Raw genomic sequence first — 576,716 nt, forward strand, 5'->3', positions numbered from 1 at the left:
CCCCTGACCTACATCCACATTAATTAACTTACAAACTAATCTCCTCTTTTACAAAACCGCGCAAGAGGTTTTTAGCATTGTTTATTGGCAATACTTGAACTTTGGACGCGCATCTCCCCGTGCCCCATTCTATAACCCCAAGTGCCTAAATCCCCTAGCGTGCAGCTCAAAAGGAGTGCGGCCAGGGCAGTTATAGACTAGCCCCATTTCCACGCCAAAGTGCCTGGAGTTGGGCAGCAGCATTTCTAGCAGGTTTCAGTTTGGCGTGAATACTGTCATCCAACTTTTGGTGGAGAAAAAATGAGAATCTTTCTAGGTTGTGATACATTTTGCAAAAAAAAGCATCAGCAGGGAAAGAATTGCAAAGGGGAAGGAAAAGATTTAGGGCTCCTTTTATGAAGCCACGGTAGCGGTTTTTACGCGCGTAATAGTGCGTGCTAAACTTCCGGCCGCGCTAGCCACTACCGCCTCCTCTTGAGCAGGCGGTAGTTTTTCAGCTAGCGCGGGGGTTAGCGCATGATTAAAAGTCAGGCAAGGTAAAGCCGCTAACGCGGCTTCGTAAAAGGAGCCCTCGTTGTCTGCTGAATGATTTGTAATGCATTTGCCGTGTTCTGATAACGTTGCCCTCTCCTCAGTGTTAGATATCCTGGACTGACACGGCGTGCTCTTTCTGGCAGTCTGAGTCTCTCTGCCCAGGAGCTATGAGTGGAATGTGGAGAAGATACAGGGCGGCCATTGTAGAGAAAGGTCACCTCGATACATGCTCTTGTATTTCCTGATTTTTCTGTCAAATGAAGCTCCTTCTCCTCCCTAAATAGCTAACTCTCTGGATTGCATTCAAGAAGGAAGAAAATGCACTTTGATTTGGTTTCTGGCCTATGCATTTTCTGTTGGTCTCGTTCAAATGTTTAACCTGAAGATACCCAGACTGTCTGCCTTTCTACAATGAAAGAGGTGTTGTGGATGCAGCAGAGCTAAACGTCTTGCAAACGACTTAGCACCTCATAGTTAGGGAGTGATCGAGTCCGCGCACTGCCTTCTCTTCAGCAGAACAAAGAACCAGATGTTCGGTCGGCACTGATCAACATTTTTCTGACCAAACTGGTGTTAAACCTGGCATTGAATTTCCAGGTTTTCGGAAGCACCTAACACAGCTGGTTTAGTATGATATTCTGCCTTAGCCTATAGGGAAAGGAGTTTATTCATTTATTTTTCTATACCCTTCTCCTGGGGGAGCTCAGAACAGTTTACATGAATTTATTCAGGCACTCAAGCATTTTTTCCTGTCTGTCCTGGTGGCCTCACAATCTGTCTAATGTATTTGGGGCAATGGGGGGGATTAAGTGACTTGCCCTGGGTCTCGAGGCGCAGTTTGGGTTTGAACCCACAACCTCAGGGTGCTGAGGCTGTAGCTTTAACCACTGCACCACTCTAGAAATCAAAATGTATTAGATGTGAGCCAACTATAGGACAATCCAGCCATTGTGACATCACTGATGAGGTTGGCTCTTAGGCATTGGTGGAATGAGGCATTATGACGTCACAGTATCAGCTCTGGTTACCAGAGGCTGAAGTTTTTCACTTAATTTTTCACTTTATTTTCTATACCCAGGGTGCTAAGGCTGTAGCTCTAACCACTGCACCACTCTAGAAATCAAAATGTATTAGATGTGAGCCAAGTATAGGCCAATCAAGCCATTGTGACATCACTGATGAGGTTGGCTCTTAGGCATTGGTGGAATGAGGCATTATGACGTCACAGTATCAGCTCTGGTTACCAGAGGCTGAAGTTTTTCACTTAATTTTTCACTTTATTTTCTATACCCAGGGTGCTAAGGCTGTAGCTCTAACCACTGCACCACTAAGTGGATGCTTAACGGACTAGGGATTACTGCAAAAAGATAGGACTGACTTTTATGCAATCCTATTTATTCAGCTAACTTGGCCAAGTGTCAGTTTTGTCCTGGAACACCCCCAAAATTATCAGTTTTCAGTTTGGCAAGAACTGGTTATATGTCGCTGAAAATGAGCAGTTAGCTTCAAATGGGCGATTTCAGTGGTGTAGGGAAGGAAAGAGGCACCTGGGCCTTCTCCCCCCTTCCCCCCGCTGTGCACAAGCCCCTTCTTTCTTTAACTTTCCCAGCGTGAGCAGCATCACCAACTTGCTGCCCGCATTGGCTCTCCCTACCTAGGCAGGGGACCCGGAAGTGACATCAGAGGGAGAGTGGACTCCAGCTCGAGTTGCGGGTTGGAGTTGCTGATTGCGCTGGCGAAGAACTAGAGGTATGGTGGGGGTGAGGTGGGAGGAAAGGCGTGCCTTGGAGACCCATTAGGAATGCCACCATTTTGAAGTCTCTGATGTCCTCCAAGCAATATTCATCATACTTCAAGGCACCTAGTAAGGTCTTGATGCTGTTGTAATCCTCTCTGTGGTGCAATGAATGAACCAGTGGAAGAGACGGGTATTTGTTCCCATTATGGAGCAGCACGCCTTTGAGGCTCCTGGATGAGCTGTTAATCAAGAGACGCCACTGTTTCAGGTTACAGGCGATTCCAGTTGCCTCAAACAGACCGGTCACATTATGGCAGAAGCAGAGCCCATCTTGATGGGTGAAGATGGTGGAAAAAGCTTGGTGACGCTTCCTCTCATCTGTGACTTGCACAGCGGTTCCAGGGCTTTGTAACTAGCTGCCCATATCAAGTAAGCTCAAACAATAAACTTTTCTCTGTCTGGACCACACACTGCAGAGTACCTCAAGGCTCCCTACTATCACTTCTATTTAACATATACCTATGCTCATTGGGAAACCGATGGGCATCCATGGGAGTATAAAGTTATAGCTATGCAGATGACATCACAGTCCTTCTCCCAAACCCCCACATATCTTCATAGGAGACCAGATGAACCGACGAGATCATCAATGTAATGGAAGGCTGGATGATGGTCATAAACTGAAACTGAAACTAAACTCTGGCGATACTCCTCGACCTCGAACAAAAACAACATCACCATTAAGGCCAAGCTCTTGGCTTGACATCCAAGATCCTAGGATGACGCGAAGACATGATGGTGACTTGACCATATGTGTGGGAAGGAGCTCCTCAGTCTCGGCAATTTGTTAATATCAACAACATGGCCAAATGAAAAGGGAAACCTCGATCTTACTGGCTGAATCGACTTGTTCCCCTGCACCAAATCAGTGGAGGGCTTTCTTCTCCCACAAGCGAGGAGTAATGATCGGGAGTCAGAGCATGCAATAGGGGATTTGGCTCTGAACGTTATTGACATCGCACTGCGCATGAACTTCACAATACTCCCTCTCAACACATGGGGGCAGTGAGAAATTGGATGTCGTACGAGCTGCCACATCTCACACTGCAGGCGGGATGCCATTGGATAGTCCACATGAAGAAATGGGGCAGCTACTACAGGATAAAAGCAGTGAATTTGTGTCGGGAGCAGTCGGTGGAGGCACCGATATTGGAAGCATTACTGATAGTATCAGGAATCCTATTGTGAATGATAAGATCTCCCCCCCAAGTTGAAGAAAAAAATGGAGAAGGTTATACTAGAGGAGGTATGGGAAGCATTGAGTGTTCTAGAGACTTCTTTGACTGAACCTCTGGATAATATGTTACAAATTCCTGAATTGGTACAATCACGTATGAAGACAATATGGAGGCTCTGTTAATGCACTAGAAAAACAAGTGCAGTGTTGTGAAGGCTGTGGAGAAAATTCAATCTGTCCAATCAGTTTTGGTAAGAGCTAATACGAATATTCATCAGAAATTAGAAGCTCTGAAGGATTATGAACGTAGATTAAATTTGAGATTTCTAAATTTCCCTCAGTCTCCCGTCCTCTCACCTCCTTTATAAATGTTTCAAGGTACAAATATTCTGGACAGATATTTGATCCAGAATACTTTCTATAACACATCTCTTAGAAATCCATCATTCTATGTTCCTCAAATCCTGATATCTTGATCACACAAACGCATACCAAAATATTTGACACAACGATTGCATTAGCTATCCACCACATCACCATTCTAAACTCAACTTTCCTGAATGATGGAATCATTTGAGTATAATTAGAAAATATGAGAAAATAATAGCCATCAAACAGAATGATATTACTAATTTTACTAAGAAATGGGCCCCCCTGGATGTTTTTTGTAAAAATTTGATGGAGAATCTTCCCTAACTCTCTCCCATCTGAATTGGATATATGCAGCTTTTGAGTATTTTATTTTATTCTATGTTTAATTTTTCTTTTAATTTAGGTTGTTATAATAGACATAGTCCTCATTAAGTTGTAATAATGTGTATGTTATTGTTATTATTGTATTGTACGTATTGGAAGTGTATATTTGAAAATAATAAAAATATTTATTTTTAAAAAAGTATTTAAAAGAAAATCTACAGATTTTGGATGAAACAATACCACCAAGCACGAAATCTTTCTATGTTAATTCAGGAAGTACAGGTGTACAGTTAACTAAGGGAAGGAGTGAAGGAGCCAGGTTTGATTTTATTGGCTTCCTTATGGTTTCATTTGCCCTGGAATATGATAGGAATTGGATTCTTCGCATGTATTTTCGTTTCAAAGATGTTAAATTTCTGGGACATTCTGTTTTAATTTTTCCTAATCTATACAGGACCACGCAATTGAGAAGAAGACTTTTTTAGCTTTTAAATCTCAAGTCCTGGCCGTTAAAGGGACTTATTTCCTTCATTTTCCACGTAAATGTATTACTAAGATTGCTGTAATTATGAACTTATGGAGTTGAACTTGACTGGATTTTGATGGTGTGTTGAACTCTTGCACTGGGTATTAGGAGGGTTTAAGCTGCTGGCAAGCCCTGACCTGCCAGCCTTGGAATTTTCCATTGAGTCTTTGCTTACAAGATAAGATAAGTGGACTATTGCATTATATTTTTCTGAGGACTAATGAGGAGGCAGGTAGGGTGTGCTATGATGAGATTTATCATATAACGGTGCAATATCATACTATCTCTTCACATACCATGTATAGTGGCATGTTATTGCTTAGCTAAAAATTAAATTATTAGTTCGCGAGATTTTCAGAGGTGCTTCATGCAATTTTGAGCACTACAATCTTCGTGTGATCAAGCGCAAACCCCTAAAGCCTTAAATCTACACTAAAATTTGGCAGCTAAAATTTAATGCTAAGAAATGTAAGGTCATGCGTTTGGGTTGCAAAACCCTGACAGAACGGTACAATTTAGGGGGCGAAGAACTTAAGTGCACAACGGAAGAGCGGGACTTGGGTGTGATTGTATGTGATAATCTTAAGGTGGCCAAACAGGTTGAAAAGGTGACGGCGAAAGCTAGAAGGATGCTAGGGTGCATAGGGAGAGGTTATGGCCAGTAGGAAAAAGGAGGTATTGATGCCTCTGTATAAGACTCTGGTGAGACCTCATTTCGAATATTGTGTACAATTCTGGAGGACAAATCTTCAAAATGATAAAAAAAAGGATGGAGTCGGTCCAGAGGAAGACTAATAAAATGGTGTGTGGTCTTCATCATAAGGCGTATGGAGACAGACTTAAAGAGCTCAATCTGTATACTTTGGAGGAAAGGCGGGAGAGGGGAGATATGATAAAGACATTTAAATACCTACGTGGCGTAAATGCACGAGTCGAGTCTCTTTCATTTGAAAGGAAACTCTGCAATGAGAGGGCATAGGATGAAGTTAAGAGGTGATAGGCTCCGGAGTAATCTGAGGAAATACTTTTTTACGGAAAGGGTGGTAGTTGCAAGGAACAGTCTCCCAGAGAGGTGGTGGAGACAGAGACTGTGTCTGAATTCAAGAGGGCCTGGGATAGTGGTTACTGCAGATGGGCAGCTCTATGACCTCACAATGCAGGTGCACAGAGCCTTAGCCTATAGGAAGAGGAGATGCAAATGTTAAGAGCCTCAGCCAATAGGTTGAGGGGAGATATGATAAGAGACGTTTAAACACCTACGTCATGTAAATGCACACGAGTCGAGTCTCTTTCATTTGAAAGGAAACTTTGGAATGAGAGGGCAACAGACGAAGTTAAGAGGTGATAGGCTCCGGTGTAATATGAGGAAATACTTTTTTATGGAAAGGTTGGTAGATGCATGGAACAGTCTCCCAGAGAGGTGGTGGAAACAGAGACTGTGTCTGAATTCAAGAGGGCCTGGGATAGGCACGTGGGATCTCTCGGAGAGAGAAAGAGATAGTGGTTACTGCAGATGGGCAGCTCTATGACCTCACAATGCAGGTGCACAGAGCCTTAGCCTATAGGAAGAGGAGATGCAAATGTTAAGAGCCTCAGCCAATAGGTTGAGGGGAGATATGATAAGAGACGTTTAAACACCTACGTCATGTAAATGCACACGAGTCGAGTCTCTTTCATTTGAAAGGAAACTTTGGAATGAGAGGGCAACAGACGAAGTTAAGAGGTGATAGGCTCCGGAGTAATCTAAGGAAATACTTTTTTATGGAAAGGGTGGTAGATGCATGGAACAGTCTCCCAGAGAGGTGGTGGAAACAGAGACTGTGTCTGAATTCAAGAGGGCCTGGGATGGGCATGTGGGATCTCTTGGAGAGAGGAAGAGATAATGGTTACTGGGTATGGGCAGACTAGATGGGCCATTTGGCCTTGTTTTGCCATCATGTTTCTAACTATAGAAAGGCACTTAGCTTTTAGAAGTCTTGAAAATTGCTGTCGTCTAGGGACATGTTGCTCCAACATGTTTCGCCTCACAACTTTAGCAAGCCTTTGGGCCCTCCAAACAAAAAATTGTCCCACTGACTATACCTTGTAGGCACTGCACAATTTAGCAGATGCTTCTATGGAGTACTTTTTCCCTCCTATTGATAAATTGCATACTTAGCAAAATGCATATGCCGGATGTTTGCAGCCTCTGGATGCCATCTAAACAATGGAGATATGTTACCACTTAGGCAGCTGGGAACTCAACTGAGCTGGTGGGCTTAAGATCTCTGTAGTTATATTGTATTACTACTTATAATGATGAAAAGTTCTAGAAAGTTCTTGAAGTTACTCTAAGGAGCTCTTTTACTAAGGCATATGTAAAAAATTAGCACAGCGGGTGCTTACTGTCTGCAAAATGATAAATTTCAAAATATCACTATGCCGGTAACAAAATTAAGGTTTGAGGGTAATTTCCACATTTATATCCTGCTTAACCACAGAGCTCCAAGTGGATTACAGTAATAAAAACATATACATCTGGATATTCCATCAACAATTAGTATATGCTTTACAATATATTATTCTAATTTCAAATATTTCTTCAGGCTCTACCAAGTCTCCATCCTTTTGCTGGATTCTTGTGCTTTCTGAACTTTGCTGGAATCTTGTTAAAACCCATGGAATGTACTGGAATCTCCAGCACAATCAGCAGGTCTTCTTTATTGGAAGTCTGGAAGATCTCTGAAAATTATTGGAATACTTGGAGATCTCCCATGTCAGCATATTCTTCCTTTTGACTTACAAAAGTCTTGCCTGAATCTCTGAAAAATAACCTTATTGTTCAGTTTCATGTCTCGGTGATGACACCACAGCTTACAAAGCACATAATATCAACAGACTTATTGTCCGACACCCTGCCAGGAGAACAATGGCCTTGGCCACACTGTTCGGAAGAGAGTGAGAACATTACGCCCCAGTTGACTACGAAAGGGCTGTCATCATCAGATTCCTCATTTGAGCTATCACTTCCAAAACTGATTAGTAAATTAAAAACACACTTGACCATGATTTAATTAGTCATTTCTTTGGCCCTTGAACATATTCTGATGATACTCAAAGATAGATGCCAGAGGAACGTTTTGCTAGATCGTACAGAAGTTCAATATTTCACAGGCATTCATAAGGGTCTCATAATAAAAAACTAAGATGTGAAAAAAAAAAGCCTGAGTTGGCAATTGAATGTCCTAATCACTAGGACGTCCAAGTGCCTATAATCAAAACCATTTTCCTGTACGTCTAGGGCAGTGGTTCCCAAACCCTGTCCTGGGGGACCCCCAGCCAGTCAGGTTTTCAAGATATCTCTAATGAATATGCATGAGAGAGATTTGAATACCTGTCGCTTCCATTATATGCAAATCTCTCTCATGCATATTCATTAGGGATATCTTGAAAACCCGACTGGCTGGGGGTCCCCCAGGACAGGGTTTGGGAACCATTGGTGTAGGGGATGTTTCTCTCACTGTGCGTCCAGAGTTCCAGGGGGCATGTTGGGAGGCATATTATGGGTGTGTTGTGGGTGGGCTGTGGGCATGCTTAATTTGGACATCCAGTGCATATACTGTTATTGAACCTTTCCCAAAATGTCCTGGATGGAACTTAGATGTTAGGAACTAGGCCTATTTTAGAAGCATCTAAGTGCCATAAAGGTACCTAAACTGACCACTGGATACATTAAGGTGTGACCCCTCCATACCACCCCACTGTTTACTAACCCCCTCCCACCTTCCCAAAATCTGAATGAAACAGTACATACATGTCTCCAGAACAGCAGTACTTGGTATGGAAAAACCTAGTAGACCATCACACAGGTGTCTTAAGTAACCTGGTGGATGGGCTAGTGAACCATAGAGAGGAAGACCCAGGTCCATAAGCAACTCTAACCACTACTTTTATGGTGAAAAGTGCAAGCCCACCAAAACCCTATTCTACTGCCATATAAGTGTCACCTACAACCATGAGGGCTATTGGGGTGGTAGACAGGTGTGTCTAGTATGGTTTGGGGGAGTTTTGGAGGCCTCACCATAAATTATAAGGGGTATATGGCGCGATGTACTTCTGGCACTCTTTATGTGACGTTCACAGCAGTGACCCACTATTTTTTTGGCATGTATATGTGGCCAGTCCAGCACAATAATGGCTACTCCCATGTCCAAATGGTCTGGATTTGGATGTTTTCAACTTGGACGTTACTGTGGTCAAAAATGGGGTACAAAGTTAGGCATCTGAAGGGTTGTATGTCCTGCTGGCGGGTTCAGGATACACCGAGGTTGGTGGCAGTTCCTGTCCTGGAGGCTTTAGTGGTAACATTAGTGGGCCTGGATTCACCTCGATTGGAGGAAGGACCATCTAGGGTCTCTGTGAGTTTGCCATTGCTGAGAAGGAGCAGGATCCCAATGGAGTCAATTGGGATGAGAACCAGATTGGTGGGCAGTCTATAACTGTGCAATTGCAAAATTATTCCTTGATGAAACCTCCTGAAGTAACTCTTGACTCTTTATGGGATTTAGTGGCTAATTTGGGGACATTAGTGTGCCCTCAAATTCAGTGTCTGGAAGGAAGAACTAAAAAGCAAGAATAAGAAGTGAAAGTTGAAATGGGTTCTTCAAAACTTCGGCTTGATAAATATGATAAGGACTTAAGTGAGATATGTCAAACTCAGGATGTTATAATTAAAGATAATATGAACTTAAGACGGAAAATAGAAATATTGGAAAATAGTTCTCAGAAAAATAATTTACATTTCCTGAACTTCCCTCAGGTGTTCACAGTGATGCCAAGGGAGATGTTGAAAAGATATGATTTTTTGGAAGTACTGTTAGTTCCAGAGGAATCAATTCCTCCTTTTTCTCAGGTTTATTATTTACCTAATAGGAGATCGCAAGACCAGCAAATTCCTAATCAAAATAAAAATGAAGAACAATTAGACATTTCAACTATTTTGGAGACCTCTGATAAAGAGGTAGCTAAATTCTCAACATTAGTGGCTTTGGAGGCACTTTTGCCAGATAAAATGTGGATTTTGAAAATGTTCTTTTGGGAATTAAGATCCAGATATTACCAGATGTCTCTCGGGATACACAAAAGCGAAGGCATCAGTTTTTTGCTTTTGAAACCAGGAGTTACTCTCATAGAAGGACACCTCCTCTCCCCTAAGGCCCCCAATTCCACTGAAACGCTAATAAAGGAAGAGCATAGCCTCCCCCTCTCACTGTGTTGCCCAACTTCGTCCTTCTCGCCTAGTACGATTGTAGTTCAGCCCTCTTTCCCGTTTACATAGAAACATAGAAATAGACGGCAGATAAGGGCCACGGCCCATCTAGTCTGCCCACCCTAATGTCCCTCCCCTACCTTTGCCCTGTGAATAGATCCCATGTGTCGATCCCATTTGGCCTTAAAATCAGGCATACTGCTGGCCTCAATCACCTGTGGTGGAAGACTATTCCAGCGATCAACCACCCTTTCAGTGAAAAAGAATTTCCTGGTGTCACCTCGTAGTTTCCCGCCCCTGATTTTCCACAGATGCCCTCTTGTTGTCGTGGGACCCTTAAAAAAGAAGATATCTTCCTCCGCCTCGATGCGGCCCGTAAGATACTTGAACGTCTCGATCATGTCCCCCCTCTCTCTGCGCTCCTCGAGCGAGTATAGCTGTAATTTGTCAAGCCATTCTTCGTATGGAAGATCATTGAGTCCCGAGACCATCCGGGTGGCCATTCTCTGCACCGACTCCAGTCTCAGCACATCCTTGCGATAATGCGGCCTCCAGAATTGCACACAGTATTCCAGGTGGGGCCTCACCATGGATCTATACAATGGCATAATGACTTCCGCCTTATGGCTGACGAAACCCCTTCGTATGCAACCCATGATTTATCTTGCCTTGGACGAAGCCTGCTCCACTTGATTGGCAGACTTCATGTCCTCACTGACGATTACCCCCAGTTCCAGTACGTCATGCTATGATTTTTGTCTCAGTTATATCCCCCCAAACCCCAAAGCTTTTATAATTTTATTCTCCAAGTATCGAACACAGCTTAGATAATTTTTTAAGCTATATGACAAATTGTAAGAAACTTGAGACTTGAGATATCCAAGCAAATGTATAGTGAGATATCAATCTTTGAAATATGTATTTTTCAAACCTCATTTAACTGCTTTTCTCTCCATGAAACACCTTGAGGAAGGATGAAGTTTAGAGCTCTTAAATGATTGATAGTCTCTGGGAACCAGGTGTCAGATGATGCAATTTCCTCTTGTTTTTTTCTAGTTTTTTCTAGTATTATCGTTATATGTGTGCTAAATAGTGGACTTGAGAATGATTAGTCTATAATGTTTCTTTATATGTTTTTGTTTTCCTGCATAAATCTTTTCTGCACAAGATTTATGTTTGATAAGATAATTGAAATTTGATCCTAAAAAAAAAAAATACCCCTCCCAGTTCCCTACAACATGGAATTATACTGGTTAAGGGTGGGACTTTGGCAGGAGCCATAATTATGTACAAGCAAAACTAAGTTCATTTATTTCTTTGTTTTGAGTTCTGTATTAAAGAAGATTGATTAAGAAATTAAGAGTCCAATTTGGTAGAAACAAACATAGAGTATGACGGCAGAAAATGGCCGTCGGCCTAATACGTCTGCCCCCTTAAAAGAACACTCCCCCCTAAGCAATTCCCCAAAGTGAACCCACATGTTTTTCTGATTGTTTCTTGAAGTCGAGCACGTTGCTGGCTTTAACTACCTGACGTTGAAGGCCATTCCAAAGATCAACCACCCTTTCGGTGAAGAAGTATGTCCTGTCACCATGAAATCTCCCACCCTTGAGTTTGAGCGGATGCCCTCTTGTTGCTGTGGGACCCGTAAGAAAAAAAGATATGTTCCTCCACCTTGGTACGGCCTGTAAGATATTTGAACATCTCTATCATGTCTCCCCTCTCTCTGCGTAATGTTCTGAGACTAATATGCTGATTAGGCATATAAAAATCTAGGATACTGGCTGCTAAGCACAACTGCGCAATCCTGTAACTATGACATATCTCACATAGTGCGTGTTTGACAGGTAAATGAACACACAGGTAGAGTCTGGGGGTGTTATTCACGTGTGTTATCTCCAGCTTTTAGGTGTAAGCACATATGCCAGCCTAATGAAAGATGCTACAAATGAATTTTGGAGCTTGGTACCGTAATTGGCTCCTCTTGGATGTGCTGTTGTGTATGTACTGAAAGTTAGGTGTGCAGGAAGCAAAATCTGCCACTTACACATATAAATATTCAATGCTGCTCGCGTGAATGTGTTTTTTTTAAATGGTTGTTCCCACTGTACCTGCTGCCAAATCCACATGTTTTTCCCATGGCTCTAATTCCATATTGGACATCCTTTTCTGACCCAGATGCTCTGTAGAACATTGGGTTTTTAATATACTAGAAAATTTGCTAAGAGAGGAGAAATGTTGTCCTTTGTAATTTTCCCTAGAGCGGATTTCATAGTTTACAGGCACTCAGTTCTTTTTCTTGGACCTTTCTGTTCCTTTTCCACATCCTCAAGTTGAAACTTGGAGCCTTCCTGTGTAACCACGTTATTGGAATGCATTTATTTTTTTTGTTTTGCCAGCACTAATAAAAATCCAAGCAAATATTTTAGTATGGCACATAATACTCTCGAGACCGACCCTCAACTACGTACCATCTAATCCAAGGCAACTTAATGTTCCACAGCCCTCGTGGACTTGTTTCCAGGATTCTCTTGGCACAGGCATGCCCAGATCACATGCAATACTACTGGTAGCCCAACTGTCAACAAACATAGCCCTTTGGCACCTGTAATCAGGTTGTTGATATGGCGTACAGATCTATTTGGGGACCCTACTAGCTCAGGGTGCTACTGGCACTAGGACCATACCATCTTAGTGCAGTGAGGTGATGCATCCCCTGTTGGGATGGTATCAATGGTTCTGTCTAATCCTATGTAAAGCCAGAGATCTGTAGAATGTGGTGCAGTGAATTTGGGTAGACTATCTGTGAGAAGCAGTGTTTTTTTTCTTTAGGACTCTAGGTAATGTTGGCCTGATTCTAAAAACGACACCCAAAGTTAGGCAGCAATTGGTGCCCTACTGCCACCTAATTGGGTTTAATTAGCACACTAATTGTCTGCACTGATTAAAAAACCAATCAAAACTCAATTTAAAAAAAAATGGAGGTGCCTAAGAGCAATTTCCTAAAGGCCACCATTATCTCGCCTATGGAGGCGCCTTATGATGCCTGACATCACGGTAGGCGTGATTCTCATGAAAAGTAGGTGCTGGAAATGTAGGCCTTGAAAACTCTGGCCTTCATTTCTGGCGCCTACCTTTCAAGTAGCTGGATTCTGTAAATGGTGCCATTGCGCGATTGACACACGATCGGCGGCCATTTTTAAGGCAGCTGCCAATAATGGCGCCATTTGCAGAACCTGGGCTTGAAAGTCTTCTGAGAAGCCTCCCTTGAGCTTTCAGTTAATGTTCTTTGTGAAGACCATAGGAGAAAACAGATGTTTTGCACACCTCTCTGACTGACTGCGAAGATCAAGGACTCTCAAGGAAACTCAGGTCTATAAGAAAATACTTTGAACTAGCATCCTAGACTACTGCAACATTGTATACCATGCGGGACTACGCAGTCACTTCCACAGTTACCTAAAAAAATCTGACCACATTTCATCTTTCTACCAAAAACTACACTGGCTAACGGTAGAGGGACAAGTACTCTTCAAATTTGGCTGCCCCTTTTACAAAGGACTACATGGTCTACTATTCAATTAGCTAACTAATTAATTCATATTCGCCGGACTCGGCTGTTCAGTGTATCAACATTCATTCTTCTTCTTCCCACCAATCAAAGGTTCATCAACAAACTCCTATCATATCAAGCCAACTGACCAGAGCATCAACCACCTACATGCACTACAGAAAGTTCCTAAAAACACACCTTTTCACTAAATTCAGCAATCCTTCTTAAGATACACTCGAGCACTGCTCGAGTAACTAGCAGATACTGTTCAGTTCTACCCTTCACAATCCAGCTACCTTCCTTATAGTGGAGTCCCTCAGGGTTCGGTGCTGGGGCCAATCCTGTTCAATATGTTTGTGAGTGACATTGCTGAAGGGTTAGAAGGAAAAGTGTGCCTTTTTGCAGATGATACCAAGATTTGTAACAGAGTAGACACCGAAGAGGGAGTGGAAAATATGAAAAAGGATCTGCAAAAGTTAGAGGAATGGTCTAATGCCTGGCAACTAAAATTCAATGCAAAGAAATGCAGAGTAATGCATTTGGGGATTAATCCGTTTGGTGGAGGATGGGCTGGGGAGGGCTTCAATGGCTGGGAGGGTGTAGATGGGCTGGAGTAAGTCTTAACAGAGATTTCAGCAGTTGGAACCCAAGCACAAGTACCGGGTACAGCTTTGGATTCTTGCCCAGAAATAGCTAAGAAGAAAAAAAAAAAAAAATTAAATTAAATAAATAAATTTAAATTGAATCAGGTTGGGAAGACTGGATGGACCATTCGGGTCTTTATCTGCCGTCATCTACTATGTTACTATAATTCTCATTGTTATCTGCTCAGCCATACCACGTGTAACTCGTTGACAATATACTATCCCCCTTGAAATTCCCTTTGTCACCCCTCCTACCAAGATATGTTGTAGCTTACCGACAATGGTCAGTTTTTATAAACCACATAGAACCGAAAGGCTTTTGCGTTATATAAATACAAATTTATGTTATGTTAAGGCAGAAGCTTGGGCGATGAGCATACAAAGAAGAGAAAACAACACACCTATGACTGCAGGAGAAAAGATATAAAAAGAATTTTTTTTTTTTTTTAATCTTTATTAAATTTCCAAATTACCATAGTGCAAACAAACAATTTCAATATACATTAGTTTACACAAAATGCACATTAATTTACAAGAAATTTATTTGGGGTAAATATTCATCAGCCAGTGGTCAGACCAGTGGTCCATCGTGCCCAGCAGTCCGCTCACGCGGCGACCCTTAGATTAACGACCAATGCCCTAACTGAGACTAACCTTACCTGCATACGTTCTGGTTCAGCAGGAACTTGTCTAACTTTGTCTTGAATCCCTGAAGGGTGTTTTCCCCTATAACAGCCTCCGGAAGAGTGTTCCAGTTTTCTACCACTCTCTGGGTGAAGAAGAACCTCCTTACGTTTGTGTGGAATCTATCCCCTTTCAACTTTAGAGAGTGCTCTCTCGTTCTCCCTACCTTAGAGAGGGTGAACAATCTGTCTTTATCTACTTTGTCTTGAATCCCTGGAGGGTGTTTTCCCCTATAACAGCCTCCGGAAGAGCGTTCCAGTTTTCCACCACTCTCTGGGTGAAGAAGAACCTCCTTACGTTTGTACGGAATCTATCCCCTTTCAACTTTAGAGAGTGCCCTCTCGTTCTCCCTACCTTGGAGAGGGTGAACAATCTGTCCTTATCTACTAAGTCTATTCCCTTCATTATCTTGAACGTTTCGATCATTTTCCCTCTCAGTCTCCTCTTTTCAAGGGAGAAGAGGCCCAGTTTCTTCAATCTGTGCTGGGTTTTGAAAAGCTGTCCGGAAGCCTGACATGCCTCTAAAAAGAGGGCTACTACTACTGTTAATTTTTTCTATAGCACTACCAGACGCACGCAACGCTGCACAGAGTCACAAGAGTGAGAAAACAGTCCCCGCTCGAAAGAGCTTACAATCTAAAGAGACAAACAGGATGTCATGGATACAGTTAAGGGGAACGGTTAATCTGCTGGCTGGGTTGGAGGATTGAATGCTATATCAAAAAAGGTGGGTTTTCAGTCTGCTTTTAAACAAGAGAAGGGGCTTGATGGACAAACTCGGGTAATTTAGTCCAGGCATAGGGGGCAGCTAGATGAAAAGAACGAAGTCTGGAATTGGCAGTGGAGGAGAAGGGTAACGCTATGAGCGACTTATCTGAGGAACGGAGTTCTCTGGGAGGTGTATAAGGAGCGAGAAGTGAGGAGAGATATTGAGGGGCAGCAGAATGAATCCAGACATCTGGTAACCCTACCGATGGGCCACAAAAGAGCTCAGGGTTACAGGTTAACCATACATAAGTTACATAGAAACATAGAAGATGACGGCAGATAAGGGCCATAGCCCATCAGGTCTGCCCACTCTACTGACCCACCCCCAAGTCTACTATCCTAGGGATCCCACTCCTGGTGACAGGTTCCCTTGGCTTAACCCTCTAAGGGATCCCACATGGGCATCCCATTTGCTCTTAAATTCTTGCACGCTGTTTGCCTCGATCACCTGCACCGGGAGCTCGTTCCAAGGATCAACCACTCTCGGTGAAGAAATATTTCCTGGTGTTGCCATGAAATTTCCCGCCCCTGAGTTTGAGCGGATGCCCTCTTGTGGCTGAGGGTCCTTTGAGAAAGAGAATCTCTTCTTCCATCTCGATACGGCCGGTAATATACTTAAACGTCTCGATCATGTCTCCTCTCTCCCTACGTTCCTCGAGTGAGTACAGCCGCAAATTTTTCAGCCTTTCCTCGTACGATAGATCCTTGAGCCCCGAGACCATCCTGGTGACCATCCGTTGCACCGACTCTACTCTCAGCACAAGTTTACGACACGAGTTTTTATCCTAACCTGACACATACCAGGGATCTAATATTAATACTGTATACATAATATTCAGTTTGCCATAGTTCTCCCTACAGAGCAAGATTTTACAATACAAGTTGTAACCACTGTTTTGTAAGTCCACGCTTGATTCTTTGACAGCGCTTACTTTGCAGGTGGGCGCTCACATGGACAGGAGTGCGCAGTTACACGAGTAACTTATTGAATTCTATAGGTTGCATGCATGTCTTCCAAATCTAAAGAAAAATACAGTGGTACCTCAGAATCCAAACGCCCTGCACATTGTATGTGTGTGTTTCTGCCCCAGAATCTGAATGCTGCTTTGGAATATTTGTTAATATTTTACCTTAAAATCCAATGTATTTCCTGTTAAAATTTGAGTTTGTGGGACCCAGGAACGGATTGATCCAGTTTCTGTTATTTTTAATGGGAAAAATTGTCTTGGAACTCGAACGGGGTTCTGGAACGGATTAAGTTCGGATTCCAAGGTATCACTGACCTACACAGATACAGGCATATATATCTGGTTACACTAGTATTCTGTACAGAAACATATTTTCATTTATAGAATAGACACCCAGTGGACACCCCTATAAGCTGCTAAATATAGGTGCCCCTGAATAGAACTGACCCATTGGCAGGACTAAGTGATATCCAGAAGCCATCATCTTTGCAATGTTGGGGAGAATACCCTTCTTTGGTATGCCTAAATCCGAGAGGACAGCTCAAGGAAGAGTTGGTTTCTCTGCAACTCTAATTGCAACCTCCTGGACTTGGCAGTACAGTTGTAGCTATCAAATATCAAACCATGTCTCTTTTTTTTTTTTTGGGGGGGGGGGAAACATCATGAAAAAGTTGCCTGAAACTTGCCATGAAAGACATCTTCAAGTATCAGGCGGTAATATTCCCTGCCTCATATGGAAGGGATGCACTCCACACACTCTGTTAAGCAAGCTTAAAACCATCATAACAAAGAAGAGATTAGACTTTATAGTTGAGTAGAAGGGCCCAGCCTGGCAGATGCTTTGAGACCCCTCCAAAGTATCTGGTTTGATCAGCTTTTCTGTGTTTCGTTGTAAGTTCACAGAAAAGGCCGTCTTTTATGTTGGTTTGAAGTGGAATCTGAGCACTCCAAATGTTTGGATGTTGGAACATTTTCCCAGCATCCCCGTGGGCTCCATGGCAACTTCTGTTCACAGTGCCACATCTGTTTACAATCTTGGCATGTTGCGCTCAAGGATTCATGGTTCCTAGTGCTATGGAAACCAGCCCATGCTCTTTTCTCCAACCCCCCCCCCCCTCCTGCCAACTACTTAGTGTTTACCAAAATTTTAACATGAAAACTAGTCCAGCTTCAGAGCTCTTAAAGCATAACATTTGCCATCTCGCCTTAAGCTGAGCCTAATTCTTAGAAAGGCAAACCAAAGATCGACATCCTTAGGCTGGCGCCTCTTGCGCGTTGCACATCCTTGAAATGCAGAATTTTTTTCGAACACATTTTAAAACCCTGAAAGTCTGATACGTGTATGTATAACTCCATTGTCCGTTCTTTGCCTTTTTTGTTCCGTTGCACTGTAACGAGACAATGCCATAAGATGGCACCAAAATTTAGGCGCCAAGGCCCTGATTCTATAAAGCCAGCCTAAAGTTAGGCACCGATATCAGCACTGATTCTATAAAACTTAGGTGCCCATTACAGAATTACGCTTAGTGTCGCCTAAGCACGCCTAGGCGGAACTCAGCATCCTAACATTTAGGCACACCCGGGAAAATTCTATGAAGCGGTGAAAAGTTAGGCACCGACATAGCCACCGTTCAATAAGTAGGCCAGCTCTAGGCACAACTAAGAGTTAGGTGGCCATGCGAGAGCTTAAGCACGCTTAAGAGTAGTGATTCTGTAACAAGGCGCCTACCACAAAGCAACGCCCACGCCTATTTTTTTTTTTAAGGCCTTGTTACAGAATCACTCTTTCTTGATAGGCACCTAACTTTCAATTATTGCTGTTTAAAAAGCTTAATTGAGCAGGTTACTCAATTTAGATAGGCGCTTATCTAGCTGGGCGCCTCCAAAATAGGTGCTTAACATTAGGCACCAGTTACAGATTTTGGGCCACCATGTTTTATGCCAGGGTTTTTTTCGCCTACGGTTAAGGCACTGGTATTGAAACCTAATGGTACCTAATTCACAAAGAGGTGCCTAATAGAGAATGACACGGTGACAAAATTCATCACCGTTCCCGTCCCGGGAAGAATCAGAGTATGAATGGCCACAACCACTGACCCGCAAGCTTTGCTTTGAAGAATGCTGGTGTAGAAGGACTGAGGGTGAAACAGACACTACAGAATGACAGTCTCTGGTATCCAGAGCAGATATTGTGATGTCATAATGCCTCATTCCACCAGTGCCTAAGAGCCAATCACATCAGTGATGTCACAATGGCTTCATTATCCTTGGCTCACATAAGAATCAGAGTATGAATGGCCACAACCACTGACCCACAAGCTTTGCTTTGAAGAATGCTGGTGTAAAAGGACCGAGGTTGAAATAGACACTAGAAAATGACATGGGATTATTTCCCGCGGTTATCCGCGGGGACGGGAACGGTGATGAATTCTGTCACCGTGTCATTCTCTAGTGCCTAACTCGAAAACACGCCTATGATCTGCCCCCTGATCATGCCCACTTTTAATTAAGATGCTTTGGGCTAGGCCAAGGGTGGGCAAGCTTTTTGACTGGTGGGCTACAATTTTATTTATTTATTCAATTTTGTCTATACTGTTCTCCCAGGGGAGCTCAGAACAGTTTACATGAATTTATTCAGGTACTCAAGCATGTTTCCCTGTCTGTCCCGGTGGGCTCACAATCTATCTAACGTACCTGGGGCAATGGGGGGATTAAGTGATAAGCACATAAGTTTTCTACCACTCTCTGGGTGAAGAAGAACTTCCTTACGTTTGTACGGAATCTGTCCCCTTTTGACTTTAGAGCGTGCCCTCTCATTCTCTCTACCTTGGAGAGGGTGAACAACCTGTCTTTATCAACTGTCTATTCCCTTCATTATCTTGAATGTTGCTATCATGTCCCCTCTAAGTCTCCTCTTTTCAAGGGAGAAGAGGCCCAGTTTCTCTAGCCTCTCACTGTATAGCAACTCCTCCAGCCCCTTAACCATCTTAGTTGCTCTTCTCTGGACCCTTTCGAGTACTATTGTGTCCTTCTTCATGAACAGCGACCAGTGCTGGACACAGTATTCCAGATGGAGGCGTATCATGGCCCAGTACAGCGGCATGATAGCTTTCTCTGATCTGTTTGTGACCCCCTTCTTAATCATTCCTAGCATTCTGTTTGCCCTTTTCGCCGTCGCCAGGCATTGCATAGACGGCTTCATCAACTTGTCTACCAGTACTCCCAAGCCTCTTTCCTGGGGGGTCTCTCCGAGTACTGCACCAGACATCCTGTATTCATGTCATAATGCCTCATTACACCAATGCCTAAGAGCCAACCTCATCAGTGATGTCACAATGGCTTGATTGTCCTAGGCTTGGCTCACATAAGAACATAAGAGCTGCTATACTGGGACAGACTGAAGGCCCATCAAGCCCAGTATCCTGTTTCCAACAGTGGCTAATCTAGGTCCCAAGCACCTAGCTAGATCCCAAGTTGCAAAACATCCTAGTTATTTGACACTATCTTCTGGGCACAATGTCAAAATCATTGTCTGTACTTTCTGGCAGAAGGAGCAGTAATCTGAGGAGTCTATTGTTTGGCTATGCAAAGTCTATTTACCATGACACAATATTTGTCTTCTTCTGAGATATTATTATTATTTCAATTTTTACAGCACTACCAGGTGTATTCAAAACTTCACAACTACACCTAGTATACAGTCCCTGCTTCTTGGCACTTGTAATCTAACAGGGACAAACAAAGCAGTGGAGCCAGGCGTGAGGGCTCTTGAGCAGTAGGTGAAGCCCATATGGGCGGAATCCAACTGAACGTGGGCCCATCACGATAGATTGTAAGGCCTATAATGGTTGCCCAAGGTTGTAGATGTCTGTGGCAAAGCTATGATTAGAATGGAGGCACACGAAGATAAAGTGACATCCTGTAAGTCAAACAGAAGGTCTCTGATAGAGCGGAGATTGATACGCACACACTTTGATAAGCAGGTCTGCCTCGATCTTTCCCTGGAGATCCTCTTAAACATTGTAGAAAAATATCTTAGTAAGGGAGACTGTGCTTTATCAGATGGAAAAAAAAATGATCTTCCTTGGTTATAAAAGGCTCATTTGGATCGTAACAAGGATGATGTCATTATTAATGACTGTGGAATGAGAAGACAAGGAAGTTGATGACCTTAAAAAGAGGGCATCACTAACAAAACAGGTGTGAACCGGGAAAGACACTATTAGCTTGGTCTTACAAAGTTTAGGTAGTAGGAGAATAGGGAATTGGAGTATACACCGTCTGTTAGTTCATCCACGCACTTTGCTGCCATGAGGTCAGAAACATGGACGCTCCATTGCAAGATTGCACCATCAAAGAACAACGTGCTGTAGCACGCTTTCTGTGGACAGAGGGAATGAAACCTGTGGAAATTCACCATCAGATATTGACTCGTTATGGACATGGCACCATGAATCAATGAAAGGTTTATGAATGGGTAAAAAGGTTTAAAGCGGGAAGAACAGGTATAACTGATGGAGGTCGTTCTGGTCACCCATCAACACCATGCACACAAGAGCACTTTGATAGGGTGGACGCCTTGATTAGAGAAGGCTGCCAGATATCGGCATCTCAATTGACTACATAAGGAGGAGTGTGTGGTGCAGTGGTTGGAGCTACAGCCTCAGCACCCTGGGGTTGGGGGTTCAAACCCCGTGCTGCTCCCTGTGACCCTGGGCAAGTCACTTAATCCTCCATAGCCCCAGGTACGTTAGATAGATTGTGAGCCCACCGGGACAGAGAGGGAAAATGCTGGAGTACCTGATTGTAAAAACCGCTTAGATAACCTTGATAGGCGGTATATAAAAACCTAATAAACTTGAAAACTTACATTTGGATATCAGCTGAGGGAGCTGCATGATGACTTGGGATACAAGAAAGTCTGGCATGATGGGTTCCCAAACAACTTACTGATCCGGCAACATGGTTTGGAGGTTGTGACCCACTTTCTGAGACCAGGGCAGGATTAATTTGTCGAGGGCCCCTAGGCACACAAGTACACTGGGCCCCAAGCCCCGTCCCACCCCACCATGCATCCAGGCGGAAACAGGAAGCTGCGTCAGAAGGAAGCTTTGGGCAAGCAGCACCGCTTGCACAATTACAGTTCCCGTTGCCTTTCTTACCCGCGTTGCTTGCTTGTCTTACTTTCTGTCGATGGAGGGGGGCTGCGTTGCCGATCAGGGTGGGGCCCGTGTTGCCGATAGGGGGGGGGGCCGCATTGCCGATCGATGCTGGAGGGGCCCATTGCAGTTTGGAAAGAACAATGTTGATGCCCTCCTTCATCGGGCCCCCCTGACCATTTCGGGCCCTAGGCACGTGCCTACTTGGCCTGTTGGTTAATCCTGCCCTGCCTGAGATGGTATTCTGTAGAGAATTGCCACCGGCGATGAGACATGGGCGCGTCACTGTGTCCTGGAGAGCAAATGACGAATCACGATGAAATAAACTTTCGTAAAGGATGCGCTGCTCACCAGGCTTCGGGAGCAGCCAATAAACGTCTTCTCTGCAGGAATGCAGATGCTAGTTGAACGATTCAACACATGCGTCGTCTTGCATGGGGACTAAGTGGAAAAGTGATATGTTCAGTTACTCACTGTTACTTTTTTTTAAATCTTTATTAAGTTTTCAAGACTAATACAAAGTGCAGGAAATTATACAAACATTAATAATAATTTTTAAAAAGCCATTAAATGCGTTTTGCCTTTACCTTTTTTTAAAAAAAATCATGTTTATTGAGGTCAACCAGAGTAACAAAGGGCATACAAGGAATACAGATGCAAAATAATACAATCATCACCAGCAGAGAACAAAGTCATGATATAAATAAAGACCACAATATGCTCAGTCAAAAAACAAAAAGAAAGAGGAGCCCACAACCCCCCACCCCAGTTTCTTACCAGGCCTTGGTCACTTCCCGGGGGACCTCCCTTCTTTTTCACCTGATTAACCGGGACACGGGGGTCCTTTCCGCCTTTACCCAACTCCAGGACCGGCGGGCCATCCCTCGTCAACAAATTTTTGTCTACTTGCAAGCTCAACAGTATTTTCAGAGCCTCCATTTAAGGTACGGCACGGAAGGGATGTGCGGCCCCCTTGACGAGTATCTCCTTAGTGTGCCGGCATCCCAAAGTTCCCTCTCGGTGTGGTATTGAGTGGTCTGTTCCTCTGTCTCTCAGGGGCCTTTAACCTCTCTTCGGGACCTGTGGAACCGGGACCTCACCGCGTCCTATACCCCTGATACATTCCTGGAGATCTTCCACACCTTACATGCTTTTTTGAAATCCACGGCTTGGCAGGAGACCCAATTCAAGATCCTTCATAGGGCTTATATTGCTAAGGAGCGGGGTGCTCGTATGAGTTTGTGGGCTGCGGCTCTGTGCTCTAATTGCCTTTACATTTTGATTTACCCCTTGTACATTTCATAAGCACAAAAGTCCATTCGTCCTGACAGCTGGCACTTTTCCATTGCTTTTGGGGACTGGATGCTGCTGGGGGTTTTGTATTCATTTTCAGCTCCCAGTCTATTTTTGCTTTTACTTCTATAAATAGACCTAAAGATACAGTAAATAACTAAGTGGAAAGATGGTCCTCAGGTCCCGTCACGTCCTCATGTCAAGCAGCGCATTCAGGAATTATTTACTCTTATCTTGGTACAAGAACCAAGTTCTGTTTACACAGATATATGGTCACGAGTCAAACGGCATGAGAATAACTTCCTTCTTCTGTTGCTGACTGGCGTGCGAGCTTTGAGTCATCAGCTTTGTGGATGACAGATGAGAACCACGGCACGACCGCAGATCACCACCACCACCGTGCCCACTGCCCCTTCCTGCTGCAATAGCGCTGGCCCTGTGGGCTCAGCGGCTTTATCCTGGCTTCCTCTGAACTTGGCCCTTCTCTCCTCGAAGCCTGTTTATTTCCTTTTCATCAAAACAACTGAATTTGATTAGAGCAGCAACTTAATAGCGAAAGAAAAAAAAAGCTCTTTTTACCAGCTAAGTTAAAACAGCAGCTCAGACGGGCCCAGCTATGCATTGGGGATGGCATTTAGCACTTTTTGGGAGGAATTAATTGAATGTAGTGTAAACTGAACCTTTCTGTGAAAGAGCGATTGTGCTGGATGCTATATTGCTGTGATGGAAGATCAGGTTGCAGAGTCTTCTATTTACAAATTCTTTTGGTGGATGCATAGAGACAAACATTTGGAGGAGGATTTCAGAAAAAAAAAAACCCCAAAAGGTTCCTATAGGGTTAAACACCAAGGGTTAACATCTTCTTGGAAACCAAACTGTGGAGTGCCTCAGGGGTCCCCTTTGTCCCCTACCCTTCTCAATGTGTTTTTTTAGTTCATTGGGTTGCTTACTTACTACTACTGCTATTATTTCTAGAGTGCTATGACACATACGCAGCACTGTACAGAGTCACAAAGAAGACAGTCCCTGCTCCAAAGAGCTTACAATCTAAACAGACAAACAGGATGTCATGGATACAGTTAAGGGGAAGGGTTAATCAGCTGCCTGGGTTGGAGGGCAGAGGGGAGTCCAGGACAATCAAGCCATTGTGACATCATTGATGAGGTTGGCTCTTATTGGTGGAATGAGGCATTATGACATCACAAGCTCAGCTCTGCTTCGCAAAGACTGAAACTTCATACTACTACTATGAATTATTTCTATAGCGCTACCCGATGAACGCAGTGCTGTACAGAGTCACAAAGAAGACAGTCCCTGCTCCAAAGAGCTTACAATCTAAACAGCCAAGACAGACAGACAGGATGTCATGGATACAGTTAAGGGGAACGGTTAATCTGCTGGCTGGGTTGGAGGGCAAAGGGGAGTACAGGACAATTGAGCCATTGTGGCATCACTGATGAGGTTGGCTCTTATTGGTGGAATGAGGCTTTATGACATCACAAGCTCAGCTCTGCTCCCCAAATACTAAAACTCTTCACCCTACTACTATGAATTATTTCTATAGCACTATCAGACGCACGCAGCGCTGTACAGAGTCACAAAGAAGACAATCCCTGCTCCAAAGAGCTTACAATCTAAACAGGCAAGACAGACTAACAGGATGCCAGGGTGAGGGTTACAGTGAGCGGAGAATCAGTGGCATATGGAAGGTGAGAGGCGCCTGATGGGGTGGTGCCCCTCCCTGCCCTCATCTCTGTCCCCCGCTCCAACCCTGCTGCACCTGCACCCCCCCTTCCCCTGTACCTCTAGTTGTTCACCGCCGCAAGCAACAAGAGCTTCAACGTGCTCCTCGCAACCCCGTCGTCTCTCCCGCTGACGCCCCTTCCTATGTGTGGCACCCGGAAGTGGAATCAGCGAGAGAATGATGCGATCGTGAGGAGCACATTCAAGATGTTGCTTGTACTGTGGTAAAGGGCGGAATGGTAAGAGATGGGGCGGAGAGGAGGAGGGATGCCAGTGCCCCCCCCCACATGGCGGCTGGGGAAGACCGTCCCCGCCCCCCTTACTATGCCATGGTTGGCTAGGGTGGCGAACAGAGAGTTTTGAGTTGAAGTAGCGTTATCCTTCTCCTCCACTGCCGAATTTCCTTTTATCTAGCAGCCCCCTAAGCCTGGAATAAATGACCTGAATTTGTCTGCCAAGCCCCGCCCCTTCCCTTGTTTGAAAGCAGATTGAAAACTCAACATTAATAATATGTAAGCCCAGCAAGGCAGTACTGTATATCAAATCCCATTCCATGTCCCTTAAGGACTGATAATCTCCCTCCTTTCCATCCCCAGATCCAGCATCTCTCCCTTTCTTTTCCTTCCCTTCTTGTCATCTTTCCCCAGGTTTATTGTCCAACACCATAAAAACAGCCATACTGGATCAGACCAATGGTCCATCTAGCCCAGTATCCTGTTTCCCCAGCAGCCAATCCAGGTCACAAGTACCCGGCACAAACTCAAAGAGTAGCAACATTCCATACAAAATCTCAAAGAAAAGCAAGATTCTGGAATCCCAGAGAGTAACAAGATTCTAGAATCCCAAAGAGTAGCAACATTCCATACAGAATCTCAAAGAAGAGCAAGATTCCGGAATCCCAGAGAGTAACAAGATTCTAGAATCCCAAAGAGGAGCAACATTCCATACAGAATCTCAAAGAAGAGCAAGATTCCGGAATCCCAGAGAGTAACAAGATTCTAGAATCCCAAAGAGTAGCAACATTCCATACAGAATCTCAAAGAAGAGCAAGATTCCGGAATCCCAGAGAGTAACAAGATTCTAGAATCCCAAAGAGTAGCAACATTCCATACAGAATCTCAAAGAAGAGCAAGATTCCGGAATCCCAGAGAGTAACAAGATTCTAGAATCCCAAAGAGTAGCAACATTCCATACAGAATCTCAAAGAAGAGCAAGATTCCGGAATCCCAGAGAGTAACAAGATTCTAGAATCCCAAAGAGTAGCAACATTCCATACAGAATCTCAAAGAAGAGCAAGATTCCGGAATCCCAGAGAGTAACAAGATTCTAGAATCCCAAAGAGTAGCAACATTCCATACAGAATCTGAAAGAAGAGCAAGATTCCGGAATCCCAGAGAGTAACAAGATTCTAGAATCCCAAAGAGTAGCAACATTCCATACAGAATCTCAAAGAATAGCAAGATTCCGGAATCCCAGGGAGTAACAAGATTCTAGAATCCCAAAGAGGAGCAACATTCCATGCAACCAATCCAGGGCAAGCAGTGGCTTCCCCCATGTCTTTCTCAATAACAGACTATGGACTTTTCCTCCAGGAATTTGTCCAAACCTTTTTAAAACCCATTTATGTTAACCGCTGTTACCACATCCTCGGGCAACGTGTAGAATGTAGAACCATGAGACTATGTTAAAAGGTCAAACCTGTAATACTGGATGTGGTGCAGCTGTGGGCAGGAGCAAATAGGCATCGCTTCTGCTCCTGCTGATCCCATTAGACTACTATGCATATTCAGGTAGGCGGGGGGGTCTACTGGGATTAGGGCAGGGGCCGCAGGAGTGCAGGGAGGAGGGGACTTGAGCCAGATATTGAGTGCATCAGAGCTATCATTGGCAGCATTTTTCATATAGTGCCACTGAAAATCCATGGGTCAGGGACTTATATATGTAGTAGCAGGTTAGATTATTGCAACACTACCTCGGTATTTCAAAACGAGAGAATGAGCGTTGCAGTTAGGGCAGAATGCTGCAGCTCGGTTGGTTATGGGTGTTGAAAGAACAATTCAAATTAATTACCAGCTTCTTTAATTCTTTTATTCAAGAAAACTATAATTTTTACTTATTTATATTCTCTAGTCTTGATGTTAAAAATATTATTTCTTCTTAATATAAATAAGTGCTCAGTCTCTCTATATAAGCACAGGCTGGATGATTTATGGCTTGAGATCAGATATAACACGTAATAAGTGCGATGATGGTCCCGGAATGATCTCGCTGTGGCTCTTATGCAGGAGATAAGAGACTGAGCACTTATTTATAGTAAGAAGAAATAATATTTTTAACATCAAGATTAGAGAATATAAATAAGTAAAAATTATACTTTTCTTGAATGAAAGAATTAAAGAAGCTGGTAATGAATTTGAATCAGTTATAAAGGAATACCGGCAATACAGACTTTACACTCCTAATTATATAATGTTGAAAGAACAGCCCATATTACGCCAGTACTGAAGAAATTACATTGGTTGCCAGTTATATTTTGAGTCCAATATAAAGTGATTTCTGTTGTTCATCAAACTCTACCATCAGACACCGTGGAATTTAAAAAAAAAACCTTGTGGTGCCTTATCGACCAACTAGAGCAGTGTCTCTCAAACTTTTTTAAATCTCCGACACACTATAAATGGAGTAAATGTTTTTCACGGCACATTATAATTGAAATTATAAAATTGAAAAAAACAATATAAAATTAAATTTGAAAGTTATTTATTTAAAGTTCTTTAAGCTATGTAGGGGTAATTGTAACAACGGTGAAACTAAAACAGACAGAATAGAATTGCTAATCCATGCAATGAGTGAGTTTGTTTTTGAGTGCAAATTAACTCAAAACGCGGCTCGATAGTGGACAAGCAAATACGCGTTTCATCATCCACCATCTGTAGTTTTCCTTGTTTTAAAATTCAATTTCTGTCAGAGCTGAAAATCCAGGTTTGAAAAGATAAGAAGATCCAAACGGTAACAAAGCCTTGATTGCTTTTTGGCTCAAGTTAGGATAAATAAAACTAAAATTATTTGCCGATAGTTTTCAAGGACCAATCACATAACATAACTTTATTCTTCTATTCCGCCACAATCAGACCATTTCTAGGCGGTTTACACTGAAGAGAGCTGGACAGCCAGCGAAATACAAAATACAAATAGCAAAAGTTTCTCAAGAATAGTCAGAATAAAATTATTGAATTTAGTATGACTTCTGTTTAGGAAATAAATCTATCAAACAATGCAGTCTTAATTTCTTTCCGAAATGTGCCATACGTCAACCTGGCTCCATTGATGAAATTACCTAACCAAGACTTGTTTACTTGCTTGAAACATGAAGGTCCTATCCAAAAAGGACCTGTATTTACAACCGGTGATCCTTGGATAGGCAAATAAATGACAATTTCTGGTTATCCTTATAGGGCTATATAGCATGAAATGAGGTAAAAGATAGGTAGGAGCTAATCCCCAAACCAGCTTAAAACAAAAGCAAGAAAACTTAAACATTATTCATGCCTCACGTCAAAGAATGAGGCTTATCTGAGCAGTTGTATCCTTACGCACATGGATGCTCATAACATTAGAAACATGATGGCAGATAAAGGCCAAATGGCCCATCCAGTCTGTCCATCTACAGCATCCACTATCTCCTCCTTTCCCTATTGGTTAAGGCTCTTAATATTTGCATCTCCTCTCCCTATTGGCTAAGGCTCTTTACACCTGCATTGTGATGTCATGCAACTTTATGGCTCTAGAAACATGATGGCAGATAAAGGCCAAATGGCCTATCCAGTCTTCCCATCTGCAGCATCCACTATCTCCTCCTCTCCCTATTGGTTAAGGCTCTTAATATTTGCATCTCCTCTCCCTATTGGCTAAGGCTTTTTACACCTGCATTGTGATGTCATAGAACTTTATGGTTAAAGAAACATAGAAATATGATGGCAGATAAAGGCCAAATGGCCCATCCAGTCTGTCCATCTACAGCATCCACTATCTCCTCCTTTCCCTATTGGTTAAGGCTCTTAATATTTGCATCTCCTCTCCCTATTGGCTTAGGCTCTTTACACCTGCATTGTGATGTCATGCAACTTTATGACTCTAGAAACATGATGGCAGATAAAGGCCAAATGGCCCATCCAGTCTGTCCATCTACAGCATCCACTATCTCCTCCTTTCCCTATTGGTTAAGGCTCTTAATATTTGCATCTCCTCTCCCTATTGGCTAAGGCTCTTTGCACCTGCATTGTGATGTCATGCAACTTTATGGCTCTAGAAACATGATGGCAGATAAAGGCCAAATGGCCCATCCAGTCTTCCCATCTGCAGCATCAACTATCTCCTCCTCTCCCTATTGGCTAAGGCTCTTAATATTTGCATCTCCTTTCACTATTGGCTAAGGCTTTTTATACCTGCATTGTGATGTCATAGAACTTTATGGTTAAAGAAACATAGAAATATGATGGCAGATAAAGGCCAAATGGCCCATCCAGTCTGCCCATCCACAGTAACCATTATCTCTTCTTCTCTCTAAGAGATCCCATGTGCCTAGAATTCAGACACAGTCTCTGTCTCCACCACCTCTTCCGAGAGACTGTTCCACCCTTTCTGTACATGTCAACTATTCTAGTGTATACTTATGAAGGGAATTTTAAAAAATAAAGTAAAATCCTGGAGTCTCTTTGGGACACAGTTTGAGAGACACTGAACTAGATCTTTGAGATCAGAAAATCAGAAGTTATTGGATTTGATAATAAAGGGGAGAAATGCTGATACTAGGGCAACCACCTTTTGCACCGTTAGGTCAGTAGCGGCTATGTGTAGGTAGGTTAAAATATTAAAAATTTATTAAAAACACAATTGTTTCAGCATTTTTGTGAAGCAACTGCTAGATTACGCCCCCCGTCACAAAAGCATTTTTTAGCACAGGCCGGAACGCTGAATGCTCTGTGTTACTCCCATCGCTCATAGGAACTCTATGAGTGTCGGGAGCAGCGCAGAGCATTCAGCGTGCCAGCCTGCGCTAAAAACCACTTTCACAATTTTGAAAAAGGAGGGGGGGGGGTGTTAGTGAGGTAGTAGGTAGAGAATGACACAGAGACAAGATTGTCGCCGTCCCCGCAGGAACCCAACTTCCCTGTCCCGTCCCTATGAGTTTTGTAGCTGTCGCTGTCCCATTCCTATAAGCTCTGCCTTAACTGCACAAGCCTTGAACATTTATGATTTTAAAGAGTTTGAGGCTTGCGCAGATGAGGACGGAGCTTAGGCATTGGTGGAATGAGGCATTATGACATCACAGTCTGAGCTCTAGAATGTTGCTACTTAGGATTTTAAAGCGTTTGAGGCTTGTGCAGATGAGGACGGAGCTTGTAGGAATGGGGCAAAGACAGGAAAAGAACTTGCCGGGACGAGACAGGAAAATGAGTTCCCGCGGGGCCGTAGAAAATTTTGTCCCCAAGTCATTCTCAATTTTAAGAGAGAATAAGGGCATGATGCTGTCATTTGACGTTTGTATTTGAGTTATATGTGTATATAAACCATCTAGCTAATAGATTGTTTATTTATTTTAAAATTTATATACCATGAATATAAGTCCTTTTGGAAAATTGGACCTTGGGTTTTCCAGCTGATACAGAATACTTCTGCAGTATTGTTTCTGAGATCAGGCAGATTGGATCCAAGATAGCCTCCTTGATGGTTGAGGTCTTCAGGGCCAGGTGCCTTCAGCACTTAAATTCCTGCACTTTGAGATCTGGGCTCCGTTGGCATTCCCTCACTCAAAGTGTTTCATCTGGCCTCAGTACCTAAGAGCATTTTCTGGTGTCGTGCCCGTCCTCTGAAATTTGGCTGCCTTCTTACTGCCATCTAGAGAGGCTACTGTAAATTTACAAAGCCGTTAAAAAGATGTCTTAAGAAGGCTCTTAAATGATTAATGGGATAAGCTGAAGAAATATTATCCCTTGGTCTTTGGCCTTTATTTATTCAGCTTTGGTAAGTATTTTGTTTCTTGGGTTATTAGCTAAGACCATAAAGCCCCATGATGCGTGAAACGGAGGCTGTGTTTATGGGAAGGGGTAAAACGCGGACCTTACGGACCTCGCGGATCTAAAACCACACGTCCTTAAAAATCCGAGGTCCGCGCCACTTTTGAGGTCCCTGCCACTTTTAGTCTGGCTCTGATAGAGCTCTATGACAATTTAACTCTGACGGATCCTAGCCTAGGGAGGGAAAAGCATTAGGATCCATCAGAGTTAAATTGTCAGAGCCAGACTAAAAGTGGCGTGGACCTCGGATTTTTAAGGACGTGCGGTTTTAGATCCACGAGGTCCGTAAGGTCCACGTTTTACCCCTTCCCTGGGTTTATCTCGTGGGGGTTTTTTCCCCTCGCCTATGTTCCGCAGGCTCCATATTTATTTGCCTGATTTTCAGCTAGGCCAATGGAATTTGAGTATCTGTTTTACATTTCTGATTATTTTATTTTATTTTTATTTATTTATTTATTCCATTTTCTATAATCTATACCATTCTCCCAGAGGAGCTCAGAACGGTTTACATTAATTTATTCAGGAACTTGAGCATTGTTCCCTGTCTGTCCTGGCAAGCTCTCAGTCTATCTCAGGGGTGTCAAAATCCCTCCTCGAGGGCCGCAATCCAGTCAGGATTTCCCCAATGAATATGCATGAGATCTATTTGCATTCACTGCTTTCATTGTATGCTAAGAGATCTCATTCATATTCATTGGGGAAATCCTGAAAACCTGACTGGATTGCGGCCCTTGAGAAGGGACTTTGACACCCTTGATCTATCTAATGTACCTGGGGTAATGGGGGGATTAAGTGACTTGCCCAGGGTCACAAGGAACAGCATGGGATTTGAACCCACAACCTCAGGGTGCTGAGGCTGTAGTTTTAACCACTGCACCACTGTAGAAATGAAAATGTAGTAAAAGTAAGTCAAGTATAGGACAATCAAACCACTGTGACATCACTGATGAGGTTGGCTCTTATTGGTGGAATGAGGCATTATGATGTCACAATACCAGCTCTGGTTATCAGAGGCTGAAGCTACTCACACTATTTATTTATTAAATTTTCTATACTGTTTTCCCAGGGGAGCTCAGAATGGTTTACATCAGGGGTCTCAAAGTCCCTCCTCGAGGGCCGCAATCCAGTCAGGATTTCCCCAATGAATATGCATGAGATCTATGTGCATGCACTGCTTTTAATGCATATTCATTGGGGAAATCCTGAAAACCCAACTAGATTGCGACCCGTAAGGAGGGACTTGGAGATCCCTGGTTTACATGAATTTATTCAGGTACTCAAGCATTTTTCCCTGTCTGTCCTGGTGGAATTAAGTGACTTGCCCAGGGTCACAAGGAGCAGCATGGGATTTGAACCCACAAACTCAGGGTGCTGAGGCTGTAGCTTTAATCACTGCACCACACTCTCCAATATTATGCTGTGCTTTGCACAATAACAGAAAGGTAGAATATAAAAATGTTAAATAATGTACTAAATACTTCACAGCAACACAAGCTGGTTGTTACTAACCCTCCCTTTTATAAAACTGTAGTGTGTTTTTTAGCGCCGGCCATGGCAGCAACAGTTCCGATGCTCATAGAATTCCTATGAGTGTCAGAGCTGTTACCGCCAGCCAGCACTAAAAACTGCTCTTTGGTTTTATAAAAAGTGTGTGTGTGTGTGTAAATTTGTTGTATTAAGCACAAACAATGATTAGAAGAGTTTTTAAAGGATTTTAAACATTTTGGGGAAGTTCTAGAATGTTGGTGCCTTAATGTTGGTGCCTGGCAGAAACCCAAAGAGTAGCAACATTCCAGAGCTGAGATTGTGATGTCATAACGCCTCCTTCCGCCAATGCCTAAGAGCCAACCTCAGCAGTGATGTCACCCAAGTACCTGGCAGAAGCCCAAAGAGGAGCAACATTCCAGAGCTGAGATTGTGATGTCATAACGCCTCCTTCCGCCAATGCCTAAGAGCCAACCTCAGCAGTGATGTCACCCAAGTACCTGGCAGAAGCCCAAAGAGGAGCAACATTCCAGAGCTGAGATTGTGATGTCATAACGCCTCATTCCACCAATGCCTAAGAGCCAACCTCAGCAATGATGTCACCCAAGTACCTGGCAGAAACCAAGAATAGCAACATTCCAAAGCTGAGATTGTGATGTCATAACGCCTCATTCCACCAATGCCTAAGAGCCAACCTCAGCAGTGATGTCACCCAAGTACCTGGCAGAAGCCCAAAGAGGAGCAACATTCCAGAGCTGAGATTGTGATGTCATAACGCCTCATTCCACCAATGCCTAAGAGCCAACCTCAGCAATGATGTCACCCAAGTACCTGGCAGAAACCAAGAATAGCAACATTCCAGAGCTGAGATTGTGATGTCATAACGCCTCATTCCACCAATGCCTAAGAGTCAACTGCAGCAGTGATGTCACAATGGCTTGATTATCCTTTAGTTGGCTCACATAAGAACATACGAGCTGCCATACTGGAACAGACTGAAGGTCCATCAAGCCCAGGATCCTGTTTCCAACAGTGGCCAACCCAGGTCCCAAGTACCTAGCTAGATCCCAAGTAGTAATGTACATTATAGACATCTCTAACATAGGCCAGTGTTTACCATGCCTATAATCTATGAGTGCTTACACTGTAGATGTAATTCTGTTAGAGATGCCTACCAACACCTAACTTTAAAAAAACGCTCCCCAATCTGCCCCTAACCATATCTACATGTCGGTGCCTGGGTGTAGATGCCTTTGCCATCCAATTAACCTTTATTTTTTTGTCATTATGAGCTTGTTAAAGCTCTTTAATGACGACATGAACTCTTTTTTGAAATCAATTTTTATTGATGATGGCGCCACACTCATTCGGAGGCTTTCTCATTCTCACACTCATTAGAGTCTCAGTGCCAGATCCTGATCACAGCTTTCATGGGAGGAAAGCCTAACCCAAGGGTGTCAAGTAAAAAGCGCGCCGGGACAAAGGCGCGCCCAGACAATTGAGCGCAGCGCGCGCCGTCGCGCCGCTCTAAATTACTGTTTTTAGTGCTCCGACGGGGGTGTGTGGGGGGGAACCCTCCCACTTTACTTAATAGACATCGCGCCGCGTTGTGGGGGCGTTGTGGGGGATGTGGGGGGTTGTAACCCCCCCACATTTTACTGAAAACTTCACTTTTTCCCTGTTTTTAGGGAAAAAGTTCAGTTTACAGTAAAATGTGGAGGGTTACAATCCCCTAAACCCCCCATAACGCCGGCGCGATGTCTATTAAGTAAACTGGGGGGGTTCCCCAACAAAACCCCCCCGTCGGAGCCCCTAAAAACTGTAATTTAGGGCGGCGCGGCGGTGCGCACTGCGCTCAATTGTTGGCGCGCGCTTTTGTCTTTCGCGCCATTGTCTATGAACCTAATCCAAGCTTTAGGAAGAAATCCAAGCGCACCTACCCATTCCCTTTCATTCACACATCAAACAAAACTACTGCTACCACTTCTTATCATTTGTATAGTGCTGCCAGATGCATGCAGTGCTGTAATTACCTAAGCATGCTGAGCAGAGGACAGTTTTCATCCTGAAGAATTTGCTGCTACTGCTTATCACATATATAGCACTGAAAGGCGTATGCAGTGCGGTACGTTTTGTCATGTATGGACAGTCCCTGCTCAGAAGAGCTTACAATCTAACTTGGACAGACAGACATGACATATAGGGTTGGGGATGCAGAACCTAAGGTGAGAAAAGTTAGGAGTTGAAAGCACTCTTGAAGAGATGGGCTGACATTTATAGACGGTCCCTGCTCAGAAGAGCTTATAGTCTAACTTGGACAGACAGACATGACATATAGGGTTGAGGATGCAGAACCCAAGGTGAGAGGAGTTAGGAGTTGAAAGCACTCTCGAAGAGGTGGGCTGACATTTATAGACGGTCCCTGCTCCGAAGAGCTTACAATCTAACTTGGACAGACAGACATGACATATAGGGTTGGGGATGCAGAACCCAAGGTGAGAGAAGTTAGGATTTGAAAGCACTCTCGAAGAGGTGGGTTGACATTTATTGATGGTCCCTGCTCTAAAGAGCTTACAATCTAACTTGGACACACAGACATGACATATAGGGTTGGGGAATGCAGATCCTGAGGTGAGAGGAGTTGAAAGCACTTTCAAAGAGGTGGGCTTTTAACTGGGCCTTGAACACAGTCTGAGAAAGTGCCCGCCGTAGGGATTATCTGGACAAATTAATTTTAAGATTGTCTTTTATGGCTTTCATTCTGTCTATATCATTTCACAGGCACCAATGAAAAGCAAAATATTTAATGCTGTTCTGTTTTTTCATTTGTAACACAATACAGCATTTCTGGATTTATATCCTGGGCACAGAGTCTGGAAAATCTAAAAGGATAGTAAAAAAAAAAACCTTCAAAAGAAAGCTCTCTGTCCTATTCAGAGGGAAAACAGAGATTTGGAGCAGGGTGCCCTTAGGAACTGGAGTGGGGGTGGGGGCAAGTCAAGCAGATATAAGGAGCAGAATCTGGTCTGCCCTGTGAAATTACAATGATTAAAACATTGAGCTCTTACCTGGAAAGAAGAGGAACAAGGAAGAAGGTCCCTTGGCAAGAGAAGGGCTATTCTTAAGAGCCCAAGGGAAAAGAATAGAGAGGGTGGCTGTGATCAACAAAGGCACCAGCCGTGGGAGTCAGAAAGAGCAACTGGGCCTATGGAAGGACGGCCATGTTTTCCTCAGCCCTCTAAACAATAACACCTGTTTTAGGAGAGAAATGGTGTGGCAGCTGTGTTAGCAGTGCCATACCTGGCATATGTAAATAGCCGCTGGTAACCCAGATGTGATGAAAAACCAATGTACGATAGAGTAAACACTTTCAACACTGAATGTGAAGATGCCCAAAAATGTAAGACAGGAACAGCCTAGACCTAACTCAATCCAAAAAATGAAGGAAAAAGCCTCGGAAAGGGCCCTCCCACCTCACCAAAACGGCTGAAAGAGGTGGTCGAGCGTTCACCTCACTGGCAAAAAAACCTTCATTATGTGATAAAGTCTTATGCCAACGAAAATTAGGAGAAAGAGGTGGTTTGAAAGAAACCTGATCGGTTGGGATATACCCTGAGGCAGCATGAATTTGTGAAACGCTGGCCACCGTTGGTGTACCGATCAGTGAAGATAAGTGGAATATTTCCTCTATTATTTACCGTATTTGCCGGCGTATAGGACGACTGGGCGTATAAGACGACTCCCCAACTTTTAGTTAAAAAATAGAGTTTTGTGTTATACTCGCCGTATAAGACGACCCCTTCTTCCTTCTCCACCCCTTTGTATTCCCCCATGTGCTTTCAGCGTTCTTCTCCCTCCTCTGTCTTCAAGTGCTTTCAGAGTCCTTCCCCCCCCCCTCCTGTCTTCACCATGGCATTTCAGCGTCCTTCTCCCCCCCCCTCCTTCTCTACCGCCCCGGGTGCAGCACAGCCAGCCAGGTCCCCTTACTTTTGTGGCACTTCCCCGACCGACCGACAACAGCCCGGGTCCGACAAACTTCCCTGCCCTTAACCGCGAATCTAAATTACCTTCTTACAGCTGCTGTAAGAAGGTAATTTAGATTCGCGGCTACAGGGCAGGGAGGATTGTCGGACCCGGGCTGTTATCGGTCGGTCGGGGAAGTGCCACAAAAGTAAGGGGACCTGGCCGGCTGTGCTGCAACCGGGGCGGGGCGGCCGCCCCTCTCTTTTGGTACCGCGAGGCTACTCTCCTTCTCCTTGCCTGCAGCACAGAGCCGAACGGAAGTCTTCCCGACGTCAGCGCTGACGTCGGAGGGAGGGAGGGCTTTGTTTAAGCCCTCCCTCCCCTCCGACGTCAGCGCTGACGTCGGGAAGACTTCCGTTCGGCTCTGTGCTGCAAGCAGAGAAGGTAGGGAGAAGAAGAGCCGCGCGACTGAGTACATCCAGCCCCGCAAGTAAGGGCATGTAAACTGTACCCGGCGTATAAGACGACCCCCGACTTTGGGGAGGATTTTAAGGTACTAAAAAGTCGTCTTATATGCCGGCAAATACGGTAATTTTCGTTGGCACATTACAGCACAGCATAAGACTTTATCACACAATGAAGGTTTTTTGCCAGTGAGGTGAACGCTCGACCACCTCTTTGAGCCGTTTTGGTGAGGTGGGAGGGCCCTTTCCGAGGCTTTTTCCTTCATTTTTTGGATGGAGTTAAGTCTATGCTGTTCCTGTCTTACGTTTTTGGACATCTTCACGGTGACGGGACTAAATCGCGCGAGACAACGGCGCGCAGACAACTGAGCGCAAGGTTGACGGCGCGCCGAAGAAAAGCACTATTTTAAAGGGCTCCGACGGGGGTGTGTGGGGGGGAAGAACCCCCCCACTTTACTTAACAGACATTGCGCTGCCGTTGTGGGGGGTTTGGGGGGTTGTAACCCCCCACATTATACTTAAAACTGAACTTTTTCCCTAAAAAACAGGCAAAAAGTTTGGTTTCAAGTATAATGAGGGGGGTTACAACCCCCCAAACCCCCCACAACGCCAGCGCGATGTCTGTTAAGTAAAATAGGGGGGGTTCCCCACCAACACCCCCCGTCGGAACCCTTTAAAATAGTGCTTTTCTTTGGCGCGCCGTCAACCTTTCGCTCAGTTGTCTGCGCGCCGTTGTCTCGCGCGATTTTGTCTATGAACCCATCTTCACATTCAGTGTTGAAAGTGTTTACTCTATCATACCTAGCATATGTGACACCCGGGGCCCATCATTTTTAAACAACCCCCTCCTCTATATGAACGGCACACAACAAGAGTATAACTAGGAAAAGGCAGCATCTTACATACTGCAGTGAGCAGCAAAACACCACTCCGCCCATTGTAAAGCTAAACAGGCCAGGCTAATACAGATTGATTCTGCACAGTCAATGCCAACAGAGGACCATGTCTTTCATATACACTTCTGCCTTAGTATTCACTGTGAGAGGGGATTAACAGACCCGCGAATAACTTTTTCATATGTTATTCGCTGTTCTCTATTAAAAACCATCGTGAATATGGTGAAACTGCGAATAACATTGTGGGGAGACCTGGGGAGAGGCAAAACACGGTGAAGAAAGTGCCAGGAATCGGCGATTTTCTCTGTAAACGCTTGGACACAGCGATTTCTCTATGCAAGCTGACGTCATTTGGGAGGGAGGAGCCAGCAAGCTGAAAACCGCGAATAATCGAAACCGCGAATACGGAGGGAGAAGTGTACACAGAACACAAAGAAACACCTTTGCCCAGTATGGAATATGTAATCACAAACTAAAAATAGAAATATCTAGACAAAAGTTAAACTGAACCACTAAGAAGCCAGACTCTGCATACATTGCAACACCACAGAAACAGTGATGCATGTTCCCTAATGTATAAAATATGAAGATAGCAAGGCTATAGTTATAGAATGAGGGGGCCAACGGTGGAACAGAGCGGTTTACAACCCAATAACAATTTAAATCAGAAGTCTTCTCTTCTCAGAAGTTAAGAAAGGAAGGAGACAGTCCCTGCTCAAAAGAGCTTACAATCTAAACAGTCAAGACAGACAAACAGGATACCAACATGGGGGATACAGTTAGGTAGATGGTTAATCTGTATACAGCTGTAAAAGGAGAAGTACCCGTATTTGCCGGCGTATAAGACGACTTTTCAGTACCTTAAAATCCTCCCCAAAGTCGGGGGTCGTCTTATACGCCGGGTACTGTTTAGAGAGCTGCACGGGGACGCCCCTAGGGTCGCGGGGATCCCATGGGGACGCCTCCGAGGGTCGCGGGGCTCCTGCGGGGCTGGATGCTCAGTCTTCTGGATGTACGCGGTAGAGAATGACACGGTGAAAAAATTGGTCCCCGTCACCGCCCCGTCCCCGTCTCACCATCCTCTGCACAGCCCCGTCACCGCCATTCCCTTCACCGCCCCGTCACCGCCACTGCCACCCCATTCACCGCCCCGTCACCGCCACTGCAACCCCATTCACCGCCCCGTCACCGTCACCGCTGCATATATAAAAGCCTCAAACAGGTACGATTTTAAATACTTTTCTTTATTTACGTATAAAGGAAACATTCTTTAAAACTTTAAAACTTAGTTAAATATTAGTTAATAACTATACAAAAACAAACACGACATGTACTTTTAATGCTTACAATGTTAGCCTACATGGTAAGTAGACGCGGCCGCTGTACCTAATCGCGGCAAATCGTGTACCTAATCGTGTACCAAATCGTGTACCTAATCGCGGTCACTATGCTAATCGTGATTAGCATAGTGACCGCGGCTACGGCTGCAAGTCTCCCCTCCCCCCAGCGATCACGGCAGGAGGGCACCCAACCCCTCCTGTAGACCCCCCCCAACGGCCCTCCCGACAATCGCAGTAGAAGGGTACCCAACCCCTCCTGCCGGTCCTCCCAATGGCCTCCCCTAAGATCGCCGGCAGGAGGGTACCCAACCCCTCCTGCTGGACCCCCCCCCAACGAACCCTCCCACCCCGGAACCCCCTTAGTCTTACTTTCCAAGTTGGACCGGACGGCTCCTCACACGTATGGCCAGCAGGCTTGCCTCCGTCCAAATGAGGCGGGCCCGCCCCTACCCTGCCCAACCCACAGGATCCTAGGGCCTGATTGGTCTAGGCACCTAAAGCCACTCCCGCTATAGGAGGGGCCTTAGGTGCTTGGGCCAATCAGGCCCTAGGATCCTGTGGGTTAGGCAGGGGAGGGGAGGGGCGGGCCCGCCTCATTTCGACGGAGGCAGGCCTGCTGGCCAGACGAGCGAGGAGCTGTCCGGTCCAACTTGGAAAGTAAGACTAAGGGTGGTGTTTCGGGATGGCGGGGTTTGTTGGGGGAGGGTCCGGCAGGAGGGGTTGGGCACCCTCCTATTGGCGATATAGGGGGCCGTTGGGAGGGCCGGCAGGAGGGGTTGGGCACCCTCCTACCAGTGATCATAGGGGGGCTGTTGGGGAGCTGGCAGGAGGGGTTGGATATCCTCCTGCTGCGATCGTCGGGAGGGCCGTTGGGGGGGGGGTGGGGTAGGCAGGAGGGGATGGGTACCCTCCTGCCACGATCGTTGGGGAGGGCTGGTTCTGTCGGCATGAAGGGCTGAGCACCTTCCTGCCGGCGATCGTCGGGGGGGGGGGGCGGGTTCTATTGGCAGGAAGGGTTGATCTGACAAATGAGGAGCCAGTATATTGGGGGGCGGAGTCAATGCGGCAACGTGCAGGTGAAACACAGGTAAATAGCGGTTCCTAGAAGGGGGGACATTGGCCTGCGGGGACAAATCTATTCACCATTTTTGCGAGCGGTGAAAGGATTTGTACCCGCGTCTGCTGCGATTTGCTAATGAGGTCACCATAACCCGCAGCCAAACCGCAGTCACGCAGCGGTTCGCTGCGGGGATCGCTCCCCGTGTCATTCTCTAGTACGCGGCTCTTCTTCTCCCTACCTTCTCTGCTTGCAGCACAGAGCCGAACGGAAGTCTTCCCGATGTCAGCGCTGACGTCGGAGGGGAGGGAGGGCTTAAACAAAGCTTAAACAAAGCCCTCCCTCCGACGTCAGCGCTGACGTCGGGAAGACTTTCGTTCGGCTCTGTGCTGCAGGCAGGGCAGATAAGGAGAAGGAGAATAGCCTCGCGGTTCGAGTGGCTACCAAGGGAGAGGGGTGGCCGCCCCGCCCCGGTTGCAGCACAGCCGGCCAGGTTCCCTTACTTTTGTGGCACTTCCCCGACCGACCGATAACAGCCCGGGTCCGACAATCCTCCCTGCCCTGTAGCCGCGAATCTAAATTACCTTCTTACAGCAGCTGTAAGAAGGTAATTTAGATTCGCGGTTAAGGGCAGGGAGGTTTGTCGGACCGGGGCTGTTGTCGGTCGGTCGGGGAAGTGCCACAAAAGTAAGGGGACCTGGCCGGCTGTGCTGCACCCGGGGCGGTAGAGAAGGTGTGCGGAAGAAGGGGTAGTCTTATACGGCGAGTATATAACAAAACTCTATATTTTAACTAAAAGTTGGGGGGTCGTCTTATACGCCCAGTCGTCTTATACGCCGGCAAATACGGTATTACGAACAGATGATTTTACTATGCCTCTATGCGGCAGACTCCAAGAAAAGTCCATAGTCTATTTTTAAGAAAGACATAGGGGAAGCTACTGCTTGCCCTGGATCAGTAGCATGGAATGTTGCTACTCTAGGGATTTCGGAATCTTGCTATTCTTTGAGATTCTGTATGGAATGTTGCTACTCTTTGGGGTTCTAGAATCTTGTTACTCTCTGGGATTCCGGAATCTTGCTATTCTTTGAAATTCTGTATGGAATGTTGCTACTCTGGAGTTCTAGAATCTTGTTACTTTCTGGGATTCTGGAATCTTGCTATTCTTTGAGATTCTGCATGGAATGTTGCTACTCTTTGGGGTTCTAGAATCTTGTTACTCTCTGGGATTCCGGAATCTTGCTATTCTTTGAGATTCTGTATGGAATGTTGCTACTCTTTGGGGTTCTAGAATCTTGTTACTCTCTGGGATTCTGGAATCTTGCTATTCTTTGAGATTCTGTATGGAATGTTGCTACTCTTGGGTTTTGGCCAGGTACTAGGGACCTGGATTGGCCACCGTGAGATGGACCATTGGTCTGACCCAGTAAGGCTGTTCTTATGTTTTTATAATTTGAAAGTGGCAGGCAAATAGGGAATAAAACGCCCCGTTGATAGTTCGAAAGCTATCTGGTTCTGCTTACTGGCTGTTTCTCATGCAATATTTGAAAACCTTTGAGTCAAATGCATAGGCAGGCATGTGTTGTGTGCTTGGACTCTCTTAGTTGTGCCTGGGGTCTACACAATGTGCCTACAAAACCCACTACCTGCTTATTTCAGTATACCCTCCACACATGTGGCAGGAACTGGACAACTTCCCAATGTCTGCTTTTTCTAAGAGTGGCTATTTATAGGCCAAACATCTGGCTTTGGTTGTGTTGATTAATCTGCCTTGGCAGTATTTATAAAGAAATCTGGCTGTGTGTCTCTAATCTGGCTATGGAAATCATGGCAATTAATAGTAATAATAATGAAGGCAATGATTAGGTACTGGGTCCTTCCAGGCACAGAAACTGTCCAGTGAGAGATCTGGGCTGAAGCCTGGTATGGGCATACTTCAGTAGTAGAGATTCAAGGAAACGTCTCTAGCTACAGTTTAGGTCAATCTAGAACCAGGGCCAACTTAACCATTGGATCAGGTGAGCACTAGCTCAGGGTACTAGTGAAAAAGGGCATCAAAACCTACTTAGGAACATGAGAATTGCCATACTGGGACCATCTAAAGTACTTGTACATTACTGAAGTGTTGGAACGGTGATTCGTTACTGGTTCCTCATGCTTATTTTCCCACACTGAGCATATGTTTCACCTTATTCATTATTATTTTTTGGATTTTAAGGAGACAATTTAGTATTTTGTGTGGTTACTCTGGACTGGTCTATTGGCATGGCTGCCTTTTAAGTATCTTTTGCAGCATTGAGATTTTTTATTTTGACTACTTAAATCTCAGACATTTAGTTTGGTGTGCTCATGATGGCTGTGGTGAGAGTGAACACCATGGTGAGACCAAAAGAGCTGTCTGAGGCCTTTAGAAAGAAGATGGGAGCAGCTTATAAGTCTGGTAAGAGATTTGAAAAGATCTTGAAAGAATTTGACATTCCATGGTCCGGAAAACAGTGTACAAGTGGAGGACTTTCCTAACAACTACCTACATGTCTAGGTCTGGCCATCCAAGCAAGTTGACCCCCAGGGCAGACCACAAGATGCTAAAAGAAGTCTCCCAAAACCCCAAAACATCATCACGGGACCTACAGTAGGCTCTTGCTACTGTTGATGTGAAAGTGCATGCCTCTACAATCTGAAAGAAACTTCACAAATTTAACTTGCGGTCTGCTCTGGGGGTCAACTTGCTTGGAAGGCCAGACCTGGACATGTTGGCAGTTGTTTGGAAAGTCCTCCACTTGTACACTATTTTCTGGACCATGGAATGGCTAATGTCAAATTCTTTCAAGTTCTTTTTAAATCTCTTACCAGACTTATAAGCTGCTATAATCTTCTTTCTGAAGGCCTCAGACAGCTCTTTTGATCTCACCATGGTGTTCACTCTCACCGCAGCATGAGGTTCTTTTCCTGGAATGCTGTATTTCGTGCACGTCAAACTTGCCCTCTTTTCTGGTGTCCAAATAATTCAATTTTAGACTCATCTGTCCCTAGAACTCTATTCCAGAAGTCCCGGTGTTTGGCTATGTTCTCTCTGGCAAACTTCAGTCTGGACTTGATGTTTCTCTTAGAGAGCAAAAGTTTCCTCCTTGCACACCTAAAAATGTGAAACAACGCAACAAAAATACTGTGTACAACAGACTACGCTGGTTGTGTACACAGTGTATTGTTGTGTTATTTTGCATTTTTAAGCTTGTGGCTCATAGCAGGAGCGGACCGCGGAAGAAGGTCGTTTTCACAGCCGAAACACAGCCCGTGTCGGGTCTATGCCACATTATATACTGTGTTATTGTATATTTTATCTTCTATATTTCTGCACCATTTTCAAATAAATCTTTTAACAAGATCATAAGAACATAAGAATTGCCGCTGCTAGGTCAGACCAGTGGTCCATCGCGCTCAACAGTCCGCTTATGTGGCGGCCCCCAGGTCAAAGACCAGTGCCCTAACCAAGACCAACCTCACCTGTGTACATTCCAGTTCAGCAGAAACTTGTCTAGTCTTTTCTTGAATCCCTGGAGGGTGTTTTCCCCTATAACAGCCTCCGGAAGAGCGTTCCAGTTTTCTACCACTTTCTGGGTGAAGAAGAACTTCCTTACGTTTGTACAGAATCTATCCCCTTTCAATTTTAGAGAGTGCCCTCTCATTCTCCCTACCTTGAAGAGGGTGAACAACCTGTCTTTATCTGCTAAGTCTATTCTCTTCAGTATCTTGAACGTTTCGATCATGTCCCCTCTCAGTCTCCTCTTTTCAAGGGAGAAGAGGCCCAGTTTCTCTAATCTTTCACTGTATGGCAACTCCTCCAGCCCCTTAATCATTTTAGTTGCTCTTCTCTGGACCCTTTCAAGTAGTACTGTGTCTTTCTTCTGACCACTTCTTAGGGGCTACTTGCCTCCCCATTTTCATGTCACACCTTGAATCCCCATCCCATTCCTCCCATTCAATAACCTTCTGCAAGAAAATTTTGAGTAATCTTTTCTGGTCCAAATTTCTCAACCAACTCTCCTCCAATCCTAAGCCTACAGACTCTGAATCCTGCTGGTGCAATTGGATCTCCCTCTCTGAATCCATCTATCACTCCCTCGCTCCAATATCCACAAAAACCATCTCCTACCCCCGAAAGGCCCCTTGGTATCTACCGCTCCATAGAGAGCTGAAACAGAAATGTCGCACTTTGGAGCGCAAATGGAAAAAATCTAAATCCCCCTCAGATAGACAGACCTGGAGGGTCAATATTAAACTTTACAATTCATTACTAAAAAAAGCCAGGAAGAATTTCTTCGGAGATAAAATCTCCATATCTAACAACCAGATCAGTGTGTTGTTTAACATTTGGCGCTCCATAACTACAAAAAAGGACCCATCCTTGCTCCCCTCGTCTCTATCATAGTAACATAGTAACATAGTAGATGACGGCAGATAAAGACCCGAATGATCCATCCAGTCTGCCCAACCTGATTCAATTTAAAATTTTTTTTTTTTTTTTTTTTTTTCTTCTTAGCTATTTCTGGGCGAGAATCCAAAGCTTTACCCGGTACTGTGCTTGGGTTCCAACTGCCGAAATCTCTGTTAAGACTTACTCCAGCCCATCTACACCCTCCCAGCCATTGAAGCCCTCCCCTGCCCATCCTCCTCCAAACGGCCATACACAGACACAGACCGTACAAGTCTGCCCAGTAACTGGCCTAGTTCAATCTTTAATATTATTTTCTGATTCTAAATCTTCTGTGTTCATCCCACGCTTCTTTGAACTCAGTCACAGTTTTACTCTCCACCACCTCTCTCGGGAGCGCATTCCAGGCATCCACCACCCTCTCCGTAAAGTAGAATTTCCTAACATTGCCCCTGAATCTACCACCCCTCAACCTCAAATTATGTCCTCTGGTTTTACCATTTTCCTTTCTCTGGAAAAGATTTTGTTCTACGTTAATACCCTTTAAGTATTTGAACGTCTGAATCATATCTCCCCTGTCTCTCCTTTCCTCTAGGGTATACATATTCAGGGCTTCCAGTCTCTCCTCATATGTCTTCTGGTGCAAGCCTCCTATCATTTTCGTCGCCCTCCTCTGGACCGCCTCAAGTCTTCTTACGTCTTTCGCCAGATACGGTCTCCAAAACTGAACACAATACTCCAAGTGGGGCCTCACCAATGACCTGTACAGGGGCATCAACACCTTCTTTCTTCTACTGACTACGCCTCTCTTTATACAGCCCAGAATCCTTCTGGCAGCAGCCACTGCCTTGTCACACTGTTTTTTCGCCTTTAGATCTTCGGACACTATCACCCCAAGGTCCCTCTCCCCGTCCGTGCATATCAGCTTCTCTCCTCCCAGCATATACGGTTCCTTCCTATTATTAATCCCCAAATGCATTACTCTGCATTTCTTTGCATTGAATTATAGTTGCCAGGCATTAGACCATTCCTCTAACTTTTGCAGATCCTTTTTCATATTTTCCACTCCCTCTTCGGTGTCTACTCTGTTACAAATCTTGGTATCATCTGCAAAAAGGCACACTTTTCCTTCTAACCCTTCAGCAATGTCACTTACATACATATTGAACAGGATTGGCCCCAGCACCGAACCCTGAGGGACTCCACTAGTCACCTTTCCTTCCTTTGAGCGACTTCCATTAACCACCACCCTCTGGCGTCTGTCCGACAGCCAGTTTCTGACCCAGTTCACCACTTTGGGTCCTAACTTCAGCCCTTCAAGTTTGTTCAACAGCCTCCTATGAGGAACTGTATCAAAGGCTTTGCTGAAATCCAAATAAATTACATCTAGCATATGTCCTCGATCCAGCTCTCTGGTCACCCAATCAAAAAATTCAATCAGGTTCGTTTGGCACGATTTACCTTTTGTAAAGCCATGTTGCCTCGGATCCTGTAACCCATTAGATTCAAGGAAATACACTATCCTTTCTTTCAGCAACACTTCCATTATTTTTCCAACAACCGAAGTGAGGCTCACCGGCCTGTAGTTTCCTGCTTCATCCCTGTGACCACTTTTATGAATAGGGACCACATCCGCTCTCCTCCAATCCCCAGGAATCACTCCCGTCTCCAGAGATTTGTTGAACAACAAGGGCAGATGCCCTTGCAAAATTCTTCAATGAAAAGGTTACCACCCTAAGATGCTCCTTCCCACCTACAGTCTCCTACAACTCCCTAATCTCTACTGACCTCAACCCTTCCCTACCTGTCTCCAATCCCATTCCAGCCGACAGATCCTGGACCGTTTTTGAGCTTGTTTCTGAATTGCATGTCTCCAAACTCTGCCTCAAACTAAAAACTTGCAAATGTACCTTGGATCCTTTCCCCTCCTACCTATTTGAGAATATCTCTACACAGGCCATCGCTTCCCTCACCAAACTTATAAACAATGCTCTAACATCGGGCCTTTTCTCCTCCGAAATGGGACATATTGCACTAACCCCTCTACTGAAAAAGACCGACCTTGACCCCTCTATTCCCTCCAATTACCATCCAATAGCAAATATCCATCTCCTAACCAAGATGTTAGAATCCATCATATCCACTCAACTCTCATCCTACCTAGAAAGATTCTCTATTCTCCTACCCCACCAATTCGGCTTCAGACCCAACTTCAGCACTGAATCCCTATTAGCCTCACTAATCTCTAAGGTACAACAACTTCATTCTCACAACAAATTCGCTGTACTTCTACAATTCGACCTCTCCGCAGCTTTCGACGTCGTCCATCATGATATCCTAATCTTCCATCTCTCTGAAATAGGCATAAGTTCCACAGTCCTAGACTGGTTCTCGAAATTCCTACGCTTACGCTCCTACACCGTTAACATAAACGTTACCTCATCCCCTCCCTGGAAGCCAATATGTGGAGTCCTGCAAGGCTCACCCCTCTCTCCTATCCTTTTCAATATTTACATGTCCTCTTTGAAACTCCTTCATCTATCCCCCCTGGAAACTCTCTATACCTATACTGACGATATCCTCATCCTCCTTGAGACCGACTCGAACCTCACTAACCTCACTGAGAACATATCCGCATGTATAATGAACCTTCAATCCTGGGCACATTCTGTACAAATGAAATTGAACGAGTCCAAAACAAAACTACTTTGGCTCGGCCCAATATTAGGTCATTTACCCACCTCCATCCCATTATCTTCCGGCTCCACTCTTCAGTTTGAGTTTTCAAGCAAAGCCCTTGGCATCATCATAGACTCCTCTCTCTGCTTCAATGACCACCTCAACTTCTTGGTAAAAAAATGCTTCTTTAGTCTTCATATGCTGAGGAAAGTGAGATCGTACTTTCATCATTCTCACTTCGTCGTCCTTGTTCAATCCACCATCCTCTCTAGACTGGATTATTGCAACTCCATCTATTTAAGCCTAACTAAAAAAAACCTCCATAGACTTCAGCTAATCCAGAATGCCGCGGCCAAGCTTATTTTCGCTAAAGGCAAGTTCGACCACGTCTCCCCACTCCTGTCCAAACTTCACTGGCTCCCAGTTCACTCCAGAGTCCTCTTTAAATGTGCCTGTTTAGCTTTCAAGATCCTACATGGCATCCTCCCTCCCGTTATCCCACTCTTCTGGAACTCCTCTAATCCTAATTCCACTAGATCCTCCCAAAAACTGAAACTATCATTCCCCTCTGCAAAAGGTATATCCCGCGAAGGAAAACTAGGAACATCCCTCCCCTTTAGAACCACAGAACTCTGGAACAACCTCACATCCCCATTCAGAATTTCAAGCTCCCTCCAATCCTTCCGCAAACACCTGAAAACTTGGCTCTTTTCAAAAATCTAACACCTCCCGCTCTTTGGTACCCTGTCCCTCTTTATCTTCCTAGCTCCTTTCCTATAACCCTTCATTGTAGCTCCTTTTCAATCTAACCCTGTAAACCGTGCCGAGCTCTACGCTTGTGGAGATGGTGCGGTATACAAACCTAAGGTTTGGTTTAGTTTAGTTTAGTTTCTTCATGTATGTCGACTCGTGCTGGACGCAGTATTTTAAGTGGGGGAGTACCATGGCCTGGTACAGCAGCATGATAACCTTCTCCGATCTGTTCATGATCCCCTTCTTTATCATTCCTAGCATTCTGTTCACCCTTTTCGCCGCCATTCCATGTTTTCTTGGGTTTTTTTTTCTTTAAAATATTATCATACACAAGCGATTCATGGACTTCAGAACACTGCTGTAACGCTCTTACGTTACAGAATCAACTAAGAGGTTTTCGACGAATAATCTATGGACATCTATGAACTTTGGATCATGACCTTCGATATGTTAGTACAACTTTAGATTTTACCCGTAATAAATTCCTGAAGGATAAGGGGATTGAGGGGTACAGATAGAATTAAAGGGTACAGATAAATTTAGAGATAGGTTATAGGAAAAGGCAGGAACCACTTAACAGGTCGTGGACCTGATGGGCCACTACGGGTGCGGACCGCTGGGCGCGATGGACCTCTGGTCTGACCCAGCGGAGGAAACTCTTATGTTCTTATATTATTTTAGTTGAGGAGTCGAATTTGGGACTATTGCACTTTATTGGGTAGTGGTGATATTTTTTTGTAAAGATTATATTTATATAGTTATTCAAAATAAACAAGATTGAATTATTTTAATTTATAAAGCTATTGTGCTTCAAGAGGTATGTTTGGAATTAGGAAGGCTATTTTGAAGAGTGGACTTACTGGGCAGAATAAGTGGCTATTTCAGTCATGTAACAGTGATATGTTTCTGTTATTAGGTGCTTTACAAATGTAGAGCTCATTATTCAAAGGGGTTTAACTGGGCAGGAAAGGCACCTGCCCACTTAAATCTCACTGAACTGGCAGGCCGCGGTTAGTGGCAGTGACTGTCGCTCTAACCCAGTGCCTCTCAAACCTTGTTAGCTCCGGCACAGTAAACGGAGCAAATGTTTTTCATGACACATTATAAACTAAAACTAAACTAAAGCTTAACTTTGTCTACCGAGTCGTCATTCTCAGAAGGCTCGACTCAATTTACAGCAATTAAATAAACAGGGAATGATTTACAAATGATAAATAGAAGATAATAGCAAAATTTCAGAAGAATTAATTTTCAAAATGTTTGGCAAATAGAGTCATAAGAACATAAGAACATAAGCAGTGCCTCCGCCGGGTCAGACCACAGGTCCATCCCGCCCAGCAGTCCGCTCCCGCGACGGCCCAAACAGGTCACGACCTGTCTGAATCACCAGAAGGGGCCCCCTTGCCACCTTGGTTTCCCATTGAGTCCTATCTTCCCATCGAAGTCCTAACCCTCCGGTCTTGCACATGCACGACCTGGTTGGGTTTCTATACTTATTACCTGGTTAGCTTTCTATACTTATTACCTGGTTGGCTTTCTATACTTATTACCTGGTTAGCTTTCTATACTTATTACCTGGTTGGCTTTCTATACTTATTACCTGGTTGGCTTTCTATACTTATTACCTGGTTAGCTTTCTATACTTATTACCTGGTTGGCTTTCTATACTTATTACCTGGTTAGCTTTCTATACTTATTACCTGGTTGGCTTTCTATACTTATTACCTGGTTGGCTTTCTATACTTATTACCTGGTTGGCTTTCTATACCTGTGTTACATCCCAGCACCTCTCTCAGTATCCCACGATCCCTTTATCCCTCAGGAATCCGTCCAATCCCTGTTTGTACCGTACTCTGCCTGATCACTTCCTCCGGTAGCGCATTCCAAGTGTCCACGACCCTTTGGGTGAAAAAAAACTTCCTTGCATTTGTTTTGAACCTATCTCCCTTCAGTTTCTCCGAATGCCCCCTCGTACCTGTTGTCCCCTTCAGCCTGAAGAATCTGTCCCTATCCACCCTCTCCATGCCCCTCATGATCTTGAAGGTCTCTATCATATCTCCCCTGAGCCTCCTTTTTTCCAGAGAGAAGAGCCCCAGCCTATCCAACCTCTCGGCGTATGGGCAGTGTTCCAGCCCTCTTACCAGTCGTTTTTAAAGATTTACGGAAAAATTGAAACGAACTGGAACTCCTCAAAAAAAAGGGGGAGATCATTCCAGAGTTGAGAGAGTTTAAAGACCAAAGATTGACTGAAGATCTTGACTCCTTTGATCCCTTTTTTAGAAGGAAGGGAGAGTTTAAATTGCCCCAGGATAACTGAAATTATAAAATTGCAAAACCAGCAAAAAAATTAAATTTGAGAATTATTTATTTAAAGTACTTTAAGCTATGTTAATGTTAATTGTAATAACAGTGAAACTAAAGAAAATAGAATAGAATTGCTAATAAATGCGATGGATATGCTTGGTTTATTTATTTATTTTTTTTGTGCAAATTAACTCAAAACGCGGCTCTGTAGTCCACAAGCAAACACACATTTTATCGTCCACCATCTGCAGTTCTTTTTTTTTTCCGATTTCATTTCTGTCAGAGCTGAAAATCCAAGTTCGCAAAGATAAGAAGATCCAAACGGTAACAAAGCCTCGATTGCTTTGTTGCACAAATTAGGATAACTACTGCGCACACACACACAAAAAATTACTTGCCGTTAGTGTTCAAGGACCAATCACGTCAAAGAATGAGGCTTGTCTGGGCGGTTGTATCCTTAAACACAGATGCTCATAACACTGACAGACTCTTGCGTATGCGACGTACATGTCAACGTCTTTGAAGGGACGTTTTATAAATAAAGTACAATGCCGAAATCTCTCGAGACGCACCCAGAATCTCTTCAGGGCACACAATTTGAGAGACACTGACCTAACCAGTAAACCATATCAAACTGTAGAGGTGATCAGACACTAAAGTCCAACCATCAAGATAAAATCCCACATAAAATAAATTTGTGAGATTATTGCTGTACTAGTTTTTTAGTCCATTACATTAACGGGTGCTAGCAGCCCTTCTTCCTTACTTTTTTCTCTCCCCTGTCCAGCAACACCCCCCCTTTCTGCTCCCACTGTCTAACAGTAGGCCTTTTCCCTTACTTTTAGCTCCCCCCCTTCTTCATTGGTTTTACCTCCCCCCCTGTTCAAAAGCACCCCTTCTCTTTTCCCCCTGTCCAGCAGTAGCCCATCTCCATTGGTTTTACCTCCCCCCTGTCCAGCAGCACCTCTTCCCTGCTCCCCCGGTCAAGCAGTAGCGCTTCTCCCTAACTTTTACCTCCCCCCTGTTCAACAGCACTCCTTCCCTTTTCCCCCTGTCCAGCAGTAGCCCATCTCCATTGGTTTTACCTCCCCCCTGTCCAGCAGCACCTCTTCCCTGCTCCCCCGGTCAAGCAGTAGCGCTTCTCCCTAACTTTTACCTCCCCCCTGTTCAACAGCACTCCTTCCCCGCGTTAAAGCCCTAACGTAGCTTCGTTAAAGGAGCCCATTGCGTTTTAACATTGCAGGGGATAACTCCTTGAAGCAGCTCTTAATGCGAAACACTGAATTCACAGCGGAGCCCCATTCAGAATATCTACATAAGATAAGATAAGTTATTTATTGGCTGTAAGTATATTTAACTATTTAAAAGCACCAAGGGAAATTAATTCAAAGGCCAGTGAGGAGGCTGGCTACTTTTAGGCTTGAGCATTACGTGAAATATGATACTCAAGTGTAGCCGCAGAGGCCGTGTATGAAAATTTGGAAGAAAGAAAAAAAATTTTGGGGTTCTTGAAATGTTTTTGAGCATATGAGAACTAATTGCTAAGTGATATAAGCAATGAGTGACACTAAGACAGAGGAGAGTGTGGTGTTGGTTATTTTTTGAATATCCTTTTTAAAATGAGCTGCCTTGGATAAAGGCGGATAAAAAATGTTTTAAATAAATAAATATTAACTTTCATTTTGGATTCTATCGTTATGGGACTTTACATATATTGAACTGGAATATTTCTTGGAGTAAAGTCAGCCTGTAGGTATAGATAGGATATAAGACTGAACATATAGAACAGGTGCACCCCATCTCCTATCTGCCCCTCCCCCACCTCTTCCCACTCCTCCCCTCCACCACACACGCACCCCCTCCCTTTCCCCACCACAAGCAACAACTTCAGCGTGCTCCTTGCGACCGCATCGTCTCTCCCGCTGACGTCACTTCCAGGCGCCGCACTTAGGGAGAGCTGACGGGGCCGTGAGGAGCACGTTGAAGTTCTTGTTGCTTGTGGCGGTGAACCACTAGAGGTGCGGGGGAAGGGAAGGAGGGCATATGCACTGCGGGGGGATCGGGGAAGGAGCAGGGGAGGGGAGGCAGGACGCCACTGCCCCTCGCTACACCACTGGGCACATTGCCTGTGCAAATATGCTGCCTAAATGTTTGCCCTCTATCCCAGAGCTGCCCCCACAGTCTAAAACCAGAGAGCACTTTAGAAATATTCTGGTGTCAGCTCTATAAATTCCAGGGCGAAAACCTCTCCCCAAATGCTTATTATCTTGTGTCGCCATTAAACAGCCTGAACGCCTTCCATGCACTTTGGCGAGGGCTGGGGAGAAAGTCATTTGTTATATACAGATGTGGCAGCGAAAGCTTGCCTGAGCTCCGTGGCTTCATCTGCCTTCAATAACTGCACACGTGTTTATGTTTAAGGGAACATTACAACAGGCACGGTTTTTTCTACTAATTATTCACACATTTCCAGCATAAGATTTTTCTTGCTTTAATTTTATCGGTGTGCCTTGTACAAATGTTGGAATTGACGTTAAAATCGCTGAACACCAGAATAACCTGAAGATGGTAAAAGCGAAACCCTGGGATACTCTGGTAAGGTTGCAGAATTAGGAAAACTGAAACACGATCGATTGTCACACATGCAGTGATTTCAAACTGCTACTTGTGTGTGCAACGTAGGAACATAATAGATGACAGCCAATAAAGATTGAAATGGCCCATCCAGTCTGCCTGGTAGGGGAGTTTAGGGTTTCACCAACTACCCCTTGCTTTTGTGCAGGGTTGAATCCGTGACTTGATACAGGTCATCCCCTATTGTCTTCTTTGAGGGTTGTGACTGTTACCCTGCAAACATTTATAGCTTGAACATAAGAACATAAGAATTGCCGCTGCTGGGTCAGACCAGTGGTCCATAGGTCAAGACCAGTGCTCCAAATGAGTCCAGTCTCACCAGTTTAGCATGAACTTGTCTAACTTTGTCTTGAATCCCTGGAGGGTGTTTTCCCCTATAACAGCCTCCGGAAGAGCGTTCCAGTTTTCTACCACTCTCTGGATGAAGAACTTCCTTACATTCGTATGGAATCTATCTCCTTTCAACTTTAGAGAGTGCCCTCTCGTTCTCCCTACCTTGGAGAGGGTGAACAACCTGTCTTTATCTACTAAGTCTATTCCCTTCAGTATTTTCAATGTTTTGGTCATGTCCCCTCTCAGTCTCCTCTTTTCAAGGGAGAAGAGGCCCAGCTTCTCCAATCTCTCACTGTACGGTAATTCCTCCATCCCCGTAACCATTTTAGTCGCTCTTCTCTGGACTCTTTCGAGTAGTACCGTGTCCATAACATCTGCGCCTATCCATAAAGATTTGAGGTGGGTTATATCAAGAAAGCATAATGGGTATAATAATCGGCCCATGGTGATAAGTGGCTGCATAAACCCAAGGGAATGGTGCAGCTTAGAGGGTGAAGAATTTTTGTGCAGGAAAGAGGAACGGGACTTGGATATGATGGTATGTGCTAATCTTAAGGTGGCCAAACAGGTTGAAAAGGTGATGGCGAAAGCTAGAAGGATGATTGGGTGCTTAGGGAGAGGAATGGCCAGTAGGAGAAAAGAGGTATTGATGCCCCTGTATAAGATTCTAGTGAGACCTCATTTAGAATATTGTGTACAATTCTGGAGGCCTCACCTTCAAAGAGATATCCATAGGATGGAATCAGTTCCAAGGAAGGTTACTAAAATGGTCAGTAGTCGAAGTCATAAGGTGTATGGGGACAGACTTAAAGATCTCAATCTGTATACTTTGGAGGATACAAAATCAATTTCCTTTTGAAATCGCAGGGATAATACTAGTTAGAAACTAGTGGAAGTCAGAAAATGCTTGGATCCAAAAAAGTAAACTGACCTCACATTCAAGACAGTAGCCTAACTATGGACCATGACCAGCAATTTCCAAGTCACTCAGAAACATGAAACTCTTCAAGGAGGGACCGCATCCCCCTAGAGATGCCCCCTGGCGGAGGCCCCGCCAGGTATACCCTGGCATAGTTTTAGTCTCCATATCACTCTAGCTTACCCTTACTTACGTCACCTTATGCCACTCATAAGGAGATGTACATCTAACTTACCCTTAAATCCTAGAACGGTGGATTCCGCAATAACCTCCTCTGGGAGAGCATTCCAGGTGTCCACCACTCGTTGCGTGAAGCAGAACTTCCTGATATTTGTCCTGGACTTGTTCCCCCTTAGCTTCAGTCCATGTCCTCTTGTCCATGTCACATTGGACAATGTAAATAATTTTTTTTCCTGCTCTATTTTGTCGATTCCTTTCAGTATTTTGAAAGTCTCGATCATATCCCCTCGCAGTCTCCTTTTCTCAAGGGAGAACAATCCCAATCTCTTAAGTCATTCCTCGTATTCCAAGTTCTCCATGCCCTTTATTAGCTTCGTTGCTTGTCTCTGCACCCTCTCCAGCAGTTTTATATCCTTCTTTAGGTATGGAGACCAATGTTGGATGCAGTATTCCAAGTGAGGTCTGACCATCACTTTATAAAGCGGCATTATGACTTTCTCCGATCTACTCATGATTCCCTTCTTTATCATGCCTAGCATTCTATTTGCGTTCTTCGCTGCCGCCGCACATTGCGCCAACGGTTTCAAGGTCCTATCGATTAATATGCCCAGGTCCCTTTCCTGTTTGTTTTTTCCCAGAGTTGCACCTGACATACTATACTTGTGTTCCTTATTTTTCTGCCTAAGTGTATCACTATGCATTTTTCCACATTAAACTTCATCTGCCATTTATCAGCCCAATTTTCCAATCGGCTCAAGTTACTCTAGAGTTCCTCGATGTCCTTCTGCGATTTGATTGCCCGGCATAGTTTTGTGTCATCTGTAAACTTGATGATCTCACTGGATGTTCCATCCTCCAGGTCATTTATGAAGATATTAAATAAGATGGGCCCAAGTACCGAACTCTAGTTAGTCACAGTCTCCCAGTCTGAGAATTTCCCATTTATGCCCACTTTCTGCCTTCTGTTCTCCAGCCATTTGCCTATCCATCTTAGTATGCCTCCTTCTATTCCATGGCCTTGCAGTTTCCTGAGGAGTCTTACATGTGGAACCTTGTCGAACGCTTTCTGAAAATCCAAGTATATAATATCCACCGGTTCTCTATTATCAATTTGTCTGTTCACTGTCTCAAAAAATTGAAGTAGGTTCGTCAAACATGACTTCCCTTTCCTGAATCCATATTGGCTGGCTTTCATCAGGTCGTGTGTGTCTAAGTGTCGGGTTATGCTATCCTTGATCAGGGCCTCAACCATCTTCCCAGGGACTGACGTGAGACTCACAGGTCTATAGTTGCCCGGTACTCCTCTTGATCCTTTATTAAATATCGGCGTGACGTTCGCTATCTTCCAGTCATCCGGTATCTGTCCTGTTTTGATTGACAGGTTGGCAAGTTTTTGCAATAGTTCTCCGATTTCCACTTTTAGCTCTTTCAAGACTCTCAGATGAATTCCGTCCAGTCCAGGAGATTTGTCACTTTTGAGTTTGTCGATCTGGCGGTAAATCTGGTCCAAGTCCACTTTTACTGTTGTAAGGCTGTCCTCTGTTGCTCCTTTGAACACTTTTACCACTTCTGGAATTGTTGCAGTGTTTTCCTTTGTAAAGACAGACGCAAAAAAGGAATTTAGTCTGTCTGCGATTTGCTTGTCTTCCTTGATGTACCCTTTTCTTCCCTAGTCGTCCAGCTTCTTCCTTAGCCGGCCCCGTAATGCTGCTTAGGACCAAGTCCAAGGTGACGTTTTCTCTTGTCGGCTCTCCCATCAATTGTTCCAGGAAGCAGTCCCCTAGCACTTCCAGGAACATTGCCTCCTTGCCACAATTTGAGGTTCCCAGGTCCCAGTCTATCCCTGGAAAGTTGAAATCCCCCAAGATTACTTACATTTGTGTTTAATTTCCTCTATCTTTCCGAGTCTGTTTCCTCCCCCTGTCCTGGCGGTCGGTAGTAAAGGCCAATCTTTGTGTCAGCACTGTTGTGTCTGGGAATTTTTATCCAGAGGGATTCCAGCTTCTCTTTCTCTTCCGTCATAGTCACTCTCACAGATTCTATTTCTTCACGAACATATAGGGCAATACCTCCATCTTTTTGCCCCACTCTATCTCTTCTGTACAGTTTGTATCCCTGTAGTACTGTATCCCATTTGTTTTCGTCATTCCACCAGGTTTCTGTTATGCCAATGATTTCCAGTTCGTCGTTTTTCGCTATTGCTTCTAATTCTCCCATTTTGTTTCTCAAACTTCTTGCATTCGTATACATACATTTGATTTACCTGTGTGTTATCTTCTTGGACTCTTTAAGCTTAGCAGTCTCCCTTGGTTCTATTACGGTATTTCTTTCTGCTCCTGTGTTGTCTCCCTTATATGCTTTGTGCATGTCCCCTCCTATGCTTGAGTAGCTGTCCGCAGTTCCTTCTATGGGACATCCTGTCACCCGGACCATCGAATGGTGGTCGACTGTCGGCTTTCCCCTGTCTTTTAGTTTAAAGCCTTCTCGATGGCCCTCTTCATGTTGCCTGCCAATACTTTTGCTCCTTCCTCGTTGAGGTGCAGTCCATCCTTCCTGTAGTACTTGCTTCTTCCCCAGAACGTTGTCCAATTGCGCACGAAGTCAAAGCCTTCCTCTTCGCACCATCGTCTCATCCAGGCGTTGATCGTTTGCAGTTCCCCTTGTCTCCTTCCATCCGCTCTAGGTACCGGGAGGATCTCGGAGACGGCCACCTTCACCTCCCTGATCTTCAATATTCTTCCGAGTGCGCGGAGCTGGCCCTTCATTTCTTCCCTGTCATACTTCTATCCGCTCACATCGTTGGTTCCCACGTGTATGAGCAGACATGTTTAGTTTGCTGATCTTGGCAATCCTGTGCAACAGTGATAGTCTCCCAATGGAAAAAAAAAGACAAATAGAGAGATGAATTCTAAATATACCACCTATACCATGAGAAAGAATTTTAAAAACCTTCCAAAATAACGGGTTAATGACCATATGCTGAGAATAATGGGAAAACCAAATTTGGTTCAGAACATACTGCAGAGATAGTATGCTCATGCCCAGAGAAGATGAGACTACCATGCTGACCTCCCTCTCCCCCCTCACCAATAGTGAATGCACTGAAAGTACATATTGAAGAAAGCACTCTCCAGCCTTCTGGCTGGAAAGATTATTGAGTAGTCCAGGTTTATTCTCAGGGGAAGGGGGAACAAAGATGGAGGGCACAGAGAGGACAAAATATACTCAGCTATACAACCGAACAGGAATTATGACCATTTTATCAGCTGGGTCAAAACATTATCGAACGGAGATGTTGCCTAGTAGCTAGAGTAAATGACAGCAGATAAAGACCATGGGGCCCACCCACGTCATCCGCCATCTCTTCCTCCCCCTAAGATATCCCACATGCCTGCCCCAGGCTTTCTCGAATTCAAATACAGTCCTTGTGCTACCTCCCTCCACCGGGAGGTTGCTCCACATATCCACCACCCTTAGCTAACTGTAGCTTCAAGTTTGACATATCTACTTTGTTTCATCCTACTTATAAAATATTTGTTTTATCTGGGTTAAGCTTCAAACCATTTAGAAGTATCCAGGTATGGATGTCCTGAAATATCTTAGTCATAAAAATAAATGTTTCCTGTATGGTCCCTTTCAATCCGAATAAGATCGAAAAATCATCTGCGTAAGAGTAGTGTACCACCTCTAAAGAGTTAAGTGCCCTGTGCAAGCCACTAAAATATATATTAAAGTCGGGGAAAGAGGGGAATCTCTGATGGACTCCCTGTAGCAATTTCCGTGGTTTTGATTTATGCTTCTTCCATGTAAGCGGTATGATTCTATGCTGTAGAAAACCTGTGAACCCCTTCAAAACTTCACCTAGAATTCCAAAATGCACTTAATCTATCTACAAGTACTTCATGGCTGACCAAGTCAAAAGCCACTGACATATCCAATTGCATAATCAAGTTCTGCATTCCTATGACTAAGTTGCATCTTAAATTTGTCATCAGTGCTAGCAGAACTATTTCAGTGCTGTAGTTGGAACAAAATCCTGACTGCACAGGGTAAAGAACGTAACGTTGAAAGAAGTATTCCTGTAATTGTATCCCAGCCACTGCCTCGACTAGCTTTGCCCAAAATGGAATGTTGGCCACAGGTATAAAATTTGAGTAATAGATAGGATCTAAATTAATCCCTTTCAGTAGAGGAGTTAGAACAATATGACCCAAATTAATTGGTATATTGCCTTTAGACAATAATCGATTTGTTAAATAAGTCTAGAAATCAGTAGATCTTTCAAAATCCAGGCTGGAAATGGATCTGGTACATAAACGTCTTTGGCAAATTTCTTTATGAGCTTCGCTAAAGTAATCTTCTGTAACTTTTGAAAAGGAAGCCTACGCCCAATCAGCTGGGTCATCTTGAAATGCCCCTAAAAAGGACTCATTTCCCCAAGGAACTAATAATTTTAATGTTACGGCTTCCTAATACATTTCCATACAAACGTAAGGAAGTTCTTCTTCACCCAGAGAGTGGTGGAAAACTGGAACGCTATTCCAGAGGCTGCTATAGGGGAAAACACCCTCCAGGGATTCAAGACAAAGTTGGACAAGTTTCTGCTGATCCAGAGCGTATGCAGGTAAGTCTCGAGAGACTACGGGAACTCATGGCAGCCATTTTGTATGAGTGATCTGCACAGGGCAGGAGCATAGGAAGATCATTCCTGCCCTAAATACCTGCTAGACCACCAGGTAAGGTCTGGGGAGGTCCAGGATGCAGAGTTTCTTTTCTTTTCCCCCCAAAAAATCACGAGTAACCGAATCCGTGGATACTGAAACCGCGGATTTGGAGGGAGAAGTGTATTCACCACATCTTAAACATTTCTAGAAAGATCTACTATATGCATACATATCATGTCCTGTCTTCCTATCGTATAGAGCCTGCAGTGTTAGACTTATCTTTTTTCTTTCTTAGCTGAGTTACAGTAATCAGAAATCCAAATTGGCTCACCACTATACAAGGGGAGTCCAATAATTTAGCTACCTCAGTAGGAAAGAAGAGTTTTCAAAAATTTTTTTAAATTTTTCAATACAGTCCCCTGATAGCTATATACACTTCATCTACTTTTCCTGCAATGACTTTAACTCTTTTGAAAAGAATTCTTCTGTTTGACCAAACCAGGACGTCACAACTTCCTTGACATGTTCATCACTTGAAAATCGCTGTCCACAGAAAGATTTCTTCAAAACTCAAAACAGGAAATAATCCAAGAGAGCCAGGTCAGAACTGTAGGGTGGATGATTCAGCTGCTGAAACCCAAATTCTCGGATGGCAGCCTGTGATTGTCGTGACATGTGCACTGGTGCATTGTCATGAAGAAGCAGCAGCATGCCTGCTGTGAATTTCCCTCGTATTTTCTCCTTGATTGACACAACTCTCCCCAGTTATGATTGTCTTGTGTGGCATGAACTCCAGAAGCAAAAGTTTTTAATCATCCCAGAAGACAGTTGCCATGACTTTGCCTGCAGAATTTTCTGTCTTGAATATTTTTGGGGTGGGGGATGACTTGTGCTTCCACTGCATTGATTCCAATTTGGACTCGGGATCTCTGTGATAGACCCAAGTCTCATTTCCAGTGACCAAATGATGAAAAAATTTCACTTGGTCTTCACAGAGCATCTCCAAGTTCGCCTGACAGCACTGGAGCCTCGTGGCCTTCTGACATGACGGTCAACCTTCTTGGAACCCATCTCACACTAACCTTGGACATCCCCAACTTTTCATGAATTATTTTCCAAACTATACCTGCCAAGATGCCCATTTCTTCAGCTATTCAAGCAACCTTAATTTGTCTGTCTGACAAAATTAAATCCTCAACTTTCTTACACATTTCTATGGAAGTTGCTTCTACAGGCCAGCCAGTATGAAGGTCTTCTTCAAAAGACTCTCTACCCCACTTAAACTGCTTGCGCCAAAATTTTATTCTGCATGATGATGGGGCAGACTCACCATAAACTTCAGTCATGCGTTCATGGATCTCCATTGGCTTTTTCCCTTCTTTTCTGAGAAATTTTATCACTGAACGGTGCTCCAAATCTAGCAGTTTCCTACGTGATTTGCATAAGGACTCTCCTGACATCCTGTCTCTTGGAATGTTAGACTCACACTGAGCTGCAACTGTGCATAAGTAACCTTGAGACATGACACAACATGCACAGACTTGTTTCAACACACTTGCTATTTTCTTTACTCAAGTAAATAAATTATTGAATGTCCCTCATAATTACTAAACTCCTTTAACTTCAGGCTTCAAGCCCCAACAAACGCTTAAGAGGGAGCTGGTTAACCAAATGTTTCTTGGCAAAGGTTGCATTGTCTTGCAACTCTAAAACCCCCTTTTAAGCTCATAATTTCCTATTTAAGTTTCTTTTGAGGCATAAGTCAGTGAGGCTATGTTTTTTTCCCCTCCCAAACATATTGCAGAGGTCAAAGTTGCCGGGAAGCAGAGAATTCTCTCCAATCTTGCATTTCCATATTTCTTGACCATAGGGCGCAGGAAGAGAAACATTTTGAGTAAGACCCACTGGCTGCAGGTTTGATCTTGAGCAGGCAGATATCCTTTGAAGGATGCAATTTCTGTGACAGATCTTCTAGCTGAGGTAAATGGCCAAAAGAGCATAGTTCTTTCAAGAGCCCTATTGAATGATCATGAATTGTCAGGGTAAGAGGCTCCAGAATGCCTCTCAGCCTGAATCAGATGTTCAGTTGAGAACTGAACTTTGGTTTCCTATTATTAATCATTTCTATGGTGCCACTGGACACCTTCTATGTCCCTAGTGGGCTCACAATCATAGTTTTTGTGTTTGGGGCAATGAAGGGTTAAGTGACTTGCCCAGGGTCATAAGGAGTTGCATAGGGCATTGAACCCAGTTCCCCACTGTACTGCTATTCCTCTATCCAACCTGGTCCGTTACTCCCATGTACATGACAGGGATCCAGACCCTGAGAAATCCTGTACAGGCAGGCTGTAGCAGTCAGAGAGAACGTCGGTGTTCCTTGCTGATAACGGGTTTGAAGAACAGGTGTTGGCCACTACAAGAATTCAGTTAGCGATACTTGACCTGAATGACCCCTAGCAGGGCAGCTGTTCTCAATAAACCTCCCTGCCAATAAGTTTGCAGTTCATGCCATGTGACAACTTTGAGCACACACATTTGAAACACAGATTCCTTCCAAGGAAGGTGAAGGGGTCAGAGCTGGGAAGCAAGTGCATTTCATTGAAAGTGATGACAAAGGGCGAGCTGATTCAGCGAGCAAAACAATTGCATACGTGCACAGTGCAGTGGCATTAGACGTTGCCAAATTGCAGCTGTTTCTGTTTTATTTAAAACAAATAGCAGCTCTCCAAGGACACGTAGAACTAAAATCCATATAAACGCTTCCCAAATGTGTATGCATGGTGGGGCTGGGGTGGGGGGTGGTGTGGAAGCATGCTGATTACGTTTTTCCAAATTTCGCATGTCTAAGTTAATTTGGCATTCAGTGTGAAGTGCCTGGTGCAGGAATTCTCCTAGTTAAACATGACCTGGAGGGGGGCAGGAAAGTCTTTTTAGGACTCTAGGGGTGTCTGTGTTTAGCCAGAATAAAACTACAGAGGCCCTAGCGCACATTCATCTCTCCAACCCTCTCCAAAATATATCCCACCAAATCCCTTTGCCGGAGATCAATGTGATGTTTATTGCTCTTAGACAAAAGCCTTGGTGAATGCATTATAAAAAGTTATCCCAGTCAAGGAGGGAGATGTCTGACCAGGTACTAGGAACCTGGATTGGCCACCTTGAGAACGGGCTACTGGGCTTGCTGGACTGTTGGTCTGACCTAGTAAGGCTACTCTTATCTTCTTATGTAAGTATAAAAAGGAACGCTGGGTAGGTCAGTACTGAGAACTTTGGAGGCCTTAGGACTAGGCTGTTTTTTGCTTCTGTTTGGAATCCAGTAGCATGTCAGTCTAAGAAAAGATACCATTCAGGACAGAGGGTGAAATCCAAAATACCTAATGTATTTCGTTTTATAAACTGCTTAATACTAATGTACAAGCGGTATATCAAATATAATAAACTAGTCTTTAAGCCCGTTAACATTAACGGGTGCTAGAATAGATGTCTGTCTTTCTTTCTTTCGTTCTCTCTCTCTACCTCCTGCTGTATTTCTCTCTCCCTGACCCCCTTTCTCTGTCTGTCTTTCTGTCCCTCTGTCTGTCTTTCTGTCCCTCTTCCTGCCCCTGTGTCTTTCTTCCTTTCTTTCTGTCTCCCTCCCTCCCGCTGTCTGTCTGTCTTTATTTCTATCTGTCTCTCTCCCTGCTCCATATGTAACATTCCCTCCCCTGTGCAGCAGCATTTCCCTCCCCCAACCTCACTTCCCTGTGCAGCAACAGCAGCAGTATTTCCCTCTCCATCCACTTTTCTGAGCAGCAGCATTTCCCCCAACCCCCCCCCCCCTTTGCTTCCCACGGTCTGGCCTACCATCGCACTCACTGTGGTTAAGGAGATTGAGAGGGCACAGCAGGAAAAACGGCAGTACCGGAAGAAGTTTATTTTTAAGTTTAAAGTTGCCGCCGCGGTTCCTCTCAAGATCGCTGCCTTCTCCGACGCAGGTGCAGCTCGTGAGAGGAGCAGCCGCAGCACCTTTAATCTTAAAAATAAACTTCTACCGGTAGTGCCATTTTCCCTGGATTTAGGTTTGCGTGAGGTGGAGAGCAGGGAGAGAGAGAGAGAGAGCGAGAGAGCTAGCTTTGCGCGCATGTGCACTCCTACCTGCAATGCCCTACATCTCACGGAAAATGGACGCACGCAGATGGGAGTGCGCATGCGCGAGTAGCCTTTTATTATATTAGATACTAATCTAATCTAATCTACAATTTGTGAGTCGCTCTGTACCTAGATAGGTTCAAGGCGAAGGCGACGTACAGTTCAAGTGCTAGGCAAAAAGATTAAAGAATTAAGGAGCAGGAAAGAGAAAGCTGGAGGAAGATAGGGTGAGGGTGAAGAGTCTTCTACGAGGAAGAACTGAGTTGATATTAGAAGTACAGATTATATTGGACGAGAAAGAAATCTTTGAGTTGGAACAAGCTACTGATTGTCAATGGCATTTAATGTCTTGAAAAGATGAGTTTTTAGTTTCTTTTGAAATCTGAGATAACAGGGTTCCCTTTTGATGGTTCCAGGTCTTTGCGCTGATGTATGTGATAATTGTGTTAAATATGCTCTTGTATTTGATTCCTTTAGGGGATGGGAGGATCAGAAGAAGTTTCTTGATGTTTCTGGTTGAATTGGACCAAGAATTGATGAAAAGGTTTATGAGAGGTTCAGATGAGTTTGCATATAAGATGCGATACACTATGCATGATATTTTGAATTTAATGTGCACAGAGATTGGCAGCCATTGAAGTCTGTTGAAATAGGGTGCTATGGAGTCAAATTGTTTCAGTTTGAAGATTAGTCGCATTGCTGTGTTTCAAATCAGTTGTAGTTTGTGGAGGAAGGTGGTGTTTATACCTGCATAAAGAGAGTTGCAGTAGTCCAGTCGGGACAATTTGTGTGATGACTGCTGAAGAAAGGTCTGATCAGTTTGAGTTGTCTCATTCTATAGGAGGTTTTTTTCCCCGTAAGTTGGAGATCTGGGGTTCATAGGAGAGGGTTGAGTTCAATATGATCCTGAGTATTTTGGAGGTTTTGTTGATATCAAGTTTGGTTCCCGAGGGCAGGGTGATGACTGTAGGGACTGTTTGTGGGGAACCGTGAAACCACAGTACTTTAGTTTTTGCTGTGTTCAGTTTGAGCTTTTTGAATGTAGCCCACGTTTGTATCTTGTCTATGCTGTTGGCAATTCTCTGAGAGGTTTAATTGGAGTCACACTCAATTGGGATGAGGCGGAGTATGTTGTCTGCGTATGACAATAGGCTCTCATTGATACTGAAGGCAATATTGCCTAGGGAACTCGTGAATAGATTGTAGAGTATAGGGGAGAGGGGGTATCCTTGGGTAACACCGCAGAACGCCCGTCAGCTTTGTGAGAATTCCTCATCTTTCCGGACAAGGTAATTCCTATTCTGTAGGAAGTCTTTGAATGAGTTGTATACTGTGCCCACTATGCCTATTCCACCGAGTATGGTTAGTAGTTGGTGGTTGAAAGAGTCAAATGCTGCTGAAGTATCGAATTGAAGAAGGATGACTTCATGTCCTTTTCTTAGCGTTTGCTTGACTGGTAGTTAAAGTTAATAGAAGCAGCTCCGTGCTATGTTGTGGGCAAAATCCAAACTGAGTATGACAATACAATACAATACTGGTTCTGGTTTTGGTCAGTTGAAAATAGTGGCATAGCCAAGTGAGGGAGGGGGCTTGGGCCCTCGCCACGAACTGCAGTGCCATGATTAGCTGCTAAGGATGCCCAAGTCCCGCTTGGCTGATAGAGATGTCCAAGCACAGCAACTGAATTTTACATTGCTCTCCTTTTTGACCCCCAGCTGTGGGAGGGGGCTGGTATAGATAAACAGTGGGACCTGATCCAGCTGTTGCCAGTACTTTAGGCCTGTGTTGGTGTGATCACCGTGGGGCCTGCAAGGGGTCTGCTTATGCCTACGGTTACCAGATTTTGAATTAAGGAAAAGGAAGATGCGTGGCCACGCCTTGTCCCGCTCTAGCCCCACCCTGTTTCTCCACTGGCCCCGCCCTGTTCCACCCACATCCCTGCCCCATTCCGCCACCAACCCCAGCTCCACACGAACCTTGTCTCTTAGAGGGCCGCATCTGGACAGCATCCGTGGATTCGACGTGACGACATCACGTGCATATGTAGATGTGTGCGATGTCATCACGTCGCATCCACGCACACACGGATGCCCTCCAGATGTGACCCCTAAGCTCAACGGTTTTCAAAACCTGGACAAACTGCCGGGTTTTGAACACCCGTCCATGCCTGGACAGTGCTCTACAAGGAGGACATGTCATAAGAACATAAGAACATAAGAAGCGCCATCTCCGGATCAGACCTTCGGTCCATCAAGTCCGGCGATCCGCACACGCGGAGGCCCTGCTAGGTATACACCTGGCTTATTTTATAGCCAACCATATCTTTATATGCCTCTCTCAAGGAGATATGCATCTAGTTTGCTTTTGAAGCCTAGGACTGTCGATTCCGCAATAATCTCCCCTGGGAGAGTATTCCAGATGTCAACCACTCTCTGTGTGAAGCAGAACTTCCTGATATTAGTCCTGAACTTGCCCCCCCTTAGCTTCCTTTCATGTCCTCTTGTCCGTGTCAAATTGGACAATGTAAATAATCTTCTCTGCTCTATTTTGTCAATTCCTTTCAGTATTTTGAAGGTCTCGATCATATCCCCACGCAGTCTCCTTTTCTCAAGGGAGAACAATCCCAGTGTTTTAAGTCGATCCTCATATTCCAGTTTCTCCATACCCTTCACTAGTTTAGTTGCTCGTCTCTGCACCCTCTCCAGCAGTTTTATATCCTTCTTTAGGTAGGGAGACCAATGTTGGACGCAGTATTCCAAGTGGGGTCTGACCATTGCCCTATAAAGCGGCATTATAACTTTCTCCGATCTACTCGAGATTCCTTTCTTTATCATGCCCAACATTCTATTTGCCTTATTTGCCGCTGCCGCGCATTGTGCCGACGGCTTCAGGGTCCTATCTATCAGTACACCCAGATCCCTTTCCTGTTCACTTTTTCCCAGAGTTGCACCTGACATTCTGTACTCGTATTCCTTATTTTTACTGCCTTAATGCATTACCTTGCATTTCTCCACGTTAAACTTCATCTGCCATTTCTCCGCCCATTTTTCTAACCGACACAAATCGCTCTGGAGTTCCTCACTGTCCTCCTGCGATCTGATTGCCCGGCAGAGTTTTGTGTCGTCTGCAAACTTGATGATCTCACTGGATGTTCCGTTTTCCAGGTCATTGATATAAATATTAAAAAGGATCGGCCCAAGTACCGAGCCCTGGGGTAAATGTGCTCATTTGGTAACCCTAGTCATGCCTTCTGCACCTGCCTGAAGATGACCCCAAGTAGCATTGTATTTTGAGCAGATAGAAGCTGTAACTAGCATGCTGGCGGGCCGGACTGTGCAGCTATCATCATCTTTATAATGTTCCTTTTTCTGCAGCGGGAGCTCTATGTGGGAAGCAGGGTTTTGAGGGCTCCCTGGGGTGCACAGTGTCCTCTCCAAGACACTTGTCTCAGGATGCACATGACTAAGGTGGTATTTCGGGAAATGGCTCTCTTTTCTCTTTCCGCATCCCTGGCACTTTATTAATCCCAGTTCGTTTGGAATACTAATCAGTGGCAGCTCCGGCAGCTGCTTGTGCAGAAATTGCATCCAACTTTCTGCTTTGAGTATTTGCAGGGCCTCATTTGTGAACTGTGGTATTTTAATTAGATGACTCTTCATTAACTCCTGCCTATAAAAATAGACTCAGGTTTTTTTTTTTCATTTCCTGGTGTAAAGGGACAGCACGGATAGGAGAGAACATAAGAGGAAAATGTAATTAATTGCTGCAGGTTTAAGGAATGCTCTCAGTTTTGAAGGCAATAGCCACCAAATATTACACATGGAGGTTCAAAAATCAATGACAGACCAGGGCTTTACAGCATTTGTAGCAGAGCTCGATCCGCTGGCCCTGACCAACACCCACTGCACTGAATTGCTCACTGGAGATGAGGTTTCTGATGTTCTCTTGCAAACCACGGAGTGCAAATAGCCTCATTTTGAAATTAGGCTCTACTAGTCAGTGGCGTAGCTGAATAGGCATCCAGTGGAAAAATTAAGATAGGCCCCCCTATAATGCCATCTCCTCCAAGGAAGTAGGGATGAGGGAAGAGGGGAAGGGGGAAACCCCTTAATTCATCCAGTAAAGAAACCATGCTAAAAGCAAACACATTCTAGACGAGGGGTGGGCAAACTTTTAACTTGTGGGCCACAATGGGTTCTTAAATTTGACAGAGGGGCCGGACCAAGAGCATCTTTCTATGCCTCCATCCCTCCCTCCCCTCATGCAGCAGAACCCTTGAGCACCTGCCCCCACCCCCGCCAACCCTCCATCCTTATCTCCCATCCGAACCCCGCCGGCCGCAAGCCTTACGTACTTCCCTCTAGAGCAGTGTCGGGCCAGCAGCACTCTAAACAGGCTGCTTTGCGGCCTCTTGTCGGGGCCTTCCATGTACCATGTTATTGATGACATCATCAGTGATGCAGCAGAGGGAATTTCCCAACAAAAGCAGGCCGCGAAGTAGCTTGTTTAGAGTGCTGCCGGCCCGACACTGCTCTGGAGGTAGGTATGTAGGGCTTGTGGTCGGCGGGTTTCGGATGGTCGGCAGGCCGCATTAAAAAATGAAACATGCTGGATATGGCCCGCGGGCCATTTGCCCATGTCTGTTCTAGACTTATATAAAAAATCTGTCACAGTAATATGAGATAGAAACTATGTGCTGCTTACCGCTTGTATAGAACAGTCCACCATAAGGACTTCTCTGAATGGCTAAGCACTATTGAACTCACTCTGAGTTATTGGCAATTGTATGAGGCTCCTATTCAGTTAACCCTTCTGTAATCTTAGTGTTACCAGCAAGACTCTGTATTTGTTGAGCTACTTTCTTTAATAAATATGGAATAAAGAATAAACACTCACAATTGATGACTTCAAGGTAGTTCAACTTTCACAGAATCTTCTCGCTCTACCAGCCCATCCTATTCAAGCTGGGAGTGTGTCCATACCTTGTGGAAATAACACTGTTCTCCAGACTTAGATAGAGAATCCAAGCTGTGTTAGAAATAAAGGGTACAATCTTGGTGGGAGAACAATGCTAGACTCAGGTTCTAACAGCCATTTGGTATGTCAAAATGGTAACTGTTCTCTCTTAGACTGACCATAAAGGGGGGCGGGCATAAACTCTGTGGTTGCAGGCTGGCTCTCTGGGAGAAGCAAAGCCCTCTGGGGATTTAAGTCCACAGAGCACACTTTACTCATACATCTTAGCATAAACACTAATTCACTTGTATATACAAGAACTGAGTAAACGCCCACATAAAGTAGGGGCAGAAAACTCCCCGCCTGGTATTGGTAGATACCACTATTACTATTTAAATTTAATACCATACAGTTCTGTCAAAGTCCATAAGTCACTGAAGCTTGACTTGATGACTTCTGGTTTGTTTGATCATCTCTGATGCATTGATGAACTCTCTCTGGCAGTCTTAGCTGAAACAAGAGACTGACATCACAGACAAACAATAAAAACAAAAATACTGTGGATATAGATGTTCTGAAAAATTATTTATTATACGCTCTTCACAATAAAACCATAAAAATACAAATATAATAGTTCAACCGGACCCTACACGGTCCGTATTTTGGCGAACACGCCTTCCTCAAGGGTCCAGTTGATGTAAAGTAAAGACTTAAAGATATGGACTAAAAACAGTGTACTTGTTTTTGAGCAGATAGCCGGATATAGCTGGAGACAAGCAAAATGGCATGAAAAATCACTATGAAAAAAATCACCGGTTTTAGCACAGTGATTTTTCATAGCGATTTTTCGTGCCACTTTGCTTTTCTCCAGCTATTTCCAGCTATCTGCTCAAAGACAAGTATACTGTTTTTAGTCCATTTCTTTATGTGTGTACCTTACACCAACTGGACCCCTGAGGAAGGCGTGTTCACCGAAACATGGACCGTGTAGGGTCCTGTTAGACTATTATATTTGTATTTTTATGATTTTATTGTGAAGAGCGTATAATAAATAATTTTTTAGAACATCTATATCCTTTTCCTTGGGTATTATATGACAAAACGTGAGAACTATAACAATGCCAAACTGGACAGAGATTTGATGGAATACATGCGGTTACATCCTGATGATTTCAAGAAAAAGGAAAAGAAGACATTTGCAGAATATCTGGAGAAGTTTTATCCTATTCGCTGATTTTGGAGCCACTTAAATTCATCTGCACTCAGGGTTTGAATATGAAGCCTGGACTCTTGGCAGTTTTTAGTTTCACCGTTTAAATATCTCTGTACAAAATAATTCTTGACCTTGAAAGTATGAATATTAAATAGTAAGAAAAAAAAAAAAAAAAAAAGAACATCTATATCCACAGTCCTTTTGATTTTATCGTTTGATTGATTTTACTTTGGATTATTGGGTCTTCTTTTCTCTTTTGTTGTGTATCACAGACAAACAACATATAAGAGAGAGAAAAAAAAAGAGAGTCCTTGAGTCTCTGGGATGGACAAAGGTCCATAATGTCCTTGTCTCAGATTCCTTCACGATGCAGGAAGATTACTTCTGTAACTGGTCGCATGAAGGTCTTCGCTGTTCCTTGGTTCCTGGGAGGTGCTAATTTGCTTTTGGTGAGCAGAAGCTCCATTTCTCTGATGACACTTGGCTGTTGAGTATCTGGTCTTGCATCAGCTGACTGATGAGTTGAAGTTGCAAAGTGGATCAAGCGCACTATGGCCCTTCTAAGTAATGACCAGCTTGAAAAATGAGAAAACTGGCAAGCTCCTAAATTACTTTCAGTTGTCATCCTAGTGGCCAGAACAGTCCTGTCTGGATGAATCTCTCCGTCAGACTCAGGGTCTATGAACTCCAAAGGGTTCTCTTCATTTGGCATTGGTTGGCCAGGTTTCAGAAAAAATTCTGACCTGGTGCCAGGTAGTTTATATTAGCTGGGATGCTGGCATGGCTCTGGTTGTCCAATCTGCTGGATTCTGGTTTGTTGGCATGTAATGCCACTGCTCTGTTCATGTTGACTTCCTTATTTTTTCAACTCTATTGCTGATGTACAAATAAAATTTCCTTGTCTGGTTATGGATGTATCCCAGGACAACTTTACTGTCAGTGTAGAAGTTGACTGTTTTCACTTGACTGTCTTTTAGTACTATATCTGCTATTTCCACAGCTAGTTATGCTCCACATAATTTCATACGTGGAATGGTATGACTTGGCTGTGGCGACAACTTGGGTTTTCCAAAAATGAATCCCACCTGGGGAACTCCATTTACACACAAATGTGTGGTATTTGTAATTGTTCAAGAGTCTTTAAGGAATCTTTCCATTTATCCCACTCTTGTCGCATTTCTGATGGCAATGGAACATCCCACTCATTAGTACTTTGAGATAGCTTTCCTAATAGGGTTCTCCCTTGGATGGTGACTGAAGCCACAAAACCCAGTGGATCATACAGACTATTAACTGTCGATAAGACACCTCTGCATGTATATGGCTTTTTTTTGGGTAGACACTTGAAACGTAAAAATATCTTTCTTTAAGTCCCAATGTAGACCAAGACTTCTCTGAAGTGGAGGGGTATCTACTCTGAGATCTAGATCTTTTAGGTCTTTGGCATGATCCTTTGGAAGAAATGCTGCCATTATTTCTGGACTGTTAGATGCGAATTTGTGAAGTCTAAGATCGGCTTCTGATAACATTGTTTGTGTTATTTTTAGCAAATCAATTGCCTCTCTGGCTGGGGGCAAGGTTTTCAAGACATCATCTACATAAAAGTCCTTTTCAATTAAATGTCTGGCATCCTTGCCTTACTCTCTCTCAGGCAGTCCTTATAAGCCCATATGTTGCTACTACAGGTGATGGACTATTGCCAAAGACATGCACTTTCATTCTTTAATCTACAACCTCCTGATTGAGGTCATGATTGCGATACCACAGGAATCTTAAATAATTTCTGTAGTCTGGATGCACTAAGAAGCAGAAGAGCATTTGCTGGATATATGCTGTTATAGTGATAGGTTCTTTTCTAAAGTGAATCAGAACTCCTATTAAGCTATTGATCCTATCAGGCCCAGAAAAAAGCACATTGTTGAGAAACACTCCTTGGTATTGGGCAATGGAATTAAATACAATTCTGATCCGGCCTGGCTTTTGTGGATGATATATGCCAAAAATAGGTAAGTACCGGTGTTCCTCATTATCTTTTAGTGTGGAGCTGGTCTGCATGGTCATTGTCCTGCATGTTCTGCATGAACGTTATAAAGTGCTATTTTGTCTCTGGTTTCTTCTACAAGGTTCTCTGCAGTGAAGTGAGTCATGATAGAGCTTGCTTTCTATTGTATGGAAGTTGTATTCTGGGTATCTGAAAGAGTAGAGGAGCCACCCAACTTTTAGACTCATCTTTAGACAATTCCTGGTCCATTATCCTGAGGAACTCTCTGTCTTCTACTGAAAGAGTTGGTTTGTCATCATCCTTGGTGACTTGGAACACTGTATCACCCTGATGATCTTCTGGATCTGGTGGTGAAGTGTTCTGGTAGATGATTGAACTAGGTTCTGGTTCTTTCCAACTACAGACTTCTTTTACCTGCAGATGGTTCTGCCAAGGCTTGAATAACATTGTGCACCCATTGACCAGGACACATGTCTTGTACACATCAATACTTGGTCTCCTCAGCCCATTGAGGCAGATGTCACCTACTGTACCCATCCGAGGGCAAGTTGATGAGCATATGGTGCATTAGCACCTTTGACTTGAGAGTTCTGACCAGGGCTGCTGTGTCTCTTCCTAGTAAGAGCAAAATCTTGGCTTTTGGATCCACTGGCTACAGGTGTTCTGCTATTGGTTGCAGATGAGAGTTCTATTGTGCAACTACATGTGTAAGAATTTCTTCCCTGATGTCTGGTATCTGGTTGCACTCAATTAGAGTTGGTAAATGTTGCTTGATGCTACCATCCATTACTCGCTTTTCTCCCCGTCTTCCTGAACAGGTTCTAAGGTGGTAGGGGTAGCGATCTCCCTGGATGTTAAACGTATCAAAGAACTCTGTCCTTGCTAGGACTGGTTGCTTTGTTCACTGCCTTTTCTGGTTGCTCTTCTGTGTTTACTTTTGTCACATATATTTTGAAGCATGACCTTCCACTGAGGCCTTCTCTGCATACCTCTGTGCAGTTTGCAGTGACGCTCTGTGATGTTGGCTTTGTCTCCTCCCTGCTATGGCCTGACTCTGGGGCAGAAGTCTTTGGAGAGGTCGATCTACTCCTGCTAGGATGTAAGGCACTAATGTGTTGGTCAAGATCACGCACTGAACTTAATGACTCTTTACACTGTTTCGCCATGTGTTTGGTTGAGGAGCAACGCTTACAGCAAATTCTGTATTTTCTCAGCAGTTCTTTTCACTCTCTCAAGGTTTTCTCCTTGAACCCTTGACATTTCAGAAAAGAATGTGGTTTCTTATGTATTGTCCTATTTAACTTCTGTCAATGACACAATACCCTTCTTCTGTGATACTAATGAGAAGTAAATTCCTTCAATCCAATTACTTCATGAGCTATCACAGGTCTCTTTTAACCCCCTATGCTCACACCAATATTAATTTATTTTATTTGTATAAATCATTACTTATAAAAAGTAACCCAATATATTAATTGCTTCTTTTTATAATGATAGAAAACTGGAACGCTCTTCCGGAATCTGTGTTAGGGGAAAACACCCTCCAGGGATTCAAAACAAAGATAGACAAGTTCCTGATGAGCCACAACGTAAGCAGGTAGGGCTAGTCTCAGTTAGGGCGCTGGTCTATGACCAGAGGGCCGCCGCGTGAGCGGACTGCTGGGCACGATGGACCACGGGTCTGACCCAGCAGCGGCAATTCTTATGCTCTTATGTAATAATTAATATTGGTGTGAGAATAGGGGGGTTGCAAGAGACCTGTGATAGCTCATGAAGTGGCTGGATTGACAAGACTAGTTCTAAGTTGAACGGGCACTTGAGGTCACTGTTCCCCAACAAGGAAGAAGAGTTATAAGAATCAAGCTCCTATGTAGTATCACAGAAGAAGGGTGTTCTTATGTATTGGACATTGTCTTTCTGGGTCCTCTATCGTTTCTATAGTAGGAGGACGGTCTGTTGGTTGAGCTGCTGTGGGTAGCACTATAGACTTTTTAGCAGAGTTGCCATACTTCTTGACTAGCTTCTCATTCTGTCTTTCCCTGATCAGGCGTATCATTTCTAAAACTGGGATCATTTCTTCTTTTCGCCAGCAGTCTACACCAGCCCAAAGCCAACCCAAATCCCGCCCCAAACTCACTCTAGCATGCCCCTTTATGAGTTAGATATCTTGCAAGACACCTAAAATATTTGTTTCGAAAATCGGCACTTGACCTTTTGATGAGAAAAACCAATTTAGATGGGTTGTGGGGTTTTTTTTTGGGTTTTTAAAAAAAATGTTTTTGTTTTGAAAATGCCTCTAAATATTTCCTGCTCTAGAGGGAAATCAGTGAAAACTGATACATGAAAATTGGAGCCATGCTGCATGGTATTGCTCATAAATTTATTTTCATGTATTTTCTTTGTGTTTATAAAAAAAAAAAAAAAAAAAGGATAAAAGTCGAAATGGGACTGCTGCTTAACAAGTGAGCGCTCCTGTCATGGCCATTTCATAGATCCTAGTCTATGATATTCTTCATCTTGCCCAGCTGCAATCAGCCACATCATTTTTGTTTTAAAAAGAAACACCTTGGGCTCCTATTACAAAGGTACGCTAGTGGTTTTACCGCTCACTAAAATGCCGCAAGCACTAGTCGCTACTGCCTCCTTTTAAGCAGGCGGTAATTTTTCGGCTCGCGCGCGCTATAGCACGCGCTAATCTTGTGCGTGCGCTAAAAACGCTAGCGCACCTTAATATGTGGTGTCCTTTGCGAGGCCTCATTTGGTTGTTTGTTGATTTATCTAGGGCGAGTGACACTTTTACATACAAAATAAGGCAGATCACTTAAATAAACACACTACAAAACAAATCGCACATTTACAAAAGGTCAAATTACACGCGACATACACGTCGCCTCACCGACGAACATCATTATACAGTGCTCCTCCACAAATTTGTGGTCGTCCCGGTCATTCACGGTATTTTCCGACCGCGAATGACCGGGCAGGAGAGGGCAGCCGGAGCGCCGGCGAGTGAAGGAAATCACTCGCTGTATGCTCCGGCCGCCTCGTCCTGTACTAAAGTCGGGCCTTACCAATCAGGAGTTGCGTGTCAAAGCAGCTCCTGATTGGTGAGGCCCGACTTTAGTACAGGAAGAGGCGGTCGGAGCATACAGCGAGTGATTTCCTTCACTCGCCGGCGCTCCGGCTGCCCTCTCCTGTCTCCCCTGCCTAAAAACCGTATTCGTGGTCTTTCAAAATCCGCCAGGGTTCCTGGAAAGTAACCCCCGCGAATTTCGGGGGAGTACTGTAGTCCATAAAACAGACCAGACCATCAAATCCATCCGTGGCCAGCACTCTGCGCTCAACAGTCACCACTCCTCCTCCCTCCCTCAATCTCAGCCCCCATACGTCGTGCTGGAGAACCTGTGTCAAATCTTTCTCCTCCTAGCCGTGCCCTATAGTTTTACATGGAGAAGACAAGGAGACCTGAATTCACTTTGAAAATGATGCAACAGGCCTGCGATTGTGCACTCTTTGTTGGCCCAGGAATGAAGTGACTGAGAGAAGCAACCTAAAGCCCAGGGTGGGCCAGTGAAAGTTGTACCGTTTCCTTGTTGCAAAGAAACGGTCAAAAGGTGCATTGCTCGCCTTTTACATTTGACTGTATCCCCGTCTTCAGCATCTTCTCCACATGACGTGATCAGCAAAAGCACAAGGGGATGGAGGAGAAGAGAGGAAGCGGAGCAGGACGGTGTTCCGTCAAAAGAAAGCCAAAATGAAATCCAGAGGTAGGGCGCCAAGAACTGAATGAAAGAACATTATTCTTGTTATCTTGGCTTCTCCCCATGTGATTCACTGATTTTCCTCTTTGATCTTCTTCTGACCTCTCTGCCTGTGTAATCTGACGCAACTGTTACTAAGTAGGTCTCCATAACTGGTCACATGCATGAACTTTTTCCTTCCGCCCCCCCCCCTTCCCGATACCAACTCTGCCCCTGGTTTCACCTCACGCCTGGACTGCACAGTCAGAGTTGTTTATACCAAGCAGCAATTTTGTTGTAGAGGAAATGAAGGAAAAAAGGTATATCTGGCTCTCAGTCTCAGTGGCAATTTCTTAGAGATTGACTGAGAATCAACAAATGGGCTCATATTAAACCGATATAGCCCCTCCCAGTCTGGGGTTCCTCATTGCTCGGGTTTATGGTAGGGGAAATGGGGACTATATGCTTTAAAGAGGCATCACTAATTTTAAGAACATACTGGGTCAGACCAATGGTCCGTCTAGCCCAGACCCCTGTTTCCAACAGTGGCCAATCCAGGTCACAAGTACCTGGCAGAAACCCCAAGAGTAGCAGCATTCCAGAATCTCAAAGATTCCGGAACCCCAAATAGTAGCGGTATTCCATGCGGAATCCCCAGAGTAGCAACATTCCATGCTACTAATCCAGGGTAAGCACTGGCTTCCCCCATGTCTGTCTCAATTGCAGACTATGGACTTTTCCTCCAGAAATTTTTTCACACCCTTTTAAAAACCCAGTTAGAATAACCACTGTTACCATATCCTCTGCCAACAAATTCTAGAGCATTGAGTGAAAAATATATTTCCTCCTATTGGTTTAAAAGTATTTCTATGAGAGATCACGTGATGCAGTGAGCTAGGAAGGCAGCGTTCTTTCTGGATTGGTTCTGTAAATCCCCATTTGCTTATTTGCAAATATATTCATGAGACATTTTACTTTACTTTTGCGCCGTCAGCATTGATGGCAATTGGCTAAGTCTGCTCCATCTGCCTTTGGAGGACATAGGCCCCTTAGTAGGTGTCTCTGGAGTACTGGTTTTCTGGAATTTGCACATGAGGGACCTATTAGATCAGCTTGACTGGTATGGAATTTCATAGAGATCATTGGTTGTTCCTGATCACATGACACACTTCTTTAGGGGATAGAGGGGAGTGGCTTTCTATAAGATAATAACTGTGGGTGCAGAGGAGATTAGGGTCTGGTCTAACACAACCTGGGTATCTGCTATAATAAAACCCTTAGCGTGCACGTGCACTTCAAACTCCGTGTGTCCGTGATCCGTGCTGCACATGTGCAGTGCCTGCCTCAGCTGATTTCCTGCCCCGATCTCTGATGCCAGCTGACTTTCTGCCTTCTGACTATGCTGCCGCTGCCGGGACACCTCTTCTTCTCACCCCTGGACCAGCAGCGGCAGCAGCCGTGGTTTCATCAAGCAGCCGTGGGGCATTTGCTAGGCCTCATTATGGTTTGCTAGGCTCTCATTATGGTTCCCATTTGTACTTCTTGTGTGGGAAGGGAGGGGGGTATGAGCTAGCACTATCGGTTTATTTTTATCTCTATATACAGCACTATGACAGCGCAGATATATCTGTGACAAGATGATTAGAAGTGTAAAGATTGTCTCGTGAAATTGGAATTAGCTTCCCATTAAAGTGTATGAATATTTCACAACCATTGAGGAGACATAAAGCAGACGTGGCCTGCATCCAAAAATCAAAACTCTCATGTTAGAATTTGCCTTTTCAGAAGAGCAGTACCTGCTCCAATCCAGGGGGCAGATTTGTATTTATTTCTTCTTGACTTTTCTATTCCGTTCTCCTAGAACCAGTGGGGTTGCGAGGGTGAGAGGTGAGCGTGGCGGTGGCACCCCTCCCCCACCCTTATCTCTGTCTCCCCTTGCTCTTTCCCCGATCCCCCCTGCTGCAGGAAGAAATGGAGAAAGCTTTTCTGCAAGATTGATAATGGGATTGTCTAAATATGATCACTTTTTGCCACATATCCAATAATGCATTGATTACCAGTCGCCTTCAGAGTACAATTTAAAGCAGTAATGATCTGCCATCAATTCTTTTATGGAAACATTCCAGAATTGTTTAAAAATAATATGCTTAGTTATACACCAAACAGATCATTACATTCTGAGAATCTAGCTTTACTGAGGACAACTGTGAATCCAAGGCTTGTCGAGATTGGTAAAATGACTTTTTGTTGTGCAAGAGTTAAACTATGTAACTCACAAGGATAGAGGGGAAGAGAAGAGAGATAGAAGAAATGCTTCTTATGGATAGATGGGAATAGGGGAGAAGAAAGAGGGAGATGGTACACATGGATGGAAGGGAAGGGAAGACATAGAAAAGTAGATAGATTTTGAGAAAAAATCAGAAAATGGAAGAAAGTTGAAAGTTAAAAGTTAATGCCAAAGATGGATGTAGCTGACCACAACCCATGTTTAGGTTACCCATTTGAATGTGAGGTCAGTTTATATATATTTTGGAAAGATGGATGTAGGGCAGAAAATGAAGAAGGAGGCAAAGGCATTGGTGAAGAAACAGCACTTTCCAATGTGCCTGGGAGATCTCTCCGTTCAGCAGCCCTGCTTCTCCGTTTCTCAGGCTGTTCTAGCTCTTCCTGTTCCTGCCACTTCTACCTCCAGCTCTCAGCCTTGCTGACTCCACCCCTTTCCTTAACTCTATGTGTACCAGCTTGTAAAGCTGCAGGTTTAAAATGAGTTTTTACTGCTGCACTTTTGAATAAGGAATAATAGGGTTGATTGTAGGAATTCTGAGCACTTGCTGCACTTTGTCGTATTCTCTGACTCTGCCATGTGTGCTACCTGCCTCTCAGACCTTACTGTTTGCTTTCGGGTCCTAGGAATAGGGTTTGTCAGGAATAGGGTTTGCAGCAGAGTCTCTGATATATCAACTACAAATAAACAATACAACGTAAATTACAAATAGTAAAATTAGATAGGCGACTAGCACCCCACTTCCATCCTAGACTCAAAAATCAGACTCTATATTTCATCTGACAGAAAAGACGACGTATGAGTAATTGCTTAAAGTTCTGCAAATTCTGTTGTCGATGTATATATAAAGGGAACCTATTCCATTCTCTTGGGCCCATACAGCAGAAGATACTATCCCTAGACACTTTCAGTCTAAGGCAGGGCTGTCCAATGTCGGTCCTCGAGGGCCGCAATCCAGTCGGGTTTTCAGGATTTCCCCAATGAATATGAATGAGATCTATTAGCATACAATGAAAGCAGTGCATGCAAATAGATCTCATGCATATTCATTGGGGAAATCCTGAAAACCCGACTGGATTGCGGCCCTCGAGGACCGACATTGGACACCCCTGGTCTAAGGTCTTTAACAGATGGTTGCTATCAGAATTGTCCAGAACAGTAAACACAAAGATGGAAGCATCAGATCTCAAGTCTAAGACTCCTCTAGGGTAGGGTTACCTTATGGCTCCAGAAAAGGGAGGACGGATTGAGACATCCATGTTTTACTTCCACTGAAAGCAATGGAAGAAAGGAGGACAGATACATCTGGGTTTTACTTCTACTGAAATCAATGGAAGTAAGGAGGACAGAGTAAGACTTCCATTGCAATGGAAGTAAAACCCGGATGTCTCAATACATCCTCCTTTTTCTGGAGCCATATGGTAACCCTACTCTAGGGTCCTTATGAAGTAGTATATTCCTATAGCGTGAATCAGCATGAATCAGAGGAACGTACTACCTATCTTTGTTACAGTTCTCTAATGGCAGGTTTCTGCAATGGTTTATCCCTACCCAGTGGCATAGTAAGGGGGAACCATGCCAGTAGGGGTGCTGGCAGCTCTCTGCCCCACCGCACCACACCACATTCGCACCAGTCCTCCCCCCCCCACCCACCCCTACCTCTGTATATCTTCGCTAGTATGATCAACGTCTGCCTGTTGCTCAACCATCCTGATTTCCCTCTGAATCACTTCTGGGTCACAGGGCCAGGAAGTGACATCAGGGCCAGGAAGTGACATTGAATTTTGTTTCCCCCCCCGGTTAGAGGATGTAAATTCATCACCAACATCTTCTCTCTTATCAAGCAGCATTATGGAGCAACGATCTGAAACAACGACTTATGCTTGCCAATACATATAGGGAATTTAGGAGATAACTGAAAACATATCTGTTCCTAAAGTACATAGGAAACTGATTTGCACAATCTCTCTCTCAATACCAGATCTCTAGAACTGCTAAACAATAGATATTAACCATGTCAATTCTACTCAGTTTGTAACATTTTTTATAATCATTGTAAACCGCATAGAACTTCACGGTCCTGCGGTATATAAACCGTTATTATTATTGTTTATCAGAGGGAAATACGAGGAGCATGTTATAGAAGCCACTCGTGCTGGTGATGATTTAGAGGTACAGGGGGAGGGAGAGTGTGAGTGTGGTGTGGGGGGTGCAGAAGGAACAGGGGCACCGGGAGGGGGGCATACCTCCTACCCTTACTATGCCACTGTTCCTACCTGTGTAGATGTTTGAGTTGGATTTTTGAGAGATTCGGACCCTTTCTTCCTGATCCTCTGTATCTGAGATGAATTCCTAATGCATTGTAGCATGATCCAAGACTTGGTATTTGAGAAGAAATGAACTTCTACTGGTTACTTCAAGGCTAGAGATAAGTTACTTAAAATCTAGACGAAGACTTCAGTTTGTCTAGGGTGTTGTCTGCTGTAAGAAATGTCTTAGAAGCATATTCTTTCTGGAAATAAGAAACTGTTTTTATGGCTGGGGGTTGCTCTGAGTTTGCTCGAGTCTTTCCAGCATTCCCTCAGCCTGACAGACTCAGCTGCCTTGCTCCTTCCCTCTGCCTAGCATCAATCGGCTAAGAGCCGGCAGAGGGGAGAGCGACTTTGAATCGGGGCTTCCCCTGCAGCTCCTGCTCCACTGGATGCTGTGGATGGACAGACTGGATGGACCATTTGGCCTTTAAATGCTATCGTGTTTCTATAACCATAAAGTTCTATGATCTCACAATGCAAATGTAAAGAGCCTTAGCCTATAGGAAGAGGAGATGCAAATGTTAAGAGCCTTAGCCAATAGGGAGAGGAGGAGATAGTGGATGCTGTGGATGGGCCGTTTGGATTTGGATGGACTGGATGGGCCATCTGCTGTCATGTTTCTATAACTATAAAGTTCTGTGACCTCACAATGCAGGTATAAAGAGCCTTAGCCTATAGAGAGAGGAGGAGGTAATGGATGTTGCGGATGGGCAGATTGGATGGGCCATTTGACCTTTATCTGCCATCAGATTTCTATGTTTCTAAGAAGAAGAGATGGGCACCCAGAAATTTTTCTCATTTCCAACAAATGTCATTATTGCTGTACCCTATTCTTAAAGTTCACACTCTTTAAGAAAAGGCTGCACTATTACCGGTAGACAACATTCATTTCAAATGACAGCCCGTCCCTGTTAAGAAACAATGAAACGGAATAGAGCCCAGGTGAATGAATGCACCGAACCAATGCCAAATAGATTGCAGAAGTACCAACCATTGCAAGAGACAAGCTTCTGGCTAAATGGCTGGACCCTACAGAGTAGGATTCTGCTGGATTTTGAAGCCTGGCAAGTGGAGAGTAAGCATGACAAATAGACTAGCCATGTGAATCTCTCCAGGACCTGATGGAACAATTACAAGAGGCTGCTGGAAACAAGTTCTCATCCCAACCAACCAACTTCCAAAATTTTGAGTCTTATTTTACCACTTTAGCTGAAACGAGGGTTATCTTATTTTGTTAAGCACCAATCTGCAGATATGAAATTCTCTGTTTTGACATTGTTTCAGATCATTGATTGAACCATATCCATGTCATCGTCTTCTTGCATGGGCTGAGAACTTTTCAGCAACCCCCTCATAGTAATCTGGAGAAGAACTGGGGAGGGGGTGGGTGGGTGGAATTTCAGACATTTCATCATGGGGATCAAAGAGGAAACCACCCTAAAACCAGGTGAAAGTTTATCTCAAAGAAAAACTAGGAGCAACTATGGAGGTTTTCAAGGTGATCCATCAGTATAAGCTTCTGAGTGTGCCCCAATCATGTCCTACATGGAGATGAGCCCAACATGAGGAAGCCAGGAGACAAACTGGTGCCTGATTTACAGGGTTAAGAAAATGTCCTCAAGAAGCAGAAATGATGCAGCCACTGGAATTCGAGATCTTTGAGAGTTTACCGAAGAGTTGACTTCCCTACAGTATTCTGAATCTATCGGGCTCTTGTTGTTTGGAATGCGAACCCTCAGCCTCATTCCTGCTGTTTCTTTCCCGTTAAGTCTGCCCTGGTTTACAGCTTCATGCTCCATGTCCACAGAGCATGAACTTGAAGAGTTTCCCATTTTCTTTTCATATCCCACAGAGCAGCTCACGTCTTCCATCCAAACTTGATGAGTCAGCCCTATTGGCGAAAAGCACTTTCCACTCCTTCGCATCCTCCTGGCTTTACCCTGCCATTAACCAATGACCTTCTTCCACAGCTCAGATGCCTTTAGGAAAAACAACTCTTCTCAAAAGTAGTGGAGCTGCCTTTTGTGGTGGTCCAGAACTAAATCGAGTAAATAGGATGTCCTCAGAATGGGTTCATCCAAAAGAACCGCTGCATAGCTAAACGATTTGTTATGTTATATTGAATTTCAAACACTTTTTACTATTTAAATTTGATATATAATAATATAAAAATAAACAATGAAAAAGCTAAAAAGCGTGGAGGACTAAGCGATGATTGGGTGGTGAGGTGGTTGGAGTTTTTCTCCCTTTATTGCTCCTCTGTTTCTCTGAGCTAAATCCTACCATATGTAAAGCTTTCTCTTAAGAGCGTTGATATTCTCAAGGGAGGTGTTTTTTTCCTGATTGTTATAAAATAAAAAACTGCAGATTCTGCATGGGAAGCTTCAATCCACAGATTTTTGTTTGTTTGTCTGGCAGATGTACATTATTATGCCATATTCATTGTGTTATTTATCTACTGCTGGTATTATTTTTGCTGAAATGTGTTTCTGGAAAGCAATCTATAAATGTAATATTACAAAGCATGAAACCTTTGGTGCCTGCAGGTTCTGAGCTATGAGGGCTTTTGGCTGGTTGAAAACCCCCCCCCAAAAAAAACTTTAACTCCCTTTTACAAAGACGAGTAGCCGAATGCCGCGCGGCAGATGCTCCATCACCCATTCATTTCCTAAGGGCATCAGAGCATTTCCCACGCCGGCCCATGCTGCCGCCTTTAGTAACAGAGGGGGTTGGGCATGAAAGATTTTTAAAAATGTAATAATAAATTATTAACTTCCTTTCCCAATTAATTTGAATAAGGTTTACAAATAAAACACTGCCAGCGGATAATATTACATTACGTAAAACATATGCCATTAAGAGAGAAATATAAAATTCAGCACAAAATGAAACATGAGAACATTAAGGAAGAAATAAAATGACCATAAACATAGAATGAAGTCCTCTCATCAAAATCAAATGACAATCAATATCTTTTTGGTTTATTTCTTGATTAAATTGTTGGATGGGACGGGAGGGATATTTTTCTTCTGCATTCTTATTGATGGAATTTAAGTGCTTATGTTGATTATTAATGTCTGTATAATTCCTGGCACTTTGTATTAGTTTTGAAAATTAATAAAGATTTAAAAAAAAAAAAAAAAAAAGACAATCAATAGAAACTAACTAAGAGCTCCTTTTACTAAACCGCAGTAGAGCTTTTTACCGTGGGCCAGTGAGGTAAATGCGCCAGCGCTCATTCAATTTCTATGAGCGTTGGACCACTTACTTCATCGGCCTGTGGTAAGAAACTCTACCGCGGTTTAATAAAAGCCAGAGGAAAACTCAGAACAGCCAAACAACACTTGGTCAGCATTCAATTGTTATTGGAAATTAAAAGCAGAGTTTTCTGAAATTAATAGTTTTAATAATGAGCCGAGAACCAGGGAAGCTAGGGTTTGATTCCCACTTCTGCCACTGATATTCTGGAGGGCAAGGGTGTGTGTGGGGGGAATTTGTCAGTATGTGCTAGGGCTACCAGATTGAACTTTAGTAAAATCCAGACCCCTAGACCCGTCCCCAGGCATACGCGGATTCCCTCCTGCCCAAAGCGATTTCGAGGAAGCGTTTCAAAACTGGGACAAAACCCGGGTTTTGAAAAGCCGTCCGGACCCCCCGACATGTCCTCGAAAATGACATTGTCTGGGAAAATCTGGGTGTCTGGTAACCCTAGTATGTGCTAGTGTTAACACAGGTTATTTTAGCACAAGATCTTACTGAAAAACTGTGATAAAACAGAAACTTCAGGCCTCACAGCAAACCCTGAAGAAAGCCACAACATGATGGATGCAACGTTGGTTTCTACCTGACAAGACGCAGTAAGGCCCAGAAACCTGCCAGCTGTGGAAACCCTGAGAGAACATATAATCCATGAGCAACTTCCTGTCTTTGAAAAAAGAGGAAGTTGCATCATAAGGAGGCACCCAGCAGAGGGAAGGCTGCAACTGTGAGCACTTTCGATCGGCTTGCTCGTCTTCAAGGTATATGCCAGCAGCAGGGAGGGAGGGAAGCCATCTAGACCCGCCAGACCTATGAGGGAGAGGGGGGCTGGACTTGCTGGACCCACGAGGGGGGGGAGCTGGAGTTGCCAGCAAAGCAGATACTGGGGTAGTAGGAAAAGGCATAGGCGAAGGCCTGGAGAAGGAGAAAAGGGCACAGGAGGGGGAGCTGGGCCTGGAGGAGAGGGCACAGGAGGGGGAGGGAGTTAGGAGAGAAGGGTATAGGCGGGGGCATGGAGCTGAAGGGACGGGAGAGAGATGTGCTTGACCTATAGAGGGGAGGACTGAAACTGAAGGGAAGGGAGAGAACTACAGGACCTGTAGGAGGGGGAGCTGAAGAGAAGGGGGGGATATTTGCTGCACCTGTGGAAGGGGTGCTACTGGAGGGAAGGTAGAGAGCTGCTGGACCTGTTGGGGGAAGGTCTGAAGGGAAAAAGAAGAGAAAATTAGATGCCATACTAAGCAAGTGAAGGAAGAGGGAATGAAATACTGAACATATAGCAGAGAGAAGGAGAGACACAGGGAGTTATGAGAAACAGAGGGGAAAATAATGGGCATGGAAAGGACACTAGGGACAAGGACACAAAGGGAGATGCTGCATGGAATTAGTACATGGACAGAGAGGGGCAATGCCAGACATGGGAGGGGGTATATGGACACAGAAATAAAGTGCTAGATTTGGGAAGGAATAGAAACACAAGGGAGATGAGTATTGTAGAGTAGTGATGAAAAATACAGGTAGATGGACACAGCACAGGGGAGATGCTGGACAGGGAAGTATAGGGGACACAGAGAAGGGAAAGATAGGTATACAAAGATGGACGATGGATGGTGAGCAGGAGACCATGGTGAATGAGTTAAGAGAAGAGACAGAGGGAAACTGAAACCAGAGCCTGGGACCAACATAATTTAAAAAATAAAATGACCAGACAACGAAAGGAAGAAAAAAATAATTTAATTTTTCTATTTTGTGATTAGAAATTATGAGGACTGAAATGTTTATCCTGCCAGTGCTGGTGTTAGACATGGGTGGGGCCCAGGACAGAAATTTGGGAGGGAACCCCAAAGCCTACTATTAGCCTGTGCCATCTTCAGCTTCCAGCAGGCTTAGGGCTTTCTCTAGCCAGGGGGCAGTTGCCCTAATTGCACTCCTTCTCCTAACACCATCTCTGGCATGTGTGATCTTTCCATTTTGCACAACATAGGAGGAAATGGATCTTTCTATTTCTTTGGTGTTGTACTACATGGAAGTTGTAGCTTTTTGGAATTTGTGTTCTGTGTGTGTGACCGAGGTATTGTGTTAGGATGAATTTTCTATGCAGCGTTCAGTTTTCCTGATGGTGGAGGGGATATTGTGAGGGGAGATGGAAGGGACATCAGAGGACAGCAGCTTGGGGGTTACTGCTCATGCCAGGAACATTACAGAGGCATGGGGGAAGGGAAGCAGCACGCGCATGGCAGAAGGGGGCGAGGAAAGCTTTGTCCACCTTTAGTGTACTCTGCCCATGAAATTAAAATGTCCAGCATCTCCTAGACCCCCATGTAGAGGAGTTTTTAGCCTTTTGGCTGCTAGTTTTTATTTGAGTAATGTATAGGGTTACCATATTTTTTATAAAAAAAAAAAAGAGGACACCTGCCCCCCCTCGTTCCACCCCCAGCTCTGCCCATTTTTGCTCCAACCCTGTCCCCGCACAACCTCATCTCCTCTTCTTCCCAGAGCTCGGGGCCGCGTCTGGATCCCTCCAAGTATGACGTCACATGTACATGTGCACGCGGGTGACGTTATCACATCCGCACATTCTCAGAGACCCTCCCTGAGCTCCGGGAGAGCCGAGGCCACCCCAAAACGCAAAGTGCCAGGTTTTCTAAATCTAGGGTTACCAGATTTTCCCCAAGAAAATCCGGACCCGTGGCCCTGCCCCCCCAGGAACGCCCAGTTCTGCCCCCCCCCAGCCTCACCCCCAGCCGGCATCCGCGCATGCGACAAAATGACGTCATCCCGTTACATCCGCACATGCGCAGATGCCTCTTCCCGACGCAATTTTGTCGGGAAGGTTTTCAAAACCTGGACAAAGTGTCGGGTTTTGAAAAGCCGTCCAGAACTCCGGATAACCCTATCTAAATCCATCTGGACAGTCCTCTAAAAAGAATAAATCTGGGTAAATCCGGACCTCTGGTGACCCTAGTGATGTGGCCTGGACTACTCTGCACTGCGAGGCCAGGGTTCCATCATTTGGGCAGTTGAACACACGTGGTAAATTCTGAGGTACCTGGGTAATGTGGGGGAGGTTATCGCAGAGCTCAGGGAGCAAACTGTCTGATGTGAAACCAGCTATCTACATTTTAGCAGGGATAAGTCCCTAAAACCTGATTCCAGATCCTGAAAAGCTCAGCTCCAAATAAAAAAAAAAAAAACTGTCTCCCAAAACCTGAAGGTGTCCAGGGCCTATCTCCTGTAGGACATTAACAGCTGCTGCTTGAATATGGACTTTGCATTTCTAGCCACTTATATCACTGTTTTAGTAAAGAGATTTGCTTTCTTTCCACCTCAGCCTCTGTCTTATTGTATTGTGGACAGGTTGAATTTGCTGTTGCCCAAATTCCAGTCACAGGAGAGGGATTGTAGGGGGAAACAATGTAGGCTTTTTCTTTCATTCCCTGTCGCTCCTGAGGCGAGAAGAGGCAAGAGCCACCTTTTCCTAAAAGCCACCTGGAGATTGTGAAAGAAGAAGGGATGCTCTACCTCACGAGGAGTTAAATGTTGAATACGTCTAGGTGGGAAACCTGCATCCAAGTTGCAACAATCTAGTTTGAAATCATAAGGAAAAAGTCACCATCCACCATTCAGGTTCCAGAAATTGACGAATTTGTTTTTCCATTCTGCGAATTAAAGCCTTACTGGTATCCCTCGAGAACCAAGAGTCAGTCCTTAAGATTTCAGTTGTGTCACTGTTTTCTGTTAATTTACTAGTTAAAAGCCATTGTAAAGTCTCGAAATGGATTCCAGTAAATTAACCGAGCATGTCTCATCTATCCCTAATGAAAGCAAGAACTGAATGTAACTATAAATGCAAAATGGAATGCCAAATTTTAATTTGGCGAGGGGAGTCACATAAATGAACTGGCAACAATGAAGAGTCTCGAGGGACCCCATAAATCGTCTTGAAATCTGCAATCATTAAAAAAAAAAAAAAAAAAATTGGTCCACTCGGGATACAACACATCAAATTTCATGCAGATCTATAATAATGTGACAACTCTATGCTTGCGTTGCATAAAAACAAAACAGAAAAAAAATAATAAAATCAGTAAAAATAAATGTATGAAAAATGTGGTCTACCACTTAATTAGAACAGAATGGTCTACAGAATTCATTTCAAATGAGAACTTCCAAGCCACATTCTTTTAAGACCTCTTCCTAATGAAACATAGTTTCTTTTTTGATTTCTGTATAGAACACCCCTTCCCCACATACCTATATCCAGAGAAATTCATGCCCATAGCAGTCCGGTCAACCTGTAAGTTGTCTCCACCTCTGGCATCAGGCAAACCCTACCCATTCAGCAAAAAGTTTCCATCTAAGCCAGTGGTTCTTAACCTTGTTGGAGGTACTGAACCCCACCAGTTTCATATGCGTGTTCACCGAACCCTTCTTTATTGGAAAAATAAAATATGATTTTTACAAATTCAAAACATAGCTATACAGTGAGGGAAAAAATAATATCAATTTTGAAAACAAAAAAGTTCTCCTTTATTTCAAATAATAATAACATAATAATGAAATTTACTGCAAATCAATGTGACTTCTGCTGTTGCCTCTCAGAGACCAGTTCAGAAATGCGCGGCTTTACCTTGGCAAGTGCCACTCTCATGTCATTTTCGCAACAAAGTCTGTCCCTTTTCTTCGTTTTTATGTCCAGCATCCTCGAAAAGGATTGCGCGTTATATGAGTCGGAGGTGTGTTTTGACCTCCGCCGAACCCGCGAGACTGACTCACCGAACCCCTGGGGTTCGGTCGAACCCAGGTTAAGAACCACCGATCTAAGCAAATGAATATAGATTTCTATAGCACCCATTCTCCTCCTAGGCAAATGCTCCAATGATGCTTAAAACCCCTACTGAAAGAGAGGTCTCCTAGCTAGATTTGATAAGGTGGAAGGCCAACGCTTCCTCTATTTCTTCCAACAGAATACTTGTTCGGTCAACTATCCTATCGTCACTGGATTACTGCAATGCTATGCTCTCGGGAATTCTATAGAACACAAGAATAGCCTTACTGGATCAGACCAATGGTTCATCTAGGCCAGTATCCCGTCTTCAGGGAGGTTAATCCAAGTCACAAGTACCTGGCAAAAACTCAAAGAGTAGCAGCACTCCAGGTCAACAGCAGACCATGGACTTTTCCTCAAGGAACTTGGTCAAACCTTTTTTTTTTTTTTTTTTTAATGAAACTAATGTGAAATCTCCAACTATTACAGAACACTGCAGCTAGACTCATATATTTAAATCACGATTTGATCATGTTACACCGTTGCTCATGGAACTACATTGGCTTCCAGTAGAAAAAGAGGCGGCATTTAAGACTTTGCGTGGGAATTTAAAAGCAATCTAAAAAGCCATCTATATAAAGATGCATATGAAGTTTAGATCAGACAATCTTTCTTGATTTTTTCTATTCTCCTTTAAATTAAGTCTTTTTATTAAAAAAAACCACAAAAAAAACCCCAATTACTTTTAGACCAAGTTTCACCAAAAATCTTTTAATACCCCTCCTGATGTTGTTCTTCCCTAAATGTTTTGGGTTTTTTTTTTTTTTGGTTTTTCTTCATTTTAAAGAAATGTAGTTTATCCTTGTATTCCTTATGTACCTTTAAATAATTGTGGATAAGATTGTACGTTTATTGTTTAAAATGGTTTTTATTTGTCCCCCCCCCCAAATTTTTATTGTTATACGCATTGAAATTACTTGATATTGCGTTCAAATCAAAACTTTAATAAACTTGAAACTTGAAATACCCCTGACAGCTTTCCCAGATTCACAGAAATATTAGGAAGATCTAACCATCATAATTCTGACTGTCTGATTCTATCATTCTCAATTCTGAAAGGCATAAAACATACGGTGAGTCAGTTCACTACAAATCATTCGATTACCAAATAGCAAAAATCTGGAACTCTCTACAGTAGACTCTCAGTTAACCTGCACCCATGGGGATTAATAACTATGAAGTCAATTCAGAGCGGATAAATGTCGTTTCTGGTTGCTTGAGAGTTACTATTAAAACTAGGCCTAACTAATACTATACCTCATACTATGGCATACCATAAACTGTTCCAGACAAACTACCGGACATGTGGTAGGCAAAGCCTGGGCGAACTCAGGTGTGGCGTGCCAAGTTTACACTTAAATTGCTGCGTGACCCGGAAGTGATTTTATTTTCATTTTTATTTAAAGTATTACAATATTTCTTAGATTTTTGTACCTACAATACGAGATGTGACATATTAACACTGTTCTCATTTGTCACCTGTGGTATATCACACGTCTGTCCAGTTCTTTAGTTGGGTTCGTTGTAGGATTTTCCTACTTTTGTTACAACCTGTTATAGTGATTGGCGCTATGTACCAATATTTGTACTATATTTGATTGTTCAATGGTCAATTGCTAGATGTTTATTATAAAATTATAAAAGTCAATAAAGATGACTGAACACAAAAAAAGATTTTTGTCTGGTTACTTGAGAGTTCCGGTTAATTCAGTTCCGGTTAACAGAGAGTCTACTGTATATACTTTTGTTATAGTGTAAAGTTCTGTTTGCCTTGTCACGTTTGAAATTTATAATGGTTTTAAAATATTTCCCCCAAATCCTGCTGCTCGCGCTGGCCTGGCTCGCTCTGAAATCACTTCCGGGTCACGGGGCCAGGAAGTGACGTCAGAGGGAAAGCCATCACGAGCAGCAGATTTTAAGAAGTACGGGGGTAAAAAGGGAAGGCACCAAGTGTGGTGTGGAAGAGATGGAGGACGCGTAGCCTCGCCCCGTTCCTTCCCTGTTCCGTCCCCATCCGCATCCCATTCCGCCTCCCAAACCCGGCCCCAGGCAAACCTCGTCTCTTCAGGCCGAGTCTGGAGCGCATCTGCGCGTGCGCCGATGCAACATGATGACATTGCATGCATGCGCACAGGCATGCAATGCCACCACATTGCGTCTGCGCATGCGCGGAATGCACTCCAGGCTTGGCCTCAATCTCAACAGCTTTTCAAAACGCAGACAAAGTGCCAGGTTTTGATAAGCCATCCAGACCCCTGAACACAGGGTTACCAGACGTCCGGATTTGGCCGGACATGGCCTCCTTTTGAGGGCATGTCTGGGGGTACGGACGGCTTTTCAAAACCCGGCACTTTGTCCGGTGACCAGGAAGTGACGTCATAGGGAGCGGAAGCCGATACGCCGGTGAGGATTTTAAGAGATATGTGGCAAGGAAAGAGTACAGGGGGGCTGGTGCGATGGGGACGGGTTTGTGTGTGGGGGTGGGGGTGCCACCGCCCGAGGTGCCTCCTTGCCCTCGCTACGCCACTGCACAGAGAAGGGCAACGAAAATGATTAAAGGTTTGAGACGATTTCCCTATGAGGAAAGGCTAAAGCGGTTAGGGCTTTTTAGCTTGGAGGAGAGATGGCTCAGGGGTGATATGATAGAGGTCTATGAAATACTAAGCACAGTGGAAAGGGTAGTTGTGAATCGCTTGATCACTCTTTCCAAAAATGCTAGAACTAGAGGACATACGATGAAGCTACTAAGTAGTAGATTTAAAACAAGCCGGAGAAAATATTTCTTCACACAACGTGTAATTAAACACTGGAATTTGTTGCCGGAGAATGTGGTGGGATCAGTTAGCTTAGCGGGGTTTAAAAAAGGCTTGGATAATTTCCCAAAAGAGAAGTCCATAGGCCATTATTGAGATGGCTCGAGGAAATCCACTGCTTATTCCTAGGATAAGCAGCATAAAGTCTGTTTTAGTACTTGGGATCTGGGTTGGCCACTGTTGGAAACAGGATACTGGACTTGATGGACTTTCAGTCTTTTCCAGTATAATAATAATAATAATTTATTTCTTATATACCGCTATACCGTGAAGTTCGAAGCGGTTTACAATAAAGATACATTTAGTCAGTACATGGGATGCAAGTGGGTTACAATACAAGTGGCAATTATGTTCTTATGCCTCCCCCCAACATCCTCGTAACCTTGATAGCCACATGCCCTCTTTCAGCTACTATGCTCAATTTGCCAGCTTTAGCCATAGCCTCTTAACTAAAAGCCATCACTTACTCTGTACAACCCCTATCCATGGTAAGCCATGCTTTGGTCTTACCTGCTCTTTGCTTCACTGTTTTCTTATCCCATCTTTCGCATATATTTGTACATTTTTGCACTGATACTCAGAACAGCCTCCCTGCTACATTTTTTCATGCGTCTCTGTAGTGCAGTGGTCTCAAACCTGGCGGCCTGCAAGGTCTTATTTTGAGGCCCTCAGTAGGTTTATCATAATCACAAAAGTAAAATAAAACAGTTTCTTGATCATCTGTCTCTTTAGCTATAAATGACAATATTATTATTAAGACTTAGCCAAAAGGAAAGATTTATAAACTATAAAGAGTTTTACCTCATGCAAAATTGTCATTTTTTAAATAAGACATTAACTATTTTTCCTGAGGCCCTCCAAGGACCTACAAATCCAAAATGTGGCCCTGCAAAGGGTTTGAGTTGGAGACCACAGCTCTAATGCTAACGTTTACTATTGAAGCCTGCCATTAAGGGATTCTTTGTTAGTCTGCATTCAATGACACAGTAGTTGTGAGAGAGTTACACAGTTTGGGCCAGAGACCCTACTGAAATTGTTTGTGCAATGTCCTCGGGGTATCCCCCAGCCCCACTGACGAAAAGGTCAGCTACACTGGTTGTTTCAGGAAAATGATTCCTGGCTTGCAAAGAAATACACTCTAATTCCAGGGCAGCAGCTGAGCACACACCTAGGGATGACTGCTATGAGCGTACAGGTCACAGAGAAGTCAAGCACTGGGCAACCCGAGGACTGTGTTTTTACACGGTGATCTTCACTGCCGGAAAGGCACTTTTAAGTCCTAAACTAACATACATGTGCTCTGTCTTTTTTCTTGTTCTTCCTGCAGCTGGAGCGTCCCTTCCACACAGAGCGATGAAGATACCAAGGTACAGAGAAGCCCTCAAGAGGGGCACCGAGGTCCTGCAGTTGTAAGGAGCCAGAGTCCTGCTAGCCGAAAGCTGCCCTCTCAAAGAGAGGCCATGTCCTTGTGGGGTTTTCTTAGTACTGTCCTGCAGGGAACATCTGCTGAATGCTGATTGTCTTGGAGAGGGCTATGGGAAAACAATGCGAATGGGAGTTATATTTGAACGGAGCCCTGGAATCCCGCTGGACGGCTCGAGGAAAGCTGGCAGCAGAGGCTGAATTTCACTTTCAAGTTTGCAGAAAAGAGTTTCAGAGGTCCAGTGCGGAAACAAAAGGATACACGGCACTCTCCACAGGGCATTGTGCGGAGAAATTCTCTCAGGCGTTTTTCTGCAGCTGTCGAGTGGAAACTGCAGTCTAATTGGTTGATGAGTAGTTCATTCCTGAGGCTGAACTCAGGGACTCAGGATTCAGTGAGCATCTCAAGGCACTGGTGGCACTGCGCAAAGATTGAAAGTCAAGGAGAAAGGAACCTAAGAATAGCCTTACTGGGTCAGACCAACGGTCCATCAAGCCCACTAGCCCGTTCTCACGGTGGCCAATCCAGGTCACTAGTACCTGGCCAAAGAGTAGCAACATTCCGGAATCCCAGAGAATAACAAGATTCTAGAACCCCAAAGAGTAGCAACATTCCATACAGAATCTCAAAGAATAGCAAGATTCCAGAATCCCAGAGAGTAACAAGATTCTAGAACCCCAAAGAGTAGCAACATTCCATACAGAATCTCAAAGAATAGCAAGATTCCAGAATCCCAGAGAGTAACAAGATTCTAGAACCCCACAGAGTAGCAACATTCCAGACAGAATCTCAAAGAATAGGAAGATTCCTGAATCCCAGAGAGTAACAAGATTCTAGAACCCCAAAGAGTAGCAACATTCCATACAGAATCTCAAAGAATAGCAAGATTCCGGAATCCCAGAGAGTAACAAGATTCTAGAACCCCACAGAGTAGCAACATTCCAGACAGAATCTCAAAGAATAGCAAGATTCCAGAATCCCAGAGAGTAACAAGATTCTAGAACCCCACAGAGTAGCAACATTCCAGACAGAATCTCAAAGAATAGGAAGATTCCTGAATCCCAGAGAGTAACAAGATTCTAGAACCCCCAAAGAGTAGCAACATTCCATGCTACCGATCCAGGGCAAGCAGTGGCTTCTCCCATGTCTTTTTCAATAACACACTATGGACTTTTCCTCCAGGAACTTGGCCAAACATTAAAAAAAAAAAAAAAATCAGCTAAGCTATCTGCTCTTACCGCACCTTCTGGCAACGCGTTCCAGAGCTTAACTATTCTCTGAGTGAAAAAAGATTTCCTCCTATTGGTTTTAAAAGTATTTCCCTGTAACTTCATTGAGTGTTTTTTTGATAGCGCTAAGATACCACAGATCAGACGTCACTGGGACATCACATTACCAGAAGAACCCCTTTACCAGACTAATATGGAATTTCAAACTGAGCCAGGAAACAGAAACAGAAAATTATATCAGATAAATAGCCCAACAAGTCTGCCCATCCGTACCATCCTCTGTCCCTTCCATTTCCTTGGAGATCCCATGTGCTTGCCTCATGCTTTCTTGAATTCAGATTCAGTTTTCGTCTCCACCACTTCCACCAGGAGGCCTTTCCATGCAATCCCAGCCTTTCCACGAAGAAATATTTCTGCACATTACTCCTGAGTCTGTCACTGTTCAGCTTTATACCATGCCTCTTCATTCAAGTGCCACCTGTGAATTTATGCCATTGTGGTATTTAAATATCTCTGTACACCACCAAAATAACATTCATAAGATTAACCAGAACCAGGGACTAATTAGATAAGGCGTCCAATCTAATACGGAGAAAAGACCTCAGTTTCTCCCAAGGATACTTATCACTTGGAAAAACTCTATGATTGCTTAGAAAAAACATCCTTGGTCTACAAAAACTCCGTTTCAATAATTCAAATTAATCAGTCCATTTTCAAAACATTTCATAATATAGATATGATTATACTTAAAACATAGGAAACCAGCACTTACTTATCTTTTAGAAATTTCTCTTTCCACTGGTATCAGTTGTAGAATCTCCTCCCAGTGCTTTTATGGCTATAATACACGGCTGTGTTTAAAATATTTCTCCCGTGCATTATAGCCATAAAAGCACTGGGAGGAGATTCTACGGTGACGGGATAATTGCGCACCAGATGCCAGTGCGCTTACTTTTCGGCGAAGACAGAAGCACGCGGGGGAAAAAGTAATTTTTAAAGAGCTCCGACTGGGGGTTTAGGGTGGCAACCCCCCCCACTTTATTAGTTAGTGTTTACGCTGCCATTGCGGGGGGCTGTGGGGGGTGAAAACCCCACATTATAGAGAAAACGGAACTTTTCCCGAAAAAAATCAGAAAAAGTTCCGTTTTTGCTATAATGGAGGTTTCCAACCCCCTGAACCCCCCTCCAACAGCAGGGCGAACACTAACCAATAAAGTGGGGGTTGCCACCCCAAACCCCCCCGTCGGACCTCTTTAAAAATTACTTTTTCCCCCGCGCGCTTCTGTCTTGCGCCGAATTGTCGGCGCTGGATTATCAGCGAGCTGGCGTCTTACGCGCCACTGTCTATGAACCGATTCTACAACTGCTTTGATTTGTACAGATACAGGTGGAAAGAGTAATTTCTAAAAGATAAGTGCTGGTTTCCTATGTTTTAAGTATAATCATATCTATATTATGAAATGTTTTGAAAATGGACTGATTAATTTGAATTATTGAAACGGAGTTTTTGTAGACCAAGGATGTTTTTTCCTAAGCAATCATAGAGTTTTTCCAAGTGATAAGTATCCTTGAGAGAAACTGAGGTCTTTTCTCCCTATTAGATTGGACGTCTTATCTAATTAGTCCTTAGTTCTGGTTAATCTTATGAATACCATTTTGGTGGTGTACTTTAATATTAAGATATTCAGCTTGCATTTATTTATTTTTGTCATTTAAATATCTCTATCATATCTCCCCTCTGGCGTCGTTCTTCCAAAGTATACATAATGAGATATTTACAGAGTGACCAGGGAGTCCAACAGAGGACCAGAGTGACCAAAGGGACCGGAAGTAACCTCTTGGCAACCAGAGGTGGCCAAAGTGACAGGAAGTGACTGTTCGACAGAAATGCAGAGTGGAACTATTTTGGCCAGTGATTAAAAAGTGAAGTCCTAGCTTGTTGTATATTTAAGGACCCGTTCTAGGATTCAAAAGCAAATTAGATGCACATCTCCTTACGAGAGGCATAGAGGGATACAGGTGACTAAAACTACATCAGGTGTGCACCTGACTGGGCCTCCGTGTGTGCGGATCGCCGGACTCGATGGACCTTGGGTCTGATCCGGTGATGGCAGTTCTTATGTTCATATAAAAATATTAGGAGTCACTTTAGACTCCCATCTTACTTTGGTGGTGAGAAAGTGCTTTTTCGCGCTATGGAAATTAAAGACCATCAAAAAATATTTGGACCCTTTATCTTTTAGATTGCTGGCGCAGGCATTGGTACTATCTATATTGGACTACTGTAATACTGTTTACTTGGGCGCACCAAAGAAATTTGTGAGAAAATTGACAATAGTGCAGAATACGGCTGTAGGGCTGAAGAAAAGTGACCATATCAGTCCTTATTATCGATTACTAGCTGATGCCCCGGCGTTGCATGGGTATTTAATTATAGCAATAACACTGTAAATGGATTCAAATAAAGATACTTTATAGTGGTGAATGAAATTATTTTTTTACAGCTTTATAAAAAGTACAATATTCAAATTATAAAGTGAAATATTTGACAAAATGAATACAATACAACTAACACAAAACTTGATTATAAACAACATTTTTAGTTTCACCTCCAGGAGCAAGAACATATAAATTCTTGGGTGAACCCACCCTAGAGCAAGCAACATAGAGTTGTCCATGGGAAAAACAGGGGGATTTTAAATCCACTCCACAGTATGTAATAGTCTGTCCCTGTGATTTGTTGATTGTGATAGAGAATGCAAGTCTCACTGGAATTTGCAATCTCTTAAACTGAAAAGGAAGATCTGTTGGAATACGTGGTATCCGCGGGATAAATACGGTTTCACCTTGTCCCTTTCCGGTTAAGATAGTCGCTTCAATTACATTGGCCAGTAACCTCTTTACACAAAGCCTTGTGCCATTGCAAAGTTTTGGTGGGTCAAGGTTGCGAAGTAAAATAACTGGAGATCCCACAGCTTTTTACATTTTTTCCATTGACTTGAATGGGTGAAATCAGATTTTCTGTTTGTAGCTCCGCCCACGTGTGCAGGTGGGCCGTGAGACCCCCAGAACATATCACCCCAGGTAGTGAGGGATCTGCATACCAAGTTTCGTTCAAATCGGTCAAGCCGTTTTTGCGTGATCGCGGCACATACACACACACATACCTCCGATTTTATATATATAGATTACACTGGTTGCCAGTGGAAGAACGAGTGTAGTTCAAATTCGCCTGTCTTTGTTTCAAGTTGTTTTGGGGATTGGCCCCTACCTACCTGTTATCTCATTTTGTGCTATATAACCCCATGAGGGGAACCAGGAATTGTAACATTTGCATCCCCGAAGATTTTAGGCTGTAAAGTTAGGTCCTTTTTAGACAGGATGTGAGCATTTCAAGCAAGTAAACAACAGTCCTGGATGGGTAACTATATCTGTGGAGCTATGTTATCTTACGGCACCTTCCGAAAAGAAATTAAGATAGTATTATTTGATAAATTTATCTCGTAACTCGATGTCTTTATCCTTAACATAATAATTTTACTGCATTAATTTAAATTCTTATTTTAATATTTTGTACTTCGCTGATTGTCCAGTTTTTCTCTCTTGTGTAAACCGCCTAGAATTCTTTTGATTGTGGCGGGATACAAAAATAAAGTTATGTTATGTAATCTAAGCAGGCAAGTAACCAAACAATCTTCACTCCCACCAGCCACCCTGATTAATTATCAGATCTCCAAATAAAATGGTCATCGTAATAGAGAGTTGCAGAAATCAAACCTATCCCCACTGAGATCCAATCTGCCCTTGCCCATCCCTGCAAGTAATCTCATCCATCCCTACCTGTCCCTATAAATTTCAGAAGTAGTTATTTAATTTAATTATGCTACTGAAGTACATTAGAAGCTCAGGCAGAAACCCATTTACAAAGTATGTATTCTTCCCAATTAACATTATTAATTTGGAAATATTAATAGGAAAGAATACATATAAAGTGTTCCCCCGCTCATTCGCGGTTTGTGAATCGCAGACTCACCCATTCGCGGTCTGCACCGACCGCCTCTTCCTGTAGTAAAGTCGGGCTACCCCAATCAGGAGCTGCATGTCAAAGCAGCTCCCGATTGGTGTAGCCTGGCTTTACTACAGGAAGAGGTGGGTCGGAGCAGACCGCGAGTGATTTTCTTCACCCATCTGCGCTCCAGCTGCCTTCTCCTGCCTCCCTTGCCTTTTGACAGGTGAAAATCCGCATTTGTGGTTTTTTTGAAATTCGCAGGGGTTCCTGGAACGGAACCCCCATGAATTTCGTGGGAGTACTGTACTTTGCAAATGGGTCTCTGACAGAGACTCAATACACTGGTGTATTAGGGGGGGGGGCAAAGTCTTTGTAAAGGGCGCAGCCACACGTTCTCCTCCTTCCTGATCCCTCCCTCGTTGCGCGTGTGTCATCCTTCCCTTCCCTCATACCTCTTTAATTTTTCCTGAGCAAGCAGCATTATGAACTTGCTGCCCGCATCAGTGTCACCTTTCTCTGACATCACTTCTGAGCCCCGCGCCTAAGAATTGACGTCAGAGGGATAGCTGACACGACGCAGGCAGCAAGTTCGCGCTGTTGTTCTCACCCGGAAAATCAAAAAGGTACGGTGGAGGGCAGGGGAGCACGTGCGCATTGGGTGGGCAGGAAAGCGTGGAGGGTGGAGAAGATGGCGGAGGAGGGGCGCCAGTGCCCCAGGTGCCACTTACCCTCGCCATGCCACTGTGACAACTCAGTGACTCTACTCAGGAGAAACTTCTGAGTGAAGGGAATGGCCTACCCCTCCCTTTCTCAAAAGCAGACTGCGCTTTAACTGGTCACTGGCGTCCAATAACCGACTTGATGCAAACAAGACATGCTTAGATTACCTTGAATTACATATGATTGCATTCCGTCAAGCCCCTTCCCTTGTTTAAAAGCAGACTGAAAACCCACCTTTTTGATATAGCCTTCAATCCTTAACCCTACTCCTCTGCCCTCCAACCCAGCCCGCTGATTAACCGTTTTTCCTTAACTGTATCCACAGCATCCTGTTTGTCTGTCTTGGCTGTTTAGATTGTAAGCTCTTTGGAGCAGGGACTGCCTTCTTTGTGACTCTGTACAGAGCTGCATGCATCTGGTAGCGCTACAGAAATAATTCATAGTAGTAGTGTGAAGAGTTTCAGTCTTTGGGAAGCGGAGCTGAGCTTGTGATGTCATAATGGCTCATTCCACCAATAAAAGCCAACCTTATCAGTGATGTCACAATAGCTTGATTGTCCTGTTCTCCCCTCTGCCCTCCAACCCAGCCAGCAGATTAACCGTTCCCCTTAACTGTATCTATGATATCCTGTTTGTCTGTCTTGGCTGTTTAGATTGTAAGCTCTTTGGAGCAGGGACTGTCTTCTTTGTGACTCTGTAGAGCGCTGCATAAGTCTGGTAGCGCTATAGAAATAATTCATAGCAGTAGTGTGAAGAGTTTCAGTCTTTGGGAAGCAGAGCTGAAATTGTGATATCATAATGTCTCATTCCACCAATAAGAGCCAACCTCATCAGTGATGTCACACTGGCTTGATTGTCCTGTTCTCTCCTCTGCCCTCCAACCCAGCCAGCAGATTAACCCTTCCCCTTCACGGTATCCATGACATCCTGCTTGTCTGTCTTGGCTGTTTAGATTGTAAGCTCTTTCAAGCAGGGACTGTTTTCTTATTCTTTGTGACTCTGTGCAGTGCTGCGTGCATCTAGTAGTGCTATAGAAATAATGAATGGTAGTAGTTAATTTTGATGTTTTAAGGGCTTATCTGTTGGTGGAGAAATCAATCGCACGGATGTTAGCCAGCGTTTTGCATTTCCAGCTGCTTCGGGGTGTCTGCTCTCCTCACAAGAATAACTATCACATCTTTCCCATCTATCAAGAGAGAATAATAGACTTCACATAGAGCAATGAATCACCACTGGCAATGGCCTATCAAGATGGATCCTGCTGCTTCACCTTCCAGGGTTGTTCTTTCTCTGACTATAGTGAGCATGCCCAGATCCACTGTGGCCTCTACCATTAGCGGTATCCAAACCAATCAGACTACCTATGCTTTATGCACCTGGAGTATTTGCATTCAGTTCTGGTCTCGTTATCTCAAAAAAGATATAGCGGCACTAGAAAAGGTTCAAAGAAGAGCGACCAAGATGGTAAAGGGGATGGAACTCCTCTCGTATGAGGAAAGACTAAAAAGGTTAGGGCTCTTCAGCTTGGAAAAGAGACGGCTGAGGGGAGATAGGATTGAAGTCTGCAACATCCTGAGTGGAGTAGAACGGGTACAAGTGGATCGATTTTTCACTCCGTCAACAAGTACACAGACTAGGGGGGTTCATAGACAACAACGCGGAAGACAAAGGCGCGCGCCGACAACTGAGTGCAAGATGTAGGCGCGCGCTGAAGAAAATTACTGTTTTTAGGGGCTCCGATGGGGGTTTTTGTTGGGGAGCACCCCCAGTTTACATACTACAAATTGCGCTGGCGTTGTGGGGGGTTTGGGGGGTTGTAACCCCCCGCATTTTACTGTAAACTTAACTTTTTCCCTAAAAACAGGGGAAAAGTGAAGTTTTCAGTAAAATGTGGGGGGTTACAACCCCTCAAACTACCCACAACGCCCCCACAACGCAGCGCGATTTGTATTAAGTAAAGTGGGGGGGTTCCCCCCCACACACCCTCCCCGTTGGAGCCCTAAAAACAGTAATTTTCTCCGGCGCACGCCTCCGCGCTGCGCTCAATTGTCTGCTCGCGCCTTTCTCCCGGCGCGCTTTTGACCTGACACCGACTAGGGGACACTCGACGAAGTTACAGGGAAATAGTCTTAAAACCAATAAGAGGAAATATTTTTTCACTCAGAGAATAGTTAAGCTCTGGAACGCGTTGCCAGAGGATGTGGTAAGAGTGGATAGCGTAATGTCATCACATCTTTATTTTGTTATACATTTAATAATCTGTGATCATTATTCCTTTGTGGATGCACTTCACACTTGTTAATGATATTGTTCTAATGTGCTCCTTGTTGGAGCACTCACATTGTTGGCTTTGTATTTTTTTTCTCTACTTATAAAATCAATAAAACATTTTGAACTAAAAAAAAAAAAAAGTATGGACAAATTCTTGGAGGAAAAGTCCACGGTGTGCTATTGAGACAGACATGGGATGGTAGCATAGAATGTTGCTACTATTAGGATTTGTGACTTGGATTGGCCTCCGCGAAGACGGTCTACTGGGTTGGATGGACCATTGGTCTGACCCAGTAAGCCTAGTCATGTTCTTATATTGCATCGTTTTTGGTTGACGGCATAGAATCTCGTAGATATTGCAGAATTTGAAGTGCTAAACTGTGCAGGTCAGGTTATTTTATCTCATTAATTAACTTGTAGTGCTTAAAGTCATTCCATTTAAAGTAAATCGAAAGACTTTCCTATTTAAGGATGCTTACGATAAGTAATCCTCTGACCTGAGAAAGAAGTCCTTCCTAATGTATTGACCTTTATTGTTCTTCTCTCGAAAGGGTCCAGAGAAGAGCGACTAAAATGGTTAAGGGGCTGGAAGAGTTGCCACACAGTGAGAGATTGGAGAAACTGGGCCTAATCTCCCTTGAAAAGAGGAGACTTAGAGGGGACATGATAGAAACGTTCAAGATACTGAAGGGAATAGACTTAGTAGATAAAGACAGATTGTTCACCCTCTCCAAGGTAGAGAGAATGAGAGGGCACTCTCTAAAGTTGAAAGGAGATAGATTCCACACAAACGTAAGGAGGTTCTTCTTCACCCAGAGAGTGGTAGAAAACTGGAACGCTGTTCCGGAGTCTGTCGTAGGGGAAAACACCCTCCATGGATTCAAGACAAAGTAGATAAAGACAGGTTGTTCACCCTCTCCAAGGTAGAGAGAACGAGAGGGCACTCTCTAAAGTTGAAAGGGGATAGATTCCACACAAACGTAAGGAGGTTCTTCTTCACCCAGAGAGTGGTAGAAAACTGGAACGCTGTTCCGGAGTCTGTCGTAGGGGAAATCTCCCTCCAGGGATTCAAGATAAAGTAGATAAAGACAGGTTGTTCACCCTCTCCAAGGTAGAGAGAACGAGAGGGCACTCTCTAAAGTTGAAAGGGGATAGATTCCACACAAACGTAAGGAGGTTCTTATTCACCCAGAGAGTGGTGGAAAACTGGAACGCTCTTCCGGAGGCTGTTATAGGGGAAACACCCTCCAGGGATTCAAGACAAAGTTAGACAAGTTCCTGCTGAACCAGAACATACGCAGGTGAGGCTGGACTCATTTAGAGCACTGGTCTTTGACCTGGGGGCCACTGCATGAGCAGACGTCTGGGCAGGATGGACCACTGGTCTGACCCTGCAGCGGCAATTCTAATGTTCTAATGTTCTCCTATTGTAAATTGTATTTCTCCCCCTATCCCTCATGTTTCAATATGTCATTTAAGACTGTTGTTGTCTAATTATGTCCCTCCCAAGATTTTATCTGTTTATGACTCTGTACACCGCTTAGGTAACTTTTTAAGCGGGATACCCAATTTTAAGTAAAACTTGTGACAGCTGTGTATTGTGACTTAAAAATACTTCTATCTTGATTTTCTTCCAACCTGAAGATTGTATAAATCGGTATAGCCAAGGAAAACTTGAAGCAATCATGGTAATTGCAACATTGCTGTGGGCAAAGTTAGGAATGGTTCCCATCCAAGAAGCTTGCAAAGACAACCTACAGCCGCTCTGCCAGCTTCCCACAAAGCAGCTTTTAAGCTGTCTGTCCTCTGCTGTGTGTCAGTCATTTACAGGTAACCCATCGAGCTTTAAAACAACTGTCTGTATTCTGTAAAACACAGAGGTGTGAATAGCCACAGGACTGAACGAGCAGTTATTGTGAGCTAGCCAAACACATGTATTTATTATTCTATTTTCTATATCGTTCTCCCAGGGGAGCTTAGAATGGTTTACATGAATTTATTCAGGTACTGAAACATTTTTCCCTGTCTGTCCTGGTGGGCTCACAATCTGTCTAATGTACCTGGGGCAATGAGGGGATTAAGTGACTTGCCCAGGGTCACAAGGAGCAGCGGGGGTTTGAACCCACAACCTCAGGGTGCTGAGGCTGTAGCTTTAACCACTGCACCACTCTAGAAATCAAAATGTAGTAAAAGTGAGCCAAGTGTAGGACAATCAAGCCATTGTGATATCACTGATGAGGTTGGCTCTTATTGGTGGAATGAGGCATTATGACGTCACAATACCAGCTCTGGTTAGCAGAGGCTGAAGCTTTTCACACTATTTATTCATTCAATTTTCTATACTGTTCTCCCAGGAAAGCTCAGTTCGGTTTACATTAATTTATTCAGGTATTCAAGCATTTTTCCCTGTCTGTCCTGGTAGGTTCACAATCTATCCAATGTACCTGGGCAATGGGGGAGTTGGGGGGGGGGGGAATTAAGTGACTTGCCCAGGGTCACAAGGAGCAGTGTGGGTTTGAACCTACAAGCTCAGGGTGCGGAGGCTGTAGCTTTAACCACTGCGCCACACACTCCCCTCTTATAAATGAGGAGCCAAAAGAGCCTTTCAGTGCTCTCACTATGAAACCTCCTCCAGTGACTCCGAACCTAAGTTGCTCATATAATTCCAGCTCCTTACCAAAGACGGCACCCTACGTTCTTTCTCGGACCTCTGCGCCCTGCTCTCACTGCACACCATCGTTTCATGTTTCTGAGTTTATTCTGAGTTAATTTCCAGTAAGAAAATACTCAGGGCCTTGGGAAATGGTGAGAAATTATTTTTTTTTCCTCTCTCTCACTACTGAGTTTCCTTTTCAACTGGTGCTTAGCAAAGCCATTTTTCCCATATCCAACCTGAAAGATACCCAAAAGGGGAGGAGATGAGTTTACACAACTTGTCAGCGGGCTCCGCTACTGTCCTTTTGCACATATACAAAACGATATCTATCAAAAGCAAAGCTCTCGTTTATTCATCTCCCTGCTTGAATCAAGAAGCAAAACTGTGCTGTCTGGCTTTCAGCTACTTTAAAAGTTTCCTGATGCACAGAAACAAAGTAATCTCTGAGAAAATGGCTATCTTCTTATATTAATTTACCGGGATCAAATCTCTAAATGTACTATAATCATATAAAGAAACCGGTATGGAGTATTTTCAAATCGTTTCAATGAATTATGAGTATGCCTCAGCCCCACCACTCCACCGCTGTGCTAGCTCTTAACTGCGGCGAGATTTATGTGGCACTTCATCATTGGCTGCTCATAGTCATTTTAAATCTGCTAGTCTTGTTTTTTAAATTCTTTTTTTGTATCTTTTTTATGTGTACCTATAAAACCATCTTAGCTGTAAGAATCAAATGTACTTAATTGTACTTAGCTTTAAGTAGCATAGCTAAATCCAGCCAACACCGGGGAGTTCACCCCAACATGTTTCGCACCATACAGGCGCTGGGTCAAGGGTCTCCCGAGGTGCAGCGTGTCATCCGACTCATTCAGTGTCTAGAGTAGACTAGTAGACTAGCAGATTTAAAATGACTATGAGCAGCCAATGATGAAGTGCCACATAAATCTCGCCGCAGTTAAGAGCTAGCACAGCGGTGGAGTGGTGGGGCTGAGGCATACTCATAATTCATTGAAACGATTTGAAAATACTCCATACCGGTTTCTTTATATGATTATAGTACATTCAGAAACAAAGTAATGGCAGCAGGTAGGGTTCTCTGCAAAGGCTGCTGTATCTACCGCGAATATTCATCAGATTTTTTGTAGACAGTATATAAGATGAAAAATAAGGCTAATTTGCACAGCTTGGTTCCATTAATTAACCGACAGGGGAGATATGATTCAGATGTTCAAATACTTGAAGAGTATTAACGTAGAACAAAATCTTTTCCAGAGAAAGGAAAATGGTAAAACCAGAGGACATAATTTGAGGTTGAGGGGTGGTAGATTCAGGGGCGATGTTAGGAAATTCTACTTTACGGAGAGGGTAGTGGATGCCTGGAATGAGCTCCCGAGAGAGGTGGTGGAGAGGAAAACGGTGACTGAGTTCAAAGAAGCGTGGGATGAACACAGAAGATTTAGAATCAGAAAATAATATTAAATATTGAACTAAGGCCAGTTACTGGGCAGACTTGCACGGTCTGTGTCTGTGTATGGCCGTTTGGTGGAGGATGGGCAGGGGAGGGCTTCAATGGCTGGGAGGGTGTAGATGGGCTGGAGTAAGTCTTAACAGAGATTTCGGCAGTTGGAACCCAAGCACAGCACCGGGTAAAGCTTTGGATTCTTGCCCAGAAATAGCTAAGAAGAAAAAATTAAAAAATTTAAATTGAATCAGGTTGGGCAGACTGGATGGACCGTTCGGATCTTTATCTGCCGTCATCTACTATGTTACTATGTTACTAACTACCCCCCCAAAAAAAATAACCAACCCAACAGATCTGGTTGGAGCATTTTGTCTATAATGATACCCAGATCTTTTTCTTGAGTGCTGACCCCCAAGGTGGATCCTATCATCTGAGCATAAGAATAATCTAATCTAATCTTCGGTTATATACAGGGTCATCTCCCAGTGGAGCTCGACTCGGTTCACATATAGTTAAGACTAGAGTACATAGCAGAAAACATAGGAGAAGGAAGAGCTCATTAAAAACTAAAGTACATAAGAAAAATAACTATAATATTATCATTTCATTGAGACTGTAGTTAAACCATTTAAAAATTGCGAGAACAACAAAGTTTTCAGGAATTTATGAAATAATTGCAGCTGGCGTAAAAGCCTAATGGAGTCAGGAAGTTCATTCCAGATCTCTACAAAAGATCGACTGAGCTTCCCAGCAGGTTTAATTCCCTTAAAGGAAGGGAAGGCTAACTTATATCTTGGTGTGTTTCTCAAATGGCAAAGTCTAAGGGTATTACAACATAAGGGGATAAAAGGATCAAATATTCCATAGAGAAGATTGAAGATTATGCATGTGCATTTAAAAACTGGATCCTATAGCAAACTGGGATCCAGTGAAACAAAGGGGAAACATGATCATACTTTCGTTTCCCAAAAGAGCTTAGCTGCAGTAGCCCGTTCTCACGGTGGCCAATCCAGGTCACCAGAACCTGGCCAAAACCCAAAGAGTAGCAACATTCCATACAGAATCTCAAAGAATAGCAAGATTCCGGAATCCCAGAGAGTAACAAGATTCTAGAATCCCAAAGAGTAGCAACATTCTATGCTACCGATCCAAGCCAAGAAGTGGCTTCCCCCATGTCTTCCCAATGTGCATCAGACAAATGGTCCATCAAGCCTAGTAGCCCGTTCTCACGGTGGCCAATCCAGGTCACTTGTACCTGGCCAAAACCCAAGGTGTATCAATATTCCATCCTACCGATACAGAGCAAGCAGTGGCTTTCCCCATGTCTTTTTCAATAACAGACTATGGACTTTTCCTCCAGGAACTTGTCCAAACCTTTCTTAAAACCAGCTACGCTATCTGCTCTTACCACAATCTCTGGCAACGCGTTCCAGAGCTTAACTATTCTCTGAGTGAAAAAAAATTTCCTCCAAATGGTTTTAAAAAGCATTTCCGTGTAACTTCATCGAGTGTCCCCTAATCTTTGTAATTTTTGACAGAGTGAAAAATCGATCCACATGTACCCGTTCTACTCCACTCAGGATTTTGTAGACTTCAGTCCTATCTCCCCTCAGCCATCTCATTTTCAAGCTGAAGAGCCCTAACCATTTTAGTCTTTCCTCATACGAGAGGAGTTCCATCCCCTTTACCATCTTGGTCGTTCTTCTTTGAACCTTTTCTAGTGCCGCTATATCTTTCTTGAGATAAGGAGACCAGAACTGAACAGAATACTCCAGATGAGGTCGCACCATGGAGCGATACAGGGACATTGGGCGGAAGATTTCATCGTATTGTCTACGATGACACCCAGATCCTTTTCTTGGGCGCTAATCCCCAAGGTGGACCTTAGCATCCGTTAACTGTGATTCAGGTTATGTTCCCCAATGTGCATCACTTTGCATTTGTCCACATTAAATTTCATCTGTACTTTGGATGCCCAGTCTTCCAATTTCCTAAGGTCTGCCTGCAATTTTTCACAATCTGCATGCATTTTAACAACTTTGAACAGTTTAGTGTCATCTGCAAATGTAATCACCTCACTTGTCATTCCAATTTCTGATAATCATAAGAATATAAGAACATACGAATTGCTATACTGGGACAGACCGAAGGTCCATCAAGCCCAGAATCCTGTTTCCAACAGTGGCCAACCCAGGTCCCAACTACCTGGCAAGAACCCACAGAATAGCAACATTCCAGAGCTGAAATTTTGACAATTAATGAAAAACTCGAGCAAATTCATCATTGGCTGGACAAAAATAGATTGGCCCTCAATATCAAAAAAACAAATATCATGCTTTTTCCTTGGAAGGAAAGTTTTTCTTTAGTTGCTCCTATTTTGATTCAAAATATTCCTCTTCAATTAGTTAAAAATACTAAAATTCTAGGAGTAATTTTTGATAATAAACTTAATTATCATGATCACATTAGTAGTATTGTTAAAACTACCTTCTATAGGTTGCGGAAAATTCGATCTATTTCTAAATTCCTCTGTCCCAAAGCACTTAATATTCTTATTCACTCTCTGGTGATGTCTAAAATCGATTATTGCAATTCATTATTTACAGGAATTGCTTTACAAGAAATTAAACGATTACAAATTATTCAAAATGCTTCTATTAAATTAATAACAAAATCTAAAAAATTTGATCATGTGACACCACTCCTTAAAAAGGCTCATTGGCTTCCAGTCATTCATAGAATTACGCATAAATTATGTACAATTATTTTTAAAACATTAGAAAATAAGACTCCAGCATTTTTATTTAGATTACTTATCCCATATTCAGTTAAAAGAACCTTACGATCTAGTGAACGGAACCTTTTATCAATTCCTTCGTTAAAAATTATTAGTACAAGAAGACAATTTATCTTCTCATGTACAGCTCCCCAGATCTGGAATGCGCTTCCCATGTTTTTACGGGAGGAGAAGGTGTTTGGGAAATTTAAAAGCGAATTAAAAACCTTTCTGTTTAAAGATGCATTTGCAAATTAATTAAATTTTATTATAAAGTGTTATTTTAGTGAATTATTCTGCTTTTTTTTGTTTTTTCAACTTCCTTTTGTATTTTCCCTGTATGTTCTTTCTTTACTATAAAAAATGTATTTCATCCCCTCTTACCTTTTGTTTATATTATAATTAATTAAGTGTATGTAATGTTTTTGTTTCCTTATGGATGTATATTTTATTGTACATCGCTTAGAAATCCGATTAAGCGATTGAACAAGCCAATTAATAAACTTGAAACTTGAGATTGTGATGTCATAATGTCTCAATCCACCAATGCCTAAGAGCCAACCTGAGCAGAAAAGCATTGCGAGCAACCACCATCCTCTCCATGAAAAAGTACTTCCTGATGGTACTCCTAAGTCTACCACCCTCTGTCGCATCATCAGTGATGTCATCAGTGATGTGGCAGAGGGAAGGCCTCAGCATGCAGGCCAGGAGCAGCCTGTTTACCGCCGCTGCTTTAGGTCGGAGTCGGAGGTGGTATCGGCAGCAATTCCCACACGCTGCCTGCCGCTGACTGGAGGGGGGGAGGGAAACAAATCTATTCAATTGAACTGGGCAGCACTACCGCGTATTTCCAACAAGCGGCTCACGTACCCCTAAGGATATACGTACCGCATGTTGAGAAATACTGATCTAAAGGGTGCCTGATTGCATCCTATTCTATAAATGAAAATAGGCACCTAGAGCATAACTAGGAATATACTGTAAGTGTAGTATGTGGTTAGGCCTGAACACTTAAAAGCTTGGACCTAAATCTGAGAAATAAGCACGTATAGCTTTTACTACGCTATAAGCACGTACTTAAGCTGTAGCCCCCCTCCCCCTCCCATGTCAATGCTTAACTGTAAAACGGATTTTTGACATTTACAGATTTACACATTTATATGCCGATATTCTAGTCACAGTAAATCACATATAGAGTCTTTCTTATCTTATAGACCTCAGCGGTCCGCCTGTATGCCAATAAACTTTTTGAACATGCAGTATTCAGGCACCCATAGTTGTCATCGGCCTCAATCTATATATATAAAATCGGAGGTATGTATGTGTGTGTGTATGTGTGTATGTGCCGCGATCACGCAAAAACGGCTTGACCGATTTGAACGAAACTTGGTATGCAGATCCCTCACTACCTGGGGTGATATGTTCTGGGGGTCTCGCGGCCCACCTGCACACGTGGGCGGAGCTACAAACAGAAAATCAGATTTCACCCATTCATGTCAATGGAAAAAATGTAAAAAGCTGCCATTCTCACAGTAATTCAAAAACGGCTTGACCGATTTGAACGAAACTTGGTATGCAGATCCCTCACTACCTGGGGTGATATGTTCTGGGGGTCTCTCGGCCCACAACTCTATGTTGCTTGCTCAAGGGTGGGTTCACCCAACAATTTATATGTTCTTGCTCCTGGAGGTGAAACTAAAAATGTTGTTTATAATCACGTTTTGCGTTAGTTGTATTGTATTCATTTTGTCAAATATTTAACATTATAAACTGAATATTGTACTTTTTATTAAGCTGTAAAACAATAATTTCATTCACCACTATAAAGTATCTTTATTTGAATCCATTTACAGTGTTATTGCTATAATTAAATATCCGTGCAACGCCGGGTCATCAGCTAGTATTTCATACTTTAAATAGTTTATTTAAAATATTTATTTAAATATAGATACTCATCTTCATCTATGCGGGTGGGGGTAGGCACTCCGACATAGACCTATGTTTCGCCCCAGAGGGCTTTAGCAAGGAATTCCCCCTTAAATCAAACGGCTCATGTTCCCCGCGTTTGCAGATTTAACCAGGAAACAAGTCAGGCACTTTCAGATTTACTATGTAAATCTTAACGCTTTCTTCGTAGAATTACCCGCAAATTGTCTAAATGTTATAAGTAATGGACTGAAATAAAAATCTGGTCATGAACTAGAGTTGAGAAGCCCTGTGCGTCCAGCATTCATCTATTCAGCACTCTCTCTCGAGTATTTTCTTCTGCCTTCGCCTTCCCTCACTTTTCCTGTCATCTTTCATGCCACATAAAGCTACAGCAGGGATCTGTTAAATTGTGCAGACACCAGGGCCGCAGCCCGAGACTCCCTGTTCACAATAAAACATTCTGGAATGTCTGGGGCTCCGGCACAGATTCGGAGCCGAGTTTGCTTAGTCAGCACTCACAAAGCTCCTTTTCTCTTTCATTAAGAAAGCCAATGTACTTGGCAGGGTGTCGGCTGTGTTCTCTTTTCAAGATAAATGGACAAGAAGAGGAAAATTTATTTGGCAGCCGAGACGTAATGCTATATATATATATATATAAAGCAGGGTTGTGCATCTGGGCTATGAAAACCCAAGGGAGCAGTACAGTACAGGTTAGGGGGTGAAGTAATTCTGTGCATGAGAGAAGAGCAGCGTTTTGGGGGTGATCATAGCTGATGATCTTAAGGTGGCCAACAGGTAGAGCAGGTGACGGCAAAAACAACAGGATGGTTGGGTGCTTAGGGAGAGGAATGGCCAACAGGAGAAAAGCAGGTGATGGAGCCTCTATAGAAAGGAAATTGGTAAAACCAGAGGGTATAAGTTGAGGTTGAGGAGTGGTAGACTCAAGAGCAATGTAAGGAAATTCTTCTTTACGGAGAGGGTGGGTGGATGCCTGGAATGCGCTCCCGAGAGAGGTAGTGGAGACGAAGATGGTGACAGAGTTAAAAAAAGCGTGGGATGAACACAGAGGATATCGAATCAGAAAATAATGGGTATACATTGAAGGAACTAAGGCCAGTACTGGGTAGGCTTGCACGGCATATGTCCCATATATGGACATTTAGTTTAGGATGGGCTGGGGAGGGCTTTTATAGAAACTCCAGTAGATAGAACTTAAGCAGAGCTCTGGGTTTCTGGCCCAGAAATATCTATGAAAAAGGACCATTTAAATTAAATGATTAATTTATGGAGCATGTATGGTGGGGCAGACAGGATGGACCATTCGGGTCTTTATCTGCTGTCATTTACTATGTTACTATGTACAATTTTAAAGAGTGCACCTTCAAAAGGATAAAGTTAGTCCAGAGCCTGTCCTGCCTCTTGAATAGTGAGCCTAAGTTTTCAGTTGAAAATCCATCTTCACTTAAGATTTTAAAAGTTATTTGGTCAATATTCTGCCAGCATCATTCCCAGTGCTTTTTTAAATGCTGACCACTGGGGGCAGAATTTTTTTTTTTTTTTTAATTAATTTTTCAAATTGTAACATACAATGCACCAGTGGCGTACCTAGGGTATGTGACATCATTTTTTGACACCCCCCCCATGTAAAAAAATATTTTTTGTAATGACCATGAAACGGAATAAATGGTCAGAATAGAAACAGGCAGTGAAAATTTTCTTATATTCCAAACATAACATAACATAAATTATGTCTGAATTGTCATGACATCAGAAGTACATATGGAGTAGTTGCAGGTGATGCTTGGGACAGTTCTGATTGTGTTAGTTCGGTTTTATGTGTTTTTTGAATAGAAGGGTTTTTATTTATTTTTGAAGGTTTTGCAGTCTGTGGTCGATGTCAATTGGTTGTAGAGTTGGGGGTCGAGTGTTGCAGCTCGAATGGCTAGGAGGTTGTCGAACAGTTTTTTTCTTTTGACGTTTTTGGTTGGAGGGTGTGTGAATGGTGCGTGAGTTCTCCTATGTCTGTTTGAAGTGGATTGAATTATTTAGCTGAAGAAATTAGTTACCCCCTCATCCCACACACATTAATTCTCTTCCATTTTTTTTCCCATTATAAAAAACACTGATAAGTTCCCAGAAAAAAAATACATTAAAATAAGAAGTGAAAACAAAGGCCCCTACAGATGAGAACATAACATAAGAATAGCCTAACTGGGTCAGACCAATGGTCCATCATGCCCAGTAGCCCATTCTCATGGTAGCCAATCCAGGACACTAATACCTGGTCAAAACCCAAAGAGTAGCAACATTCCATGCTACCGATCCAGGGCAAGCAGACACTTCCCCCACGTCTTAATAACAGATTATGGACTTTTCCTCCAGGAATTTGTCCAAATCTTTCTTAAAACCAGCTACACTATCTGCTTTTACCATAACTTCTGGCCACTTCATTTTTAAGTTTAGATCTTTCCTTTCAAACAGAGACCTTGCTAGATGTCAAATACAGCACAAGGTAACTTCACATGGACTTAGCTGTGCAGGAAATGTGAATCTCCTCATACACCCACCATATAGTGCAAAAATGTGCAAAGGTCTGTTTTTTTCTTTCGATCACTACATAGCCTAATGCCACACAAGCAGCGCTGTTACAAACATATTCTGTAGGTCAATGCTAAGGATAACAAAGTTTCCTTCCTTGGACCAGAAGGAGATACTGATAAACCACTGGAAGAGATCCCAAAACAACACCCAAAGACCCACTCAGTGTGTGAACCAGTTGAGTGGAGTGGACTAACTGGGGGGTGGAAATGGGCCCGGAGTTTGCTCAGCAGAATTTCCCAGACCACCTCTTCCTCTCAACACATTGACACGCTGCCACCACCACCACTAGGAACACCTCACTGGATAGGCCAGCTATGCTATAAACTTTATAAAACACGTTATTATATTTTCTTATAAAGCACATATTTTAACTGAACTCTCTGACATCCCCAGCCTTTCCATTCACAAAAATAGAAGGACGAAAAGTTCCCATTTCCTGCTGTCTCATGTCCCCGGCCTATACAATATTTTTTTTCTGCAGACCCTTCAAAAGTCTGACCAAATCCTCGTTTCACATGCATTATAAAGTACTGAGGATGCAATCTCTACCCAATCCTAGGTCCTAAAGTCTAAGACAGTAGCGCAAACTAATGCTGCCAGATTCAGGAAAAAAAATTTTGATTTGATTCAGCCTATTGAATTGGTTTTTCAATTCGATTTTCCTGGCCAGTTGGGTGATTTTTTTTTTTTTCAAAACTCCTGGTGGGTTTTATAGCTTTTTCACGCCCTTTGGCTTCTCCTAACCACACTGGCGCTATGGTGTAAATAAAATAAAGAAACAAAAAGGACTTTTCCTCTCTCTGTTACATCCTAGCTCATGTTTGCAGTCCAACACCAGCTCTGGCAGGATACACATTTCAAATCTGACATATTATAATCACAAAACAGAAAATAAAATTAATTTTTCTACCTTTTGTTGTCTGGTTATATTTCAAATCTTGTTGGTCCAAGGCTCTGGTTTCTTCTGATAACTTGCTTGCCAGGGTCTCCTTCTTTCTTCTTTCTGCATGCTAACCATCCATCTGCCAACTCTGTCCTTCCTTTCCATTTCCCTTCCCTCCCCAGGAAGTCTGGTATCTTTCCTTTTTTTCATCTCCCTCCACAGATCCACCTTTTCTTAACTACCCTTTCATCCAGCATCTCTCCTTCCTTCCCCACCACCCCAGAGTCCACCATCTCTCCCTTTCTTTTCCCAATTACCCTCCTATCCAGTATCTCTATCACTCCTCCACACCATCCCTTGTGTCCAATTTCCCTCCCTTTCTGTTCCTTCCCTCCCTAAATCCCATGGTCCATCATCTCTCTCCCTCTCCTCTATTTTCAGACCCATTATTTCTTCCTCCCCCCCCCCAAAGTTTGGCATATGCACGTCTCTTTGAACACCCCCTTCCCTCCATGTACTTCTAAACCAGAGTCCCCCCCCAAAGGCCTGTTCCCCCTTAAAGGCCTGCACCCCCCTTGAAGGCCTGTCCCACCCCCTTGTAGGCCTGTCCCCCCTCTTGAAGGCATGCCTGCCTGTCTCCCCCTTATAGGCCTGTCCCCCCTTGTAGGCCTGCCTGCCTGTCCCCCCCTTGAAGGCCTGCACCCCCTTGAAGGTCTGCACCCCCCCAAAGGCCTGCACCCCCCCGAAGGCTTGCACCCCCCGTGAAGGCCTGCACCCCCCTTGTAGGCCTGTTCCACCTCCTTGTAGGCCTGTCCCCCCCTTGAAGGCCTGTCCCCCCTTGAAGGCCTGCACCCCCTTGAAGGTCTGCACCCCCCCGAAGGCCTGCATCCCCCCTGAAGGCCTGCACCCCCCGAGAGCCTGTCCCCCCCTTGAAGGCCTGTCCCACCCCCTTGAGGCCTGTCCCACCCCCTTGTAGACCTGTCCCCCCTTGAAGGCCTGTCCCTCCCCCTTGAAGGTCTGCACCCCCCCCCGAAGGCCTGTCCCCCCCTTGAAGGCCTGCCTCCCCCCTTGAAGGTCTGCCTGTCCCCCCCCCTTGAAGGCCTGTCGCCCCTTGAAGGCCTGCCTGCCTGCCTGTCACCCCCCTCCCCCTTGAAAGCCTGCCTGCCTGCCCGCCCGCCCCACCTCGAAGGACCGCTCGCCCCCCTGACCTCCCCGCACCACCTATGAAGCAGCACTACCTATGCTCCCGGCCTTGCCGTTCAGTCCCCCACCACCACCCCCGAAGGACCGTTCGCCCCACTGACCTTCCTGCACCACCTATGAAGCAGCCGCAGCAGGATCACGACGCAATCCCTGCGCTGCTTAGGCGCTGCTTCCTGCGCCGCGGTCCCGCCCCTCCTCTGATGTCAGAGGAGGGGCGGGACCGCGGCGCAGGAAGCAGCGCCCAAGCAGTTCAGAGATCGCTGACGCTGCGGGCTCCTTCACAGGTGGTGCAGGAAGGTCAGTGGGGCGAGCGGTCCTTCGGGGGTGGGGGGGACTGAACGGCAAGGCCGGGAGCACCCCCTCAGGGCTGGCACCCGGGGCGGATCGCCCCCCCCCTGCCCCCCCTTGTACGCCACTGCAATGCACAAAGCTTATAAGAAAAATGGTAATCATTTCCAAACTCGGAAAAGGAAAAACAAAACAACTTAAAAATACCAAACAGCCCCCATCAATGGAGAAGTTGCCTGTAAAACTTAAAAGAAACCAGAGTCACTGTGGCAGAATTAATGCCAAGTATTCAATGCCAGGCCATATCCATGAGTTCCATGGGTCCTAGCTGAACCCCCTCCCATTCCCCACTCCCTGTAACAGCAGCAGACAACTCCCATGGATCTCCCAGCCCCTGTTGCTGTTACAAGGGGTTGAGGGGATCAGAAGAGGGCTATCTCTTGCTGCTTTGGGTAGGGATTGGAATCGGGGGAAGGGGGGGGGGAAGTCAGAACCTGCCAGATACCCTTATGTGGATGCCCAGCCCATATTAAGTCAGGACCCGCGTAAGCTCTGGCAGCCATCACATGCCAAATTAGTCATGGATATTCATTACCAATGCCCAGGTCTCTAAACAATGCACCAAAATTTAGGCTGCAATGGCAGTTAAATGCCAAAATAGGAGAGAAATGGCAGGCATGTACATAATTGCACTTGGACACATGGAGGGGCGTAATCAAAACATATGCCTAAGTCCGATTTGGGCGGTTGGTGCTAGACGTCTAAGTTGGCAGTGGAAAAATGCCTGTTTTTGAAAAATACATCTAGAATAATTTTTTTTTTCCGACATCTATCTTTATACCACATTTTCGACCAAAATTTCATCCAAGTCCCAAACGCCCAGAACAAGACAATTTGGATGTGGGAGGGGCCAATCTTGTAATGAACTGGCCACCCAGACATGGCAACAGAGCAGTGGGGCACCTTAGAGGGCACTGCTGTGAACTTCACAAAAAAGGGTGCCAGATAAACATCTGACCAGAACTTCCTTATAGGTTATGGTGAGCCCCCCAAAACCCACTATACCCAACTATTTATTTATTCAATTTTCTATACCATTCTCCTGAGGGAGCTCAGAACGGTTTACGTGAATTTATTCAGGTGCTCAAGCATTTTTCCCTGTCTGTCCCGAAGAGCTGACAATCTATCTAAAGTATCTGGGGCAATGGGGGGATTAAGTGACTTGCCCAGGGTCACAAGGAGCAGCAAGGGTTTGAACCCACCACCTCAGGGTGCTGAGGCTGGAGCTTTAACCACTGCGCCACACTCTTCCCCCAATAGCCTTTATGACAGGTGGCAGTAGAGCAGGGTTTGGGGGGGGGGGGGGCGCACATGTTCCACCACAAATGTAGTGGTTAGAGTGGCTTATGGGCCTGGGTCCTCCTCTCTATGGTCCACTAGCCCACCCCCAGGTTATTCAAAATACCTCTGTACAGTTCTACTAGGCTTTTCCATACCAGGTGCTGATGTTCTGGAGACTTTTTTATTCTGATCTTTGTGGGGGTGTGAGGGGGTCAGTGAACACTGGGGGAGTGTGTGGGGGGTCATTACTTTGTCTCTACAGTGGTTATCTGGTCACTTTGGATACCTTTTAGGCACTTATACCTGTTTTTACATCATCTAACTCACAGCATTTAAGTTTCGTCCAGGATGTCTAGTAAAACATTTGATTATCCTGCCCACATCTTGCCCTAACCACTCCTCCAGATACGCCCCTTTTCGGGGGAAGAGCCGACGCTGCTGCGAGCAGCAGTTTGGGACTGCTGCTTGCACCAGGAACATTAAAAAAGGTATGGGGAAAGGGCACACGCGTGGCTGAAGAGGGTATGGAAGGTGCGGATGGGGGTGGGGGGTGGAGGACGGGGAGGGGCGCCTCTCACCCTCGCTATGCCTTTTTAGAGGGCGAAAGCCAAATTCTAGTTAATCAAGAATAGCTTGTTATATCCCTTTCTTGTATTTCTTCCCCCACTTCCCTTTCGGTCCTGCTTATGTTATGTGATTTGTCTATGTTATTTGTACGGACTCCCCGAATTTGGTGATGTATTATTTTTTTAGATTTGTTCATCGCTTTGTATTAAGATTAAACGATTCATCAAATTTTAAATAAAACTTGAAACTTGAAGACAGAGGCAGTGAAAAGCATGTTCAAGGAGCTTGGCTGTGAAAGCGATGATAATTGTGAGGGCATGTAGAATCCAGTGAAGGTTTTCTGAGGTATGGTATAACCACAGCATATTTGAAGGCATGAGGAACAGTTGTTGTGGAACGTGATAGACAGAGGATATGATAGATAGAAAGGATAACAGTAGGGAAGATAGAGCTAAGAAGGTAGGTGAGATCAGGTCGCTAGACTCACTAAAGACCTTCCTCTTCCGCCAATTGGGCCACTAAGAACTGTCTCCTCAATATTCTTCTCCTAGTACTCTTCGCTATGACCAGTTTGGTCTCTAGAATAAGCTCCGTTATTGTCTACTGTAACCTCTTTGTTGTCACGACTAGTCTGTTTTCAAATGATTGTGAATGCCTACTTGTAACCCGTTCTGAGCTTCTGGGAGAACGGGATAGAAATCGAAATAAATAAATAAATGGGATCAGAGAAACGGCTAGTGAGTTTGGAGGAGGAAAGAATGTGATTTTATTCATTTATTTATATTTATTAGCAATTGCAAAAGAGAACATACAACCAAAAGGGAATTAAGTAGGAACAATACAAACGGTCAAGGAACGTAACTAGCGAAAAGTCTACATGAAGACAAGGCACAATAAATCCTTGGTTAGATCCCCATCACAATTGACATTTTAGATAATGTGAAACCTCCAACCAGACGCAACTAAACCACTGACAACCATCCTCAAGTCACAACAAACACACACCATGTACTCAAGCACTCATACCCCTCATACTACCAGACAACCAGACAACCAAATCCACCTGGGGAAGAAGCGGCACCATCCCCTATAGGAGTCAAGGCAGAGGAGCTGAAACATCAGCCGCATTGCCAGGACACAAGAGCAAGGCTTTCTGCCAAAGGGCTATGCAACACCAGTGCGCAAATTGCCTCAGAGTTAGGAGTGCGCTGTGTCTCGTAGCGGCCAACCTCAGCCAGGCGAGCGAGCCATTGCGGGAAGGAGGCTACCGTGTCAGCCACCCAATGCTGCAACAGAAGCTTTTTCGGCACCAAGACAGCCATGTAGAGAACCTTCTGCTGAGACAACGTGAACCCTTCCGCAATTGATCCACGCTGATACCCCAATAACAGTAAACCATAATCCCAGGGCTGGACAAAGTGCTGGACAAGGCGCTCCAAAAATGGAAGTACTTGCAGCCACAATTCGGAGGCAGGGCATTCCAGAAAATGGTGAGTGACATTTAGTGCAAATCTCCCCCTCCCACAGGCCCATAAGGGCCCCCATAGTCATAGAGATATAAGCTCGGTGCAGTATTTTAAACTGTATCTCCCGAAGGTCCGTGGGGCCCCCCCAAGAGTTGCACATTGGCAAAGAGATGAAGAAATGCCTTCCGATCATAGGTAATATCAAGGTCTGATTGCCGCTGGGAAGCCAATCTATCAATGGAGCCCATGGCCGAAGCGTTTTTCAAAACGCGATACCAGGTGGCTAACTTATTCAATTCGGGAGTCACCTGAAAAAATTGGGTATCCAAGGGACCACAGAGCAAAGTATCCCTCCATTTGTGACCAAGGTACTGGTAGTAATGGCCGGCTTGAAGGTAAGCCCCAAAATGTCATCGGGGCAAGTGCCAATGGGACTGCAGCTGCGCAAACGTAGAAAATTGACCGCCTCCCACCACGAGAAGATACACAATCAGTTTGCTTAGTGAATCTAGCTCTTAAAGAAGAAACAGAGACATACGTCATAAGGGTAATTAGCAGCAACTGAAAGAGTCTTCGGGGAAAAAGCCACGGTTCCCTTATAGCAGAACATGCAGGGTATGGGAGATGAAGAGTTTGTAAATGTGGGTAAGTTTGTTGAAGACAAAGCAGATATTCTACAGGACACCTGAGAAAAAGAGAAAAGAGGGAGGAGGGAAAGAACTAGGAAAACAGTTGGAGAGCTGGTGCTTTGACATGCACAGGCAGGGTGAAAGTTAATTTGGAGGGCTAAGATTGGGACTGATGCCTCCAGCAGAGAGGAAGAAAAGGAGCAAGAGCATATGGAGAAGAACAGAGGAGGCATGGCAGCAGATACAAAGATGAAATGTGCTCAGATAGAATGGCGATGGCTGAATGAAAGGCAGAAAACAGCGAAGCTCAAGAGTAGAGAATGACACGGTGACAAAATTCATCACCGTTCCCGTCCCTGCAGATAACCGCGGGAAACCATCTTCATGTCATTCTTCAAGGAGAGAGGGAAGAATCAGAGTATGAATGGCCACAACCACTGACCCGCAAGCTTTGCTTTGAAGAATGCTGGTGTAGAAGGACTGAGGTTGAAACAGACACTACAGAATGACAGTCTCTGGTATCCAGAGCAGATATTGTGATGTCATAATGCCTCATTCCACCAGTGCCTAAGAGCCAATCACATCAGTGATGTCACAATGGCTTCATTATCCTTGGCTCACATAAGAATCAGAGTATGAATGGCCACAACCACTGACCCGCAAGCTTTGCATCTGCAAATTTAATCACCTCACTCATCGTTCCAGTTTCCAGATCATTTATAAATAAGTTAAATAGCATCAGTCCCAGTACAAACCCCTGCGGCACTCCACTGTTTACTCTCCTTCATTGAGAAAAATGACCATTTAACCCTACCCTCTGTTTTCTATCCAATAACCAATTTGTTATCCACAACTGAACTTTGTCATCTATCCCATGACGACAGATAAAGGCCAAATGGCCCATGTAGTCTGCCCATCCACAGTAACCATTATCTCTTTCTCTCTCTGAGAGATCCCACGTGGCTATCCCAGGCCCTTTTGAATTCAGATACAGTCTCTGTGTCCACCACCTCTTCCGGGAGACTGTTCCATGCATCTACCACCCTTTCTGTAAAAAAGTATTTCCTTAGATTACTCTGGAACCTATCACCTCTGTAGTGGCTGAGAGAAACCATTGGCATGAGTCAGTGCATACCTGTAGTGGGCAATGAATGCACGCTCTCTGATTAAGCCACAGAAGTATCTCCTTAAAACCTTTCTACAGGCTTCTAAGACAAGCCAATCTGTTAGAATGCTATCAATGTCTAGACAGAGCGCCAGAGCCCAAGGTTGTGAAAATATTTCCCATAAATAGAAAATAATCAGATGCTTCACAGTAGTACCGGCAGCGGACATTTACAAATTACAAAGTCTGATGCTCTTCCAAAGTGAAAAAATGCATAAGGCCTTTTTTTTTAATTTTTTATTCAGGACATGTAAAAACTGATTGCCCTGAAAACGGTTTTGCAATACACATTTTTACGGATTTATACAGGCTTCAAAAAGCAGGCAGGGTTTGTGCCACAAATGACAGTAGCTACAATCAGCTTTTTAGTAGAAAACAGGGCTCTTTCATATTACTTATAAATCGAGAGAGAGAGGGGGACTGTCTTTCCTGTATCTTTCCTGTGTCTTTCCTGTATCTCAGATAGCTTGGAGGGTGGTGGATGCCTGGAATGCGTTCCCGAGAGAAGTGGTGGAGAGGAAAACTGTGACTGAGTTCAAAGAAGTGTGGGATGAACACAGAGGATCTAGAATCGGAAAATAATATTAAATATTGAACTAAGGCCAGTACTGGGCAGACTTGCACGGTCTATGTCTGTATATGGCAATTTGGTGGAGGATGGGTTGAGGAGGGCTTCAATGGCTGGGAGGGTTTAGATGGGATGGAGTAGGTTTTAACGGAGATTTCAGCAGTTGGAACCCAAGCACAGTACCGGGTAGAGCTTTGGATTCTTGCCCAGAAATAGCTAAGAAAAATTTTTTAAATTGAATCAGGTTGGGCAGACTGGATGGACCATTCGGGTCTTTATCTGCCGTCATCTACTATGTTACTATGTCCTGGGTTCCAGACTGTATAAATTCAGGATCCAGGATACAGCAAATGTGTCCTTTTCCAACTCTTTCAGTACATTCCAACATTTCAGTACATGCGTAGGAAGATCGCTCCTGCCCCACGTCACCGCTAGACCACCAGGTAAGATCTGGGGAGGTCCAAGATGGATCAGAGACCAAAAATCGCGAATAACTGAATTCGCAAGTACTAAACCCGCGAATTTGGAGGGAGAAGTGTAGCAGAATTAGAAAAAGGACAGAGAAAGACAATGAAAATGATAAATAAGATGAGACGACTTCCCTTTGAGAAGAGACTAAAGTGGCTAGGGCTCTTCAGCCGGAAGAAGAGGCAGCTCAGAGGAGATATGATAGAGTTCTATAAAATATCGCATAGAATGGAAAGGGTAGATGTGAAACGCTTGTTTTATCTTTCCAAAAATACTAGGACTAGGGGACATGAGATGAAGCTACTGAGTAGTAAATTTAAAATAAAAGGGAGACAATATTTCTTCACTCATCATGTAATTAAACTCTGAATTCATTGCCGGAGAATATGGTGAAAAATAGTTAGCTTAGCTGCGTTAAAAATTTTTTTTGGATAACTTCCTAAAAGAGAAATCCATACGCTATTACTAAGATGGACTTCGGGAAATCCACCGCTTATTCCTATCAGGTACTTGTGACCTGAGTTGGTCACTGTTGGAAGCAGGATCCTTCTACCACTTATCATTTCTATCGGGCTTCCTTTCTCGTCCCTCCGTTGGTCTTCTCTTCCACATCTTCTTTCACTCTTTTATGCACCACCAGTCCCTCTCTCTTCTAGCCTTGACCTGTCTCACTTAGCACAGCTCTTCTCTACTGCGGTCTTTGTGATGAATCAATGACCTCTGATTCCTCTTTTGTATAGACATGGGGCCACAGTCAATCACCTCTAAAACCTTTAATGTGTGGGCTCAGTATTAATAATAATAATAATTTATTCTTATATACCGCCAGACCGGAATGGTTCTAGGCGGTTCACAACAAGTGGAGCTGAAACTTACAGCAATGACTACAATACAAATGGAAATATATCAAATTATAAATGTAAAACAGTGAAAGAATTAAAAAACACGATGCTTTAAGATATAAACTTATCGAATAGTTGTTTCTTTAACAATTTTCTAAAATCAAAATTAGAAGAAACCTCTAGCATAATTTTTCCAAACCAATCATTCAATTTAGCAGCCCGAAAAGAGAGAGTTCTCTCACGGAACTTCTTATAACGACAGGATTTAGTAGAAGGATATATAAACAAATAGGCTCTGCGTGTAGTCTTGTTTGGCTCAAAGAAAACTGAGGAACTAGATAGCCTGGAGACATACTAAAGATTGATTTATAACAAATACATGGAAATTTAAACAAAACTCTAGACTCAATCAGTAACCAATGAAGTTTCTGATAAAAAGGAATACAGTGGTACCTTGGAATCTGAACGCCCCAGAACTCGAACGTTTTGGAATCCAAACTTTTTTTTGTAGTAAATTTTGTCTTGGAATCCGAACTCTGCTTTGGAATCCGAACGCCCTGCACATTGTATGTGTGTGTTTATGCCCCAGAATTTGAATGCTGCTTTGGAATATTTGTTAATATTTTACCTTAAAATCCAGTGTATTTCCTGTTAAAATTTGAGTTTGTGGGACTCAGGAACGGATTACCGTAATCCAGTTTCTATTATTTTCAATGGGAAAAATTGTCTTGGAACTTGAATGCTTTGGAACTCGAACGGGATTCTGGAACGGATTAAGTTCGGATTCCAAGGCATCACTGTAATATGCTCAATGCCCAATGTATCCTAACCCCTATGTGCTCCAGAGTAGTAATTAATATAATGGAATATTCCCATCGAATAACCCTGGGGTGGGCAGGCAGAGGAGGAAGGGAGATGGAGCCCCTACCCGACTGTCAACCAGGGTGGACTGTCCTCAGTATGTGTTGTGCTGCCAGGCACCAGGGGTCTGCAGCAATGTCAGAGACCCACCCAACCTGTCTTGAAATACGGACTGAGGAATCTAGCACCAACATGCATGCGCTAGTCAGAGGGCCGTCCGGCGAAACCCTGCAGTGCAATGAAAGTGATGTCTAAGTCTGAATTGAGATGTTTTGCTGAAAACATCTTAATCCAGCATCTAGCACACATCCATAATCGAACCAGAAAAATGTCTAATTTTTTCTTTATGTGTAATTTTTTATACACCAAGTACTTATGGTGGGCCATTATTGAAAAGATGTCTAAGTTCAACTTTGGATGTTTCCTGCAAAACATCCAAAGTTGGAAACATCCAAGCAGCCATATTTGAACAGCTAACTGCTAGATGTCCAAATATATCTATTTTAAAAAATTGTTTGCTTGGATGTCCAAGCCACAGGACATCCAAGCTGTCAAAATGTCCAAAGTATACCCGATCTTCGATCCACAAAATGTTCATGTTGGAAATGTCCAAATGGTCTGCATTTGGATGTAGGAGGGGCCAACCTTGAAATGGACTGGCCACCCAGACATGCCAACAAAACAGGGGGACACTTTAGAGCAAGGGTGTCAAAGTCCTTCCTCGAGGGCCGCAATCCAGTCGGGTTTTCAGGATTTCCCCAATGAAAATGTATTGAAAGTAGTGCATGCAAATAGATCTCATGCATATTCATTGGGGAAATCCTGAAAACCCTACTGGATTATGGCCCTCGATGAGGGACTTTGACATCCTTGCTTTAGAGTGCACTGCTGTGAACTTCACAACAAGAGTACATGTACATCTCACCATAACCCCCTTATAATTTGGGGTGAGCCCCTCAAAACTCCCCTAATACCTACAGTATCCATCTGTCTACTACCCCAATAGCACTTTTTGGCAATATGGTAGGAGTTTGGTGGATTTTGGCGGGCTCACACTTCCCACCATAAATGTACTGGTTAGAGTGGCTTAAGGGTCTGACTCCTCCTCTCTATGGTTCCCTAGCCCACTCAATAAGTTAGATAAATTCCTGCTGGACCAGAACATACTTAGGTAAGGTTAGACTCTAGTAGGGTGCTGTTCTTTGACCTAAGGGCCGCCGCGTGAGCGGACTGCTGGGCACGATGGACCACTGGTCTGACCCAGCAGCGGCGAATCTTATGTTCTTATGGGTGCTACTCTAGTAGGCTTTCCCATACCTGGTGGTGCTGTTCTAGAGACAGGAATGTACTTTTTCATTCAGAGTTTTTTGGGGCGAGAGGGGGTTTATGACTACTGGGGGACTGTGGGGAGGAGTCATTACTTAGTCCCTCTTGTGGGTACCTTTTTGGCACTTAAATGCTTCTAAAACAGATCTAGCCCAAAATGTCCAAGTTCCATCCTGGACATCTTAGGAAATATTTGATTATAGCTGAAAAATATCCCAGTCTAAGCCCACCCAAAGGACACCCATTTACATGTCTCCAACACACCCTCTTGGGCAAAACATCCCATTAGACATCCAGAAAACTGGTTTCAAAAATTGGCACTTGGATGTTTTGGCAAAGAAAACATCCAAGTGCCAACTTGAGCATTTTTTGGATGTTTTTCTCTTTTTATTATGCCCTTAGTAAGCACTTATTAGGAAAACAGTATAGATAGACCACATCAAGGGGAGAAAAGAAGATATAGGTAACAATTTTAGGTCATATGTCCAAGCAAAATAGAGAATCCAGTCACCTCTTTCCTAATTTTTACAACGACAAACTCATAAGATGAAATAATCGTAGCTTCTCTTTCTAATAACAGCCTTTCAAACTTATCTGGATGAAAGAAAACATATTTGGCATCAGTGAACGTAATTAAACATTTGGAAGGGAATTTTATTTTAAAAAAATGTAGCACCTTTAGACAAAGCTCTGGGTTGTAACTGAAGAAATTGATTACATCTAATCTAATCTAATGTATTTCTGTTCGCACATACCTAAGCAGGTTCAAGGCGACTTACAAAGAGAAGTAAGAGGGAGCGGAGAGAGGCAGGGAGAGAAGGGTAGGAGACATGGGGGGAACATTTGGGCAGAGGAAGAACAGAGAAATAAAATGTCAAAGAGGTAGGTTTTCAGTTTTTTCTAGAATGTGCTGTAGTTGGGTTCCGTTCTGATCGTTTCAGTGAGGTCATTCAAGGTTTTCACCCCTAGGAAGGTAAGCATGGAGTGAAAAATTCATTTGTATTGGAGATTCTTTGTTGAAGGAAGGTTTAGTAGGATCCTGTTAAGAGTTCTGTGGGAGGTAGACCATGCTTTTGAGAAGAGTTGGATGAGTAGAGCTGCTGAGTTTCCGTGTATTATTTGGTATATAATGCATGAAGTTTTTAATTTTATTCGTGATGGAATAGATAACATCAGGGAATATCTGCAACTTCCTCCCACAAAACAGGAAATCTTTTTTCCAAAAGTATTGTCTTTTAACACAATAGATGAGAAGAAGAAAAGAACAAGGATACTTTCAACAGTCCTCATTCTTGACTTGTGCTGGTCTAATATTCAGTCCCAAAGCCTCTGCTAAGTACTCGGTGACAGAATGAACCAGCCAAAGTAAAGGTATCGAAAGGTTAACTCAGTCACCTATCAAAAAAAAAATGCTGATAGAAGAACTCAGCTAAAATTCAGTCCGATCTGAAAGGAGAGTAAAAAACCAAACCAAACCCAAGGGGAAGCTATTCTGTCTCAGGAGAATCTGTTAAAAGAAAGCCCATGCCTGTGTCACCTTGGTTATTACTTCCCGAGTGGCCCAGCCACCTCTGGGCTTCATTATTGTTCTTATATAGATGTGCCTTAAAATAATTTTATAAAAACAAAACAAAAAAAACCTGTAAATAGCACAGGAAACGTTTTGATGCCTGTACATCCCTAGCATTAAGTCCGTGTTTCCCCGATGATAAGGCAGGGCCATCAAATAAGACAGCCCCCCCTTTTTAGAAAAAAATGTAAAATAAGGCACCCCCCCGCAAATAAGCCACCCACCGATACCTGCGCTTACCCGAATCGGGTGGTACGGTGGGTGACTCCGTGTGGTCCCTCCGTCTACCGTATTTGCCTCCATGGCTGCGTGCCGCGCCTCGTCATGAAGTGAAGAGGAGGAAGTGACAGGACTGCAGCGCGCGCACGTGACTCCGCGCAAGGAAACACAGGCAGCTTCCCTCATCCCTCCCTAACGGAGACTGCAGGAGTTTGTTCACGGCCAGAACATCCAATACAGGTAATAAAATTCTGTTTTTTTTCAACAATAACTGTGTACTGTAGTCTTCTTCATGGGTAAATAAGGCATCCCCCCGAAAATAAGCCCTAGAGCATATTTTGGCCTTCCAAAAAAAATAAGACAGTGTCTTACCATCGGGGAAACACGGTATCAGGGTGCAGAAATCATCGAGACAGATAGCCAGAAGGGAGGAGAGTTTGGTGGTTCAGGGAAAGAAATGAATAGGCATATTATTAATTTATCAGGCTTGGGAGGGGGGGGGGATTGTGGACATGTTAGGTGATTTATTGGATATTATGAAATAAATGTCTGTAATATTTTCTCAAGTAGTGTTGCCCAGCCAGATGAATCGATGAAGCGAATACATATAGTTGATGGTTTTACACATAAGCCAGGTAATTTCAGAACATAAGAATTGCTGCTGCTGGGTCAGACCAGTGGTCCATCGTGCCCAGACATCTGCTCACGTGGCGGCCCTTAGGTCAAAGACCAGTGCCCTAACTGAGTCTAGCCTTACCTGCGTACGTTCTGGTTCAGCAGGAACTTGTCTAACTTTGTCTTGAATCCCTGGAGGGTGTTTTCCCCTATAACAGCCTACGGAAGAGCGTTCCAGATTTCTACCACTCTCTGGGTGAAGAAGAACTTCCTTAGTTTGTACGGAATCTTTTCCCTTCTAACTTTAGCGCGTGCCCTCTTGTTCTCTCCACCTTGGAGAGGGTGAACAACCTGTCTTTCTCTACTAAGTCTATTCCCTTCAATATCTTGAATGTTTCGATCTCGTGCCCTCTCAGTCTCCTCTAGCTGAATTTGTTGCTTGCGCATGAAAGACATAGGGGTTTATAGGTGAGGGAGTAACCAGTAAACAAAAGTCCTTGTTATAGTGATGGTGGAGTTGGAGGAAGGGAGATATTTTTGTGCTCATTTCAACAAATGTGTGGAGAAGTGCCTAGATCCAGTCATGGGATTATGATGTCATAGGTGCTGATGCCTTGGTGGTGGGGAGGTGGCATGCCAAATAATGCCAGCTAAAGAAGACTCAGGAGTCTGGCCAACATATGTCCTCGGGGCTTACCACAGAGCTACGAGCGTTGAAGAAGGCTGACTGGAGGTGGCATTACAAGAAAATTGAGTTTCTTAGAAACCACAGGTGAAGATTTTGTTAATTAATGCAAGGTTAATTTGATCTGCTTTTACATTTAAGCTGGATGTTCTACGTGTCATTGAAACCTGGCGTGAGGAGAGTGACCTTGCATTTTTTGGTCAGCTTTGCTTGCTCTGTCATGATGTTTTCCAAAAGCCCATATGTTGGTAACAGAGGAGAAGTTTTAGTTCTGGCATAATAAAGAAAGCCATAAAATTGACTTAAGAGATCTCAGACCTCCAAAAGCCTACTGGCAAGCCTACAGAGAGACCTATGGCTAGTGTCTCCTATTTCAGCTCTGAATTAGCTCCAAAATATACTCAAATATTATGAGAATCTTGGAGATATATTTGCCTTAACAGCGGACCTTGAGGTAAGCCAATTAGACACGGCTCAAGCCACGCATACTGTCAATATGAAAATACTTAGTGAGATTCAAAGGATGGCTTCGAACTGACAGCAAGCACTTGCCACAAAATGTGGATTTTCCTTTCTGGTTTATTTTTCCTTTTGCTTTCTTTTTATTTGAGCATGCAATTCCTTGGCCAGCTTCTGTTGAGCCTACAGCACCAGAAAGCTTGATTCTCAGCTGCATATTTTTTTTCTACTCTTCCTCCTCTCTTAGACCCCTTTTGCTTAGTCTAAATGTGGTTAAAATGTGGAGTGAATGCGGCAATTAGAGCCAAGCAAACATCCTTTAAAGAACGGAAAAAGGATCCCAGTGGAAGAAAATAAGAAGAGACATAAGCTCTGGCAAGTTAGATGCAAAACATTGATAAAGAGAGCTAAACAAGATATGAAGAACAGCTTGCCAAAGAGGCAAAAACTCATAGAAATAATTGTTTTTAGGCACATCAAAAGCTGAAAACCTGTGGGGATTTCTGTGGGACCATTGGATGATCAAGGAGAAAAAGGGGCATTCAGGAAGATTAAGGCCATAGTGGAGAGACTGACTGAGGGCCAGATTCTCAAAACTTTAAAGTGGTCACTAAACTGGTTTCTGACGGTTTAGCCTGCACGCATTTTAGTGGCGGATTATCAAAACAGCTTATCTCTGTCTTTAGCATCCCCAGATGCACCGGGAAAGGGAAGGTCCAATTTGAAGAGGCGGGACAGCTGTCCAGAGGGAGTAGGCATCCCTCTGGTCAGCCATCTAAATCAAGGTAAGAGGAAGAGGGTGCCTGGCGTCAAAGGCAGGGTGGAGATTGTGTGGAAGCGGGAGAGACTGGCCATCTCTCCTGCTGCTGTATGTGTGTGTGTGGGGGGGGGGGGGGGCAGGGTCGGGATTTTGCTTGGCAGCGGGAAAGTGTGGGCATCTCTCCTGTTGCAGGGGGGTTCACTTGGCAGTGGGAGAGAGTGGGCATCTCTCTCGCTGCTGAGGGGGGGTTGGTTGGCAGTGGGAGAGATTGAACATCTCTCCTGCTGTTGTGTTTTTTTTTTTTTTAAAAGTGTATTTATTTAAAAATTTATATACGCATATTGGCTATGCAGTTTGCAAATTACATATTAATAAATAAAGCTATTCCGCTTGTGCAATGTAAGAGCACTATCCCCAACGGAAGAAAAAGCCTCAGGTAATATTATGGCAAAGCATGAAAGTGCTCAAACCTCCTCCACCCACATCATCGGCAAAAAACCTCCGAGGGGAATATGCAATGTCCACTACTTTATGCAGGACAAAATGCGTAAGCTGCCTTCAAAAATTGTGAAGTCATGAGTGATCCTGTGTATAGGCCAACGTTTCACGGCATGGTAGCCGTTTCTTCAGGGATTCCGGAATGCGCTTTCAGAAGATGTAATAGGACAGAGTACGGTACCGGGATTTAAGAAAGGATTGGACAATTTCCTGCTGTAAAAGGGGATAGAAGGGTATAGATAGAGGATTACTACACAGGTCCTGGACCTGTTGGGCCACCGCGTGAGCGGGCTGCTGGGCACGATGGACCTCAGGTCTGACCCAGCGGAGGCATTGCTTATGTTCTTATGTATTCACTCCTCCACTCGCATTCATCTGTCAACACAAGCTCTGGAATAGAGAATGACACAGTGACAAAATTCATAACCATTCCCGTCCCCGCGGATAACCGTGGGAAATAAACCCATGTCATTTTCTAGTGTCTATTTCAACCTCGGTCCTTCTACACCAGCATTCTTCAAAGCAAAGCTTGCGGGTCAGTGGTTGTGGCCATTCATACTCTGATTCTTCCCTCTCTCCTTAAAGAATGACATGAAGATGGTTTACCGCGGTTATCCACGTGGACGGGAACGGTGATGAATTTTGTCACCGTGTCATTCTCTACTCTGGAATGCCTTGCCAGAGGTTGTGGTAAGAGCAGTTAATGTAGCTGGTTTTAAAAAAGGTTTGAAGGGAAGGGACTTTGAAGGGGCAGAATCTTTAGCCACCTATTTTTCTACCAAAGTGTCCTCTTATAAGACAGACTTTACATGACAGAAAATGTCTTGATCAGTTCATCTGCTGGGTTCTGGTCAACCAGCCCATACTTTGAAGAAAGGGTCACAATGTGCAGTCCCAATTGATTGTATTTTGGGCTAAGTTCTCAGCAGTAACAGAGGCTGAGGTCTTGGACTTAGTGGTAAGGTATTCTGGACCTATGTCCAGCTTTGCTACTTTACAGACTTGCATAGATGTAGCTAAGTAGACTAGAGGGGGGTGGGGGGGGGGGTGTTCTGGAGCGTTCTGAATGGCGATAGTCTGGGGAGAAGGGGGTTGCTTTGGGGACTTGGGAGGGGATAGTGGATAATAAAGTTAAAAAAAAAAAAGGTTATGTGAATCCTGGCTGTTATTCAGTTCCAGGACCTGAATATTTCTAGCATCCACATAACCATTAGCTCTCCCCCCCCCCAATACTGCCTCCTATAGTTAGGGTTACCAGATTTTGCCTCGAAAAAACTAGGATGCATGGCCTTGCCCCGTTCTGCCCCCAGCCTTGCCCCATTCGGCTCACAGCCCTGCCTCATTCTGCCCCCAACCCCGGCCCCACCCAAACCTCGTCCCCTCAGGGCCACACCTGGAGGGCATCTGTGCATGCGCGAATGCGACTTTGTGATGTCACATCCATGCATGTGCAACATACCCTGGCACGGGGGCTATTCAGTTCTGTCACTATATGGAGGCATTACCCCGAGAGAATCTTCCTACTTTGTTGTCTGTGCTGTAGGAAATAGTGATTCTTATATGAACAGATAAGCTAGTCTTAATAACATGGGGTCTAAATGAAAGATAAAATCTTCATCCCCTTAGCACTGTTCCCTCTAAACCAGTGGTCTCAAACTCACGGCCCGCCAGGTACTATTTTGAGGCCCTCAGTATGTTACCATTGTTCTGGCACGTTGACCCCCTCACTGCTGTAACCTCACGCAAGCGCTTTCCTGCGTCTGTATGCGATTGTGAGGTGGGGTAGAGTGAAAGTTGTCATTTCTTTAATAAGACATTAACTATTTTTTTTCTGTGGCCTCCAAGTACCTACAAATCCAAAATGTGGCCCCGCAAAGGGTTTGAGTTTGAGACTGCTGCTCTAAACTAAGCAGGACTCCTCCAACTGCATTGCTGCCAGTAGGGGGCGGTGCTTCAATATTATGTTTTCAATCACTAGGCACAGGAAGGATCCCTGGCATCCTGCAGAGATTGCCTGCTCCTCTCACTATTGAAAATACGATAATGAAATTGCACCCCCCACTGGCAGGACTGTACGTGGAGGACTCTGCTCAACTTAGAGGTAACAGTGTCCCTCAGTTCAGTTCATACCAGATGCCCGTTACATAGATTTTGTTGGTTTGCAGTCTGTACTGCTGTCTGTTGTTACTGGGGGTCTGTCTCCATTGCTAACTGTATTCTAGAAACTCCAGCAGCTTTGACATTATTCCCAAGAAAAACAGATCATGTGGATAAGTGTTTGACGACTGTAGATTGCATAACACGATCTTATGACCACAGAGGGATCTCATGACAATTACAAACCTCTCCTCCTTGTGATAAACTGTTTTCTTAGTTTCGAATGGAAGCTGCCCTGCGTATCAAAATAGTTCTGCTGTTTCCCCCTCCCTCGCTGTCTCCTTGAATAAGATGAATGATTACGCTGGCCCAACCTCTCTTGTCTCTACTTGTCGTGTTCTCCATCTGTCAAGCGTGTTTCCTGCAAGACTATAACATGTGCTTCTAAGTGTTTAAACATACAGAGCCGTTCTTTGCGTTTTTATTGGCAAATGAATGCAACCCACATTCAGTATGGTGGTGATAACTCAAATCAGGGGCCCAGGTATTTAGTTTGCATGCATAACACATGATTTGGCACAGCCAGGACACATCTGGTCTCATCATGTGCTGCAGTGCTTCTCAGCCCGGACACCACAGCTTCAATCTTCACGGATCCCTGTCTTTAATGTGTTCTATTCACCCATTTCTACCACATTTTGAGCACCATTACGCTGTTCATAACGACAAAGTCCTATCCATTTTCCCTCTCCTCTTAGGGACCACCTTTATCCCAGGAAACCAGCTGTCTTTTCATATCTCATCTCTATTCCTTTCTAAGTTCCATTATTTTATCTCCCAAAACCTCCAGTATAACATCAAGATAGGGGTTGATTGAGGGTAGAAATATGGTTACAGATGCTTGGATTTACCCGGACATGTTCTCTTTTTAGAGGACTGTCGAGGTGTCCAGAAGGATTTAAAAAAATCCAACACTTTGTCCAGGTTTTGGGTGCCCCAGCTCTGCCAGAGCTCGAGGCTGCGTCTGGGGGGGCCTCTGAGCATGTGTGGACGTGACATCATCACATCACATTTGCGCATGCTGGGAGGCCTTCCAGACATGGCCCCGAGCTCCGGGAAGAAGAGGAGATGAGGTTGCGTGGGGGTGGGCCTTAGGTGCATTTGGGGATTAATAATAGGAAGGAACCGTATATGCTGGGAGGAGAGAAGCTGATATGCACGGACGGGGAGAGGGACCTTGGGGGTGATAGTGTCCGAAGATCTAAAGGCGAAAAAACAGTGTGACAAGGCAGTGGCTGCTGCCAGAAGGATTCTGGGCTGTATAAAGAGAGGCGTAGTCAGTAGAAGGAAGAAGGTGTTGATGCCCCTGTACAGGTCATTGGTGAGGCCCCACTTGGAGTATTGTGTTCAGTTTTGGAGACCGTATCTGGCGAAAGACGTAAGAAGACTTGAGGCGGTCCAGAGGAGGGTGACGAAAATGATAGGAGGCTTGCGCCAGAAGACGTATGAGGAGAGACTGGAAGCCCTGAATATGTATACCCTAGAGGAAAGGAGAGACAGGAGAGATATGATTCAGACGTTCAAATACTTAAAGGGTATTAACGTAGAACAAAATCTTTTCCAGAGAAAGGAAAATGGTAAAACCAGAGGACATAATTTGAGGTTGAGGAGTGGTAGATTCAGGGGCAATGTTAGGAAATTCTACTTTACGGAGAGGGTGGTGGATGCCTGGAATGCGCTCCCGAGAGAGGTGGTGGAGAGGAAAACGGTGACTGAGTTCAAAGAAGCATGGGATGAACACAGAAGATTTAGAATCAGAAAATAATATTAAAGATTGAACTAGGCCAGTTACTGGGCAGACTTGCACGGTCTGTGTCTGTGTATGGCCGTTTGGAGGAGGATGGGCAGGGGAGGGTTTCAATGGCTGGGAGGGTGTAGATGGGCTGGAGTAAGTCTTAACAGAGATTTCAGCAGGTGGAACCCAAGCACAGTACCAGGTAAAGCTTTGGATTCTTGCCCAGAAATAGCTAAGAAGAAAAAAAAAAAAAAATTTAAATTGAATCAGGTTGGGCAGACTGGATGGACCATTCGGGTCTTTATCTGCCGTCATCTACTATGTTACTATGTTACTATGAAACATGATGGCAGATAAAGGCCAAATGGCCCATCTGCAGCATCCACTATCTCCTCCTCTCCCTATTGGCTAAGGCTCTTTACATTTGCATCTCCTCTTCCTATAGGCTAAGGGGCTCATAATTGAAAGAGAAAAATGTCCAAAAACCGGCCTAAGTCGGCACTTGGATGATCATCAGTCAAAAATGTCCAAGTGCCGATAATAAAACTGGGTTTTGGACATATTTCTAAACGACCTAGGCCTTCATAATGCAACTGAACAACCATAGCTAAACAGGGCATGTCAGGAGGAGTGTCAAGGGCGGGAGTTGGGCGGGACATGGGCAGGCTTAGACTTAGTCGTACTGCCTGTATAACCGAAAGTTATACAGCACAGGATCGACGGAACTTGACGTTGTGACTTAGACCATTTAAAACATGGTCTAAGTCACAAAAACCCACCTAAAGTCACCAGATAAGCACTGCAAACACATAATACAGACCCCCACACACTACCCCAGTGATCACCGACCCCCCCCCTAAAAATATTAATCACAACTTGAAAATTGTGCCTCCAGAACATCATCACCTGGCAGCCTGGCATAGGAAAGCCTAGTCGTGCTGCACAGAGGTGTCTTAAGCCGTCTTAGGGGACCCATGGAGAGGAGGACCCATCCCCATAAGCCACTTAATAACTCCCCTAGACAACCCCCAAAACCTTTTTGTACTGGCATATAAGTGGCTTTTGCAGCCATAAGGGCTACTGGGATGGTAGATAAGTGGGTCTAGAGGATTCTGGAGGTGGTCTGGGGGGCTCACCATAACCTATAAGGGAGCTGTAATGAGGAGAAGACATGGCACCCTTTATGTGAAGTTCACAGCAGTGCCCTATAAGGTACCCCATTATTTAGGTGCCATGCCTGGGTGTTCAGTCCATCACTTTGTAGACCCCTCCCACGTCCAACAGGGCTTGTTCCAGGCGTTTTTGACTTGGACGAAAAGTTGGATGAAAATGTGGTATAAAGATGGACGATTTAGCGACTTGGACGATCATATCGGCAGGACGTATACTTAAGACGATTTTCGAAACGAAAAAAAAATTTGGATGTATCTTTCGAAAATGTGTCCTAAGCTGTTTTGTACTTTGGATGACTTGCGACTTAGACGTAAATGGACTTAGATGTTCCTTTTGATTATGCTCCTCCACGGCTCTTAACACTTGCATTGTGATGTCATAGAGCGTTATGGTTATAGAAACATGGCCCAATTAGGAACAGCAGGGTACTGAGGTTTCAGCTTTAACCACTGTGTCACACTCTCCTCCTTAGTGGAACAGAGTCAGCATGGATTCATTCAAGGGAGGTCTTGCCTTACCAATTTGCTTGATTTTTTTTGAAGGTGGAATAAACATGTGGATAAAGGTGATCTGATTGATGTAGTATATCTAGGGTTCAAATCTTCCTATTAACTATCATGTCATAGGCTAATATACCCCGAAAATATTTATGACTGTGTGTGGAGACGTTTTCCTATTAAATTGTTTAACTTAGATTCAACTTTTTATTTTTTAAGCCTAGCGGCTACCTGATTTTAGAACATGGCTTGTCGGGTTAGCGGCGCCTCCTGCGAGCTATCATTAGTCTATTTAAAAAAAATCCCATTAAGCATTGCTATCACGCTACCACATAAAGGTAAGTATTATCAGTCTTGTTCACCAGTTGTGAATAACATATAAATTAATTAAGTATTGGGAAAGCTAGAATAAGGTTTTTTTTTTTTGGACAGTAATGATAACTCGCAGGAGGCGCCGCTTAACCCGACAAGCCATGTTCTAAAATCAGGTAGCCGCGAGCCCTTGAAGTCTTTTTTCCCCTAGGCTTAAAAAATAAAAAGTTGAATCTAAGTTAAACAATTTAATAGGAAAACGTCTCCACACACAGTCATAAATATATTTCGGGGTATATTAGTATATCTAGGGTTACCACATGGCTCCAGAAAAAAGGAGGTCAGATGGAGACATCTAGGTTTTACTTCCATTGTTTCCAACGGTTAATAAATCTCAATAAATAAATTCAAATAAATAAATTCATATAAAAGCGATATTGATGAGGTTAGAAGTGAACGAACGTGCGCCCTTTTGTGGATGATACAACAAACTGCGACAGAGTAAACCATCCTGAGGGAGTAGACAAAATAGCTTCTGATCTAAAATAGGGAAAGGGATTTGGACTTGTATACTGTCTTTTTGCAGTTATACAACTACACTCAAAGTGGTTTGCATATAGGTAGTTCAAGTGTTTTCCTTATCTGTCTAATGTACCTGGGTCAGTGGAAGATTATGTGACATAAGGAGCAGCATAGATTTGAACCCACAACCTCAGGGTGCTGAGGCTTTAGCTCTAACCGCTGTGCCACACTCTCCTCTAATACAATAGCAGAAGTGAGCCAAGTATAGAACAATGAAGCTATTGTGACATCACTGATGAGGCTGCCTCTTATTGGTGGAATGAGGCATTATGACATCAGGGAAAGGGATTGGGACTTGTATACCACCATTTTTGTAGTTTTTCAACCATACTCAAAGCAGTTTACATACAGGTACTTCAAGCATTTGTCCTGGTGGGCTCACAATCTATCTAATGTACCTGGGATAGTGGAGGATTAAGTGACTTGCCCAGGATCACAAGGAGCAGCGCGGGGTTTGATCCCCCAACCTCAGGATCCATACAGAGTGATGCCTGCAGCGCACAGAAATCCAAGAGAGGTGCATGTGATGAGGAGAGAGGCTTGTGTACAAGAAAAGGCTTTGAACGGTGCAAAACTGCAATGCAGAAGGAGAGCAGAGCCAGCAGATAAAAAAAACAGGGGGTGGATATTCAGCCAGCAGTGGTCAGTGTTTCTGGGACACTGTAGACAGTATCTCTGGATATTCAAAGCCAGGCTAAGTCCAGGCGTCAGCACTGAATATCCGGTTCTACATATATCCAGTTAAGCCCCACCCACCTTTTACAAAACAGAAGCACGGTTTTTAGGGCCATGGTGGTAATAGCTCTGACGCTCATGGAATTCAGAGCTGTTACCGCCGTGGTCGGCACTAAAATTTTGTACCCAAAAAAAAAGGGGGTGGGGTCAAGTGAGATATTTGGCAATTACACTAGATAGAACTATGCTTTTTGCAGTTGTGCTTATCCTCTTAACTTATCTACTTAAGTGCTAAATATCGTTGTTTATCTGGGTCAATGCCATCCAGGGTCAGACCAATGGTCCATCTAGCTTACTTTCCTGTTTCCAAAAGTGGCCAATCCCAGGTCACAGTACCTGGCACAAGCTCAAATAGTAGCAGCATTCCAAGCTACCAATCCAGGGCAAGCAGTGGCTTCCCTCACGACTGTCTCAATAGTATGCTATGGACTTTTCCTCCAGGAACTTGTCCAAACCTTTTTTAAAACCAGCTACATTAACTGCTGTTACCACATCCTCTGGCAACGAGTTCCAGAGCCTAGCTATTTTTTGAGTCTGAAAATATTTCCTTCTATTTGTTTAAAAACTATTCCTATGTAATTTGATTGAGTGCCTCTGGTTTTTGTACCTTTTGAAAGGGTTAAAAATCGATTCACTCGTACTCCATTCTACTCCACTCAATCATATCCCACCCTACCACCATCTCTTTTCCAAACTGAAGAGCCCCAATCTCTTTAGTCTTTCCTCATACAAGAGGAGTTCCATCCCTTTTATCATTGTGGCCGTTCTGCTTTGAACCTTTTCTAATTCCGCTGTTTCTTTTTTAAGAAGGGGATCACAAACAGATTGGAGAAGGTCCAGCACTGGTCGCCATGCATGAAGAAGGACACAGTACTACTCAAAAGGGTCCAGAGAAGAGCGACTAAAATGGTTAAGGGGCTGGAGGAGTTGACGTACAGTGAGAGATTAGAGAAACTGGGCCTCTTCTCCCTTGAAAAGAGGAGACTGAGAGGGGACGTGATCGAAACATTCAAGATAATGAAGGGAATAGACTTAGTAGATAAAGACAGGTTGTAAACCCTCTCCAGTGTAGAGAGAACGAGGGCACTCTCTAAAGTTAAAAGGGGATCGATTCCGTACAAACGTAAGGAAGTTCTTCTTCACCCAGAGGGTGGTAAAAAGCTGGAACGCTCTTCTGGAGGCTGTCACAGGGGAAAACACCCTCCAGGGATTCAAGACAAAGCAGATAAAGACAGGTTGTTCACCCTCTCTCCAAAGTAGAGAGAACGAGAGGGCACTCTCTAAAGTTGAAAGGGGATAGATTCTGTACAAACGTAAGGAAGTTCTTCTTCACCCAGAGAGTGGTAGAAAACTGGAACGCTCTTCCGGTGGCTGTTATAGGGGAAAACACCCTCCTGGGATTCAAGACAAAGTAGATAAAGACAGGTTGTTCACCCTCTACAAAGTAGAGAGAACGAGAGGGCACTCTGTAAAGTTAAAAGGGGATCGATTCCGTACAAACGTAAGGAAGTTCTTCTTCACCCAGAGAGTGGTAGAAATCTGGAATGCTCTTCTGGAGTATGTTATAGAGGAAATCACCCTCCAGGGATTCAAGACAAAGTTGGACAAGTTCCTGCTAAACTGGAACGTACGCAGGTGAAGCTGGACTCATTTAGAGCACTGATCTTTGACCTGGGGGCCACCGCGTGAGCGGACGGCTGGGCACGATGGACCACTGGTCTGACCCAACAGCGGCAATTCTTATGTTCTTAAGATACGGTGACCAGAACTGTGCACAATACTCAAGGTGAGGTCGCACCATGGAGTGATACAGAGGCATTTATAATGGGGGGATTAAGTGACTTGCCCAGGGTCACGAGGAACAGCATGGGTTTGAAACCACGACTTCAGGGTGCTGAGTCTGTAGCTTTAACCACTGCGCCACTCTAGAAATCAAAATGCAGTAAAAGTGAGTCAAGTATCGGACAATCCAGCCATTGTGACATCACTGATGAAGTTGGCTCTTATTGGTGGAATGAGGCGTTGTGACATCACAGTATCAGCTCTGGTTACCAGAGACAGACACTTTGCACACTATTTATTCATTCAGTTTTCTATTATATTCTGCCAGGGAAGCTCAGAATGGTTTACATGAATTTATTCAGGTACTCAGCATGGTTCCCTGTCTGTCCTGGTGGGTTCACAATCTATCTAATGTACCTGGGGCAATGAGGGGATTAAGTGACTTGCCCAGGGTCACAAGGAGCAGCGTGGGTTTGAACCCACAACCCCAGGGTGCTGAGGCTGTAGCTTTAACCACTACGTCACACTCTCCGCCTAGAGCTTATTTACCATCCTTTTCGTAATAATTCCTAGTATCTTTTCATGACGATGAATGTGTGTTTCCTCTAAAATTCTTTTTGCGTGTACTTTCCTGTGATTTTGCTGTCATTTGGTAGCTTGAAAGCTCTTTTCTGGAGGATCCATTTTGAGCTGCTCTGATCCCTGAAAATCTTGGCTCTTTGTTCTATTGATCCAAAGCTGAAAAGTGCGCAACGTTTATGGGCATTTTTTTAACGTATCCTAAGGACGTAACAATGTTATGGAAAACCGTCTGTGTTATGTAAGGGAGCCCTCCCATATAACAAAGGTTAGGGGAGGCCAGGTTCTCATTGCTGTTTAACAGCTGGCTATTAATAGTGACATGAAATGGAAATCTTACACCCCAGCCAAGGAGTGAGAAGCTCAAACTGATTCCACCTGGCCCTGCTGACATTAAAATACTAAAAAAGTGCTTTTGTAGACTCGTCAGACATGACGAGCTGGTGTTGACACCTGAGCAGGCCGTGTCAGCCTGAGCCAAAGAGACACAGCCAAAAACAAACAGGCTTGAAGGAAGAAATGTAACTCACGTTACAGGACGTGAAGAACACGGTACTCTAACAATAGCGTGAAGGACACTGGCGCACCGACAATCCCGCCCCGACATTTGCGTGGACAAATGCGCGCCACCCTATTTCCTTCCGTTGGGGCCGAAATTATAAGTGGATTGGGGGGGGGGGTGTTTGCAGCAATAGTGCACGTCGGCATCCCCCTCATTGCAGGGGAGTTCCCCCCACACCCCCTTCAGAGCGGAAAATGTAATGTTTGGAGTTTGCGTGAGACCGGGAGTTGTATCTGTAGTGGGGGGAGGGGGGGGCACACCTCCCCTCAACGAATGTGGGAGTGTATTGGGGTCCACCCCAAACCCCTGCTGCTAGGCTGATCTTTGCAAAAAGTAAATCTGATCACGTCTCTCCGCTCCTGCAAAAACTTCATTGGCTTCCAATAATTTCCAGGGTTTATTTTAAACGTGCCTGCCTAACATTTAAGATCTTGCAGGGCATCTCTGAGGTGGGAGGGAGATCATATTGAACGCAAGCTGAACCTCAGAGAGCTTAGATGGATGTTTGAACTTCAAACTACGGTCTCTAATGGACTGAACGAAACATCCAATGGGATGGCGCAGGTAGATTGTTGAATCTCCCCTGCGGGTCAAATTTTGTCCCTTTAAATTATTTATGTAAGCTGGTTGCTAGGTGCTACAGCACCGCCTTGACGTCATGGGAGGGAGGATCTACTTTAACGCTCCCAAAAAACGCCGTGGCCATCTTCGGATCGCCAGCGGCTGATGTAAATGGGAAAGTTTTACTTCACTTTAAGGCAAGTTAGACTTTTAGTTAAGATATTAACTTATTGATCAGTAGAGAGAATCTGTTTGATGATAAGCCATACTTGTGACCAAAAAGTAGCAATATTAGGACAAGAAAAAATCATATGACATATGTCTCTCAAGTCCGAATGATAGTGCCAACAAGTATTAGAGCCTAGAAGGCCAGCTCTCTACTGATATTCTTATTTTTAGAGCTCTCGCCATTGAAGACTCCTTGACCACCTGGCAAAAATCCTTACTTAACATCCAAATGATACTCCATAATTGGAAATCTGCAGTCCTATTGAATGTACACATTCTGGTGGAATACAGTCCTCATAGGATACACCTATATGACGTTAAAGCAGCAGAATTCTCCAACAGACAGAATATAGTCAGTAAGATTTGGGATCCCATAGTGAACTTTTCTTAAATGCCAAAGATATTTCCACCACGATTTTCTTTGAAATTATGCCACACACTTTACCATATTCTGACATGAAGTCTCCCTGCTACTTACGTTACAATGCAAAACACCCCTCTTGAACAGCCCCCCATCTGCACTTATCAACTGAGCAAGGTACTATTCTCTCCTCCCTCTCCAGGATTTTCTTCCGACTCCGTTGGAGTTGCCGTGTGTGATTGCAGAATTCTTATTCCACGTTTACTATTTGAATACCTTATTTGTCCATTTATGTTCTCGAACACCGGCAACTACCATGTTTGTTCTATATGTTTGTTTAAAAATTTCAATACAAAATATTTGAAATCAAAACTTATTTATCAAAAATAATTGATTTAAACAAATTTATTTATAGCATTTATGAATTACTACTTAAATTTTGTGTTTTAACAGTTCCCCCGACCTTGTTAAAGACAAGCGAAACGTGTCGGGAAGGGGAACCCACAGCGATAAAAGCTAAGTTTTGAGAAAAGAATATGCATTGAATTTTAAGATCACTGGTATGCAGCTGGTCACTCTCTAAATGACCTTAAATTCTGTGTAATCAGGCAATTTAAATTCAATAGACAGGGTGATATCTCTCATACTCTTCTTTATCATGAACAACGTTTAATCTATACTTGGAACACAGTGATTCCTAATGGTCTCAACAAAGAAATAGAGTGGACCACTAGATGATAATTGTATATCATTTAATTATGATGTTATATCATTAAACACGTGTTCATTATGTGATCTCTAAATGATCTTTAAATACGTTACCACGTTTTGACGTCAGACGTCACACGCTGATTTAACTTTTCAGTTGGAATCTCCTGTCGGCGTGTTCTCTCCATTGTGTGGTCCGAAGGTATTTCATTTCTTAAGTTTTGTAAACAATTTAAAAATACTTTTTGAGCATTTTTGATTTTTGAGAACTGTTATATTCTTATTCACAGTTATTTCCTCCTGATGACGCAAGATATAGTGAAACACGATCGGTGTTGAGGAAATGTTGGATTGCTTTCACTACAAGGAGTTTTAGCTTTATGCTGAAATGTACTATTTTTAACGGTGGACTGGAGTCTCACTTTTTTCACATTTTCTACTAAACCAACGAGTTACATATAAAAAAGACTTCATTGCACAACCTCCAGCAATAATGAGCAGAACTCAAGGACGTATTTTATAGTGGAGATATATACATGTTTTTTCATCAATTATATCCAGCTAAGTATTTATCTTCACTTCTTTACCATTATTATTCTGCTTGAGCAATTTATAATTAATCAATCAGATAGGGTTGGTAGGTAGGTGAGTGCATTGATGGAATGTTATTACATCTTCATTCTATTAACCTGTTGGTTTTGAATAAGATTTCACACTGAGCATTCTATAAATTATTTTATTAATGATTTAAGATATACTTTAAACATTTTGATTCACATTCATTGTTATATTGAATTTTAAGAAGCCATAATAGAAATTAGCGAAGCTATGATGGGAATAATGAAGAAGCGTTTTGATCTGGGTGGAAATCTGAACTCCCTTTTAGCCCTCAATGGTCGTATTGCATGAAATTAGAAAAAAAAAAGTGTTTTCTTTGAGCGTTATTGTGAATGAATTTGTGAATATCCTTGTGATTGAAGGCATAAAGATAAAACATGAACAAAGGTCTCCTTTTGCTAAGGTGCGCTAGCATTTTTAGCGCCCGCAGGAAATTACCGCAGGCTACGCTTCTAGAACTAACGCCAGCTCAATGATGGCGTTAAGGTCTAGCGGCGCGCGGCAATGTAGCACGCGCCATTCCACGCGTTAAAGCCCCAGCGCACCTTAGTAAAAGGAGCCCAAAATGTTAGCAATGGCAGAAAAGGGCAGAGAACGCAGCTTGTCACGAGAATGGAGAGCAGAGACCCATTCGTTCAATCCGTTTTCCATCCCGTTCTCCCGGGGGAGCTCGGAACGGTTTACATTCATTTATTCAGGAACTTGAGCATTTTTCCCTGTCGGTTCTTTTGGGCTCGCAATCTATCTAATGTACCTGGGGCAATGGAGGGGTTAAGTGACTTGCCCAGGGTCACGAGGAACAGCATGGGTTTGAACCCACGACTTCCCTGCTGGAAAAGGGGATGGAGGGGTATACATAAAAGATTACTGCACAGGTCCTGGACCTGGTGGGCCGCTGCATGAGCGGACTGCTGGGCGCGATGGACCTCAGGTCTGACCCAGCGGAGGCATTTCTTATGTTCTTATGTTCTATTATATTCTCCCAGGGAAGCTCAGAATGGTTTACATGAATTTATTCAGGTACTCAAGCATTCTTCCCTATCTGTCCCAGTGGGCTCACAATCTATCTAATGTACCTGGGGCAATGGGGGGATTAAGTGACTTGCCCAGGGTCACAAGGAGCAGCAAGGGTTTGAACCCACGACTTCAGGGTGCTGAGCCTGTAGCTTTAACCACTGCGCCACTCTAGAAATCAAAATGCAGTAAAAGTGAGTCAAGTATCAGACAATCCAGCCATTGTGACATCACTGATGAAGTTGGCTCTTATTGGTGGAATGAGGCATTGTGACGTCACAGTATCAGCTCTGGTTACCAGAGACAGACACTTTGCACACTCTTTATTTATTCAGTTTTCTATACCGTTCTCCCAGGGGAGCTTAGAACGGTTTACATGCATTTATTCAGGTACTCAAGCAGTTTTCCCTGTCTGTCCTGGTGGGTTCACAATCTATCTAACGTACCTGGGGCAATGGGGGGATTAAGTGACTTGCCCAGGGTCACAAGGAGCAGCGTGGGTTTGAACCCACAACCCCAGGGTGCTGAGGCTGTAGCTTTAACCACTACGTCACACTCTCCGCCTAGAGCTGCAGAGTGAACACACTTGTAGGTGGAATACTGAATCGCTGCCAGGGAAGCAACATTTAAGAACTGTAAAGTTGACCATACTTCTTTTATTTGCACTTAGATAATCAATGAAAGAATAACACTTTGAGCAGGGACGTAATCAGGAGGAAAAAAACCCTATTATACAATGCGATGGAAAGTAATAATAAAACTTTAGAAATGAGCCAAGTTTCATATGTAGTCATGGAAAGCTGACAATTAAGTTAGGAAAAAGGATAAAGGCGTGTATAATATACTGCATTTTCTGGTGCCTAAGTTAAATAGTTGCATCCTTCCCTTCAAACAAAAGTCTTAGCTGTGATGGCACCTAGAAAACAGAATAAGAGTTTTCATTTACAGGGAAACCGTAAAAGTCCCTTCCAAAGAAATAATGGTCTGTCTCGCTGCAAGTTTTTCCCTCCTAAGCTGCGTTCACGTATTGATAATAGCCTCAAGTTTTTAGAGACTGACATGGAGACAAAGTTTGTCCCTGTCCCCGTGAGCTCTGTCTCTGTCCTCCCCCTGAAGGCTCGGTCCCTGTCCCCGCCTCACAGTTAACTGCGGGTACCCATGCCCGTGTCATTCTCTAGGTCAGCTAAATTGCTTTGAATATCACGTTTCGAGACCGGTTATAATTCTCCAGATTTTCAGTCTTCCTCATCAAACTCCTATCTCGAGCAATAGTGCTCTGAGTATTTTTCATTTATTCAGCTGATGCTTCCAAAGCATCTATCCTGAATACTTGAAGGTTCAGTTTTTGGTTTTGTTTTTTTTATAAATCTTTATTAATTTTCAAATGTTAACAGTGCCATACAATGAATTTAAACATACACACTACACAGAACGCACTTTAAATACACAAATAATTCAAAAACCAAACATTTTTCTCCCATCCTCCTCCCCATAATTAATAGAAGAAGAAGTATATATTTAATTTCAATAATATAGATACTTAAGTATAGCAAACAATAATACATTCCCCACCCCGGCTGTGTAAGGAAGTCCCAAATAAAAGGAAAGATAGATGACAGTTATTGTGACTCAATAAATGCAGTCAATGGGCTCCACGCCATTTTGAATGCGTTACTATATCCCAATCAGTCCGCGTTCGTTCTTTCATACTTGTAACTGGAACATAGGTTTGCCCACCAGAAAGTGTAATTCAGTCCGTCATAACTCTTCCAGTTACGTGTAACCATCTGGATGACTATTCCTGTCATTAAGAAAAGCCGGCTTTTATGTCGATCCAAAGAAGGTTTAATATGTAATAGAGGACCACAAATTATGGCTTGAAGGTTCAGTTTTGTTTCAGTCTCTTGCAGTTTAGCACGAGAGGACATAGATACAAAAGATGCACAGATCTTATGCAAAGTTTCCAGTGGTTTAAAGCACTGCTTTCGTTGTCCAAAAAGTCAGGGGTTTGAATCCCACTCCCCACCCCTCTCATCTCCAGTAATTTTCTTTATCTGTCATCATGTTTCTATGTTTTCTATGAGATAATGGTTACCGCAGATGGGCAGACTAGATGGGCCATTTGGCCTTTATCTGCCATCATGTTTCCATGGGTTGGTTTTTTTTTTCTTTGTCGGGTCTCACCAGTGGCTGGAGAGGGACCATGGACAACTGGGGATGATCTAAACCGGTTTCAGTTTAAGAAACAGTTCAAAACTCTGATCCTGCATTTTTGTGATTTATTAGTCGGTATTTGAAGAAAAGAATCTGCTTAACCATGTTTGCTATTGAATTCTTGTGATCTATTAGTTGACACTTGCAGAGAAGAAATTATTTAATTATGTAGATTTTATGATTTGGTCTGTTTTTATCTTATGTATGTTTTAATAGAGGTAAACCGTTTAGTTTTTTTTTTTTTTAAACAGTATAAAAAGGTTTTAAATATATGAATAAAGATGGCGAGTTGCCTCGGGGCAGAAACCAGCCCCACGGCAGCCCCCGGGGAGCTCGGCATGCTCTCCTCTGTGGCAAAGATGTTTATCTTCATCCTTCTACAATCAATACTTTTATGCCAGTTGTCCTCTCCACTTCTACTCTCTAGCAATACGTTAGCAGGGTCTCCCATTCCAGTGCTTTGGGGCAGACGGACACACCAAAACTGTAAAGAATTCCACCGTAGAGTATCTAATAGAGAGGTGGTTTGATTTAGGATACTGATGTGTAATATCAAGACTGAATGGTTACTGGCTTTGATCATTGACCCTTAATTCCACCTCCTCCCTAGTGCTAGATACTTTTGCCCCTAAATGAGGAAGGACGCATTTAAAAAGTGACCTGATACCCCTTGATAAAGCCATTTATAATAATAATCGTGCTCAGAGGAAAAAAAAAAAATCTCTCTGAGCTATTGGAGAGCTTACCCGCAAATTGGGAGCTGTTGGGACAACACCCATATGTGGCTGACTCATCCTGCTTGTCCTAGGAGAAAGCCATTTATAATACAGTGGTGCCTCGCATAACGGACGCCTCGCACAGCGAACGCTGCGCATAACGAACTTTTTGTCTTGCTCCCTATAACGAACTTCGTTTCACACAACGAAGTCGCCCGAGGGGCCCGGGGGGGGGGGGGGGGCGGAACTACTCTCGCCGCTTCCTAATGTGAGCCGGGAACAGCAGCACCCTCCTGTCTGAATGCAGTGTTCCATCATCTCCCTCCACCTTACCTTAGATGCCGAGTTTTCCGGCTTTCTTTTTCGGCCAGCCACACACTTTCAAAGAGCAGCACATGCGCGCATGCTCTGTTGTTCAATCTTCTCCTCTGACGCAACCGGAAACCGGAAGTTGCAGGAGAGGAGAACATTGATCAACTTCAGCAGCTGCGCGTGCACAGCTTTTTGAAAGCGTGCGGCTGGGTGAAAAAGAAAGCTGGCAAACTCTGCATATAAGGTGAGGTGGAGGGAGGGAAATGTAGGGCTGCAGAACGAATTATTTTGTTTTACATGTATTCTTATGGGAAAACAGGGCTGCAGAACGAATTATTTTGTTTTACATGTATTCTTATGGGAAAACGCGTTTCACACAACGAACGTTTCACATAACAAACTTGCTCCTGGAACGGATTAAGTTCGTTGTGTGAGGCACCACTGTAATAATAATAATACAAAACACTGCAGTTCGCTTAATCTTCGGACTGAGAAAACAAGACTACATTAGCCCATACTACAAAAAGCTGCACTGGCTACCAATGGAAGCGCGAATACAGTTCAAATTCGCATGCATCTGTTTCAAACAAATCTGGGGCCTAGCACCTTCCTACCCGCAAACACACTTTACTCTACACAACCCCACACGAACAACCAGAAACAAAAACATCTTCGCCTATCCTAAAATCACTGGCTGCAAATACAAATCCTTCCTTGACAGAACCTTCATGTTCCAAGCTAACAGACAACAATCCTGGCTGGGAAACTACATAAATAAAACCAGACAGACCCACAACGCATTCCGAAAATCTATCAAAACCACTCTGTCTGACAAATTCATCACCTAAACAGACCATTCCGTGTTCACTACACTTTTTTCCCCTCAACTCGAAGCAAGCCTCAGGCAATTCCTTCCCCTCTCAACTTTCTACCCCTATTACACTTCCCTACACTACAACCCTTTCTTCTGTAACTTCCCCTCATGCATTTGTAATTCGCCGAATGTCCAGCCTTCTTTTGATGTTGAACCGCCTAGAAGTCGTCTGACTATGACGGTATAGAAAAATAAAGTTATTATTATTATTATTTATTGGCGAAATGGGTCCCGTTAGGGTTGGCTAGAAACTTTGCATATTAAAAAATAAGTGAAAATCTCTTTCAAATTAAAAGTTGATTATAAATTAACAATAATAAAGCGATTTTAGTTGAGTACTAGGGAGGAGGTGGAATTAAGGGTCAGTGATTAAAGCCGGTCACCATTCAGTCTTGATATTACACATCAGTGTCCTAAATCAAGCAGGTTTCTGAGACCCTTTATCCTCCTAACCTATATTACACACTCTATGGTGGGATTCTTTACAGTTTTGGATTGTTGCCAGTTAATTCCATACACCACCTTCCTTGTTACTTCAGTGTTTTACTGTGATTACTTTCAGATGGACACCCCCCAACAATTTCTTCATTAAACCATCACCATAAACCAGATGTTTTCAGCCCATCTCTCTTATATCGCCAATGCCTAAAACTATTACATAAGGAGCCACCAATCTTACTTTTGGCCTACTTAATGTTTACTCCATTAAAATTAAATACCACCTAATTAAAGATCTAATTACCCATCTTCACATTCTATGTCTTATGGTAAATTTGGCTATTCGAGGGCAAAGAGGCCTACCTCTCACAAGCCTGCCCTCCTGGTGCAAGTGCAAACATGCCAAAATCAGAAAGGGGGGTGGGGGAGATCGTAACCATTTACAAATTCTCTCTGCCCTTCAAATTTGACTCTTCTGACCATTATATCTATGAGTCCCTTCAATTTCAAATAAACTCTTCTCCACAGCTTAACTTTCTTCTCTTTTATCTCCCTCCTCTGATCACTAGTGAGTCTATTTTGTCCATACAATCATTTGTCTTCAAATATTGTGACTAACAACAACCCAATCATATTAGGGGACTTTATTTTGATGACCCTAAGAACTCAAACGCATCAAACTTCCTGATTCTGATCTCAGACCTTTCTCTCCTTCCACTAATATCTGGTCCTACCCACTCTAGACATGCTCTTCACTCCAAACACACTAACCCATCTTTTTCATCTTCAGAATATCACCCCCCTCCCATGGACTGACTACTCTCTGATCACTTTTTCCTTGAGCGCTTCCTTCGATAAATCCAAAAATTCTAGCAAGGACTACTGTTTAGAGATCGTAGCAAAATCAGCTCCTTTACAATTCACGATTCATTGGAACTTCAACTTGAGAAATTTTCATCACTATCGATCGATGAAAAGACAACCACTTGGAATGAATCCATGCTTAATTTAATGAACAAGATTGCTCCTTTAATACACCACACTTCTTCCTCATTTAAAAACAAGCCTGGTACTACTACTCCATCATCAATTACGCTCCCTAGAAAGGAAATGGAGACATCACCATACTCTTTTGTCACTAAAACACTACAAGGAAAAAGCCGCTCTCTACAAAAGCTCTAGAAGCTAAAAAGAAACACTATTCCAAAAGAATATCAACAGCCAATAACACATCAGCACTTTATTCAATATTCAAATCTCTAACATCTCAAGCAAGTCCTTACTTACCCAATGCTACCACCCCCTTAGCTCAAGATTTTGTGAACCATTTTCAAAACAAAATAGCATCAGCACATAATTGAGTAGTTCAGGAAGGCCCCAAGGCAAGAGGCCTTCAGAGAGAAAGCCCTGAGGGAAGAGAACTCCATTCTAAGCTGGGTCATAATATCTGAAGAGAGGATCGTGGAAGTGGTGTGGCCCAAGCTTAAGGCTCCTGAGTGTGTGAGAAGACTGGCAAGGTATGGAATGACCTTGTACTATATGCAGAAGGAACTTGTTTGACATATGTGTAGACTAGAGGAAATCCATGAAGGGGTTGAGAGACTTGAAAGACAGCCCTGGGAAAAGTGATTTATATTATCTCAGAGCAATAAATAATTTCCTTTTGTTTGAAGCCTCTGTGTGTGACTCCTTGATCAGAAAAATCTTTCTCATCCTCTGGAAGCTTCGGTCCATCAGAGCTTACTTCGATGTCTCATCATTTCGAATTCTGGTACAACCCCTTATACTGAGTCAACTCGATTATTGTAACATCGCCTACTTGGCACTCCCCCAGAAGAATATGCGGCGATTGCAACTAGTTCAAAATGCAGCGGTTAGACTACTTTGTGGACTGAAGAAGTTTGATCACGTGACACCTTCCTATCGACTTTTACACTGGCTGCCGATGGAGGCACGTGTGACATTCAAGTTTGGTTGTTTTTGCTTCAAGGTACTTTATGGCTTAGCCCCTAAATACATAACAGACCTTTTCTCTTTCACAACCAACAGACACAAGCAATGCTCACACCCGAACTTTGTTTCTCCACCGGTTAGAGGTTGTAAATTTAAAAGTCATCACCAACATCTTTTCGCACATCAAGCAGCGTTATGGGGTAAAGACCTTGAACAATTGCTCGTGCCTACTACCTACGGGGAATTCAGGAAACGCCTAAAAACACATCTGTTCCTGAAATACTTAGGAAACCAACCTATACAATCTTAGTCCTCAACAAACGATCGCTAGAACTATCAATCACTAAGTCTGTACTTTGTTTATTCCATTCAATCTGTAACATTTCTAATCATTGTAAACCGCTTAGAACTTCACGGTCCTGCGGTATATAAACTGTTATTATTATTAAGGGTGAGGCTGTGTCTTCTGACAGATCCAAGCCACGCCTCAGTCACAGTACCACGTGGTGCAACCCAAGAATTATTCAGAAACGCTATTGTTTGTGAGCTGTAGCAATCACATAGGGTTCTTTAATCTAAGAAGGGATGTGCATGTGTTGGTTAGCTTCTTTGTAGAATTCTTATGTTCATATGTAAAGGGCAAACATTAACCAAAATGCTGGCAGGGTGCCGCCATGAAGAAAATCAGATCAACCAAGGAGAGAGACATGGATGACGGACTTTAAGCTGAGCAGGAGTCCTCCACCCACAGTCTCACCAATAGAGGGTGCTGTTTTACTGTCACATTTTTCAATTGTGAGGGACAGGCAAGTTCTGCAGGACTCCAGGGAACATACCTGTCCTTAGCGACTGAAAATATTCCACCCCCTAGTGGTAGCAATGCAACTGGAGGACACCTGCTCAGCTTAGAGGGAACTTTAAGAGTCTCCTAATCATTTGTCCAAATGCCTTACTGAGTTCTCTAATAAATCTGGACAGACCATGAGGTGGCTCTCCTCCTGCTTCTGTTGTAAGCCCACTGGCCCTGCCTCACTCCTTGTAAAGGGCATTGCCAGAACAGGGTTGATTACAGAGGTGTCAATTTCAGGTGATTACTCAGCGTACAAGGGAATGCTGATAAGTTCTCAGCCCAGCCAAGAAGAGAATGACGTGGACAGGGTTCAATCAACGATCCTGAAACAATTTCAAAACGCAGAATTTCGTTTCTGTAAATTGGCACTTAACGAAATAAGATAATATTCTTTCCAGCAGTGGCAAAATAATGCTCAGAATTTGGGCTGAGAACATTTCAGCACCCTCTTGTATTGTGTAGACTCCAGAAAAGATGTCCAAAATATTTAATTTCCTGTGAAACGCACAGAGTTATCCACATGGAGTGGTAGAAAACTCAAGCAAATAAATGGTCCAGTTATTTGCACTTAAACGTGAGAAGAGCACCTTTTCTTAACATTTGATTTATTTGCCTGCAAATTTTGTTGAAGTCTAGTGCTTCTTCCTCGGCTGACAGTGAATGCATGTTGAGCGTCAGAAGCATAAGAGAAAGTGCTGAGGCAGCAGTATCTTGGCACCCTTTGCACTCTTTCGCAATGTGGCTTCACGGATATTGTGGTTAGGACGACGTCAAGGGGGTCGCGAAAACGGAGCAGCACGCAGGCCCTCCGAGCAAATCCACAGGCAGATGGGTTTTGTGGCTTTCCAGATGAGACGTGAAAGGGATCCGTCATCGGGCCCTGCCTCTCTCCTCGCTCTTTGTTTTCAGTAGAGCTCTTTGATCTAGCCTTTGATGGCAGGGGGCTGACAGGAGCCAGATTTATCGAGGGAGGAGAACATATGTAGAGCAGGGCCCGGGACATGACCCACTGCTGGAGAATCACCGATGGCGTTTGTTGTTATGGGTGTTTCACGCTTCTTATTTCATCTCCGTCACTTTAGTTTGTTTTAGGGGTCTTCTGGGTATATAGGGGAAAAGAAGGGATTTGGAGTTTAGCTTGCACTTTTATTCAGTTATAGCTCAAGGCAAGTTAAACTTAAGTACAGTAGGTATTTTCCTGTTTCCAAGTTCCTGAGGTAATAGGGGATTAAGACCTTCTTTTACTAAGCCGTGGTAGAGGCTTCTGTCATGTCCAGGGACGCTAAATGCTCCAGCGCTGATCCAATACTCATAGGAATTCAATGAGCGTCAGAGAATACAGCGCTCCAGGCCGCGGTAGAAACCTCTACCACGGCTTAATAAATAAGTGTATGTGTGGGGGGGGGGAGGGGGGGTAGGGGACTTGAGTAAACTCTTAATAACATAAGAATAGCCTTACTAGATCTCACCATGAAGCCACCCTCTTGGCTTCTTCTTCTCTTACTTTGCTCATTTACCAACACTATTCTCTGCCTGAATCCTCTCCCTCCCCCCCCAATCTACTCGACTCCACAAATATCAATAATATTTGCCCTGGCCTCAAAATCCCCACGCTAGTGCGCTCCAGAAATCACCCCTTCCAAAAAAACCTCCGAGGAGTCAACTACTCCTCTCTAAACCCGTTCCTCCTGCCAATCTACCCAGCCTCATCTCTGACTCTTTCACCCCCAGTCCCAACACTCTACTGTAACACTAGATCAGCTTGCAACAAGACCCAAATATTAAAGGACCTACTTGCGGACTCAGATCCTGGATTCCTGTGCATCACAGAAACATGGATCGAAAAAGACGGCACTCCTCTACAAATCATTCCTGGACGTTCAGCTCCTCGAAAAGGGCAGCCACACTTCACTAGAATATACGCTTGCTTCAGTCAAGGACGAACTCCACCCCTACCCATTAGGTATCCTGTTACTATACCGGTCACCAACCCCCTGAAATAAATCCTCCGAACTCATCCTCGAGACCATAATAAGCGCCTTCCTAAAATTTCAGAGACTATTGATCATTGGCGATATTAATCTCCACCTAGATGACACCACCAGCAAGGATAAACCAAAGACAACTGCAGACTATGTACAAGATGCAGGCACAGTTTATTTGAAATAAATAGTGCCTGCATTTGTACATAGTCTTTGGTTTTTGCTTTTCGCTTGGTTTTGCTGCAGTTCCTGTTGGATTTTTCTCTTGTTTGTGGTACCACCAGCAAGGATGCAACCAAATTCAACAATTTTCTCACTTCTCTAGGTTTCCCTTCTCCTGCATCCTCCTCAACCCACGAAAAGGGGCACACACTAGACATCATCAGCTTCCTCGACCTGACCAAACACAAAATCTCTTCCGAAGATGTTCGTTGGGAACATGTCCCTTGGTCCGATCACTTTCTAGGTTCTTTCTGCCTCCCCATCTTCATGTCTCACCTTGGATCTCCACCCCGTGCCACAAATCCTATCACCTTCCACAAAAAAATCGCAAGCGAACTCTTCCGGTCTCAATTTCTCAATCATCTTTCCTCTCATTCTAAGCCTACCGACCCAGAATCCAACTGGCGCAACTGGATAAACCTCTCCAAGACTACCTATTGCGTTCTTGCCCCTTTATCTACCAAATCCATCTCCTACTCCCGTAAAGCCCCTTGGTATCTTCCGTACCACAGAGAACTGAAGCAGAAATGTCAAGCACTGGAGCGCAAATGGAAAAAATCCAAATCCCCTTCAGACAGACAATCTTGGAGGGAAAATATCAAGTTTTATAACTCAGTACTAAAAAAAGCTAGGAAGAACTACTATGGTGATAAAATTTCCAGATCCAACAACCAAAGCAGCACACTGTTTAACATCTGGCGCTCCTTAACTTCCAAAAACGACTCCACCATTTCCCCCTCTTCCCCATCAGCAAACGACCTAGCAAAATTCTTCAATGAAAAGATCACTACCATAAGGAGCTCCTTCTCCCCATCAGTCTCCTATAACTCTCTGGCCCCCAACGACTCTAACCCTCTCCCAGCAGACAGATTCCCTTTTCTCTTCAACATCTACATGTCATCCCTGAAAATCTACCATCAATCTTCCCTTGAAACAATCTATACTTATGCTGACGACATCCTTGTCCTTCTCGAGACAGACTCGAACCTTACCAACTTCTCTGAGAACATAACAGCCTGCATAACGAAACTTCAATCCTGGTCCCTCTCTGTTCAAATGAAACTGAACGAGTCCATAACAAAACTTCTCTGGCTCGGTCCAAAATTAGAACAGTTGCTCACCCTCTACGCACTGCCCTCTGGCGCCACGCTGCAGCTTGAGTTCTCAAGCAAAGTTCTAGACATCATCATCGACTCTTCTCTTTCTTTCAATGACCATCTCAACTCCCTGGTAAAATCATGCTTTTTCAGCCTCCACATGCTGAGGAAAGTGAGATCCTGCTTCCGCCAACAACATTTTGCCATCCTTGTTCAATCCATCAGCCTTTCCAAACTAGATTACTGTAATTCCATCTACCTAAGTCTAACCAAAAAGAGTCTTCATAGACTTCAACTAATTCAGAACACTGCGGCCAAGTTGATCTTCGCAAAATGTAAATTTGACCATGTCTCCCCACTTTTGTCCAAACTCCACTGGCTCCCAATAATCGCCAGGGTTCATTTTAAATGTTCCTGTCTAGCTTTTAAAATCCTACACGGCATCCTTCCTTCTCTAATCCCTCTATCTTGGAACTCCCCGAGTTCTGACAACACCAGACTCACCCAAAAACTTAAACTATCCTCCTTCCCCTCACTAAAAGGTATCCTCTATGCGGGACTTTAAGAGCAAATGGGATGCCCATGTGTGATCCCTTAGAGGGTTAAGCCAAGGGAACCTCTCACCAGGAGTGGGATCCCTAGGATAGTAGACTTGGGGGTGGGTCAGTAGAGTGGGCAGACCTGATGGGCTATAGCCCTAATCTGCCGTCATCTTCTATGTTTCTATGAAAACTGGGAAAATCTCTCTTCTTCAGAATCACAGGGCTTTGGAATAACCTTACTACCCCACTGCGGAATCAGGTCTCCTTCCAACTATTCCGTAAGCACCTGAAAACCAATCTTTTCACAAAATCGTAACGCTCTCCTCCCCCTATACTCAATCCACCAAACTCAATGTGATATTTTTTTCCTTTATTAAGCTCTTGTAAACCGTGCTGAGCTATATATTCATGGAGAGGATGCGGTATATAAACTTAAGGTTTAGTTTAGTTTAGTCCATCAAGCCCAGTAGTCCATTCTCACGGTGGCCAATCCAGGTCCTGGCCAAAACCCAAGGAGTAGCAACATTCCATACAGAATCTCAAAGAATAGCAAGATTCCGGAATCCCATAGAGTAACAAGATTCTAGAACCCCAAAGAGTAGCAACATTCCATACAGAATCTCAAAGAATAGCAAGTTTCCGGAATCCCAGAGAGTAACAAGATTCTAGAATCCCAAAGAGTAGCAACATTCCATGCTACCAATCCAGGGCAAGCAGTGGCTTCCCCCATGTCTTTCTCAATAACAGACTATGGACTTTTCCTCCTGGAACTTGTCCAAACCTTTCTTAAAACCAGCTACGCTATCTGCTTTTACCACAATCAGAGCCAGGTTTCAGTTAGTGTAAGTGGGTAGAAAGAATGAGAAATAAAGAGGTCATGGACATAAGCAGTGTTGTTGGACATAGAGCGGGCATTCCAGAAGATGCTTGAGAAAGGTAGAGAAGGAGGGGAGAGGAACAGAAATAAGATTGGAGATGTGGTGTGATCTGCTTGATTAGGATGAGAGTTGACTAGTTAGGCCAGGCTTGGGGTTGATGTCCCCAACAGTGAGCAGAAGGAGGCGTAGGAGAGTCCGAAGCAGAGTATGAGAGGTGCAGCACAGGTGAAGTAGGCGAGATGATGTCATACAATATGGGGAGGGTTGAATAAGGGGGAGAAAATGGAATTTTAGAACTGTGAATAAGATGGGTGAAAGAAGGGATGGTGAAGTGATAAATTTATAAATGGACCATGTGGATTTGAGGAATCCAGTGGTATGGGGCAGAAGGGGAGGTTGAGTCAGGTTAGGAACAAGAGAAGAAGGTGATGTGGAGCCATAGACTAGGAATGCAAAGATACCTGGAGTGAAGTCAGGTGATGTATTGTAAGGAAAAGGGAAGGGAATGGAATGGAGACTTGTATACCGCCTTTTTGTTGCTTTGGCATTTCAAAGCTGACATTCAAAGTGGTGGGCACTGGAGGATTGAATGACTTGCCCAGGGTCACAAGGAGCAGCAAGGAGGGATCTGATCTCACAACTTCTGAGTACAGAGGCAACAGCTGAACCAGTGGTTGTGGTAGAGAGGTTAGAACATAAGAACATAAGACTTGCCTCTGTCGGGTCAGACTGGAGATCTATCGTGCCCGGCAGTCCGCTTACGTGGCGGCCCCTCAGGTCCAGGACCTGATAGTACTCCTACCCTAAAACTCACATACGCTTTTCGCTTTTGTCCTGTAGAGTAACCTTCTATCTATACCCTGCAATTCCCTTCGCTTCCAGGAAGTCATCCAGTCCCTTTTTGAAACCCAGTATTGTACTCTGTCCTATTACCTCCTTTGGAAGCGTGTTCCAGGTGTCCACCACCCTCTGAGTGAAGAAAAACTTCCTTGCATTCGTTTTGAATCCGTCCCCTCTCAGTTTTTCCGAGTGACCTCTTGTTTTTGTTGTCCCTGCTAGTCTGAAGAATCTGTCCCTCTCCACCCTCTCTATGCCTCTCATGATTTTATATGTCTGTATCATGTCTCCTCTCAGTCTCCGCTTTTCCAGGGTAAAGAGCCCTCTCAGTCTCCGCTTTGACTCAGTTACTTTGACTTAGGAGTAATAAGGAGAGGGAATGGAATTTATGTATTATGTTATTGTGGTTCCCTGTTCAAGGTGGGGGGGGGAGGGTAGTGGAGGGTTAAGTGACCTTCTGGGGTTTGCTATCACAATCTTTGGGTATTGAGGCAGAAGCTCTACCACTAGACCAAATTAGCTTCAAGTATAAGGAAATGGTGAATAGTGAAAGTCAGGAGGATTGATTGGTGAGAGGTTTGGTTGGAGGAGTGTTAATTAGAGATGATATTTACTTTTGTGAGTCAGCTGGAGAATAGATGAGGGTGATTAGTGGGTGTATAAATGTAATATGAGCCAGAGATGGGTGGAACGAGGGGCAGGGTGGAAGGACCTAGGCACAGATTTGAGAGCACAATGTGGTTATGAAAACAGTCTCCAAAGTTGAGCTCAAAGAGGCATGGACAGTTCCAGAAGCAGAGGAACGGGAGAAAAGGGGGTGACTGAGACAATACAATAAAAGAACAATAATTGTATACAATCAATAAAAACCTTTTAGAGCTCATTATCAGATCCAAATAGCCAAGCACAATGAAATATCATCTATCACATCCGGCTCTACCAGAAGAGTGTTACAATAGTTCTAGAACCCATGGGGTTAAGATGCAAACAACTCATAAATCAGGGATGTTTTTCTCAAAATGTCCAAAGTCGGGCTTAGACATCCTATTGAAGATGCTCCTCCATACCATCCTTCTAGAGAGCCTTGAGGTCTTCAAATGATATGTCATTGGAAGTTCCTTCTTTTGCTCTGGAATGCATGGAAATTTTTAGAAGGTCTATGTTTAAAATTATGAGTCCTAAATAATAGACCACTTGATCCCCTGAAGTCCGCGCATTGCCCAATTTCAGGACTTTTAAGAAAGAATGAAAACCCGTGCCTATGGTATCACTCAGTGGTTGTTGATGGCACTTTTGACCAGATATAAGAGGTTCTACAGCTGGATGTTCTTAAGATTATATTTTCATCTTAGATTTGATTATTTTATTTATGTTGATAATATGTTTTGTTTATGTTTATACATCGTATTGTTTATGTATATTTGTTGGAACCTGCAGAGAGCTAAAGATTTAGCACATTGGTTGCCTGTTGAACACAGAATCTAATCTAATAAAACCCTTACCCGAGCATGCGCTGTTGAAACGGTGTGATCCCTGCCGCCATGATGTCTGCCTCAGTGGCCGTATTATATTTGCGGCGCGTGTGGCGGCTTGAGGCATGTGCACCAGCTTGTAGCGCATGCAGTGATTTCAATGGCGGTAAGGATGGTGTTGTGTGGTGGAGTTTGTCTCCTGTTAGCTGGCGCCTAGAGGAACGGCAGGAGGGTGTTGTACGTTGGTGGTTTGTCTCCTGTTAGCTGGCGCCTACTGATGGCTGGCCTACTACAGGACAGGGGGAGCAGGGAAGGGGTGCTGCTGGACAGGGGGAGGTAAAAGGGCTGCTGCAGGACAGGGGGAGCAGGCAAGGGGTGGGTTCATAGGGAAGGGGGGAATGCTGCTGCTGCACAGGGAAGGGGAGGAAATGCTGCTGCTGCACAGGGAAGGGGGGAATGCAGCTGCTGCTGCTGCACAGGGAAGGGGGGAATACTGCTGCTGCACAGGGAAGTGGGGGGGGGAGACGGAAAGGGGGCCAGGGAGCAATCTTGGTTTGCTTTGGAGGGGGAGGGAGACAGAAGGGGGCCATGGAGAGACACAGAAACATAGTCAGGCAGTGCATGAGAACGAAAGACAGACACCCAGAAAGACAGCGGGCAGGGAGAGAGACAGAAAGAAAGAAAGACAGACAGCGGGAGAGAGAGAAATAGAAAGAAAGAAAGATAGACAGGGGCAGGGAGAGACACAGAAAGAAAGAAAGACAGACATATATTCTACCACCCTTTAATGTAACGGGCTTAAACACTAGTTAGTTATAAAATTCTATTACTTGCATTTATGACACGCCAAAGTAACCAACCTGAATTTATCAATAGGTCACTAATTCCCTATTGTCCATCTAAAGCACTTCGCTCTATGAAACAAAAACTTCTCGCAGTCCCAACTCTAAAGTTTATTAACATGAGAAGATCAAATAACTTTGCAGTAACCGCACCATCCCTTTGGAATTCTATTCCTAATTACCTTCGTGAAGAATTATCTCTGCTTCATTTTAAAACAAAGCTAAAAACATTTCTGTTCCAAGATACATTCGATACCTAATTGCCCTGGTAAGGGCTAAACACATGCTGACAGCAGTAGGCAATTGTTCTCTTTTCTCAAAATATTGTGGTTCCTCCCCTTTTTCCATCTTTTCCGTCCATCTTTGAGTTTGTCATGTAGATTTTAATTGTCAAATGCAAACCTTATTTTTGTTGAAAGCTGTATTTTTTTTTGTACATCGCTCAGAAGTCCAATTGAGCGGTATAAGAAATTTTAAATAAACTTGATAAGTATGAGAAACAAAGAAACAAATAAATAAATAGATAAAAACCCTTCTCCCAAATCCACTGCAAAACGAGTGCTGTTGAATTCCTTTCAGACAGTAACTGGAGAGTTTCCACCTGTCTGGCCATCCTCCCTCAGACTCCAAACAGAAACTCCACTTCCTTTAGACAACTGGTGAAATTCAATGATGAGTCTAACTCCACTTGTTCTCTAATCACGTCTGAACCTTTGGGAGATCCTGTACACGGCACTGGAGTACTCCTCACATAAGCTCGGCACACTCCTTGGCTAACCTAAACTCAAACTTAGATTTATAGACCGGGTCATCACCAACTGGAGCTCGACTCGGTTTACAACAAGGAAAAATAATACGTAAGAAAAACCAGACTGAAAAAGGGATTGAAAAGCTAGTGTCCATAATGTTTTGCAAACAGAACTGTCTTCAGGGCTTTTCAAAATGAAGAAAGCTTCTGAGTGTAGGACAAATTATTCCATAGTTCTATCAATTTAAATGAGAACGAGCTGCTACATTTTCTAATAGAATTAGCCTTACCCTTGAGAGAAGAAAAAGAGAGTTTCAACTTGTGGAAATTCAAATTCGCGGATGACACAAAACTCTCCAGCAGGGCCGGAACTGTTGAAGAATGCAAAGAACTGCAGAGCGACCTGAACAAAATGAGTGAGTGGGCAAAAAAATGGCAGATGAGCTTCAATGTGGAGAAATGTAAGGTCTTGCACATAGGGAAGGGGAACTACATGTACAGCTATACGATGGGAGGGAGGGTACTCAGGGAAGGAAGTCAAGAAAAAGATCTGGGGGTATTGGTGGATAACACAATGAAGCAGGCGGCACAATGTGCAGCGGCCTCAAAAAAAGCGAACAGAATGCTGGGCATTATCAAAAAAGGTATCACTACCAGAACAAAAGAAGTTATCCTGCCACTGTATCGAGCAATGGTGCGCCCACATCTGGAATACTGCGTCCAATACTGGTCACCATACCTCAAGAAGGACATGGCAATACTCGAGAGGGTCCAGAGGAGGGCAACGAGGATGATAAAGGGTATGGAGAACCTTTCATATGCCGAACGGTTAGACAGGCTGGGGCTCTTTACCCTGGAGAAGCGGAGACTGAGAGGGGACATGATAGAAACTTATAAAATCATGAAAGGCATAGAGAAGGTGGAGAGGGACAGATTCTTTAGACTAGCAGGGACAACTAAAACAAGAGGTCATTCAGAAAAACTGAGAGGAGACAGATTCATAACGAATGCAAGGAAGTTCTTCTTCACTCAGAGGGTGGTGGACACCTGGAACGCGCTTCCCGGAGAGGTGATAGGACAGAGTACAATTCTGGGGTTCAAAAAGGGACTGGATGACTTCCTGGAAGCGAAGGGGATAACAGGGTACAGATAGAGATTTACCTTACAGGACATTGAGTAAACAGGGTATGGGTATTTTAAGTTAGGTAGGGAACACTTTCAGGTCATGGACCTGGGGGGCCGCCGCGGGAGCAGACTGCCGGGCACGATGGACCCCTGGTCTGACCCGGCAGAGGCAATGCTTATGTTCTTATGTTCTTATGAGATCTGTAATCGTTCCAATCTAAGGGAACAAGAGTGGTGAAAATGCCAAATAAAATCTTAAATGTGATGCAAATGCACTTGAATTGAATCCGGAGATGAACTGGGAGCCAACGTCATTCTTTGAGCAATGGAGAAACATGGCCAAATTTGCTCTTGCCAAAGACGAATCTGGCGGCCGTATTTTGGATTAGCTGAAGCCTTTTGCAAGCTGTACTTAGGTAAACTCAAGTACAACTGGTGCAAAATGCGGCGGTCAGGCTGATTTTGGGGTTGAAGAAGTTCGAGCATGTAACTCCTTCCTACCGACTCCTGCGTTGGTTGCCGATGGAGGCGCGTGTAAAGTTTAAGTTTGGATGTTTTGGCTTTAAGATACTATTCGGTTTAGCCCCTAAATACATAACTGACCTTTTCTTTTTCTCAACCAACCAAGAGAAGCTCACACTTGAATTTTGTTTCTCCACCGGTTAGAGGATGTAAATTTAAAAGACATCATCAACATCTCTCCTCATATCAGGCAGCATTATGGGGTCTAGATCTAGAACAATTACTTATGAAAACTAATCAAAACCAACCTTTTCAACCGATTCGTGACCAGGAATGCCTAAAATCTACACCTCTTCCCCTCACTGTATGACCTACCCTTCTTAGTAACTATCCTCGATCTACTTCCCATTGACCAGGATCTCCCAAAACCTTCACTGCTTACCCCTCTGTAGGACCTGATCCCCATTGACTTACTCTTGTTGTAAACCCGTCCCTACAGTGTTACCATACTATATACAAACAGCCATGTACTCAAAGACCTCATTTTCCTTTCGCTGTATGTCCAGCTCTTCTTGATTGTAAACCGCCTCGAACTACCTTGGCTTTGGCGGTATATAAACAAGAAATTATTAAAATTATTATTATGCTCACTAATACTTTCGGGGAATTTAGGAGACACCTAAAAACATATCTGTTCCTGAAGTATTTAGGTAACTGACCTGTACAATCTTATTCCACAATAACTGATCTCTAGAGCTGTTAATCACTAGCTTTTAACTTTGTCAACTCTACTCAATTTGTAACACCTTTTAATCATTGTAAACCGCATAGAACGTCATGGCCCAGCGGTATAGAAACTGTTATTATTATAGTGCGTTGCAATAGTCCAAGCGAGACAGAAAGAATGATTGAACCAAAACAGAGAAATGTTGTCGATGGAAACACGCTCTTCCTCGCCTTAACATACGGAGGCTGAAAAAAACATTTTTTTTTTACAAGAGAATTAATTTGGTCCTTAAATGAAAGTGAGGAGTCCATAATGACGCCTAATACTACTGACAGAAGGAGAAGAAAGAAGACCCAAAGCAGGCTCAAGAGTTATATAGAAATGCCCTAAGGGGCCCGTCGGAGATAGAACACATTCCTACTCTCTGACCGCTTCAGTTTGGTGTCAGTAAGAGCACTGACCCAACTGGTGAGAGTCACTTGTACCTACAACATCAAACCTCAGTTCTTTCAAATTAAAATGCCGTTATTGTGTGAAGATACAGAAACTATCCCCTGTGTCTTTTGGCATTGCATTTTGCGGGACTGAAATCCAAATTTTGCCTAGTGTGAGAGCTACACAAGAGCGCAGGGATGCATTTTGGCTTCTTAAACCTCCAGTTGTTGCTCTTTGTGGAACCTTTTTCCTTAAGTTGCTTTGTAAATATGATATTCTATTTACTGGTGAAGAATATCTTTTCACGGATCCAGCACTTTTCAAACAGCTCTTGGCACACTCGGAGTCTCTTAAGGTTATCAAAGCCTCTTGAACTGAGGACATTTGATTGGAGCACATTTATCGAGGGGTTTGATATTTTCCCCTCATGTTTTCCTGTGATTTATTTTTTCTTCAGTTAATATGATCTGGCTTTTTTCGTAATGTGGGCTTCCATGGTTTGGTGCCAATTTCTTTTGTGTTTGGATTGTAAAATCTTCTCAAAAATAATAATAATGTTAGAATACTGTTTCCCTGACATTTAATCACCATGGTGAGCATTGAAATTTATACGCAGATATTTGGCGGTTTGATGTTTAGACAAACAAGATCAGATGGTATAGGTCATTGGTTCCCAACCCTGTCCTGGAGGACCACCAGGCCAATCGGGTTTTCAGGCTAGCCCTAATGAATATGCATGAGAGAGATTTGCATATAATGGAAGTGATAGGCATGCAAATCTGCTCCATGCATATTCATTAGGGCTAGCCTAAAACCCCGATTGGCCTGGTGGTCCTCCAGGACAGGAATCACTGGTATAGGTTATGGTCACATTCCCCCTCTCCTGAAGTCGCTTCACTGGCTCCCTCTTTGATACCGCATACAGTTCAAACTTCGGTGTCAGGTCAAAAGCGCGCCGGGACAAAGGCGCGCCCAGACAATTGAGCGTAGCGCGGAGGTGCGTGCCGCACAAAATTATAGTTTTTTAGGGCTTCGACGGGGGGGGGCGTGGGGGGAACCCCCCCTTTACTTAATAGACATCGCGCTGCGTTGTGGGGGCGTTGTGGGGTGTGTGGGGGGTTGTAACCCCCCACATTTTACTGAAAACTTCACTTTTTCCATTTTTAGGGAAAAAGTTAAGTTTACAGTAAAATGTGGAGAGTTACAACCCCCCAAACCCCCCATAACACCGGCACGATGTAATTTTCTTCGGCGCGCACCTCCGTCTTGCGCTCAGTTGTCGGCGCGCGCCTTTGTCTTTCGTGCCGTTGTCTATGAACCTAAACTTCTCCTACTGGCCTACAAGTGTATTCCTTCTGCAGATCCTCAGTATCTCTCCTCTCTTGTCTCTCCCTATACTCCACTCTGGCAACTCCATTCATCGGATGAATCTCTCGTGTCGGTACTTCCAACTCCTGATTCTCTTCCTTCAACCCTGCTGTGCTGAATGCCTGGAACAACCTGCTAGACTCACCCCCTCTCCTATTAAACTGCACTAGAAGTGTTTAGCACAGAGAGCCGCGCTGAATGGCCCGCGCTGCTCCCGACGCTCAGAGGAACTTTATGAGCGTCGGGAGCAGCGAGGGCCATTCAATGTGGCTCACCGCGCTAGAGAACTGCTAGAGCAGTTTAATAGGAGAGGCCCTTGGCGCGTCGAGCCCCGTCTCTGGTAGTCTTCAAGGCCAGGCTGAAAGTTCACTTTTTAAAAGCTGCCTTTAAGTCCTATCCTACCAACTTGTACAGCACCCATATCTGTTGTCTCTTATCTCCCTAACCCCTCTACCCAGAGGCATAGTAAGGGGGGAGGGGGCACTGGGGGGCATTCCACCCCAGGCGCCGTCTTGGTGGGGGTGCTGGCACTCATCCTCCTCTCCACCCCCCTGCTCTTTCCCCCTCCCACGCACCCCTTCCCTTCTCCCGCACCTCTTTCACTTCCGGGCACAAGGAGCAACCTCAGCCTGCTGCTCGCGCCAGTGTTGGCTCTTCCTCTGACATCACTTCATGGACCCACGCCTAGGAAGTGACATCAGAGGAAGAGCTGATGCTGGTGCGAGCAGCAGGTTGGGGTTGCTCCTCATGCCTGGAACATTAAAGAGGTACGGGAGAAAGAAAGGAGCGCGCGCACAGGAGGGGGCAGAGAAGGAGCGGGGGAGGGGTGGTGGACAGAGAAGAGAGAGAGTGTGTGTGTGTGTGTGGGGGGGGGGGGTGGGGGGGGTGATGCCACTGCCACAGGCTCTTCTACCCCTGCCTGCACCTAAGTCCCTTGTAATTCCCACCTAAATATCATGTATAAATTCACCTTTGTCCTCTGTCTGTCATAATTACATTGTAAGCTCTTTTGAGCAGGGACCATCTCTTGCATGTTTAATATACAGCGCTGTGTGCTTCTGGTAGCGCTATAGAAATAATAAATATGTAGCAGTGGGATTAGTAGTATATTACATGGTTATATTGGCTTCTGGTGAAAGAACTCTGCTAGTTTAGGTTATTGATAATTTTATACAAATTCATTATTACGGGTAATATGTTCTGTTTTATCTTTAGAGAGTTTTCAAACGGTGCTAAGAACATAAGAATAGCCTTACTGGGTCAGACCAATGGTCCACCAAGCCCAGTAGCCTGTTTTTACAGTGACCAGTCCAGGTCCCTAGTACCTGGCCAAAACCCAAGGAGTAGCAACATTCCATAGAGAATCTCAAAGAACAGCAAGATTCCGGAATCCCAGAGAGTGACAAGATTCTAGAACCCCAAAGAGTAGCAACATTCCATGCTACCAACCCAGGGAAAGCAGTGGCTTCCCCCATGTCTTTCTCAGTAACAGAGTATGGACTTTTCCTCCAGGAACTTGTCGAAACCTTTCTTAAAACCAGATATGCTATCCGTTCTTACCACATCCTCTGGTAACACGTTCCAGAGCTTAACTATTCTGTCAGTGAAAAATTTTTTTCCTCCTATTGGTTTTAAAAGTATTTCCCTGTAACTTTGTCGAGTGTCCCCTAATCTTTGCAATTTTTGACGGAGTGAAAAATCGACCCACTTGCACCCGTTCTAATCCACTCAGGATTTTGTAGACTTCAAGAGCTGTGGTAGTTCCTCATTTGAATTACTATAATTCTTTATATTGTGGTGTTACAATGAATTTAAAAATATTCTGAAATTGCTTGAAAATATGACTGTGCGTATGATTTTTAGAGCAAAAAAAAAAAAAGACCGGATACTCCTCTACTGAAACCATTACACTGGTTGAAGATTGAAATGAGAGTGCATTTTAAATTGGGTATACTTATACATAAATTGTTGCAGGGAATGGGACCAGAAACTTTAATGAAATATATGTTTCCAAATAGAGTAACCTCCCAGCAGTGGCGTACCTAGGGTATGTGGCACCCGGGGCCCATCATTTTTTGACACCCCCCCCCCCCCCCCCTCATGTAAAATTTTTTTTTTTTTTTTTTTTTGCAATAACCATGAAATGGAATAAATGGTCAGAATAGAAACAGGCAGTGAAAATTTTCTTTTTTTTTTTTCCAAAGTATTTTTATTGAGAATGGCAAAAGGTCCAGACAAGCAACCATGGTCTGTACAGAAACTTATACATTATCAAAAAGAACACAGAATGAGAGTAACAGCAACAACAAGCATGAACAAGCCTCTCCCAAGAGAAAATTGCCAATGAGAGGCATAGCAATACACAACAAAAGGCCAAAACTTGGGGCAAGCAAACAAATCCCATCCCAGAACCCACAAGAATAATAAGCCGGACTAGACCCTCAGCCATATTTTATAATGAAAAAACCCCCCACAAGCAACAACACCCAGACCGCTCACCAGACACACCAATCCGCACAACAAGCACCCAAGAAACACCCAGCCACCACCCAGACAAAACTACCAGACACACCTACCCCACCAAGCCCAGACCCAACCCCCCCTCCCCAGAGAGTGCAAGCGCAAAGTGGACCGTGAAAAGGGCAGCTGCAGAAGTGGAAAGCCCCAGATAAGTAGGTTAGCTAAAGAAAGCCCACAGATAGAAGAAATCAGGATAACAGAAGTTCCAACAAATGCTCCCACAGAAAATTTTCTTTTATTGAACCTCATTTATGTAACCATTATTCCAAACATAACATAACATAAATTATGTCTGAATTGTCATGACATCAGAAGTACATATGGAGTAGTTGCAGGTGATGCTTGGGACAGTTCTGATTATGTTAGTTTGGTTTTATGTGTTTTTTTAATAGAAGGGTTTTTATTTCTTTTTTTAAGGTTTTGTAGTTTGTGGTCGAGGTCAATAGGTTGTAGAGTTGGGGGTCAAGTGTTGCAGCTCGAATGGCTAGGAGGTTGTCGAACAGTTTTTTTCTTTTGACGTTTTTGGTTGGAGGGTGTGTGAATGGTGCGTGAGTTCTCCTATGTCTGTTTGAAGTGGATTGAATTATTTAGCTGAAGAAATTAGTTACCCCCCCCCATTCCACACACATTAATTCTCTTCCATTTTTGTTCCCATTATAAAAAAACACTGATAAGTTCCCAGGAAAAAAATACATTAAAATAAGAAGTGAAAACAAAGGCCCCTACAGATGAGAACATAACATAAGAATAGCCTAACTGGGTCACACCAATGGTCCATCATGCCCAGTAGCCCATTCTCATGGTAGCCAATAGTGCTGCCCGATTCAGAGAAAAATATTTCATTCGATCCGATTCACCCTGTTGAATCGATTTTTCGATTAGATTCACTGTTAATGACACCGCTTTTTAAGTTTAAACAAAGTATAACAATAAATTTCACAACAACAATAAATTTCACAAAGTACTTAAAAAAAAAAAAAATCACATTTTTCCATTAAAGCAGTTCTGGAGACATTTGCTTGAACAGTCTTTTTTCCCAGTCCATAAGCAAGCAATATGAAAAAGATTTCCTTAATTATCTACTCAAACATTTTTGCTATTTACTTTCATTGTACCTATACTATTATTCAGTAGAAAAAATGGACTTAACTGTGCAGGAAATGAATCTCCTCATACACCCACCATATAGTGCAAAAATGTGCAAAGGTCTGTTTTTTTCTTTCGATCACTACATAGCCTAATGCCACACAAGCAGCGCTGTTACAAACATATTCTGAAGGTCAATGCTAAGGTTGACAAAGTTTCCTTCCTTGGACCAGAAGGAGATACTGACAAACCACTGGAAGAGATTCTAAAACAACTACCCAGAAATAACACCCAAAGACCCACTCAGTGTGTGAACCAGTTGAGTGGAGTGGACTAACTGGGGGTGGAAATGGGCCCAGAGTTTGCTCAGCAGAATTTCCCAGACTACCTCTTCCTCTCAACACACTGACATGCTACCACCACCACCAACACTAGGAACACCTCACCGAGTATGCCAGCAATGCTTATAAACTTTATAAAACACATTATTATATTTTCTTATAAAGCATATATTTTAACTGAACTCAGCCTTGCCATTCACAAAAATAGAAAAGTTCCCATTTCAAGCTGTCTCATGTACACTTTTCAAATCTAACATATTGTAATCACAAAACAGAAAATAAAATTATTTTTTCTACCTTTTGTTCTCTGATCAATATTCAAATCTTGTTGGTCCCAGGCTCTTGTTGTCTTGCTTGCCAGGGTCTCCTTTCTCCGTGCTAACCATCCGTCTGCCATCTCTGTTCTCCCCTTCCGTTTCCCTTCCCTCTCCCGGAGATCTGGCATCTTTCCTTTTTTTTGTCTCCATCCACAGATTCACCTTTTCTCAACTCCCCACCACCCCAGGATCCACCATCTCTCCCTTTCTGTTCCCAACTATCCTCCTATCCAGTATCTCTATCCCCCCTCCACACCATCCCCTGTTTCCAAGTTCTCTCCCTTTCTGTTCCTTCCCTCCCTAAATCCCATTATGCACCATCTCTCTCCCACTCCTCTGTTTTTAGACCCATTATTTCTAACCCCCAAAGTCTGGCATATGCATGTATCTTTGAACCCCCCTTCCCTCTCTCCCTCTGTGTACTTTTACACCAGGACCCCCCCCCCCCCGAAGGTCTGTCCCCCCTCCGAAGGGCTACACCCCCCCCCTGAAGACCTGCACCCCCCGAAGGACTTTACCTCCCACCCGAAGGTCTGTCCCCCTCTGATGGCCTAAACCCCACCCCTGAAGGACTGCACCCCCCCCCCGAAGGCCTGCACTCCCTTGAAGGTCTGCACCCCCCCCGAAGGCCTGTCCCCCCCTTGAAGGCCTGTCCCACCCCCTTGTAGGCCTGTCCCCCCTTTAAGGCCTGCCTGCCTGCCTTTCCCCCCCTTGAAGGCCTGTCTCCCCCTTGAAGGCCTGCACCCCCCTTGAAGGCCTGCACCCCCCCTTGAAGGCCTGCACCCCCCCTTGAAGGCCTGTCCCCCCCTTGTAGGCCTGTCCCCCCCTTGAAGGCCTGCCTGCCTTTCCCCCCTTGAAGGCCTGCACCCCCCTTGAAGGCCTGCACCCCCCCTTGAAGGCCTGCCTGCCTTTCCCCCCTTGAAGGCCTGCACCCCCTTGAAGGTCTGCACCCCCCCAAAGGCCTACACCCCCCCCCGAAGGTCTGCACCCCCCTGAAGGCCTGCCTGCCCCCCTTGAAGGCCTGCACCCCTTGAATGTCTGCACCCCCCCCCCCGAAGGCCTGTCCCCCCTTGAAGGCCTGCCTGCCTGCCTGTCACCCCCCTCCCCCTTGAAAGCCTGCTTGCCTGCCCGCCCGCCCCACCCTGAAGGCCTGATGCCCCGACCCACCCCGAAGGACCGCTCGCCCCCCTGGCCTCCCCGCACCACCTATGAACAGCCGCAGCAGGATCGCGAAGTCAGCGTCGGGTACCAGCCCTAAGGGGGTGTTCCCGGCCTTGCCGTTCAGTCCCCCGCCACCCCCGAAGGACCGCTCGCCCCCCTGGCCTCCCCGCACCACCTATGAACAGCCGCAGCAGGATCGCGAAGTCAGCGTCAGCGATCCCTGCTGCTTCCTGCGCCACGGTCCCGCCCCTCCTCTGACGTCAGAGGAGGGGCGGGATCGCGTCGTAGGAAGCAGCGCAGGGATGCTGACGCTGACTTCGCGATCCTGCTGCGGCTGTTCATAGGTGGTGCGGGGAGGCCAGGGGGGCGAGCGGTCCTTCGGGGGTGGCGGGGGACTGAACGGCAAGGCCGGGAACACCCCCTTAGGGCTGGTACCCGGGGCGGCTCGCCCCCCCGCCCCCCCCCTAGGTACGCCACTGCCTCCCAGTATAGTCTCTGAAGCTTGGATATTCTAGAACCATGTTACACCTTTCTATAGACAGTTGTACTGGTTACCAGTTGAGGCTCGGGTCAAGTTTAAATTCGGATGTAGCTGCTTTAAGCCCTATGATGGCTTAATACGTGAATCTTTACTATCTCAAAACACTCCAGGAAATCTCATGCGCTCTTTGCGTTCCCATCCGTCAAGGGCTGTAAATCTAAGAGATTTTGTCCTTTCAAGCAGCTTCTTGGGCCAATGATTTGAATCATTTAATTGTGTCCTCCGTCACCTATCACCAACTTATCTTTTTATTACATCTTTCGGAAGTTAGATATATTTTCTTCATTCGAATTTCTAGATCCTGAACCGCCTAGAACTTAACGGTTTTGCGGTATAAAAGTGTGTTTTTATGTTCTGTTCTGTTCTGTTCGTAGAGGTCTTAGGGCTGGCCCTGCCCTGGTCTTCCGTACTCTTGCACTGAATTCTGGAAACCTGCTTTTTCCCTTTTGATTTCTGTATAGTTTGAATCAACACTCTTTTTGATTTCTCTCCCCCCCCACCCCCACCCGTTCCCTCCACATACAGACACTCACTATAGAATATTTTCTGTTCTGTCCCTGGGGATGTCAGGGTGAGAGGGGGCTGCACTTACTGTAAGAGGGTTTCTGTGATTGGCTGCTAAAAGGCCACAGTTTTCCCACGTCTGCCCCAAACTTTTAACTGGTCACCCCATATGTCAGACACCTCAGAAGGCTTCAATGGCAGGCCCCTCGTTAGTACTGGAACATGTCCAGGAAAAGCTATCACGTTTCTGACCGACAAACCCAGAAAGTCTGTATCATTTTCAATTTAGCAGTTTGGAAGATTTTTCTATCGGGGATGCAAAACAGCTGGCCACCAGTAAAGAAACTGCTGAGAATTTATTTATGAAGAGAAAAGACAAACACTGTTAAAACAACAGGAGTAGGAGTGAGAGAAGGGTCAAGACACGTTTACAAAATCTGAGATCATGATTAGAGAATAATATAATCATAATGATATCTTTATTTTTATATACCGCAAACAGTTCAAATTTTTCCCTGTCCCCGCTGGAACTCATTTTCCCGTCCCAGTGAGTTCTTTTCCTGTCCCTGCCCCATTCCTGCAAGCTCCGTCCTCAACTGCACAAGCCTCAAATACTTTAAAATCCTAAGTAGCAACATTCTAGAGCTCAGATTGTGATGTCATAATGCCTCATTCCACCAATGCCTAAACTCCGTCCTCATCTGCACAAGCCTCAAACACTTTAAAATCCTAAGTAGCAACATTCTAGAGCTCAGATTGTGATGTCATAATGCCTCATTCCACCAATGCCTAAACTCCGTCCTCATCTGCACAAGCCTCTAACGCTTTAAAATCCTAAGTAGCAACATTCTAGAGCTCAGATTGTGATGTCATAATGCCTCATTCCACCAATGCCTAAACTCCGTCCTCATCTGCACAAGCCTCAAACACTTTAAAATCCTAAGTAGCAACATTCTAGAGTTCAGATTGTGATGTCATAAGGCCTCATTCCACCAATGCCTAAGCTCCGTCCTCATCAGCACAAGCCTCAAACACTTTAAAATCCTAAGTAGCAACATTCTAGAGTTCAGATTGTGATGTCATAAGGCCTCATTCCACCAATGCCTAAGCTCCGTCCTCATCAGCACAAGCCTCAAACACTTTAAAATCCTAAGTAGCAACATTCTAGAGCTCAGATTGTGATGTCATAATGCCTCATTCCACCAATGCCTAAGCTCCGTCCTCATCAGCACAAGCCTCAAACACTTTCAAATCCTAAGTAGCAACATTCTAGAGCTCAGATTGTGATGTCATAATGCCTCATTCCACCAATGCCTAAGCTCTGTCCTCATCTGCACAAGGCTCAAACATTTTAAAATCCTAAGTAGCAACATTCTAGAGCTCAGATTGTGATGTCATAATGCCTCATTCCACCAATGCCTAAGCTCTGTCCTCATCTGCACAAGGCTCAAACATTTTAAAATCCTAAGTAGCAACATTCTAGAGCTCAGATTGTGATGTCATAATGCCTCATTCCACCAATGCCTAAGCTCTGTCCTCATCTGCACAAGCCTCAAACACTTTCAAATCTTAAGTAGCAACATTCTAGAGCTCAGATTGTGATGTCATAATGCCTCATTCCACCAATGTCTAAGCTCTGTCCTCATCTGCACAAGCCTCAAATGCTTTAAAATCATAAGTGTTTGAGGCTTGTTCTGTTAACAGAGCTTACAGGATTGGAGCAAGGACAGGGAGAGCGACAAAACACGTGGGGACGGGACGAGGAAATTGAGTTCCTGCGGGGACAGGGACAAATTTGTCCCAATGTCATTCTCTAATCATGATTCCAGCAGAACTACTGGTAGAGCTTGCTGTACACATCGGGTCTGTAAAGAGCAAACATACCATTTGCAGGAGGCACAAGCTCATGCCCACTTGCCCTTGGGCATCCGCTGGGGTTCACTGCCCAGGGATGGTGGGGAACTGACTATGGCTGCCAGTGTACTTGTCTGTCATTCAAGAATGCACACGGAGGTATTGTCTCAGAGGAGATGTCTAGTACTGCCAGGCCTGCTGTGTGCGGAGGGGAGGGGAGGCAAGGGGCAGACGAATTGGCAAATATAAATCATTCAAGTAGGCATTCAGAGGAATTCAGCCTCACTCCTGTGAAACCGATTGCTGGTGGGTGAATTCCATGTCCTTTTATGGATCCTCGCAAGAAATGGGGCAGTGGAGCAGGCCTAGGATGACTCTGCTACCAGAAAGGGGAAATTCTCCCCTCTGTAGTCAGCAATCAGATGCTCCACAGAAGACAAGAACAAAATTCAAGAACAATACTCTTATTTTCATAGTAACATAGTAGATGACGGCAGCTAAAGACCCGAATGGTCCATCCAGTCTGCCCAACCTGATTTAATTTAAATTTATTTTTTATTTTTTCTTCTTAGCTATTTCTGGGCAAGAATCCAAAGCTTTACCCGGTACTGTGCTTGGGTTCCAACTGCCGAAATCTCTGTTAAGACTTACTCCAGCCCATCTACACCCTCCCAGCCATTGAAGCCCTCCCCTGCCCATCCTCCACCAAACGGCCATACACAGACACAGACCGTGCAAGTCTGCCCAGTACTGGCCTTAGTTCAATATTTAATATTATTTTCTGATTCTAGATCCTTTGTGTTCATCCCACGCTTCTTTGAACTCAGTCACAGTTTTACTCTCCACCACCTCTCTCGGGAGCGCATTCCAGGCATCCACCACCCTCTCCGTAAAGTAGAATTTCCTAACATTGCTTTTGAATCTACCACCCCTCAACCGCAAATTATGTCCTCTGGTTTTACCATTTTCCTTTCTCTGGAAAAGATTTTGTTCTACGTTAATACCCTTCAAGTATTTGAACGTCTGAATCATATCTCCCCTGTCTCTCCTTTCCTCTAGGGTATACATATTCAGGGCTTCCAGTCTCTCCTCATACGTCTTCTGGCGCAGGCCTCCTATCATTTTCGTCGCCCTCCTCTGGACCGCCTCAAGTCTTCTTACGTCTTTCGCCAGATACGGTCTCCAAAACTGAACACAATACTCCAATTTTCCTAGGACATTTTCTGACGCAACCAAGACCTTTGTCTCACAGTATCATATCAATCCCCCCCCCCTTCACCGAAGGAGGGGTTTGAGTAAACTGAAGGAGAACCGAATACGCTAAATCTCTGGTTAAGTTGATTTCAGGAGGCAGAATAGTTTTCTGGCCCTTGCAAAGGGGTTGGGACTTGATATGCACAATGAAAGCGGTTTACATATTTTAGGCTCCCTTTTACTAAGCCGCGGGAGCGAGCACCATGCGGCAAATGCTCTAATGCCCATTCAGTCCCTATGGGCATTAGAGCATTTAACATGTCGGCTCGGGCTATTGGGTTTAGTAGAAGAGGGGATTAGACAGGCACTTTTTTGTACTTTGGGCAATTAAGTGTTAAGTGACTTCACACTGTCATTTCTGAAAACCTTTGTTATGGTTCAGCCACCAATTATAAACTGTAATTCTTGAAAAGTTTTGTCTTTTGTAAATGGTTAAGTCACTTCCGAACACCCTTGTTGCTGTATACGATAAAGCCCTGCAAATTTGCGGTTCACAAATCACGGACTCAGGAATTCCCGGTATTTTCCGACCGCCACTTCCTGGCACTAAAGTCATCGTTACGCCAATCAGGAGCTGCTTTGACACGCTATCTGGCATGTCAAAGCAGTTCCTGATTGGTGTAGCCTGACTTTAGTACCAGAAAGAAGCGGTCGGAAAACACCGCAAATGATTTTCAGCACCCGCCAGCACCCCAGCTGCCCTCTCCCGCCTTCGATCAGCCCCTTAAACCGCACTCACAGTTTTTTCAAAATTTGCGGGTGTTCCTGGAATGGTGTTCCAGTTCTGCCCGGCCTGAGTCATGTCCCGTTCAACCCTCAGCCCCGCCACCTGTTCGCTTGGGAGGGCATCTGCGCATGCGCTGGCGTGCGATGACATCACATAAGAACATAAGCAATGCCTCTGCTGGGTCAGACCTGAGGTCCATCATGCCCAGCAGTCCGCTCACGCGGCGGCCCAACAGGTCCAGGACCTGTGCAGTAATCCTCTATTTATACCCCTCTATCCTCTTTTCCAGCAGGAAATTGTCCAATCCTTTCTTAAACCCCTGTACTGTACTCTGCCCTATTACTCCCTCTGGAAGCGCATTCCAGGTGTCCAACCCTCGTTGGGTAAAGAAGAACTTCCTAGCATTCGTTTTAAATCTGTCCCCTTTCAACTTTTCCAAGTGTCCTCTTGTTCTTTTATTTTTCGAAAGTTTGAAGAATCTGTCCTTCTCTACTCTCTCTATGCCCTTCATGATCTTATAAGTCTCTATCATATCCCCTCTAAGTCTCCTCTTCTCCAGTGCACGTGCCATCACCGCGTCGCATCTGTGCATGCGCAGATGGCGTCCCGACGTCGCTGTTAGCTGGAAGCTTGTCAAAGTGCCGGGTTTTGAAAAGCCGTCTGGATCCCCGGACATGTCCTCAAAAATAAAGACATGATCAGGGAAGTTCAGACGTCTGGAAACCCTATGCTTAATAACAAGGGAGGGATGTGCCAACATGGCTGTTCCATGCGCTCCCCACTCTTCCTCGTCGCTTGAGCTCTCCCCCACCTCTGTGTGCCTCTTGAAATGTTCGCTGACGCAAGCAGCACCTACCACCTCACGCCCGCACTAGCCTTGGCTCCCTTCTGACATCACATCCTGGTCCGCCCAGCAGTTTGTAAGAGTGTTTTTTTTGCTGCTCTAGAGCCCGGTTGAAACGATTTTTGAATCGTGAAACGTTGGCCATGGTCGGCAGAATACAACAAGGAATAAGTTCCGCTTTAAGTTTTAGCCTGCATAAAGACGGAAAGTGAGCAGATACCGAAATGCAGAGCAATCAGCAGTATGCTGATAAGCTATATTTGCTTTTCAATTCATAATTCACTAATATTGCTGTAAAAGATTTGAACTTTAAAAGATATATTAAATTCTAAAGGGTTTTTTTTTTTTTTAGCCAATGGGAGAGAGTCGATGAAAGCGCTTAACTCTCTCTCATACTTCCGGTGCAAATTCATGTCCCGTGGCTTCTGAGGCAAATTTTCCCCTTTTTCAAATAAGTTCATTTAAAAGATTTACTGGGATTAAGGGTAAAAGTAAGACCTGACATAGTAAACTAAACTAAACTAAACCTTAGGTTTGTATACCGCGCCATCTCCACAATCGTAGAGCTCGGCACGGTTGAAAAGGAGCTACAATGAAGGGTTATAGGAAAGGAGCTAGGAAGATAAAGAACCAAAGAGCGGGAGGTGTTAGATTTTTGAAAAGAGCCAAGTTTTCAGGTGTTTGCGGAAGGATTGGAGGGAGCTCAATATTTAATTGGAGTTTGGTTATAGTTATAGTCACAAAATACATCCAAAATTACCTCAGTCTGATCTGTCTAAAACTTGGAATGTCTGGTAGAGCCTGGCTGCCAGAGCGTAAAGAGATCTTGGAACATGTACCTTCTAAGTCGTTGTGAAACACGGTTCTTTGTCAACGAATGTGCCAGGCAACTGGCAGCCAGTGAAGGTGTTAGGGTTGGTGTAATTTGATGGAAGTGAGAACGTCAATTAAATGGACAGTGGAACTCTGAGCCATTTGTAAAGCACGCAATTCTCTCCTAGGTAAGAACATAACATAAGAACATAAGCCGTGCCTCTGCTGGGTCAGACCAGAGGTCCATCATGCCCAGCAGTCTGCTCACGCGGCGGACCTGTATAGTAACCCTCTATCTATACCCTTCTATCCCCTTTTCCTTCAGGAAAACATCTAATACTTTCTTGAAACCCAAAACCATACTCTATCTTATCACACCCTCTGGAAGCGCATTCCAGGTGTCCACCACCCTCTGGGTGAAGAAGAACTTCCTAGCATTGGTTCTGAATCTGTCCCCTTTTAATTTTTCCGAATGCCCTCTTGTTCTTGTAGTCTTTGAAAGTTTGACGAATCTGTCCCTCTCCACTTTCTCTATGCCCTTCATGATCTTGTAAGTCTCTATCATGTCCCCTCTAAGTCTCCACTTTTCTAGGGAAAAGAGCCCCAGTTTCTCCAATCTTTCAGCGAATGAAAGGTTTTCCATACCTTTTATCAAACGTGTCGCTCTCTTCTGAACCCTCTCGAGTATCGCCATATCCTTCTTTAGGTACGGCGACCAATATTGGACGCAGTACTCCAGATGCGGGCGCACCATCGCCCGATACAACGGCAGGATAACTTCTTTCGTTCTGGTTGTAATACCCTTCTTGATTATACCTATTCGCTTTCTTAGCGGCCACTGCACACTGTGCTGACGGCTTCATTGTCTTGTCCACTATTACCCCCAAGTCCCTTTCTTGGGTACTCTCACTCAATGACAGCCCTCCCATCGTGTAGCTGTATCTCGGATTTCTGTTTCCTATGTGCAAGACTTTACATTTCTCTACATTGAACTTCATCTGCCATCTTGTCACCCACTCCCCTAGTTTGATCAGGTCCCTTTGTAAATCTTCGCAGTCCTCTTTAGTCCTAGCCCCATTAAATAGTTGGTGTCATCTGCAAATTTTATTACTTCGCGCTTCGTCCCTGTTTCTAGATCATTTATAAATACATAGAATACAGTAATCAAAAAGAGGATATACAAAAGCTTGTATTAGAGTCTGAAAATTTGCAGAGTTCAGCAAACTCTGTAAAGGTCGTAATAACTTTAACTTGACAAACACATCCTGAATTACAGTTTTAAGGTGAGGTTTTGTAGATCAAGAAGAGTCAAGTATGATTTCAAGGTATTTCATCTCCTTTGAGATCTCAGTATCTTCAAACCAAAAAAAAAGTGAATGAAAATGATTTGCTCCCTGAAAGTAGCAAAGTTTGAGTTTTCGCTGGATTAAGACATTATCTGTTATCCAGCCTCAACAGCCCCCAATAATTTTTTTTTTTGGATGGCATTCACTATTCAACCAGTGAATATTCCAAGCTTCGGTATTAGGGTTACTTTATGGCTCCTGAAAAAGATGGATGGATTGAGACATCCCGGTTTTACTTCCATTGCTTTCAATGGAAGTAAGACCTGGATATCTCAATTTGTCCTCTTTTTTCTGGAGCCATATGGTAACCCTACTCAGTATGGTGTTCCAGCTGCCTCTCTAGGTATTCCAAGCCTTATTCTGGAGTCACCAGAGATTTTCACTACACTCCCATGGGAATCCTATGGCAACTTCTTCCATCCTCATGGGAATTTCATGGCAAATTCTTCCATACCTGTGGGAATCCCATGGCCATGCCCATGTAGCTCTCTAGGAAGAACAGAGGGAGAGATGGATAGGTGATCAAAAGGTGACAAACCAGTTGTCACTTCCTTGCTTTGTGGCATCTGATCTTATGTCTGATCTGATTCTAGTCTTTAACATCTGGTCTGTATCCCCATCATAGCTCCCTTCTTCACATTTTCTGTACTGAATAATACATATTACATTCGAGGAAGAGCATATCACTTTCTTTTCCGATGAAGGAGATTTTGGCCTAGGGGCATGAATAATAATTGAGGAAGTGGGGGATGCAAGGTTGAAGGCTCACAGAGCCACACCTTCCCAGGTCCTTAACTGCTGGGTTCCAGGTATCACTGCTGATCATGGCTTTCTTGTGCCTCACCTAGAAAAAAATTGGTCATATGTGCGCTTGAGTTATCATCAATAGCTGAAGTTTTCTCATAATAAGAATATGATTAGCAGAATCTGGCCCTTCTGTTGTGTGTAGTGCTACATCTGTATGACGGAACCCATGTGACATGTTCTCTGGAGAGGATCTGGGTGTGGAAGATAATATTTCCATCGTTAAATGTTCTCTCCATGGAGGACACGCAAGCAATCTCATGTAACACTGAAATCTCTAGTCTGAGGAACTGAATGGGATGAATATTGTGGAGGGAATACTTAGTTATTACGCTTGAAATTGCTTCCCTAATAAATGCACATCTGTGATGGTTTTGTGTTTGTCAGGTTTCATATCCAGCCAAACCATCAGTTTCAAGACCAGATGTCACTCTTAAGGGCAACACATTCGACTCCCTATGCTGCCTGCAGTCCCCAAATTACTCCACAGACCTTCAGGTGCTTGTCCTTAATGTGACAGTCAGTGGAATTCTGTGCTAGCACGTGTTAAATTAGAAAGCCATGTCATAACAGCATCTGTTCCCATGAGCCCAGATCTACAAGTCTCGACTGCCTAATGTCTTAAGACTAAATGTATGATGAACCACAAAACAGGTGTAGGGGTCATAAGTATACAACTTTTTTCTTTTTCTAGCAAGTTTTATTATGAAGTATAAATCTCATGACATTCTAGCTAAGAGCTTTAAAAGATTCTCAATTGGCGTAATGGAAATCAAGCATCCGTAATTCCACCCCCACAGCTGTCTCTTCCCCTGGAAATGTCAGAGTCGGCACTTTCTTTTTCAATGGCAAGGAGATGTTCCTTCACAGATCTCCCTTTGGTAGAGGCGATTAGGTTGGGCCCTAGCTTGGGAAGAGAGCTACAGACAGCGACCCACCTTTGCGCATTCACTGGACTCTCAAAGCCATCAAAGCCATTTCTCATTAATTTGGTCAACCCATCCTTGCTCTACATGACTCAAGCCAATGGCCTCATTCTGCTATCTTCTGTATGTTCCTAGTTCAAAGTGTCTTAACTGTAAAGGCAACGGTAAAACATTAGCCTTCGTGTTCCAACGTGGTTTGTAATAACGTCACATTTTATGGTTAGGGTTTGTTGATATTATTTGACTGCTCTAGCCACTAAACTGTGTGTCCAGTCAGTCAACCTGAACTAGTGAAGGAGAACATTGTAAAATACACAGCTACGATTTAAGGTTTGGATAATTTTTCTTGGTAAAGTAGCATTTTAATGTAGCCAAGCTAAATCTTGAAATAGTCCCCTTCTATTTATTTTGAAAAGAAAATATTTATTTATTTTTTATCGGGGAGCTTTCTCTAGGCTAGCTACCCAATGATCCCACAGAGGGGAGAGAAGGTACGGTAGCAAAAATCTCTTGGATATGGCTCAGAAGGGGGCTGAAAACACTGCTAGACAAGAAACTACTTCTCTTGGCAGGCGCTGTGTCTGGTTTCTAATGAGGGTAGACCTTGGACCCAGCTGTACCAGAATACAGGCCCGTTCCAGATAGCAGTATCTGTTTCAAAGCTAGCAGAAGATATCGATAGTCAAGTCTGGCACGATGCAGAGCTTTTGTCTGCAGTTGGCAAAAAGGAATTGTTCAAGTCCAGTAAAGTTTCAAGTTGCTGGGAAAATGTATTTGTTCTAGCAACTTCTTTGCGAGGGCCTGAAGCTAACTTGGTTCCTCAAGGATATTAGATAAACGAGCTCCTATATTTTGCTTCCGCGCTTTTTGATGGTGACGCACAGATCTGTTTTTCTTATTTGTACGAAAAATAAAGAGGACAGAAGAGAGAGCAGACTGGTCCCCTCCTCTTTATTTGAATCTCCTGTACACACTGGATGTAAGAAGATGAAACAGAGCACTGTCCCTACTGTGGAAGCAAAATATAGGAGCCCGTTTATCTAATACCCTTAGGAAGCCGCTTTTACAGCGGCAAAATGGGTTCCCGTTGGATACGGTATACGGGGCTTAAGCGGTGATATACTACAAGCCGCTGTACATCACCTCAACATCAAGTGGAAAGATAAGTGCCTTACTATGGCTCTATTTGATGTTGTTTATTAGAGATTATGCCTTTTTGCAACAGCTATATTTGCACCACTGAATCAGCTAATTTGCTATTTGCACAATTTTGTAACATGCGTTTTTGCACAGGTTCTGATATAAGTTAAAAATTTTAAAAAATAATTTATATAAAAATTTTTAGAAAAATAACCAAAGTAGTTAAGTGACATATAATTTCTAAATACTGACAAATTGAGTCATATTTAGTTCTAACCCCGTGCTAACCGAAAAACTACCGCCTGCTCAAGAGGAGGCGGTAGTGGCTAGCGCGGCCGGCAAATTAGCGTACATTATTACGTGTGTTAAACCGCTAATGTGGCTTCGTAAAAGGAGCCCATGATCTTTCACTTCCACCGTTTCAATTTTTTGGAGTCATATTTATCATCTTTAACAAGAGCATTCTACATCAGTTGAAGCTCATTTGCATTTTTTTGTCTTTTTGTAGTTTTCTATTTCTTTCTTTTATGTGATTTTAACCGTTAATTATATATTTAAATGGGTTCATTTAATTGTTTTTCATAATAGTTTAATTGCTCAGTTGTCATATGTCTTAATGTTTATATGTTTTTCAACACGAAATTGTCCCCTGAGGAAGGCGATGGTTTCGCCGAAACTCGGATCCTAGTCGGGACCTCGTTGTTTGTTTTCGGAACTTTACTTGTTTTGAAACTTTGATACAAACTGTAAATAAAGGCCCAGTGTCCACAGGTTGGACGTGACATCGCCAATGCCTCTCTTTGTTGATTTTGCTTTGCCTCGAGGCCTTCTTTCCCCTTCCCAAATAATGACTTTGATTGAACCTGAAGTCAGCAGCAGTTGTCATGCGTCATCGATGACATTTCTCAGCTCTATAAAGCTCTTACCAATGCTAGACCGCATATGAAGAAACCGGTCTTAGAAATAGAAGATACATTACATTACATTAGTGATTTCTATTCCGCCTGTGCCTTGCGGTTCTAGGCGGATTACAAATTAGAAGAGATTACGTAACAAAGATTACCTAGAGAATTACATAACAGTGATTCATGTACTTTACATGGTGTGGTAGAGGATTCAATTATAAGATATCTGGATTTTTCCGAAAGAATTACATAGCAGAGGATCAAGTGATAACAGGATACAGTGGCGAATATCAGTATATACGGGTTACAGAAGAGAAATTACTTAACAATGACGTAAGAAGTTTGTTGGATAGTGAGGTAGATGCTTATTTAGGAATCAGAATATTTTTGGAAGGTAAGGTTCTAGGAGTTGACTAAAGTGTTATTCACGAGAGGGAGAGCTTGTGCGTAAGGGGAGGAGATTAGTTAGTAGTGACGTGTTTTTTGAATAGAAATGTTTTGATTTCTTTTCGAAACACTTTGATGTCTGTTGTGTTGATCATTAGTTTGGTGATGGTGGGGTCAATTTTCGCTGCCTGTGTCGCTAGAAGGCTGTCGTATAGTTTCTTACGTCGGGTACCATTATGAGGGGAGAAGGTGAATAGGTTTTGAGTTCTCCTTGATCTGGATGAGTGGTAGCGGTATAGGCGGTTGTTTAGGTAACAGGGGGCAGTACCATGGGTTACTTTAAATAGTAGACAATAGAACTTGAATTGAGTTATTGCTTTTATCGGAAGCCAGTGAGAGTCTACATAGGCGGGGGTGATGTGGTCAAATTTGCTGAGACAGTAGATGAGTCTGATGGCTGTGTTCTGAATGGTCTGTAGTTGTTTTATCATGTTGTTTGGGCATGGTAGGTAGAGGCTGTTGCAGTAATCTAAGGCACTAAGTGTGAGGGATTGTACAATGATCTTGTAGTGTTCTTTGGTAAAGAATTTTCTTATTTTTCCTAGGTTTCGCATGGTGAAGAATGCTTTTTGTATGATTTTGTGTATTTGTGTCTGCATTGTGCAGCGTCTGTCTAATTGTATTCCCAGAATTTTGAGAGTGCTCTGTATTGGATATTTGATCGCGTTTACTTCCAGTTCTGTTAGGGATGATTTTTGTTCCTTCTCTAGTAGTAGGAATTTGGTTTTCTCCGCATTCAGTTTCAGCTTATGGTTCATCATCCATTTTTCCAGTTTCCAGTGTTGTTTTCAGGCGTCCTTTGGATATGGGGTCTTGGATGTCAAAGGGGAGGATGATGGTTATGTCATCTGCGTAGCTGAAAGATGTTATATTTAGGGCGTCTAGGGCAGTGCCTAATGAAGCTATGAAGAGGTTGAATAGTATGGGTGATAGAGGGGATCCTTGTGGTACTCCACAGGGGTTTGTCCAAGGGTCGGATAAAAGATCTTTTGACTTAACTCTGTATGATCTTGTTTGAAGGAATCCTTGGAACCAGTTGTGAACTTTACCAGATATTCCTATGGCATCTAGTATCTGGAGAAGTATGGGATGGTCTACTAAGTCAAATGCTGCTGAAAGGTCGAGTTGGATGATTAGTAACTTGTGAACGACAGGTGAGAATCGAGTATGACGCCCAAGTAGCGGAACTCTGGAATGGGTGTAATAGTAGTCCCTAGCAAGGAAGGAGGTTCCGAAGGTGGGCACAGGCTACCAGCTTGTCACAGTTCAGGGCGTGATCTGCTAGTCAGTGGCGTAGCGAGGGTAAGTGGCACCCTTCCCCTGCCCTCTTCTTAACACCCTGTTCCTTCCTGATTCCCCTGTCACGCACCCGTGCCCCTTCCCCCGTACTTTTTTAATTTTCCGGGTGAGAGGAACAGCACAAATTTGATTGGCCTATACTTGGCTCACTAATACTACCTTTTGATTTCTAGAGTGATGCAGTGGTTATAGCTACAGCCTCGGCCCCCTGAGGTTGTGGGTTCAAATCCACACTGCTCCTTGTGACCCTGGGCAAGTCACTTAATCCCCCAATTGCCCCAGGTACATTAGACAGATTGTGAGCCCACCAGGACAGACAAGGAAAAATGCTGACTACCTGAATAAACTCATGTATAACGTTCTGAGCTCCCCTCAGACAATTTATATGTCTGGACTATAGGGAGCATGAGATAACACCTCCCAGCCATATTTGTGTAGTTTTTCAATGACATTCCCTTTGTGCGGGCGAGCGTTGTCGTGAAGAATGAGTGGCTTAGCCAAGGGCAACTGAGGTCGGATTTTGTGCATTTTTCTGCACTTTTTTTTGCAAAAAATCATGATAAAACACTGTTGTGACATTTCTTCCACATGGAACTTTGTCTGTGACGATGATGCCTTCTTAATCTTAAGCAAAAATCATCATTTGTTTGACTATTGATTGAAATTTTTTTTGGTCTTCACTCATCATTGAAAAACTACGCAAATAGGGCTGGGAGGTGTTACCTCATGCTCTCTACAGTCCAGACATGAGCCCACCAGACTTTGACCTTTTTCCAAAGTTGAAACAACCTATGCGTGGACATCGTTTTGCATCTCTGGAAGAGCTTTCTTCCGCTGGTACCCGAGCTATTCGGCAACTGAACTAAAACACGGTGTCTTGGATGGAATAATGAATCTTCCCGGACGTTGGGACTTGGTCATTGCAAAGCAGGGAGACTATATGGAAGGACTGTAAAGAAATACTTGAAAAAAAAATAAAACATGTAAATTAAAAAAAAAAAAAACAAACGTGCATTATTTATGAAATGACCCTCGTACAATATAACGGAATTGAGAATATAAAGGCAAATCCCTCTATGTTATGTGAATAGTCTGTGTCCACATTTGGAAAATATAGTCCATATGGGATTAATCAACCAGTTTCAAATTCTGCATCACAGTAGTGATGACGGTAAGATGAATGCTCGCTCCTTGGAGGATTCACACTAATATAGCAGTCAAACCTACTGGCGTATCTCTCAACCTGCAGAATCGCCAGGGAATGAGCTTCTTGCTCTTCCACCTTCTGGTCCGGATGCAGCAGTTCTTAGCAGTAGCGGTCTCTGGAAATATTTGTTTGAGGGAATTAAAAAGTCAGTGGTTAGGAGGCAATGCCTTATCACGGATCGGGAACTGAATGCGGCTACATGACAATTTTCTCAGCCGAGAAAGGTGACTAATGGAGGACCCCCAGGGACTTGTATGAAGACCAATGCTGGTGAATTTCCACAGGTTTCACTCCCTCTGCTCAAAGAAAGCGCGCTACTGAACGTCGTTTTTTGATGGTGCAATCTTGCAATGGAATGCCCATATTTCTGACCTTGTGGCTGCCACACGGCTAAAGGCCGAGCACTGCATTATGTGTGGACGAACTATCCAATAGGCAATGTACGAGTACATATGTTGCATTTTGCTAGCTCTGTTCCGATTATCACGCAATTTAACAATTGCCTTTAATCTGTGGTTCACTCTTGTACTAACTGCCTTTATGAAGAGATTCCCTCAAGGCAGTGTACAATTTTAACAGTCATAGAAAGACTGAACATGAGCGGAGAAGTATTGGAGGATTTATCGCCTCAGGCCATGGTAAAAATCTTTACCATGGCTTAGTAGAAGAGGGCCTAAATTCTGCATCCAACTCAAATTGAATTAGCAAGCTTAATTAGTATGGTAATTGACCATACTACTGAGCTTTAATTTTAAAAATCAATTCAAAGTTTTGCGCAGAATTCCACTCGGCGCCTAGCGAAGCCTAAGTCAAGGTGCCCTCTGATGCCTGACGACGCCTACCTGAAAAGTAGGCTGGGTTACGGGTGGAGAATAGGCATGGTTGACAGGCCTAATATACTGGCGGCTTCCTCTAGGATGCCTAAGCATGCAGGGCAGGATTAATTCGTTGAGGGCCCCTAGGCACCCAAGTACACTGGACCCCCTGCCCCGCTCCACCCCACCATGCGCCCAGGCAGAAACAGGAAGCTGCGTCAGAGGGAAGCTTTGGGCAAGCAGCACCGCTTACACAATTACAGTTCCCGTTGCCTTTCTTACCCGCGTTGCTTGCTTATCTTACTTTCTGTCAATGGGGGGGGGCTGCATTGCCAATTGGGGTGGGGCCCATGTTGCCGATCCGGGGGGCCCGCGTTGCCGATTGATGCTGGAGGGGCCCATCGCCGTTTGGAAAAAACAATGTTGATCGGGCCCCCCTGACCATTTCGGGCCCTAGGCACGTGCCTACTTGACCTATTGGTTAATCCTGCCCTGTAAGCATGCCTAGACTCTGCTACACATGATCCTATAAAAGATGCTTAGCAGTTGATTGACAACCGTGTGGAGTGCGCTTAGGTGCCGTTTGAGGTGTATTTTCAAAGCACTTAGATACACAAAATTATAGAGATTACAAAGGTACTTTGTGTGTCCAGGTGTTTGGAAAAAGAACCCCTATTCTATAAAAAGTGCGCAAATGAATTGCTGTCTCAACTGTTTATTAGTTTTCTAACGTCAAACAGAAAATCCATAAAAACACTTCAATTCTACATATGAAACATTAAGGGCTCCTTTTACAAAGCCGCGCTAGGACCTTACCACAGAATAGCGTGTGCTAAATTGTCATGCGTGCTAGCCGCTATCGCCTCCTTTTGAGCAGGCAGTAGATTTTCGGCTAGCGCGCGCTAAAACCGCTAACGCACCTTCGTAAAAGGAGCCCTTAGTCCCTTTCCTCCCACCCACCCTCTCATTTTTACTCTGGATTCACTTTCGGAATGTGAAAGTTGACAGGATCATGTAAACCTTATGAGCGGATCTTTTGGTCTTTGGCGTTTGGTCTTGGAGGATGAGGTGTACAGTGTCAGCATCTATGAAACAAACTTGGTTCTTTTTGTTACTTCGTTCTTTTTGGACCCCGGTTAGATTGAATAAGTTAGATCTAATAGGTGCTGGCACTGTCACCTAGACATAGGAACATTAGATCATTTACTGTTTTATTGCCCAAAGATAATGATTTTTTTGGATCTCGTCAGAGGGAACATGCTACCATATGGAGAGCGGCCTGCGAGGTTCGATACAGCCGGCTACGAACCTAAGCAGGCCGCTTTGAACAGGAATGGCAGCGGCGGCAGGAACCATGGATGGATGGAGGGAGGGGAAGAATGGGAGGGGAAGCCAAAAAAGAAGGGCTATGGAGCAGGCAGAAATGGGGGCTGTTTTGGTGGGAGGGTTGTGCTGAGTGCAGACAGCAATCATGGGGGGTGGGGGAAACAGAGGGGGGGCCACAGAGCAGGCAGGCATGGCACAACAGGGGGCCAGAGGGAGAGGGAAAGGGGGGCTGCTTTGGGGGGAGGGTTGTGCTGAGTACACACAGCAATCATGGGGGGTGGGGGAAACAGAAGGGGGCCACGGAGCAGGCAGGCATGGCACAACAGGGGGCCAGAGGGAGAGGGAAAGGGGGGCTGCTTTGGGGGGAGGGGTGTGCTGGGGGCAGACAGCAATAATAGAGGGGGAGGAACAGAAGGGGGGCCACGAAGCAGGCAGGCATTGCACAACAGGGGGAGAGGGAAAGGGGGCTGCTTTGGCAAGCAGGGGGGCCAGGGAGACAGACAGAAAGAAAGACGCACAGGCAGGGGACTCCAGGGAGAGAGAGAGACAAATAAAAAAAACAACAACAAAAAACAGACATACAGACATTTACTCTAGCACCCGTTATTGTAACGGGCTTAAACACTAGTTAATAATATTTTAGAATCTGAGATTCCTTTAATTTATGAAATAGTAATTTGTGGTACCATTTTGCATATCAAAGATCCCCTAGATAAACATAAAAGATGTCTCTTTTTAATTATGACAAGTATAGCTATACAATTGATTACACGAAACTGGAAAAACTGGGATCGTCTCAACTTTACATTTTGGTGGGCTAGTTTATGTCTAATCTATAAATACGAGAAAATGAACGCTGTTCTTTTAGGGAATAATAAAAATTTTAATTTAATTTGGGGCCCATTGACGTCCTTTGTAGAATCATTATAGTTATATTTTTGGTTGTTAGTTAAAATGCACAACTAGGGAGGGGGGAATACAAGGTTTTTAATTAACTATTTTTACGGATGGTAATAGGAGGAAGGATGGTATTTTTGTGGTTTGATAAATAAGTTTGAATGGTTATATAGGTGTATTTTCTGTTTTAAAATATGTATAATATTTTTGAAATTATGTAAATTTTATAGTAATTTTAATGATAAAATTTAGATTGGGTGGGGGAGGGTATCAATATGTATGAATCTTGTAAAATTTAAGTGATGTCTACAGTGTAAAATGTTTAATTCATTCTGTTTTCACTTATTGAATGTGTTTTAAAATGAATAAAGAATTAAAAAAAACACAAAAACCCCCAGATCTTTTATGTAAAGTTCCAATGGTCCCCAAATCTCCTGGAATCGCCTATTTCCTCTGCTAATAAGCCAGATCCCGGTTTGTGGAATACATTGCCAGGATATTTGAGATTGTGTAAAACAATTGAAAACTTATCTATCCGTTAAAGCCTTTTATTAGCTTTTTAGTGCTACATTTTTTTAACATGCAAGCTTTTTTACTAGTTTTATGCTATTTTATTTTTTTTAGCAGACTTCTGTGGGGTTGGTGGGGACGAATTTGAAGAGATATCCTATATGGTATCCTCCCTCCCTTTATCCCTCTTTCTTGGAATTCCTCAAACCCTAATACCACCAGATCCTCCCACAAATTAAAACTATCCTTCCCCTCGCTAAAAGGCATTTCCCACACAGGAAAGCTAGGGACCTCCCTCCACTTCAAAATCACTGAGCTCTGGAACAACCTTACCTCCCCTCTTCGGAACTTGAGCTCCCTCCAAGTTTTCCGCAAACTTCTGAAAACCTGGCTTTTCTCAAAAAATGTAAGTCTCCCTCCAACTTAGGAATCAAGGAAACTCTTATATATTGGCATCCCAAGTCCTCTAAATTTTCTTCACACTTCTACCTCTAACCCTCTGTTGTAGTTCCTTCCTATTTCTCCTACTGTAAACGGCGTCGAGCTCTACGAACGTGGAGATGATGCGGTATACAAACCTAAGGATTAGATTAGATTAGATAGCGGATGCTGCGGATGGGCAGACTGGATAGGCCATTTGTCCTTTATCTGCCATCATGTTTCTCTTTTTCTATAACCATAAAGCTCTATGACATCACAATGCAGGTGGAAAGAGCCTTAGCCTATGGGAAGAGGAGATGCAAATGTTAAGAGCCTTAGCCAATAGGGAGAGGAGGAGACAGCACTTCTACCTCTAACCCTCTGTTGTAGTTCCTTCCTATTTCTCCTACTGTAAACCGCGTCGAGCTCTACGAACGTGGAGATGATGCGGTATACAAACCTAAGGATTAGATTAGATATGTCTGTAGGTATTTGACTATGGGCTCCTTTTACCAAGCCGCGCTAGCGGGGTTAACGCGCGTGACGTTTCATCACGCGTTAACCCCCGCGCTGGCCTAAAAACTAACGCCTGCTCAAGGGAGGCGTTAGCGGCTAGCGCGGCCGGCGATTTAGTGCGCGGTATTACGCGCGTTAAACCGCTAGAGCGGCTTGATAAAAGGAGCCCCATGTGTGTTTTACTGTAATCTGCTTAGGCATTAAGTGGAGAAGAAAAATTTAAAATCAATAACATTTGGCGGGCAAAAGCGCCTATGTAGGCGTGATTCCAGTGCTGAGGTTCTAGGTGCTGGTACGTGCCTCTAATCCCAGTTAAAAATGCCATGTGGATGGCGTTTTTAACAGAGGTATGGCGCCTACCCAGGCCTAGAAAATTGGCTCCAGTTTGAGAATCTGGGCCTAAGTGTTCAACTCTTTTTCCAGTTAAAAAAAAAAAAATTAGCAAACTACATCTGCTTTGGGGTGCATTTTAAATGGGGGTGATGTCCAGAACTACACATTTCTTTATAATCCTGGCCACAGCATTAATGATACTTTCTGCAGATGTTCTGCACAGGCCTGATCATCATTTCAATTATGCTAAGACCCTTCTTCTGAATTGGCCTCTCTGTGAGAAGAGGGAAAGACCTTTTTTAGCTTTGTTTCCAAATGCCACCTGTCATGGTGTCGGCCAAGCCAAGGATCGCTTATCTTGAGTGCACCTGCTTTTCGATGGGATACATTTGTTTAAGACATGGAGCAGGCTACAGGGCTGCTAAAAGCAATGAGGAAAGACCAACAGCGCTGTCTCGGAAATGGGAATGAGACCAACTTTTCTGGCTGTCGAGCTATTTTATAAATAAGAATCAAGAGATTGTGTGTATACTGTAGTTACGTCTATTTAAACAATTGCAGTATCAATATTTCACAAAAGAGAGAATCATATGCCTTGCTCGATAAAGAGAGATTTTCCTACTTGACCTCTTGTGTTTATAATCTGCATCTACATGTTGAAAAGATTTTTAGACGTTTCCATTTCAGTGTTCCGATGATGGACATTTTAAAGACCAAAGTGGCACTCTATTGCAGTGCTCAGAAGTGGAAGACTCCTCGGGAGAAAATGAGCTGGAAAGAAAAAGCCTTTTGTCATTCTAGATTTGATTGGCTAAATTTCGGATACGATTTCTGTGGCACAAAACATTTAACTGGCTAGTGCTGAAAATCAGTCCAAACTGGCTAAAGTAGAAAGCACACTGCCGAATGACTCCTTTTTATACCCAGCTAAAATTTTACATTATTGGGATAATTCTATTAAATAAATGCTAATATTCACACATCAGTTTAGGGGGTGAAGAGCTTATGTGCACGACAGAAGAGCGGGACTTGGGTGTCATTGTATGTAGTGATCTTAAGGTGGCCAAATAGGTTGAAAAGGTGACGGTGAAAACTAGAAGGATGCTAGGGTGCATAGGGAGAGGTTTGACCAGTAGGAAAAAGGAGGTATTGATGCCCCTGTATAAGACTCTGGCGATACCTCATTTAGAATATTGTGTACAATTCTGGAGGCTACTAAAATGGTGCGTGGTCTTCGTCATAAGGCGAATGGGGACAGACTTAAATATCTCAATCTGTATACTTTGGAGGAAAGGCGGGAGAGGGGAGATATGATAGAGACATTTAAATTAATTACTCCAAAAAATGTTATTAGCTAAGTGGTGGAACTACCCATTGAAAAACCATTTAAGTAAAGTGGAGAAAAAGCCTCAACTCAATTTCATATGCAGACGCAACCCAATGAGTTTTTCAGCCGTTCTAAATCTGTATCATGGGCAAAAAAACTCCACTACTTCTCAAAATGTAGTCTTTCAAAATGGGGACATATTTCACCACTGTGCACAAGGAAACAGAAACCGGTGTCGAAATCCAACAAGGCTCTTGTTCACCAACAAGTGGCTGCTTCAGGGAGATCCGTCAATAGTGTTTCCGGTGAAAGTGACGACATGAGATCGGGAGCTACAACTCAGGTACCATTGTGGAGCCAAATTGTGAACGGAATAGGAGGGAACTCCCTGAAGCAGCCACTTGTTGGTGAAACAAGAGCCTTGTTGGATTTGGACACCGGTTTCTTGTCTTCTCTTCAGTGCCGAAAATGTGATTGTGATTGTGGGAAGATCGTTGTGTTTTTGGATCGCAGTCCTGGTCTTTAACAACAGCTGTGAAGATAAATGAAACCTTCCTTAAGGTTCTTTTTCCTGTTCCCTGTGCACAGTGGTGAAATATGTCCCCATTTTGAAAGACTACATTTTGAGAAGTAGTGGAGTTTTTTGCCCTTGATACAGATTAAGAAAGGCCGAAAAACTCTTTGGGTTGCCGTCTGCATATGAAATTGAGTTGAGGCTTTTTCTCCACTTTACTTAAATAGTTTTCAATGGGTAGTTCCACCACTTGGCTAATAAGATTTTTTGGAGTAATTAATTTATAGACTGTTATTATTAGTATTGTTCTAGAGATATTTAAATATCTACGTGGCGTAAATGCACATGAGTCAAGTCTCTTTCATTAGAAAGGAAGCTCTAGAATGAGAGGGCATAGGATGAAGTTAAGAGGTGATAAGCTCCGGAGTAATCTAAGGAAATAGTTTTTTTACGGAAAGGGTGGTAGATGTGTGGAACAGTCTCCCAGAAGAGGTGGTGGAGACAGAGTCTATGGCTGAATTCAAGAGGGCCTGGGATAGGCACGTGGGATCTCTCAGAGAGAGAAAGAGATAATGGTTACTGCAGATGGGCAGATTGGATGGGCCATTTGGCCTTTATCTGTCATCATGTTTCTATCAGTTATGCGCCTCGAAAGTCGATGAAAACTTACCTGTTTGATAAATTTGCACGATAATTTCTTTCACTATATTTGTGTTTTCACTGGAATGTTTCAGTTCTCTTCTTGTGAACCGCCCAGAACTATTGGTTGGGCGGTATACAAAAAAATAAATTAGTATTATTCCAGGCCAGAGGTGGGCAAACTTTTTGACTCCTGGGCCACAATGGGTTCTCAAATTTGACAGAAGGACTGGACCAAGAGCAGATTTCTATCCCTCCCATCCCCCTGGGCAGCAGAACCTTTGAGCACGCCCCCGCAGTGCAGCCGAACCCCCACTGACCATCCTTCCCTTCCATCCGAACCCTGCCGACCGCGAGCCCTACATACCTCCCTCCAGAGCAGCGTTGGGTCGGCAGCACTCTAAACAGGCTGCTTCGTGGCCTTCTCTCGTCGAGGAATTCCCTCTGCCGCATCACTGATGGTGTCATCAGTAACACGGCACACGGAAGGCCCCGACGAGAGAAGGCCATAAAGCAGCCTGTTTAGAGTGTTGCCAGCCTGTCGCTGCTCTGGAGGGAGGTATGTAGGGCTCGCGGTCAGCAGGGTTCCAGGCTATATCTTAAAGGGACCAGCACATCAAAAAAACAAGTGTTCTCCCTTCCCCTGAACATGTCCTCCTTCCCAGTGACCCCTATCACCCCTCCCTCTCCCCTCCTATAAGTCCCTCTGGTCATAACTCTTCAAATCCCTGCTGTTTGGGGGGGTCTGGGAAAGAAGTGATCCCCAGTTGCTCCTACACTCGCAGACAATGGATTCAAAATGGCACTTGTGCCTCTTAGCAGTTGTCTTGTGATACTACCTGTAAGAGTCAAGAAACTGTCTTCTTCCAGGAATAATACAGCTTGCTGCCTTAATTGATTTATATAATAATAATAATAATAATAATAATATATTTTGCATGCTTTGCATCTCATTATTGTGTATCCCTCCTGCCTCCATGTGAGGAACTAGGGAGGAAAAAAAGCCCAGGGCTGTGGAAATACAGAGAGGCTTGGAGGAAAGAGAAGAAGCCTGCAGGAACGATCACAGGATTGGAAAGATCTAAGGAAAGGTTTTAGCTGGTATCCTTCAACATTCACACATCGGATGTATTTTGCTAATTTATTTATTTATTTTTTTTAAAGTGGAAAATTTCTCAAACTGGCGCCAGTTTTCTAAGCATGGGTAGGCGCCATACCTCTGTTAAAAACGCCATCCACACAGCATTTTTAACTGGGATTTGAGGCACATACCAGCGCCTAGAACCTCAGCACCGGAATCACGCCTACATAGGCGCTTTAGCCTGCCAAATGTTATTGATTTTAAAATTTTCTTCTCCACTTAATGCCTAAGCAGATTACAGTAAAACATACATAGTCAAATACATACAGACATATCACAACAAAAGCATTATCTCTTCAAATTCGTCCCCACCAATCCACAGCACGTCTGCTAAAAAAAGCTTTGCCAGAGAGAATTGCTAAGGACATATGAAGAGGATAAGAGATAGCAGTGGGTCTTGGGGACCTGGACCCTTCCCAATTTTGTCTTGCTCCCCCCCCCCCAAACTGCAGTACCCTGAATGGCTGGCAGGGATGCCCAAGCCCTGCCAGTCAAAGAACTTTGCAGCGCCAAACCCCAGTATGAGGAAGATGGTGGTGTGCTTTCCAGCCGCAGATCCTGGCACTCCTAACGCATTCTCATTTCAGATGCATGAACTGAGCATGAGTGAGAAGGGCCAGCGCTGGCAGCTGGAAAAGCACACTGATGCCTTCTTTGAACCGGGGGAAGGGTCAGGTCGTGGAGCTTTTCAGCTGGGCATCTCTGCCAGAAAGGAGGGAAAAGAAAGCAGAGAGTAGGTGGACCCGCAATTCACCCCAGTCCCCCAAAATATGGGTTGCTGGCTACGCCCCTGCCTGCAAGATAGGGCAAGATAAAGTTTGTTCCTTGCCAAAGCTAAAGGATGTACTCCTTTGTTGGGATGGCAGGAAATCGTACTCTGTTTAGATGGTTAAACATGATTTTGAGAAGCAAGACAGGTGTCTTAATAGTTTGACCTTTAACTACAATATTTTTGGTTGCCAATGTGTGTTTAAAGGCCAAGGCCTCCAAAGCTTCCTCACATATAGTGTGTTATTGCTGTCTAATGCACCTTAAGGGGCAACTAACATGTTATTGCAATACATGGCAGGATTAATTCGTCGAGGGCCCCTAGGCACCCAAGTACACTGAGCCCCCCTACCCCATCCCACCCCACCATGCACCCAGGCGGAAACAGGAAGCTGCGTCAGAGGGAAGCTTTGGGCAAGCAGCACCGTTTGCACAATTACAGTTCCCGTTGCCTTTCTTACTCACGTTGCTTGCTTGTCTTACTTTCCGTCGATTGGGAGGGCCATGTTGCCGATCGGGATGGGGCCCGCGTTGCCGATCGATGCTAGAGGGCCCATCGCCGTTTGGAAAAAAACAATGTTGATGCCCTCCTTCATCGGGCCCCCATGACCATTTCGGGCCTATTGGTTAATCCTGCCCTGTTGCTATAATGTACTTTCTCTTTGAAAGGCTCAATAAATCCAGTTCCACTAAACTATTCTGACATGTTGTATTTTCATATGTTTTCCAGTTATCATCTGAGCTTTTCCTGATTTTTCCACATCCTTCTTGGAATAAGGGTTCTACTGAGTGCACAGCTGACTCCTGTTTTTCTTTTTGCTTTTAAGTCTTCGTCTGTCACAGGGACAGTGCTAAATGCTGCCTCAGGCTTGACATAGCCCAGAGTGTGAAGGGCCCGGCCACCATCTGCACAACCGCAAGAGGTTTTTTTTGCCTGTACTGCTGGTTCAATTTTTCCTATAGACAGAATCATTTGGCCTAAGGTTGCATCTCTTCTCCCCACACTAGAACCTCATGTAGTACTTGCCTGCTGGTTTTGGAAAGCAATTCCAGTGCTAATGTAATTCTTAGTCACAGGAAAATCAGTTCCTCACAGCTTGGAGAAGAGGTGGTGGAGACAGAGACTGTGTCTGATTTCAAGAAAGCCTGGGATAGGCACGTGGGATCTCTCAGATAGAGGAAGAGATAATGGTTACTGCAGATGGGCCATTTGGTCTTTGCCTTCCATCATGTTACTATAACCATCAAGTTCTATGACATCACAATGCAGGTGTAAAGAGCCTTGGCCTATAGGACGAGGAGATGCAAATATTAAGAGCCTTAGCCAATAGGGATTGGAGGAGATAGTGGATACTGCGGATGGACCATTTGGCCTTTATCTGCCATCATGTTTCTATAACCATAAAGTTCTATGACCTCACAATGCAGGTGTAAATAGCCTTAGCCTATAGGAAGAGGAGATGCAAATGTTAAGAGCCTTAGCCAATAGGGAGATGCTGTGGATGGGCAGACTGGATGCCTTAGCCTATAGGAAGAGGAGATGCAAATGTTAATAGGGAGAGGAGGAGATAGTGGATGCTGCAGATGGGCAGATTGGATGGGCCATTTGGCCTTTATCTGCCATCATGTTTCTATGACACCTTTCAGGGAGAAAATATCCCTGATTCAGCAATGATTCAGCTTTACTGCCAAGGTCCAGTTCATGGCCTGCCCAGTCTTCATGTGTCTTGTCTACTCAAGAACAGTCTGTATTACTGTGCTGATGGCAAAGATCCACTGCCCCGATTTCTCTGGACTTCAGGATCACAGACAGTAGATGTGACGAGTGATGCCTGGGACATGTAGATCAATCACAGAGCCGGAATATGAGATTATATGTGAACAGAATCAGGACAGGGAGGCAGCTGAAATTGCTTTCTCTGCTAATTTCAGTCCTGAACAGTCATCTCTCTTCAGTGAGAAGACTTTTTACTTCCTTTAGAGATAAGACATAGACAACAAAAAAGTACATTTATATACCTTCTCTAAGTTGTGCTTGCAGGGCTGGCCCATGAGTATTTGATGTCTTAGTTCCCTTTCTCACAATCATGCCAAGGGCAGCTCAAGACCTTATCCCCCCTTTCCAGTACAGTCCAGCATCTCCATCTACTCTTTTCCTGCCCCCAATAGACTGGGCAACCAAGTGGCAGATGAAATGTAATGTGGACAAATGCAAAGTGATGCACTTTGGGAAGAATAACCCAAATCACAGTTACCGGAAGCTAGGGTCCAGCTTGGAAAAGAGATGGCTGAGAGGAGATATGGTTGAAGTCTACAAAATCTTGAGTGGAGAACAGGTACAAGTGGATCGATTTTTCACTCCGTCAAAAATTGCAAAGACTAGGGGATACTCGATGAAGTTACAGGGAAATACTTCTAAAACCAATGGGAAGAAATAGTTTTTTCACTCAGAGAATTGTTAAACTCTGGAACACGTTGCCAGAGGATGTGGTAAGAGCTGATAGCGTAACTGGTTTTAAGAAAGGTTTGGACAAGTTCCTGGAAGAAAAGTCCATAGCCTGTTATTAAGACATGGGGAAGCCTCTGCTTGCCCTGGATCGGTAACATGTTGCTACTTTTTGGGATTCTAGAATCTGGTTACTCTCTGGGATTCCGGAATCTTGCTATTCTTTGAGATTCTGTATGGAATGTTGCTACTCTTTGGGGTTCTAGAATCTTGTTACTCTCTGGGATTCTGGAATCTTGCTATTCTTTGAGATTCTGTATGGAATGTTGCTACTTCTTGGGTTTTGGCCAGGTACTAGTGACCTGGATTGGCCACCGTGAGAACAGGCTACTGGGTTTGATGGACCATTGGTCTGACCCAGTAAGGCTATTCTTATGTTCTTATGTAGAATTGCTCTATAGGTCCTGGGTAACATTTGTAGTGTTTTGCTGGTGATGTAAATCCAAAAAGATCCTGTAACATCCTGTCCTTGGAAGGCTTACAGTCTAAGTTTGTACCTGGGACAATGAAGGGTTAAGTGATTTATCCAAGATCTCAAGGAGTGGAAGTGGGTTTTGAACCTGGCTCTCAGCCTTCTGCCCTAACAATTAGATATTAAATGATGAGGCCTTAAACATATGTCAACCCTATGTATATCAAATAATTGTTACGGAGAAAGGGGGAAGAAAATTCAATAAATGATGCAATTAATCAATATATTCTAATAAAGTTTTTCACTAATAATAACCATAATAGCATCCAATAAAACATATCTACATAAACAAATTCATAATGTGTGTTAAACATTAATATATATGCTTTGAAGCCAGTATTAATTAATTTCCTTATTGAGTATTAAGCAAAAATAGTAGTGGACATATCATAATTTATACAGATGTCAGTGTTTGGAACCTCTTATGACGTATACCATTCTTTGGAACCTTTGGAACCTCTTTGGAACTTCTTATGATGTATACCATTTCAAGTTCCTGTCTTGTATATTGTTATAATCATCTATGTCAACCACCTCCTACCAAAGTGATTCGTTATATAATTTTTATTAACTGTTAATATCCCTAAGCTTTATTATTATATACATCATAAGAGGTTCCATCATACATATACATCATAAGAGGTTCCAAAGACTGACGTCTGTATACATTATGATATGTCCACTACTATTTTTGCCAAACAATTAGATATTGCAGTTACAGATAATACCTATTCAAAGCAAAAAGGTCAACAGATCTGAAGCCTGGGAGATATTTGGTAACCTGCCCAAAAATGGATCCAAATCTTCCTATGGCTGCCGTTGACCTCGGGATTTCTGTTGAACGTCACTTCACATTGCCAACAAGAAGATGCTGGACTGGGGAGCCAGGGCTGGCTGGGAGCCAAGTATGAAGAGTACCTGCGCATTAGATAATAATAATAATAACTTTATTCTTCTATACCGCCATAGTCGTGTGACTTCTAGGCGGTTCATATTGAAGAGAGCTGGATAATCAGCGAATTACAATATGCAGACTCTTCAAAAGTGAATTACAATGTACAGTTGATTAAAAATACAACATACGCAAGAGTGGACATATTAGAAGTAATAGAATTGGATTTAGTGTTTGGTGTATTACTGTTTAGGTGATAAATCTATGGCTTTCCTATAAGTGTCGTAGGTCAGTCTAGCTCCATTAATGTAGTTGTCTAGCCAAGTTTGCTGTTTGTTTGCTTGCTACATAAAAGTCCTATCCAGAAAGGTTTTGTATTTATAGCCAGTAATGCTTGGGTATGCAAATAGGTTGCAGTTTGTGGTTTGTCTTATGGGGCTATATAGTACGAAACGAGGTAGGTAGGAGCTAGTCCCCAAACCAGTTTGAAACATACGCTAGAACTCACACCCTCCCTTCCAGCCCCGTATCTCTTTAAATCTTTGCCAGCCTGAGCAGCTCCTTTGGCCTGCTGCTCGTACCGGCTTTCCCTGTCATGTCACTTCCTGAGCCTGTGACCCGGAAGTGATTTCAGAGGGAGCCAGTCCAGTGCGAACAGCAGGCCAGAGTAGTTGCTCACACTGGCAAAGATTTAAAGAGCTAAGGGATGCGGGGAAGGGAGGGTGCAAGTGTGATGTGGGGGGGAGGGGGTGCGGAGAGGTGCCAGTGCCCCCATCAAGACGGTGCCAGGGGTGGTCTGCTCCCCATTCCCTCCTTACTATGCCACTGATACCTGGTTGGCATTCTTCCATCCTGTGTTTAAAAGTGTTTCATCTGTCCCTTTCCTGCTGACCTAGGTATTACCCCCCCCCCCCTCCCGACCACAAGGTTTATAACTTCCACCAACACACTCATCTCCCCTGCCATAGCCCTGTCCATTTAGCCTTCCCAAACAGATGACATACCGACCCCCTATATCTCTGTATAAGAGTCTGGTGAGACCTCATTTAGAGTACCTGTGCACCTTTAAAAAGATAGAAACAGGAGGGAATCGGTTCAGGTCGGTAGGGACAGACCTAAAGGTCTCACTTTGGAAGAAAGGCAGGAGAGGGGAGACGTGATAGAAAAATGTAAATACCTCTGTGGAAGAAATGCACAGGAGGTGAGTCTCTTTCAGTTGAAAGGAAGCTCTGGAACGAGTGGACGTACGAAGAAGGTGAAACCAGTGGCTTAGTAAGGGAGGGGATATTTGTAAAAGGACCCCTAAGATTGTACCAGAAGTAATGAAGGGTTAAGTGACTTGCCCAAGGTCATGAGGAGCGGCAGTGGCATTTTCAACCCTCTGCTCTAATCATTAGACTTCTCCCTTCGTCCTCTGACTGATAGACCAGCAGCAGCATCAATTAAGAAAAGACAGAGAGCAGTGGGACGATGAGGAAAAGGCCACAATGAAGTGCAATATCTCCAGAACATGGGCTGAGCAGACAGGCCCAGAAGTCTTCATTTGCCATCATAACTCATTTCAAGTGCTCTGAATTACCTACACTACTGTGCCAGATTCTACACCGTGATTGGTTTACAAGCTGTCCCGACCCAACCCATCCGTCCAGATGGACCTTAGGCGCAGGATAGAGATACTGGACCGCATTCAGCAGCCCTTAAGCTGTAGCCGACGTCGTTAATGACACCGCTCTGTTTATGCTGTTGAGGTGAAGTTATGATTTAAAGATGACTCGTAGTTTCTTGACTTCTCTTCTTAAGATTCCCTTTTGCCTACAGCTGCTTTGCACTTGTTTTTCTTGGCAAGCGAAGCCTTTCCAGTATTCACTTAATGTTCCATTTATAGGCATCTTGTGAATAAGTCATTCTCTGAAAACACAAAAGATCCCTGGAAGTGAAATGATATATATATGTTGCATGTCTCTACAAAATGCATAAGTCACAGTTAAAAGCCTATTACTTCAAAATGGCATTCGATACAACCTCCTTATAGGCTAATTTTTGTTTCGGAGCATCTAATGTTTTTGGCGGAATTAAACACCTTTGATGTCAATATTCAGTTTTTGAGCGTCTGGGATAAAAATAAAGTATTCTTTTTGGATATTTTGATTTCCAAAGCAGGCAACCAATTAATACCATCTTTATATTGCAAGCCCTCGGACCGTAACACCATTCTTCACTATTAAAGTTTTCACCCGAAACCTCTAAGAAATAGTGTCCCAACAGACCAGTTTCTGCATCTCAGAAGAATCTGGTCAAACGAAATCAATTTTAATTTCCAAGCTCAGGCAAAGGCTGAAAAGTTCTTACAAAGAAGGTATCCTTACCAGGTTATCAAAAGGGTGTAGAAGAGAGCCAAATGTTGTCATCGGGATTGGCTCATGGGTTCCAGTCCCCCTAACCAGAATGATTCAATGACCTGTGTGCTTCCTTAAGAACATAAGAACTGCCGCTGCTGGGTCAGACCAGTGGTCCATCGTGCCCAGTAGTCCCGCGGTAGCCCTTAGGTCAAAGACCAGTGCCCCAACTGAGACTAACCTTACCTGCGTATGTTCTGGTTCAGCAGGAACCTATCTAACCTTGTCTTGAATCCCTGGAGGGTGTTTTCCCCTATAACAGCCTCCGGAAGAGCGTTCCAGTTTTCCACCACTCTCTGGGTGAAGAAGAACTTCCCTATGTTTGTACGGAATCTATCCCCTTTCAACTTTAGAGAGTGCCCTCTCGTTCTCCCTACCTTGGAGAGGGTGAACAACCTGCCTTTATCTACTTTGTCTTGAATCCCTGGAGGGTGTTTTCCCCTATAACAGCCTCCGGAAGAGCGTTCCAGTTTTCTACCCCTCTCTGGGTGAAGAAGAACTTCCTTATGTTTGTATGGAATCTATCCCCTTTCAACTTTAAAGAGTGCCCTCTCGTTCTCCCTACCTTGGAGAGGGTGAACAACCTGCCTTTATCTACTTTGTCTTGAATCCCTGGAGGGTGTTTTCCCCTATAACAGCCTCCGGAAGAGCGTTCCAGTTTTCTACCCCTCTCTGGGTGAAGAAGAACTTCCTTATGTTTGTATGGAATCTATCCCCTTTCAACTTTAGAGAGTGCCCTCTCGTTCTCCCTACCTTGGAGAGGGTGAACAACCTGCCTTTATCTACTTTGTCTTGAATCCCTGGAGGGTGTTTTCCCCTATAGCAGCCTCCGGAAGAGCGTTCCAGTTTTTTACCACTCTCTGGGTGAAGAAGAACTTCCTTACGTTTGTACGGAATCTGTCCCCTTTCAACTTTAGAGAGTGCCCTCTCGTTCTCCCTACCTTGGAGAGGGTGAACAACCTGTCTTTAACTACTTTATCTTGAATCCCTGAGGGTGTTTTCCCCTATAACAGCCTCCGGAAGAGCGTTCCAGTTTTCTACCCCTCTCTGGGTGAAGAAGAACTTCCTTATGTTTGTATGGAATCTATCCCCTTTCAACTTTAGAGAGTGCCCTCTCGTTCTCCCTACCTTGGAGAGGGTGAACAACCTGCCTTTATCTACTTTGTCTTGAATCCCTGGAGGGTGTTTTCCCCTATAACAGCCTCCGGAAGAGCGTTCCAGTTTTCTACCCCTCTCTAGGTGAAGAAGAACTTCCTTATGTTTGTATGGAATCTATCCCCTTTCAACTTTAGAGAGTGCCCTCTCGTTCTCCCTACCTTGGAGAGGGTGAACAACCTGCCTTTATCTACTTTGTCTTGAATCCCTGGAGGGTATTTTCCCCTATAGCAGCCTCCGGAAGAGCGTTCCAGTTTTTTACCACTCTCTGGGTGAAGAAGAACTTCCTTACGTTTGTACGGAATCTGTCCCCTTTCAACTTTAGAGAGTGCCCTCTCGTTCTCCCTACCTTGGAGAGGGTGAACAACCTGTCTTTAACTACTTTATCTTGAATCCCTGAGGGTGTTTTCCCCTATAACAGCCTCCGGAAGAGCGTTCCAGTTTTCTACCCCTCTCTGGGTGAAGAAGAACTTCCTTATGTTTGTATGGAATCTATCCCCTTTCAACTTTAGAGAGTGCCCTCTCGTTCTCCCTACCTTGGAGAGGGTGAACAACCTGCCTTTATCTACTTTGTCTTGAATCCCTGGAGGGTGTTTTCCCCTATAACAGCCTCCGGAAGAGCGTTCCAGTTTTCTACCCCTCTCTAGGTGAAGAAGAACTTCCTTATGTTTGTATGGAATCTATCCCCTTTCAACTTTAGAGAGTGCCCTCTCGTTCTCCCTACCTTGGAGAGGGTGAACAACCTGCCTTTATCTACTTTGTCTTGAATCCCTGGAGGGTATTTTCCCCTATAGCAGCCTCCGGAAGAGCGTTCCAGTTTTTTACCACTCTCTGGGTGAAGAAGAACTTCCTTACGTTTGTACGGAATCTGTCCCCTTTCAACTTTAGAGAGTGCCCTCTCGTTCTCCCTACCTTGGAGAGGGTGAACAACCTGTCTTTAACTACTTTATCTTGAATCCCTGAGGGTGTTTTCCCCTATAACAGCCTCCGGAAGAGCGTTCCAGTTTTCTACCCCTCTCTGGGTGAAGAAGAACTTCCTTATGTTTGTATGGAATCTATCCCCTTTCAACTTTAGAGAGTGCCCTCTCGTTCTCCCTACCTTGGAGAGGGTGAACAACCTGCCTTTAACTACTTTGTCTTGGATCCCTGGAGGGTGTTTTCCCCTATAACAGCCTCCGGAAGAGCGTTCCAGTTTTCTACCCCTCTCTGGGTGAAGAAGAACTTCCTTATGTTTGTATGGAATCTATCCCCTTTCAACTTTAGAGAGTGCCCTCTCGTTCTCCCTACCTTGGAGAGGGTGAACAACCTGCCTTTATCTACTTTGTCTTGAATCCCTGGAGGGTGTTTTCCCCTATAACAGCCTCCGGAAGAGCGTTCCAGTTTTCTACCCCTCTCTAGGTGAAGAAGAACTTCCTTATGTTTGTATGGAATCTATCCCCTTTCAACTTTAGAGAGTGCCCTCTCGTTCTCCCTACCTTGGAGAGGGTGAACAACCTGCCTTTATCTACTTTGTCTTGAATCCCTGGAGGGTATTTTCCCCTATAGCAGCCTCCGGAAGAGCGTTCCAGTTTTTTACCACTCTCTGGGTGAAGAAGAACTTCCTTACGTTTGTACGGAATCTGTCCCCTTTCAACTTTAGAGAGTGCCCTCTCGTTCTCCCTACCTTGGAGAGGGTGAACAACCTGTCTTTAACTACTTTATCTTGAATCCCTGAGGGTGTTTTCCCCTATAACAGCCTCCGGAAGAGCGTTCCAGTTTTCTACCCCTCTCTGGGTGAAGAAGAACTTCCTTATGTTTGTATGGAATCTATCCCCTTTCAACTTTAGAGAGTGCCCTCTCGTTCCCCCTACCTTGGACAAGGATTCAAGACTTGTCTTGAATCCTTGGAGGGTGTTTTCCCCTATAACAGCCTCTGGAAGAGCGTTCCAGTTTTCTACCCCTCTCTAGGTGAAGAAGAACTTCCTTATGTTTGTATGGAATCTATCCCCTTTCAACTTTAGAGAGTGCCCTCTCGTTCTCCCTACCTTGGAGAGGGTGAACAACCTGCCTTTATCTACTTTGTCTTGAATCCCTGGAGGGTATTTTCCCCTATAGCAGCCTCCGGAAGAGCGTTCCAGTTTTTTACCACTCTCTGGGTGAAGAAGAACTTCCTTACGTTTGTACGGAATCTGTCCCCTTTCAACTTTAGAGAGTGCCCTCTCGTTCTCCCTACCTTGGAGAGGGTGAACAACCTGTCTTTAACTACTTTATCTTGAATCCCTGAGGGTGTTTTCCCCTATAACAGCCTCCGGAAGAGCGTTCCAGTTTTCTACCCCTCTCTGGGTGAAGAAGAACTTCCTTATGTTTGTATGGAATCTATCCCCTTTCAACTTTAGAGAGTGCCCTCTCGTTCTCCCTACCTTGGAGAGGGTGAACAACCTGCCTTTATCTACTTTGTCTTGAATCCCTGGAGGGTATTTTCCCCTATAGCAGCCTCCGGAAGAGCGTTCCAGTTTTTTACCACTCTCTGGGTGAAGAAGAACTTCCTTACGTTTGTACGAAATCTATCCCCTTTCAACTTTAGAGAGTGCCCTCTCGTTCTCCCTACCTTGGAGAGGGTGAACAACCTGTCTTTAACTACTTTATCTTGAATCCCTGAGGGTGTTTTCCCCTATAACAGCCTCCGGAAGAGCGTTCCAGTTTTCTACCACTCTCTGGGTGAAGATGAATTTCTTTACGTTTGTACAGAATCGATCCCCTTTTAACTTTAGAGAGTGCCCTCTCGTTCTTCCTACCTTTGTCTTTGTCTCCCTTCCTATTGTTTTTCCCCTGAATTAAATATTTTAAAATTGAATCAATGATTTTAATACTGAATGTAACCATTAAATAATTTTCCTTTTGTCTCATTATAATTTGTTGATATACCCTTTAAATGTAATAATGTTATATTTGTATTTTAGATAATCGTTTGTTTAATTTAATAATTGTAAGTGTGTTACCAAAATTTTTTTATTTATCTGTACATCGCCTTGAATTTTGAATAGGCGATAAATCAAAAACATTTAATAAACTTGGAAAACTTGGAGAGGGTGAACAACCTTTCCTTATCTACTAAGTCTATTCCCTTCAGTATCTTGAATGTTTCGATCATGTCCCCTCTCAGTCTCCTCTTTTCAAGGCCCAGTTTCTCTAATCTCTCACAGTACGGCAACTCCTCCAGCCCCTTCTATTCTTATGTTCTTATTTACAATATACTGTTCTCATTCAGGTTAATAATTATTCTGGTGACATTGCCCGATTGCTGTCAACAAAGGAGCACAGGTTCATCTTTAACTGGCAAACCTTAATACCCCAAGGACTAAATGCTGAATTGGACTGGTTCCAATTGTAAACTGACTGGCTCCTTCTAGTCAGGTGGGAATCGTATCTCAGCTGTTAAATTCATTCATAAGTAAGGACTGGTCACTATTCTGCGCATGCGTATCCCTTGGTCACGCCTTGTGAGCTCTCCAGTCAGCCACTGCTGAAATGAGGTAGGCGAGGCAGATATTTGCTGTAACTCTTTATGATCGTTAGAAAGTAACATATAACATTTAGCAACCACCACATTTTTCTCAGTTTTATTGTTTTATATAAATTTGTTTTTTTTTTAAATTTAGTATCCCCTCCTGACAAAGGAAGCGAAACTCGAGTCGAGGGGCTCACAGCACGTTGTTTTTGGAGTCACTTTAGAGTTCATGGTATAATCCAGCATTGCCGAGAAAAAAACACAGAGAAGTTTTATTATTTTCGTTTTTTATTTTTTTACTTTGTGTTATGTTTTAAGATTTGCGCAAATGGTGGTTATCTCTTTCAGGCGGTCGGGACGGTGAAGTACTATGATGGTCCCAGCGGCAATCCCACTTTGGTTTTATTTTAACCATTACAGTTGCGGGTCTGAGTATTTCACATAAGTACAAAAATTTTACGTTTATATAAGTTTACCACTGTGATTATAATAGCTACAACTCCATAATTGTACACAATATTCTAAATAAGGTCTCATCAGAATCTCATCACCACCTTGTTTCCTAATAATAATAATAATAACAGTTTATATACCGCAGTACCGTGAAGTTCTATGCGGTTTACAAAAGACTAAAGGAAGGTACAAATTGATTGAACTTAAAAGAGGTGAAAGAAAGTGGTTAATAGGTCAAAAGAACCGTTTTTAGGAGAAAGAGATGAATGGGTCAGCTGTCTAGATACTAATGGCCATTCCTCTCCCTATGCATCCACACATCTAGCTTTTGCCATCACCTTTTCTACCGGTTTGGCCATCATCTTCTATGGACTAGAAAAAAACCTTCTCTATAGACATAGAAACATAGAACATGACGGCAGAAAAGGGCCATGGCCCCTCTAGTCTGCCCACCCTAATGGCCCACCACCTAACTACCTCCATGAAGAGATCCCACATGCCAATCCCATCTTTTCTTAAAATCTGGCACGCTGCTGGCCTCAATTACCTGTTGTGGAAGATTATTCCAGCGATCAACCACCCTTTCTGCTTAGTTTCTTTTGCTTCAATAGTTTGATGAAGGTTAAAAAGATGGATGCTGGATGTGTGAGGTGGCTATTATGGATGACACAGGTGCTTACATTTTTGCAAAAGGTTTATCCAGCTAACATCTGATATTAAACAACTAAACCTCTAACTTTGAAAAATTTCCTATTCCTGCTGGCTAAACTTGGTTTGTTACGTCTCATAGGGTGTGAAAATATATCCAGTCAGGAGAGGGACAGCTCTGGTGGCATTTCTGGGATGGAGTTTCAGTGCTAGCTGCTAAAATTTAACGTGCCGACATCAGTCAGACAAATGGCTGACCGAAATGTACTTGAACCGTGTAAAGAGGTGTATCTGGATGGCAAGTACCAGCAAGGCGCTTGCTTTCCCATGCCAGCATTGCACAACCTCTATCGTTCCAGGTCTAGGTCTTCATGAGCCAACATTGCCAACTGTGGCAAATGTGCATCAGTTTTACGACGGGAACTGAGGTCTGTTGAGATGTCGGTTAAGAACACCCAACTCTTTTCTCTTGGGATCTTAACTAGGAACGAATCTCACGTGAAAGCTCCTTCCGCTGTGTTACAGTACGAGCATGCTCTACAGCCTAGCCCTTCAAATTACAAACTCCTTTTAGAGGAGAAAAGAAAAAGCAATTGACTTACAAGCTTGAAGGTTGCTTGTCAGCTCTCAGGCTCTTTCCTTTGTAGGAACTCACATTACGTTAGGCATGACATCAGAAGGAGACAAAATGATGGGGGTCAACCCCTCCCCCCTCAGGAACAATATACCTTTTGTGCCTGAGCAAGCTTACAAACCCAATCATTCTCATTCCTTCCCTGCCAAAATGGACTTAGCTTCTTGAATAACTTAATACCTAAGTATGTTAAACAATCAGCTTCCCTTTGTACATTCTTGTAGGGTATTTCTTGAAACTACCAGAGATACAGTAATCACTCAGTCCTAATTATATGATCTGAATGCTCTCAGATTGGGTCCATTCGACTGTGCAGCTGTACAGTAAGCCTATTGTCCGACTTGAATGCATGACAAATAGACTACTGCAGTGGCATTAACAGGTTATGGATAATTGGTTACGCTTTATCCACCAGATCAAGCTGGGCCTGAAAATGCTCCAATACACATGTGTCTGATGGCATTTTTACAGGGTGGAATGGAATTTTTTTTTTAATGCGTGGGATTTTATTGTTTTGATTTATGCTTCAAGAATATAGTTCTGTATGCAACTGAATTTACTTTAATGAGGGGCGATAGTAGGCGGGATGTAAATTTTAGAGATAAATATATAGTACAGACTGGACATGCGAAAAATAACTTAATGGATGATCTGAGTTCCTACTATAAAGTAGATGAGAGCAATCATTAAAAGTGTGTGCTGTACAAGGGGGTTAAAGAAGGGAAGGAACTTTTTTTGTTTATAGCTCTGTTTGTAGATCTTTGGCATTTTTCGTGAAGTCAGAGGTATAGCAAGACTGTACTTGGATCGTGTAAAAAATCCTTGTTAAAAAAATGCTGGATGACACTATGGTAGGTAAAATACTATGGAGATAGGGATGGTTTCTTAACATGCATGGTGATAGCGTTAAATTTAGAGATTTTAATCAGAGTGATATAATTTGTCGTAGAGTGGATCCCTGACACAACTAAGGCGAAACATGTCGGGTCCAACCACTAAGTCTACCAATGCTAGGAAGTTCTTCTTCACCCAACGGGTGGTGGACACCTGGAATGCGCTTCCAGAGGGCGTGATAGGACAGAGTATGGTATTAGGGTTCAAGAAGGGATTGGACAATTTTCTGAAGGAAAAGGGGATAGAAGGGTATAGATAGAGGATTACTATACTGGTCTTGGACCTGATGGGCCGCCACGTAAGCAGACTGCTGGGCATGATGGACCTCTGGCCTGACCCAGCAGAGGCACTGCTTATGTTCTTATGTCAACTATTACCAAGATAAGTAAATTATATAAAACCACACAAAAATTTTATAAAAATGAAGATTTAAAGTTAATAAATATTGATAAAATTGTGAGCCTTGACTAATAGGCTCCCCGGAAAATAATACCTGTAATGGGATGGAGGAGTGGTGTTTCTGAGGTCTCTGGCTAAACAATGTATATATGTGTAATGTAAGAAAGAAGGTGGAAGAACTGAAAGACAATATAAGCACCTTAGAGCAATTGTTGGAGTGATTTCTTAACTAAGGCACTGAAATAAGTTAATTTAGAATGTAATTAGATAACACTATGTGGTACAATTTTTATTCCTGGGCAGTAAATGTAATTTCCTAATTGCTCATGCCTGAAAAGTCTAGAAAATAGCTGTTATTTCCATAAAACTTTGCTTTTGTGACCAGGATAGTCACATTTTGCAATTTACCTATTGATGGGGTATCCGTATAGCTCCAGAAAAAAGATGGATTGAGACATCTGAATTTTACTTCCATTGAAAGCAATACCAAATAAAGATCCACTCATTTGCCGATGACATTCAACTGTAACATAGAAACATAGAAGATGACGGCAGAAAAGGGCTACAGCCCATCAAGTCTGCCCACTCTGCTTACCCACCCCCTGTCTGTGCCCTAATGACCCAATTTCCTTATCTTGACCCTCGTAGGGATCCCACATGGGTATCCCATTTATTCTTAAAGTCTGGCACGCTGTCTGCCTCGATTACCTGCACTGGAAGCTTGTTCCAATGATCAACCACTCTCTCTGTGAAGAAATACTTTCTGGTGTCGCCATGAAATTTTCTGCCCCTGAGTTTGAGCGGGTGCCCTCTTGTGGCCGAGGGTCCCTTGAGAAAGAAAATATCATCTTCCACTTCGACACGTCCCATGAGGTACTTAAATATTTCAATCATATCTCCCCTCTCCCTACGTACCTCGAGAGTGTAGAGCTGCAATTTGTTCAGTCTCTCTTCGTACGAGAGACCCTTGAGCCCCGTGACTGTGACTGAGTTCAAAGAAGCGTGGGATGAACACAGAAGATTTAGAATCAGAAAATAATATTAAAGATTGAACTAGGCCAGTTACTGGGCAGATTTGTACGGTCTGTGTCTGTGTATGGCCGTTTGGAGGAGGATGGGCAGGGGAGGGCTTCAATGGCTGGGAGGGTGTAGATGGGCTGGAGTAAGTCTTAACAGAGATTTCGGCAGTTGGAACCCAAGCACAGTACCGGGTAAAGCTTTGGATTCTCGCCCAGAAATAGCTAAGAAGAAAAAAAAAAATTTAAATTGAATCAGGTTGGGCAGACTGGATGGACCATTTGGGTCTTTATCTGCCGTCATCTACTATGTTACTATGTTACTATGAGATCATCCTGGTGGCCGTCCGTTGAACCGATTCAATTCTGCGCACATCTTTACTGTAATGTGGCCTCCAGAATTGCACACAGTACTCCAGATGAGGTCTCACCATGGCCCTGTACAATGGCATCATGACTTTAGGCTTTCGGCTGACGAAACTTCTATTGATACAACCCAATATCTGCCTTGCCTTAGATGAAGCCTTCTGTACCTACTGTTAAGCTTAAGCCGAGATGCTCAAATCTCCAAACTTCATGGCTGCCTCTTGGAAATAAAAGCTGGATAACCAAAAACAAGCTGCAACTAAACTGAACTCATCTGGATGAGAAGAGATGACCCCAAACTCACACACCTGTCGATCTCCTGGGAATGTGCCACTCTGACTGCCAAAGACAAAGTATGCAGCTTAGAGGTGACCTTTCACTCTTCGACCATATCTCCAAAGTAGTATTCACCTCGTTCTACTACCTCTGGCAGCTACAGAAAATCAGACAATACTTCTCAGAGCTATACTTCACTCAACTACTAGATGCTTTCACCCTCTCCTGTATGGTATAGACTATTGCGAAATGCTCCTAAATGGGCTTATTACAAAAAACATCTAACTACAACGAGTACAAAATGCTGCCATTCGACTCCTGAATAATCTTCACATACGAGACCCAATCACTCTGGCGCTGTGTACTGCCCGCTGGCTACCGATCGACAAACAATGTCCTCTTTGCAAATGGTAGACCCCTTATTCGTAAAATTAGATTTTTTTTTTGCTTTTCCTGAGTTAGGGGTTGCCATTTTAAAAGATTTTTCAGTCAAAGTTTAGTTTAACAAGCCGCCCTTTGGGATAAGATCTTTGGTAAGTTGATCTCCAGTTCCCAATCTTACATTAACTTCAGGAAATTATTAAAATCTCATCTTTTATGAAGAATTCTTAGTATCTCAACTGTTATATTTCCATTTTTTCCCCTTGAATTTTTTTACATAGAATTGTCATTTCCCTGTGTATGCGCAGTTCTCTTTCTTGTAAACCGCGCTGAGCTGTGAGATTTTAGCGGTATATAAGATTACTGTTATGTTATTCAAAGGCCTAGTAATAGCCTACAAACTCTTCCATGCCATGGTACCAGACTATACCAAACTACTACCCTACACCTCGAATCGACCGCTGCACTCGCAAGATGATTACGAGCACCCTCAGGGTGTACCCTCCTTCTTGAGACCACCTGAAAAAGATGTTACACATACTACCTACCGCACTTCTGGAACAAGGTACCTACCCACATAAGATCATTAGAAGGTCTACTGAACTTCAGGAAGGCAATAAAAGCCAACCTCTTCACTTGACCCTCTATGAGAGTGCACCTACCCAAATTCCCAAACCTTACGAAAAAGAGCATCAGCCCTCCGCTATCTACTATGTCGGACTACACAATGCTTTGCCACATTTTGTCATACTGTCACCTTTTCGTTCTCAGTCTAATATACTATACACTGTACCTTTCATACTATATTTGCCACACTGTCTACCATGCTACAAATTCTCATGCTATGTCTACTACACAATATTTGCCATCCAATGTCTACTGCGCTAGGTTCGACCATGTTGCATATCATACTGTCATGCCATGCTAGGTTGACCACACTTGTATACTATGTCTACCATGCTATGTTTGCCATGCTATGTTTTGTCATACAATGCTGATCACGCTATGTCTCACCATACCATGTTTGCCATGTTATGTTTTGCCATGCTTTGTCAGATTATGTCCTGCCATGCCATGTTTGCCATCACCTTTTATAAATACACTTTAATATGTATGTAAACGTGTAACCCGTTCTGAGCTCTTCTGGGAGGACGGGATATAAAACCAAGGATACACTGCTTTCAATGGAACTAATGGGGGGGGGGGGGGGTGCTCGGGCACCCACACAGCTGGTGTGTCTGAGCAGACTTCCACAGAACACAACACAGTTCTTCAGCAGAGCTATCACTGACCCAGTGATCTACACATTCCAGAATCTCAGAGACTCTCTTTTATCTCTTTTTTATGTTGGTTGTTTGTCTGTTCTGTCTATCTCTCATTTCAGCTCCTGGGATACTGCAAGAAAAAAATCCATCTGTAGGTCAGAGATGTTTTCACACTCCAGTTATTTATGGGCTTTGAATGGACTATGTGGTATTATTAAGTTTGAGTAGTAATAGTGGTATCTACAGATACCAGACAGGGAGTGTTTGCCTCCACTTTCATGAATTCAGATTACTTGTGTACAGATATATGTAAACAGTGAGAGTATTTCTTTAAGACAAGCTCCCAGAGTGAATTACTGTATCCCTGGTGGGCTGATACCCATCCCTTCTCCTGCTTGTTTCTCTTGTGGGCAGAAATCACTATCTGATTAGGGCTGAGGCGGTCCACGTGCGAAGTTTAGGCAGAGTTGGTGCTCGACCGGTTAGTGTCAATATTCAAACTGATAACTAATTAAGGGACCCTTTTACTAAAACATGTTGAGAGCTGGGCTTAACACATCTGTGGCAATATTTAGGGGCTCATATATCATTTTGGTATAGGTCCTGGGCTAATTTTTCCATTAGTGTGCAGGATTTGTATAAAACTAACATGGGAGTACTTATCGCTTCCTATTTATGAGGTGCCAAATGCTACTACTACCGTGTTTCCCTGAATATAAGCCCTACCCTTGAAAATAAGCCCTAGTTGTAGGCAGATGCGCTTCCCCCCACCCCGCCCCTTCTGCGCAGCCGAACCGCCGAACCCCCACTGACCCTCCATCCTTCCCTCCCAACCGATCCCCGACGACCACGACCATAAATACTTTGCTGCAGATGAACATCGGGCCAGCAGCACTCACAGGCTGCTTTGTGGCCTTCTCGCTGGGGCCGTCTGTGTACTGATGACATCATCAGTAACACAGCACACAGAAGGTCCCAGTGAGAAGGTCGTGAAGCAGCCTATGAGTGCTGCTGGCCCGACTCATCTGTAGCAAGGTATTTATGGTTGCGATCGGCGGGGATTGGTTGGGAGGGAAGGATGGAAGCTGGACAAAGGGTTCTGTTGCACAAGGGGATGGGAGGGAATGATGGAAACTGGGCAAGGGTTTTGCTGTACAGGGGGATGGGAGGGAGGGAAGGATGGAATTTGGGCAAAGGGTTCTGCTGCACAGGGGGATGGGAGGGAGGGAAGGAGGAAAGCTGGGCAAAGGGTTCTGCTGCACAGGGGGAATGAGAGGGAGGGAAGGAGGGAAGCTGGGCAAGGGTTCTGCTGCACAGGGGGATGGGAAGGAGGGAAGCTGGGCAAGGGTTCTGCTGTACAGTGGAATGGGAGGGAGGGACGGATGGAAGCTGGGCAAAGGATTCTGCTGCATAGGGTGATGGGAGGGAGGGAAGGAGGAAAACTGGGCAAAGGGTTCTGCTGCACAGGGGGAATGAGAGAGAGGGAAGGAGGGAAGCTGGGCAAGGGTTCTGCTGCACAGGGGAATGGGAGGGATGGACGGATGGAAGCTGGGCAAGGGTTCTGCTGCACAGAGGGATGGGAGGGAGGGGAGGAAAGATGCTGCACATGTGGGGGAGAGAAAGGAAAGAGGAAGAATTGGGGTGAAGGAGAGGAATGGAGAGATGATGATGTACATGAAAATATAAGCCCTACCTGAATATAAGATCTAGTGCCTTTTTTGGGCCCCAAATGAATATAAGACACTGCCATATTTTCGGGGAAACACGGTACTACTACTATTTCTATAGCGTTGCTAAAGATACGCAGTGTTGTAGATTAAAAATGTAAGACACAATGCTTCTGCGTTACGTCTGCATTGCCCAGATAATGCAGACTTAATGCAGACGCATTGCCTTACATTTTTAATGTGTAAATGGAAAACCCAGCAACGCTTAGATCATTACACGCAGAGGCGTAAACTTGAGACCATAAATGGAGTTCTACCCCGCTTCTTTTGCTTCTGCTTCTCTCAATCAAAATGAACAGCATTTAATATATTGATATCAACAGTTCTTCGAATAACAAACTGATCCTGATTTACTGCAACTACGGAGGGTTCCTCACTCTTCCGTACTATTTACTTTCTTTAAACAGCGCCGCTTTCGAGCCGCTGCAGTTTTAAACCCATCAAACCAGAAGTGATGTTTTCACAGGTACTGGGAAATTTAAAATCTGAATCTGACTCAAAAAGATCCAATGGGATCGTCTGAATTATAGCTTTTGGTGGAACTCCCTATGTCATATATTTAAAATGGAAAGAGTAATTGCCATGCAGCAGGGGAATTTTCGGAAATTTCAGGATATTTGGGAGCCATTAATAAAATACTGTAAAGATTGAATATCATTTTCCCCCTTGAATATGTGCATCCAAAGTGGGGGAGGAGGGGGGTATTTTGGTTATTTTATTAATGCAAATAATGTGTGTGTGTGTGGGGGGGTTATTTTATTTGTTCTTATATTGAAGAAGGTTATTGATTATGGGGGAGGGAGGGATATGTGATATGATTTAGATTTTAATAAGATATTAAGTGATGTATTTAAGTATAAATTGATGTTATATGCTATTCCACTTATTGCAAGTTTAAAAATGAATAAAGAATATTAAAAAAAATAATCCGATGTTTATGTTAATGCAAAAAGCACACCATTGGACCTCACGAATGAGGCTGCGTGGGGCCACAGTCTGCCACTGAAATTTCCACTTCTGTTCCTTTTTCCACAGCATAACTTGCAAATGCCTCCTCATTGTAACTTAGGGGCTTCTAAGACCAAAAACTCCAGTGCTGTGACAAAGGGGCTTATCTAAGCATTGCTGGTTTTTCCATTTACATGTGGTGTACAGCCTCCTTAAGAACATAAGAATAGCCTTACTGGTCCATCAAGCCCAGTAGCCCGTCCTCATGGTGACCAATCCAGGTCACTAGTACCTTGCCACAACCCAAAGAGTAGCAACAGTTCAGCATGTCAAAGAATAGCAATATTCCGGAACCCCAATGAGAGCAACATTCCAGAGCTGAGATTGTGATGTCATAATGGCTCATTCCACCAACCTCAGCAGTGATGTCACAATGGCTTGATTGTCTTATACTTGGCTCATATAAGAACATAAGAATAGCCTTACTGGGTCAGACCATTAGCCCGTTCTCACGGTGGCCAATCCAGGTCACTAGTACCTGGCCAAAACCCACAGAGTAGCAACATTCCATATAGAATCTCAAAGAATAGCAAGATTCCGGAATCCCAGAGAGAAACAAGATTCTAGAATCCCAAAGATAGAAACATAGAAAGATGACGACAGAAAAGGGCTATAGCCCATCAAGTCTGCCCACTCTACTGTCCCACCCCATTAAGTCAGAGTGCTGCTCGACCCACGTAGAGATCCCACTGGATGTCCCATTTATTCTTAAAGTCGAGCACGCTAGTGGCCTTGATCACCTGCACCGGTAGTTTGTTCCAGTGATCCACCACCCTTTCTGTAAAGAAATACTTCCTGGTGTCACCACCAAATCTCCCTCTTCTGAGTTTGAGTGGGTGCCCCCTTGTGACTGAAGGTCCCTTAGGAAAGAATATGTCATTTTCCACCTCGACACGATCTGTGACGTACTTAAATGTCTCAGTCATGTCACCCCTCTCCCTGCGCTCCTCTAGAGAGTAGAGCTGCAACTTGCCCAGTCTTTCTTCGTATGAGAGACCCTTGAGTCCGGAGACCATTCTAGTGGCCATTCGCTGGACTGACTCAGCTCGAAGCACATCTTTACGGTAATGTGGCCTCCAGAATTGCACACATTCCATGCTACCGATCCAGGTGTGTTGCGTACGTCTAGCAATGCTATAGAAATAAGTAGTAATAGGCGCCTAACTTACCCCTCCCCCTTTTGCAAAACCATAGCGTGGTTTATAGCACCGGCCGTGGCGGTAACAGCTTTGACGCTCATAGAATTCCTATGAGCGTCAAGAGTCATTACCACAATGGCTGACGCTAAAAACCATGCTACGGTTTTGTAAAAGGAGTGTGTGTGGGGGGGGGCTAATTGACAAAATCCCCTTAATAGCTTCTTTTTTTAAAAATCTTTATTGATAATAGCTTCAATAATTGAAAAGCAACATTTATTTGGGCGATAGGCACCTACCTGATTCTATAAAAGGTAGGCGCTTATCGCATGGCACTTAGCGGTCTCTAACACCTAATTTGATGCTTTTAAGGGTGAAGCGTGACTTAGTTGCCACTACGCGCGATTCTCCAAAAAACATAGCGCCTGAAAAGTAGGCCTTTCAAGCCCTCACCTAAATTTCCGGTGCCTAAATTTGAACAGAGGCGCAATTCTGTAAACGCTGCCGTTTAAAGAATCTGAGCCTTAGGGCTCCTTTTACGAAGGCGCGTTAGCAGTTTAACGCGCGTAATAGCGTGCGCGCTAAACCGCCAGCCGCTACCGCCTCCTCTTGAGCAGGCGGTAGTTTTTCAGCTAGCGCGGGGGTTAGCGCTTGATGAAAAGCCTTGCGCGCTAAAGCCGCTAACGTGGCTTTGTAAAAGGATCCCTTAGTGTGTGCTACTGCTAAGCTAGTGTGTGGTAACTGCTTCCTCCAGGGCAAGACAAATGATGGGGTGTATCCGCAGAGGTTTCGTCAGCAGGAGACCTGAAGTTATGATGCCGTTGTACAGAGCCATGGTGAGGCCTCACTTGGAGTACTGTGTTCAGTTTTGGAGACCACACTACCGAAAGGACGTGCTGAGGATCGAGTCGGTTCAGCGAACGGCCACCAGGATGGTCATGGGGCTCAAGGATCTCACGTATGAAGAAAGATTTAAAAAATTGCGGCTGTACTCACTTGAGGAAAGAAGAGAACGGGGAGATATGATTGAAACGTATAAGTACATCACGGGACGCATCGAGTCAGAAGATGATATCTTCTGGCTCATGGGACCCTCGATCACCAGAGGGCATCCGCTGAAAATCAGGGGAGGGAAGTTTCATGGTGACTCCAGGAAGTACTTCTTCACCGAAAGAGTAGTGGATCATTGGAACAGACTCCCACTCCAGGTGATAAAGGCCAGCAGCGTGACGGATTTTAAGAGAAAATGGGATACTCACGTGGGATCTTTAAGGGAGTAAATTCAGGGGAGGGGATACTTGGAATGGGCAGACTTGGTGGGCTACAGCCCTTTTCTGCTGCTTTTTTCTATGTTTCTATGATGGCAGATAAAGGCCAAATGGCCACAGCATCCACTATCTCCTCCTCTCCCTATTGGCTAAGGCTCTTAACATTTGCATCTCCTCTTCCTATTGGCTAAAGCTCTTTACATCTGCATTGTGAGGTCATAGGGCTTTATGGTTATAGAAACAGACTCCCACTCCAGGTGATAAAGGCCAACAGCGTGACGGATTTTAAGAGAAAATGGGATACTCACGTGGGATCTTTAAGGGAGTAAATTCAGGGGAGGGGATACTTGGAATGGGCAGACTTGGTGGGCTAAAGCCCTTTTCTGCTGCTTTTTTCTATGTTTCTATGTTTCTATGATGGCAGATAAAGACCAAATGGCCACAGCATCCACTATCTCCTCCTCTCCCTATTGGCTAAGGCTCTTAACATTTGCATCTCCTTTTCCTATTGGCTAAAGCTCTTTACATCTGCATTGTGAGGTCATAGGGCTTTATGGTTATAGAAACAGACTCCCACTCCAGCTGATAAAGGCCAGCAGCGTGACGGATTTTAAGAGAAAATGGGATACTCACGTGGGATCTTTAAGGGAGTAAATTCAGGGGAGGGGATACTTGGAATGGGCGAACTTGGTGGGCTAAAGCCCTTTTCTGCTGCTTTTTTCTATGTTTCTATGTTTAAGTTAAGTACCTACCACCCAGTTCATTTCAATTTAAGCTAATTATAAACATAACATAACACCAAATTTCTAGATTGCATAACCAAAAGATTCTATGTGGTTTACAAAACTTTATCAAAAAGATACAATAAAAATATTAGAAACATAGAAACATAGAAAATCACAGCAGAAAAGGGCCACGGCCCAACAAGTCTGCCCACTCTAATGACCCCCCCCCCTAATTTCTTCCTTGAAGTGATCCCACATGCTAATCCCATTTTATCTTAAAATCTAGCACGCTTCTGGCCTCAACTACCTGCAGTGGAAGATCATTCCATTGATCAACGACTCTTTCGGTGAAGAAATACTTCCCGGTGTCGCTGTGAAATCTCTCACCCCTGATTTTCAACGGATGCCCTCTTGTTGCTGTAGGTCCTTTAGGAAAAAAAGATATTTTCTTCTACCTCAATACGGCCCGTGACATATTTGAACGTCTCAATCACGAGCAAGAGGACAATTTTCAGTTATGTTCTGAATTATTCGTAAGAAATTTTGAAAAAAGAAAAGTTTCCAGTTGTTTGCTAAATTGTTCATAAGAAGAAGATGTACGTATTAAATGCCCAAAATCTTTGTCATGATATGTCTTGGTCAAGATATGTCTTGCTTGTTATTGATTAAACTGAAATAATTATGGTAGGCTCTAGATCGGCATTCCTAGCCAAACTTTAGGCGTCTGTTACAGAATCAGAGCCTAGATGCGAACTGGTGATATTCAACTGAGATAAGTCGTCATCTCCCGCTGAATGAAGACCTTATATACTCACATTACCCCTGTCCTCAAGTCCGTTTCCATATACAGTTCAAACTCCTCTTACTGACCTACAAGCGCATCCGCTCTGCAGCCCCCCCCAATCTCTGTCCTCACTCATCTCCTTCCCCCCACCCATGAATTCCATTCATGGGGTAAGTCCCTCTTATCCATACCTTTCTCCTCCACTGCCAACTCCAGACTCTGTCCCTTCTATCTTGCTATGCCATAGGCCTCAGTCAATAAGTCAAGCTCCGTCTCTAGTAGAATTCAAATCCAAGCTGAAACCCCATTTTTTCAACGCTGATTACAGCTCCTAACTCCCATTCGCCTATGTTCATCCTATCATGCTCTCTGCAAGATACTTCCCAACCCTACATGTCCTGTCTGTCTGTCCAAATTAGATTGTAAGCTCTTCTGAGCAGGAACCATCTATTGCTTGTTAAATGCTCAGCGCTGCATATGCCTTTCAGAGCTGAAGAAATGTTAAATAGTAGTAGTTGTACATAAGAACCTAAGAACATAAGAAGTTGCCTCCGCTGAGGCAGACCAGAGGTCCATCTCGCCCAGCGGTCCGCTCTCGCGGCGGCCCATCAGGCCCACTGCCTGAACAGTGGTCTCTGACTAATTTTACCATTTACCTCTAATCCTATCCCTATAACCTTACCTCTACTCCTATCTGTACCCTTCAATCCCTTTGTCCTCCAGGTACCTGTCCAGACCTTCTTTGAAGCCCTGTAGCGTGCTTCTGCTTATCACATCCTCCGGTAGCGCGTTCCATGTATCCACCACCCTCTGGGTGAAAAAGAACTTCCTGGCATTTGTTCTAAACCTTTCCCCTCTCAATTTCAGAGTGCCCTCTTGTACTTGTGGTTCCCCATAGTTTGAAAAATCTGTCCCTGTCCACTTTTTCTATGCCCTTCATGATCTTGAAGGTTTCTATCATGTCTCCTCTAAGTCGTCGTAAGTGCTGGTGAAATAGTTTTGAATACCGGGAGGAGGGAGGAGGGGGGGGGGGAGACAGTCCTAAATGTAGGATTTGCCAGGGAGAAAATAATGCACATATGTTAAGCCTTATAGTTAGCGTGAATCTTGCTAAGTCACCTGATTTCAGTCAGAAGCTTGAGCCACCAGAATGACCCAGATTATTTATACACTTCTCTGAGGGAACGTTCCAAATAACGTCCCTTAAACTGTTTTGCTGTTGCAGTGTTGCTGTTTTGGTCTTGACAACAAGAGCCGGGGGACTCATTAGTGAGCTGCACGGCAGATTTCTCCAAGCCCAGTTCAGGAAAGGAGATTAACCTTGGGAAGAGCTTATAACCTGCAGGATGGACCTGATAGAATCAAAAAACTCAATATTTCCTAAATAGACTCAGGAAATGTGGCCAACAGGAAGATCTGGAGAAACAGTCAAAGTTTTGATGAGCTACTGAGGGAGGAATATTGTGCAAATGCTCATTCTTAGGAAAACCGCAAGCTTCTGTTGGATAGTGATCTACGGTTGCATCGAGACCTGGCTGGCACTCCACAATGGATATCAGGAAACAATTTCTAGAAACATTGAAGAAATTGGTGTTGTAGCAGTCTTAGTCTGCTTTTAAAGTTAACAAACAGAAATAAAACACAAAAGACAAAATGATAACTCATTTTATGGGTTGTTTTTCTGTTGTGGTTGTTTTATTACCTTCAGAATTACTGAAGAAATGCAGGTAGTGGCATACAATTCAGAGCTGGAACAACGAAGAAAACTCATGCGAGATTTAGAACCACTACTCCAGGAATTACTAAAAGAAATATTCCCAGCTCCACCTGTGCTGGCCTCCCGTCAGCCACCTCATCTGAAACAGAAACTGGTAAAAAGCAAACTCCCTACACAAGCCCACAAAGAAGAGAATGGTGCACATCCTTACGGTATGGCAAGCTACAAACTGTGCAAGCACGTCTCAAAGAATCCCACAGTCACTCCACCTAGGAAAAACATTCAACATAAGGGAATCCCTCACATGTTCATCTTCTAATGTAGTGTATATCATTCAATGCAAAGAAGGATGTTACATTGGTGAAACAGGCCAGATGCTAAAGACTAGGGTCAATGCAAACAAATATCATATTAAAAATTGCAACACCAACTAGGATGTTGCCTCTGAATGACAACACTTTGGAAACACTGACCACTGCATCAATGATTTTATGGTAAGAATGCTAAAAGGAAATTTTAAGATAATCCAAGATTGGGTCACACTGGGAATGCTATATCCCCCCTGGATATCAAGCGCTAGCATGCTTCTGTCCTGACAAAAGAGAAGGAAGAGTATCTGCCTTTGTAAAAATCAGACCTCATCCCAAAAAGACAGACACAATCGCCCTCAACACACTATAAGGCCTCATTTTTACTATCGGCCCTAACAAAGGGCTCATTCTCACTGTGAACTACAGAGCTCCTCCCTTTCCCATGTCCATCTCCCACAAACAGATCATTATTCTAGGTGGCTTTACCTAGAATATTCAAACGTGTCTTGATCCACAGCAGAATAACAGACCTCAGTCTCCAACAAATAATCTCCTCTCCTACACATTCTGCAGGCCACTTACTTGATCTAATCTTTATACAAGAAGATCACCTCCTTCACCAAACCACCCCTCATTGCACCACCAGCCCAATACCCTGGACTGACCACTACTTAATCCCTTTCAGCTACACTATCATGGCAAAAACAACCCACAAAAGTAAAGGAACCTCAACTCAAGAAGATACACAATAATGACACAATAAACTTAGACACCCTCTCCTCTGGCATTACTAAACTAACAAAAAGAGCAGAACCAAATCCCAACTCCAATAATGATGCTGCCACAAAGTAGCACACAAAAGGCAGATCCCTCTACGAAAGCTTAGCCACATTTGGAACGATTAAATACCATTGAGTTCCAATGAGCGTTGGGAGTAGCGCAGGTCATTCAGCGTGGCTCCCCGCGCTAGAAACTGCTATCGCAGTTTCATTAAAGAGGGGGTTAGTTTTTAAAATACAATTTAATCATTCCCCTTCTTATATTGAAAACTACCTAATTCTATATTCACAATCTCGCACACTTCATTCTTTTCAACAGAATCTTCTTACATTTCCATCTAATAGACGTATTACATATGCATCTATCCGAGACCGCATCTTTTCGGTTAATGGTCCACAACTCTGGAATGCTCTTCCAAATCATATTCGAATGGAATCCAATCTTGAACGATTTAAAATTCTTTTTAAAACATTTTTATTCATGGATGCATTTGGCTGACCGACCAATGACTTTGATGAGGCCTTGTGAGGATCAATCTGAATCTTGGAGCACACAATACGTTTCAAATCTTTTCTATACTTACTTTACCGTATTTAAAGCTATAAACGGAGACAGCCCAACCTACTGGAACAATCAAGTAATTCAATCTACCTCAACCAGACACAGGAGAACCCACACACTATTCACACACCCACCTACCAAAAATGTCAAACGAAGAAAACTGTTTGACAACCTACTGACCACCAGAGCAGCGAAACTGGACAGACAACTCACCAATCTGCTAATTTCGACCACAGACTACAAAACCTTCAAAAAAGAAACAAAAACCGTACTCTTCAAAAAAATACATAAAACCTATGTAACACAACCAGATCTGTCCCAAGCTTCACCTGCATTATTATCTACTCCTTAGCAAATTAGAAAATGTTCAGACTATTCCTTATGTACTTCTTAATATCATGACAATTTTTATGTAATCTGCCTTGAACCGCAAGGTAATGGCGGAATAGAAATCACTAATGTAATGTAGTTCTATTTTCTGATTTTATTTAATTTTTAAATATTTGCCAATGTAGTATATCAAATGTCAAATAAACCTGGAAACCTAGAGTGTGGTGTGCTCATGCTGGCCTAGAACGTACCGCAGGACACTTGGTATATCTCGTGGTAAGTCCTTTTAAGCTGCAATAAGCATGTGTCAGGGCTTAGTGCAGGCTTGTTAAAGGAGCCTTCTAATGCATGTTTAAAAATGGTCCCAGTCAGTATTCAACCCACAGAGGTCAGAGGTTTTCAAGCTGCTGACAGCTATGGACTAAATGGAACCCAGATTTCAATTCCAGGCCATGTCCAAGCACTGACTTTGAATATCCAAATCAGCGCAGACACCCAGAAATTAACCAGGTGCTGGCTGATATTCAGATCGATGCTTAATTCACTCGGTGGACAAAGTCAGAACGGCTGTTTTGCTGTCCTCGGTTTATTTATATAGGATCCCTTTTACTAAAGGACATTAAACCCTAGCGCAAGCTTTGCATGCCAAAAAAGGCTTACCACAAAACGCATTTGGTATGTTATTCATTTTTTCTATCATATTTTTTTGGGGGGGAGGGGGCTTGTCATGGGTGGAGAATGGGCTTGGAAGCGCTATTAAGCTAGTGCGTACGCCTACTGCTTTCGGATACGCGCCTAGCCCAAGGCACCTATCAGAGAGTAGGCGTTGTTAGGGGCGGATCTTGGGCGTGTTCTGCACCTAGGCTCCTGAAGTGAACCTAGGTGCCAGAATTTAGGCCACGAAAACCCTGTAATAAATAGGGGTCCCATATAATAACATCACTATTTCCTAGAATATCATTATTAGATAAAATATTGCTCAAAATTAGATTTTCAAAACTACTAAACTTATTTACAGAGAAGTTTAAAATCCTGTTATTGTTCTGGGAAAATGCGCAACAGAGGTTTGTGCATACAAGCAAGGTTGCTAGTGGCACCAGGGCCCCAAGATGCCCGTCTGGAGGTACCTAGATGGCTTTTACTGTGGCCGCACCTCGGGACATGAATGAGTTGTCTGAGGCCTTTGTAGCTGCACTGATCTGTGGGACTTCCTTTGGGAATTGAAGACTTGCGGGCACCGTAATGGGGGAACGCTCAGCGCTAATTCTATAATGGATTCAATAAATGGCTCAAATTTAAGCACCCCCAAAGTGCACGTGATCCTGAGATCTGTGTGCAAATGAATTAATGAGCCAATAACAATGAATAACAATTGGTATTAATAATTAATAACAATTGGTATTAATAATTAATTATTGACATTAAGGGAAGGATTCATCAAGGTCGATAAGCGCCTTAGCGCATGTTAATCATTAAAGATGCCCATAGAATGTAATGGGTGTCTTTAGCGGTTAGCGCAGACTATTGCGGCTGAGTGCGCTAACTCAATAATGCGTGCTAACACGCTTATTGCCCTTTGATGAAATCTCACCTAAGTGGCTCTGATTGGGATTTGCGTGTGATTCTATAATGATTCACTGCCAAATCCTCTCATCTATAACCCCAAAAAGGGGTGTGGCTTTGGAAGGCGCATAGGCAGGTCAAGGGTGTTCTAACAACTTACACCCAATGTGATAGAATTGGGGGGCTGCTTGCCCAAGCTGTACCCCTTGATATACACCAGATTTTGGTCGCTGTTAGTCCTCGTGCCCAAAGTCGGACACCAAAATACATACTAAGCGCAACTGTAGAATAGGGGTGGGGGTGGCAGAGCAGTCGATCTCGGCGCATTGGAGGGGTGCCCCTAAACCTATGAAAAACTGGCACTAAACACAGGTGCCTCAATCATGACACGAGAACATAAGAGCTGCCATACTGGGACAGACCAAAGGTCCATCAAATCCAGAATTCTATTTCCAAAGGAGCCCAACCTGGGTCACAAGTACCTGGCAAGACCCTAAATAGTTATCCTAGGAATAAGCAGTAGAGTTCCCCAAGCCATCTCAAAAATGGCCTATGGACTTCTCTTTTGGGAAATTATCTAAATCTTTTTTTAAAACCCTGCTAAGCTAACTGCTTTCACCACATTCTCTGGCAACATATTCCAGAGTTTAATTGCCCACTGAGTGAAGAAATATATTCTTTGGTTTGTTTTAAATCTAGTACTTAGTAGCTTCATCACATGCCCCCTAGTCCTAGTATTTTTGGAAAGGGCGAACAAGTGATTCACATCTACCATTTCCACTCCACTCTATTTTATAGACCTCTATCATATCGCCCTTGTGCTGTCTCGAGCCCCAATGAAACTGTCCGTGCAATGTGCGATGGCGGCAAAAAGGGCAAACAGAATGCTAGGAATGATTAAGAAGGGGATCACAAACAGATCGGAAAAGGACATAGTACTACTCGAAAGGGTCCAGAGAAGAGCGACTAAAATGGTTAAGGGGCTGGAGGAGTTGCCGTACAGTGAGAGATTGGAGAAACTGGGCCTCTTCTCCCTTGAGAAGAGGAGACTGAGAGGGGACATGATCAAAACATTCAAGATAATGAAGGGAATAGACTTAGTAGATAAAGACAGGTTGTTCATCCTCTCCAAGGTAGAACGAGAGGGCACTCTCTAAAGTTAAAAGGGGATAGATTCTGTACAAACGTAAGGAAGTTCTTCTTCACTCAGAGAGTGGTGGAAAACTGGAACGCTCTTCTGGAGGTGTTATAGGGGAAAGCACCCTCCAGGGATTCAATTCAGTGACCTTCCTACCCCGGTGAGACCTGACATACCTCCGCTCTGAGGATTCCCAAAGCAGCAACAGTGGCAGCACTCTGAATGGGCTGCTTCATGGATTTCCCCACCGGGGCCTTCCCGCTGCCGCGTCACTGATGACACCGTAAGTGATGTGACAGGGGGAAGGCCTCAAAGCAGCCCGTTCAGAGTGCTGCCGCCTCTGCTATTTTTGGAGGCCTCAGAGCAGAGGTATGTCAGTCTCACGGTGGGAGGGTGGGTGGGGTTCTGCACAGAGGGATGGGAAGGAGGGAGGAAAGTTGCTGCACATGGGGGGGGGGAGGAAGGAAAGAGGAAGAACTGGGGTGGAGGAGAGGAAGGGAGAGATGATAGTTGTACATGAAAAAAAATAATATTCAATGTAGATACTCCAATTTTTAAATTAGAGAGCCACTCTCAACGGAAGAAAAAGCCTCAGGTTTTCTTTAGGTAGGACATAAATGCTCAAACCTCCTTCACCAACATCATCGGCAAAAAAACTTCCAGAGAGAATGTGCAAACTACCACATTCAACTCTTAATGCAGGACTGAAATAGCTATCGCTCTTAATTGTGAAAGAACAAGTGATATTTGAATATTAGCCAATGTTTCACGGTCAAAAAAACGTTTCTTCAGGGCTTATTAATTTTCACTCTCCTCCAACACATTTCTGTGGAAATAAATAAATAAATAAAAACTGTATATATCCAATTCACTCACTGCATTTATCTGGGGTCTCTCAAGAAAACCATTCAAAGACTCTGAATCATACAAAATGCACCAGTGCGACTGATTTTCGGTATTAAAAAAATGGGATCACATAACCCCCTACTACCAAAAACTTCATTGGCTGCCCCTAGAAACAAGAGTGCTGTTCAAATTTGCCTGCCTTTGTTTCAGATCTATACTTGGTTTGGCCCCCCCATACCTGGTCTCCCATTTTAAATTCAATAGTTCCACCAGGCCTACACGCAGAATACATATGTTTAGCCACCCTACAATAAAAACCTGCCGATTCAAAAGGTTCCTTGACAGAACTCTTGCTTTCCAAGCAAGTCAACCGAACTGGCTAGGCAACATCATCAAGCACTCCTCATCCTATCTTAACTTCAGAAAACTTGTCAAAACCAACCTGTTCAACCGATTTGTAACCAAGAACTCCTAAGCCTCACCACTGTATTCTACTTATATGTACTTGATGTTCCTACATTGTAACTTTTTTTACTCTGTCTCTCTCCCTCCCTACAAATATTCATGTAATTAAAGACTTCATTGTTATTTTCACTGACTGTCTAGCTCACAGGTGTCAAAGTCGGTCCTCGAGGGCCAGAATCCAGTCGGGTTTTCAGGATTTCCCCAATGAATCTGCATGAGAACTATTTGCATGCACTGCTTTCAGTGCATATTCATTGGGGAAATCCAGAAAACCCGACTGGATTCCGGCCCTCGAGGAGGGACTTTGACACCCCTGGTCTAGCTCTTCTTATTGTAAACCACCTCGAACTACTATGGCTTTGGTGGTATCCTATATAATAAAACCCTAGCCGCGCATGCGCACTTACCTGCGTGCTTCTGTGATCAGTAGGTCTGTGGCCAGCAGGAGTGCGGATGCGGCGGCCAGGCAACTCGTAGACACACAGCACAGCCGGCAACTCCCCCCCCTCCCACCCTCACTCACCGCCAAAACCACCATCGCCAAAGCCTCCTCCTTCTGGCTGGCTCATCCGCGTTTAAATTAAGAGAAAAGCCGGCACCCGCTAACGCTGGCCTTGCCGTCTTCTGTCCACTGTGGCCCGCCCTCTCTGACTACTTCCTGTTTCCACTAGGGTTGGCTGCAGTAGATAGAAGATGCCGAAGCCAGCGGTAGCGCGGTGCAGCGCTTTTCTATCAATTTCAATGCGGCGGCTGGGAAGGGGGCGGCGGAAAATGCTGCTGCGGCACAGGAAAGGCCGGGAAATGCTGCTGCTGCACAGGGAAGTGTGTGTGTGGGGAAAATGCTGATGCTGCACAGGGAAGTGTGTGTGTGTGGGGGGAAATGCTGCTTCTGCACAGGGAAGGCAGGGAAATGCTGCTGTGGCACAGGGAAGGGTGGGAAATGCTGCTGCTGCACAGGGAAGTGTGTGTATGTGTGTGTGGGGGGGGGGGGGGCAGGACCGCAGGAAGGGAAGGGGAGGGGTAAGGGAAATGCTACTGCTACACAGGGAAGTGGTGTGGGGGGAGGGAATGCTGCTGCTGTGGCTGCTGCACAGGGAAGTGGAGGGGGGAGATCAAAATGCTGCTGTACAGGGAAGTAGGGTGGGGGGAAATGCTGCTGCACAGGGACATGGAGGGGCAGGGAATGCTGCTGTGGCTGCTGCACAGGGAAGTGGGGGGGGGGGGAAGAAAGACAGACAGCTAGCACCCGTTAATGTAACGGGCTAAAATACTAGTATAAAAATAAAATTATTATGTAAACTGTTATATTACATCTCCTGTGTCATTGCTGGAATGCTTTGAAACAATTCCTTCAATTTGACCATTTCCCCAGTCCACCTCCGACTCAAGTATACATGTATCTGGAGTTAGCAGACGTCCGGGAAAACTCAGACATGTCCTCTTTTTAGATGACTTTCTGGGCTCCCGGGTGAACCTTCCAACACCCGGCAGTTGTCTGGGTTTTGGAAAGCCCCGATGAGCTCCGGCCACATCTGTGCGGACTTGTGCCTAGGAAGTGATGTCGGAGAGAGTGCTGAAGCCGACGCGGGCAGTAAGTCGGTGGCTGCTCGCGCTAAAGTTTAAAAGGTACGGGGAAGGGGCATGTGCGTGCGGCAGGGGGATGGGGAAGAGGGCGGGGAGGGCGCCGCTCACTCTCCCTACGCCATGGGTTATGGTCACTGTTATCGAGCGGACCCAGCACCGTTATCTCCCGCTTCAATTCATGCACTGTGCTAAGAATTAGGCCTAGAATTGTTTCTTCTCTTGTCGATTTCCCGAATCAGCTGCGCCATCAAGTGGTCCTAGCATATCCTTAACCAGTCAATATCGGGGTAGTTGATGTCACCCTTTATTATTGTGCTACCCAGTTTGTTGGCCTTCCTAATATCTAATATCTGTTCATCCCGGTCAGGTGGACGGTAGTACACACCTATCATAAGAACATAAGGACATAAGAATAGCCCTAATGGGTCAGACCAATGGTCCATCAAGCCCAGTAGCCCGTTCTCATGGTGGCCAATTCAGGTCCCTAGTACCTGGCCAAAACCCAAGGAATAGCAACATTCCATACAGAATCTCAAAGAATAGCAAGATTCCGGAATCCCAGAGAGTAACAAGATTCTAGAATCCCAAAAAGTAGCAACATTCCATACAGAATCTCAAAGAATAGCAAGATTCCGGAATCCCAGAGAGTACCAAGATTCTAGAATCCCAAAGAGTAGCAACATTCCATACAGAATCTCAAAGAATAGCAAGATTCCGGAATCCCAGAGAGTAACAAGATTCTAGAACCCCAAAGAGTAGCAACATTCCATACAGAATCTCAAAGAATAGCAAGATTCCGGAATCCCAGAGAGTAACAAGATTCTAGAACCCCAAAGAGTAGCAACATTCCATATAGAATCTCAAAGAATAGCAAGATTCCGGAATGCCAAAGTAGCTTCCAGAAATAAGGAATGATCGATTCATCTTTAGGTAAAGAATATATCATCCTACCCTAATCGCTAAAATTTCAATTTCTTAGAAATTACAAGTTCTTGTTTGAAATAGAAGTAAATACAAGACAACCCCACCCTATCCCTTTTGATGAGCATTCAGATCTTAGCAGTATGACCATTCAGATCTTAGCAGCTTAAGAAAACTGCACCCAACAGAAAGTTGATGCTTCCTTGATAAGCAGAAGTAGAAGAGGTTCGGGTTTTTTTGGGATTTTTTGAGCATGGATCCCTGTGGAAAAATGATGCGTCTTTGAAGAATCGATCTTGAGGTCATCTTTTCCCTTATTCTAAGGCAGAGCGATAGAAAAAAAAAAAAATAGATGATCCTAGACAGGGATGGGTTAGGGCATACCTTGATTCATTCTGAATCAAGCAAGGTGTGGAAGCCACTCAGGGAACGGAAAATACAGCATGAAAGGAATAGATGGCACTGTAAAATGAAAGTGATCAAGCACTGACATCAAATGAAGACTTGCAGCCAAAAGAAGCAGAGCTTAGGAAGGGTAAAATTAACGACTCGAAGAAACTGATAATAAGAAGTGTGATCGTAGACCTGGAATGCGCCTGGTGTGGTAGCCATAGAATGAAAAGCATTTGGTGATAAAAGGCTTTGTTTGTAATATGCTCTAGAACACTGAGGTACTTGGAGGGCCTCAGAGAAAAATTGTTAATGAGGTAAAACTATTTATAGTTTATAAATCTTTCCTTTTAGTTAAGTCTTAATAATAAATATCATAATTTATAACAAAAGAGACATATGATCAAGAAACTGTTTTATTTCACTTTTGTGATTATGATAAACATACCGAGGGCCTCAAAATAGTACCTGGCAGGCCACATGTGGCCCCTGGGCCGTGAGTTTGAGACCACTGCTCTAGAAGAATCTTTTCTTTCGCCTTCCTTGGAGAAGACCTCTCTTTGAAAGGAAACCTTTCTTCACATTGAGTTGTGTGAATGTTTAATCAGGCTTTGGATTCACTACACATAACACAATTTAGGACTCTGGGGGGGAGTCTCAGGGTCTGAACAATTGTCTATAAAGCAGCAGGTCAAAACATTTCTGACATAGGCTGAGATCGAAGATGTGTCTCAGGATAAGCTCCCGCACTGTACGTTAAGTCAGAATTAGAGAATGACACGGTGACAAAATTCATCACCGTTCCCGTCCCCGCGGATAACCGCGGGAAATAATCCCATGTCATTTTCTAGTGTCTATTTCAACCTCGGTCATTCTACACCAGCATTCTTCAAAGCAAAGCTTGCGGGTCAGTGGTTGTGCCCAATTATACTCTGATTCTTCCCTCTCTCCTTAAAGAATGACATGAAGATGGTTTCCCGCGGTTATCCGCGGAGACGGGAACGGTAATGAATTTTGTCACCGTGTCATTCTCTAGTCAGAATGGCACTGCCGAAATCAATCTCTCATTTTTCTCTGGCATAATTAAATTAGAACCCAAAGTTTGAGAGGATTGTTAAACTGGTCTCCTGTTGAAGATAGTAAAAAAAATTCTGATTTTGAATTATTCAGTGCCGGTACATAAATTGAAATTTACCCAGCTTATAAATGTTTCAAAAATGCAATCATTGAGAACATGAGATACTGACTAGGTGAGCTTGACCCACTTTATGTGGTCTCATCTATCATTTTCTCTGAGCACTGTCGGGCTGATAGCATTTTTGTGATAGCATTTTGCTCTTTTCCTTCAGCTTTTATATAAATCAAGTTTCCCCTGTTTGGTATTTGGGTTTCCTATAATTAAAATAGGCACATTCTGTTTAGTTGAAATGAATCTACCCTTGTGTATAATATGTGTGCCTATAATTTTTTCTGGTAGCTTAGCAGGTCTGCCTGTTGACATTTGGAGGAAGCTGCCCATCCACTGACGATAAAAGTCAAAATACGCCATCACATTCCCCAATGCACTGAATAGTCTGGGCAGCAGCTTGGACAGTGGAAACAGATGCAGTCTAGCGATGCACATTCCCATCAGTTGAAACCTGAGATCCACCGCTCGTTTTCCTGCAGGCCGGCTCCCCACAGTAAGAGCAACATTATGTGCAGAAAAAGGTGCCCTGGAAATCATACACGATTTATTTTGAAGTGCTACTTTAAATAGAAAATTACACAACCAATCTTTTCTAATAATAATAATAATAACAGTTTATATACCGCAATACCGTGAAGTTCTATACGGTTTACAAAAGATTAAGCAAAGGTACAAATTGATTGACGTCAGGAGGGGTAGAAGAAAGAGAATTAATAGGACAGGAAATCCATTGTTGAGGAAAAAGTGATCAATAGGACAAGTTAATCGCTATTGGGGGGAGAGAGATGAGTGGATCAGTTGTCTAGATGCTTTAGGAACAGGTGTGTTTTCAGACGTTTCCTAAATTCCTCATAAGTAGAGGGCGAAAGTAATTGTTCTAGGTCTTTACCCCATGATGCTGCTTGGTGTGAGAGAAGGAATTCATGGTGTTTTTTCAGTTTGCAACCTCTCACTGGGGGGGGAAACGAAGTTGGAATGTGAGCTTCTCTTGTGTCTGTTGTCTGAGAAGACGAAAAGGTCAGTAATGTATTTAGGGGCGAGTCCGTGTAGTGCTTTAAAGCAAAAACAGGCGAACTTGAACTTTACGGCTGCCTCCATTGGCAGCCAATGCAGCTGCCGGTAGTAAGGTGTCACGTGGTCAAATTTCTTTAATCCAAAGATCAGTCTAACTGCTGCATTTTGCATCAGTTGTAGGCGTCGCATATTCTTTTGGGAAATTGCTAAATAGGCGATGTTACAGTAGTCAAGTAGACTCAGTACGAGGGATTGGACCAGGGGTTCTGAAAGCCGATGTATCGAAATAAGCTTTAATGGATCTGTGTTTCCAAAGAGTAAAGAATCCCTTTCTGATTATGGAGTCTACTCGTTACCTTGTTCCAGCCTGACACCTGGAATTGAAACTTTTTATTAGCTTACAAGCAAGAGGGTAATTTTCAAAGTCACTACGTCAGGTAGATGAGTGATTTGCCCATGGACATGATTTTTTTTATAACGTCGTGACCCTGGTGGCTGTGAAAACGCACATATCATTCCAGGTTGTATAATTTCACCTGCAAATTACTGAGTCCACGATTTGTGAACTGCGAATTCGCCGGGGTTTACTGTTTCTGTATGTATGGAAAATGCTTGAAACAGCTTATTATTTTGTTTTTATAATGGAACAAAGCAGTTCCAGGCAATGGCGTAATAAGGGTGAGTGGCGCCCCTCCCCTCTCTCTTCTCTGCTCCCCCCTGCCCTTTCCCCGTACCTTTTTATCTTCTTCGGCATGAGCAGCGTGCCCTGGTCGGTGTTGGCTCCGCCCTTTGATGTCACTTCTGAGGTGCGGGTCCCGGGAGTGACGCCAGAGAGAATGCCGATGCCGACACAGGCAGAAACCTTGAGCCGGGGGAAGTGAAAAGGTATGGAGGGAAGCCAAAGAGTGCATGGGGGGCAGAGAGGAGAATGGGTGCGCCCATGGTAGACCACTCCCTTCCCTCCCCTCCCCCCGTTAGTATGCCACTGGTTTCAGGAATGGCTCTTACCGCTAACCATGTGCTAGGTTATCGTAATTTTCAATTGATTAATGATGCTTATAATTAAACTAGAATCAGAAAATAATATTAAATATTGAACTAAGGCCAGTTCTGGGCAGACTTGCAAGGTCTGTGTTTGTATATGACCGTTTGGTGGGAGATGGGCTGGGGAGAGCTTCAATGGCTAGGAGGGTTTAGATGGGATGGAGTAGGTTTTAATGGAGATTTCGGCAGTTGGAACCCAAACACAGTACTGGGTAAAGCTGGGGTGTCCAACCTGCGGCCCGAGGGCCGCATGCAACCCAGTGAAGTATTTTGTGTAGCCTTGGTCGAGGGCGATGCAGTGTTTTTCCTCTGCTGCCTCCGGGTGTTTACCGTCTTGCCGGCTCCCTCCTCTGTCTTGCTGAAGCGTTTGCGCGTTTGTGCAGCCCCAGAAACATTTTTTTCGGCCAATGCGGCCCAGGGAAGCCAAAAAGGTTGGACAGCCCTGGGGTAGAGCTTTGGGTTCTTGCCCAGAAATAGCTAAGAAGAAAAAATGTAAAAAATTTAAATTGAATCAGGTTGGGCAGACCGGATGGACCATTCGGGTCTTTATCTACCGTCATCTACTATGTTACTATGTTCCAATATACGTTCAATGTATTATCCACTATATATATTTGATGCATTGAACACAACATATACTATATCACCCAGCCCCTATCTCTCTATATTACACAACTAACTACAGGTGGGAAAATAGCCTTAGAACTACAGTGACAGCTTTGTTAGAAATAGCAGCACAATTCATCAGTTTCAGTCATAGGCTATACCCCTCCCCCCCTTTTTTTTAAAAAAATTAATCTATGTATTTTTTTCTTTTTATTTTATATACAGCTGTAGGGCTCCTTTTACTAAGCTGTGTTAGCATTTTTAGCGCATGCTACACCCGCGCTAAGCCGCTACATCTAACGCCAGATCAATGCTAGCGTTAGCGTCTAGCGCTCGTGGCAATTTAGTGCGCACTATTCCGCACGTTAATGCCCTAACGCGGTTTAGTAAAAGGGGCCCATATATTATTTTCTTTCTTATATATGTTCTACCCTAAAATCTTTAATAAATATCGCTTTATAAAAAAAATTGATTAATTTTATTCAAGTGCAACTGAATTCATAGTGGTCTTTAGCTTTCTTTCGGAGGGCTAATTTCATAACGATTTTATCATGTTAAAGTTCATGCTCTTTATATTTAAATAAATATATCAATATATATCAATATATTAATATATATGTCACATATATAGAATGGAAAGATCAATAGCGGTGCAGAATGGAAAATATAAAAACTTTATTAAAATTTGAGAACCATTAACGTCCTTTTGTCATGATTGATGCCATTTTTCTAATATTTTTCTATTTACTATGTAAGATTTAGGGTTGGGTGGGGGGTGGGTTTCCATTATATGAAAAATAAAAATAACTAGAGGGATTTCAGGGTGGGAGGGGGAGGGTTATATTTATAATATAAGATATAATGATAAGATGTACAAGTGCTTAAATTTATTGTATCTGTTATAATTTTTGTACATTTGATGAAAGTTTTAAAATAAATAAAGAATCTTTAAAAAAAAAATAATAATAAATAAATAAATAAATAAATATTTCTTCTGGGTGTTGTCCGTCTCAAGTCATTGCAAAAAATCAGTGCTGTGGTCCTATTTCATAATTTTCATAGTATTAGGTGATATAGAATATAGCTCTACAGAGAAGCACCTCCATTATTTTTTTTTTTTTTTAAACTTTATTGATTTTCCAAATATGAACAGTGCAAATAATTAATAATCAATAGAACATCTAATAAAACAATAAAAGCACATTGATCTTTCAAACATCTATAAGCAAGCATTTTAACCACCCATCCGTCTAATCAATAAAAGTACAAATACCTATAATACAAATAATCATTCACTAACATTTCCTTATATAGAATAAGAATGCCACCCACCCACCATTATTTTCAAACCTTCATCCTATTCAAATTTTCATGCGACTTCAAAACTATTTCATTTTCTTCAGAATTCTACTTAGCTTCTCCGTTTTTCTTTTTTGCTCTGCTTCAATATAACTCCAACGCGGCCAGCGTTTCACGGTCTACTCTTTTAACCGCCGCATCAGGGATTTTTTTCCGGAGCGGAATAGCTCATCTGTCTCCCAAATTGTAGTCCTCCCCGCAGCCCTCACGCTAAAGTCACAGCAAAATAAGAAATTGAATTGAAGACCGAGAAGGAAATGGAAGTGGCACTTCATACAGAACAACCATGAATATTATATACCTGTCTTCCAGAGGCTGTCATACGGGAAAACACCCTCCAGGGATTCAAAGACAAAGTTAGACAAGTTCCTGCTGAACCGGAACGTACGCAGGTAAGGCTAGACTCAGTTATGGCGCTGGTCTTTGACCTAAGGGCTGCCGTGTTAGCGGACTGCAGGGCACGATGGACCACCGGTCTGACCCAACAATGGCAATTCTTATGTTCAATTCTTAGTGTTTCTGTTAGGCCACAAAAATAAACAATCCCTTTCCCAAAACTAGAGTTCCCACACTTTTGGATACAAGAGCCAAGCAGGCACTGAACCTTCCACGATGTACGAGGGTGAAAAACTCAGTTCCATGTTTCTATTTTAAGTTAACAGTGACACTATGTCAGTGGTTCCCAACCCTGTCCTGGAGGAACACCAGGCCAATTGGGTTTTCAGGCTAGCCCTAATGAATATGCATGAAGCAAATTTGCATGCCTATCACTTCCATCATATGCAAATCTCTCTCATGCATATTCATTAGGGCTAGCCTGAAAACCCGATTGGCCTGGTGTTCCTCCAGGACAGGGTTGGGAATCACTGCACTATGTAACCTCCTAATTCTATGTGTTGCCAATAAGGTAAACCAGGAATCTCAAAGTCCCTCCTTGAGGGCCGCAATCCAGTCGGGTTTTCAGGATTTCCCCAATGAATCTGCATGAGATCTATGTGCACGCACTGCTTTCAATGCAAATTCATTGGGGAAATCCTGAAAACCCGACTGGATTTCGGCCCTTGAGGACCGGAGTTGCCCACCTCTGGGGCTAGATCAGGGGTCTCAAAGTGCCTCCTTGAGGGCCGCAATCCAGTCGGGTTTTCAGGATTTCCCCAATGAATCTGCATGAGATCTATGTGCACGCTCTGCTTTCAATGCAAATTCATTGGGGAAATCCTGAAAACCCGACTGGATTGCGGCCCTCAAGGAGGGACTTTGAGACCCCTGACGTAAACCCTATACAGGCAAGGCCACGCGTTGAAATTTATCAATCGAATCAACATTTAGGACTCTTTTTACGAAGCTGCGCTAACGTTTTTAGCGTGCGCTAACCCCGCACTACACAAAAAATACTAACGAAAGCTCTATGGAGGGTGGGGGGTGGGAGACATTCAAGTGGTGGGGAAAAGGGCAAGACGCAGTGGAGAACAGCGTGATGATGCCGGGTGCCACCCTCCCTTGCTATATTACTGCTAGCCAAGTGGCAATTTTGCCCCTGGAACACTCCCAAAATAACCATAGTAACATAGTAGATGACGGCAGATAAAGACCCGAATGGTCCATCCAGTCTGCCCAACCTGATTCAATTTAAATTTTTTAATTTTTTCTTCTTAGCTATTTCTGGGCAAGAATCCAAAGCTTTACCCGGTACTGTGCTTGGGTTCCAACTGCCTAAATCTCTGTTAAGACTTACCGTATTTTCGCGGATATAACGCGCACCTGTGTAAAACGCGCACAGGGGTATAGCGCGCAGAAATCACGATGATATGTACCAAAACTTTTCTATACCGCGCTCAGGCATATAACGCGCATGATGCCCGACGCTCCTTTCGCCCGCCCTGACTTTCCGTGCGCTGTCCCGACTCTCCGTTCACCCCCCTGACTTCCGTGCACTGCCCTGACTTTCCGTGCGCTGTCCCGACTCTCCGTTCACCCCCCCTGACTTTCCGTGCACTGTCCCCCCTTGAAGTCCTGTCCCCCTTGAAGGTCTGTCCCCATTCTGAAAGCCTGATGCCCCCCCCCGACGTCCGATACATCCCCCCCCCGGCAGGACCACTCGCACCCTCACCCCGAAGGACCGCCGACTCCCCAACAATATCGGGCCAGGAGGGAGCCCAAACCCTCTTGGCCACGGCGACCCCCTAACCCCACCCCGCACTACATTACGGGCAGGAGGGATCCCAGGCCCTCCTGCCCTCGACGCAAACCCCCTCCCCCCAACGACCGCCCCCCCCAAGAACCTCCGCCCGTCCCCCAGCCGACCCGCGACCCCCCTGGCCGACCCCCACGACCCCCCCCACCCCCCTTCCCCGTACCTTTGGAAGTTGGCCGGACAGACGGGAGCCAAACCCGCCTGTCCGGCAGGCAGCCAACGAAGAAATGAGGCCGGATTGGCCCAGCCGTCCTAAAGCTCCGCCTACTGGTGGGGCCTAAGGCGCGTGGGCCAATCAGAATAGGCCCTGGAGCCTTAGGTCCCACCTGGGGGCGCGGCCTGAGGCACATGGGCCAAACCCGACCATGTGTCTCAGGCCGCGCCCCCAGGTGGGACCTAAGGCTCCAGGGCCTATTCTGATTGGCCCACGCGCCTTAGGCCCCACCAGTAGGCGGAGCTTTAGGACGGATGGGCCAATCCGGCCTCATTTCTTCGTTGGCTGCCTGCCGGACAGGCGGGTTTGGCTCCCGTCTGTCCGGCCAACTTCCAAAGGTACGGGGAAGGGGGGTGGGGGGGTCGTGGGGGTCGGCCAGGGGGGTCGCGGGTCGGCTGGGGGGGCGGTCGGAGGTTCTTGGGGGCGGGCGGTCGTTGGAGGGAGGGGGGTTTGCGTCGAGGGCAGGAGGGCCTGGGATCCCTCCTGCCCGTAATGTAGTGCGGGGTGGGGTTAGGGGGTCGCCGTGGCCAGGAGGGTTTGGGCTCCCTCCTGGCCCGATATTGTCGGGAAGTCGGCGGTCCTTCGGGGTGGGGGTGCGAGTGGTCCTGCCGGGGGGGGGGGATGTATCGGACGTCGGGGAGTCGGCCGGGCAAGAGGGCTTGGGCTCCCTCTTGCTCCGATCGTGGATGCGGGTGCGGGTGGGAGCGCGTGCGAGCGGTCGTTCGGGGTGGGGGTGCGAGCGGTCCTGCTGGGGGGGTGAATCGGGCGTCGGGCGGGGTGGGAACTATGTTTAAAAACTTTTCTATACCGCGCTCAGGCATATAACGCGCGAGGGGTATGCGCGGTACGTAAAATCACGTATAACGCGCGCGTTATATCCGCGAAAATACGGTACTCTAGCCCATCTACACCCTCCTAGCCATTGAAGCCCTCCCCTGCCCATCCTCCTCCAAACGGCCATACACAGACACAGACCGTGCAAGTCTGCCCAGTAACTGGCCTAGTTCAATCTTTAATATTATTTTCTGATTCTAAATCTTCTGTGTTCAACCCACGCTTCTTTGAACTCCGTCACCGTTTTCCTCTCCACCACCTCTCTCGGGAGCACATTCCAGGCATCCACCACCCTCTCCGTAAAGTAGAATTTCCTAACATTGCCCCTGAATCTACCACCCCTCAACCTCAAATTATGTCCTCTAACTTTAAGCGCTAACATGTCATTTTTAGCGGCACTAACTCTTTAAAGGCTGCTGAAATGACTGGTAAGCCCCGAACAGGTGATTTAACCAGCCAGGAGCCATTTCAGGCTGGTTAAATTGCTTTGACTATTGACCCCTAGGTTTAAACAGGTACCTTCATGGAACTTGGCCGCAGATACCTGTTTATAAAATGCACACTTAGATAGGGAAAATCCGGACTCCTAGACCCAGTTCCACCCATCCCCTTTCTGTAACACCCTAATCCTGTCCTCAGTCCCGCCCTATCCCTGCCCCCTGCTGCCTGCCTGATGCGATTTGACAAAGTGCCGGGTTTTGAAAAGCTGTCTGGACCCCCGGACATGTCCTCAATCCGGACGTCTGGTAACCTGACACTTAGGCCCTGATTCTATAAATGGCACCTGACTTGTGGGCACTGTTCAGAGCAATTGTCAGTCATCTACTAGGTGTTTTTTTGAAATAGAATCATGTCTAGCGGTGCCTGAGTGGTTTTAGGTGCCTGTAGGCATTGAAACCTTAGGCACACTCCGTTAACGCCAGGGTTTTCTTGGTCTAAACATTTGCGCCTAAGTTAGGTGTCTACCAATGCCTAAGTCATAATACCAGTGGTGTAGAAAAGGGAGGCAAGGGCAGAGGACTGCCCCGGGTGCCATCTTGGTAGGGGCACCGGCATCTCTCCTTCTTTCTGCCCCTGCTCCTACCCTGCCCCTTCCCCACTGCGAGTGCACCTTCCCTCCTCCCCCCTGTATCTATAACTCCTCGCTGGCACAAGCATTGCCAGCCTGCTGCTTGTGCCAGCCTCAGCTCTCCCTCTGAAGTCACTTCCTGGTTGCGGGACCAGGAAGTGACATCAGAAGAAGAGCCGAGGCCAGCACGGGCATCAGGTTGGTAACGCTGCTCACGTTAGCAAAGCACACACGGCGAGCAGGATCAGGGAAGGAGTGGGGGGGGGGGGCGGAGAAGAGGGCAGGGGTGCCACCAGCCCGGACACCTCCTACCCTCACTACGCCACTGCATACCACGTCCAGATTCCGCCCCTAACCAAACCTACTTTCTGGCAGGTGCCTCGGAGTAGATGCCTACCAACTAATTCATTTTTTAAATTGCATATTATTCAATTAGCGGCACCAATTAAGCATAATTAGATAATTATGTTAGGAACCCAGGTCGTCTAAGTGCACTGTTTGTAGAATCTGCGCCTTAATGAATGGGCAACTGAGTGGAGAGTAGCTGAATAGGGAAGGACACTATAACCTTCCCAACCCCGAAATGTCCTGTCTAAATTAGATTGTAAGCTCTTCTGAGCAGGGACTGTCTATTGTATGTTAAAATGTACAGCGCTGCAAATGCCTTTCAACGCTAGAGAAATAATAAATAGTAGTAGCAGTCATCATCCCCTCTTTACTTCCTGGTTGTCCATCAGAGTTCAACACTTACTTTTTCGGCTCTTGAAATGCGTCCCCCCCCCCCACCCCTCCTCGCTTCAACTGTTTGAGAAACCGAACGTTTCTGAGATTTAGTAATATGACTATTGCGGCCTGCCTGCCTGGTCCAATCAACATGTGGCATAGAAAATATACACCGTCGCTTGATTATTCGTGCTCTTTGCGTAGACGGGTTTGCATTGTTGCTTGAATAATGATCTTTAATAGAGCTGACAGTTTTATGCTGTTTGTTTTATGATCAAGTTTGATGTGGTGATGATAAATTGTCTGGTTTTTATTTGTCTAATTGACTGTTTATCTTGGAGAAGCTGGCAGATACACAACGACAGTTTCTACTTACATCGACTTGAATTTTCCATGCTTGTCAGGATCGTTAAATAGCAAGTGAATGTCTATTGTTTTGCCGATTATAGATTAGAATGGGTTTGTGTGCAGTCTTGCAGAAATACATTGGAAACTAGTGGGAAGTCTTTGCAGGGTAAGGGGACGTTGCATGTTGGATTAATGATGAGAACTTGTACTCTCATCTGTCAAGGATGCTACAAGCGGTCAAGCTTTTCTGGTTGGTGACTGAGATGTGATTTACTGGGTACACCGTCTAATACGCGCAAGATAAAAGCACGCCGACAACCGTCTGCGCGCATTTGTCCTATGATCTTTTTTGACGGGTCACTGATTTAGTGGTGTAGACTGGAATAGCTGAGCAGACTAGAAGGATCACTTGGTCTTTATACGCCATCATCTACTATGCTACTGGTATATTCAGTTTTGGATACATTTCAGTTCAAAAATCTTCTTTCCTAAGCTCCAAGGACTTCAGGTTTCTTTGACTATAGTTATGTGTGTGTGTGTGTGTTATTATTCTAGTCTCCTGAATTCTATTTCATAACATCCTCAGCATCATGGACTCACCATATGATAAAGTGCGCCAACCATATGCACTGAGTAATCCCAATGCTAGTTGAACCTCCCCCTCCCCCAACACCAAAAACCACACCACAATCACATCACTGAATCAAATCTGGACAACCTAATAAGAATCCCAACCACTTATACTAATGCAGTTCCTGGAGGAAAAGCCCATAGCCTGTTATTGAGAAAGACATGGGGGAAGCCACTGCTTGCCCTGGATCGGTAGCATGGAATGTTGCTACTCTTTGGGATTCTAGAATCTGGTTACTCTCTGGGATTCCGGAATCTTGCTATTCTTTGAGATTCTGTATGGAATGTTGCTACTCTTTGGGGTTCTAGAATCTTGTTACTCTCTGGGATTCCGGAATCTTGCTATTCTTTGAGATTCCGTATGGAATGTTGCTACTCTTTGGGATTCTAGAATCTTGTTACTCTCTGGGATTCTGGAATCTTGCTATTCTTTGAGATTCTGTATGGAATGTTGCTACTCTTTGGGGTTCTAGAATCTTGTTACTCTCTGGGATTCCGGAATCTTGCTATTCTTTGAGATTCCGTATGGAATGTTGCTACTCTTTGGGATTCTAGAATCTTGTTACTCTCTGGGATTCCGGAATCTTGCTATTCTTTGAGATTCCGTATGGAATGTTGCTACTCTTTGGGATTCTAGAATCTTGTTACTCTCTGGGATTCCGGAATCTTGCTATTCTTTGAGATTCTGTATGGAATGTTGCTACTCTTTGGGATTCTAGAATCTTGTTAGTCTCTGGGATTCCGGAATCTTGTTATTCTTTGAAGTTCTGTATGGAATGTTGCTACTGCATGGGTTTTAGCCAGGTATTAGGGACCTGGATTGGCCACCGTGAGAACGGGCTACTGGGCTTGATGGACCATTGGTCTGACCCAGTAAGGCTATTCTTATGTTCTTACTCACCTCGATCCCAAGTGGACATGTTAACGCAAGATCAGTGGTTAACAAGACCATAGACGCCAGCTCTGTGGGTACCTGAGCACCCCCAATATTTTTGGGACCTCAAGTGACCAGCCCCAGCGTTAGGTACTGGAATCTCTTCCCCTTCCAACCCGTGAATCTCCCTCCCTTCCCCTCACCTTCCCTCTAAACTAGTTTAGCGACAATCGCTGACGTTAGTGCATTTGGGCCGCGTTGTCTTGTACTGTGCTTTGTGTTTAGCGACACAGTAATTACAAAATTGATTTTTAATATCCAACAGGACCTAGCTTCCTTTCCTTAGGATTCTCTACAAGGGGGGGGGGTGCTTCTTCCGGCATCAGCAACGTTCTCGATTTGCTGCCCTCGTCAGCTTTGGGCCTTCCTCTCTCCTGGGTCCCACCTACTTCCTGGGCCGAAGATGATGAGAGCAGCGAATTGTGAATGTTGTGCTGCTGAACGGGGAAGGGTTTGGAGTGTCTTCCAAAGTAGGGTTACCAGACGTCCGGAATTCCCCGGATAGGTCCTTCTTTTGAGGACATGTCCGGGGATCCGGACGGCTTTTCAAAACCCAGTACTTTGTCTGTGTTTTGAAAAGCTTCTGGCAACGAGTGACATCAGGACGTCATCACGTCACACCAGTGTATGCGTGAATGCCGTCCGACGTCGCTTGTTGCTCAAGCAGGCCGAAGGAGGCAGGGTGTGGAACAGGCCTGGGGACAGAACACGGCATAAAACGCACATCCAACTACACAAGTAATACATAACTCAATTATTTTTTTCGCATCCTTCTCCCAAACTGCTGGTTGATGACCCTGAGGGAGAAGAGAAGGCAAATACTGTGGTTAAGATCATATTTAAGGCCAAGAAATTCGACCATGTCACTTCCCTCTTGATCAAAGCCCACTAGCTCCCCATTGCCCACCGTATCACTTATAAAACATTACTGCTGACATTTACAACAAGAAAAGCAGGATAGCCGGAATTTATTAACAAATTTTGTTTCTGGTGGGCGAACTTATGTTCCAGCTACAAATATGAAAAAATTAATCCTGAAATCTTGGGGCATAGTAATGTATTTAATTTGGTGTGGAGCCCCTTGATATCTTTTATTGATTCTATATAATTGTCATTTTTCTTTAATTTTTGTCTGATTTCCTTACGCATTCAGGGTGGGGGATGGGAGGGGGGTGGGAATGTGTTATTATTTTAAATAAGAGTGGTTTATTGGTTTATTCTCATGGAGATGATGCGGTATATAAACTTAAGGTTTAGATTAGATTAGATTAGATTTATTGGGAGAATAATTGCTATTATATTATTGATTAAGTAAAGGGGGTGGGTGAAATATTACTTTCAAATTTTTGTAAGTTCAAAGTGCTTTTCTTGACTTCTTATACGTTCAGATTCATATGTATTGCACTATTACTACTTGAAAATCAATAAAGATTTATAAAAAAATAAAAAAACCCAAAAAACCACAACTTTTGATCCCATATTCCTCTTCACATACCGTCCGATCAAAATCTATTAATAGTCCCATCACTCAGACACATCAATACAAGGAGAAATTCCATCTTTTCGGTTATTGCTCCCTCCCTTTGGAATTCAATGCCTAACCATTTGAGAGAGACAACATCCATGGAGAAATTCAAATCTTTTCTAAAAACATTCCTTTTTAAAGACGCATTCCAAGTTTGATTGTCCTTTTAAGGATTTTAAAAACTTACTTTCAGCCCACTTAAGTTGGACTGCTATGTGTTACCCTTACCTTTTGCATTTGCCTATACACTTCTCCCTTGGTATTCGGGGGGGTTGGGTGCAGAGTCGGACCGCAAAGTGTGCAAAATTGCAAATAAGTTTTCGTCCGGCTCTGACCCACCCCCGCCTAATTCGGACCTTCCCGCCTCCCTCCTGGCATTCCAGACTTTACCTGGTGGTCTAGAGGACTTTCGGGGCAGGAGCAATTTTCCTCCGCTCCTGCCCCGTACAGATCACTCGTAGCAAATGGCTTCCGTGAGTTCCCATAGTCTCTTGAGGCTACGGTGGGAACTCATGGCAGCCATTTTCTACGAGTGATCTGCACGGGGCAGGAGTGTGGGCAGATCACTCCTGCCCCGAAGGCCCGCTAGACCACCAGGTAAGGTCTGGGATGCTAGGAGGGAGATGGGGAAGGTCTAGAATTTGCTTTTTTTTAAAAAAATTAAAAAACGCGAATAACCGAATTTGCAGATACTGAAACCGTGGATTCGGAGGGGAAAATGCATTTATATTGTAGTTCTCCCTTTTTCCATTCGTTTCAGTATGTCCTTTTGTCTTATTTGTCCACTGTTTTAATTGATGATGTCTTTGTTATTATTCCCCCCCCCCCTCCGTATAACCACCTTGAAACTATTGGTAAGGCGGTATAACAAATTTTAAATAAACTTGGAAACTTGGAACTCGGAGCAAAGAGAAGGGGAGATGGCAGGCAGACACAGAGAAGGCCCAAAAAACCCCCTAGAGCAGGCGCTGAAGAATATTAAGGCTTGTGAGGAGCAGATAGGGTTACCAGACATCCAGACATGTCCTCTTTTTAGAGTGTCCGGACGGCTTTTCAAAACCCGGCACTTCATCCAGGTTTTGAAAAGCTTTCAGCTGGGAGGGCCACGATGTCACGTGCATGCGTGTGATGTCATCGTGTCCCACCTGCGCAGATGCCCTCGCGACGCCGCTCGGACCAAGTGAACCGGTTGAGGGGGCGGGGTTGGGGTGTCACAGGGCGTGACTCGGGCAGAACTGGGCAAGCCTGGGGGGCGTGGCCATAGGTCCGGATTGCGCTTCCGTACAACCCTAGGAACAGGTTTTGTACTGCTTTAAGTACACTGTGGTTGTTGAACTGTAACAGCGGGATCTGAATAGTCCCTACTGCTGCCCATACACCCCCCTCCCTTTCTCCTGTCCCAATTAACTAAGAGACAACACACATCATTTGGAACATAGCCGCAGCTCAATTTATTAATCAAGAACAGCAAATACATTAATTTGCTTATATTAACATCTTCAACACCTTAAACTTTAATAGAACAACATCTACAAGCTCCTCCCGAGCTACCCGGTGTAAACATGAATAAATTGCCCCCGACCCCGCCATAAACAGCAAGAGTCTGAGGGGTGGCATGACCTCATGCCCCTTTAATCGGGTCATCAGACCCCAAGGCACGGCTCCCAGCTAGCCCACCGCTCATCGCCGGATGAGCCCCAGTACCCAGTAGCTCGGGAGACCCACCTTCCCCAGCTACCAAGGCCACCGCCTAATGGGCGGGTGGGTGAGGGAAAAAAGCCACCCTGAAGGACCCTGAAAAAGCCAAGTCCTCCAAGGTTTATCACCTCCCCCACACCGTCCTCCCTTCTGCCTGCCCAATCCTTCGCCAGCCTTTTGGCGCGAACCCCCCCCCCCCCCAACTGATTCCCTAACTCTTTTCTAATCCCATCCCTCCCCTCTACCAGCCTGCCTCGCGGGCGACATACGGGCCTCCCAGCCCCGTGTTACACTTCGCCCGTCGAGACAGGCTCTCGGGCTACTCTTTGTTTAAAAGAAGCCGAGACTTTAAATTAAACCAGAGGGTTTAGCCTCAGAGTGGGGAAAGGACATGGCATTAAGCTTCAGAAAAAAATGAGCCTGGATTCCCCCAGTGAAGGGTTTTGGCGCACGACAGCTTAAACTGGCCAAGAAGGGCCTCCTGAGTAAATGCAGCAGGGGAGAGGTACTGTGCTGCTTTTTTGTGCTTACAGGCAGGGGTTAAAGCAACACAGCTGTTCTCTGCCTACACACAAGGGTTAAAATGATTCAGCTGTTGTGCTTATAGCCAAGGACAAAAGTTATATGGTTCTGGACTAATGTCAGGGGTGAAAGCTAACCCTGTGGGAATTAATCCTACGGAAAGGAAGCTAGATCCTGTTTGAAAGGGGAATTGAGATTATAAATCCATTTTGTGATTACTGGGTCACTAAGCCATAGTGCAAGACATTGCGGCCCAGATGCATTAAAGCCAGTGATCATCACATCTGCCGACCCAATGCAGAAAATTGGCTCAAAGCGTGTTTTTCCCCATCGATCGCCCATTTTCTGATCCGGCCATGCAAATGCGCTAAAACGCCATGCAAACTAGCCAAGCGATCGACGTACTAACGTCGCTTGGCTATGCACAACCCCCCCCCAAGGGGTTTTAGCAATCCAGACTTACACTATCGTGTTTCCCCAAAATTAAGACACTGTAACATTAATTTGGGGTCCCAAAAAGGCACTAGGGGCTCCTTTTACAAATGCGCTTGAATGCCGCACGTGCTAGCCTCTACCGTCTCCTTTTGAGCTAGCGGTAGATTTTTGGCTAGTGCGCGCAATAGCACGCGCTAATCCAGCGCATGCACTAAAACGCTTAGTGCACCTTTGTAAAAGGAGCCCTTAGTAGATAAAGACAGGTTGTTCACCCTCTCCAAGGTAGAGTGAACGAGAGACACTCTCTAAAGTTAAAAGGGGATAGATTCCGTACAAACTTAAGGAAGTTCTTCTTCACCCAGAGAGTGGTAGAAAACTGGAACGCTCTTCCGGAGGCTGTTATAGGGGAAAACACCCTCCAGGGATTCAAGACAAAGTAGATAAAGACAGGTTGTTCACCCTCTTCAAGGTAGGGAGAACGAGAGGGCACTCTCTAAAGTTGAAAGGGGATAGATTTCGTACAAACGTAAGGAAGTTCTTCACCCAGAGAGTGGTGGAAAACTAGAATGCTCTTCCGGAGTCTGTCGTAGGGGAAAACACCCTCCAGGGATTCAAGACAAAGTAGATAAAGACAGGTTGTTCACCCTCTCCAAGGTAGGGAGAACGAGAGGGCACTCTCTAAAGTTGAAAGGGGATAGATTTCGTACAAACGTAAGGAAGTTCTTCACCCAGAGAGTGGTGGAAAACTAGAATGCTCTTCCGGAGTCTGTCGTAGGGGAAAACACCCTCCAGGGATTCAAGACAAAGTAGATAAAGACAGGTTGTTCACCCTCTTCAAGGTAGGGAGAACGAGAGGGCACTCTCTAAAGTTGAAAGGGGATAGATTTCGTACAAACGTAAGGAAGTTCTTCACCCAGAGAGTGGTGGAAAACTAGAATGCTCTTCCGGAGTCTGTCGTAGGGGAAAACACCCTCCAGGGATTCAAGACCAAGTTAGACAAGTTCCTGCTAGACCGGAACATATACAGGTAAGGCTAGTATCAGTTAAAGCGACCTAAATAAATCCAGGAAAAATTCCATCTGATAATGAAGGGAATAGACTTAGTAGATAAAGACAGACTGTTCACCCTCTCCAAGGTAGGGAGAACGAGAGGGACACTCTCTAAAGTTGAAAGGGGATAGATTCCGTATAAACGTAAGGAAGTTCTTCTTCAGCCAGAGAGTGGTAGAAAGCTGAAACGCTCTTCCAGAGGCTGTTATAGGGGAAACACCCTCCAGGGATTCAAGACCAAGTTAGACAAGTTCCTGCTGAACCAGAATGTACGCAGGTAAGGCTAGACTCAGTTAGGGCACTGGTCTTTAACCTAAGGGCCACCGCAGAGCGCACTGCTGGGCATGATGGACCAGTGGTGTGACCCAGCAGCGGCAATTCTTATGTGTCCTCTCTATTACAGAGTGGTACATTTCCAGAGGACTTAGGTCACATTTTGAAAACACCGATTGTAAAAAATTCTAAGGAATCTATTGCTCTGATACCCAATTACACTGCACAACAATTTTTTGGTTAAGTCTTGATTCCTGAAAAGTTTTTGGTGATTATGACAGGTACCAACTTGGTATGCTCAAATATGGTTTTGGTTTTACTGCATCACGTAAGAACTATGAGAAATAGACATTTTTATGTTTACTGACAATAAAATATATAGTCAAGTTTACGTTTCGCACAAGCGACTAAATGAAACAGAATTAAAAGTGTTTTGCTCCCGAGTTTCTTTTATATTCAGTGTCTGGTGCATCACGTTGTAGCATCCAACAATAGTCGGCAAGCATTGACGGATTCCAATTGCCCTGGTATCGTTTCTCCATCGTAGCTATGTCTTGATGAAACCTTTCACCGTGCTCGTCACTCACAGCACCGAGATTTGCGGGGAAGAAGTCCAAGTGTGAATGGAGGAAATGAATCTTGAGTGACATATTGCACTTCATTCTCTTGTATGCTTTGAGAAGTTTGTCTACCAGCTGAATGTAGTTTGGGGCTCTGTAATTGCCCAGAAAATTGTCAACAACGTCTTTCAAGGCTTTCCAGCCAATTTTTTCCGGCCCAACTAACAGATCTTCAAATCGCTTGTCACTCATAACATGTCTGATCTGGGGGCCAACAAAAATACCCTCTTTGATCTTGGCATCAGTTATTCTTGGGAACATCTGTCTTAAATAACGAAAACCTTCCCCTTCCTTGTTCATTGCTTTCACAAAATTCTTCATGAGTCCCAGTTTAATGTGAAGAGGAGGCAAAAATATCTTTGTCGGGTCAACAAGCGATTCATGTGCTACATTTTTCTGTCCTGGAACTAACTTTTTACGGAGTGGCCAGTTCTTTCTAGAATAGTGCGACTCTCTGTCTCGGCTGTCCCATTCGCAGATGAAACAGCAGTACTTTGTATAGCCAAGCTGCAGTCCTAGTAACAGAGCAACGACTTTGAGGTCTCCACAGATATTCCAGTTATACCTGGTATACTGGACATACTTTAGTAACATTTCCATATTCTCATATGTTTCTTTCATATGTGCTGCATAGCCAACAGGTACTGAAGGATAAACGTTGCCATTGTGCAACAGAACAACTTTCAGGCTTAACATTGACGAATCAATGAAAAGACGCCACTCTTCCGGGTTGTGATCACAACCAAAGACCGAGAACAATCCTTCAATGTCACAACAGAAACAGAGACTGTCGACTTGTGCAAAAAATTTGGTTATATCATGATGCCGGTCTCGAAACACAGAAATTTTCGTACCTGGTGATAGCAAACACCATTCCTGCAGTCTCGAACCTAGCAGCTCAGCTTTTGCTTTTGACAGACCCAAATCTCTGACCAAATCGTTCAATTCGGACTGTGTTATCAGATGTGGATCGCCTGATGAGGATGGTTCAAAATCCGGGTCAATGTCACTGTTAGAACCCTGCACTGCAGTTTCTTCATCTGGTTCGTCTAAGGTCCAATCCTCTGGTGGTTTCGGAACTGGAAGACTGTCATCATGTGGCATGGGTCTCATTGCTGAAGGCAGATTAGGATATTCAATTGACTTCTTGTTTTTGGCAGAGAAACCAGACACATTAGTCAAACAGAAATAACAGTCCGTCACATGGTCTTTCTGTTCTCGCCATATCATCGGAACAGCAAATGGCATCGTCTTTCGAGTACCTCTGAGCCAGGCTCTCAGACTAACAGCACATGTCGCACAGCAAATGTGAGGCGCCCATTGCTTGTCTTGATCACCTATTTTGCAGCCAAAATACAGATGATAGGCTTTCTTTACAAGGGCAGTCATCGAACGTCTCTGAGGCGTAAGTGTATATTCCCCACAGATATAGCAGAATGTGTCGCGGCTGTTACGACACCGACGAGACATATTGCCCGACACCAAAACGTCTATAGCATCAAGCTTACTTACTGTTATATTGCTACAGCTACTATACTACTATACTTTACTATACTGATACTATATACACACACGGACTATCTATATTAACCAAATGAGCAGGATCGGTGTATGGAAGCCACCATTATAGCATGGTGAGACAGCGCAAGCTCGTTCAGACCTGCCCAGACATGCCCAGGATGTCATCTTCCATAAAACAGCTTCCAACCTGGCTAGATTTTATGCATGGACATACCCAGGCGGCACAAACCGTTGTTGATAAGACACTTATGGGAGAAAAAATTGTTTGCATCCAAATATAAGAAAAAATCACGACAAAATTGAAGATTTCTCTGAAATGGTACGTGATGGGTAATTTTTGATGTAATATTCATGATCAGCACCCAAAATTCTATAAGAAACACCCAGCAGTGTTCAGGAAGCAAAAACTTTGTTGTGCAGTGTTATCGACCTATTGCAAGTATCCCTTTGTTTGTTCCATTAATGGAGGCTATGGTCAACCAGGAATTGGTAGCTTACCTTGACAAATTTAGGGAACCTCTTATAAAGGTGCGCTAGCATTTTTAACGCACAAAACAGATTAGCGTGCGCTACCTGAAAAAGTACCCCCTGCTCAAGAGGAGGCGGTAGCGGCTAGCGCATGCGGCATTTTAGCGTGCACTATTCCGCGCGTTAAGGCCCTAATGCGCCTTCGTAAAAGGAGCCCTTAGTATATTGCAGGATAATCAGTCTGGTTTTCGAGCTGATTTTAGTTTAGAAATAGTCTTAGCCTCGTTATTTAGTCAAGGTACTAGTGCACTACTTCTGCAATTAGATCTGAGTTGCGCTTTTGACCTAGTCGACTGCTTGGAATCCATTGTTATTTCTGGTAATGTTTTAAAATGGTTCCAGGGATTCTTAACCAAAAGATCCTATCAAGTTTATTTTGAAGATAAGTTTTCTCTTCGTTGGAAAAATTCCTGCGGTGTTCCTCATGGTTCCCCTTTATCTCCAGAAACAAGAAGAAAGTCCAACTTGGTCTGCAGAAAAAACACCAACCAGGAGAAACCAACAAAATTGCAGACTGTGTACAAGATGCAGGCAAATTTATTGTATCAAAATTAAAATGCAAAAAATAATATAAATAAAACCCTTTTACCAATCAAGGGACCCGACACGGTCCGTGTTTTGGACAAACCTTCGTCAGGGGTCCATGGTAAATAAGATCTAAAACATACCACAGAAAAATTGAAGATAACAACAAAATGCCTTTATGTTATGTTTGCCGAGAATTGCTGACAGAAGTAAAGCGTCTCAAAAAGTTTTTACTCCTTTTTGAGACGCTTTACTTCTGTCAGCAATTCTCGGCAAACATAACATAAAGGCATTTTGTTGTTATCTTCAATTTTTCTGTGGTATGTTTTAGACCTTATTTACCATGGACCCCTGACGAAGGTTTGTCCGAAACACGGATCGTGTTGGGTCCCTTGATTGGTAAAAGGGTTTTATTTATATTATTTTTTACATTTTAATTTTGATACAATAAATTTGCCTGCATCTTGTACACAGTCTGCAGTTTTGTTGGTTTCCCCTTTATCTCCCACATCTATAATAATAAAACCCTAGAGCGCGCATGCGCTGTTCAAACTTTGTGATTCCTGGCGCCGTGAGGTGTGCTTCTGTGCCAGTCCTCATGGCACCTGTGCTAGCTGGATGCGCGTGTGCCAGCGACTCCTCCCTCCTGGCTCAATCGTCCTCCCAAGGCGAGAAGGACAAAAAAGTTTTGTCTCCACAGGGGGATTCGGTGCTCACGACGGGCTGCGTCTTCCCGCCTCAGCCTCTCAGCTAGCGCGAGCACTGTGGCGCAGCCAAGTCCGCCACTTAGTAAACATAAATAAAAGGGCTTCACCGCCTTAACCAGGCTCCGCGCGGACAAATGAAGAGTTAACGCTGCCCAAGCGCCGCCCCCTGTTATCCCCGCCTAAAATGGCGGAGGGCTCGAGTCTTGCAGCGGTCGATCGCCGAACCATCGATTTCTTGCCAGAGGGTGGAGTGACGCTGGAGTCAATGTCTGCTTGGGAGGAGGCAGGAAGGCGGCCATGGGCGGCGAGTTGCAGTGGACCGGGGGGTGGAAATATCGCCAGCAGATAGGCCAGGCTTGGGCGCAGGAGGGACACAGGCAGGCTGGCTTCAGGGGAGGGGTGGGACAAAGGCTGAAAGACAGTAAGGGGGACATAGGGAGGAAGGAAGGAGAGAGAGGCAGAGAAGGGGTGGGGGTTGTAAGCAGAAGAAACACAGAAAGGTCTGGACCAAAGGGGAAAGATAGGAGGCAGATGCTGGACTATGAAAGGTGCAGACGGGGGGAGGGGGGGGGGGGAGACCCTGAGGAAGAACAGAGAGATGGAAGATCATAACAGAGGAGGAAGAGAGAGACAAAGAAAAAAACCCAGACAGACAGACATCTCTAGCACCCGTTAATGTAACGGGCTTAAAGACTAGTTGTTTAATATTTATCTTGCTTCATTGGGAACTTACTGCATAGTTTAAAAGTGAAATCTTATATCCATGTGGATGAGATTACCTTAGTTGTTCCCTTTACCTATCTGACTCCTGAGATTATTAACCATCTATCCTCTATTTTAGACCAGATTGAACTGTGGATGTCCAAATTCAAACCGAAACTTAATTCTGTCAAAACTAAGTGCTCTTTTTACTAAGGTGCGCTAACATTTTTAGCGCACGCGGCAGGTTAGCGTGCGCTAACCCTACGCTACGCGGCTAGGACTAACGCCAGGTCGATGCTGGCGTAAGCGTGCTATTCTGCACGTTAGAGCTCTAAGTTTTTTCTGGTCCCCCCAAATGACAAAATTACAGACGCATCGATATTTCTGAATGGTCAAGATTTTCCAATAGCCGATTCTATAAAAATTTTGGGTGTGTCGTTGGACCGACATCTTACCTTAGATAAGCACACGGCCCATTTAATTAAAAAATGTTTCTCGGTTTTATGGAAACTGCGGATCATTAAAAAAATATTTTGATGCATTCTCATTCCGTTTGCTAGTTCCATATTGAGCATGCTTGATTATTGTAATATCATCAGACCTTATGTATAGGTCAAAATCTTCTTTATCTTTTTTTACCTTCATGAATATTCTTTGTTACCCTCCAGATGTTCTTTCCCTAAATGTTTCTTCATTTTCTTTAAAGATTGTAGTTCATCCCCCTCTTCTTTTGTATCGGTAATTACTTGTACGTGAATACTGTACGTTTATTTGTATAAAATTGTTTTATTTGTGTCTCCTATTTTTAAATTGTCATACGCATTGAAATATTTGGCATTTCGTGTACAACAAATTTTTAATAAACTTGAAACTTGAAATAAACTACTTGGGAACTTCTAAGATAACTTTTAAAAGACTTCAAATCATTCAAAACTCAGCAGTTCGGCTGATTTATGGTTTGAAAAAAATATTAGCCCCTATTTCAAAAAATTACATTGGTTGCCGATGGAGGCAAGAGTTCTTTTTCAATTTGCTTGCATTTGTTTTAAATCACTATTTGGTATGGCACCGGAGTACCTGGTCTCGCATTTTTCTCTGGGCTGCTCCATAAGACCTACACGTCGAATTCATCTGTTTACTTACCCGACAGTAAAAACCTGTCGATATAAAAGATTCTTGGATAGAATTCTTGCCTTTCAAGCAGGCTCAATGAATAACTGGTTGGCCAACTTTTTAAAACCAGCTTCTTCTTATTATACTTTTAGAAAATTGGTAAAAACGCAGCCGTTTGATAGATTTATATCATAAGGTTTTATCGGTTTTAACTTCATTCTTCTCTCTTAATGTATTTATGTTAAATTTAATTTTTATTTATTGCATTTTTTTACTGATTGTCCAGTACTTCTTGTTGTAAACCGCTTTAAACTATTACGGCTTTGGTGGTATATAAGAATAAATTATTATTATCCCTTCCCCTTCCCTCCCTTCCATCCCCCTGTGCAGCAGAACCCTTGCAGCTTATATCCCTCCCTTCCTCTCATCCTCCCGTTGTGCATTTTTTAATCCCACCCATCCCCCCTGCTGCTGCCGCACAACCCCCTCTCCCTGCTGACCCTTTCATCTCTCCCACCTATCCGAACCCCTCCTGCTAATTTTCTTTCACGGGGGTGGGGGGGGGGAGAGAACTGACGGCAGCCATTCTGGGAGCAGCGCAGGGCCAGGCAGGAGTGCGGAAATCTTTTGCCTGCCTTGTGCGCCGCTTACGCTGCTCTGCTGCAAGAGATGAGGAGGCAGCCATCCAGTGAGGGAGGGGCAGGAGCGTGGAAAGCTCCTGCTGATACAGCGCTGGACTGCCAGAATTAAAAAAAGGTACCTGGGGGGGAGCCCTGCCTGCCTGCCTGCCACTAGGCCTGCCTGTCCTGTGCCCTATCCCAGCCTACCAATAGACCACCAGGGCGGTGGGACAGGGTACACTATTTGGTTTAGATTTTTTTTTTCTTGGGTTTTCCTCCTCTTCAGGTAGGTGCATCTTATAGAACAAAAAACATGGTAGTTTGCCAACATTGTCATATTTCAGCAAACGGCTGCCTCAAGGGCAGATGGTGTAAAAGTCCAGGAATTTCCAAACTGGCTAAAACTATTACTCTAACCCAGTGGTTCCCAACCTTGTCCTGGAGGACCACCAGGCCAATCGGGTTTTCAGGCTAGCCCTAATGATATGCATGAGAGAGATTTGCATATAATGGAAGTGACAGGCATGCAAATCTTATCCATGCATATTCATTAGGGCTAGCCTGAAAACCCGATTGGCCTGGTGGTCCTCCAGGACAGGGGTGGGAACCACTGCTCTAACCTAGGTGCTGCAGTAGTGATCAGGTAACCCGGTAGTGTCTGAGGGCCCAGAGCAGTTGTGGGGCCCAGAGCTTCCCGCCAGTTGTCTGCTGCTAAGCTCAAGGCCTGCTCTCAACTTGTCCTGCCCCCATTAAATGTAACTTTCTATTTTGGCTAGCAGAGAGCAGGCCAGACCTGAGTGGCAGACAGCTGAAAGGAATCATGACTGCTGCCATTCTGCTCCTGAAACAGGTATTTGAAAGGCCCCCAGATTTTTGGTCTGAAGAAGAATGACAATGTCAGCCCATATTATCGTTTATTGCATTGGCTAGTGTTAGAAGAGTACTGTTCAAATTTTCCCGTATCTGTTTTAAGTTGTTATCAGGATTGTCTCCAGTTTATCTTTCCCCTCACTTTGATTTATACAGACCATTAAGGAATAGAAGAAGTTTCCATTTATTTGCCTTTCCTAAGCCAAATGGTGTTCATTATAAGACCTTCTTTGGTAGGACCTTAGCGTTTCAAGCAGGTCAACTGCAATTTTGGCTTGGTGAATGTATTTATCAAGCCACGTCTTACTGTTCTTTTCAAAAATTAGTCAAGTGTCTGTGTGACAAATTTATTACTTAACTTGGTATTCTTAAGATTGTAACAATATTTTAAACTTTTTATTGTATGATTTTATCTTTATGGTATGAATGTATTTCGCTGACTGTCCAGTTTCTCTTAGTGTAAACCGCCTATGGCAGTATAAAAGAATAAAATTGTTATTATTATTATTAATGCCTGGTGGGAGGGGAAGGGGGGGCTCAGAAGCCTTATTGCATGGAGGAGCCTTATTGCCTGGGGGAGCTCAGCATCCTTATTGCCAGGGGACGACGACTCAGAAGCCTTATTGCCTGGGGGGGGGGGGGACTCAGAAGCCTTATTGCCTGTGGGGGGGGGGGGGGGGCTCAGAAGCATTCCGAAAATCTATCAAAACCACTCTGTTTGACAAATTCATCACCTAAACAGACCAATCCGCGCTCTCTATGCTTTTTCCCCCCTACAAACCCGAAGCAATCTTCAGGCAATTCCTACCCCTCTCACTTTCCCTCCCCCTTTCAACCCCTCTTACATTCCCTCCCCTACAACCCTTTTCTTTTGTAACATTCCCCTCATGCATTTGAAATTCACTGAATGTCCAGCCTTCTTTCAATGTGAACCGCCTAGAAGTTGTCTGACTATGGTGGTATAGAAGAATAAAGTTATTATTATTATTATGGAGGAGCTCAGGAGCCTTATTGCCTGGAGGGTGCTCAGAAGCCTGGAGGAACCCAGGAACCTTATTGTCTGTGTAACACATATAAAATATCTGTGCCATTTTAAAAAAACAAGAATTAAAAACCAGGAAGACCTGTCTTTTTTGGATGGCTAAAAGCCTTGCTTTTGTTTGTACATAGCCAAGTGATGTTAGTGCAGTGGTTCCCAAACCTGTCCTGGGGGACCCCCAGCCAGTCAGGTTTTCAAGATATCCCTAATGAATATGCATGAGAGAGATTTGCATATAATGGAAGTGACAGATATGCAAATCTCTCTCATGCATATTCGTTAGGGATATCTTGAAAACCTGACTGGCTGGGGGTCCCCCAGGACAGGTTTGGGAACCACTGATCTAGAATGTCTCACCTATCTACTGGAAAAGAGCTTACCAGGGTAAGTAGATAATCTCCTCTTCTGTGACTTTAATCAAAAGCTACTGTATCTACCATATCTGTATGTAGCTCATACAGTATTCATGCATTGATACCAATAGTCTAATCCAGTGGTTCCCAAACCTGTCCTGGGGGACCCCCAGCCAGTCAGGTTTTCAAGATATCCCTAATGAATATGCATGAGAGAGATTTGCATAACTGTCACTTCCATTATATGCAAATCTCTCTCATGCATATTCATTAGGGATATCTTGAAAACCTGACTGGCTGGGGGTCCCCCAGGACAGGTTTGGGAACCACTGTTTTAGTGCATCAATCGCTTGGCTAGTTCGCGTGGGGTTTTAGCTCATTTGCATGGCTGGATCGGAAAATGGGCGATCGAGGGGAAAAACACGCGGTGTTTTGTGTATCGGGTCGGCAAATGCGATCGTCGCTAAGGCTGTCTAGCAATGGTCGCTGGCTTTAGTGCATCTGGGCCTAAGTCCTTTGAATCTGGGCCTTCCTAGCGCTTTCCCCTTGCCCATTACTTTCAGAACCCAACGGCATGTGTGGAAGCCTTGGGGTGGCACAGGGATATTTACAAATGTCTTATTCCCTCTAAAACCAACCAATGCTGGGTTTCACTAAATGGCGCTAGAGGTTTTTAGCGCAGACCGTCGCGGTAAATGTTCGGACGCTCCTATGAATTCTATGAGCATTGTGGCATTAACCTCGCTAGCCCATGCTAAAAACCTCTAGCATTGTTTTGTAAAAGGAGCTATAAGGTATTTAAAAATGCTCCTTCTAGCGAAGTACAGTATACTCTGGTTCTGGGAACAATAATTTCTTTGAAAATCTTTCCGCTTTTCGATGTTTTGACAGCAGCAGTCTTGTTTATACTACGCCGGTCTTGCTTTGACTTCTAGAAGCCCTCAGCTTAGAAAAGTGGCTGGGAATGTGTTAAGTGCGCTTCACCTCGAATGCCTGGGTCCCCTCCCTGCTCCGTCTGTGAGCACCGTATCTAACGTCTTCCCACTGCATACCCACATGGCTCTATTTTATTCCCAGAAGTTGCTGAAGCAAGGATTCCAGGAAGTTGGCGCAACCGAGTAATTAAATCTCTTGGAATTCCCCTTTGTGTCCTTGACTTAGGCAACGCTCTCTATGATCCAGCGTGCCCGCGGGGCTGATGGAAGGTGTCCTGTCCTCTGCTGGCAAACACAAAACATTTTAAAAAGGCCGTCAGGCTTCTGTTTCAGGACTTGTTGCCATGCAAATTCCTTTCATGCCTCAAATCAGCAAGTTAGCAGAGCCTCGTCAAGCTTAGATGATTCAGCTTTGCACAGCAGAGTGGAACTGTCTGTCAAGGGCGAAACTGGCATATACATTTCCGCTCTGTAGGGACAAGCGTCTTGCACCGATTTCCAACACATTTGGCCATATCCATTACTTTTACGACATGCTGGAGAAAATCTTTTATTGCTATATTTTAGGTGGGAATCGGAGAAGGAGCCAGAGAGAGGGGATAAAGAAGGCTCACCTGAAACATGAGTGGGTTATACAAGACCCTCAACAGGAAGGTTTCAGCTTCTTTGTTACATCTGATTCCCCCCTCTCCCCAATTTTTTAATTTTAAAATATATTCATTCGGGCCTTTATTTTTCAGTAAAAGAACCTTCGCTGTAGGCTGCAAAAGGGTTGTGCCAGCCCCTGTCAGGAGACTTGTAGATATTGGACTTTCGAATGAAAGGAATCACAGAATTGGTGAAAAGAGGCTCCCTCCCACACACTAGGCTTCTGGCCATCATGGTCTGCGTTTCTTAGTGAGACAAAACAAAAAAGAGCAAGAATGTACTGGAAAATAAAAATACCGTCGGTTCAAACACAGCTTCACATTCTTGCAGAAGAGATGTTTGCTCTCTCCAAGCTCAACCTAAATGAGCATCAAGGCTAGGGTTACCAGATTTTTGCATCTGGAAAAAAAAAGAGGATGCGTGGCCCCCCCCTTCCACACCCCCTCCCAGCCCCACGCACACCTCGTCTTTTCAGACTGAAGCTGGAATGCATCTGCGCATGCACAGATGTGATGTGATGACGTTGCATGCATATGTGCATGCATGCAACATCAAGCGTCGCATCGATGAAGGAAAATACGGACCCAAGGCAATGCCCCCAGGCCCGCCCGCATCCCACCCCATCCCCGCCCCTTAACCTGTTTGTGCGTCAGGGCAGCATCCGCGTTGATGTCGTGCATGTGCTGTCACTGTGTGGCTGCTGCGTGGCTGCAGCTGTATTGCTTGATGCTGCTGCATGGCTACTGCATTGCTGCACAGATGTTGCTGCTGCATTGCTGTGGCTGCATTGTGAGATGCTGTTGCGTTGCTGCAGCTGCATTGCTGCACAGATGTTGCTGCTGCATTGCTGCAGCTGTATTGCTTGATGCTGCTGCATGGCTGCTGCATTACTGCGCAGATGTTGCTGCTGCGTTGCTGTGGCTGAATTGCCGGATGCTGCTGCGTTGCTGCTGAGCAGATGCTGTCCTGACATCGGAAACTTTTCAAAACCTGGACAAAGTGCTGGGTTTTCAAAAGCCGTCCGGACCCCCGGACATGTCCTGGTAACCCTAGGCCAGGCCATAGATCTAATAGCCTAATAGTTGGTATGAATGTATCTTATGTGATTCAGGCTTTCCTATCAAAAATGGCATTCCGATTACATTCTTTGCTTAATATTTTATTTTGTAAACCACTTTCTTCTAAATAAGTTAGATGGTATATCATATTTAATTAACATATACTTAGTACCTGCAGGAGGAGTGTGGGCAGAACATAGGTGTGGTTCCCGGTTTTGGGTGTAACTGACACACTATGTTGCACGTGTCCCTGCCGCACTTACACCAGCTCTATGACTGGCTAAGAGTGAAAGCCTAAATTTTAGGTGCATTAATACTGGTATTCCTCCTGGTGGTGGTGGAGTGGTGCTACAAAAGGTTCAAAGAAGAGTGACCAAGATGGTAAAGGGGATGGAACGCCCTTCGTATGAGGAAAGACTAAAACGATTAGGGCTCTTCAGCTTGGAAAAGAGACAGCTGAGGGGAGATAGGATTGAACTTTACAAAATCCTGAGTGGAGTAGAACGGGTATAAGTGGATCGATTTTTCAGTCCGTCAAAAATGACAAAGACTAGGGGGGACATTTGATGAAGTTACAGGAAAATACTTTTAAAACCAATAGGAGGAAATATTTTTTCACTCAGAGAATAGTTAAGCTCTGGAACGCGTTGCCAGAGGATGTGGTAAGAGCGGATAGCGTAGCTGGTTTTAAGAAAGGTTTGGACAAGTTGTTGGAGGAAAGTCCATAGTCTGTTATTGAGAAAGACATGGGAGAAGCCACTACTTGTCCTGGATCGGTAGCATGAAATGTTGCTACTCTTTGGGGTTCTAGAACTTTGTTACTCTCTGAGATTCCGGAATCTTGCTACTCTTTGGGGTTCTAGAACTTTGTTACTCTCTGAGATTCCGGAATCTTGCTATTCTTTGAGATTCTGTATGGAATGTTGGTACTCTTTGGGGTTCTAGAATCTTGTCACTCTCTGGGATTATGGAATCTTGCTACTCTTTGGGGTTCTAGAATCTTGTTACTCTCTGGGATTCCGGAATCTTGCTATTCTTTGAGATTCTGTATGGAATGTTGCTACTCCTTGGGTTTTGGCCAGGTACATGGGATCTGGATTGGCCATCGTGAGAACGGGTGACTGGGTTTGATGGACCTTTGATTTGTTTGACCCAGTAAGGCTATTCTTAATGTTCTTAACTACATTCTCCCATATCTCTTAAACAGGGATGAGTACTTCAATAAAAAAGTAAAAATACTGGCTTCAAAAAAAGACTCAAACGTAAATAAGTACAGCTCTTAAAGCTACTTTTTAATTACAAAGTAAAAAGTATTCTTAACAAGTTGGACCACAGAATCTAATAGAATCTCTACATTCTTCAGAAAACTGCCATTTACAAGGCAATTCTAGCAATGGCCCACACTTAAGACTGCCCCAGGCCCTGCCCTCTCTCGCAGTAACTTTTACGAGCCCTATAGTAATCCAGAAAGGTTTTACGTGCCTTGCATTCTAATATACAGCATTGCGTGTGCCCAGTAGCACTATAAAAATGATAAGTACAAAAGTTCTCAGCCCAACCAACAAAGTTGGGGCAGTCTCCATTGAGGGCTATATACATGGAGGGGCAAGACGTCTACAAACCCAGCAGGAAAAATGTCCATTTTCAAAGCTGCCAAACGTCTATTTTTGAAAATGAGCTAGGTATAAGTTTTGGTCTTTAGGACGTCTACCTTTTTAGCCCATTTTCAAAAATAAGAACATCCACGCGAAAACGTAGAAAAGCAAGTTTTGTAGACGTACCCACCAACTACCTTGTCTGATTGTGGCAGAAGGAATCCTCATCAGCTGAGCCGATTTTGGGGATTCCTGGCAGCTCAGCTATGGGGATTCCGCTGCCATGATCAGCTGAGCCGCAAAGCCCAACACCTATCCCCCCAACATCCCAGACCTCGAGAGGGTGCAGAGACGAGCAACAAAGCTAATAAAGGGCATGGAGTACTTGGAATACGAGGAACGACTTAAGAGACTGGGATTGTTCTCCCTTGAGAAGAGGAGACTGCGAGGGGATATGATCGAGACTTTCAAAATACTGAAAGGAATCGACAAAATAGAGCAGGAAAAAACATTATTTACAATGCCCAATGTGACACGGACAAGAGGACATGGACTGAAGCTAAGGGGGGACAAGTTCAGGACAAATATCAGGAAGTTCTGCTTCACGCAACGAGTGGTGGACACCTGGAATGCTCTCCCAGAAGAGGTGGTTGCGGAATCCACCGTTCTAGGATTTAAGGGTAAGTTAGATCTACATTTCCTTATGAGAGGCATAAAGTGACATGGGTAAGGGTAAGCTAGATGCTCTTCTACTTATGAGAAGCTTAGAGTGATATGGGGACTAAAACTATGCCACGATACAACTGGCAGGGCCTTCTGCATGTGTGGATCACCAGACTTGATGGACTTAGGGTCTGTTCCGGAGATGGCACTTCTTATGTTCTTATGAAATTATCCAAACCTTTTTTAAACTCTGCTAAGCTAAGTGCTTTCACTACATTCGCTGGCAACAAATTCCAGAGTTTAATTACACATTGAGTGAAGAAATATTTTCTCCGGTTTATTTTAAATTTACTGCTTAGTAACTTAATCATATGTCCCCTAGTATTTTTGGAAAGAGTGAGCAAGCGATTCACATCTACCCTTTCCACTCCACTCAGTAGTTTTTAGACCTCTATCAGATCACCCCTGAGCCTTCTCTTCTCCAAGCCGAAGAGCCCTGGCCGCTTTAGCCTCTCCTCATAGGGAAGGCGTCCCAAACCTTTAATCATTTTCTTCGCCCTTCTCTGTACCTTTTCTAATTCCGCTATATCTTTTTGGAGATACGGCAACCAGAATTGCACACATTATTTGAAGTGCGGCCGAACCATAATCACATTTTCATCTTTGTTTTCCATTCCTTTCCTGATCATTTCTGACATTCTAGTTGCTTTGATCCATTCATGTAGTCTATAAAGCACCGGTAAACCATAAACCACAACAGGATATCGAGCAAGGTCTGCCACGGAATCTACACTCTTCATTTAGGCAGATAAAATAACTTCACCACCTGTGGTGTTGGTGTCTACAGCATTGAAAGGGAAAAAATAAATCTTCATTCACGTCCAACTGTGTCTGAGCCAGTGTGGCATCCGCAGTAGCGTTAAGTGTGACTGAACTCTTGGCTTGTGGGGGTTTTTGTTTTTTTTTTTGGTCATCAGCAAATCCATTCCTAGCAATTTCTGCCTAGGCTCCTTGATCCGTGCAGTCTCGAACTTCGGTTGTAATATTGCAGCTGCTATAAGTTCCTCATCTATTTAACGGTTCTTCGGAGCGCTTCTGTACACCACTTAGCAATCCTCTTGCTAAAGGCTCACAAGACTGAAGTGTGTTATTTTTCTCAAATGCTTGTAGTTTCTCTGTCAGCAATACGAGAGTGGGCACAAATTAGGCCATAACAGGGTTACCAGATTTTCTGTTTGGAAAATCCGGACCCATAGACCCAGGCCCGCCCAGTCCCTCCCAGTTCCATCACCAATCCCACCTTAGCCCCATCCCAGCTCGGCATCCTGCTGCCTGCTCTCATTGGGCAGGAGGGCATCCGTGCATGCGAGATGATGACATCACGCACACGCACGCATGCTCATAGAAACATAGAAAAATGACGGCAGATAAGGGCCATAGCCCCTCAAGTCTTCCCACTCTGCTGACCCACCCCCATAGTCTACTCTCCTAGAGATCCCGCTCCTAATGACCCATCTCCTTAACTCTACCTTCTTAGGGATCCCACATGGGCATCCCATTTACTCTTCAAATCTTGCTCGCTGTTGACCTCGATTACCTGTACCGGAAGCTCGTTCCAATGATCAACCACTCTTTCGGTGAAGAAATACTTCCTGGTGTCGCCATGAAATTTCCCGCCCCTGAGTTTGAGCGGATGCCCTCTTGTGGCTGAGGGTCCCTTGAGAAAGAAAATATCTTCTTCCACCTCGATACGTCCGGTGATATATTTAAACGTCTCACCCTACGTTCTTCGAGAGAATACAGCCGTAAATTGTTCAGCCTCTCTTCGTATGAGAGATCCTTGAGCCCCGAGACCATCCTGGTGGCCATCCGTTGAACCGACTCTACTCTCAGCACATCTTTACGGTAATGTGGCCTCCAGAATTGCACACAGTATTCCAGATGTGGTCTCACCATGGTTCTGTACAATGGCTGTATGACTTCAGGCTTCCGGCTCGTGACATCATTGCATGGCATCTACACATGTGCGGATGTCCTCCTTCTGGACAGTGATTTGTTCCAATCTTTTCAAAACCTGGACAAAGTGACGGGTTTTGAAAAGCTGTCCGAACCTCCAGACATGCCCCTCGAAAAGAGGTCATGTCCAGGGAAATCCGCACGTCTAGTAACCCTAGGCCATAAGAGCACAAGAATTACCATACGGGGACAGCCTGAAGGGGTGGATAGGATCAATGGATAATTTTGAATGAAAAAGGCTTCACCTTTTGTTCGCGGCATTGCACGGAACGGTTCTCTCCAACCTCGGCGGCAATCGGAGGTTTGCGATTTTTGATTTTCAACAAGACATTCTCGGGCTCTCTCTTTTTGAACGTCAATTTCTTCAAACCCCTAAAGAAGATGTTCTAGTCGAAACACGGACTGTGTTGGGTCCATGTACGATGGTGTGTGACATTGCATGACACCGCTTTTTATGACTGAATAAACGCCTGCGCCACATACATTTGCTCTGTGGTATCCTCTTTGCGCTTGGCTTTCACAGCAGCAGCAGAGGAAAAGGTGGGGTGGAGAACGAGGCTAATATAGGGCCCGTTTGGATCCCTCCTAAAAAAAGGGCCGTACCCTGCGAGAGAGGAATATTTTGATGTAGCTATGGCTATGTGTTTGCTGAAGTAGTAATTGCCAGTATTTATATCTTTTTAACCAGTAATTCTTAGTATCAGTGTAGGCAGTTTTGACTGGATTTCAGAGAGAAGGGTGTCCCTATAGCTGTCTTATTTAAGATGAGCTGATTACCCGGCGTTGCCAGGATATTAACTAAACTAAACCTTAAGTTTGTATACCGCATCCTCTCCATAAAGATAGAGATCGACACAATTTACAGGTAATTCAATAAATGAGGTAAGGACATTATAAGAAATTAGAGGTTATGAAGAGGATAGATAGCTTTACGTTTTAAATAGAGAAAAGCCAGGTTTTCAGATGCATTCGGAATAATTTGGAAGGAACTTAGCTTCCGCAGCAGGGCAGGGAGGTTGTTCCAAAGCTCAGTGAATATGAAGAAAAGGGATTTCCCTAATTTCCCTGCATACATGACGCCTTTTAACGAGGGGAAAGATAATTTGAGTTTGTGGACGGATCTGGTAGTGTCAGGTCTCGAAGAATTCCAGGATAGTGGGATTAGGGGAGGAAGAATGCCATGTAGGATCTTGAAAATTAGGCAGGTACATTTAAAGTGAATATTTATTTATCCCAAAATGTCCCACCACCTCCACGTCTCACCGCCCACATGTCCCACAGGAATGTCCCTGTCTATTGTGCTGAACTTGGACTTAAACGTCGTCGGGAGTGTCTGAATCTGTCGTTTCCGATAATTTTTACATGTCATCCCTTCACACCCCCACAGTATTTTTCCCCAGATAGTAAGTCATATGCATACCAAGTTTGGTTGAAATCTGTCCATGGGTTTCAGAGTTATGTGAAACATCATCTCAGCAAGGCCGAAAACACTATGGGGTAGACACTAAAATCTGTTTTTTCCAATAATTTTTACATGTCACCTGCTTCCTACCCCCCAGTGGCGTACCTAGGGTATGTGGCACCCGGGGCCCATCATTTTTTGACACCCCCCCCCCCTCATGGAAAAATTTTTTTTTTTTTTTTTTTGCAATAACCATGAAATGGAATAAATGGTCAGAATAGAAACAGGCAGTGAAAATTTTCTTTTATTGAACCTCATTTATGTAACCATTATTCCAAACATAACATAACATAAATTATGTCGGAATTGTCATGACATCAGAAGTACATATGGAGTAGTTGCAGGTGATGCTTGGGACAGTTCTGATTATGTTAGTTTGGTTTTATGTGTTTTTTGAATAGAAGGGTTTTTATTTCTTTTTTTAAGGTTTTGTAGTTTGTGGTCGAGGTCAATAGGTTGTAGAGTTGGGGGTCAAGTGTTGCAGCTCGAATGGCTAGGAGGTTGTCGAACAGTTTTTTTCTTTTGACGTTTTTGGTTGGAGGGTGTGTGAATGGTGCGTGAGTTCTCCTATGTCTGTTTGAAGTGGATTGAATTATTTAGCTGAAGAAATTAGTTACCCCCCCATTCCACACACATTAATTCTCTAACATTTTTGTTCCCATTATAAAAAAACACTGATAAGTTCCCAGGAAAAAAATACATTAAAATAAGAAGTGAAAACAAAGGCCCCTACAGATGAGAACATAACATAAGAATAGCCTAACTGGGTCACACCAATGGTCCATCATGCCCAGTAGCCCATTCTCATGGTAGCCAATAGTGCTGCCCGATTCAGAGAAAAATATTTCATTCGATTCGATTCACCCTGTTGAATCGATTTTTCGATTAGATTCTCTGTTAATGACACCGCTTTTTAAGTTTAAACAAAGTATAACAATAAATTTCACAACAACAATAAATTTCACAAAGTACTTAAAAAAAAAAAATCACATTTTTCCATTAAAGCAGTTCTGGAGACATTTGCTTGAACAGTCTTTTTTCCCAGTCCATAAGCAAGCAATATGAAAAAGATTTCCTTAATTATCTACTCAAACATTTTTGCTATTTACTTTCATTGTACCTAGACTATTATTCAGTAGAAAAAATTTAGTTTGTTCAATCAAGCAGAACATTCACTCATAGAAGTCCAATGTCCACACAGGATTTGATTGAACAAACCATATTTTTTCTACTGAATAATAGTTTAGGTATACTGAATAGCAAAAATGTTAAAGCCACACAGAAAAGCAGTAAAAGTCAATAGGTTCTCCAAGTGGGAACAACCTGATGTCTCAGCACTTGAGGAAAAGACCACGTAATAATGTTTATAAGATAAATCATATAAATGATTATACTGAAGCAGGGTGTCCTCAGCGTGAGAGGTAAGCGAGAGGAGAGAATTCTCCAGTGCTTTACACAATAAGGCTCCTCTGCCTGCAGTGCACACCATCATAGGACACCTCAGGTGTGCTCAAATTAATCAATGTGATAAATTAAACAGTGATAAACAATTGGTCAATCACAAGAGTGCAAGATCAAACAGGTTGTTCCCACTCAGAGAACCTATTGACTTTACTGCTTTTCTGTGTGAGTAGATAATTAAGCAAATTTCTGATAGCCTACAGAACTGATTCTCACCTTCCATCCCCAGCCCCCAAGACTTACCAGACCCCCCCTGCCGATGCATTTACTTACTGCCTGAACTGGATATTAAATCGTGGGGAAGAGAGGAGAAATGCGGGGAAAGAGCCAGCCAAAACTAGTATTTGTTGCTGCTGAGTGCACCAATCCAGGGCAAGCAGACGCTTCCCCCATGTCTTAATAACAGACAATGGACTTTTCCTCCAGGAATTTGTCCAAACCTTTCTTAAAACCAGCTACGCTATCTACTTTTAACATAACTTCTGGCCACTTCATTTTTAAGCTTAGATCTTTCCTTCCAAACAGAGACCTTGCTAGATGTCAAATACAGCACAAGGTAACTTCACATGGACTTAACTGTGCAGGAAATGAATCTCCTCATACACCCACCATATAGTGCAAAAATGTGCAAAGGTCTGTTTTTTTCTTTCGATCACTACATAGCCTAATGCCACACAAGCAGCGCTGTTACAAACATATTCTGAAGGTCAATGCTAAGGTTGACAAAGTTTCCTTCCTTGGACCAGAAGGAGATACTGACAAACCACTGGAAGAGATTCTAAAACAACTACCCAGAAATAACACCCAAAGACCCACTCAGTGTGTGAACCAGTTGAGTGGAGTGGACTAACTGGGGGTGGAAATGGGCCCAGAGTTTGCTCAGCAGAATTTCCCAGACTACCTCTTCCTCTCAACACACTGACATGCTACCACCACCACCAACACTAGGAACACCTCACCGAGTATGCCAGCAATGCTTATAAACTTTATAAAACACATTATTATATTTTCTTATAAAGCATATATTTTAACTGAACTCAGCCTTGCCATTCACAAAAATAGAAAAGTTCCCATTTCAAGCTGTCTCATGTACACTTTTCAAATCTAACATATTGTAATCACAAAACAGAAAATAAAATTATTTTTTCTACCTTTTGTTCTCTGATCAATATTCAAATCTTGTTGGTCCCAGGCTCTTGTTGTCTTGCTTGCCAGGGTCTCCTTTCTCCGTGCTAACCATCCGTCTGCCATCTCTGTTCTCCCCTTCCGTTTCCCTTCCCTCTCCCGGAGATCTGGCATCTTTCCTTTTTTTTGTCTCCATCCACAGATTCACCTTTTCTCAACTCCCCACCACCCCAGGATCCACCATCTCTCCCTTTCTGTTCCCAACTATCCTCCTATCCAGTATCTCTATCCCCCCTCCACACCATCCCCTGTTTCCAAGTTCTCTCCCTTTCTGTTCCTTCCCTCCCTAAATCCCATTATGCACCATCTCTCTCCCACTCCTCTGTTTTTAGACCCATTATTTCTAACCCCCAAAGTCTGGCATATGCACGTATCTTTGAACCCCCCCTTCCCTCTCTCCCTCTGTGTACTTTTACACCAGGACCCCCCTCCCCCGAAGGTCTGTCCCCCCTCAGAAGGGCTACACCCCACCCCTGAAGACCTGCACCCCCCGAAGGACTTTACCTCCCACCCGAAGGTCTGTCCCCCTCTGAACGCCTAAACCCCACCCCTGAAGGCCTGCACCCTCCCCGAAGGATTGTACCCCCCACCCGAAGGTCTGTCCCCCCCTGAAGGCCTGCACCCATCCCGAAGGCCTGCACCCATCCCGAAGGCCTGCACCCACCCCGAATGCCTGCACCCACCCCGAAGGCCTGCACCCACCCCGAAGGCCTGCACCCCCGAAGGCCTGTCCCCCCCCCTTGAAGGCCTGACCCCCCCTTGAAGGCCTGCCTGCTTGTCCCCCCTTGAAGGCCTATCCCCCCTTAAAGGTCTGCCTGTCCCACCCCCTTGTAGGCCTGTCCCCCCTTAAAGGTCTGCCTGTCCCACCCCCTTGTAGGCCTGTCCCCCCCTTGAAGGCCTGACCCCCCCTTGAAGGCCTGCCTGCTTGTCCCCCCTTGAAGGCCTGTCCCCCCCCTTGAAGGTTGGCACCCCCCCAAAGGCCTGCACCCCCTTGAAGGCCTGTCCCCCCCCCTTGTAGGCCTGTCCCCCCCTTGAAGGCCTGCCTGCTTGTCCCCCCTTGAAGGCCTGTCCCCCCCCTTGAAGGCCTGCACCCCCCCTTGAAGGTTGGCACCCCCCCAAAGGCCTGCACCACCTTGAAGGCCTGTCCCACCCCCTTGTAGGCCTGTCCCCCCCTTGAAGGCCTGCCTGCCTGTCCCCCCCTTGAAGGCCTGCACCCCCTTGAAGGTCTGCACCCCCCCTCCCCGAAGGCCTGCACCCCCCGAAGGCCTGTCCCCCCACTTGAAGGCCCGCCTGCCTGTCCCCCCCTTGAAGGCCTGCACCCCCTTGAAGGTCGGCACCCCCCCTGAAGGCCTGTCCCCCCTTGAAGGCCTGTCCCCCCCCCCTTGTAGGCCTGCACCCCCTTGTAGGCCTGCCTGCCTGTCCCCCCCTTGAAGGCCTGCACCCCCTTGAAGGTCTGCACCCCCCCCCGAAGACCTGCACCCCCCCTTGAAGGCCTGCCTGCCTGTCACCCCCCTCCCCCTTGAAAGTCTGCCTGCCTGCCCGCCCGCCCGCCCCACCCTGAAGGCCTGATGCCCCGACCCACCCCGAAGGACCATTCGCCCCCCTGGCCTCCCCGCACTACCTATGAAGCAGCCGCAGCAGGATCGCGACGTCAGCTATCTTTGCGCTGCTTAGGAGCTGCTTCCTGCGCCGGGCTACCTTAAGCTACTGCCCCCCCCCCCACGCCCGAAGGACCGCTCGCCCCACTGACCTTCCAGCACACCTATGAAGCAGCCCGCAGCAGGATCGCGACGTCAGCAATCCCTCAGCTGCTTGGGCGCTGCTTCCTGCGCCGCGGTCCCGCCCCCGCCTCTGACGTCGGAGGAGGGACGGGACCGCGGCGCAGGAAGCAGCGCCCAAGCAGCTGAGGGATTGCTGACGTCGCGATCCTGCTGCGGGCTGCTTCATAGGTGTGCTGGAAGGTCAGTGGGGCGAGCGGTCCTTCGGGCGTGGGGGGGACTGAGCGGCAAGGCCGGGAACACCCCCTCAGGGCTGGTACCCGGGGCGGCCCGCCCCCCCGCCCCCCCCTAGGTACGCCACTGCTACCCCCACAGTATTTTTCCCCACATCGTAAGTGATATGTATACCAAGTTTGGTTGAAATCTGTCCATGGGTTTCAGAGTTATGTTGGAACATACATACAATGAAATAAGAGCTGTTGACTCCTTTAAACAGTGCTCAAAAGTTTCTCCTACACCTCTCACATAACATAAGTTGGTTCTCAGGGGCACCACTTAGGACTCGATAAACTTTCATAGTCCAAGGCTTTATTTGTCAATTCTTCATTGAACCCAGTTTTAATTTAATTTTTAGACATGATACTGAGTTTTTGGAAATCGATTTGGGGACATATTAACGATATTTTAGAGGCTGCAATCCCTTTGACTTATGAGGTAGTGATATGTGGAGCTGTGTTGCATATTAAGGACCCGTTAGATAAATATAAAGGACGGCTCTTCTTAATTATGACGGGTACAGCTGAAAAGTTGATTACGCGCAACTGGAAAAACTGGGACGGTCTTAATTTTGCATTCTGGTGGGCAAATTTATGTTTAATATATAAATACGAGAAAATGAATGCTGACTTGTCAGAGAACACAAAAAATTTCAAATTAATATGGGGCCCATTGATGTCTTTTGTAGAATTATTATATTTTGATTTTTGCTGACATATTAATTGCACATCCGGGGGAAGGGGGGTGGGGTGGAAGGAGGCGGGCTATATATTTTAAATGAATCTCGATCTTTCCTGAGGGGACTGGGGGGGAGAGTATTTTTTGGGTTTTGATAAACCGTTTCTAAATGCTTAATTTTATGGTTATGACATGTATGTTATAGTGCACTTTTTATAAGTTCTGAAAATTTAATAAAGAATTATAATGATAATTGTTGGGTAGGATGGGGGAGGGGTATTAATATCTGTTTGTGTCTTGCAAGAATATTAAGTGATGTTTAAAGTATAAAATGTTTTTATCCTGTATTCCACTTATTGAAAGTGTTAAAAATGAATAAAGATTTATAAAAAAAAAATTTCAAAATTACTCATTCCGCTCAGCTAAGAAACATTCAACCATAATTTAATTTAAAGTTATTCTTCATCAAAACCATTAAGCTTCTACAAAACTTTTTTTTTAAAAAACTTTACCTTACTGCTCAAAGGGCGCTAGTGGCTTTAGCGCGCGTGACTTTTAATCACGCGCTAACCCTCGCGCTAGCCGAAAAACTACCACCTGCTCAAGAGGAAGCGGTAGCGGCTAGCGCATCCGGCAGTTTAGCGCATGCTATTACACGCGTTAAACCGCTAACGCGGCTTCGTAAAAGAAGCCCAAAGTGTTGCACTTAGACCACTGCCATCATCCATAGATGGCGGCGGTGACTTGTTGCACCGATTTTAAAACCCTGCGTCGGATCAGCTGGTCATACGTCATCACCAAACCAAAGCTACGCAGAAGCGTAAAGGGGAAACATTCCAGCCCAAAGATACTTTCTAAAAGAGACCTTGGTTAATAAATAGAGGAACCCCCATGCAAACCCTCAAAGCAGGGGATTCCATTCCAATTCCAGATTTAATCCCTTGGGTTGAACAATATTACGATAATAAATACACCCCTGTTCAAGATAATTAAGTTTAGCTTCCCAATTGCCTCCCTGCAATAAGTCGCTATCTGAGATAACGAGCCTTGTAGAAATGGAACATATATACACAAATACACACACAGATACATCCGATTTTATATCCTATATAATAAAAGCCTACCTCGTGCATGCGCACTCCTATCTGCATGCTTCCATGATCTGTAGATCTGTGGCCGCAGGAGTGCGCATGCGCGAGTCCCCAGCCTTACTTCCCAGCACCTACCACTCGCCAGCAGTACTGCACGCCAGCGCTGGACTCCCTGCTCTCCATGTCGGGTCCTCTCACTAGCCGCACCATTGTCGGAGAAGGCTTCCGATGCTGGCGGGATCGAGAGGAGCCGCGGCAACATCTCGTGGGAAGGGAAGCCCAAAACACTCCAGCCGCAAAGGGATGCCGCGGTCCCGACTCCATACCAGCTGATTCCAGCAGCGTGTGCAGCACTCTACACACGCTGCTTCGGGGCCTTTTACTGCCCTGATTTGCTCTGCCACGTCTCTGATGATGTCATCAGGGATGTGCCAGAGTAAATCAGGGCAGTAAAAGGCCCCAAAGCAGCATGTGTAGAGTGCTGCACACGCTGCTGGAATCGGCAGGTTTGTCGGACCGCGGGAAGGGTGGGGGCGACAAGGGACTAAGGGAGCAGGCAAGACCGAGGGAAGGGAAAGGAGGGGTAAGGGAAACGCTGCTGCTGTACAGGGAAGTGGTGTGGGGTGGTAGGGAATGCTGCTGCTGTGGCTGCTGCAAAGGGAAAGGGGGGGATCTAAATGCTGCTGTACAGGGACATGGAGGGGCAGGGAATGCTGGAGAGAGAGAGAGAAAGAAGCATTGTGATATTTGAACTTTAAGTTAGAGGAACAGGGTACTCAATTAGGGGGTCTCAATATTGGCGGGTGCCTGGTTAACTTCCAGGTTAAGCCACTTACTACTGTGGCATGAATATTGGGCCATTATATTCTTGTTTTCGATTCAGAATGTGAAAGCAGTGACAGCTAGTAACTGCTCCAAGTGGCAGCTTGAGAACTTTAATTTTCCTTTAGTTATGGAAAAGAGGAGTTTGGCTTACCCTTTGTTCCCTTATCTGGGAGCCTGACCGCTAGTGGTTGGGTTAGGGTAGAAATTCTTGAGGCATAAGAACATAAGAACATAAGCAGTGCCTCCGCCGGGTCAGACCATAGGTCCATCCTGCCCAGCAGTCCGCTCCCGCGGCGGCCCAAACAGGTCACGACCTGTCCAAATCACCAGAAGGGGCCCCCATGCCACCTTGGTTTCCTATTGAGTCCTATCTTCCCATCAAGTCCTAGCCCTCCGGTCTTGCACATGCACGACCTGGTCGGGTTTCTATACTTATTTTCTGGTTAGCTTTCTCAGTATCCCACGATCCCTTTATCCCTCAGGAATCCGTCCAGTCTCTGTTTGAATCCCTGTACCGTACTCTGCCCAATCACGTCCTCCGGTAGCGCATTCCAAGTGTCCACGACCCTTTGGGTGAAAAAAAACTTCCTTGCATTCGTTTTGAACCTATCTCCCTTCAGTTTCTCCGAATGCCCCCTCGTACCTGTTGTCCCCTTCAGCCTGAAGAATCTGTCCCTATCCACCCTCTCTATGCCCCTCATGATCTTGAAGGTCTCTATCATATCACCCCTGAGCCTCCTTTTTTCCAGAGAGAAGAGCCCCAGCCTATCCAACCTCTCGGCATATGGGCAGTGTTCCAGCCCTCTTACCAGTTTTGTTGCTCTCCTTTGGACTCTCTCGAGTACCGCCATGTCCTTCTTGAGGTACGGCGACCAATATTGAACACAATATTCCAGATGTGGACGCACCATTGCTCGATACAGTGGCATGATGACTTCCCTCGTCCTGGTTGTTATGCCCCTTTTTATGATGCCCAGCATCCTGTTGGCTTTTTTTGAGGCCGCTGCGCACTGTGCAGATGGCTTCAGTGATGCATCCACCAGCACTCCCAAGTCTCTCTCAAGACCGCTTTCTCCCAACAATGCCCCCCCCAATTTGTAGTTGAACAACGGGTTCTTTTTCCCTATATGCATGACCTTGCATTTTTCCACGTTAAAGCGCATTTGCCATTTGTTCGCCCAGTCTTCCAGCTTGTCTAGGTCCCTTTGCAGGTCCTCACACTCCTCCCTGGAGCTAACTCTGCCGCACAGTTTGGTATCGTCTGCAAATTTTATAACCTCGCACTTTGCCTCCTTTTCCAGGTCATTGATAAATATGTTGAAGAGTAACGGCCCCAGCACCGATCCCTGCGGCACACCGCTCGTGACTCCCCGCCAGTCAGAATATTGGCCCTTTACTCCGACCCTCTGCAGTCTACCCGACAACCAGTGCTCTATCCATCGGTGCACATCCCCTCCCACCCCGTGGTTCCACAGCTTCCTAAGCAGCCTTTCATGTGGCACCTTGTCGAAAGCCTTTTGAAAATCGAGGTAAATGATGTCGATGGGTTCCCCATTGTCCACCCGACTGCTTATTCCCTCAAAGAAGTACAGAAGGTTCGTTAAGCATGACCTTCCCTTACAGAATCCGTGCTGGCTTGTTCTCAGTAGGCCATTTCTCTCAATGTGCTCGCAAATGCCGTCCTTTATCATAGCTTCCACCATCTTCCCTATAATTGAAGTCAGGCTCACCGGCCTGTAGTTCCCGGGGTCACCCCTCGATCCCTTTTTGAAGATAGGTGTGACATTCGCCAATTTCCAGTCCTCTGGTACCTCTCCAGTTTTCAAGGATAGGTTACAAACATGCTGTATTGTGCCCGCTATTTCTTGTCTTAGCTCCTTCAGAACCCTCGGGTGGATCCCGTCCGGACCCGGTGATTTGCCGCATTTTAACCTGTCTATCTGTTTGAGGACATCCTCCTTACTTACCTCTATGTGCTCCAATTTTTCAGCCTGTTCCCCACTCATGAGCTCCTCTGAGTCCGGTATATTAGATGTGTCTTCTCTCGTGAAAACCGACGAGAAGAACGTGTTCAGCCTCTCAGCTACCTCTTTATCCTCTTTAATCACTCCCCTCCTATCCCCATCGTCCAACGGCCCCACCTCCTCTCTCGCTGGTCGTTTCCCCTTTACGTAACTGAAGAATGCCTTGAAGTTTTTCGCCTCCCTTCCTCAAATTTTATTAACTTTAGTGATTTTACAGGGACCAGGGGAAAAATTCCCACACCTGACTCGTACAGGGAGTCCAATGCAAACCAAATCGATTCCAAGCACTCCGGGCGCTTCAGCTGTGAACTTAGAACAGAAATATTTGCGAAATAATTCAGCCTTTTCTTGATTAGCTTCTACATTTTCTCCCCTTCATCTTTGAGTCTCACAATGACAGTTTTGCACGTCTATCTATCACTACTATATATAAATAGTCCATTTATCCAGAGGCAGGATAATTTACCTAGATCAGGGGTGTCCAACCTGCGGCCCCGTGAAGTATTTTGTGCAGCCCCGGTCGAGGGCGATGCGGTGTTTTCCTCTGCCGCCCCTGGGTGTTTATCGTCTTGCCGGCTCCCTCCTCTGTCTTGCTGCAGCGTTTGCGCGGCCCAAGAAAATTTTTTTTCGGCCAACGGGGCCCAGGGAAGCCAAAAGGTTGGACACCCCTGACCTAGATGAAGGCTTATGGAAATTATGCTCATTAGTTTATTATTCACCTGTGGGGGTTGTTTTTTTTTCTGATTTATGTTCATTTTGTGAACTATGATTTGAATGATTTAGATTGGTCAGTCTGTAGATAACATTTTTTAAAATAGCAATGAATAAATATATAAACACATATAAAACAAACCCCATCTTTTACTAATGCATAATTACACCGCATACCACTCTTGTAAATATTAAACTTTGGTCCTCTTTTACTAAGGTGCGCTAACCGAATTAGCGTGCACGCGTCCATAGACTAACGTACACGCGTTAGCATTTAGCGCGCACTAATTCGGTTAGAACACCTTAGTAAAAGAGGACCAAAGTTTAATATTTACAAGAGTGGTATGCGGTGTAATTATGCATTTTTATAGGGTTAGTCTTGAAGGGTGATATTGGGGTAACCATGATTGGTGAGTTTACTTACTTAAATCTAGGAGTGGGGGTAGAGAGGATGAGGAGGCCAGGGCCTGAAAGTTAATTAAGGGGGAGAGGCGCAAGGCTGAAAGTTCACCCCAGGGCACCAACTGTCCATGCATTGGCTACCTGATTGGATGGACACGTACCAAGGACTAGCTTGAGAACCATTGCTTTAGTGAGCAGGAAACACCAGATGCCCCTTGTGACTGGAAATATCTCAGTAAAGAAAGAGTTAAACCCAGAGAGACTCTATTCCTGTAAATGAACATTGTAATTACTTGCCTTGCAAAACTGTGATCTGAGAAACCACATTGGTTAAATTAATCCTTCCTCTTCTCCTCGCTTTTTTGATGTGTGATTTTGACATCACTAAAGCTCTAAAAAAAACAGTGCCCACCGGCAACAATACAAGTCGAGCCCCCAATTTCCCATAATTCTGCAGTCACGTGAGAGGCTGGATACCTGGCATTTACCTTAGACTGCACATGCCGGCTGGCTCCTGCTACAGAATCAGTTCAAGTATCTGCCGTCATTATGCTGCAAACACCGCCTCACTCTACATTGCTGGGCTGGTAGGAGTTCTATGTGGCTGGCTGAGTGGTGTAACCTTCTCAAAGGAAACCACATGATGTGACAGTTGTGTGAGTCTTCCAGGGTGTAGCTTCTGCACTGGAACTCCCTCTAAAAGGGGTTAACTCAAGACTACCTCTACTTCAAGTCATGAGTGAAAGCCTAGCTCTTCTCGTAAGCTCATAATGGCAGTGGTGGCTGTCTAACCACTCACTCTGCTTCTGACATAGCTTGATGCAAACCCTGTAATTAAGACCGGTTCTAAATACTTAATTAATCTTTCCAACCCAACAGAAGTTAGAATTACAGAAAAGGAGTTGAGAATGTCCATCTGTCTGCCTGTCTGTCTGTCAGTCTAGGGGAAAAATAACTTTACAAAATTTAACAGAAAGGGATGAAATTGGCATGATGGAATCGGGTCTGAAAATGGGCTAAATTGGACCAGGATTTTCAGAGAAATAAGACCCTCCCCGCCAAAAAAAATGGCCTGATGCAAGTTCCAGCTTCTATACCATAGAAAATGTAATGAAACGGGATTACAACCATAAGGACACATCTAATTCAAAAGTCCAGAGCTTCCAGAGAAATTGTTCCCCATCCTCCAAAAAATGTCCCAATGCATTCCTATGGGAGAAAGAGTCCAGGTTCTGTAGCATAGAAAAATTTGACAGAATGGGATGAAACTCAACACATGAAGGGAAGAAAAACTAAAAAATGGACATGTGTTCTCTTAACCTTCTGTGGCTGGTGTCATGATTGTTGCAATTGTCCAGATCTTCCGTGTCTGGGTAGATTGAATCGATGTTTCAGCCATCATGCTAGGGCTTTCTTCAGTGTATGCTGTGAGGTCTGCAGTTTGTCTTTATATAGTAGGTCCTCAAATTTGAATTTTGGTGGGAAAGTCCGTTAGTTCAAATTTGCATTTTAAAGATGTTCTCTCCTTAAAGCTGGGTTATATGTTCTCTTAGGCTTCCATGACTGGCACCAAGATTTTTGTAGGGTCTTGTTGCATCTGTGTAGGTAGTACCTATGTTTCAGCCATCATGATACTATGTTACTAAGAAAAAATTTAAATTGAATCAGGTTGGGCAGACTGGATGGACCATTCGGGTCTTTATCTGCCGTCATCTACTATGTTACTATGATGTGGCTTTCTTCAGGGTGTGCTGTGAGGTCTGCAGGTTGTCTTTATATAGACCAGTGAGATTGACATCGGTGCTGGGGAAAATGGTAGCAACTATTATAAAGAACAAAATGACAGAGCATATACAGTACATAAGCATGGATTAATGAGACAGAGCCAACATGGATTTAGTTAAGAGATATTTGGGGCATTACCCAACAAATTAAAACTAAACACCAACAAAACAAAATTACTATGGCTCCACAATGCCATACACACTGTCCCCACAAGCCTACCATTATCCTCAGGCACAGCATTAAACATCGAAAACACTTCCAAGCTCCTTGGAATCCTGCTAGACTCCACCCTCTTTTACGAATGGGCAGACTGGATGGGCCATTTTGCCTTTATCTACCATCATGTTTCTATTTTTAAAGCAACTAAAGCTGATCAAACCTTCCTTCGACAACAATCACTTTGCAATACTGGTCCACACGCTAGCCTTAATAGTAGACTACTGCAACTCACTTTACGTTGGCTTAAACTTCACAAACTCCAAATGATTCAGAACACTGCAATCAGATTGATATTTGGCTTTAAAAATATGATGCTATCTCTAATTATTATCGCAAAATACACTGTCTACCTACAAATTCAAGAATTATGTTCAAACTATCCTGCATCATGTTCTACATTCTACAAACTAACACATTCAAACAAATAGTTCAACTTTTCTCCAACTCCTTCTTCACATCAACTAGAATCAAAAACACTCATCAATTGATTATTCCCTCATGCAAAGGAGTCAAATACAAACATATACTCAATACCCTTTTCACTTATGTAACCACAAGAATCTGGAATGGCCTCCTCTCAACCATAAGGACTGAACTGAATTACCTCAGCTATCGGAAAAAAAAACCCTGATAACCTACTTGTTTGACAAATCATTACAACCTAGCAACTCAATTTCCCCTCTAACCAAAGAATGACAAACTTTCACTTAACTTTGACCATCCTCATCATAATAATTTATTTTTGTATACCGCTATACCAGAAAAGGTTCAAAGCGGTTCACAAGAGAAAAATACATATAATTTCAATAAAGTTAGAATAACATAATAAAAACAATCAATTAAAATTGAAATACATCAATTAAGAGACAAGGATGGGTTAAACAGTTACAGTGCTAAGATATAGACATGTTGAACAGACATGTCAACGTTTTTCTAAAATCAGAATAGGACGTAGCCTCTAACAAAGATTTTCCAAGCCACATATTTAATTTGGTGGCCTGGAATGAAAAAATTCTGTCAAAGAACTTCTTATATTGACAGGATTTTTAGGAAGGATAATTGAATAGATTTATTCTACGTGTACTCTTGTTGGAAGAATTCAAAGAAAAATGAGAATCAAGATAGTCTGGTGGCATCCCCAAAACTGTTTTGTAACAAATACAGGAAAACTTAAACAGAAATCTGGACTCTACCGGCAACCAGTGAAGCTTTTGATAGAAGGGAGTAATATGCTGCTATTTTTTAAATCCAAAAATGAGACGAACAGCAATATTCTGAATCAGTCTAAGCTTTTTGAGTATTTTCTTATAAGCCCCTAGATATACAATATTACAGTAATCTAAAATACTCAAGATTGAAGACTGCACCAACAAATGAAAAGAGGCTTGATCAAAGAACTTCTTAATGGTGCGGAGCTTCCAGAGAACTGAAATACATTTCTTAAACCGTAGATCTGTATGTTTTTCCAAGGTCAGATGTTTATCCAGAGTTACACCCAAAATTTTTATTGATTGTTCAATATTATATTCAGACCAAGCAACACAACTTCTCAGAAAACCAAACTGACCGACTTTACTTGAATTTAATAATTGTTCCCAAACATTTTAACAACTCAATTTTATCTATTTTTGTACAATACTGTAAATCATCTGTAAATCTGTACTTATCTCCTAATAATTATGTAAACTATTCTTTTATGACTAACAACTATAATTCCCCATTTACGATCTCAAAAAATACGACCATGTAAGCCCCTATTACACCAAACTCCACTGGCTTCCAGTAGAGGCAAGAATCATCTTTAAGTTCGTCTGCCTCTGCTTCAAAACTCTAACCGGCTCGTCTCCAATCTACCTGTCTGAGCACCTTGAAATAGCAGGCCCCCCCCGCACACGAAACGCCTACCTGTTCACCTTTCCCTCCCTAAAAGGCTGCCTCTACAAGAGATTCCTCGATAGATCCCTAGCATTCCAAGCGGGCAAATGGAACAATTGCCTAACCGCCCTCATTTCCAATTCTCCGCCCTACCAATTGTTCAGGAAGTCATTAAAAACCTATCTCTTTGACAAATTCCTCTAACTCCCCTCCCCCTCCCCTGCCCTCGATATGCCTCCAAACTCTGAACCCTCCTACCTTGCCAAGCCACTATATGACCTTTCTTAATCGACTCTGTTTACCTAAATGACCTTCCCTGGTTACGCCTATATATTATATGCCTTATCATTGCCATGTATGTAACTTCGCTGTAAATGTACAGTCTCTTCTTCTGTTAACCGCATTGAACTTCCATGGTATTGCGGTATACAAGAATAAAGTTATTATTATTATTATTATTTATAGGTTTCTTAACTGTGAATTGACTTGAACCTATACTCGATATCTTCTTTCAGTTGTATAACCATACTTAAGGTAATACAAATGTAATTCCCCATATTATTAAATGGGCCTCTTAGCTTGTAAATCACCTTAAACCTGTACTGGATAAGTGTGATACATAAATTCAGATTAGATTAGATGTGGGAGGGGCAGCATTGTAATCGACTGGCCACGTAGATATGGGAATGGAAATGTGACTTGTATGCTGGTTTACATACAGTATATTCATGTACTTATTTTGTACCTGGGGCAACTGAGGATTAAGGGGTCCTTTTATTAAGTTGCGCCAACCGATTTATTACGAGCTAAAGATTAGCACATGCTAAATGCTAAGGCGCCCACAGAATATAACGGATGCCTTAGCATTTAGCGCGCCTTAATAAAAAGACCCCTAAGTGACTTGATTTGATCCCACAACTTCAGGGTGCTGGGCGGAAGTTCTGCCACGAGGCCACTCCTAACCTCCAACTGTGCAGTGGGGCACCTTGGAGGACACTGCTGTGAACTTTACATAAAGGGTGGCAGTGGCACATCTCACCATAACCCCCTTATAATATATGGAGAGTCCTCCATAACTCCCCCAAAACCTATACCCACCTGTCTTACCACCCCAATAGCCCTTATGGCTGCAGGTCACACCTATATGGCAATATAATAATAATAATTTATAATAATTTATTTTTTTGTATACCGCCATACCCAGGGAGTTCTAGGCGGTTCACAACAAATAAATGAATTACATACAGTGCGATTGAGAAAAGAAGAACATAGCAAGGCAATCGAAAGGTCAAAACTAGTTTACATTGACAATTTAGGTGAGGGAAGGGCTAATACAGAGCACATACAGTATGTACTGTAAGAGAATACAATTGGATTTATGAGAAGGGGGAACAAAGCGTGTTAGGTAAGAGGGGGGAGCAACAATCTTGGAAGGGTGGGGAAAAAGTAAAGGAAGAGGTGGGAAGCGTTGAGGAGGGGGAGGGTTAAGGATTTGATCTGTTTCAAAGAAGAGATTTTGATCTGTTTTCTAATGTGGAGAAGGGGAACGTTAAGGCGGAAGTGGGGAGCATTAAGGATTTGGTCCATTGAAAAGTAGAGTTTTGAGCTTTTTTCTAAAGTGGAGGTATGAAGAGGCGTCAAGTATAATTTGGGCGAGCCATGAATTTAGTTTGGCCGCTTGAAAAGAGAAGGTTCGTTCGAGGAATCTTTTAAGATGACACGATTTCAGATAGATTTCAGATAGATAGGCGGTATATCAAAATAAAATTAAACTTTTGGTGGGCTCATAGTTTCCACAAAAAGAGAGTAGTTAGAGTAGCTTATGGGCTTGGATCCTTCTCTCTACGGTTCACCCACCCATCTGGCTACTTAAGACACCCGTGTGGAGTTCTACTAGGCTTCTCCATACCAGGAGCTGCTGTTCTAGAGACAGGTATGTACTGTTTCATTCAGATCGTTATGGAGTGAGAGGGGGTTAGTGACCAGCCTCAGCACCCTGGGGTTGTGGGTTCAAACCCCGCGCTGCTCCTTGTGACCCTGGGCAAATCACTTAATCCTCCATAGCCCCAGGTACATTACATAGATTGTGAGCCCACCGGGACAGAGAGGGAAAATGCTTGAGTACCTGATTGTAAAAACCGCTTAGATAACCTTGATAGGCGGTATATAAAATCCTAATAAACTTGAAACTTGAAACTTGAAACTTGAAACCACTGGGGGAATGTGGAGGGGGTCATTACTTAATCCCTCCAAAGGTCATCTGGTCAGTTGGGTACCTTTTTGGCACATAGGCTTCTAAAACAGATCTAGCTCAAAACATGGAAGTTCCATTCAGGATATTACGCAAAGCCAGCCACCCAAAACACGCCTCTAACATGTCCCTTTTAGACATCCTGCAAAAAAGTCTAAAATCATAGTCTTGAAAATCAGCACTTGGACGTTTTGCCGAGAAAAACATTCAAGTGCTGATTTAGATGGTTTTTCTTGGATGTTTTAGTGTCTTGAAAATGCCCCTAAAAAAGAGAAATATATCACCAGGACTGGATGGTGATCTGCAAATTTGATCTATCACCTCACTCATTTTTCCCATTGGCATATCATTTATAAATATGTTACATAGAAACTTGATGGCAGATAAAGGCCAAATAGCCCATCTAGTCTGCCCATCCACAGTAATCATTATCTCTTTCTCTCTCTGAGAGAACCCACGTGCCTATCCCAGGCCCTCTTGAATTCGGACACAGTCTCTGCTTCCACCACCTCTTCCAGGAGACTATTCCACGCATCTACCATCCTTTCCGTAAAAAAGTATTTAAGAACATAAGAATTGCCGCTGCTTGGTCAGAGCAGTGGTCCATCGTGTCCAGCAGTCCGCTCAAGCGGTGGCCTTAGGTCAAAGACCAGTGTCCTAACTGAGACTAGCCTTACCTGCGTATGTTCTGGTTCAGCAGGAACTTGTCTAACTTTGTCTTGAATCCCTGGAGGGTGTTTCCCCCTATAACAGACTCTGGAAGAGCGTTCCAGTTTTCTACCACTCTCTGGGTGAAGAAGAACTTCCTCACGTTTGTATGGAATCTGTCCCCTTTCAACTTTAGAGAGTGCCCTCTCGTTCTCTCTACCTTGGAGAGGGTGATCAACCTGTCTTTATCTACTAAGTCTATTCCCTTCATTATCTTGAATGTTTCAATCATGTCCCCTCTCAGTCTCCTCTTTTCAAGGGAGAAGAGGCCCAGTTTCTCTAACCTCTCACTGTTCGGCAACTCCTCCAGCCCCTTAACCATTTTAGTCGCTCTTCTCTGAACCCTTTCGAGTAGCACTGTGTCCTTCTTCATGTACGGCGACCAGTGCTGAATGCAGTACTCCAGATGAGGGCTTACCATGGCCTGGTACAGGGGCATGATAACCTTCTCTGATCTGTTCGTGATCCCCTTCTTAATCATTCCTAGCATTCTGTTCGCCCTTTTCGCCGCCACCGCCGCATATTGTGCAGACAGCTTCACTGACTTGTCAACCAGTACTCCCAAGTCTCTTTCCTGGGGGGTCTCTCCAAGTACTGCATCGGACATCCTGTATTTATGTATAAGATTTTTGTTATCCACGTTGAACCTCATTTGCCATGTCGCGGCCCATTTCTTGAGCATGTTTATGTCACGTAGCAGGTCTTCGCAATCCTCCTGCATCTTGACTACTCTGAATAACTTCATATCGTCTGCAAATTTAATCACCTCACTCATCGTACCAATTTCCAGGTCGTTTATAAATATGTTGAAGAGCACGGGTCCAAGCACCAAACCCTGCGGCACTCCACTCGTGATGCTTTTCCAGTCCAAGCATTGTCCATTTACCTCCACTCTCCGTTTCCTATCTGCCAGCCAGTTTTTAATCCACGTGAGTATTTCATCCTCGATTCCATGGCTCGCAATTTTTCCAAAGTAGTCGTTCATGTGAAACCTTGTCGAACGCCTACTGAAATTCCAGATATACAATGTCGACCGGTCACCCTTGTCTGTCTGCCTGTTTACTCCCTCGAAGAAGTGCAGCAAGTTCGTCAAGCAAGATCTTCCTTTGCTGAAGCCGTGCTGGTTTGTCCTCATCAGATTGTGTCCGTCAAGGTGATCAATGATGTGGTCCTTTATCAGCACCAGATTTCTACCACTCTCTGAGTGTAGAAGAACTTCCTTATGTTTGTATGGAATCTATCCCTTTAACTTTAGAGAGTGCCCTCTTGTTATCTCCACCTTGGAGAGGGTGAACAATTTCTCCTGTCCATAAGAATTGCCATACTGGGACAGATCAAAGGTCCATCAAGCCCAGTATCCAGTTTCCAACAATGGCCAACCCAGGTAACAAGCACCTAGCTAGATCCCAAGAAGCAAAACAGATTTTATGCTGCTTATGCCATAATGGCCTATGGACTTCTCTTTTAGGAAATTAGCCAAACCTTTTTTACACTCCGCTAAGCTAACTGATTTCACCACATTCTCTGGCAACGAATTCCAGAGTTTAATTACACGTTGTGTGAAGAAATATTTTCTCCGGTTTGTTTAAATCTACTACTTAGTAGCTTCATTGCATGTCCCCTAGTCCTAGTGTTTTTGGAAAGAGTGAATTTTATGGACCTCTTCTCATATCACCCCTGAGCCGTCTCTTCACTGAAAAGCCCTTGCCGATTTAGCCTCTCCTCTTAGGGAAGTTGTCCCATCACCTTTTATCGCCCTTCTCTGTACCTTTTCTAATTCCGCTATATCTCTTTTGAGATACGGTGACCAGAACTGCACACAGTATTCAAGGTGCGGCCGTACCAAAGGGTGATACAAGGGCATTATAACATTTTCATCAGACTTGAAATTAAAATAAATTCAACCTCTGAAAGTAAGAATTCAAAAAAAATAGTTTATTGGAAGGTACGTGTTCTGTGCCTGCTGATAATAACAAGGATGGTATGATTCATTGTCCTTCACTTGCCTATATCAGAGACACAATGTGCGTGCAGAAAGATGCATCTGCTGGCCAGCACTGTTCATGACGTTAAAGATGACTTACAAGGTTCAGAGGTTCCTGTAAATATCATAGGAGGACGATATGCAATATCTCACCCACCCAAGCTGACCTTTTGCCCTCTATTTTGCAATGCTGCTTGTGTGGTTTGCCTTAGCTCCTGGCAGCCTGCCCCCTGCTTCGTCATTCCACAATTACCGGGTTCCGGATCCATTAAGGAATGTCTTGCTGGCTCCCACACACGGTGCTGCATCGGTCCGATAGAGCTGCTATCCCACAAGGATGGTCCTGTGCCATCTCTGGGAGAAAGATCCCATTGTTTCAAGTCTCCTCCTCTGCCACCAGGTTCAGAACAAGAACACAGAGAGATGGCTGTTCGGAAACAAAATAGACGAGCCCTTTGCAAGCATACAGTAGAAACCACATCTCCTCAAAAGAGCCCTCTCCTCCCAATGGAAGTAAATGCCTTGGCAAATACACACTTTTCAAAGTCATTGTGCTGAAAACCACCTTTGAAACATCCTTCCTATACAAGCTCTTCTTAAAAGGAGTCCTGTAATGAAAAATTACATCCAAACAGAATTGCTATATTCTTTTAGTCTTTAGTTTACAATCTGGTAAATGACAATAGGCGACAATTCAATGTATTCAAAGAAACATTTATGACAAGGGAAATTTGTTTCTCTCTTTGTGAGAGGTGTGTCCTGATTACAGGGTGGTTGGTGCAGTGACAGAAAAGGGCCCCCATGTAACATTTATTTCTCTCAGGCCAGGATTTTCAAAAACCCACGTTAAAAAGGGACGGTCTGCTAATGCAGCCGTTTCGATACCGAATCTAAAAACCCGAGACATTCTTAAAAATGCAAATAAGATCGGCGGAAAGCAACAAAGATTTCCTACATTTGCATGTGCTCATCGCTGATGGGTACATGCGCAGAAAAAACCTGTAAACACCCCCCCCCCAAAAAAAAACCCCAAAACCAAAAACACACTCTCCCGCTGCCCCTGTATTGTCATGCAGCGGGAGAAATGCCCATTCTCTCCACTGCATCAAGACACCCCCTTCCCTAAAATCCTGGCAGCGACTACCCCCGTGCAGCAGGAGAGATGCCCACTCTCTCCTGCTCCACTAAAAAAAACGTAAAAAAAAATAAAATCCTGCCGCAACCTGACCCGAATGTGCCCCCCCCACCCCGGCAGCAAGAGAGATGCCCACTCTCTCCTGCTGTACTAAACTACCCGCCATGACTAGTAGTGACCCTCTTCCCCCGTCTCCGCTTCGCCCCTCCCCCTTAACTGAACACGGAGGTGGACATCCTCACTGCAGCTGCTGCTGCATCATCTAAACTGGGTATTCCCTTCCCCGGTGCATCTTGGGTGTTTATGGCTCCTCCTATGGGAGGGGCCTTAAACAACTTGGGCCAATCAGAGCCATCAGGAAGGGTCCTAGGGCTCCGATTGGCCTGGATGCCTAAGGCCAAGCCTATGGGGTATCTGAGCTAATCAGAGCCCTGGGACCCTTCCTGATGCATCCGGGGAGGAGCCTAAGGCTCTGATTGGCCCAAGTTGTTTAAGGCCCCTCCCATAGTAAGGGCAGACTGGCCTTTACCTGCCACCATTTGGCCTTTTTCTGCCATCATGTTTCTATATCCCACCGAATTACTTATAAAATAGTTTTTCTCACCTTGAAGGTACTAACTAACCACTTGCCCACTTTCATTGATATTGTTGATTCCATATCTAACTTCCAGGTCACTTTGTTCATCCCAATAAGACCTTCTTGCAATCCCCTCATTTTGGCAATTGTTCTACAACACGACACGTAAAATAATAGTCTCTTCGCCATGCAGTTCATAAGAATTATCGCTCTGCTGCGGTTCGTCCCTTAATCTGCTGCTCTGAATATCTTCTATGTGAATTTGCATCCTTGTTGCCCATCGTTTGTCATGCTCCTGTGCCCAGTACCCAAAACATGTACATAGGGATTTCTGCTACTGTTCTTCATCCTTTTATCTGCTGTATATTACATTACATTACAGATTTCTATTCTGCCATTACCTTGCGGTTCAAGGCAGATTACATAAGAGTTGTATGATATCAAGAAGAATTTAAGGAATAGTCTGAATTTGCTAAGGAGTAGATAGTATTTCAGGTGAAGTCTGGGACATTTTGGTTGTGTTATATTGGTTTTCTGTATTTTTTTGAAGAGTAGGGTTTTTGTTTCATTTTTGAAGGTTTTCTAGTCTGTGGTCGAGATCAGTAGATTGGTGATTTGTCTGTCCAGTTTCGCTGCTCTGGTGGCCAGAAGGTTGTCATACAGTTTTCTTTGTTTGACATTTTTGAAGCTGTATGAAGTTGTAATCTTGTGGCTAAAACTTCTACTGTGTACGCAAACTTGTAAACCCGTTCTAGGCTCTTCTGGGAGGACAGGCTAGAAATTTGACTAAATAACCACATAAAGAAAGGAGTTGACCAAGAACAGCATTGCAGAAAACCAAAGAGGCAGGCAAAGACACTTTTGCTGGTTTTCACGAAATTCATCAATAATGAGTTAATTTTTATGCAGGGACACTATACCTCATTATTGATGGATTTGCATAATCTATGAGCAAAAGTTTACTATGAGGACTGCTTAAATTGTGGGCACGTTGATGAGTCCACATGTGTGCGTTCATATACCGTTAGGCTAATGACTTTCACGCACAATTGTCGCATAGCCCTTGCAGGTGTCCAGAGCTTGAAGCCTGCTTTGTAATTGTTATGCAAGTTTTCAAAATTCTGGCAGCATCTGAGCTGAAACTAACTTACCCAAATCCCAAATTCAACTAGACCCTGAAGTGATTGGCATACAGGCAGGGAGCCAGTTCTGGCGGGACATATTCCTGGCGGTTTCATCATATGATGTAATGGATTACTGAAACTTGTTTAGAATGGAGAGATCAGTTTGTCCCCAGCCTAAAATAAGTGTTTCAGAGAGATCCTTCGTCCACACACAAAAAGTTCAAAAATGTTACTAGAAAAATAACAGATTCGACTAAAGTAAAAATACTCAAAAATATTACCTTATAAAAGTCGGGCTGCTTGTTTCAGAGGGTCTCTCTCTCTCTCTCTCTGTCTGCTCGTCTTGCCTTTTTCTTTAATTCCTGTCATTGGCGTGGGTGAGACCTGGGTTCAACTCCCACTGTGGCTCCTTGCAGTGACATAGTGAGGGTGAGAGGTGCCCCACTCCCACCCTCTTCTCTGCTCCACCCACACCCCTACATAAGAACATAAGAATAGCCTCACAGGGTCAGACCAATGGTCCATCAAGCCCAGCAGCCCATTTTCACGGTGGCCAATCCAGGTCCCTAATACCTGGCCAAAACCCAAGGAGTAGCAACATTCCATACAGAATCTCAAAGAAACATAGAAACATAGAACATGACGGCAGAAAATGGCCACGGCCCATCTAGTCTGCCCACACTAATGGCCCATCCCCTAACTACCTCCATGAATAGCAAGATTCCGGAATCCCAGAGAGTAACAAGATTCTAGAATGCCAAAGAGTAGCAACATTCCACACAGAATTTCAAAGAATAGCGAGATTCCGGAATCCCAGAGAGTAACAAGACTCTAGAATCCCAACGAGTAGCAACATTCCATACAGAATCTCAAAGAATAGCAAGATTCCATGCTACCGATCCAGGGCAAGCAGTGGCTTCCCCCATGTCTTTCTCAAAAACAGACTTTGGACTTTTCCTCCAGGAACTTGTCCAAACCTTTCTTAAAACCAGCTACGCTATCTGCTCGTACCACATCCTCTGGCAACATATTCCAGAGCTTAATTATTCTCCGATTGAAAAAAATATGTTCTCCAATTGAGTGAAGCGTGCACCGCTTCCTTTCCCCCATATCTCTGTAACGTTCCTGACACGAGCAGCAACCCACAACCGTCTGTCGCGCCTGTATGGGCTCTCCCTCTAATGTCACTTCCTAGGTGCGGGCAGGGACGCCATCAGGGCAGTACTACCAGTCCTGCATTCAGGGGCCCGGAGCTGACAGGGGGCCCGAGCTCCCCCAGGGTCGCAAGCATAGTCTCCTCTCCTTCTCCTTACCTGCCCTGCCGCAGCACACAGCCGAACGGAAGTCTTCCCGATGTCAGCGCTGACGTCGGAGGGAGGGCTTAAGCAAAGCCCTCCCTTCCTCCGACGTCAGCGCTGACATCGGGAAGACTTCCGGTCGGCTGCTTGCGGCAGGGCAGGTAGGGAAAAGGCAGTCGTGTAGGGGGGGGGGCGGTCCGCCCAGGGAGCAGCCATGGGGGGGGGGGAGTGTGCACAGCCGGTCAGGTCCCCTTAGCCTTATGGCGCTTCCCCCGACCGACCGACAACAGGCCCAGCCGACAAATCTCCCTGCCCTGGAGCAGCGAATCTAAATTACCTTCTTACAGCAGCTTCAATACTCCAGCTGCTGTAAGAAGGTAATTTAGATTCGCGGCTACAGGGCAGGGAGGTTTGTCCGACCGGGCCTGTTCTGTTGTCGGTCGGGTGGGGAAGCACCACAAAGGTAAGGGGCAGGGAGGGAGAAAGGGAGGAAAGGTGGAGTGGAGAAGAAAAGACGCTTAAGAGAAATGGGTAAAACTGAGGGGGGAGAAGGCCACTGAAAGCACTGAGGAAGACAAAGGGGTAGAGAAGGACGCTGAAAGGACATGGGGAAGACGGGAGGGGGGGGGAGAAGGACGCTGAAAGCACATGGGGAAGACAGAGGGGGGAGAAGGACCTTGAAAGGACATGGGGAAGACAAAGGGGTGGAGAAGGACGCTGAAAGGATATGGGGAAGACGGGGGAGGGGGAGAAGGACGCTGAAAGCACATGGGGAAGACAGAGGGGGGAGAAGGACCCTGAAAGGACATGGGGAAGACAAAGGGGTGGAGAAGGACGCTGAAAGGACATGGGAAGATGGGGGGAGAAGGATGCTGAAAGGGCATGGGGAAGACAGGGGGGGAAAAGGACGCTGAAAGCACATGGGATGACAGAGGGGGGAGAAGGACCCTGAAAGGATATGGGGAAGACAGAGGGGGGAGAAGGATGCTGACAGGACATGGGGGAGAAGGACGCTGAAAGGAAATGGGGAAGAGAGAGTGGGGAGAAGACACTGGCAGGGAAGAAAGAGATGCCAGACTATGGGGGGAGCGGAGGGAAGAAGATGGGTGCCAGACCAATTTGGGAGGGGGGAGAAAAGGAGAGGCACAGTATCAGAGCAAATGGAAGACACAGAGAGAAGAGAGACAGTGGATGGAAGGAATTGAATGAGAACATGAAGAAAGCAGAAACCAGGCAACAAAGGTAGGAAAAAAATTCTTTTTTTTTTTTTTTTGCTTCAGGATAAAGTAGTATATTAGTTGTGTTGATAAAGATTTATAAACATTAGAGGCTCTGGTAGAAACCCGTTTACAAAGTATGTATTCTTCCCAATTAATATTTCCAAATTAATAAAGTCTTTTTGCTTATTTTTAAATGGGTTTCTACCAGAGCCTTTAATTCAGTAGCATAATTAAATGAAATAACTATTTCTGTAGTTTATAGGGACGGGCGGGGACGGAGGGGATTCCTTGCGGGGACGGAGGGGATTCCTCACGGGGACGGGTGGGGACGGAGAGATTAGTCGCAGGAACGGGTGGGGACGGGTGGGAGTCCTCACGGGGACGGGTGGGACTTTGGCGGGGACGGGTGGGATTTCTGTCCCCGCGCAACTCTCTACCCCAGGGTCCTAGGCCACCATAGCACAAATTCCTGTATTATGCTTCTGCTGTGCACAACAATAAACAATAAACACTGCTGTCATACTTTTTTTTTGTCCCCTGCCGATTTCCTGATAGCACCCCCCCTAGACAAAAGTGGATCCGTCCACCTGGCCTGCGGCCGCAGCCGGCGATATACTAGGTGCGTGCCTCTCGTCTCCTGACTCCTTCACCAAGGCCCGCCCTGTCTCCACTCCGATTGGCTTGGGCTTAGGGTGCCTAGCCAATCAGGAGACATCACTTGCCTGCCATTGAATCTGCGAGAGCGGGTCGGCCGGATGATGTCACCACGTCTCTAGGAGGACAGGACGAGAGAAGCAGCAAGAGGAGCTGCAGAACTAGTAAGGCAGTGATCAATTTAAACATACACCTTTCTTCCTCCATCCCATAACACACACAGCCTGGTGGTGATGATTATCAGATTGATTAATGAATATATAATGATGTTATGAGTGTGCACCTCTTCCTTCCCATCTTCCTTAGCATGTCACATACAGCATGTTACATTACACAAAGTCTGAGTAATGTAACATGCTGTATGTGACATGCTGAGAAGGATGGGAAGGAAGAGGTGCACACTCATAACATCATTATATATTCATCCATAGCTGCATGTTATTGATGTGCTCATATGCACTTATTTATCATCATAACATATACATCATCATTAACATGCAGCTGTGGATGTGTAAGGACAGGCTGAGGAGGATGGATGGGAAGGAAGGAAGGTGCACATATCAACATATCGTACATTTTTAACATGCATGATGCAGCTATAGGCAAGCAGAGGAGGATGGGATCATACAGATGTGTATGTTCAGATATGCGCTCAGATGTGTAGTTTTTTCTGATATATTTGTTAAGCTTACAGTATTTATAAAAACACATTTAATACTTGTTACAAAAAATATTGTGCAATTGTGATCTACTTCTGGCCTACAAAGGTCAAAAGAAATCCTTAACTGAGATTTTACATTCAAAAGTGAATTATAGCTACTAGCACTATTATTTATTAGTTATTTATTATGCAGATGTTTGTTAGTTTGTTATTAGTTCAGTATTAGACATATGTTAGTTTAGAATAGATAGGTATAGATTAGTTTAGTTTAGGTTAGGTTAGAGCCCTGCTGAAAGAGTCTACCTTGACGTGATTGCAGGCTTACAAATCTTTTGGTCAAAGAGTGCGGCAACAGAGAAAAGTATGTGTGTATTCGGCCCATGGAAGAAGGGGGAGGTCGGAGGGGGGGAGGGGGTGTGTGGGGGGCCCAATAGGATTGCTCAGTAAGGGGCCCAGAAATTTCTGATGGTGGCCCTGGGTGCGGGTCCAGGAAGTGACATCAGAAGAAGAGACGATTCAGGCTTGACAGCAGGGTGGGGGTTGCTGCTCACGCTAGGAACATTATAGAGGTGCGGGAGAAGTGAAGTGGCATGCACGCGGGACAGTGGGGAGATCAGGGGATGGAGAGGAGGACGGTGTCACGCCCCTACCAAGAGGGGGCCTGGAGCGGACCCTTCCCCCGTTACTATGGCAGTGGCTCCTTGTGATCCTGGGCAAGTCACTTGGGGTCCTTTTGTTAGGCTGCTATATGCTTAGACCATTTTTTACACAAGCTGTTTTTTCAATACATGGTAATGTAGATGCATTAAATGGGGTGACTCGTCAAATGCACGCATGATAATAGCGTGCTGACAAATGCGCCCCGACAATTGCGCACACTGAATGGGAGTGATCCATCAAATGTACCCCAACGGTAGATACTATTTTGTCTTTTTGAGGGTTACAAAGAAATCCTCTTTTTTGGGGTGGGGGTGGGGGACACCCCCTACTATACTTAAAAGATTCATTTCCTATGTAGTATTAGGATAAGGTTTACATCATGATTATGGGAATCCTTTACATAACTAGATATCTGGAAGGCCCTGATTTGCTCACACTCCTCAGACCCCATCCCTTTCGGAACAACCTCCCCCTTTCCCAGAAGGTTGCCCAGTTCCTAACAAATCTAAATCCATCATCCCTGCACCATCATCTCAACCACGTATTGAGACCTGCTTCTTGGGTCCTGCGCATGGAACTGGGAGCATTTCTGAAAATGCAATCCTGGATTTCAGCTTTCTACCTAAGAGCCTAAATTTGGCTTTCAGAACCTCCCTCCCACATTTTCCTATGTCATTGGCAGCTCCATGTGCCAGGACAGCTGGCTCCTCCCCAGCACTATTTAAAATCCTATCTTCTTTACCTTCAGACGGGTAGATTCCATTGATCGCTTCTTTACCCAGTTCCTTGTGTTCTATCCTACTCCCATACTGGCTAGTTCACTCCCTTGTCTTCCATGTGGAAGCATCATAAGGTCTACTGAGATCTGGATAGGCTGCCTCCACTGCTCCTTCGGTTGATCAAAACCCCAGTCAAAGGATCTCTGCTTTATGGAACCCATGTTGTCTGAGGACCTGTAATTGACTCACTTCAAGGTAGTGCATCGTCAAATAGAGATTTATGTGTTGCTTTCCTTTCCACCACGGATGAGCTTTCTCATGCCAGCATGCCCTCTGTTTGTTTATGTGAAGTTTTTCTGCATTGCCTAGTGCACAGCGAGCAATTAGTAGAAAAAGAATATAATTAATTCAGTGCCAAGCCATAATCCTTTTGAATTTTCAGATGAAAGATGGCTTGTTCTAGTGGAAAGCCAATGTGAGTCCTGGCACAGAGAGACCCTGCTTTATTCAGTCCAAAAACACTCAGGATTTCCTGTATCTTGACAGTGCTGGCATTTGGGGAGGGGGGAGCTGTCATTTGAGGGATGAGAAGAGTAGGAAATCTGGGAATAGAACAAAAGAAGACATGAAAAGCCCATGCAGAATCAAAGACTATCGAGCATAGCACCCTGCCTCTGACCGAGACCACCTCACAGACAGGATAATAAAGATTTCAGTTCCTTTAGCGTGACAGTCAAAGTCTTCTCTAGATTTTTTCTTCAGTACAGTGGAGTGCTCACATTTGCAGGTACTGGCTTCACTGTTCCCTCTAAGCTGGAGTCCTTCACCTACAGTCCTGCCAGAAGGGGGTGCTGTTCCCCTAACTGCCTCCACATTCATGGGAAAATATTACTTGCATTCAGATATGTAAACAGTGTGTGTTAATTTAACTCAAGCTCCTAGTGTGCATTGCTGTAGGTTTGGTAGGTTGATGCCCCCCCTTCCAAAGTGCCAGGTTTTGAAGAGCCGTCTGGACCCCCGGACATGTCCTCAAAAAGGAAGGAGTCTGGCAACCCTACCTCAATGGAGACTGCCCTGACTTTGTTGGTTGTTCTAAGAACTTTTCAGTGGCCCCTCGTAGACCCCTGTCCTTCTACTCTTTAATGTTTATTTATTTATTTATTCGATTTTCTATACCGTTCTCCCAAGAGAGCTCAGAACGGTTTACTTGAGATCATCCAGGTGCTCAAGCATTTTTCCCTGTCTGTCTTGGTGGGCTCCCAATCTATCTAATGTACCTGGGGCAATGGGGGGATTAAGTGACTTGCCCAGGGTCAGAAGGAGCAGCGTGGGTTTGAACCCACAACCTCAGGGGGCTGAGGCTGGAGCTTTAACCACTGCACCATTCTAGAAACCAGAATGCATTAAAAGTGAGCCAAGTATAGGACAATCAAGCCATTGTGACATCACTGATGAGGTTGGCTCTTATTGGTGGAATAGAAGTTTCGTCAGCCGAAAGCCTGAAGTCTTAATGCCGTTGTACAGGGCCATGGTGAGACCTCATCTGGAGTACTGTGTGCAATTCTGGAGGCCACATTACAGTAAAGATGTGCGCAGAATTGAATCGGTTCAGCGGACGGCCACCAGGATGATCTCGGGGCTCAAGGGTCTCTCGTACGAAGAGAGAGTGAACAAATTGCAGCTCTACGCTCTCGAGGAACGTAGGGAGAGGGGAGACATGATCGAAACATTTAAGTACCTCACGGGACGTGTCGAAGTGGAAGATGATATTTTCTTTCTCAAGGGACCCTCGGCCACAAGAGGGCACCCGCACAAACTCAGGGGCGGAAAATTTAATGGCGACACCAGAAAGTATTTCTTCACAGAGAGAGTGGTTGATCATTGGAATAAGCTTCCAGTGCAGGTGATCGAGGCAGACAGCGTGCCAGACTTTAAGAATAAATGGGATACCCATGTGGGATCCCTACGAGGGTCATTAGGGCATAGACAGGGGGTGGGTAAGCAGAGTGGGCAGACTTGATGGGCTGGAGCCCTTTTCTGCCCTCATCTTCTATGTTTCTATGATGGGTCATTTGGCCTTTATCTGCCATCATGTTTCTATGTTTCTATAATGAGAAAGTTCTATGACATCACAATACAGGTGTAAAGAGCCTTAGCCTATAGGAAGAGGAGATGCAAATGTTAAGAGCCTTAGCCAATAGGGAGAGGAGGAGAGAGTGGCTGCTGCAGACACCAGAAAGTATTTCTTCACAGAGAGAGTGGTTGATCATTGGAACAAGCTTCCAGTGCAGGTGATGGAGGCAGACAGCGTGCCAGACTTTAAGAATAAATGGGATACCCATGTGGGATCCCTACGAGGGTCAAGATAAGGAAATTGGGTCATTAGGGCATAGACAGGGGGTGGGTAAGCAGAGTGGGCAGACTTGATGGGCTGCAGCCCTTTTCTGCCGTCATCTTCTATATTTTTATCAGCTCTGGTTATCAGAGGCTGAAGCTTTTCACACTATTCATTCAATTTTCTATACTGTTCTCCCAGGGGAGCTCAGAACGGTTTACATGAATTTATTCAGGTACTCAAGCATTTTTCCCTGTCTGTCCTGGTGGGCTCCCAATTTATCTAATGTACCTGGGGCAATGGGGGGATTAAGTGACTTGCCCAGGGTCACAAGGAGCAGCATGGATTTGAACCCACAACCTCAGGGTGCTGAGGCTGGAGCTTTAACTACTACACCACACTCTCCCCATGTTTGTGAAATATATTTTTTTACAATTAATTCTACCCTTAATTAATGAATCTTCAGCCTATCCTGAAAAAACCTACCAAGTAATTTTAGACCCGTTTCAAACTTACCATTTATATCAAAGGTTTTAGAAAAAGTGGTTTTAGTTCAGCTGCAAGATTTTGTTGAAAAACGAGAAACACTTGTCATGATCTCTTGTCCTAGAAATTTCTTTCCACTGCAAAAATGGCAGAAGAAATTCTGTGGCCCACTTGTATGTGAAGAAATCACATAACTGATCTTAGTTTCAGTGTTAAAACTGTGTGTGCCATAATAATTAGGGCTTTTTCTACGACTGAAAAAACTTTTCAACACAAGTCCTGCAGACTGCTCTTGTCGTATCGGACACGTTCCTAAAGTAAACCAGGCCACATTTCAACACAAAAGTAAATCATTTAAAATGTGCAGGGTGGCTGGCTACAATGCAGTCATATCACATAAATATGTTTCTCTTGGAATCTGACCCACCTACTGGCTTTTTTTTACATTTTATTTTATCAAAATTAATTTTGCAGTTTCATAGGTGAAGAAAACCTAGGTCCTGATATTCAAAAAAATGCTGTGCTCCTGAGCTTAACCTCCTTAGAGGGTTTTGTACTAAACATTAGTGCATGTTGTCTACTACTAATCTTTAGCAAAACATCACCTTGGGCTCTTAAAACTTGTGCCCTATTTTCAGATGAACTCAGGCATCTAAGTTTTCAGTTAGAAATTCATCTGAATTTAGGATCTTAAAGGTTATCTCCTGCTGCCTAAGTGCTTTCTGGATTTACAGCAGCATTTAGCTAGATAATGCTGTGGTGAGACCTCTGGCCCTCAGATCTAGGGTAGCAAAGAACCCACCTCTCTTGCAGGTGGTCCAGCAAGTGGCTAGGCCCTTCCTATACCAGAGATAAAACCTGACCTCGAAAAGACCTGGGTCTCTTTTCCCTGGAGAAGAGGAGACTTAGAGGAGATATGATAAGAGACTTATAAGATCATGAAGGGCATAGAGAGAGTAGAGAGGGACAGAAAGAGAGAGAGAGATACAAAGAGAGAGAAAGGGAGAGAGACAGAAATAGAGAGAGAGAGAGAGAAAGAGAGAGAAAGATTGGAGGAACTGGGACTCTTTTCCCTGGAGAAGAGAAGAATTAGAGGGGATATGATAGAGACATACAAGATCATGAAGGGCATAGAGAGAGTAGAGAGGGACAGAAAGAGAGAGAGAGAGATACAGAGAGAGAGAAAGGGAGAGAGACAGAAATAGAGAGAGAGAGAAAGGGAGAGAGAGAAAGAGAGAGAAAGATTGGAGGAACTGGGACTCTTTTCCCTGGAGAAGAGGAGACTTAGAGGAGATATGATAGAGACTTATAAGATCATGAAGGGCATAGAGAGAGTAGAGAGGGACAGATTCTTCAAACTTTCTAATAACAAAAGAACAAGAGGGCATTCGGAAAAGCTGATAGGAGACAGATTCAAAACAAATGCTAGGAAGTTCTTCTTTACCCAATGTGTGGTGGACACCTGGAATGCGCTTCCAGAGGACGTAATAGGGCAGAGTACGGTACTGGGGTTCAAGAAAGGATTGGATAAATTCCTACTGGAAATGGGGATAGAGGGGTATAGATAGAAGATTACTACCCAGGTCCGGGACCTGTTGGGCCAACGCGTGAGCGGACTGCTGGACATGATGGACCTCGGGTCTGACCCAGCAGAGGCATTTCTTATGTTCTTATGTTCTTAGAACTTAGCGATACATATATAATTAGATCAATCCAACATTGTATTAGTTCACAGTACACTTCACAGTTGGAGTGAATTCCCACAAACCCACATTTGCCAGGCCCAGTCCTCCACCATGTTATAAATGTAATTCTTAATTTAGACAACCATTCTGAAGCCCCCTGGCGCCTCTGCTTAAAACATTTAACAGTCAAAGTTTGGGGCATATGCAAATTAGCCATCAATTCAGCCTATCTGACCAGAACTATGAGTCCTTCTAATGAGCACCAGAACTCAGTGGAATAGCCAACAACACCCTGGACAGATCCCAACTAAATATAACTCTCAGTCCCGTCCTCAACCCCTGGCTGTTAGTGTTATTTCAAAAATGTCAAAGTATCCAGTGCAAAAAAACAAAAGTACACATTCCCACACACTGTAACCTCCAAGCAAGTACTTCCTTAGGGGACCAAACCCCAGGACTCTCAGTCCAATCTGTCCATCCTATGCTATGTGTTTTGCAGGCAACCATCCCCTTCAGGGTTCTCCTTTTGCCCGCTCTCTGGGGCAAACCTCTTTTATAAGAAATTGGAGCTGAAAACCCTTCCCCTTCTGCAATGGCCACACCTTATCCAGAAATTTCCTTTCTCATCGCCCCTCCTGGCCCCTCATTTCAACCCTGTTCTGGTAGAAGGTAGCTGCCGAACCTCAAAAAGGTCAGGACCTCATCCTTTAGAGCTAAAATGTGCCCAGGAATTAGAGCTCCCTCCAGTAGCCGCCAGGTGGTAACATTGCCATATCCTTGCCTTAACTCATAACAGGACCCTGGAGCTCCTTCCAGTGGCTTCTCCAGGCAACGGTAGCACCCTTGCCAGGGTTGACAGGGCTAGATCTATCACAATGTAAATATATAGATATGAAGCTCCATTTTGCATATGAGTTGGACAAGGGATATGGGATGTCCAGGTTAGAAAGTTTTTATTTTCTTAGATTTTTTTTTAAAAGGCTGTACCAAGTGTGAAATCATTAGTAAAATGATATAAGGATGTGTAGTACATTGTGTAAAGACCTGTAAGGTTCTGCTCTATGAGCATAGCAGAGACCTCTAGTGGCTCTACTGCAATATCAGACTTTGACTTGTAAATTCTTCCACAGTTTCTAGAACCTTGGGAAGGCTCTCTTGACCAGTGAAGTAAAGGTAGGAGGACATCTGGGAGGGAAACAACTGGTCTAGAAATGATGTCCTGTTTGAATTTCTTTGCCTTTGCCTTCTGTTTCCATGGCAATATCAGCACACATTAGGGGAAGACAGTCCTTGCTCAGCTCAGCCAAGGGACCTGAAGGAAATATCTATAGTATATCTCTGTAATCCAGTTGTAAAAAAGTGCAAAGGGACCCTTTAGTATATACAACTTTTGAAAATGAAAATTTTCCAAATTTACCTCACCAGACTTTATAGTTTTTATGTCTTGTTATTTGTAAATCAACTTTTGGAACCTTTTTGCTCAGGGGGCCACATATATTTTAGGTAAGTTCCCTGCCTAAGGCTGACCCAGAGAGGAAGGGGGTCACACAGACATTGAACGATAACACAAAGAACAAACATATATGCACTGTCTGAAAGTTCAAAAGAAGAAAAAATCGATCAGCCATCATATCCTGAACTTCAGGCCCAAAAAGCATTCCCAAGGCCTCCCAGAATAAGATCCAGTCTAGCTGATTATTTCCACAGCCAGCGGCAGTATCTGGAAACATTTGGGAAAACAGCCAGGTCTTAGGCAACTTATGGAATGAGGAAGAACCAAGATCCAATGACAAACCATTCCAGAGAGCAGGAACTACATAACAGACGGTTGACGTGCAGGTAACTGCGATCCTAGTGCCAGAGAAGTAATGCGGCTATCAAAGGCAGCAGAGACAAGGCTCATGTGGCCTTAAGATGTCTGCCAAATTTAAACGCAGTGTGTGTATAATAAAATAACAGTCCGTTATCTCCTTTTTATCATCAATAATTCACTTAACAGTTATTCAGTTTCTTAACTTTTCCATTACTCTCTATAATAACTTTATAATAATAATAATAACAACTTTATTCTTCTATACCGCCATAGTCATGAGACTTTTAGGCGGTTCACATTTGAAGAGAGCTGGCAGTCAGCGAGTTACAATATGCAGAAGTTAGAGAATTACAGCATACAGAATCTTTAAAAAGGCAGTTGAAATACAATATATAGATTGTTAGCAAATGTTAGAATAGATGTTTCAGATTTATATGCAGGAGAGGACATATTTAGTGTTTGGTGTAGTTACTTTTTAGGTGATATGGTTTGCATTCTACTGCAGGAGTCCATGGTCTACAGCTACATAATGATGGACTCTTCGTCTAAAGCAGGAGTGTCAAACTCAGGCCTGTGGGCCAAATATGGCCCGCAAGGTAATGAGATTCAGCCCTCTGATCCTTCTCTCCCTCCATCCTGGTTTCCCAGTCTCATATTACAGCAACCTGCAGAGCATCACTGGTCAGCTATAGGGATCCTAGCAGGCTGCCATAGGCTCAGCAGCACGTTCCCATTGCCGCGGTCCCGTACGTCAGAGGAGGTGACGGTACCGTGGCAGAGGGAATGTGCTGCGGAGCCCAATGGCAGCCTGTTAGGATCACTGCAGGTTGCTTTAAATTTGAGACTGGGAAGCTGGGATGGAGAGAGGGAATGAACAGAGGGCCAAATCTTGGGCCAAAGGAAAAGATGGCAGACCTCCAGGGGAGAGAAGGGAAACGGAAGGGGAGGACAGAGATGGAAGATGGATGGTTAGCATGGAGAAAGAAGAAAGAAGGAGACCCAGGGTTTTAAGGAACGGTGTGGGTTTGAACCCACAATCTCAGGATGCTAAAGCTGTAGCTTTAACCAGTGTACCACACTCTCCCCTGTTAGTCAATTAATACTTCCTGCATTATAGAGCTTTGGTATTGTAGACTGGCCTCTTAGACCTTAAAAAACTAGATGTGTGAACAAGAAAATTCCTCCATGTCCATGGAGATCATCTATAAGAATCAGTGCATACCTAGACTGTACATTCCTATATCTAAAGGATGAATGGGTCTCATAGAAATAGATTACATCTATTAACATAGTAAATGACGGCAGACAAAGACCTGAATGGTCCATTCAGTCTGCCCATTAGTATGATTAAATTAACTTGTCTCTTCTTTGTTATTTCTGGGTCATTGATTGTAAAGTCCACCTGGTATTGTCCTAGGTTCCAAATGATGAAGTTGCCATCCAAGCTCACTCCAGCCTATCCAACCATCCCGTTGTTTGCAGGACATCTACCGTAAAGTCTGGCCAGTAGCATCCTCATATTCTATATTAGTGGAGTTCCCATTGATGCCCTCCCCAGCCCATCCTACACCAAATCAGGGACAAAATCATAGGCCTCCAGGCTTATCGAATGGCTTCATCAGATCCTAATGCAAAAAAGGTGTTGAAATATGAATGAAAACTTTCAGTATCCACTAAACTTGAACGAGTATTGAGATGAGTAGATGGAATAATTGAAAATCCATCAGTAGCAAAAGGGAAGGAAGCAAAAGAATTTGCAAAGGAAGAGACAAATCTCTTCAAGGAACTGAATCAGCAGAAGTACAAATGGTACTCATGGAACCATTTGTTGATTAACATCACACACATCAATGGCTAAGGGTTACCATATGGCTCCAGAAAAAGGAGGACGGATTGAGACATGGAGATTTTACTTCCATTGGTTTCAATAGAAGTAAAGCCCAGATATCTCTATCTTTCCTCCTTACTTCCATTGCTTTTAGTGGAAGTAAAACCCAGATGTCTCAATCCGTCCTCCTTTTTCTGGAGCCATATGGTAACCCTAGAAGGAGAAGTGAATTGAAACCTAAGGAAGAAGGACTGAGAGTTGCAGCCCAGGACAGCACATTACAGACAAGAAGGTTAACAGCAAATATTGTAAAATTTGGCGCAACAGACATATGTAGATTCTGTATGAAAGAGATAGAAACAGTTATTCATCTTGCGGCTAGCTGTGACGTGCCGCTGCGTCGATTGACAACACTAGCTGTATACGCGATATGGTATTCTTCCTCGATTGGCCTTTTAGTCAAATCCAATTGAGTGCCAGTATACTCTGTATTTCATTATTAAATACTCCTGAGGCAGGCTTGAGGGCCGAAACATGTACATGTCGAATCATTAAGTCGTTGAATGTGTTACTTTGATGTTTGAACAATACAGATCTCCATATCATCAGACGTATTGGAGGACATATTTTCCAGTGCACATCTTTCTTATTTGGACAATTCCACTCTGGTATTTACATGCCGATGGGAGGACATTTTTAAACAGAAAGGCACACGTCTTTCATTGGAGACTCTGAAAGCATACAGCATCAGTGTACTGGAAGAAAATTGGGATCATGACCCTTTGAGAACTTTGGAAAACGAAGAGGATATGATCTTTCCAGCTTATGATTTATCTTTAATCTTATCTATTGTTTTGCCTTTTGTCTTTGTTTTGTTCTATTTCTATCATTTAAATTTCTCCAGAATTCTACTGTTCAACGGCTCCCCCTTCTGCTTCTATTCCTTTCTCTCCTCTCTTCTACCTTCCAAAGTATTTAGATCAATGCTGTCTTGTTAAAATGTTTATTTTATTTTTATTTTTCCTCTAACTCTACTTTTCACTTCTCTATTACCCTCCAGGTACTTTAGTTAGATTGTGAGCCTTCGGGACAGTAAGGGAATTTTTCAAGTACCTTTCTTAATTCTAATCTTAATGTATATTTTCTGTAAACCGCTTAGAACCTAACGGATGTAGCGGTATATAAGAAATAAATTACATTACATTACATTACACCTGGGACCTCCTCATCCTGACTGCCAGAAAACCATAGGGGGGGGGGGGAATAAGGGATAAGGACTTGTATACTGCCTTTTTGAAGTTACACAACCACATTCAAAGTCGTTTACATACAAATGGTACTTCAACCATTTTCCCTGTCTGTACTGGAGGGCTCACCATTTATCTAATGTGCCTGGAGCAGTGGAGGATTAAGCGACTTGCCCAGGGTCACAAGAGCAGTGTGGTGTTTGAACCTCTGACCTCAGGGTGCTGAGGCTGTAGCTCTAATCACTGCACCACTCTCCTTCTGGTAAAGGGTAAAAATACCAGAACAGCATTGATCGCAGAGGTGTCGGTTCCAAGCATTTAGTTGGTGAATCGCCTGAAGAGAGGGAAGAGCCTCAAGTACCAAGAAATTCACTCCGGGACTATGAAAATGTGGCAGAAAGCTACAGAAATATTTCCTATTGCTTCGGGTGCCACAGGCTTGATCAAAAACAACTTTGAAGCGTCCCCGGACAAGTTGCCTATCTATGTTACATTTTATAAACCCTCAGAGAGAAGCTCTCTTTGGCACAATGCAAGCACTATGACAGGCATTAGAAGTAAATCTAAGAGCCTAGGGTCATAGACCACATACTCAGGCTTCGGAGTGGGGTCCATTCCTGTCATGGTATGCACAAACCTAACCCATTTAGAGAAATGACCCTCAACACAAGCTCAACTAGGTCCAAGAGCTGGGTTTATCAGCAAACACGCACAGCTTAGCCCCAAAAATCCACACTTTGTCCGGGTTTTCAAAAACTTCCAGCTCGGGCCTTCGTCGGGAGCGTATCTGCACATGCAACTTGGTGAGGTCACGCGCAAGTGTGTGACGTCATCACATAAAATGGTGCAGCATGCACAGATACCCTCCCAATGACGGCTCTGAACACTTGAGGGGGCGGGGCTGGGGCAGAATGGGGCATGACATGGGTGGAATGGGGTGGAGCCGGGTGGGCCTGGGGGCAGGGCCATGGGTCTGGATTTTATACACATAAAATCTGGTAACCCTACTTTGACCAAATTACTTGGCATGGTCCAAAATGCAGGAGCCTAGTGGGCTGGTGAGGGTCCTGAAAGGATCCTTATATCTGTGTAACGGGATTTTCCAGCACTTTTATTCTGTACTGTTACTGACAATTTTTTTGGCCTCCTCTCACCGAACAAAAGGACGGCCTCTGTGCGAAAGAAGCAGAATCCTTGGCTACTTCATGCTGCTTATCCCCAGTCAGATTCCTGAATGGTTTTCAGCTATTTTGTTTTCTTTAACATGACATTTATTTTGGACAAGTCATAAGGAAACATCAGGCCTGAAGAAACAGAACAGTGAAAACAAATGTAAGTTTGTGAAAGCACGTCGGTGGCCATCAATTTCTGAATGCCGATAAAAGCAAAGCTAATTTTATAAAGCATAAATGCCCACAGTAAGGGGTAATTTCAGAGTCATTTTTGAGTGTATGTAGCTACAGTGAGGAGAAGGGAGACCAGCAATTCCCCCTCACTGCACCAAAACAGCAAGGGTCTACTTTTTCTCCGGTGGGAAGCCCTGCCCCCTTTCCTCCCTGAGCAGCCATTTCCTGCCAGCCCTTGAAAGGGCTTTGATCCAGGCAATAGGAATCACAGGCAAAGTCTCCGCTCAAGAAGATACAGAGTAAAAGCAAACAATGAGCAACCAGAATCCTGGAACCCTTGCGGAGTCCCCCAAAGCTCCCCACTATCACCAACACCTGGCACATGCTTAGACAAACAAGGTATAATGTCATACAGACGACATCACCATCCTCCTGCCTTTCGACCAAACCACCCCCAACACAACGAACAAACTACACATTGCACTAGAAACAGTGTCAAAATGGATGAGAGACCACAAATTAAAACTGAACCAAGACAAAACCAAATTCTTACTTCTAGAAAGAAACAAAACCCCAACCATAACAAACCTAGAAATAAACTCCATCACATACCCCATGCAATCCAACCTAAAACTGCTGGGAATAATGATAGAGAAAGGCTGCACCATGCAACTTCAAATCAGCAAAACGGTTCAGACTCATAGTACAAGGGCTAATCCTAGGACTCCTGGACTACTGTAACATACTTTACCTGTCATGCCCCGCCAACATGCTAAAACAATTACAAACAGTCCAAAATACAGCCCTAAGACTAATATACTGGCTGAAAAAAATACCACCACATTATCTCAGCTTTCTAAGACTCACACTGGCTCCCAGAACAAGCACGCATACAACACGGAGGAGGGTGTTTATGAGCAACTTGAAAAACTGAAGGTGGACAAAGCGATGGGACCAGACGGGATCCATCCCAGGATACTAAGGGAGCTCAGAGAGGTTCTGGCGAGTCCTATTAAAGACTTGTTCAACAAATCTCTGGAGACGGGAGTGATTCCTGGGGATTGGAGGAGAGCAGGACAGGGATGAAGCAGGAAACTACAGGCCGGTGAGCCTCACTTCAGTTGTTGGAAAAATAATGGAAGTGTTGCTGAAAGAAAGGATAGTGTATTTCCTTGAATCTAATGGGTTACAGGATCCGAGGCAACATGGCTTTACAAAAGGTAAATCGTGCCAAACGAACCTGATTGAATTTTTTGATTGGGTAACCAGAGAGCTGGATCGAGGACATATGCTAGATGTAATTTACTTGGATTTCAGCAAAGCCTTTGATACAGTTCCTCATAGGAGGCTGTTGAACAAACTTGAAGGGCTGATGTTAGGTCCCAAATTGGTAAACTGGGTCAGAAACTGGCTGTCGGACAGATGCCAGAGGGTGGTGGTTAATGGAAGTCGCTCGAAGGAAGGAAAGGTGACTAGTGGAGTCCCTCAGGGTTCGGTGCTGGGGCCAATCCTGTTCAATATGTATGTAAGTGACATTGCTGAAGGGTTAGAAGGAAAAGTGTGCCTTTTTGCAGATGATACCAAGATTTGTAACAGAGTAGACACCGAAGAGGGAGTGGAAAATATGAAAAAGGATCTGCAAAAGTTAGAGGAATGGTCTAATGCCTGGCAACTAAAATTCAATGCAAAGAAATGCAGAGTAATGCATTTGGGGATTAATAATAGGAAGGAACCGTATATGCTGAGAGGAGAGAAGCTGATATGCACGGACGGGGAGAGGGACCTTGGGGTGATAGTGTCCGAAGATCTAAAGGCGAAAAAACAGTGTGACAAGGCAGTGGCTGCTGCCAGAAGGATTCTGGGCTGTATAAAGAGAGGCGTAGTCAGTAGAAGGAAGAAGGTGTTGATGCCCCTGTACAGGTCATTGGTGAGGCCCCACTTGGAGTATTGTGTTCAGTTTTGGAGACCGTATCTGGCGAAAGACGTAAGAAGACTTGAGGCGGTCCAGAGGAGGGCGACGAAAATGATAGGAGGCTTGCGCCAGAAGACGTATGAGGAGAGACTGGAAGCCCTGAATATGTATACCCTAGAGGAAAGGAGAGACAGGGGAGATATGATTCAGACGTTCAAATACTTAAAGGGTATTAACGTAGAACAAAATCTTTTCCAGAGAAAGGAAAATGGTAAAACCAGAGGACATAATTTGAGGTTGAGGGGTGGTAGATTCAGGGGCAATGTTAGGAAATTCTACTATACGGAGAGGGTAGTGGATGCCTGGAATGCGCTCCCGAGAGAGGTGGTGGAGAGTAAAACTGTGACTGAGTTCAAAGAAGCGTGGGATGAACACAGAAGATTTAGAATCAGAAAATAATATTAAATATTGAACTAAGGCCAGTTACTGGGCAGACTTGCACGGTCTGTGTCTGTGTATGGCCGTTTGGTAGAGGATGGGCAGGGGAGGGCTTCAATGGCTGGGAGGGTGTAGATGGGCTGGAGTAAGTCTTAACAGAGATTTCGGCAGGTGGAACCCAAGCACAGTACCGGGTAAAGCTTTGGATTCTTGCCCAGAAATAGCTAAGAAGAAAAAAAAAAAAATTTAAATTGAATCAGGTTGGGCAGACTGGATGGACCATTCGGGTCTTTATCTGCCGTCATCTACTATGTTACTATAACACAAATTCTACTGCACCCTATTCAAAGCCCTAAATGGAAATGGACCAAGCGATCTGAACAACCGCCTAATCCGGAAAAACACATCCAGACCAAGGCGAACTCAAGCACACTTTACCCACCCCCCAATCAAAGGCACGCAAAGCAAAAAAATATGACAATCTACTAGCCACCAGAGCAGCAAAAATAGACCACCACCTCTCAAATCTGCTGACCACGATACCCAGCTACAAAACATTCAGGAAAGACCTGAAAAACATACTATTCAAGAAATTTGTCAAATGATCTAACCAAACCGTATCGACCATTCCCAGATCCCGACACATACTATAGCTATCAACCTTGTAATCTCCCTAGGCAGTTTACAACAAGAGTTGGCCTGGGCATTTCCAGGGAGAATAGATGGTTAATAGATGTAGTATGCGTCGGGATCTGTGGAGGGTCGATCATTTGACATATTCCTTGAATAGAAAAGTTTTTAGGTTCTTTCCTGAATGTTTTGTAGTTGAGCGTCATAGTCAGCAGATTGGAGAGGTGGCGGTCTAGTTCGCTGCTCTGGTGGCTAATAGTCCATCATATATTTTTTGCTTTGTATACCTTTCATTTGGGGGTGGGTAAAGTGTGCATGAGTTCTCCTTGGTCTGGGTGTGTTTTTCCTGATTAGGCGGTTGCTCCGATAGATTGGTCCGTTTCCATTTAGGGCTTTGAATAGGGTGCAGTAGAATTTGCCACATGCAGTTATGCCATCTGCATGGGGAATACTGCTGTACAGTACAGGATGATTGTGAAACTGGGCATCAAAATAATAGATGAGATTTAATGTGAGCAAATGCAAAAGTGTTGCATGTGGGAAAGAGAAACCTGAACTATAGCTACGTGATGCTGGGTTCTGTGTTAGGAGTCACAGCCCACGAAAAGGATCTAGGTGTCATTGTTGAGGATACATTCAAGTAGAGAATGACATGGGGACCATTTACTGCGGTAAACCGGGGTCACCACAGTAATGGGGTCATTTGCAACTGGTTTACCGCAGGAATGGGGACAAGACCTTTCACCGCCCTGTGGAAGCGGTGAAAAGTCTTGCTCCTGTGGTAAAAAAATTGCACCCGTGTCAGACTCGGAATCTCCTCTTGTGCCTATTTTACCTTCAGGAGCCAGCTATACCACGATGAAGACAGAAGGAACCCCAAACCAAAGCCTGAGACCAATGTGATATGAAGAATAAAATTACCAGAATATTTCAGATTTGAAATATGTATCCTGCTAGAGCTGGTATTAGATATAACTGGGGACTGCAAAGCCCAGGCTGTGCTTCTATAGCTTCCAGCTGGCTTAGGGCTCTCTCTCTGACCAGAGGGCAGTTGCCCTAGTTGCACTCCCCTAACATTATTCTTGCCATGTGTGACTAAAGTATTCTGTTAGCTTGATTTTTCTATGTAGCATTCTGTAGTAATTTGGTTTGTTCAGTTTTCACAATAGTAGAGTGGAGGGGATATTAGTGAAAGGGAGGGGAGGCAGGGGTTTTGTTGATCCTTGTCTTGTATTATTTGTGTTTATAAAATGACAAGTGTACAGAATATGATCTCTTTTTATACTTAAAAAAAATAAGTTCAGTATAAAATCATAACTATTCGAGGCTTGTGTGGGTGGGATCTGATAGTTTGCAGGGCGGGGGACGGGAACTGAGCTTGCGGGGACGGGGCAGGGACGGGAACTGAGCTCATGGGGACAGGGCAGGGATGGGAATTGAGCTTGCGGGGATGGGGCAGGGATAGGGACGAGCTCATGGAAATGGGGTGGGAACGGTGATAAATTTTTTTTCCCCCGTGTTATTCTCTATTTGAAGCCCTCAGCTCATTGTACGGCGATGGCTAAGAAAGTACACAGAAAGTTAGGAATTATGAGGAAAGGAATGGAAAACGGAGATGAAGAAGGTTGTAACGCTCATGCATTGCCCCATGTCATGGCTGCACCTCAAATACTGTGTGCAATTCTGGCCTCTGCATTTCAAAAAAAGATACAGTAGAATTAGAAAAAGGTGCAGAGAAGGGCGACGACTTCTCTATGAGGAAAGGCTAAAGTGGCCAGGGCCCTTTAGCTTGGAGAAGAGACTGCTCAGGGCTGATATAATAGAGGTTTATAAAATACTGAGTGGAGTGGAGCAGGTAGATGTGAGTCACTTGTTTACTCTTTCCAAAAATACTAGGACTAAGGGGCATATATGAAAGCTACTAAACAGTAGATTGAAGACTAATAGGAGAAAATATTTCTTCACTTAACACATAATTATACTCTGCAATTTATTGCTGCAGTATGTGGCATAAGCAGTTAGCTTAGTAGGGTTTAAAAAAGGTTTGGATAACTTCCTAACAGAGAAGAACATAAGCCATTATTAAGATGGATGTGGGGGAATCCACTGCATATTCCTTGCCAGAAACTTGTGACCTGGTTGGCCACTGTTGGAAACAGGATACTGGGCTTGATGGACCTTTGGTATGTTCCAGTATTGGCAGATCTAAGTGTAGGACAATCAAGCCATTGTGACATCGCTAATTGGTGGAATGGGGCATTATGACATCACAATCTCAGCTCTGGAATGTTGCTACTCTTTGGGTTTCTGTCAGGTACTTGGGACCTGGGTTGGCCACTGTTGGAAACAGGAGACTGGGCTTGATGGACCTAGTATGACAGCTCTTTTGTTCTTATATGAAATGGTTATCTTGAGTACTAAGGGTTTAAGAATCCCTTATCTAGATCCATATTTTTCTTCTGTAGGTGTGCCAATACCAGATATGATTGGTCTGCCAGGGTTTTCAGCTTTGTGAATCTTGGGCAACGTGTAGAATGTGTCCAGAGAAAGGCATTTTAGTGTGATGTGACTGCACTTGCCTTGGATAGAGTTTTCAATTTGTTGTATATTCCTTTGGGAGTTTCTTAGTCGACTGGATAAGGAATACATCAATTGTATTTTCATAGCCAATATGCACTTTTCCAGCAAAATTCTATTGACAGAAACAGACATGTGCAAGGGACTGCGTGTTTGTCAAACAAAAAGTGCACACATACTTTCAGTTGAAGTACAAAGGGCGAAAAGATGGATGTGAGAGCGAAAGACACTGTGTCGGCCAAACGGTCACAATCAAGGTTTGTCACGTGATTCTTTTCTTTACCTGATGGCGAGGGGGCTCCTCTGTCGGCACCATAGCGCTGTTCACAAGGCTTTCCTCTTTGATGTTGGCTTAGGCAGTTCTTAAAAACTGATCAAGATTAACGGTACAGGAAAAAAACACAACAACAGGTATGTTTCCGGAATCTTCCACTCCCCTGTATTTTAGTCCTTAAAACCCATGAGATCGAGAGGCAACGGAAAAACTCAAAAATAGGTAAGAAAGCAATCACAGGAAAAAGGTTGTTATTACAGAGCTATGCCCAGATGTCATAAATCATGTTCATTTTTATATGAGCTGTAGTCAGGCGCAGGGCGGTCCTCCTACTTTTTCCTCTTTTACATAGAAACATGATGGCAAATAAAGGCCAAATGGCTCATCCACAACATCCACTATCTCCTCCTCTCCCTATTGGCTAAGGCTCTTAACATTTGCATCTCCTCTTCCTATAGGCTTAGGCTCTTTACACCTGCATTGTGATGTCATAGAACTTTATGGTTATAGAAACATAGGAACATGATGGCAGATTAAGGCTATATGGCCCATCCAGTCTGCCCATCCACAATAACCATTATCTCAGGCTTTCTTGAATTCAGACACAGCCTTTGTCTCCACCACCTTTTCTGGGAGACCGTTCCATGCAACTACCACCCTTTCTGTAAAAAAGTATTTCCTTAGATTACTCCGGAGCCTATCACCTCTTAACTTCATCGTATGTCCTCTCATTCCAGAGTTTCCTTACAACAAAGAAAACTATGCTGGTCCTTTCTGTTGTCTCCAGAGAAAAGGCACCCATCCTTCTTTGGCCTTAAGGGAGGGTGGGTATATCCTTTCTGACATTAGGAGACATTCATCCTCCACAATCCCACTATGAAACAACATTAAAACATTATGAAATTGCATGCTTCACTTTTATTTCATTTTATAATGGATAATTATAAATCGTTTGATGATAGATGGTGGTCACTCCTTACTCGTGAAATGAAAACCCAGACATCTAACCTCTTGACGTGATCCGTGCACTGAAATAGAGTCAGTTCTCTGTGTGTTTGGCAGCAGACGCTGGGCAGTCATTCAAATATGGTGCGGTATCTGTGGCTTGTAGATGGGACCAAACAGATGCTATGTCAAACATCCGGGAGAATGCAAAATAAAAGCATTTGGAGTCCTCCAGAAAGTAAAGATCTAAAGAGATACAGTATGATCCCATGTCTTTTCTTATTCTATACAAATTAACCATGACCTTACCTGGTAGCTGTCCCCACGTTCTTTAGCTTGCTTTTTAAAGTCTAGCTAATAGGGTTACTATATGGCTCCAGAAAAAGGAAGATGGATTGAGACATCCGGGTTTTCTAATATCGCTATCTGTATACAGTCTCTTCTTCTGTAAACCGCCCTGACCTGTTTGTGGTATTGTGGTATATCAAAATAAAATTATTATTATTAAAACTCGGATGTCTCAATCCATCCTCCATTTTCTGGAGCCACATGGTAACCCCTAGCATAAGAATAGCCTTACTGGGTCAGACCAATGGTCCATCAAGCCCGGTAGCCCATTCTCACGGTGGCCAATCCAGGTCACTAGTACCTGGCCAAAACCCAAGGAATAATAATATTCCGTGCTACTGATGCAGGGCAAGCAGAGGCTTCCCCCTTGTCTTTCTCAATAACAGACTATGGACTTTTCCTCCAGGAACTTTTCCAAACCTTTCTAAAAACCATCTACGCTATCTACTCTTACCACATCCTCTGGCAACGCATTCCAGAGCTTAACTGTTCTGAGTGAAAATAATTTCCTCCTATTGATTTTAAAAGTATTTCCCTGTAACTTCATCGAGTGTCCCCTAGTCTTTGTAATATTTGACGGAGTGAGAAATCGATCCACTTGTTCCTGTTCTACTCCACTCAGGATTTTGTAGACTTCAGTCCTATCTCCCCTCAGTCATCTCTTTTCCAAGCTGAAGAGCCCTAACCGTTTTAGTCTTTCCTCATACGAAGGGTGTTCCATCCCCTTTACCATCTTGGTCACTCGTCTTTGAACCTTTTCTAGTGCCGCTATATCTTTCTTGAGATAAGGATAGCAGAATTGAATGCAATACTCCAGATGAGGTTGCACCATGGAGCGATACAGGGGCATTATAACATTCTTAGTCTTGTTAACCATCCCTTTTTAAAATAATTCCTAGCATCCTGTTTGCTTTTTTTGCTGCCACCGCACATTGGGTGGAAGGTTTCATCGTATTGTCTACGATGATACCCAGATCCTTTTCTTGGGCGCTAACCCCCAAGGTGGACCCTAGAATCCGGTAACTGTGATTCAGGTTATTTTTCCCAACGTGCATCACTTTGCATTTGTCCACATTAAATTTCATCTGCCACTTGGATGCCCGGTCTTCCAATTTCCTAAGGTCCGCCTGCAATTCTTCACAATCCGCATGCGTTTTAACAACTTTGAACAGTTTAGTGTTATCTGCAAGTTTAATCACCTCACTCGTCGTTCCAATTTCCAGATCATCTACCGTAAAGCCTGGCCTGTAACATCCTCTTGTTCCATATTAATGGAATTCCCATTGATGCCTTTCCCAGCCCATCCCACACCGAATCACCATATATGGAACACAGACCGTGCCTTAGTGCTTTACTTTACATCTTCCATTTTCTATTTACAGATCCTCTCGTTCAACTATCGTCGACCGCTGTAACCTTTTAGCGGTACCAAATTCTTTATCAGAATTTGATCTTCTGCAGTGAAAATCATTTTGATACAGAGACTTTTTACAAACTACGGTCGGCTTCTGCGCGTATCCCATAGCAACAATTCATTTTCACCAGGTAGTGTTGTGGTGCGGTGAGAAATATTTGCAACCTTTTATATCAACTTCATTCAGGGCACGACGCATTGAATTTCATAAGAATTGGCCGAGTTCTGTGGAAGATATGACAAAAACATTTTGTGGGTTTTTTTTTCTGGTTCTCACACATACTGTAGTGTGCATTTGTAGCACTGCTTTAGAAATGATAAACTCGTTAGTAGCGAAAGGAGAATACTGGAACAGCACAGCGTGCCAAAGGAAATGGGTGAAGAGTGTCCAGAAATTAAAGAGAAGCCACAAGGATGTTATCCACAGGTCTCCTATGTATAAAGAAGCTTTCATCACCGTGGTTTTTCTTCTAAGCAACTGAGCTGCTCTGTACCTAAGAAGAATAGCTGCTTTTGTGTCCGGATTATTTAAAACTAGGTGAATTTAAAGAAAAAAGAAAAGAAAATCGAGCATGGATGGTTACATTTCTGAAATCAAATTTGCGCAACTGCAAAGTACAGTTCAAACCCACAGGCTACAAGTGAGCAAATCCGTGAACGATGCAGGAAAATGTGGTGGGAATCGTGCCGGGCGATTAGAAGCCAAAAAGCACTGGGTGTCCTGGCCCTGACCGAATAGCGTCGACAAAGGTGATAGAACAGGATGCGGGAAAGGATGGGAGGATGCCCTGGAAGGAAAGGTAAAATAATCCATCTGGGTCAGGGCGACCTGACATTTCCAAACACTATTTTAAGCTCCATCGCTGGATTTTATACAATACATTGCTTACAGCTGAGTATCTGCCTCATCTGTAGAAACTGATACCCCTGAAGGGAGTGGTAATTTAAGTCGAAACACTGCAGATTAGTTCCCAAACTGTAAGAACAGCCATCCAAATGTGGGGCTTTGTTTTTTTTAAACAGAATGCTTGAGGCAAGCTGTTATCCTTCAGACGTAAACTTTTATTGCTTTCCCTGGGAGAGCAGATCCAACCAGCAGCCAACCCTGCCTGTGCGTATTGGCCTCTGGCTCACATATGATACCCATTTTGACTCTTCCTTTCCAATGAAAGGAGTCAGAGGGGAGATTTAGGCAGACTCAAAATCAGTGGCATGACATTTAGGGTGACTTGTTCTCATGCACCCCTGTGTTAACAGATCAACTCGCACGCCATTAGCTTTCTAGTAATGAACATAACCTTTGTTTTTCTAGCAGTATGTAGATTAGTGTCAAATCCATTATAATTTTTTCCATTAGCTGCACTTCCTTTATGGAAGGTGTGGCTCACTGGTAGAGCTGCTGCCTCTGCACCCTGTGACCCTGGGCAAGTCACTCAGTCCTCTAGTGCCCACCACTTTGAAATGGCAAATCTACAAAAAGGCAGTATTCAAGTCCCCTGTTTCCTTTCCCCTAACATCAGACTGAAGGTCCATCAAGCCCAATATCCTGTGGCCAACCCAGGTTCCAAGTACTTGGCAGAAACCCAAAGAGTAGCAACATTCCAGAGCTCAGACTGTGATGTCATAATGCCTCATTCCACCAATGCCTAAGAGCCAACCTCAGCAGTGATGTCACAATGGCTTGATTGTTGTATAATTGGTTCACATAAGAACATAAGAATTGCCATACTGGGACAGACTGAAGGTCCATCAAGCCCAGTATCCTGTTTCCAACAGTGGCCAACCAGGTCACATGTAATAGGCAGAAACACAAAAAGTAGCCACATTCCAGAGCTCAGACTGTGATGTCATAATGCCTCATTCTACCAATGCCTAAGAGCCAACCTCAGCCATGATGTCACAATGGCTTCATTGTCCTATACTTGGCTCACATAAGAATTGCAGGACAGACTGAAGGTGTGGCTCACTTTCCGAGCTGCTGCCTCTGCATCTAGAGGTTGTGAGATCAAATTCCAATAATGCTCCTTGTGACTCTGGAGAAGTCACTCAGTCCTCCACTTTGAATGCCAAAGCCACAAAAAGATGGTATACAAGCCCCCTTCCCTTCTATGTCATCTAAAGGGAATGTTTGACTATCTGGTGCTAAATTCAGTGCATGCTACAATGAAAGGGGATAGATTCCTTACGAACGTAAGGAAGTTCTCTTCAGCCAGAGAGTGGTAGAAATCTGGAACGCTCTTCCGGAGGCTGTTATAAGGGAGAACACCCTCCAGGGATTCAAGACAAAGTTAGACAAGTTCCTGCTGAACCGGAACGTATGCAGATAGGGCTAGTCTCAGTTAGGGCAATGGTCTTTGACCAGAGGGCCGCCGCATGAGTGGACTGCTGGGCACGATGGACCACTGGTCTGACCCAACAATGACAATTCTTATGTTCTTATTATTTGTGCAAGAGGGTATATTTCTAATAACACATACTTCACTAAGTCTAGCCCTTAATTTTTCTTCAGAGTTTAATGCCGTGTAACCCAATTTTTTGATTTATTAGTTGAATATTTGTTTTTTTGATTTGAATATTAAATAAGGTATATAGGAATGGGGTTTATGGTAGGTTTTCTTGAATTTAAAGAATGTTATTGATTAGGGGTGAGGGGGATAAATTCTGATATGGATTTTAACAGAATATTAAGTGTTATACAGATCACGGCGGCGTTGTGGGGGGGTTTGGGGGGGTTGTAACTGCCCTCATTATACTGGAAACTTAACTGTTTCCCTGTTTTTTAGGGAAAAAGTAAAGTTTTCAGTAAAATGTGGGGGGTTACAACCCCCCAAACCCCCCACAACGCCCCCCACAACACGGCGCAATCTGTATAAAGTAAAGTGGAGGGGTTCCCCCCACACACACCCCGTCGGAGCCCTTTAAAACAGTCAGTTTCTGCGTGCGCCTTTGTCCCGGCGCGGTTTTGACCTGACACCCTCCCAATCATCATCTCTCACTCTAAAAATGTAACTTCCAAAACTTGATCTAACTCCTATTGTAAACCGCATAGATTTCTTGCAGAGAATTGCAGTATATAAGATATTGCATTGTATTGTACCCCTCTCCTCTCCTCTGAAGCCAACTCCAGACTCCATCCCTTCTGCTTTGCTGCACCATATGCCTGGAACAAACTGCCTGACTCGATACATCAAGCAAACAACTAAATATAATGAAGGTACAATCGTATTCCGCGAAGACAAAATTGTAGATATGAACGTTGTAAATAGTTATAGTGGGGATTCATTCACACCAAAAAAAATAATAACAAGTACAGGACAGTTGACAAAATCATAAATAAACGGAGAAAAATAAACCTCAATTGTGGGTCGCCGGGACTACACAAGTACCCTAAGCTCCCCACCTCATCACGGGTTTATAAAAAAAACTCCGTACAATTATAAATTACTTTCACACTTCAACATCTCTTTAGAGGAATAATATTCAAAAATTCTCAAAAGATTTGAGTTTCAACATCCATAAATTTTCTATAATTAGGTGAAACAGTCCCCAACTCACTATATTTATGGCAATTAGCTTCAGCTGTAGACAAATCCAAAACAGGATTTAATAGCGTGGCTGTAAAACCTGCATGATAGCATATGTAAGAGAGTTAAACACTCATCTGAAGGTAGAATCTTCGTCCCGATAGAAAAGATCTTCTATTTCGCCTGAAAGCAGGCTACTTCAGGGGATCCGTTTCAACAAGGTTATCTCCACGCTCTCAGCTGCATAACGGGAGGCCTGCTTCTCTCAAAATGGACCTCCATTTCGATACATCAAGCTCCATCTCGGGCAGTATTCAAATCCAGACTCTAAGCCCAATTCTTTGACGATGTTTTCAATTCCAAACTCCAACCCACCTTCTAAGCACCAATATCATTCCCTCTGTAATTCCCCCATCTGAGTACAGTTTGTCTGTCTTGACTAGATTTTAAGCTCTTTTGAGAAGGGACTGTTTCTTCTATGTTTTGATGTACAGCACTGCCTATGTCTAGGAGCGTTATAGATAGGGTTACCAGACGTCTGGGTACCTGGAGGGATTTCCAAAATCCAGCAGGTTGTCTGAGTTTTAGAAGACCTCCAGCTCAGAGCCGCATCTGGATGACATCTGTGCATGCGTGGACATAGACATGATGACATTTCATACATGTGCGGAGGTCCTCCAGAAGCAGCCCCAAGCTCGGGGAAGGAGACATGAGGCTCATGTGGGGGTGGGGCTGGGAGCAGAACAGGGCGGTGCCAGTTTTTTTTTTTTTTTTTTTTTTAAGAGGAAATCTGGTAACCCTAGCTTTAGAACTAATTATTGTAAGTAGGAATAAATACAATTACAATGACTCAATGTTGAAAGCACAGAGGTTGCATCAACAGCAACACCAGTTTTAGTTATCTAAGCAACTGTGGACAGTGGAAAAATAGCCTTTATAGTGGTTCACATTAGAGAATGACACGGTGACAAAATTCATCACCGTTCCCGTCTCCGCGGATAACCGCGGGAAATAATCCCATGTCATTTTCTAGTGTCTGTTTCAACCTCGGTCCTTCTACACCAGCATTCTTCAAAGCAAAGCTTGTGGGTCAGTGGTTGTGGCCATTCATACTCTGATTCTTATGGGAGCCAAGGATAATGAAGCCATTGTGACATCACTGATGTGATTGGCTCTTAGGCACTGGTGGAATGAGGCATTATGACATCACAATATCTGCTCTGGAATGTTGCTGCTCAATCTCAGCATTCTTGAAAGCAAAACTTGCGGGTCAGTGGTTGTGGCCATTCATACTCTGATTCTTATGGGAGCCAAGGATAATGAAGCCATTGTGACATCACTAATGTGATTGGCTCTTAGGCACTGGTGGAATGAGGCATTATGACATCACAATATCTGCTCTGGATACCAGAGTCTGTCATTCTGTAGTGTCTGTTTCAACTTCAGTCCTTCTACACCAGCATTCTTCAAAGCAAAGCTTGCGGGTCAGTGGTTGTGGCCATTCATACTCTGATTCTTATGTGAGCCAAGGATAATGAAGCCATTGTGACATCACTGATGTGATTGGCTCTTAGGCACTGGTGGAATGAGGCATTATGACATCACAATATCTGCTCTGGATACCAGAGACTGTCATTCTGTAGTGTCTCTTTCAACCTCAGTCCTTCTACACCAGCATTCTTCAAAGCAAAGCTTGCGGGTCAGTGGTTGTGGCCATTCGTACTCTGATTCTTCCCTCTCTCCTTAAAGAATGACATGAAGATGGTTTACCGCGGTTATCCGCGGGGACAGGAACGGTGATGAATTTTGTCACCGTGTCATTTTCTAGTTCACATGTACAGTCACATAATAAGACAAAACGAGTGATAGGAACATCAACAATAGTTGCTTTTGAAGGAGAATCCACATCAATAATACATCTAAATTCTGCCGCTTGAAATGTTTAGAGCCAAATGGTTTGAAGATGTCCAAGATTATTTCTTGCAAGCATCATTTTAACTTAATATGAGCCTCGGAAAAATTAAACAAACTAACAGAAATATGGAATGATATTCCTCTAAGCCAGGTTAAGAGAATTAGGTTCATTTCAACTTTTTACATAAAAATTTAAAAATATGTTTATTCTCTAAATTGTAAACTTATGTTCTTTTCTATATATATTTTTTTAAATTGATGTAAACCGAGTTGAGCTTTTTTTATATGAAGACGACCCCGGTCTATAAATCTAAGTTTCAGGGCTCCTTTTACAAAGGCGTGTTAGGGCCGTAACGCGCGGAATAGCACGTGCTAAAATGCCGTGCACACTAGTCGCTACCGCCTCCTCTTGAGCAGGCGGTAGTTTTTTTGGCTAGCGCGCGCTAATCCGGTGCGTGCATTAAAAATGCTAGCGCACCTTCGTACAAGGAGCATCTGTATAAAGTCTATTACATACTTCCAACCTATGGAACTGCTTACATAAAAGGCTCAAATATAAATTGAATACCATTGCTGCATTTGCGGAGACCTGAAGGACTCCCATTGACAAATGACAACCTGAACGCACCCCAAATAATTTGCTGCCTCCCACAAAGATACCATGTAAGCCAGGGCTGCCCAAGTCCGGTCCTCGAGATCTACTGGCAGGCCAGGTTTTCAGGTTATCCACAATGAATATGCATGAGAGAGATATGCCTGCTGCCTTCTTGGTATGCAAATCTCTCTCTCATGCATATTCATTGTGGATAACCTGAAAACCTGGCCTGCCAGTAGATCTCGAGGACCGGACTTGGGCAGCCCTGATGTAAACCAACATAAAACGGTACCTTCTAGAGCCGTGGTTCCCAACCCTGTCCTGGAGGACCACCAGGTTGGTCTGGTTTTCAGGCTAGCCCTAATGAATATGCATGGAGCAGATTTGCATGCCTGTCACTTCATTAGGTTTACACCCTAAATGGCGAGATCCTGACAAGAACTAAAGCGGAAAGAGACTTAGGGGTGATTGTGAGGGAAGACATGAAATCTGCAAACCAAGTGAAGCAAGCTTCATCCAAAGCAAGGCAAATCATAGGCTGCATACGCAGGAGTTTCGTCAGCCGCAAACCGGAAGTCATTATGCCACTGTATAGATCCATGGTGAGACCGCACCTGGAGTACTGTGTGCAATTCTGGAGGCCGCATTACTGCAAGGATGTGCTGAGACTGGAATCGGTCCAGAGAATGGCCACCAGGATGGTCTCGGGACTCAAGGAGCTCCCATACGAGGAGCGGTTAGGGAAGTTGCAGCTCTACTCACTCGAGGAACGTAAAGAGAGGGGAGATATGATTGAGACATTCAAGTATCTCACGGGCCGCATCGAGGTGGAAGAGGATATCTTCTTTTTCAAGGGTCCCGCGACAACAAGGGGGCATCCGTGGAAAATCAGGGGCGGGAAACTGCACGGTGACACTAGGAAGTTCTTCTTCACTGAAAGGGTAGTTGATTGCTGGAATAGTCTTCCAATCCAGGTTATTGAGGCCAGCAGCGTGCCAGATTTTAAGGCCAGATGGGATAGACATGTGGGATCTATCCGCAAAGATAAATAGGGAGGGTCATTAGAGTGGGCAGACTTGATGGGCCGTGGCCCTTATCTGCCGTCTATTTCTATGTTTCTATGTTTCTAAATCTCTTTCATGCATATTCATTAGGGCTAGCCTGAAAACCCGATTGGCCTGGTGGTCCTCCAGGACAGGGTTGGGAACCACTGTTCTAGAGCAAAGAAGGAAAACTTCAACAGAACTGAATGACTCAAGGTTGTTAAGAAATGTCAAGAAATGTTAAGAACTAACTAACCTGATCAAATCCCTTCCTCGTGATCAACCATAGAAAGCAACAGTGTCTCTATAATATGGGGCTCGTTTTCAAAAAAATGAAATGTCCAAAAAGCACCCTAAAGGGGCAGATGGATGTTTTTCTCGCCAAACCCTTCTGATTCGCTATTTTTGAAACCTATTTTCTGGACAGATATCCATGCTATTCATCTGCAGTTTGCCTAAATCTCAAGGAAGCATGTTAGAGACGTCAAAAATTACAAAGACTATGGTACACTCTATGATATTACAAGGTTTGGACAAGTTCCTGGAGGAAAAGTCCATAGTCTGTTATTGAGACAGACACGGGGAAGCCAATGCTTGCTTTGGAACCGGTAGCATAGAATGTTGCTACTATTTGGGTTTTTGCCCGGTATTTGTGACCTGGATTGGCCACTGCTGAAAACAGTATACTGGTTTAGATGGACCATTGGTCTGACCCAGTATGGCTATTCTTATGTTCACGGTAAGGGCTTTTCTGCCATAATCAAACATTTTAAAATACGTCCAGGGCACAATTTGGATGTCTGGGGCCAGACCCTGTTTTAACATTGAATAAGGTGCTTAAACTGATCAGATGACCACTGGAGGGTCGTATGCCACACCCACCCTAAACACACAGTCCCCTTTTAATTACTGATCCCCTCCCACCCCCAAAGATGTAAATGAAACAGGACATACCTTGCTGTATGACATCTTCAGATGTTATGACCAATGGTAATTGAGCAGCAAGTAGGTCTCTAGAATAGCCTGGTGGTCAGTGCAGTGGACTGCAGAGAAGGGAACTCAAACCCCTATTCTACTCTATTACATATGTGGAAGGTGTGAGCTCTTCAAAACTCAACAAAAACCCACATATAGGTACCACCTGTCAGCATAAGAATACTATTTAAATTCTACTGTCCACTTTATAAAACTATAAAACGGAGACAGCCCAACCTACCTGAACAATCGCCTCAGTCAGGCATAGAAAAACTCACACCCCATTCACACACCCTCCAATCAAAGAAGTGAAATGGAAAAAACTATATGATGGCCTTCTAACCACTCAAGCAGCAAAACTAGACAATCAAATCTCCAATCTACTGATAACAACCCCAGACTACAAAACATTCAGAAAAGAAATAAAGACTATCACACTTTTCAAGAAATCCCTGAAAATTTCCGTCTTTCCTCCCACCACCTCCTCGGCACCCTGAAAAAACCTGATCTACTCTTTATCTTCACTGGAAATGACCTAATATTCTCCCCCATCTCCCCTGAAAAATGACTAGATATCTTTTTGTAATCCACCTTGCTGTATACTCTTTTGTAATTCGCCTTGAACTGCAAGGTAATGGCGGAATAGAAATCCATAATGTAATGTACAGTTGGGTCCAGTAGTATTTGGTGGGTTTTGGAAGGCTCGAAAATGGTTCAAAAAGATAAAAGCACATCTGAAAAATGGCTATTTTCCAAAAAAAAAACAAAAAACCCCAAGATAGACGTATTGCAGTTTTGAAAACGGTCATGGTTTGCTACTGGATGTTTGAACTTCTTTCGCAAAACATCCAAACTTGGATTTGGAGGTCATATTGCAAATGCCCCCTTCACGTGAACATCAAAAGCCATATTGATAAGGATCCACTTTGTCAATAATCTTTGATAAGGCAGGCAAAATAGAAATTTGACAATAATTAGATATAATAGCAGGGTCCATGAATTCCTTTTTTTTAAAGCAAAGGATGAATGAGAGCAATCTATAACAAATTTATATATTTAAGTAATTTTCTATCTCGTGTTCCCCAAAGAGCTCAGAATGGGTTACAGGTTAACATACAAAATATACAATTAAATCTAGTAAAGCACCGATTTTTATTTAAATTATTTTATGTTTATTATTTATTAATGTTTATAGTTTATAAGGAATTTATGATCGTAATATATTAATAACTTTTTATGAGGTGTGAATTTTTGTAAGTTATTTTTGTTATGATAAGGACCAGAATGTTATATAATATTTATAATATCTAGTGGTATAATTGAATTGTATTATGTTATGAAGATTTTATGCATAGAACAGTTGGACCTTTTAAAATTAAGTATTTATACTATCTTATCAGGTTTTATTCATTGGGCCTATGATGATTATATAGTATTTGTGAACTGAGCATTTTTATATTATGATTACACTTCGCCCTCCATATTCGCTGTGATAGGGGATTAACAGAACCGCAAATACAGAAAAACCTTTTCATATGTTATTCGCTGTTTTCTATTAAAAACCATCATGAATATGGTGAAACCACAAATAACATGGTGGGAGACCTGGCCTGTTCCTGAAGGAGAGGCAAAACATGGTGAAGAAAGTGCTGGGAATCGGCGATTTCTCTGTGCAAGCTGATGTAATTTGGGGGAGGAGCCAGCAAGCTAAAAACCGTGAATAATCAAAACCTCAATTGCTGAAACCGTGAATACGGAGGGAGAAGTGTACTGTACTTATATTATGTTATATAGTGTGTTATATTATATATCCTACATAATAAAACCCTAAGTGTTTTGTGTTCCCTGCCACAGTGGTGTGTGATCCGTGGCCGTGTTCCATTTTAGAACCCGGCGGCAGGGAACACTCTGCCCACTCCCCTCCTCCCACCCTCACTCACCAACCGCTGCTGCTAGAGGAAGCTGCAGGCAAGCTCTCTCCCAGCGGCGCCAGAGCCGCATCATCGCCGCCCAGTACCGCTGCCGACGCCGCTCTTCAAAGGAGCCTGGTGAGAATAGCGGCCGCCTGTAACAAACTTCGCAGGCTGCTCAGCACCTCAGTAGCACGTTTCCTCTGACGTACGCGATCGCGTCAGAGGGAACATGCTACTGAGGTGCATAGCGGCCTGTGAGGTTCGCTACAGCTGGCCGCTATCCTCACCAGGCTGCAAACGAACATGCTGGACAGGGGGAGCACGGTAGAGGTGCTGATGGCGGGGGAACAGGAAAGAGGGACAGGGGGAGCACAAAAGAGGTGCTGATGGGCCGGGGAGCAGGGAAGAGGGACAGGGGGAGCACGGAAGAGGTGATGATGGACGGGGGAACAGGAAAGAGGGACAGGGTGAGCACGGAAGAGGTGCTGATGGGCCAGGGAGCAGGGAATAGGGACAGGGTGAGCACGAAAGAGGTGCTGATGGGCCGGGGAGCAGGGAAGAGGGACAGGGGGAGCACGAAAGAGGTGCTGATGGGCCGGGGAGCAGGGAAGAGAGACAGGGGGAGCACGGAAGAGGTGCTGATGGACGGGGAAACAGGAAAGAGTGACAGGGGGAGCACGAAAGAGGTGCTGATGGGCCGGGGAGTAGGGAAGAGGGACAGGGGGAGCACAGAATAGGTGCTGCTGGACACGGGGGACATAAAAGGAAGGGAGAAGGGCTACTGCTGGACAGGGGGAGCTGGCAAGGGGGGTGGTGGACAGCGGAGGAAAAAGAGACAGAAAGAAAGACAGACAGAAAGCAGCCAAGGAGAGAGAGAGAGAAAGACACATCTATTCTAGCACCCTTTAATGTAACGGGCTTAAAGACTAGTTATACTATATTTATAAAGATCATTAGTTATTATTTATGATATTATTTATAATAATTTCAGTTTATAAGGAAGTTATGTAAATCAGTGGTTCCTAACCCTGTCCTGGAGGACCACCAGGCCAATCAGGTTTTCAGGATAGCCCTAATGAATATGCATGAGAGAGATCTGCATATAATGGAGGTGTCAGACATGCAAATCTGCTCCACGCATATTCATTAGGGCTATCCTGAAAACCCGACTGGCTTGGTGGTCCTCCAGGACAGGGTTTGAAACCACTGATGTAAATGATTAAGAGGCTAGTGACACCTTATAGGCTAATCAGTTCTTGTTGTAGGAAAGCTTAGGCCATAATACATTAATTAGTCTGAAAGACGCCATCGTCTTTTTGCTCATTTTTGATGCAACTTCAAGCATCAAATGTGACAAACTGAACGTCTCTCCTAACCTACAAGCCTACTGCAAATTCATTTAAACAAGCTATAATTAATGCACAAACATTTGCAACCCATTTCCAGAGAAAAATTGACAATGCTAGAGGAACACTATCCAAACCACTGCAACTTCTACATTTTATAGATCTGACCACAACACTCAATGGACTATAGGTGCCATCGACTCGTGCTCGAGTCCTAGCAACTCGATGAATTACAGATCTAAAAAGAGATTGGTTTTGTGCTAGTCCAGTAAGGTCCTCCAGCGTCATCCCCATGGCTGTTTTCAACATGTTCAGCCATCTGATTGTAGGTCAACATCTTCACCTGGTTCCTTCGATCTTCCCAAGCATAACATCCTTCTCCAATGATCTTTCTCTTCTGACAGTGTGACCTAGTACTAGTACTTTAGGAAATTTCAAACTGCCATCTTCCTCAATCTTACCACTTCACCTTGGGACCCTATTCCCACCACACTCCTTACATGGTCTCTTCACTCTTGTATCCAAACTTAGAATATGTGAAAAATCCAAAACATATCAACAATAAACACTTTCACATAGATTTAGTGGAAGGCAAAAGACACACTACAATATGAGTTAAAAAAGGCCCCCCACGGAGAGGAAAAGCCTCAGACAGGGAGCCCTCCCACCACCACAGCAGTGGCCAAGGTATTCAGGTGGAGAACCTCATCAGCATAAAAACCTCCCATAGAGACCACCGTGGCTCTATGTTGTGTTATAAATAAATGGTGAAGTTAATGGCAAAATGGTTACACTCTTAAAATTGTAATGACTCAAAAAGTCACCAAAAATGACTTAAAACTTATCTTTTGTTGTAAGCTCGGTCAGAACACCAACGATGGCCAGCGTATCACATAGTGTTGCCTCAGGGTGTAACCTCCGATCATGAGCTTTCAAAAACGAACATACCGAATCATGTCTCAATGCACAAAATAAACAGACTGGATATTCAAAAGGATTTTAAAACTAGATATGCTTGTTTATGTACTCTCAGATATCCGCTGGGTTGATCATCAAAGATCTCAACAACCTCTTATAGCGGGATCGAATATCAATCATCGAGTACCTTTTTTTAATTATTCAAAAGCCTCAGGGCATAGCGGCTACACCATAAGCCTCACTAAGATAAGTGCATTATATTTATTTACTTATTTATTCACTTAGCACACTGCGGTATTTAAAAAAAGGTACTCGATGATTGATATTCAATCCCGCTATAAGAGGTTGTTGAGATCTTTGATGATCAACCCAGCGGATATCTGAGAGTACATAAACAAGCATATCTAGTTTTAAAATCCTTTTGAATATCCAGTCTGTTTATCAGTTGACTTGAGATTACCTAGACTTGGAACATTGAATTAGTTTAGTCAATGCACAAAATAGCCACGGTGGTCTCCACAGAGGTTTTTAGGCCGATGAGGTTCTCCGCCTGAACACCTTGGCCACTGCTGTGGCGGTGGGAGGGCTCTGTCCGAGGCTTTTCCTCCCCGTGGGGGCTTTTTTTAACTTATATTGTAGTGTGTTTTTTGCCTTCCAGTATACCTATGTGAAAGTGTTTATTGTTGACTCTTTCTTCACTCTTGCCATTCTTTCAGTTAATGATAAATACTAGCCTGACTTCAGGCATTTTCCCTGATTCTTGGAAACAGGTCTATCTTAGATCAAAGTTAAAAAAAATATAACAGCAGAGCCTTCAGATCCTAATAACTACTGCCCTATTGAGAATCTGTCTTTTCTTTCAAAAATTACAGAGGCCGTTGTTCATCGCCAACCCCATGACTTCGTTACTAAGACAAATGTTCCTCATCCATGCCAAACTGCAATGTGGACAGTACAGAGACTTCTTTGATTGAACTTACCACTTCGTATATCTATAATTTCTTTGACCATTTTTGAAAAAAATTAATATCGCTTGACCTCTCATCAGCCTTTGATCTTATTGATCATTCCTTTCTACCTGACCGCCTAAAAGAAATAGGGATAAAAAATATTTCTATTCAATGGTTCACGTCCTACATTTCAAACTGATCATATATACTGTAGTTTTTCTCTTCAAGCTCCAGTTCTACTCCATTCATCCTTGACTCAGGAGTCTGCCAGGACTTTCACCTCTGCTTTTCAGTCTCTTTCTCTCTCCCCTGTTAACACTAGGCCAGTCACTTGGGTTTAATATGTTACTCTACATTGACAATATCTAGATATTGTATACCTTAGATTCCTTTAGTTCCAAAAAAATTGCAATGCTTAATAGAAACCTCATTCAAGTTACTGATTGGTTCACTTACCATCAATTAAAATGAAATCCTGATAAATAAAAATTATTGTCTTTTCTCTTCAAGGTGACTCTATTCTGCTTTCACCATTTTTATCGCAAAATGTATCTGTCCCCATACTCATATCAGTCCATGTTCTTGCAGTTATTCTAGACTCCAAACTCAACTTCAATTTACAAATCAGCCAAGTTGTACGATGCAACTTCTACAAATTATGCATGATTAGGTCTAGACCAGTGGTTCCCAAACCCTGTCCTGGGGAACCCCCAGCCAGTCAGGTTTTCAAGATATCCCTAATGAATATGCATGAGAGAGATTTGCATACCTGTCACTTCCATTATATGCAAATCTCTCTCATGCATATTCATTAGGGATATCTTGAAAACCTGACTGGCTGGGGGTCCCCCAGGACACGTTTGGGAACCACTGGTCTAGATGCTCACTTCTCTTCCCCTCTGCTAGAAATATCCTTGTATATTCCTTAATCATTCAAAAAATCAACTATTGCAATTTTCTGTATGCTGGATTATGTCAAAAAAGACATGCATAGACTACAATCAATTCAAAATACTGTTAACCAAGTGATTCATAATTCATCCAAGTTTAACCATACTAACTTTCAAAGTTCTTTCATTAGGAGACCCACTTTAGGTTGTACGACACCTCATCCTCTACATTTCTCCTAGAGCTCTAGACAGCAGAACGTCTTTTTGTTTGGGGGGTCCCATAAGCCCCACACAAGCTCTGCTCACAACACCACCTAAGCTCCACCCACAACCTCACCCACGATCCGCCTACAACCCCACCCCATTATAGTACTAATTGCAATGCCATTTTTTCCATTCATTCTTCATATACACAATATAATCTTATTGACAATACATAATGGTAACCGCAAAATTAAACTACATAAAACACTGTATACAGTTAAATTTTTAATTAATATTTATATTCTGCTTTTTTCAGAGAGGTCAAGGCAGATGACTTTACAATATGAAATGTCACCTTACTAACTGACGCACTCTCATAGAGAATAAAGATGATAAAGGATAGATTCAGAGGTAATCTGATGACATACTTCTTCTCGGAAAGGGTGATGGATTTGTGAAAAGGTCTCCTGGTGGAGGTCGTGGAATAAGGTTAGGGTGTTGAAGCTTTGCAACTGACTCACTCTTTTCACCCAAAAGAGTAGAAGCAAAGGAAGGATGAAACGGAGACAACAGGGAACAAGCTAGCAATACTTGAGGCCACAGAAGAGCAAGGGTTGAAATCGGCAGCCAGAAATTTCCCAGAAAATAACTGGACCAATGGAGACAGTTTGGCGACGGCTGTGTGTCCTCCAGCAAGGTCATGGGGACATGAATGGTCCGATGTCTTGGAAAGAGCCCAACAGCCAGCAGCTATGTAGAGTGTTCCATAGTTTGTGGAGGATGGGAGAATAAAGTGACAAAAATGACCTTGATATGAAGTGACTTTGTACAAATGGTTCCATTTATAAGACTGGCAGTGGACTATATCCTTAATAGTAAAGACCACAAAAAGTGGGCAAACTAGATGAGTCGCTTGACTTTTACTACTGTTATCTACTACGTTGAAAACAACAACCGTGGGGATGACACCGGACTAGCACAAAACTGACCTCTTTTTAGATCTTTAGTTCATCAAGTCGCTAGGACTCGAGCAAAAGTCAATGGCACCTAACTAACTGACTACCCACTATGCTACCATGAACCTTGCCACAAATATCTCCTACTTTTTGATATTCAACATGACTTACACAGTCAACTTTGGAGTTAACTGCTCAAATCATTTGCTTTGAAAAAGGTTGACCTCTTGAATATATATACTTTTGTAGTAGACCTCAAAATGCCTGGCTAAAAGTTAAGCAGTCCTGTGGGATGTGAGGCTTTCTGAGGGCAGGGCTAAAAGTCAGCCACGTAGCACCAACAGGCAGGGTTAATTTTATGCACTTAAGAATAATTGCATAGAAACTGATCTAAACATAACCAAATAGCTTATCCATTTAAGTTTAGGCCAACATATTCAGCTGTTCAATTTAAATGGATAAGTTGACTGAAAATTAGCTCAAAGGTAATTGAATAAGTCATTCACGTATCATTAAAAGGATTGGGACGCACTGTCGGCACTTTCTTTTTGTCCTAAAGTGGACTGGTCATTCGAACTTTAAGAGTTGGCTGCAGAAACCTCTTTACACTTTCCTAATATCGTGGCAATTATTTAAATGTCCCCAAAATGTGACAGCATAAATTACAATCAGAGCACCCGTGCCAAACATAGCAGGGACGTTTCCATCTGAGTTAGTGCAACGCTCATGAATAATCCGTGGGCATGACCTTGCCAAAATATGTGGGATTTTGGTTTGAAAAATGAATAAGTGGGTTCAGCTCTATTTAGTCATTGAAATGGACTGTTATTGAGTAATTCGTTGCCTGGCCATGTTCTGAATCACCAGTGTTAAATTCTGGAACACATTAGTTATTTTTCCAATACTTGGCAGTTGGCAGTGACATACTTTGCATTGCTGCGTTCTGTCATCCAATTCTGGCTTCGTGTCTTTTCTTTGTTTCCAGTGCTCTCTCTTTCGGAAAGCCAAGTTTCCACTCGTTCCGTGCCTGCCCCACCTTAGTCATCAGCTTTCCTCATGGAGCTCTGTCCAAGAAAGCTTTTCGAAGACAACGCTGGCCACAAAGAACTTTGCATTGAACCGTCGCTTGTCCATTTGACACGGGCAGCGTGTAACCCTTTCACTACTTGGGCAGGAGATGATACAGATTTTCATCTGAGGGTAAATCACTTTGGGTGCCAGCAACTCTGTTTTCCTTTCGGGACGTGATCCGTAGGCACGGGTACTTCTTTTTTGGGATGATGTGGGTAGATAAGCACGCCCATTAATGAGAGAAGCTGGCCTCTTTCCAGACCCTCTAATCTTTCTTCTCCAAACTCTTACCCCTCTCACTTGCTGCCACTCTATTACCACGACTTCTGACTAGAGCCGGTAAGAGGAGGAGTGTTTATAAGAACATAAGAATAGCCTTACTGGGCCAGACCAATGGTCCATCAAACCCAGTAGCCCGTTCTCAAGGTGGCCAATCCAGGTCACTAATACCCGCCAAAACCCAAGGAGTAGCCAACTTAGGAATCAAGGAAACTCTTATATCTTGGCATCCCAAGTCCTCTAAATTTTCTTCACACTTCTACCTCTAACCCTCTGTTGTAGTTCCTTCCTATTTCTCCTACTGTAAACCGCGTTGAGCTCTACGAACGTGGAGATGATGCAGTATACAAACCTAAGGATTAGATTAGATTAGATTAGAATCTCAAAGAATAGCAAGATTCCGGAATCCCAGAGAATAACAAGATTCTAGAACCCCAAAGAGTAGCAACATTCCATGCAGAATCTCAAAGAATAGCAAGATTCTAGAATCCCAAGAGTAGCAACATTCCATGCTACCAGTCCAGGGCAAGCAGTGGCTTGCCCCATGTCTTTCTCAATAACAGACTATGGATTCTTCCTCCAGGAACTTGCCCAAACCTTTCTTAAAACCAGCTATCCTATTAAATCTGCGTACCCTCCCCCCCCAATATTAGTGTAAATGTATGCATACAGCTTTCCTGGGGCAATTTTCACAGAAGAAATGCAGTCATACTTTTGCCTTGAATATTCAGACACATATGCATGGAGAAAATTCTGCGCATGTCTTTTACCCATGAACACATTTCTAAAATGATGTCCTTAATGATCTTTTACAAAGCCGCAGTAAAGCAGCAAAAAAATAGCATATATGGCAGGGTTCACTAAGCATATCAGGTTACTTTTGACATGTATATGCACTACTCTTGCACTAAAAATTAAAATGTATTTTTATGGGTCCAGGGGCTGTGCCTGAGGGGGGGGGAGTGGGTGTGTTCCACACCAGAGTTTCTCAACTTCACGTCAAATACTCCTAAGTCTAATAAATATCAACCAAGTACCCCCCACCCAGACTCCGCCCCTGACTTCACCCCCATAATAATAGTACTAATTGTAATGCAATTTCTTTCATCCATTTTTCATATACAGTATACACAATTTAATCTTAATACAAAATAACCACAAAATAAAAACCCCACAAAGCACACTGTATGCAGAGAAAATGTTAATTATCAGTTGTATTCGGTTTTGTTTTGTTTTTACCAAAGAGGTCGAGGCAGATGACTTTAAGATATGCAATGTCACCTCAGTAACAACTATAGAAAAATAGACAAATATAGTGCAAAATATAGACAGCAGATATAAATTCTCAAAACTGACATATTTCGATCACTAAATTGAAAATAAAATCATTTTTCCTACCTTTGTTATCTGGTGATTTCATGAGTCTCTGGTTGCACTTCCTTCTGATTGTGCATCCAATATTTCTTTCTTTTTGCCTCCTGCATGCTTCCTCTCCTCTGGGCTTCATTCCCTTCACCCAACCAACATCTCTCTCTGTCCCTCCACGAGTCCAACTTTTCTTCCTCTCTCCTTCACCCCCATTTGCAACATGTCTCCCTCTCTCTCACTGTCTATCTGTCTTTCTCTCATTTCCTCCCTTGCTGCAAAGGGAGTGAGGAAAGAGAGAGAGATCCAGGGTACATCTCTCCCACCCCCTCTACTGCCACATCCAACATTTGCTCCCTCTCTCATCCCCCAGATCATGTGCTGCATTTTTCACTACTGCCCACCAGCCCCATGCTCATTTCTTCTTCTATCATCCCTCTCCAGCACAATGCCATATCATCACTATGTCCAACATTCCTCCCCCTTGCATTTGCTTCAATCTGTCCCTCTGTTCCCTCTCCACCACCATATCCAACTTTTCTCCCTCTCATCCTTCTCTTCCCCATGCATCTCTACCTCTCTCCTCTCAATCTATGCCCAATTTTCCTCTTTCTTCTTTTCCCCCATGTGCACCATCTCTTTCCCTCTCACTCACACACTCATGCCCAACAATTCTCCCTTTTCATTTCCTCCCTCCTATGTCTCAAGTTAGAAGGGAGGGAGGGAGGAAGGGGGTACTTTGTCCCAAGTTAGTGCCCCCTTCCTCCCTCCTCTGTGTCTCATGTTCATCCCCCTTCCCTTCCTTCTATGTTCGAGGTCGTGCCCCCTGCCTTCCAGCCTGTGTCCCAAAATTGTGCCCCTCCCAAGTCTCAATGTGCTCCTTCCCCCTCCCCCTCCTTTCTCCCTTTGTCCCAGATCGTGTCCCCTCTCTCCCTTACTTGCTTGAGCCGCACTCGCTTCCTTCAGGGCCTGCAGTGGCAGTTTTTGCAGGGACGTGCGGGTAGCAGCTCATACGCTGCATGTGGCTGACCCACAAGCCTTCCCTCTGATGTCAGAGAGAAGGTTTCTGGGTCGGCTACATGCAGCGTGAAAGAGCCGCTAATGCGTCCTTCCAACAAGTGCCGTCGAAGGCATGAAGGAGATAACTAGGATGCCATGCTGCCCTGAAGGCTTTCCTCCGACGTCAGCTCCGACATCGGAGGGAAGCCATTTGGGTCGGCTTCAGCGGAGGGGTAGTGGGCAAGAAGGAGGGAACCCCGGCGGCGGCTTCAGCGGAGGGGGCAGGCAGGCAATATCCTCGGCGTTGGCGGCCAGTGCCACATACCCCTAAGGGTAAACGTACCGCGTGTTGAGAAACACTGTTCCACACTAACCGGTTAATGTACTACATTGCTGTGCACTAACCAATCAGTGCAGGCTTAGCATTTAAACCCGTTACTGCCTGCATAATGGGTACCAGTGGGGGCTCACAGGCTAGCCGTCAGGTGCTAATGGAAAAAATAACCATGCAGCTATTAAGGAAATTCAGCCATTTTACCTCAGCAGTAAAAATGGCCTTAGCGCACAAGAAAGACCCATCTGGGTGTCATGGTTGAGGATACAAAACCCCAGGTCAGTGTGCGGCAGCGGCTAAGAAAGCAAAAAGAATGAATGAAAGGAATGATCAGGAAAGGAATAGAAAACATAGGTGAAAATGTTATAATGCTCTTATATTGCTCTATGGTACGGCCGCAACTTTGAATACCGTGTGCAATTTTGGTTTGCCGTATCTCAAAAAAATATAGCAGCATTGGAAAAGGTACAGAGAAGGGCGACAAAAATGATAAAAGGGATGTGATGACTGCCCTTTGAGGAAACGATAAAGCGACTAGGGCTCTTCAGCTTGAAGAAGAAATGGCTCAGGGGTGATATGATCGAGATCTATAAAATAATGAGTGGAGTCAAAAGGGTAGATGTGAATCTCTTCTTTACTCTTTCCAAAAATACTAGGACTAGGGGGCATGTGACGAAGCTACTAAGTAGTAGGCTTAAAAGAAACCAGAGAAAATATTTATTCACTCAATGAGTAATTAAACTCTGCAATTTGTTGCCGGAGAATGTGGTGAAAGCAGTTAGCTTAGCAGGGTTTAAAAAAGGTTGGGATAATTTTCCTATAATAAAAGTCCAAAAGCCATTATTAAAGTTGGACGGGGAAATCCACTGCTTATTCCTAGGATGTGCAGCACAAAAACTGTTGTACTCTTTGGGATCTTCTCGGGTACTTGTGACTTGGATTAGCCACTTTTGGAAACAGGGCCTGTTGAAACTCTTATGTTCTTATTTAAGGACATGCTAAGGCCACTCTTTATCACCGTTTGTTAAAAGGGGCTCTTAGTAAGTTACGTGATTTCCTCCTCATTTCCAAAGCTCTGTTGTCACATGCAATGTACAGAAAGGCATCCGGGTACCACGGAACTGGCTGCACATTTCCTGCAATCTCTCTCTATATCTTACTTTCTGTCAAAAAAACAATAATTACTGTATCTCTCCCTGTCTTTTCCTCAGTCTGACTCTGTTATACTAGTCAAAGAAAGGGGAAAACTTTTCTCCTCTCCAGATCGCTCTCTTGGGCGCTTTCATCTATCTGCCTGTTTTTCAGAGGCCGGACGCCGACAGGATCATCCCTGGAATCATCCCAGGATCATCATCGCTGGAATAGTCTTCCACTGCAGGTGATTGAGGCCAGCAGCGTGCCTGATTTTAAGGCCAAATGGGATCGGCACATGGGATCTATTCACAGGGCAAAGGTAGGGGAGGGACATTAAGGTGGGCAGACTGGATGGGCCGTGGGCCCTTATCTGCCGTCTATTTCTATGTTTCTATCCCATTCTCGGGGAACATGTGGTGTAAATGGAAACGTTGCTGGCTTCAATTTCAACATCGTATTTTAACAGCCGCTGCTGGAAGGAAGCTGGAAGAGGCCTGAAGAGCATATGAAGGGCCTTACATAGAAAGAAGCTCCCCCCCCCACCATAATTTTTCAGTTAAATCTCTGTCTTCTGTTTCCCTTCACTTTCCAAAGCCTTGTTTATAGCAAGCATTCCCATTCTCTCTTCCATTTTGACTTAGGGCGGAGGGCAGGGGTGTGGAAGGATAGACACCATGACACGTCTCTCGATTGCCATCAGAAGAACACAATATGTCCATGTTTTAAGGAACTGCACTCCCTTTTCCCGGCGAGACATGCCATTTTAATGAGGACAAATGACCGGCTGGGGAGAAGAACAAAAGCATTCCTCCGTTCAAAACAGGCCGTTTCTGGACTGTTTTGAAAATAGTGGAAAGGCTCAAAGAAATGTCACTTATATGGTTCTGCTGAGGATTGCGATGAATGGAAACATTCGGCAATTAAGAAAGATTTTACTCCGGGCAACCAAATATTGATCGCTGATGGTGGCTTCTAAAGAAGAGAGAGAGAGAGAGAAAACAAAACAAAACAACAAAAACGAAGTTGGAAAACTTAAAAGGCCTGTCCTAGAGAATAATGGTAATTGCTGGTCTCTTGACGGATATGAGTGTCTTATGGCCGGCAGATTTGGCAGAGAAGGACTCTCTTGGTCAAATGCTACTGCGAAACATAGTTGTTTCCATTCATTGATGGGACACATCCCTGGATATTTATTATTTTTTTTTTATTTTAAGTATAATGCCTTTATTAGCTATCCCTAATGTGTGTGTGCGTTTTTTCAAACATCGGAAAATCAATTTTGAGATTTGCTTTTCCGGGTAGCAAGGTATCTTCTGAAAGAAGGCCGGATTTTTTTAGGTGCCAGTATGCGCTCAAGTTCAGTGAAAAACATCATTTAAACGGTGTTTTATGACGTTTTTCACTGATTTGCACCTAAAAAATGGCGCTGGAATAGCGCCGAATAGGTGTTTTACAGCGCCTAACGCCACTGTAGATTTGGCAAATGCTGGAAGTGGCATGAGGTGCCGTAAAACGCCTATAGAGGCACGATTCGCATCAAATCAAAAGGTAGGCGCCAGAAATGTAGGCCCGGAAAACCCTCGAAACCTTCGATTGCAGATGGCGGCCGTAGGCTTCCCTTTCCAGATTAAACTCCACTTTCTGCACATTCTTGTCTTGTTCAGAGTGACTTTATATAGTTACATTACATTACGGATTTCTATTCCGCCTATACCTTGCAGTTCAAGGCGGATTACAAAAGATTTGACTGGATATTTTCCAGTGAAGATACAATTATTATTATTATTATTTTTTTTTTTTACAACAGAGGAGATATAGCTGGAAAGATTCTGAGGGGATTTACAAGTTGGATAGCAAATTGACAGTGCAGAACTGTATGATATAAACAAAAAGATTACAATACATTTCAGGGATCTGTTTACTTGGTAGGTGATTTGGGGAGGATTTTATAGTTCAATAAAATGAATGGGGGTGCCTAAAAAGGGTGTGTGTTGATATCCATGTGGACAAATGCAAAGTGATGCACATTGGGAAGAATAACCTGAATAACAGTTACTGGATTCTAGGGTCCACCTTGGAGGTTAGCGCCCAAGAAAAGGATCCGAGTGTCATCATAGACAATATGATGAAACCTTCCACCCAATGTGCGGTGGTGGCCAAAAAAGCAAACAGGATGCTAGGAATTATTTAAAAAGGGATGGTTAATGAGCCTAAGAATGTTATAATGCCCCTGTATTGCTCCATGGTGTGACCTCAACTGGGAGTATTGCATTCAATTTGGGTCTCTTTATCTGAAGAAAGATATAGCAGCACTAGAAAAGGTTCAAAGAAGAGCGACCAAGATGGTAAAGCGGATGGAACTCCTCTCGTATGAGGAAAGACTAAAACAGGGCCCTTCAGCTTGGAAAAGAGACGGCTGAGGGGAGATAGGATGGAAGTCTACAAAATCCTGAGTGGAGTAGAACGGGTACAAGTGGATCGATTTTTCACTCCATCAAAAATTACAAAGACTAGAGGACACTTGAAGTTACAGGGAAATATTTCTAAAATCAATAGGAGGAAATTTTTTTTCACTCAGAGAATAGTTAAGCTTTGGAATGCGTCGCCAGAGGTTGTGGTAAGAGCAGATAGCGTAGCTGGTTTTAAGAAAGGTTTGGATAAGTTCCTGGAGGAAAAGTCCATAGTGTGTTATTGAGAAAGAAATGGTGGAAGCCACTCTTTGCCCTGTATTGGTAGCATGGAATATTGCTACACCTTGGGTTTTAGACAGGTACTAGTGACCTGGATTGGCCACTGTGAGAAAGGGCTACTGGGCTTGATGGACCATTGGTCTGACCCAATAAGGCTATTCTTATGTTCTTATTTTATAAAGGGTATGTACATACAGCAGATGTGTTCTTTATAAAACAAGTGTGTACCTAGGCAGTCCTACCATAGCTGAGATCGTCTTCATGCACCTTTTCTGACTCCAAGTACAATTTTCCTAAGTTAGTCCCTCTATTTCTATCTAATTCCTGTTACTCTTTCTTCTCTTTCAGGAGTTGATGTCAGAGAGGATAGAGGACTGGCAGAGCCAACATCATGTGACTAAGCACCAGTGTCCTGTGCCTGCTTCTTCTAAGTTTGCTGCCACTGCTATTCATCAGAAGAAGCAACAGTGGAGAAAAGACCCCAGATAGAAGGGGAGACAGAAAGAGGTTGAAAATGCTGAATGGAAGAGAAATAATGGCTAGAAAAGGAGATGCTGGATGGAAGAGGAGAGAAAGAGGGGGCACACTAGATGGAAAAGGGGTACAGAGAAGATGCTAGGTAGAAGGATGGGGCAAGAGAGGAAAGACATTGGATGTAAGTGGAAGAGAGAAAGAGGGGAAGCAATGGATAGAAGGTTAGTGAGAGAAAGAAGGGAGACTAGATGGAATGAGGGAGAAAAAGAGGAGAGATGCTAGAAGGATGGGACAGAAAGAGGGGAGATGGATGGAAGGGTAAGGAGAGAAAGGGGAATAGCTTGGATAGCAAGATGGGGAAAGAGGTGACATGGCTAGAAGGATGGAGGAAAATAGAGTGGAGACACTGAATAGAATGAAGGAGAAAGAGGGAAGATACTACATAGAAGAATGGGGGAGAGAAAGAAGATGCTGGATGAAAGGATGGGAAGACAGAGAGATCACTGAATGGAAAAGGATAGAGAAAAAGAGAGAAGATGCTGGGTAGAAGGATATAGAGAGAAGGAGACACTGGATGGAAGGAATAGGAGAGATGGGAAATGCTGGATGAAAGGATGGGAAGTGAAAGTGGGGAGACCCTGGATGGAAGGAGGGAGAGTGAAAGAGGGGCGATGCTAGATGGAAGCATGGGGAGAGAAAGAGGGGAGGAGCTGAAGGGGAGAGAGGGACATACTATATGGAGGAAGGAGATAAAGAACTGGTTAAAAGATAGAAAATAGAGATTGGGCTTTTTGAGTCCCATTAACCCAAGTATTGTCTGGATCCACATAGGTATCCACATATCTCCTCTGCCACCTTTCCTCTAAAGTATACAGATTGAGATCTCCAAATCTGTCCCCCATATGCCTTATGACCACACATCATTTTAGTAGCCCTCCTCTGGACCAACACCATCCTTTTTATATCTTTTTCAAGGTGCAGTCTCCAGAATTGTACACAATATTCGAAACGAGGTCTCACCAGAGTCTTATATAGGGGCATCAATACCTCCTTTTCTCTATTGACCATACCTCTTCTTGTGCACCTTAGCATCCTTCTAGCTTTCGCCATTACCTTTTCAACCTGTTTGGCCACCTTACGATCACATACAATCACACCCAAGTCCCACTCTTCTGACATGCACATAAGTTCTTCACCCTCTCTAAACTGTACCATTCCCTCAGGTTTTTGCAGCCCAAATGCATGATCTTGCATTTCTTAGCATTAAATTTTAGCTGCCAAATTTCAGACCATTCTTCAAGCTTCGCCAGGTCTTTCTTCATGTTATTCACATAATATGGCGCAATGACCTACAACACCTCTTCTCATCTACTGGTGCCATATTCTCAACGCCCAATGGTTGAAGCTTAGATGAAGGTTTTTGTTGGATCAAGTAAAAAAAAAAAATGTTTAGGGAATGAAGGATGCTTTCTGTGCAGAGAGGATGGAAAAAGTATACAATTCTTTCTAATCCAGTTTTTGAGCAATATAAAGGTTGTGATCTTATGGTCTTTTGAAGATGGTGTGCTTGCCAACACATACAGAGAGCAATAGAATTTGCTACCACTGAAAGCAATGAGTTTTGGGACCATTCCCAAGCAATAAAACAATGAAATATATTTTCCACTACTGAAATGAATTGGATCCTTGGTGCTGTGAGAAGGCCTTGCCAAAAGATCTGAGTTGCCTCTTCAATTGACTTGTCAACTTGTCAGCTGTATTTAAGCAAGACAGAGCTTAAATTGCATGAGGGACAGAATGACGTCTTACCGTAATGAGTAACATGTTCCTTGGCATGCTTGCTTTCTGGAGTGTCCTGCAGAGATGTCAAATATGGATCCAGGTACTCATGCTTGATTTCTGCTAGCTAATCCCATTCTCGTTTTCACTGACTATACTGTAGTTTATAGGGAAAGGATCTGAGATGCCAACTCTCCCTCTATTAGGAGCCCACCGTATGCATCCTGGAAGTTTCCAAGCACTGATGTATTTCAGTGGGAACAGTGATATGGCTGAGTGGGCTCCCATGAGACCTTTTTTAGGTTCTGTTATGAGAAGGAAGAATCTCACCCAGAGGAGTAGATGTGGTGGGTGCCACTCCATCTTCCTCATAGCAGAGTTCAACCTCACAGGCTTTGCCAGGTTTGCACAGTTGTCCCCTGTATTGAGAGTGCTGTCCATGTTCCCACTTAATTAAGGCTGACTTCATGGTAGGAAAGGAGCCAGGGAGTTTTCGATGCATAACGTGGTGTATTAAAAGATCTGCAGCAAATGTAATCAACATGACTGATGTTATGCTCTTGCTTCCATGACTCTTTGTATCCTAGTCTTGAATCAGCTGAAAGTAGCTGTGTTGGAAAATAAGACTTGGCACAAAATTTTAAGAACTGGCGGTGGTCTGTCAGTCAGTGGACAGAACTATAGTTCACTTGTCCAATAAGAAAGTGCTTTTCTCTGAAAAGGGGAACTGGAGCACGTTGGAAAGTAGAAAAGTGGATATCGATGTTCAGTGCAGTTTGGATTTGGTCATCGATTTGATATACCACCTTCTGGGGGTGATAACTTTGTTTTGAAAATTTAGCAGCAGACAACCTCTGACTAGACATCAAGAAGTCAGGTAAGGCGACAATGGAGGCAGGAGCGAGTGGGCGTCGCTCCTGCCTCTCTTCAAAGGTGCGGCGGGATAGACTCGGGGAAGGGGTGGGCGAGTGCTACTATAACCAGGCATTTAAATTTTTTAAATTGGGGTTTTAAGTCCAGAAAGGGATGGGCCACTAGACCCTCGGTGAAATTTTTTAAGGGTGGAGAACCACTAGACTGCCAGGGATGTTGTTCTGGAAGGATGGGAGGGGGCATTTGACATTTTTTTAAAAAAATATCATCTTTTCTGTCAATGCCTGAGCCAATCATGGCTCAGGCGCTGGCAGGGAGAGGGGCATCTGTCAATGAGCTGTGGATTTCTGCTGTGTTAAACAGTGACGGCAATCCACACGCTCGTTGATTAACTGCATCCCACAGCAATTTGTTTTGCGTGAATCCCGCGTGCGATCAGCAGCTCTAAAGCCCTACTTTCTGCATCGGCACCAGAGTAGAATGCAAACTTGAGCGACTGAGATCACGTATCATTTCCATATTCTATACATGGCACCTCGATTTGTCTGCTTAAATTTGGGTGCACTTCTGAGATGCATGCACAAATTAATTGGCTAGAGCCAATTAACATTAATATCTGGCTGCTAACAGCCCATTAAAATTTGTGTGTTCATCTGACAGCGCACTATACTATGAGGCATGGCGCCTAACCCTTATAGAATGTAACTCAACAGCAGGTGTGGCTATGGGAGAGGCATGAGTGTGGCAAGGGCATTCCAAAAAGTCACATGCATTCGTACCGAAACTGTCTCAGCACGCCTAACTAGATGGGCCATTTGGCCTTTAACTGCCGTCATGTTTCCAGTGCCAAAAGTTAGATGGGGGAATCAGTTCTATAATGGGTGCACACGCTATATAGAATCACACATGGCGCCGATTTTATACTGCAAGGATTTTTGAGAATTTTGACCATTATCCCAAGTGTTGTCTGGATCCACGTAGGTATTTAAACGTCTCTATCATATCTCCCCTTGCCCGCCTTTCCTCCAAAGTATACAGCGTGAGATCTTTAAGTCTGTCCCCATAAGCCATATGACGAAGACCACATACCATTTTAGTAGCCTCCAGAATTGTACACAATATTCTAAATGAGGTCTCGCCAGAGTCTTATACAGGGGCATCAATACCTCCTTTTTCCTACTGGCCATACCTCTCCCTATGCACCCTAGCATCCTTCTAGTTTTTGTTCCATAGGCGATTACCTATTATGACATCATAAATACTGGAGAACCAGAATAAATCTTTACTATTCTCAATAAATGGTTACCCGATGTGGGCTACGTTTCTCCCAAATGTGGGCTACATCAGGGGTTTTACTCAAATAATAGTAATTTACACGCTGATAACATACGTTATGACTCAGCACAAATGAGCAGATCTTCCTTTTAGCATCTGCAGGCATCAACGTGTGGCTTATCAAAGTTTGAGCAAACCGTGGCCCACGGTTAAACTTTTATTGAGAATAATAAAGATCTAATTTGATTGTATTTGGGATTTGCTTGTCTTCTTGTCTTCTGATACCTCTATTTTGGACTTCCGTCATAAATACTCTCCACAAGTTGTAGCACTAGATGAATTCCATTTCCTCCTACCTGGGTTCCATTCCAGTTGATTCCCTGCCTCAAATACAGAACCTACTTCCTTCTAGGTGGCTCCAAAGCTGGGATGCTCCAATCAATATCTGACAAATTGGAATCACCTATCAATTGCACTTCCTCTTTCATTGCAATTTTCTGAAAGTCTTCAATGAAATCTATATATTGTTTTTTACATAGTAACATAGTAGATGACGGCAGATAAAGACCCGAATGGTCCACCCAGTCTGCCCAACCTGATTCAATTTAAATTTTTTCTTCTTAGCTATTTCTAGGCAAGAATCCAAAGCTCTACCCGGTACTGTGTTTGGGTTCCAACTGCTGAAATCTCCGTCAAAACCTACTCCAGCCCATCTACACCCTCCCAGCCATTGAAGCCCTCTCCAGCCCATCCTCCCCCAAACGGCCATATACAGACCGTGCAAGTCTGCCCAGTACTGGCCTTAGTTCAATATTTAATATTATTTTCTGATTCTAGATCCTCTGTGTTCATCCCACACTTCTTTGAACTCAGTCACCGTTTTCCTCTCCACCACCTCTCTAGGGAGCGCATTCCAGGCATCCACCACCCTCTCCGTACAGTAGAATTTCCTAACATTGCCTTTGAATCTACCACCCCTCAACCTCAAATTATGTCCTCTGGTTTTACCATTTTCCTTTCTCTGGAAAAGATTATGTTCTACGTTAATACCCTTCAAGTATTTGAACGTCTGAATCATATCTCCCCTGTCTCTCCTTTCCTCTAGGGCAGGGGTGTCCAATGTTGGTCCTCGAGGGCCGCAATCCAGTCGGGTTTTCAGGATTTCCCCAATGAATATGCATGAGATCTATTAGCATACAATGAAAGCAGTGCATGCAAATAAACCTCATGTATATTCATTGGGGAAATCCTGAAAATCTGACTGGACTGCGGCCCTCGAGGACCGACATTGGACACCCCTGCTCTAGGGTATACATGTATACCTATAAAGGAGGTCTGTACTGTATATTACACCAATATAAAACAGATATTCCATTCCATGATATGATGTCACTTCCAGATTAACCCATGGTTAATCTTTCTTACTTCATACATCAAGCAGTCCAGTTGCTTTAAAATTATTTTTTACTAGTCTGTACCGTATTTTCACGCATATAACGCGCGCGTTATACACGTTTTTACCTACCGCGCATACCCCTCGCGCGTTATACGCGTGAGCGCGGTATACAAAAGTTTTTCTACATAGTTCCCACCCCGCCCGATGCCCGATTCACCCCCCCCAGCAGGACCGCTCGCACCCCCACCCCGAACGACCGCTCGCACGCGCTCCCACCCGCACCCGCATCCACGATCGGAGCAAGAGGGAGCCCAAGCCCTCTTGCCCGGCCGACTCCCCGACAATATCGGGCCAGGAGGGAGCCCAAACCCTCCTGGCCACGGCGACCCCCTACCCCCACCCCGCACTACATTACGGGCAGGAGGGATCCCAGGCCCTCCTGCCCTCGACGCAAACCCCCCTCCCTCCAACGACCGCCCCCCCCCAAGAACCTCCGACTGCCCCCCCAGCCCCCCAGACGGGAGCCAAAACCGCCTGTCCGGCAGGCAGCCAACGACGGAATGAGGCCGGATTGGCCCATCCGTCCCAAAGCTCTGCCTACTGGTGGAGCCTAAGGCGCGTGGGCCAATCAGAATAGGCCCTGGAAGCCTTAGGTCCCACCTGGGGGCGCGGCCTGAGGCACATGGGCCCAACCCGACCATGTGCCTCAGGCCGCGCCCCCAGGTGGGACCTAAGGCTCCAGGGCCTATTCTGATTGGCCCACGCGCCTTAGGCCCCACCAGTAGGCGGAGCTTTGGGACGGATGGGCCAATCCGGCCTCATTCCGTCGTTGGCTGCCTGCCGGACAGGCGGTTTTGGCTCCCGTCTGGGGGCTGGGGGGCTGGGGGGGCGATCGGAGGTTCTTGGGGGGGCGGTCGTTGGAGGGAGGGGGGTTTGCGTCGAGGGCAGGAGGGCCTGGGATCCCTCCTGCCCGTAATGTAGTGCGGGGTGGGGGTAGGGGGTCGCCGTGGCCAGGAGGGTTTGGGCTCCCTCCTGGCCCGATATTGTCGGGGAGTCGGCCAGGCAAGAGGGCTTGGGCTCCCTCTTGCTCCGATCGTGGATGCGGGTGCGGGTGGGAGCGCGTGCGAGCGGTCGTTCGGGGTGGGGGTGCGAGCGGTCCTGCCGGGGGGGGGCAGAGCGGGTAAACGGAGAGTCGGGACAGCGCACGGAGAGTCGGGGAGGGCGAAAGGAGAGTCGGGGTGGCCAGAGGAGAGTCGGGGCGGGCGAAAGGACAGTCGGGCAGCATGCGCGTTATACCCGTGAGCGCGGTATACAAAAGTTTTTATACATAAAATCGTGGTTTCTGCGCGCTATACCCGTGTGCGCGTTATACACGGGTGCGCGTTATCTGCGTGAAAATACGGTAAGCCCGTTACATCAACAGGTGCTAGAATATATGCCTGTCTTTCTTTCTGTCTCTCTCCCTACCCCTGTCTTTTTCTTTCTGTCTCTCTCCCTCTCCGCTGTCTTTCTTTCTGCCTGTCTCACTCCCTGGCCCCCTTTGTCTGTCTGTCTTTCTGTCTCTCTCCTGGCCCCTGTGTTTTTCTTCCTTTCTTTCTGTTTCCCTCCCTACTTCCCTGTGCAGCAGCCACAGCATTCCCTTTTCCTCCATTTCCCTGTGCAGCAGCATTTTTTCCCTCCCCCCACTTCCCTGTGCAGAAGCCGAAGCAGCATTCCCTCCCCCTCCATTTCCCTGTGTAGCAGCATTTTTCCCTCCCTCCCACTTCCTTGTTCAGAAGCCGAAGCAGCATTCCCTCCCCCTCCATTTCCCTGTTCAGCAGCATTTTTTTCCTTCCCCCTCACTTCCCTGTGCAGCAGCCACAGCATTCCCTCCCCCTCCATTTCCCTGTGCAGTAGCATTTTTTCCCTCCCCCCACTTCCCTGTGCAGAAGCCAAAGCAGCATTCCCTCCCCCTCCATTTCCTTGTGCAGCAGCATTTTTCCCTCCCCCCCACTTCCCTATGCAAAAGCCGAAGCAGCATTCCCTCCCCTCCATTTTTCCTGTGCAGCAGCATTTTTTCCATCCCCTCCCCCCACTTCCCTGTGCAGCAGCCACAGCATTCCCTCCCCCTCCATTTCCTGTGAAACAGCAGGATTTCTCCATCACCCTACTCGTCTCGCGGTCTGGCCGGCTCCCTTGCCGGAGTTATTTTTAAGTTTAAAGGTGCCGCCGCGGCTCCTCTAACGATCCCCGCCTGCATCGGAAGTCTTCTCTGATGCAGGTGTGGCTCATGAGAGGAGCCGCGGCAGCACCTGTAAACTGAAAAATAACTCCAGCAAGGGAGAACGGCCAACTGGCAGTTCAATGAGAGCCACAGCTTCAAAACGGAGCCCTCTGTCGGGCAGTGGATTTGCTCACCTTTGGGATTTTTGAAGCCTGCTCCCTGCGTGCCTTTCCTTAGTGTATTTTTTAGTTGAAAAATGCGGCGGCAGCTCCTCTCATGATCCCACCTGCATCGGAAGTCCGACGCAGGTGGGGATCGTGAGAGGAGCCACCGCCGCGTCTTTCAACTTAAAAATACAGTACGGCACGGCGAGCAGGGCCAAACCGAACAACAGCACGGAAAACAGAATCTTAAGCGCGCCTGCGCACTCTTACCTGCCGGAGACCTACAGCTCATAGAAAATGGAACACGCAGGTAACAGTGCGCATGTGCACTTAGGGTTTTATTATATTAGATATATATAAGAACATGCCATACTGGGACAGAATTTAGGTCCTTCAAGCCCAGTATCTTGTTTCCAACAGTGGCCAACCCAGGTCCCAAGTACCTAGCTAGATCCCAAGTAGTAAAACAGATTTTATGCTGTTTATCCTAGGAATAAGCTGTGGATTTCCCCAAGCCATCTCAATAATGGCCAATGGACTTCTCTCTTAGGAAATTATCCAAACCTTTTTTTAAACCCTGCTAAGTTAACAGATTCCACCACATTTTCCTGCAATGAATTTCAGAGTTTAATTACACGTCGTGTGAAGAAATATTTTCTCCGGTTTGTTTTAAATCTACTACTTAGTAGCTCCATTGCATGGCCCCCTAGTCCTAGTAATTTTGGAAAAAGTGAACAGCGATTCATATCTACCCTTTCCACTCCACTCAGTATGTTATAGACCTCTATCATATCACCCCTGAGCTGTCTCTTCTCCAAGCTGAAGAGCCCCAGCCACATTAGCCTTTCCTCATAGGGAAGCCATTCCATCCCTTTTATCATTTTCGCCGCCCTTCTCTAATTCTGCTATATCTTTTTTGAGATATGGCGACCAGAACCACACACTGTATTTGAGGTGCGGCCGTACTACAGAGCGATACAAGGGCATTATAACATTTTCATCTTTTTTTTTTCCATTCCTTTCCTGGTCATTCCCAACATTTTATTTGCTTTCTTAACCGCCGCCGCACATTGAGCTGAGGCACTTAGGCGCCCGTTACAGAATTGTGCTCAGCGGCGCCTAACTTAAAACTTAAGTACTTGTAGTGGTATAAGCCAGGGTTTTAGAGGCCTACATTATAGGCACCTAAGGGCAAATTCTATAAGATGCGCCCAAAAGTTAGGCGCCTAATTAGACACTGTTCAGCGCGATTCAAGTAAAATTGGGTGCTGTTTAATGAATCACGCTGAGCGGAACCTATTTTGGAGGCGCCCATTAAATAGGCCAGCTTTAGGCCCGACTAAAAGTTAGGCGCCTAGCTGAGCGCTTAAGCAAGAAGGTGCTAACATGTAGCCACGCCCACGCCTAACATGCATAGCGCCTATTTTTTTGAAGGCCGCCTAAATTTTTAGAGGCGCCTTGTTACAGAATCACGCTTTCTTGTTAGGCGCCTACGTTTCAATCAGCGATGATTAAAAAACTCAATTGAGCTTGTTATTCAATTTAGATAGGCGCCTAGCTAGGTGGGCGCTTCCGAAATAGTTGCCTAAACTTTAGGCGCTGGTTACAGAATTTGGACCCTAAGGCGCCTTGTTGAAAAGAGAAGACTGAGAGGGGACATGATCGAAACATTCAAAATACTGAAGGGAATGCACTTAGTAGATAAAGACAGGTTGTTCACCCTCTCAAAGGTAGGGAGAACGACAGGGCACTCTCTAAAGTTGAAAGGGGATAGATTCCGTACAAACATAAGGAAGTTCTTCTTCACCCAGAGAGTGGTAGAAATCTGGAACGCTCTTCCGGAGGCTGTTATAGGGGAAAACACCCTCCAGGGATTCAAGACAAAGTAGATAAAGACAGATTGTTCACCCTCTCCAAAGTAGAGAGAACGAGAGAGCACTCTAAAGTTGAAAGGGGATAGATTCCGTACAAACGTAAGGAAGTTCTTCTTCACCCAGAGAGTGGTAGAAAACTGGAACGCTCTTCCAGTGGCTGTTATAGGGGAAAACACCCTCCAGGGATTCAAGACAAAGTAGATAAAGACAGATTGTTCACCCTCTCCAAAGTAGAGAGAACGAGAGAGCACTCTAAAGTTGAAAGGGGATAGATTCCGTACAAACGTAAAGAAGTTCTTCTTCACCCAGAGAGTGGTAGAAATCTGGAACGCTCTTCCAGTGGCTGTTATAGGGGAAAACACCCTCCAGGGATTCAAGACAAAGTAGATAAAGACAGATTGTTCACCCTCTCCAAAGTAGAGAGAACGAGAGAGCACTCTAAAGTTGAAAGGGGATAGATTCCGTACAAACGTAAGGAAGTTCTTCTTCACCCAGAGAGTGGTAGAGAGCTGGAACGCTCTTCCAGTGGCTGTTATAGGGGAAAACACCCTCTAGGGATTCAAGACAAGGTTAGAAAAGTTCCTTCTGAACCGGAATGTACACAAGTAAGGCTAGATTTAATCAGGACTCTGGTCTTTAACCTAAGGGCTGCCGTGCGAGCGGACTGCTGGGCACAATGGACCACTGGTCTGACCCAGCAGCGGCAATTCTTATGTTCTTTTCACCATATTTTGGCGATCTGCACGAGGCAGGAGCGTAGGAAGATTGCTCCTGCCGCGAAAGCCCGCTAGACCACCAGGTAAGGTCGGGATGCTGGGGGAAGGTGGGAGGGAGGCGGGGGTGGGTCAGAGCCGGATATTCGCGGTATTTCCCTATTCGTGCTGCGGCTCTGCCCCTATCCCCCGCGAATAACGAGGGAGATGTGTAAAGGATCTTGCTTTGAATTTAAGGACTAGAGATAAGAAACTATTTGAGGACTTTATGAATTGATTTAGCTTTTTTTTTTAGATGTGTTTTTACTCAAGCAATAGCATGTCTCGGGAAGGGACAGCTGTCTGTCTGTCTGATACGACGCACACACAACACGTGGCTCACAGCTGCAGCCACCTTGATGAGACAAACTTTACTAATGTAACAATGGGTTACAAAATAAATGTGTTATAGTTGACCCAGGGCAGGAGAGACCTGACGGAGGGTTTTTTTTCCCCTCTAATATTTTAAAGTTAAAAGTTTTTTTTGTTGTTGTTGTCCAGCAAAGCTAATGGTGTGTTTGCATGACTGATTAACATAAGAACATAAGAACATAAGAATTGCCGCTGCTGGGTCAGACCAGTGGTCCATCATGCCCAGCAGTCCGCTCACGCGGCAGCCCTCTGGTCAAAGACCAGCACCCTAACTGAGACTAGCCCTACCAGCGCACGTTCTTGTTCAGCAGGAACTTGTCTAACTTTGTCTTGAATCCCTAGAGGGTGTTTTCCCCTATAACAGCCTCCAGAAGAGCGTTCCAGCTTTCTACCACTCTCTGGGTGAAGAAGAACTTCCTTACGTTTGTACCGAATCTATCCCCTTTTAACTTTAGAGAGTGTCCTCTCATTCTCTCCACCTTGGAGAGGGTGAACAATCTGTCTTTATCTACTTTGTCTTGAATCCCTGGAGGGTGTTTTCCCCTATAACAGCCTCTGGAAGAGCGTTCTCTCGGTGAAGAAGAACTTCCCTACGTTTGTACAGAATCTATCCCCTTTCAACTTTAGAGAGTGCCCTCTTGTTCTCCCTACCTTGGAGAGGGTGAACAACCTATCCTTATCTACTAAGTCTATCCCCTTCAGTACCTTGAATGTTTCGATCATGTCCCCTCTCAATCTCCTCTGTTCGAGGGAAAAGAGGCCCAGTTTCTCTAATCTTTCACTATACGGTAGCTCCTCCAACCCCTTAACCATCTTAGTCACTCTTCTCTGGACCCTTTTGAGTAGTACCGTGACCCACCAGAACCTCTCGGAGTTCCCTCAATATCCTGGGATGGATCCCTTCCGGTCCCGTAGCTTTGTTCACCTTCAATTTTTCAAGTTGTTCTGTACAACAGGAGTTTGATGGACTTCTAGACTGCTGAGGTCTGCAACAAGTCTGATGACCTCATGGAGAAGTCGGGAGTGCTGGGGACAGGGAGAGCAGTTGGGTGGTTATCAGTCTGGAAGACAGGTTGGTCTTGGTTGCCTGAGAATAGAAAAAAAAATTTTTTTAATTTTATAGTGGATTTTTGGCTAATGTTAATTAACTAAGTTCAAGTCTGGCCTATCTTTGTGGCAAGGGCTGTGTTTGGTTATGTCATACAGTGATTCTCTGTCACTTTTGTGTTGATGTGCAGAGCTCTTGTATTTAAATGAAATGTAGTAACAGTTAAATTAATTTTGTCCTGATTAACATTAAGAAAACAGGATAGAAAGTATCTTTTTGACGTTGTAAGAAGTAGTGCTGAGGAAACATTTATTGATGAGTTCTGGTTATTTATAAAAACCAGTTGTGAATTGGAGTAAATTCTGTCACTAAAATATTTTGGTTTAACCATTTGATTTATAACCTTGGAGATAAGCCTATAGATTAAGATGCATTGTGGGTGGGAAAAAGTTTAGGGAAATTTTAATTAGCCATTTTTTTCTCTGGTAGCTAGTCAAAAGTAAAGAAACAAATATAAATTTCAAAGTGTCATAGGGTTTTGCTTCCTTTGTTTTTTATTTTTTTTAGTTAGGGAGTAGGTTGAAGCTGAATCTCCTGAAAAGAAGAAGCGCTGGTACCCAACGGCTCTACAGAAAAAAAGAACACCTGGACCCTGTGAGAAAAAAATTATTTCAAAGAACTAAATTCTTCGAGAAAGATTTTATATGGAAACTTGTTCTAAAGTTATATAGATATATACATTGTGTTAGATTTGTAAAAATAAACTTAACAAAATCTTTTAGAACCTGTATTTGTTTCAAGGGTTTCATTTATTGTTCACCCAGTATCTTTTATTTAGGGTAGATTTTATATTTTATGCTAACTTTTCCCTCTTTTTAGAAACATTCTCACTTTGACTTATAAGGTAACCCGACTACAGAAGGCGAAGAGAGTGAGAATTGATAATCAAAGAGGGAGGGGTTACACTAGGTCTTTCCTCACTGAGCCGTCATTCAGGGGAAGTGGGCCACTTTGCCACGCGGTAAACGGTCACTTTTCATCTTGTTTCTATTTTGCTCTTAGGGGTCCTTTTACTAAGGCGTGCGCTAAAACAGCCAGTGTGCCTTAGTAAAAGCACCCCTTAATTTTGTCCGGTATATATATTTTATTTTTGAGAGACATTCAAGAAATCGTGATATGAACTTGTCCATTTTCCAGTGTTCTTATTCTTGTATCTGTCATTCCACAAAGGCCTTCATGCATTTTGCCTCCTCTATCTACCAGAATTCTTTGAATTTTGGGTCTTTTTAAACTATCTTTGTGCATACTTCCAAGGCTACTCTTTGCCCTCAGTGAGACGTAGTTAAATTTGGAAGAACAGGATAGAAATGTCTGTGACCCTGTCTTTTGCCCCCACTCCCTCATCTCCTCTCTCACCTTCTCTTTCCATGTATCTTTGTAGCGTTTTTTTATATTCCCATCGCCTACTCTCATTATCTGTGTGTCTTTATTTCGTTATGTTTCTCTGTCTAGACTAGATGGGTCTCAAGGTCTTTATCAGGCATCTTTCTCTGAAAAAAAAAGTTTATTGCAGCTTTTTTTCCCCCCTTTACTGTCTTCTTCCTTTCTTCTCATTCCTTACCCCCTCACCTTCCTCTTCTTTAGACAAAAATCTAGGTTCCTCTGTGGACAAACGTTCTTAGCTAGAAAATTAGGTTTTAGGGTCATTGAGGCATCTGGAATGCAGTTGAAGCAGATACAAAGATCAGTTTCCAGAGCTGATCATTTTGTGCTGCAGGGAACAATTTCCCTGTGGGAAGTAAATGCTCTTCAGCTTGGAAAAGAGACGACTGAGGGGACATAGAATGGGTACAAGTGGATCAATGTTTCACTCCGTCAAAAATTACAAAGACTAGGGGGACACTTGATGAAATTACACTGAAATACTTTTAAAAGGGGGAAATTTTTTTTCACTCAGAGAATAGTTAAGCTCTGGAACGCGTTGCCAGAGGTCGTGGTAAGAATGGATAACGTAGCTGGTTTTAAGAAAGGTTTGGACAAGTTCCTGGAGGAAAGGTCCATAGTCTGTTATTGAGAAAGACATGGGGGAAGCCACTGCTTTCCCTGGATCAGTAGCATGGAATGTTGCTACTCTTTGGGATTCTAGAATCTTGTTACTCTCTGGGATTCCGGAATCTTGCTATTCTTTGAGATTCTGGATGGAATGTTGCTACTCTTTGGGATTCTAGAATCTTGTTACTCTCTGGGATTCCAGAATTCTTTGAGATTCTGGATGGAATGTTGCTACTCCTTGGGTTTTGGCCAGGTACTAGGGACCTGGATTGGCCAACCTGAGTAAGGGCTACTTGGTCTGACCCAGTAAGGTTAGTCTTATGTTCTTTATGTTCTGCCTAGCTTTAAAAGGGAAAAGTAAGCAAAGTCCACCACAGTATTTCCACAGAAACAAAGTCAAAGCAGAGAAGCAAAAACTGTGGAACTGATGATCATGATAGAAACTTTATTTGAACAAGGTGCTAAAATATCCAATAACTTGAACAAACACTGTATATAAATCATGGCATAATAATAATAATAATAATAATAACTTTATTCTTGTATCCCGCAATACCATGGAAGTTCAATGCGGTTAACAATAGAAGAGACTGTACATTTACAGCGATGATACATATTACAGTGTTATTACATTTACAAAGATGTTACATAAATAGCAGTAATAAAAAGGCATATACTAAAGAAGAGACTGTACGTATACAGCGATGTTCCATGTTAAAGCGGTGGTACATTTACAGTGATGTTAAATATGAGGCTATGAAAAGGCAGGGCAATTAGATAAAACAGAGCTTGAGAAAGAGAGGCCATAGTGGCTTGGGAGGGGGGCGTAGTCAGAGGGAATGGAGGCATGTCGAGGTCAGGAGGGTGCAGGGAAGGGGGGAAGGCAGCGTTAGCGGAATTTGTCGAAGAGGTAGGTTTTTAGTGACTTCCTGAACAGGTGGTAGGGTGGAGAGTTGGAGATGAGGGCGGTAAGGCAATTGTTCCATTTGCCCGCTTGGAATGCTAGGGTTCTATCAGTGAATCTCTTGTAGAGGCAGCCTTTTAGGGAGGGAAAGGTGAATAGGTGGGCGTTTCGTGTGCGAGAGGGGCCTGCTATTTCAAGGTGCTCAGACAAGTAGATTGGGGAAGATCCTGTTAGAGTTTTGAAACAGAGGCAGGCGAACTTAAAGATGATCCTTGCCTCTACTGGGAGCCAATGGAGTTTGGTGTAGTAGGGGCTAACATGGTCGTATTTTTTGAGATCATAGATGAGGCGGACGGCCGCATTTTGGACTGTTCTAAGACGTTTGATGGTATTTTTATAGGATCCCAGGTAAATAATGTTGCAGTAGTCTAATATGCTTAATACCAGAGATTGGACGAGTAGACGGAAGGCTTGGTGGTCGAAGTAACGTTTGATGGTGCGCAGTTTCCAGAGGGTACAGAAACATTTTTTCACCTGGGCACTGGTATGGTCATCGAAGGTTAGGGTGCGGTCCAGGATGACTCCAAGGATTTTTATGGTGGGTAAGATAGGGTAATCTAGCCCATTCAATCTGAGGGAAGTGTTTGTTAATTTGTGGTTGGGACTCGCTAGGAAGATTTTGGTTTTTTCAGAGTTCAATTTTAATTTGAGTTTTGAGGTCCACAGTTCTAACTTGGTGAGGATAGATGTGATGAGTTTTTCCGTTTCTGGAGTGAGTGAGGTAATGGGAACAATGATGGTGATGTCATCTGCATATATGAACGATTTTAGGTTAGAGTTTGCTAGGCTTCGTGCCAGAGGGGTCAAGTAAATATTGAATAGGGAGGGGGATAGGGGAGAGCCTTGTGGGACTCCACAAGGGTTACGCCAGTGGTGGGAGAAGGCTCCATTACTGTGGACCTGGTAGGTACGGTTGGTTAGGAAGCCTGTGAACCAATCTATTACCTGACCGGAGATGCCAATGGAGTCAAGGCAGTTGAGCATAATGTCGTGGTCGACCAGGTCGAAGGCACTACTCAAATCGAATTGAAGTATCAGGGCGCTTTTACCCAGTGAGCACAGGTGGAGGAGGTAATTTGTCAGGGCAGCTAGGACGGTTTCGGTGCTATGATTTGGGCGGAAACCGGACTGGGAGTCATGAAGAATATTGTACTTGTCGAGGTAATTCGTAAGGTTGTTGTTGACAAGACCTTCCATGAGTTTTTGGAAGAGTGGTATGTTGGCGATGGGTCTGTAGTTGGTGATGGAAGAGATTGGCTCCTTGGGTTGTTTAGGGATAGGGGAAATGAGGATGTGGCCAAGTTCGGACGGGAAGTGTCCAGTGGACAGGCATAGAGATACCCAATTGAAGAGTTCTGCTTTGAATGATGGGGGGGCGCATTTCATGATGGTGGGAGGACAAGTGTCTAATAGGCAGTTGGAATTGGCGTATTTAGAATAAAGTTCGAGGAATAGATTCCAGTCAGGATTTACAAAGGAGGTCCAGGACATGTCGGCTATTGAACCTTCTGTGTCTGCTGCGCGTAGGTTGAGTGGGGGATCGGGGCTGTGAGCTGAAAGAGACAGTTTTAGAGTGTGGATTTTGTTCGCGAAGTGGGCCGTATTTCGGTTGTGAAACAACCTTCTTCCGGGGTCCGGTACTGCTGAAATGCGAAAACACGCAACAAAATACTGTGCACTGGACAGAATCCTATTCACCAAGCCGACAGTGCATTTGTGCCTAGCTTTAAGATAGCTGTGCAGAGCAGCGATTCCCAACCCTGTCCTGGAGGACCACCAGCCAGTCGGATTTTTGGGATAGCCCTAATGAATATGTATGGAGCAGATTTGCATATAATGGAGGTGACAGACATGCAAATCTGCCCAATGCATATTCATTAGGGTTATCCTGAAAACCCAACTGGCTGGTGCTCCTCCAGGACAGGGTTGGGAACCACCGGTATAGAGCATCTCTCTTTAGCAAGAAGGGTTTTCCTGTGTTTGATAGTATTGGGAGTTTCAGAAGTTCTCTGTTCCCCTAGGTAATCTGTTCATTTTTACATAAAATCCAAGGTTGAGAGATTTTCCAAACCATGAGATTACGGGCCAACACTAACATCCTAAAGCCATTATTCCTGTACCCTTTCTATCCTACAATATGCTTTATGGAAAATTATTGTACTGAAGTATCTCGGTTGTTGCTCTGCGGCCATTCTAAGCAAAAAGGATTCTTAAATTGTTGGAAGGATAAGGCTATAATTATTCATAGTTAAGGTAGAGCCATGGAAACAGCCATTAAAAATGGTAGTAAACAGTGGACTGGATATAACACACATGAATTCCTAAGGTCACTAGCGTTGGCTACAAAAATTGAATTTTAGGGCCTGTTTTTCCATAAACAATACATAATGTAGAAACTGCCTGCAGTTCCAAAGCCTGACAGGCCTTGCCAGCTCTCGTAGGCCTCAAAGCTATTATGATAATATAATGGTGACAGAAATGTGGCTGTTTCAGTTTAAATACCCAGCCTTGGGCAATGCCTTTCATATCCATCAAATGAGAGGGAGCTGGTACTGATAATTGTAAGAAAGGAAGGCTCAAGCAGTACCACATTCTCTATTTCAAAATTTGAAAATGCAACTTCCAATTTCACTTGTCTAACTTAAAAGTGTACATTTCAAGCGCCTCCAGGCTTTTTGTCTCTGTGGTTTCTTCTCTGCTGTCTAGAATAGAATTTAAAAGTTGAATATATTTTTTTAACCCTGGAAGTGGACAGATTCCTTGCAAATCTTAGGGGCTCATACACTAAGCTGCGTTCGGGCATTAACATACATAGTAACATAGTAGATGAGAGCAGATAAAGACCCGAATGGTCCATCCAGTCTGCCCAACACTACCCACTCTTTAAATTACTAACTTAATTTAGATTTTCCTTCATTTTAGCTATTGCTGGGCCACAACCTAAAGCTCTGCCCAGTTCTATGCTTAGGTTCCATCTACTGAAATCTCCATCAAAGCTCACTCTAGCCCATCTAAACCATCCCAGCCATCGAAGCCCTCCCTAGCCCATCTTCAACCAAACAGCCATATATAGACATAATAACATAGTAACATAGTAAATGACGGCGGATAAAGACCTGAACAGTCCATCCAGTGTGCCCATAAGTTATACCCATTAAAAAAAAATGCATGATTAAATTAACTTGTCTCTTCTTTGCTATTTCTGGGTCATAGACTGCAAAGTCCACCTAGACCGTGCAAGTCTGCTCAGTACTGGCCTTAATTTTTTCTGATTCGAGATCCTCTGTGTTCATCCCATGCTTTTTTGAATTCTGTCACCATTTTCCTCTCCACCACCTCCCTCGGGAGCACATTCCATGCATCCACCATCCTCTCCGTATTGAAGAATTTCCTTACATTGCTCATGAGTCTACCACCCCTCAACCTCAAATTACATCCTCTGGTTTACTATTTTCCTTTAACTGGAAAAGATTTTGTTCTACGTTAATACCTTTTAAGTATTTGAACATCTGAATCATATCTCCCTTGTCCCTCCTTTCATCTAGGGTGTACATATTCAGGGCTTCCAGTCTCTACTCATACGTCTTTTGGCACAAACCTTCTACCATTTTCATCACCCTCCTCTGGACCGCTTCAAACCTTCTTATGTCCTCCGCCAGATACGGTCTCCGAAACTGAACACAATACTCCAAGTGTGGCCTCACCAATGACCTGTACAGGGGCATCAACACCTTCTTCCTTCTTCTGTCTATGCCTCTCTTTATACAAGCCCAGCAGCCTTCTTGTCACACTGTTTCTTCGCCTTTAGATCTTCAGACATTATCACCCCAAGGTCCCTCTCCCCATCCGTGCATATCAGCCTCTCTCCTCCCAGCACATACAGCTCCTTCCAATTTCTAATTCCCAAATGCATTATTCTGCACTTCTTTGCATTCAATTTTAGTTATATTCAATTTAAAATTGTCTATATGACACTGTGATTACTGCATGAATCTCATCAATTTATATCACAGAATATTTTACTATAATGTTTAACTTGCTTTTCAATAGATGCTTTTTCTATATGAATTTGATAAGTTCAGACCCTTAACCTCATGAAATTGTGAAACATTCAATTCACGGATTTTCACGGGACCATCACTGCTATATCAAGTCTCACCTCCTTTTCCTTATTATTGATATGATAATTCTTTTAATTAGCTGATGTACTTATCTTGTTATATAGGCTTTGATAAGGATGGTGTCAATACTGGATACCCGTGCTTGGTAAGAGATATTTAACTGGGTGGAAAGCCCTCCGAGCTGGCCCCTCGACTCAAGTTTCGCCTTATGATGGCTTCCTCAGGAGGGGACGCTTACTCTTAGCTTTCATTCCTGGGTGAGCTTCTAATCGGCACAACTCTGACAACCTTTCGACGCGATCCCGAGGTGGAAGCTTTTCAAAACCTGGACAAAGTGCCAGGTTTTGAAAAGCCGTCTGGATGACGGATATGTCCAGGTAGATCTGGACGCCTGGTAACCCTACCTATACGGAGTGGTGGGAGCGGCACTGGCTGTCTTGCAGGGCAGGTCATCATTACCTGCCCTCATTCATTTATTTATATCTCACTTATTACCTAAATGGGTAATAACTAAAATGATAAAAAAAGACATACCCCAATACACATTCAGTACCAAAACTCAGCTCTTAACACCGTTTTTATCATCTGGCATGTGCTTGTACAAAGAAATGTGTCTTTAGTGTTTTTCTCAAATTCAAGCATGGAAGACAAAAGACACAAATTACTAGGTAATCTGTCCCACAACAGAGGACCGATGATGTACACAGTACTGTCACAAGTTATCTGACTAATGGACTTCTGCTAATAAAGGCAACACCACTCACTGCCTTATTCCCACAGATCTAAGGGAGTGGACTGGCTCACAAAGCCGTAGTGCTTGCCTAAAATGCATGGGGGCAGTGCCAGGCAATGTTTTAAAAATAAGCATCGGCAGTTTAAATTTTGCTCTAAATTGCATTGGGAGCCAATGTAAAGCTTTCTTAGGCACAGTATGTTATGTTAATGTGATGTTATGTTACTCAGGTTTTCTATTCTGCCTTTACTTATTCAGTTCAAGGCCAGATTCCATTACAAGAGGTTGGGTCAGTTACCCAGAAAGTTACAATGGACAGTTTAGAAACATAGAAACATAGAAAGATGACGGCAGAAAAGGGCCACAGCCCATCAAGTCTGCCCACTCAACTGACCCACCCCATTAGGTCTGAGTGCTAATGACCTGGTACCTTAACTCGACCCTCGTAGGGACCCCACATGGATGTCCCATTTATTCTTAAAGTCGAGAACGCTGGTGGCCTTGACCACCTGCACCGGAAGTTTGTTCCAGTGATCTACCACCCTTTCTGTGAAGAAATACTTCCTGGTGTCACCATTAAAATTCCCTCCTCTGAGTTTGACCAGACATTCAATAGAATTGTTAGTACAGGTAGATCAGTACAACTATTACTACAGTTAGGTCATAGTTTCAAATACTTACCCCTTCTTTTATGAAACTGCGATAGCTCCTGATGCTCATAGAGAGCGTTGGGAGCAGCGCAGGCCATTCAACGCGGCTCCCCCGCTAGAAACTGCTATCGCAGTTTCGTAAAAGGAGGCCTTAGTTACAAGTGTGAATAGGTCATCGTTGGCTCATCGTTATGTCCCAGAAGTTGCATTAGACAGTTCAGAAATGGGATTTTACAATTACCATTTCAGTTACTTCAAAGTTGGCTCCCTGTCTTGGTACAGAAATGCTTTTAAAAGTTTTCTGAACCTGAGATAGTGGTCACAAGATCATAATGTAAATGGTAGTTGGTTTCAGCATTTTGCTAATATTGGATGGATAAGGTAATTTGCCTGATAGACTATAGACTATATATTGTTGCATGCTGGGAATTATAAGTGGGAAAGATTTCTGGTGGAATATTTGTTGGAGGCACCCTGGAGTAGGATGGCCAACACTGTTAGATAGTCAGAGGCATTCCCTCTTAGGATCTCAAAGTCAGTGATTCCTAATTTAAACTTGATCCTTGCGGTTATGGGTCAGCCAATGTAGTTTAATATAGTAGGGTTTTAGGTGTTCCAATTTCCATAATCCATATATGAGTTTTACCACTGCATCTTGAAGTAATTGTAGACGCAATAGCAATGTTTTGGAGCAAAGAACTGGTGTTACATTACAGTAGTCTAGTCAAGATACAATTAGGGATGGCACTAAAATTCAGAAAGCCTCTGTTTCAAAGTATTTTCTGATGGATCTGAACATTCTCATCACAAGGAAAGATTGATTTATTGTTGATTGTACGTGACTCTTCATGGATAGGTGGTTATCAATTTCTACTCCTAAGATTCGGGATTGTAGTTCTAATGGAGAGTCTATGTCATATACTATAATCCTTGGAGTGTAGTGTGGGTCAGTTGAAGATCCTATTCAAAGGAATTTGGTTTTGTTCTTATTTAGTTTGAGGCAGTGGGTTGGGGTCCAGTTCTCTATGATGTGGACACATTTTTTGACAGTGGTGAGGGTATTGACTAATGCAGCCATCACAGGTAGTATGATCGTTATGTCATCTGCATAGGTGAAATATTTTATTTGTGTGAGATTTAGCTTGGCTCTCAAGGATTGCATTAGGAGGTTGAACACTGACAGCAAAAGTGGGGATCCTTGGGGGACCCCCACTGGGAAGGTGCCAGCTATCAGAAAGTTATACCATCCATACATAGCACATAGTACCAAATGGTTAGGAAGCCTTGGAACCAGGAGAGGACTGGGCTGCTAAATCCAAAATCACTGAAGATCTTGGACATTTGATTGAAGTCTACTAGGTCAAATGCGTTACTTAGGTCAAATTGGATTATGTTGGCGCTGTGACCCTTGCTTAGTAGTTCTTTGCCGTATGTTACTAGTGCTGCGATCACCGTCTCAGTGCTGTGATTTTTCCTGAATTCCAATTGTGAAGGGTGGAGGATATCGAAGCACTGTAAGTAGTATTCGAGTTTTTCTGTGACATATCCTTCCATCTTTTTAATGAATAGGGCGATGGAAGCTACTGGCTGATAATTAGAGTTTGGGGGTCTTGGGAATGGGCGTTAAGATAATGCCTCTTCCTGATTCGGGGAAAAGGCTAGTTTTTAGGTAATAGTTGAGCCATTGTGCTATTTTTCCTATGGTGGTTGGGGTGGCTGCTTTGATCAGGTAAGGTGGGCAGTTGTCAAGGCTGCAGTATTCTTTGGAGTATTATAGGAGAAGCCGTTTTGTGTCTGTGAATTTAATCTCTTCAAAATCATTCAAGATCTGTCTGCTGTTATTTCCATAGGTGGTTGTGTTGCAGTGGGTCTAGCTGGATTGGTGGGGGGTAACCGGTCTCATGTGGATTGGATCTTTGTTTTAAAATAGTTGACTAGTTCTGGGGCTGTTGGAATAGAGGGTTTGTCGCCATTTGTGATTTTGTTCGTGTTGGTTAGGTTTATCTAATATTGAGAACAGTTTGCTGACTCAAATCTAGATCTACTTAAGCCTACTGCAGCCTGTTGCTTTGCTTGCAGGGCCCTGTAGCATGATTGAGATAAACCTAGATATAGACTATTGCAGTAGTCTAATTTGGACAAAATCAGACTTTGAACAGCAGACAAAAACTGGATCTAGCCTAATCTTGCTCAGTACATGTAGCTGATAAAAACAGGTCCTTGCCTGTGTTGCTGTGTTAAAATAAGGTGCACTAGCGGCTTTAGCGTGCACTTAGCGTGCCCTACAATACCGCACGCACTAAACGCTAACGCCTCCATAGAGCTTGTGTTAGTATTTTTCGTTTAGCGCGTGGTTAGCGTGCGCTAATCTTTAGCGTGCGCTAAAAACGCTAGCGCACCTTAGTAAAAGGAGCCCTAAAACAGAATACATTAATCTAAAGAGAAATGAAAGGAGTAGATGTGATGGAATGGTATATGACGCTATGGGGTTTTATGTAAGTATTCATTTTTTGTTTATAAAAAATATGATAACCCGCCATTACTGTGCAGAGGTCAATGTGGCTGACAATTAAAATTTTAACAGTAGAATACTAATGTTGGCTAGGGCAGCAAAGCGCACGTGAATCAAGAGCGTTCATACCAAAACACAGTTTCGGAATCATTTTTTAGATATGTTTTTTTTAAAAAAAGTTACAGCAATAGGCAACAAACAAACTATGTGCAAAAATTACAGTAATAAAAAATGGGCTGGTTGATATTCAAAATGATTAATTGCCTGGAAATGGCCGCCGACTGGTTACATCATTTGCTCATGGCGCAGTTAACTGGTTATCTTCACTGAAAATGGCTACTTAGGCCCTGATTCTATAAACGGGGTTTCAGGTTTATTTAAAAATTTGATATACCGCCTTATTAAAAATTCAAAGCGGTTTTACGTAATATAAAAACAAAGTATAATAAGAACGTACATTAAAAACAAGTTACAAATAATGTTACAATCAAACGCACTGACAAACATTAACTTACCGATACAGGATGGAGAAGGACAGAAATACAATTTCTATAAAGAGAAAGAGAGGGAAAAGGACCAAACAAAAGGAAGGGGAACAAAAAAATAAATAGTCTAGAATAATGTAAGATATGCTAACATGATTAAAATATGGCAAGGAACAGATTTCCATTATCGTCCTTAGAAGGACTATTATAAACCAAATGCGTCTTTAAAAAGAAAGGCCTTCAAGTTACTATTAAATTTATCCAGGGATGTAATTTCTCTTATATAATTTGGTGCTGAATTCCAGATGGTAGGGGCCGTGACAGAAAAGATGCTAGTACGCATAGAGGAGCATAATCAAAAGGGAAGTCTAAGTCCATTTACGTCCATCTCGCAAGTCGTCCAAAGTTAAAAAGAGCCTAAGACACATTTTCGAAAGATACGTTCAACTTTTTTGTTACTTTTGAAAATCATCTAATTATACGTCCTGCCAATCTGATCGTCCAAGCCACTAAATCGTCCATCTTTATACCACATTTCCGTCCAACTTTCCGTCCAAGTCCAAAACGCCTAGAACAAGCCCTGTTGGATGTGGGAGGGGTCTGCAAAGTGATGGACTGCACACCCGGACATGCCACCTAAATAGTGGGGTACCTTACAGGGCACTGCTGTGAACTTCACAAAAAGGGTGCCATGGCTTCTCCTTACTACAGCTCCCTTATAGGTGACGGTGAGCCCCCCCAAACCACCTCCAGAATCCCCTAGACCCACTTATCTACCACCCCAATAGCCCTTATGGCTGCAGGAGCCACTTATATGCCAGTAAAAAAGGGTTTTGGGGGTGTTTAGGGGAGTGCACATGTTTAAGTATCAATGCAGTGATTACAGGGGCTTATGGGCATGGGTCCTCGTCTCTATGGGTCCCTAACCCACCCCCAAGACGACTTAAGCTGCCTCTGGGCTGGACAACTAGGCTTTCCTATGCCAGGCGGCCAGGTGATGATGGGCTGGAGGCTGAAATTTAAAGTTGTGAATAAAAATTTTATGGGGGTGGGGGGGGGTTGGTGATCACTGGGATAGTGTGTGGGGGTTTGTATTATGTGTTTGCAGTGCTTATCAGGTGACTTTAGGTGGGTGTTTGTGACTTAGACCATGGTCTAAGTCACAACGTCCAAGTTCAGTCTAGGCTCTGTTGTTAAACTTTCGGTTATACATGCTGTACGACTAAGTCTAAGCCGACCCAGGTCCCGCCCAACTCCCGCCTTCGACATGCCTCCCGAAACGCCCCATTTAGCTTTGGACATTGAGCAGCACTATAAAGGCCTAGGTCGTTTAGAAATACGTCCAAAACCCGGTTTTATCGGCGCCTGGATGTTTTTGAGAAATGTTCGTCCAAGTGCCGACTTAGGCCGGTTTTTGGACGTTTTTCTCTTTCGATTATGAGCCCCATAGTGTTAATATATCTTAAAGAGGGGATGGATAGCAAGTTTTGATTAGATGAACGTAATGTGCGATGGGAGGTATGAGGGATTCGATGATCTATAGGAAGCCAGTGAGCATTGGTCAAAAGAGGTGTGACATGATCGTATTTACGTGCTTTTGAAATAATTTTAATGGCAGTATTTTGAATAATTTGAAGACATTTTCTTTCTTTCTTAGTGATTCCTTTGTATAGTGCATTACTGTAATCTAAGCATGAAATAACGAGTGAATGAATAAGAATATTTAATGAAGCTTGATCTAACAAGGTGGTAAGAGATCTAATCATTCGAAGACAATAGAAACATTTCTTAACTACTGAGCTTATTTGTTCATGGAACGAGAGTTTTCTGTCGAAAGTAACACCAAGGAGTTTAATAGAGGTATCTGAACTGAAACTGATTTTATTGTTATGGGGCAGGAAAGGGTAAGACCTTCCGTGACTGGGAAAATCATTACTTTGGTTTTGCTGATGTTGAGGCCTAGCATATTTGTGCTTAACCAATGGATGATTTGTTAGGCCCCTAAACTGTACCGTTCCCTTGAGTTTTTGCAGCCCAAATGCATGACCTTGCATTTATTCGCATTAAAATCATAGTTGCCATATTCTAGACCATTCCTTAAGCTTCATTAGGTCCTTCCTCATATTATCCACCACCATCATGTCTAACCTTTTGCAGATTTTGGTATCATCTGCAGAGAGGCAGATCTTACCAGTCAGATCACTTATGTATTTTTATATATTTATTAAAAAAATTATTACTCACAACCATCCAACAATTTCTGAGCAAGTTACAATCAAACATGCGTAATTAAAACAGTATCACAGACAACAATGATACATAAAACAAATCACCTCATAACTATATCAAAACAATAAAATTCTTCCTCACTCAATCATTTACCAAGATACATTTATAAAAAAGCAAACTATTAACTATTTTGTTTGTTGCAGGTTTCTGGGTCTCGCTGCATCTTTGTCAGGTGGAAACCGACATTTCAGCCATCATGCTGTGGCTTTCTTCAGGGTATGCTGTGAAGTCTGAAGTGTGACTTTGGAAATAGTGGGTTCAATGACCTGAGTGGGAACAGGGCAGTCCACCAATTTGAATTTTGGCAGGAAAGGCAGTTGGTCAGAAATTTGAATTTTGGCTGGAAAGTCCATAGAATGGAAAAGCCTCTGGTAAGTTTAAAGATGTTCTCCCCTTGGAGCTGGGTTAGATGTTCTCTCAGGGTTTCCGCAGCTGGCATTGTGCTTGTTGCAGGTTTCCGGGTCTCGCTGCATCTTTGTCAGGTGGAAACCGACGTTTCAGCCATCATGCTGTGGCTTTCTTCAGGGCATGTTCTGAAGTCTGCAGTGTGACTTAGGAAATAGTGGGTTCACTGACCTGATTGGGAACAGGGCAGTCAACCAATTTGAATTTTGGCGGGAAAGTCCATAGAATGGAAAAGTCTCTGGTAGGTTTACAGATGTTCTCCCCGTGGAGCTGGGTTAGATGTTCTCTCAGGATTGCCAGCTGCGGAAACCCTGACAGAACATGTCAAATATTTTCTTAAATTATTACTAGCTCAGACATCTACCAAAAAACATTTATGAAAAAGAAGAGTTTTAACCATTTTCCTAAACTGAAGTACACTAGTAGCACTCCTTATCTTCAATGGTAATGCATTCCACAGTATTGCTCCCTGCACAGTCAATAAATCATGCCAAATGCCTGCTAACTTTTATCTGTATCATAGATAGAACCAAGATTGGAACCTTGTAGCAAACCACTGGTATCACCCCTTTCCTCAGAGTGATCCCCATTTACCACTACCCTCTGTCGCCTTCCACTCAACCAGTTCCTAATCCAGTCTGTCACTTTGGGGCTCCCCCCCTCCCCAACACCCTGAAAGATACACACCTCATACAGCCCCAGTCATCCTAATGAGATACATTTTACCATGTTGTTTCGGTGGCCCGTCAAATGCGCGCAGGACAATTGTGTACTGACAATTGCACCCCGACATTTGCGCACACAGACAAATGTGCGCAATGAATGGGAGGTGACCCGACAATTGCGCCCCTAGAGGATACTATTGTCTTTTTGAGGGTTACAAAGTAACTCTCTTTTTTGAGGGAGGTGGGATGGGGGAGACCCCCACTACACTTAAAACCAGTGGCGTACCAAGGGGGGCAGGGGGGCGGTCCGCCACGGGTGCACGCTTCAAGGTCACTAGAATCACAGATGTCCACTACACTGGGGAATCCCTTTGGGTAAATTTGGCCAGAGGGAAGGACAAATGCCTGTATCTTGGCGTAATATACAGACCCCCAAGACAACAGGATGACCTAGATATGGAATTAATCGGAGATATAGAGAATATCACCTTGCGTGGGGACACAGTATTGTTAAGTGACTTCAACATACTTGATGTGGATTGGGACACGCTTTCCTCTGCTTCCGACAGCAGCAGGAGGCTATTAAACTCTATGAAGGGAGCAAGACTCAGGCAACTGGTGTTGGAACCAACAAGGGATCAGGCAATACTGGACCTGATACTTACCAATGGAGAAAGTGTCACAGATGTCTCGGTGGGCGACACATTGGCCTCCAGTGACCACAACATGGAATGGTTCAATCTCAGGAAAGGTTTCACTAAATCTACCACACTGACCAAGGTCCTCAAATTCAAGGACACAAACTTCAAAGAAATGGGAGACTTCGTTCACCAGGCGCTACAAAGCCAAGCAGAAACCGATAACGTGGAAGAAATGTGGTCAACTTTGAAAGCCACCATACAAGAAGCAACAAACCGCTATGTTAAATCAGTAAATCTGATGTCAGATGTCAGTAAATCTGTTGTCAGAGAAAGGGCGGGACCACCGGAAGAGGAAGCAGCGTAGACGCAGGGCTAAGAGAAGGGGCAGGACCGCCGGCAGAGGAAGCAGCAGGGCAACGGTAGGAAACTTCTACATGATGGGGGGAGGCTGTGGGGGTGCGAGCGGTCCTTCGGGGTGGGGGTGCGAGCGGTCCTGCGGGGAGGGGGGGTGAATCGGACGTCGGGGGGGCATTAGGCTTTCAGGGTGGGGACAGGACTTCAAGGGGGAGAGGAGAGTCGAGGCGGGTTAAAGGAGAGTGGGCTGGCCAGAGGAGAGTCGAGGCGGGCTAAAGGAGAGTCGGGCTGGCCAGAGGAGAGTCAGGGCGGGCTAAAGGAGAGTCGGGCTTGCCAGAGGAGAGTCGGGGCGGGCGAAAGGAGAGTCGGGCATTGACGGGAGAGTCGGGGCGGCATGCGCGGTATACAGGTGTGCGCGGTATATAAAAATTTATTTACATAAATTACAGTTCCTAGCGCGCTATACCCGTGTGTGCGTTTTACACGGGTGCACGGAATATGAGTGAAAATACGGTACACCCTTAATGGTGAGATCCTATCAAGAACTGAAGCAAAACGAGACTTAGGGGTGATCGTCAGTGAGAACATGAAGACTGCCAATCAAGTGGAGCAAGCTTCATCCAAGGCAAGGCAAATCATAGGTTGCATACGCAGGAGTTTCGTCAGCTGTAAGCCTGAAGTCATTATGCCATTGTATAGATCCATGGTGAGGTCCCACCTGGAATACTGTGTGCAATTCTGGAAGCCACATTACCGTAAGGATGTGCTGAGACTGGAGTTGGTCCAGAGAATGGCCACCCAGATGGTCTCGGAACTCAAGGATCTCCCGTACGAGGAACGGCTGGATAAGTTGCAGCTGTACTCACTCGAGGAATGCAGAGAGAGGGGTGACATGATCGAGACATTCAAGTATCTCACAGGCCGCATCGAGGTGGAAGAAGATATTTTCTTTTTCAAGGGTCCCGCGGCAACAAGAGGGCATCCGTGGAAAATCAGGGGCGGGAAACTGCATGGGGACACCAGGAAATTCTTTTTCAATGAAAGGGTGGTTGATCGCTGGAATAGTCTTCCACTTCAGGTTATTGAGGCCAGCAGCGTGCCTGATTTTAAGGCCAAATGGGATAGACACGTGGGATCTATTCAGAGAAAGGTAGGGGAGGGTCATTGAGGTGGGCAGACTAGATGGGCCATGGCCCTTATCTGCCGTCTATTTCTATGTTTCTATGTTTCTATATTTCAGAGCAGAGTCGGCAGCCGCGCTGAAGTGCAGCAAGGTCCCTCGATGACTACTGCTGCCTCTGCTCCGGAAGAGGTTTAAGTGACATCGAAGGGGGGTGGACCAGAAGCCGCAGTCATCGCGGGACCATGCCGCAACTCCCTGCTTCTGCCAGCCCAGCCCCCCTCCGACGTCACTTACCTCTTCTGGAGCAGAGGCAGCAGAAGTAGTCATCATGGGACCTTGCTGATTTGGATGGAAAGGAGCATAGCAGGGTGGTGGAAGGAGAAAAAGGGGGTCAGGGTGGTAAGGAAGGGTGTGGAGGGAGAGAAAGGGGGTCAGGGTGGTATGGAATGGTGTTGAGGATGAGAAAGGAGGTCAGGGTGGTAAGGAAGGGTGTGGAGGGAGAGAAAGGGGGTCAGGGTGGTAAGGAAGGGTGGTGAAGGGAGAGAAAGGGGATCAGGGTGGTAAGGAAGGGTATGGAGGGTGAGAAAGGGAGTCAGGGTGGTATGGCAGCATGGTGAAGGGTGGGAAATGGGGTCAGGGTGGTATGGCAGCGTGGTGGAGGGAGAGAAAGGGGCAGATGCTGATGGAATTGCAGGGAAAGGGGAAAGAGATATAAGGGGGAAGGATACTACAAGAACGAGAGGGCATTCGGAAAAATTGAAAGGGGACAGATTCAGAACCAATGCTAGGAAGTTCTTCTTCACCCAACAGGTGGTGGACACCTGGAACGCGCTTCCAGAGGGAGTGATAGGACAGGGTACGGTATTGGAGTTCAAGAAGGGATTGGACAATTTTCTGAAGGAAAAGGGATAGAAGGGTATAGATAGAGGGCTACTACACAGGTCCTGGACCTGATGGGCCGCCGCGTGAGCGGACTGCTGGGCATGATGGGCCTCAGGTCTGATCCACCAGAGGCACGGCTTATGTTCTTATGTTGCATGGAATTAGGTTGGAGGGAGAGAAAGGGGGCAGATGCTGATGGAATTGCAGGGAAAGGGGAAAGAGACATTAGGGGGAAGGTAACTGTATGGAATTGGGTTGCTGAGAAAGAAAAGGGGCAGATGCTGATGGAGGTTTGGGAAAGGGAGAGGAGAGAGTGAAATGCCAAGATCATTGGGGTGTGGGGAGAGGGAAGGGGAGGAGAGGAGAGAGATGGCAGACCATTGGTGAAGGGAAGGGAAGAAGATGGATGCCAGACCAATGGAGGTGAAGGGAGAGATGGAAGGGGAGGCATAAAGTTTCTGGAAGGGGAAAAGAAGGAGAGAAGATGCCATATAGAAGGGGCAGAGGGAGGGTAGACAATGGATGAAAGGAAGAGTGTGACAAGAAGATGAGGAAAGCAGAAACCAGAGAAGACAAGGTAGAATTTTTTTTTTTTTTTTTTTTTGCTTTAGGGGAGATGCATTGCTGTTTCTGTGGTGTTGCATTGTATGCAGAGTCCAGCTTCTTGGTGCTTCAGTTTAACCTTTGTCTACGTATTTTTATTCTATCTCCCCATTTACAAAACTGTAGAGCGTTTTTTAGCGTTGGCATCTGAGCTGTTACCACCGTGGCTAAAAACCACACTACAGTTTTGTAAAAGGGGGAGGGGTTAGTTTGTGATTACATTTCATACTAGGCGAAGGTGTTTTTCTGTGTTCTGTGTGTTCGAAAAGACATGGTTTTCTGTTAGGATTGATCTGTACTAGTCTGGCTTGTTTAGTTTTACAGTGGGTGTATTGATGTTGTACTGCTCACTGCAGTATGTAAGATGCTGCCTTTGCCTAGGTATACTTTTGTGTAATGTGTGGATTGTTACTAAAAATCATGTTTTTCATACAGATGGGGGGGTGTCAAAAAAATGATGGGCCCCAGGTGTCACATATGCTAGGTATGTCACTGCTTAAAACATTCACTTCCTATCTAGTGTTAGGGTGAGGTTTAATCATGATTATGGGAACCATTTAAGTGGATATCTGGAAGGTCCTGATTTGCTCAGACTCCTCAGGCCCTCAGGTACCTCAAGGCCCTCCCAAGGGACGGGGCCTGAGGAGTCTAAGCAAATCAGGACCTTCCAGATATCCTTCATGGGCCGCAATTGTCGTGCGTGCACTTGTCCTTGAACAGATATACATGAGCTTGCAAATGGAGGAAATGGAAAGGCACGATTTTGTCTCACTGTAACTGAGCACTTTTTAACTTGCTAACATAGTAGATGACGGCAGATAAAGACCCGAATGGTCCATCCAGTCTGCCCAACCTGATTCAATTTAAATGTTTTTTTTTTTTCTTCTTAGCTATTTCTGGGCGAGAATCCAAAGCTAGAAGCAGAGACCCTGTATTAGAGTCATGTAAAATACTTAGCATTCAGGCTTGGTCCCAGATATATTTGCAGAATTTTAAGAACCTGATCTTATTTGCTCACAATTACAAACCCATGCAGATTGGAAGCCCCAATGCTGTCGAGAAACACAGCAACATTCAAGCCCTCTTCCTTGGCAATGGCAGCCTGCAGCCTCCAATCATATGGAATGCATTTAGGAGAAAGTGCTATCATTTATTTTGATAAACACTGAATGCAGATGGCTTCATTTTTTTTAAAAAAAAATAAAAATCCATTTTATTCATGGGCGGCCAGGGCTTTGCACAGACTGGATGATTGGTTCACAGACTTGGGCAAGACTTTTGGAAATGTCTTGTCTTACATGTCAACTTTTGGTTTTTTAGTCCTTGGGCTTCATTTTTCAAAATGCATATAAACAGGGCAGTACATCTACTCTATGACAAATTTAGTGGAAAAAGACAGCTCTCATTTATCAAAAAGCCTGACCCTCCCTCAACAAATTCTTACGACATCGCTAAATTATTTCTGTAGCTGTAAGACGGCCCCTGGCGAGATATCAAGTGATGAGAGATATCTCCATCACTCGACGTCTATCACTCTGCTTACTGCTATGAAACTTACCTCTAGCATTCTGCTTCTAAGGCTGTCTCCGAGAGACTTTGTCACCCTTCATCTTCCACCACTCTCTCCATAGTGTTGACAAGCCTCCCCATGTTGCTTTGTCCGCTGCAGGCACTAAACTCAACGCTAGGTTCTGCGTAGGCTTTGGCATTGAATTTTCAATTTTTTAAAGCCAGCGGATGACTTAAGTGGCCATGGGTTAGTATGTAAAGATAGAGCAGCTATTTATGTGGTCTTATTTATATACTTTGGCCAGATAGATCTGAATATTTGGGACCTAATCTGACTCCGCCCCCTGGAATGCCCCGGCATAGATGGCTTTAAGTTTGGAGCTATCTAGTCATTTTCAAAGAGGATGGTCAGTTAAGTGCCACTAAAAATGACTGGATAGCCAAGACCAAGTGAGTTAATCGGTCGGCGGCCATTTTCAGACAGTTAACTTGCTTTCAATATCGACAGAGCATCTACAGTCTAATTTCTTGAGGAATCCCTGAAGAGAGCTATCGGGTTCCGTGTAACCCAGTCTGGAAATCACTGTTGTAATGTCTAACTTTTTCTGCTTGGTGTTGACTTCCTCCTACACCTCAACTTCTGCTAGAAGGTGGTCATCACCTCTTCCCCCTTCCCCCATTAAATTCAATAGCTGTCTCTCCAGCCCTCGGTTTCTCCTGCTGCTTTGTGTTACTCTGATCTCTTCAGTTAAACCCTGCTGCTTCTATTCCCCACACTTTCGTTAGAGCAGATCTCCCAACCATACACCCTTCACTTCACCCTCTCTACATAGGTGCTAATTCTACAAACGCTCTGGGGCCTGAGCACTGTCCAAATTCTCTCCTGTACTGCCTGGGAAGCAGAAAGGAAGGCCGGTGTTTCTTAGGTTACTGCTCCAACCTCCCTCTGTAACCTATTGGATGGCTAAGAAACATCTGACCAATGAGCTAGAGGAGGAGAGAACAGCAGCAGGGTAGGCCGCACACATTTGGAAAGGATGCAATCAAAAACAGAACAAAAAGTCAAACAAGTATTAAAACATAGCCAACGCTTCTGCAAACAAAGGAGGAGAACATAATTTCACTTGTGCTAGGGTTACCAGATTTTCCGGAACTAAAATCCACCCCCAGGCCTGCCCAGTCCCACCTGTTCCTGCCCAGTTCTGCCCCCCCGGCCTTTCAACCTGTTCACTCGTCGGGAGGGCATCTGCGTAGGCGCTGGTGTGACGCGATGATGTCACACGCATGCACGCATGCATCCGCACATGCGCAGATGCCGTCCCGACGTCGCTCCTAGCTGGAAGCTTTTCAAAAGCCAGACAAAGTGCTGGGGTTTGAAAAGCCGTCCGTGGAAATCCGGACATCTGATAACCCTAACATGTGCCCATGTTGCTGTCCTTCCATTAAAGGGGAGGGGGGGGGGGATTCTGATGCAAAGGCATTTTGACATAATCCCACAGATGGTAGCGTCAGCCCACTGGAATGGGGCGGGGCCACTTGTCCACTTTTTTTCTTGAAAAAATCTGGTAACTGCAGAAATGGGTTAGAATGTCGCAAATCTGAAAAAAACCTAACTCAATGCAGTGAAAGCACGGATGTTTTGAAAAGTCATGCAAAGAAATTATCATCTAATCTAATCTTCCATTTGTGAGTCGCACATACCTATACAGACTCAAGGTGACAGAACAAAGAGGAAGGGGAAAGTTGTAGGGGAAGGGGGCATGGAGAGATCAAGGAGGAAGGGGAAAGTTGTAGGGGAAGGGGGCATGGAGAGATCAAGGAGGAGGGGGAAAGTTGTAGGGGAAGGGGGCATGGAGAGATCAAGGAGGAAGGGGAAAGTTGTAGGGGAAGGGGGCATGGAGAGATCAAGGAGGAGGGGGATAGTTGTAGGGGAAGGGGGCATGGAGAGATCAAGGAGGAAGGGGAAAGTTGTAGGGGAAGGGGGCATGGAGAGATCAAGGAGGAAGGGGAAAGTGGTAGGGGAAGGGGCATGGAGAGATCAAGGAGGAAAAGGAAAGTTGTAGGGGAAGGGGGCATGGAGAGATCAAGGAGGAGGGGGAAAGTTGTAGGGGAAGGGGGCATGGAGAGATCAAGGAGGAGGGGGAAAGTTGTAGGGGAAGGGGGCATGGAGAGATCAAGGAGGAAGGGTAAAGTTGTAGGGGAAGGGGACATGGTGAAGCAAGAGGAGAGTCCTAGAAGTAGGGGGTGCTATACAGAAATTAAGACAGTTAATTGTCAAAGAGGTGAGTCTTCAGGTTTTTTCTGAATGTGGTGTAGTTTGTCTCTTTCCTGATAGCTTCTGGTAGGTCATTCCAGGTTTTTACACCCAGTTAAGTTAGCATAGAGTGGAAAATGTGCTTGTAGTGGAGGTATTTTGTGGATGGCAGATTTTGTTAAGGAGTCTCTTTGATGTCTACCAAACAGTAGAGAATAGTTGGATGAGGGGGGGGGGGGGGGGCTGCTGAGTTTCCGTATAGAAACTGGTGTAGGATACATGATGATTTTTCAGCTATCCAGGGCCTGTGAACAACATTTTGTTTAAAGCATAGGGTGCAAATATATTTCTGGACTGAAACTGGGTGAACCGAGCCTAAAACTCCTTAAGCATCTCCGTTTGCGATAATACGCTCGTATCTCTGGCCTCGGATCAACTGCTGTAGGTGATCACTAGAAGAGAATGAAGTCAGTCCAAGGCTTTCTTCACATGAAATTAAACTTGCCAAGGATGTTTGGAAGATGTTTCACATTTTTACTGACTTCCTCTGAAACATTTTACAGTACTATATACCCTCAGAGGGGGACAGACATATAGATCTCAATCTGTATACTTTGGAGGAAAGACGGGAAAGGGGAGATATGATAGAGACGTTTAAATACCTACGTAATGTAAATGCGCACGAGTCGAGTCTCTTTCATTTGAAAGGAAGTTCTGCAATGAGAGGGCATCGGATGAAGTTAAGAGGTGACAGGCTCAGGAGTAATCTGAGGAAATAGTTTTTTACGGAAAGGGTGGTAGATGCATGGAACAGTCTCCCGGAAGAAGTGGTGGAGACAGAGACTGTGTCTGAATTCAAGAGGGCCTGGGATAGGCAGTGGGATCTCATAGAGAGAGGAAGAGATAATGGTTACTGCGGATGGGCAGACTGGATGGACCATTTGGTCTTTATCTGCCATCATGTTTCTATAGCCATAAAGTTGTATGACATCACGATGCAGGTGTAAAGAGCCTTAGCCAATAGGGAGAGGAGAGTGCGTGCGTTAAAAACACTAGCGTGCCTTCGTAAAAGGAGCCCTTTGGCTTCAGTTACTAATAGATGCTCAGATCTCATCATTTTATTATTTTCTAGAGGCTTCTCTGTTACCATAATTGTTGTTCATTTTCACTGGTGGTCTACCTCTCTTTTGCTCTTTCTTGCTCATTCCTTACTTTTAATGCACTTATTGATGGTTATTTGTAGTGTTTCTACTAAAAAAAATTGTAAAGCTCTCCCTTTAAACCTAGTCCAAGGTTGACAGCTGCACTAAAATTTCCAAGATTAAATAAAGGGGTTTCAGTAAGGGCTCAATTATCCCTTCAAATGACCAAAAGCCCCGGGCAGTAATTCATGGGTGACTAGCACTAGACCCGAAGGTCTAAATAAACCCTGCCCAGTATATCATGATTACCCTTATTTAGAACATTTAATTAATAATATTAATAAGGAGATATGGTGGTGATATGAATTTGAACCCATGAAATCGAAGATCCAGCTAAGTGTATTAATTGATTGATTAACTGATGCAAGTTTGGAGTGTATTTCATATTTTTGTTATTTATTCTTCATGAACTGATGAACGGAGACATAATGGTGATATGATATGAACTGAACTTTGAACTTTTCAAATCTATGAATTTATCAACTTTTGAAGCTACTATTTTATATATTTATGAAATTATTTCACTGACGTTTGATGATTTTTTGATATTGATTTTTGTGGGGGGTTTCCAATATTTCTTCCCCTCCTTTTATTCCCTGATTGGATGCACGTTTGAACTTTATATTCATTTAATATTATTAATTAAATGTTCTAAATAAGAGTAATCATGATGTACTGGGCAGGGTTTATTTATTAATAATAATAATAACAGCTTATATACCGCAATACCGTGAAGTTCTATGCGGTTGACAAAGATTAAGCAAAGGTACAAATTGATTGACTTTAAAAGGGGAGGAAGAAAGAGGGTTAATAGGACAGGAAATCCATTTTTGAGGAGAGAGTGATCAATAGAACAAGTTAATCGCTATAGAGGGGAGAGAGAAGAGAGGATCAGTTGTCTGGATACTTTAGGAACAGGTGTGTTTTCAGACGTTTCCTAAATTCCTCATAAGATGTGGGCGAAAGCAATTGTTCTAGGTCTTTACCCCACGATGCTGCTTGGTGCGAGAGAAGATGTTCATGGTGTTTTGTCAATTTACAACCTCTCACTGGGGGGAAAACGAAGTTGGAATGTGAGCTTCTCTTGTGTCTGTTGGCTGAGAAGACGAAAAGGTCAGTTATATAATTAGGGGCAAGTCCGCGTAGTCCTTCGGGTCTGGTGCTAGTCACCTATGAATTCCTGCCCGGAGCTTTTGGTCCTTCGCAGGGATAATTGAGCCCGTACTGAAACCCCTTTATTTAATCTTGGAAATTTTAGTGCAGCTGTCAGCCTTGGACTGGGTTTAAAAGGGAGAGCTTTACCAATTTTTTAGTAGAAGTTCTTTGAGTACTGGTATTTACATTTTGGGGGGTTTTTGAAGCCTATTTGTAGTGTTATCATATTTGCTCACTTTTAAAGTCCATATTTGATTGATTGTTACATTTATTTTATGCTGTATCATACGTTTTTCTTTTCTTTTTTTAATTTTTATTCATTTTATAAACCAACATCAAGTGCAACATATTATCAAACAATTGTACAAAATAACCAGCACTTAATTCCATCAAAGGAAATAATACATATCCCATCCCCCCCCCCAATCCTTTCATACAGTATAAAGATAAAGAGTAATACAAGGGGAGAGTGTGGCGCAATGGTTAAAGCTACAGCCTCAGCACCCTGAGGTTGTGGGTTCAAATCCATGCTGCTCCTTGTGACCCTGGGCAAGTCACTTAATTCCCCCATTGCCCCAGGAACATTAGTCAGATTGTGAGCCCACTAGGACAGACAGGGAAAAATGCTTGAGTACCTGAATAAATGCATGTAAACCGTTCTGAGCTCCCCTGGAAGAATGGTATAGAAAATTGAATTAAACAACAAATGATCAAGGCCAACTAATTACAATAAAATAATAATTAAAGGCATATCCCCACCCCTCCTGGATGTGTATAATCAAAGGGCTAAAACCAATATTCAATCTTTAGAAAATTTTGTCAATGGGTCCCAAACATCCTTAAATTTCTTATAATGTCCCAATTGTATTGATCTCATACGTTCAAATTTATAGGTTTGGCACAATTGTTTGAATAATTTATGCATGCATTTTTACATGGATTCCCAATTATTTAAGTTTGCATTTCATATTATGGATATATTCCCACATATGTCTAGACACCAACACCTTTACTTTGCATATTATATCTGATTATATCCTTATTGTTTTTGATAATCATTTATAGTGCGATTCATTTTATGCTTTAAGACAGTGGCCTCCAACTCAAACCCTTTGCAGGGCCACATTTTGGATTTGTAGATACTTGGGGGGCCTCAGAAAAAAATAGTTAATGTCTTATTAAAGAAATGACAATTTTGCATGAGGTAAAACTCTTTATAAATCTTTCCTTTTGGCTAAGTCTTAATCATAATATTGTCATTTATAGCTAAAGAGACGTAGGATCAAGAAACGGTTTTATTTTACTTTTTTGATTATCATAAACATACCGAGGGCCTCAAAAGAGTACCTGGCGGGCCACGAGTTTGAGACCACTGCTTTAAGATGTCTCTTTCACTTTCGGTAGCAGTACTCACCCTGTGCCCAGAAGGAGAATTTCTTGCCTCCAATTCAAAAATGTTGATTATTTTATATTTCAACGTTGTTCTCCGCATGACTCTCTATATGTGGTACATCAGACATCCCGGACCCCTGAGGAAGGAGTGTTTCTCCGAAACACGGACTGTGCTGGGTCCACACTCCATGTATATAAGAGCCATTTTTATGGATTACAATTTTGTATAGACTTTCAGTCAAGATTCCTGCACCTTGTACATTCCACTCTGCAGTTTTTTTCCTTAAGATGCGTTTTACAATCGTTTAATTGTGTATGTATTTTATATGGATTTATCAATGTTTATGCCTGTATTTTACATTACATATGGTTTTTATATATGCTTGTTTCTTCTGGTCAGTCTGTTATTATATATTGTTTGTGCTTACGTATCCAATTTTCTTTCTGTTAGTGTTTTCCCAATCCCCTGAAGAAGGCATTTTCGGATGCCGAAACTGGAATCCTATTTGGGACGACTCAGAAGACTTGTCTTATAAAGATAGGTCCCTATTCATAGACTTCTGACGTTCAAAGAAACACTTGTCCAACATGAATGATATCAAACCATAGACTTTTAAAACCATTTGGTTATGTTTATTAATAAAGTAACTGTTTGGTTGATTTGGGACATCTCATCTGCCTCTTCTTGTTTGATTCTTGTGTACAATTGCCATGATATAGGGTTACCAAATTTTTTTTCTTCAAAGAAAGAGGATGCGTGCCCCCCCCCCCCGTGTTCCGCTCTTGCCCCATCCCCATTCTGCCCACAGCCCTGCTCTGTTTTGCCCCTCCTACCTCAGCCCTACACAAACCCCTCCTGACGCAGCTCTGAGCGCAAGAACAGGATGGGGGCAGGACTGGGTGAACTGGGTGGGCCTGGGGCAGGAGCTATGGGTCCAGATTTTACAATAGTAAAATATGGTAACTCTAACCTGGGGTTACATGAGTGTCAAGACTGAGGGAACTGTGTTTTCTTTCGTCTCTCCCAACTGCTGCACTTCCTGGGGATCCTATCAGCTGGTTCAACACAGCTTTCCCTGTTCAGGCTCTTGTCCAGCAGCAGAAGGGGGAACCCATCGGCACGATGCGGTACGGCCCCCAATGTGGTCACCAGCGGTGGACTGATGCCGGCGTCTGAGGATCTCCTGTGGCCTGCCCTTCTCACCCCTCTCCTCGGCGGACTTGCACTCCTGCAACTGCGTTGCTGGACACATCGAAGGGAAACCGGACTTCACTTCAGGGGTCTGCTGTCGGCGGCGCCTGGTCTTGCCTATCCGGTGATTGGTGTCACGGTGGTCTTCGTTGGCGTGGTTCCTGGTCCTGCTTCTTTGGTGGCGGCCGGTTGACCCGGTTCTGCAGACTGAACTTACGATCAAGCTACCTCAGAGACTTTTCTATCTCTTAAATTTGTTTTATTTAAATTTTTAATTTTTTTATCTTCTTTCATTATTTCCATTTTCTATTTCTTTGATTTTTGATCTTAGAAACATATTACAAATTTTAATTTTAATCAGGTACTTTAGCCTTTGGGACAGATAGGGTCGTTTTTCTCAAGTACCTGATTTCATTTTACTTTGATACTTTGTAAACCGCTTAGGTCAGGGGTGTCCAATGTCGGTCCTCGAGGGCCGCAATCCAATCGGGTTTTCAGGATTTCCCCAATGAATATGCATGAGATCTATTTGCATGCACTGCTTTCAATGCATATTCATTGGGGAAATCCTGAAAACCCGACTGGATTGCGGCCCTCGAGGACCGACATTGGACACCCCTGGCTTAGGTCAATAAAATGCAGGAGCGGTAGATCAAATCTTAAATAAACATAAGCATACTTAATATTGTATAATGCTTTAAAAGGAAGAGAAGCCCTCCCCTGTAAAATCTTATGAAACAATGGAAGGGAAGGGGAACTTGCATACCGCTTTTTTGTGGCTCTGGCATTTCAAAGTTTCCATTCAAAGCGGTGGGCACTGGAATTTCAAGTTTATTTAAAATTTCTTTTACCGCCTAATCAAACTTCTAAGCGGTGTACTATAATAAAAGTCTATGCAAAGTCCAAATGCAGTAAAAGAAGATTAAAATTAATAATTCGAGACATCATTAAGGATTGTTAGTACAAGTAACTTCCCTCAATAAAATGTTATAACATAAACCTTAGATCAGTGTCCCACAAACTTTCTCAAGCCGCGGCACACTAAAACTAGTAGCCGCGACTCAAGGCACGCAGAAGTGCGCAGATGTCGCGGTGACGACATCACGGGCATGTGCGACTTCATCACTTCGATGGCCGCGCCTGCGCGAAGGCCGGCCGGAGAGGAGAGGTGCTAGCGCCCGCTGATTGCCTACAGGACATGCCTCTCGCCATGAAAGGCACATCCTGTAGGCCAGGGGCGGGCAACTCCGGTCCGCGAGGGCCGGAATCCAGTCAGGGTTTTCAAGATTTCCCCCAATGAATGTGCATGAGATCTATTAGCATACAATGAAAGCAGTGCAGGCAAATAGATCTCATGCACATTCATTGGGGGGAAATCTTGAAAACCCGAGTGGATGCCGGCCCTCGAGGACTGGAGTTGCCCACCCCTGCTGTAGGCAGTCAGAGGGTGCCGGCAGCTCCCCTCCTCTCCAGTGTGCCGCGGCACATCTGAAATCTCAGGAGGCACAGTAGTGTGTCACGGCACACAATTCGAGATACACTGCCTTAGATGAACAAAGACAAAAGGGAAAAGGGTAAAAACTACAGTATTCTGAGAAAAAGGAAACAAAAAAAGGACAAACAACAGGGTGGGGAAAACTAGAATGGAAACGAGGTAATTAGTCCGTACGAGGACAGTTATGGTCCACAAGCATCTTGGAACAGAAATGTTTTTAGTTTAGTTTTCAACTTATTTAGAGATCTAATCTAATCTTCCATTTATGAGTCGCACATACCTATGCAGCAGGGGTGTCAAAGTCCCTCCTCGAGGGCTGCAATCCAGTCGGGTTTTCAGGATTTCCCCAAAGAATAGGCATGAGATCTATTTGCATGCACTGCTTTCATTGTATGCGAATAGATCTCATGCATATTCATTGGGGAAATCCTGAAAACCCGACTGGATTGCGGCCCTCGAGGAGGGACTTTGACACCCCTGCTATACAGGCTCAAGTTGACAGATTAAGGAGGAAGGGGAAAGTTGTAGGGGAAGGGGGCATGGAGAGATCAAGGAGGAAGGGGAAAGTGGTAGGGGAAGGGGCATAGAGAGATCAAGGAGGAAAAGGAAAGTTGTAGGGGAAGGGGGCATGGAGAGATCAAGGAGGAAGGGGGAAGTGGTAGGGGAAGGGGCATAGAGAGATCAAGGAGGAAAAGGAAAGTTGTAGGGGAAGGGGGCATGGAGAGATCAAGGAGGAGGGGGAAAGTTGTAGGGGAAGGGGGCATGGAGAGATCAAGGAGGAAGGGTAAAGTTGTAGGGGAAGGGGACATGGTGAAGCAAGAGGAGAGTCCTAGAAGTAGGGGGTGCTATACAGAAATTAAGACAGTTAATTGTCAAAGAGGTGAGTCTTCAGGTTTTTTCTGAATGTGGTGTAATTTGTCTCTTTCCTGATAGCTTCTGATAGGTCATTCCAGGTTTTTACACACAGATAAGTTAGCATAGAGTGGAAAATTTGCTTGTAGTGGAGGTAGTTTGTGGATGGCAAGATTTAGTTGGATTCTATTAAGGAGTCTCTTTGATGTCGACCAAACAGTAGAGAATAGTTGGAGATGGTTCTTCACGTATGGAATTGGTATGGAATTCCAGAGGGAGGGAGGGAGCGGTAACTGTGAAAATATTAGATCTCATTGTGTTCATATATTTTAAGGACGGAATGGTGAGGAGATGCTGAGTCAAGGAGCGAAGAGCCATACATGGACTTTAAGGGATAAGGAGTCTGTCAATAAATTTGGGCTTTTTACTTAGACTAGTTTTAAATGTTAGTAAGAGAATTTTATAGCTGATTCTCTGTTCTACTGGTAGCCAAAGTGCCTTGGACAGAAGGGGGGAAACATGATCATATTTGTTTTGCATTAAAAATGATTTTGATCGCTGTGTTTTGCACTATCTGAAGACACCTTATTTCCAGAGGATCAAGTGGCCGCCCTAGTGCAATGCCATGCAATGAGAGCTAATTTTATGATGGCAACTGGATGTTCAGATTAATGGTTAGCGCATCAATGTGGGAACTAGGGAAACAGAGTGGGAACCAGGGGAACGGAGTTTGAGATCAACTATTTTGATGGCAACCACCGATAGGCAGTCTATCAAATCGCATCCCCTAGCCCTGACCAAGCATGAGCCAGGATTAGAACCCCTGCCATAGACAAGGCAGGTCTTAAGAGGCCCCTTGTATGTGTAGGGGGGATAGAGAGAAGGAGATGCTGGGCTACAAGGCCCGGATTCTATAAATGCTGCCGTTATCGGCAGCTGCCTTAAAAATAGCCGTTGATTGCGTGTCAATCACACCATTTATAGGATCACAGCTTCGGCCAAGGTAGCACCGTAAATGTGGGACAGGGTTTTCAAGGCGCCTACCTTTCACATGAATTGTGCCTACGGAGGCGCTTTACGATGCCCAGTGCCACTTCCGGCATTAGCCACAGTGGCATTGCGCATCATAAAGTGCCTCCATTGGCGTCTACATTTTGGGTTTTAGATTAGATTTTCAACTTAAGTTAGGCGCCAGTGGGGCATCGACCAGCGCTTATCCTAAGGTGCCATTTATAGAATATGGGCCCAAATGTGGGTAGAGAGGAAATTCTGGGTTACAAGGCAGTGGCATAGTAAGGGTTAATAGCACCTGGGACGGTGAGGCCCCTTGCCCCCCAAGCCCCCTTCCCTTTCCCTGTACCTTTGTAACTTCTCCAGCGTGAGCAGCATGCCCATGTCGGTGTCCGCTCGCCCTTTGACGTCACTTCCTAGGCGTAGGTCCCGGACGTGATGTCAGAGAGAGCGCCGATGCCAACACGGGCAGCAATCCTGCGCCGGGGAAATAAAAAAGTGATGGGGGAAGGCAAGGGGCGCGGGGTGTGGAGAGGAGGGGATGCCACGCCCTTAGGAAAACCGCACCCGGGGCGGGCCGCTCTTCCCCGCTCCCCACTTACTACACCACTGCCACAAGGGTATGGGGAGGGGAGATGCAGGTCATGGTAGAATCATGTGGGGAGACCATGGAGTTTGTCAAGGAGATATGTGAGAGGAGGATGGTGAGTAAAGTGGGTAGAAGGTGAAAGAGAAGGGAATAGGAGACCAGGGAAAGAATGAAGCAACAAAACTAGGGGATGAAAGAAATGGAAAGTTAATGGGGAAGTGAAACATAGATAGGGAACTCAAAACAAGATGATGCTCCGTTCATCTTTTACTGTGCCAATAGGATTTGAACTAGGGTTACCAGATTTTCCCTAGACTTGCCCCCCCCCCTGTCCACCCATCCCAGCCCTGTGATGCCCCAGCCCCACTCCAGCCTGGTCCCCCATGACTGCTCTCGTCAGGCAGGAGGGCATCCATGCTTGCGCAGATTCCCTCCTGTCGGACAGCGATTTCTTAAAAGCTTTTCAAAGCCCGGGCAAAGTGTCGGGTTTTGGAAAAGTCGTCTGGACCACTCGGACGTGTCCGCAAAATGAGGATATGTCCGGGGAAATCTAGAAACCCTAAATTGAACCAAATGTATTGGTTTAACAGGTAAAAAGCTCAAGTTAATTGAATCTGCCTCATATATTTTTATTCTGTGCTACATTTTTTTTTCACTGTTGTTTGGTTTATCCAAGGTCAGAATTTAGCGTTGGGTGTAAATGAGACTGCTGGCTGAGCGTGCTTTTGTTTATCACATTTTTGGGTTGAATAAGACATAAGTCATTTTGTAATTATGTGCCACGCAGGAATAGAGCGCAGAGACACTGAGTAAGGAGAATGTTCCGTACTTAACAACACGTAACTGTCCAGGGTAACCTCCTCGGGAGACAAACGTTAGCAGCAGTGCAGAGAAGGCAACAGCTCTGCAAGAACACTCCAAGACCTTCAGAGGTCAAACAGAGAAACATTATAGCGTTGGGGGCAATTTTCAGCCCAGAGGAGCCATTGTTTTTTTTGTAAACATTGGCCACCATGGGGTTTTTAGGCCAGAGTGTCGAGCCACAGGCAGATTCCGTCTCTGAATGTCCGCCAGCATTTTATCCGGATATCAGCAATATTCAGGACCTGAATAACTACTTCGATAAAATTAGGTCAGTCTTTTTTTTTTTTTTTTGCCATCCTAAATCCACCCAGATAATGGACTGAATATTGTCGCTGATATGTACATTGCTTTGACTTGTCTTGTTCAGAAAGAGTGGCATAGCAAATACAAAAATAAATATAAAAACATAAACTATGTAGCTCTCAGCTCTGCCCAGACTTTGCCCCAGACCACCATAACACTGCCCAGATACCTCCACAGCAATCTGTCTGGATTCTCAGTGGTTTTATTTGAGTGCCTTGTGGATATGGCCCAGTCATCAGGACTTATCAGAACCTATCTGGATTAACTCCCACTAAAACTGAAATCTGCTTTTAACATGTCGCTAAACCGGTTCCTTAAACAACCTGCACCAATCAGAGCCTTAGGCCCCACCCCAGCGCATCCCAGTATGCCCTGGGAAGGGGAAGGCCACCATTTTGAAGAGGTGAGCCTGCTGGACGGAGGAAGTAGGCATCCCTCTGGCCAGCCACGGTAAACAAGGCATGGGGGAGGGATGGGGTGGGTCATCAGAGGCACGGGGGGATGTCGGGGGGGGGGGAGGTATAGCTTGACAGTGGGAGTGAGTAGGCATCTCTCCTGTGGTCGGGTGGGGAGGGGGTCATGTGGGGAGTGTTTCTTGATGTCGGTGGTGGGAGGGAGTGGGCATTTCTCCCACTGTCATGGGGGGGAAGGTTGCTTGACTTTGGCGGGAGGGAGTGGGCATCTCTCCTGCGGGTCTTCGATTTGGGCTTTTGTTTCTGTGCAAGTGCTGATCACTATCACCAGTGAAGGGCACATGCAAATTTAGTGAACCTTCGCTACTCTCTGCCAACCTAATTTGGAGAATGAGTCGCCTTTTTGAAATCGCTCCAAAAATGGCTGCGACAGCAGCCCATCGTTTTTTAATGCAAAGTTTTGAGAATCTAGCCTTTAAATACTGACCCTCATAGTAAACAGAAGAAAAAGACTAGCTTGGCCCATTCGGTCTACTCCACCTAGATCACACTTCTTCCTTTTCAATCAATACAACTTTAAGTATTTACAGACTTTACTCTAGTTTATCAGCAAAGCTATTCTCCTTAGTTTTATGGTATGGCTCCAGAAAATGGAGGATGGAAGGAGACATCTGAGTTTTACTTCCATTGAAAGTTTGGGTCGCAATAGAGTAGATCTTAGTAGGACGCTTTAACTCCAATGGCTCAGGAATGATGAGAACCACCGGAGCGCTTGATCACCTATTCCAATATTTGCAAGTCTAGTGAAAAGGCCGGGGTGTTCAATGGTATCGAAGACGGCACTGAGATCTAGAAGGACCAGTAGCCCATCATTTCCTTTGCCTAATATGCTCCAGCAGTCATCGATAATGTCCACTAGGACCGTTTCTGTGTTATGGAATGGTATGAGGAGAGGGCTTGGAGTTGTGATAGTATGGCCTTTCAAGGATCATGGAAATGAAGGGAAGGTTGAAGACCAGTCTGTGCCTCTAACCTCTTAAATACAGTTCATAACTTATAACTTACAGAAGCATACCTCCAATCGCATTGGCTTCCGATCCCAGCAAGAATACAATTTAAATTCTACTGTCTACTATTTAAGACTTTATACGGAGTCAGTCCAAACTACCTGAATAACCGCCTCATCCACAACACCGCAACCAGACATAGGAAAACTCACACCCCATTCTCATACCCTCCAATTAAAGAGGTCAAACGGAAAAAACTATATGATGGCCTCCTGGCCACTCAAGCAGCCAAACTAGACAACCAAATCGCCAATCTACTGACGGCATCCCTCGACTACAAGACTTTTAGAAAAGAAATAAAGACCCTACTCTTCAAGAAAACTCTGAAAAAAGAAATAATACCGCAAGTCTCAAACTCCACCTCTCACTAAAGCCAACTACCCCAAACAAATAACCTTAACCATTTCTTACTCTCTTTGAAAATGACCAATTTTTTTTTGTAAGTTCTTGTTGTAATACATCTTGGATAATTATTTTGTAATCCGCCTTGAACTGCAAGGTAATGGCGGAACAGAAACCCCTAAATAATGTAATGTAATGTAATAACCTGATATGTACAGTTCAAACTTTCTTGATGGACAGTTCAATCAAAGCACAAAAAGGAGAAAATTTCTCATTCCAATCCAGTCTCAGTATATTCCACCAGCGTCAGGAAACAGCACGTGGTATTCTCCATCCTATTCCTTGACGATCCAGAGCTTGTTTGTCTGACATTGCTGCCTGGACGTCCTGCCACCACCTGAAACTAAACTTGTCCACGACTGTGCTGCTCCTCTCCCTGCATTCTCCATTTCTGTAAATAATACTGTTATCATTCCTGTCTCCTCTGTTCGCAATCTCGCACATCCAACAGACTGCTAAAGCCTATCACTTCTATCTCTACAACATTACCAAAATTTGCGGACCCTTGTCTACACCCTCATAACCTCAAACTTTGATTACTGCAATTTACTTCTAACAAATCGCTCTTTGAACCGCCTCTCCCCGTGCACTTTGTACAAAATTCTGCTGCATGACTTAGTTTCTGCCAACATCACTACGCTCACATTAGCCCCTCTCCTCAAATCACTTCACTGGTTCCCTATCTGCCTTCACATACAGTTCAAACTCTTATCACTAACCTACAAGTATGTCTATTCTGTAGCCCCTCAGTATCTCTCCTCTCTTGTCTCTTGTTATATGCCTTCCTGAGAACTCCATTCCTCAGATAAGTTGCTTTTATCTGTAACCTTCTCATCCACTGCCAATTCCAGACTTAGTTCCTTTCATCTCACTGCCCCATATGCCTGGAATAGACTACCTGAGTCTCCGTGTCACACCCTTTCCCATGTTCAAAAGTAGGGTGGAAACCCACCTTTTCGAAATTGCCTTCAACGCTTAACCCTCTTCTCTTTGCCCATCACCCTTGCCTTCAACTCATAACCTTTTCCCCTGTGCCCCATCACCCTAGCCAGCAGTTTAAGCATCCTCCGCCAACTGTAACCCTGGTATCCTGTTTGTCTTGATTGATTAGATTGTGAGCTCATTCGAGCAAGGACTGTCTCCTTCATGACTCTGTACAGGCACTCTAGAAATAATTAATAGTAATAGTAGCAGAAGCTGTCCTTTCATCCTTTCTCCATGTTCCTATGTTCTTCCATTCCCTCGCTACAACTGTCTCAGCCATTTCTTTTCTTTTCTGACTGCCCACTCAAATTTCACAATCTCATTCTTCAGTCCCCCATCGGTACTTCACTTAACTATCAACTTTCCATCTCTGCCTGTCAGTTCCTAGTTCTCCAATTTCTCCTGTCTTATTCCTTCCCTGTCCTATTCCTTTCTCTTTTACACCCTCCCCATCACTAGACTTCTACCCTTTGTACTCACCATCCTCCTCTCATTCTTGACAACTGCCGTGGTCTGTCCTCCATGGTTCCACTATATTCAGCATCTCCCTTCCCTCTTCCTTCTAATACCCTTGTAGCTCAGCACCATCTCTCTCTCCCCCCTTCTCTCTCACTTCTAGCCCTGCATCTTCCTATCTCCATTCTTTCTCTCCCCCCACTGTTATAGCCCAGCATATCTCTGTATCCTCCTCTCTCTCTCTCTCTCGTTATCTTCACCTACACTTGTAGCTCAGTAACTCCCTATCCCTGGGATGTATACCATCTGGTCCAGTTGATTTATTACTTATTAACTTGTCGATTTTGCTTAGTACATCTTCCAGATTCACCGAGATTTTTTTCAGTTCCTCTCCATCATCACCTTTGAAAACCATTTCCAGTTCAGGTAAATCTCTTACATCTTCTTCTGTAAAGACCTAAGTAAAGAATTAATTTAGTTTCTCTGCTATGACCTTATCCTCCCTGAGTGCCCCTTTTGCTCTTTGATCATTCAATGGTCCCACAGATTGCCTAAATGTACCTAAAAAAATTGTTATGTTTTGCTTCTTTGGCAAGTTTGTCTTCATATTCTTTCTTAACTTTCTTTATCATTGCTTTGCATCTAACTTGCCAGTGCTTGTGTTTCTTCTCATTGTCTTCATTCGGATTCTTTTTCCATTCTTTAAAGGATATTTTTTAAGTTCCAATAGCCTCTTTCACTTCACCTTTTAACAATGCCAGCTCTCGTTTCCTCTTCTTTCCACCTTTGTTAATACATCTGTTCTGGGCTTCCACGATGGTATTTTTAAATAACATCCATGCCTGGTTTACAGTCCTAACCTTTGCAACTGATCCTTTTACCTTCTTTTTAACCATTTTCCTCATTTTATCATAGTTGCCCATTCGAAAATTAAATGCCTCTACAGTAGATTTCTTTTGCGATGTCCATAGGCCATTATTGAGATTCCTAGGATAACCAGCATAAAATCTGTTTACTACTTGGGACCTGGGTTGGCCAAGTTTCAAGTTTTATTTAAAATTTGATGCAAACGCTTATAAATATTTCCGTGGACCGAAAGACCCAAATTGGCTGTGCGAGAAATGGCGGGGCGGTGCAAATGGGTGACGTGCAGGAGCCTTCCTGAGGCCTAATTTTCCCTTAAGCGATCGTCTTGCCTTGCATTCAAACCATTGCAGACAAATGCTTATTACTAGACTTTTATGAACATCGACTCCAGTTACTCACACGCCTGAATGCTATTGCAACTCGGTCATCCTCTTTCGCATGCAACAGGATATGCTTTATCACACCCTTTAGGGGATCTCATTAGATCGGAGCCAGGAAATGTCATCCTAAATTTAATTAGATCAGACAAATTGCAGTGGCAAATTACGTGCTTTACAGCGTACTCAGTGAGAATAATTTACTCCAATTCCCATGGCTAGCAAAGCCAGAGCATAGCAACAATCCAGAGTTTCAGGCTTTGGGGCTTATCATCCTTTAGGGAGGCTCATTTAAGAATACTAAAATATTGCGTTGGAATGACGTGCAACAGCAGAAGGCTGCCCAGTGTTTCAGCTGGCTCTCCACTGCGTTTCCTACAAAGAGTCGTAAATATTTTGCTTTCCAGTGAGAACGGTGCGACTTTTGTGATTAGGCATACCAATGGCAAGAAACTGTTCGCAGTAATTCTTTTTAAAGGAAAATCCCTCAAGGTAAACTGGCGTACCATGCCAAGTGATCTTATAGGGCGTTGTCCACTGCTCTAATTATGACCATCTGTAACAGGGCAGCACAATAAAGGAACATATATGAGCAACTTGGCAAGAGAAATTGGGTACTCCTGCTATCTCTGCTAGGGGACCTTTTCCTTAGCCTAGCAGTAGACTCCTGTCTTCAAAACCATACCATAGTCCATGCAATTTACAATGCTAAAATAGTACAATGCTAAAATGTTGTAAATAATAATAACTGGGTTCCTACTTCCTTGGACCATTACCCTTCCCTATATTGCACCCTCTTCTTCTGTTCCAGTGTACAAGTGTTTTGGTACAGGAATAAGTGTAGGGAACTTGATGTCTTGCCTGACAGTAGCACACATCTGGAACCTTCCTAATCAGCGTGTCCTAACGTGGACCATATCTGCTTTCACTCCCAGAGAAGAGCGGGCCCCTAGAATCGGAGATGCTTCTGAATGCAATAGCTGTGGGGGTCGTGAGTCAAAAATGACAAGGACTAGGGAACACTTGATGAAGTTACAGGGAAATAGTTAAGCTCTGGAACGCGTTGCCAGAGGTAGTGGTAAAAGCGGATAGCGGAGCTGGTTTTAAGAAAGGTTTGGACGAATTCCTGGAGGAAAAGCCCATACTCTGTTATTAAGACATGGGGGAAGCCTTAGCTTGCTCTGGATCGGTAGCATGGAATGTTGCTACTCTTTGGGATTCTAGAATCTTGTTACTCTCTGGGATTTCGGAATCTTGCCATTCTTTGAGATTCTGTATGGAATGTTGCTACTCTATGGGATTCTAGAATCTAGTTAATCTCTGGGATTCTGGAATCTTACGATTCTTTGAGATTCTGCATGGAATGTTGTTATTCTATGGGATTCTAGAATCTTGTTACTCTCTGGGATTCCGGAATCTTTGAGATTCTGTATGGAATGTTGCTACTCTTTGGGATTCTAGAATCTAGTTAATCTCTGGGATTCCGGAATCTTGCTATTCTTTGAGATTCTGTATGGAATGTTGCTATTCTTTGGGATTCTAGAATCTTGTTACTCTCTGGGATTCCAGAATCTTGCTATTCTTTGAGATTCTGCATGGAATGCTGCTACTTTTTGGGTTTTGGCCAGGTACTAATGACCTGGATTGGTCTACTGGGCTTGAAGTAAGGCTATTCTTGCTTGGATTCTATTGATTTTGATTGAGAAACGTGACAGGGGGCATTCCCCCAAACAAACAGCCAACTATTTCTACTTAGCTTGCAGATTTAATGTCTGCTTTTTGTCTCTTTGACAAATGCTGACATTTGAATTCCAGTCCAATGCTGATCAGAGTATGCAGAAAAGACAGTTTACATTACTACTAATTTGAGAAGGAACGTGAAGGTCTCCAGTCAGCCCTAATGCCGAAAAATCATACTGTAGCCTTCACCTCTAAAACTTTCCTCTCGTGTTGCTAAAACCTTGCAGCTACAACCCACCCCCTCAGCCAGGTCTTTTATTTAAGGAGTTGTGTCACTGGGCGAGTTTTGCCGTGTCTAGTCGCAAGTCTGTAGCACTATCTCCTTAGATAAGATAAACGGTGTGTGTCTTCCAGCCACTGAGCATCCGACCAAGTTGTTGCTCAGCTCGGACAGCACTTTTTATATCCCAGTACAACTGAGGAGAGGAGGAGGACTTAACCACTGAGCAGCAAATGTTTTGCCTCTCCTCCACCCCAAAAAGCAGCTGTCCTGCTCTTCGTCCTTTCATCAAGGGGTCACTCGGAGAAATTGAGAGGGGACAGGTTTAGAACAAATGCTAGGAGGTTCTTTTTTACCCAGAGGGTGGTGGACACATGGAACGCGCTTCCGGAGGTTGTGATAGCCCAGAGAACATTGCAGGGTTTCAAGGAAGGTTTAGATAAGTTCCTAAAAGATAAGGGGATTGAGGGTTACAGATAAAAGAAGAGGTAGGTTACAGAAATGGACAGGAACCACATTACAGGTCATGGACCTGACGGGCCGCCGCGGGAGCGGACCACTGGGCGCGATGGACCAATGGTCTGACCCAGTGGTGGCAACTTCTTATGTTCTTATGTATCTCACAATGCACCTGCACCACCAATGGTAGGGAGAAGCAGTGACCGTGCACTCCAGCTGCCCTGTGGCTACCCTGTCCCTCATGCTTTGTGTCTGGAGGAAGAAGTGGGCAAAGGAAGGGAACAATGGTTCTATAGCTACATGACACCAAAATACGAGTATAAAATTGAGAAAGGGGGGTGTTAGAAGATGACCCATCAGCTTACTCACACCTTTCTGTAGCACAGCTCACACCCAATACTTGTGATCACATATTTCTTTGATATACCGTCCATCAACATTTATCTAGACGGTTTACAGTCAATAAAAAATATTTAAAAGCAAATGTTAAAATAGGAAAAAAGAAAATTCCACCACATGATAATTAAATGTGGAGGGAGGAGGAGGATACATATATTACTGGAGACTGACATGACAGGGGAGGAAGGTACAAGAGAGGTGGTAAAAAATATATCGAGATAAAAAAATATATAAAGGGGGGGGGGTGGGGGGATGGATAAAACATTAGGAGTCAATTCATCTCTAAAGAGGCGTTTGGAGTTGAAAACCTGAAATGAATGTCATTCCCGGGAAAGAAAAGGGCTCCTGGCTTAGGTATCGTAGGCATCCTTGAACAAAAAAGTTTTGAGTTTTGTCTTTTAAAAAATTTTTTTTTATTGTTTTACAAACTAAAACAGTGTAATACATTTAATTACAAGAATTACACTATTTAATACAACCGATATAAAGTACCATATTTTCACCCACTCACCCTTCTCTCATTATAAATAGTATAAGACATTTTTAGTGATTACATTGTTATGAAAAATTAATATCAATTTCCCAAATACAGTTCCTTCCCCCCTCCCGCCCCCACCCCTAGATGTGTAAGGGAAAAAAAAATAGAAAGATACATAAACCATTAATGCGAGGCAGCAAATACAGTCAATGAAAGAATGAATGCAGAATGTTTGGGGCCCAGTGTTTCATTTAACAAAGTGTGGAGTCCATCGAGTTTTGTCTTGAATAATGTGAGAGAAGGTTCTTGCTTTATGTGCAGGGGAAGAGTGTTCCAGAGTGAGGGCGCTACGACTGAGAAGATGGACTTTCCGGTGGCGTCGTAGAAGATTTCTTGAATGGAGGGGACAACAAGCAGAGTTTGATCATTTTGAGCGTAGTGCACGGGTTGAAGCGTAGGGGATGAACTATTTACTTTACTTTACATTAATGACTTATTTTCCGCCTTTACCTTGCAGTTCTAAGCGGATTACAGTATAAGACATCTGGACATTTCCAGGAAGTTACAATTTAGGGAAGATTACAGTTCTAAGCGGTAAATAGTATAAGATAGCTGGGATTTTCTAGGAAGTTACAGTTGGGGAATGCTTACATAATAGATGCAAGGAATTACAATTTAGGGGACGTTTACATAGTAGATGTAGGGGGATTACTGTATAGGGAAGGATTAATAGAGGAGGCAGAGGGGAGAAGTTGGAGAAGGGAGGAGAATTGAGGAATACTAGTTGGGAAGAAGAGTTTAGGGTTGGTTACTTGTTAGGGTCGGTTGGGAGGTTGTATAGTGTTTTTGAATAGTAGGGTTTTGATTTCTTTTCGGAATGATTTAAAGTCACTTGTAGATGATAACAAGTTGGAGATAAAGGGGTCCAGTTTCGCTGCCTGCGTCGCTAGGAGGCCGTCGTACATCTTCTTTCGCTGAGTTCCCTTGAGCGAAGGATAGGCGAATAGGTTCTGGGTTCTTCTTATTCTGGATGTGCAGTTGAAATTTAGACGGTTGTTGAGGTAGGTGGGTGCAGATCCGTTTATTGCTTTGTATTGTATTTGTCAATAAAGGCAGGGGCATGGTGTGGTTTGATTTTATAGGTGAGAAGTAGAATTTTGAATGTGATATGGTGAGGAATTGGAAGCCAGTGGGCATTGTGTAGAAGCGGAGTGACGTGGTCAAATTTTTTTGCATGGTAGATAAGTTTAACTAAGATATGTACACAAGCAGCAAAACTCGACAACCAAATCTCCAATCTACTAATTTATGACCCCAGACCACAAAACATTCAGAAAAGAAATAAAGACTCTACTTTTCAAGAAATTCCTGCAAACGACTTAATTCCACTAGTTCCTTCCCACTTCCCAATACCTTCAAGATTCCCCAATGCAACCTCATCTACTCTTTTATCTCCTCTAGAAATTACCAAATATCTTCTTGTAATACTTTTTTAGTAATTCTTTTGTAATCCGCCTTGAACCGCAAGCCAATGGCGGAATAGAAATCTCTAATGTAATGTAATGTAATTTTTACCTGTGAAGCGGATATCTTCCAAAGTATCTGATTCTGAGAAGCTTGCAGAAGCTGAGCATGAATATGTGTCAGCGCTCAATATGGTCCATAAATTCCTGAAGCAGCCATTTTTCGAAATGCTGAACTAGATAAGAACATAAGAACATAAGAAGTTGCCTCCACTGGGTCAGACCACAGGTCCATCGCGCCCAGCTGTCCGCTCGCGCGGCGGCCCATCAGGTCTGTGACCTGTGTAGTGGTTTCTGACTATTTCCATAACCTACCTCTAGTTCTATCTATAACCTACCACTAGTTCTATCTGTACCCCTCAATCCCCTTATCCTCTAGGAGCCTATCCAAACCTTCCTTGAACCCCTGTAATGTGCTCTGGCCTATCACATCCTCCGATCAAGATAAGTTTGTTTCATACTTGATTTATGATAAGAGAAAAAGAAGGTGTATGTGGCGGCTTGGATATTTTCTGGAGGTTTTTTTTGTTTTGTTTTTGCCAATGAGTAATTTACCTTTCAAATCTGAGGAGGGTTCTCTCCCCCGATGGGGATCTGAGGCTTTTTTTCTAGCATAACATATATTTTTTTTCTCTTGTTCACATCCTTATATTGTTGACCATAGAGGCGAGGTTAGCTTTCATAAACTATAAAAGATCGCAGAAAGAGGAAGACAGGCAAAAATATCTGGAAAAGATAAGAGGCAGGTCAAGAAGTCAGGAGAGCAAAGATACAAATGGAAGAAAAAAATAGCTGACGTTAAAATGGGGAGACAAGACATTTTTTAAAGATATATCAGTGATAGCAAGAAGTGCAAAAGTGGCATTTTGAGGAGGAATATATAGAACTTGATAAAGAAAAGGCTGAATTGCTTAACAAATATTTATGTTCTGTGTTTACGGCTGAAGTGCTGGCAGCAGGACCGCAGAAGACAAACACGAATAGGGATGGAGAAGTAGTAGACCCTGATCGATTTTCAGAGGGTTGTATTCGTGAGGAGCTAGCTCAATTAAACATAGACAAAGCGATGGGGCCAGATGGTGTACATCCGAGGGTGCTGAAGGAACTTAGGGACCTTTTCAATGCTTCTCTAGAGTTGGGAGTGGTACTGGAGGACTGGAGAAGGGCAGATGTGGTCCCTCTACATAAAAGTGGAAATAGGGAAGAAATGGGGAATTACAGGCCAATAAATCTGACTTCTCTGGTAAGCAAATTAATGGCAACACTTTTTTAAAAAAGAATGGTGAAGTTTCTGGAATCCAGTGGATTACAGGACCGGAAGCAACATGGATTCACTAGAGGTAGGTCTTGTCAGACAAACCTAATCAATTTCTTTGACTGGGTGACCAGAGAATTGGATAGAGGGAGTGAACTAGATGTGGTGTGTTTAGATTTTAGCAAAGCCTTTGACAGTGTTCTACACAGACATCTAATAAATAAGCTAAGTGCCCTCAGGATGGGCCCCAAAGTGGCAAGCTGGGTCAGGAACTGGTTGAGTGGAAGATGACAGAGGGTAGTGGTCAATGGAAATCGCTTAATAACAGTGATATGTCTCAAGGCTCTGTTCTAGGGCCTGTTCTTTTTAACATTTTTATAAGCGATAATGCTGAAGGGCTGACAGTAAGATTTCCCTCTTGGCAGATGATACCAAAATCTGCAATAGAGTAGACAAGCCAGATGGTGTGAATAACATGAAGCTTGAAGAATGGTCTGAAATTTGCCAGCTAAAATTTAATGCTAAGAAAGGCAAGGCCATGTATTTGGGCTGCAAAAACCCAAAGGAATGGTCCAGTTTAGGGGGTGAAGAACTTATGTGTGTGACAGAAGAGCGAGACTTGGGCGTGATTGTATGTGATGATCATAAGGTTGAAAAGGTGTTGGCGAAAGCTAGAAGGAGGTATGGTCAATAGGAAAAAGGAGGTATTGATGCCCCTGTATAAGACTTTGGTGAGACTTCATTTAGAATATTGTGTACAATTCTGGAGGCCGCACCTTCAAAAAGATATAAAAAAGATGGAATCGGTCCAGAAACCTGTAGCACAACAATCGCGTGATAGGGAATGGCAATATCAGTGTGTCTTGGCGTCTTCTAACGCGTTTGTTGTTTGTATGTCCCCTGAGGAAGGCAGTTTATACTGCCGAAATTGGGATCCTAGATGGGACCTTAGTTTCCATCCTTGGTTTATGAGATGAGTAAACCCATATTACCATATCAGTAAAGGAAATGTTGGTTGATTTAGTCATCTCACTTGCCTTCTTTTCAGGGTGGCTCAGGATGCTGCCACACTGATGCTTTGGGTCGGGAGGGAGGTGGGGTTCACAGTAGAGAATGACACGGTGACAAAATTCATCACCGTTCCCGTCCCCGCGGATAACCACGGGAAACCATCTTCATGTCATTCTTTAAGGAGAGAGGGAAGAATCAGAGTATAATTGGGCACAACCACTGACCCACAAGCTTTGCTTTGAAGAATGCTGGTGTAGAAGGACTGAGGTTGAAATAGACACTAGAAAATGACATGGGATTATTTCCCGCGGTTATCCGCGGGGACGGGAACGGTGATGAATTTTATCACCGTGTCATTCTCTAGTTCACAGCTCTGAACTGCCATCACTTCTAGTTCTTCAGGGCTAGAGGGGTTTGTGGCTCAGGACCACTGGAGCTAGTGCTTCGGGGGACATTTGTTTTTTTTCACCGGTGATTGTTTTTGCCGGTTGGGTGAGAGTGCCAGTTAACTGAGATTCTACTGAACTTTTGAAACCAATAGGAGGACATATTTTGAAGTAGTTGGTTTAAAAAAAACAACAACTCTGAATAAATTCCTGGAGATAGATATGGGGGAAGCCACTGTTTGCTCTGGATTGGTATCATGGAATCTTGCTACTATTTCTGATCTGAAGAAGAAGGGTTACCTCTGAAAGCTAATCATAAAATATATTCGACAAGTTATATAATAAATATGTAAAATCTAATTGTCCTTTAGACAATTGCCCCCCCCCACCCAATTATTTTAAAATCAACACCATTGAAATTCAGAAGAGATGTGTTTGATTGGAATACAATATTACTGCAGAAGGGTGAATTTCTAGCAAATTGACGCCATATTCTAATTACACCCGTAACCAAGAAGTCTTTAGCCCTCGTTAGCAATTGTTGTCCAATTGCAGCTATTCCTTTCTCTATAAAAATAACGGAGGGACTAGCGAGTGTTGAATTGAGAAATTATCTAGACAGATTCTCATTCTTGCATCCATCCCAATCGGGATTTCGCTCTTTCCATAGCACAGAGACGGTACTAATGTCAGCAGAGGTAAAAGTGCCTTAGTTCTTCGGTTTGATCTTAGCAGTGTGTTCGATCTCGTTGATCAAGAGGCCTTACTGAGGTGTCTGGATGCTATGGGGCTCATAATCGAAAGAGAAAAATGTCCACAAACCGGCCTAAGTCGGCACTTGGACGAACATTTCTCAAAAACATTCAAGTGCCGATAATAAAGCATTCTTTGTTTCTCTCATGAACATATCGTCAAAATTGTTATTCTTTATCTTCTGTTGTTATTTCCACTTTATCCTTAATAAAAAAACATTTGAACTAAAAAAAAAAAAAACTGGGTTTTGGATGTATTTCTAAACGACCTAGGCCTTCATAGTGCTGCTGAACGACCAAAGCTAAACGGGGCGTTTCGGGAGCTGTGTAGAGGGTGGGAGTTGGGCGGGACGTGGGCCGGCGTAGACTTAGTCGTACAGCATGCATAACCAAAAGTTTTACAACAGAGTCTACACGGAACTTGGTCTAAGCCACAAAAAAACACCTAAAGTCACCAGATAAGCACTGCAAACACATAAAAAAAGACCCCCCCCATCCCCATAAAAATTTTAATCACAACTTTAAAATTCAGCCTCCAGACCATCATCACCTGGCTGCCTGGCATAGGAAAGCCTAGTCGTCCAGCACAGAAGCAGCTTAAGTCATCTTGGGGGTGGGTTAGAGACCCATAGAGAGGAGGACCCATGCCCATAAGCCCCTGTAATCACTGCATTGATACTGAAACATGTGCACTGCCCTATACACCCCCAAAACCCTTTTTTACTGGCATATAAGTGGCTCCTGCAGCCATAAGGGCTATTGGGGTGGTAGATAAGTGGGTCTAGGGGATTCTGGAGGTGGTTTGGGGGGGCTCACCGTAACCTATAAGGGAGCTGTTGTGAGGAGAAGACATGGCACCCTTTTTGTGAAGTTCACAGGAGTGCCCTGTAAGGTACCCCACTATTTAGGTGGCATGTCTGGGTGTGCAGTCCATCACTTTTTTAAACCCCTCCCATGTCCAACAGGGCTTGTTCTAGGCACTTTGGACTTGGACGGAAAGTTGGACGAAAATGTGGTATAAAGATAGACAATTACTATAGTGGCTTGGACGATCAGATCGGCAGGACGTATAATTAGACGATTTTCGAAACGAAAAAAAAGTTGGACGTATCTTTGGAAAATGTGCCTTAAGCTGTTTTTTTACTTTGGACGACTTGCGAGATGGACGTAAACGGACTTAGACGTCCCTTTCGATTATGCCCCTCCACAGGAATATCAGAACATGTTTTCCTATGGTTTGAAGGTTTCCTACTGTAGAGAGTCATACCTATAAGATTCATAAAGATGAAGGCTATTCATTTAAATGGAAAAATACATGTGCAGTGCCACAAGGATCGCCTCTTTCTCCAACACTGTTTAATCTTTATCTAGCTTCTGTAGGAACAGAATTAGCTTCCTTTAAAATCATACACTATAGCTATGCGGACGATATAACAGTTGTACCCCGATCCTATCTTTATCAACAGACACTGCAATTTATCTCTTCTACTAGTCTTATAGCCCGTTACATTAACGGGTGCTAGAATATATGTGTGTGTGTCTCTCTTTATTTCTTTCTCTCTCTCTCTCTCTCCTTAGCCGCTTTCTTTTTTTCTGTCTTTCTTTTTCTCTGGCTGTCCATCACCACCCCTTGCCTGCTCCCCCTGTCCATTGTCCCTTCCTTTTACCTCCCCTGTGTCCACCACCACCCCTTCACAGCTCTCCTTATGCAGCAGCAGCCCTTCTCCCTTTGTTTTACCTCCCCCCTGTCCAGCAGCACCTTCCTTCTCCCCCTGTCCAACATTAGGGCTCCGTTCCTTTTTCTTCACCCCCCCCCTGTCCATCAGCACCTCTTTCCTTCTCCCCCTGTCCAGCAGTAGGCGTCCCTTCCTTTTTCTCCCCCCTCCTCCTTCTTATCCCTATGATACCCTTACCTTGCTCTGCCCCTGATCAGAGGTTCCCGACAACCGCCCAGTTGCACCCATTGGAAAAGTTCCCTCTGCGGCATCCCGCACCCCTCCTGACGCGACTCCCGCTGTCTTTATTTCTGTCTGTCTCTGTCCCTGGCCCCCTTTGTCTGTTTGTCTTTCTGTATATCTCCCTGCCCCTGTGTCTTTCTTCTTTTCTTTCTGTCTCCCTTCCTCCCTATGTCTGTCTGTCCAAAGCAGCATTCCCTCCCCCTCCATTTCCCTCCCCCTACACCAGTTCCCTGTGCACCTGCCCCTGTGTCTTTCTTCTTTTCTTTGTCTCCCTTCCTCCCTCTGTTTGTCTATCCAAAGCAGCATTCCCTCCCCCTTCCATTTCCCTCCCCCCACCAGTTCCCTATGCAGTAGCATTAGCGTTTCCTCTACCCCCTTTCCCTTCCCACAGTCGCGACTACAAACGCGGGCCCGAGTCCTTTGCCACCCCCTTCCCTTCCCGCGGGCCCGACTACACATGGCGATTCAAGCAGCGTGTGCAGCAGTCTTCACACGCTGCTTCGGGTCCTTCTACTGGCCTGATTTACTCTGGCACGTCCGGAGCAAATCAGGGCAGTAGAAGGCCCGAAGCAGCGTGTGAAGACTGCTGCACACGCTGCTTAAATCACCAGTCAGGCCCGTGGGAAGGGAAGGGGGGGGGCAGCAAATGACTCGGGTCCCGGGCAGCGGAAAGTTGCCGGGCTCCTCGGTGGGGGCACTGAGTGGCCACGATCCCTCTCCTCCCAGAACCCCCCCCCGGTCCTGTCTTGGTCCCACTAAACCGGCTGGCAATAACGAAGCCAGACATCACGGGGGCTTTCCCTCTTGCTAAATCGCTATAGGCTCTGCCGATCTCGATCCCGCCCTTCAAAATCAGGAAGTAACTTCAGAGATGGGCAGGATCGAGACCGGCAGAGCCTTTAGCAATTTGGCAAAAGGGAAGAACCCATGGCATCTGGCTTTGTTATTGCCAGCCAGTTTAACAGGGACAGGACCGAAGGCAGGACTGCTCACAATCCGGATGTGCCACAGGACTTGGCATTCACTCCCTCTGTGACGGTTCGTCTTCTGCCAGTGACGTACTAAGCGCGCATGCGCAGTCGTGCGGCCACAGCACTACAGAAAAGGGATCAGGGAACACGGGTCGCTAGTGCACATGCGCGGGCTAGCATTTTATTATTTAAGATAATCCAGAGAGTGGACCTTGGATGAAGGACTTTAAACTCAAACTCAGTCCAGGCAAAACTAAAATCTTCCTGGCCTCACCTTCCAATAAGATCACAGAGAACAGCATTACATACTCTATTATGCCAGTTATAAAAGTTTTAGGGGTTTATTTAGACCACAATCCATCAGTCGATGCTCAAATTAAAGCACTAGTTAGGAAAACTTATTTTATGCTATGGAAATTGCAATCAATTAGGGCATGGGAGAGTGTGGTGCAGTGGTTAAAGCTACAGCCTCCTGAGGTTGTGGGTTCAAACCCTTTCTACTCCTTGGGTCTCTGGGCAAGCCACTTAATCCCCCTATTGCCCTAGGTACATTAAATAGACTGTGAGCCCACCAGGACAGACAAGGAAAAATGCTTGAGTGTCTGAATAAATTCATGTAAACCGTTCTGAGCTCACCTGGGAGAACGGTATAGAAAATTGAATGAATAAATAGTGTGAAAAGTTTCAGCCTTTGATAACCAGAGCTGGTATTGTGACCTCATAATGCCTCATTCCACCAATAAGAGCCAACCTCATCAGTGATGTCACAATGGCTGGATTGTCCTGTACTTGGCTTACTTTTACTACATTTTGATTTCTAGAGTGGTGCAGTGGTTAAAGCTACAGCCTCAGCACCTGAGGTTGTGGGTTCAAACCCATACTGCTCCTTGTGACCCTGAGCAAGTCACTTAATCCCCCCATTGCCCCAGGTGCACTGGAGGGATTGTGAACCCGCCAGGACAGACAGGGAAAAATGCTTGAGTACCTGAATAAATTCATGTAAACCATTCTAAACTTCACTGAAGAACAGACTAGAAAACTGAATGAATAAATAGTGTGAAAAGCTTCAGCCACTGGTAACCAGAGCTGGTATTGTGACCTCATAATGCCTCATTCCACCAATAAGAGCCAACCTCATCAGTGATGTCACAATGGCTGGATTGTCCTATACTTGGCTCACATCTAATACATTTTGATTTCTAGAGTGGTGCAGTGGTTAAAGCTCCAGCCTCAGCACCTGATGTTGTGGGTTCAAACCCATACTGCTCCTTATGACCCTGGGCAAGTCACCTAATCCCCCCATTGCCCCAGGTTCAGTAGAGGGATTGTGAACCCACCAGGACAGACAGGGAAAAATGCTTGAGTACCTGGATAAACTCATGTAAACCGTTTTGAGCTCCCCTGGGAGAGCGGTATAGAAAAATAAATAATATTTTGATCCTTCCTCATTTAGACTACTGGTATAATCATTGATTTTGAGTTTCCTGGATTATTGTAACATCTTTCACCTAGCCTCCAGTAAAAAGAATATCAAAAGGTTGCAGATCATTCGGAACACGGCTGTTCGGTCGATTTTCAGCTTGAAAAATGTGATCGTGTAACTAAATTCTATCGGAAGCTCCATTGGCTCCCAGTTGAGGCAAGAATATTGTTCAAGTGAGCTTGTACTTGATACAAGACATTCTTTGACCTTATATCTGATTATAGTTTTTCTCTATATGTGAACCGCCTAGAACTATGTGGTGTGGCGCTATATAAAAAGTAAAATTATTATTATTATTATCAGGACAGAAAAGGGTTTATCCCATGACCCAGCTTGAAAAGATAAAATTCTGTGGAAAAATTTTCTGTATACGGAGCCTTTTACAGTAGGAAAATGTAAATAATCCAAAATGCCGAGAATAACGTTTTCTGTCAGTAAATTTAAAGTGATCAATAATATACCACCCCCCGCCCTTTTTACAAAACCGTAGCGCAGTTTTTAGCGCCGGTCACAGCGGTAACAGCTCCGATGTTCACAGAATTCCTATAAGCGTCAGAGCTGTTACCGCAGCAGCCAGTGCTAAAAACCACGCTACGGTTTTCTAAAAGGGAGGGGGGTGGTATATTATTGATCACTTTAAATTTACTGACAGAAAACGTTATTTTCGGCATTTTGAATTATTTACATTTTCCTACTGTAAAAGGCTCCGTATACAGAAAATTTTTCCACAGAATTTGATCTTTTCAAGCTGGGTCATGGGATAAACCCTTTTCTGTCCTGATAATAATAATAATAATTTTACTTTTTATATAGCGCCACACCACATAGTTCTAGGCGGTTCACATATAGAGAAAAACTATACAATCAGTAAGTAAAATACGGTAAAATCAAACTAAAATAAACAATTTAAAATATCAACATACAATTTAGCAGTCAAGATTCGAAACGTCAATTTACAAATTGATCAAACAAATCAGTTTTCAGCAGCTTCCTCAAGGACAGATATGAATGAGCCTGAGGAAAGATGGTGCATAACTCCAACTCCTATCGGGACAAATTCTTCTGAGTGTGATTAGAATACACTGGACTGGTACAGTCTCTTGAGTGTTGCTAACCGCGTTGAACTGAGAGGTTACTGCGGCATATATGTGAATTTGTTACGTTAACCCAATGAAAAAGATATCTCTGTATTTTCTTTAATGTTTCTGTTTTATTTCCATCTCGTTATTACCTTTAAAAGTGGACTAGCACAGCCACCACACGATTCATAGACAACGGCGCGAAAGACAAAAGCGCGCGCCGACAATTGAGCGCAGCGCGCGCCGCCACGCCGCTCTAAATTACAGTTTTTAGGGGCTCCGATGGGGGTTTTTGTTGGGGAACCCCCCCAGTTTACTTAATAGACATCGCACCGGCGTTATGGAGGGTTTGGGGGGTTGTAACCCTCCACATTTTACTGTAAACTGAACTTTTTCCCTAAAAACAGGGAAAAAGTTAAGTTTTCAGTAAAATGTGGGGGGTTACAACCCCCCACACCCCCCCACAACGCGGCGCGATGTCTATTAAGTATAGTGGGGAGGTTCCCCCCCCCACGCCCCCCCGTCGGAGCCCTAAAAACAGTAATTTAGAGTGGCGCGGCGGTGCGCGCTGCGCTCAATTGTCTGGGCGCGGCTTTGTCCCGGCGCGCTTTTGACCTGACACCCCACCACACCACTTTACCCCCTTGTCTTTTGAATTTGTCTGGCACAAGTGGTGGAACCTGGCAAAATACATTTACATACGACGCAGGCTCTGTGGATTTCAAATCCATTTCGAAAAGGTCAGGCTTCCTATAGATCTCTGATTGCCTGCAGCAACCTGGAATGCCGGCCACATTTCCTCAGAGCTACATAATGTGTGTCATTGTACGGAGGGAACAATAGCTGTGGTTACCACACCTTCTGGAGTGTGTGGCGAGGTATGGGGTGATCTCACCAGAGTCACGCTCACTCCTTTGATTTACATTTTTTTAAAAAAATAGCACCACTGCTCTGGGATGAAGATGCTATTGTTTGGCAGCAAATAAAATACCTCCATTACATTACTGCCTGCCAGTGAACAAGAAGCGTACCAAAAGACCAACGAACTGCATTTCAAATACCAGCACAAGTATGGCTTGACCTCGCTAATCGCTATAGTTAAGGCACTCCTGTGGCCACTTGTGCATGCAAGCTGAGCCAGCCCTGGTTTTTCCTTCAGCACACATAGGGGTTACCAGATGTCCAGGGAAAAACCGGACATGTCCTCTTTTTAGAGGACTAACCAGGTGCCCCGACGGACTTTCCAAAACCTTGCAGTTTGTCCGGATTTTGAAAACCCCCGACGAGCTCCAGCTGCATCTGGATGGCCTCTGAGCATGCGTGGGAGGATGAAATGGCAGATTTGAGAGAGGGTCTAAAGGGAGTGAAGGACTCAGGAGAGGGGATGGCAGAAGGGAGGAAGCGATGTTAGATTTAGGGATGAGATAATATAAAGGATGGGTGAGAAAGGGAGAGATGAACGAAGTAGGGCAGAGGGAGGTGGGTAACGGACAGGGAGAGAAAAAAGGAGAATGGAGGGGGAGAAGATGGAGAGATGGATTCACAGGAGTGCAGGGGCAGAAAAGGGAATGAAAGAGATGTTCTCAGGAGGACAGAGGGGGCTGAAGGCATTGAGGGAGAAATAGACTTGGGGAGGGCAGAGGAGGCAAATGAGAAGAGGGAGAGTTGGGAAAGGCAGAAGAAGGAGGAAGAGGTACAGATGGAGACAGGAGGGTGAGGAGGAGCAGAAGAGGGAAAGAGAGGGGAGGGCAGAGAAAGCAAAATAGGAGAGGGAAGGAATTGGAGGCAGGAGGGGGACAGAGAAATGTCAGACTCAGGGGAAGAGGCAGAAGGGAGAGATCCTGGATTACAAGGGTGGAACACGGGGTAAAGGAGGGAAGATGCTAGGAATGGTGGATCCATTTGAGAAAGACTATGGGAGGGTTGTCAAAGAGAAGAGTAAGAGGAGGGTAGTGTGTGCACAGGGTAGAAATGTGGTAATGGGAAACAGATAAAAAGGCAAAGCAACAGAACAGTGTTCCATCAAGAAAAATTGAGGAGCAAAAGCACAAAGTGGAGCACAAGTTTCCAGATGTCCAGGACATATTATTTATTTATTTCTCAACTCAAATAGTCATATAAAAACAAGTCAAAGCAGCCTCAGGATTTATATAGGTACAAAAAGTGTCATTGATGGTGCAATCTCGCCGAAGTGAGATCCGGAAACAGATGAAAGATAAAAAGGCAACAAGAGGCTGCGAAATGAGTGAGATGGGAAGATGTGAGAGAAAGAGATTGAAAGTTGAAAAGTAGATGAAAAATAAAAAGGGGGTGACATTTGAGTAGACAGAGGCAGAAAAGGAGAAAGCTTTCAAAGAAAGATCAATATGTCGGAAACAGGTGTAGAGAAGGAAAGGAATAAGACAGGAGGAGAAATACCAAATGGATAGTAATCACTGGAAACAGAATTAGCAGAAGAGAGGAAAGCAGAAAAGAGAAACAGATTATTATTATTATTATTATTATTATTAGGATTTTTTATATACCGCCTATCAAGGTTATCTAAGCGGTTTTTACAATCAGGTACTCAAGCATTTTCCCATCAATGTGATGGAAAAATAAAAATGCCCAGATACACACAGGTAGAAAAAAGGGTGAACAGAATGCTAGGAATAATAAAGAAGGGGATCATGAACAGATTGGAGAAGGTTATCATGCCGCTGTAGCGGGACATGGTACGCCCTCACCTGGAATACTGTGTCCAGTAGGTCACCATACAAGAAGAAGGACACGGTAGTACTTGAAAGGGTCCAGAGAAGAGCGACTGAAATGGTTAAGGTGTTGAAGGGGTTGCCGTACAGTGAGAGATTGGAGAAACTGGGCCTCTTCTCCCTCAAACAGAGGAGATTGAGAGGGGACATGATTGAAACATTCAAGGTACTGAAGGGGATAGACTTAGTAGATAAAGACAGGTTGTTCACCCTCTCCAAGGTAGGGAGAATGAGAGGGCACTCTCTAAAATTGAAAGGGGACAGATTCCGTACAAACGTAAGGAAGTTCTTCTTCACCCAGAGAGTGGTAGAAAACTGGAACGCTCTTCCGGAGTCTGTTGTAGGGGAAAACACCCTCCAGGGATTCAAGACAAAGTTAGACAAGTTCCTGCTGAACCGGAACGTACGCAGGTGAGGCTGGACTCATTTAGAGCACTGGTCTTTGACCTAAGGGCTGCCACGGGATCAGACTGCTGCGCACAATGGACCACTGGTTTGACCCAGCAGCGGCAATTCTTATGTTCTAAAAATGGATTTATTTTGAATTTATTAATTGGAAAATGCTTTGGGACATGCGCGTTGGAGTATATGCTGAGTAACTTTTAGGAATTTCTATTTTCTTATCTCAAGTTTGGGATCTTGCTTTTTGAATCATAGCATTGGCGCTACTGTTGTATGATATAGAAACAGAACATGATGGCAGATAAAGGCCATATGATGGCCTATTCATATCATCCCATATGCCTATCCCATGTATCTGTTTCTCTGGAGTTCCACTGCTCACGGTCTGGTTTCTTTTATTTTCCATTTCATTTTTTTTGTCTACATTATATTTCTAGTTTGTGATCTCATATATATACTCATATATACTGAATATATGTATCTAATATAATAAAACCCTTACCCATGCATGTGTAGTTGAAACAGCATGATCCCTGCTGCCATGATTTGTGCTTCGTGGCCGTGTTTTATGTGCGGTGCATGCGCGGCGGTGGAGTCTGTGGCGGTTTGATTTGCGGCCCATAAGAGGAGCCTGCAGCGCCGATTTTACTCATTGCCGACATCACTTCCTACCAACGGCTGTGTGAGACCCGGGAGGAGAGGGGAGGGGGATGAGAAACACTACTGATGGCTGGCCTACTACAGGACAGGGGGAGCAGGGAAGGGGTGCTGCTGGATGGGGGAGGTAAAGGAAGGGAGAAGGGCTACTGCAGGCAAAAGCGTGGGTGCACAGGGAAGGGGGGAAATGCTGCTGCTGCACAGGGAAGGGGGAGAATGCTGCTGCTGTACAGAGAAGTGGGTGATGGGGGGGAGGCGAGGGAAAGGGGGCCAGGGAACAATCTTTGTTTGCTTTGGAGGGGGGAGACAGAAGGGGGCCATGGAGAAAGATAGAAAGACAGGCAGGCAGCACACGAGAACGAAAGACAGACACATAGAAAGACAGCGGGCAGGGAGAGAGACAGAAAGAAAGACAGACAGACAGGGGGCCAGAGAGAGAGATAGACAGAAAGAAAGACAGACAGTGGGAGGGAGAGAGATAGAAAGAAAGAAAGAAAGGTAGACAGCGGGAGGGAGAGAGACAGAAAGAAAGGAAGAATGAGACAGGGGCAGGGAGAGACACAGAAAGAAAGAAAGACAGACATATATTCTAGCACCCGTTAATGTAACGGGCTTAAACACTAGTATTGTATATATTGTTAAGTGTTGGCCTGTGTTTTCCTTCTTTCACTCCCTCTTCTGCTCTGTGCCCCTTGCCCCACCTGGAAAAGATCTCTTCACCCCCTGAGTTTAATAAAAGACCCACAACCCCGATCCCTGGAGGTGTGCTGGTGTTTAGAACATTTTCAGTGCTGAGGGGAGGGGGGGATGCTTTATGCAATTAAACATTTTAATTGTGATTAATCACGATTAATTGATGTTCAGTCCTAATAAATATATATGGTTTATATATTTTCATGAATTTGTAATAAGCCTAATTGTTTGGCTCCTGTCAATTTGCTGTATTCTATCTCTCCCAACCACCTTACTCCCTGATTGTAGTTGTGAAGAAGGAGTGAGGGGGGTGGGGAGGGGGTTGTCAGACAGCAGATTGTCTTGAGCCGCCCCTGATTTCTGGTACCCACATAACTCTTCTTAGCTTCGCCATGACTCTACCCCCAGAATGCCCTGGCACTAACTAGAGAATTAGAGAAATAGAATATGTATGGTTTATTTAAATCCAGCACCCAACAATAAATACAATATAAATTCTAAACATGCACCATCACTACCTATCAAATAAATAATGAAAAAAACTGGCAAGCATTCTGTGACATATTTATTTATTTAGATTTTGAGCCTGTCCTTCCAACAACTCAGAACGGGCTACAAAAGGACATTCATAGTGTAGGGAGAGGACATGAAGCTAAAGACAGGGACTATAGAGGACAAAAGAACTGAAAAAGGAAGAGAGGATACCGATAGAAGCATACAAGGGGACAGTTTCCTAACTATATAGGGACGAGAAGTTAAAGATAGTAGCTTTCGAAGGGGTCAGTTTACAAGGAGTTAGTTCATTCAGTATCTTTGGCAAAAAGGAAGGTCATTGTTGCTCTCCGAAAGGCCATTAGCAAGTCCAGTGACCTGATCTGAGTAGGCAGTTGGTTCCACAGGCAAGGGATAAAGTGGCTGTATGAGCGTTTGCTTGCTGATTCTAGTTTGAGAGATCTTCCTGAGAGATTGCAGAGTCGTCTTTCCGAGTCAGAGCGGAGGGAGTGACTGAGAAAGTATGGTTATAGTTTGGATGCTATGTAGGTTGGGGTTTTGTGGTGGAATCTTTTATGTGCTATTACTAGGGCTTTGAAAGTGCAATGTTTCTTGACTGGTAGCCAGTGTGCATCACGGAGCGCTGGGGTGATGGGGTCAAGGATGTCGAGGTTGTACAGGAGACGGATTGCTGAGTTCTGTATCAAGGATCACCATTATCCCCTTTCCTCTAACCTTTTCATGAGCTCGCCAGGCCATATGAAATTCATCAACAATGAATGCATATTCTCTTTTGCAGATGACATTTTTCTATTCAACCCAATTAATTGTGACTCTAATGATACAACGTTGATAATATCAAATGAAATAGAGAAAATACAGACATAAGCCACATCCAACCAACTCAAACTAAATACGGACAAAACCAAAGTTCTATGGTTTCATAACCCTGTACACACAGTTCCTTCCACTGTAATTCTAACCTCAAGATCCACACTGGATATCAACAAGACATCCAGGGTCCTTGGAGTCAGACTCGACTCCACCCTATCATACAAATCTCAAATATCCAACTTAAGGAAGAAAACCTTCTTCAATATGAGAAGACTAAGACTTGTGGTGATGACTAATATTCAAGCTAAAAAAAAATTGACTCTGTCTCACCTTACTATAAGAACTTACACTACCTGTCAAAACTCGTATCACCTTCAAACTATCATGCATAATGTTCCAAATATTATACGCCAAAAACACTGAACCATACCAGCATTCATCAATTTCTGATCTAGGTCAACCAGAAAACTGAAATCACTTCAACTGCCCTTCACCTCTCCCAAAGGGGTTGAATACAAATGCATATTTGACTTGTTCTTCACATTTATTGGCACCAAGACCTGGAACAACCTCCCAATTGGCATTAGGATGGAAACATTTTACAACAGATTCCCTCCCCAAAATAATTAAAAACTCTCTTCTTTGACAACTAACTATAGACAACTAACTCGAAATGCCTAATATCATTAAATCCCATGCTCAACTCAAGTGTTCTACCAGTACAATCTTCATTGTACTACCAGTACAATCAATCTACCAGAACCTTCTTCATTGTAAGTCACCGTGAACCTATTTAATCATAGGGCTCCTTTTACGAAGGTGCGCTAAGCATTTTAGCGCACACACCGGATTAGCGTGCACTAGCCGAAAATCTACCGCCTGTTTAAAAGGAGGCGGTAGCGGCTAGTGCATGTGGAAATGGAGCTTGCGCTATTCTGCGCATTAAGGCCCTAGCGCGGCTTTGTAAAAGGAGCCCGTAGTGTGACTCAGAAATACTAGATTAGATAATAAAAAAGAATATTTAAAATCATGAGAGATACTTAATTCTAATAAAGAACCGTGTAAGATACTTGATATAAAATACATCTAAAAAGTGCAACATAACTTTCATATACAGCTAAAATGTATCTCAACAGTACAGATGTCCATAAGTGTTCTGTTGCACATTTTAGATGTATTTTATATCAAGTATTTTACACGTGGCTTATGATTTTAAATATTCTTGCCACACTAGACCGACATTTAACACTAGCAGAATACACGAACTTAGTGGTACAAAAATGTTTTTTTACACTGTGGAAATTAAGAACCATAAAAAAATATTTTGATCCTTTATCGTTCAGACTATTGGGGCAGGCATTAGTTTTATCTAATTTAGACTATTGTATCATCATCTATTTAGGAGCACCCAAAAAAATCCTAAGGAAATTAAGGAAAATTCAGAATACAGCTGTTCGATTGATTTTTGGTTTAAAAAAGAACGACCATATTAGTCCATATTATCGTTTACTTCGTTGGCTGCCTTTGGAGGCAAGAATATTATTCAAATTTTCCTGTATCTGTTTAAAGCTGATATCGGGATTGTCTCCAGCTTACCTTTTTTCTCATTTTGTGTTGCATAGACCATCAAGAGAAACTAGAAACTTCTACTTATTTGCTTATCCAAAAATTAATGGTGTAGATATAAGACCTTCTTAGATAGGACCCTAGCATTTCAAGGTGGTAGGCAACAATCTTGGTTAGGTAAATGTATTCAGCAAGCTATGTTATCGGAAATTAATTAAGACCACTTTGTTTGATAAGTTTATTACTTAGTGAGTTTTATTATTGAAATTCTATTTTATAAATATTTGTATTTTTTACTGTATTATTGTATTTTGCTGATTGTCCAGCTCTTTGTAGTGTAAACCGCCTAGAACTTTTGGTTATGGAGGTATAAAAGAATAACGTTATTATTATTATTATTCCATTGGAAAATCTGCCTCCAATTGTTACAGCTTATTATTTAGATAGACAGAGACCTCAAGGAGAATCTACTCCTATAGCAAAATCAACAGCTAATGTGGTGGACATGGATTTGTCTTTATTTCTGGAAAGTTCCCTTGAGGTGGTAACAGATAGAACCACTATGTTGCTGAAATTAGCTTTGGAAAGCTTGTATTTCCGACATATTAATGACAAGTTTATGGGCTCAAATGTTAGCATTTTCCCTGATTTGGCTCAGAAAACCCAAAAGCGAAGGAAGGAGTTCCTGACCTTGAGACCAAGAGTCCTCGCTCTTGGGGCTACTTTTCTGATTACATTTCCAGCGACATGCTATGTTTCCTATCAAAATAAGAATTTTCTTTTTTTTGAGCCCAAACAGCTTGTAGAATTTATAGGACTAAGAGAAGGGTTGGGGGCTGCCGCGTGAGCAGACTTCTGGGCATGATGGACCACTGGTCTGGCCCAGCAGCGGCAATTCTTATGTTCTTATGTATCTCAGTCTAATGATAAATGACCTGCCATACGGCTGTAGGATGAGCCATCTATTTCCGTCACTCTAATATAAATTATTTTCAAGTTTGTTGGAATTTAATTTCTTTTCTTGATCTCCATAATGGTGGACTAAATAATAGTAGCTAAATATTTCAAGTTGTATATGCTTGATTTAACATTACATAAGAACATAAGCAATGCCTCTGCTGGGTCACACCTGAGGTCCATCGCGCCCAGCAGTCTGCTCATGCGGCGGCCCAACAGGTCCAGGGCCTGTGTAGTAATCCTCTATATATACCCCTCTATCCCCTTTTCCAGTAGGAAATTGTCCAATCCTTTCTTAAACCCCAGTACCGTACTCTGCCCTATTACATCCTCTGGAAGCGCATTCCAGGTGTCCACCACACGTTGGGTAAAAAAGAACTTCCTATTATTTGTTTTGAATCTGTCCCCTATCAACTTTTCCGAGTGCCCTCTTGTTCTTTTATGTTTCAAAAGTTTGAAGAATCTTTCCCTCTCTACTCTCTCTATGCCCTTCATGATCTTGTAAGTCTCTATCATATCCCCTCTAAGTCTCCTCTTCTCCAGGGAAAAGAGTCCCTGTTCCTCCAATCTTTCTCTCTCTCTCTCTATTTCTGTCTCTCTCCCTTTCTCTCTCTATGTATCTCTCTCTCTTTCTGTCCCTCTCTACTCTCTCTATGCCCTTCATGATCTTGTAAGTCTCTATCATATCCCCTCTAAGTCTCCTCTTCTCCAGGGAAAAGAGACTCAGTTTTTCCAATCTCTCAGCATATGATAGGTTTTCCATACCCTTTATCAGACGTGTCGCTCTCCTCTGAACCCTCTCGAGCAACGCCATATCCTTCTTAAGGTATGGCGACCAATATTGCACGCAGTACTCCAAATGCGGTTGCACCGATACAATGGCAGGATAACATTCTATTCACTCTCTTAGCGGCCGCTGCACACTGTGCCATCGGCTTCATTGTCATGTCCATTATAACCCCCAAGTCCCTTTCATGGGTACTCTTATTTAATACTATCCATTCCATCGTTTAGTTGTACCTCGGGTTTCTTCTTCCCACATGTAATACTTTACATTTCTCAACATTGAACTTCATCTGCCATCTCGTCGCCCATTCTCCTAGTTTATTCAAGTCCCTTTGCAATTCTTCGCATTCCTCTTTAGTCCGAGCTCCATTAAATAGTTTGGTGTCGTCCCCAAATTTTATTATCTCACACTTCATCCCTGTTTCTAGATCATTAATGAAGATATTAAATAGCAGCGGCCCGAGCACTGAGCCCTGCGGGACATCACTCGTGACCCTCCTCCAGTCCGAGTAGTGGCCCTTTACTCCTACCCTCTGTTTTCTACCCTCCAACCAGTTTCTGATCCATCTATATACATCTCCTTCCACCCCATGGTTCTTCAGTTTCCGGAGTAGACGTTCATGGGGCACCTTGTCAAAGGCTTTTTGGAAATCTAGATATATGATGTCTATGGGGTCTCCTTTGTCCATCCGTTTGTTAATCCCTTCGAAGAAGTGCAATAAGTTTGTTAGGCACAATCTCCCCTTGCAGAAACCATGTTAGCTGGTTATCAGAAACTCGTTTCTTTCAAAATATTCATCAATGTTTTCTTTTATCAATGCTTCTGCCATTTTTCCCGGAACCGAGGTCAGGCTCACCGGCCTGTAGTTTTCCAGGTCACCTCTTGATCCCTTTTTAAAGATGGGCGTAATGATGGCTATCTTCCAATCCTCTGGGACCACACCTGTTTTCAGGGATAAATTGTAAATTTGCTGCAGTAGTTCTGCTATCTCCTCCTTTAATTCTTTCAGAACCCTTGGATGTATGCCGTCCGGACCCGGGGATTTGTCAGTTTTTAGTTTTTCTATCTGCCTGCGCACATCCTCAAGGTTCACTCAAGGTTAATTTTTCTGCTTGACTTCCATTGAAGAATTGCTCAGGTTCCGGTATGTTGGATGTGTCCTCGTTTGTAAATACAGACGAGAAGAACATGTTAAGCCTTTCTGCCACTACCTTCTCCTCCCTCACCACTCCCTTCCTGTCTCCGTCGTCCAGCGATCCCACCTCCTCTCTAGCCGGCTGCTTCCCTTTAACATATCTAAAGAACGGTTTGAAATTTCTTGCTTCCCTTGCTAGCCGCTCTTCATACTCCCTTTTGGCTTTTCGAACCACACGGTGACATTCTTTTTGATACTTCCTGTGCTCTTTCCAGTTCCCCTCAGTTTTGTCCTTTTTCCATTTCTTGAATGAATTTTTCTTATTGCCTATCACTTCCTTCACTATTTTGATTATCCACGCAGGGTCTTTTGTTCGACTCTCTTTACACCCCTTTCTGAATCTGGGGATATACAGATTTTGCGCTTCGCTCAGCATGTCCTTGAAGAAAGACCAGGCATGATTTACCGTTTGCCATTTTTTGGAAGTGTTCTTGAGTTTCTTCCTTACCATTTCCCTCATTGCTTTGTAGTTTCCTTTCCTGAAGTTAAAAGTTGTTGCTATGGTTCTCTTTCCTTTCGGTACTCCTACCTCAACCTTGAACTTGATTATATTATGATCGCTGTTTCCCAATGATCCCACTACTTCTACTTCCTTTGCAGGTCCCCTTAACCCATTTAGGATTAGATCCAGGGTGGCATTCCCTCTCGTCGGTTCTCTAACAAACTGCTCCATGAAGCAATCTTGTGTAGCCTCCAGGAATTCCGTCTCCCTAGCGCATTTTGAGTTTCCAAGACTCCAGTCTATCCCGGGGTAGTTGAAGTCTCCCATAATAACCATGTTGCCACTTTTGCATTCTCGCTTGATCTCGGCTTCCATTTCCTCATCGATATCTCTGGTTTGCCCGGGTGGACGATAGTATAGGCCCATCTTTATTTCAGACCCTTTCTTTCCCGGTATTTTAACCCATAGAGATTCCAGCTTGTTGGTCGTCTCTGCTGTATCCATAAAAATAAATAAATAAATATATATATATATATATATAATTTTTTTTTTAATAACTTTTACAATTTTAAATCAAGCATATACAACTTGAAATATTTAACTACTATTATTTAGTCCACCATTATATATATATTTTTTTTAATTCTTTATTTGATTGGTAGTGATGATACATGTTTATAAGTTATATTGTATATATTATTCTTTTATGATTTATATAATTTAAATGTTTATACTGTAGCTCTAATCCCTGACAAAGCCATAGGGAAAACATGGCCTGTCGGGTGTTGAATTTAAATGCACCATACACCAAGCCCTATTTCTGCTGCCAAATTTTCAGTAGCACTGCGCAGTTAACTGCTACTGAAGATCAGTGTATCAAGACGGTGGGTATATATGGCGACGAGGAGAAGGCCTAAGACAGAGCCTTGAAGTACACCGATAAACAGTGGGATGGCCGAGGAGGAGGATCCATCGTAACAAACACCGAAAGTACGATGAGAGAAATATTACTTCCAGGCTCATCCTTTTAGATGGAATATTTGTAGCAGAAATCACAATATTGAAGCTTTTTTTTAAAAGAATGAACGTGTCCCACATGGAACAGAACACATGCTGGTGTTGACGAGAAGAAAAGGTCGGCCAAGTGTCCTTGGCATCCTATTGTCAGATGTAAAAGCACTATAAATGCCCAGAGATCATACTTTCTATGCTTATCGAGGAAGTCCTTGGGCATGGAAAGCTATACATTCTGTTGATCCCTGACATGATACACCACAGCACGTGTAAAATAAACAGTCAACCTGACATCATTCTATTTTTTTCCATGCCAAATGAATGAAACACCTTGCATTTTAAACGCTATATCAAGCATGAAGCACAAAAAGGCCTCATTTACTAAACATGTTTTTCCCATTCTGTATCTGTGGAAAATAAATGGACCGAAACAGGCCTAGAGTTTTCCTCTATGATTCTGCTGAACAGCTGGAGAGTAAACGAGCTTATGCCTAAGACATTCTCCAAGTCTGTGAAAGCAGAAGGAAATGGAGGCCTTCATTTCTCACATTTGACTTTATTATTTCATTCAGGGGCTAATTGATAAAGTGCTAACTTGTCAGGTTGAAGTCTTCATCATTATCATCATCATCGTTTTTATACTACTTATATGGGTAAATCCATTCAAAGTCTTCCATCCAAATGAGAGATCAGATGATTGCACAGGAAGCAACAAAGCTGTATTGTTGATACTGCAGAATGGCAAGGGGACAAATTTGTCTCCGTACCCACAGGAACTCAATTCCCCATCCCATCCCCATGAGTTTTGTCGCTGTCCCTGTCTCTGCCCCATTCCTGTAAGCTGTGCATTAACCGCACAAGCTTTGAACACTTATGATTTTAAAGTGTTTGAGGCTTGTGCAGGTGAGGATGGAGCTTAGGCATTGGTGGAATGAGGCGTTATGACATCACAATCTGAGCTCTAGAATGTTGCTAGTTAGGATTTCAAAGTGTTTGAGGCTTGTGCAGATGAGGACGGAGCTTAGGCATTGGTGGAATGAGGCCTTATGACATCACAATCTCAGCTCTAGAATGTTGCTACTTAGGATTCTAAAGTGTTTGAGGCTTGTGTAGATGAGGAAGGAGCTTAGGCATTGGTGGAATGAGGCATTATGACATCACAATCTCAGCTCTAGAATGTTGCTACTTAGGATTCTAAAGTGTTTGAGGCTTGTGTAGATGAGGATGGAGCTTAGACATTGGTGGAATGAGGCATTATGACATCACAATCTCAGCTCTAGAATGTTGCTACTTAGGATTCTAAAGTGTTTGAGGCTTGTGTAGATGAGGATGGAGCTTAGACATTGGTGGAATGAGGCATTATGACATCACAATCTCAGCTCTAGAATGTTGCTGCTTAGGATTCTAAAGTGTTTGAGGCTTGTGCAGATGAGGATGGAGCTCAGGCATTGGTGGAATGTAAACACTCAAAAACTTTACAGTGGAAACAAGTCCACAAATCAACAGATCAATCATCTCTTCCCTGCTCTGGAAATTCTGTTATTGTGGTTTGCATCCCTCAAGGAAATGTTATCATAAACTTCTGAGCATGAACAGCAAGTCAACATGACAATTTGCATAGATGAATAATCATGGGAGTGACTGAATGCATTTGCCACGTTCCTTGAGCTGTTTACTGAATGAGAATTCTCCAAGTCCCCAGTAATGAGCACAGAAGACAGCAGTGCGCTCGTGTGACGATGATCAGGCCTACATGAAGGTTCTCTACAGCCTAAATCAATCAGGTTAACGTTTTGTTGATTGGATGCCTTTGCCCTAAGAAATTGCTTTACAAAACCTTTCATACTTAGTCTCCTGGAAGCTGCCATTCAAGTAAGAATGTGACACATGACCTCACGTTCTTTCACTCTGTTGGAATCATCTGTGCCAGCAAAATCAAGGGACATTTTTGTAGAATGGGGAGTCCCCCAAATTGACATTTCATTGCATTACGAAGCTTAAGAAACGGGACTTTGCAAATAATATTCAATTGTATGCAGCAAGTACCTTACAGCCACTTACCACGCTGACTTTTGAAGCACTGCCCAGAGCTCCGTATGCACAGTCTTTCAAAAATGAATAAATGAAAGTGAATCTTTTATTTTTCTGATATGTAGGGCAGGTTGGCAAGCGTTTTAGAAAAATAAAGTCCAATAAACTGGTCTTAAGTCTGTTGACATAGCAACATCACACTGTGCTGTCAACAGGGACCTTTTGAGTTTGGGAACCAACTCAAGTTCCCATGCCCTGGGCTGGCAGAGGCGATGTGTTCAACGGGGATGGTGTGCCTAATCTCTAGGGGGAAAGATGCTGGCTGAACCACTCTTTAGCGCTGGGGCTTTTTCTTTAGAAATGGCTTCCTACAGGGTCATCAGCTCATTTATTAGTTGGTGGGATGGTCTGAGGAATGACCCTACAGCTGGGGAGAATATCTCTGAGGGGGATATTGGTGGGTCTGATATAGCCACAGACTAAGAATGATTTTTATTGCAATAGATTTGATTATAGATGATAAACCTTTGGTCTTCCTTCAACCTCAATAAATTCTGTGGGTCTTCATGTAGGTGAATTAGTCTGATAACTTTAACTGGATAGTCAGCAATCTTAACCGAATGTGTGCGACTAGTGAATATAACTAGTTCAAGATATTTGGATAAACATTTGGGATAAGTTTAGGACAGGAGTTTGATGCCTGCCTTTCAGAACTATCTGACTAAACTAAACTAAACCTTACGTTTATAAACCGCATCCTCTCCACGGAAGTGGAGCTCGGCACGGTTTACAAGAACTTAAAATATAAGAAGAGAAAGGAAAAGGTTTACTTGAGCTTTTATATAGAATGGAAGAGTAAGGGGGGAAAATAGAATGACGTGTTAGAGAAGAGCCAAGTTTTCAGTTGTTTGCGGAATAGTTGGAGGGAGCCCAGGTTCCGCAACGGGATAGTAAGGCAATAAGTTGGCCAGACAGAATTTGATGGGTCAGTAGGGCCAAATTTTTGAAGTTTGACATTTGTCTGGGTAACTTCTGAAATTACCCAGATAAATAGTTTGAATTTTGGCCCCTAAGTAGTAGATATTCCAATGGGATTTAACAAGGGGGGAAGGCTCCTACCTGCTGTGATTAAGAACCTACGCACTGTGTCAGCGACTTCGTATCGCTCTTAGGCGCCCTGTTGAAGTATTATGAGCACATTTAAATTCTACAAACTAATTTAAAAATGCGTTTTCAAGTTTTGCAGATTTAAGAGTTAGGGACAGGAATAGGGTTTTTCTTGGTCTATATTGAATACTGTAATTATGGCAAATCTAACCTGTAAACAGTCTATATGTGTCAAATTAGGATAAAACTTGTACTGAAAACCTTGCATTGTAAGGAGAACTATGGCAAATTGTAACCAGTAAATTGTATATTACAGTGTTTCCCCGAAAATAAAACCTATTCCGAAAATAAGCCCTAGCAGGATTTTCGGGGTAGGTCTTAATATAAGCCCTACCCCAGAAATAAGCCCTAATCCCAGGATTTGCCAGCAGTTCCCCTTTCCTCCCTCCCATACCTTGTGCAGCAGAACTCTCCCCACGAGCACTACCCCAAGCTGTGCAGCCAAACCCCCATCCTTCCCTCCCATCCGAACCCTGCCGACTGCGAGCGAGCCCTAGTACATACCTCCCTAAGCTGCATCGGGCCAGCAGCATTCTAAACAGGCTGCTTCAGCCTTATCCGCCCGTGAATCCACTCTGCTGCGTTACTGGTGTGACGTCAGGCAATACTCCTGCAATTTGACATTTCAGCTGCCTTCACCTTCTATTAACAAAACTGTCAGAAATTGGTATAACTGGAACAGTGTTAATATGGTTCTCTAACTTCCTACAAAACAGAGAATATATCGTTAAAAAGAATGAAGAGATCTCCAAACCCTGGAAGGCCTTCTGTGGGGTGCCTCAAGGTTCTCCACTTTCCCCCATCCTGTCTAACCTTTTCACGAGTTCTCTCAGAAACATCAAATTCGATGATGAAATCATAATGTCCTAAGCAGATGACATTCTGCTCCTCATCCCCACAAACAACAACCAGTCAGATGTCACCAACAAAGTATCAACCAATATTGAAAGAATCTAAAATTGGGCAACAATCAACAAGCTAAAACTAAACCAAACCAAAACCAAAATCTTATTCTTCCACACAGCCCAACAGACAGCACCGACAAGCATCACTCTCCAAACGGGCCAAACCCTAACATTTGATAAAACCTCAAAAATCCTAGGTTGCATTCTTGACTCCACACTAACCATGGAAACCCAAATCTCTAATATTTGGAGAAAGTCCCTCTTCACCATGAGGCAACTAAGACTCATCAGGCCATACTTTCATCAACATCACTTTGCTCTGATTGTACAGTCGATGATCTTAACACAGCTGGACTACTATAACTCTGCCTACATGGGTATCAACAGTGCACTGACCCACAAAATGCCACTCATACATAAGACTAATTTTCAACCTGAAAAAATACGACTCGATATCAGCCTTCATCAGGCAACTACACTGGCTACCCATCCCATCACGAATAAAATTTAAAACTTCATGCATCATATACCAAATAATTCACTGAAACTCAGTGGCTTCACTCATCCAATTCTTCTCAAAAGCATGGTCTACCTCCCACCGAACCCTTAACAGGATACTACTGAACCTCCCTTCAACAAAGAATCTCCAGTACAAGCAAATCTTTTACTCCGTGCTCACCTTCCTTGGAGTGAAAACCTGGAATGACCTCGCTGAAACGACCAGAACAGAACCCAACTACACAACATTCCGGAAAAAAATGAAAACCAGCCTCTTTGACACTTAAAATTCTCAGATCTTTTCTCCTTCCCTACTCTCTTCATGCCTCTCTCTTCTCTTTGTAAGTTGCCTTGAGCCTGCTTAGGTATGTGCGACGCAGAAATAGAAGATTAGATTAGCACGTGTGGGGGAGAAAAAGGAAAGAGGAAGAATTGGGGTGAAAGAGAGGAAGGGAGAGATGATCATGTACATATCCCAAAAATAAGACCTGGTGCGTTTTTAGGGGGAAACATGGTATGAATATTATTATTAGACCACTAGTATGTGTCAAATTAGGATAAAAACTTGTATTGTAAACTTGTACTGAAATTATGTAAGTTTAACCTGCAGCCCGTTTTGAACTCTTTGGGGACAACGCGATAGAAGACAAATTAAATCAATATATTATCATTGACACCATGAAATCTTTGAGATCACGCACACATTTACACGTTATTTGAAGCAGGGGTAAAATACTCCTCTTTGCTCCTGAAGAGTTCAGTATCTCCCATCCCTTCCTTTTCTCCCTAGGTGTCATCATCTCATTGTTCCTCTCCCCCCGCCCCCCCCCCCCCCCCCCCCCGCCCCCCAGGTGCTCAGTGGCTTCTCTTCCTGATCTTGTCTAGGACAGCACTAGTGTGGCTGTTAGCGAATCTACGAAAGACTCATCAAGACCAGAGCGGGGGTCTTTAGCATCTGTGTATGCCCAAGACCTGCTGAGTTCCACACCCTCCAAAACAGGAAGCTTGATCGACAGGGAGGAACTGGCCTGGAATCAGGGCTGGAAGCCCCAGGCTGTTGCACGTTGACCCAATGTTCCAGGCTGTTAGATTAACACTGCTTGCAGGGTGGCTTGCAAGTAGCGTCATTCATGGATCATATGGTACTCAGCAACCTGAAGGATTGTTATACCACAGCTGCTGACTCCCTTATTAAATCATCATAAGTGGTGAACGCCTGGAACTCTCTCCCGGAAGAGGTGGTGGAGGAAACCACCATTCTAGGATTTAAGGAAAAATTGGACGCACATCTTCTTGCAGGACACATTGAGGGAGACGAGTGACTAAGGTATTCGCCAGGGTACGCCTGGCTGAGCCTCCGCGTGTGCGGATCACCGGACTAGATGGACCCAAGGTCTGATCCGGTGCAGGCATTTCTTATGTTCTTATGGACAAACCGAAGGTCCATCAAGCCCAGTGTCCTGTTTCCAACAGTGGCCAACCCAGGTCCCAAGTAGTAAAACAGATTTTATGGTGCTTATTTTAGGAATAAGCAGTGGATTTCCCCAAGTCCATCTCAATAATGGCCAATGGACTTCTCTCTTAGGAAATTATCCAAACCTTTTTTAAACCCTGCTAAGCTAACTGATTCTACCACATTCTCCAGCAATGAATTCCAGAGTTTAATTACACGCTGTGTGAAGAAACATTTTGCCCAGTTTGTTTTAAATCTACTACTTAGAAGCTTCATCGCATGCCCCCTAGTCCTAGTTTTTCTGGAAAGAGTGAACAAGCGATTCACATCTACCCTTTCCACTCAGTATTTTATAGACCCCTGAGCTGTCTCTTCTCCAGTATAAGTTTGTCTTTTGCCACATCTTGATAATGCCCCTCCAACATATAGTTAATAATTATATGCTCCTCTGCCTTGTGAATTAAAAGAAAAAAACCAAACCAACCATACAGTCTGTAACCATTGCTGATCGCAAGCATGGTTTTGTCTGGATTTTCAGTGTGAGGCAATTCAATTCTCCAGTTACCCCCTTGGCATAGGGATGGCTGTCTTCAATCTTGCCAGCTAGATTTGGGCACTTTATTAATTCACAGCTTCATCAGTCAAGTTATGGCTGAAATTCTGTTGTGTTTTCTGACAGTGAAAACAGAGAAAATGATCTAAAAAAAATGTTTATACAAAAATACCCACTTACCTGTTCAGACACCCAGTGGAGGCCTTTATTTCAATGCTGATGTTCTCCAGTACTTAATATGGTGCATAAATGCCTAAACAATCACTGTTAAATACAACCACATTTTTTTTGTAAGAGGAAGAGGGTCAAGAAAGTCAAGGATGTTAGCTGAAGATGGAAATAACTGTATGTTAACTTAAAATAAACATAGAAACATGATGGCAGATAAAGGCCAAATGGCCCATCCAGTCTTCCCATCTGCAGCATCCACTATCTCCTCCTCTCCCTATTGGCTAAGGCTCTTAACATTTGCATCTCCTCTTTCTATAGGCTAAGGCTCTTTACACTGCATTGTGAGGTCATAGAGCTTTATGGTTATAGTAACATGATGGCAGATAAAGTCCAAATGACCCATCCAGAGCATCCACTATCTCATCCTCTCCCTATTGGCTGAGGCTCTTAACATTTGCATCTCCTCTTCCTATTGGCTAAGGCTCTTTACACCTGCATTGTGATGTCATAGGGCTTTATGGTTATAGGAACATAGAAACATGATGGCAGATAAAGGCCAAATGGCCCATCTAGTCTGCCCATCCACAGTAACCATTATCTGTTTCTCTTTCCGAGAGATCCCACGTGCCTATACCAGGCCCTCTTGAATTCAGACACAGTCTCTGTCGTGTAGAGGTGGAAAACGATATATTCTTTCCCAAAGGACCCTCGGTCACAAGGGGGCACCCGCTCAAACTCAGAGGAGGGAAATTTAGTGGTGACATCAGGAAGTATTTCTTCGTAGAAAGGGTGGTAGATCACTGGAACAAACTTCCGGTGCAGGTGATCAAGGCCACCAGTGTGCTCGACTTTAAGAATAAATGGGACATCCACGTGGGATCCCTACGAGGGTCGAGTTAAGGAACTAGGTCATTAGCACTCAGACTTAATAGGGTGGGTAAATGGAGTGGGCAGACTTGATGGGCTGTAGCCCTTTTCTGCCGTCATCTTTCTATGTTTCTAAGCCACTTGTTGGGGGTACACACTGCGCGGGTCTCCCATCCCCCTGCCTACTTAATGGCCACTGGGGGTAAACGCTGGGATCATTGCACAACAGTGGCCAGGATTTCATTAATTATTATTAATTATTTTAATTTTATTAATTTATTTTTTATACCACTTATATCCTAAGTGGTTTTACATTCAGGTACTTTATCATATTTCCCTATTTGTCCCGGCAGGCTCAAACTCTATCTAGTGTACCTGGGGCAATGAGGGGATTAAGTGACTTGCCCAGGGTCACAAGGAGCAGCGAGGGATTTGAACCCACAGCCTCAGGGTGCTGAGGCTGTGGCTCTAACCCCTGCACCACACACTACCGGCTTCTGTCTGGGGCTGCATTAAGTTTAAATGTGTCACAGCATGTTTGAGAGGCTGTGTGGGAAAATTCACCGTACTCTTGCAGAGTTCTCCTGTATCAGTCCTCTTCGTCAGCCAATAAGGCAGATGTTCCTCTTTCGCAGGGACAGGTGCCAACCACTAATCTATCACAATACTGCGGCCAAAAAGGCATGAGCTCTGCCAAGCACAACAACAGCCAGTGGTGAGAATATTCTCTAACCAAATTTCAAGGTTGGTCTGACATCCATAACGAGTGTCTCTTTCACACTAGGTAAAGTGACGGCCCTTCTCGATTGGTCTTATCCCCCCCTCCCCCGTCATAATCTTCATCTGATCCATGGATAAGTGGTCTGGGGCTGTCAGTCTGATTTCACTTAATCTGTATAAACAAGGCCCAAAATATATATTAAAAAACAACAAAAACCTTCAGGTTAAACAGGTTTCTGATCCTCGGCAACTGGCGAGAATCTACAGTCCCGGGAACGACAGGAAAAACAATCTCTCTCTGTCATGGAAACACAACCTGTGCAGGGCTATTTTTAGCTCCCCATTCACAGGAGCTGTGACAGTCAGCTGCTCACAGAGGGTGCTGCAGGCCGCATGGATAGAGCGTGCCACATGCGGCATCCCAGCCTTGCTCGCCGGTCAAGCCAGGAAGTGACTTTCCTTATTAAAACTCCAAATTCCTTCCCTGGATTCTGCTTCCTACTCATTGATTGTCCAATGTAGGTCCTCGAGGGCCACAATCCAGTCGGGGTTTCAGGATTCCCCCAATGAATTTGCCTGAGATCCTATTTGCATGCACTGCTTCCATTGTATGCAAATAGATCTCATACATATTCGTTTGGGAAAGTGCATTCCATTTATTGACTTCTATCCTGCCTTAACCTTTCAGTTCTAGGTGGATTACAATAAGAGGTTTCTAGACACTTCTAGGGAATTACATTTCAAAGCTTTTTTTTTGTTTCTGACAGAAATTGGATTATCATTGCAGCACATATTTCCTAAATAACGTTCTTTTGATTTCTTTCCGGAAGATTCTATAATCCTATATGGCACCTTAGATTCTGACGATATCTTCATCTAGTTTTACTTCTTGGAATGACAGTAGGCCTTCTAACTTTTTTTTGCCTTTTGGGGTTTTTTTGATTGACGGATAAGTAAAAGGATTCATGTTTCTCTGAGGCCTGAAAACCCGACCAGACGAGGGCTGAGGTTGGACACCCCTGGGAAGGGTGCATGGGATACGACAACACTTGAAGCAGTCCAGAGGAGGGCGACGAAAATGATAGGAGGCTTGCGCCAGAAGACGTATGAGGAGAGACTGGAAGCTCTGAATATATAAGCCCCAGAGGAAAGGAGAGACAGGGGAGATATGATTCAGACGTTCAAATACTTGAAGGATATTAACGTAGAACAAAATCTTTTCCAGAGAAAGGAAAATGGTAAAACCAGAGGACATAATTTGAGGTTGAGGGATGGTAGATTCAAAGGCAATGTTAGGAAATTCTACTTTACGGAGAGGGTGGTGGATGCCTGGAATGCGCTCCCGAGAGAGGTGGTGGAGAGTCAAACAGTGACTGAGTTCAAAGAAGTGTGGGATGAACACAGAAGATTTAGAATCAGAAAATAATATTAAATATTGAACTAAGGCCAGTACTGGGCAGACTTGCACGGTCTGTGTCTGTGTATGGCCGTTTGGTGGAGGAAGGGCAGGGGAGGGCTTCAATGGCTGGGAGGGTGTAGATGGGCTGGAGTAAGTCTTAACAGAGATTTCGGCAGTTGGAACCCAAGCACAAGTACCGGGTACAGCTTTGGATTCTTGCCCAGAAATAGCTAAGAAGAAAATTTAAAAATTTAAATTGAATCAGGTTGGGCAGACTGGATGGACCATTTGGGTATTTATCTGCCGTCATCTACTATGTTACTATGTAACACGATATATTCTCAGTGATGGCGCTGCAGCTCCGGAATGCTATGCCACAACATCTACGAGAGGAAATCAATTTGATCCATTTTAAAAGCAATTTAAAAAGCTTTCTTTTTAAAGATGCTTTTGACCTTTAAAATACGTTCAGTTCTTATACAAAATTCCTTTTCTAATTGCACCTTTTTTTCCTTTTCTTTCTCTTTTTAGATTCCCCGTCCTATTGCTCTTTCCATATATGTCTCTCCTCTGAACTTTAAATATACTAACCCCCTCTTCTACTAAACCGCGCTAGCGGTTTTAGCGCAGGGAGCTGCGCTGAATGGCCCGCGCTGCTTCCGACACTCATTGAGTTCCTATGAGCGTCGGGAACAGCGCGGCTCCCCACGCTAAAACCGCTAGTGCGGTTTAGTAGAAGAGGACCTAAATTGTAGTTCTCTCTCCTTTTTGTGTTAGTTGGTCTGTTTGTCCAATTGTCTACCCCATTATTTTAACTTTCAAATTGTGTGCAAAAACCATATGTTTGATACCAAAGAAATCAAAACCCTGCTTTTTAAAAAATTCATCCAAAAACCTTAAACCACTTCACCTACCTCCAGCTAAGTTCACCTACCTCCAGATAATTCACCTACCTCAACTGAACTCATCTACCACCAGATAATCCTCCCCCAAATATCACACCTAATCACCCTTCAAGTAAACAGACCACAAAAAGATTGTAATCTTGCCTACTCTAACTGTATTCCATTTGCTAAAACCACACAGCTAGGCACTGTCAGTTTTCTATCCAACCCATAAGATCCCCAAGAAAAAAAAAAAAAAAAAAAAAATTGTATCCTCACTGGAAAATGTCCAGTAAAATCCTCTGTAATGTGATCATCACTGGAAATGTCCAGTCAAATCTTTTGTAATCCGCCTTGAACTGCAAGGTATAGGCGGAATAGAAATCCGTAATGTAATGTAATGTAATATGTTTATATTTTATTAATTTTCGATTTTTGTATCTAAATAAGCAATTCATCAAAGTCCAATAAAAACTTGAAACTTGGATGTATTAATTTGCACATAGCCTGTCTTTTGTAATATATTAAGCTGTTGAGGTAAATTAGGGGCCCTCTGAATGCTTTTATTCCACAGTATATCCAATTCATCTATAATGGATTCATTTTTCTCAGTGAAATTCCATTGGCTTTTCCCATGAAAATGATAGCGAGTCTTAGCCATATACATCTTAATTTGGCTCAGTTTCATAACCATGGGAAGGGGAGAGGCTCGGGTGCCTGGGTCCCCTCGACTTTGCCCCAGAGCCTCCTCTACGTTTATGGCTGTTAGAGACGCCAAGCACCAAAAACCGAAGACATTGCTCACTTGAGTTGCGTCTGCAGTGGCACTTAATTTTCCCAGGTGCGTTTTGGCTGCTAATGCTGGCTCTCTCATGCAAGCTCAGTTCAGGTTATAGGCATGAGAGAATGACACGGTAACAGAATTCATCACCGTTCCCATCCTCGCGGATAACCACGGGAAATAATCCCATGTCATTTTCTAGTGTCTATTTCAACCTCAGTCCTTCTATACCAGCATTCTTCAAAGCAAAGCTTGCGGGTCAGTGGTAGTGGCCATTCATACTCTGATTCTTATGTGAGCCAAGGATAATGAAGCCATTGTGACATCACTGATGTGATTGGCTCTTAGGCACTGGTGGAATGAGGCATTATGACATCACAATATCTGCTCTGGATACCAGAGACTGTCATTCTGTAGTGTCTGTTTCAGCCTCGGTCCTTCTACACCAGCATTCTTCAAAGCAAAGCTTGCGGGTCAGTGGTTGTGGCCATTCATACTCTGATTCTTCCCTCTCTCCTTAAAGAATGACATGAAGATAGTTTCCCGCAGTTATCCGCGGGGACAGGGACGGTGATGAATTTTGTCACCGTGTCATTCTCTAATAGGCATCTCCGAACCAGCTAGAAGGAAGATAACCAATGGGACAAATTATATCACAGTGATAGGGTGGATCAAATTGGTGAAGGTGTAGCATTATATGTTAATAAGGACACTGAATCAAATAGACTAAAAATTCTTCAGGAACCAAAACATACCTTGGAATCCCTATGGAAAGAAATTCCATGTGTAAGGGGGAAAAGAATAGTGATAGGGGTGCACTACTGTCCACCTGACCAGGATGAACGGACATATGCTGTAATGTTATCAGATATTAGGGAGGCGAATGACCTAGGTAACACAATAATAACGGGTGATTTCAATTACCCTGATATTGACTGGGTACATGTAACATCAGGGCACACCAGGGAGGTAAAATTCCTTGATGAAATCAAGGACTGCTTTTTGGAGCAGCTGACTCTGGAATTAACAAGAAGCGAAACAATTCTAGACTTAGCACTTAATGAAGCACTTGAATTGGTGCAGGAGGTAATCATGCTGGGGCCACTGGATAACTGATCATAACATGATCAAATTTGACATAATCTCTGGAGTACGTACACACAGAAAATCCAATACAACAGCATTTAATTTTTTTAAAAAAAGGAGACTATGATAACATGAGAAGAATGGTATGAAAAAAACCTAGAGGAGCAGCTACAAAAGTCAAAAATTTATATCATGGAAGCCCAGACCAGATATATTCCCTGTATTAAAAAAGGAGGAAGGAAGACCAAATGGCTGCCGGAGTGGTTGACAAGTGAGGTAAAGGAGGCTAAAAGAAAATCTTTCGGAAAGTGGAAGAAGGATCAGACTTAAAATAATTATAAACAGCACAAGGAATGGCAAGTCAAATGTAAAGGGCTAATAAGGAAAGCAAAGACAGACCTTGAAAAGAAAATTGTACGGGAAGCAAAAACACCCAATAAAAACTTTTTTTTTTGTTTTTGTATATTAAAACCAAGAAGTTGGGAAGAGAATTGGTTGGACCACTGGATGACTGAGGGGGAAAGGGGCACTCAGGCAAGACAAGGCCATAGCAGAGAGATTAAATGAATTCTTTGCTTGAAACTTGGTGAGAGCAGTTAGCTTAACATAGTTTTAAAAAGATTTGGATAACTTCCTAAAAGTCTATAAGCCATTATTAAGATGGACTTGGGAAAATCCACAGCTTATTCTTTCTCTTTGGGATCTTGCCAGTAATTGTGTCCTGGGTTGGCCACTATTGGAAACAGGATACTGTGTTTGATGGATCTTCAGTCTGTCCCAGTATGGAAATTCCCAGCAGAGGAAATGTCTAAGCTGGGTTTCTTAAGGCCCAGTCTAATCAATAATGCTTCACTGTTTTGGAACTTGACCATAGGTTAAGCTAGTATTGGTAGAGTCTAGCAGGACAAGAGAAAGGCCAGACCAGCAGGAGCCCCATCAAGTGGAAAACCAGATGGCTGAATAGAACTGATCAGATATATATGTTCTCAAGCTCACAAGCCCTAAACCTCCAAGTAGGGGATTGCATCGCATAGAGTGGGAGAGGAAAAAAATGATATTGGTCCTTGAAGGAGGGCCAACTTATTTATTAGGTATTCTACATACGTATCAAGAGAGAATTGCTCATAGAGTCATTCCAAGTGCAGAGTTTGTTCACAAGAATAATTAAAAAAAAAATCTTATTGGGCCCAATAATCAGCTGGCAATGATCAGCATTTGCTAGCATTATACTCAATGTCAAACCCATGTCCAGATCCCTAGTATTGAATTTCTGGGTATATGGAGTTTGCAAAAAACATAGACGATGAGCTGTGATATTCAGCATTTAACCAATTAAAATAAACAGTCTTATTTATGCAGTTATCTTAGCTGACTAAGTGCTAACACCACCCCCCCCCGGAATCAGTGGCGTACTAAGGGTGAGCAGCAGTGGCGTACCTAGGGTATGTGGCACCCGGGGCCCATCATTTTTTGACACCCACCCTCCATGTAAAAAATATTTTTTGTAATAACCATGAAACGGTATAAATGGTCCGAATAGAAACAGGGAGTGAAAATATTATTTTATTGAACCTCATATATGTAACCATTATTCCAAACATAACATAACATAACATAAATTATGTCTGAATTGTCATGACATCAGAAGTACATATGGAGTAGTTGCAGGTGATGCTTGGGACAGTTCTGATTGTGTTAGTTCGGTTTTATGTGTTTTTTGAATAGAAGGGTTTGTATTTCTTTTTTGAAGGTTTTGTAGTCTGTGGTCGAGGTCAATAGGTTGTAGAGTTGGGGGTCGAGTGTTGCAGCTCGAATGGCTAGGAGTTTGTCGAACTGTTTCTTTCTTTTGATGTTTTTGGTTGGAGGGTGTGTGAATGGTGTGCGAGTTCTCCTATATCTGGTTGAGGTGGATTTAATTATTTAGCTGAAGAAATTAGTTACCCCCCCCACCCCCATTCCACACACATTAATTCTCTTCCATTTTTGTTCCCATTATAAAAAACATTGATAAGTTCCCAGAAAAAAATACATTAAAATAAGAAGTGAAACCAAAGGCCCCTACAGATGAGAACATAACATAAGAATAGCCTAACTGGGTCAGACCAATGGTCCATCATGCCCAGTAGCCCATTCTCATTGTAGCCAATCCAGGTCACTAGTACCTGGTCAAAACCCAAAGAGTAGCAACATTCCATGCTACCAATCAATCCATGGCAAGCAGACACTTCCCCATGTCTTAATAACAGACTATGGACTTTTCCTCCAGGAATTTGTCCAAATCTTTCTTAAAACCAGCTAAGCTATCTGCTTTTACCATAACTTCTGGCCACTTCATTTTTAAGCTTAGATCTTTCCTTCCAAACAGAGACCTTGCTAGATGTCAAATACAACACAAGGGAACTTCACACGGACTTAGCTGTGCAGGAAATGTGAATCTCCTCATACACCCACCTATAGTGCAAAAATGTGTAAAGGTCTGTTTTTTTTCTTTCGATCACTAGATAGCCTAATGCCACACAAGCAGCACTGTTACAAAAGGTCAATGCTAAGGTTAACAAAGTTTCCTTCCTTGGACCACAAGGAGATACTGACAAACCACTGGAAGAGATCCCAAAATAACTACCTAGGCACAATACCCAAAGACCCACTCAGTGTGTGAACCAGTTGAGTGGAGTGGACTAACTGGGGGGTGGAAATGGGCCCGGAGTTTGCTCAGGAGAATTTCCCAGACCACCTCTTCCTCTCAACACATTGACACACTGCCACCACCACCACCTAGGAACACCTCACTGGGTAGGCCAGCAATGCTTATAAACTTTATAAAACACATTATTATATTTTTTTATAAAGCACATATTTTAATTGAACTCTCTGACATCCTCAGCCTTTCCATTCACAAAAATAGAAGGAAGAAAAGTTCCCATTTCCTGCTGTCTCATGTCCCCGGCCTATACAATATTTTTCTTCTGCAGACCCTTCAAAAGTCTGACCAAATCCTCATTTCACTTGCATTATAAAGTACTGAGGACAGTGGCGTACCAAGGGGGGGGGCGGGAGGGGCGGTCCGCCCTGGGTGCGAGCCCTGAGGGGGTGCTCCGGCGTCCGTTCTCCCCCCCCCCCTCCACCCCCCCGACGTCTATATTTCACTCAGCACTTATTTGCACTTGAAAATTCTTGGAGAGCGTCCAGGGATGTTTGCACTATCTAACCCTGTGTGGGTATAAAAGTGACAACTTTCGCTGTGATGGTTTAGCGATTGGTTGTGTTAACTGACGACTCCTCCTTCATCTCATCACTTTATTACGTTCTTCAATTTTTGCTTTCATTTACACATTTTGGCTCCTGCTATTCCCACTTTATTTGTGAAGGATTTTTTTTGTACATTATATTGCGACATTCTTCTCGTTGGGTTCATATTTGTTAAAGTTCTATCTCCTTCTTAAACATTTGTGCCAGGAGTCCAGTTCTACCCCGGCGAAGGTGAAGTCCATCCTTCTGGAATAGGTTCTCCCTTGTCCAGTTGCTATCAAATCTTAACCACTCCACCCTGCAACATCATCTCGTCCACACATTGAAGCTACGCCTGCCATTCGGGTCCTGTGCCTGGAAGGGGAAACATTTCTGAAAGCGCTGCATTGGAGGTTGACAATCTCCCCCTTCAATCCTAGCATGCGACTATTTGCTTTAAAATTGACTCAGCCTTAGAGAAAACTCAGAGGTCTGTGTTACATCCCAGGGAGAATTTGTTTACTTGGCTTTTTTTGGAAAAGAAATCAGCGACTGCGTCAAGGAGAGTCTTACAGGGTCTCATCCCAAGAGGTAGCACCACACGGCTCTGCCCAAACTGACTGTGAGGCAAAACAATTAGAGTTGCCTATTTTCCTTTTGCTTTGCGGTCAAAATTGAAGCATTTTTAAATTCCTGTTGGGCAGGATGATTATATATCACCCTGCCAGTGACTTTGCAAAATAAAAATGTAAGTTGCATCTTGGGCCTGCCAGGGATTGACTGTTGCCAAGGCTTTAGTCACTGTGGGCATTTTTACCGACAAAAAATTTGTAAACATCAGACAGAAAAGAGAAACGAAAAACCCAGAGGGAAGAAGTTATCAGTTTTCATAAACTATAGTTTATTTCACTTTATTTTCCAAAAGGGAGCCTGTCACACAGTGATAACCAAACAAAACTAAGCAATACAGTCTTCTAGATCCAAACACCTACACTTTGACTTTCATGGATGGCTGTCTTCCATTTCATATTTTCTAAATAAATAAAAGATGTCCGTCATAAGTTGGGCTCATGAAGGGCTTTGATCTAAGAAAGAACTGCAATCCTTGAGTAACCCCATAAAGCAGGAATGTTAGTGAGATGTGTCAGCGGATTGGCAGGTAAATAAAGAATCTTTCATCCGCAGGACCGATAAATACGGAACGTGCACAAAGATGTAGAGCTCTTCACTTTGCAGGTTGGATGACTCACAAGGCCGGCACAAGGCTGCAGTGCCTTCCCATCTCTAGGAAGAGATGACTCATGGACAGTGGTGTGCGGTGAGGGCTTTCAGGGGATTCGGTGAATCCCCAAGTCTACAGCCCAGCTTTTTTTTTTTTTGTTTTGTTTACTTTTTGCTTAATACGGTTTGCTTTGTTGACTAGGCAACCTGCTCAACCAGTCAAACTGAATGAAACAAAAAGTAACCTCTTCCCCCCAAAAAAAACAGGGCTCTTGGGCACACTCAGAAACTATTTTGACTTCTCTGCCTTTAATATTCTGGTACAGTCATTGGTTCTCGGCATTTGGATTATTGCAATATCATCTATTTGGCAAACACTAAGAAAAATCTACCTAAGATGTGAATAATCCAGACTTCTGCACTTAGACCAGTGCTCTAACTGAGACCAGCCCCACCTGCGTATGTTCCGGTTCAGCAGGAACTTGCCTAACTTTGTCTTGAATCCCTAGAGGGTGTTTTCCCCTATAACAGCCTCTGGAAGAGCGTTCCAGTTTTCTACCACTTTCTTACATTCGTACGGAATCTATCTCCTTTTAACTTTAGAGCAGTGGCGTACCTAGCATATGTGACACCCGGGGCCCATCATTTTTTGACACCCCCCCCATCTGTACGAAAAACATGATTTTTAGTAACAAGCCATATGTCACACATGAGTACCTAGGAAAAGGCAGCATCTTACATACTGCAGTGAGCAGTACAACATCAATACACCCATTGTAAAACTAAACAAGCCAGACTAGTACAGATCAATCCTACACCGTCAATCCTTACAGAAAACCATGTCTTTCGAACACACAGAACACAGAAAACCCCTTCACCTAGTATGGAATATGTCATCACAAAATAACCCCAACCCCTTTTACAAAACTGTAGTGTGAATTTTAGCCACGGTGGTAACAGCTCTGATGCTCATAGAATTCTGGGCATCAGAGCTGCTACCACTACGGCTGGCGCTAAAAAACACTCAACAGTTTTGTAAAAGGGGGGATAAAATAGAAATACATAGACAAAGGTTAAATTGAACCAGCAAGAAGCTAGACTCTGCATACAATGCAACACCACAGAAACAGTGACACATGTCTCCTAAAGCAATGAATAAATAGAAAATTTTTTTCTACCTTTGTCTTCTGTGGTTTCTGCTTTCCTCATCTTCTTGTAACTCTCTTCCTTCCATCCACTGTCTGCCATCTCTCTTCCCCTATATGGCATCTTCTCTCCTTCTATGCCCCTTCCAGAAACTGTATGCCTCCCCCTTCCATCTCTCCTTTCACCCCCATTGGTCTGGCATCTCTCTCCTCTCCTTCCCTCTCCCACACCTCTCCTCTGCAATCGCTTTCCTTTTTTTCCCTCATTTTCCTTTTCAATTTATTTTCTGCATCTGTCTAGATCAGGAGTCTCAAAGTCCCTCCTTGAGGGCCGCAATCCAGTCGGGTTTTCAGGATTTCCACAATGAATATGCATTGAAAGCAGTGCATGCACATAGATCTCATGCATATTCATTGGGGAAATCCTGAAAACCCGACTGGATTGCGACCCTCAAGGAGGGACTTTGAGAACCCTGGTCTAGATTATGTTCTTACTACCCTCTCATCAATGTCCTTTTTTACTGTCTACCTAAAGCTTGCCACCTCTTTCCCTCACCCCTCCAGTGTTTCCCTAACTCAATCCTTTTCTCCCCATCATGTGCCCTCCTTTTATTTATCCCCTCCTTCCATTATGTACCCTCTTTCTCCAACCCTTCCATCTAGTACCTTCTCCTCTCTCTGTCCACTTCCATCCAGCGGCTGCTCCCCTCTTTCTCTCCTCCCATTTTCTTCCTGCATTTGTTCCCTTATCTCTTCCATCTGCACTTCCATCCAGCATAGGCTCCCCAATACCATCCAATGTCTGCCCTTTCTCTCGCCATCCACCCCTCTTCAATCAGCATCTGCCCCCTTTCTCTCCCTCCAATATCCTTCCCCCTTATGTCTCTCCCCTTTCTCTGTACATCAATTCTATCAGCACCACCCTTCCATACCACCCTGCCCCCTTTCTTTCCCTCCACCACTCTTCCATTCCAGCAATCCTGCTCCTTTCTCTCACTTCATGCAGCAAGGTCCCACGATGATTATAGCTGCCAGCTGCCAGCTGCCAGTCCACCCCACTCCGACGTACTTGCTCTGGAGCGGACTCAGCAGCCGCATGCTGGAAGGTCCCGCAATGACTCGTCTGCTGACTCTGCTCCAGAAGAAGTAAGTTATGTTGGAGGGGGTGAACCCGGCAGACGCAGGGAGTTGTGGCAAAGTCCCGCAATGACTGCATCTGCCGGGTCCACCCTCTCTGACGTAACTTACTTCTTCCGGAGCAGAGCCGGCAGATGAGTCAGCGCGGGACCTTCCTGTACCTCAGCACGGCTGCCGACTCTGATGCAGAGAAAATAAGTCAGAGGTAACGTGACCATTTATTTTTTTCATCAAAAGGGGACATCTATTAATTGACTGTGTATCCTTTCTTTCATTTCTTTCTTTCTGCACTCAGGCCCAACATTTGTCCCTTTCTATTCCCTCCCTCCTTCCTTCCCATGTCCTTAGTACCCCCAGTGCCCCCGTCCCCTGTCCATAGTGCCCCCACTGCCTCCTTCCTGTGTCCATAAGGCCCCAAGTGCCCCCTTTCCGTGTCCTTAGTGCCTCCTTCTCATGTCCTTAGTGTCTCCATCCTGTGTCCATAGTGCCCCCAGTGCCTCCGTCTTGTGTCCATAGTGCCCCCAGTGCCTCCTTCCTGTGTCCTTAGTGCCCCCAGTGCCTCCTTCTTATATCCCCCCACTACCTTCCAGATTTTGGCCACCCCAAAGCCAACCTGCCAGTCTACCTATCTCCCTCCCTCCCTGCTGTGCTAAAGCCAGCCAGCTTGCCTGCCTACATCCTGCCCTCCCTGTCGCGGAAAAAAAAAAGCGCCTCTCCCCTTCCTTTCCCCCGGTCCGCGCCTGCAATCTTACCTCCCCCCGCAGACAAGAAGTCTTTCTGATGTCAATTCTGACGTCGGAGAGGACATTCCGGGCCAGCCAATCACTGCCTGGCTGGCCCGGAACATCCTCTCCATCAGAATTGACGTCAAAAAGACTTCTTGTCGGCTGGGGGGAGGTAGGATTGTAGTGGCGCGGCCGGGGGAAAGGAAGGGTAGGAGGACCCGGACGTCTGTGCACCCCCCAAGCCGTGCACCCCGGGGCAGACCTCCCCCCCACCCCACTTGGTACGCCACTGCTTTAGAGAGTGCCCTCTTGTTCTCCCTACCTTAGAGAGGGTGAACAACCTGTCTTTATCTACTAAGTCTATTCCCTTCATTATCTTGAATGTTTCGATCATGTCCCCTCTCTGTCTCCTCAATTCTCAGATTTATGACAAATATGTTATATTGCACTTTTGTAAAAACTGAAAATTTAGAAACATAGAAACATAGAAATAGACGGCAGATAAGGGCCACGGCCCATCTAGTCTGCCCACCGCAATGACCCTTCCCCACCTAACTCAGTGAATAGATCCCACGTGTCTATCCCATTTGGCCTTAAAATCAGGCACGCTGCTGGCCTCAGTGACCTGAAGTGGAAGATTATTCCAGCGGTCAACCACTCTTTCAGTGAAAAAGAATTTCCTGGTGTCACTGTGCAGTTTCCCTCCCCTGATTTTCCACGGGTGCCCCCTGGTTGCCGTGGGACCCTTGAGAAGGAAGATATCCTCTTCCACTTTGATGCGACCCGTGAGATACTTGAACGTCTCGATCATGTCTCCCCTCTCTCTGCGTTCCTCGAGTGAGTAGAGCTGTAACTTATCCAGCCTTTCCTCGTACGGGAGATCCTTGAGACCCGCGATCATCCGGGTGGCCATTCTCTGGACCGACTCTAGTCTCAGCACATCTTTTCGGTAATGCGGCCTTCAAAATTGCACACAGTACTCCAGGTGTGGTCTCACCATGGATCTATACAATGGCATAATGACTTCAGGCTTACGGCTGACGAAACTCCTGCATATGCAACCTATGATTTGCCTTGCTTTGGAGGAAGCTTGCTCCACTTGATTGGCAGCCTTCATGTCCTCACTGACGATCACCCCTAGGTCACGTTCTGCTTCAGTTCTTGTTAGGATCTCGCCATTTAGGGTGTAAGTCTTGCATGGATTTTGGCTGCCCAGGTGCATGACTTTGCATTTTTTGGCATTGAAACTGTGTTGCCAGGACCTAGACCAGCGCTCCAGTAGTAGTAGGTCGTGCATCATGTTGTCGGGCATTGAATTTTTGTCTGTTGTACTCTTGGCCACTACATTGCTTAGTTTGGCATCATCAGCGAATAATGTTATTTTACCTCGGAGCCCTTCTGCCAAGTCTCTTATGTAGATGTTGAACAGGATCGGGCCCAGGATGGAGCCCTGTGGCACTCCACTGATCACCTCCGTCGTTTCGGAGGGGGTGCCATTCACCACTACCCTCTGAAGCCTACCCTCAAGCCAGTTCCCAATCCATTTCATCAACGTGTTGCCCAATCCTATAGAACTCATCTTGCTCAGCAACCTGCGGTGTGGTACGCGATCGAATGCTTTGCTGAAGTCCAGGTATACGATGTCCAGGGACTCCCCAACATCCAGCTTTCTCGTCACCCAGTCAAAGAAGCCGATCAGGTTGGATTGGCAGGATCTCACCTTAGTAAATCCATGTTGACGGGGATCCCGTAGATTCTCCTCGTTCATGATCGTATCCAATTGGCGTTTGATTAGAGTTTCCATTAGTTTGCTCACTATTGATGTGAGACTCACCGGTCTGTAGTTTGCTGTCTCCATCTTGGAGCCTTTCTTATGAAGTGGAATGACGTTAGCCATTTTCCAGTCCAACGGGACGTTACCTGTACTAAGGGAGAGATTGAAGAGCGCGGATAGCGGTTCCGCCAAGACATCACACAACTCCCTGAGCACCCTGGGGTGTAGGTTGTCAGGCCCCATTGCCTTGTTAACCTTGAGCTTTGACAGCTCGCAGTAGACACTGCTGGGCGTAAACTCGAAATTACTAAATGGATCAGCTGAGTCAACCCTTGTTTGCAGCTGAGGACCAAGTCCCGGTGCCTCGCAGGTGAAGACTGAGCAGAAGTATTCATTTAACAGTTGGGCTTTTTCCGAGTCCGTTTCTGCATAGTCTCCCTCTGGTTTCCTGAGGCGTACTATCCCACCTGAGTTCTTGTTCCTGTCACTGATATACCTGAAAAAGGATTTATCTCCTTTCTTTATGTTCCTTGCTAAAGACTCCTCCATGCGGAATTTGGCCTCCCTAACTGCTGTTTTGACTGCTTTTGACTTGGCCAGATAGATTTCCCTGGAGTCCTGTTTCCCTGATTGTTTGTAAGAGATGAATGCTTTTTTCTTCTCCTTGATGAGGTCCGAAATCTCCGCAGAGAACCACTGTGGCTTATTGTTCCTACTCCGTTTACTTACCGATTTAACATAGCGGTTTGTTGCTTCCTGTATGGTGGCTTTCATAGTTGACCACATTTCTTCCACGTTATCGGTTTCTGCTTGGCTTTGTAGCGCCTGGTGAACGAAGTTCTCCATGTCTTTGAAGTTTGTGTTCTTGAATTTAAGGACCTTGGTCAGTGTGGTAGATTTAGTGAAACCTTTCCTGAGATTGAACCATACCATGTTGTGGTCGCTGGAGGCCAATGTGTCGCCCACCGAGACCTCTGTGACACTTTCTCCATTGGTAAGTATCAGGTCTAGGATTGCCTAATCCCTTGTTGGTTCCAACACCAGTTGCCTTAGTCTTGCTCCCTTCAAGGAGTTTAATAGCCTCCTGCTGCTGCCTGAAGCAGAGGAAAGCGTGACCCAATCCACATCAGGCATGTTGAAGTCACCTAACAATACTGTGTCCCCACGCAAGGTGATATTCTCTATATCTCCAATTAATTCCATATCTTGGTCATCCTGTTGTCTTGGGGGTCTGTATACTACGCCAAGATACAGGCATTTGTCCTTCCCTCTAGCCAAATTTACCCAAAGGGATTCCCCAGTGTACCGTACATCTGTGATTCTGGTGACTTTAATGTCATCTTTAGTATATAATGCTACACCTCCTCCCATTTTGCCCTCCCTGTCCCGGCGAAGCAAGTTGTAACCCGGTATGACCATGTCCCACCCGTGGGAGTCTGTGAGCCAGGTCTCAGATATCGCCACCACATCCAAGTCGGCATTTGTCATTTCTGTTTCCAGTTCCAGGATCTTGTTTCCCAGACTGTGGGCGTTGATGTACATAGCCCTCCATGTTGTATGTTTGTTACGTCTCAGTGGGGACATTCCTGCTATAGCAACTAGGCCACCTTTAGCATTATTTGCATGTCTCGTACTCTTCCTAGACATAAGGTATGAATAGTCAACCAATCAAATTCAAAGCAGTGCCCTCCGGGCCTTTAGGGGTGGGGTGGATCCCCTGTATGCACGCCACTGTTCATGGACCAGGCAGAAGGATTCAGAGCCTTTTCCTTTCAGGACTGGATGACTTTGGGGAATCTGTGTACCAAAGAGTGCTACAGCGAGTGTGGATATCAGCTAAAGCTGATGTGAACAGATGAAGAACAGTCATATATATCAATAAGAATAAAGCCCTAAGCGCGCATGCGCAATCCTATCTCCGTGATCCATAGCTCCATGGCAGAGTAGGCAGAGATATGGTAGTAGTGGCGCATGCACGGGTGGCAGTTTTCAGTGTGTGTGGCGCTTTCCAACACTTCCTACAGCTGGAGCAGTTTCTGTGTGCCAGTTGCCCTTTGCACTCTAAAAAAAAAAAAAAGTATGTGGGAGAAGGGCCACGAGAAACAGACAGGCAGGGGGCAGGGAGATAGTCAGACACACAGAAATAAAGACAGACACACAGAAAGACAGTTAGGTGGGAGAAGGGCCACGAGAAACAGACAAGCATGGGGCAGGGAGATAGACAGAGAGACAGAAATAAAGACAGACACACAGAAAGACAGTTAGGTGGGAGAAGGGCCATGAGAAACAGACAGGCAGGGGGCAGGGAGATAGACAGACAGACAGAAATAAAGACAGACACACAGAAAGACAGTTAGGTGGGAGAAGGGCCACGAGAAACAGAGAGGCAGGGGGCAGGGAGATAGACAGACAGAGAGAAATAAAGACAGACACACAGAAAGACAGTTAGGTGGGAGAAGGGCCACGAGAAACAGACAGGCAGGGGGCAGGGAGATAGACAGACAGACAGAAATAAAGACAGACACACAGAAAGACATGTAGGTGAGAGAAGGGGCATGAGAAACAGACAGGGAGGAGGCAGGGAGATAGACAGACAGACGGAAATAAAGACAGACACACAGAATGACAGGTAGGTGAGAGAAGGGCCACGAGAAACAGACAGGCAGGGGGCAGGGAGATAGACAGACAGACAGAAATAAAGACACACACACACACAGAAAGACAGTTAGGTGGGAGAAGGGCCACGAGAAACAGACAGGCAGGGGGCAGGGAGATAGACAGACAGACAGAAATAAAGACAGACACACAGAAAGACATGTAGGTGAGAGAAGGGGCATGAGAAACAGACAGGGAGGGGGCAGGGAGATAGACAGACAGACGGAAATAAAGACAGACACACAGAAAGACAGGTAGGTGAGAGAAGGGACATGAGAAACAGACAGGGAGGGGGCAGGGAGATAGACAGACACACATAAATAAAGACAGACACACAGAAAGACAGGTAGGAGGGAGAAGGGGCACAAGAAACAGACAGGCAGGGGGCAGGGAGATAGACAGACAGACAGAAATAAAGACAGACACACAGAAAGACATGTAGGTGAGAGAAGGGGCATGAGAAACAGACAGGGAGGGGGCAGGGAGATAGACAGACAGACGGAAATAAAGACAGACACACAGAAAGACAGGTAGGTGAGAGAAGGGACATGAGAAACAGACAGGGAGGGGGCAGGGAGATAGACAGACACACATAAATAAAGACAGACACACAGAAAGACAGATAGGTGGGAGAAGGGGCACAATAAACAGACAGGGAGGGGGCAGGGAGTTAGACAGACACACAAAATTAAAGACAGACATACAGAAAGACATGTAGGTGAGAGAAGGGGCATGAGAAACAGACAGGGAGGGTGCAGTGAGATAGACACATAGAAATAAAGAGACACACAGAAATATAGGTAGGTGAGAGAAGGGGCACAAGAAACAGACAGGCAGGGGGCAGGGCGATAGACAGACACACAGAAATAAAGACACACAGACAGAAAGACTGGTAGGAGGGAGAAGGGGCACAATAAACAGACAGGCAGGGGGCAGGGAGATAGACAGACAACAGAAATAAAGACGCACAGATAGAAAGACAGGTAGGTGGGAGAAGGGGCACAAGAAACAGACAGGCAGGGGGTAGGGAGGTAGACAGACACACAGAAATAAAGACACACAGACAGAAAGACAGGTAGGTGAGAGAAGGGGCATGAGAAATAGGCAGGGAGGGGGCAGGGAGATAGACAGACAGACAGAAATAAAGACAGACACACAGAAAGACATGTAGGTGAGAGAAGGGGCATGAGAAACAGACAGGGAGGGGGCAGGGAGATAGACACATAGAAATAAAGAGACACACAGAAATATAGGTAGGTGGGAGAAGGGGCACAAGAAACAGACAGGCAGGGGGCAGGGAGATAGACAGACACACAGAAATAAAGACACACAGACAGAAAGACAGGTAGGAGGGAGAAGGGGCACAAGAAACAGACAGGCAGGGGGTAGGGAGATAGACAGACAACAGAAATAAAGACACATAGATAGAAAGACCGTTAGGTGGGAGAAGGGCCATGAGAAACAGACAGGCAGGAGGCAGGGAGATAGACAGACAGACAGAAATAAAGACAGACACACAGAAAGACATGTAGGTGAGAGAAGGGACATGAGAAACAGACAGGGAGGGGGCAGGGAGATAGACAGACACACAGAAATAAAGACAGACACACAGAAAGACAGGTAGGTGGGAGAAGGTGCACAATAAACAGACAGGGAGAGGGCAGGGAGATAGACAGACACAAAAATAAAGACAGACATACAGAAAGACATGTAGGTGAGAGAAGGGGCATGAGAAACAGACAGGGAGGGTGCAGTGAGATAGACACATAGAAATAAAGAGACACACAGAAATATAGGTAGGTGGGAGAAGGGGTACAAGAAACAGACAGGCAGGGGGCAGGGAGATAGACAGACACACAGAAATAAAGACACACAGACAGAAAGACAGGTAGGAGGGAGAAGGGGCACAATAAACAGACAGGCAGGGGGTAGGGAGATAGACAGACACACAGAAATAAAGACACACAGACAGAAAGACAGGTAGGTGAGAGAAGGGGCATGAGAAACAGGCAGGGAGGGGGCATGGAGATAGACAGAATCACAGAAATATAGACAGACACACAGAAAGACAGATAGGTGGGAGAAGGGCACAAGAAACAGACAGGCAGGGGGCAGGGCGATAGACAGACACACAGAAAGACAGGTAGGTTGGAGAAGGGCACAAGAAACAGACAGAGAGGGGGCAGGGAGATAGACAGACAGACAGAAATAAAGACAGACAAACAGAAAGACATTTAGGTGGGAGAAGGGCCATGAGAAACAGACAATCAGAGGCCAAGAAGAGAGACAGCAGACAGATAGCGGCCAAGGAGAGAGACAGAAATAGAGAAAGACAGTCAGCGGCCAAGGAGAGAGAGAGAGAAAAAAAAGACACACAGACAGATAGCGGCCAAGGAGAGAGACAGAAATAAAGACAGATAGACAGCGGACAAGGAGAGAGAGAGACAGAAAGACAGACAGACACCTCTATTCTAGCACCCGTTAATGTAATAGGCTTAAATACTAGTATATAAATAAAACCACAAAAAAGTGGGGGAAGCATATGCAGCGTCAGTATCCAGTAGGGGGTAATTCTCCATAGACTGCCTAAATTTAAGCTTTGGGATGATGCATGCAAAGCACAAACTAGCCGATATTCAGCTATTTGGCCCACCTGAAATGGCTCCTGCCTAGCTTAATAACACATAGCTGCCTTTCCACTGATATTCATTTGAAGATGGCCGGCAATCTCCTGCTGAATATCCTGTTTGGCGAACTGGCCAATGATCGACCATGTCGACCGACATAGCCAGTCACTGCCAATATTGAAGAAATGGGCCTCTTTTCCCTTGAAAAGAGGAGACAGAGAGGACATGATCGAAACAATCAAAATATTGAAGGGAATAGACTTAGCAGATAAAGACAGATTGTTCACCCTCTCCAAGGTAGAGAGAATGAGAGGGCACTCTCTAAAGTTGAAAGTGGATAGATTCCGTACAAACGTAAGGAAGTTATTCTTCACCCAGAGAGTGATAGAAAACTGGAATGCTCTTTCGGAGTGTGTTATAGGGGAAAACACCCTCCAGGGATCCAAGACAAAGTTAGGCTAAATTCCGGGAACAAATGGCCTGGAAACGAAGATCGGCATCTACTACCGACCCCCAGGGCAGTCCAAAGAAATTGACGGAGAAATGACGGACAAGATTAAACACAACTGCAAGGGAGGCAATGCAGTTATCATGGGTGCCTTCAACTATCCGGGAATAGACTAGGCACCTCCTGCTGTATTAGAGAGACCAAGTTCTTGGATGCTGTAGGCGATTGCCTCCTGGAACAACTTATCAAGGAAAACACTAGAGGAAATGCAATTCTGGACTTAATTCTAAATGGTCTACGAGGACCAGCACAAGATGTAGAAGTAGAAGGGACGCTGGGAAACAGCGATCACAATATAATTCTTTTCGATCTGGACGCAGTGGAGAAACATCAGTCCAAAAGAACAGCCATGGCACCAAACTTCCGAAAAGGGAATTACGAAGGGATGAGACTCATGGTAGGGAAGAAGATTAAGAAGAGGATAAGCACTGTAAAAACGCTAGAGCAAGCTTGGTCCCTTTTTAAGGACACAGTCACTGAGGCGCAAAATCTATATATACCGCGTATCAACAAGGGATCAAAGAGGAAAAAGAACAAAGAACCAGCGTGGCTCACTGTAGAGGTGAAGGAAGCGATAAGAGACAAAAAACTTTGTTTAAGGAATGGAAAAGGTCAAAAACGGACGAAAACTGGAACAAGCACAAACAACATCCACGCAGGTGCCACAAGGTGGTAAAAGGGGCCAAAAGAGACTACAAGGAAAAAATAACAAAGGAGGCGAAGAACTTCAAGCCGTTCTTTTGATATATTAAGGGGAAACGACCCGCGAAGGAAGCGGTGGGATCATTGGATGACCATGGAATAAAGGGAGCACTAAAGGAGGACAAAGCAATCATCGACAAACTGAACACATTTTTTGCATCTGTATTTACCGAAGCAGATGTACACAGCATACCGGAACCCATCAGGTTATATGCTGGAAATGAAGACGAAAAGCTGACAGGATTGACGGTCAGTCTAGAGGAGTTGTGTAGGCAGATTGATAGGCTTAAGAGCGATAAATCCCTGGGACCAGATGGCATCCATATGAGGGTCATCAAGGAACTGAAAGGGACCATAGCTGAACTGCTTCAACCTATAGCCAATCTGTCGATCAAATCGGGAAAGATTCCGAAAGACTGGAACTTGGCGAACGTTACGCCGATCTTCAAGAAAGGTTCAAGGGGAGATCCAGGAAACTACAGACCGGTGAGTCTGACCTCGGTACCGGGAAAGATGGTAGAGTCGCTGATAAAGGATCGCATCATTGATCACCTTGATGGAAACGGGCTGATGAGGACCAGTCAGCATGGTTTTAGCAAAGGCAGATCGTGTTTAATGAACTTGCTGCACTTCTTTGAGGGAGTAAACAGACAGACAGACAAGGGCGACCCAGTCGACATTGTATATCTAGATTTTCAAAAGGCGTTTGAACGACCACTTCAGAAAATTGCGAGCCATGGAATCGAGGGTGAAATACTCACATGGATTAAAAACTGGCTGGATCATAGGAAACAGAGAGTGGGGGTAAATGGACAATATTCAGACTGGAAGAGTGTCACCAGTGGGGTGCCGCAGGGCTTGGTGCTTGGACCTATGCTCTTCAACATCTTTATAAATGATGTAGACATTGGTACTATGAGTGATATGATTAAATTTGCAGACGATACAAAGTTATTCAGAGCTGTAAAGACACAGGGGGATTGCGAAGATCTGCAACGTGACATAATCAGGCTTGAGGAATGGGCATCAACATGGCAGATGAGGTTTAACATAGATAAGTGTAAAGTGATGCATGTAGGTAACAAAAATCTCATGAATGAATACAGGATGTCCGGGGCGGTACTTGGAGAGACCTCCCAGGAAAGAGACTTGGGAGTTATGATCGAAAAGTCGATGAAGCCGTCCATGCAATGTGCGGCAGCGGCAAAAAGGGCAAACAGAATGCTAGGAATGATAAAGAAGGGGATCACAAACAGATCGGAGGTTATCATGCCGCTGTACTGGGACATGGTGCGCCCTCACTTGGAGTACTGCGTCCAGCACTGGTCACCGTACATGAAGAAGGACATGATGCTACAAAGAAGGGCGACTAAGATGGTTAAGGGGCTGGAGGAATTGCCGTATAGTGAAAGATTAGAGAAACTGGGCCTTTTCTCCCTCGAACAGAGGAGATTGAGAGGGGACATGATCAAAACATTCAAGGTATTGAAGGGAATAGACTTAGTAGATAAGGACAAGTTATTCACCCTCTGCAAGGTAGGGAGAACAAGAGGGCACTCTCTAAAATTGAAAGGGGATAGATTCCGTATGAATGTAAGAAAGTTCTTCTTCACTCAGAGAGTGATAGAAAACTGGAATGCTCTTCCGGAGTCTGTCGTAGGGGGAAAACACCCTCCAGGGATTCAAGACTAAGTTAGACGGAAGTTCCTGCTGAACCAGAATGTACGCAGGTAGGGCTAGTCTCAGTTAAGGCACTGGCCTTTGACCAAGGGCCACCGCGTGAGCGGACTGCTGGGCACGATGGACCACTGGTCTGACCCAGAAGCGGCAATTCTTATGTTCTTATGTTCATTGGCTCCATGGCTAAGTTCAGCGACCGATGGAACCACCTAAAATTAGGTCTATATTGGCCACTAGGACTTAGCTTACCACATGATGAATATTGCCCCTCCTCCCTCCCAGAAATTCTATGCTGGATGCCGGATAAAGCACCAACACTGAATTTCCGGTTTTGCCACCAACAGCGGGAGATAGCTGGCCGTCTCACGCAGCCTGAATATCGGCCCAAAGTCTATAGCGGCAATTGTGCAAGCAATTGCCATTATAAAATATTAGTGTAAATCCTCAGTTACAGACCTAGCTGTGGATGAAAGAACCTACAGCAACTCAATGGCTGGCGTAAATGCTTGAATATAACAGTAGGCAGATAGGCAATGTAGCTAGGTACTTGGGACCTGGGTTGGCCACTGTTGGAACAGGATACTGGGCTTGATGGACCTTTGGTCTGTCCCATTACAGCAATCTTATTTGAGTCAAGTATAAGATAATCAAGCCATTGTGACATCACTGCTGAGGTTGGCTGTTAGGCATTGGTGGAATGAGGCATTCTGACATCACAATCTCAGCTCTGGAATGTTGCTACTCTTTGGGTTTCTGCCAGGTACTTGGGACCTGGGTTGGCCACTGTTGGAAACAGGAGACTTTGGCTTGATGGACCTTCGGTCTGTCCCAATATGACAATTCTTATGTCTTATATGAGCCAAGTATAGGACAATCAAGCCATTGTGACATCACTGCTGAAGCTGGCTCTTAGGCACTGGTGGAATGAGGCTTTATGACATCACAATTTCAGCTCTGGAATGTTGTTACTCTTTGGGTTTCTGCCAGGCACTTGGGACCTGGATTGGCCACTGTTAGAAACAGGAGACTGGGCTTGATGGACCTTCGGTCTGTCCCAGTATGGCAATTTTTATGTTCATATTCTAATAATAAGACAGATATTGGTGCATAGCAGGTAGGGGGAATTACTGAGGGAATGATAATGTAAGACAATGAAAACAAAATAAAAATATTTACATGCAGAGAAACATGTTTGCATGCTTAGACATCCCCCCAACACACAAGCATGCACACATTGATACACAGAAACACGTATGTACACATGAAAGCATGCACACACACACCATGTACAGACTCAGACATACACAAGCCCATATGTATAGACACACACATAAAAACCTCTACACCTGTACATACATATTCACACACATATACATTCACAAAAACATACACACATGTACATAAACAAACGCACAAAGGCGTGTAGTCCTGCCCACACTCACGCACAGACAAAAACACAAATATCTGTACAGACATCTCCCCACACATACACAAAGCGAGATCAGCATATTTAAAATCTTTCTTTTTAAACACCTTAGACTGGTTTGCATTTCTGTCATCATTGCGGAGAGCGCAAAATAAATGCTGGATGCTTTAAACAGTTGAAACTCCTGGCCCATACTTGAAGGTCACAGATCAGAGTTACAGACAAGGTTGACATTTCAGTCCACTTGTTGTGGATCTATCAAAGTTGTCAGCTCCTTGCCCCGAAGATGCAGCTCTCTGCCCAAACTACAGAAGCTGCTCTGGTCCCAGAAATTCCCCCAACACAGCTACGATCGAAGCGTTTAAAAAATTGAGCTTCTAAATAAAGTACTAGAAAGTGGCATTTTCCATAATAAAATTAAGGTTATGGGGCGAGATTTACAAAGAGCGGGGCTCGGACAAAATGTAAGGAAATACTTTCTGGCTGGGGAGGTGGTGGATGTCTGGAATTGCTTACCAGCTGAGGCGGTAAGAGGCAGAAATTGTGCCAGAATTCAGACATGCAGAGATCTGGAGGCAGGTGTTAAGGGCAGCGGAGGAAGATGAGCTGAGATTGATTTGGGCCAAGAGATATTAAAAGGGGAACTTTTGAAGCTCTACTTGGCTTGTCCACGCTTCAAAGCAGGGTTAAGGTGTGTTCGGTCCAACTTGCACATAGGTGATTTTCAAATAGGAGTGTGTGGCGCAGGGGTTAAAGCTACAGCCTCAGCACCCTGGGGTTGTAGGTTCAAACCCACGCTGCTTCTTGTGACCCCAGGAAAGTCACTTAATCCCCCCATTGCTCCAGGTACATTAGATAGATTGTGAGCCTGCCAGGACAGACAAGGAAACATGCTGGAGTACCTGAATAAATTCATGTAAACTGTTCCAAGCTCCCTTGGGTGAATGGTATAGAAAATTGAATAAAATAAATAAATAAAAAGAACCCATGTAAATTCATCCATGGGATAAGGGCTATTGCTGTGGTGTACAGGTGGGTATAGCTCATTATACAGTATAACCAAGTTTATACCTGGGACTTTTTATGTCAGTGGTCTCCAACTCAAACCCTTTGCAGGGCCACATTTTGGATTTGTCAGTACTTGGAGGGCCGCAGAAAAAAATAATTAATGTCTTATTAAAGAAATGACAATTTTGCATGAGGTAAAACTCTTTATAGTTTATAAATCTTTCCTTTTGGCTAAGTTGTAATAATAATATTGTAATTTATATCTAAAGAGACATGTGATCAAGAAACTGTTTTATTTTACTTTTGTGATTATCGTAAACATACCGAGGGCCTCAAAATAGTATCTGGCGGGCCGCATGTGGCCCCTGGGCCATGAGTTTGAGAACACTGTTTTATGTGATGTTCAGTGCCCCTCTGCTTGGCTGAGATGTCTGTATGGCCAGTTTGCTAAGAATGCCGGCTGCTTGTATGTCCCAGTGGCACATATTTTTTGTTTGGATGTTTTTGTATTCAAAAATGGTTAAAAAAAAAAAAAAAAAGATAGACACACTAAGGGCCAAAATGTCTAATTAGGTCATTGGGGGTGTGGGGGGGGGGGAATAAAAAGATAGATGTCTTGCGGTTTCAAAAAAGGACATTTTCTCTACTGGATTTTTAGACGTCTTTCCCCAAAATGTCCAAACTCAGATTTCCATCTCCTATCAAAAATGCCCCTCCGTGTCTTCTGTGACTACAGAGTCTTTCACAATGTCTAACAGAGAGCCAGGCACAACGGAGGAGTCTTGAGGATAAGATACCAATAATTCAGCCACGGGTATACAGATCAAAGTACACTTTAGTGGTAGTAGCACTACGGAGACTCGACACTGACAATGTTTTGGAATCAATACCTTTGTCAAGAGTCTCGAAGGATGATTTTCCCTATCGCATGAATAGTGCATTAAGCGCTCATGACCGATAAAGTTGGCTTAATTGAACAGTGACGTCGTAGAACTGCTCTGCAAGTGTTCTCACCCCATGATTGCTCTTCCATACTCGTGACCATTAGCATTGATTTGGACACTTGGTTTTTGGCTCTGCTCGTTTCAAACATTTACCTTCGAGACTCTTGACAAAGGTATTGATTCCGAAACACTGTCAGTGTCGAGTCTTCGAGTCTTCGCAGTGCTACTACCAATAAAGTGTTCTTTGAACTGTATTCCCGTGGCTGAATTAGTGACATCTTATCCTCACAACTCCTCCGTTGTGCCGTGCTTCTGTCGTCATTTTTTAGGGCTTTCTCTTCAGTAACAATGAGCCAAACTAGTAATAACATTACCAGAGAAGCCTCCAACTCGATCCAACTATTATTAATGCAATCATAGTAACATAGTAGATGACGGCAGATAAAGACCCGAATGGTCCATCCAGTCTGCCCAACCTGATTCAATTTAAATTATTATTTTATTTTTTTTTCTTCTTAGCTATTTCTGGGCGAGAATCCAAAGCTTTACCCGGTACTGTGCTTGGGTTCCAACTGCCGAAATCTCTGTTAAGACTTACTCCAGCCCATCTACACCCTCCCAGCCATTGAAGCCCTCCCCTGCCCATCCTCCTCCAAACGGCCATACACAGACACAGACCGTACAAGTCTGCCCAGTAACTGGCCTAGTTCAATCTTTAATATTATTTTCTGATTCTAAATCTTCTGTGTTCATCCCACGCTTCTTTGAACTCAGTCACAGTTTTACTCTCCACCACCTCTCTCGGGAGCGCATTCCAGGCATCCACCACCCTCTCCGTAAAGTAGAATTTCCTAACATTGCCCCTGAATCTACCACCCCTCAACCTCAAATTATGTCCTCTGGTTTTACCATTTTCCTTTCTCTGGAAAAGATTTTGTTCTACGTTAATACCCTTTAAGTATTTGAACGTCTGAATCATATCTCCCCTGTCTCTCCTTTCCTCTAGGGTATACATATTCAGGGCTTCCAGTCTCTCCTCATACGTCTTCTGGCGCAAGCCTCCTATCATTTTCGTCGCCCTCCTCTGGACCGCCTCAAGTCTTCTTACGTCTTTCGCCAGATACGGTCTCCAAAACTGAACACAATACTCCAAGTGGGGCCTCACCAATGACCTGTACAGGGGCATCAACACCTTCTTCCTTCTACTGACTACGCCTCTCTTTATACAGCCCAGAATCCTTCTGGCAGCAGCCACTGCCTTGTCACAAAGGGAAAAAGAAAAAAAAACAGTCGCTTAATGCCACTGCAGAATAAGAGTCCATTTTTTAACCAGTCCTCTTGAGCAGGAGAGGTTGGAGCTGCAACTACAGAAGCTGGCCGGTGATGTTGTAAATACTATACACTTCCCCCTCCATAATCGCGGTTTCGTTAACCGCGGTTTCGGTTATTTGCAGTTTTTTGTTCCCAGGCTCCGCCCTCCAATTTACGTCACAGGAAATCGCTGCTCCCAGTTTTGCACAGAGGAAATCGCTACACTTGCAGGTCAGGTTATTCGCAGTTTTGTCTTTTTTTAGGGGTTTTTTTTTAACAGAAAACCCGCAAATAACATACGAAAAGTTATTTGTGGTTTTTCTGTATTCGCTGCCATGCTGTTCCCCTATCACTGTGAAGGCGGAGGGGGAAGTGTATTCTTGAAAACACAATGAAATCACAGCGACCTGAAAGGCTCACGCAGCACGATTACAGCAGAAGTGAGGTGAACGCGCCGTTTCTCTGAGCGAGCATGCCGATTTTTCTAAGGCACAATGGGATGGAGGGATTCAAGCAGTGGCGTAGTGAGGGGGAGTGGCGGGACAGACCACCCCAGGCACCGTCTTGGTGGGGGTACCAGTGCCTCTCCACCCCTCCCTCCATGCCATGCTCCCGCCCTCCCTTCCCCGCCCCTGTAACTCTTATAATCTTCGCCAGTGCGAGCAACTACTCTGGCCTACTGCTCGCGCCGGCCTGGCTCCCTTTGAAATCAGTTCTGGGTTGTGGGGCCAGGAAGTGACATCAGAGAGAAAGCCAACACCAGCACGAGCAGTAGGCCGGAGAAGCTGAGTGTGCTGGCTAGGATTTAAAGAGATACCGGGGAGGGCACAAGTGTGGTGTGGGTGGCACAGAGAGGAGGGCAATGGAGGGGGTGGGCACCACCTCTCCGGGAGACTCACTATGCCACTGGATACAAGCTCCTCACCCAGCATGCTTGGAGTTAAGGCAAGCCAATAAGGAAGCCCATAAAGCATGGGGAACTAGGAACATATACCCAGAAAGAGCCAGTAAACTAAGAACTACAAAAACATAGGAACTTGTAGTCCACAATACAACAGTACTTAATATACATAGACCCCACCCCCACAAAAAATAAAATCATCTGGTTGTGAATGGCTTCTGCAGTTATAGCTCCTCACCCAGCCTGCTTGGAGACTGCATTATTACATTACATTACTGACGTTTCTTCCACCATTAACCTTGTGGTTCTAGGCGGATTACAAAAGAGGTATTCTGGACATATCCAGGAGAATTACAGGATTAGGAACAAATAACAGGGGCAGATTACAGGCTTGTTATTTAAACGGAAAGTTATAGGATCTGGGAGTAGATTGAAATGATCAGTTTCGGCATTAGTCTGTCTTGATAAAGTTCCTGAACAACAAGGTTTTAAAATCTCTCTTCTGAAGGTTTTCTAGTCTGGTGTTGTGATCAGTAGGTTGGAGAGCTGGGGGTCTAGATTTGCTGCCTGAGTGGCAAGTAGGCCATCGTACATTTTCTTGCGCTTTGTGCCTCTGATGGGGGGGGGGGAGGAGGTAGTAAATGGTGTCTGGGTTCTCCTTGGTCTGGTTGAGTTGTTCCAGAAAAGGCGATTGTTCAAGTAGGTTAAGCCATCGCCATTCAGGGCTTTGAACAGTAGACAGTAAAATTTAAATAGCATTTGTACTTGTATTGGGAGCCATTTGCTTCCCGAAGAATAACAAATACGAAGTTATCACCAGCTTCATTTCTTTCTCCGATGCTATGCTTTCCAACCATTGCATCTTCAGGTGTACATCCTACTTTTGCTTTGAAATCCCCCCCTTAATGATCAGTAGATCTTGTTTCAGCGTTTGATCTATTTCATTTTGAAGATGTTCATAGAACAACCCAAAACAAAGAAACTGTGGAAACGATGATCTTGACTGAAAAGTTTTAACAACTGTTCTTCCTCATATCTATATCCTCAATACTACTTGGGATCTAACTAGGTACTTGAGACTTGGGTTGGCCACTGTTGGAAACAGGGATACTGGGCTTGATGGACCTTCAGTCTGTCCCAGTATGACAATTCTTATGTTCTTATTCCATTCCTAGAGGGCTAACGATCTAAGAGGTGGGGTGGGGTGGAGAGGGTGCAATATTGAAAGGCATTTATCTGTCTAGGATCAGCCCTTACCTTAATTAATGCCAGTGACAGAAATATTCAGCATCAGCGGGATATCAAATTGAAATATCAGAGATCTTGCTAGTTCCTATGCGAAGACCCCGATGAAAAGGAAAAGCAGAAAGAGCTCAGGCAAGGGACAATAAACCACAAGAACAACAAAAATTTAAACTGGATATTTGTATGATAACTCCTTGCCCCTTCTCAATCTGTTTCTCCCCTCCCCCACCTCCACCAAAGGCGACAGACACTTTCTCAGCGTTATTGGTTACTCTTGAGTTCACGTTATGGACATTTCTTCCAGTAAGTTTCAGGGAAACGCACACGACGTTCGCAGGGAAGACAGAGGAGAAGTGCTCGGTGGAGGGTTAAACTGACAATCCACGATTCTCCCTCCCTCCCCCAAAGGCCTTTGTCACTTGCACTCAGAACACCTGCAGGGAACCACAGCTGGGCCATGAATGAATTTCTAAATGCTGGATTTAGGATTACAACCTCTCTCACTAGCATCAGATTACCCCAGACAGTCAGTGAAACCCAACATTAATTCTCGCTAAGAGGATCAGGTTAACCGCTCTCAGGGTCCCCCTTGCTAAAAACACAGTGTAGCCGCCCGTGCCAATAGTAAAACCTTCTGTCTATACTTTCTGTCTGGAGTATGGCGTAAGAATTAGTGTGGGGTTTCATCAAGAGCTGTTGGCTGTCTCAAAGGGATCTTATGTCTTATCCCAGGACTCTTAAACTTTCAGCAGAATTACAGCAAATAACAGTAACATGTACATGCGTGTACACGTTTGCATACATTACTTATTAATTAGGGTTTATTTACCGCCTTTTGGAAGGAATCCACTCAAGACTAAGCCAAACGTTACAGCAGTAAAAATATTCAAATCGCGTACGATCAAAATATGGCATAGTATGCTACATTACAATGTCGAATGAATATATAGTAAAAACATTTTGATAGACAGCTTTGGGTTCAAGCAAAGACGGAGCAGATAGATAGATAAGATAGAATAGCAGGGGTAAGAAAATAAGGGGACTAATTGAAAAGTTGCATGCAGGGCCTTTACAAGAATCACAAAGGCTGTTGGATCGGGGAGGGGGGGATGGGGGCATTGCCACTGTCGCTACTGCTGTGCAAGGGAGGAGGGGTTGCTACATTCCACCTCTGCTGCTGATGGACCCAGGGAAGTAGCTGGAAGATTGGAGGGAAGGGGCAGAGGATGCTGGACCCACAAGGGGAGGGGGCATCAATTTGACCGACAGAGAGGGTGGTGGAGAGGAAAACGGTGACTGAGTTCAAAGAGGCGTGGGATGAACACAGAGGATCTTGAATCAGAAAATATTAAATATTGAACTAAGGCCAGTACTGGGTAGACTTGAATGGTCTGTATATGGCCGTTTGGGGGAGAATGGGCTGGAGAGGGCTTCAATGGCTGGGAGGGTGTAGATGGGCTAGAGTAGGTTTTGACGGAGATTTCAGCAGTTGGAACCCAAGCACAGAACCAGGTAGAGCTTTGGATCCTTGCCCAGAAATAGCTAAGAAGACAAAAATTTAAATTGAATCAGGTTGGGCAGACTGGATGGACCATTGGGTCTTTATCTGCTGTCATCTACTATGTTAGTATGTTACTATGACTGAGACTGGAGCTGGTGGGAAGGAAAGAGAGAGAGAGATAGAGTGCTTGCCACATGGGGGTGGGGAGCTGGAGGGAAGGTAAGAGGTGCTGAGTGAGGATCTGCTAAAGGGAAGGAAAACTCCATTCTGGAATTTCTTACCTGCTGGCATTGAAACTTGGGATTCAGTAGGTTATTCAGTAGGTCCCCCCCCCCCCCCCCATATAGCAAGACAAATTAGGATGACTGGAATGGGTTTCAATTGCGGCTCCAGTATTTGAGAAGTAGGGCCAGTGGTGATCGGTGGAATAGCCAGATGGCTGATTTAGGGAGAGGGCCTGAGCCGAAAGAGGGTGGGCCTGAGAATGCATCTGTTCTCCGCCCTCCGTGCCCCTCTTGCCCCCTGCAACCAAAAGAAATAAATGAACTGGCAGGGATCCGCAAGCCCCGCCAGCAGAAGACCTCCTCCAGGCAGAAAGGACGCCTTCACTCTATGCAGCTAGCCTCCATGTATGTGTACAAACCGATGTAAAAGGGGCGGGTCAGCAGTGGTTCAGGGATGGGAGTGTGGGGGGAAGGGAGGGGGGCAGAGAGGAGGTGCCAGTGGATACAAACTCCTCACCCAGCATGTTTGGAGACAAGGCAAGACCACCCTGGCCGCACAGGGTTTAAATGTTCTTTCTGCTGGAAGGGGGCCTTTGGCTGGCGGGGCTTGTAGGTGGAGCACTGATTTTGGGTGGGCGCGAAAATAGAGCAGGTGGGCCCCGGCAGACTTTGATGGTCTGAGCCCTGAAAAGGGCAAGGACATTTAGGATCAAGAATGAATATTTGATACCACATTCAGATCTGGCGCTGTACATATTCCAGTGGGGGAGGGGAAGACATCATAAAGTGGAACTTAGCGAATACTCCCCCCTTTAAAAAACTGTGGCGTGTTTTCTAGCGCCAGCCATGGCGGTAGCAGCTCTGACGCACATAGGAATTCTGCGAGCGTTGGAGCTGTTACCTTCACGACCGGCGCTAAAAACGCTAGCGTGGTTTTGTAAAAGGGGGAGGGGGGAGATGTCATTCAAAATTCAGAGTCATTCAAAACTCGGCAGCTCGGCTGATCTTTAGGTTGAAGAAATGGGAACACATAAGCCCCTACTACCAAAAACTCCATTGGCTGCCCCTAGAGGCGCGAATCCTGTTTAAGTTCTCCTGTCTGTGTTACAAATCAATATTTGGCCTAGCCCCCACTTACCTGGTTTCCCACTTCAATCTGGCAAATTATCTTAGGCCCACACGAAGAATACATATGTTCTCCTATCCGACAATAAAGGCCTACCACTACAAAAGATTCTTGGACAGAACTCTTTGCCTTCCAGGCAGGCAAATGGAACGACTGGCTTAGTAACGTTTTCGCCCTCTCATCATCCTACTTCAGTTTTAGAAAACTGGTAAAAACGAGCCTGTTCAATCGATTTGTTAACTAAGAATCTACTCAGCTCTGCTTACTCAACCAGTAACCCTAATGAACTACACAGCTTTCATATTCCTTCATTATGTAAGATTGTATTGCTGTCTTTGACTGGAACCTCTTCGCTGATTGTCCAGCGCTTCTTGCTGTAAACCGCCTTGAACTTCTATGGCTTTGGCGGTATATAAGAATAAAATTATTATTATTAATACTTTAACATTGTCCAGTAATGATTTGATCGTGAATGTGAGCCTGCCTGGACTGATAAGGAAAATACTAAGAATGCCTTATTACTATTCAGTGGAAACCAGTATTCAAAAAAAATTGAAATAAATAAAACGCTAAAAAAAAAAAAAAGAATGTGACTGTTGGGGCAGACTGGGTGGGCTGTGCAGGTCTTTATTGTATTACTCTGTAAATTAAGGAGGCTAACTTTGGTGCATTTTTGGAATATCGGGTCTTAAATTAGTAGTACCTTCAATCATTTTGATATGCATGTATGTAAAGCAGTCTATCTCAAACTGTGTGCCGAGGCCTCCTGAGATTCCAAGTGTGCCGCGGCACACTGAGGAGGAAGAGAGGCGCCTGCCAGCTGACTTCCCTACGCGGTACAGCGCCAGCGCTGCTCGATTCGCCGAAGGCCTGCATGTTTCCCCCTTCTCTCTAGCATCCTACAGTTCCCCCCCCTGGCCTCCCGGTCTCACCTTTAAAGCTAATTACAGCAGCCTGCAGAGGATCACCGGTAGGTAAAATGATTTTATTTTCAATATAGTGATTGAAATTGAAATTTATTTGCTGTGTATATGAAAAAGGAATGGAAAAAATTGCATTACAATTAGTAAAGGGGATGGGATCTGGGGCAGAGCTTGGGTGGCCCTAGGGAGGTCTGTGGTTGGGGAACTCGGTTGAAATTTGTTAGACTTGGGGGTACTTAGCATAGTTGAGAAACACTGCTGTAGGCAATCAGCTGGCGCCAGGGCCTCTCCTTTTCTCCGGCCCTCTTCCCTTCTGGCACCCCCCTACTGGCGTCTCAGGCCCATCTGGAGGGCTCGTGCATATGCATGGACGGCGACGTGATGTCATCACGGCGACGTCTTCGCACTTCTGGGTGCCTCAAGCCGTGGCCACTACCTTTAGGGTGTTTGAGATACACTGATGGAAAGTAGGTGTGGGCCACGCAGGCATGCGTACTTGAGTGTTTTACTAGCGAGCACTGTTTGCTGGCTGAGCACTCTCCGGCTTCTGCCCTCATGACGCTGCCACTCGCTGAGTTAAACGCACGCGTCACTAACTGTTTAGTAAAGGATGGTCGCTATTACAAATGGCGGACCGTCTACGTTAGACTGCAGAATCAAATGGTGCTGCTGACTTTCACGTGAACTTGGTTTTGTTGCCCGAGCTCGTACCAAGGGACCCTTTTGCTCAAATTCACGAGAATGTGAGCTTCGGAATTTTACCGCACACCAAACCCAGATTTAACCCCTCTTTTACCAAGGTGCGCTATGCTCTTTAGCGCACGCTAAACACTAACGCATGTACGTTATCCTATGGACGCGTTAGCGGTTTGCACACACGTTGAATTAGGGCGTGCTAAATCCGCGCTAAAATGCTTAGCGCGCCTTTGTAAAAGATGGCTTCAATGTAGCATTTTTTTTTTTGGGGGGGGAGTTGAAACATATTTTAATTGCAGGTCATATGCTAATGTTGCACAAATGTTCTCACATTAACCCTGTGCTAGCCAGTTACAAGTAATGGGAGTGGAATAGTCTAATTTAGGGTTACCGAATGGCTCCAGAAAAAGGAGGACGGATCGCGACATCTGGGTTTTACTTCCACTGTAAGCATTAGAAGTAAAACCTGGATGTCTCAATCCTACCTTCTCTTTCTGGAGCCTTATGGTAACACTATTAATGGTTCGTGCAGCAGACTGCGATCCTGGGGAATTGGGTTCAAGTCTCACCACAGCTCCCTGTGACCCTCCATTTCCTTAGATGCAAAAACTTACTCCCCCTTTTGCAGGGAAACGGTTTTTAGCGAAAATGGTTTTTAGCACCAGCTGGCACGCTGAATGCTCTGCGTTGCTCCTGACGCTTATGAGCATCGGGAACAGCGCAGAGCATTCAGCATTTTGGCCTGCACTAAAACCACTTTTGCGGTTTTGTAAAAGTGGGGTGGGGGGGGGTTTAGATTGTGAATTTACGAGGGTTGCCTCCATACCCACTCTCCATCCAAGACATATTCCCTTCCCCCCTCCAAAAAAAAAAAAAATCAGTAATGCACAGGGATCTCAAAATTCGTCCTTGAGGACCACAATCCAGTCAGGTTTTCCCAAATTAATATACATTGAAAGCAGTGCATGCACATAGATCTCATGCATATTCATTGGGGAAATCCTAAAAACACGACTGGATTGCGGCCCTCAAGGAGGGACTTTGAGATCCCTGGTTATGCAGACAAGCAAAACACATGTCTCCCTTTGCATGTACTAACCCAGGGGTGGGCAACTCCGGTCCTTGAGTGCCGGAATCCAGTTGGGTTTTCAGGATTTCCCCAATGAATATGCATGAGATCTATTTGCACGCACTGCTTTCAATGCATATTCACTGGGGAAAACCCGACTGGATCCCGGCCCTCGAGGACCGGAGTTGCCCACCCCTGGACTAACCCCACATTAAGGGCTTAACATCCTTTTGTAAAAGGGCCCCTAAATAAATTAACTTGATTGCTGATATTTTTATTCTGTGCCTAATTGTAATCATGTTTTGTTGGAACCTGCTTTGATCTTAGCAGGAAGTTTGTCAGGATTGGGGGAAGAATGATGGAGCATCATAATAGCTAGCAAATCACGGGATAATAAAGTATGTGTGAAGTGAGTTCCACTGTGTCATAGAATAGCATCGAAAGCCTGCATTGGACCTAAAACTGCTCCAGGCCATGACAGAAGGCCAGACTTGCCACCTAATTATTATAGCTCTCCTGCTGTGGCCTGGGATTCTCTTAACCGCCCTGACAGATGAAGTCAGAATAGATTAACCAACAGAGGCCGGATGAAATCAGAACGGATTACGTAGAGGCCAGATTGGACAAACTCTGGGCTCCCTTGCCTACAAGGCCGGCCAAGAAACATTTCCCGGCCCTGGCAGATGTCTCGGCTGGATCTTGTTTCAGCGGAACTGACCACACAGAAGAAGGTTTGCAAGGCTCAGAGCTCAGACCGCTGGTGAGAGAGATGGACACCCACCAAGGTCTCAGGGTGAGATCCGAAATAGGTCATTAGAGGCAGCTCGGTGAGTCAGTGACCGGATAGAGGGCAGGAAATCAGACCTTCAGGATTAAACAATTTGAAGTAAAAATAAGTTGGATCTATATAATCTAAACACTGAGGTCTCCGGGACAGGAGCAGAAGTCCAGTACCATTTACACTCAGCTTTCCTTTTTGAATATAAGCTCATCATTTTCTCTGTAAATAATTCAGAATCAGTTTCAGAATCTTGATTGCACTTATATTGAACAAATAGAAACACTGGATATGCGAGATATTGTTCAAGCATCAGGACTCAAATTGGCACGATGACCTTAGTTTTGATCTGCATATTTGATGTCCACATTTAATTATCTGGATGACCCTGAATTCCCCCCCCCCCCCCAACATTCACACTTATATGCACCAGGCCACATATAAAGCTTTGCGTTCTAGCACCCCCTGTTATTCCAATAGAGCGTCCGTGGAGCTAATACACCTCAGTCTTCATCTGTCTTGTCTTCTGCAGACGCATCTCACTCTTGCCTTGAGGCACCCCCTGCTATTCCAATTCAGCCCCCCCCCCCACCCCGGTACATGGTTCTGTCAATACCAAGTCACTTCAGTCCTGATCTACCTCAGCTATTATAGGACCAACCCCGCCTCACCACCAGATATACCTCACTCCTGCCCTGTAGCACCTCCTGCTGGTCTGGTGGCATGAAAAGACTGGGACAGGAAGCTCGAGGCATAAAAGACATGGGCGTGGCTGGTGCTGAGTTCCTGGAGCTGTGAAATTGCTTGCTGAACAAAAAGGGTCAGAAATATCTCGAAAAGAAATACAATTGACTGCAAGAAATGTTCCTTGCGGCTGATGAGAATACCCTGAAAGGACTGGAGGAGGAAAATCAAAGCGCGGAGAGAAGATAAGGTTATATTCACATGCGGTGGGTTGTGCTCCTGACATTGCCCCTGAAGAAGAGAACGAAACAGGGGACTCTGTAGGGCAGGGCTGCCCAAGTCCGGTCCTCGAGATCTACTGGCAGGCCAGGCTTTCAGGATATCCACAATGAATATGCATGAGAGAGATTTGCATACCAAGAAGGCAGCAGGCAAAGCTCTCTCATGCATATTCATTGTGGATATCCTGAAAACCTGGCCTGCCAGTAGATCTCGAGGACCGGACTTGGGCAGCATTGCTGTAAGGCAGGGGTGTCCAATGTCGGTCCTCGAGGGCCGCAATCCAGTCGGGTTTTCAGGATTTCCCCAATGAGTATGCATGAGATCTATTTGCATGCACTGCTTTCAATGCATATTCATTGGGGAAATCCTGAAAACCCGACTGGATTGCGGCCCTCGAGGACTGGCATTGGACACCCCTGCTGTAAGGCATTCGGTTGAGGCACCCCTTAAAAGAAAAAGCTTGGACTCCTGGCGGACATAGGGAAGCTAAGTTTTCCTTTATATTTGAATCAGTAGAGGAAACTGCTATCAAGAAGATCGGTTGTATTTGAACAATTTTATTCTATTACTTTTAAATTGGTGAGAATTTGGACTGGACTTCCAGATTCTCTAAGACTGGTAGATCAATTATTTCAATTTCAAAAAAGGTTAAAAACCTGGTTGTTTTCACAATAGTTAATTTGATTTTAGCTGTCGGATAGTAATTTTGAATAATTTAACATACTTTTTTCTAACTTTTTCCATCCATCTAATTCAGGGGTGTCAAAGTCCCTCCTCGAGGGCCGCAATCCAGTCGGGTTTTCAGGACTTCCCCAATGAATATGCATGAGAGCTATTAGCATACAATGAAAGCAGTGCATGCAAATAGATCTCATGCATATCCATTGGGGAAATCCTGAAAACCCGACTGGATTGCGGCCCTCGAGGAAGGACTTTGACAGCCCTGATCTAATTTAACCAAATTCTGGTTTTATCCCACAGTTTTTACTTGTTATGTTTCATTTTTTAACGAACTATAAACCGAGTCGAGCTCCTTAGGGAGTAAATTCAGTCTATAAAATGAAGATTAGATTAGATTAGACAATGATGATTTCTTTGATTCTAGATTTGCACATGACACTTTATTATTTATTTCTAAGGGAATTTCTAAGTACCTATTCTTTATTTATTTATCTTATTTTTATTGTATCCTTTAATGTATATTTCTCTGTAAACCTATATTACTTATAATTTTAATGCACACTATTGTCTATTTTCTGTAAACCGCTTAGAATCCTAATAGGAGTTTAGCGGTATATAAGAAATAAATTACATTAAATTACATTACTTTAACATATATAAAAAAAGCACTTTAACACTTAAAAGGTTTCCAGGACAACAGAAGGTGATGTTTATGGGTAAAATCCTGTAGGACGCTTCTGCGCTCATGCGCCGAGGATACACCCAGGTGAACTCCTTATGAAATTATGAGGAAGCTCCCATGAACTGATTAGTCATCCTGTGTAACCCATCCTCAAATTTAAATTCATTCATTCATCTATTATTTTAAGAGTAGATTTGTATGCAGTGGCGTACCAAGGGGGGGGGTAGGCGGTCCGCCCCAAGTGCACGCTCCAAGGGGGTGCACGGCTGGCCGGATCCAGAACCTCCCGCACTGCTTGAAACGGCACTTCAGCGCGGCTGCCGTACTTAGAGCAGAGTCGGCAGCCGCGCTGAAGTGAAGAAGGTCCCGCGATGACTGAGAAGAGGTAAGTGACGTCGGGGGGGGGGGACAGGCAGCCGCAGTCATCGCGGGATTTTGCCGCAACTAACTGCGTCTGCCGGCCCAGCCTCCTAAGATGTCACTTACCTCTTCCATCCAAGCAGAAGCAGTCATCGCGGGACCTTTGGGATGCAGAAAGAAAGGAGGTCAGAGTGGTATGGATTCATGCTGAAGGATAACAAAGGGGGGGTCAGGGTGGTATGGAATCATGCTGAAGAATAACAAAGGGGGGTCAGGGTGGTAGGGAATCATGATGAAGGGTAACAAAGGGGGGGGGGTCAGGGTGGTAGGGAATCATCCTGAAGGGTGACAAAGGGGGGGTCAGAGTGGTATGGAATCATGCTGAAGTGTGACAAAGGGGAGTCAGGGTGGTAGGGAATCATGCTGAAGGGTGAGAAAGGGGGTCAGGGTGGTATGGATGCGTGGTGTAGGGAGAAAAAGGGGCAGATGCTGATGGAATTGCAGGGAAAGAGACATAAAGGGGAACGATACTGCATGGAATTGGGTTGTAGGGAGCGAAAGGGGGCAGATGTTGATGGAAGTGGGGAGAGAGAAGAGGGCAGATGATGAAAGTGGGGGGAAAGGGAGAGAAGGGGCAGATGATGGAAGTGGGGAGAGAGAAGAGGGCAGATGATGGAAGGAGGGGATTAATAAAAGGAGGGCACATGATGGAGGAAAAGGATTGAGTTAGGGAAATTCTGGAGGGGCTGAGGGAAAGAGGTGGCGAGCTGTAGGTAGACAGTAAAAAAGGAAATTGATGAGAGGGTAGTAAGAACGTAATCTAGATGGATGCAGAAAATAAATTGAAAAGGAAAATGAGGGAAGAAAGGGATTGCAGAAGAGAGGTGTGGGAGAGGGAAGGAGAGGAGAGAGATGCCAGACCAATGGGGGTGAAAGGAGAGATGGAAGGGGGAGGCATACTGTTTCTGGAAAGGGCATCGAAGGAGAGAAGATGCCATATAGGGGCAGAGAGATGGCAGACAGTGGATGGAAGTAAGAGAGTAACAAGAAGATGAGGAAAGCAGAAACCAGAGAAGACAAAGGTAGAAAAAATTTTCTATTTATTTATTGCTTTAGGAGACATGTGTCACTGTTTCTGTGGTGTTGCATTGTATGCAGAGTCCAGCTTCTTGCTGGTTCGATTTAACCTTTGTCTATGTATTTCTATTTTATCCCCCCTTTTACAAAACTGTGGAGCGTTTTTTAGCGCCAGCCATGGTGGTAGCAGCTCTGATGCTCAGAATTCTATGAGCGTCAGAGCTGTTACCACCGTGGCTAAAATCCACACTACAGTTTAGTAAAGGGGGGAGGGGTTTGTTTATGATGACATATTTCATACAAGGCGAAGGTGTTTTCTGTGTTCCGTGTGTTCGAAAGACATGGTTTTTTGTTAGGATTGACTGTGCAGGATTGATCTGTACTAGTCTGGGTGTATTAATGTTGTACTGCTCACTGCATATGTCACAGGTGTCAAAGTCGGTCCTCGAGGGCCAGAATCCAGTCGGGTTTTCAGGATTTCCCCAATGAATCTGCATGAGATCTATTTGCATGCACTGCTTTCAATGCATATTCATTGGGGAAATCCAGAAAACCCGACTGGATTCCGGCCCTCGAGGAGGGACTTTGACACCCCTGGCATATGTAAAATGCTGCCTTTTCCTAGGTACTCATGTGTGATGTGTGGATTGTTACTAAAAATCATGTTTTTCGTACAGATTGGGGGGGGGTGCCAAAAAATGATGGGCCCCGGGTGTCACATATGCTAAGTACGCCACTGTTTGTATGTGCTAGAGAATGACACGGTGACAAAATTCATCACCGTTCCCGTCCCCACGGATAACCGCAGGAAATAATCTCATGTCATTTTCTAGTGTCTATTTCAGCCTCGGTCCTTCTACACCGGCATTCTTCAAAGCAAAGCTTGAGGGTCAGTGGTTGTGGCCATTCATACTCTGATTCTTATGTGAGCCAATGATAATGAAGCCATTGTGACATCACTGATGTGATTGGCTCCTAGGCACTGGTGGAATGAGGCATTATGACATCACAATATCTGCTCTGGATACCAGAGACTGTCATTCTGAAGTGTCTATTTCAACCTCAGTCCTTCTACACCAGCATTCTTCAAAGCAAAGCTTGCGGGTCAGTGGTTGTGGCCATTCATACTCTGATTCTTATGGGAGCCAAGGATAATGAAGCCATTGTGACATCACTGATGTGATTGGCTGTTAGGCACTGGTGGAATGAGGCATTATGACATCACAATATCTGCTCTGGATACCAGAGACTGTCATTCTGTAGTGTCTGTTTCAACCTCAGTCCTTCTACACCAGCATTCTTCAAAGCAAAGCTTGCGGGTCAGTGGTTGTGGCCATTCATACTCTGATTCTTCCCTCTCTGCTTAAAGAATGACATGAAGATAGTTTCCCGCAGTTATCCGCGGGGACGGGGACGGTGATGAATTTTGTCACCGTGTCATTCTCTAGTATGTGCCAAGAAAGAATACAAAGCACCAGGAGTAGGTCTTTGGGACTGACTGGAGGAAAATCAAGGCCATAGAACAGCAAATGAACTTTTATTCTATCCAACCAGATCTGCAAAGCAGAGCAGCCCCCTCCCCTCCCCTAATTAACTTTCAGGCCTCTAGTCTGCAGCCCCCCACCTCAAGATTTAACCGTGATCATCACACAAACATCCTATAAAAATGCAGCTTAATGTACTGATGGCTCTTTGAATTTGTGCCGCTGTCAAAGCCCTATTGAATTACATTCAGTGCCCCCAAGAAACTGTTGTCCTAGGCATCTGCTCAGTCTTGCCTAATGTTTGAGCCGACCTTGTAAAATGGCCTATTTAAACACAGCAATGTCTATTTTTTTTTTTTTACAGCATTTATATTTCTCACTATCTGATGTCCTAATTGTATAACAATTAAAACAATATAGTCACCAGCAAAAATGCAAACCTCATTCCATTTACAGTATTTATTTATTGGGATTTATAAATCACTTTTATGAAGAGATTCGCCCAAGGTGCTGATAAGTTTGTAAGGGGGGACTTTTCTTGAAGCAGCCTAATGGCGAAACATGTCGATGTGACAGGTTCCTTTCCCGACATGATAAGAGAGAGAGAAATGAACAAAGCAAACATTTAAGATAAGTTTTTAATAACAAAAATTAAGTTATTGTTATTAACATTAAGCCTAAAGAAAATACAAAAATATTTATAAAAATAAAAAACAGGGAAAATTAGGGCTAGTGAAGAAGCCATAGCTTTACGAAATATTTGGCAACCATAAAAATATGTGGTGATCAAATGGCATGTCTGAAGCCCGGAGAGTTCATTATGAGAGTATTGTAAGAAGTTGCTGGACATTGATTTTGGTATGTGCTTATGAATGATTTATCAATGCCATATGAATGACTGAGAGATTTACGTTGTAAATAATACAACACATATGTACATATGTACACATAGCCCACTCATCCACACACACACAGCTTTGCCAGTGCACCACACTCCTGCAATACCCCGTTACTCAAGCATTGAAACGCCATATGCTGACAGGCTTAAGTAATGCAGCTCAGTCCTGAACTGCAGCGCCCTCTGCTGTTCAAGTTCTAAGATCCACCTACAGGGTTCTGTTAATGTATCTCGGTCCTGTTCTGCATACCAACCCCCACCTCCCTCCCCCTCCCCCCCCCCCCATTACAGCACAGAGTCTCACATTTTCCCAGTACAATCTAATCTTGATTTCTGGGCCTTAGTCCAGTCTTGGCATCCTCTCGTAACTGAAGAATGCCAGTCTTATTGAAGTGAGCATTTCTGTTCTGCCATAGGTAATTATTGCTGGGAAGAAGGCTCAGAGCGTCAGGCTCATTTCCTGTGGGATCTGGGTCCGTGAAGCACAAACCAGGGAAAATGCAGTAGGGAGTGCAAAAACACCATCCTCCCCCCTCCATAGAACCAGCACTCAGCTACCTTGTACCCAATTCTGGCCTTAAACTGGTGCCAGAAGACAAAATAATTCCCCCCTAATCTAAACTGCTCAGTAGCTCTTTCATTAGCCAAAGACACAACAATATTTAGGAATCTGCTTTCAAGTGTGGTCATTTGCTGGGATGGCAGTGCCAACTTTCCCAAGCTGTCTCTCTGTTTCTGGCCCAGCTGTGCTAAGCAATTCTCTTTACCCTGTTAGTTCCATCTCTCTGAGGGCCTTTAGACAGTGGACTAAACTTGCTAATGGGGGAAACAGATGATTTAGTGAGCGGGGTATTTTTTTTTTTCTCACCTCTTTGAGAGCTGCAGCAGTCCTAGAAGTGAAACTTTGGATGTCTGTTCAGGCATATGGTGGTTGGGAGACAGTGGGGGCAGACTCCATCGCAGGGCCTAGTGGCAGGCTTGGAAAAGGACCACAGAGGTATTGCAATCCAAGGATGTTCAGGATCAACTGAACATTACTTCAGATTAACCTATGAACCTGGAACTCGTTGCAGGAGCCCAGGCCTGAAAAGAATTAAGAAAAAAGCCATCAGAAAATAGAGAGATGGGGGGGGGGGGGGGATAACGGAAAAAACAGCAGTTCTTTTACCAGAAAGACATGCAAAGGGCAATTGTTTAACCCAGGTGCACATATCTACGTATGTGTTATACGTGTGAATGTGTGGAATAATGGCATTCACAGTGTCCCCCCAAATTCTGTAAGTAGGGCTCAAATTTAGATACACAATTGGGCATGCAGCTCAAGATTGAAGCCGGTTGCATGTGTAGCTCTGGCATCCCGCCCACCCGTACCGTATGGCACGCTCTGGCCTGCTCTTTGGGGTTAGGGCTCACCCCGAATCAGGGCTCACAAAAATAAATTATTTTCTTTGATTGATAGTGCAGGGGGGGGGGGTCTCACTTTCACCCCACCCACAGGCACACAGGTCGTAGTCACTTACAGTTCTCACTGAGCTCAGGCATTGGCTGGGGCTGGGCAAATCCGGTAGGCCAGAGCAGATGCAGATCCTGGTAATCCATTCACTCTCAGTCCTCCCCCTCCCCCCTGCCCACTAGGATAAAGAAAGAGGCAGAAACCAAGAGGTAAACTGGAATGAACTGAATGATTTATTAACTTGCCTGCAGATGGTAGCAATCAGCTATTTGCAGGTCCACAGGCATCATTCAGTGGTTGAGTACAAAACTGTCAAAATCCATCAAGCCCTCAGAATCACTTTCAGGTTACTTCAAATCCAGCTATTCTAGGGCAGGGGTAGGCAATTCCGGTCCTCAAGAACCGGAGCCAGGTCAGGTTTTCAGGATATCCACCATGAATATGTATGAGATGGATTTGCATGCTCTGCCTCCTTGAGATGCAAATCTATCTCAGGCATATTTATTGTGGATATCCTGAAAACCTGACCTGGCTCCGGCTGTCGAGGACCGGAATTGCCTACCCCTGTTCTAGGGTTACCAGACGTCCGGATTTTCCCGGTCATGTCCTCCTTTTGAGGACATGTCCGGAGGTCCGGAAGGCGTTTCAAAACCCGGCAATTAGCTGGCGCCGGCGTCTCTTCTTCTCTCTGGCCCTCTTCTCTGCTGGCACCACCCACTGGCATCTCAAGGCCTGCCTGCAGGGCCTTTGCACATGTGCCCAGGTCCCAAGCACCTAGGCTAGATCCCAAGTAGTAAAACAGATTCTATCCTGCTTATCCAAGGAATAAGCAATGGATTTCCCCAAGCCCATCTCAATAATGGCCTATGGCAGGGCTGTCCAAGTCCGGTCCTCGAGATCTACTGGCAGGCCAGGTTTTCAGGATATCCACAATGAACATGCATGAAAGAGATTTGCATACCAAGAAGGCAGTGCAAGCAAATCTCTCTCATGCATATTCATTGTGGATATCCTGAAAACCTGGCCTGCCAGTAGATCTCGAGGACCGGACTTGGGCAGCCCTGGCCTATGGACTTCTCTTTTAGGAAATTATCCAAACCTTTTTTAAACCTCGCTAAGCTAACTGATTTCACCACATTCTCTGGCAGAGTTTAGACCCACGTTGCGTGAAGAAATATTTTCTCCAGTTTGTTTTAAATCTGCCACTTAATAGCTTCATCACATGTCCCCTAGTTCTAGGATTTTTGGAAAGAGTGAACGAGCAAATCACCTCTACCCTTTCCACTCCATTCTGTATTTTATAGACTTCTTGCCAGGACAACCCTCGACCCAGGGGCACCCTTAAGGGGGTGCTACACAGGTAGAAAGGCAGTAGATTCTTCTACAATGTGACTATCGCACACGGTAGTTTTTAAACAAAATCAACACAGGGAGTTGTTTAAAGTACTCATTTAGAACTAGGTGGGTGTATGAAAAATCGCGCCTCCCACATAAAGCCCATCTACTTTGCCCATTTTTTCACTTAATATTGCTGCATCATAAACCTCTCTCGATCTTTGACTTTACCCTTCCTCATGCCTGACTTGCATTCCGCTCCAGTACCTTGCTGGAGAAGCCGCAGCAGGCAACTACCGTGTTTCCCTGAAAATAAGACAGTGTCTTTTATTAATTTGAGGTCCAAAAAAACGCACTAGGGCTTATTTTGGGGAGATGTCTTATTTTTTTTCATGTACAATGATCATCTCTCCTTTCCTCTTCTCCACTCCAATCCTCTTTACTTTCTCTCCTCCACATGTGTGCCATCTTTCCTCCCCTCTCACCCATCCCCTTGTGTCTTCTCTCTGCAGCATCTTTCTATCTCTCCCTCCCATCCCCCATGCAGCAGAACCTTTGAGCAGCATCTTTATGTCCCTCCCTCCCATCTCCCCCCCCCGTGCAGCAGAACCACACCAACCCTCCCACCGTGAAACTGATATACCTCCCTCCAAACAGCAGCGACAGCAGCACTCTAAACAGGCTGCTTTGCGGACTTCTCTCGCCGGGGCCTTCCCTGTGCCGTGTCGCTGATGACATCATCAGTGATGCGGCAGAGGGTAGGACCCGGCGGGAGAAGACTGCGAAGCAACCTGTTTAAAGTGCTGCCGACACTGCTGTTTGGAGGGAGGTGTGTCGGTCTCGAAGTGGGAGGGTTGGCGGGGTTCTGATGGGAGGGAGAGCTGGAAAGATACTGCGCATGGAGAGGGATGGGGGCGACATTCAGGAGGGACTTCGGGGGTGATCTAACTAGGGCTTATTTGGGGGGTAGGGCTTATATTAAGACCTACCCCCCAAATCATGCTAGGGCTTATTTTCGGGGAAAAAAGGGCCTGTTCGAGTTGCCTCTCACTCCTTCTTCTAGAATTTCCAGTCCACTGAAAAATAAAATGCAGCTGATTATGAAGCATTGGCGCACTGCCTGCTACAGATAAATATACTTATTAATGGGGAAAGTTTGATCAGGAGAAAGGAAGTCCTAATTGTGATACCATGTGCACCCTCAGTTGAAGAATACCTGATCAAAGCCCTAAACCAGCTTTCCAGACTCAGGCCTTGCAGAACAGCAGAGCAAGCTGTCCTGTGAACTATGCATGAACTGAACAAATCGACCATGCACTGTTTACACGAATACGATCCTTCTTAAGAGTTTTCAACTTTCTATTAGTCTTCTGAAGGTTAAAGGGAAAATTGTGCTAACCCGTGCAACTCGACAGAGCTTTCATGCCAGGCACCTCTGCCTCTGTAGCCTGCAGGTTGGGGGGGGGGAGTGGGTGGTCCTTTGTGAAAAGCGGCGTGAGCCCTGGATCTCCAGGCTCCCTGCTCACACACAGCGGGTCCCGTCCGGAAAGGTTCGTTACGCTTGGCCTTTCGCTCCCTGTTTGAGTTGGGGCACGTGCGTGTGAAGTCACTGGAAACTGGATGAGGACTGGGGTGGGTTCAAGGAAGAGCGAGAATAGCCTTGATCAGAGCCAGAAGCAGCAACACAAATTTTCCTAATGTGGTGTACCCACAGCAGGGATTTTGTGGTTTTGTGGTTTTTTGTTGTTTTTTTTCTTTCTCCCCTGCTAATGTGCCATTCAAATGAATGATTATGCTCAAGTTGATAGAGAACAGCTCTGCAGAGTTTTGAACTGAAGACAAATGAATCTAGCACTGCGCTACTTATGAAAACGATGATTTCAGTTAACTTAAAGGCACCATGTTGCAATGTTTGAAAATCTTTGACTGAATGAGTTATTGATTGATGATGCCTTGGTATTGACCTTGGTATCAAGTTTCAAGTTTAATAATTGTTTTGATTAATCGCTTAATCATATTTCTAAGCAATGAACAAATTAAAATTACAATTTATGGGAAACAATACATTACAGAACAATACATAATGACATTCAAAATTAAAAATTTAACTTTACAAACTTATATACACAAGGAAGGGGGGGAGATGAAATACAAAATCAATATAGAAAAGAAGAACAAAAAGGGAAAAATACAAAATGAGCAACAAAAAGACAACACAGCCCTCAGACTCATATACTCACTCAGCAAATACGACCACATTACCAATGCATACCTAGAATCTCACTAGCTACCAATAAAAGCAAGAACACAATTCAAACTCTACTGTCTCATTTTCAAAGTAACCCATGGCACGGCACCCAGTTACCTAATTAACCGTTTTCATCACTACCACCCACCAAGAAGAAGGAGAACACAGAACCTTTTCACCTATCCACCACTCAACGGTACTTGTCGTAAGAAACTCTACGACAACCTCCTGGGGACACAGGCAGCCAAAATAGACTCTGACATCTCTAAATTACTGACCAAAACAACAGACATAAAAGAGTTCCGCAAAGAAATAAAAACACTACTGTTCAAAAAATACCTCCCATCATTCTAACCACCACCCAATGAGTTCCCAACCAACGACTTCGGAAACACCCATCTAAACTATCTCTTTGTCCATGACCAAGAATGTACTGTAACTCTTCTACATTACACCCGATTTAAACGATCAAGTTGACATGTATTACCTCTACAAAATGCATTATCTTCTGTTATATGTAGTAACTTCTGTGATAAGTATTATCTTCTGTGAACTTGAGGTATCATAACTCCTTACTATTACTGTAATATACTCCTATCCGAAATGTAACTCTACTGGAACTACCCAGATATCTTCTAAAATGTAATCCGCCTAGAACCGCAAGGCACAGGCGGAATAGAAATCCCTAATGTAATGTAATGTAATATAGTACAATAAAAATAACCTGAGCTGCAAAGAGTTTCGTTAATTACCAAAAGCATCTTTAAAGAGAAATGTTTTTAAATTACTTTTGAATTTCTCAAGATTCTGCTCTTCCCTTAAGTAGATTGGAAGGGCGTTCCACAACTGAGCTGCGATAACAGAGAAAATAAGTTGTCGTCCCCGCGAAGTGCTGGCCGCGTCGGCAGACAGGCATTAGATGTGGCATTAGCTGTCCTGAAAAAACAGCGAAGACTGCTTGAGATAAGTTATTTTTTGGTCAATTTTTTTTCAACATGGGGAATAGGTGCACGTTGGAAAATCGAGTACATATAGACGCTGTAAAAAAAAATTTTTCAATTCATGTAGAATAACGTTAAGAAAATTTTGAAAAAAACATATATTAAAAAAAAAAAAAAGCAAATAGGTGAATGATGTAAGTGTTGTGGCCGATGACGGGAGCAAGGAGCAGGAACACTTCGCTGACCATCTCAGTTTGTGATTTAACAACTGTGCGTAGGCTCCGATTCTGAAGCCGATAGTGTAAAGCCTGGAATAACAAGGGCTGGAAACACTGCTGTGCACTGTTCAGAATAAGTGGTATTCTATATATTTTGTGATTTGCTATATCTAAACCACTTGGGTTAGTTGTTTTAGGTTGCATAACATGCACAGCCTTACAAGGCACCTCAAGGGAGAGTGGTGCCCTGAACTAGCTTGTTTCAGCGACCCTCCCCCCCCCCCATTACATTGCTTTAAGTGCTCCCTCCCCCCTTTGGGTCTGGCAGCACTCCTCACTCTCCTGGTCCAGTCTCTCTTTCCTCCTCCTCTTCCCTCCCTATTGGTCCAATGCTGCCCTATCTCCTCTCTCATTCTCCCACAGTTAATATTGGTTGCTAGCGGCAACAGCACCGACGGCAGCAGCAGCGTAATAGACTGCCTTCAGCTAGGCTCTGGGGGACTGGGAGAGGAGAGGGAGCTATGCTGGCCCAGGGAGGGGGGGGGAGTCAGGACATGGACTAAGAGGGAGGGAAGAGGAGAGATCAGTTGGATGGGAGGAAGAAAAGGCTTCATTTTAGACCAGGTGAGGTCAGAGGTTGGGTATTTTGGTATCTTTAATTTCAGATGCGCTGGGCCAATGCCTTACCTGGTCCAGGGAAAAAAATTTCAGTTTGACTCAATTCGATTTGGCCTATTGAATCGATTTCTTGATTTGATTCGATTCACTCTTTGGGCGGGGTTTTTTGGGTTTTTTTCCCAAACATTCTGGCAGGTTTATTTTGTAGCCTTTTCACCCACCCCATCTCCCTTTTCTCTCTCCAACCCCATGCCAGTGCTGTGGTGTAAACAAAACAAAACAAAAAAAAGACTTTTCCTCTCTCGGTTAGGTCCCAGCTCACACTTGCTGTCTAAAACTAGCTCTGGCAGGATACTCATTTCAAATCTGACATATTGTAATCACAAAACAGAAAATAAAATTATTTATTCTACCTTTTGTTGTCTGATCACTTTATTATTCAAATCATGTTGGTCCCAGGCTCTGGTTTCTGTTTGTCTTCTATTAACTCACTCACCAGGGTCTCCTGCCCATTTCACATCTTCCATCTCTGTACCTTCCCTTCCATTGCCATATCCAACATTTCTATTTCTTTCCCACTGTCTACCATCTCTCTCTCTCTTTTCCTGCCTTGTGCCCTGGGTCAAACCTCTCTATTCCCCTTCATTCAGCATCTTTCCCTTCCTCCCCTCCATTATCATGTGCAACATTTCTTTTTCTCTCCCCCTGTACCATCTCTCTCTACCCTCCACCCTATGCCCAACATTTATCCCTCTCTCTTCTTCATGCATGTCTTCTCCTCTAACACATGCAGAATTTCTCCCTCTCAACCATTTCTATCTCTTTGTTACATCTCTCCCTTTCTCTCCTTAACCCATGTCCAACAATTCTTCCTCTCTCCTCTTTCTCTTCCCCCCCCCCCATGTGTAGCAACTTTCCATCCTTCCTTTCCGTCCCCCTGAACAGCAACTTTCCATCCCTCCCTCCCACCCCTCCTTTGGAGCAGTTTCCCATTCCTCCTATCCCCCTGTGCAGCACCTCATGACCAACCCCCACCCACTGTGAGATCTGATATCCAGGCCTCCTAAAGCAGCAGCAGCAGTGACAGTAGCCGGCTGACAGAAGCATCACTGTGAGCAGGCTGCCTCCAGGGCTTCCCTCTGCCTCATCATCAGTGATGTCATCAGTGATGCAGCAGAGGAAAGGCCCTGGCAGGCAGGCTGTGACAGCCTCTTCAAAGTGCTGCTTTTGTCAGCTGGCCACCGCCACTGCTGCTGCTTTAGGAGACCCACAGGTATGTCAGGTCTCTCCGGGGGTGTTAGTCACTGAATCAGTGAGCCCAATTTTGGGGGAGAACAAATCGATTCACTGAAGTGAATTGGTGAATCGATTTGAATCGGCAAATTGGGCAGCACTATTTGACTAGCTGATCTGGTACAATTGCTATGCACTGTCATGCAAAGACATCTGGATTGTCCCATCAAATGCTCTACTCCTTCGGCTGGCTGAGGCTTGGAATGCTGTGGAGACAGTGTCTCAACAGTGACACCTGATGGCTAAACTTAGAATTCATGTTAGATGGCCCTGGAGATGTAGTTTGTGGTCTCTGCCTGAGATCTACCACCAGGATAGCTGGGCTGAGCTGATAAAAGGGATGCAAAAGTAGGGGAACCCCCCTTCTTAGCAGATGGTTGGAAAAGATGGCTTATGAAGCAACTGGCCCAGTACAGAATGTCTCCGATTAAGAAAAGATAAGGAACTGTGGAGCCCCATTGAAGCAGGGATATACTGTCATGATAAAGATGCTTATTTCACTTTTACAATCTCCCTCCTGCCTTCATTGCTGTTACCTCTTGCTCTTATCATCACTCTCCACTCTACGAAAAACTCTCTGCTGAGATTTCCCATAGAAGGTTCTGTGTTATCTATTTATGCTATTTTCAGCGGTTTCTGAAAACGTTACCGATAAATGAACCTTTTGACACCTACGGACTGGCGGAAATAAAATAATTATTTTGTGGACCGGCACCGGTCCATGGACCGGCAGTTGAAGAACACTGGACTAAGTCATGCCCATTACAGAATGACACAGGGAAAAAAAATCTGTCCCCGTCACTGCCCCATCACCGGACCACCGTCCCCTTCACCGCCCCATCCCCGAACCTGCCGTCCCCTTCACCACCTCGTCCCCTTCCCCGCCATCCCCTTTACCGTCCCCGCAGCATCCACCCTTCCCTCTCACCACCTCACTGCCCTTCAGCGGCCCAAGAATCTCCCTCCTTCCCCCTTACCTTCATGGCATAAAGAAACTTAAGGGAGGGAATGCGCGTGGTCACGGATCACGCGTGCAGCCACTTCCCTCCCTCCCTACCTCCGGGGTGGTAAAAGGTCTTGTCCCCAATCCTGTGGTAAACCAGTTACAAATGTCCCCATTCCTGCGGATTTATTGCGGTGACCCACGGTTTACAGCGGTAAATGGTCCCCATGTCATTCTCTAGTGCCCATCTCCACTCAATCTCCACCCCAGACCCTGCCCCCATAATAGTACTAATTGTAACACCATTTTTTCCATTCATTTGTCATATATACACACAATATAATTGTATTAACATCACATAATAGTTAACCACAAAATTAAAATACACAAAGCACACTGTATGCTTTTCAACATTCATTCCTACCAGAAAACAGATAACCCCTATGCAAATGCAGGACCAAAAACTAAAAGTACTAATAGTTATAAACAAAAACCCTAAGATGCAACTCTGCAAGCAGTAAAACCTCCAGAGAAAACCAAACAAATGCATTTCTTCCTGAACAGACAAATCAATCACTAAATAAAAAAAATAAAAGCATTTCCCCTACCATTACTGTCTCTCGCCCTCCATGTGCATACACCTTTCAGTGAATGACTGGATGAATGACCATGGATTACAATTGAATGTTAGAAAATCTGAAGTGACGATAGTGAGTGAGGATGAGAATCTCCCGAATGAAATTCAGGTCCAAGGTATGAAACTGCAAGTAAAAGGGGAGATTGTGATCTTGGGTGTATGCCTAGACTATAGTCTCTCAATGGGGAAACAGGTTCTCAGGGTGCTTCAGGGGGCATATTCGCAACTGCGGACACTCTATCGATTGAAGCCAATGCGCCTTCCATATGTTTTTCGATCAGTGGTACAGACTTTGATCCTGACATGGCTGGATTATCGTAATGTGCTCTACCTGGGATTGGCGAAGATCAAATGTAAAGCCTTGTAGCAATTGATGATCTCGGGGGAATCCCATGTGGGAAGCACATTACTCCGGTGCTAAAAGAGTTGCTCTGGCTCCCAGTGGCCCGAAGGGTCAGCTTTAAGGTGCCATCAGTGGTGCATCAGAGTTTGTATGGACTTGTTCCATTGAATTTTCAATTTCTGTGGGAGGTAGACCAACCGAGGCGATGTTTGAGGTCTGAAGGTACAGCGAGATTGACCTCGAGGATGGAGAATACTGTTCGGTATGCTAAATCAAGAATAGCTATGATGTCCATGGCAGGAGTAAAATTACGGAATCTCCTCCCTGGCATTCTGAGGCAGTTTAAGAAACTGTTAAAACACCATTATATGTACAGTACTCCCCTGAAATTCACGGGGGTTCCATTCCAGGAACCCCCCACGAATTTTGAAAAACCGCAAATATGGTTTTTATAGGCAGGAGAAGGCCCCCGGATGCAAAATCACTCGCGGTATGATCCAACCGCCTCTTCCTGTTGCTAAAGTCAAACTGCACCAATCAGGAGCTGCTTTGACAAGCAGCTCCTGATTGGTGTAGCCTGAAATTAATACAGGAAGAGGCGGTCGTAGAATACCGCGAATTAGTGAGTCCGCGATTTGCGAACTGGGAATTCGCAGGGGATCACTGTAGAGGCTTTCCTTTGAAGTTGTGCTGAAGGGAGATCCCTAAAGAGAAATCTTATTATGGCCCGTGTCTTAGATTTATTGAGAATTGATGATATGGAATTTTATTGCAGGTTGTTTTTTTTTTTTGGCTAAATGTAGTGTATTGAAAGTATTGTTGTTTGTCCTCTTCTGAATTCTTGTATTGAAAGTATTGTTATGGACGTTGTTATCCTCTGAGCCATTGTGAATGTTTTAAATTGTAAACCGCTTAGTTATAATAGGCGGTTAAGAACTTTTAGAAATAAATCAGTGCCTCGTGTACGTTCCTTTGGTAAATCAGCGCCTTTTCACTGTTACAAAACCATAAACTGCAGGAGTTATAACTTTTAAGTGCAAATGTTATTTTAGCCTTTGGCAGCTGCGCTGTTCTCTCGTCCATGCGTATTAGGCATTACCTATGTTAAAATATTGGGTGGCGAATATTTCTTTCAGATCTCAATTTTCTGCTGATTTCTGCTACTGTACAACACCCCCCCCCCCAAACAAAACAAATGAAAAAAAGGTTGCAGAGTGATGTCCTTAAAGGAAGGGTAAATAAAATAACCTTGGACACTTGACCCCTGCGGAAATGCACTGTATTTACCCTCGCTTGCAGTCTTGGGAAGGGCTGGCCCTATGCTCCAGCTGAAGAGGGGCCGACTGCTTGACTCAGTACAAAGAAAACAGGCTCCCTGCTCCAAACATCACACAGAGCACAGTAGGGTCCTTGCAAGACGCAGCTCTGTTTATGCAAACAGGTTTCTTTATCCCTGTGCAGCAGAGAGTTTGGGGATGCGTCACATTACATAAGCCATTTTGAATCGCTAATACACCCTAATAGGAATTCAATGCAATTTTAAAAATTAATAAGAGGCTGGCCTAAAGACATAATAGATAAACGGGCAACACTTTCAGTGGCCTTTAAGATAGAGTTAGAGAAACAGGCTATTGTGAAGCTATATTTTATGAAAAAGCATGACCTGTTTTTTGGCAAACGGGGAACCATTTTTCCCAAAGTCTCTAGACAGACTCAATTTAAAAGGAGGCAGTTTCTACTGCTAAAGAACATAAGAACAAAAGAACATAAGCATTGCCTCTGCCGGGTCAGACCAGGGGTCCATCGTGCCCGGCAGTCCGCTCCCGCAGCGGCCCCCCAGGTCCATGACTTGAAAGTGTTCCCTACCTAACCTAAAATGTCCATACCCTATTCGCTCAATGTCCTGTAAGGTAAACCTCTATCTGTACCCTGTTATCCCCTTCGCTTCCAGGAAGTCATCCAGTCCCTTTTTGAACCCCAGAATTGTACTCTGTCTTATCACCTCTCCGGGAAGCGCGTTCCAGGTGTCCACCACCCTCTGAGTGAAGAAGAACCTCCTTGCATTCGTTTTGAATCTGTCTCCTCTCAGTTTTTCTGAGTGACCTCTTGTTTTAGTTGCCCCTGCTAGTCTAAAGAATCTGTCCCTCTCCACCTTCTCTATGCCTTTCATGATTTTATAAGTCTGTATCATGTCCCCTCTCAGTCTCCGCTTTTCCAGGGTAAAGAGCCCCAGCCTGTCTAACCGTTCGGCATATGAGAGGTTCTCCATACCCTTTATCATCCTCGTTGCTCTCCTCTGGACCTTTCGAGTATTGCCATGTCCTTCTTGAGGTATGGCGACCAGTATTGGACGCAGTATTCCAGATGTGGGCGCACCATTGCTCGATACAGTGGCAGGATAACTTCCTTCGTACTGGTAGTGATACCTTTTTTTGATAATGCCCAACATTCTGCTCGCTTTTTTTGAGGCCGCTGCACATTGCGCTGCCGGCTTCATTGTGTTATCCACCAATGCCCCCAGATCTTTTTCTTGGCTGCCTTCCCCGAGTGCCCTCCCTCCCATCGTATAGCTGTCCGTGGAGTTCCCCTTCCCTATGCGCAAGACCTTACATTTCTCCACATTGAAGCCGAAGGTTTTGGCGATTGGAGCTACCTTCTTTTAAAAATTTCTATGGAAGTGCCTCATCTCGTATGGAAGTGACAAATATGTGTTTTTTGACCCAGCCCAGTTGGAGGACTTTATTAAGGATAAACCTTTGTTGAAAGTTTAACTTTAATTTCATTTTTAGCTTAGGAGGATATTGAGTGACATAGGGGTCTTTTTACAAAGACGCGGTAGCGGTTTAACGTGTGGAATACTGCGCGTTAAACCGCCTGCCGCGCTAGTACCTAACGCCTCCGTTGACGAGGCGTTGGGATTTTAGGCTGCCGCGGGGATTAGCGCGTGATGAAATGTCTGACGCGCTAACCCCCGTAGCGCGCCTTGATAGAAGGAGCCCTTAGGGGTCCTTTTATCAAGGCGCGGTAGCGGTTTAATGTGCGTTAAACCGCCTGCCGCGCTAGTACCTAACGCCTCCGTTGACGAGGCGTTAGGATTTTAGGCTGCCGCGGGGGTTAGCGCGTGATGAAATGTCCGATGCGCTAACCCCCGTAGCGCGCCTTGATAGAAGGAGCCCTTAGGGGTCCTTTTATCAAGGCACGGTAGCAGTTTAATGTGCGTTAAACTGCCTGCCGTGCTAGTACCTAATGCCTCCGTTGACGAGGCGTTAGGATTTTAGGGGTTAGCGTGTGATGAAATGTCCGACCCGTTAACCCCCGTAGCGCGCCTTGATAGAAGGAGCCACAAATTATGCCCGTCAATGATGGTAATGTATAAATGATTTAATTTAATTTCCTAGACTTGGACAGGCGACCATTATAATGTGGACTAGATCATTGATGACTGATTTCTTTATACTTATTTAAATGTATTTTATATGCTGAATGTAATGCTATTGATATTCATGAATATTTGTTATTTAACTGTAATGAATAAAGATAAATAAAGAAAAAAAAAAAAAAAAGAGGCTGGCCATCTCCAGGAATTACAATTCTTACATCAAAATCAAACTTAGAATCAAGACATTAAAATTAAAACATATATGGAAGTGGAAGTAAGGAAGAAATGGGGAACTTCTGTGGTAAGCAAATGAATGGAGACGCTTTTAAAACAGAGAAGAGAGGTGTTTCTGGAATCCAATGGAACAAAGGTTCTGATGCAACATGGATTGACTAGAGGCAGGTCTTGTCAGACAAATCTGATCCATTTCTTTGACTGGGTGACCAGAGAATTGGATAGAGGATGTGCGCTAGATATGGTGTATTTAGATTTTAGCAAAGCCTTTGACAGTGTTCCACACAGATGTCTAATAAATAATCTGAGTGCCCTCGGGATGGGTCCCAAAGTGACGGGCTGGGTCAGGAACTGGTTGAATGGAAGATGACAGAGGGTAGTGGTCAATGGAGATGGCTCATGCATATTCATTGTGGATATCCTGGTAAGATTAGTAAGCTATACAGCGGTTCAGTATTTTAAATTGAAAGTTTGTTTTAACACTGTCCCCTCCTGATGAAGAGCCAAAACTCGAGTCGGGGGGGTCAAGGATTATGATATGGCAGTTTAGTTTATTTTTATAATACTTCTCAGCACTTTCAAGCACCAGTCACGTTATCACAGCTGCGGTAGATGGAAAACCCAACCGTCCAGCGATTCCAGAAAAGTGGTTATTTTTAACCTATTGTATGTTTATTGGTTGGGTCAGGGACTGTAAAGATGCAATGATGGTCCCTATCTTAACCGCAGTTTGGTGTCATCACTAAATTAATGGTTATATGGTCTGAGCACTTTACATTCACATTTTTAATTATTTATAATTTCTATAAGAGCTGTGATCGTTTTAATGTACAATTCTGGAAGCCATACCTTCTGAAAGATAGGACTAGAATGGACAGCTAACTTGCACTGCTTGGCAGAAAAGCTTGATAAAAGGAGGAGTAAATGTTTAAACCAGTGTGTCACAAACTTTTTACGCTGCGGCACACTAATCTTGAGGCTGCGACTGGAGGGCACCCAGAAATGCGCGGAGGTCTTCCAGCCGTGGCCCTGAGCCTCCTATTACCACCAGTGGAAGGGGAAGGGAGGTGCTGCAGAAGGAGAGGTGAGGAGAGGCCCAGGCACTGGCTGACTACAGGACATGCCTCTTGCCGCGAGAGGCGTGTCCTGTAAGCAGTCGGCTGGCGGTAACATCTCACGGCACACCTGGAATCTGCCAGAGCACACTAGTGTGCCGTGGCACAGAATTTGTGATACAATGGTTTAAACCAGTCTTCTTCAACCACCGGTCCGTGGACCGGTGCCGGTCCACAAAGATTTCCTGCCGGTCCATGAGCTGGGTACGGACAGAAAAACTAAAGTGTGCCGCTGAGGTATCGGAGCTAGTATCTGCCTAGTTGCTTGAGTTGGGCCTGATGCGTGGCTGGTGCTGAGGGAGGGGTGACTTGCTCCACCCCCATCGTGGTTATAGAGTTAGCGGTTTTTGTAACGTTGTTCTTTTGCACCCATCGCTTGTACTTGGTCTCACGGGCTGTGCGAGTGATGTCAGCCTCATCGTCCCGCCTTCTCTTTTGTGTTGATATATAGAGGGACGCGGTTTCTTATTCTTTCCCTACTATTTCCTGTCAAGCAGGCTCTGCATTTTGTGGTTCACTTTCACCCGTTGTGAATAAATTTTGCTCCCCGAGGGTTGCCCCCTTCCTATCATCATTATTTTTATTTCAGGAGGGGGGGGGAGGTGGGGGAGGAGGGTGTAATTTATTTTCTTTGTCTAGTTGGCGGGATAGGATTTAAACCCCCGAACCACATTGCCGACTTGGTGCTTGAAGGCCAAGAGAGATGGAGCAGGGTTTGGGTTGGATCAAAGGAGGACCTAAGTCTAAAAGAGTGTTCTTCAACCACCAGTCTACGGACCAGTGCCGGTCCACAAAATAATTCTTTTACTTCCCCTGGTCCATAGGTGTAAAAAGGTTGAAGAACACTGATTTAAACAATTGCAAATGACTTTTATTTTGAAACTACGTATATGAGTCCCATTTTTTTCCAGGTAATAACTACATTCCCCTCCTTCCTTTCCAACACAGAAATAACTCTTTATTCTAGTGATTTGCAAAATGAGCAGTTTTGGAAATTTTAGGACTGTTTTCATATTGTACAAAAGGCAGCAGTTGTTAGAAACAGTTTGAACAGTTCTACTATGGAAACAGAGAGTTCCTGGGGGGATTATGATTCTCTGTGTTATCTAATCAGAAGGCTTGGCATCCGAGCTGACGTTCTTATTAGTTTATAGAACAAACCGCATGAAAAAAACCTCAAAAACCAAGCAGTCGGTCTCAATTGAAAGAGAACATCAGTTCATCAAGTTCAGTCTTTACCTAATTACTCAGGCTTAATTTAGTTTTGGTTTTGTTTGTGGTGATACAGAAGAAATCAAAAAGCCCTCTGGAACTCCCTGTGGTCAAGGCTCTTTGTATGTCTGTCGGCAAAGCCCTTGAGTCCAATCAATGTGACTTTTTAAATCAACTCTCAATGCTCAGTCACTGCATTCCATCCTAATAATGTTCTCTAATTTTGTCCCAGAAGAGATCTTGAGATCAACAGCTGGAACTGTCGAAACTTTGAACTCTTTGATTAGGTAAGAATCCCAAAAAATCTATACCTGTGTTTCCCCGAAAATAAGACAGTATTTTATATTAATTTTGGGTCCAAAAAACGCACTAGGGCTTATTTTCGGTTAGGGCTAATTTTTTTTCATGTACAATGATCATTTATCTCCCTTCCTCTCCTTCATCCCAATTCTTCCTCTTTCCTTTCTCTCCCCCACATGTGCAGCATATTTCCTCCCCTCACCCATCCCCTTGTGCCTTCCCTCTGCAGCATCTTTCTATCCCTCCCTCCCTCCCATCCCCCCTACGCAGCAGAACCCCGCCAACCCTCCCATCGCGAGACCGACATATTTCCCTCCAAACAGCAGCGTTGGCAGCACTTTAAACAGGCTGCTTTGCAGCCTTCTCCCGCCGGGACCTTCCCTGTGCCGCGTCACTGATGACATCATCAGTAATGTGGCAGAGGGTAGGACCCGGTGGGAGAAAACCACCAAGAAGACTTTTTAAAGTGCTGCCAACGCTGCTGTTTGGAGGGAGGTATGTCAGTCTCGCGGTGGGAGGGTCGGCGAGGTTCGGAAGGGGGGAGAGATGGAAAGATGCTGCACAGGGGGATAGGTGGGAGGGTCAGCGGGGTTTAGCTTAGTGTGTATGTGCGTGGGGGAGGAAGCGCTGCTGCCGGCGAATCCAGGAATGGTGTCGGGAGCATTCAAGAGGTGCTTCGGGGGCTATCTAATTAGGGCTTATTTTTGGGGTAGGGCTTATTTTCAGGGAAATACAGTATATATATCAAACCTTTACTATTTAAATGTAGTTTTTAGTCATCTAGATAGGGAGGGATAAGTATGAATAATCCATTACTGTATTTTCCAACACTATTACAAACTGCCAAATTCATGGACATGAATCATTCATGAGAATGGTGCCAATTAAGCTTAATTGAATAATTAAGGAGAAGATTCTCAAAAGTTTGCGGTATAAACCAATGGGCCGCTGTTGCAGCCGTTATGGTAACGGTTTCAAAAAGGCGGGTCATTCTCGAAACCCGCGCATGCAAATGAGGTTGGCAGAGAGTAGCGAGAGTTTGCTAAATTTACTTGAGACGAGTCGCTGCCTATAGCGAGTGGCACATGCGCAGAATACGCCATGAAAGAGGCGTAAATGTGCGCCTGTGCCGGGAAAAGCACGCACATCACGTTCGCGCCTTATTGCAGCATAATAGCGGTCCAACACTGTTGGATGAAGGGGGAGGGAAAGGAGGGGAGATGCAAACGGCATCTTTCAACTGCTATAATTCATATAAATCTTATAATTTGTTTTTAGTGTCAAATTTTATCATGGCCCCAGCCAGAAAGACATAAGACACACCTATAATACACAGGGCATATACAACTACTATAAGAGTCTTCATAGACTTCAACTAATTCAGAACACCGCAGCCAAGCTGATCTTCGTAAAACGTAAATTTGACCATGTTTCTCCACTTTTGTCCAAACTCCACTGGCTCCCAATAATCGCCAGGGTTCATTTTAAATGCTCCTGCCTAGCTTTTAAGATCCTACACGGCATCCTCCCTCCTCTAATCCCTCTATCTTGGATCTCCCAGAGTCCCGACAATACCAGGCCCATCCAAAAACTTAAACTTTCCTTCCCCTCACTAAAATACCTCTCCCCACATTTCAACATGTATTGCACCAACAAGAAATCCCGCAGAATCCAGTTGTTTACCTTCCCCTCCATAAAATCATGCCAGCTCAAAAGATTCATCGACAAAACCTTCGCCTTCCAGGCGGCCAAGCTGAACCCTTGGCTAGCCCAAATGATGCTAGAGGCCCCGACCTACCTAGACTTCAGAAAACTTCTCAAAACACACCTCTTCCGCGAACAAGACCCTTAGTCCTTACTCCCCGCATACACTCTAACCCCCCCCACCCCCACCTCCCTCTCCCCCCCCCCCTCTTCTGGTTTCCCACTCCCTCCATTTTATCTTCTAACCCAACTATGATAAACCTGTGCCTCCTTCCGCGCTACCTGCAATTCCGATAAAAAATTTTTGTAAATCCGGGTTCAGACCGGATCCTAATGTAACGAATGTAAACCGCCTAGAACTCTTTGGGTATGGCAGGATATAAGAACCTAATAATAATAATAATAATAATAATAAAAGGTATCCTCTATGCGGGAAAATTGGGAAAATCTCTCTTTTTCAGAATTACAGGGCTTTGGAATAGCCTTACTACCCCACTGCGGACTCAGGTCTCCTTCCAACTATTCCGTAAGCATCTGAAAACCAGTCTTTTCACAAAAACGTAACGCTCTCTTCCCCCCCTATTCTCAATCCACCAAACTCAATGTGCTATTCTCTTCCTTTATTAAACTTTTGTCAACCGTGCCGAGCTCTATATTCATGGAGAGGATGCGGTATATAAACTTAAGGTTTAGTTTAGTTTAGTATAATTTATGTTAATCTTGTCATTTTTTTTTCACAGTTAAAACACACACCAGCGATGCGCTTTTCACAGTGCTGGCACCCCAAGACCAGTCGCTGATTTTTGCTTGCCAAAGGCCCATGGCGCGCGCGGAGAATCACTCAACGACGATGAAGACTTGACCGGAGTGCTTATTTAAATATTGATGAGCCCATTTGCATGGCAGAATCGAGGACCGCTAGGAAGCTCGGAAAAGACCACGGTAAGCCATTTTGATAATTCGCTGCTAAAATACATGCGTGCTACACCGTCTGACACTGGTTTAGCAATTGCGTCAAAGGCAATGTTAAGTTTTGAGAATCTTCCCCTTTGTTAGGCACCTAGATCAGGCCCATTAATAGAACGTGGGCCTTTGTGTGTAGGAAGTAGTGCTTTAAAATGGTTCACCGACAAATCTGCGTATGAAAATTGCAGTAAGTAAGGGTAAGACAATATCTCTTTTTTATGGTATACTAAGAGATTACTTCTTTACTTTTTCAACTCAATCTATGAACCATTGGGACTCTATTTTGAAAACCACGCTTTCTGAAATAGATTGGGAACTCTTCTGGTCTTCCACAAATCGTCCTCTTTTATCATCCAGAGTTTCACAATCAATGTACTTTGTTATGTGGAATGCAGTATGGACTCCATATCGTAAATGGAAAGCGAATCTACAACAAGACTCTACCTGTTGGAACTGTCTGAAAGCACCCGGAACTCTCGATCACATGCTTTTCCACTGCAATATGGTTCATTCCTTTTGGCTTCGTATTTGGGACACCATAAAATCTATCACTAAATGTTCAGAAGTGATCTCCATGGACATTATAATTCTTCGTTCTCAACACCCATGTTTTGCACAATCAAATTGCCCGCCTAAACTCATTGACACCATGTTCGTGACAGCTCTAATGCATATTCTGAAAAACTGGAAATCATCCTCATTACTAGATTACACTTTTTGGTGGAACTCTTTAAGTATGTACCACAAATTTGAATCTTATGCATATGAGAAGAAATTGTTTTCTCGATCTTCCACAAACTTGACACGAAACAAATCACCTTGGCCATTCTTAGACTCATATGTTCGTTCTGCTCTATAGACACTTCTGCCTCTCTCTTTCTCTCTCTCTATCTCTCTCTATTTCTCATTCTCTCTCTCTTCCTTTATCTTTCTCTCTCTTTCTCTTATCCCTCCTGCTTCTCTGTCTTCTTCTGTTCCTTTTCTAAGCAGTTCCAGATACTCTGGATCCTTTTCATTAATCTAGTTTTATTCAAATGATTGTAGATACGAATATTTGATACATGATTTTTATTATGATTCTATATGTTTGAACTGCTTTCTGTTTATAATTCCTATAATATTCAATAAAATCATTGAACTAAAAAAAAAGAAAATTGCGCTCCGACAAATGCGCCTTGTCAATTGCGCACACGGACAAGGGTGTGCAGGACAACTGTGGCCCGTCAAGGATATCTGGAAGGCCCTGATTTGCTCAGACTCCTCAGGCCCTGGCCTGAAGTGTCTGAGCAAATCAGGGCCTTCCAGATATCCACTAAAAGGGTTCCCATAATCATGAGGCACTGCAATGTCGGCCAAAGTCTCGCGCGCTTTTGTCCCGTCACCAAGGTTTGTGTAGAGGCTGAGTCCTGAACTGTGCCTTGAGGCTTTTCCCCTGTTAGATCCAGTTTTCTGTGTTGAAAGGTAAGAATTGAATCATTGCTGATATATTTTATGCACTGCGTTGCGTGGAATTAGACAACAACAGTGTTTTGACTTGGGAGGTCACTGCTTACCCTGGATCAGGGGCATGGAATGTTGTTACTATTTGGGTTTCTGCCTGGTACTATGACCTGGACTACTGGGCTACCTGGACCATTGGTTTGACTTACTATGGCTATTCTTATGTTTTTAGGCTCCAAGGACTGTTCGAGAACTGAAAAATGCTGGCTATCTGACATGGAACCACAGTATATCCTCGTGAATTCGTGGTTCCGAATTAGCGGACTCGGTAATTCGCGGGTTTTTTTTTTTTTCTTTAAACCCTCCTCCCTGCGCCTGTCTATCTGACGCTCGTCTCCAGCCGCTCCTCCTTCCATGATGCAGGTGCCTCGCCGCCTCCCCTACATCCAAACCAATCGGAATGCAAACTCTGTCTGCGGCGAGCGGCTGCAGCGCTTCCAAGCCCGGAGAACGGCCGCCTCGTGCTCTCCCGCACTGACAGTCCTGAAGATCCTGGTTTTACCTTGATACTCCGCATTCCCTCGCTGAGCAGTGAGTTTATTACTGCCATTTGGAGCACTGCCCCCCCAGTGGCTCGTGGGGTTCCAACAGGGAGGGGAGCGCTGATTACAGTACTCTTCCGATATTCACGGGTTTTCAACATTTGCGGTCACTCTGAGATGTTTTATAATTAGATGGGTTTAAAAAATCTCACTGTTTAATACAATACATGTGTTGAGTTGTTTTTTTTGGTGTTTTTTTTTTGGGGGGGGGGTTGCCAATGACTAGATTTGTTAAGCACCAATGACTAATCTCTTAAAGACGTCCTGAGGCTTTTTCCTTCCTGTTATAGAATAAAAATACACAATCTGCTCAAGAGTGGAACATTACAGGGTGGAGATAGTATTATGTTTGTAATTTTGTCATCTATCGTGAGAAGGCCTTCCAGGATTGACGAGCTCAAACTGCTCTCCTATCCAAAGAAATAAAATGCAACGTAGCACCTCGTTGATCAAAGTTTCAGTCATTTCCACAACAAATGCAAGTACCGGTAGTTATTCTTGAACACTGTGACATCTTGTCCGTTCCAGGCTCTCTTGGTCTTCGGTAGGCTGACGGTTTTTCAGGCCCGTCGCTCCAAAGGCCACGCACTGATCACTTTTCCAAAACCAACTGATATAACTCATTTCAGAAGAACAGACTAAACAGAAATGACTTTCGCAGCTGTGAGGCAGAAAGGAGGCGTTGAAAGCTCTGAGGTCCGGAGTGAGCACTTTTGACATGTTTTGCCGAGCGCCCTGGGACAGAACAAGGAAATCTTCCCCACCGCTGCAGCCCATCGAGCTTCCTGAATATTTCCTGTGCATGCAAAGATGTCAGTGATAATGGGGAAAAAACACCCTCGGATCCAAACTGCATAGAAACGCACGTCTTTGAGCGAGGTGAAACAGCAAGGCTTGGGTGAGAATCCAAGATCCAGCAAAGCATCTCGGAGGAACAATTCAGCTTAAAAAAGCATAAATGAATACTCTAGCAGTACCATTTTAAGAAGGAACAGAGACGTACAGATCAGTGTGCCTCAGTTTTCACCGGTATTTTACAACAGAATTTGCTGATTTAAAAAGCATGTTTTAAAATACAGGGAAATGGACTTTTATTCACCGGGTACTTACGACATAAACATCCATTTATTTATTTATTTTTAATGCATAAAATACAGACATCTAGAAAGCCAGCACATAACTCATTATGTCATATAAGCAGTTATGTTTTAAGATCACAAAGATAGCCGGTTGTGTGTCGGTTCATAACAGGTTATCTTTGAGATCTTAGAATAAGATATTCATGACTCTTTTATAGTGACCTGTTAACCTTTCTAATTTGGCAGCAGCTGGTCGCTAAATCCTTGGGAGCAGGTGTAACTCCCAACATCAGTCTTTTAGGCCACTGTTCTTCAACCTTTTGACACCTATGGACCGGTGGAAATAAAATAATCAATTTGTGGACCGCCACCGGTCCGCAGACTGGCAGTTGAAGTCTCCATCTCCACCCCAGACCCTGCCCCCATAATAGTACTAATTGTAACACCATTTTTCCCATTAATTTTTCATATACACACACACACACACACACAATATAATCGTATTAACAACACATAATGGTAAACCACAAAATTAAACTACACAAAGCTTCTCAATATTCATTCCTACCAGAACACAGATAACCCCATACAAACTACGGGACCAAAAACTAAAAGTACTAATATTCACAAACAAACCCTAAGAAGGGCCACTACTCGGACTGGATGAGGGTCACGAGTGGTGTCCTGCAGGGCTCGGTGTTCGGACCGCTGCTATTTAATATATTCATAAATGATCTAGAAACAGGGACAAAGTGTGAGATAATAAAATTTGCGGACGACACCAAACTATTTAGTGGAGCTGGGACTAAAGAGTACTTCGAAGAATTGCAAAGGGACTTGAACAAACTAGGGGAATGGGCGACGAGATGGCAGATGAAGTTCAACGTTGAGAAATGTAAAGTATTGCATGTAGGAAGCAGAAACCTGGGGTACAGCTATACGATGGGAGGAATGTCATTGAATGAGAGTACCCAAGAAAGGGACTTGGGGGTAATGGTGGACATGACAATGAAGCCGACGGCACAGTGTGCAGCGGCCGCTAAGAGAGCGAATAGAATGCTAGGTTTAATCAAAAAGGGTATTACAACCAGGACGAAAGAAGTTATCCTGCCGTTGTATCGGGCGATGGTGCGCCCGCATCTGGAATACTGCGTCCAGTATTGGTCGCCGTACCTTAAGAAGGATATGGCGTTACTCGAAAGGGTTCAGAGGAGAGCGACACATCTGATAAAAGGGATGGAAAACCTTTCATACGCTGAGAGATTGGAGAAACTGGGTCTCTTTTCCCTGGAGAAGAGGAGACTTAGAGGGGATATGATAGAGACTTACAAGATCATGAAGGGCATAGAGAGAGTAGAGAGGGACAGAAAGAGAGAGAGATACAGAGAGAGAGAAAGGGAGAGAGACAGAAATAGAGAGAGAGAGAAAGAGAGAGAAAGATTGGAGGAACTGGGACTCTTTTCCCTGGAGAAGAGGAGACTTAGAGGGGATATGATAGAGACTTACAAGATCATGAAGGGCATAGAGAGAGTAGAGAGGGACAGAAAGAGAGAGAGATACAGAGAGAGAGAAAGGGAGAGAAACAGAAATAGAGAGAGAAAGGGAAAGACACAGAAATAGAGAGAGAGAGAGAGAGAAAGAGAGAGATAGATAGAGAAAGATTGGAGAAACTGGGACTCTTTTCCCTAGAGAAGAGGAGACTTAGAGGGGATATGATAGAGACTTACAAGATCATGAAAGGCATAGAGAGAGTAGAGAGGGACAGAAAGAGAGAGCGATATAGAGAGAGAGAAAGGGAGAGAGACAGAAATAGAGAGAGAGAGAAAGAGAGAGAGAGAAAGATTGCAGGAACTGGGACTCTTTTCCCTGGAGAAGAGGAGACTTAGAGGGGATATGATAGAGACTTACAAGATCATGAAGGGCAAAGAGAGAGTAGAGAGGGACAGAAAGAGAGAGAGCTACAGAGAGAGAGAAAGGGAAAGACACAGAAATAGAGAGAGAGAGAGAGAGAAAGAGAGAGATAGATAGAGAAAGATTGGAGAAACTGGGACTCTTTTCCCTAGAGAAGAGGAGACTTAGAGGGGATATGATAGAGACTTACAAGATCATGAAAGGCATAGAGAGAGTAGAGAGGGACAGAAAGAGAGAGCGATATAGAGAGAGAGAAAGGGAGAGAGACAGAAATAGAGAGAGAGAGAAAGAGAGAGAGAGAAAGATTGCAGGAACTGGGACTCTTTTCCCTGGAGAAGAGGAGACTTAGAGGGGATATGATAGAGACTTACAAGATCATGAAGGGCATAGAGAGAGTAGAGAGGGACAGATTCTTCAAACTTTCGAAAAATAAGAGAACAAGAGGGCATTCGGAAAAGTTGAAAGGGGACAGATTCAAAACAAATGCTAGGAAGTTCTTCTTTACCCAACGTGTGGTGGACACCTGGAATGCGCTTCCAGAGGACGTTATAAGGCAGAGTACGGTACTGGGGTTCAAGAAAGGATTGGACAAATTCCTACTGGAAATGGGAATAGAGGGGTACAGATAAAAGACTACTGCACAGGTCCTGGACCTGTTGGGCCGCCGCGTGAGCGGACTGCTGGGCACGATGGACCTCGGGTCTGACCCAGCAGAGGCATTTCTTATTTCTTATGTTCTTATGTTCTCATACTGGAATCAACAATCCCTTTGACGTAGGAGGCAATTGTATGTGGAACATTGCTGCATATCAAGCCTCCCATGGATCGCTACAAAGGCAGGCTCTTCTTGATTATGACAGGGATAGGTATGCAAATGATAACCCGCAAATTGGAAGAATTGCGATCGTCTCAACTTTTCATTTTGGTGGGCCAGTTTATGTTTAGGGTACAAATACGAAAAGATGAATGCGGATATGTTGGACCATAGCAAATTATTTAATTTTGCTTGGGGCCCATAGACATCCTTTGTTCATTTTGTTTATTTTTATACATGTCCAGGTCGGGGATGTGGGTTGGGAGGGATATCTTTTTGGTTTATTTCTTGATTAAATTGTTGGGGAGGGGAGGGATATTTATCTTCTGCATTGTTATTAATGGAATTTAAGTGCTTATTTTGTTATTAATGTCTGTATAATTTATGACACTTTGTATTAGCTTTGAAAATGAATAAAGATTAAAAAAAGAAAAAGAAAATATAGCTTTACGGGTGATATCTTAAGTTATATAACAAACTGAAGGAACGGTAAGGAGATTCTGTTGACTAGAGCGCAGTGTTCACTAAAGGTTATATGGAAGAAGTATTCTGTCTATAAATGCTGGAGAGTGTTCTCGCCTAATTTTAAAAGTATGGCGCAGAATTTTAAATGTAATCAATCCCTTTTTCTTGCTGGTGGCCATTTGGATGTGGGAATAGACATGTGTTGGAGGGGGAGGGGGGTTTCTATCCTAGTTTGGAACAAGGGGGAAAACTGTTGATGCCTTGACTGTACCTTTTGGTATATGCTGTAGTCATCAAAGCTCTTTTTGGTTAATTCCTTGATATAAACATAGAAACAGAGAAACCTGATGGCAGATAAAGGCCAAATGGTCCATCCACAGCATCCACTATCTCCTCCTTTCCCTGTTGGCTAAGGCTCTTAACATTTGCATCTCCTCTTCCTATTGGCTAAGGCTCTTTACACCTGCATTGTGAGGTCATACAGCTTTATGGTTATAGAAACCTGATGGCAGATAAAGGCCAAATGGTCCATCCACTATCTCCTCCTCTCCCTGTTGGATAAGGCTCGTAACATTTGCATCTCCTTTTCCTATTGGCTAAGGCTCTTTACACCTGCATTGTGAGGTCATAGAGCTGCCCATCCACAGTAACCATTATCTCTTTCTCTCTATGAGAGATCCCACATGCCTATCCCAGTCTCTGTTTCCATCATCTCTTCCGGGAGACTGTTCCACGCATCTACCACTCTTTCTGTAAAAAAGTATTTCCTGAGATGACTCCTGAGCCCATCACCTCTTAACTTCATGCAATGCCCTCTCATTCCAGAGCTTCCTTTCAAATGAAAGAGACTCTACTTATGCGCATTTACGTCACGTAGGTACAGTCAAACCTCGGTTTACGAGTGCACCGGTTTGCGAGTGTTTTGCAAGACGAGCAAAACATTCTCGCAAATCGTGACTCGCAAACCGAGCATTGACTCGATTTGTGAGTCCCCCCCCCGCCCGCGAACCCACATCGCCCCCCTTCGCTCGAACTGGCATCCCTCGCCCAAACTGAAAGCTTACCCTCCCATTTGGCACCGGAATGCAGCACCAACCCACAGGAGGTGCCAGTGCCCGAAGATCGTGCCTCTCCTTTGACTGGGCCTTGAGCATCTCCGCATGCTCAAGGCCTTCTGGCTCTCGTTCTCTCCGAGAATCTCGGAGAGAGGCGGAAGCCAGAAGGCCTTGAGCATGCGCAGATGCTCAAGGCCCAGTCGGAGGAGAGGCACAATCTTTGGGCACCGGCACCTCCTGTGGATTGGTGCTGCGTGCCAGTCCCACATTGGGGGATAAGCTTTCAGTTTGGGTGGGGGATGCCAGTTTGAGCGAGGGGGGGCGATGCCGGTTCACAGGGGGGCAGCTTTTGTGGGTGGGGGACATGCCGGTTCGTTGGGGGGGAATGTGGAAGCGCACCAGTGGCCTCGGGGGTGGAGGGGTCTTTTGGGAATGTGTTGGGGTGGGGTGGAGCAGCGCTGGTGGCCGGGGGGGGGGGAGTGATGGGAGGTGGAACGAATCAAGCGGGTTTCCCTTACTTTCTATGGGAATACTTGCTTTGATATATGAATAATTTTTTTTACGTGCATGCTTGTGGAACTAATTATGCTCGTAAACCAAGGTTCCACTGTATTTAAATATCTCTATCACCACTCCCCTCTCCTGCTTTTCCTCAAAAGTACATAATGTATTTTTCGCACTATAAGATGCACATGACCATAAGACACACCTAAGTTTAGAGGAGGAAAACCAAGAAAAAAACATTCTGAACCAAATTGTGTACTAATATACTTAATAAAATATACCAGGCTCTGCACTCATCCTCCCTCACTCCCTGCCAGGCTCTGCACCCAGCCCCCTTCCCTCCCTGCCCTACCAGGTTATGCAGCCAGCCCCTGTCCCTGCCAGGCTCTGCGCCCTGCCCTATACCATGTACCCCCTCTGGTGGTCTAGTGGTAGGCTGGGGCAGGAGGGATCCGTTCCAGCCGACTAACAAATTTTTACACACACCCTCCCCCCGTACCTTTTTAAATTCTGGTGGTTTAGCGGTGTATCGGCAGGAGCGAGCTTTCCGCGCTCCTGCCCCTCCCTTGCTGGACAGCTGCCTCATCATATCTTGCAGCCAGCGGCGCATAAGGCAGGAGTACACTTTGCGCGCTCCAGCCTGGCCCCGCACCGCTCTCTGAAAGGCTGCCATCAGTTCTCGCGGGACAATCAAGCCATTGTGACATCACAGCTGAGGTTGGCTCTTAGGCATTGGTGGAATGAGGCATTATGACATCACAATCTCAGCTCTGGAATGTTGCTACTCTTTGGGTTTCTGCCAGGTACAAGGGACCTGGGTTGGCTTGATGGACCTTCGGTCTGTCCCGGTATGGCAAATCTTATTTTCTTAATGGTCTGCACATCTTGTAGAATCACCACACAAATCAAAGCCAATCTGAAGTAAACAAAGTGCTTGAGGCTCTATATCTCATATGCAATTTGAATGCTCAAAGATTAGATCTTTCTGGGACAATACAAGATCTTTTGATACTGAACTTACTGTTTCATTACTTCTAATTATACTTGGGTCAGCTCATCCATCTTTGACCTCCCTGAGCCATATAAACCCCTTATTTGACATTCTATTATCTAATGCGATATAAACAATACTAGGATCCTGGAAGAACTCCCAAAATCTTAATGATACATTTTGGTGGCACATAATGTGCCAAACTCACAAAGTTAGAATTAAACATTTCCGAGAAAACAAATCTCCACAGAAAAATAAAACAAATTTGGATCCCACTTGAAACATATATGTCAAAAAAGCAATCTTTCCACTGGGAGCTTTAGTAGATTGTTCATGGAAACATTATCATTTTTGTATCCCCTGTGTGTTATATCATGCTTTTTTTTTTTCTTTTTATTGCATGTTCTGTTTTTTATAACATTTAGTTTCTCAATAAAATATTTGAACTAAAACCAAAACCAAGCGACAAGGGGCCTGTGTTGTTCCTGAGGTGATAATTACAATTTGAATATTTTTTTAAATGGCCACTTGATAAGGAGAATCTCCATCGTTGGGGAATATAGAGTTTGAGATACTGAACTGAAGCTTCAGGGTTTATATTGAGGCTCTGTCCAGTCCTTTAAAGCAGTGTTATTCAACTGCCGGTCCATGGACCGATGCCGGGCCTCAGAAATTTCCTGCCGGTCCGCAGCACTGGCACGTGCATCGGGCCCGAGACAGTGTTGTTCATTCGCCAGTCTTCAGCGCGATCGATGCGGCGTTGTCTTCGGGCCGGCTCCCACAAAGCCGTGGGCAGAGGCTCCTACGCATGTCCTGCGCCTGAACCGGAAGCCTTCTCTCTGACATCAGAGAGAAGGCTTCCGAATGAGACACGGGACGCGTGAGGAGCCGCTGCTCGCGTCTCTGTGCACTGCAGCACTGAGGAAGAGGGAGCCGGCCCGAAGACAACACCGGGGGCAGCATAAAATGGCCAGACGGGAGCAGGCCAGAAGTTAAGGCACAGCATGGAGGGAAGGAGACAACAAAGGTAGGGGGAATGATTTTATTTTTGAATTTAGTGATTGAATGGTGCCAATTTTGAGAATTTACATCTGCTATGTCTGTATTTTGCACTGTTCAGGACGAAATGCATTTGTTTCTTTTCCTCTAGGGTTGTACTGCATGCAGAATCTTGCATCTTAGGATTTGTTTGTATATATTACTACTTTTAGTTTTTAGTCCCATGTTTGCATTGGGTTATCTGTGTTCTAGTAGGAATGAACATTGAGACGCATACAGTGTGCTTTGTGTGTTAACCATTATGTGTTGTTAATACGATTATATTGTGTGTATATATGAAAAATGAATGGGAAAAATGGTGTTACAATTAGTACTATTATGGGGGCGGAGTCGGGGGCGGAGATTGGGTGGAGATGGGCGGGGTCTGGCCCACGATTTAGCCCAGTGTTCTTCAACTGCCGGTCCACAGAATAATTATTTTATTTCTGCGGGTCCATAGGTGTCAAAAGGTTGAAGAACACTGCTTTAAAGAATCCAGACTTCACTTCCACACAAAAGAATCAGTTATGATGGTGGTTTTACTACGTGGCATAGAAGACCTCGGTTGCTAATTTAAACATAGAGGCAAGGGGATATGGTGATGGGCATAATATGCAGAAATGTCACTTTGGCTAGCTCCCCTCCACATATCTAGCTTGCTTCCCAAATATTTCTGTTTAGAGAAGCCATTGGCACTGAACACAGGCAACTGACACTGGTGCCATTTTCATTCCTGCCAGTGGGAGGTGCTGTTTCAATATCATATTATCAATAGTGAGGGGCAGGCAAACTCGGCAGGACTCCAGGGAACCTGCCTTTCCTTAGTGACAGAAAACACAAAAGTGAAGCTCCCCCCTCCCCCTCTAGTGGCAGCACTGCATCTGGAGGATTCCCACTCAGCTTAGAGTGAACAATGATAGCAGAGAGTTACCACGATGTTCCCATTCGGGCCTGTCCCTTACTTTCATATTGCTGTCTTGGCAAGTATAGCAGAAAGCTGAAAGGGAATCTTGAATGCTGGCCCTGCTTGCTTGTCTTTGTGCTCTGACAAGCTATGTAGCACCCCGTCAATCACATGGGTCTCTCAATATCTTGTAAACCCTGTGGCCAGGGGAGGGGGCCTTTCAGAATGCAAAGGCTGACAGTCCTTGCTTTTAAGTTTTGCTTTGAGCTCTCTGCTACATGGGCTCTATCAGCAGTGAAACACAGAAACATAATGAGGGAAGGACATAATAAGAAATTAGAGGTTATGAAGAGGATAGCTAGCTTTACATTTTAAATAGATAGCTTTACGTTTTGGAGAAAAGCCAGATCTTCAAATGCTTTTGGAATAATTGGAATGAGCCTGGGTTCCGCAGCGGGGCAGGGAGGTTATTCCAAAGCTCAGTGAATTTGAAGAAAAGGGATTTCCCTAATTTACCTGCATACATGATGCCTTTTAACGAGGGGAAAGATAGTTTGAGTATGTGGGCGGATCTGGTAGTGTCAGGTCTCGAAGAATCCCAGGATAGTGGATTAGGGGAGGAAGAATGCCATGTAGGATCTTGAAAATTAGGCAGGTACATTTTGAATCCTAGAAATCACCGGAAGCCAGTGAAGTTTTGACAGAAGCGAGGAAACATGGTCAAATTTGTTTTTTGCGAAGATCAGCCTAGCTGCAGTGTTCTGGATCCGCTGAAGTCTTTGAAGATTTTTATTGGTTAGTCTTGGATAGATGGAGTTACAATAGTCCAGTCTGGAAATAATAATTGATTATACAAGGACAGCAAAATGTTGTTGGTGGAAGGAGGATCTCACTTTCCTCAACATGTGAAGACTAAAAAAACAATTTTTTACCAGAGAAATGAGATGATCATTAAAGGAAAGTGTAGAGTCAATAATGATGCCCAAAACTTTGCTTGAGAATTCAGTCTGCAGTGTGGGACCAGAAGGTAGTGGAATGAGCGTGGGTAACTGAACTAATTTTGGGCCAAGCCAGAGTAGTTTTGCTTTGGACTCATTCAGATTCATTTGTACAGAGAGGGCCCGGGATTGGAGTTTCGTTATGCAAGCTGCTATATTTTCAGTGAGGTTAGTGAAGTTCGAATCTATCTCAAGAAGGACAAGGATGTCATCTGCATATGGAAATAGAGTTTCAAAGGGAGATAGATGGAAGAATTTCAAAGAACACATATAAATATTGAAAAGAATAGGGGACAGGGGTGATCCCTGAAGAACACCACATAGCGGCCCTGGATCGGTAGCATGGAATGCTGCTACTCTTTGGGGTTCTAGAATCTTGTTACTCTCTGAGATTCTGGAATCTTGCTATTCTTTGAGATTTTGTATGGAATGTTGCTACTCCTTGGGTTTTGGCCAGGTACTAGGGACCTGGATTGTCCACCGTGAGAACGGGCTGCTGGGCTTGATGGACCATTGGTCTGACCCAGGCTATTCTTATGTTCTGTGGGTGATTTCATGCTATCTTGTACTCTACTATTTCTATAGAGCTACTAAATGTATGCTGTGCTGTATAGAAAATACATAAGAGACAGACCCTGCTTGACAAAGTTTACAATCTATTCAAGACAGAAATGCAGGACAAAAAAGGGATTAGGGAGCAATTTATTGTGGGAATGATTAAAACAGACGTGGGTACTGAACAGTCGAAAGGTGGGGGGTTAAGAATTAAAATTGGTTGCAAAAAGATTGGCTTTTAACCTAGATTTGAATAGAGGCAGGAACAGAGGATGACGTGCCGACTCCGGAAGTCTATTCAAAGTGTCCGGTCGTTTGTAGGCAGTGCCATTGCCGGCAATAAAGCCATCCCTCGAATACCGATAGATCCTTCTGTGCAGTGCAATGGTGATGAAGAAGGAGTCTGTCTTTCATGAGCTCACCATCTGGTGACATTTCAAGTCACTTTTCCCTGCTCCCCTCCCCCCCCTCATAGCCTCCCTTCTCTCGCTCTCTCTCAGACACACACACATGTCCCCGATGACCCGATGCCATCTGGTGTGGTTCTGTTTGCACCGTAAATCACATTTCTTGCTCTCTTTTGGTGAAGCCCAGAGCCTCGTCTAGAGAAGGGGCTCGAATAGGTTGTGTTGAGCGGTTCTTTTTTTTTTTTTTTCTGCTAAATTTCTACCATCTGTGGTGATGTCATGGGGCTGAGAGTGTCGGTTTGGAATATTCAGTTGGGCGCACTTATATAAGGAGCTGTGTACTCAGGTGTGGACTGCTCTGAGCTAATTGTACAGCCTATGCCAACCCCTCTATCATGGGGGAGCCGCCTTGTCCATTGTATAGCACCTTGCCCTGACATGAATCTCGTGAGGGGAAGTCAAAAGGGCGCCGAGATGGAGGAAATGGATCTGACCTCCTGTGCTCCGGTTTGAGGGTTTGTTTGTTTTTTGTTGTTGTTTTTTAATGCATTCTTTATTCTAGGAAGAATATTTTAAGAAAGAGCATGTCTATTTCTCATAAAGCTTTCGGCGTGCTCAGAACTGCCCCCAGAAGAGCCCTGTGCAACATGAAATCTTCCCTTCTGAACAGAAAAGCATCGTTTCTCTGCCAGAATAGACAGATAAAACTGTGATCTGATGTTTTCTTGGAAAGCGACGGCATTCTGTTGCAGCGAAGACATTTCAGAGGGAATTAGGTAGCAGGATGAAGGCATTATTCTGAAATCGGAGGATTTCTGAACTGAGTGGAAACAAGACTGGTTTCTTTAACCTATGCACTTTGAAATACATTTTGTACTCCTTAGATCAGGGGTGGCCACACTTTTTGGGCTTGCGAGCTACTTTTAAAATGACCAAGTCAAAATGATCTATCAATCTATATATATAAAATCGGATGTATGTATGTATGTGCCGCGATCACGCAAAAACGGCTTGACCGATTTGAACGAAACTTGGTATGCAGATCCCTCACTACCCGGGATGATATGTTCTGGGGGTCTCGCGGCCCACCTGCACAAATGGGCGGAGCTACAAACAGATAATCGGATTTCACCCATTCATGTCAATGGAAAAAATGTAAAGAGCTGCCAACACAAAAACGGCTTGCCCGATTTGAACGAAACTTGGTATGCCGATCCCTCACTACCTGGGGTGATATGTTCTGGGGGTCTCACGGCCCACCTGCACATGTGGGCGGAGCTACAAACATAAAATCAGATTTCACCCATTCATGTCAATGTAAAAAATGTAAAACAGCTGCCAACGCAAAAACGGCTTGCCCGATTTGAACGAAACTTGGTATGCAGATCCCTCACTACCTGGGGTGATATGTTCTGGGGGTCTCACGGCCCACCTGCACATGTGGGCGGAGCTACAAACATAAAATCAGATTTCACCCATTCATGTCAATGTAAAAAATGTAAAACAGCTGCCAACGCAAAAACGGCTTGCCCGATTTGAACGAAACTTGGTATGCAGATCCCTCACTACCTGGGGTGATATGTTCTGGGGGTATCGCGGCCAACCTGCACACCTGGGCGGAGCTACAAACAGAAAATCAGATTTCACCCATTCATGTCAATGGAAAAAATGTAAAAACTGCCTCCGCAAAACCGGCTTGCCCAATTTGAACGAAACTTGGTATGCGGATCCCTCACTACCCGGGATGATATATTCTGGGGGTCTCGCGGCCCAACTGCACACGTGGGCGGAGCTACAAACATAACTTCAGATTTTACCCATTCAAGTCAATGGGAAAAATGTAAAAAGCTGTGAGACCGATTTGAACGAAACTTGGTATGCAGATCCCTCACTACCTGGGGTGATATGTTCTGGGGGTATCGCGGCCAACCTGCACACCTGGGCGGAGCTACAAACAGAAAATCAGATTTCACCCATTCATGTCAATGGAAAAAATGTAAAAAACTGCCATTCTCACAGTAATTCCAACTACCTGGGGTGATATGTTCTGGGGGTCTCGCGGCCCACCTGCACACGTGGGCGGAGCTACAAACAGAACATCAGATTTCACCCATTCATGTCAATGGAAAAAATGTAAAAAGCTGCCATTCTCACTGTGACCAATTTGGACGAAACTTGGTATGCAGATCCCTCACTACCTGGGGTGATATGTTCTGGGGGTCTCGCGGCCCACCTGCACACCTGGGCGGAGCTACAAACAGAAAATCAGATTTCACCCATTCATGTCAATGGAAAAAATGTAAAAAACTGCCATTCTCACAGTAATTCCAACTACCTGGGGTGATATGTTCTGGGGGTCTCGCGGCCCACCTGCACACGTGGGCGGAGCTACAAACAGAACATCAGATTTCACCCATTCATGTCAATGGAAAAAATGTAAAAAGCTGCCAACGCAAAAACGGCTTGCCCGATTTGAACGAAACTTGGTATGCAGATCCCTCACTACCTGGGGTGATATGTTCTGGGAGTCTCTCGGCCCACCTGCATACGTGGGCGGAGTTACAAACATAACATCAGATTTCACCCATTCATGTCAATGGAAAAAAAGTAAAAAGCTGCCATTCTCACCGTACTTCAAAAACGGCTTGACCGATTTGAAAGAAACTTGGTATGCAGATCCCTCACTACCTGGGGTGATATGTTCTGGGGGTCTCGCGGCCCACCTGCACACGTGGGCGGAACTACAAACAGAAAATCAGATTTCACCCATTCATGTCAATGGAAAAAATGTAAACAGCTGCCATTCTCACAGTAAATCAAATACGGCTTTACCGATTTGAACGAAACTTGGTATGCAGATCCCTCACTACCTGGGGTGATATGTTCTGGGGGTCTCGCGGCCCACCTGCACACGTGGGTGGAGCTACAAACAGAAAATCAGATTTCACCCATTCATGTCAATGGAAAAAATGTAAAAAGCTGCCATTCTCACAGTAATTCCAACTACCTGGGGTGATATGTTCTGGGAGTCTCTCGGCCCACCTGCACACGTGGGCGGAGCTACAAACAGAACATCAGATTTCACCCATTCATGTCAATGGAAAAACAGTAAAAAGCTGCCATTCTCACAGTGCTTCAAAAACGGCTTGACCGATTTGAACGAAACTTGGTATGCAGATCCCTTACTACCTGGGGTGATATGTTCTGGGGGTCTCGCGGCCCACCTGCACACGTGGGTGGAGCTACAAACAGAAAATCAGATTTCACCCATTCATGTCAATGGAAAAAATGTACTCAGCTGCCATTCTCACAGTAAATAATAAACGGCTTGACCGATTTGATCGAAACTTGGTATACAGATCCCTCACTACCTGGGGTGATATGTTCTGGGGGTCTCTTCACCCAAGAATTTATATGTTCTTGCTCCTGGAGGTGAAACTAAAAATGTTGTTTATAATCAAGTTTTGTGTTTGTTGTATTGTATTAATTTTGTCAAATATTTCGCATTATAATTTGATTATTGTACTTTTTATAAAGCTGTAAAAATATAATTTCATTCACCACTATAAAGTATCTTTATTTGAATCCATTTACTGTGTTATTGCTATAATTAAATACCCGTGCAACGCCGGGTCATCAGCTAGTAATGAAATAAAAAAAAAAAAAAAACCCACAAAGCACACTGAAAGTCAGACAAAATATTAATTATCATTCAAATTCTGGGGTTTTTTCAAAGAGGTCACGGCAGATGACTCTATGCAATGTCACCTCAGTAACAACTATACAAAAATAGACAAATATACCCCCTCCCTTTTTACTAAACCACGATAGCAGTTTTTAGCTCAGGGGGATGCACTGAATGCCCCACGCTGCTCTTGACGTTCATAGGTTCCCTGCGCTAAAAGCCACTATTGCGGTTTAGTAAAAGGGAGCCATAGTGCAAAATATAAACAGCAGATATAAATTCTCAAAACGGACACATTTTGATCACTAAATTTAAAATAAAATCATTTTTCCTACCTTTGTTGTTTGGTGATTTCATGAGTCTCTGGCTGCACTTTCTTCTTCTGACTGTGCATCCAATCTTTCTTTCCTTCTTTCAGCCTCTTGTTTGTTTCCTCTCCTCCAGACCTCATTCTCTCCCACAATTTTTTCTTTCTGTCGACCTGCCTGCCCCCTTTCTTTCTTTCTCCCTGCCCTCCCCCAAGCCACTCAGTTTGCTGCCGCTGCCATCGGGGAACAGCCCCCAAACTACCGCCGCCCCAAGCCCTCCCTGCAGAAGCGTCACACTGACCAGCATTCCGCTCCCCGACGTCAATTCTGACGTAGGAGAGAAAGTTCCGGGCCAACCAGGCATTTCTCCTCATTCCATCCAGCCTGAGCCCCATCTCTCCTTGATCCAGCATTTCCCTTCTGTGTCTGTCAGAATTACCATTCCACCTATTTTCCAGCATCACCCTTCTTTGTGTCCATCTCACCTATATCCCTATCTTACCACTTTTTCAGAATCTTCATTTGTCTCTGTCCTTGTCTTTACCCCATGTTCACCATTTGCCCTTTCAATGTCTTTATCTCCCCCCCCCCCTTTTTCAGCATTACTTCTATGTCTCTATTTCACCTCCTCTTCATGTCCCCTCTGTATCTCTATCCTTATTCAGTAGGTCCTGCTTACCCTTTCTCTTCTTTGTGTCACTATCTCCATTTTCAGCTTTCCCCCCTTTTCCTTTGTTACTACAACCTGTAGCCAAAATCTTTCCACCCTCCTTCCACTCCGGCCCTGCCCGGTATGAAATATTTCCTTTTGTTTCCCTCCCCGCTCTCTTTCTCTCTCCCGTTCTCCTCCCTCACCCACGAGTCCTGCATCTGGCCCTCTCCCTTCCACCTGCATCCAGCCACACACCCTGCCCTGCGGCCCTCTTCAGCAACAGTGATCAAGACAGGCTGCCGACATTGAGGCCTTCCCTCTGCGAGTCCCGCTTTTGTAGAAAAAGGAAGTTGAAACAAGCGGGACTCGCAGAGGGTAGGCCCCGACGTCAGAAGCTTGCGTCGATCGCTGCTGCTGAGTTGCCGAAGAGAGCCGCGGAGCAGGGGGTGTAGCCGGATGCAGTAGAAGGGAGAGGGCCAGATAGGAAGGCTGTAGAAGCTCCGGAGCATGACACCGACCCCAGCCAGGATGATTTCTTTTTCAGGCTGCTGCCGCCGCCGCCGCCACCCTCCCTTCCCCCCCCGAAATGACAAAAAACAGACTAAACTGGATGCCCGGCGTCGGCGTCATTGACGTCGGGGAGAGGAAGGCTGATCGGCCGGTAGATTGGGACAGCAACAAGAGTCTATCACGGGATGGGCTCCGCTATCGACTCACGTTGCCTTCCCGATCTACCGGTCGATCGCGATCGACGTATTGGGCACCTCTGCCTTAGATGATGGGCAGGGGACTGAAAATGCACCTCTGGGTACATTCTCATTCCCAGGTTTTCAGCAAGGAGAGGCAGGAATGGGGCAAAAGTCTCAAATCAAGAAAGTGGGCATGACAAGGTGGAGAAGAGGCCTTCTTCAGGGATCCTTCTGCTTCTATTCCTTTCTCTCCTCTCTTCTACCTTCCAAAGTATTTAGATTAGAGAATGACACGGTGAAAAAATTGGTCCCCGTCACCGCCCCGTCCCCGTCTCACCATCCCCGTCACCGCCCCGTCCCCGTCTCACCAACCCCGTCACCGCCCCGTCCCCGTCTCACCATCCTCTTCACCGCCCCGTCACCGCCACCCCATTCACCGCCCCGTCACCGCCACTGCAATCCCATTCACTTTTCTTTATTTACGTATAAAGGAAACATTCTTTAAAACTTTAAAACTTTAAAACTTAGTTAAATATTAGTTAATAACTATACAAAAACAAAACACGCAGAGAAAAAATTAATTAATAAAAATTCTCAAAACTGACACATTTTGATCACTAAATTTAAAATAGTTATTTTTCATACAGTTTTTCAATCACTAATCTTCCACCACCCCTGGGGCTAGCAATGCAAAAACAAACACGACATGTACTTTAAATGCTGCTACGGCTGCAAGTCTCCCCTCCCCCCAGCGATCACGGCAGGAGGGCACCCCACCCCTCCTGCTGGACCCCCCCCCCAACGAACCCTCCCACCCCGGAACCCCCTTAGTCTTACTTTTCAAGTTGGACCGGACAGCTCCTCGCTCGTCTGGCCAGCAGGCCTGCCTCCGTCCAAATGAGGCGGGCCCGCCCCTCCCCTCCCCTCCCCTGCCTCCCAATGGCCTCCCCTAAGATCGCCAGCAGGAGGGTACCCAACCCCTCCTGCTGGACCCCCCCCCCAACGAACCCTCCCACCCCGGAATCCCCTTAGTCTTACTTTCAAAGTTGGACCGGACAGCTCCTCGCTCGTCTGGCCAGCAGGCCTGCCTCCGTCCAAATGAGGCGGGCCCGCCCCTACCCTGCCCAACCCACAGGATCCTAGGGCCTGATTGGTCTAGGCACCTAAAGCCACTCCCGCTATAGGAGGGGCCTTAGGTGCTTGGGCCAATCAGGCCCTAGGATCCTGTGGGTTAGGCAGGGGAGGGGAGGGGCGGGCCCGCCTCATTTGGACGGAGGCAGGCCTGCTGGCCAGACGAGCGAGGAGCTGTCCGGTCCAACTTGAAAAGTAAGACTAAGGGGGTTCCGGGGTGGGAGGGTTCGTTGGGGGGGGGGGGTCCAGCAGGAGGGGTTGGGTACCCTCCTGCCGGCGATCTTAGGGGAGGCCATTGGGAGGCAGGGGAGGGGCGGGCCCGCCTCATTTGGACGGAGGCAGGCCTGCTGGCCAGACGAGCGAGGAGCTGTCCGGTCCAACTTGAAAAGTAAGACTAAGGGGGTTCCGGGGTGGGAGGGTTCGTTGGGGGGGGGTCCAGCAGGAGGGGTTGGGTACCCTCCTGCCGGCGATCTTAGGGGAGGCCATTGGGAGGACCGGCAGGAGGGGTTGGGTACCCTTCTGCTGCGATTGGCAGGAAGGGTTGAAATGACAAATGAGGAGCACGGTGAAATAGCGGTTCCTAGAAGGGGGTACATTGGCCCGCGGGGACAAACCTGTTCACCGTTTCCGCGGTCGGTGAATGGCCTTGTCCCCGTCACCGCAGCGACTGCTAGTTTTCTTCCCCGTTTTCGGCGGTGACCCGCGGCTTAAATGCGGTGGCCGCGGGTAAACCGTCACCGTGTCATTCTCTAATTTAGATCAATGCTGTCTTGTTAAAATGTTTATTTTATTTTTATTTTTCCTCTAACTCTACTTTTCACTTCTCTATTACCCTCCAGGTACTTTAGTTAGATTGTGAGCCTTCGGGACAGTAAGGGAATTTTTCAAGTACCTTTCTTATTTCTAATCTTAATGTATATTTTCTGTAAACCGCTTAGAACCTAACGGATGTAGCGGTATATAAGAAATAAATTACATTACATTACATTACATAAAGTATTGGAACAAACAGCAATAAAACGCAACACACAAATCAAGTGCTTCTGTTAGTACGATGCTTGATGCAAAGCGACACACTTTGCATCAAGCATTGTACTAACAGAGGCACTTGATTTGTTTGTTGCGTTTTATTGCTGTTTGTTCCAATACCTTATCCACTATGGACCCCTGAAGAAGGCGTGTTGTCCGAAACACGGACCGTGTCGGGTCCCTTGGTTGGTAATAAGGTTGTATATTTCCCTTTTTTTTTACTAAAGTTGCAATAAACAGTGCCTGTATCTTGTACATGGTCTGCATTTTGGTTTTGGTTTTTGCTTGCTGCTTGGTTTACTGCAGGTTTCGTTGGATTTTTTTTCTGTGTTTTCTAAGGTGGAGAAGAGGCTCATCACTTGAGCCTACACCTGAAGGAATTAACACATGTCACGGGCAGACCTTAAAAATTTGCCCTAAGAGAAATGAAAGAAAAAGAAATACACATGTGTAAATAGAAAATGAAGAAATTCCTGCCCATAAGAACAGCCTTACTGGGTCAGACCAGTGGGCCATCAAACCCAGTAGCCCATCTTCACGGTGACCAATCCAGGTCCCTAGTACTTGGCCAAAACCCAAGGAGTAGCAACATTCCGTACAGAATCTCAAAGAATAGCAAGATTCCGGAATCCCAGAGAGTAACAAGATTCTAGAACCCCAAAGAGTAGCAACATTCCATACAGAATCTCAAAGAATAGCAAGATTCCGGAATCCCAGAGAGTAACATAGTAACATAGTAGTCCTACGGCAGATAATGACCCGAATGGTCCATCCAGTCTGCCCAACCTGATTCAATTTAAAAAATGTTTTTTATTTTATTTTATATTTTTTAATTTTTCTTCTTAGCTATTTCTGGGCAAGAATCCAAAGCTTTACCCGGTACTGTGCTTGGGTTCCAACTGCCAAAATCTCTGTTAAGACTTACTCCAGCCCATCTACACCCTCCCAGCCATTGAAGCCCTCCCCTGCACATCCTCTACCAAACGGCCATACACAGACACAGACCGTACAAGTCTGCCCAGTAACTGGCCTAGTTCAATCTTTAATATTATTTTCTGATTCTAAATCTTCTGTGTTCATCCCACACTACTTTGAACTCAGTCACAGTTTTCCTCTCCACCACCTCTCTCGGGAGCGCATTCCAGGCATCCACCACCCTCTCCGTAAAGTAGAATTTCCTAACATTGCCCCTGAATCTACCACCCCTCAACCTCAAATTATGTCCTCTGGTTTTACCATTTTCCTTTCTCTGGAAAAGATTTTGTTCTACGTTAATACCCTTCAAGTATTTGAACGTCTGAATCATATCTCCCCTGTCTCTCCTTTCCTCTAGGGTATACATATTCAGGGCTTCCAGTCTCTCCTCATACATCTTCTAGCGCAAGCCTCCTATCATTTTCGTCGCCCTCCTCTGGACCGCCTCAAGTCTTCTTACGCCTTTCGCCAGATACGGTCTCCAAAACTGAACACAATACTCCAAGTGGGGCCTCACCAATGACCTGTACAGGGGCATCAACACCTTCTACCTTCTACTGACTATGCCGCCCTGTCCCTTTATACAGCCCAGCATCCTTCTGGCAGCAGCCACTGCCTTGTCACACTGTTTTTTCGCCTTTAGATCTTTGGACACTATCACCCCAAGGTCCCTCTCCCCGTCCGTGCATATCAGCTTCTCTCCTCCCAGCATATACGGTTCCTTCCTATTATTAATCCCCAAATGCATTACTCTGCATTTCTTTGCATTGAATTTTAGTTGCCAGGCATTAGACCATTCCTCTAACTTTTGCAGATCCTTTTTCATATTTTCCACTCCCTCTTCGGTGTCTACTCTGTTACAAATCTTGGTATCATCTGCAAAAAGGCACACTTTTCCTTCTAACCCTTCAGCAATGTCACTCACAAACATATTGAACAGGATTGGCCCCAGCACCGAACCCTGAGGGACTCCACTAGTCACCTTTCCTTCCTTCGAGCGACTTCCATTAATCACCACCCTCTGGCGTCTGTCCGACAGCCAGTTTCTGACCCAGTTCACCACTTTGGGTCTTAACTTCAGCCCTTCAAGTTTGTTCAACAGCCTCCTATGAGGAACTGTATCAAAGGCTTTGCTGAAATCCAAGTAAATTACATCTAGCATATGTCCTCGATCCAGCTCTCTGGTCACCCAATCAAAAAATTAAATCAGGTTCGTTTGGCTCGATTTACCTTTTGTAAAGCCATGTTGCCTCGGATCCTGTAACCCATTAGATTCAAGGAAGTACACTATCCTTTCTTTCAGCAACACTTCCATTATTTTTCCAACAACTGAAGTGAGGCTCACCGGCCTGTAGTTTCCTGCTTCTTCCCTGTGACCACTTTTATGAATAGGGACCACATCCGCTCTCCTCCAATCCCCAGGAATCACTCCCGTCTCCAGAGATTTGTTGAACAAATCTTTAATAGGACTCGCCAGAACCTCTCTGAGCTCCCTTAGTATCCTGGGATGGATCCCATCTGGTCCCATCGCTTTGTCCACCTTCAGTTTTTCAAGTTGCTCATAAACACCCTCCTCCGTGAACGGCGCAGAATCTACTCCATTTTCTCGTGTAACTTTGCCAGACAATCTCGGTCCTTCTCCAGGATTTTCTTCTGTGAACACAGAACAGAAGTATTTGTTTAGCACATTTGCTTTCTCCTCATCACTCTCCACATATTTGTTCCCAGCATCTTTTAGCCTAGCAATTCCATTTTTTATCTTCCTCCTTTCACTAATATATCTGAAAAAATTTTTATCTCCCTTTTTTACATTTTTAGCCATTTGTTCTTCCGCCTGTGCCTTCGCCAAATGTATCTCTCTCTTGGCTTCTTTCAGTTTCACCCTGTAATCCTTTCTGCTCTCCTCTTCTTGGGTTTTTTTATATTTCATGAACGCCAACTCTTTCGCCTTTATTTTCTCAGCCACTAGATTGGAGAACCAGATCGGCTTTCTTTTTCTCTTGTTTTTATTGATTTTCTTCACATAAAGGTCCGTAGCCATTTTTATCGCTCCTTTCAGCTTAGACCACTGTCTTTCCACTTCTCTTATGTCCTCCCATCCTAACAGCTCTTTCTTCAGGTACTTTCCCATTGCATTAAAGTCTGTACATTTGAAATCTAGGACTTTAAGTATCGTGCGGCCGCTCTCCACTTTAGCGGTTATATCAAACCAAACCGTTTGATGATCGCTACTACCCAGGTGAGTACCCACTCGAACATTAGAGATACTCTCTCCATTTGTGAGGACCGGATCCAATATCGCTTTTTCCCTTGTGGGTTCCGTCACCATTTGTCTGAGCAGAGCCTCTTGAAAGGCATCCACAATCTCCCTACTTCTTTCCGATTTCGCAGACGGAACATTCCAGTCCGCATCCGGCAGGTTGAAATCTCCCAACAGCAGAACCTCCTCTTTCCTTCCAAACTTTTGGATATCCACAATCAGATCCTTATCAATTTGCTGCGATTGAGTCGGAGGTCTGTAGACTACACCCACGTAGATAGAAGTTCCATCTTCTCTTTTCAGAGCAATCCATATCGCTTCTTCCTCTCCCCAGGTCCCTTGCATTTCGGTCGCTTGGATATTGATCTTTACATAGAGAGCTACTCCTCCACCTTTATGACCATCTCTGTCCTTCCTAAAAATATTATATCCCGGTATGTTTGCATCCCATCCATGTGATTCACTGAACCATTTCTCTGTGATAGCAACAATATCTAGATCTGCCTCTAACATCAGGGCTTGCAGATCATGAACTTTGTTGCTTAGACTGCGAGCATTTGTGGTCATCGCTTTCCAGCTATTTTTCAGCGATAATCTCCTTTTTCGTATGGATTTTTTGTCGTTTCACTTTCCGTTGCAATACTAAGAAATGAGTTGCTGATATTGCTTATGTTGCAGCCTTTACTACTATCACATCTTTTCTTTTGCCGGGGGTGGTCTCTATAATTGTCCTTCGTACATACACCACCCCCACCTTCTAGTTTAAATGCCTAGAAAAATATTGTCTAAATTTCTCTGCAAGGTTTCTTTTTCCTGCTGTAGTAATATGTAGCCCATCAGTGCAATATAGCTTCTTGTCCTTCCATGTATTTCCCCATCCTCCTATGTACCTGAAGCCTTCTTGATGACACCAGGCTCTGAGCCATCTATTAAAGTCCTCTGTGTTTTTCACTCTTTGCTGTCCCTTTCTATATGCAGGCAGAAATTTCAGAAAAAGCTAAAGTCTTTACAAAGGTTTCACGCTCTCACCAAGCTCCCGAAAAGCTTTCTGTGCTACAAGTGTGGAGTTGTTGGCCAGGACATTTGTTCCCAGATGGATAACAACATCAGTGTTAAAATCCTTAGTTTCTTCCTTAATTATAGTCAGTATTTGCCTGGAACTCCTGGTAGCTGAGGATCCTGGAAGACATTTCACTATTTTGGTCTCCTCGCCCTGTGTTCCAAGGTTAATGCCTCTGATGATGGAATCCCCCAACAGTAATAGTTTTCTGTTTTTGGCTTTTTTATTTGTACTTAGGGTGCGCTTGTTCTCTTGAGTTACCTTCATTGGTTCCAGTCCCACCTCCCTTCTGTTTTCCTGAGTATCGCAGTGCACTAGTGGAGCGAAGGAATTCTGTAGAGGTAATATTAGTGAAGGTGGATGTTTCTGTGTTATATGTCGCAGTCTTCCTGAGCCTACTGTGACCCATTTATTCCTGGGCTGTTTTATTCTTTGAGGTAGAGGTGGTAAGTTGGTATGATTTTGTGGAGTGATGGAAGCTGCTTTAATTGTATTCAATTCCTGTTTAAGTTTGCAGAGCTCCTCCTTAATACTGGCAAGTTGAAGACAGATGGGGCAAGCCTTAAGCCTCCAAATAGTATGTCTTGGAATTAAAGCACCACAGTGATTGCATAGAATAAAGGTCATCTTGATTGGTTGTGAAGTCCTGATTATATGGGTATCTATATATGAAAAGTGGTCCCTGGGATTGGTGGTACTGTAAGATTCTAGGACCCCAAAGAGTAGCAACATTCCATACAGAATCTCAAAGAATAGCAATGTTTAGACTGTAACTTAGGGCTCCTTTTACTAAGCCGCGTTAGGGCTTTTACGCGCGGAATAGCGCGTGCAAAATTGCCATCCACGCTAGACCTTAATTCCATTAATGAGCTGGCATTAGTTCTAGCCGCGTAGCGTGGGTTTAGGGCACGCTAAAAACGCTAAGGAGCCCTTAGTTTTGTTATGTAGGGTGAGTTTCTTTGTATACTATTATGGTTCATAGACAGCGCGCTGACAATCCAGCGCCGACAATTCAGCGCAAGACAGAAGCAACCCCCCCACTTTATTGGTTAGTGTTCGCACTGCTGTTGGAGGGGGATTCGGGGGGTTGGAAACCTCCATTATAGCGAAAACGGAACTTTTTTTTATTTTTTTCGGGAAAAGTTCAGTTTTCTCTATAATGTGGGGGGTTTCACCCTCCCCCCCCCCCACAACGGCAGCGCGAACACTAACCAATAAAGTGGGGGGTTGCCACCCCAAACCCCCAGTCGGAGCTCTTTAAAAATTACTTTTTCCCCCGCGTGCTTCTGTCTTGCGCCAAATTGTGAGCCCTGGATTGTCGGCACGCTGGCGTCTGGCGTGCGATTATCCCATCACCTACTATTACAGATCTTATAATTCCAGTAAAGAACTTGCATAAGGAAAAAAATAGTTTAAAGTCTCCCGTAATGTGGGCTTGGTGGAGTTTTCTATTGATTAAGATTAATCAGGATATTTCTAAATTTTTGTTTATTATAATTCTCCATTTTCTTATTTCTGCATATAGAATTGTAATTTGAAAAATCAAATCAATCAATAAATTGCGGAGTCTGTCCAGGTTTGGCAGGGCTGGCGTTACCATATGTCCGGATTTAACCGGACATGTCCTCTTTTTAGTGGACTGTCCGTGTGTCCAGATGGATTTAGAAAACCCGGCACTTTGTCCGGGTTCTGGATGGTCCTGGCTCTGCCAGAGTTCGAGGCCGCATCTGGAGGGTCTCCGTGCATGCGTGGATGTGACGCTATAATATCTCGCGCGAGCGCCCATGCGTGACAATGTTGCATCACATCTGCCCGTGCTTGGAGGCCTTCCCGACACGGCCCTGAGCTCCGAGGAGATGGGGTGGGGTGGGGTGGGGCTGGGACAGAACAGGATAGCGCTGGGGGGGGGGGGTGGAACGAGGCAGAGACTCATGTTCTCTTTTTTCCCATAGAAAATATGATAAACCTATGCAGGGCTGGTTTTTAGGCTCTGGCTCTAATGACGGTAAATGGATCTTTCTTTGAACTCTAATCATGTAATCCGAGTCTAGGACATCATTAGGAGACTAAGAATTAGATTCCACACGAAGCATACAGAATAGAATATAGCACGATGGAAGAAGAGATTCTCTTTCTCAAAGGACCCTCAGCCACAAGAGGGCATCCGCTCAAACTCAGGGGCGGGAAATTTCATGGCGACACCAGGAAATATTTCTTCACCGAGAGAGTGGTTGATCCTTGGAACGAGCTCCCAGTGCAGGTGATCGAGGCAAACAGCGTGCAAGAATTTAAGAGCAAATGGGATGCCCAGTGGGATCCCTTAGAGGGTTAAGCCAAGGGAACCTGTCACCAGTGGGATCCCTAGGATAGTAGACTTGGGGATGGATCAATAGAGTGGGCAGACCTGATGGGCTATGGCCCTTATCTGCCGTCATCTTCTATGTTTCTATGATGTACTTTGGAAACAAAGCCTGCGTAGAACAAAGTGGTTCCATAGGCTTTGTTTCCAAAGAACATCGTGCTATATTCCATTCTGTATGCTTCATTTCAGTACATGTGACCCTTGACGTAGGTGTATTTCGTACCGAAACACAGTGCTGTGTCGGGCCAAGTTTACTGTGATTGGATATAATGAATTTTTTTACATACATCCTCTTTTGGCTCATTTCATATTGCGGAAAGTCCCTTGGCCCACCCCCACTGAGTTTTTTGGCTTTGCTGAACTCATGGGCTTGTCCTCTGTTGGACTGTTCTTTGGATTTACCGTCACAAGACTGACACACAATTGGAGGCCACTTTTAAGGCAGCCGCCGACCACAGCACCATTTAGCAAATACGGGCTTTAGGGTTTCTCACATACATGCCCTGTTATACGAGTATAGCCAAGTTTCATGAGGGCAATTTCCTTAGTAGATACCATGATGAAAGCATCTATAATGGCTTCAGGGCAGCCAGATTCCGAGAAACTATCGTAACCCGCAGTGGTGTACCTATATGTATGCAACTACAGTTACGTCAGCCACAGAGATGGCATAACTGAGGTCATGTGAATGAAGTAAGAGCACCCATAACTAATCATATTTTGAAAGTTGCACACAAGTGGAAGAGCATCTTGTAGGGTTACCAGATTTTGCATCTGGAGAAAGAAGACGCGTGGCTCCGCCCCATTCTGCCCCCGGCCTGGCCTCGTTCTACCCCCCCCAACCCCACGCACACCTCATCTCTTACGTGTGATGTCACCGTGTTGCATTCGCGCATGTGCAGATGCGCTCCGAACTCAGCCCTGAGGTCAACAGCTTTTCAAAACACAAATGGCCAGATTTTGGAAAGCCATCCAGACAGTCCTCTAAAAAGATGACATGTCCGGATGTCTGGTAACCCTTCCCTCCTATGACACTTCCATTCTCCAGTCACTTCAATACCACTTGTGAAACGCACTATTACCTTCCAGAAAAGACTGATGTTAGACCTAAAAGATTCATACACTTACTTTAAATTAAATTGAATATATTTGTTGGAATAGGAACTCAAGCGCTCGCAGTCACAGGCTAACAGAACTAGACTTGGCGTGTGACTATTTCGTGAGCTATCATTGGTCCTTATATATATATATTTTTTTTTTTTATTCAATTTATATAGTAACATAGTAGATGACGGCAGATAAAGACCCGAATGGTCCATCCAGTCTGCCCAACCTGATTCAATTTAAATTTTTTTAATTTTTTTCTTCTTAGCTATTTCTGGGCAAGAATCCAAAGCTTTACCCGGTACTGTGCTTGGGTTCCAACGGTCGAAATCTCTGTTCAGACTTACTCCAGCCCATCTACACCCTCCCAGCCATTGAAGCCCTCCCCAGCCCATCCTCCACCAAACGGCCATATACAGACACAGACCGTGCAAGTCTGCCCAGTACTGGCCTTAGTTCAATATTTAATATTATTTTCTGATTCTAAATCAATTTAAAGTGTATGATTTATTTAATACCATTAATTAAGATGATTTTTTCCTTATTTCAATTTTATAATGTAGTATAAATATGGTGATACTTAGCTCGGGTGTGTTCTTTCATATCCGGCCCTCTGACAATAATAGCAACGGAAGATCTCTCGTTTATGTTAAGAAAGCTTCATCAGGACCAGAGTGGTAAATAAATTAACACTATATAGCAAAAATAAGGAGAGAATAAATTATTAAAAATTGATAAACTTATTCATAGAATTATGCTATATTTTAGCTCTTACAAATAATGAAGGCATCAAAGAACATCCTTTGGCCCGATACCAATATCTCTATCTTAAATGTTTACTTTAATCTTTATTACTTTTAAAACCATTAAATTTAATACTAATTTAATTTTATAATATTTTTAAGGCTTTTCTAAAACTCTACTATTATATCTGTATTATTTATATATCTATAATCACACAGTACTAACTACTAAATATCAGATTTTAACACTACTGTTCAATCCCAAACTAATCGCTTTAGTTAAATTAAATTATCTTATCTGCTGCTCCTTTAGAATTACATGCCCTTCCGTTGACTAAAACGCCTTTTATCAACGACTTCTCAAGCATACCTGTCCTTTATACTCTTTATGGAAAATTATAATTTCAACTTTCTCAAAGACTCATCGGGAAATTCTACCGAAGCGCTTTTCATGGCATCTGATGTCACTTCCGGACTAGTTTCACCGGAAGGATTGAACTTATTCACATCTATGAAGTTTTTAAAGACGACAGGCGCCATAACCGGAAGTACTACCTCGGAAATGCTATGTTTTAACCTATCTAATCGCAAACTTTATGAGCAGCAATATTGCTATTTGTTTATATTAGAAACTCTTAGTGGTTTTCCATTAATCCCTTTTCTATCTACCCTTAATCCCATTTCCTAGCCTCCTCCTCCCCCCCCCTCTGACCTACTCCCCCTCCCCCGTCTCCCTCCCTCCCCCCTTCTTCTCTCCTTGCTATTCGCAACTCTACGATCAATTTGATATGTAACCACTTGTAACTACTATCTCCATGTTGTTTGCAACTCTATGATCAATCTGATATGTAACCACTTGTAATCTCTGCCTAACCAATGTGAACCGCCTAGAACTCTTCGGGGTATGGCGATATACAAAAATAAAGTTATTATTATTATTATTATTATTATTCAGCCAAAGGAAATAAAACACCGAACACACACTAAAAAGGCGTGGTGTCCTTATTCTAAGATTTTTTTTTATACCAAGTCTCGCCATGGTTGATTATCCTAATAGGTGATTGGCTACTATTTAATACACGAACAATATGTTTGTTATTATATATCCAGAACTTACTGAAAATAGTTTTCATCTCCAATTATCAAATTGATCGATATGTTTTTTTTTTTTAGTATAATATTTCTTTATTGAGCAAAACCAACAGCATACAGAAACAGTAAAAATCAAAAACACATTGATATGTTTAACCCCTTGGGTTGCAAACATTGCAAACGATCAATCTACCTCTGTTCTAATTGTAGCAATTTTTTCCCTCTATCCCCTCCTCTAACAGATTCCACTACTCTATCTATAACCATACAACGAAGTTGCTCAAAGGTGTGATTATATGCCAAACAATGTGCTACTAACGGGTCTTCTTTTCTTTCAAGATGCAAGCATGATTTGTGTTCCGTCATTCGGACTTTTAGTTGTCGAGTCGTTTTTCCTATATATATTTTTTGGCATGGACACTTAACCATATATACCACATAATCCGTTCTACATGTGGTAATATGTCTTAGGTAATACATCTTCTGATTTAAGGGGTTTTCAAATGAGGCCCCCTGGATAGTTAAAGGGCATATTTGACAACTTCCACAACTTGTATGAAATCCCTCAAAGGTAACATTTCTTTGTATACCATCTGGTTTTAAACTCAAACGTTCCTTCAAGTTTCGAGATCTAGAAGTTTGGTGTTCTCAAAACATGGATTCCTTTAGTATGTCAGCAACTTGTTTAGATTCTACATTGAATCTAAGGACGCACGTCTGGTAGTCATCCATAGTTTCATCCTTTATTATTTGAATCTCATTTTGGAGCTCATTTTTTATCCCCTTTCTGTCTGGTTTCTATCTGTCATATTTATACTACATTATAAAATTGAAATAAGGAAAAAATCATCTTAATTAATGGTATTAAATAAATCATATACTTTAAATTGAATTAAAAAAAAATATATAAGGACTGATGATAGCTCGTGAAATAGTCACATGCCAAGACTAGTTCTGTTAGCCTGTGACTGCGAGCGCTTGAGTACCTATTCCAAAAATATATTCAATTTAATTTAAAGTAAGTGTATGAATCTTTTAGGTCTAACTTCCATTCTCCACCTATGTGAATGTCTCTTTGCATTTAAAAACTATACTGCTTTCATGCACCCTTACAGAATTGCACTTAGGGTCGGATTCTTACAAAAGTCACTGAAAGTTAGGCATGGTAGGTGCCTAGATTGCACCTTCTGGCACTAACTGAAGTGTTTTAATTGGTTTTAAGTGGCACAATAATTGATTGTGCTGCTAGTTGGCATCTGGGATCGGCCCCTGAGTCCATGGTGCTTAGCAGTGCTTAATGATTCCAAAGCCCGGAATTGAGTGAGTTTAGGGATGGCGCTGGACTTCGGAGTCACCAGGTGCTGCTGGCTACAATTCTACAAGGACCCTAGTTGCTGAAAATGCAAGCCTGTAAAATCTTACATTTCTGGATCCTAGAGTCCTCGTGAGACACGATTCTGTAGGTGGTGCCTATTCTTATGCTCTTAAGCTATTGAGATAGACATGGGGCAAGCCACTGCTTGCTCTGGAATCACTAGTGTGAAACCCCGCTACTCTTGGGGATTCTGTATGGAATGCTGCTACTATTTGGGGTTCCGGAATCTTGCTACTCTTTGGGGATTCCGCATGGAATGCTGCTACTATTTGGGGTTCCGGAATCTTGCTACTCTTTGGGGGATTCCGCATGGAATGCTGCTACTATTTGGGGTTCCGGAATCTTGCTACTCTTTGAGGCATTCCGCATGGAATGCTGCTACTGTTTGGGGTTCCGGAATCTTGCTACTCTTTGGGGGATTCCACATGGAATGCTGCTATTATTTGGGGTTCCGGAATCTTGCTACTCTTTGGGGATTCCGCATGGAATGTTGCTACTATTTGGGGTTCCGGAATCTTGCTACTCTTTGGGGATTCCACATGGAATGCTGCTACTATTTGGGGTTCCGGAATCTTGCTACTCTTTGGGGATTCCGCAAGGAATGCTGCTACTATTTGAGGTTACAGAATCTTGCTACTTTTTGGGGATTCCGCATGGAATGTTGCTACTATTTGGGGGATTCTGTATGGAATGCTGCTACTATTTGGGGTTCCGGAATCTTGCTACTCTTTGAGATTCTGGAATGTTGCTACTATTTGAGTTTCTGCCAGGTACTGTAACTTGGATTGGCCACTGTTGTAAACAGGAAACTGGGCAAGATAGACCAATGACCTGACCCAGTACGGCTGTTCTTATGTAATATTGGACATGCACTTTAAATTCTTTACAACGTCAATGTCTGCATGAGGAAATGGAATGGCTTCTTCTACTGTGATTTGGTTTAGCCTGTTACTATATCATTTGCTGCTATGAATCTGATTGGAACTGTTGTAGAAGTTTGTACTTATAACCATTTTCAAGTTAAGTAATTTCTTAGTATAAGATTTTAAGCAAAAAGAAGTTGACGCTTCATGAGACCAATGACTAGAAGACTGAAAACAAAGCTTTTTTAAGCACTGTGATCAACATGACTAATACAGTGGGATTCAAAAGAGGTTTGCACAAGTTCCTAGAAAACAGTTCATTAAAAATATAATCAGCCAAGTAGACTTGGAAGAGTCATTGCTCATCCCTAGAAATGTACGATAAGAAACAGATCTACTTTTGGTGCTCTGCCAAGTATTTTATGACCAAGACCAGCTCAAGGGTCTGTGGCACCCTGAGCCAATGTGTGCATTAGCACACCCACTCCTACCATCCCCCCCCCCACAGAATCTGTAACTCCCTCCTCTATCTCAAGTTTCAAGTTTATTAACATTTATTATACCGCCCACTCGAGCCTTCTAGGCGGTGTACAAAAATGCAATAACATTAAATCAATTAAATTTAACAGACAGACCAAGGGAACAATCAATTTAAGGACTAAAACGAATGGGAACAGAAGGGAAGAAGGGATTGGAACTACAATTGATAGAAAGAAAAGAGAACAGTAAGGGAAAAAACAAAAGGTTGGGGGACTGAAAGTAGAAATATTTATTAAAACTAAATCATCCTTAAAAGGACAGTTTAGGTTGCAAAGGCATCGCAGAAAAAGAATGTCTTTAGCTTCACCTTAAAAGGAGCATTGACAGAAAAAATTGTGGTCCTCATTGTACTGATATGTTTCAGTGAGGGAACAGTAAGGAGATTATGTGCAGTAGATCATAGGGTCTTAGTTTGATTATAGGGGATAAGCAAATTATTGATGAATTCTGGCTGGCTAGTTTAATTCTCCTGCTAGACCAGGTGAGGTATTGGCGAGGGCACCGATGTTCAAGGATGCCAAAATCCCAGTTTGGCATCTATCCATCTAGAAGTCTGGGATTTTGTCACCCTTTATCACTGGCCTCACCTGGTCCATAGGTTGAGCCAGACCAGCTTGTGGCTTGGACTGATCACTGTTAGTGTCAATGGACTTTATTCAGCACTAGTCTTTAAGCCAGTTACATTAGCGGGTGCTAGAATAGATGTGTGTGTCTTTCTGTCTCTCTCTTTCCTCGGCTGTCCACCACCACTTCTTGCCTGTCCCACTGTCCAGCATTAGCCCTTCTCCCTTCCTTTTACCTCACCCCTGTCCAGCATTAGCCCTTCTCCCTTCCTTTTACCTCACCCCTGTCCAGCAGCACCTTTTCACTGCTCCCTCCTGTCCAGCAGTAGGCCTTCTACCTTCCATTTACCTCCCCCATGTCCAGCAGTCCCCCTTCCATGCTCCCCCTGCCCATCAATACCTGTCCAGCAGCATCCCTTCACTGCTCCCCCTGTCCAGCAGTAGCCCTTCTCCCTTCATTTAACCTCCCCCCTGTCCAGCAGCACCTCTTCTCTGCTCCCCCTGTCCAGCAGTAGCCCTTCTCCCTTCATTTAACCTCCCCCCTGTCGAGCAGCACCTCTTCCCTGCTCCCCCTGTCCATCAATACCTGTCCAGCAGTACCCCTTCCCTGTTCCTCCTATCCAGCAGTAGCCCTTCTACCTTCTGTTTACCTCCCTCCTGTCCAGCAGGACCCCTTCCCTGTTCCCCCTGTCCAGCAGCAGCCGTTCTCCCTTTGTTTAACCTCCCCCTGTCCATCAGCACCTCTTCCATGCTCCCCCTGTCCATTAATACCTGTCCACCACCACCCCTTGCCTGCTCCCCCTATCCAGCAGTAGCCCTTCTCCCTTATTTTTACTTTCCATGTGTCCAGCAGCACCCTTCCCTGCTCCCTCTGTCCATCAATACCTGTCCATCAGTACCCCTTCCCTGCCCCCCCTGTCCAGCAGCACCCTTCTCCCTTCCTTTTAACCCCCCCCCTGTCCAGCAGCACCCTTCCCTGCTCCTCCTGTCCAGTAGTACCCCTTCTCCTTTCCCTGCTCCCCCTGTCCAGCATCCGCTAGCCTGGACAGTTTCGGGGCTTTTGCTAGGCCGGCCCACCTCGCATTATCGAAGTGGGCCGGCCTAGCAAATGCCCCGTGGCTGCTGCATTTGCTGGTTCGGGAGTGAGAAGAGGTGTCCCGTCAGCAGCGCAAGAAGTCAGCCGGCATCGGAGATCAGGGCAGAAGGCAGGCAGTGTGCATGTGCAGCATGGAAGCACACATTACGGCGGCAGGCACACATCACGGCATCTTAAGTGCGCATGCGCGCTTTGGGTTTTATTATAGAGGATGACTTTTGCTAAGTTCTTAAGCTGTGCTTCAGAGATCAGTTTTCATATATAAGCACTCCAATTCTTAAGTACTGACGATTCTTATGATGTTTTATTCCATGTTGATTTATTTTGTGTGATCTTATTGATGTATTTTTTAATATTACACTTCTCGCTCCGTATTCACAAGGGTTAGGCGCAGAGCCAGCCTGCGAATATGGAAAAACTGCAATTAACTTTTTCTATGTACTTGCCCAGACTGTTTTAAATCTATTTCTGCAAAAGGACCATGGGAGACGTTGTATTCTGTGCTGTGCTCAGACAACGTCAGGGAGCAGAGCAAGTCTCTCTGCCACCCGCCTCAGTGATCCGTGCTTTCCTTTTCTCTCTTTCTCTTTTTCTTGTCTTGGCGGCACCTGCCAGCAGCTGTTTAAAAATCCGAGGACTGTTTCTAAATCCCCCTTTTGCCGCGTAAGGGGAGAAAGGGAGGCAGGGGGAGGGGGAGGAAGGAAGCTTCGCTGTTTGTCGTGCGTGCCTCAGCCCTGTTCCAGGAGAAACCTGTCCATCAAGCAGGTTACCACAACGAAGGGGGCGGTGCCCGGGATGACTGCTGGCCAATCAAAAGAGGTACTCTGTGCATCGCTGTAGTGATGGGGTTGTTCCTGGGGAGGCTGTGTTCGCTTGACAGGTGCTTGACCGTCGGAGCTTTCTGCAAGCATGTACGCCAAAGCGTGCCGTCCGACATCCAGGCCAGGGAAAAGTAAGTTTATTGCTGTGGGCGCGGGACCGGGGCGGGGGAAAGCCATCGAGTCAAAAACCGCAAATAATCGAAGTCGCGAGTAGTAAACCCGCGAATAGGGAGGGAGAAGTGTATTTATGTTCAGTTTGCTTTGTAATTCACTTATGCAGTCTTGACCTTTTTCCATGCAAAGTGTATTTCTTTTAGACCCACAACCAAACCCCTGAGGCAGGCCTCCATCTGGAGGCCAAAACATGGACCGTGTTGGGTCATCTACTGGATCTTTCCACAATAAGGACATTTTATGTGGCTTTACATGTACTATATTTTGGTATTAATAGAAATAAAGATTGTTTGTCTCCAGGTTGATGTGGTCTATCCCACTCCCCACTTGTTTTTCGTTTGTCTGATTTTACATAGGAATTCTGTGGCCTTCTTTTTTGTTCTGCTGATGCTATGCTTGCCATGTTTCTTGAATCCTTCTCCGCGCTGTCAATTTCCGAGAGCGCTTTGTTTTTCAGTAACATTCTGTCAATCCCATCCAACGTTCTTGTGAAGAGGAAGGGGGTTGGAAACAAATATGATAAGCAAAATACGGGTTGCGGTTCCAGACCAGGTATGGAAACATTTTTGCTCATCAACCTGAATTAGTACAAAACTAAAAGTATCGATCAGTGGAAAGACTAAATTAGGCTCTGAAGAACTAGCAAGATCAACAAAAATACACCAAGAGAAGCAGCAAGGCTTTGTTACATTATCAGATATAATTGGGAGCAGATCACATGCATTGGAGCATGGCCAAGAAGCTAAGTGGAAGAAGGACTCGATGAGTGGATGGTGTTTCACTTTCTTCTACTTCTGCAAGATGAGGAGTGGCCTAGTAGCAGAGCTGCTCCCTCGGCACCCTGAAGTTGTGGGATAAAATCCCAGTGCTGCTTCTTGTGACCCTGGGTAAGTCACTCCATCGCCCCAGGTGCAAAATAAATACCGGTACACTTCTCCCTCTGAATCCGCTGTGATAGGGGATTAACAGACCCGCAAATAACTTTCTCATATGTTGTTCATGGTTTTCTATTAAAAGCCATCGCGAATAGGGTGAAACTGCGAATAACACGGCGGGAGACCTTCCTGAAGGAGAGGCAAAAGAAAGAGAAGAAAGTGCCGGGAATCAGCGATTTTTCTCTGTAAACGCTTTGAATCAGCGATTTCTCAATGCAAGCTGATGTAATTTGGGGAGAGGAGCCAGCAAGCTAAAAACCGTGAATACGGAGGGAGAAGTGAATATATGTACACTACTTTGAATACAGGGGACAGGCAGGCCTTCTTGGGGGGGGTGCAGTCCTTCGGGGGGGATTGTACAGGCCTTCAGGGGTGGACAGACCTTCAGGGGAAGGGGCCCTGGTGTAGAAGTACACGGAGGGAGGGAGGGAGGGAGGGAAGGGGGGGTTCAAAGAGATGTGCATATGCTGGACTTTGGGGGGAAGAAAATAATGGGTCTAAAAATAGAGGAGAGGGAGAGAGATGATGGTCAATGGGATTTAGGGAGGGAAGGAACAGAAAGGGAGCGAAGTTGGACACAAGTGATGATGTGGAGGGGGGATAGAGATACTGGATAGGAGGGTAGTTGGGAAAAGAAAGGGAGAGATGGTAGACCATGGGGTGGTGGGGAAGGGGGGGAGATATTTGAATATGTCGCCACAAAAAGGACCCATTACCATTATTCTGCTTATTGGAACTCAACATTGGTCTCACTCTCCAGACACCCAAAGGGCCTTTCTACTTGACCAATTTTGATGCACTTTGGTGACATTACTGACATTGTGGAACTAAATTGTAGCGATATACTGTATATCGAGCGGAGTGACTTCCAACAGACAAATGGATGCAACTCCTATAATACACGTCTATGACAAAGAGGAGTGATCTCCTGCACGCGCTCATACAGATGACAGCTGGGACATATCTATTGCTGGATCAATATAATCAGGGGTATCAGACTGACTGGGTGGGCCAAATGGTCTATCTGCCAACATCTATCGTGTTATTATGTTACGTCTAATTTAATAAAATTTCATGCATCTTTGGTGCATTAGAAATGGAGAAATCCCACACTCGGGGGAGGAGGTTGCATTTTTCTTTTTGCTTGACATTGCTCAGGGTCTCAGTCATGACCTCCCCTCACTACTATTGTGTCACCAGATGGGCGACCATTATCAACTGAGAGCGCTCGGTGTGTAATCGGAGAACCAAACATGAATTACAGTTCTGCAGCCCCACGAGCTCCCACCAGTTACTAAGTACTAGGAATATTTTAGCATCCGCTACACGTCCACCTGCTGCAAAGATATTAAATGAGGCTGGGTGGGGTCAGGATCTGTGGAAAATGAGGGCCTAAGGGGGAGGGGGGGGGGAAACAAAGCTAACCACACACTGACATATGAGAGTTTTTGCTGCAGCTGCTGAAGCTTTACACGTCACGGATCATGAATATTTTATTTATGGTATATTTAATGGAGTAATTGACTTATTTCCAATTACAGTGGAACCTCGGTTTGCGAGTAACCCGGTTTGCGAGTGTTTTGCAAGACGAGCAAAACACTCAGCAAAATTTTGACTCGCAAACCGAGCACTGCCCCGATAAACGAGCACTTACAGCCCAGGAAGCGCCGCTTCGGGGGATTCCTCTTCCGTCTTCTGGCCAGCCTTCCACGTCGGGTGCCTTCCGCAGGTTGGAGGACCTCTGTCTGGGCCTGTGCGGCCGGGTGCTGTCCCGCCTGTGCGTTGCGTGTGACGTGCACATCATCGGCGTTGTGTCAATCATCGGCGTTGTGCCAATCATCGAGGTTGTGCATGTCATGTGCGGCGTGTGGGTGGGGCGGCGCTCAGCTGCGTGGGCTCGGGTGAGGGCTCTCCAGCATGCGGGGGGCATCTGACGTGGAGGGCTGGCCAGCACATGGAGGAGGCATCCCTCTGAAGCGGCACTGCAGGGTTCTCCGGCGGCTGGCGGACATTAGAGGCATCCCCCCCTGAAGCGGCACTGTGGGGTTCTTCTTCGGATGACGGACGGAGGAGACGGCGCTGCAGCACCCGGCACCCAACAGGTACAGACCCCAGGTTCTGGAACGAATCTTCGGTGTTGCCACTATTTTCTATGGGGAACTTTGCTTTGATAAACGAGCGTTTTGGATTACGAGCATGCTCCTGGAACGGATTATGCTCGTAATCCAAGGTACCACTGTACTTAGAAATAATTTCTCTCTTTATTTTTAATATTGTACTTTTTACACAGCAATTTCCTACTCCTGCTCCTTTGACCTTCCTGCTGAATAAAAAACATCCTTTGCTAGGGTACAGTTCAATGAACCATCATTCTTCACAACCTCCTATCTGGCTGGCCAGTAAGTGTCACTGTTGAGCAAGATGGATGCTCTCCTTGTCCTCCACCCTCTGTCCCCTGGAGCTATTAACTATCTTCAGAGCATCTCCAGTCCTAGCCAGGAAACCAGTTACCTGACCCAAGACTTATGCCCCGGTCCTTCAGTTGGCAGCATGGATTACTGCCAATGAGTCACTGAACCAGCCTGGATAGTGCTTCTGTATGCATCTACTTTCTTCTCTCCGGGTACAAATCCCAATAAGGAGATTATCTGCTCTTGTCTACTTACTGGAAATCCAGGTTAATTAAATAATAAGACATGATAATTCAACGGACATGTCGCGTGATTCATAAGGCCCCCAGGTCAAAAGCCAAGTGAATTTAGCACCCAGCCAAATTTTATTGTATAGCTTGGATTTTGTCATTGCCCTTACAAAATATTCTGGAATCAAAGAAACTTTGAAATTGAAAACATAAAAAAGCCAGCTCTCCTCTCTTTGCTCACCCGTCTTAATGGAAATCACAGCCAGGCTTGGGTGGGGTTACCATATCTGTGAACATAAGAACATAAGAAATGCCTTCACCGGATCATTACATTACATTACATTAAAGATTTCTATTCCGCCATTACCTTGCGGTTCAAGGCGGATTACAAAAGATATATAAATGGGGGTTACAAAAGATATAAAGAATGGGGGTTACAATGGAAGAATTATAGACATTTCTAGCATTGTACAGAGTAGATCATTCGAAGAGAGTTGTAATGATTTGATCCATTGTCATTTCTAGAGTTGTTGAGAGTAAGTGTTGTTAAGAGTAAGAGATTTTAAGAGTAGGTGTGGTTAGGACTGTTTCAGGGCTTTCTTGAAGAGTATAGTTTTTATTTCTTTTCTGAAAATCTTGTAGTCTGGGGTGGTTAACAGTAGGTTGGAGATTTGGTTATCCAGTTTTGCAGCTCGAGTGGCTAGGAGGCCATCGTATTGTTTTGACCCCAGGTCCATATTGTCCGGTGATCCGCACACGCGGAGGCCAAGCTAGGTGATCCCTAATGGACACCTTGTTCACCCGTATCCCTCAATGTGATTTGCAAGAAGGTGTGCATCCAACTTGCCCTTGAATCCCAGAATGGTGGTCTCTGCCACAACCTCCTCCGGGAGAGCATTCCAAGCGTCCACCACTCGCTGTGAAGTCAAAAAAGAGGACACATCCTACTCCTGGCTCGCATCCCATTAGTCTTGCCCGCCCCACCCCAACTCCCCACCTTCCACCACTCACCCCTGCCCCACCTCTCCTATCACCCATTTCCTTAGTCCACCTTCCCATCTTCTGTTCCCTTTTAGTGCTTCTCTTCCCCCCCTTCAACCCTCCCATGGGTGCTTCTCCCTCCCTCACAGAAGCTTTTCTCTCTCTCCACCCCCCCACCCCCCACCCCCGTTTCTTTTCTCTCTCCCTCCACACTGATACCAACAATATTGAGTGCTGGTGCATTTAGGGTCGGTAGCATGGAATAGTGCTGCTAAGGATTGGTCACTGTTGGGAACAGGATAGATAGACTATTTGTGTGACCCAGTATGGCTAGTCTTATGTTCTTATGCTATTGAGACAGACATGGGGGAAGCCACTGCTTGCCTTGGATCGCTAGCATGGAATCTTACTACTCTTTGGGGATTCCGCATGGAATGTTGCTACTCTTTGAGATCCAAGTTCAAGTTTCAAGTATATTAAGTATTTGATTAATCGCTTACTCAAATATCTAAGCGATGAACAAATCTTTCAATTTACAGATAATACAGGGGTTATAAAAAAACAGGTGAACACTGAACAAAACATTTTAAATTAACGACTAACAAAATAAGCAGAAAAGGAAAACAAAGGGAAAGGACGATTATGGTAAAAAAAACAATAGGAGGGAAATAAAAGAAGTAGCCTTATGAAAATAAGCGAAAATAGGCTGGGACTCCTAAATATCATAAGCGTCTTTGAAAAGAAAGCTCTTAAGTTTACTTTTAAATTTATCTAAGTTCTTTTCTTCTCTGAGTTCCAAGTTTGAGGAGCTGTAACGGAGAAGATAGAGTGCCGCCGTGTATTAATAACGTTAAGTGAGGGCGTAACTAATAGATCTCAGTGGTCAATAGATCTCAGTGATCTAATTGGGGTATAAGGGATCTGTAACTTGTAGATAAAAGCTGGGGTTTCATATAACAGGGATTTGAAAGTAAGTAGATTTAGTTTATATTGAATTCGATGCGCTACTGGAAGCCAGTGTGCGTTCTTAAGAAGAGGAGTGACGTGATCAAATTTCCTTGCTTTCATTAGGAGTTGAATTGAGGTATTTTGAACGATCTGCAAACGTCTAATTTCTTTTTGAGCTATTCCCATAAGTAAAGCGTTACAATAATCAATTTTCAAAATAACCAGGGAATGAATTAGTATATTAAGAGACTTTGGGCACAGAAATTTGGATAGTGAACGAATTTGGCGAAGTCTGTAAAAGGAAGATTTAACAATATTACTAATATGATTATGGTAAGTCAGTTTTTCATCGAAGACCACCCCTAAGATTTTGATATTACTTATTAGTTATAAGGCGGTATCTTAAATCGAAATTGGAAAAGAAACTTTAGAACTATCTTTCCAAGGGAAAAACACCATAAGAACATAAGAATTGCCACTGCTGGGTCAGACCAGTGGTCCATCATGCCCAGCAGTCCGCTCACGCGGAGGCCCTTTGGTCTAAGACCAGCACCCTAACTGAGACTAGCCCTACCAGCGCATGTTCTTGTTCAGCAGAAACTTGTCTAACTTTGTCTTGAATCCTTGGAGGATATTCTCCACTATAACAGCCTCTGGAAGGGCGTTCCAGCTTTCTACCACTCTCTGGGTAAAGAAGAACTTCCTTACGTTTGTACGGAATCTATCCCCTTTCAACTTTAGAGAGTGCCCTCTTGTTCTCCCTACCTTGGAGAGGGTGAACAACCTGTTCTTATCTACTAAGTCTATCCCCTTCAGTACCTTGAATGTTTCGATCATGTCCCCTCTCAATCTCCTCTGTTCGAGGGAGAAGAGGCCCAGTTTCTCTAATCTTTCGCTGTACGGCAGCTCCTCCAGCCCCTTAACCATCTTAGTCGCTCTTCTCTGGACCCTTTCGAGTAGTACCATGTCCTTCTTCATGTACGGCAACCAGTGCTGGAAGCAGTACTCCAGGTGAGGGTGTACCATGTTTGATTTATTAACATTGAGATTCTGGAAGGTGGCTACTCTTTGGGTTTCTGCCATGTACTTGTGACCTAGATTGGCCACTGTTGGAAACAGGAGACTGGGCTAGAGAGACCATTGGTCTGACCCATTATGGCTAATCTTATGTTCTTATAAACCTGTCCTAATTTTGCCTGGGTAACAATGCAAATGCAATGCGAGCACTCACTATAGGCCAACACTTGCATAACTCCAGGTAGTGGCCTGAACTAGAACTTTCCCAAGATAAATAGGTCCCTCCATACCGCAAGAAAGACACAGGGCTCCTTTGACTAAGGTGCACTAGCGTTTTTAGCGCGCGCTAAACAAAAAATACTAACGCAAGCTCTATGGCGGCATTAGCGTTTAGCGTGCGCGGCATTGTAGCGCGTGCTAAGCGCGCTAAAACCGCTAGCGCACCTTAGTAAAAGGAGCCCACAATGTCTTAAGCTGTCATTCCCTTCCCCTCATCAGGTGCAACAGAAAAAACTATTCAAGACCACATTTGAATTCCTGGGCACCAGAATCTGGACTAGACGACCCCCTATATTACAGCTTCAGGAGAATTCTAAAGACTTATCTCTTCTCCTTATAATGATTGATCTCTATTCATTAATCTCTCTAGAACCTAGCTGCTAATTGTGGTGATTGATCCCAATCTTCTCCTTGTAATTGACTGATCTCTATCCAATGTGTTCACTCAAACCTAATTGCTAATGTAATAACTGATCCCAATCTTATTGTAAACTCAATGATCCCTTGCTGAAAATTGCAGGTGGTGGAGAGGAAAACGGTGACTGAGTTCAAAGAAGCGTGGGATGAACACAGAGAATCTAGAATCAGAAAATAATATTAAAATATTGAACTAAGGCCAGTACAGGGCAGACTTGCACGGTCTGTATATGGCCGTTTGGGGGAGGATGGGCTGGGGAGGTCTTCAATGGCTGGGAGGGTGTAGATGGGCTGGAGTAGGTTTTAACGGAGATTTCGGCAGTAGGAACCCAAGCACAGTACCGGGTAGAGCTTTGGATTCTTGCCCAGAAATAGCTAAGAAGAAAAAATTTTAAAAAATTTACATTGAATCAGGTTGGGCAGATTGGATGGACCATTCGGGTCTTTATCTGCTGTCATCTACTATGTTACTATGTTACTATATGGTATGGTATGGTATGGTATGATATGGAAATGCTTCTAAAACAGAGGATAATGAGGTTTTCAGAATCCAGAAGGTTGCAGGACTCAAGGATGCATGGTTTCACTAGAAGTAGGTCTTGTTAGACAAATCTGATTAATTTGTCAGGTTGACCAGATAGTTTGATCAAAAGAGAGTGCCAAATGTGCTGGTGAGCTTAGATTTTAGCAAATCCTTTGACATGGCTCTACATAGGTGACTGAAACTAAGTTTTCTTTGTATGGGTCAGAAATGAGTTGAGTGGAAGGTGACAGATGGTAATGGTAAAGTGAGCTCACTTTGATAGGGTTACAAGACATCTGGATTTCCCTGGATATGTCCTCCTTTTTGAGGACATATCCAGGGGTCCGGACAACTTTTCAAATCCCAGCACTTTGTCCGGGTTTTGAAAAGCCTCCTCTAAATTGTGTCGGGCAGGAGGAAATTCGCACATGTGCGGATTTCCTCCTGCACGATGAGAGCAGGCAGCGGGGGCAGGGCTAGGGTAGGATTGGGGGTGGGGCTGGGCCATAACGGGGCAGGGTATGCCTGGGGGCGGGTCTAGGGGGTCTGGATTTTACTATAGTAAAATCTGGCAACCCTACACTTTGAGGAAAGGGATGTTACCAGTGGTGTTGAATGTGATATTGTGGAACTTCTGTCTAGTACGGTGGATGGTACAAAATCTGCAATTGGATAGATACCTCTGATAACATGAAGAGGTATCTAGTGAAGCCTGAAGAATGGTCTAGAATTTGGCAGCTAAGATTTACTGCTAAAAGCGCAGGGTCATGCATTTGAGCTGCACAAACCCAAGGGAGTGGTAGTTTAGAGACTGAAGAATTTTTGAGCATAAAAGAGGAATGAGAATTGAGGGTGATCCTGTTTGATGATCTTGAGGCGTTCAAAACAAGTCGAAGAGACGACTCATAAACCAGAAGGCTACTTGGGAGCATAGGGAGAGGAATGGCCAGCAGGAAGAAGGAAGTGATAATGCCTCTGTATAAATCTTTGGTGAGACCTCATTTATTGTACCGTGTAGAGTTTGGGAGATTGCACTTGGGAAGGAGTTGGTTCAGAGATAGGCAATAAAAATGGTTCGTGCTCTTCATCATAAAGCATATGGGGGAATCTCAACATGTATTCTCTGGAAGGCAAATCTCTCAACTGAAATGAGGAGACATAGGTTGAAGACAAAAGGGGATAGATTCGAGTAATCTAAAGAAATACTTGTTTACAGAAAGTGTGTTGATCGCATCAACACACCTCCCAGTGGAGGTGGTGAAGACAAAGACTGCATCTGACTTCACAAAGAGGGGAAGGTAGAGTGGATGGTAGGCATGGGCAAACTGGATAGGCCCATATGCATACAATGGAGGTGACAGGCATGCGGATCTGCCTCATGCATATTCATTACGGATATTTTGAAAGCCTGACTGGCTGGGAGTCCCCTAGGACAGGTTCAAGAGCCACTGGTTTAGAAGATAAGGAGGTAATTCTATACTATTTAGGTACCTATCCTAAAGGGAAGTAGGCAATGCTAGATACAGGTGTATTTGTAGAGGCAGTTCTATCTTTTAGATTTGCAGTAGGTTGATGGGGCAGCTAGCTTACATTAAAGGATTCTGAACATCAACCCTGGAAATGAGAGAAAAGTCTCTGGTGTTTCTTAATTGGCAAATACAGTGACTCTCTTAATTTTCTTTTCTAGCTTAACGTGTCTCAATTGATAAGTGAGTCTCCATTTATTCAGTCCTTTACGTCACTGCTGAAATCGGATTGACATCTGGGCTTCATTTTCCAAAGCTTCCATGGAAACTTGTTCACAGAACCTGAGAGGATTCAATTAGAGCTGCTGACAATTGTCCTTATTGAAAGAATGGCAAGAATCTGATGCACAGTGAGCTAAATAATAAGAAGGATGATTTGCATTCTGGACACATTAAACTTGAACCACTTACCTCATAGTCATTTCCTTTTTCGCCTCTTTAAGTAAGCTATAAATATGCTTCCCATTGAATTTATCAGGGCATCTCATGCTGAAGGCAACCAACATTCCGTTGTGGATGAACATGACTAGCAGGCCTCAGTGACCTCTGGTGGTTGGAGATTATAATTGCAGTGAGGCCTGAAGTCTAAAGTGCTCTTTCTCAAATGCAAGGATATAACTGAGGTATCTCACAGGCCAGAAACCCTTCTTCAGGTTTGAGGCACAATGGTCTGTTACACAAAACTGGGAAATATAAAATAAGATAGGGTAACCAGCATAGTTTCCGATTTCCAATGAGTCTAAGATTTAAACTGCTAGTGATGGTCCATAAGAGATGGTTGTCTCAATACCCAACTGAAAATCTTTACTGGTATAGACCAGTGTTTCTCAACACGCGGTATATACGCAAGCTGCTTGTTGGGGGATACACAGCATTGGCTGCTACCAAGGATATCGTCTGACTGCCCACTGAAGCTGCAGCCGGGGATCTCTCCTTCCTGCCTGCTCCCCTCCACCAAAGCCAACCCAGAGAGCTTCCCTCTGATGTCAGATCTAATGTCAGAGGAAAGCCTTCTGGGTCAGCATAGGGGGTCCCAGTTACCTCCTTTGGCCTTCAGCAGCACTCGTTGTAGGGACACACAGGCAACGGTTCACACGTTGCACGTAGCTGACCTGGAAACCTGTTCTCTGACGTCAGAGTTGACGTCAGAGGGAAGGTATGTGGGTCAGCCATGTGCAGCATGTGAATCGCTGCCTGCACATCCTGCAACAAGTGCCGCTAAAGGCAGAAGGAGCGAGTGTGGCTCGAGCAAATAAGGGAGAGAGGGGACATGATCTGGGAGAAAGTGGGAGGATGAGTGCGTTGGGACAAGGGAGGAGCCTGATTTTGGGATAAAGGCTGAAAGGCAGGGAGGGGAGGCTCCAACTTGGGACATAGAAGGAAGTGAGGGGGCATGAACATGGGACACAGAAGGGAGGGAGGAAGGGAACACTAACTTGGGACATAGGAGGGAGGGAATAGAAAAGGAGAATTGTTGGGTATGAGTGTGTGAGTGAGAGGGAAAGAGTTGGTGCACATTGAAAACGGAAGAAAGAGGAAAATTGGGTATAGAGATAAACAAGAGTGAGGTAGAGATGCATGGGGAATAGAAGGAAGAGAGGGAGAAATATTGTATATGGTGGTGGAGAGAGAACAGATACAAGGGGGAGGAATGTTGGACATAGTGATGGACAGAAAGATGTGGCATTGTGTTGGAGAGGGGTGATAAAAGGAGAAATGGGAATGAGGCTAGTGGGCAGATGTGAAAAATGCTGCACATGATCCCGGGGATGAGAGAGGGAGAAATGTTTGATGTGGGAGAGATGCCTGGATCTCTCAAGACAGATGGACAGTGAGAGAGAGAGAGGGAGACTTGTTGCCAATAGGGGTGGAGGAGAGAGGAAGAAAAGTTGGTCTCATGGAGGGACAGAGAGAGATGTTGGTTGGGTGAAGGGAATGAGGTCCGGAGGAGAGGAAATGTGCAGGAGGCAGAAAGAAAGAAATATTGGCTGCACAACCAGAGTCTTATGAAATCACCAGACAACAAAGGTAGGAAAAATGATTTTATTTTCAATTTAGTGATCGAAATGTGTCAGTTTTGAGAATTTATATCTGCTGTCTATATTTTGCGCTATATTTGTCTATTTTTCTAAAGTTGTTACTGAGGTGACAGTGCATATTTTAAAATCATCTGCCTTGACCGCTTTGAATAAAAAAAGGAGTGGGGGTGGGGTGGAGAGGAGGACGGGTGCTGCAACCTTTCTAAGATGGCGCACGGGGCGGACCGCCCCCCTCCCCCACCACCACATTTTACTCCACCACTGGGCAAAGGCTCAAGTGCTTCTCTCAATGCTTCCAAGACCAGCCAGAAGGAGGTCTTGCCTATCCCCCACCTCTGCCAACCCTTCTGCCTCTTCAAAACCAGCAGGGGCCGTGTCTTCCTTACGAGATGCAAGTGCTGGCAGAACTCCAGAAATGTTAGCGATCCGATTATTTGCAAAGCTTTAAATAGATTAATAGCTAACGGCTATCAGATTTATTCAAATAAACCTTTTCCACGTTGATGAAGTTTGTTACTATCGAGCACATTTGCATTGCCATGGGTAGAAATCCTGTGCCTTTAACAGCCCGGCAGCTTTGCACAATCTAGGGTTACGCGTGAGACCCTGCAACGTAGCAGGTGTAATTCAGCTGCCTGTGAACCTGCAGATCCTGGCTAGATGCCCTGTTGTCAAAGCTTATTGTGTAACCTTGAAAATATCATTTAACCTTAGTCTTAAACTGTAAACTCTTTGCAGGTAACTTTAGAAAGCATTTTCCATGTGTATAGCAGGTTTTAAACTTGAGAAGTAGCTGTTACAAAACCGTATGTATACAGTCAGGAGAATGAATAGTTTATGGGCCCTGCATATACCGTATATACTTGAATATAAACCAACCCGAATATAAACCAAGGTAACCATTTTTTCCCTCAAAAAAGGAGGAAAAAAGGTTGACTTGAATATAAACCGTGTGTGTGTTTATATGCTTATATTCAAGTGTCCTGCCCTGCCAGGCTCTGCACCCAGCTCCTCTCCATCCCTGCCCTGCCAGGTTCTGCAACCAGCTCCCCTCTCTCCCTGCCCTCCCTGCCCTGCCAGGCTCTGCCCCCAGCTCCCCTCCCTCCCTGCCCTGCCAGGCTCTGCACCCAGCTCCCCTCCCTCCCTGCCCTGCTCTTCAACCAGCTCTCCTCCCTCCCTGCCCTGCCAGGCTCTGCACCCAGCTCCCCTCCCTCCCTGCTCTGCCATGCTCTGCACCCAGCTCCCCTCCCTCCCTGCCCTCCCAGACTCTGCACCCTGTCCCCCCCTCTCTCCCAATGCCTTGCAGGCCTCCTCCAAGCCTGCCGTAAGCCCCGGTGGTCAAGCAGTGGTCCGGGATAAGAGGAATCCCTCCCACCTCCTGTTCCAGTTGACTCTAAACAACTCCCACCTCCCTTCCACTTTCACAATCTATCTATATATATAAAATCGGAGGTATGTATGTGTGTATGTGCCGCGATCACGCAAAAACGGCTTGACCGATTTGAACGAAACTTGGTATGCAGATCCCTCACTACCTGGGATGATATGTTCTGGGGGTCTCGCGGCCCACCTGCACACGTGGGCGGAGCTACAAACATAAAATCAGATTTCACCCATTCATGTCAATGGAAAAAATGTAAAGAGCTGCCATTCTCACAGTAATTCAAAAACGGCTTAACCGATTTGAACGAAACTTGGTATGCAGATCCCTCACTACCTGGGGTGATATGTTCTGGGGGTCTCGCGGCCCACCTGCACACGTGGGCGGAGCTACAAACATAAAATCAGATTTCACCCATTCATGTCAATGGAAAAAATGTAAACAGATGCCATTCTCACAGTAATTCAAAAACGGCTTGACCGATTTGAACGAAACTTGGTATGCAGATCCCTCACTACCTGGGGTGATATGTTCTGGGGGTCTCGAGGCCCACAACTCTATGTTGCTTGCTCAGGGCTGGGTTCACCCAAGAATTTATATGTTCTTGCTCCAGGAGGTGAAACTAAAAATGTTGTTTATAATCACGTTTTGCGTTAGTTGTATTATATTCATTTTCTCAAATATTTCACATTATAATTTGAATATTGTACTTTTTATTAAGCTGTAAAAAAATATTTTCATCTGCATACCAAGTTTCGTGCAAATCGGTCAAGCCGTTTTTGAATTACTGTGAGAATGGCAGCTTTTTACATTTTTTCCATTGACATGAATGGGTGAAATCTGATATTCTGTTTGTAGCTCCACCCATGTGTGCAGGTGGGCCGCGAGACCCCCAGAAAATATCACCCCAGGTAGTGAGGGATCTGCATACCAAGTTTCGTTCAAATCGGTCAAGCCGTTTTTGAATTACTGTGAGAATGGCAGCTTTTTACATTTTTTCCATTGACATGAATGGGTGAAATCTGATTTTATGTTTGTAGCTCCGCCCACGTGTGCAGGTGGGCCGCGAGACCCCCAGAACATATCATCCCAGGTAGTGAGGGATCTGCATACTAAGTTTAGTTCAAATCGGTCAAGCCGTTTTTGCGTGATCGCAGCACATACACACATACATACACACATACATACCTCCGATTTTATATACCGTATTTTCACGTAGATAACGTGCACCCGTGTAAAACGCGCACACGGGTATAGCACGCGAAAAACACAAATCTATGTACAGAAATTTTTATATACCGCGCACACCTGTATACCGCGCATGCTGCCCAACTCTCCCGTCGCCGCCCGACTCTCCTTTCGCCCGGCCCGACTCTCCTCTGGCCACCCCGACTCTCCTTTCGCCCGCCCCGACTCTCCTCTCCCCCTTGAAGTCCTGTCCCCACCCTGAAAGCCTGATGCCCCCCCCCGACGTCCGATTCACCCCCCCCCCAGCAGGACCGCTCGCAACCCCACCACGAAGGACCGCTCGCACGCACCCGCAACCCGAAGGACCGCTCGCACGCACTCCCATCCGCACCCGCACTCCCACCCTGAAGGACCGCTCGCACCCCCACAGGCTCCCGACCCCCCCCCATCATGTAGAAGCTCCTACCGGTGTCCTGCTGCTTCCTCTTGGCGGTCCCGACTCCCCGACACGATCGGGGCAAGAGGGAGCTCAAGCCCTCTTGCCCCAGCCAACCGCGGCACCCCCGACACGATCGGAGTAAGAGGGAGCTCAAGCCCTCTTGCCCCAGCCAACCGCGGCACCCCCGACACGATCGGGGCAAGAGGGAGCTCAAGCCCTCTTGCCCGCCCGATTCCCCGACACGATCGGGGCAAGAGGGAGCTCAAGCCCTCTTGCCCCAGCCAACCGCGGCACCCCCGACACGATCGGGGTAAGAGGGAGCTCAAGCCCTCTTGCCCCAGCCAACCGCGGCACCCCCGATACGATCGGGGCAAGAGGGAGCTCAAGCCCTCTTGCTCCAGCCAACCGCGGCACCCCCGACACGATCGGGGCAAGAGGGAGCTCAAGCCCTCTTGCCCCCCCGACTCCCCGACACGATCGGGGCAAAAGGGAGCCCAAGCCCTCTTGCCCCGCCGACTCCCCAACTCCCCGACAATATCGTGCCAGGAGGGAGCCCAAGTCCTCCTGGCCCTGGCGACCCCCCCCCGCTAATTGTTCGGGCCAGGAGGGAGCCCAAACCCTCCTGGCCACGCGACCCCCTACCCCCACCCCACACTACATTACGGGCAGGTGGGATCCCAGGCCCTCCTGCCCTCGACGCAAACCCCCCTCCCAACGACCGCCCCCCCAAGAACCTCCGACCGCCCCCCCCCCAGCCGACCCGTGACCCCCCTGGTCGATCCCCACGACACCCCCACCCCCTTTCCCCGTACCTTTGTGTAGTTGGCCGGACAGACGGGAGCCAAACCCGCCTGTCCGGCAGGCAGCCAACGACGGAATGAGACCGGATTGGCCCATCCGTCCCAAAGCTCCGCCTACTGGTGGGGCCTAAGGTGCCTGGGCCAATCAGAATAGGCCCGGGAGCCTTCGGTCCCTCCTGGAGGCGGGGCCTTGGGCACATGGTCGGGTTGGGCCCATGTGCCTCAGGCTCCGCCCCCAGGTGGGACCTAAGGCTCCCGGGCCTATTCTGATTGGCCCAGACGCCTTAGGCCCCACCAGTAGGCGGAGCTTTGGGACGGATGGGCCAATTCGGCCTCATTCCGTCGTTGGCTGCCTGCCGGACAGGCGAGTTTGACTCCCGTCTGTCCGGCCAACTACACAAAGGTACGGGGAAGGGTGGTGGGGGTGTCGTGGGGGTCGGCCAGGGGGGTCGCGGGTCGGCTGGGGGGGCGGTCGGAGGTTCTTGGGGGGGCAGTCGTTGGGGGGAGGGGGGTTTGCGTCGAGGGCAGTAGGGCCTGGGATCCCTCCTGCCCGTAATGTAGTGCGGGGTGGGGGTAGGGGGTCGCCGTGGCCAGGAGGACTTGGGCTCCCTCCTGGCCCGATATTGTCGGTGAGTTGGGGAGTCGGCGGGGCAAGAGGGCTTGGGCTCCCTCTTGCCCCGATCGTGTCAGGTGTGCCGCGGTTGGCTGGGGCAAGAGGGCTTGAGCTCCCTCTTGCCCCGATCGTGTCGGGTGTGCCGCGGTTGGCTGGGGCAAGAGGGCTTGAGCTCCCTCTTGCCCCGATCGTGTCGGGTGTCGGGACCGCCAAGAGGAAGCAGCAGGTCACCGGTAGGAGCTTCTACATGATGGGGGGAGGGGGGTCGGGAGGCTGTGGGGGTGCGGGTGCGGGTGGGAGTGCGTGCGAGCGGTCCTTCGGGGTGGGGGTGCGTGCGAGCGGTCCTTCGGGGTGGGGGTGCGAGCGGTCCTGCGGGGGGTGAATCGGACGTCGGGGGGGGAACTATGTAAAAAAAATTTTGTACAACGCGCTCACGCGTATAACGTGCGAGGGTATGCGCGGTATGTAAAAACCACGTATAACGTGCGCGTTATATGCGAGAAAATACGGTATAAAGATGGTGAGACCTCACCTGGAGTACTGTGTCCAGTTTTGGAGGCCGCATTATCAAAAAGATGTGAAGAGAATGAAGTCGATCCAGAGAATGGCCACTAGGATGATCTCAGGACTTAAAGACATCACATATGAAGAATGTCTAACCAGACTGCACCTATATTCTCTCGAGGAGTGCAGAGAAAGAGGGGACATAAGAACATAAGCAGTGCCTCTGCCGGGTCAGACCACAGGTCCATCCCGCCCAGCAGTCCGCCCCCGTGGCGGTCCAACAGGTCATGACCTGCCTGAATCACCAGAAGGGGCCCCCTTGCCCCCTAGGTTTCTCATCGAAGCCCTATCTTCCCATCAAAGTCCTAACCCTCCGGCCTTGCACCTGCACGACCTGGTGAGCTGTCTATACTTATGCAACACCCCAGCACCTCCCTCAGTACCCCACGATCCCCTTGTCCCTCAGGAATCCGTCCAATCCCTGTTTAAATCCCTGTACTGTACTCTGCCGGATCACTTCCTCCGGGAGCGCATTCCATGTGTCCACGACCCTTTGGGTGAAGAAAAACTTCCTTGCATTTGATTTGAACCTATCCCCCTTCAGTTTCTCTGAGTGCCCCCTCGTACCTGTCGTCCCTTTTAGTCTGAAGAACCTGTCCCTGTCCACCCTCTCTATGCCCCTAAGTATTTTGAAGGTCTCTATCATATCCCCCCTGAGCCTCCTCTTTTCCAGAGAGAAGAGCCCCAGTTTATCCAGCCTCTCGGCGTATGGGCAGTTTTCCAGCCCTCTTACCAGTTTCGTTGCCCTCCTTTGGACTCTCTCAAGAACTGCTATGTCCTTCTTGAGGTGCGGCGACCAATATTGAACGCAGTATTCCAGATGTGGGCGCACCATCGCTCGATACAGCGGCAAGATGATAGAAACATTCAAATGCATTACGGGTCACATTGAAATGGAGGAAGAATTATTTTTTCTTACAGGCCCCACGGCAACAAGAGGGCATCCGCTAAAACTTAAGGGGGGAAGATTTCATGGTGACACCAGAAAATACTTCTTCACAGAACAGGTGATTGGTCAATGGAATAAACTTCCACGCCATGTGGTCGAGGCTAGTAGCGTGCTCGACTTCAAAAGTCGATGGGACAAACAGGTGGGGTGCTACAGAGTTATGCGTAAAGGATAGGTACATCAGGGAGGGAGGGTTCTCGAGTGGGCAGACTTGTTGGGCCGCCAGGCCCTCTTCTGCCGTCTTATTCTATGTTTCTAAATCACTACATCAGAAACGTATTTTTTTAAACAAATAAGTTTTGGTGTTTCATCAAAAGATTAAATATGAAGACAAAGACCTGATAATTACAAAGATTTCCTTCCTCAATTTAGCAGACTTTTAATACCTCTGGGAGACGGAAAACAGAAAAGATTTCTAGGAATTTTATCTCCTCTTAAGTTAAATTGTAAGTAGAGATAATCTGATGCCTTACCGTAAATCACTTTATATAAGAAACAGGATAATTTAAGAAGAATCCTTGCTTCTGCTGGAAGTCAATGTGATTTCTCAAATTACGGTGTTAATCTATCAGATTTATTCAAAGAATAATTCATCAGCCCTCTGCACCAATTATCGTCCAATATCAAATCTTCCATTTATCACACAAATTGACAGAACCATAATTCACCCTCAACTACAGAATTTCTTAGACAAGACTAATTCTCTACACCCCAAATCAAACAGGTTTTCGACGTAACCATAATATGTATTTATTTATTTATTTGCTCAATTATTTAGCCCGTCTTCCCAAAGGAGCCCAGAACGGGTTACAAAATCCATAATATAATCGAGTCAGAGATGACATAGGGCTCCTTTTACGAAGGTGCGCTAGTGTTTTTAGTGCATGCACCGGATTAGCGCATGCTAGCCGAAAAACTACCACCTGCTCAAGAGGAGGCGGTAATGGCTAGCGCTATTCCACGCGTTAAGGCCCTAATGCACCTTCGTAAAAGGAGCCCATAATTTACAACATAGACATGGCAATAAAACATATACACTAAGCAGCATCTGGTGAGAGCAGGTAACGTAGGTGCGTTGACTCTGAATGGAATTTCTGGGTGCACGTCCAAAAGGCGCTGGGTTTATGAAGAGGAAGGTTTGCATGGTCTTCCTTAAGCTCCAAAGTCCATCTAGCGTTCTGACAGATGGGGGTACTGAAACAACCTTAATAGGAATCATGACATAAGGTATATCCATTACCACTTAGACCAGTATATCTCAAACTGTGTGCCTCCTGAGATTCCAAGTGTGCCGCGGCACACTGAGGAGGAAGAGAGGCGCCTGCCAGCTAACTTCCCTACGCGGTACAGCGCCAGCGCTGCCAGATTCGCCGAAGGCCTGCATGTTTCCCCCTTCTCTCTAGTGTCCTACGGTTCCCCCCCTGGCCTCACAGTCTCACCTTTAAAGCTAATTACAGCAGCCTGCAGAGGATCGACGGTGATAAAATGATTTTATTTTCAATATAGTGATTGAAGTTGGAAATTTATATCTGCTGTGTATATGAAAAAGGAATGGAAAAAATTGCATTACAATTAGTAAAGGGGATGGGATCTGGGGCAGAGCTTGGGTGGACCTAGGGAGGTCTGTGGTTAGGGTACTCAGTTGAAATTTGTTAGACTTGGGGGTACTTAGCATAGTAGAGAAACACTGCTGTAGGCAATCAGCTGGCGCCAGGGCCTCTCCTTCTCTCTGGCCCTCTTCCCTGCTGGCACCCCCTACTGGCGTCTCAGGGCCTATCTGGCATATGTGCGTTGTGATGACATCAACATGATGATGTCACGCATATGCATGATGTCATCACAGCGACGTCCGTACACCTTTAGTGTGCCCCGGCTCGAGAAAGTTTGAGAGACAATGACTTAGACCCTGCTAAAACTATACTTCTTATTGATCTATCCACGGCCTTTGACCTTGAGGACCACCACATTTTGCTCAAATGATCATACGACCTTGGGCTACATGAAACTACCCTACACTGGTTTGACTCCTATTTACACAATCGTTCCTATACAGTCAACACCTCTTCCGTTTACACGTCTGGTGTTCCACAAGGATCAGTACTAGCTCCAGCCCTTTTTAATATTTTTCTAGCTTCTCTCTTAACTATTCTACAACCTCTAGTTTGTGGTACATACATTTATGCAGATGGCATTTCTGTACTTTGGACCTCACCAATTTAACATATACAGTGGTGCCTCACACAACGAACTTAATTCGTTCCAGGAGCAAGTTTGTTATGCGAAAAGTTCGTTATGTGAAACGCGTTTTCCCATAACAATACATGTTAAAAAAAATAATTCGTTCTGCAGCATAAAATATGCTAAGATGACATAAAAAAAGATAAATTTGTCAAAATGGTGAAAATGGTGGTCTTGCTGAGGCCAAACTCTTTGACGAGGTCACACTGTTTTACCCCACATTCACTCCTTCTAATTATTTCCCGTTTCATTTCAACAGAAATCACCTTCCTGCTTCATGATATATAAAAAATATTGAGTTTATCTTAAAAGGACGACTGTATACAGTGAGAGAGGGCAGTTAAGTGCAGTGCCTGCGCGGAAGGATGCAATACATCGGCAGCTCGGGCGACTTCGTTGTGTGAAACGAAGTTCGTTGTGTGAAACGAAGTTCGTTGTGTGAATCAAGACATGAAGTTCGTTGTGTGCAGCGTTCGCTGTGCGAGGCGTTCGTTGTGTGAGGCACCACTGTATCACATCCATCAATTCTAAACTTGAACATCTAAACTCTTGGCTTGATGAAAACAGACTGATAATAAACTCCAATAAATCAAAAATACTATTCTCTAAAAATCCAGATACAAAACTTATTTCCCCCATTTGGCTCTGTTCAACCATTGTTCCTTTAGCAAGTACCACCAGAATACTAGGAATGGTACATGATCCCTCTCTGCCCTTTACACCAGTGGTTCCCAACCCTTTCCTGGAGGACCCCCAGGCCAGTCGGGTTTTCAGAATAGCCCTAATGAATATACATGAGAGAGATCTGCATATCATGGAGGTGTCAGGCATGCAAATCTGCTCCATGCATATTCATTAGAGCTATCCTGAAAACCCGACTGGCCTGGGGGTCCTCCAGGACAGGGCTGGGAACCACTGCTTTACATGACAAATGTCTACTGTCAACCAAAAATCATTCTACAAACTTCGACATCTGTTTTAGCTGCAAAATCCTTGAACCATTAGCCATAAATGTTCTAATCCATTCACTAGGTATCAGCAGCCTGGATTACAGTAACTCACTCTACAAAGGCATTACAATAAAGATCAAGAACATCTCCAAATCATTCAAAACACAACCGTAAAACTTATTACCAGTCACCGTAAATTTGATTACGTTATCTCTCTACTAAATTCAGAACACTGGCTTCCAATTCCTCATTGTATTGCATATAAGATTTTACTACCGGTCTTCAAGATACATACCGCAAAATCCCCCCCCCCCCTTCTCTCTTCAGACATTTGACACCCTATTGTCCTTCCCGTTCACATAGATCTGTGAATCAGAATCTCCTCCTTGTTCTAAGCTTCCCAGAAATAATCTCTGAAGGTACCCGCTGTGCCATCTTTTCTGTTCAAGGTCTTGAATTATGGAATCATCTTCCCCCCCCCCCCCCATTTAAGACTTCAAACCTCCGTGGCAAAATTCAAAATTGATTGTAAAACCTTTCTTTTTAATGATTCATACACATGACTTTTCTAATTTCTATTTCTAAGATGATACGATGGACCAAGATACAGAAACCCTCCCTTTTGTTTTGTCCTCCCCTTCTTTCTATCAAATTTTTGGGGTTCTTCCCTTGACCCCCTCCACTGCTGTGTTCGTGTTTGATACACCAACCCCCCTTCTTTTTTTGAAAGTGTAAGCTGCTTAGAAGTTTATTTGATATGCAGGATAGCAAATCCTAATAAAACCTTGAAAAATTTTTACATAATGCTGTATTCTGGATTGTCCACAGTTTTTTGTTTGTTTTTTTGGGGTGGTTTTTTTTTTACATGCTTTGAGCAACTGGCATAAGATTATAGATTGCACTATGATTTTAAATTGATCGACAGCCGAAGGGAGACTGTAGGAGCTGTGCCTAGTCCTGAGCACATGGTAGCAGAGTTCTGAGCACATGGCAGAACAGTGAGCGGAGAGTGTGCTAGCAGGAAGAAGCAGAGAGAGGAGCAGAGAAGGCGGTGCTAGTAGGGGAAGAGGCGAGAGCTAACTCCGCCCACCCCTGACATCACCAGCCAAACTCCCCCCATAAAAGGGGACGAGCCAACAGCAGAGAGTTCACAGTGCAAGGCCAGCCGAAGGGAGACTGTAGGAGCTATGCCTAGTCCTGAGCACATGGTAGCAGAGTTCTGAGCACATGGCAGAACAGTGAGCGGAGAGTGTGCTAGCAGGAAGAAGCAGAGAGAGGAGCAGAGAAGGCGGTGCTAGCAGGGGAAGAGGCGAGAGCTAACTCCGCCCACCCCTGACATCACCAGCCAAACTCCCCCCATAAAAGGGGATGAGCCAACAGTGCTCGCCTTAGCGAGAGCGCCTTTGCGAAGAGCCTTAAGAAGAGCCAAACTACATAAGACAACGATACCTTAGGGCAACAAGCGGACCTCTCAAACACACTATCCCTTCACCCTAATCGTACAGGCTCTCATACTAACTCACAGACAGCAACCCTCTCAGACATCTCAAACTCTCAGTCTCTCAGACACCCTTATTTTTCAAGCACTAGATACCCCAATCTTCCAACTCTCAGACACCCTAACTTTCAAAATCTCACACCTGCTCACAGACAGATTTTTCTAATTTTCCTAATTCTCTTCCTTACTGACAGGCAGACCTCAATTACAACTCAGCAATGGCAGGGAGGACAAGAAGCGCGAAGTCTACAATCAAGACCAGTATTCCAGTCGCTATGGGGATCCAGGAAGCGACCACGGACTGCGTGCAGGAGGAGGAAGACCCAGGACGGTGGACAGAGGTCTCTGTGCAGACCGAGACCATCCCCCAGCGCTACACTACAGTCTCTACACAGACAGAGGAGGCTGCGCAGCTGGATGGAGATCTCATGCAGGAACTAAGGAGCCTCAGGGAGGAGGTGATACGCCTGAGAAGCATCCGAGAGGACGAGGCCTACATCGACGGAGTCGTCCAGGAGCTGTCCCAAATCACCGAGCAGGCCCATGACAAGTCCATCCTCGAGACACCCAAATCATCAGCTTTGAAACCAACAATTGGGATACAGGAAATGGCTAGCGGCACTGACTCCTGGCAGCTGATGACCTCCTCCACGGGCAAACATAGGAGACCCCCCCCCTTTTTCAATCTCTTCATCTTCTCCTTCTTCTTACAAACAGGGCAGCTATACATCAACCCCTCAACTCGCCCTGCGGAACAGATTCCAGATTCTTCAGGAAGGAACTGCCGATGAGGAACAGGAGCAGGAACAGGAGCAGGCCCAACACACAGCTCCATCTCCAGGGACAACTGACCGGCTCCCCCCAAAGAAGCGCAGAGTAATAGTCATCGGGGATTCCATGCTGAGGGGCACCGAGGGACCAATTTGCAGACCGGATATGCAATCTAGGGAGGTCTGCTGTCTGCCTGGAGCCAGGATACGAGATATCACCGCCAGTCTGGATAGACTACTCACGCCCCGAGACCACTTTCCTATGCTTCTTGTCCACATAGGAACCAACGACACTGCCAGGAACACACCGGAGACCATCACCAGAGACTTTGGAGCACTGGGTGAGAGGCTGAAGCGGACAGGAGCGCAGGTGGTTTTCTCATCGATCCTCCCAGTTAGAGGCAAGGGAAGAGCCAGAGATGAACGTATCCTGAGGACGAACGAGTGGCTACAGGGATGGTGTCGGGATATGAACTTCGGATTCCTAAACCATGGGGAAGCGCTACAAGGACTTCAGGGACCAGACGGACTCTATCTGACCAGTAGGGGTAAGAACGTCTTCGGACACCGACTAGCCCGCCTGCTTCACAGGGCTTTAAACTAGGTAAGTCGGGGGAGGGTACCCATTCACATATTAGTGCAGAAAGGAATTATCCTGATGAGGTGAGTCGAAACTCTGCTTCCATGTCCAAGGTAAGTACCCACATTGCAAACAGTTCTTTGGGCGTCACACTGACTCGGGTAGGATACGCCTCACAGGGACTTAGCAAACACAAGATATGGAGGGCCATGTATGTCAATGCACACAGTTTAGGTAACAAAATTCTAGAATTGGAGGCCGAAATAAGGAATGCTGACCTAGATGTGGTGGCAATATCTGAAACTTGGTTCACGGACTCACATGGGTGGGATATGGCTATACCGGGCTACAATCTACTTCGTCAGGACAGAGAGGGCAGGTTAGGAGGGGGGGTAGCTCTATACATTAAAGAGGACATCAAAACCACCAGGATCACAGATGTCAAGTACACCGGGGAGTCCCTCTGGGTAAACCTGGCAAGAGGCAGAGAAAAATGCCTGTATCTAGGTGTGGTATACAGACCCCCAAGACAACTGGAAGACATGGACGCAGAATTAATTGAAGACATAGAGAATATCACTCTACAAGGAGAAGCTGTACTGCTAGGGGACTTCAATATGCCTGATGCAGACTGGAACTCATTTTCAGCGACAACCAGCGGTAGCAGGAGGCTCTTAACCTCCATAAAGGGAGCACGTCTCAAACAAATGGTAATGGAGCCCACTAGGGCCCAGGCGATCCTCGACCTGGTACTCACCAATGGGGAAAGCGTCTCAGAGGTCTCAGTAGGAGATACGCTAGCCTCCAGCGACCACAACATAGTATGGTTCAACCTTAGGAAAGGCTTCCCTAGATCAAACACGAAAACAAAGGTACTCAATTTCCGGGGCATAGACTTCGCACGCATGGGAGATTTCGTCTATCAGATGCTGCAGGACCAAGCGGAGACCGATGATGTAGAAGCTAAGTGGTTAACACTGAAATCAACCATACATGAAGCAACTAGCCGCTTCATAAAATCAGTAAATAAATGACAAAGAAACAATAAACCCCAATGGTTCACCGCGGAGATCTCGCACCTCATTAAGGAGAAGAAAAAAGCGTTTCTCTCCTACAAGTGCACGGAGAAAAGAGAGGCAAAAGTAGAATATAGGACCAGGTCTACAGCAGTCAAAATGGCAGTTAGGGAGGTAAAACTTCGAGTGGAAGAAATTCTGGCAAAAAACATTAAAAAGGGGGACAAATCCTTCTTCAGGTATATTAGTGACAGAAAAAGGAACACAGGCGGGATAGTGCGCCTTAGAAGACCGGACAGAAGTTACGTGGAAGCAGATTCCGATAAAGCCGAACTACTGAATGAATACTTCTGCTCAGTCTTCACCTGTGAGGCACCGGGACACGGTCCGCAGTTGAAGGCAACACAAAGCACAGAAGACCCGTTTCAGAATTTTGAGTTCACACCAGGTGAAGTTTACAGTGAACTGGCAAGACTCAAGGTGAACAAAGCCATGGGACCAGACAATTTGCACCCAAGAGTGCTCAGAGAATTGAGCGATGTCCTGGCGAAACCGTTGGCTGAGCTATTCAATCTCTCCCTAAGTAAGGGGAAAGTTCCCCTGGACTGGAAATTAGCTAATGTCGTTCCTCTGCATAAAAAGGGTTGCAGGGCAGAGGCTGCAAATTATAGACCGGTGAGTCTCACATCAATAGTGTGCAAACTCATGGAAACACTAATTAAAAGCAAATTGGACACGATCTTGAATGAAGGGAATCTTCGGGATCCCAGTCAGCATGGATTCACCAAGGGTAGGTCCTGCCAATCCAATCTCATCAGCTTCTTTGACTGGGTAACAAGAAAATTGGACTTGGGAGAGTCTTTGGACGTCGTGTACCTGGACTTCAGTAAAGCTTTTGACAGTGTCCCACACCGCTGGCTGCTAAGCAAGATGGAATCGATGGGGTTAGGAGAGACATTAACTGCATGGGTCAATGATTGGCTAAGTGGCAGACTTCAGAGGGTGGTGGTTAATGGTACCCTCTCTAAAACATCGGAGGTGACCAGTGGAGTGCCGCAGGGCTCGTTCCTGGGTCCACTCCTTTTCAACATATTCATAGGGGATCTGACTCAAGGGCTTCAAGGTAAAATAACACTATTCGCCAAACTATGTAATATAGTAAGTGAATGCAGTTTACAGAATTATATGGTGCAGGACCTGCTTACATTGGAAAGTTGGTCCTCAACCTGGCAGCTAGGCTTCAATGCTAAGAAATGTAAGGTCATGCACCTCGGAAGCGGAAATCCATCCAGGACGTACTTCTTGAACGGAGAAACTTTAACTAGGACTTCAGCAGAACGAGATTTAGGAGTAATCATCAGTGCAGACATGAAAACTGCCAATCAAGTGGAGAAGGCTTCATCTAAGGCAAGGCAGATATTGGGTTGTATCAATAGAAGTTTCGTCAGCCGAAAGCCTGAAGTCATAATGCCGTTGTACAGGGCCATGGTGAGACCTCATCTGGAGTACTGTGTGCAATTCTGGAGGCCACATTACAGTAAAGATGTGCGCAGAATTGAATCGGTTCAACGGACGGCCACCAGGATGATCTCGGGGCTCAAGGGTCTCTCGTACGAAGAGAGACTGAACAAATTGCAGCTCTACACTCTTGAGGAACGTAGGGAGAGGGGAGACATCATCGAAACATTTAAGTACCTCACGGGACGTGTCGAAGTGGAAGATGATATTTTCTTTCTCAAAGGACCCTCGGCCACAAGAGGGCACCCGCTCAAACTCAGGGGCGGAAAATTTCATGGCGACACCAGAAAGTATTTCTTCACAGAGAGAGTGGTTGATCATTTGAACAAGCTTCCAGTGCAGGTGATCGAGGCAGACAGCGTGCCAGACTTTAAGAATAAATGGGATACCCATGTGGGATCCCTATGAGGGTCAAGATAAGGAAATTGGGTCATTAGGGCATAGACAGGGGGTGGGTAAGCAGAGTGGGCAGACTTGATGGGCTGTAGCCCTTTTCTGCCGTCATCTTCTATGTTTCTATGACATTAAAATATTTATGTATCTCATTAAGGGCTCCTTTTACTAAACCACGGTAGAGCTTTTTGCTGCAGGCTGGCGAGGTAAATGCTCTGTCATTCCTTCAATTTCTACAAGGGTCAAGCATTTACCTCACCAGTCCATGGTAGAAACCTCCATCACAACTTTGTAAAAACCAACATAAGTTCTCAGTAAAAACAAAACGAAAAAAAGTTTTCCAGTGAACTGGTTTATTTATGCTGTGATGGGCAGATGGATGGGCCATTTGACCTTTATCTGCCATCATATTTCTATGTTTCTATTTGACGTTCTAAAGTCAAACATACTTTCCAAGTAGAAACCTAAGATCTTAATAGTAGAGTATATTCTGTATCATTAAGAGAAATAATCCTAGGCATCTGACTTGAAGAATTTGGATTTTTCGGTGTTTAATTTCAGCCTATATGTGATCATCTAGTTTTCAATTTTATGAATTCCTAAATGACCCCTAGATGTTTCTATCTGTAAAGAACTGGTTAACAGAATAATAACTGAAACGTGTGTTCACCGAAGCCATTTCCTCTATACAATTACCAAGGTATGATCGGTGCAACTCGGGTTCCATTTGGGCGATTTTACTATACTGAGCAATCAGGTGATCTACCATGCCATCTTTGATTTTAAACAACTGGCATTTACTGCTGTCTGTAATACATTTGATTTTGGCCCTGATGGTATTTGTTTGTAGGGCTGAGTTTTTCAGCTGCCATGATTATTCCCTCTGTTGCATTTTTCAGTGTCTCAGATGTCAACCACTGCCATATCAGATCTGGATGTGTTTTTCTTTCAATATCATGCAAGCATTGACTATGGAGCGCTTTGTTTTTCCAGGTGTTGATTTGACTTTGAATGGCTTTGTCTCTTTTTTTATTCCAGCTTAGTGCTTGTTATTTTCAGGAGCTGTTCATGACACTTTTCCATAAGCCTCTTTATTTTTCTCGATGTAATCATTCGGAATGTATTTTGCTTCCTCTACAACCCTCGGCCTCTTTTCTTTCTGGGTAAATATAATCAGTCAATGTCACTTCATGGGATGGAGTACATGATTATGGTCATTAATTTCCTAGTTTTCCGGTCAAGATTGTCCAACTCAGCATCTGTCCAGTGACTTACCCTGTCGTATATTAAATTCTAGGAACTGCCCAAGTGTTTATTGCTTTATCAACATTTTTTTTCCTTTTAGCCTTGACCTTAACAATTTTTACACTCAGTTTATGTAGTTTTGCAAACAGTCTTTTTCATTTAAGATCGGAAGCTTCCAATAATCCCAATTGCTTATATCCTTCTTCTGCTTCTTTTTATATGATCACACACCCAAATATATCCTACTATACCAACTTAAATGCTCTCTTTAAGGACTTCTCAGAAGCGACCATTGTCAGTAAAAGTTCATACAGACAAACCTGGTCAAGTATGGCTTCCTCATAGGTCCAAAAAGCATAGTGAGTTCAACGTAAGGCTCCTTTTACTAAGCTGCGGTAGCGTTTTTAGCATGCGCTAACCCCCGCGAAAAGTGAATGCCATCTCTATGGAGGCGTTAGCGTCTAGCGCAGGGGTGTCCAACCTTTTGGCTTCCCTGGGCCGCATTGGCCCCAAAAAATGTTTCTGGGGCCGCGCAAACGCTGCAGCAAGACAGAGGAGTGAGCTGGCAAGATGGTAAACACCAGGGGGCAGCAGAGGAAAACACTGCCTCGCCCTCGACCGGGGCTGCACAAAATACTTCACGGGGCCGCATGCGGCCCTCGGGGCGCAGGTTGGACACCCCTGGTCTAGCGCGTACGGCATTGGAGCGCTTAGTAAAAGGAGCCCTTCGCCATGTTCATCTTAGTTCCTGATCTTTAGCACGTGCTAAATTGGCTAGCACGCCTTAGTAATAAGACCCCTTAAATTAATTATTAATAATAATAATAATAATAATAATAAACACTAGCATTTATGGTAGTTTAGTAAAAGGATTTTCAATTTCAAAATGGATTTAACTCATGCAAGTCTTATACCCTTAATGGCGAGATCCTAGCAAAAACGGCAGCAGAACGAGACTTGGGGGTAATCGTCAGTGAGGACATGAAGTCTGCCAATCAAGTGGAGCAGGCTTCGTCCAAGGCAAGACAAATCATGGGCTGCATACGAAGGGGTTTCGTCAGTCGTAAGGCGGAAGTTATTATGCCATTGTATAGATCCATGGTGAGGCCCCACCTGGAATACTGTGTGCAATTCTGGAGGCCGCATTATCGCAAGGATGTGCTGAGACTGGAGTCGGTGCAAAGAATGGCCACCCGGATGGTCTCGGGACTCAAGGATCTACCATATAAAAAACGGCTTGACAAATTACAGCTATACTCGCTCGAGGAGCGCAGAGAGAGGGGGGACATGATCGAGACGTTCAAGTATCTTACGGGCCTCATTGAGGCGGAGGAAGATATCTTCTTTTTCAAGGGTCCCACGACAACAAGAGGGCATCCGTTGAAAATCAGGGGCGGGAAACTACGAGGTGACACCAGGAAATTCTTTTTCACTGAAAGAGTGGTTGATCGCTGGAATAATCTTCCACTACAGGTGATTGAGGCCAGCAGCGTGCCTGATTTTAAGGCCAAATGGGATCGGCACATGGGATCTCTTCACAGGGCAAAGGTAAGGGAGGGACATTAAGGTGGGCAGACTGGATGGGCCGTGGGCCCTTATCTGCCGTCTATTTCTATGTTTCTATGCACCGTGATGGCACATGGGTTTGTCGTGCCACTGGGGCTTGCACGCATCTGAAAAGCTGAAAGCCACGCCATCAGTACTTTCACTCCCAGTAGAACCTCCCGAGGCTGACAAGTTTCGGTGGCGATGTCAGACTAACGAAGTACAGCCCATCTGGGCAGCAGCTGATGGACAGCGTTGGAGGCGGAGGATCGTGTTTGATGCGACAAGGGCGACAACATCGAATTAGAACTTTTAGAATCTAAAGCTCTAAATATCTTAATTCACTCTCTGATTATTTCCAGGCTTGATTATTGCAATACATTATATCAAGGCATAACACAGAAAGAAATAAGAAGATTACAAATTATACAAAATACTGCAATAAAGATTATTACTCATTCCAAAAAATATGATCATGTCACACCTCTTCTGCGAAATGCACACTGGCTACCGATTTCACATAGAATAACATATAAAATTGCGCTGCTTACATTTAAAAGTCAGAAAACTAATACCCCAATATTCTTATATCGGTACTTAATACCTTATTCCCCTGCCAGATCTCTTCGATCAGCAGATCAATATTTACTAACCATTCCAACACTAAAAATAATGGACACTAGAAGAAATACAACCTTTTCTATTTTTGGTCCTCAGCTCTGGAACAAACTTCCTATTTTTCTACGCGCTGAAACCTCTCTAGAAAAATTTAAAAAGAACTTAAAAAGTTACCTTTATACAGATGCATTTGATTCTTAAATTAGATAATCTTTTTTTTTCCTTTCTTCCCCTATCTATACCTTTCCTGATGTTGTTCCTCCCTAAATTGTTGTATATTTTTTTTTTTAAATTTAAACAAATGTAATTTTATCCCAGTAGTCCTAATGTATTCTTTATGGTCTATGGATATGTTTTTATGTCTATTGTTTAAATGATTTATTTATTTCCCCAATTTTAATTTTTGTAATACGCATTGAAAATATTTGATATTGCGTGTAAATCAAAATCTTAATAAACTTGAAACTTGAATTTATACTGTGCAGAAGAAAGACCCGGCAATCTGCTTCTGTATTTTGTCGCGAAAACGTGATGACGTTCATCAAGTCGCTAGAACTCGAACACGAGTCGATGGCACCTAACATTCTTCATCGTAGTACAACGTGAGTCATGTTCAGGTACAATTGGTTTTTTTCCCTGTCCCTGGAGGGCTTACAACCAATTTTTGTTCCTGAAGTAAAGGAGGATTAAGTGACTTGTCCGAGAACTCAAGGAGTGGTCGTTGGATTTGAACTCTGGCTTCCCTCATTTTCAGCCCATTTCTCTAATTATTAACTACAGCTAATGCAGGTAAATAAAGAGCAGCAGATTTGAAACCTGATGACCATTTGGCAACCTACAACCTTGACAGGCCAATTATTTTCTGGTTGCCAGTAGCCACAAGATTTCTGTTCATATGGTCAAGAGGAAGATGCTGGATTAGGGAGTATAGAAAATTGAATAAATAAATAGTGTGAAAAGCTTCAGCCTCTGATAACCAGAGCTGGTACTGTGACATCATAATGCCTCATTCCACCAATAAGAGCCAACTTCATCAGTGATGTCACAATGGATGGATTGCCCTACACTTAGAAACATAGAAACATAGAAGATGACGGCAGAAAAGGGCTATAGCCCATCAAGTCTGCCCACCCTACTGACCCATCCTCTTAAGTCTATACCTAGCGACCGATATTCCAGTTCGACCCTCGTAGGGATCCCACATAGGTATCCCATTTATTCTTAAAGTCCAGCACGCTGCTGGCCTCGATCACCTGCGCTGGAAGCTCATTCCAACGGTCAACCACTCTTTCTGTGAAGAAATACTTCCTGATGTCGCTATGAAATTTCCCGCCTCTGAGTTTGAGCGCATGCCCTCTAGTGGCAGAGGGTCCCCTGAGAAAGAAGATATCATCTTCCACCTCGATACGTCCCGTGATGTATTTAAATGTCTCATTCATGTCTCCTCTCTCCCTACGTTCTTCTAGAGTGTAGAGCTGTAGTTTGTTTAGTCTCTCCTCGTACGAGAGACCCTTTAGCCCCGAGATCCTCCTGGTGGCCATCCGTTGAACACTTGGCTCACTTTTGCTACATTTTGATTTCTAGAGTGGCACAGTAGTTAAAGCAGGGGTGTCAAAGTCCCTCCTTGAGGGCCGGAATCCAGTCGGGTTTTCAGGATTTCCCCAATGAATATGCATGAGATCTGTTAGCATACAATGAAAGCAGTGCGTGCAAATAGTTCTCATGCATATTCATTGGGGGAATCCTGAAAACCCAACTGGATTGTGGCCCTCGAGGAAGGACTTTGACACCCCTGGGTTAAAGCTACAGCCTCAGCCCCCAAAAGTTGTGGGTTCAAACCCAGGCTGCTCCTTGTGACCCTGGGCAATTCACTTAATCCTCCCATTGTCCCTGGTACATTAGATAGATTGTGAGCCCACCAGGACAGGCAGGGAAAATGCTTGTGTATCTGAATAAATTCATGTAAACAGTTCTGAGCTCCCCTGAGAAAATGATCTAGAAAATTAAATGAATCGAGGAGTGTTTTTGTAGATACCCTGTATTATAATTCCCTTGAGTATGTTCAGTGTACATAACATCATATTTACTAGGCACTGGGGAGGGGGGGAGAACAGCTGGAACAGCTGCACAGAGAGACACAATGGAGAGAACCTTCTCTGCTATGTTCAAAGGTTCCCCCCTTGGCCCTTTACTTCTGACACCGGTGTCGCCACCCATTGGATTTAAACTTGCCCTGCCATGTTCCATCCCGCCAGGCCCGAGCCTCACCCTAGCCCTGCCCCACTTTGGCCTGTCCCCTATAGCTTCCCCAAAGATCTGAGTCCCTGACCGCCTTATGGTTTCTAGTCACACCCATCATTAAAAAGAGAAATGAATAGAGAAAGACGGCAGAGCAGGGCTCCCAGTCTCTCTCACACACCGAAAGAACAAGTGCCATGCTTTCACGAGTGGTGTTTGCTCCAACTCCTCTGCACGGGCTTAGTCATTCCTTGCAAAGCTTCCCGAAGCTTTGGCTGGAAGATTTAATTCCCTCCGGGGATTTAAAGCCTGTTCCGTACCCTTGCCAGGATAGTTCTAGCAGCTGCAAGGCAAGGTAGGATCAAAGCCGAATGTTTGGCAGAGGGAAGAAAAGGCTGCGAGTCAGTTGCCATCTGGAGGCCTTCCCAGCACAGGTGGAATAAGCAGCATCTCTACTGCCACACTTCTAACATCACTCAAAATAAGAACTTTCCATATGCTTCTTTTTAACAGCAGCAAATTATGGTCGGTGTGGGAGTTTCTGTTGCTGACCCTTTGATAGAGACAGTTATCGAGTCTTCTAGTGAATACCTCAAATGCCTTACAATTGCTCAGGCCCGAAGGACTGATAACGAAAAAAGAGGTTAAGAGTTTTTGAAGCTCGGTACCCGGTCAACATTCCTACAGCGTTCTTCTGTGACATTGTGCTTGTTGCAGGTTTCCGGGTCGCGCTTCATCTGGCCAAGTACAGGCAGTCGCCGGGTTAAGAATGAGTTAAGATTTTAAAGCTGTTCTTAAGTCAGATTTGTATGTAACTCAGAACTTGTAGATTTTAAGATTCTGCTCCCAGCGGACAAAAGGGCCAACTGTTCCTAGCCAGTGTTCCCTCTAAGGTACAGCACGCACAACCACACACTGGTCTTAATGTGGCCATGCATCATTCCTGAATCTTTGTAGGAGTCTAGGCCACTGGAAATACCGCTCAATGAAATCAAATGAAGCCACAATCACGTTCACATTCCAGAGCTCATATTGTGATGTCATAATGCCTCATTCCACCAATGCCTAAGAACCAACTTCACCAGTGATGTCACAATAGCTTGATTATTCCCATACAGGGAGTCCCCGGGTTAAGAACGAGTTACTTCTTAAGTTGGATTTGTATGTAACTCAGAACTTGTAGATTTTAAGATTCTGCTCCCAGCGGACAAAAGGGCCAACTGTTCCTACCAGTGTTCCCTCTAAGGTACAGCACGCGCGACCACACACTGTTACTTAAAGTGACTGTACGTCATTCCTGAACCTATTGCAGGAGAAATGGAGGCGTTTATGCCACTGGAAATACTGCTCAGTGAAATCGAATGAAGCCACAACCACGTTCTTAAGTACGAGTCGTTTTTAAGTCAGGCGTCTGTAACTTGAGGACTGCCTATAGAACCGGCGTTATAGCTATCACGCTATGGCTTTCTTCAGGGTTTGCTGTGAGGTCTGCAGTTTGTCTTTTATATAGTAGGTCTTCAAACCTGATTGGTTGGGGCTTGAGGTGATTGGAGCAGGAAAGTCCGTTGGTCACAAATTAGAATTTTGGTGGGAAAATCAGTTGCTCTCTTTTTCCCATGGAATGGAAAAGTCTCTGCTGAGTTTAAAGCCGTTCTCCCCATGAAGCTGGATTATATGTTCTCTCAGGGTTTTCTGTGACATTGGCTTGTATGTATTGTTGTGGGAATAACATTTCTATTGCTTTGTAGGTTTATCTAGAAGTATTCAAGTGCAAATTCATTTTAATCTACTTGATATTCATCTGATGGCGGTCAGCATGTTTTTAAACGCTAACCGTCACCAGCTGAATTAGCCCTCAGGATTTAGTGTCAGGCCATGTCTGGGCCCCGGCACTGAATATTGGCTAAGTGTGGGCAGGCAGGCTCCTGGAACTTATGCAAGCTCGGATAGGGTTACCAGAGGTCTGGATTTCCCCAGACATGTCCACCTTTTGAGGATATGTCCGGGGGTCCGGATGGCTTTTCAAAACCTGGCACTTTGTCTGAGTTTTGAAAAGCTTCCCGCAATGTGGTGATGTCACAAATACGTGGGCACGCGTATGACATCATTGCGCCATGTCCATGCATGATCATATGCTGTCTGGAGGCAGGGCTGGGAGCGGAACAGGACGTGAAAGAGGCGGTCCTGGGGGCATAGCCACGGGTCCGGATTTTCCCAAAGGAAAATCTGGTAACCCTAAGTTTGGAAGATATTCAACCGGGCCCGCATAAGTGAGATATGTGGTCCCCGGCTGAATATTAGGCTACGAACCCCATAACTATTTAAAAAAAGAAAAAACTCCCAATCCCCCTTCAACCCCTGCAATGATATCCTAAGTCCTTTCCCTCCCCTTCCCCTCAAACAATAAGCTCCTACCTGTACCTTCTATATATGCAGAAAGCCACAGAAAACGTTGCAGCCTTCCTCTGCTCTTGCCAGGCTAGTTTTGATTTAGCGATCTGTTTATACCAGTGCTGGGAAAGTGATATCTGATACCATTTTTAATTTGCTCAGGACACGAGGAATGCATTTCTGTTTCTGTTTCTTTGAGTTTTCAGTTCTGTTTTTGTCTGCACATTTCTTTTTTTTTTTTTTTTAATTCTTTATTCATTTTTAATCTTTCAAGTGTACAATATAGAACCATACATAGTCTTGAAAACATCACTTGTGAATCCATCAAGAAAAACAACAATTGTATATATATAAACCCATAACCCCCCTCCTCATTATTATTATTAATTTATACAATATAATAAGAACCCTACCCCTCTCTCTATTATTCATGGTGTATATTTCAATAGAAAAACTGGTGTTTAATCATCACAGAAAGATGTCAATGGCCCCCATATTTTAGTAAAGGTCCTATAATTTCCATTTTGTACAGCTAATGATCTTTCCATTTTGAACATGTGACATAACGAGTTCCACCAAAAGTTGAAATTAAGTCTACTGCAATCCTTCCAATTGTTGGTGATATGTTGAATAGCGACTCCAGTCATGATTAATGAAAGTTTTTTGTTAAATGCCGATATCTGACTCTTTTTTCTCATAGCTGTTCCAAATAATACCGTATCATAAGATAGTGCTACATGATTTTCCAGTAAACAATTTACTTGATCCCAGATGGAATTCCAAAAGGCTAAGATATAGGGACAATAAAACAAAAGATGATCCAATGTCCCTATTTCAAGATTACAATGCCAGCATCTACTAGACTTTGAACTATTCAACTTCTGTAATCTAACTGGGGTCCAAAATGTTCTATGCAAAAGGAAAAAAACCATGTTTTTCTCATAGATGCAGACATTGTACATCCTATCCTCCAAGACCAAATCTGTGGCCATTGAGAAGCTGAAATCTGATGCTTAATCTCAATACTCCAAATATCCCTAAGACCGTTTTGAGGTTTCTTTTTAACCAAATCATTAATAGTTTTATACCACTGTGCAGCCTGGTGAACCAGAAAATCTACCTGAAAGCATGAGAATTCCAAACTAAATTTTATCCTGTGTTTGCTGAGGTTCTATCCATACATTGAGATATTTTGCACGCATGCAGTTCCTGTGTATTGATCTGTAGCAGTCTGGCTTGTTCTCTTTTCCCTGTAAGAGGTACATCCTAGGTAGGGTTATCAGATTTTAGTTAAATAAACCTTGCTCCCTAGGCCTGCCCAGTTTTGCCCAGCCTGACCCCATTACACCCACACACGCCCCAGCCCCATCCCGTCAATCTGGTCTCATTGGTCAAAAGGGCATATGCCCATGCGACCTCACTTGGAGTATTGTGTTCAATTCTGGTCTCCTTATCTCAAGAAAGATATAGTGGCACTAGAAAAGGTTCAAAGAAGAGCGACCAAAATGGTAAAGGGGGTGGAACTCCTCTCGTATGAGGAAAAGCCTAAAACAGTTAGGGATCTTCAGCTTGGAAAAGAGACGGCTGAGACTGAGTGGAGTAGAACGGGTATAAGTGGATCGATTTTTCACTCCGTCAAAAATTACAAAGACTAGGGGACACTTAATGAAGTTACTGGGAAATACTTTTAAAACCAATATTAGGAAATTTTTTTTTTACTCAGAGAATAGTTAAGCTCTGCAATGTGTTGCCAGAGGAGCAGATAGCGTAGCTGGTTTTAAGAAAGGTTTGGACAATTTCCTGGAGGAAAAATCCATAGTCTGTTATTGAGAAAGACATGGGGGAAGCCACTGCTTGCCCTGTATCGGTAGCATGGAATCTTGCTATTCTTTGAGATTCTGTATGGAATGTTGCTACTCTTTGGGATTCTGGAATCTTGTTACTCTCTGGGATTCTGGAATCTTGCTATTCTTTGAGATTCTATATGGAATGTTGCTACTCTTTGGGATTCTAGAATCTTGTTATTCTCTGGGATTCCGGAATCTTGCTATTCTTTGAGATTCTGCATGGAACATTGCTACTCCTTGGGTTTTGGCCAGGTACTAGGGACCTGGATTGGCCACCGTGAGAATGGGCTACTGGGCTTGATGGACCATTGGTCTAACCCAATGAGGCTATTCTTATGTTCTTATGTATAGTATATACAAAAAGACACAATAAGGTAGAATGCTTCTTCATTCACTAGAAACAAGGGAGTGTGAAGTGAAGCACCCCTTTTAATTTTGTTTATCTTCCCATCACCCCCCTTGTAGTAAACCGCGATAGCGGTTTTTAGCGCAGGAAGCCACGCTAAATGCTGTGTGCTGCTCCCGAGGCTCATAGGAACTCTATGAGCGTCGGGAGCAGTGCGCACCATTCAGCATGGCTTCCAGCACTAAAAACCGCTATCACGGTTTAGTAAAAGGAGGGGGGGTGTTATTTATGGAAATTTTCTTTTGTTTTTTGGGGGATATGCAATGCTATCAATAGTGTATTCTACAAAAAGTCTGCTTCTTTTCAATAGTGTGCTTTGGTCTCTGTTGCAAATGGTGTGTACTCTACAACAAAGGAAAAAAAACCCTGACATTTTCTATTTTTTTTCCTGTCATCTCATTTCAAATGAATGCATATCCCTACTGAAAACAACATTACTGAGGCAGTAAAACAGTGGAATCCTGATCCTATTAGAAGTGTAGAGAAGGAAGAAGTTGTGATGACCTGGGACATTCCATTCTTATCCATAAAAAACCTGAAGCAAGTGTGGGAAAGGAACAAAGCCCAAGAGCACTGTTAGTAATAGAAGACTCAGTACTGAGTGAATATCTTGTTTAGTGTATAGAGAAAGAGAAGATATTCAAGTGGTTTACTAGTTCAATTTGTCATAAGAACACAACAGAAGAATAGCGTTACTGGGTCAGACCAATGGTCCATCAAGCCCAGTAGCCCGTTCTCATGGTGGCCAATCCAGGTCCCTAGTACCTGGCCAAAACTCAAAGAGTAGCAACATTCCATACAGAATCTCAAGGAATCTCAAGATTCCGGAATCCCAGAGAGTAACAAGATTCTAGAACCCCAAAGAGTAGCAACATTCCATACAGAATCTCAAAGGATAGCAAGATTCCTGAATCCCAGAGAGTAACAAGATTCTAGAATCCCAAAGTGTAGCAACATTCCATACAGAATCTCAAAGAATAGCAAGATTCCGGAATCCCAGAGAGTAACAAGATTCTAGAGCCCCAAGGACAACATTCCATACAGAATCTCAAAGAATAGCAAGATTCCGGAATCCCAGAGAGTTACAAGATTCTAGAATCCCAGAGTAGCAACATTCCATGGTACCGATCCAGGGCAAGCAGTGGCTTCCCCCATGTCTTTCTCAATAACAGACTATGGACTTTTCCCTCAGGAACTTATCCAAACCTTTCTCAAAACCAGCTACGCCATCTGCTCTCACCACAACCTCCAGCAAAACGCTCCAGAGCTCAACTATTCTCTTGAGTGGAAAAAAAAAATTCCTCCTAATAGTGTAATAATGCAAATGCAAATATGTTGCCTTAGCCAAGCCGCTAAGAGGCCGACAACAATCACAGTGGAATCCTTCTGAATCTGTATTTAAAATCCATTACAGATGTCTTTGACAACCGCTCTGAATCGACTGCTCAGTCAATGGCAGCAGTACAGAAGCTTCCGATAAAGATCCGAACTCTAAGACTGTATAATTCAAAAGGGGGCATGGCCTTAGCAGGGGCATGGGTGTTTCGAGGGCATTCCAAAAAGTCTCGTGCATTGTTACAGCATCATGGCGCCTAACGTGGCTGCCAGCATTTTCATCAGGTTTCAGCAGGCGTAAGTCTGGCGCCAAAAGTTAGGTGCTTTTCTATTCAAAACCACTCTCGAAGCTCTAAAGCCTTGTTGACTTTCCCTTCAGTGAAGGGTTGTAAATGTAAAATATATCATGATCGCAGGCTTTCCTATCAGGGACAAGAATTTGAAATCCTTGTTACTCTCTTCAGTTTCTTATTCTCAGTTTAGAAAACTACTGAAAGCTTATTTGTTCTCAAAATTTTGGGGTTCTAATTTTTGGGATTCTTATGATACTTTTTAGTTAACCTTATGCAAACCGCATAGAACTCAAAGGTAATGCCGTTATGTTTATGAATCTGCCCTAAGCGTGATTCCATAAAGGGCACACGCCCTATAAAGAATCATGCCAAGTACCAATTTTTTTCCCAGTGTGTTTAACAGTTCCGGATGAATTTCCCACAAACAAAGTGGTGCCATGAACTGCTAAAAGGAACTTTATATTCTGCTCAGGACATGTATCGTCATTCCACTACCTTCTGGTCCCATACTGCAGATTGAATTCTCAAGCAAAGTTTTGGGCATCATTATTGACTCTACACTTTCCTTTAATGATCATCTCAACTCTCTGGTAAAAAAAAATGTTTTTTTCGTCTTCACATGTTGAGGAAAGTGAGATCCTGCTTCCGCCAACAACATTTTGCTGTCCTTGTACAATCAATCATTCTTTCCAGACTAGACTATTGTAATTCCATCTATCTAAGTCTAACCAAGAAAAATCTTCAGAGACTTCAGCGGATCCAGAACACTTCGCAAAAAGCTACTTTGACCATGTTTCCCCGCTTCTGTCAAAACTTCACTGGCTTCTGGTGATTTCTAGGATTCACTTTAAATGTACCTTCCTAATTTTCAAGATCCTACATGGCATTCTTCCTCCCCTAATTCCACTATCCTGGAATTCTTCGAGACCTGACACTACCAGATCCGCCCACATACTCAAACTATCTTTCCCCACGTTAAAAGGCGTCATATATGCTGGTAAATTAGGAAAATCTCTTTTCTTCAAATTCACTGAGCTGTGGAATAACCTCCCTGCCCCGCTACTGAACCTAGGCTCATTCCAATTATTCCGAAAGCATCTGAAAACCTGGTTTTTTTCTCCAAAACGTAAAGCTATCTATTTAAAATGTAAAGCTATCTATCCTCTTCATAACCTCTAATTTCTTATGATGTCCTTCCCTCATTTATTGAATTACCTGTAAAACGTTCCGAGCTCTGTCTTTATGGAGAGGATGCGGTATGCAAACTTAAGGTTTAGTTTAGTTTCTCTTCCTCTCTTCTTTTTCTCTCTCTTTTCCTCTCTCTTTCTCTCTCCTTTTTTTTCTCTCTCTCTCTCTTCCTCTCTCTCCTTTCTCTCTCTCTCTCTTCCTCACTTTTTTTTCTCTCTCTCTCTTCCTCTCTTTTTTTTTCTCTCTTCATCTCTCTCTTTTTTTCTTTCTCTCCCTCTCTCTCTTTTTTCTCTCTCTATTCCTCTCTTTTTTCCTCTCTCTCTCTCTCTTCCTTTCTTTTTTTTCTCTCTTTTCCTCTCTCTCTTTTTTCTCTCTCTCCTTTTTTTCTCTCTCTCTCTTTTCTCTCTCTCTCTCTTTTTTCTCTCTTCCTCTCTTTTTTCTCTCTCTTCCTCTCTTTTTTTTCTCTCTCTGTTCTTCTCTCTCTTCTTTTTTTCTCTCTTTCTCATTAAAAGGCATCATGTATGCAGATAAATTAGGGAAATCCCTTTTCTTCAAATTCACTGAGTATTGGAACAATCTCCCTACCACACTGCGGAACCTAGGCTCATTCCAATTATTCCAAAAGCATCTGAAAACCTGGCTATTCTCCAAATCGTAAAGCTATCTATTTAAAATGTAAAGCTAGCTATCCTCTTCATAACCTCTAATTTCTTATGATGTCCTTCCCTCATTTATTGAATTACCTGTAAATCGTGCCGAGTTCTATTTTTATGGAGATGATGTGGTAAACAAACTTAAGGTTTAGTTTAGTTTATTGTCCTTGATCTAATTTATGAACTGCATATTTATTTAATCATGAAATTTTGTAGTATCTAAGAACTTTCCTTGCACCAATTTTTCTCGTTATCAACTATAGTAGGAATTTTTACTAACATTTTTATGCATCCAGTTATGCATTTAGTTTATTAAGAGATACTATGAAATTTTAGAGACTCCATTTAAGCATTGCACGGCACACTGAAGAATTTCAGCATTAATTTAGAATAAATTTTTTCAGATCACCTTAACATGAATTTTTTTTAGAGCATTTCCACTTTAAGAACTTATTACATTGTGACGATTTTGGGAGTTTATTTATGTTTTTTTATTATAAATTTTTTTATCACTTTTCATTTTTCCTCCTCCCTTGGTGTGAATGTCAATAAGTGATTTACACAATATTTATACCATACTTATATTACATTGGTTACACTGGTGATATTGAAAAGGACTAAATGATGAATGGGGCAGCCCTTATTTAGACTTATGTCTGGTGCTGTTCACCTATGAGTTGCTGCCCGAGCCCACGGTTTCTCGTTGATTTTTGAAGGGCTCATACTGATGTCCATCATTTAAAAGATTTTTTCTAATTCTCTCAAGTTTATACATTCCCCCCCAAGGGACGAAGAGTGTTAGCCAATTTTTATTTGGATCTGTTTGGACAGTATTGGCAACAATAGTCCGAAGGGTTTTGGTTTTTGAGCCAAAATTTGAGCGAATTGTCCCTTTCAGTCAACAAGTTGTAAGTCTATTGCTCGATATTCGTTCCCGCGTCATTCTTGATGGTATCCAGCCAGTGGTCCTTTGATCTCCTCTACTTCCTTTTCCCACTGACCATTCCGAGTAGCACCTCCTTTTTCTAGTCAATTCGCCCTTATCACATGTCAAAAATAGGTCAGTTTCTGTCTGGGTTTATATTACATTACATTAGAGATTTCTATTCCGCCATTGCCTTGCGGTTCAAGGCGGATTACAAAAGAATTACAAAAAAGGTATTACATGAAGAAGATATCTGGTAATTTCTAGGGGAGATAAGGAGTAGATGAGGTTGCTTTGGGGAATCGGGATGGTATTAGCGAATGGTATTGGGAAGTGGGGAGGAGCTAGCGGTATTAAGTCGTTTAAAGGAATTTCTTAAAGAGTAGATCAAGAACCTCTTTGTTGGTTCATTTTTTTAATTAGAAAAAGTCAGACCATGTCATCCCTTTTTAGCATAGGCTGCACTGGCTTCCAGTGGAGGCCAGGGTTATTTTTAAATTTGGATCCCTGTGTTATTTGGTCTTACAGCAGATTATCTTATGGAACATTTTGCATTGGCTTTTCCGAAACGCCCTCAACGACTCTTGTCATTTTTTTCCCTTTCCTTCCGTTAAGGATTGTCAATAGAAAATATATTTTAACAGGTTATTTTCATTTCAGGCATCAGTTAGAGATAAAGAGTTTTACCAGTTCATAGCTAGTGGAGTATCCTATCAACATTTTCGAAAACTTTTGAAAACGTATTTATTCGATAAATTCTTAAGAGATCTGTACTGGACAATTTCAACTTTGTATTTCCTGAGTCTGTCTCGGTTTGAGTTGCAAACCCCATAGAACTGGAAAGTAATGCGGTTACAAATAAAAGTGTTATGTTATGTTATTCTAGCTGTCCACGGGATTCGTAGAAGTCTTCTCAGGCACCACAGCTCAAAGGTATTAACGTACGTATACTGTATATATATTCACATAGACATTTCAACAACCAAACCATGAGCCCCTTATCTCTTCCTGGCTGAAAAATCTCTGAGCTGCAATGCTAAGTCATTTCTTTAACCCTTTAATTGGCAGATGGTGAAAACGGCTGCTTTACGTACCTTGATGTTGACCGAGAGCAACAGTGCCAAGTAAACAAGCACTTGGAGATGCAGATCTCCCATAAGAGCCGTGGAAGACACACGTTGCTTCTGATCAACCATGCCAAATAAAGGGTTAACTAGATATACTGCTCTGCCTAGAATAAGCTAAATTGGTGAGTCAGCCGTGATTTGGTTCAGATCCTGCCTTTGGCTGTCTGGGATAGAGCCAGCCTGGTCTGCTGAACCTTATTAGGGCCTGGAAGGAAATATGATTTGAGAACAAGTTGCCCACATTCTGACCTAAGCGGAGATAAAAGGTCACGCGCTGTCCTTCCATCCCAGAGACATCACAGCGTTTGACAAAATAGTTTGCCAAGCAGAGAAAGAGCTGCACCAGCTGAAAGCAGGTTATCGCCGGGTTCAGCCCTTCCACTGTTTCTGGGGGTGGATACATAGCCGGTGACATTTACAAGCTGAACAGCCGGAAAGCCAAATCAACATGTTTACACAGCTGTAATCCCAGCAGAACCGCTCAGCTCTCCGAGAATCTCTGGACCAGGAGCAAGTTTAAAGCGAAAGAGTCCATTCCCACTGTGGAGAATTTGTTATTCTTCTCATCCCCACATTCAGGCTGAACTTGATATTCTCAGATTTTATCTCCCTGCAGTAGAATAATATCAGTCGAGATGCAGGAATGACATGGGCGGAACGTGCACTGCTAAAAGGGCTATAGGACCATTTAGATAATATCTGGGTACCCAACGTTATCCCAGCTTGCATCCCCCCCCCCCCACTTAATGTAAGAGCACGTCATGGTGAGTTATTAAAGATTGGGGCGGTATAACAGTCTTATATCACTCGTCTTACTGCTAATTCTCCAGCCAACGAATCCAAAAAGGCTGCTATTTAGTGAGACTGAGAGCCACTGAGTCGCCTTGTGATCCTGGGCAAGTCACTTAATTTTCCATTGCTCCAAGTACAGGAACTTAGACTATGAGCCCACTAAGGTCAGAGAAAGTACCTGCATATAATGTATTTATATACTGCCTATCAAAGTTATCTAACCAGTTTACAATCAGGTACTTGAGCATTTTCCCTGTTTAATAATAATAAGAACATAAGAAGTGCCTCCGCTGGGTCAGACCAGAGGTCCATCGTGCCCAGCAGTCCGCTCACGCGGCGGCCCATCAGGTCTAGGACCTGCGTAGTAGTCTTCTATCTGTACCCCTCTATCCCTTCAATCTTTTTTTTTTTTATCCTACCTTATCTATATCCTTCTAACTGTACCCTTCTCCATCCTATATCTTCCCTATCTATATCCTTCAATAACTTCTTCTTTCAAGAATTTATCCAGTTTCTCTTTGAAACCCTGTAAAGTACTCTGTCCTATCACACCCTCCGGAAGCGCATTCCAGGTATCCACCATCCTTTGAGTGAAGAAGTACTTCCTGGCATTGATCCTAAACCTGTCCCCTTCTAGTTTCTCCGAGTGCCCCCTTGTTCTTGTAGTTCCCCGTAGGCTGAAGAATCTGTCCCTCTCCACATTCTCAATGCCCTTCATGATCTTATATATCTCTATCATGTCTCCTCTGACTCTCCGCTTTTCCAGGGAGAAGAGCCCCAGTTTCTCTAGCCTGTCTGCGTATGAAAGGTTTTCCATACCCTTTATCATACGTGTAGCTCTTCTCTGGACCCTCTCAAGTATCGCCATATCCTTCTTCAGGTACGGCGACCAGTACGGAACACAGTACTCCTGATGCGGTCGCACCATCGCTCGATACAGCGGCAGGATAACTTCCTTCGTTCTGGTCGTAATACCCTTCTTGATGATACCCAACATTCTGTTTGCTTTCCTTGACGCTGCTGCGCATTGTGCTGATGGCTTCATTGTGGTGTCCACAGTTTATATACCGCAATACCGTGAAGTTCTATGTGGTTTACAAAAGATTAAACGAAGGTACAAAATGATTGAACTTAAGAGAGGTGGAAGAAAGTGATTAATAGATCAAGAAACCGTTATTGAGGAGAAAGAGATGTATGGGTCAGTTGTCTAGATACTTCAGGAACAGGTATGTTTTTAGGCGCTTCCTGAATTCCTCATAAGTAGTGGGCGAAAGCATTGGTTCTAGATCTTTGCCCCGTAATGCTGCTTGATGTGAGAGAAGGTGTTCATGGTGTTTTTTCAGTTTACAACCTCTAACTGGGGGAGAAACGAAGTTCGAATGTGAGCTTCTCTTGTGTCTGTTGGCTGAGAAGAAGAAAAGGACAGTTATGTATTTAGGGGCTAGTCCATATAGTACTTTAAAGCAGAGGCAGGCGAACTTAAATTTTACGCGTGCGTCCATCGGTAGCCAATGCAACTGCCGGTAGTAGGGTGTCACGTGATCAAATTTCTGTAGCCTGAAGATTAGTCTGATCGCTGCATTTTCCATTAATTGTAAACGTCGCATATTCTTTTGGGAGATTGCTAAATAGGCGATGTTACAGTAGTCAAGTTGACTTAGTACGAGGGATTGTACCAGAATTCTGAATGCTGACCTATCGAAATATGATTTAATGGATCTAAGTTTCCAGAGAGTGAAAAAACCCTTTCTGATTAAGGAGTCCACCTGGTCTTTCATGGTTAGGCATTGATCCAGAGTTATGCCCAGTATCTTCATGTTTGTCTTGGTGGTCTCACAATGTAGTTGAGGTAATGGAGGATTGAGTGTGGCACAGTGGTTAAAGCTACATCCTCAGCACCCTGCTCCTTTGTTATTCTGGGCCAGACACATAATCTCACAATTGCCCTAGGTACATTAGATAGTTTGTGAGCTCCAATGGGAAAACAGTATAGAAAGCTGAATAGTGTGAAAAGCTTCAGCCTCTGATAACCAGAGCTGGTATTGTGACATCATAATACCTCATTCCACCAATAAGAACCAACCTTATCAGTGATGTCACAATAGCTCACTTTTACTTACCACATTTCGATTTCTAGAGTGGTGCAGTGGTTAAAGCTACAGCCTCTGCATCTTGAGGGTGTGGGTTCAAACCCACCCTGCTCCTTGTGACCCTGGGCAAGTCACTTAATCCCCCCATTGCCCCATTGTGAGTGATGGACAGGGAACAATGCTTGAGTACCTGAATAAATTCATGTAAACCGTTCTGAGCTCCCCTGGGAGAACAGTGTAGGAAATTAAATTAAGAAAAAAACCAAAAACCTACAACCTCAGGGTGTTGAGACTATTACTCGAACCACTACACCACAGACAGGTGACATACGAAACATAACATTTTATGAGTGTTTTAGATACGTTGCCAACTCACGATTCACCGAATGGGTTATTTATTCATGCCACAACGGTCATGAGCTCAGTTCCTAAAACAGAGAGTAGGGAGTATGATCACAATGTCTAAAATTGACTGCCAAGGATGACCTTGCCACAGAGAGATTTGTTCTGGAGTTCATAGGATGGAATTGGTGTAGGCAACCTGTCTAGGTGTATTTTGAAATTGCTTTTAATCAAACCTGTGGCACTCAATGCGATGGAAAATGCCATTGGTCTGTGCATTTTGTGGTACTTGAGGACCTTCTGTCTCTCTCCACTCGATGCCCAGAATAAATCACACGGCATTGACACCTCTATTATAAATGCTACTTCCATGTTTTTCGGCTTTACCACTACGCCAGGTTTCCTTGCATCAAGCTTCTAGGACGGAATGGGAATGTCTCAGGTGATCACATTCTCTTTATTTTCCACTAATCTCTAAGAAGCCCCTTTTATGCTGCACTAGGCGCTAAGGTGTGCCTAACGCAACAAAAAAGGTCTAATGTGGAATGCACCAAAGCGTTTAAAACAGGGGTAGGCGTGCCATGAACTGCCAGAAAAACTAACAAATCGATTGTGGAAGAAATCAAACCGACTACGTCACTTGAAGCCCACATGATGAAGTTACGACTGTCTTATTTTGGTCACACTATCAGAACAGAGAGATCACTGGGGAAGGACATCATGTTTGGGAAGATCGAAGGAACCAAGGGAAGAGGGCTGAATACGTTGAAATCAACCATGGGGATGACGCTGGAGGACCTTTCCGGGCTAGCAAAAAACTGATTTCTTTTAAGATCAGCAATTCATCAAGTCGCTGGGACTCGAGCACGAGTCGATGGCACATAACAAACAACCAAGGGCAGACTGACAGGGGTCTGGACCTACTTCTCCCCAACACACACGTACAATTTCCATGGTTATGCATCTGTTGTGATATTTCTAAAACTCACTATAGACAAAATCCTGGTGTGGAAACACATAAAGCCATTAAATTGCACTAGCGATACATCCAGGGTATATATTTGGAATGATCTCCAGGTTGTTTTGCTTTCTAAATGCTACTGGGGCTCAAACATTTTTTTTTCATTTGGACACACCTGATAGATGATGATTAAATCACATGATCCTCCCGGTGCTAGACTTTGGTCTGATGCAGAATAGCAGTTCATATGACTTAATTGTAAACATACTCAGCATCTGCAAATATCTAACCTTCCGCCAACAACAGATAGAGATCAGAACTAGGAAACTTAAGAACATAAGAATAGCCCTACTGGGTCAGACCAATGGTCCATCAAGCCCGTTCTCACAGTGATCAATCCAGGTCAATAATACCTGTTCATAATCGAAAGAGTAGCAACGTGCCATGTAGAATCTCAAAGAATAGCAAGATTCCGAAATCCCAGAGAGTAACAAGATTCTAGAATCCCAAAGAGTAGCAACATTCCATACAGAATCTCAAAGAATAGCAAGATTCCGGAATCCCAGAGAGTAACAAGATTCTAGAATCCCAAAGAGTAGCAACATTCCATACAGAATCTCAAAGAATAGCAAGATTCCGGAATCCCAGAGAGTGACAAGATTCTAGAATCCCAAAGAGTAGCAACATTCCATACAGAATCTCAAAGAATAGCAAGATTCCAGAATCCTATAGAGAGTGACAAGATTCTAGAATCCCAAAGAGTAGCAACATTCCATACAGAATCTCAAAGAATAGCAAGATTCCGGAATCCCAGAGAGTGACAAGATTCTAGAATCCCAAAGAGAAGCAACATTCCATGCTACCGATCCAGAGCAAGCAGTGGCTTCACCCTTGTCTTTCTCAATAGCTATGGACTGAAGGGACTAAACTTAGTAGATAAAGACAGGTTGTTCACCCTTTCCAAGGTAGGGAGAACGAGAGGGCACTTTGTCCGTGTTTTGAAAAGCTTCCCCTGAAATTGTGTCGAGCATGAGAGCAAGCAGTGGGGGTATGATAGGGTGGGGCTAGGGTGAGATTGGGGGCAGGACTGAGGCGTAATGGGGCAGGGATGGGCTGGCCTGGGGAGGGGCGGGTCAAGGAATCCAGATTTTACAAATGTAAAATCTGGCAACCCTACAAATGGCAGACATTTTTGTTCATGGTTCTACATGGGGCAGGCGGGTAGGAAGATTACTCCTGCCCCGCTTCACTGCTAGACCACTAGGTAAGCTGTGGAGAGGTCCAGGAGGTGGGGCTGGGTGAGAGTCAGCCCTAAAAGTTATTTACGATTTTTCCATATTCGCGGGTCAGCTCTGCCCCTAACCCCCACAAATATGGAAGGAGAAGTGTGGTACTTTTAATTTGTGGGCTTGTATCTGAAAAGGTTTTCTTTTTCTGTTTTCTGCATGTGCGACTGAGGCCAAGTGTTCTGGTGGGGATGGAAGTCCAGAAACTTTGGTTGGTGTCGTGGCCCCCAAGTAGGAAGATATTTGTCGGTTCTCCATCAGCTTGTTTGGACTCTAAACAGAGAAGGGGTAAAACGCGGACCTCAGGGACCTGACGGACCTCGCGGATCTAAACCCGCATGTCCTTAAAAATCTGAGGTCCGTGCCGCCTGTAGTTAAGTTTCTGGCTCTGACAGACCTCGGTGACAATTTAGCGCTGACGGATCCGTCTCAGCATAGGAAGAGAAAAGTATTAGGATCCGTCAGCGCTACAATGTCATCGAGGTCTGTCAGAGCCAATTAACTGGGGCTGCAGGAAACCAGTTTAAAGGATTCGTTTTAGAGCCGCTCCAGCACTAGTCTCTGGCTCCGACAGACCTCGGTGACATTTTAGCACTGACGGATCCTAATACTTTTCTCTCCCTATGCTCCCACGCCCTTCCCTGCCTCCCACCAATCAGTTTTAAAATCCCGTCCGATGGGCGACATGGGTGCTCTACCAACCTCATGTTACATTCCATCCATCGACACGGGGGTCTCGGGCTCCCATTTTCACAAAATCTCGGAGCCCCAGGAAGGGAATTCCAATGTTTTACTCCAACAATAGAAAACATAGAATTCTTTGTTCTCACATAATGAATTCTGTCTTCCTTGACGTTAATCAGTCGCATCCCTCCCTCAGATCTCAGTTTACGGGGTGGTTGGTAAATATCCTAAAGATTTAGGGAACATAATGGAGCAGATGAGTAACAAAAATCTTATACACGAATACAGGATGTCTGGTGCAGTACTCGGAGAACCCCCCAAGGAAAGAAACCTAAAACTAAACTAAACTAAAACTTAGTTTTATAGAACGAGTCATCAACCAAGAGGAGCTCGACTCAGTTTATTATTATTATTATTTTATTTCTTATATACCGCTATACTGTGAGGTTCAAAGCGGTTACAATAATGTAATACATAATACTTAAATTTGACAAGAAAAAGTAGACTGAAATAGTTAATTTCCAAAATGTTTAGCAAACAAAAGTTTTCAGAACTTTCCGGAATAAAGCAAAAGAGCCTAAACTTCTTCATGTAAGCGGTAAAGCATTCCAGAATTTGGTTAATTTAAAAACAAAAGAATAACTAAATCTCTTAAAGGGTCTGTTTTTACCACTGAGAGAGGGAAATGTAAGTTTTAATTTTTGAGAACTTCTGGCAAGACGAGATCTATGAACCTTCCAGTCTAAAGGAATCAAAGTGGCAAAAATGCCAAATAGGATCTTAAATGCAATACAAATGCACTTCGATTGAATTCGGAGATACTGGAAGCCAATGGAATTCCTTGAGCAGAGGGGAATGCTTGTAGACAAGTCAATGAAACTGCCCGCACAATGCACAGCGGTGGCAAAAAGGGCAAACAGAATGCTAGGAATGATAAAGAAAGGGATCACAAACAGATCAGAGAAGGTTATCATGCCACTGTACCGAGCCATGGTGCACTCCCACCTAGAATACTGCGTCTAACACTGGTCGCTGTACATGAAGAAGGACACAGTACTCGAAAGGATCCAGAGAAGAGCGACAAAAATGGTTAAGGGACTGGAAGAGTTGCCATACAGGGAGAGGCTAGAGAAACTGGGCCTCTTCTTCCTTGAAAAGAGGAGACTGAGAGGGGACTTAATTGAAACATTCAAGATAATGACTTAGTAGATAAAGACAGGTTGTTCACCCTCTCCAACGTAGAGAGAACGAGAGGACACTCTCTAAAGTTGAAAGGGGATAGATTCCGTACAAATGTAAGGAAGTTATTCTTCACCCAGAGAGTGGTAGAAAACTGGAACGCTCTTCCGGAGGCTGTTATAGGGGAAAACACCCTCCAGGGATTCAAGACAAAGTAGATAAAGACAGGTTGTTCACCCTCTCCAACGTAGAGAGAACGAGAGGACACTCTCTAAAGTTGAAAGGGGATAGATTCCGTACAAACGTAAGGAAGTTATTGTTCACCCAGAGAGTGGTAGAAAACTGGAACGCTCTTCATGAGGCTGTTATAGGGGAAAACACCCTCCAGGGATTCAAGACAAAGTTGGATAAGTTCCTGCTGAACCAGAATGTACGCAGGTAAGGCTAAACTTAAGTAGGGCACTCACTAAAGTCAGAAGGGAAAAGAAACATAAGGAAGTTCTTTTTCACCCGGAGAGTGGTGGAAAACTGGAATGCTCTTCCAGAGGCTGTCATACGGGAAAACACCCTCCAGGGATTCAAGACGAAGTTAGACAAGTTCCTGCTAAACCAGAACGAATGCAGGTAAGGCTAGACTCAAGTAGGGCACTGGTCTTTGACCTAAGGGCCGCCATGGGAGCGGACTGCTGGTCACGATGGACCACTGGTCTGACCCAGCAGCGGCAATTCTTATGTTCTTATAATATTCTCTGTTGGACCAGAGAGCCGGTGCAAAGATTTCAAGATCGGAATACTATGATCTGTTCTTGAGATAGCCATTATTAATCTTGCTGCAGGATTCATGAATAGCTGTATCATGAAGACACAGAAAAGGGAAATCACTAACCTCTCTTTTACAAAAGCGTAGCGCGGTTTTTAGTGCCAGCCACGGCGGTTGCAGCTCCTACACTTATTTTACTTGTACATGTAACCCTGGCCCCACTCACACAGTCCATTAGCACCGGCAACCAGGGCTTACAAAATGAAAATGTATTTGCTGCTGTTTTCAAGCCTGTGAGCTTGGCGTAGGCCGGGGCTGGATTTACTCCGGTAAGCCGAAGGATCACAATCCCAGGGTTCATTCGAAACACTCAGTCCTCACTATAATCTCTTATCAAAGGAATCAAGCTGAACCCAAGGTGCAATTGATAACTGGAACACTAATGTATAAACTATTTACAATTTCTTCTGGTGTGCGTACTGAAACTTTTCTTTTTTACAAGCTGTTTATGATAAAGTCACTTCAGAAACACTTCAATTGCGTTCCCCAATCTCTTCATACAATTCTTTAATACACGCGATAAGCCTCTTCAGGGTCCCACCCTCTTTCCTCAGGCCGAGACCAAGCTATCTTTTCTGCCGAGCTGAAATATTCCACACAGGCTCTGCTATAAACGGGGTCTTTCACTCTCTCAGTTACCGCTTGGAGATGGGTCTCCACACATTCCTCGCTCTGTCCTCTCCTGCTGAAAGTCTTACATGCTTTCTCCAGGTTCCTCTCCCCTTGTGGTCTGCTCTTCTAGTAAACCCCTCTCAGACGTTCCCTCCGCAAGCAGTCGGTACCTCAGGAGTCTCTCTCAGTACTAGGGCTCTGGCGGGAGAATCAGGATAACCAAAAGCCTTGAAGTCACTCCTCTTTTATACTGTTCCCTCTCCCACTCAGGCAAAGGGACCTCCAACCCCTCTGGGATGTTCTCCTATCCACAAGCACATACTCAGTGACTCCCCAAAGATAGGGTTACCATATGGCTCTAGAAAAAGGACCGATTGAGACATCCGAGTTTTACTTCCATTGCTTTCAGTGGTAATAAAACCCACATGCAGGGCTGGATTTTCCTATAGGCTAACTAGGCTTTAGCCTAGGGCCTCAAGATCAAGAGGGGCCTACATTCAAATTGTTAGCAAAATTAAAATTACACTATTCTAAAAACAGTGAACACTAAAACACTGAACCAAAAATAAAGAGAAATTCTACGCATATGACTAATAAACAAACATTAAAAATGTATTGATTAAGATCAACGCGTTTGGCTCATTGGCTCTGTTCATTTGTATATATTAGATTGCACCAAAGTATAGTTCATACGTTCACTGATTGCTATGGCAAATATTGACGTGCCTTATGCTACTAAGCTCTGGTTTGTTCTTGCATCAATAAAGTGCAGATTGGTGGAGATTCGAACAGACAAACAAACAGACCTATTGATATCCCGACGTTCGGCTATATTCGTGTTACTTCGATAATATGAAACACGTGTTAATGTTATTAGAAAAGATTCTTATTTTATTTTATTTTACACGATCATTTGATTCTCGTCTTTTGAGTTCAGTAGGTTCAATACTTTAGTGAAGTGTTTATAGACTATTGAAAAATTTTTTTGTGACAATATCTTCATTTCGCGGAATTCTAAGTAAGTTCTTAACATATGTTTTAATTTGCATATTTTAAAATGTATATTACGTGCTTATTTTATATTTTCATGATTATATCATAAATAATAAAATCCTAGAGCGCGCACGCGCTGTTGAAATATCGTGAGTCCTGGTGGCGTGAGGTGTGCTTCTGTGTCACTCCTCACGGCGCCTGTGCCAGCGACTCATCAAAATTCAGCCGGGGGTGACGAATCCGAATTGCACACATGCTCCAGCTCCGGATCAGATCCCGCTGCTCCTTTCTCCCCCCCCCCCACCACCCTTTTCCCGGCTCCGGAGGGGAATCGGTCTCAGCCCCAGGTGGCGGTGCACGCGGAGGTGAAAGGGCCTCATAAGTGAAATAGCCTAGGACCTCTTTTCATCTAAATCCGGCCCTGCCCACATGTCTCAATCTGTCCTTTTTCATTAGTTAAGGGGAGGAGGGGTGTGTGTGAAAATGTTTGTTGTTGAAATATTTGTATATTTAAAGTGCTTTTGTTTGATTCCTTTATGTTTAAATTCACTGTATTGCACTGTTAATAATTGAAAACTAATAAAGATTTACAAAAAAAAAAAAAAAAATCCAACAAACAACCCCAGATGAAAGCAATGGAAGTAAAACCCAAATGTCTCAATCCGTCCTCCTTTTTCTAGAGCCATATGGTGTGTGTGTGTGTGTGTGGGGGGGGGGGGTAGGTTACATATATTTGTAATGGACTATCCTTCAAAACTCTGAAGAATCCCCCCTCCTCTCGCCCACAGTTATGCCTAGCCTTGTCAAATATGGCTTTGGCAGGTCTGAAATTCTGTTTCAAGTTAGATGAACATTAGAAGGTAGTCTCCATCCTGTAGGTATTGTTTTATCAAATGGAATCTATGAATCAGAGCTCATAAGGGTTCTTTTTGTGTGGCCTCGTTAGCCTTAGAGCCAGTCCCTGGAAACTATGACCTGGCTGTCCCTCACGAAGCTGGCAGTGAACGAGCCTTGCTATAAAAATAAACACATTTTTCTCCTTGCTCCAGGGTAAATAAATGCATTCAGTACTTAATGGTATGGATTTCAGTGCATTCTTAAAGATAGCAGTGTTTATAACTAAACACAGCAGCAGGGCTGATGTGTGTGTGTGTGTGTGGGGGGGGGGGGGGACCAGCTTCAGGGGGCTGCCATGGACTGGGATGTCCTTTCCTTCTCCCCACCTGGTTACAAAGCCCCCCCACCCACCTGCAAAAATGCGAGGAAGTTGCCAGTACGGCAGCGATTCTGTAGCGTTGCCCCTTCTCACAGTAACTAATCTAGATCACTAATACCTGGCCAAAACCCAAACAGTAGCAATATTCCAGGCTACCGATCCAGGGCAAGTAGTGGCTTTCCCCAGGTCTTTCTCAATAACAGACTACGGACTTTTCCTTCAGGAAATTGTCCCAACCCTTCTTAAAACCAGCTACATTATCCGCTCTTACCACAACCTCTGGCAACGCGTTCCAGAGATAACTATTCTCTGAGTGAAAACATATTTACTCCTATTGGTTTAAAACGTATTTCCCTGTAATTTCATCGAGTGTCCCCTAGTCTTCGTAATTTTTGACAGAGTGGAAAATCGATCCACATGTACCCGTTCTACTCCACTCAGGATTTTGAAGACTTCAATCCTAGCTCCCCCTCAGCCGTCTCTTTTCCAAGCTGAAGAGCCCTAACCATTTTAGCCTTTCCTCATACAAGAGGCGTTCCATCCCCTTTATCATCTTGGTCGCTCTTCTTTGAACCTTTCCTAGTGCCACTATATATCCTAAAAGAGAAATCCATAGGCCATTATTGAGATGGCTTGGGGAAATCCACTGCTTATTCCTACGATAAGCAGCATAAAATGTTCTTATGTGAGCCAAGTGTAGGACAATTGAGCCATTGTGACATCACTGCTGAGGTTGGCTCTTAGGCATTGGTGGAATGAGGCATTTTGACATCACAATCTCAGCTCTGGAATGTTGCTACTCTTCGGGTTTCTGCCAGGTACAAGGGACTTGGGTTGGCCACTGTTGGAAACAGGAGACTGGGCTTGATGGACCTTCGGTCTGTCCCAATATGACAATTCTTATGTGAGCCAAGTATAGGACAATTAAGCCATTGTGACATCACTGATGAGATTGACTCTTAGGCATTGGTGGAATGACGCATTTTGACATCACAATCTCAGCTCTGGAATGTTGCTACCCTTCGGGTTTCTGCCAGGTACAAGGGACTTGGGTTGGCCAATGTTGGAAACAGGATACTGGGCTTGATGGACCTTTGATCTGTCCCAGTATTGGCAGATCTAATGTTCTTATGTGAGCCAAGTATAGGACAATTGAGCCATTGTGACATCACTGCTGAGGTTGGCTCTTAGGCATTGGTGGAATGAGGCATTATGACATCACAATCTCAGCTCTGGAATGTTGCTACCCTTCGGGTTTCTGCCAGGTACAAGGGACTTGGGTTGGCCACTGTTGGAAACAGGATCCTGGGCCACATAAGCCTTTGGTCTGATCCATTCTAACTGTTCTTTTGTTCTCTGGGCAGCAGAGTTCCAACTTAGGACTCAAACATAGGCTTTCATCACGGCAGCGCTCAGCACTTGCTGCTCATCCATACGCCGGTCCAAGGAAATAAAATTTGAAGAAACTGATATAGCACAGAAGTCAACGACAGAAAAATCCAACTGAAGCTGCAGTAAAAAAATCACCAAAACGGAAAAACCAACAGAAACTGCAGGCAATGTACAAGATGCATGCGGGATTTATTGTACCAAATTAAAATGCAGTAATATAAAGACCTTTTTATCAACCTATAGCGCAGAAGTTAGCCTAGTGGCCCCGAAAGCTTAATGCAGCGGCCTGAGATCCTGGGTCACTTATCCCCCCATGGCCCCAGGCGTCAAGACTTAGGGCCCCTTTTGCAAAGCCGTGGTGGTGATTTCTGCATGACACATGCGACATAACCCGCTCAATTCCTAGGGGCTGCATTGCATTTGCAGCACTGGGACTCGCTCCCTTGGTTTTGTAAAGAACATAAGAATTGCCAAACTGGAACAGACCCAAGGTCCATCGAGCCCACGATCCTGTTTTCCACAGTGGCCAACCCAGGTCCCAAGTACCTGGCAAGATCCCAAGGAATAAAACAGATTTTTATGCTGCTTAACCTAGGAATAAGCAGTGGATTTCCCCAAACCATCTCAATAATGGTCTATGGAAATGATCCAAACCTTTTTTAAACCCCGCTAAGCTGATTTCACCACATTCTCCAGCAACAAATTCCAGAGTTTAGTTACACGTTGAGTGAAGAAATATTTTCTCCGGTTTGTTTTAAATCTACTACTTAAAAGCTTCATCACATGTCCCCTAGTCTTAGTATTTTTGGAAAGAGTGAACAAGCGATCCACATCTACCCTTTCCATAGTAACATAGTAACATAGTAGATGACGGCAGATAAAGACCCGAATGGTCCATCCAGTCTGCCCAACCTGATTCAATTTCAATTTTTTAATTTTTTCTTCTTAGCTATTTCTGGGCAAGAATCCAAAGCTTTACCCGGTACTGTGCTTGGGTTCCAACTGCTGAAATCTCTGTTAAGACTTACTCCAGCCCATCTACACCTCCCAGCCATTGAAACCCTCCCCTGCCCATCCTCCCCCAAAAGGCCATATACAGACACAGACCGTGCAAGTCTGCCCATTACTGGCCTTAGTTCAATATTTAATATTATTTTCTGATTCTAAATCTTCTGTGTTCATCCCATGCTTCTTTGAACTCAGTCACAGTTTTACTCTCCACCACCTCTCTCGGGAGCGCATTCCAGGCATCCACTACCCTCTCCGTAAAGTAGAATTTCCTAACATTGCCCCTGAATCTACCATCCCTCAACCTCAAATTATGTCCTCTGGTTTTACCATTTTCCTTTCTCTGGAAAAGATTTTGTTCTACGTTAATACCCTTCAAGTATTTGAACGTCTGAATCATATCTCCCCTGTCTCTCCTTTCCTCTAGGGTATACATTTTCAGGGCTTCCAGTCTCTCCTCATACGTCTTCTGGCGCAAGCCTTCTATCATTTTTGTCGCCCTCCTCTGGACCGCCTCAAGTCTTCTTACGTCTTTCGCCAGATACGGTCTCCAAAACTGAACACAATACTCCAAGTGGGGCCTCACCAATGACCTGTACAGGGGCATCAACACCTTCTTCCTTCTACTGACTACGCCTCTCTTTATACAGCCCAGCATCCTTCTGGCAGCAGCCACTGCCTTGTCACACTGTTTTTTCACCTTTAGATCTTCGGACACTATCACCCCAAGGTCCCTCTCCCCGTCCGTGCATATCAGCTTCTCTCCTCCCAGCATATACGGTTCCTTCCTATTATTAATCCCCAAATGCATTACTCTGCATTTCTTTGCATTGAATTTTAGTTGCCAGGCATTAGACCATTCCTCTAACTTTTGCAGATCCTTTTTCATATTTTCCACTCCCTCTTCGGTGTCTACTCTGTTACAAATCTTGGTATCATCTGCAAAAAGGCACACTTTTCCTTCTAACCCTTCAGCAATGTCACTCACAAACATATTGAACAGGATTGGCCCCAGCACCGATCCCTGAGAGACTCCACTACTCACCTTTCCTTCCTTCGAGCGACTTCCATTAACCACCACCCTCTGGCATCTGTCCGACAGCCAGTTTCTGACCCAGTTTACCACTTTGGGACCTAACATCAGCCCTTCAAGTTTGTTCAACAGCCTCCTATGAGGAACTGTATCAAAGGCTTTGCTGAAATTCAAGTAAATTACATCTAGCATATGTCCTCGATCCAGCTCTCTGGTCACCCAATCAAAAAATTCAATCAGGTTCGTTTGGCACGATTTACCTTTTATAAAGCCATGTTGCCTCGGATCCTGTAACCCATTAGATTCAAGGAAATACACTATCCTTTCTTTCAGCAAAACTTCCATTATTTTTCCAACAACTGAAGTGAGGCTCACCGGCCTGTAGTTTCCTGCTTCATCCCTGTGACCACTTTTATGAATAGGGACCACATCCGCTCTCCTCCAATCCCCAGGAATCACTCCCGTCTCCAGAGATTTGTTGAAGAAGTCTTTAATAGGACTCGCCAGAACCTCTCTGAGCTCCCTTAGTATCCTGGGATGGATCCACTCCACTCATTATTTTATTGACCTCTTTCATATCACCCCTGAGCCTTCTCTTCTGCAAGCTGAAGAGCCCTAGCCGCTGTAGCCTCTCCTATAGGGAAGTTGTCCCATCCCTTTAAACATTTTGTCACCCTTTCTCTGTACCTTTTCTAATTCTGCTAAATCTTTTATGAGATAGGGTGACCAGAATTGCACACAGTATTTGAGGTACGGCCGTACCATAGAGTAATATTTATTCATTTGTTCAATCTTTATACCATTCTCGCCAAGGAGCTCACTAGGGACAGAGAAAGGACCTGCATATAATGTGGACAGCGCTGTGAATGTCTAGTGTCGCATAGAAAAGATGATTATTATTAGCAGCAGAATTCAGAGGGATCACCTTCGTTTCTCGTCTGCCTATCATTTCTACGGCGCTGCCAGACGCATGCGGTGCTGTACATTGAAACATTGCTGCATATCGAGCCTCCCATGGATCGCTAGAAAGGCAGGCTCTTCTTGATTATGACAGGGATCGCTATGCAAATGATAACCCGCAATTGGAAAAATTGCAGGCGCCTCAACTTTCCGTTTTGGTGGGACAGTTTTTTGTTTAGGTTACAAATACGAAAAGATGAATGCGGATATGTTGGGGCGTAGCAAATTATTTAATTTGGTTTGGGGCCTGTTGACAACCTTTGTTACTTCAACGTAGTTCTGGTCTTGGTTTTAATTTTTTTGTTTATTTTTATACATATCCAGGACAGGGTAGGTGGGGGGGGGGGGGGGAGGTATCGTTTTGGTTTATTTCTTGATTACATTGGGAGGGGAGGGATATTTATTTTTTATTATTAATGTCTGTATAATTCATGGCACTTTGTATTAGCTTTGACAATTAATAAAGATTTTAAAAAAACAACAAAAAAGCCCATGCTCAGAAGAGCATACACTGTAATAAAAAAACCCAGGCAAACAGGACAAGTAATTTGTGCTCTTCACCTCGGACAGCTTCTATTTGTACGGCAATATGCCAGGAGTTTGCACTACCGCTCATTCCTTTGAAGTCCTAACCCTACCGACTTGTAAATCACCATATTTGCTCGCTAGTCCCTCTGTAGTCCTCTACCCTCTCCACCCTTTGTATTTCCCTAAATGAGCTGCACATATTGAGTCATCATTTTTGTCCGCTGTGTCCGTCTTCACTAGATTGTAAGCTCTTTCAAGCAGGGGCCTTCTCTTGCGTGCCCTAATGGACAGCGCTGCGTGCGTCTGGTAGCGCTATAGAAATAATAAATACTAGGAGTAGTAGTTGTGTGTGTGCTTTTTTCTGTATCTGCTCTGTGGTGGGCACAGGGGATGGGGTGTGGGGACAGCGGCGCAGTAAGAGTGAGCAGCGGCCGGGGCGGTGATGACCCTCTCCCATCCTCCCTTGCGCACGCGCCTCCCTTCCCTTTTCCCCCGTACCTTTTTAACTCATCCGGCGTGAGCAGCATGCCCACGTTGGCGCCGGCTCGCCCGTTGACGTCACCTCCTAGGCGCGAGTCCCGGAAGTGACATCAGGAAGAGCGCCAGTGCCGATGCGGGCAGCAACCTGTACAGGGAAGGAGAGGAGATGCAAGGAGAGGAGCAGGAGAGGGGTGGAGACAAGGAGGGGAGCCGCACCCTTAGAAAGACGGTGCCTAAGGCGGACCGCCCCCCCCCTCGCTCCACCGTTCTACGCCACTGTGTGGGGATATGTGTGTGTGTGAGGGACTTTTGGACTGCCACCGCCTTAACTTTCCTTGCTTTCTAGGGATAAGAAGAACTTTGATTTCCAGCTTGGCCATTTGGCATCTGGCACAGGCAGGATAAATCAGAGAATTCCTCCAGGGCCCAACTGATGTCTTTGGCAGGACATCCTGATAAATTTAGCAAAAGAAAAAAGAAAATCAACAGAAGTCTTCATTTTCCAGCACCGGAGAGGAAATAATAAACTTTACCATAGGAAACTAATTTCTGTGACCACAATTAAGTTGGCAGCCGTTATTAGTCCAATATGTTTTCTAATTCAGCCAAGGTTAAAAATATATTAGATAGGGGTAACAGCCCTATTGTTGCCTTTTGTGTCAAGAGCATCTACCCATGTCCTCAACCTGTCAGGAGGTTAATCAGGTAAGAAGAAAAGTCCTTGCCTCCGAGATCCTCAGATGTTAGTTTAAATCAGGTTGGTTTTTTTTTTTTTTTTTCCAAGTCTAGGCTTCCATCTAAGAACATAAGATGAGCATTGCTGAGTCAGGTAAAACCAACAAGCCTCGTATCCTTCTTCAGACAGTGGTCAATTCGGGTCACTTCAAAAAATCTAGCAGATGCCAAAGGAGCGATCCATTACTATTAATGACCTTTCCTATAGCTGTATGACTAATAACACAGGTCCTTAAAAGACACCAAAATATAAGTTGGGCGTGCCCTAAGGCATTGCAGGAAAGTTAACTTCCTAGACTCCACCAAAAATATATAAACCTCAAATCTAAATTTTTAAGATAAGGAGCACCCTCAGTGTGAGTTTGAAAGCTTTAAAGAGCGACTCAAAGAGCAGCCAGCTTTGCTATTCTAAGCACTAGAGCTGCTCTTTAAGTCGCTCTTTAAAGATTTCAAACTCACGCTGAGGGTGCTACTTATCTTAAAAATTTAGATTTGAGGTTTATATATTTTTGGTAGAGTCTAGGGAGTTACCCTTCCTGCAATGCCTTAGGACACGCCCAACTTATATTTTGGTGGCTTTTAAGGATATTTGGTCTTGGGGTTTTTGCTATAATAACACAGGTCAACACATCATTTTCATCAGAGTTAATGTTGGGTGGGTTTTGTAGTATTTTTCATGCTGATTTCAAATCTGTGTTTATTTTTTCACTAGCATGTCACATTTTTGTAATGAGGCTCATTATATATATTTATAAATGTTAATTAAGCAATATATCATGCTTTTACAGGATAAACGAATAAGGAGGGTTAACGACAGTTGTCTTTGTTTTTTAATGCTACAGACGGTGATTAATATCAGTCTTTATCATGCCAAAACATTGTACAAATCATCCAGATAGTTTCTGTTACATATGAGGTTCATTCATGATGAAAACACATCGCCCAATTACCGTAGATTTGAAGAAGGTATACAAATTGTACATTTTGGTTGTCCACTGGGTGATCAGGATAAGTCTTGGGCTCCACATATCATCTGTACCAGTTGTTCCAATGGACTTCGTGACTGGCTCAATCAACGAAAGGCAGCGATGTCATTTGCAGTCCCAATGATATGAAGGGAACCTCGAGACCATATTAAAGATTGCTACTTTTGCCTTGTGAACACAAGTGGATTCTCAGCTAAAACTAAGCACAAAATTATATATCCTACTCTGGATTCTGCTATTAGGCCTGTTCCTCATGATGACTCACTGCCTGTCCCTGTACCTCCACAAGATGGACTTGCTTCTATGGAACATGATGAGGAATGTGATGATGATGCAGCAGCTGGTCACAATCCATTATCTGATCCTGATTATGTGAATGATGAAGATTCAGAACCAGAGACCTTTATACAAGCTGAGCTCAATGATCTTATTTGTGATCTAAATCTTTCAAAAGAAAAAGCAGAACTTCTTGCTTCAAGGCTTAAGCAAAAGCACTTGCTTGCAAAAGATGCTAATATAACTCATTACAGAAAAAGGAATCATAACTTAACAACATTCTTCACTATAAATGGCTCATTGTGCTTTTGTCATGACATCAACAGGCTCTTCAACAGTTTGTCACAAGTGCATTGTTCAGATGAATGACGCTAAAAACTGCTATCACAGTTTGATAGAGGAGAACCTACGTCTTTTAAATAAATAAATAAATAAATAAAGTGGAGTATGATATATAGATAAATGTTAATATGCAAGTGGAGCCAATGAGGAAGCTTGCGGCTATATGAGTTACATTGGGCAAATCTTTCCCGTTATCCAGCCGCTTCTGATGGCTTTAAGATGCTAATGATAAAAACTAAGGCCCTCTTTTACTAAGGTGCACTAAGCATTTTAGCGTGCACTAAATCAACATGTGCGCTAACCGCTAACGCGGCCATAGGATAACAGGCATGCGTTAGTGTTTAGCATGTGTTTACCGCGTGCTAAAAAGCATAGCGCACCTTAGTAAAAGAGGGGGTTAGTATAATGAGTTGTCCTAAGTTTTAATTGAAGAAGTTAATATTAACACTGTTAAAAGAATATGACTGGCAGTTGTTTTTGAAATCACTTGCCTCAAGCTGCTGGACTAAAGTATAATTTACCTCTAGCAAAAGGAAGCATGTTCCATGCAGATCAGCCGTTCTAGACTTTGGCCCAGATTCAAACTTAGGGGACGTGTAGCATGGGCCTTAGGCACGATTCTATGAAAGTCAGGCGCACTTTATAGAGTCGTGCCTGGTGGCACCTAAGCTGCTCTTAGGCGTTGATGGGCATCTTGACTTTTGGCGCCTACATGTAATACACGCCCATGATCTGTCCCCTAACCATGCTTACTTTTTGGTAGGTGCCTTGGACTAAGTGCCTGCCATCCAATTCAGTACAATTAATGTCAATTACAAGTTGTTAATTGCCAATTATCAGTGCCAATTAAGCTTTTAAAATAATTAAATTAGGCGCCTAGATCGGCTAGACATCCTGATCTAGGCATCATTTATAGAATCAAAGTCTTTGAGTGCATAACATTCATCATCCCAGCTCCTAAAGTGTGGTGGTTTTTCTTGATTCTGAATTTATTAACCAACCTTGTTCACAGACTTTTGGGGGAGGTTCCAGGGGGGAGGGGGAGAAGAGGGTGAACCCACTCGCTAACACTTCTTTTCCCCAGGTGAAGGCACTGAGCGCCAACCGCGTGAGGGACCGATGAAGACTCCGGAGCCACCCTGAAGGGGGTGTTACATAAAATTATATCTACTAACACTAAATCCCATACTTAACTCAAGTGTCGTACCAATTCAGACACGGAACCTCAATTTCTCCATTACTCCGTTCATAACTCGGTTCTCGTCGAGCTTCTACAATATAAAGTAGCTTACACATTCTAAAATTCCTTATATTGTAAGGTGCCTTGAACCTAATTAGACATAGTGTAACTCAGAAATACTGGATTAGATTAGATTCAGTGGCATAGCAAGGGTGAGAGGCGCTTGGGGTGAAGGCACCCCTCCCCTGCCCTCATTGTGCCCTTTCCCCTTCCCCCATCCCTCTAGTTGTTCACCACCAGGAATAACAACTTCAACGTTCTCTTCATGACCCCAGTGGCTCTCCCTCTGATGTCACTTCTTGTGTGTGGCACCCGGAAGTGATGTCAGCAGGAGAGCTGACACGGTTGTGAGGAACACATTGAAGTTGTTGCTCATGGCAGTGAACAACTAGAGGTACGGGGGAGAGGAGGAGTAGGAAGAGGCAGAGAGGAGGAGGGGTGCTGGCACTCCCACCAACATGGCACCTGGGGCAGACCGCCGTCCCCCCTTCCTACGCCACTGATTAGATTGAATCTCTCTCATTTACAGACATGGGGGAAGCCACTGCTTGTCCTGGATCAGTAGCATAGAATGTTGCTACTATGTGGGTTTCTGCCAGGTACTTCTGATCTGGGTTGGCCACTGTTGGACCTTCGGTCTGTCCCAGTACGGCAGCTCTTATGTGAACCAACTATAGAACAATCAAGTCATTGTGACATCACTTTTGATGTTGGCTCTTAGGCATTGGTGGAATGAGGCATTATGACATCACAATCTCAGCTCTAGAATGTTGCTACTTTCTGGGTTTCTGCCAGGCACTTCTGATCTGGATTGGCCACTGTTGGGAACAGGAGACTGGTTTTGACGGACCTTCGGTCTGTCCAGTATGGCAGCTCTTATGTTCTTATGTGAGCCAAGTATAGGACAATCAAACCATTGCAACTTCAGATTGGCCCTCAGGCATTGGTGGAATGAGGCATTATGACATCACAATCTCAGCTCAGGAATGTTGCTACTCTTTGAGTTTCTGCCAGGTACTTGGGACCTGGGCTGGCCCCTGTTGGAAACAGGATACTGGGCTTAATGGACCATTAGTCTGACCCAGTAAGGCTGTCCTTATGTTCTTATAAAATAAGTTATGCATGTTTCTCCTAAATCTAAGTGTCTGGTTCACACCTACACTCTTATGTATCCAATTATATTAGGCACCTACTTCTTTTATAGAATAAACTTCATATAGGCATTCAGATGTAGGTTCTTCTTTAGAGCACTGTGCTCTATCTGGTTTTTAGACCCATGCTATTGTCACTTTTAGAGGACTTACTCCTTGCAATATCCAATTCGGGATATTTATCCTGGCATTTTACTACAGTGCCCTAAAACAGACTGAGATATTAGAAATTGCAAATCCTTTCCCTGAAGATCTTATCATCCAAATATGTATGTGAAGCAGTGGGAGTTAAACTGGCATGCCAAAGCTCATAAAGATTGGAGCCCAATATTCCAACACCAAACCTTCTCCTCTCCCTGCCTTTCCTTTTAAAGGATGAAAAAAAAAAGGACCAGTTCTGTTTAACACTGTTTTACTTTATAGATCCTATATTTCTAGTCACTTTATAATCTTATTGGAAGAGATAAATGTTGAAGATTCCCTCTTTGCAACTTAATGGAACAATCTGCATTTACTTTCCTGCTCAAGGACAACCTGGCCTGCATGAGAAACTATAAGATAGTTCAGAGGCAGCCATCAGGCGGTGGGGTGCTGCCATTTCTTTATTTATAAGGCATTTTAAACAAAAGTCTGTAGTGAAAAGATGCATTGACCTCACAGCTTTTTTGCACATGACAAAATGGAAGCAAATAGTATATATATATCACATCTGGTTAAAGATTCAATCAATTGGGAAATCCTTTCCTGATTGTGTTGTAATGAATAATAAGGAACCGGTGACATAACGGGGAATTTGAGAACATTCAGCAACATTTATCGTAACTTGATTTTTTTATTTTTTTTTTTTAAACTGTCATTTCAAACCGAGAAGAGGTCAGTAGCAAAATGGAAGAAGTCATTTTTGGGAAAGCTAATTTTGAACAGATGCTGATGTATCTCTTTGCCAAGGTGACGGAAATGGAAGAATTGGAAACCAAATTAGCAAAGAGGTGTGAAAGAGATTTCAGATGATACTGCAGGAAAAAGGATGTTTGAAAAGTATAATAGGACAAGCAGGAAAATAGTGCCCAGACCCAGGAGAAATGGGATTAAGGATAGCACAAGAAGAACCAACTTAGTGTTGCGCAGTGCTTAGAGCTCCAGCCTCAGCACCCTGGGGTTGTGGTTTCAAACCCATGCTGCTCCTTGTGACCCTGGGCAAGTCACTTAATCCCCCCATTGCCCCAGGATCATTAGATAGATTGTGAGCCCAACAGGACAGACATGGAAAAATGCTCAAGTTCCTGAATAAATTCATGTAAACCGTTCTGAGCTCTCCTGGGAGAACAGTATAGACAAAACTGAATAAATAAATAGTGTGCAAAGTGTCTGTCTCTGGTAACCAGAGCTAATACTGTGATATCACAATGCCTCATTCCACCAATAAGAGCCAACCTCATCAGTGATGTCACAATGGCTTGATTGTCCTATACTTGGCTCACATCTAATACATTTTGATTTCTAGTGTGGTGCAGTGGTTAAATCTACAGCCTCAGCACTCTGAGGTTGTGGGTTCAAACCTACGCTGCTCTTTGTGACCCTGGGTAAGTCACTTAATCCTTCCCCATTGCCCAGGTACATTAGATAGATTGTGAGCTCACCAGGATAGACAGGGAAAAATGCTTTAGTACCTTGATAAATTCTGAGCTCCCCCGGGAGAACAGTATAGACAAAATTGAATAAATAAATAGTGTGAAAAGCTTCAGCCTCTGATAACCAGAGCTGGTATTGTGACATCATAATGCCTTATTCCACCAATAAGAGCCAATCTCATCAGTGATGTCACAATGGCTTCGTTGTCCTTTTCTTGGCTCACTTTTACTACATTTTGATTTCTAGAGTGGTGCAGTGGTTAAAGCTAGAGTCAGTACCCTGAGGTTGTGGGTTCAATCCCACGCTGCTCTTTGTGACCCTGGGCAAGTCACTTAATCCCCCCATTGCCCCAGGTACATTAGATAGATTGTGAGCCCAACAGGATAGACAGGGAAAAATGCTTGAGCACCTGAATATATTAATGTAAACTGTTCTGAGCTCCCCTGGGAGAATGGTATAGAAAATTGAATGAATGGATGAATTAATTAATGCACAAGGAACAGAGGGCCAGATTCTATAAAGGTACCTACATTGAGGTGCTGCTTGGTGTGGTTGCCAATCAACTGCTAAGTACCGTTTAAATAGGGTTACCAGATTTCACGAAGTAAAAACCTGAACCTCCCTGTATCATATCTCCCCCTGTCCCTCCTCAACTCACTGGGCAGCTGGAGCAAGCCTGGTGGGGAGAAAGTGTCATCAGTACCCAGCACATATATGGAAAAAATTGCTCGAGACATTTCTGGAACTGAGGCCCTTAGGTTTTGGCTATGTTAGCCATCACATTTCTTCACTGCTAGATGTACGCAACACTCTCTCTGGCTATGGAATAATCACTCTGGGCCAGATTCTACAAACACCGCCAGGTGCCCTAATCGTGGACACCTAACTTTGGGATCTGTGTGTAACATCTTTTGTTAATTGGCTTAATTGGCATGGCAATTGACCACACCAGTTTTCAGCCAATAAAAAAAAAAAAATAGCAATTAAGAGTCTGCCACCGAACTATACCCTTAATACTCTCTAATATGCTTCTATCTACCCAACATAGTCTAAAATGCTTCTAATTTACCCAATACTTATCTCCTTAGATCTCAACTTCTCTTTGGTAGTTCTTTACCCAACATTTATCACCTTAAGATAAATGTTATCACCTTAAGATAAATGGTATTCAAAAAATGTATCCAGCTAGCTTAACCCCCTTCTCCTCCCTCTTGCAATCTCCCCCCTCCCACCCTCTACTTGTATTTTCCTCCAAAGACTCAACAATGTGACATCCTCGTACTCTTCCAGCATCATCCGACACTTTTCCTATTCCCTCCATCTATCTGGTACCCTCTTCTCAAAACTTTATTATGAACCAGCTCCTTAATTGTAACTTTTTCCTGGAAATGTCCAGCTATCTTCTGATGTAATCCGCTTAGAAGTGCAAGGTACGGGCGGAATAGAAGTCAGTAATGTAATGTAATGTAATTAAGATCTCGACAAGTCTTTGGTACTTCTTAAGTAAATATTATGACATCGCTTATGCTGTTCCTGCAAACTTTTAATGCAATTCTTGTTAACTTTAATGTAATCCGCCTTGAACCGCAAGGCATTGGCGGAATAGAAATCACTAATGTAATGTAAGCTTCTCTTATGTCTGTTGGTTGAGAAAGAGAAGGTCAGTTATATATTTAGGGACTAAACCGAATAGTACCTTAAAGCAGAAACAGGCGAACACGTGCCTCCATCGGCAACCAATGCAGCTGTCGGTAGGAAGGAGTCACATGATCAAACTTCTTCAGCCCGAAAATCAGTTTGACCGCTGCACTAGTTGTAAATATAACAAAATTGTTTCCACAAATGTGTATGTGGTTTGGTATTGAAATAAATGAGTTTAAAACAGTTAATGTGTGACGGCTGTTGCCGACTGCTTAGAAAACTGTTTTCTTGTGCCTTTTACAGCAGTGTGGCTTGTAAATACCAAAGTAGATTTGTTTCCAGATTGATGGCGCAGCCCAGACTCCAGCAGGAAATGCCCAATAGGGGCGGAGGAGAAGACCCAAAAGGCTAACTTCATTATTACTTGAGGGGCCAGGACAGATCTGATTAACATCCCACAGACTTTTCTGCGTCGTCATAAGTCTTGATGCGCACAGTAAACCGAATGGAGTCTCGAGCTGACTTCTTGTAGAGGTCCAGGCTCTTCTTGGCTTGCCACCCGATTGCTCTCCAAGGTGCAAAAGACTGGCACCGCCACAGGGCAGGACCGACTGGTAGAAAAATGAAAACATTCTCAAAAGTAGCAGAGCATGGACGCGGGTTAATGCTGGAAGCGAGTGAGCGAGAGACAGACTGCTTGCTTTTTACAACAAACCCCACAGTGTTTCAGCACCACTGGACACGGCCTGCTCATTTGTAAAATTTATGGTTTAATTAATTCTGGAAGAGATAGCGAATGGTCTAGCAAACAGCAGGTGAAATATGAGACCAATATTTCACCATTTAGCAGCTGTGGTTTCGTCTGAATGGCACCTTAAATCAAGCTGAGCCAGCCAGTAAGCACCCATGCAAAGCAAGAACGCCTAAACTGGCTTTCTACATAAGAAAGGTATTGGGGGATGGGGTGGGTGGAGGGGGGTTTCTGAACTTTTTCGTCTCTGCCAAAAGTCAACCCCCATGGCTTGTGGCATGCTTCCTGCAGTAGCCTATCGGTGTTCTGATAAAAACTGCAGTATAAGCAATAGACTTGTTTTAGGAAAAGGCCATTGACTCAAGTTTCAAGTTTATTTAAATTCTTTATTTACTCGCATACTCCAAATCCAATGCGATTTACGGTGACGGGATAATCGCGCACCAGACGCCAGCGCGCCGACAATCCAGCGCCAACAATTTGGCGGAAGGCAGAAGCGCGTGGGGAAGAAAATAATTTTTAAAGAGCTCCGACTGGGGGTTTGGGGTGGCAACCCCCCCCCACTTTATTGGTTAGTATTCGTGCTGCTGTTGCGGGGGGGCGTGAGGGGTAAAACCCCCCACATTATAGAGAAAACAGAACTTTTCCCAAAAAAAATCAGAAAAAGTTTCGTTTTCGCTATAATGGAGGTTTCCAACCCCCCAAACACCCCTCCAACAGCAGCGCGAACACTAACTAATAAAGTGGGGGGGGGGGGTTGCCACCCCAAACCCCCCCGTCGGAGCTCTTTAAAAATTATTTTTTTTCCCCGCGCACTTCTGTCTTAGCCTATAATAGTTTCAGGAAGACGATCTAATAGAATCAAGCGGGTATTTGTTCCCAAACCTTTTGCGACTTAACCCTCCCCTTGTTTTACCTTCACTTTAAATTTTATTTTTTTTTTATAATTGTATTTATGCTAATTGTTGTTAACCCCTTCCCTCCTTACATGTACTATTGTACTAGTAATGAATGTTATGTTTGTTGGTTTTTAATATTTTACATAATTTTGGAACTTGTGTAAATCACATTGGATTTGGACTATGCGAGGTAATCAAAGAAACTAAACAAACTTGAAACTTGAAAACTTGAAACTTTAAAAATTACTTTTTCACCCACGCGCTTCTGTCTTGCGCCGAATTGTCGGCGCTGGATTGTCGGCGTGCTGACGTCTTGCGCTCCACTGTCTATGAACCGCGATTTACATAAGTTAAGCATTAGATTAAAATAAAAACACACAAACATAACAATTAGTACTAATTATAATAACACATTTAGGGAAATTGGGACCGACAACAGTTTGCTTAAATACAATTCTAAACCCCCCCCCCAAAAAAAAAAAAAACCAAAAAAAACAGGAAAGTCTCATACACAAAACCTCAAATTTATAGACCAGGTCATTTTCATAAAAATGAAGCTCGACTCGGTTGACAATCATAAGGTACATTAGAAAGATTGTGAGCCCACCAGGAAAGATAGAGAAAATGATTGCAAAGCACTTAGATAACCATGATAAGTGATATATGAATTCCTAAAATACATTAATAATAATAATAATTTTATTCTTGTATACCGCCAAAGCCATAATAGCTCGAGGCGGTTTCCAAAGAGAAGTACTGGACAATTAGTGAAAAAAATACAATACAAATAATCAGAAATACATACAAGATAAAAAATTAAAACAGTGAATCATTCGATTACAAATCGATCAAACAACTGTGTTTTTACTAATTTTCTAAAAGTAAAATAAGATGGAGCACATATAATAATTTTACAAAATAGGTTGCATTTCCTTTGCTAGTAAGACATGCAAAGGGCAATTGTTTAATC

At 44.2% G+C, this 576,716-nt stretch overlaps 2 long non-coding RNA genes across 3 annotated transcripts; one reads left to right on the top strand and one right to left on the bottom strand.

Annotated features, from left to right (window-relative positions):
• Window positions 1-194,293: 194,293 nt before the first annotated feature.
• On the bottom strand, window positions 194,294-454,553 carry LOC117361536. 2 transcript variants are annotated; one of them, XR_004539679.1, is made up of 3 exons: window positions 454,348-454,553; window positions 341,774-341,935; window positions 194,294-194,833 (listed from the first exon to the last, which is right to left on the bottom strand). It is a non-coding gene; the product is annotated as an uncharacterized LOC117361536 (long non-coding RNA). The 2 variants fall into 2 exon arrangements; XR_004539680.1 differs by lacking the exon at window positions 454,348-454,553 and adding an exon at window positions 383,631-383,739.
• On the top strand, window positions 446,971-472,384 carry LOC117361535. Its single transcript, XR_004539678.1, has 3 exons — window positions 446,971-447,380; window positions 469,681-469,735; window positions 472,193-472,384. It is a non-coding gene; the product is annotated as an uncharacterized LOC117361535 (long non-coding RNA).
• Window positions 472,385-576,716: the final 104,332 nt, after the last annotated feature.

Source organism: Geotrypetes seraphini, chromosome 5 (assembly GCF_902459505.1).
Source record: "Geotrypetes seraphini chromosome 5, aGeoSer1.1, whole genome shotgun sequence".
Classification (NCBI taxonomy): domain Eukaryota; kingdom Metazoa; phylum Chordata; class Amphibia; order Gymnophiona; family Dermophiidae; genus Geotrypetes; species Geotrypetes seraphini.